Source organism: Cotesia typhae, unplaced genomic scaffold (assembly GCF_013202065.1).
Source record: "Cotesia typhae breed Kobodo isofemale line unplaced genomic scaffold, CoteBio_Ctyphae contig_43, whole genome shotgun sequence".
Taxonomy (NCBI): Eukaryota; Metazoa; Arthropoda; class Insecta; order Hymenoptera; family Braconidae; genus Cotesia; species Cotesia typhae.
Genome location: NW_027423752.1, coordinates 1,764,945 through 2,282,162, shown reverse-complemented (window position 1 = coordinate 2,282,162; position 517,218 = coordinate 1,764,945). Strand labels below are relative to the sequence as shown.

The 517,218-nt window shown below is 30.2% G+C and overlaps 18 protein-coding genes, 3 long non-coding RNA genes and 1 pseudogene across 34 annotated transcripts; 10 read left to right on the top strand and 12 right to left on the bottom strand.

Moving 5' to 3' along the window:
* Positions 1 to 10,607: 10,607 nt before the first annotated feature.
* LOC141528171 (general odorant-binding protein 56h-like) lies at positions 10,608 to 16,750 on the bottom strand. Its single transcript, XM_074244083.1, has 5 exons — positions 16,601 to 16,750; positions 16,311 to 16,475; positions 16,097 to 16,202; positions 10,935 to 10,993; positions 10,608 to 10,842 (listed from the first exon to the last, which is right to left on the bottom strand). The coding sequence occupies exons 1-5, from the start codon at positions 16,646 to 16,648 to the stop codon at positions 10,807 to 10,809; spliced, it is 414 nt and encodes a 137-aa protein (XP_074100184.1). The 5' UTR covers positions 16,649 to 16,750; the 3' UTR covers positions 10,608 to 10,806.
* LOC141528170 (uncharacterized) lies at positions 13,945 to 15,623 on the top strand. The gene is made up of 3 exons (XM_074244081.1): positions 13,945 to 13,957; positions 14,052 to 15,015; positions 15,388 to 15,623. Exon 2 carries the CDS (start codon positions 14,268 to 14,270, stop codon positions 15,012 to 15,014), a length of 747 nt encoding a protein of 248 aa, XP_074100182.1. The 5' UTR covers positions 13,945 to 13,957; positions 14,052 to 14,267; the 3' UTR covers position 15,015; positions 15,388 to 15,623.
* Positions 16,751 to 20,200: 3,450 nt separating the features above from the next.
* LOC141528240 (uncharacterized) lies at positions 20,201 to 25,138 on the bottom strand. Its single transcript, XM_074244184.1, has 5 exons — positions 24,462 to 25,138; positions 24,339 to 24,378; positions 21,020 to 21,279; positions 20,708 to 20,885; positions 20,201 to 20,648 (listed from the first exon to the last, which is right to left on the bottom strand). Exons 1-5 carry the CDS (start codon positions 24,678 to 24,680, stop codon positions 20,503 to 20,505), a joined length of 843 nt encoding a protein of 280 aa, XP_074100285.1. The 5' UTR covers positions 24,681 to 25,138; the 3' UTR covers positions 20,201 to 20,502.
* Positions 25,139 to 25,199: 61 nt separating this feature from the next.
* On the bottom strand, positions 25,200 to 30,562 carry LOC141528168 (uncharacterized). Of its 2 annotated transcripts, none has more exons than XM_074244080.1 (3): positions 27,040 to 30,562; positions 25,561 to 26,924; positions 25,200 to 25,244 (listed from the first exon to the last, which is right to left on the bottom strand). In XM_074244080.1, the coding sequence occupies exon 1, from the start codon at positions 30,104 to 30,106 to the stop codon at positions 29,093 to 29,095; it is 1,014 nt and encodes a 337-aa protein (XP_074100181.1). In that variant the 5' UTR covers positions 30,107 to 30,562; the 3' UTR covers positions 25,200 to 25,244; positions 25,561 to 26,924; positions 27,040 to 29,092. The 2 variants fall into 2 exon arrangements, with proteins under 2 accessions (XP_074100181.1, XP_074100180.1); XM_074244079.1 differs by having other exon boundaries at positions 27,276 to 30,562.
* A 1,265-nt stretch (positions 30,563 to 31,827) lies between these two features.
* Positions 31,828 to 33,664, bottom strand: LOC141528173 (histone H2A-like). The gene has a single exon (XM_074244085.1). It carries the CDS (start codon positions 33,353 to 33,355, stop codon positions 33,074 to 33,076), a length of 282 nt encoding a protein of 93 aa, XP_074100186.1. The 5' UTR covers positions 33,356 to 33,664; the 3' UTR covers positions 31,828 to 33,073.
* Positions 33,665 to 35,167: 1,503 nt separating this feature from the next.
* On the bottom strand, positions 35,168 to 46,075 carry LOC141528172 (general odorant-binding protein 69a-like). Its single transcript, XM_074244084.1, has 5 exons — positions 45,926 to 46,075; positions 35,786 to 35,950; positions 35,617 to 35,725; positions 35,486 to 35,544; positions 35,168 to 35,400 (listed from the first exon to the last, which is right to left on the bottom strand). The coding sequence occupies exons 1-5, from the start codon at positions 45,977 to 45,979 to the stop codon at positions 35,377 to 35,379; spliced, it is 411 nt and encodes a 136-aa protein (XP_074100185.1). The 5' UTR covers positions 45,980 to 46,075; the 3' UTR covers positions 35,168 to 35,376.
* A 1,324-nt stretch (positions 46,076 to 47,399) lies between these two features.
* Positions 47,400 to 51,999, bottom strand: LOC141528176 (general odorant-binding protein 56h-like). Its single transcript, XM_074244087.1, has 5 exons — positions 51,888 to 51,999; positions 49,571 to 49,741; positions 49,388 to 49,493; positions 47,797 to 47,855; positions 47,400 to 47,623 (listed from the first exon to the last, which is right to left on the bottom strand). Exons 1-5 carry the CDS (start codon positions 51,933 to 51,935, stop codon positions 47,591 to 47,593), a joined length of 417 nt encoding a protein of 138 aa, XP_074100188.1. The 5' UTR covers positions 51,936 to 51,999; the 3' UTR covers positions 47,400 to 47,590.
* A 4,346-nt stretch (positions 52,000 to 56,345) lies between these two features.
* Positions 56,346 to 58,668, top strand: LOC141528281 (general odorant-binding protein 56d-like). Its single transcript, XM_074244247.1, has 5 exons — positions 56,346 to 56,497; positions 57,890 to 57,968; positions 58,086 to 58,177; positions 58,261 to 58,366; positions 58,449 to 58,668. Exons 1-5 carry the CDS (start codon positions 56,450 to 56,452, stop codon positions 58,529 to 58,531), a joined length of 408 nt encoding a protein of 135 aa, XP_074100348.1. The 5' UTR covers positions 56,346 to 56,449; the 3' UTR covers positions 58,532 to 58,668.
* Positions 58,669 to 62,699: 4,031 nt separating this feature from the next.
* LOC141528139 (uncharacterized) lies at positions 62,700 to 64,587 on the bottom strand. Its single transcript, XM_074244033.1, has 2 exons — positions 63,748 to 64,587; positions 62,700 to 63,463 (listed from the first exon to the last, which is right to left on the bottom strand). Exons 1-2 carry the CDS (start codon positions 64,294 to 64,296, stop codon positions 63,461 to 63,463), a joined length of 552 nt encoding a protein of 183 aa, XP_074100134.1. The 5' UTR covers positions 64,297 to 64,587; the 3' UTR covers positions 62,700 to 63,460.
* Positions 64,588 to 73,588: 9,001 nt separating this feature from the next.
* Positions 73,589 to 146,201, bottom strand: LOC141528388 (putative aminopeptidase W07G4.4). Of its 6 annotated transcripts, none has more exons than XM_074244433.1 (7): positions 145,493 to 146,201; positions 112,884 to 112,992; positions 97,501 to 97,648; positions 84,636 to 84,988; positions 84,274 to 84,552; positions 79,344 to 79,583; positions 73,589 to 74,336 (listed from the first exon to the last, which is right to left on the bottom strand). In XM_074244433.1, the coding sequence occupies exons 2-7, from the start codon at positions 112,962 to 112,964 to the stop codon at positions 73,887 to 73,889; spliced, it is 1,551 nt and encodes a 516-aa protein (XP_074100534.1). In that variant the 5' UTR covers positions 112,965 to 112,992; positions 145,493 to 146,201; the 3' UTR covers positions 73,589 to 73,886. The 6 variants fall into 6 exon arrangements, with proteins under 6 accessions (XP_074100534.1, XP_074100535.1, XP_074100540.1 ...); XM_074244434.1 differs by lacking the exon at positions 145,493 to 146,201 and adding an exon at positions 135,349 to 135,444; XM_074244439.1 differs by lacking the exons at positions 112,884 to 112,992; positions 145,493 to 146,201 and adding exons at positions 89,695 to 89,798; positions 97,962 to 98,425.
* LOC141528254 (uncharacterized) lies at positions 94,144 to 97,119 on the bottom strand. Of its 2 annotated transcripts, none has more exons than XM_074244207.1 (4): positions 97,092 to 97,119; positions 95,639 to 96,119; positions 95,117 to 95,555; positions 94,144 to 94,973 (listed from the first exon to the last, which is right to left on the bottom strand). In XM_074244207.1, the coding sequence occupies exons 2-4, from the start codon at positions 96,077 to 96,079 to the stop codon at positions 94,285 to 94,287; spliced, it is 1,569 nt and encodes a 522-aa protein (XP_074100308.1). In that variant the 5' UTR covers positions 96,080 to 96,119; positions 97,092 to 97,119; the 3' UTR covers positions 94,144 to 94,284. The 2 variants fall into 2 exon arrangements, with proteins under 2 accessions (XP_074100308.1, XP_074100309.1); XM_074244208.1 differs by lacking the exon at positions 97,092 to 97,119 and having other exon boundaries at positions 95,117 to 95,359; positions 95,471 to 95,555; positions 95,639 to 97,063.
* On the top strand, positions 98,794 to 100,367 carry LOC141528392 (uncharacterized). Its single transcript, XR_012479368.1, has 2 exons — positions 98,794 to 98,947; positions 99,362 to 100,367. It is a non-coding gene; the product is annotated as an uncharacterized LOC141528392 (long non-coding RNA).
* LOC141528390 (uncharacterized) lies at positions 101,598 to 103,903 on the top strand. Of its 2 annotated transcripts, none has more exons than XR_012479366.1 (4): positions 101,598 to 101,612; positions 101,694 to 102,070; positions 102,168 to 102,229; positions 103,169 to 103,903. It is a non-coding gene; the product is annotated as an uncharacterized LOC141528390 (long non-coding RNA). The 2 variants fall into 2 exon arrangements; XR_012479365.1 differs by having other exon boundaries at positions 101,682 to 102,070.
* On the top strand, positions 106,333 to 111,232 carry LOC141528391 (uncharacterized). Its single transcript, XR_012479367.1, has 5 exons — positions 106,333 to 106,677; positions 106,946 to 108,669; positions 108,744 to 109,049; positions 109,745 to 109,794; positions 110,053 to 111,232. It is a non-coding gene; the product is annotated as an uncharacterized LOC141528391 (long non-coding RNA).
* Positions 129,841 to 131,276, top strand: LOC141528389 (uncharacterized). Its single transcript, XM_074244440.1, has 4 exons — positions 129,841 to 130,286; positions 130,360 to 130,487; positions 130,578 to 130,779; positions 130,917 to 131,276. Exons 1-4 carry the CDS (start codon positions 130,185 to 130,187, stop codon positions 130,953 to 130,955), a joined length of 471 nt encoding a protein of 156 aa, XP_074100541.1. The 5' UTR covers positions 129,841 to 130,184; the 3' UTR covers positions 130,956 to 131,276.
* Positions 146,202 to 147,291: 1,090 nt separating the features above from the next.
* On the bottom strand, positions 147,292 to 193,933 carry LOC141528190 (sodium-coupled monocarboxylate transporter 1). 4 transcript variants are annotated; one of them, XM_074244112.1, is made up of 7 exons: positions 193,562 to 193,933; positions 193,221 to 193,454; positions 153,926 to 154,308; positions 152,710 to 152,884; positions 151,572 to 151,726; positions 151,275 to 151,415; positions 147,292 to 150,426 (listed from the first exon to the last, which is right to left on the bottom strand). In XM_074244112.1, the coding sequence occupies exons 3-7, from the start codon at positions 154,279 to 154,281 to the stop codon at positions 149,253 to 149,255; spliced, it is 2,001 nt and encodes a 666-aa protein (XP_074100213.1). In that variant the 5' UTR covers positions 154,282 to 154,308; positions 193,221 to 193,454; positions 193,562 to 193,933; the 3' UTR covers positions 147,292 to 149,252. The 4 variants fall into 4 exon arrangements, with proteins under 4 accessions (XP_074100213.1, XP_074100214.1, XP_074100216.1 ...); XM_074244113.1 differs by lacking the exon at positions 193,221 to 193,454; XM_074244115.1 differs by lacking the exons at positions 193,221 to 193,454; positions 193,562 to 193,933 and adding an exon at positions 178,194 to 178,317.
* A 65,512-nt stretch (positions 193,934 to 259,445) lies between these two features.
* Positions 259,446 to 514,091, top strand: Octalpha2r (alpha2-adrenergic-like octopamine receptor). 3 transcript variants are annotated; one of them, XM_074244529.1, is made up of 3 exons: positions 259,446 to 259,571; positions 510,262 to 510,639; positions 511,552 to 514,091. In XM_074244529.1, exons 1-3 carry the CDS (start codon positions 259,473 to 259,475, stop codon positions 512,215 to 512,217), a joined length of 1,143 nt encoding a protein of 380 aa, XP_074100630.1. In that variant the 5' UTR covers positions 259,446 to 259,472; the 3' UTR covers positions 512,218 to 514,091. The 3 variants fall into 3 exon arrangements, with proteins under 3 accessions (XP_074100630.1, XP_074100631.1, XP_074100632.1); XM_074244530.1 differs by lacking the exon at positions 259,446 to 259,571 and adding an exon at positions 416,466 to 416,711; XM_074244531.1 differs by lacking the exon at positions 259,446 to 259,571 and adding an exon at positions 447,524 to 447,527.
* On the top strand, positions 324,157 to 326,096 carry LOC141528394 (uncharacterized). Its single transcript, XM_074244443.1, has 4 exons — positions 324,157 to 325,261; positions 325,401 to 325,528; positions 325,603 to 325,825; positions 325,954 to 326,096. Exons 1-4 carry the CDS (start codon positions 325,174 to 325,176, stop codon positions 326,094 to 326,096), a joined length of 582 nt encoding a protein of 193 aa, XP_074100544.1. The 5' UTR covers positions 324,157 to 325,173.
* Positions 358,102 to 360,736, bottom strand: LOC141528468 (protein tolkin-like). The gene is made up of 5 exons (XM_074244528.1): positions 360,426 to 360,736; positions 360,159 to 360,346; positions 359,866 to 360,096; positions 359,147 to 359,365; positions 358,102 to 359,077 (listed from the first exon to the last, which is right to left on the bottom strand). Exons 1-5 carry the CDS (start codon positions 360,734 to 360,736, stop codon positions 358,587 to 358,589), a joined length of 1,440 nt encoding a protein of 479 aa, XP_074100629.1. The 3' UTR covers positions 358,102 to 358,586.
* LOC141528466 (dorsal-ventral patterning protein tolloid-like) lies at positions 389,062 to 391,746 on the top strand (annotated as a pseudogene).
* Positions 408,210 to 410,046, bottom strand: LOC141528467 (uncharacterized). The gene is made up of 3 exons (XM_074244527.1): positions 409,502 to 410,046; positions 408,984 to 409,422; positions 408,210 to 408,910 (listed from the first exon to the last, which is right to left on the bottom strand). The coding sequence occupies exons 1-3, from the start codon at positions 409,940 to 409,942 to the stop codon at positions 408,369 to 408,371; spliced, it is 1,422 nt and encodes a 473-aa protein (XP_074100628.1). The 5' UTR covers positions 409,943 to 410,046; the 3' UTR covers positions 408,210 to 408,368.
* LOC141528475 (uncharacterized) lies at positions 461,871 to 462,422 on the top strand. The gene is made up of 2 exons (XM_074244547.1): positions 461,871 to 461,968; positions 462,058 to 462,422. Exon 2 carries the CDS (start codon positions 462,067 to 462,069, stop codon positions 462,403 to 462,405), a length of 339 nt encoding a protein of 112 aa, XP_074100648.1. The 5' UTR covers positions 461,871 to 461,968; positions 462,058 to 462,066; the 3' UTR covers positions 462,406 to 462,422.
* Positions 514,092 to 517,218: the final 3,127 nt, after the last annotated feature.

Below are 517,218 nucleotides of genomic sequence, written 5' to 3'. Positions count from 1 at the left end.
TTTACTAGATGTCGTTTTTCTTTTGTAAGCAAATGACTTACTCTTAGAAAATGACATTATAATTGCGAACTTGTAAATCGATTTTTTTATTACATAAATTTTACCTAAAGAAGAGTAAAATTCAAAATAAATTATAAATTCAAATTTGAAAAAAATATTTTCTGAAAATTTCGAAAATTTTTGTATTTTTCAAATTTTTTTTTCAGAATTGTAATTTTTTTCTAAAATTTTTATTTTCATAAAATTTTGAATTTTCTAAAATTTTCTAAATTTCTAATTTTTTTTACATTTTTTGACGTGACAACGTCTTATAAATCAACAAAAACCGACAGCACGCATGAAAAAGTCTCACATTCCGCCTGAGCCTGAGCGTGCAGATGAGAACGCGGAACAAGCGATATAGACGCACGATCAGCCTAAGCGTTCACTTCTGACACATTTGTCTATGATCTCACATGACATCCGAGCTAGCAGTTTGAATAGTTCTGCTACTCGAATGTGAGCTTCTTAGACAACTTCTACAATAAGCTTACATAAAATTTTTTTTTAATTTGTTAATAATAATTTATTAACAAATTAATTATAATATTAATATCATGAATATATATATATATATATATATATATATATATATATATATATATATATATATATTATAATTTGTAATTAATACATATTATTTTATATTTATATACACTACTGGAAAAAATTAAGGGATCAAAAAAAAATTCCAAATTTTTCGGTAGTTTTCAACAGGCCGTAACTTTGAGAGAAATGGTCGTACAGGAAATAAAAAAAAAGGAAATTGTAGCTCCAAGTGTCTAGTTTTTGTATTAGAACTTCAAAATTTTGTAGCCTCCGCGGTTTCTGAGTAATCGTAGAAAAACCAGCAACAAAAAAATTCTCAAAATTTTTTAGTTTTTTTTTGGTCTACGGGCGTGGAAAAATTTTTTTAGCTTAACCACCATAAGGATCGGATACTTTGTTCATTTAGCTTTAATTTCTTTTTTTTAAACACCCTGATACGTCCACTCCTCGCTGAGATATCGGTCTTCAAATGGAAAAGGATCTTTTTGTCTTTGATTATCGATATCTCAGCAACCAATGATCGCACAGAAAGTTAAAGGTGGGTTTCAAGAACTTGAATGAATTCCCTTAACGACTGTCCATTGTTTTTTCGAAAAAAATTTTTTCTTTCCGTCACATGAATTTGAAAATGCAACAAAAAAGGGCTTTTAGTGGTTTTTTGGAAAATCAAGCGCTGGATCGAAAATATTGAGGAAACCACTAATGTTAAGAGTGCCTTTTACAGTTCAATATGTCCACAAAAACCCTACAAAGAATCAAATTAATCCAGCCAGCCGTTTTTTTGTTTCACTTGATCGAATTTTTGAAAAATTAAAGGATCACGTTTTTTGCTCTGAAAAGCTCATAATTTTTAAAAATGAGAAAAAAATGGTTTTTTCGAGCTTTTTCCACATTTTCGATCCAAAAGTGCTTAAATTGAAAAAAAAAAATTTTCAAAAAAAAAAATTTTCGAAAAAAATTTAAAAAAAAATTTTTTTGGAAAAATTTTTTTTTAACAAGTTAAGGAAACTCAAAAAACCATCGCCCAATGATTTTTATCACCTTTCCACCGCTGCATTCCTTGATTCTACTGATCTCCTTTTAATTAAATTAATAAAAAAGTTAATACCCCCAATCGAATTTCGATTTTTTCATACGCTTTTCGGAGTTTTTTTTTTCTTTTCTTTTTGTGAATCCTTAGCAAATCGCTTCATTCAACAGTTTTTTTCAAAACTAATCCCTCTGCGCTAAAAAAAATTTTTTTTAATTTTTTGGTCAAAATTGAAAATTTCTGACTTTTGATTCTTAATCATGGTTAGACGACATTTATCGGAGGTGGAAGTCGCTCGGTTAGTGACTCTTATCGACGAAGGTTACACTCAACATGCAGTTGCTATCCGGATGGGTGTAAGTCAATCTGTCGTATCTCGAGCTTATACCAGATACCAAGAGACGAATCAATATCATCGTCGCCCCGGACAAGGTCGCCATCGAGTCACTAATGCCCGCGATGATCGTTCGATCAATTGTTAGAGAAGTTCGACGACAACCTTTCGTCAATGCGAATATTGTCGCTCGAAACTTCCCCAATCGCAGACAACAGCAACAACAACAGCAACAGCGACGACGGCATCAAGTGCGAAACATTTGCTCTCGAACAATCATCAACCGTCTTCGTGAAACTGGGTTACACGCACGACATCCTAATCGTGTACCCCTGTTGACAGCAAGACATCGTCGAGCTCGTTTAGCGTATGCTTACGATCATCGAAATTGGAACTTGAGGGAATGGACAAATGTTTTATTCACTGATGTGAGTCTCGTTTTAATCTGTATGGCAACGATCGACGTCCTCTCGTTTGGCGCCGTCGTGGAGAACGTTTTCGCCAGAACTTTGTCCGTCCAGTCGTTGCCTACGGCGGTGGATCAGTTATGGTGTGGGGCGGCGTTTCACGAAATTGGAGAACACCTTTGGTAATTGTACGCGAAAATTTGACAGCTAGACGTTACATCGACCAAATTTTAAGGCCCATTGTTCTGCGCAGACGACAACATCTGAGGTCGTTCATATTGATGCAAGATAATGCACGTCCACACACAGCCAACATTACCCGGCGCTTCTTTGAGCGGCATGACATCACATTGTTGCGACACCCAGCAATGAGTCCAGATCTCAACCCCATAGAGCACGTTTGGGACATAATGGGCCGTCGGTTGCGCAGAGAGTATCCAAATTTGCAGAACTTAGCTGCTTTGGAGCGCGCGCTTCAGCACATTTGGAATACCATTCCGCAGCCTCAAATTACCGTCTGCATAAACATGGCTGAACGTTTGAGAGCCGTTCTTGAAAACAGGGGTGGTAATACCCGGTATTGAACCAACAAAAACCTTCAGAGAATGAGTTTGGAGTCATTAAATACGGTGGAACTGACGAGCCACCGGGTCTCAATTCTCCTGAAATACCTTACACACACACACACACACACACACACACACACACACACACACACACACACACACACACAGAAGCGTAAATCCGACCGCGCGACCTCCACGTGGTACGCTTTGGATAACGCTAATGCCGGCGGTAATTGTTTTCTTAAACTTTTCAAGAGAAAAAATTTCAAAAAAAATTTTTAAAAAAAATTTTTTTTTTTTTTTTCAATTTAAGCACTTTTTGGATCGAAAATGTGGAAAAGGCTCGAAAAAACAATTTTTTTTCTCATTTTTAAAAATTATGAGCTTTTCAGAGCAAAAAACGTGATCCTTTAATTTTTTCAAAAATTCGATCAAGTGAAACAAAAAAACGGCTGGCTGGATTAATTTGATTCTTTGTAGGGTTTTTGTGGACATATTGAACTGTAAAAGGCACACTTAACATTAGTGGTTTCCTCAATATTTTCGATCCAGCGCTTGATTTTCCAAAAACCACTAAAAGTCCTTTTTTTGTTGCATTTTCAAATTCATGTGACGGAAAGAAAAAAATTTTTTCGAAAAACAATGGACAGTCGTTAAGGGAATTCATTCAAGTTCTTGAAACCCACCTTTAACTTTCTGTGCGATCATTGGTTGCTGAGATATCGATAATCAAAGACAAAAAGATCCTTTTCCATTTGAAGACCGATATCTCAGCGAGGAGTGGACGTATCAGGGTGTTTAAAAAAGAAATTAAAGCTAAATGAACAAAGTATCCGATCCTTATGGTGGTTAAGCTAAAAAAATTTTTTTCCACGCCCGTAGACCAAAAAAAAAAACTAAAAAAATTTTGAGAATTTTTTTGTTGCTGGTTTTTCTACGATTACTCAGAAACCGCGGAGGCTACAAAATTTTGAAGTTCTAATACAAAAACTAGACACTTGGAGCTACAATTTCCTTTTTTTTTATTTCCTGTACGACCATTTCTCTCAAAGTTACGGCCAAGTTGAAAACTACCGAAAAATTTGGAATTTTTTTTTGATCCCTTAATTTTTTCCAGTAGTGTATATATATATATATATATATATATATATATATATATATATATATATATATATATATATATATATATATATATACAGGGTGTCTCAGAAGTCGTGAGCCACCGGACAGGGTGTGGTAGAAAATTGGATTCTGAATAGAAAAGTCCTTTACCATTTTTCGATCAGACCCATAGAAAAATTACTACAAATTTATGAAAATAGACCAATGAGGAGAGCGGTTTAGCGGCAGAACGGTAGGCGCAAGAGCGAGCGAGTGGAAGCGCGACAGGCAATGAGTGCGCGCTCGCTTGCACACGTGTGATATCATTGCTCAGTTATAGCGGGATGCCCGCATGCAATAATAATGATCAATGATACTCCTGTAAATAAAAAAATTAATATTAGAAAAATCATCCCATAGACAGCCCCATAAAATAAAAAATGTGCGATTTTTTGATAATTAAAACTCAAATTTTCGGTGTCACCGAAAAATGAAAAAAAAAGCCAACAGTCATATTCAATGATACCCCTGTAATTAAAAAAAAAAAAAAGAAGAGTTATAAAAGTACCCCATACACTCTGAGATACAGCCCCATAAAGCCAAAAATTTGCGATTATTTAATGATGAAATTCAAATGATCAGTGTGCACTTGAAGTTAAAAAAAAAGCAATAAAAATAATCAGTGACACTACTGTAGACCAAAAAAATTGAAAAAAAATAAAAAACTACCCCATAGACAGGGAGATACAGCCCCGTAAAGCCGAAAATTCGCGATTATTTAATAATGAAATTCAAATGATCAGAGTGCACTTGAAGTGAAAAAAAAAAGCAATAAAAATAATCAGTGACACCACAGTAGGTGAAGAAAATTTTTAAAAATAAAACACTACCCCATAGACAGGGAGATACAGTCCCATAAAGCCAAAAATTGTGCGATATTTCAATAATTAAAATAGAAATTTTCGACGACTACTCAAAATTTCAAATAAAAATCTAGGACTAATATAACGAATAGTTAACTATACCCATGACAATCAGAAAAAAATTAAAAATTACAAAAACCCCATAGACACTAAGATACAGCCTAATAAAACCGAGTATTTCGGGATTATTTAACATAAAAATTAAAATATTCACAGTGCATTCGAAATAGAAAAAAAATACCAATCAAAATTATCAGTGGTACTTTTGACCATCAGACAAATTTAAAAAATTGTAAAAACACCCCATAGATACCGAAATATGACTTGATAACGCACAAAAATCGGGATTGCTTAGAAATTAAAATTCAAATTATTGGTGCCCATTGAAAATCAACAAAAGAAACCTTTTGTACTTATCGATTAAACTCCTGTGTATCGAAAAAAATTATTATTTAAAAAACCACCCCGCAAACTCCGAATTATGATCCCATTAAGCTGAAAATTTCTGATTTTTAGTAATTAAAATGCTACTTCTCGGTGTCCGTTGAAAATAAATGAAAAGTATGAAAACTCATTTTCAGATATACTCTTGTAAGCAAAAAAAAATAAGATTTGAAAAAAACACCCCATTAACGGCGAGATAGGACCCCATAAATCCGCTAATTTGTGATTTGTTAGTAATTGAAATTGAAATTCTTGGTGTCCATTTAACAACAACAAGAGAAACCTGTTGTACTTTTAAAATTACACCCTTAAAAACATAAAAACCTTAACTCTTGAAAATCCACCGCATAGACACTAACAAACATCCAAATAAAGCCAACAATTCGCGATTTTTCAATAATTAAAATTCAAATTTTCATATGACACCGAAAATTTCGATATCAATCCACAAAAAATCGATAAATCGCGGCTTTATGGAGGCGTATCTTGGGGTCTATGGGGTGAATTCTTGAATTTTGATATTTTCATTTATTAAAAAGAGTAAATTGGAAAGTGGAATGAGTTTATGCTCTTTATTTTAAGTGGACACCGAGAATTTCAATTTAAGTCAATTAAAAATCGACAAATAGCGACTGTATGGGGATGTATCTCGGTGTCTGTGGGGTGGATTCTAAAATTTTGATTTATTATTTTATAACAGAGATAACATTAAAAGTACAATAATTTTCTTTTACTTATTTTGAGTAGACACCGAGAATTTCAATTTAAATCAATAAAAAATCGAACAATTGTGGCATTGTGGGGTTGCCTCTCGGTGTTTATGGGGTGGATTCCAAAATTTTGATTTTTAATTCATAAAAAGGTTAAACTGGAAAGAAAGATAATTTTCTTTGAGTTATTCCGAGTTGACACCGAGAATTTCAACTTAACTTCACAAATAATGGAGAAATCGCAGCTTTATGGGGGTGTATCTCAGTGTCTATGAGGTGGATTCTTAAATTTTGATTTTTCAATTCTTTACAAAGGTTACATTGGAAAGTACGATAATTTTTTTTAAGTTATTTTCAGTGGACACCGAGAATTTCCATTTAAATCAATGGAAAATCGAAAAATCGCGGCTTTATAGGGTTGTCTCCTGACGTTTTTAGGGTGGATTCCGAAATTTTCTTTTTTTAATTCATGACAAAGATTGAACTGGAAAGTGGGATAGTTTTCTTTGGCTTATTTTCAGTGGATACCGAAAATTTCAAATTAAATAAATGAAAAATTGACTAATCGCGGCTTTATGGGGGCGCATCTCAGTGTCTATGGGGTGGACTCCATAATTTTGATATCTTTGTGTATGACCGAGGTTACATTAGATAGGAAGATTATTGTAATTCTGTTATTTTAAGTGGACACCGAGAATTTCAATTTACGTCAAATAAAAATCGACAAATCGCGAGTGTATGGTGTTTTTTTCAAATCTTATTTTTTTTTTGCTTACAAGAGTATATCTGAAAATGAGTTTTCATACTTTTCATTTATTTTCAACGGACACCGAGAAGTAGCATTTTAATTACTAAAAAATCAGAAATTTTCAGCTTAATGGGATCATAATTCGGAGTTTGCGGGGTGGTTTTTTAAATAATAATTTTTTTCGATACACAGGAGTTTAATCGATAAGTACAAAAGGTTTCTTTTGTTGATTTTCAATGGGCACCAATAATTTGAATTTTAATTTCTAAGCAATCCCGATTTTTGTGCGTTATCAAGTCATATTTCGGTATCTATGGGGTGTTTTTACAATTTTTTAAATTTGTCTGATGGTCAAAAGTACCACTGATAATTTTGATTGGTATTTTTTTTCTATTTCGAATGCACTGTGAATATTTTAATTTTTATGTTAAATAATCCCGAAATACTCGGTTTTATTAGGCTGTATCTTAGTGTCTATGGGGTTTTTGTAATTTTTAATTTTTTTCTGATTGTCATGGGTATAGTTAACTATTCGTTATATTAGTCCTAGATTTTTATTTGAAATTTTGAGTAGTCGTCGAAAATTTCTATTTTAATTATTGAAATATCGCACAATTTTTGGCTTTATGGGACTGTATCTCCCTGTCTATGGGGTAGTTTTTTATTTTTAAAAATTTTCTTCACCTACTGTGGTGTCACTGATTATTTTTATTGCTTTTTTCACTTCAAGTGCACTCTGATCATTTGAATTTCATTATTAAATAATCGCGAATTTTCGGCTTTACGGGGCTGTATCTCCCTGTCTATGGGGTAGTTTTTTATTTTTTTCAATTTTTTTGGTCTACAGTAGTGTCACTGATTATTTTTATTGCTTTTTTTTTTAACTTCAAGTGCACACTGATCATTTGAATTTCATCATTAAATAATCGCAAATTTTTGGCTTTATGGGGCTGTATCTCAGAGTGTATGGGGTACTTTTATAACTCTTCTTTTTTTTTTTTTTAATTACAGGGGTATCATTGAATATGACTGTTGGCTTTTTTTTTTTTTCATTTTTCGGTGACACCGAAAATTTGAGTTTTAATTATCAAAAAATCGCACATTTTTTATTTTATGGGGCTGTCTATGGGATGATTTTTCTAATATTAATTTTTTTTTATTTACAGGAGTATCATTGATCATTATTATTGCATGCGGGCATCCCGCTATAACTGAGCAATGATATCACACGTGTGCAAGCGAGCGCGCACTCATTGCCTGTCGCGCTTCCACTCGCTCGCTCTTGCGCCTACCGTTCTGCCGCTAAACCGCGCTCCTCATTGGTCTATTTTCATAAATTTGTAGTAATTTTTCTATGGGTCTGATCGAAAAATGGTAAAGGACTTTTCTATTCAGAATCCAATTTTCTACCACACCCTGTCCGGTGGCTCACGACTTCTGAGACACCCTGTATATATATATGTCGGAGATAATATCGAGCTGGGTTTTCCCAGAGATTGGAAATTCCCAATATTTTAGTTTGTCTGTTAATTTTAAGCAAAATCGTAAAGCATAGAATATTTAGATATTATTTATGATTTAAGCTAGTTATATTTTTTATGGTTATAACGATGGGCTTAAGTCCGGAGTGACAATGGTCACCAAACGTAGCCGAGGTCACAGGATAGAAGTAAAAAGTATATAGTTAGAAATATCGACAGACAATGAGGGCTGTCGAAATAATTTTTGAGTGAATAAGTACTTAGGGTACTTGGAAGAGTAGTTCTCGTTGAGCATTGATCAAGTAAGGATCGCATACATCCTGCTGACCCCGGATTCGTTCTCGGTCTTATTCCCAAAACGTCTTTAACTGTTATATCAATCGCAGTAGAATATTTGTAATTAAATTTATTATTTGTACGAGTTAGTGTACGTTATATTTTAAATCAAAGTCTTTATTATATTTGATTATTGTAAAAATAAATAAAGATGGCTGATAATGATCCAAAGGACCCTAACGATGCCCGAACCACTCTTCCTCCGACATATATATATATATATATATATATATATATGAAAAATTGATGTGGGTACTCAAATAAAAGGTCTCCATTAGTGTAACTCCAGGAAGAGCTTATAACGTTCAAAATATCATTAGTACACAAAATACATCATCATTTCTTCGTGTTACGCTTATCGAGACCATTCATTTGAGTACGCTTCTATCAAAATTTTTACCATCGAAAATTTAATTAATCAATATTTTTACAAATTTTATTCATTAATATCTAATCGTTGCCAAAGTGGTTGCCATAACAATACAGAGCGACAATAATGAAAAAGTAACATCAACTTTTTAATAAAAGATTGCCTGTCACATGAAAATCGTGTTGACATGTCATTTATAATTTAGTTATAGGTCTCAAGAACGATTTATTCGGTAAATGTAAATCAGTAGAGGCTACCGATTTTTCGGTAGAGGCATCCGATTAAAATCGATAGAGGTTACCGACTAAAAATCGGTGACCTCTATCGATTACCAATCGGTAGCCTCTACCGATTATTTTTTTCAGTGTAGGACCTCAAACTTCGAGATCTGATGAAAACTCGATTTTCGAAAAACAGGATAAAACCAATACCTTCCCGATTTCCGGAAATTTCCAATTTTTTTGGCGGGAAGTGAAAAATTATCTGCAAGAGCAGTTTGAGTAATTTGCTCTTTCAATAAATTAATATTTAAAAAAAAATGCAAATGCAAGAATAAAATTTTCTTTCGTTTGTAGGAAAAAAATTGAAATTTTCATAAAAATTACAAAAAAAGTACAGTAATTATAATGTTAAAAATTTATAAATATGGACTGTACATTAATAAAATCATTAAAAACTATTATTTTAGTATTATTCAATAATTACTCCAAGCAGTTTATATTTTATTGATAATGTAAATAAAATTCCCTTCGCAGAGCAAATTTGACTTTAGAGAGAGAAAATCAATTGAAAATCATCCACGCCGCATTCACGCGGCATATTTTTAATAATGTGCTATAATCAATAAATACATTAAATTTTTTCATTCTTTAAAATTCTCGCTACGTCTTTCATCCTTTGCCGGATACTGAGACAAAGATATTTACAAGAAGAAAGCTTAATTCGCAGTTGTAGTGCCATCTAGCTACACAAATCTTAATTAATTTCAATTACCCACTTACACTCACTGCCATCTCGTGACTCGTTATAAAATTTTTGAACAGATGTTTTTGATTGACATTACGGATAATTTCAATTATTTTAACAAATTTAATTTTTAAAGAAATTGTTTGAGCTTATGAAATAATAAATTTTCAAACCAAGTATTGAAAAAAATTGATCAGGTACTTATCTTGAATTTGACGGTTACCATTTTTATCAAACATGCACAGAAAATTTTTATTTTAATGTTTTTTAATAGTCAGCCATAACCCCTCGATACGCGCTGAATTTAAAAATAATTAATAATATTTTTTAAAAATTTACTAGTCAAAATAGAGAGTCTCATATTCTTCGGAATGGTATTCTGATTATTTTGGCCAAGTTTCACAACTTTTTATCCACGAGAACCCTCAAACAACGCATTTGAAAAATATTCCTCAAATCGGTAAAAGTAAAACACTTAATACGCTCTTAAAGATCGCATCGCAGTACCTCAACCACATTGTTTATAGATCAATGTTCTACTTTGTTGTGGTCTTTACTCAGAAATAGATGAGTGTGATATTATTCATTAAAAAAAAGTATCTATTTTCTGCTGATAGTGTTTGTTTATTGGTTTTCTATTTTATTAATTTCTATAAAACATTATTGATTGTAACATTATAACAATTAATATCATTATTATTATTATTATTATTATTATTATTATTTCATTCCATAATCTTCATTTCGGTTAATTGTCGGCATCGTAAGCCATCTTAAACAATATTCAAGTTCCCAGAAACACTTAATTTCCAGTGTCCAACAGGAACGGAAGTGGTATCTGTACAACAATGTATGATGTATGATTATTTATTATTATGTCATCTTGTTATTTGACACTCATTACATATGATATATTATTGGTGGGCTTACCCTATTATCACGCAGACATTTGACACCGAGATAAGCTGTCTCGCAGTCGTCGGATCCCTCTGTAATTACAATATATTTTAAGTATTGAATTTTTCTTACAATGGGTTACTTTTAGTGAGCTCTCACGGAAAAAATATATATGATTGAAATTTATCAAAGTATAAAAAAATGTTAATCCTGCATAAATGAAAACATTAAATTACTTATATCTCTTTCCGGCGATAGTACTCAGTAAAAAATTTTGTGTCAAAAATTTCTGACTTTAATGTTTAACACTTTTAACTTCCCGCCAAGAAAATTAAAAACGTTATTTGAAAAGGCTTGGCCAAACTTAGATTTTGAATACAATTTGGACCGATTCCGACCGGTAGATTTTGAGGAATCTTACACTGTAAAAAAAGCGGTGTTAAAATGGACTCATTTTAACACCGCTATGTAACACCTGGATATTAACACCGGTGTAGCGGTGTTCTTTTGCGGTGTTAAGAATCCGGTGTTAAATCGGTGTAATAACATCGGTGTAATAAAAATTTTTAATTTATAAAATTACGCAGAAATCGATTTAATGAATGTTATAAAACAAGCTAACAATATAATGGATGTTTTAAACGCAATAAATTAATAATTTGATAACTTTGCTTTTTTTTTTCTGATATTTCATTTGCACATAAACTCATATTGTAACACATAGTCTCCCATAGCTTACATAATAGCATTATATTATCATTATACAGTCAACGCTCTCTGTATTTGACTCACCCGTACAAGACCATTCTCTGTATTTGACTCGTCCTTGTCCATAAGAGCTGTGTAAAATCGTCAAATATAGAGGAAGAATGTGGTCAAATACAGAGAGGTCCAATACAGAGAGCGTCGACTGTAAAAGAAAATTCTTTGAATTTCACCGTGAATAGGTAATTCGTAAATTCTTAAATTGTCCCAAAAACGTCCTAAAATTGTCCAAAAAATTTTTCATCCATTAATTACGGGACAAATCTACAGCTGTGCACTGATAAAAATTTTAACTCGACTCAAGAGCAAAAATCTTGAACTAAGAACACCAATTGGAAGAAAATGAATTTCTTGCGTCAAGAGGAAAAATTCTTAAGTCAAGATAGATTCTCATGAATTAAGAAAATTATCTTGACTCAAGAATATTTCCTCTTGGCTCAAGAAATTCATTTTCTTCCAATTGGTGTTCTTGGTTCAAGATTTTTGCTCTTGAGTCAAGTTAAAATTTCTATCGGTGTGCAAAAATAAATTATCTCTATGAATATCATTTAAGAAACGTTCAAAATTATCGTAAAATTGTTCTAAAAATATAATATGTTTCAAATTTGTTGTAAAAACACTCTAAAATCCTCCAACAAATTTTCCACAATTGTCTCAAAAATATCCGAAAAATGTCTTAAAAGTATTCAAAATTTGTTCTCAAATAGTTAAAAAAATGACTTAAGATTATTCAAAAAAGGTTCCACGTAAGATTTAAGGACAAAATTTCAACTAAATTGCTTCAAATAAATTGCATTGATTCTAAAATTATCTGAGAAATATTCCGAAAATCTTAAAAAAAATACTTAAAAGTTATGAAATAATTACTAAAATGCACTATTTTGAAGTTTCCGATTATTCATATGATGTTCTAGAATTGTCCTTTAATAATGGTGTTAAAGTAACACGGATCGAAAATTTACATCGAGAGAATTTCACATCAGTATTTCACCCATTTTTACATCGAAATTTTTTACAGTGTATATATTTTAATTAAAAATTTTTATCGACTTAATATTTTATTATTTCAAACTTTCTAAGTTAAATATTTACTTTTTTTGATTATTTATTTTTAATTATCAAACATAAAAAGTTTAAGGGGGATAGCCACTGTAAAATTTCGGAAAAAAAATTTTTTTTTTTTTTTCATTAAACTGAAGTTTATATATTCAAAATTATGTATTTCAAATTTTATAGAAAAATTCCGAATAGTTTTCGAGTTATAGTCATTTTTATAAGAGCGCGTCGATTGACCGTTTTACGCGCGGCGCTTCGACGAAAACGTCGCCTGCTCGCTCCGTCTTTGATTCGTACGGGTTGGCGATTGTTTTCCCTCACGATTGTCAACCGTTACAATTATTTGACTTTTAACGTATATTTTTTCTTATTGTTGAGATACTGTACCTCATAGTTTAGTTGTTTTGTATGAATACACACTCGTTCTTTAATTTATTGAGTTTCTTAGTGTACTCGTTATTGTTTACTTACTTATTTTTTTAAATCTTCTGATCTTTTTTTTTTGTTTATTTAACAAAAAAATTTGTTAAATAATGGATCGTAAACAAAGTAAAGTTATTAAAAACGAAAGAAAACTGCCAAACGACAGGAAAAAATTTAATCGACCGCTCAACAGATATGAAACTGAAAAAATACTGGCTCTCAACGACGTGATAGTGCTTCCAAGAGGAAATTATCACAAAAATCTGATTGTACAATTGATTCGAGTATTAGCTACAAAATTATAAATTTTTTTCGATATTTAATTTACTAAGTGGCTGTGTATCGTGTAAAAAGTGTGGTGGTGATGTAAACTTTACTGAGACAAGTATTCGAGGATTAGGTTTTAAACTAGTTGTGAATTGCAAAAATGTGATCCAGTTTTGATAAATTCATGTCCACTCATCAAGAATGCGTATGAAATTAATCGCCGTTTCATCTTTGCAATGCGGATAATTGGTATTGGGTTATCTGGAGCTGAAAGATTTTGTGCTTTCATGGATTTACCACGACCAATGTTCCATAGCTTTTACGATCGTCTGGTCACACAAATCAGAAATGCAGCTAGAAACTGTTGTGATTTAGTGTTGAAAAAAGCTGCTAAAGAAGAAATCCAAGAAACCTGCAAGCATTTAAAATCCAATGACATTCCTGGAATTTCTGTCTCCGGTGACGGTAGTTGGAAGAAAAGAGGGTTTAAATCTTCATTTGGTATATCTTCTCTAATTGGTTACTTCACTGGCAAAATCGTAGATGTAAGTATGAAATCCAGTTATTGTAAGATGTGTGCGCTAATGAGCTCAAAAAAGGAACAGCTGAATACGATCAATTTATGCAAGACCACTCTAGACTGTCCAATAAACCATGAAAATTCTTCTGGACAAATGGAGGTAGATGGAATAAAAGAGATGTTTATGCGATCAGAGTTATTACATAACGTTAAGTATGTAAACTATATAGGTGATGGTGACACTAAAACGTATAAAAATATTTGTGATGCTAAACCGTATGGGGACATGGTGAAGATAAAAAAAAAAGGAATGTATTAATCACGTGCAAAAACGAATGGGCAGTCGACTAAGGGCTTTGAAGAAGCAACGAACTAACAAGAAGACAAAAACAGGAAAAGAAGAAAATACACAGAAAAGTTTAGGTGGGAAAGGTCGATTAACGGACAAAGCAATTAATGAATTTACAAAGTATTATGGTTTAGCAATCAGACGTCATTCTAATGATGTTGATGAGATGTATAATGCTATTTGGCAAACATTTTATCACAAGTTTTCATCACCCGAAGATCCGCAGCATTTTCTTTGTCCTGAAGGTGCAAATTCGTGGTGTCAATTTCAAAAAGCTGTGGCAACAAATACTTTGGACTCATTAGTTGAAAAACCACCACTTCCTGCAGATATTGCGGAAGCTTTAATACCGATTTATGAAGATCTATCGAATCCAGAGTTATTGGAACGATGTGTCGGTGGGTTTACACAAAATAATAATGAAAGCTTCAATGCATTAGTGTGGCAGCTCGCCCCAAAAACAAATTCTTCTTATTCCCTTATTGTTGAAATAGCTTTATATATTTCAACAATAACATTCAATGATGGGGCTCTAGTAACTCTGAAGATATTAGAGAATCTCGATGTTAAAGTAGGACCAACACTCTACTCATACTGCGCTGAGCGCGACGCTACTCGGGTTAAAGCTGCTGAAAGCCGCATGGAAACGGCCAGTAAAAAAATAAAAAAGTCAAGGTCAATACTAAAGATAAGGAGGAAGAACCCTCATATGGCCCAGGACTTGATAGTTTGATGTGAGTATGAATATTTTGTGAAAGACTAGATTTTAAAGTTGCGAGAATCTTCTTAAAACTTTACTCGCGTTTTTCTCAAAACGACTTTTTTCAAACTTTCCGGTACTGTAACTTTCGTAAATATGAACCGATTCTCAATTTTTTGTTTCCCCGTATTCGTCTACTTAGTGGCTATCGTCGCACGTAGGGGATTTTGAAAATTTTAATTTTTAAGATTTTTTAAGGCTGTTTGAGTCCAAAAAATGAGGAAAAAGACGAAAAAATTTTCAATATGGCGCCATTTTTTCTCAAATCAAAATTTTCAAAATCCCCTACGTGCGACGATAGCGACATTCCTATAGATTAAAATGCCGTTTGGTTTTTTTGTTTCAGATAATCCGTTTTTGAGTTACAGTACCGGCAATGGAGGGGGAAATTTTTTTGGTGCTCTACAAAAATGTTTATAACTTTGTGATAACAAAATATTTTTGAATAAAAATTTAGGAGAATTATCCTCAACATATACTTTATAAAACAAAAAAAACCCGATCCCCAAATTCCTTTATTATCCTAGTAAAAAAAATTCCCGAAAATTGCCTATTTTTTCCAGCGTCACAGTGGCTATCCCCCTTAATTATAAAAATTGTGTCAGTCAAAATATTATCAACACCGGAAAATCTATAACACCGATTTAACACCAAAAAAATATATTTACACCGCGAACGTTGTTACTGCTACACCGATTTCGGTGTTGAATTTAACACCGGAATTAACACCGTACACCGCATGGACTTACACCGGTTTTTTTTTACAATGTAAAAAAACTATGAAAAAAAATTTTTTCAAATCGTTTTTTCTTAATAACTTTTGAAACAGCTTGATCGATCAATCGGTCGAGCCGGTCAAAATCGGTTGATTCGTTCGTGAGTTATCGTTGACAAAAGAAATCGAATAAAAGCGTTTTTTTCGAACTACACCGAAACTTTTCCTATTTTTTTTTTATGTTTGTTTGAATGCTAAACATATATTTTTGCCGTGGAGAAGGATATAATTATCTCAGAAAATAACTAAGAAATGTTCAAATAATTGTGATAAAACTTACTCTGGTCACTGCATTTTGCCAACATTTCTACAACCTTATCGCGATTTGGAAAATCATCTGGAATCGCCGAGAAGATTTTGTCTTTGTTGAATTTTCCGTGAACAATCTAAAAAAAAAATTTTTAATCAATTAATTATATCATATTTTCATGTGATTGATTAATAAAAAAAAAAAAAAAAAAAAAAAAAAAAAAAAAAAACCAAAGTATACGTACAACATCATCTTCTCTAGCCATGCAAGCAATGAAACATTTTATGTTTTTATTAGGTTCTTGTCCATGACTAAATATATCCTTTATAGGTATTTCACTGAGTTGTGTTTCTGAGGCACATCTCTTTACAATATCTAAATTCCTTGCTTCTACATTGCCTCCGAGTAGCTGAATTGTAAAGAAAAAATATTAATAACAAAATATATTAAATATGATGTACATTCATTTAAAAACTAATTTATCAAATTAATATTTAAAATTTACGGATGATATAAATTTTTAAAAATTCTTACGCCCACAGCCAGAACGAATGCAATTAGTACTCCAGTAGCCACACGCATTGTTGCGGAAAGTATATAATATTCGTGTTATGTACGATTAGAAAAATGATATTCGAACTGTGAAATAATTTGCCTTATATACCCAACGCAAACTAATTACCTTTGATGACTTGACATGAGTTGTAATTGATGTGTGCGATATCCTATTATTATGTTATGTTCTTCTTGTAGATTTTTTTAAACTATTCTCGATCATTTTTTTTTTTTTATCAGTACGCAGAAAATGGTTATTATAAATGTGATTTTATTAATTTGACCTCGTTGATTATGTCATTATTTTTAAATGTCGCAAAGATCTTTAATTAAGAATTTGAATAATTTATAATGATTGTTAATACTACTTGCTAGAATTACCTCGGTAATATCAGAAAGATTTAAGAATAATCATTAGATTATGGGTATATTAATTTAATAAATAAAAAAATTTAGTTCATCATATTTGATACTTTTATTAAATTCTCGGGTAAAAAAATTACATACAACTAGCTTTTATCCGCGGCTTTGCCCGCGTTGAAGCTCTTAGATAAATATCAAAGATCATAAACTTACGTTCACATTTATAATATTAGTAGGGATTGTATATACTTGTAGGAGCGGGGGGCAGAGAGCCAAATGGAGTACTTAAGGAAATCTTAAGTTAATAGAGATTCAAATATGCGGAATCTTATTTCAAAAAAATTTTCAAACTTTGTAATAGTTTTTGACGGGTTTCGTTTGAGTAAAAATAATGTTAAGGTAAAAAAAAGATTTAATGTAATACTGAAAATGATTGACGTTTATGTTAATAATTAATTATTCAAGGTATTGTTCTGCTTAATTTATATTGTTTAATGTTCTTAAAATTTATGAAAAAGTTTGTTGTAATTTAAATTTTTTAAAAAGATTTTTTTTTAATTTTAAAAATTTTTAAACTTTGTTAAAATTTCTTTCGGAAGGATTTTTTGAAAAATTTAAAAACAAATTTAAAAAAAAATTTTTTTTTTTTAGAAATTCCTAAATAAGAATTTTGGAATAATTTTTAAAGGTTTTCTAAATTTCATATTATTTAAAAATTTTGTAAAAATGTGTTATGTAAAGAAATATTGCTAATATGTAATTATATTTGTATGTAATAAATGCTTGAAAAAGTCATAATCCATGGCGAAACGTCGCTGAATTGAAAAATAAAGGTAACATAAAAAGAAATTGATCAGTAATAACCTGATTACTTAAAAAGTTAGAAAAAGAAATCGTAGATGTGGAAAAAATTTATTGTGATGCACAATGACGATAAAAATTACTGTAAAAAAAGGTAGAAAAAAAATTTTTTTTTGTTTTTTCAATAAAAAAAATTTTTTTTCTCTTAAATTGTAGAAAATAACGTTAAAATATATTTTAGAAAATTAAAAGAGCTGTCAGGAAAAAAAAGTTTCTTTTACGAATATCGAAAAAAATTCGTTGTCAAAATCGCCATGAAACGGCCGAATGACTTACAATATTTTTTATTATTATCGCTCCATAAGTTTAACTTTTGAGGACTAAGAGGCAAACAATGACATATTTAAATCTTATGAAGTTTCACAAGGGCAAAAAAACATAATTTTATATTGTGACAGGGAAAACTGAACTTCCCATGGTCGTTATCGACCACTTTATTGACGCCACGATAAATGAGGGTTTTCCCTTACCGTTCGATTTTTGACAAGTAGTTCAGACTTGTCACCGGGCATGCAAATCGAAAGTCCCCATAGCTATCCCCAAAAACGAAGCGGGGTTGACAATAGGAAAGTTCGAGAACTCGGAGTCAAGGGTTATAAAAGAGCCGACAAAAGAAACATCGAGGCTTTTTGAGCCAGGCCCTGGAACAAGTAACGCTTTTTTGAGCCAGCCCTTGGAACAAGTAACATCTTTTGAGCCAGGCTTTTGAGTCAGTGACGCTTTGAGACAGTGAGGCTTTTGGCAAAACAGTGAGTCAGTGTAGTGCTGTGTAGTAAATTCTTTCATCAAGATTTAGGACCATCAAGAAGGAAGTCAATGTACGATCCGGAATTGGGAACCCTTTACTTGGAGTCAGATAGTTCATTGAAGACGAGAGAGAGACCAACCAGCCGCTGATTTCGCCAGTTTCCACCAGGACATCACTCAACGTTTGGAGAGTTGTAAAAGTTAAGTCAGGTATTATTATTACAATTATTTCAGGCCAAGCTTGAATTTGAAAATTGAGAGGCCGAATTAACTGTAATAAAATTTTGTCAATTAATGATCGCTATTGTCTCAGATGTCACTTTTAGTTTAGTAGATTCCCATACAGGAAAATACGACAGGGCCAGATATGGGCCACGCTTGGCGCAATGCTGTTCATCTCTGGCCCATGCTTGTAAACCCGCTTTGGCCCAGCTTTGGTAAAAGTCTGGGATGATAACAGGGTGCCAGGCTTGGTTGTTATCATTGGCCCAGGCATTATTGCCAAGGATGGCCCAGACATTATTGCCATGGCAGGCCCAAGCGTGGTGGCCAGATCTGGGCCATGCTTGTTAACCAAAACTGTCCCAAGCTTGTAAGCCTATCTTGGCCCAGCTTTGGTAAAAGTCTGGGATGATAACAGGGTGCCAGGCTTGGTTGTTATCATTGGCCCAGGCTTCATTGCCAAGGATGGCCCAGGCATCATTGCCATGGCAGGCCCAAGCGTGGTGGCCAGATATGGGCCATGCTTGTTAACCAAAACTGTCCCAAGCTGGCCCATCTTGGCCCAGGCTAGGTAATCGAAACTAGGCCATGTTTGGTTGTCACTATTGGCCCACGCATTACTGCCACCACTGGCCCAAACTTAAATTCTAATTCTGGCCCATGTATAACTGCCGACGATTAACCCATGCAATAATAATAATAATAATAATAATAATAATAATAATAATAATAATAATAATAATAATAATAATAATAATTTATTTATTGAATAAACAGTCTTACGGGTATAAATGTGTTTATTTTTTATAATCCATATAATTAATGAACATCATATTTTACTTAACATTTATATTCTAATACTGTAATTCTAATGTAATATTATGAAATGTTAGAAATTTTTTTAAATTATTACAACTTTCATCTGTACTTAATGATAAACAACAAAATTTAAATATATTTAACTTATCCGCACAAACATATAAATAATATTTTTTATTTATTTAAACTATTGAAGTTTCAGTGCAATACGTTTGACAAGCTCTTTTGAGATCAATCTTTTACAAAACTAGAATATTTGTTCATTTTTTATTATAATTTAATAATTCTTAATATTAAATATTACTTAACATTTGTATTCTAATAATATAATTCTAAAGTAATATCATCAAATATAAGAATTTTTCTAATTATTACAACTTTTGTTTGCATTTAATATATATTATATTATTAATATAATATATTATTATATAAATAATAAACAAAAAAATAACATTTTATGTCTATTAAAATTATTCAAAGTTTCACTACACTACATGTAACAAGCTATTTTAAGATCAATCTTTTGTGACATCTTTTATCTTAATTTATATTTATTTTTAAATAGTTTTTAATATTAAAAAAATAAATTTTTATCTTAATGTTTTATCGCATTGATTTTTAAATGCTGTTTTGAGAACAATGTTATAATTACAATTATAATTATATTAAAATCTTTCTTTTAAATTATAATAATTTGTTTAAAGCTCTCAAAAATAAAAAGTGAAAAAATAAACTTTTCATATATCTAAATTATGAATATTATGGTAAAAAGTTATAAGAGTGTAAAAAGTTATGAGTAACGATAAAAAATTGAAATTAAATTACTCTGTGATATTGAAATACTAAGTGACTGTTATTGTAAATCATAATTATTCTGTAACTTGAATATTTTTATTTTCACGGTGAGCTCGGCCGCCTTCTCTGTCTTTGGCACCTGATAAAAACCGACTCACCCAACTGATTATCTTGAGATGCAGTTTTCCTTGAGATGCATGATATTTAGCACGGAGAAATTCTAGAACAATAAACATAATTATAAAATCAAGATTAATATTGAATCAACCATTAACTTACCTTCCATGATTTTGAAAGATTCCGTGTCTTTAAAACTTTTTTTTCCAACGCCCTTGATTTTTTTTCCGCATCCACTGTACAGTAGCGAAACATTTTTTTTAATCAGTTTTCCCATTATCTGATTAATATCGTTTTCGCAATTAGTTGACCCAGCCGTTATCATTTGAAAGACATCAATCTGTAAATAATTAAACAAACAATATTTAAATTGTTTTTAAATAACTTCTTAATGATGAATGATTAGAAATATTTAAATAATTAGTAAATAATATTTTAATAAGTCGTAGGTAATTTGTGAATTTTTTTAACTACCAGAGAATTTTTTTTCTGCTTATCCTTTGTTAAAGATTCTTCGAAAGCTAAAAAATTTACTAGAGAATCAAATGCTAAAGTGTTGCCAAGGTCCTGCCAGGCTTTTTGTTTCACTGGTGGTTCAGCCGAGTATTGAATGGTTTTCAAAAGTTGTTTGAATTTATCTGTCATGGAGAGCTCAAGACTTTGCCTCATTTTTTTAAATTCTTTTTGGACGACACCTTCCAGAAAATTCGCTACACCATTGAAATCGACAATATCTGTAAGTTGTATAAAAAGGTTGCCATAATGAAAATATTATAAGTATTAAAAATTATAACGATAAGTGTAATAACAATAATAATAATAACAACAACAACAATAATAATAATAATAATAATAATAATAATAATAATAATAATCTAGTGGCTGCTAAAAAGTCATTAGAGAAAAGGCTGAAGCGGTTGGTCGACAACTCGTTGTTTCGATCCAGCCCTTCACGGTTTCTGACACCAAAGACCGATGTTACCGGGAATTATCCAACACCTGAGCGGGTGGAAGCTTTTTGGACTGAGTTGTATGGAGATCAACCAAACGTGAACGCCAACACTCCAGCTCTGCACGACTTCAAAGTATTCTGTCGGGAACACCGTCAACAGAATGCTGATGAAGAGAGCCCTGCAGTCAGTGTGGATGAAGTTCGTTCAGCTCTAAATGGCAGCAAAAATTGGGCTGCCCCGGGACCAGACGGCATTAATGTCTTCTGGTGGAAGAAGTTTACTTCTACCCACCTCCATCTGGCCCGCATATTTACATCATACATTAGAGCTGACGATCCGATTCCGGACTGGCTTGTAGAAGGGCGAACCGTACTGATACCTAAAAAGGTGACTTGTCTGACCCTAAGAATTTCAGGCCTATCACCTGCTTGAATGCGGTTTATAAAATTTTTACAAAAATTTTAAATAACCGTATCTTGCAGCAGATAGAGCCTGTATGGCAACAGATATATGAACAACGTGGCAGTAAAAGAGGCCTGTCCAGCAGGTTGCAAGGAGAACCTGATAGTGGATCGATGCGTCTTACAAGATGCGATCTACTATCAACGCAACCTGTCAATGGCTTGGATTGACTATCGCAAGGCATTTGACTCAACTCCACATGAGTTGATTTTATATCTACTCAAATGCCTGGGAGTCAATCCCGAAATAGTGGAATGCATTCGGCGTACAATGCAGCTCTGGCGAACGCGTTTTCACATTGGAAGTGGAAACGCATTGCACGTAACCGGAGTTGTAGAGTACAAACGAGGGGTCTTCCAAGGCGATTCCTTGAGCCCTCTGCTGTTTTGCATTTCACTGCTGCCTATATCTGTTGCTCTCCGTAAAACTCGTGGGTACTCTGTGGGGCCTCCGGGTGATCGAAAATATTCGATCACCCATCTGCTTTACATGGATGATCTGAAGCTATATAGTGCTGATGAAGATTATCTACAAGCAGCCCTCAACATCGTAGCAGAGTACACTCGAGATGTCGGAATGTCTTTTGGGTTGGACAAGTGTGCGGTCGTACATCTGGCGAGGGGTAAGTGCTCTGATACTGGTGATGATGTCGAGTTAGTAGATGGGAGTGTCTTAAGACAATTAGACGCCAGGGAGTTGTATAGATATCTAGGAATGGAAGAGCACCGCATGCATGCGGTCTCTGAAGTCCGAACAACTCTCCAGAGCGAGTATGTTAGGAGACTCCGGAACATTTGGTCCTCCGAACTTTCCGGCAAAAACAAAGTCTCAGCTACTAACATGCTCGCTGTCCCAGTCTTACTATACTCTTTCGGTGTCCTGAAATGGGCCCGAAAGGATTTACGAGATCTCGACATCAAAACCCGTAAGATCATTAATATGAATCGGAGCATGCACCCCAATTCATCAGTCGCCAGATTATACCTCTCCCGGTCCATCGGTGGGAGAGGTTTGCAGAGTTTGGAGCGGCTTCACGACCGTTTGGTCCTGGGTTTAACACACGAAGTTGTCAATTTCACTGCAGACGAGGATGACTTTCTTATGCAAATTGTACATAAACATGAAAATGCGCATAAGGGGTCATTCTTGTATAAGGCAGCAATATATGCGGCAAGAATCCTTGGTCTTGGAGAAATAAACGCTCTTATGGAACTCCGAAAGGAGGAATTTAAGAGCGTCATCAGGAACGCCGAGGAAAAACTACTCCTTGGCGAACTGATGGACAAGTCCATGCACAGCGTGTTCTTTAAACACGTGCGTGATCATGGCTTGTCAACCCAGCTGACGTTTTCCTTCTTAAAGTCAGCTGGCCTGATGTCCGAGACTGAAGGGTTCGTATTTGCCTGCCAAGATGGTGTCATTAACACTCTTGAGTACCGTAGCAAGGTGCTCCAGGTGCAGCTTCCGGACACGTCCTGTAGGAGGTGTAGACAACATCCGGAGACGCTTATGCACCTATTGTCGGCATGTCCAGTGCTGGCGAGAGGTGCATATATCCAGCGTCACAATGCTGCCCTGAGAGTACTGTACTACTATCTTCGTCATTGCTACGGTATTGACGTGACACCAGTGCTGCCTTATCTGCCAGGAGATATTCCCCGGGTTGTTGAGAATGACAGTTGCAAAATTTATGGAACATGCCATTTGCAACAACCCGACGAATAGATCACAACAAACCTGATATTGTGCTCTTCGACAAGGCCACTCGTGACATTTATGTCATTGAGTTCTCGGCCCCGGCTGAATACAACATCTCAGCCAAAGAAGAGCACAAAAGACAAATATATCAGGATCTCCTGTTTGAAATTGGCAAACTTTACCCAGGTTACCGTGTCAAGCTTGTCGTCCTGATTGTTGGCGTCCTAGGAGGGATGAAACAGTCTTTTATATCCTCACTTGCCAAAGTTCCAGCTTGTTCATCAAAAGCTGAGTTTTTGGCAGTTAGGATGCAGAAGGCTGTTATACTTGGTTCTCTCCGTCTCTTAAGGGAAATGACTTTGGCCTGCTGTGATCACTAACCGCCTTGTTGTGCGGAGTGGTCCAGCAGTAACGGATGGAGCTCAGGCTGGGCCCTCGGAGAATCGGACTCCGGGGATAACCCCCCTGAGCATTTAATAATAATAATAATAATAATAATAATAATAAATTTTACTAAAATATCTGCCGGTAGCATTTGATAACCAAAGCAATTTCTTATTGTTTAATTTTTTGAAGTAGGCTTCCAATAAATGTTAATTTACTAATTGTAATTTACTACTAGTGTGTGATAACTTTTTGCGAATTAAATAATGGCTAATCAATAAAACAATTTCAAATACCTTTTCGATTCGTTGGCAGCGATTCTGATATTGTCTTCAGCTTCATAGTATTATAAGTTAATTAGAAAATAATGAACAAGATCATTTAAAGAAAGTAATTGATGCATCGTTTTACTTACTTACTTTAGTGATAATCTCGATAGGATATTTATCCCACGTATCATCAGCATTAGCTTGAATCTTAACTAATTCCCTTAACTTGTGTTCTAGGTTTTTAGGCGGCCAAAAACATAACGTTTCGTTGCAGGTTAGCCAAGACATCGGAACTAATTCGACCACTTTTTTCCCGTCAAGTATTTCGTCGAATTCGACTACTGCGTAAAATTTTGGCGTATCGGACATTTTAATTATTTTACACAAATTAGCGCTTTATAATCCACACACAAATTGTAAAAAGGCTGAAATTCACTGTCTGTTCCCGAACTCATAAGATAAGACTAAGTAACTATAACTGTCTAAACATAAGAAAGTCCAACAAGTCACCGATTGATATTGAATCCCACTGTAAAATGACACCCCTTTCCCCCTCACACGAATGTTGCACGAAACGGGCCAATAACTAACAACTCTTTTCATTGTTTTCTCACGTACGCACTTATATATACATATTTATATTAATGTATGTATATCTAAACATCTATACTTATGTTTCTCAGATTTATAGTTTAGTGGAAAAGACACAAGTATAATAATAAATAAAATAAACAGAGAATAAAACTGTTCAACAAAAAAAAAAGCGATTTTTTCTTTGTCTCTTAACTTACTTTTTTTTAATTCATTAAAATTTATTTAAAAATTATAACGATTTAAATTAAAAAAAAAAAACAAAATTATTGTTTATAATTAATAATAAATTATTCATCACAAATAAAGTTAGGATATCAGTATTTCAAATAATTCACAGCACTATAGTTTAAAATTTAGAATTTAAAGAAAATGTTAGAACAATTTCAAAAGTTAATTTTTTCTAATGAAATTGAAGTTAGCCGTCAACTATCAATTTTTATAAATTTTCTTTTACTTAATAAATTATACTAAAAAATTTACACTAATAGTTTTTAGAAATTTCTTAATGTGAAATTAAAAAAAAAAGTTTTAATTACAAAAATAGAATCATTAAAAAAATTCTAAAATTTAACAGCTGTGGGCTAATTTCACTATCATTTTTTCTAACATAAATTTTTTCAAAATTTTTCAATATAATGCTTATTTCCGTACACACATTTAAACATGTAGTAGAGTCACTGCAATTTTTGAATTATTCACATTAAAAAGAACACATTTACACTTCACATGAGCAAGTTTTACAATAATTTTTTGTTTTTTCCATGAAACAACTTCCATCATGCCTACGTCAATAGACGAAGTAGGAAAATCGAACACTTCTTTCTTACTATTTTCTACCGTACCATAGATATATAAATAGTCTATATTTTCTTCAGTTGCAGGATTACTTTGTACATTTAACAAACTGTCAATCACAAATATTTTATTGTTGTGCAATTGAACAACATTATTCGGATGATCACAATATAGAGTAAAACCACGTACATTAACTGTTTTAACTTTGAAATATTGTTTTTTATGATAAATAACTGATTCAATAAACCGTTCGTAGATGCACTTACACAACGCACTTTTTTTTTTAATTTTCATGTCATCAGAATTCTCTAATTCCTCCAACCGATTTGCTATTTGGGTAAGAGGTTTGTAGGGCGACTTTACTAAATGTTTGAATAAAGCAATATAGTTTTTTCCCCAAAATGCTGATATTTTGCTCAATGGAGCTTTAAAGTAACGAACATCATCTGGAATATGTATTAAATTATGCATGTTAAGAACTTGAGAATCTTCTCCATATTCCGACGGCAGTAATTCAAAAAAAGTTCTTAGCTAATCTTGAGCATAGTCAACAAATTTAACTGCGTTTAATTCGTCGTTTAAAATTCTACATGCGACAAATAATAATAAATAATGACGATATTTATTTTCCGAGAGTACATCTTTCAAAGCTAAAGGTCCGATATATAATAGAAAAAACCGAAACTGAGTGGCTTTCCACTTTGAAACTTGGTCCGTATCGTACAATTTTCTTTCAAACTCCTGGGGAATATCTGTTGATATGGAATTAATTATTTTTTTTTAAATTTCAGTCTTAGATTTTTTCAACCGAGCACTATGTTTTGTCACCACTAGTAATTTTTCCAAGATACTTTTTTGTACGCCAAGATACAATAAATGCATCGAATCTAATACCACATCACACACTAGATCTAACTTTTTCAATTTTAATAATATACACTTTTCGTCTTTTACATGATGATCTGGCTGTTTTCTTTTCTTAAGGGGCACACCTAGTGTAACGGCCTAAAAAAAACGTGATTTTTGGGAATTTTTATTAAAAAAAATACTTTATCAATTATTTTAAAATTTTAAGAATATATTTATACATGTTTTAAGAATACATAATGAAATTTTTGTAGAAAAAAATTAAATATTTTTTAAGTTATCGTCGATCTCTAACGGCGCGAAAAAAAAAAGGTCCTTCACTGCTGCAGTGATTCCGGCCTTCTCCGTGGATGAAATCTAAAAAAAATATCTCGTTAAACTAGATAATATTGTCTGTACAATGACCTACGATAAAAAAAAAAATCAAAAATTGACAATATGGCGGCGTTTTAAAAAAATAGTCGAATTTTACCTAAAATTTTGGTCGTTTGTGGCCTGCGAAAATTCGATTTTTGATCAGATCAAAAAATCGATAGGTCATTGTACGGAGAACTATATATAGAACATGTAAAAAAATTCGATAGTGATCGGATCATTTGTTTTTGAGTAATCACTGCAGCAAATTCGGAAAATGCTGTTTCGAGAAAAACGCGTTTAAAGATAAAATGATCGTTTCCACTGTTATAAGTGGTTTAAAATCATATTTACAGCTAATCTGCTATTCCAGGGCCATATAATACACCTTCCTCTTCTTCGAAAAGGGCTTGTTCAGCTGAAGAAGCTTTTCTTCGAGATGATCGACCTTCTTTTGAAGAAGCCCTTTGGCGATAATCAGCGATTCGTATTCTCGTGTCGTCCTTAAGAGCCGCAAAATCTCTTGCTGCAGGTCCAACTACCACTCCCATTACATTGAATATCTTCAAAATTGACGAATAACCGTCATTAAATATTGCAGTTGCAAAATTATTTGACAATTCAATAGTTTTGAAGCCATTATGAAGATGCGTGGGTGAAAAGTGCCAAAGTAAACCGTTGTAGCTTTCATTGTTGTTTTGAGTATTGTTAATTTCTTATTAATGTTCTTTACACTTCGGCAACGTGTTCCCATTATTTTTTTCACATGTAGATAGCATTCCAATTTAGCAACAGGAATATCATAAGGATTCAAATCTATAAGTCCTTTGTGGGTAGCGCTATCACCATCACCAATATAGCGGGTATATTTTACACCATATTTACTAATGGAACGACCAAACATGTCTTTTACACTATCCACTTCCATTTTTGAGGCAGATCCTTTATGATTGGCATCACATTCTTCATCGTGTAATGATAGCCATTCCTCATAATCTTCAGGTTCGCTATCTTTTTTTTTTTTCTTCCAAAAACACAACTCTGACAATATGTAGATTTTACGCATGAATCAAGAATTTTCTTGCTGTATTTTCCTGCCAGCGTAACTATTCCAAAACGGGAAGTATGGCCACGTTTTTTCCAGGTACCATCGCCGCTAACAGTCAAATTTGTCTCCGAATTTTCTTTCTTTAATGTAAGCTCTTTTTCTTCATTTATAGCTTGCTGCATACTGAGCTTACAAACAGTTTCGGCTGCAATCTGTAAATTCGTAAAACATCCCGCAAAAGTTTGGTCGTAAAATTTGCATGCTAAATCCATTAATCCACAGAAAAGATTTATCCCATTTATTCCGATGCCCAATAGACGCATCACAGCAACAATACGTTTATTTATTTCAAATGCGTTATTAATCATTGGTCCAGAATTAATATACGAATTGCCACATTCACAAATAATAGCAATTTTGAACCCTAGGCCTCTTGAACTTGCTTGATTGAAAGTAACTTTTTTTTGACAGGTTTTACACACCACTAAATTACTAATTGCACTAAAAACTGATAAAAATTGCAAAATACAATATCCATGAGATGGGTCAATCACAACATTATTGTCATTATTTTGTAATAGCTTTTCTGCGGACGTTCTGGTATTCGCAGTAGATTGCTCAAATGTAAATCTATTTCCGGTAAACTTGCGTTTTTTCGCAATTGATCGATGCTTAGGAACATTGTGAGTTTCTTTTTTATTTGAATATGAAGATTGATCACTCATTTTCAAGAAAATAGCACGTGTAAAATTATGATGCGCTCGATACAACGATCACAATGAGACTAAATGTGTCTGGCTCCGAAAATAATTTACGTGGCAGTAAACGAAAAATTTCTAGAAATTTGTAGAAATTATTATAATGATATATTTTTGTATACCTGAGAGCCAACAATAGAAACTGGAATCGTGTTATAGGGGCTGGAAGAGACAGTAGACTCTGAACAATACTTCAGGTACGTCTCGCAGCTAATGACACTCTAGCTGCCGAGCGGCTGCTCTTTAAAATGTTATAACTCAAAAACTATTTGATATATCGATTTGAAATTTTAATATGTTATTTTTAAAGGTGTAATCTACCGAAATATGAAAAAAAAAAAAATCGACTTTTTCGAAATTTCACACTAGGTGTGCCCCTTAAACGACTTTCTTGTACGTAACTCATAATTGATATCCGGATACACGCGCTTGTGATTTTTAGTGAGACCTTTGACCGTACATCTTTTACAAGCGTAAAATCCCCCTGGAGTTTTTACACTTTTTATAAAAGACCTCGCGGGTGAATCAGCAACGATACAAAAAATTTCAAATGAATATTTAACTTCATTAAGAACGAGTCCATTTAAAATATAATCATTAGTTTCTTCAACAAGGTCACGCAAGTACTCGTTTGCTGAATGAGGCTTAGAGTCACCACAGTATAACGCAATTGTTGCTGGCTTGCTGTCGTAATCACGATGATCAACTTTTAAGACAATAGGCCATACTTGAATTGATGAATTATTAAACAGCGACACTCCGTCAATATGTATCTGAACTGATATATGTTTTTCAGTATAAATATCAGGAGATATAATTTTCTGGAGGGCTTTTTTTATCCCAGTATATATGTAAGTTCCAAATGTTTCCCGGTTGCTCGTTAATGTCTTCATGGGCCGACAATGCTTGGTTCCGAGTAGTTGATGAGCAGTTTTGGGTAAATCCTCATGACCTTCTTCTCGCAATACAGTTAACAGTTGAGTAACTACATTTAATTTTAAACTATTTATATTATCTAAAGTCCAACAACGAAGTTTTTCACTTAGTGTCTTTTTAGTTGTAGATTCTTCATTATTTTGCTGTAGTAAATTAGATAATATGTTGTCATCTAAAACTTGCTGATCTTCAAAAGTATCCTCAATATCAACATTGCTGATCCTATCATCACTGATTTCATCCAAATCTTGTTCAGTAACACTATTGAATTCACTATTTTCTTCTAAACGTAATATTTCTGGAGCACTAGTGTTTTCACTTGCACACGTGTTAACAGTTAGGTTAGGTTTACATGATTCACTAGGCTCACTTTTATCAAGTGAAACTTTTTCATTTTGGTGTAACGCACGCCACTTTTTTACACGGGAATAGGAACTAGACATTTTTAGACTCACCTTTAAAAAAACACTAAAAAAAACTTTAAATTTTTATTGTAATGGTCGGGTATGAGTCTTCACTAGTACAGCCACGTCGTAAATAAAAAGTTCCCCTTCCCTAGGCAAACCAATGACACCGAAGTTGACAGACATTATACATTTTTTTAGAATTTTTCAGCAATAAAATTATTATAAAAAAAATTTAATAAAAAAATTCCACATGTGAAAATTAACAAAAATTACAAGTGAAAAAAGTTTGGAAAATCCAAAAGTGCACGACTCATAAAGCTCATTTAATTATAAAATATAAAAAAAAAAAAAAAATTTTTAAAATAACAGCTGTACTATGAAAGTGATGCACAGGCGCCCCTGGTGGAATAAAATGTACTTAATATCTATAGATATAGATATATCACCATCCATGTTAATTTTACATGGATATATATAAATATACAGTCTTGTAGTTTTCGTTTTTTATTAATTGCAATTAAACGACACTGAATTAATTAATCATTTGCATTCAGTAACCTACAATCGTCGATTAGAATTTAAAAAAAAAAAATTTAACTCAAATAATGGATTTTTTCACAAGTTACCGTGTTTCCGGGTTTCACACATGACGGACAGGAAATTTTTTTGACCTATTTTGGTGTTTTTTTCAAATTCTATTGCAGTAAATCAATTTTTAAAAAGTATGGAATTAATCTCCATTAAATTATCTCGACAATAGTATGCAAAATATCTTGATGCGGTGAACTAACAAGGCTATAATAATAAAAATAGCCGCCAAAATGAGGCGAAAAAAATTTTTCGATCGTAAAGCACTCTCTGATGCTTCGCATCATGAGTCGTGCAATTTTTAGAAGCATTTTTTTATTGTTATCGATTTGTTATAAAAATTAAAAAAATTAACAGTCGTCAGCTATAACTTCAGTATCATGCAAAACATTATAAAATTTTACATTTAAAAATAAGAAAAAAAAGTATTCAAATTATGGAGCAACGATTATCTATCACAACATTTATTGAATATATTAAATTACTCCTTTCATTTTTTTACTCAACAATTAACATAAAACAAATTTTTTTTGAAATTGTGAATTTGTAGAAAATGAAAAAAATTTCTAGTACATTTCTTTTTTCCATTAATACAATTAATAAATCATGTTTATATAAGTAATAAACTTTTTTTTCATAAAAATTTTAAATGTTCGATATCTGAATATTTGACTTTCACTAAGGTCCCTCACACGGCATCTAAGAGCTTGGATGAGCAGGTAGTTCAGTGGGCTAGCCCTCGCAAAGTTCGTGGTTCGAATACTGGACGAACATAAGTTTTTTTTTTCTCGGCCGATATGCATAACAATTTACATATAATTTTATTTTTCATTTAATTATATAAATTTTTTTTTTCCTGACAGATCTAATCAACATAAATTACCTGGATGCAAGAAAATATTATAATGACTTTTCATAAAAAATGGGTTATCTAGTCTTGACCCATGTTAGGGTTACCATTCAACGGCCAAGGCTAGATTATTCAGCCTTGGCCCATGTTAGGGTTACCATCCAACGGCCGAGGTTAGGTAACGCAAACTTGGCCCAAGTTAGGGTGACTCTAGGCTTGGCCAAGGCTAGGTTATCCAGTCTTGGCCCATGTTAGGGTTACCATCGAACGGCCGAGGTTAGGTTATGCAAACTTGGCCCAAGTTAGGATGACTCTAGGCTTGGCCAAGGCTAGGTTATTCAGTCTTGGCCCAAGCCTGGGTAATCATTGGAATGGCCAAAACTAATTACCCAGTTATGGCCCGGGCAAGGGACAGTAAGGGTTTGCCAAGATGGGCTTCCCAATAATGTCCCAGGAATGGCCCCGTCGTTCAACTCTGGGGCTTCCTGTATGGGTTCTTTTATAAGTAAATTATTCATCAACGTCATTTATTAGTTATTACAAGTCCTTTAGTTATGGGAAATTATTTAAGTAGAATTATCTTGGTAAAAATTGAAATAGTAGAAGCATTTGTGTAATTTAGATAGTCAAGGTCATTTTGGAATATATGTAGTTTGAATATTAAATGAGGCTTGTTAAATTTGTAGAATTTGAAATTTGAAATTTTGTAAAATTAATTCTAGGCCGTTGGGCTAAATTTAATTAATTTAGTAAATCTAGTAAATTAGTTATTGAGAAAATAGGTTATGAATTTAATTGAATAATTTTGATTGATAAAATTTGGTAATGAATTAAATTAGTGAATTTGGTATTTTGTATTAAAGAAATGTTAAGCGTAAAATTTCAGGAATTTAGATAATTAGTAATTCGGATAAAGTGGGTATTAAGTTAGCGTCCGGTGGACGATTTCTGTATGGAATTTAGTGAGTATTTAGAAACGTTGTATAGACGCCCGAGTCGGGGGTACAACGGATTAAGTTAGGAAACCGCTGCGTAGAAGTCCGAGTCGGGGGCGCAGTCGGGAATAGGCTTTAATTGGTATTCCGTCAGGTTGACGAGGTAAATAATGTTAATTGGTATTCCGTCAGGTTGACGAGGTAATTAATTGGTATTTTATGGTATTCCGTCAGGTTGACGAGGGAAAATTTAGATTTTAAGGTATTCCGTCGGAGTGACGAGGTTTGAATAAATTGTCAAGGGCCAACGTAGGTGAGAGGTTCTCACGATTAAGTTAGTTTAAGTTGTAAGAATAATTGGCAAGGGCCAACGTAGGTGAGAGGTTCTCACAATTAAGTTAGTTATAAGGAAATTGTTAAGTTTGTAGATTGATTGAATAAATCACTTTAATTGTTATAAATAATTTTTTCTCATGTTTATTTACAGCCTTTCTCGGACTTCTCACGACCCTGTCTTTTCCCTCTCATGCTTCCCCGGTTTCTGGGACACCGTGTCTAAAATCCCAGTGGCGATTTCTAAAGAGGAAAGGGGTAGCGCCCTTTTTATTTTGAATGGAGAGAAAATTAAATTTAAGAGCTGCTTTTCTCAGTCTTTTTAGGTAAAAGAACAGCCTGGATGTTGGGCAAGACACCTCCTTGAGCGATGGTGACTCCAGAGAGAAGTTTGTTTAACTCTTCGTCATTACGGATGGCTAACTGAAGATGACGGGGAATAATTCTGGTCTTCTTATTGTCACGAGCGACGTTTCCAGCCAACTCCAGGACTTCAGCAGCCAAGTACTCCATAACAGCGGCGAGATAAACTGGAGCTCCAGCACCAACACGTTCAGCGTAGTTTCCTTTCCTCAACATTCGGTGGATACGTCCAACGGAAGATGGTCCCAGTGTGGCGCCCTTTCTAAAGAGGAAAGGGGTAGCTAACTGGACCTGGGCTAAACCCCCCGGTTACAATATTAATTATCTTTTTATTAATATTTATTTATAACGTGGTTGTTATTTTATTAACATTAAGTCCGCTTCATAATAAACTGCCAGCAGCGAAAACATTAGCGCCACTTAATAGTAATTGTTCAAAATTTACTTAAAATCATTGATCGGTACACTAGAATGTGACTTTTTTTTTTTACAATCTCTCTCAATTTCGTCTGGGTGTACTCGCAAAGTTTGTAAAAAAAAGGAGGGGGTAGAGTCTCTAGAAAAGAGTCCCTTTACGGACGCCATCCAACGCTCAAAAGTTGAATTTTTGGAGCGAGTATAACAAAAATGTAATTTTCGTGTTATTTTGAGCTCTTCGAAAGGAAGTTTCCTAGAACCTCAAAACGTCAACATCCGTTGAAAACTCGATTTTTGAAAAACGGGGTGAAACCAATATAATATACGGAGTGTATAGTCTTAAATCTACCAGAGTCATACAGTATTGTTACTGTAGGACGACTTTTTGCTGTCGTAACGCTCTACAAGTAGCTCTCTAGTAGATGGCTCTAGTAACAATATTTTTTTTCCGTGTCACTTATTGACAGACGATAATCTGTCATGTTCCAACATTTAAATCTACTTGAATGACGAACATTAGAATTAACTGATAAAGGCTGAATCAGCTTTATGCAATAATAAATCAATAAAAATAATACAAAGAAATGATTATGAAAAAAAATTTTTTAAGAATAAATGACTTCGACTAACCTAGAGGCCACTGTCGTTACAATGCACATGCGCACCTACTAAATTCGGTATATGTTTATGCTTAATTTTAGTTTTTCATTAACTATGATTAAGTAACACCGAGTTCGATGAGTAATTGAGAAACCAAATCTAAATTTGAAAGCTATAAACTATTATAGTTTAGAGCTTTCAAACTTCTTCACGGGCGGTGTATTAATTTTCTTTTTTCCCCTCCGGGCGTGAAGCGTCAGCTTTAGCCCCGCTGCGCTAAACGAAGTTTTCGCTTTATGCCTTCGTCGGAGAAAAAAATAGTATACACTTCTCGGGAAATAAATAAGAAAGCCTTAGATCACATGTTTGTTGACCTCGGCTTCGCCTCGGCCAGCAATTGCATGTGCTCTGAGACATTTCTTACTTTACTTCCCTAGGGGTGTAATATAATATTATATCCACCCAAAAGTATAGAAAAATATTGCATTGAAATAGTATATGATTCATGCCAAAGAAGGAAAATAGAACATTCCAATCTGCGTGTAAAATTGCTCCTGAGTCGAAAATGATAGTGGCAAGTATTTTTTTTTTATTTACACTATTATTAACTGATATTTATTGAAATTTTTAACACTGTTCTTAATTTTTTTTTTTTTTATTTATTTATTTAACGTCGCTCTAACCGTTTGGTCCTAGGCGACAGACTATTCTTGATTTAAATTTATTAAGACTAATTTTCTATTTTTTTAGTTCGGTTTTCTATAAAAAGCGTATTTTTTGGTTTTTTTTTAAACTGTTATTCATAAAATAAAATATACAACCATATGAACTGCGTGACATTTTCACTAACCTTCCCACAAAAACAATGGCACAAAATTTAAATTTTTAGTTAAAAATATAATAAAAAAAATTTTCTTTCTTGAAGCATTCTCAATCCTTCGCATTATGATGGAATAAATATGAGTAAGTTGAAAGCAGTGATTTGATCATTTTAAATAATAACTATAAAAATTAGGTTTTTAAGAAATTATTTATTGATCAAGACAATAAATTCATCTTTCAATTTCAAAGCCAAGAATATTTTTATTTGGAACAAATTTTCAAATGACTATTTTTTCGTTTATTCATTTAAGAATCACCTTAACCGCTGATAGTCCATGAATCAATTACCAGAATATGCAAAATTCTTTTTTCGAAGCAATGTTAACTTTTCTAAACATTTATCCCATTAAGAGACTCGGAACCTATGACAAATAATTATTTATTGTTATTTAATCAATATCATTATTTAAATTTTATTAATAAAAAATTGAATGATAAATTTCTTACATTTTTCTCATGGAAACAATTAAATACCATTTGGGCCGTATCACATGGATCAGCAGCCTCTGAAAAATTTTTTTTTTCAATTAACATTAAGAACATTAATCTTTTTTGGCGGTGAATATTATGACACTTACTTTTAGTTCCACATTCATTTACAGCATTGACAATGGTATCACGATTTGGTAAGCCTTCAGGAATTTTACTTATGACCTTATCAACCATCAAGGAACCATCTGCAGTCGCCTAAATCCAAAAATCTATCGTTATTATCATTATTGTTTAATTTAAGCAAAAGTTACATACCAGACCAAGTTCCTTGACAACACAGGCGGCATAGCAAAAGAATTGACGGTCGTTTATCATTGCACCTTGAATCACGCGATCAATGACACTACTGTCAACAGGAACGGTCCGGTCACAATCTCTGCGAGCTCTTCCAAATTTAACGAGATCTTCAGGTGTTATTGCCTATCAATATCCATAACAAATACTAAACAATGAATATATTTCCAGAGAGAATTATGTTAAATATACGGAAAAGAAATTGCGGCAAATCCAACTACACTTGGAGTATCATTTACTACAGGATGGACTAAAGTATATATACGCTATAGTTTGTTTACGGATGATTTTCAAGTACATTAAATCCAACTCCAAGTGCGGTTGGATTTACCGCACGTTTTTTTCCGTGTAATAATAAAAATTTAGTGGTTTCTGGATGAAAATTTATTAAATTATTAAATCACTAAAATATATGTGCCAAAAGTATACTGATGAAGGATTTCTTAGCATTTAAGAAGATTTCTTTGTATTTAAGAAATATTTATTATTATTTATGAAATCATTTCTTAACATTTAATAAGTTATTTCTTTCTAGTCAACAGGGCCTGGAAGTTGGGGCCAACAATTAAACTTAAAAATAGAGCAAATTTAAATTAATAATAACAAGCGAAATGACGATCGCGAGCAAGTTCAAGCGCTTAAATACTATACTATATTTTAAGCATAAAATGTCAAAATAAAAGTGAGGTTGGCATCAAAACACGTGGGCTTGAACAATACAATCTGACATCAACGACAAAACTATAGAATAAAAATCACAAGTACAGGATAATGTGAAATATTTACAAATGTTTCATGAAATTTCAGATAATTTTTAGCAAAAGTCTTCGCGTACAGATTTAGGCTAGACGAAAGAGGAACAAAGTTTTAGAAGCGGATTTTAATACTTGTGTGGTAGACAACAGTAGATAAAAAAAAAATAGTTGACTTAAAATAATTCCGGTCAAATACTTGAAATTTATAAAAAATATAATTTTTATATTTTTACCCTTTTTTCTATTAGGCTTAACTTTTTGCTGGTAGATATAGAAAAACATATTCTCTACAAAATAATCTCGAAATATTTTTGGCTCAGACAAGCTCAAAAAATGTTACACAATAATTTCGGTTAAAAACTTGAAAATTACTAAAAAATTAGGTTTTACATTATAATTTTTTCCTGCTGATCGATTTAAGCTCAAGTACAATCAATACAATTTAGCTATTTGCCACCTTAGTTTTTTTGTCTTATTTCTTTGTCTTATCTATATCTAGTTTCAAGAGTTCAAATTTTGAAGAAGAAAACTTTCTTGAATCAAGATTGACTCAGTGTGGCTGAGTTTCCTGATGTCGATAAAGGTCTACCCACCTGATTTAAGCAGTACCGAGACAAAAACATAAATATATGTAAACATAAGCTCAAGATATTGATTGATAAAAAATCTGATAATTCTTTATTTCAGAAAAATATAACAAACTTTATGTAATATTTTTACCTTACTAATTGATAATTTTTAAAAATAAATATGCCTTATAAATCAGAAATCAAGAGTATTTTTCAATTATTGGTCTACTTGCAAATTTCGAACATTTCATTAAGTCAAAAACTCGTTGACTCGAAGTTTTTATCACTTCCCTCGAAGTTCGGGTTATCGAGAGTCTACTGCATTAGAGTAAGCCAAAATTTAATTTCCGCCCACTTTGCCCCCAAAATTTTGAGTCCTTCTAAATTTCAGAGGGGCTCCTTTGCCCCCTTCCCCTCTTCTACTTATTAAATGTTAAGAAACTTAACCACAAAAAGTGTTATATAAATCACTCAATTTCCACAATCTCAAAAACTTTTCCACATTTTATTTTCATATCATATTAATTACAAAACAATAAAATAAATTTTTATAAACAATCAATATGGCGACGTGGCCATGCACATTTGAATGTGTATCTATGGAGGGTAAAGGTAAGGAGGACCATCTAGTATGGGGAATCAGTTGAAAAAGTGTCCACCAGTAAACAGCAAATTATGATTCAAAAAATTGCCAAAGTGGCTCTAGTGTAGCAAAAGGACGTAATAATTTAATATTTTTTGTGACTTTTGTAGTGAGGAGAAATGCAATATTTAAAACCTAAACTACTTACGTAGTTGAATGTAATTAAGTAAATATAACCTATAAAACTGCTAAAATAATACAGATAGCGATTTGATTGTTTTAAAATTTTTATAGGTACATTTTTGTTTTTTTTGTAATTTCATTGTTGTTAATTTTAATAAAATAAGTGTAATAATAATGGGAAAGCTTTGCTCAGTGAAAAGTTGTTCAAGTGGACGTAAATTAAAAAATAACGGAATTGATATATCTCAACCTCTATCATTTTTCGTCCAACAGTATGTATAATAAATTTTTATTAATTATTTAACAATAGCGAAGTGAACAGTTAAATAACTTTTTAATTTTTATAATAAAAGAAAATTATACAAAAGTTGATTAAAAAAATTAAAGTCTTAATGTTTTTGGAAAATATTGACATTATTATTATTGATGGATGAAAAATATTAAAAAAATGTAACATGTTCCTAATAATACTTAATAATTTAGGCAATTAATATTTTTTGTTTATATCAACTTCTAGACTCTGGAAAAATTGAATAAATGGAATACAGCTTTAGGCACTACAATGAAAACAACTGACTATATTTGTCATTTACATTTTAAAGAGGAGGACATAAAAATGTACGAAACGTTCAACATTAACGGGGAGATCACGATTTTTCCAACAGGTAAAAAAACTTTACGAGATACAGCTCTGCCAACGGTCGAACATCAGTTTCTCCCTGTAGCCATACATGACGTTGAAGGAAATGTTATAAATCAACTACAAAAACCGAGTTCTAACCATAATAAATCTGAAGAAAAATTAAAACATGAAGATAAATCTAAACAACAAGAACTATTAGCTGATCAGAGAGTCTCTGATAGAGTTATGGATATGATTACACAAAGTAAACACGATTTAGAACTAGTGCAGTTGAATGAAGAAACTCATACTGATCAACAAAATGATAAAGAACCTGAAGTCACTTCTCAGCCAACCGAGAAATTTTTGATAATCTGAAATCTTCTGTGCTACCGCAAGGTTAGATGTATTTTGAAAAACCAGAAGGGTTGGAATTCTTTCGGATGGATGCTAAAACTATGCAAATCGTAAACCGTTTACGAGTAAACAAAGACTTATCTGTTACTGTAAGTTCTTGCAAAATAATTGTATTTGTCTCAATCTCTTTAATACCAATAATTAATTGCAAACACATTATAGGTTATTTTTTCGACGAATGAGGAATTGACTACAAACGATAATATATTTTCATTCAAAACCATCTACGAGTACTTGAAATTCGTAGAAAAATGGCCATTATGCGTTGGTACTCAAATAGACAAAAAAAAGTATAATCGATTTTTATATTAGCAAAGAAATATACTTATATGACGAGTAAAAATATAATTATCTTTTTAATTATTACATCAAATTTTAGGTTTTCACAAACTTGTAAGGGTGTAATTTTTGGTGACGAGTCTTATACAAGAAATCAAGCGAATCCAAGATGTAAATCTTGTAGAGTTTTACGACATCGCTTACAGAATTGTAATTCTGCTTCAAATATTTTAGAAAATACGATTTCTCAAAAACGTCGTACTTCAAATCTACAAAAACGATGTAAACGTTTAAAAATATCGGTAAGTTATTATACATATACATACCAGAAACTTTAAAGCTAGATTTTATTATGTGTAGATAATCCGGTGATGGTTTTAAATTTTAGACATTAAAAGAAGCTGTAAAATCTAACGATATTATTTTTTTTCTCCTGCAGGAAAGCCACACAATTTGTGCTTTTTCAACGGTTTTTTGACAGCGACTATCATTTGTGGACCCATAAATTATTGTTTTTTTTCATCCATTTGTCATATATTACATTTTTAATTTTTGAATATATTTGTATATTAATGATATCGTCAAGATAGCTATAATTTTGAAAAAATAATTGTACATTCGTCCTAATATCGAAAAAATTTAAAATTTTTATGTTTTTCAAATTGTACATATTTTAATTCCTATAAAATAATTGTGCTATATACTGCTTTTATTTCCGTTTACAGAATTAATAGCTGTTAATTATTTTATAGAACCCTTTTTATACATTTTACAATACAATGACAATAAATACAAAGTTTTTAAATAATATTTGTGTTGATTAAATGTTATACTCAGTAGCTTCTTCAGATTTAAACGATAATAATTTTAATTTAATCTCGGATTTAATAACTTGATATGAAGAAGGAAATGTTAGTTGTACATAAGTAATACTTTAACGTCAAATGGTGAATGTCGTTCTATTACAACCGAGGTTTATTAGTTATGCTGTTTGATGAATTCCGTAAAATGGCAAATTTTTTTGGATTAACTTTTAAGTATGTAACATTTACATATTTCTTTTTAAGTTTAATACTAATTATTTACAGAAAATGAAGCTGAGAGAAAAAGTGTATCAGGCGAAATTTGAATGTTCTTAGAAATCAAAAGTTGCAGTTAATAAAGCTATTATGAAGTTACCTAAAACATTTCAGAGCGTAGTTAATTCATGCTTTGACGCAGCTCAAAAGAAAAATTGTAAAGGCCGGCGATATACATTAGAATGGATTTACGAGTGTATTTTAATACGCATAAAAAGCCGAAGAATATATCAATCTTTACGTACTAGAGATATTTTACCATTACCGTGTATTGAGACACTAAATAAATTTATACGAAAAATAAGCAGTTCAGCTACGGATTTCAGCCAGCTATTTTTCAAGGATTACAGCAAAAATGTGAATCAATGGATAAATGTCAAAAACGTGGAGTACTTCTTGTTGATGAGATGAAATTGAGTGAGGGTGTTTATTTTGATTCTCAAGAAATGAAATTTAATGGATTTGTTGACTTGGGTGAACACACTCCAGAGGACTTAAGAAATAAAACTGCAGATCATGCTCTTGTTTTTAAGTTTGTACCTTTTCAAGGTCGATGGGTTCAAGCTTTGGGTTGCTTCCTCTCTAAAAGTGCTTGTAAAAGTGAACCACTACACAAACTTATTCTAGAGTGTATCATATTGATGGAAAACAGCGGAATTTGTATAGACGCAGTTGTCATGGACGGTGCATCATGGAACCGAGAGGTATGGAAAATATTAGGAGTGAACGAAAATAACATAAGCTGTGAACACCCTTCAGATAGTTCACGACGTTTGTGGATGATTTCTGATTTTAATCATTTAGTAAAATGTTTCCGAACATCAACTTTGGATGAAAAGATTAGCGAATTCATGGTAACGTTCAAATATAAGTTTATTTCCGATAATCCAGAATAATATAATTAACTAAGGCTATAAATTTTTCAGACGCCCTATGGAATCGTTAAAAAAAACATTGGGAAGCTCTTCTAGAGGAAGAAAACTATCGTCAACCAAATATGAAAATAGCTTATAAATTAACACCTGCACATTTTAAACCAAAAGGTTTTCAAGTAATGAATGTACCTCTTGCAACTGAAGTATGTATACTTGAATATGTTATTACATACTATTTTCGATTGATAAACTAATAAGATAAATATTCAGACACTTTAAAAATTTTATTCTCAATAGATTTACAATAATTTTTTATTATTTTAATTATAGGTTTTTGGTCATGAGGTATCTGTCGCGATGGCTCATTACCAACCTATGTGTGATAAGTTGAAAGATTCAACTCCGACACAAAAGTTCATAGATCTTGTTTTTAATTCAATCCAAGCTATGACTTCTCGCATACCTAGAGATGCCCTGTATGCAAGAGAAGATTGTCGTCAAAAACAGGTAAGAATTATTTAGTAAAACATAATAATTTAAAATTTTAACTTTGTAGGTTTCATAAAAATTTGAAAGTTGAAAAAACATATACCGGAATGACAAAGAATACTTCTCTATTACAAAACTGTAAGGTACTTCATACATTATGATTACTTCATGTACATGGGCTAATAAAATAATGTTTTATCGTTGATTTCTTAAGTAAAAAATATTTTTAGATTCATCCTTGATTTTTGTTTTGCTGTGATTGCATTTGTGGTCCAGTTTATTTATCATTGTGATCTTGACTTCATAGTAAAAACACAGTGGAGACATTGGAATCGTGATAAATACAACAGTGGATATTTTCAATTAGTACATATCTTTTAAACAGTTATTTTAGAATGCTTCCGCGTAAACAATATTTCCACCGTGAAGTCAAAACTGCGAAGATTTTTCTTAGCATGTGAACTGCCTCTAATGGCAATAAATGATGATACAGATTAATAACTTTGTACAATTAATCTTTGCCATTCTACGTAATTACGTTTTAAATCATCTCTCTCAAATTTTTTAGTCAATTTTAGAATTCCTGCAGTTTTTGCAAAATTGGGAAAATTTAGAAAAAAAAATTCCCATATCGAAGAGCACTTTACTTGGTTTGAAAGTGACGTTGCGAGCTACCCTTGAAATCCTAGATATGCTTAAAACCGAATGTGGATTTAAATATTTAATGACAGCAACGTTATCACAGGATCCTTTAGAGGTAATTGTATATAATTATTATTGACTATATTTATTATAACATGTTAAAAATTATCATTGATATTTTATTTCAGAGATTTTTTTCTGTCATGCGACATTCATGTGGAGGAAATGATCACCTTGATCCGAAAATGTTTACTCAACTTTACAGATTGGCTTCTACATTTTCACTCATACGCCCTCCGAAAGGATGTAATGTTTCTGGGGAAAATCTTTTGAGAAGCTTAATTGAACCTGAACTGTCAATTTCTTCAAATTTAGAGCGACAGCTATGGCTTCAAGGTATTGATGACATGCTACAAAATTCTGAACCGCAAGTGGAAAATTCTTCAATTGATGAAGATCATGATTATAATGAGGCAGTAACCAGTGATGCCGTTCAATCATACATTGCGGGTTACATAAGTCGCAAATTGCAAAAAATTGTGAAGTGTTCAGATTGCTTACAAAATATTCATATGAATCCAAGAGATGGCCAACGATTACATAGAAACGATGTAATTCTGAAAATGGATTTATATGGTGGGCTTATTTATCCTAGCGAAGAGTTATTTGAACTGACCAAACAATTAGAGAAGTGTGTTTTAAGAGCTGTAAGCAAAAATTTGACAAACCTAGAAACCATTACTCAAATATCAGATGAACTTAAAAAAGAGTACTTGATAAAAGTTGGGTGCTTTATTCATGAAAAAGAATTAACTGTTAAGATTATTGACATTTATATTGTAATGCGAGCGCATTTTTTAGCGAAATCAGAAAATAAGCGCTACGACGCAGCAAAAACGAAAACAAAAATGAATAGAAAAAATGCAAAATTAATTTCTTGAATGTACGACTTATTTTTAAAGAAAAAATGTTATACTATATGTTATATAATGTTAAAAAATTAATCAATAAATGACTTTTATCTTGTTATAAAATCCCTGATTAAAAAAAATCATTCAAATGGATTCAGAAATTTTTTCGTTGAATTGTATCAAATACGTTTCCATTTTTCTTTATCGACAGGGCTTTTAGGTAACAAATTGATTTATTTGAATTAATTATTAATTTTATTTTATTCCTGATTGATTTTAATGTAAATAATGAACATTTTTGTAAGAAGCGCGGTTACAAAGAGGAAGTCTTTCTTTCCTTTTTTAATCTAGTTTCCTACTCTAATTATTTGTGGCGCTATCAACAGATTCGGTAGAATCTGGCGCCAAGTTCCGTTCTCAAGCCAGACTACCGAGTGTGTATATACCGTAAGCAGAATCGTTTTTTGAGGTTACAAGTTTTTTTTCAAATTTAATTTGATTTTTTTTTTATATGATATTTTATAATAGTAGTTCATGCTTTTTATTACGCGTATTACTTGATTATTATCAATTATCTTTATAATTTCTATTTAAAATTATTAAAAATAATCAGCACAAACTATAGCGACCCAGATTTTTAGATTTTAACTTTTTTCTTATGTAAAAAGCGGACGGCCAGAGACTAAATAATATAACGATGCATGCTAATCTTATAATAGATGGAAAACTACAGTGAAAAAAAGATATTTGACAGCTTGCAATTACACACGCCAGGCGGCGCAAGAATAACTTTTACATGAACTATAGCTTAAAGGGGATAGTTTGCCACCGGAAATGTATTAAATTAAAATTGTCAATTTTTATTATAATTACAAAAAAAACTGAAATCCGAACAAAAACAGTTTCACTGTAAAAAAATCGTGCCAAGTCCACGTTCATAAGACTGTTAAGAAAAAAAAATTTTATTTCTTTACAAAAAGATATAAAATAAAAAATTAAAAAATCCAAGTAACCGATATGGTTGTATATGATTTTCGAAAATTAAAAAAAAATTTTTGTAAATTTAAAAATTAAAAGAAACAATTTTGGAACGTACTTGGTGTGCGTTATTGTGTACTTCAATTTTTTTTTAAGTGTCCTAGTAGATACAATTTAGGAATTTCATAAAAAGTGAAATATTTCGTAACTACGCACACTAAATACGTTCCAAAATTGTTTCTTTTAATTTTTAAATTTACAAAAATTTTTTTTTAATTTTCGAAAATCATATACAACCATATCGGTTACTTGGATTTTTTAATTTTTTATTTTATATCTTTTTGTAAAGAAATAAAATTTTTTTTTCTTAATAGTCTTATGAACGTGGACTTGGCACGATTTTTTTACAGTGAAACTGTTTTTGTTCGGATTTTTAAATACTTTCCACTTGCTACAGTGGCGTCATCTTAATTTGCTGTTTTCCGTGGACACTTTTTGATATATAGAGATGGTTCTCCTTACCTCTACCCTCCATATGTGTATCGCACAGCCTTTACTACTACTTATAGGCATAAGTACACAGACAAGTCGGGGTATAGCCATCTATCGACTGTTTCTCTTCAGAAATATTTCTTAACTATTAAGAAATCTTTTTTGGTGATAAGAAATATTTGTTTCAATCTAACAAGGCTTCGTTAGGATTAAAAATATTTCTAAAATGTACATAAGTAATTTCTTTTATTTTAACAAGTATTTTTAATTAAGAAATATTTTTTATTCCCTGAAAAATCGCTCGACAAATTTTTAAGAAATCAATCTTTTACTCCCAAAGAAATATCCTTTGACCAGTGTATTAAATATCAATATTTAAGAAATCAAAGTAAGAAAATAATTACTTTTAAAAAATATAGTCATAGTTAAAATAATTTTTTTGTGAAATTAAAATTTTTTATGTTAAAATATCCTAGGATTTAAAGCAAAAAGACCAAGAATTATATTAATGCTTACTAATAGCATTGAACTTAATGAGATTTATAAAACTAATTACTCTTTCACTACATCAATTCTCTGATTGCATATGTAACGTTCTCGCCGAAATTAAAAATTACTTTGGACTAATTATTCTTAGAATTTTACGAAGAGATTTCATTGCTAAATATGTAACGGAAATCTCTGAGATAAGAAGCCGTCGTGGCTCGTGGTCAGTCTAATCATGCAATTCAGCATGAAACTTGGGCCTCGACGACGTTCTCGAGGTGTAACCTGAGACCAACAATGGCTGACAAAATAATAATTGTATAATTATATAGCCTAACGAACGGGCAGTCCATCGAGAATCTGTATAGAGCACGGAGCTCCGCTCCGTGCTCCCTCGAATTATACATCGGTTTTCATTGATATACCAATAAATGTTATAGGTTTTAGTTATATACCAAGGACGATTTATTCAGCTAACCAGTTTGAATGCTTACTTTTACGCAATATTATAATTATTTGATTAGTCTAGCTGTACGGCCCTCCTGGAGTCTATCGATGTCCTAAAAAGGCCAGCCTGGATTTTATATTTCTATAATAGTTTAAAAATTTTAATAAATGAAATTTTTCAGAACGTTACACATGTAATTTTTTTTTTTGCATTAAAATAAATTATTTTTTCACCACTTCTATAAAAATTCACTAAAACTTCGAAAAAATTTAAATTCAAAATATTAAACTCACCGCTTCTGTGACAATAACTGCTGCGAAAAGTAAAACGACCGCGAATCGATGCATGATTAAAGATTTTTAATTTGAAAATGATATTTGGTCGTCGATACTTAAGCTTATATACAGAATCCATCTAATTATTTTCCAATCACATCTTCTAAGAAAATATAATCGTCGAATAACCGATACGAAAAATACATCGATAAATTTTCCGCCTTAAGCAATTGCTGTTCATTAAATTATTACCTCGCCACTGATAAATAATAAACTAATAAAGTTTTTTTCAACTTTTTTATATCATTAGTCAGCATTATTATCCATCTGTGCTTACAATCCAAACAAAAACAGTTTCACTGTAAAAAAATCGTGCCAAGTCCACGTTCATAAGACTATTAAGAAAAAAAAAATTTTATTTCTTTACAAAAAGATATAAAATAAAAAATTAAAAAATCCAAGTAACCGATATGGTTGTATATGATTTTCGAAAATTAAAAAAATATTTTTGTAAATTTAAAAATTAAAAGAAACAATTTTGGAACGTATTTAGTGTGCGTAGTTACGAAATATTTCACTTTTTATGAAATTCCTAAATTGTATCTACTAGGACACTTAAAAAAAATTGAAGTACACAATAACGCACACCAATGGATTTTTTAATTTTTTATTTGATATCTTTTTGTAAAGAAATAAAATTTTTTTTTTCTTAATAGTTTTATGAACGTGGACTTGGCACGATTTTTTTACAGTGAAACTGTTTTTGTTCGGATTTCAGTTTTTTTTGTAATTATAATAAAAATTGACAATTTTAATTTAATACATTTCGGGTGGCAAACTATCCCCATTGAGCTATAGTTCATGTAAAAGTTATTCTTGCGCCGCCTGGCGTGTGTAATTGTAAGCTGTCAAATATCTTTTTTTCACTGTAGTTTCCCATCTATTATAAGATTAGCATGCATCGTTATATTATTTAGTCTCTGGCTGTCCGCTTTTTACATAAGAAAAAAGTTAAAATCTAAAAATCTGGGTCGCTATAGTTTGTGCTGATTATTTTTAATAGTTTTAAATAGAAATTATAAAGATAATTGATAATAATCAAGTAATACGCGTAATAAAAAGCATGAACTACTATTATAAAATATCATATAAAAAAAAAAATCAAATTAAATTTGAAAAAAAACTTGTAACCTCAAAAAACGATTCTGCTTACGGTAATATACACACTCGGTAGTCTGGCTTGAGAACGGAACTTGGCGCCAGATTCTACCGAATCTGTTGATCGTTATCATTCCCATCATAGACTACGAATCACCGCAATGATTATCAATTATAACTTATAAATATTCCGAATTTTCGTTACAGTCTCTGGTAGATTAAAGATCGCATCGCAGTATCTTAATTACATTGCTTATAGATAAATGTTCTACTTTGTAGTGATCTTTACTCAGAAGTAGATGAGGGTGACATGATTCGTTTGAAAAAATAACTATTTTCAATTGATAGTGTTTGTTTATTACTCTACTATTCTATTAATTTCTATTAATACAACATTTTTAATTGTAACATTATACTAATTCATATTATCCTTATTACCATTTGGTTACATAATCGTCAATTCGGTCGATTGCCAGGAGCGTGAGTCATCTTATACAATATCCAAGTGATCAGAAATCCTCAATTTTATTCCGGACGGGGAGGAGGAGGAGGTATTATCTGTACAACAATGTTCCATGAAGATTATTCATTATTATATAATTAAAATGAAACGAAGGTTACGTTAGTAGAAGTGATCATTGAGTTTTTTATTTTTATTCACATTCATAATAATATAGCAATTATGATTAGTATCATTGTTCATTACACATTATTGTGGTTATTAGTGTTACCTTATTATCACGCAGGCATTTGAAAACGAGATAAGCTGTCTCACAGTCATCGCTTCCTTCTGTAATAAAAATTTGTTCAAAATAATGAATAATTTAAATTGACTACACAAATTTTGAAGTAAAATATCAAAAATTTCAACGGTGTTAAAATTTAAGTTTAAAAAAAAATTGTATAATATTGAAAAGTCGACAACTTAAATTATAACTGCAATACAAATAATATTTTAGTTAATGTATCGATTGAATAATAATGAATGATAATAAATGTCCCATACCTTATTTTTTAATACTCTGATTAAAAAATATTATAAATAACGAAATTTTAATTATTTTTAATATTTTTAAATAATTTCAATATTTTTGAATTCTTTCTCTCATCGAGAATTAAAATTTTTGATTGATTTGAAATCTTTTTTCTAACCAGAAAAGAAATTCTCTAGGTTAAGTTAAATCATTTTCAATTCTCCATCAACTTTGAAAATTAAATTACCGTGTTAATGCTTATATATATTGCTTTTTTGATAAAATGAATACTAAGTTGAAATAATATTTTTTAACTAAAGAAATAAAAAAAATTTTTTGTTATGCTCGCTCCAAAAGTTCAACTTTTGAGCGCTGGATAGCGTCCGTAAAGGGGCTTTTTCTAGAGATTCTACGATACCGTCTTTTTTTCACGGCCTAGGCCGTGAAGTTTTACCCCCTCCTTTTTTTTACGATTTTTTTGAGTACACCCAGACGAAATTAAGAGAGATTGTAAAAAAAAAATCACATTCTAGTGTGCCGATCAATGATTTTAAGTAAATTTTAAATAATTACTATTGAGTGGCGCTAAATATTTCTCTGCTGGCAGTTTATTATGAAGCGGACTTAATGTTGATAAAATAACAACCACGCTATAAATAAATAATAGTAAAAAGATAATTAATATAAAATTAAGTATTTTTGTCCTTGTGAAACTTCATAAAATTTAAATATGTCATTGTTTGCTTCCTATCCCTCAAAAGTTAAACTTATAGAGTGATAATAACAAAAAATATTGTATGTCATTCGGCCGTTAAGTGGCGATTTTGACGACTTTTTTTTGATATTCTATTTATGACATTTATGATATAAATATCTATTGACTGAAAAAAAAAAAATTTTTTTTTGGACAAAAAAAATTTTATTTCAAAAAATTATAAAACAAAAAAAATTTCATAAAAAAAAATATAGCGCTATCTGTTGACAGTACAGTCAACCATGTTGAAAAGCTATAGAAGGTTCCGTATATTGAGTCTGTTAAAATAACAGCATTTGAATTGCTTACATTCATGTAATTGAGTAGACATAGCTTTCGGCTATGAGAAGTTTGGCACAACGAGCAAAGCATGTGCTACCACACACATGAGTCTTGAAAAATCTTATCGATTTAATTTATATATAAATAAATGTAATCAACTTACATACTTAACATATTATATGAACAATATCGTCATAAAAAAGCAAATGATGATTTTATGATTTGAGAATAAGTGAATGTAAAAATTTAGAATGAAATAATTTTCTATCTTTACGAATAGCCATCATTATTTCATAAAAAAATAAAACTTACTCTCTTCACTGCACTTCGAAAATCCTTCAATAACTTTTTCGCGCTCCGGAAAATCAGTTGGAAGTATTTCGATGGCTTTATCTTTGTTGATACTTCCATCAACCATCTTAATCAAAGTAAATAAAAAGAAATGAATGAATTGAATTAAATTATCATGTGATCACAAAGTATACATATACATACGACACCCATTTCTCTGCTCAAACAAGCATGGAAACATTTTACTTTTTGACTAGGCTCTTCCTGGGACATGTGGAACAAATTTTTTGTATCAGACTCATCGATTCCTGCTTCTGTAATACATTTCTTCATCATTTCTGCATGTTCTGGTTCTGATGGCATCTCGCCAAGTACCTTAATTATCGATCAATAATATTAAAAATAAGCAGTAACATATAATGTATATGTAATTGTTCAAAACTTAATTGATGAATTGAAAAGTTACTAACATTATTGATAACATGATTGATATATTAATGAAAATTTTTTATTTAATAATTAAAAGATTAAGGTGCAAAGTTTGAATAAATATGTGAGTATTCTACATAAAAATGTGTAATATTTGATAAGTTTATCTCCTTGTTTAAAAATAATTAATCTTGAACTCTATAATTATCTTAATTGGTTGAATTATGAGTGATTTAAAAGTTATGTGTAAGAATTCATTTTTTTTTTAACAACTCATGATGCGAAGCACCAGAGAGTGCTTTACGATCGAAAAATTTTTTTCACCTTTTTTCGGTAACTATTTTGATTATTTATATACTTATACTCTTATTAATTCACGGAATTTAAGTATTTTGCGCACTATTGTGAAAATAATTTAAATGAAGATTAATTTAATACTTTTCGAAAATGGATTCAATGCAATAAAAATGGAAAGAAAAATCAAAATATAGTGATAAAAATTTTCCCAACTGTCAAGTATGAAATTCGGAAACACTTTAACTTGCGAAAAAATCCATTAATTAAGTCAGATTTTCTTTTTTTTAATTCTTTGAAGGAATTGTAGGTCCCCTAGCGCGAATAGCTATATAATTCAATGTCGTTTAATTACAATCAATAAAATGTAAAAAGTAAAAGACTAGATATATATATATATATATATATATATATATATATATATATATATATATATATATATATATATATATATATATATATATATATATAAGGGTGTGCCAAAATGTAACGTCCTTGGAGGACCTCTTAAAATTGGAATGTTGAGTTTCGCTTTTAACAGGGGCCGTGTTTGGGCATTTTCTGCGATATTTTGAGGGGAGAGGATTTATTCGATTTTCATAGAATTTTTAACAGTAGATTTAATTGGGCACTTCCGGCCAAATTTTGAATTTTCAGCGGAAATGCCCAAACTAAGCTTCTGCTGAAAAATTTCAATTTTAAGAGGTCCTCCAAGGAAGTTACATTTTGGCACACCCTAATATTATATACATTAGGGTGTGCCAAAATGGAACTTCTGTGAAGAACCTTTTAAAATTGAAATTTTGAGTTCCTCTTTTAACAGGGGATGTGTTTGGGTATTTTCTGAGATATTTTGAGGTGAGACGATAAATTTGATTTTCATAGAATTTTTTAACAAGAGCTTAGTTTGGGCATTTCCGCTGAAAATTCAAAATTTGATCGGTAGTGCCAAATTGAATCTCCTGGTAAAAATTCTGTGAAAATCAAATAAATCCTCTTACCCCAAAATATTTCAGAAAACGCCTAAACACAGCTGCTGTTAGAAGCAGAATTCGAAATTCCAATTTTAAAAGGTTCTTCACGGAAATTACATTTTAACACACCCTAATATACATGTATTTAACTAGAGGTACCTGCGCATTGTCGTCTTATCACATCTTCTTATATACATATTTTTTTATTATTATTTTACAATTAACTGAACATTATGAGTCCTGTACTTTTGGATTTTGCAAACTTTACTTTTTTTTTATAGTACGGTAAAGAAAAGAAGTTTTGATAATCAAAAAATTAACGATTCATAATCCTTATTGAATTATATTTTGTAAAAGTAGTATAATATAATAAAAATAGTTGCAATGAGGTGAAAAAAATTTTTCGAGTGTAAAGCTTTGCATCATAAGTCGTGCAAAAATTTTAGTTTTATCTTGTGTTTTAAAATATTTTTTCTGCTACAAGATACAACATAATTAACAGCGAGTTTTTTACAAAATTTATTAATTTTTCTATGTTAACAAATTGTTTTTTCATAAGAAAAATATAATAGCAGTGAAAAGCGAATTTAATGAAGTAGTTTTCATTTTTTGTGCGACTTATTTTTGAAATTTTAAAAACCCCAAGTTATAACACATAATTTTTAATGAGTGAAAGCGCAAGAATTCTCAAATCGTATTTCCGTTAGAAGCGTGCAATTATTTTACTAATTTAAAAAAATGGATAGCTGTTTAGAGTAATGTAAATTAATTGAAAAAAGTTAATTGTATTGATGATAAACTAAAACAAAAATATTCACACTTACCCCAACAGCAAGAGCACAAGCAAAAAGCACTAAAGTAGCAACACGCATTGTTCTGAAAAATTTACAATGTTTGTTCCAAGTACGCTTGAAAAAATAATGTCAGAGATGTGAAATATTTACCTTATATACTTGACATAGATTAATTACCATCTAAGACTTGGCATAAAACATAATTGACATGTACGTAATCTCATTGTTGTGTATTTTTATCTATGAATTTTTTTTTAACTTACCCGCGCTCATTTTTACGAGGATCAAGATCGGATAAGTTGGAAGGTGACGAACGGATATATGTAACACAATCATTTATTTATTTATTTATTTATTGCTTGAAATCATACATAATGATGGATGATGAACTGTTATTTTATAAATTCTAGTTGTTGAAAATTACTTACTTCCCTTGGCCATTTTATGGGCAATAAACAATTTCCGAACTCACACTAGAGCTACTTTTTATTATATACAAGTAAGTATCCTAGACCAGTAGGATGTTATATTATACACGCTATTGTTGTACTTATAATAGTCGATAATTAAATTGTTTATCCTTGATTCATACAGTTTAATGTCAAGTCCAAAATAATTATTAATTATAATAGCCATAAATTTATTGTAGTTTTGATTGGACAATTTGTTGCATTTATATAATTTGTAGTCGATTATGTTTTTATAACTTTAGTTTAAAGAGGTTTTTTTTTACTGTCAATGTTAAGTGGATATAATGCTATTACAGAATTTTAACTAATTTTGTCTTTGAATTATGTTGCAATATTCGAGTAATAATCGGGCTTACTAATATGATTTTAAGACGATATAGTAGAGGAGTCTCAAAAGATGAAAACTCTGCAAATTTAAATACCTGCGGTATACAGATAGAAAATTTCGTGACTGGAGAACAAAATTCTTGGCTCAAGAAAATTTTCGGGTGCCTGAAGGGAGATCGAAGTTGTGTTGGCCGAAGTAAAAATTTCTCTTGAAATTCTATTCTTGGTGAAAGTAATTTTTTATTAATTCAAATTATCATAAATACTTGATACAATAAATTTTTATATTTGACCAAGATTTTTTGATACTTTAGGGAACCAGCGCCACCATACCTCAGCTGAGAAAAAGATTTTCTCACCTTGAGAACATTTTTCTCTTGAATGTTTGATACCAATTTTATACTATTTTAGCGTGCAATATTACATATTGAATGAAAAAAAAAAAAAAAAAAATGATTCAAAATTATTTGATCTTCCCATTTGACATGTTAGTCAATAAAAATATTAATGAAAATTTACTTCAATCGAGATATTTAATTTTTTGGAGCAAGAGGCTGAATTTTCCCAAAACAAGAAGATTGTCTAGACTTAAATAAATTTTCTTGGATCAATATACGTATTTTTTGAAGCAAGAGAATTCATTTTTTGGAATAAGTGAAATTTCTTGTGTCAAAAAAATTTTTTTTTCGCTCAAGAAAATTATTAGGAAGAAAAATATTTTCTTGGCTCAAGTGAACCTTTTTTTCTGTGTAGATGAATTACATTAAGAGCCGGTCCCTACGATAGCAGCTTTATATTTCTCTCCTAGACAAAGAAGAATTTTGAAAAAAAACGCTCTGCTCCGTAATAGATTTTTTAATTGTTTATTTCGTAGCAAAGCATTTTTTCAAAATTCTCATCTGTTCAAAAGAAAAAAATAAAACTACAATAGTTTTATAATCATGAGTGTAACAAGGATAGTACCCTTTCTTGCAGTGAGTGCGACGCGAGAAAAAGAGGGGATCGGCTGTTAAGAAAAACCCTGTCAAAAAATCCATATGTGAAACCAGCCTGGATTCCCACATGGCGTTTTCAGACAGATTTCCATCTGGTTCCCCATATAGGAATCCAGGGTAGGATCGAAAAAAAGTTTATTTAAAAAATTAAAAATCGTTATAAAGTAATTTGATAATAAACTGACAGCAGAGAAATACTTAGAGCCACTCAATAGTAACTGTTTAAAATTTACTCACAATCATTGGTCAGTACACTAGAATTCGACTTTTTTTTTTACAATCTCTTTCAATTTCGTCTAGGAGTACTCGAAAAGTTTGTAAAAAAAAGGAGGGGGTAAAACTTCACGGCCTAGGCCGTGAAAAAAAGACGGTATGGTAGAGTCTCTAGAAAAGAGTCCCTTTACGGACGCCACCCAGCGCTCAAAAGTTGAACTTTTGGAGCGAGTATAACAAAAAGAACTTTTTCCTTGAATCATATATTTTTTTAATGCAGCATTTATGTTAGAAAAAATTTGGTCGTGAAGTTATTATTTATTTTTACTTATTATTATACAAAAGGAAATGTTTTTTTCTCATTGAAAACAATAACAGAAATATATTTACATCATAAATAGTAAAGAACAAACAAATTTGATCCAGATTAGTATAATATAATATAATGTAATAACTAATTAGTAAGCAACCTTGTAAGTTTGCTACATACGCTGGCATAAACTTAGACATTCACAAGGAACATTGCGTACATAAGACACATTGTAAACGAATTACCTGACTTCGAGGACGGATTTACTTATTTTATTCATAATTTATGCAGCCTATTTGAAATAACTATTCATCACTTCCGCAAATAATAAAATACATTAAATATGACTTAATTCAGAATATGAGAAATCCAGTAGTAGTTTTTGAAATAATGATGCTTTAAACAACTTTGTTGTAAAATTCTATTAGCTCCTTGCTCGCAGCCGATAGCATAGGGTATCTCTCATGCGAGTAAGGGTTAAGAGCAATTATCAATAATAAATATTATGCTTCAACATTTTTATCCTACCTGTCTTAAAACCCACCGTTGGACCTTGACAAACGTTGATACGATTTTATTATATTATTAATTACAATATAAATATGTGATCGATACTTGTGATACCATATAAAGAATAGTAATAACAACACAGTATCATACCAGCAATAATGATAAGAGAAACCTTACCCGCGCAAAAAAAAATTCTGATTCAAAATGAATTTAAAATTGAATGTCATATTTTGACACAAATTTAAGACTACTTCATATTTAAGACTACTTCTTGAAAAAAAACTTTCTGGTAACGCTTGATATGGATATTGATCATATCAGGACATATATATATGGCCATATGTAGCTTGATATCCTGATATGTTTACATAGGTCCTTAGACAGCATGATATGTTCGATATAAAAATTATTTAGGTCAAGACAAGTCACATATGGCGGTATCAGGATATTTCAAGCCTGATATAGTTGCATATGTTTCTGATATGGACAATTTTCATTTCAGGACAAATATCCCGTTTAAAAAAAATCGTCTTAAAATTGTCGTTTGTTTAAGATCTCAAACGTGACACAAACCAAGACTATTTTAAGACTTTTTTAAGACGCCAAAAAAAAAATTCCGAACAGATTTTTGAAATTTGGTTCTCGAAGTTGTTATGAAAATAAGACGATATCACAGCGACAGATGCGGAAAATTATTAGTCTTAAAATAATCTAAGAATCGTCTTAAAAAAATTTTAAAATAGTTTTAAAAAAATTTTTTTGAGACTATTTTAAGATGGAGCTAACAACGACAGAGCTCCGGAACATTAAAACGGAGGGTCTTAAAAAAGTCTAAAAATTGTCCGATAATAAGTCTTCAACAATTTCAAATTCAATTTGAAAAGAGTGTACTCAAAAATATAGCGGTTAGAAAGTCGTAATATCGTCTAAAAATTAATTTTCATCACAAATTCGAGAACCAAATTTCAAAAATCTGTTCTCAGAATTTTTTTTGGCGCCTCAAAAAAGTCTTGGTTTATGTCACGTTTAAGAAAAAAATTATATATGTGCACATAAGACTATATCAAAAAATTTTTTCACCTGTAAGCTCGAAATTATAGATCCACGTTAAATGAATGGTCAAAATTAAGTTAATTTAGTTTATTTTGAATTCTATGCAGCTAAAAAATTATCCCAACTAATTTTATTTACAGATGTGATTTAATAAGTCAAATTTTACGCATGCAATCAAACTACAATAATAAAAATATGACGATCATGTATGTGACAGTGCAAGCCTGTACTTGATTTTAAATTTATTTATCTATCATTACGAAAAAGGTTATCAAATTTGTCTTTATGCTTCAATTTATATACTATATACTATTTATGTGCAATGATATTCATTGTTATGTAAATTATAAAGGACAAAACATATGAACTCTGATGTAAGCTCTTATGGAAAAATAAATTTCCTCTGTATCTGAACTGTTACATGATGTTATCAATTGTCAGATAAATGTAAATATTTTTTTTTTTATTTACGTAAAATAACCATTTTTGAGACTCGATAAGTAAGCCAACAAGTTATCGTTAATCGAAATAAAAATTAAGTCTAATCTTATGTGACACGACCCCACCACAAACAAGTATGTTATGTTTTATATGCTAATAGCCTTCACAGACATTCAGTGTATTAAATCAGAAGCGTATAAAAGAGATCACTTTATTCCTTTGTTATTCAGTAAGTAGTGAGCTTTCTGGTTAACTACAATTATCACACCGAAAATGAAACTATTCGCTATTGTTCTCGCTGTTTGTTTCGTTGGTGCTCTCGTAAGTATTTTTTATTTGTTTATTGAGAACTACAATTAAAAATGAATTAACTGAGATCAGGAGAATAATTTTTGGACCAAGAAAATAATTTTGAAGAGTCTCATTGTCTTAAATCAAGATGAAAAATTCTTGATTCAAATAAAATTTACTTAAACTAAGAAAAATTTCTTACTTTCAGAATTTTTTTATTCAAATCAAGACGATAAAACTCTTCAATATTATTTTCTTGATTCAAGTTAATTTTTTTTCTTTTTGTATGAATATAGACAAAAACATTTTGAAAACCTAACCCGTGTAAAAAAAAAAATCGTCTTAAAATTGTCGTTGTGTAAGATCTTAAACGTGACACAAACCAAGACTTTTTTAAGACAAAAAAAAAATTCTGAGAGCAGATTTTTGAAATTTGGTTTTCGAATTTGTTATGAAAATTAATTTTTAGACGATTTTACGATTTTCTTGCCGCTACATTTTTGAGTAAGCTCTTTTTAAATTGTTGAAAACTTATTATCGGACAATTTTAAGACTTTTTTAAGACGTTCCGTTTCAATGTTTCGGGGCTCTGTTGCTGTTAGCTCATCTTAAAATAGTTTCGAAAAATTTTTTTAAAACTATTTTAACATTTTTTAAGAGCATTTTAAGATTTTTATGATTTTTTAAGACTATTTTAACATTTTTTTAAAACTATTTCAAGATTTTTTTAAGACGATTTTTAGAATATTTAAAGACAATTTTAAGACTCTCTGTAATAATTTTCCGAAGCTGTCACTGTGATATCGTCTTATTTTCATAACAAATTTGAGAATCAAATTTCAAAAATCTGCTCTCGGAATTTTTTTTTGGCGTCTTAAAATAGTCTTGGTTTGTGTCACGTTTAAGATCTTAAACAATCGACAATTTTAAGACGATTTTGTTTTACACAGGTAAAAAATTTCTCGTTTCTCACTCATTAATTTATGTGGAATTGGATTTTATATGTTGCTGTTTTGCTACAAGCTAAAACTTTCTTTGGGAATAAAAAAAATTTCTGCGTTTGGAAACATATTTCATCTCTGTTATCGAGCTATACACAGTTGGGAGTGATGTTCTATTTTATTAACATCAGATAAAGATTTTGTCATAAAAAAAAAACAAAATTTTTTTCTGCTACGATCAATGATAAAGAATTTTCTAAATATGATTCTTGTAGAAAATTAAGTTTTCTACAAAGTTTATACAAATTTAAGTAAGTTTTGTATTAACAAAAAATTTTCCTAAGAGGGTGATTTTTTTTATATCCAAAGATAGTTTTTGACACTGCAAAAGTTTTGTAGAAGTCATTTTAAAAAATCACTTTTAGAGTTATTTAAAAATTGCAAATTTTAACGCCATACTTGAATGTAATTTTTGTTATAGGCTGAGCTCAATGATGAACAAAAAGCTAAGCTCAAGGAATTCAGAACACAGTGTGTCACTGAAACCGGTGTTGATGAATGTAATATATAATCTAATTTAATATATTTATAAATTTAAACTTATTTGGAACTCAGAATCTATTTTTGAAAAGTAAAATGAAAATTATGATAATTAATGATTTTATTGCAACTTTCAGCTTTTATTGACAAGGCGAAAAACGGTGAATGGATGATGGATGACATGAAACTTCGGTGTTTCATGAAATGCATGATGCTGAAAATCAAAGTCGTAAGTAACTGCAAAATTATTTAAAATAAGATCGTTTATTTAACACACATTGATAATCATAAAATAACAAATTGTTTTGTTAGATGAAAGAAGACGGAACTTTGGACGAAGAAGTCACCAAAAAGAAAATGGGCAATGACTTGCCAGCTGACAAAATTGATGAAGTCATGATGAAGTGCAAAGACATGAGTAAGTTTCTACTTAAGTTTTTCATTTTAATTTTTAAAAATAGGTTTATAATTGATGCGATTTTTTTTATTTCTTTTTGCAGAGGGTGCCGATGCATGTGAAACAGCTATGATGATGATGAAGTGCTACGCAGAACAGAAAGCTTTCGTTTCACTTACGCACTAAAACAATTTTAAGTTTTCTTCTAATATTCAATCTAACTTTATGTCTGGTGATTTATCAAAGAGAATTTAAACAACTTAATTTTAATTTATTCTCATGGAATATTGATTAATGATAAATAAAAAAATACTTCTGCACTATTTTTTTTGTTTCTTCTACTATTTATTAACGGTCGATATTTAAAAAGTAAATGAAATAATAACATTGATCTTCTGCATAATAAGAATGAAATGCTGTTCGTTGGTAACCGCATAAATTGATAATGACTGGACCGATTGGGCAACTTATTTTTTTAATACGTTTGTTGAAAGGACAAATTGTATTTTCATTAACAAAAAAATCCTCTAAATTAAAATACATGAGATAGCCTTGAAGTTAGTCAAAGGTCAAAATCTGCTCTCGGAATTTTTTTTTGGCGTCTTAAAAAAGTCTTAAAATAGTCTTGGTTTGTGTCACGTTTAAGATCTTAAACAAACGACAATTTTAAGACGATTTTTTTTTTACACGGGAACTTAAAAATACGTTTTTAATATAAAAAAATGCATCGTTACGCTAGCAATAGGAACTACATTGATAACAAAATCCGATATTGGCCGTTGATATAACTGTAGAAAGTAGAAAAAAAAATAGAAAAAATATATTTTTCTATATTTTTCTATAAAATGAACGTGTGAGGCGTGCACTTTTGGATTTTCCAAATTTTTTCTTATTTTTACTTCTTTAATATAATTTTAAAAAACTTTTCAAAATTTAACGAAACGGTCACATACAAATTTTGTGAAATTTTGATAGGACAACAACTGTCGGGCTTAGCTATAGTAATAACAATCCAATATTAGGTCAACAATCAAAAAATTCATTAATAAATAAGAATCGTTTTTAAATCAAACATTTTTTCTACTTTAGTTGGCTTTAGAAGTTTTCCGACTTAAAAACTAAAAAAAAAGCTCAACGCTATAAATTTCTTAATTCTATAAAAAATTCAATTTTTATCGTCAATTAAAAGTTATTTATTACGACCATTCGAATTAAAAGGTCTTCGACCCTCAGACTCTAGACTTGGACTTTTAAATTTTATACATAGCATACCCGAACTAGAATCTTTTTACCGTTTTATTGTTAATTCCGTCTCTGGACCCCAACAGACATAAACGCTAGACCAACACTAACACTAATGATACTATAGCAAGGGTTTTCTCAAAACAAACTCTCTTTTTTTTACTAGCTAGTTTCCCTGTAAAAAGAATAGTAAAAGATACCTTTAATACAAGACAAAAAAATTTTACTACAATGGTCACAGTATCCGTTACGAGGCAGTTTTTGGGATTCGCTCCATAAAACCTGTTTATCCAAAAACTCGAAGTCCCGTAATATTATGTTTTTAATGAGTTTCCCGGCGGTTACCCTGATCCCATCCGTAAAATTGATTTACGCTACAGGTCATCGCCCGGACCCAAGATACCTAGAGTTATAACTTTGTTTACATTGAGACAATAATCATAATCATAATCATTAAATTATTATATTTAACTTTGAGAATCAAAGAAAATTTAGATTTTAAGACAATGATGCATTTTTTTTTAATTTATTAATACAAAACAATTTAAATTTTTCAATTAATTTTTATAGACAATTGAAGAAGTAAATAAAAACGTTCGTTAATTTAAAGAAGTTCAATTGGCACTAGAATCAATTTAGAATAAATCAAAAATTTTTTTATTTAAAAAAAAAAGTAATTATTTACAAGTAAGGTCTACCATTTTAATTTTCATTTTTTTTAACGGATTTTTTTTTAATTTTGATATATTTTTTTTTTTTTTTTTTTAAATTCATAAAAAAATGAACAATTAAAAAAAAAGTTTACTACCACAATTTTAACAAATTTTACAAATTTTCAAAAAAATTTATAGATTTTTAAAAAAATTGTGATGTTCAACTTTTTTTTTAGATCGTTCGTTTTTTTATGTATTTTCAATAAAAAATATATCAAAAAAAAAATAAAATAAAATAGAAAATTTATCCGAAAACATGAGAGCCAAAATTTTTTTCTACTTTTGAAGGCAAAAATATTAATTTTTTGATATTTTGTAAGTGGCCAAAATACGTTTGACCCCACTTTTAAATAATTACCAAAAAAAAAAAAAAGTAATAACGTAATTAAAGTTTAAGCATAGAATGTTTTATTGTATAAGTTGAAAAAATTCATTCGTATTAAATCATTTATACATGCACAATATACAAATATGTGAAAAATATTTAAAATTTTATTTTTCACTGATTAATATTTTTAATACATTTTCATAGTTGTATTCCATATTTCCATATTTCTTATGTAATTAAAAAAAAAACTGAAAATATATTTTGTACACATTTTTTCTTAATTATTTATGATACACAATTGCGTTCATTAATTAGAGTCAGTTTTTATGTTTAGGGATTTATTGCCTAAATTTAGAAAATTCTAAACTCTAAAATTTGAAAATCATAAATTTTTGTATTTGTAAAATAAGCAAAATGTAAAAAAAATAACATTTTCTAAATGTTAGAAACGTAAATAATGTCTGAAATGAATTAAATATATCATAAAATATGAGCAATAACAAAACAGTTGTTTAAAAATAAAGAAATTGCCAAGTAAATTTATTTGTAAAATCAGCAATTTAAAATAAAGCATCAATAAAATTTCACCAGTTTAAAAATTATCAAATTTATTATAAATAATTATCAAAAATTTTCCAAATTAAAAAATAAATAATTGAAAAGTTTGAACATCTAAAATAATGTCATATAAAAAAAATGAGGTTATTGTAAATTATTGTCTCAAAAATTGCCACTAAAAAACTTGAACCGCAAATTTCAGCCGACACTAAAATTGAAATTCATTAAAATTGAACAATTCTAAACCTGGACATTCATTGAATTAGCCTTTTTTAAACTTGGAAGTTTGTAAAATCAGTTTATTTACGAAATAAGTTTATTTGAAGCGCAGCCACTCTGATATAGATGTAATATTGAATCTATTTACCAATAAAATGAAGTTTCAGGTACTTATGGCTATCAAAATCGATAAATTCAGTTCTCGATGAAAAAATTTTTTCAAAAAATTTAATAAATGTGATGGATTTATGAATTCTTCATTAAAAATTAAAAAATTTTTATATTGCTATTTTTTATTTTTAATTTTAAAACTCAAAAATTTCAATAAGTCAGAAGTAACGATTACAGTCAATGATTGATTAGATTGCGGAAAATTGGATGTAGAGCACGTGCAATACTTGAGTCCGAAAAATTTGAATTTTTTTTCAATTTCTATTTTAGTCAAAATAAGTACTAAAATCATTTTTCAATTATTTAAAGCAAATGCCAAATTCATACCGTTTGTTTACATTTATTCCGGTCGAAAAATAACAAGAAAAATTCTTCTCTTTGTTTCTTTAGTTTACAATAACGTGGCGTATTCTTACATTTAAATTAATAGCGTAAATTACCGAAAGTATCCGAGTGACTCCGACAAAGACTGCTGACTATTATATTTTCATCTTTCCTGTAATAAAATTGAGATGAAATGTATGTGGCATTAATTTCATCAATTAAACGTTCCAAGAAAAAACCGTTTACTCAAATTTTGAGTACCTATACTCATAAGTATCCTCTATATGTAGGAATTTTTTTAAATAGTACTTGCGGCACTAAATTTTTAAATATTAGCATTTAAAATTTGTAAATTTTACATACAAACCCTATGCTGACCGACGCTCAAGCGAACGTTCTATTAAATATCAATTGCACTTTTCTTAGAATTGTTTTAAAAACCTGAGAATTATTAATTGAAGATATTTCAAGTATTTTTTATAAAAAAAAAAAAAAAAACATAAAAAAGCGGTATGTATTTCTTTATAAAAAATATTTGAAGTTAGCGACTTTCGATATTTTACGTCAGTGGAAGTAAGTGAGCGATAGTCTATGAAGAGAGGCAACTATAGTGCGTGAGAAAGAAACCAATAGCCATAACCTATTGGTGTCTTTTTCTTGTCTATGAACGTCCTTAAATTATATGCAAACTCTACATAATATTCAGGTGCGCGCTTATTAAATTCTAGTTCACTATACATAGCAACTAGCCAAATATGATAATTTAACAAAAAAAAAATTGTAAAATAATTAATCAAAGTTGCGACTGACATTAAAAATAACATTATTCAAAATTTACATGTAACAATTTGTTATTTTGAAATTATCACGTAAGAAAAATGCATTTAGAAAAATTGAAAATGTCCGGAAATGTTTGCGTGTAAAAAATTCTATTGGTCAATCAAAACCAAAAATTCATTGGTAACCTGACAATTAACCAAATTCTGCAAAAAAATTTCCATTTTCCAACACATCTTGTTTATATTAATTTAAAAGACTATGTTCTGTTTAAAAAATTAAAAAATTTTAATCTACTTTAAAATTTACTAAAAATGTCCAATTTTCCGCAACATAATTATTGTCAATTATTTAAAAAAACTAAACGCAAATAATTCAAAAATAAGAATGCAAACTAGTCAATAAATACATCAATAAAATTTTCGATCGAAAAAAATTTGGACTGCAGTTTCTTATAAATATTTAATAAAATTATCAAAAACTTAATAAATATAACCCGCATTACAAATTAAAAACTCCTGACTTTCGATAAATTAAAAGTAAGTTTTATCAAGTCTTACAACAAAGTCTATCTCTCTCGGGTATTGATTAAATCAATACCGTAGTCAAAATAACGCAGGGTTCAAAATTCCCCATCTGTTTTTGGAAGGAAGCGGTTCCTCCCCACTGCTCTTCTTAATCCATAATTACACGCCAGCTGGTTCAGACTCTTCAACGTTTGTCTTCTTATATTTTTCCTCAAATTCAAAATAACTATTGGCCAAAAAGTCCTCGGTATTGCGCTTACTATAAAAAAAATTAATTAATAATTTCGGATAATAATCATTTGCACAAATTCCACGATTGTCAGTAATTTTCCAATCGATTCCAGAATCCAATAAAACTCTGATCATGTCGTCATTTAAATCTGGACTCAGAACCGCGTAATGAAGCGCAGTCATTCCATTTGCTGTAACAATATTGATGTTGATGTCAGCAAAGCCATGGCTCATCAGGAGCTTAAGAGCTTCTACGGATCCACTTTTCACGACGACGTGCAGCAGAGATTCGTTGGGGTACTTGTCACTTACACAATTGGTATCAGCGCCAAATTCCAGCAGGAGCTTCATGATGTCCAGATTGTTGAACCCCAGCAAGAAATTTTCCGCAAACACAATCAGGGGGGTACCGTACTCCGAATTTAAGTTTACATTCGCGTTGTTCCGGAGGACCAGGTTCACCAACTGGAGGTTCTTGCTCCTGACTGCCAGGTGCAGGGCAGATTGGCCTCCTGAGCAAACAATGTTAACGTCTGCACCACGGCGAATTAAAAGCTCGGCGTAGTCAATTTCCATTCTTTTGTTTTTGCTGATCGCCAAGTGCAAGGGTGTGCACTTGGACATCACATTTGGGTAGGGGCTCTCCCCGCAAAGGCTGTTGACATCAGCACCTTTGTCTATGAGGAATTCGGTAATCTGCAGGCTGGATCTTAGTAAAATTACCAGATGGAGCGGAGTGTATGGCAAAGTAACGTCGATGAATTCATTTATGTTCTCAATTTCTTCCATTGCACGCCGGACTAGCTCCAAACTGTTCATCTTCAACGCGAGAAGCAGATGGTGAGATACATGGTAGATCATTTTCGTGAAAACTTGGTAAAAGGAAGAAAAATCACTTGGACAATTTCAACGAACACTTATACTTTCCACATTTTCAATGGCCAATATTTGATAGACATTTTCGAGTATTGAAACACTAGTTGTTGTTATACACGACACTAATGAATGACTAATGCAAGCGCTACTGACGTAACAGTTCGAGGGACTCAAATTCTAGTCTCTGGTGCATTTGCCCCAGGGCATTTAACTTTGAGAATAATAGAAGATAGATAGACCGTAGACCATGGGTTTCTGTCTTTTTTAGAGAAACAATACGCATGCGTTGTAGATACTGTCTAGTAACTGTACAAAGGAATAGAACAGCCGTAAATACTTTAGGCTTTTTAAATTTGAAAGACAAATTTATGGGATCATGTATCGAAAGTTATTTTAGGAATGATTGTAATTTGGGTTTGCTATAAATTGATTGATATTTGTAGTTTTTAGTTTTTGAGTTTGTAGTGATTTAGTTTTTGGGCAAGTACAACGCCCGAAATTTTGACTTTATTGATTTTTTATTAATTTTAATGATTTTTTATGATACTCTTTTTGCTCATGAAAATTTGGAACCTCATATAATTGGAATTTTATTTATATTTTTAAGCCTGATTTATTTTTTTATTTATCGCATAAGAATTTTTTGTAGACAGAATTCAAAAAAATTTTTTTAAAGAAAAAAAAATACTACAAAATTGTTGGGCATTTTTTTTTTTTTTTTTTTTTAGAAAATTAAATTATCAACAAAAAATTATTCTTGTGAATTTTTGGGATTTTTTGTACCTTAGGAGAAATGAGGATGTTACTTATAAATTATTTTCAGATTCTTTCTAGTAAATAGTTTGACATATTAAGTAAATTTATTTGAGTTATTTTTAGCCGACTTCGAAGCTTAGGGTAGCTCGTAATTTGGCTTGAAGTATCATGTTTTCACTAATGATACCTGAATATCCAAAATCAGCTTTACCAGTAGGATTAGTACCATATTAGTGAATTCTACTAAAAATAAACTATTACAAATAATAACTTCTCGTAAAAATAACTCATCTATGTAGAACTCGGCTTTTATAAGTTTAATTAATTTAATTGTAACAAATTACTCAATACATGCTTATGGAAAATGAATAATGAGATTAATGTTAAAATAAAATGATAAATACATAATTAGAGTAAATATTTGGTTTAGTTACAAAATAACATTGATATTGAATTATTAGAATGATATTTCATTATTTCGACATGTTATCTGCAGAATGAATCATAAAAATATTAAACATTCAGAAAATAATCAGAAAGTCATTTTTATGTTATTGAATTAAATTTTTTCTTTTAACGTAAATTAGAAAATTTACAAAAAAAATTGCCTTATTTTAAAAATAAACAGAAATAAACTTTATTATAACGAAGAAAATATACATCAATAAATTAATTTTCTTAATTTTACGAGACTTAAAATTTATCAGTCAATTTAAAAAAAACTACAAATTTAGAAAACAATAAAAAGTTAAAAAGCTTTTTAAGAATATATCTAGAACAACCTTAAACGAAATTACAAAATTACAATAAAAATAGTTTCTCAAAAGAATTATATTCATTTTTAAAAAAATTATGTAAATTTTCACGTCAAATTTCATCCAAAAATTTTAAGTACAATTATTTTCAAAATTTACATTATTAAATCTGTTGATAAAAAATTTGCCTTGAATTGAGCAGAAAAGTGATTTAATTAAAAAAAAAAAAAATACAAATTATTCAATTGTCGACCAAAAATTTTTTGTACTTTTGATTATACGGTAAGCCATCATCCCTCCATAAACTGTAAAAGCCTTTTCCAGAGCTTCCTTAATATTGATACAGTTTTCAAAATTCTGCAAGCATGAGGTCAACTCATCTCTGGATTTATGAAGCAAGTCAAAGCAGGTCAAGTCAGTCCCACTCACAGGCATCCATTTCAATGTCTCAACTTCTTCTTCACATTTTGCCCAAAAATCTTGAAACTCATCTTCATGCTTAACTTTCTTGGCTTTTTCACAAACAGGAATACCAGCCACCATCAACCTGATGATATGTTTCTTGATAATCATAATATAGTTTCCATCAATAGGCTGTCTATCATAGAACATAACACCCTTCTCAACAATATTGACATCAACACCAGCATCCAACATAAAAGTGAGAGCTTCCTCGTTAGCCCACCAAATTGGATAAAAGACAACTGATTTTCTATACGTGCGTTTTTTATTTTGCATAGAATCCAGATCAAACGCAGGATGAGTCATTATAAATTGGATCATTTTTAGATTATTACTTGCATAAACGGATATTAATACACCGTAAGTAATGTGGGCACCTCGTGCTATTAAAAATTCCATCATTTTAAAGCTTTGTCTTAGAACTGCCTTCCGTAATGGCGACAGAAACTTACTTTTAGCATCCAAGTTGATTTGAGCTCCCATACTAAGTAAGTATTCGACCATTTTGAAATCATTTAGTTCGATAGCAAGATCCAACAGTGAAAATGGCTCGTAAGAATAAACCTGGGGCACAGATCCGCGGTAATTTACAGGAAATCCATCTTCCAATATTCGCTGCAGGTAGTTATATTTCCTCATGGAAATTGCTGCATAGACGATTGGTCCACAGTCCGCAGTGCTCGACCATAAATCCACTTGGTTGTCCAGAAGAAAGTCTACGAATTCATCGTCATCTTGCAACATAGCCCAGAAGATAATTGTAAATTTATTATATTCAACATCCTCGTCGTCATCCACTTCTTCGTAGTGATCCTCTTTCTCATCATCATCCTCATTTTCGTTATCATCCTTATTTTCGTCATCATCCTTATTATCGTTACCATCCTCAATTTTGTCATCATCCTCATCATCATCATCATCGTCTTGCTCATGAATGAAATTGTTTAAAATGTAATTTTCTTCATTAATATCATCATAGCCTCCACTTTCAAGATTACCAAAGAACAAATGATTAAATTTCTTGTCATAATAATTAGTCTTGATCTTTACAAATGTATTGACCGGCATGTTGCCTAACATTATTTCACAGCGTAAATATTTATAAGAAACTTCTTCGGGTATAATAAACACCTCAATATTCTTCTTAACATCATGACTATGAATTGGTTTGCTGGATCCGCTTGGAATGCTTTCAATCAGTGTCATGCTTATTAAATGTTCGAAAAACTTACGAATAACGTTTTTTAAATTATTTTGAGATGAATAACTCGTAACTATGAATGTGAGTAATCATGCACTGAATAATCAACTCGTAGTACGCCTAGCCGCCAATTTTTAGGCACTGCAAATTTCGGTCACATGACAAAATAAAGGAATTGTAGTACTAGTCTGAAAAGTGGGGAAAAAATTCAACAATTTTGCACATGCATTGTGTGTGAAACAGCTATAGTTTATTTTGGGAGAGTGGAACTAAAAAATTATAGAGGAAGGTGCGTTTTTGAAGTATTACATGTCATAAAAAAATTAATTTGATTCAAGAGAGAAATTTTTGAACCAAATATAACACGTTGAAGAATTTGATTATCTTAAATCAAGTCAAAAAATTCATAATTCAAGTAAAATTTACTTAAATTGAAAATAATTTCTGAGATTAAGAATTTTTTGACTTGATTCAAGTTAATCCAATTATTCAAAATTATATTCTTAGGTTAAAGATTTTTTTCGTAAATTGAGTTAATTTTTTTTTTTTTTTTTAGTAAAATTTCGTTAGGCGCGATTAGAAGGTAATTGGACGACAATGCAACGGAAGTTCGTTACGGCCATATGGCGTCATGTTTCTGTACCATCCGGTGTTTAAATATTTTTGATTTTGTCAATCAATAATTTATAAACAAATTGATCAAAAATTTTTGAAAAAGAAATAGTTTACAAAAAATATTGAATTGGATCATCATAAAAATCATACAATAGAACTAATTATGGATTAATTATACATGCAAGTAACTAAGGTATTTTCAGTATACTAGTTAGTAAAGTCGATATTTAAATTGGAAATAACCGAAGTAAACTGTTTTGGTACTTTAGCTATGGATACTCCCTACCTCTCAAATTAGCCCTGTTAGTGTATATCCTCTAAATTAAAATACATGGATAATCTTGACGTTAGTCAAAAGTCGAAACTCGCAAAAATCGTGCCACGATTCATTATTGGTTCAAATTCAGGCGCGCGCGTAGCACGCTATTCAAATTTCTAGTTTATTATGAATGCATGTGCAGCTGACTCAATATAACCTTGATTTCATAGCACTAGACATAACAAGCTCGCTTCGCTTGTCTTCACTCTTTCAAAAATCCCGCCATTATCTCAGGCGACCAATCAACAACCGAATAAAATAGTCACAGAAGTGACGTAAAACGATTCAACATCCGGCCATCAACTTTTTAGAAGAGGATTAATATATTGTTTTATCCTTGTAGTAATTAAAAATATTAATACAGGTTTAAAAGAATCTCAACTATTCTTCATTTCAATTGTCATAAACCAATCATGTCATATTTAAAGGATGATAGTAATTAAATTATTGTTTTAAAATATATTGTGGTCAACGATAATAAATGTATATATTACTAGTGTTACATCACCGATACCCGGGTAAAATATAAATCATCTTCAAACTGTCGTTTATTTAAGATCTTAAACGTGACACGAACAAAGACTATTTTAAGAATCTTTTAAGACGCCAAAAAAAAAAATTCCAAGGGCAGATTTTTCAAATTTGTTATGAAAATTAATTTTTAGACATTTCTTAGACGATTCTACGACTTTATAATCGATTTTTTAGTACGCTATTTTTTAATTGAATTTGAAATTGTTCAAAAATCGGATAATTTTAATTAAGACTTTTTTAAGATGCTTGGTATTAATGTTCCGAAGCTCTGTCGCTCTTAGCTCATCTTAAAATAGTCTCGAAATTTTTTTTAATGATTTTTTAAGACTATTTTGAGATTTTTTTCAACATTATTTTTAGATTTAATTCAAGACTATTTTTAGATATTTTTCAAAACTATTTTAAGACGCTCTGTAATAATTTTTCGTAGCTGTCGCTGTGATGTCATCTTAAAATAGTCTGAAAATTTTTTGATTTATTATTAAGAATATATACTTCTGAACTTTCCGCATTACCGTATTCCAATGGTAACCTATCGTCAAATATACTTTATTTTAGCGATAAGTTACCGTACAATAACGGTAAATTACTGTTCGATCGCGGTCATTTGCCGTACAATCTCCGTAATTTACGGTATCATACTGTATTACGGTAAATCACTGTACCTACTGTATCCTACCGTAAAGTTGCCGTACATTACCGTACTCTACCTATCTACCGCACTTTGGATCTATCAGTGTACAGCTACTTTAAAAATAGTACTTCTTAAACTATTAAAATAAAAAAACGAAATAATTAATTTACTATTTATTTCTTATCACTACTATTATTTGTTACCAACTATCATATTTCAAATACGCGCGTAAGTAACCGATAAGCCGCGTCTTCATGCAGAGTACTTGTTTATGAATAATATAGCAAAATATATTCTCATAGCGCAATTCGTCAGTACCCACTCCGCTATCGTGCATGTACATACTCTCTTTCTTTAGAAGAAGTGAGAAAATACACTCAAGTAACGCGTTCAGCCTAACCTCTAAAATATACGCAATAGAAACAAAAGCTTCTTAACAATGAGTGCAAGTTATTTATATTAAAAAACATCGTAACAATAAAAGCAAGTTTGATTTAAAATATTCGAAAAAAATCTCAAATATTACAACATGGTAGTTGATGTAAAAAGTTCTTTTCTCTCCGATGATTTGATAACTGGTGATAAAGAGAAAAAAAAATTGTACGGAGTGCGCATACCCGGTGACATGAGTTATGATTATTTACGCCGCGAAATAATATTAGGAACAATTTCTGTGAACACAATTGTCCGCATTGCATTCATTCATTATTTAAATATTTATAAGCCGTTATTAGATAGTACTAATTTTTGCGATGTCACGGGAAATTATAATGATGATGATGATGATGATGATGATGATGATGATGAAGACGATTTTGATGATTCCGAATTCGAGCCTGACAACTTGAATGCTGCTGCTCTTCCTGCCAATATGAACATGACTCTCAATTTTGGTGGGAATCCATCGAGTCAAATGTTTACAAGTATGCCACTATTTTCACTGAATTCTAATGACAATGACCTTATGGATGAGATGGGCTCCAAAAGTTTAACAATCCTCCACTTCGCTATGCTGTTAGATGACGATGCACTGTCGGAATACCTCTTAGACAACGAAGTAGACCTAATGAATACAACAGATGATTGTGGGCCGATTATCTTCCTGGCGATTGCTAAAAAGAAACTAGACTACGTAAAAAGAATCCTTGATTCTGGATTCTTGATAGACTACCGTGCTCCGGCACCAGAGCTGTCGTTGCTAAGCTCTTATTCAGTACTAGAAGTTGCTGTACGCTCAAACGACTACAAGATCATCGAATTCCTGATCAGCCAGGGAGCTGAAGTCAACGTCAGCGAATCAAATGGAATGGTCTCACCATTACTAATTGCAGCTCGAAGAGGTAATGTTAAAATGATGAAGTTCCTGATAGACCACGGCGCTGTTGTCAATGAAGAGGTGCTCAAAATCGCTTGTCAGTGTAACATGAGTCTGAAAGTTATCAAGTTTTTATTGTACAACCCGGCAGTGAAGCTAACTTCTGAAGGAAATAATGAAAACCCTAATAAGTCTAGTCCTTCTAATCCTGGTGAATTTCATGAAAACTCGATTCTTGCTTGGCCATTGACACATGGCCATAAGCACATAATTACTTGTCTTTTGAACGCTGGAATCGATGTCAATGTCGCTAATGTGTATGGGAAAATGATCTACGAAGCTCCTGGACTTAATAAAGGCTGTGTTGAGATGATCAAGAAACACTTGATCAAGTTAATAATAGCTGGCTTTGAAGTTTGTGACAGAAATAGGAAGAATGTGGGAACTGGAGAGTATGCAGTATTTTTTGCAAAGTGCCAAAATGAAGTTGATGTTATGAAAATTATTCCTGTTAATGGGACTGATTTAACCTGCTATGATTTATTGCGAAAAGAAGAAGAAGAGCTAACTGTCTGTTTGAAGCATTTTAAAAATTGCATTGTTTTGGAAAATTACTTGACCAAAATTTTTCCGCTCTACGGAGGGATGCTTGCCAGTCGCTTAAAAAGATGTATCAATCAGGCTTCTTAAATAAACGGTTGTCATATTATTATTATTAAACTTTATTGTAATAATATTGAAGTACTATTTCTTATTTTGAATAGAGATTATAAAGCAAATTGTATTGAATTTTGTAAAAATATATTTAGATTAAAATTCTTGAGGATTGTTTTGGAATTTTTGAAAGATTAATAAAATATTTTTCGGATAAAAGTCTTGCAAGAATTATTTGATTCATTGTGAATTGAAGGATTTAAAATTCTTCTTAGGCTTAAGGAAGCTTTACAATCCAAAGAAATTTCCATATCTACAAATTTTTGCTGCTAAACTGATTGTAATTCCTTCTTCAGACTGGTCGATCTTTACAAGCATCGAATGTGATAATTCTATGCTTGTTATCTTGTAGAGCTACCTTTGAAGTATTTTTTTGTTTAATAGTAGCCTACTATCAGATAAAATCGGGTAGAATTCATAGAATTTTTCATATAAAAATTCTTTGTAAAAATAATAATTTTTTTTTTTTGCGCAAACAATGACGCTTTTGATTAAACTCTATCTTTTCATATCATATATTTTATTAGTTTGTTGTTTGTATAAAATTTCAGCTGCATTATTTTTTTTCTTTTTGGTAAACTAACGCTGACATAAGCAAACCTACGAAAATATTTTTTAAATAATCTTATCAATTCAAAGAACGTATCAATGGATTTAATTTTAAACTTTTACAAATAATAAAGTGTTAAATAATCTAAAAGCAAGTAATCGAAAATTGACCATCAATTTTACTTTTTCGGAATAAATGAAAAATTTTTGAATATTTCTTACATTTTTAACATATTTAATAATCATATTGTAAGATAGCAAGTTAGCGTCAAAACTGTTGTTGGTATTGCCAGAAGGACACTTAAGAGTGGTCATCAAGGTAAGCAGGATCTTATTCCGCAGTTGGTAAAGCAGCCACTGATCTTGTCGATCAAAGATAGTGACTTATAAAAGATAATTCAGTAACCGGTTGATAATATCTTTGATGGTAAAGAAAATCTACAGCATTAATTTAAATGCAAGTTAACAATCAAACTTGTCGTTAAATTACCGTTCAATTTTACTACAACTTGACTGAAATACTTGTATAGCGAATCTTGACGTCAAATTGCAGAGGAACTTATTGGCAATTTAACTGAAATCGTTTGCTTTGCCAATTCCTTCCATCAAGTTGGTTTCAAATTGCGGCCGTAGATTGACAGCAAGATTCAGTTAAGGTGGCTATCAGGGTAGATATCATCACTTGAGTACAGAGGAGAACTAACATCTGGTGAAGTCTAGTTGGATACATTTGAATGAAATTGAATCTTGTTCTAGTACTTTTATTTAAAATAATTTTCTAAATTAGTAAAAACTTTATTTATACGATTTAATTGAAAAAATGAATTGATAAAAATGATCAACTTTTTTCATTGAAGTTTTTTATGAGGAATGAAATTACACATAAAAAAAAATTTCACTAGAGCCAAGAAAATATTTTTCTTCCTAATTATTTTCTTGAGCAAAAGAAAATTTTTTTTTGACACATGAAATTTCACTTATCCTAACAAAATTAATTCTCTTGCTTTAAGAAATACGTATATTGATCCAAGAAAATTTATTTAAGCTGAAAATTAGGCGGAAAATTCAGCCTCTTGCTCCAAAAAATTTAGTTCTTAATAGAAATAAATTTTCTTGTCTTGAGAAAATTTTTCTCTTGCTCCAAAAAATTAAATATCTCGATAGAAATAAATTTTCATGAATATTTTAATTGATTTACATGTCAAATAGGAAGATCAATTAATATTAAATCATTTTTTTTTCATTCACTATGTATAATTGCACGCTAAAATAATATAACATGGGCATCAAATATTCAAGAGATAAATTTTCTCAAGGTGAGAAAATTACATCCACCAAGAATAGAATTTCACGAGAAATTTTTACTTCGGTCAATACAACTTCGATCTTTCTTCAGGCACCCGAAAATTTCATTGAGCCCAGAATTTTGTTCTCCAATCAAGAAATTTTTCTTTATGTGCATATTTCTCTTAAAAAAAAAAAATATTTTAATCAAAACATTTTTTATACCATTTTATTTCTACAAAGATAATACTACAAAGATAATAAGAAAATTTCATCAATTCTCACATTTTAATGAATGATAACCACAAATTTTCTAAAAAAATTAATAAAGAACTAATATATTTTTTATAAATTATCAAAAATTCAATAATTTCTGTAAAAAAAAGTTTATCATATGAAAGTACATAAATCATAAAAAAACGTATAAAAACGTGAAACTATGCAGTTGACAGACCATTTCGCTTGTTACCGTGATCATTACCATGATTATTCTGAATGTTACCAACTTTAACATTGGTTCTCGGAATTTCACATTTGTCTGAGTCAGCACAGGGATCCTTTGATAGCGATTCTGGATACGAGATGATGGGTAGCGGATACTGGATAAATTGAGGATTCTGGGAGATATCACCAACAATTCCGGTTGGATACGAAGACGTGATGGGAACCGGTTTAGATTCAAGCTCACTGACGTATTGCATCTGCGATTCTAGTCGATACGGAGGGTCCCTTTTTAACGTCAGACACTTGCCTTGTATCAGGTAGCAGTAAGACATCCCCAAGATTGGACTTCCCTGATAGATCTTCGATAGATCCCGATCCATCGACAGATGCGAGGTCAGTCCGATAAATGTGAACTTCAGTGGAATTTCACTCTCCAGGCCATGCTGCAATGTAAAAAATTAAAAAAAAATAAAAAAGTGATTGTCTAAAAATTTCAGTAGTTTTCACAGTGTTATACATTTTTATAATTATTGCATCAGAAAGTGTTGTACGATCGAAAAATTTTTTTCGCCTCACTTTGGCAACTATTTTTATTATTAAACCCTCGTTAATTCACGGAATCAAGATATTTTGCATACTTTGGGAAAGATAATTTAATGGAGATTAATACTATGATTTTCAAAAATTTACTTAGTGAAATAAAAACAGAAAAAAATATAGGAATAGTTCAAAACATTTTCCCGTCTGTCATGTGTAAAATCTATAAACACTAACTTGCGAAAAAATCAATTACTCAAGTCAACTTTTTTTTTAACTCCTTGAAGAAATTGTAGGTCCCCTACCGCAAATAGCTACACAGAAAAAAATGTTCACTTGAACCATGAAAATATTTTTCTTCCTAATTATTTTCTTGAGCGAAAAAAAAATTTTTTTGACACAAGAAATTTCACTTATTCTAACAAATTAATTCTCTTACTTTAACAAATACGTATATTGATCCAAGAAAATTTATTTAAGTGAAGAAAATCTGATTTTGAAAAAATTCAGCCGCTTGCTCCAAAAAATTTTGTTCTTGATAGAAGTAAATTTTCTTGTCTTGAGAAAATTTCTCTCTTCCTCCAAAAAATTAAATACTTTGATAGTAAATTTTCATTAATATTTTTATTGATTAACATGCCAAATGGGAAGATCAATTAATATTGAATCATTTTTTTATTCAATGAGATGAATGAAATTTTTTTCTCATCTAAAGCAGGTGGCGCTGTTTCCCTAAAGTATCAAAAAATCTTGGTCAAATATAAAAATTTATTGTATCAAGTATTCATGATAATTTGAATTAAGAAAAAATTACTTTCACCAAGAATAGAATTTCAAGAAAAATTATTACTTCGGCCAACACAACTTCGGTCTTCCTTCAGGCATCCGAAAATTTTCTTGAGCCAAGAATTTTGTTCTCGAGTCAAGAAATTTTTCTTTCTGTGTATGGACAGAAAGAATCTTTGTCTAAGAATCTTTCAAAATTGTAGTTCTGAGTTCCGCTTTTAGCAGGAGCTGTGTTTAGGCATTTCTCAAGATATTTTGAGGTGAGACGATTTATTCGATTTTCATAGAATTTTTAATAGGAGATTCAATTGGGCACTTCCGGCCAAAATTTGAAATTTCAGCGGAAATACCCAAACTAAAGTCCTGTTAGAAAATTCGATGAAAATCAAATAAATCGTCTTATCCTAAAGTATGTTAGCAAATGCCCAAACACAGCTCCCGCTAAAAGTGGAACTCAAAATTCTAATTTTAAAAGGTTCTTCATGGAAATTGAATTTTGGCACACCCTAATGTAAATCAATGTCGTTCAATTGTAATTAAAAAAAATCATCATTATCAGTCGTGCACTTTTAGATTTAAAAAAATTTATTTGTTATTATATTCTGTTGCCGCACTACCAGCAGTCGATAAAAAAATAATGTCACGTCTGATATGTGGCCATAATGGATCAAGTATAACCCTAAAAAAGGTTATTCCGGTTAGCAGCCATTACAGAACCATAAAAATGAATTTCTCGAGAAATATCTTTACAGTTTTGTCGTGGATATGATAAAAAATGGATGCTTAACTGTATTAAGAGACTATAAAATATACAGCGAAGCCTTTTTCAACGTTTAAACGACTATTTACTGTCAATATTCACACTTCTATATTTTGTCGTAAATTTGAACTCTGCGTATAACATATAAGTGATGAGTGGTAAATAAAATAATGCGGAGAATGATATGATGTGAAGCAGTAAATCAATATTTATCATTAGGTGATAAATTATTTTTTTATGGCGACGTATCTTTCATAGAACAGGCAAAGCAAGAACGATTCGAGGAATTGGGTTCCAAAAATCATAAAAACTTTGTATGAAGCTCTTTTAGGAGGTTTTTAATGAACTAAAGAATATAAGATGCGATTTAATCAATTTTTTATGAATATACTACGAAAAAATTATCTTGATTCCAGAGAAAAATTCTTGAGCCAGGAAAATCATTTTTAAGAATTTTATTCTCTTGAATCAAAGCGAAAAATTCTTGAACCAACAAAAATTTTTTTATTCGAGTCAAATCGATGAAGTTATTCAAAATGATTTTCTTGTTCCAAGAATTTTTCTGTTGAATTAAGTTTATTTTTTTTCAGTGTAGTCATAACTTATTAAATTGATAATTTTTCACAAAGCACATTGAGAAATTATGAGTTGTTTTCTATTCCAATTTATAGATTCATTCCTTATTATGCTCATTAGAACATTAAGTAAGAACTCTAAAATTTAATTGATTCATTTCTTGACATAAACTGATAACAAAATTAAATTGTTAAAAGAGAGAAAAAATTTTAATTTAAAAGTGTCAGTTGAAAAAATTTAATTATTTTGAATTCAGAAAAAAAAATTTCAATTAAGAAATTGATTTAAACTTGAGTAAATTTCACTTGATTCAACAATTTTTCTGCTTAATTTACATACTTATTTCTATAAATATATAGAAAATATCCTATATCATATAAACATCTATCACCATATAAACATTCATTCCTCGAAATAGTATTCGATACCATGGATTAATTTTGAACTCTGGCAATAAAATAATGACGCATATTCCAACAATTTTTTTTAAATATGTCCATGGGTATTCACTTCAGATACTGAAACTCAATTATTATACGAATAAGTTACAAAGTAACGACTTGTCATAAATTCTTAATTACAATTAGAGAATCCAAAGGATCTTCATTAATTTTTTAACAGAAAGTTTATCTTAATTTCCTACGACACTGTCGCTCATTTATTGTATCTATGTATTATATTATAAAAGCAGATCAACATGATAATTTGAAATGTATCTGTCGCTAATTCCTCAATCGTGCATCATTTGCATCCGGAGTGTAGAATCTATAAACTTGGAGTAAGTATATGAGATGTGAGATGTGACCTTTGCAAAACTGACGACTCTTACATCTTATACATTATACAAACTTAAACACTTGTGCAGTAAGTTTAAGACGTTGAATTAAATGTACCGGTTGCACTGTTAACGAAATTTACGAGTTGGCGAATCTAAACAACTTTAATTCACGACACGACAACTTGGGTAATTAAGCCGGTTGAAAATGAGTTGAGCTTTAATAGTAGTTTAAGCAGTAATATAGAGTAGCTAAGGGTAGTTTTACCAAAACTTCTCAGCTGAAGATTATTGTCAAGACCAGAAATTAAAAGAAAACAAAATTTAATTAATACTTTTACTACTATTATGTTATTCACTATGGTATTCATTTCAATGCTATTTAAATTTGACTAAAATTTTAAAATAATCATTATTCCAAGTGCCAAAGTATTAATTAACCGAGCGTCGTAATTACCACGATAACAATGTCATTCGAATGGAAATAAAAATTTTATAAGTAGTTTGAATTTAATTTTAATGGGAGTTGATAAATCGATTAGATGCTTTGAGTTGGCTAATTGTACGGTTAACTTTTAATGATTTGCTTAGAGGATGTAAACCTTTATTTAATGTTTGTTCAGCTGGAAATCGTTGTTAATTTTGAGTTATTCACATTAGTTTGAAGTTAGGAAAGTAAAAACTTCAACGCTAATTATTATGTAAGTTATACCTTCTTTTAGATATACAAGCACTACAAAGTTACTATGATCATAATCCATATGAAATCATATGTGCTTTTGATATGAACATATCTCGACTTCAAAGATATCCTCATTTACGAATAAAGGCCCTAATAGGGGTATAAGCATAGTGAACTTGCCCTTGAAAGATATCGGCACGATACTGCAAGGATTTTCAGGTACTAATAAGATTATAAGATCCTGAAAGTTTCAGATCGCTAATCCATTTGGTATTTAAGAAAAAGCCAATTTTGTAAAAATCAGACAAAATTAATATTCTCAGGAACGCACCAATCGATTTATTTGAATTTTGGATATGTTATGGGGACTAATGGTAGCTTCTAGGAAAAAAATTAACAGCTATATCAGTTGATAAAAACCTCTAAAAAAAATAGCACTTTTGTTTTAATTTTGATTTTTAACTACGATACGATTCTGGCACAATTATGAAACCATTTGTTTTCGAATTCCTCTTTTTTTATGGACTTATGAGTTTTTCAGATTTTAAAAAAAGGTACGCCATATTGCAAAAAAATAAAAACAATTTTTTATGCTAATATTTACTTTATTTATGTATTTTATTTTTTAATCTTAATTTTCCTTACTTATAGATATCTTTTATTTTCGTATTAGATACTCAATTCTGAATCACAAGTTAAATCTTAAGATGTTTATAAATATCAACTAAAATATTATTAAACATTGCACACTTATAACATCAGAAACAGATTTTAGTTGGTAATTTATAAATAAATAAATAACAACAAATGTTTGAAAAGTATATTCGAAAAAAATTAATCGTCACATTTCATCATCACATTTATTACAAATTATTTTCTTTTTATTTTTTTTCATAAGAGCCAGTCCCTAATATTGCAGCTTTTCATTTCTCTTCTAAACAAAAAAGATTTTCGAAAAAAACACTGCTACGTAAAAGATTTTTTAATTATCTATTTTATATCAAAGCGTTTTTTTCGAAATTCTCATTTGTTTAGAAGAAAAACATAAAACTGCAATTAGCTTTATCATCACGAGTGCAACAAGAATAGTATCGTTTCTGACGGTGAGTGTGACGCAAGAAAAAGATGGGATCGGCTGATAACTTGAAAAAATTTTAAACATGTCTACCCGAAATAAATTTTGAAATAAAAGATACTAAGCTTGTTTAAGGCATGCAAAATGCCACTAAATATCACTGTAGTTAATTAATTCAGTACAATACTTCCCCGTGGTGATGAAATATAATTCATGTAAAATGTATGTAAGCGGAGTGTTAATTTGTGTAAATATATACCTTGTCCAAAGCAGATGTCATTATGAGAAAAGCCACAGGACTTTGTTGGCAACGTTCGCGTCTTGTTATTGGTACATTTAAACTTTGTTTTATGTCATCACCTTCCGCTGAAGATAAATGGGCGGCAAAATCTTCTCTGCGCATACGCGATACTTCAAATGGATCGCCGATTAAGTCACCAGAGACTTCTAGTTTTTCAGCGTTGTTTTCACTTCGGGCTACTGCATTGTCAATTGCTATCTGAATTTAATAAAATTTAACATTAAGATTCAAATATTTGAAATTCTAATTATCGTCATGACACTAAAGTCGACTAAATTGCATTTTAAATTAGATGTATAAGCTATTTCATTAATTTATATACCAATCATTAGATTAAATTTAGCTCAAACAAATCGTAAGGTCACGGGATTTGTTGGATTAGAGGCCGTAAGTTCGACGATTTTTACTATGTTTTTTAATGAAAATAATAAATAATATTATTTTAACTTTATAAAAATACTAGCTGTTGCCCGCCCGCTCCGCTGAGCACTTTATAGAATTGTAGTTTTAGATCTAGACTTTAAATTTAATTGGAGTATTATTTTGACTTGCACAGTTTCCGCATTCCATCGAATCGGAAGTAGAATTTATTGAAATCCGTATTGAGATGATCTCTACATGACAAATAAAAGATCCTTACCAAATTTGCAGCTTTTTGAAGCTATATTTTAAAAATTAAGATTTTTTATTGTTAACACCCACCCCCGCGATCTTTATTGGAAGTGATTCGGTGTAAGATCCGTTCTTAAATCATTTTTGTATCACATGTAGACGACTCCTATTAAATTTGGAGTCTATAGGAGCTATAGCTTGGAAATTAAAAATTTTCATTGTTAATACCTACCCCCGCAACCCTCTGTGGGGTGAGATATCGTAAAATTCATTGATAGATTATTTCTACATCTCTTACAGAAGATTCCTACCAAATTTGAAGTCGATAGGAGCTATAGTTTGAAAACGGGAATTTTTCATTATTAACGCCCCCGCAATCCCCCTTGTGGGTGGAATTTCGTAAAATCCGTTCTTAGCTGACTTCTACTCGGCGAAAGGAATATTCCTGCCAAATTTCAAGTCTCTAGGTCTTATAGTTCCCGAGATATCGTGATGAGTGACTATATCTAATGAAATACTAGCCCCAATATATTAATTTTTTGCTAACATATAATTTTAATGTGAAAATAAAATACAAAAATATTTTAAAATAGTATTATTTATGCATATTATATGCATGCAGCACATTAAATGAGTTATTCAATATCTTTTGATAATTTAAACATGTATATACACATAGGGGTCTCCTATGTTTGTAGATTTCTTTAAACACCATTAGTGCTGTTGGCACTGTTCTATTACTTAGACATGCAAATACGACAGATAACGGTTTTCACAAATTATATTAATACTATGTAAATCTACTTGATTTAAGAAAAATAATTTCTTAAGAATTTTGACTTTTGCTTCGAGATATTAAGTTTGAAATAATTCAAGAAGTATATTCACAAGCGAAGAAAATGAAGGAAAAAAGACAAAAAGTTCACCATTCATAAATTTTACAAATTCTAGCAACTACTAAAATTTTTTCAAGCAGAAAAATCTATACATCATTATGGAATTCACATCTGAAGGATTAAAATACTAAGTAATAATATTTATTCAAAATGTTAATGACTTATTTCGAGAATATTTCAACGCCCTGTTACTATCGACATCATCAAGTGTAAAATATGTTGCAAAATAGATTTAAGTAAAATGTTTGTATTTGTTTTGAGTTTTTCTGCTACTTTGAAAAAAAACTTATCTTCGAAGTCACAATATGAAATTCTTGCAGGAAAACGAAATTACAAAGAATATTGTTTTTCGACGAAAAATTTGATTGTATCTCACGAAGATAATACACTTTTCGTCGTAGATTTTGAACTTCTTAAGAACATGAAACGAGTTTCAAATTATTGAATCAAGACAACCAATTCTCTTCAAAATAATTTTGTTCTTGCAAGAATCCATGGATCAAAAATATTTCTTTTTAGGTTAATTGAATATATTTTTTTAGTTTTATGTTAGCTAAATACACAATTTTATGATCAAAATTAGTTTTATCATTAGATTAATCTATTTGTAATGCTTATTCGCTTTGGGCTAAGGGGCAGGGCAAAGCGAGTTTTTAAATAGTTTTTATTTTTTATTAATAAAAAATTCTTAGGCCCAAACTAAGACAATATTTCTATTTAATATTGAAGTTTGATCACTACTTTGTGGTATAGAATAATATTCATCAGTAAGTTGAAGGAAAACTAAAATTTCTAGGTCTTCTTCGTTAGCTTACCCGCTTTAGGCCACCCTCCTCTAATAATTGCATACATAAGTTTCATTGAAATGTAAGCATCAAATTAGTTGGTTTGTATCCCTCTCAAGTTGAATTTTTTGAGTGATAATGACAAAAACTATTGTGTATTATTCAGCCGCTCAGTGGCGATTCCAACAATGTCGATTTTACGATAATCACTTTAACACGGATTGATGAAAACGAGTGTAACTTATCTTCTTTGGCTTCGCTTCGGCGTAAAGTCAAAATTACATCCGTTTTCCTAAATTCTCTGCGGCCTTATGACGTAAATCATTATTTCTATTTTCATGTACAGTGACTCAAATTTTCGTGTAAATGCTATACGGTTGTAACAAAGTCCGTGAAGATCTTGAAAGCGCTCGACCTTGACATATCGAAAGTAAAGCACTTCCTTAACCGCTTCGCGTTATGGAGCATGCAAAAGTTTTCGTAATAATGGTCAAATTAATAAGACATAATATTTAATTATGAAGTTTTTGGCCTAATTTTCTTGATTATGCGCTTAAATTTCGGGACCACGATGTGACAGTATTCAATAAAGATCATGTAACAGTAATGAATTTGCCGTAACATTAATTATGATAGTTTAACGTTTATAAGTAAGTGCTGATCAAAACTTAAAATCTGAAGTTCAAGAGTACCAAGTCTTTGAAAGTAAAGTAAACGCTAAGTGACGAGCGATAACAATCAAGACTTTATTATTTTTGCTTATACTTTTATAAAACGGTGGATCAAAAAATGTAGACACGCCTATAAAGAAAATTGAATTGCCCAAGTTTTAAAACTACTGAAATAAAGTTGAGTGATGCGCTCATGTAACTCGTTTCGCTTCTGCAGCAAATTAAAGTAAAAAAAAAAAAAAAAAATAGATAAAAATAATTTGATAAATCGCAAGACTTTGACGAATGAGATTTCATAAACTTATTAAGAAACTGGACACGGGAAAATAAAGAAAAAAGAAAAAGGAGATACATTTTATATTTTATATCACTTCTTAATGAATTCTTCACGTTGAATGAAACCCACGGGATGATGGAAATATAGAAACATTTTATTGCTCTGTCCACAATTTTCTCGCTATAAACCTTTGTGTGTATGTATAGATATATACGAAACAAAAAATTATGAAGATTACAAAAGAATCTCTAGAGTATATACGATTGCAACAGATGAAAATGATTGAATTCAATTTATTTCATCAAATAAAATTGGAAAATATAAAAGATGATTTTAATTCTTTTAGTTCCAAAAAAAAAAAAAAAAATAACTAAAATTCTATCTCATAAATTGTCACTTACTAAATATTTTTTAGATGATTCAAAAATTGTTTTTGTCAAATAAGACTTCTAAAATTGTAGAGTTTTTTGAGATTAATTTTTTGTTAAGTATGTTGAATGAAAACAACATCAGTCAGTAAATTTAATGAAAAGTTAAGAATAATTATCGGAATAAAGAAAAATTCTATTGAAAGAATTTTATTTTAACTTCTTAATGTCTTACTTACCACTCAGGAATTCTTTTCTTGAAAATGCCGAATGAAATTTACAGAAATTGTTTGTACAAACAAAGCTCAAATGTTTGTTAAAAAAAAACACTCTTCTAAAAATGCCAGGATCTTTTAAGATTAGTATAAGGTATTTAACAAAAAAAGTTGAGCCAAAATTTTAACTGCGAACTCCATTTTTGAGGATTGTCAAAAATTCAAAATTTGACAAATTTGGCATTTTTCAAAATTTTTCTTTAAAATATTTTTTTTAATAGCCCTAAGTGTCCCCTTTCAAGCAAACATAAGACCATTCCTGTATCTTTAATATCGTTCGAGATATTACAAAAACAAAATTGAAAAACTGGAAAAATTGCGAAATTTTGAAAAAATTTTCTACTTTTGTAACGTTCCCACTAAATTTCAGTTTATAAATTAACAAAAATGAATTTATTTTATTAAATATCGAAAATTCCTAGAATTACAACCGCGTCGTAAGGTAACGGAAATCGCTTCCGATAACAGTGTCGTCGAGCTCCAGCCTAATCGTCAGCGTGAGAGTTGGACTCTGATGACTATTCTACCATAGAGTAATCTAAGACGCAGCGTTTGCATTTTCATTATTGTTTTAATTATTGTACTGGATGCAGATCCAGAGAAGTCAGTCAGCCGACAAACATCTGAGGCCCCGGACGTACGTCCGGAGACCAACTGACTCCACCTAGTTTATTTGAATTTTTATAATATATTTAATCAAATGAAATTTTGTATTTTAATTTAATTGAACCCGAACAATAATCTCAAAATTTAAGAAAACGCCTAGCAACTGGCTCACCTGGGGGTCTATCGACTCCCTAATGAGGCCAACCTGGGATTTAAAATGATTAAAACTAGTTATCTGGAAAACCCAAAATTCCATAACGTAACACTTTTTTTTTCTTTGGTAGAAATTCGTTGTATGATAAAAGGAAACTTCTGACCAAAATTTGTCCAAATCGAAAGGGGTCGATTTGACATGGAATGGCCCATATATAAGTATAAATAAAAAAAAAAGCATTTACCGTATATCCATATCCAGGAGCCAGCTTGGCGTAAGTCGTTACTGAAGCAACCGTGAAAATATGAGGATTAACCGAGTGTACCGCTATTTTCCTGAGATGAAAAAGAGCATCTGCGATAGACAATCTACCCTCAACGTCGGTGTCGGTGATGCGGACTCTCCACCCAGATTTAGCGGTAATCACTTCATCAGCTACGTACCCGTTTTCTCCGGTGCTGTTGCGGATAACACACAAGGCAGCTACAACTTTTGTTGTCGGGGGCTGCAGGAGATTCACTACCTTCAATTTGATTAATTGACTTGATTAGACAACAAGTAATAAGTGAAATAGAATAATTAATCATTGGGGAGCAAAAAGAGTACCTGCATAAATCCCACGCAAGCAGCAATACCGCATTTGTGTCGTGATCCTCCGGATAAAGAACTCGACTCCTTCATTCCAGTGCCACCTGTATCGTAAGTCACCCCCTTACCGACAAACAAGAGTGTCTCTGTGATTTCGTTGGGGTCTTGTGGTTCGTAGGTGAGATATATTATTCTGCCGCGGTGTCGCGGTATCATTGAGGCAGCGCGATTAACTGTTGCAAAAAGTGGATAATCGTAGAGCAGTGTTTCTTCGTCGCTTATTACTTGGATGACAACGCCAGTTCCGGAGAAAAGGTCGGTTATGTATTCCTCTACACGAAGGGGTGTCATTCGTTCTGGATCAGCTCCACCTTTTTTTAAATAAAATGGATGGTTAATAATATTAAAAAAGTAATTGCATACCTCATAAGCTGAGCTTTGAGGTGGTGCTCTACTCTCGACATCTCAAAAAAATCAGTTTTTTCGAAACTGATATTGATTTCTTTTTTACTTGTATCGCACTTACAGGATAATATTAGAACACTTATATCAATTCCAATGATCTGCCAGACACATAAAATATATTTCAATAACAATTATTTTCTTTAACATAGTCAATAATAACATTAAAAGTAATCTTTCCTGGACGTCCGTGTGTCTGTGTTTATGGAACTGTGTATGTGGCAGGAAAATTGGTCGAAAAAATGATCGTATCGGAATAATTTTTTATTTATAATCTAAAGTAATACACCGCGGATTTTCTCAATTAATATGAGCGTCAAATTCACTGTCATTTAACTATTATTTATAAAGAACTAAGATACGACTGCATTTGTATATCTAATAAGGCACCCGCGGGTAATAATCAAGGCCCAGTGATAGAAATGCTATTTAAAATAACCGCTTCCGCTAAAGACTTCTCTAGTAGAAGCGCCTAGGGTAAGTGTGGGTATTACCGCGGGTGCGAGTATTACCGCGGATTTTTTTCATTACATTACAAACTAATTGAACACAATTGTTTGTAATTTCAAAAAAATTCAGCAATAAATATATTATTTCTAAAATGTAAGTAACAAACGACCCGGTATGAAATTTAATTATTTAGTTTGTTATAAATGATTAAAAATTGATTGATCGTTTGAAAAGAAAATGTCATCGTTTTTTTTGCAGTTAGTGTGCATTTGTAGGTTCGAATAAAATGTGTTTTTCTATGAAATAATGCTTTGATATCTATATTTATTATATCTCAGAGTAAGATTATACTTTTTAATGCTCAAAAAATCTAGCAAATATTGAATTTTAATTGATTCTCACTTTTAATTTACTGCCGCGGTAATTGTCACGAACTTTTGAAGCATGTCAGTAATACCGCGGTTTTTGTACTTTACCACGGTAATAGAAACATCTGTAATATCAGACGGATGCGACAACTGCCGCGGTTGAAATGTACTTAGTTATAACCTTAAAATTAAAATATCTCGTGTTGTTGATCTTATAGTAAACAGATACAATGGCAAAAACTAACAAAAGTTTTAAAAATAAAAATAAGCAAGTTAAAAATGTAAGCTTTAAAAAAAAAAAATGTAATTACAAGCATGAAAATTTACTATTGGCAGTGAAAGAAGCACAAGAAGGAAAAAGTATTGCAGACCTATCAAGGAAATATCAAATACTCGAATCAACGATAAGAGATAGAAAAATTGGTAAATATGCAGACAAACCACCAGGACCATCAACAGTACTTAGTGCTAAAGAAGAATGTGAACTTGTTGCTTGGATTTTTTTGTGTACTAGCCGAGGATTTTCAGTTACAAAACATCAGTTAATTGAAAGTGTAAAACTAATATGTGATCACGATAAGCGAAAAACTCCTTTCAATACTAATCGACCAGGAAGAGGTTGGTATGATAGTTTTTAAAGCGTCACCCAACTGTGTCTGAAAGAATAGCTGAAAATGTATCACTGAATCGAGCTAAAGTATCTGAGGAACACATACGCTCATGGTTTACAGAAATTAAATCTTATTTAAGTGATGAAGATCTACTTTCAATTGATTCAACCAGGATTTTTAATTCTGATGAAGCTGCTGTTTCATTGAATCCAAAGCCACCAACTGTTCTTGCTCCAAAAGGTTTAAAAATGTATATAATGTTGTGAATAACAATGAAAAAGAAAATGTCACTGTGCTAGTAACAGCCAATGCAGCAGGTACTCTTGCTCCGACTTTGGTGTTATTTAGTGGACAAAGTTTACCCAAAGATGTTGTTAAAGTAGCACCAGCTAATTATAGTTTTGGTCACTCGGAGAATGGTTGGATGACAGCTAAAAATTTCTATGAGTACATAGCAAATGTTTTTTATCTGTGGTTGATAGACAAGAAGATAAAACTACCAATTATATTATATATTGATGGACATTCTTCACACAATACTTTGCCTTTAAGTGAATTTTGTCGTGAGAAAAAAATTATTCTAATTGCATTGTATCCTAATTCTACGCACATTCTTCAACCTTTGGATGTCGCTTTGTTCCGTACTTTTAAAATGGCTTGGCAAAAATCCTTTCAAGCTTTTTGTCAGAAATGCGGTACTGTAAGTATTAAAAAGTGTCAATTTGCACTTGTGCTAGAAGAAACTTTTAAAAAATTAGATCTTAAAAAAATCATGGGACATGGATTCAAGGCATGTGGACTATGTCCCTTGGATGTAAATGCTATTGATTTTAAAAAAGTTTTCAATAGATTAAATACTTCATCTAGTGAAACAATAAATAATTTAGAAAAGACAGAAGAAAATACAAAGAATATTGAAGGATTAACTTTTTTGGAAAGTTTAATCGATAAAACTAAACTGGAATCGTTTAAAAATCATGGCAGCTCTAATTGGACTGGACCAGAAGAAGATAAAAGTCTCTTTGAAATATGGTATTTAGCAACGAATAACAAAAAGATTGATCAAATTGTTGATTTCCCTGAGGTAAGTTGTGAGATGCATAAAACATTAAATATTTGGTTTATTTTTAAACTTATTTAATTAAAGAATTGTTATATTTTATAAATTTTCAAAACTATTTTCTTCATTATATTTCAGGAGAATTTTTCACTTGAAGGAACCACAATGTCTCTCCAAGGAAACCACCTAGAAGATGCTGACAACATAACAATACCACTAGAACAAAACTTGGAGCCACTGAATGATCCAATAGTGCGATAATTATTAAATATTATTAATTATACGGTCAATTTACACGATAATTAAATAATGATTCACTGCTGCGTTATTTGATACTTATAAAAAAAATTAATTTAGCACTATTTTTTTTTTTTTTAATATTAATCAATTTATATTTACATTAATCAATTTTTTTGAATATTAATCAATTTATATTTACATTAATCAATTTTTTTAATGTTAATCAATTTATATGTATATTAATCAATTTTTTTTGAATATTTATCAATTTACATTTATATTAATCAATTTTTTTTAATATTAATCTATTTATTTCTGCCAAGATAATAATCTAGATCATTCATTGGTGTGTTTGAATATCAACTGATAGAATTTAAGAAATTTGTAAATCATGTTTCAAATAAAAAAAAATAATTACGAATTATACAGGCTATTTTATTATTCATCTATAATAATATTTTTAATGAAAAATTTTCAGGGTGTGTCAAAAGATGATGAGACCATGGAAAATGATAACGTTGATTTGTTATTGGGATTGACGTTTGATATTAATGGAAATCTGATTCAAGATTTAAAAGCAACAGAGCAATTGACTGCGAATTTTCTGACCCCAGAATTACCAGTTGTGATTGACTCTGACCAATCTACAGACATTCTTTCCTCAACACCAGTCCCCGAAGATTCTGTCCTCTCCAATCAAAAAACTCCAACCATTTCACTAATACCACTAGAACCACGACTTTTGGTGATTGAAGAAACTCCAAATGTCGCTTCAGACGCTATGTAGAAAGAAGTACCTGAATCAGGAGAAGTTATTCCTGAAAAGTCACTAGTCATAAGACCAAACATTCTAGAATTAGAGATTCCCAGCTTTGATGAAGCTCTAACAACTTCTGAAAATTTCGACAGTAAAAAAATTCTTCCACTTGAAGATGTGTCTAATAATTGTGACCTAGAAGTTGGAAAATTCTCTGATCCATTTCAAAAATTGTTACATTGGCCAAGATGTGATCTTTCAAAAACAAATAAAAAACGTGCAATTAATTCGATTAAAATTCCATCTGTGCTGACCAGTACTCAATGGCAATCGATTAAAAAAGCCAAAGAAAACGAAATACAGTCAAAGAAAGAAGCAATAGTTTTAAGAAGAAAAATGAAAAATGAAAAACAAGAGATCACGAAAAAAGAAAAAGAAAAAGAGCGTGTTCGAAATGAAGAAGAAATACTTAGAAAGGAGCAAATAAAACTCGAGAAAGAGAAACAAAAAATCATTAAACAAGAACAAAAAATAAAAGAAATTGAAATTAAAAACAAAATAAAAGAAGAATCATTATTGAAAAAAAAAAGAAGCAGCTGAATTAAAAAGACAAATCGCTGAACTTCAAAAAAAAGAAGCAGAAATGAAAAATAATGATATTGACTGAATTAAATATTTTTATATAACTAATAGTTTTAATTGTATTAGTCAGATATACCAAAATTGAAACATGCTGTGCCTTATTAAAGTTAAAAGTTCATTTTTTTAAAAAAGAACTATGTTGTTTTTATTAAACGTTTGTCCTTATAATTTATTCTATTAATTTTTGTTTCATCAGATTCCGCGGTAATTGTCACACGGTAATTGTAACATCCACGATAATTGTAGCGCGGTGATTGTCACAAGTCATTTTAAGGTCCGCGGTAATACTAGCACTTGCAATTTTTTTTTCAAATGTTGATTATTTAATAAATTCAACATTAAATCATACTCTTAATTTTTTTCAAAGTTTAAAATAAGTTGATTATTGATAAGAAAAAAAAATTAAGACGATATTTTATAGTGAATCTTTGAAATATGATTTTAAAGTTAGACGTACACATCAAGCCGCGGTAATACCCACACTTACCCTAGCATAGAAATGTCGCTACAAGTTTATAGAGTCCCGATACAACGTTCCTTGTCTTCTATATTTCATCATCCGACATATGCTAAAGTAGCGCAGAAGAATTCCTAAAAAACGATTTGAGTAAATGGTAAACATTTTTTATAATTTTATATTTAATAATTTAAAATCATTGTTCTAATTTTTATTAACATCTTAAAAAGTACACGGAAAAAAAAATATCGCTCTCAGAGCAATAGTGTAATGCTATAGTAACTATCCCCACTCAACCAACTGTTAGAGTTACTATAGCCATCTAGTAGAGCGCTCTGGTAGGAATACAGTACTTGGCTAAAATAGCTAAACCGGTACGCTGAGAGAGCCATACGGGATTGCTGTGAAGGGTAAATGCCTTGTTGAAGTCTCAGATTCTGCGCGCAGTCTTGTTTGTTGACATATTTTATAACCTCCAAAATTAATATAAATATTTACTAGCATTCTGTAATTCATATGCGACTGTCAAGAGTATATTATGATTATGATTAGGATTATGATTAAAAAAAACTACTGTATTCCTGCCAAAGCAATCTACTAGATGGCTCTAGTAACTCTCTAACAGTTGGTTGAGTTGGGATAGCTACTATAGCATTACTATGTTGCTCTGAGAGCGATATTTTTTTTTTCCGTGTAAGATAAAAAAATTAATTCTTCTTTTTTAAGTCATGAAATTTTTCCTCAAATTTTTAAAAAATGTTAAATATGTTCAATTCCATATCAATAGCTCGTACAACATAAGCAAAATATCAAGCATCAATAGATTAAAAAAATTAAATCAATCAAAAAGCTTTTAATCTTTCAGGTGCAAAACCAAAATTCTGAATATTCTCTAATTTAAATGAATCTGGTGATTGTTTAGAGTCACTATCCCAACAATAATTATCACTTTCCTGTGAAAATTGCCGTTTTAAGGCAATCGAATTATTAATTTCATCACATTTTCTTCCTTGGTGTTTATAGAATTCATTTTTAAGCACCCACTCAAGCATGCTTTGAGCACTATCATCAACGCATTTATTTCTACCACTATCTTCATGCGAGTGTTGCCCACAATTACTCGGTTTATCGATGACCTCCTGATAATTAAACCGATCTAAACATATCACATTTATCGCGTCACCAATGATCGTTGTCAAAATATTTTTTTTCTCCGAATCCTTAACATAGATAAATTTAACCCCAGAATTGATCAGCAATTTATTAAAATTCGATTTAAACCTTCCCAATATTTGGGTACCACTTAGCCATTGAATTCCATGAGTGTTGTAAAAATTGTCAAAATTATTCCTTTCTTCGGGTTGTAGTTTATCATAGTGTCCGTAAGATTTAAACACGTAGGATTTCTGATAAACAACGTCACCAGTACCGCTCAATCCGTAGAGACTCAATTCTTTGATGACGAATTGTTGAGATTTGTTATTGTGGCCCGCGAAATCTAGGATGAGGTGATCGATATATTTGGACGTCTGGACCGCGGATGAATTTTTCTCCATCAGCCAATTGGCCATAACTAATGCGTTGTCTTGCGCACAGTAACTGTACATTCGATCGTGATATTTGCAGATCGTTGTTACAATTTCCTGGGTATTGAACCCGATATCGGTCAGACACTTGACACTGCCGTCGAATTTACGGTCCATAAATTCGTTCAATAGTTGGATTTTTTGAGGGTTTCGCACGTAGATGGTGTTCTGGATCAATTTCTGCTTGAATATACTCGATATGTACTCCCTAAGTGACTCAAGTGACGCGTGTCCGACAAATTTTTTTATTCCATATTTGTTGTAATAGTTATCGTACTCCCTTTTCGATGGGCATTCAGATGACGTCGGGTGCTTTGTTATGATTATTTTTTCAGTTCTTACTTTTCGTAATAGCACATCGCTCCGACAGAACTCTTTTATCATAAATTTGTTTTTTATGTAATATCCAGTAAAGTCTATCACTACCTTCATTTTTGTAACACTGAAAATAAATTTGCGAGTTGCGGTCTAATATAAGGTGATTTTTTTATAAACTATTTTTGTCAAGTGATAGGATGTTAGTCATCTATTGTTACGCGTCGGGTTATCTTTAGATGGGAGATATTTACGTAGGATGACGCCATTGAATAGTTGTTTGAATGTAGGGTTTAATAGAATCTAAAACTTTCTTTTAAAATTTTGTTACGAAAAACAGTGAAATGTAAAAGAAGCGGCGACGTGCTCACGAAACTGCGTGTTGACCAATTCTACAAAGATTGTGTTCAGAAAATTATTGATGCATTGTTGAAAACTCGATTTGTATTGATGCCACGTATAAATGCAAGCCTCACTATTTAGCAATCCATGAAGACACTCGTATTTTTAGTCAGTTTTTCATTTTTTTTTATAGCTTCTTTGATACTTGTAGAGCTAGAACTGAATCTTTAATCATATAAATTTTTTCAATAGCTTCTGTAGGAAAATCTTGTAAATTTAATACTGATTGCGATGATCACAAAAATTTGAAGTGTTCACATGATAAGATTTGTGCTTGCAACGATCGTTATTCATACTACACGGCGAAAAAAAAGTAGGAATTTTCCCTATTTTTGCATAGGGAAAATTCCTATGTGGACATCGGAATTTTTCCAATGTTAACATAGAAATTTTTCCAATGGTAACATAGGAATTTTTTTTTCATTAACATGATAGAAATATCTATGTGACATAGGATCAATTCATTAAAGACATGAAAAAAAAATTTTTTTTTCAACTGAAAAAAAATATAAATCGAAAAAACACCATTTGAAATTTTCAGGATATTTGTAATACAATGTCAAAGTTTCATATGAAAGAAAGAAAAAAGAAATTAAAAGTTTTTATTATTGAGAAATTCGGAGTTTTTTTGGAAAATCTGAAAAATAACGATGAAGATAGGTTTGAATAATTTGTTTCTATTTTTTTCCAAAAAGAACATTTAATAAAAAAAATTTTGAAAAAAAAAAACGTCCCGATAAGTCAATTTTTGAAAAAGTGATGGTAATTTAAACCACACCGTCCATAATCTGGTGGATTTTTAATTTTTTTGAAATGTAAAGCAAAATTTGAAAAAAATTTCCTCGAATTTTTTTATCACAAACCGACTGTACATCACTTTTTTACTTTTAAATTATCTCGAATTGCTCGAATGAGAAAATTGGTATGTAAATTTGTAATTATTAAATTAAGTTACATAAATTTTAGTGATAAATAAATTTTTCCTATATTACATGGATTTTCTATCACGTTAATAAAGAAAAAATTCCCATGTTAACACTGGAAAAATTTCTATGTCAACATAAGAATTTTTCCTATGCAAAAATAGGAAATATCCCTATGTTTTTTTCGCCATGTAGTATTACAAAAAGAAAAGATTTGATTGTTTGTTTGTTTGGATTGAATAGACTCCGAAACTACTGAACTGATTTGAAAAATTCTTTCACTGTTGGGAAGCTACACTATCCCCGGGTGACATAGACTGTATTATGTTATGATTCATTTTGAAATTTTTAATGAATACCCGTGTGAAACCAAGGCGGACTGCTAGTACTCTATAAAACGGTACATGCGTACTAGTTTCGAATGAGTTTTATTCACATAATTTCGAGTGTACGTTGAATAGCTTTCACTGTGTCGATAATAAGAGTCAATGCAAGCCTAATTTCACCTTGCTGTAAGAATAAGTATCCGATGTGAAAAAAATCCAGTGTACTGAAAGAAAAGTGCATAGTTAGCTGAATTATAACGTTATAAGTATAAGATTTTTGGTTTGTTGTACTTTCTTTCATAGCTACTCGACTTATGCATTAGTTGACGTAAATAGTTTTATGGACTATATTTTAATAAATATTTTTCTTTTATCGTCTTAAACAAAATAGTATATTACACTACAAGGGCAGAAAGTTTGAGATTCCTGCACTGCGCGCCATGATGCCCGAGGCGAAGCCGAGGGCATCACAGCGCGCAGTTCAGGGCTCTCAAACTTTCTGCGCGTGTAGTGTATACTATTATTCTTGCTACCTGGTCGAAAGTACGGAAAAATGACAAGTGTGTACTAAAGATATTGATGTCTGCTCCGACATTTGCGGCACGAGCGAAGCGAGTGCTGCTGATCGGGGGCAGGCATTAAATACATCTATAAATAAAGGTATAGATTTTAATTAAAGAAATTGTACTTATATTAAAATCATGACTACTTATTCGTATCACAATTACAAAGTTTATTTTATAACAGCTGAGGTTACTTTATCAATTATAGCTTATATAGTAAATAATCATTTATTAAAAGTAATTATCGATTAGAATATATTGCATACATTATAACTAAACAGTAATGTTATAAAATATTGACTATTTATTTGTATTACAATTACAAAACTTATTTTAAAACAGCCAAAGTTACTTGATTTTTTATTATAGTGCATGTAGTCATTTTTATAGAAATATAATAATACTCATTTAAAAAAATTTTTTTTAATAATTATCAATTTGAATATTTTGCACGCATTATACCTTAAAAGTAATAATATTATAATGTTAAACCTGTCATAGTAAATTATATATTTGGCTCAGGAAGTTTATCATCAGAAATATAAAAGTTATTAATTATTTTTCCGTGAAATGTACAGTTGTCGTATCTAATGTTTGGATTTTTGTTTGATAACGCTTCTATAGATGCAGATTCTGGTGCTTCATCTATTAGTTTAGTTTCCGATGTCAGTTGTCTAGTATGATTTTTATTAGGCGTAGATTTAAATTTTTGTCGACTTGTTACAAAATTAGTTGATGTTGATGCCGATTTTACATTACTGTTTGCATTACGTATTTGCTCGACCTTCATTTTTTTCTCTGGAGGTTGATTTTCTTTGTCATGAGAAAAAACCGAGATTGGTGGTTTTTTTAAAAAATGACAAGGTTCAGCTGTTTCAACGGCAGAATTTATGATTATTTTTTTATTGTTTGCTGTGGTAAAGGAAGGTAATAATGATACTGGTTTTTCTGATTCAAATGAGTTGTCAATCGCCGTCAAAGTGTCATCATCTAAGCAAAAGTCATCAAATAAGTTATCACAATCGGTTTCTGTTGATATAGATTCATGAGTTTGAACCGAACTTTTTGTTTGAGTCGAATTAGTTTCACTTGTAGATGGTTGCGGATTTGTATCTGATGGATGAGCAACTTTAGCTGCATGTGTGATTTTATCAAAGATATTTTGTCTGTTCAGCAAGGAGTTCTCAACATAAGCTGTAAATATATAGATATAAACATATTATTTAAAATACTTATAAAACATTTATAATTATAATTTTTTTTAATAAATAAAAGTAATAAAAATTAGTACTAAAAAAATAGTAATAAATTATTACCAAAAAAGTAATAAAAATTACCTTCTGCTATAGTAGCTGATTTCCATCTTCCTAATTGTTTCAACATTGTTACACTTGCTCCAGAGTTTGATATCAATGTAGCTGATGTCCTGCGTAAGCAGTGTCCTGTGTATTTTTGGGGATCAGTCAACTTCAAATACTCAGCAATAATTTTTGGGATTTGACCTATTTTATTTCTCCCAATCACTTGTCGGCAGCATTTACCGTTTGAAAATTGCACAAAAAATCTCTCAGTCCCAAAATCTGAAGGTCTTAAAGAAATATATTTTTTCACTTTTTCATAAAAAAATTGTCCGACTAAAAATTTACGAGGTAGACCATTCTTTGAATCGTTTATGGAAACGAAGTATTTACCGTTAATTTCTTCAATATCAGCAACTTGAAGTTCTTTTAATTCGTCGCATCTGGTAGCTCCACAAATGCCAAAGATTAACATAACCTTAAAATATAAAAATAAAGATAACAATAAATTAATTAATTAGAGAATCAATACAATTTATACAAATTTTTATAAATACATACTTTATTGGCTAAATGAGTGTAGTCCGGTGCATTATTTATGAATGCCATAACCTCGTCCCACGTCAAGATAGCAGATTTCTTAGGCTTATGACCTTTGGCGTTATTTTTAACTAGACTTTTTAATTTATAAAACTTACTGATATCAATATTATCTCTGGCATTCAGCGTCGATTTTAACATAGAATGAATACTCCATAAAGTAGATGGACACAATTTTGTGGATAGACTTTTGAAATAAACAATTAAATTATTTTCCTCAGAATCAGATAAAGCACTTTTATTTTTTTGTTTCCATTTTTTGTAAGTATTATAGACTAGCGTATATTTATCAGCAGATTTCTTGGGTAAAGTGTCAGTTTGCACAATCAATTGTGCTTCCGCATCAAAGCCTCTGGTGACTTCTTCTTCATCGGTTGACTCGTCAGATAATTGGTGATGCATTTTTTTATTTTTATTATAAAATTTTAATCACAATAATTTTCTGAATAGAATTTACCAATAAACATTAGCATTAACTTATTGTAAACAAACTTTGAGGTTATACGAGTGCGAGTAAAAGTAGAGGTTGTGGATACTCGAATCGGGTCTTTGTGGTAGTATTGTAGAGGGAATTTCTCATGTATTGAGTGGCAGTGCACGCGACTAAGTTTTTATTCCCGCTCAACTAGATGGCGCGCGTACTGCTTGACCGAGGAATAAAAATGAATATTTCTGCCGCGATATCACAGCAGAAGCTACGTACTTTCGACCGAGGTAGTAAGAAATAGTATATTACACACCGAGGGAAGTAAAGTAAGAAATGTCTCAGATCACATGTAATTGTTGGCCGAGGCGAAGCCGAGGTCAACAAACATGTGATCTGAGGCTTTCTTATTTACTTCCCGAGGAGTGTATGCTATTTTTTTGCTCGACGAAGGCAGAAAGTGGCAATTTCGTTTAGCACAGCGGGCCGAAATTTGACGCTTTCTGCCCGTCGAGCAAAAAAATTATTAGGTGCCTGAAAAGTTATTACTGACGATGTCTTCGATAGCTTAACTGGAAGAGCCCTTGCGGCGTATCCAAGAGATACGGGTTCGATTCTCGATCCGGGCGGTCCGAATTGTATTTTTTGTTTTCTGAATTAAAATGAATCAAGATGACTATTAAAATCATATTCAACTAAAAATATGATATAAGAACTTTAATTAAATAGTGGTGATGCTATTTAACTAAATTTTCTTAGTTCAGAAAAATACATTTTTCTCTCAGTGAAATCCATGCAAAATTAGCTAGCGTCCGTATCAAACATCGCCAATAATGCGGGTGAGCTGTTTTTTCTAGATTTTGTTAAAGTCGACGAAATGGCGAAAGGAAAAAATCTCGTGAAGAGTCATGATGAAGAAAAAAGGAAATAAAAAAGGGGTTTTATAAGTTTGCCATCTCGATTCTCAATTAGACGAAAAGCTATACGTACTTTTTGTTAGTGTTGGACTCGTTTTATCGTTACCAAAGGAAGGATTTCTCGACGAAGGGCAGTTCCACCCTCGAGAGTATTCGAGTAACTCCATCGTTTAGTTTCCCATTTTTTTCCCATCCCACCGAAATTCCAGGCTCATGGCCCCTCACACCCCTTAATTTTGTGTCTTATCCTGACTCCCACTTCTGGGCCATTCAGGAGTGCCGCTACTCGAAAAGTTTATCGCGCAAACACCTTCAGTAGCTCGACATGGGCAAGAGAACGTGTGCTGAGAATCAAAAGAAAGAGACGACAAAGAAAAGAGGAATAATGCTCTCTTTTCTTCAATGTAGGTACTTTTTTTGGGTTGAACTTATTTTATTTATTTGTCTTTTTACTCCCATTTTTTCACCACTTCAAGACTTACCGATATCCCTGGCGACGTATCTCCCGCTCTCGAGTGCACAGGCAAGTTTTACGATACCCTCTAGCTTTTTAGTGCTGATGGGACTCCAGACACCCAGCTGATATGCTTTGTAACAATGATCTCGACTTATTTCTCGAACTTCTAGTGGCTTAAAAACAAAAGAAAACATATAAAAGTTTATTTATATTCTATAAATTAGTTGATTTAGTTTTCTCGTTTATCAAGGAGATAAATGCAATTTGGCACCCTAATTTTAACTTCTTGGGTCAAGCAATTTTTGTAACACTTTCATTGTTCATATTAAATACATATGTTGGACCAGAAGTGAGTTAGCAATCGCCAATTTTTTTAATAAGAAGAATATTTTTGTTTAGAAGATGAAAAAATCCACACGAGTAATTTTCCAAAATTTCACAATTAAATTTTTTTTTTTCAAATGACAGGATATGATAATTACTTACTATAAAAGATGAACAGAAAAAAAAATTTCTTAAACCGAGAAAATTGTAAGGAAGACCGAAGTTATTTTAGAGCAGGAAGAAATTTTCTTGGCTTAAAAAAATTTAACTTCATTTAAGAAATTTTTAATCTTTCTCAAGATTTTCTTGAATTAAGAAAATTTACGCTTGACTCAAAACTTTTTTCTTTCTGTGTATCAGATTCGTGTGGCAATGGTTGAATAATAATTTTGTATGAATACAAAGCAAAAACACATTTGACATTTAAAAAAAAAAAAATAAAATTTCGGTGATTGAGAAAAAAATTACTGTTAAAAAAAAAAAATTATAAAAACAACATTTTTTTCTATTGAAAATTACTATTGTATCTTATCTTATTTAGAGAAGGTTAACGACAATTCAAAATTTCTTCTTTCAGTGTTTAATAAAAGAAATATTTAAAAAAAATGTAATATTTCTATTTGAATTTCGGATAATTAATTTTGGAGGCTTGCTAATAAATCTGTGTGGATCATCTATTACGATTGTAATTATAAGCAACTTTCAAATTTTACGATACTAACAATTAAATTACATTGTACTTGTCTCTATTGACACTTTAGTTGTGAAAATATTAGGAGAATAACTAACATTCCTTTTTGTGTTTCGGTGAATTAGTTTCGAAGGCTTGCAAGAAAATTTGTGAATCATCTATTATTATTGAAATTATTAGTGACTTCCGGATTTTACACTGCTTATAACTAAAGTATATTGAGCTTGTCTTTGTTTATATATTTCTATTCTATTAATTGCTAATAATATCACTATCAATAATGTAAAGTAAAGTGCAATGCGTTTGTAAAAAAATTTTCTTTTTGGTTTTAAGTATAGTTTAAGATCAAGTATAGTTTCTGCATATATCTAACGACAAGGTAATTTTAATCATTATTCAGATAGACAGCAACTTGTGGAACTCGTAGTCAATTTTTTCGAATGAATAATTTTTTATTGTAAGTAATACTCCTGATAAAATTGATAGACTAAGCAGCTGATAAATTATCGACTAATTATTTTTAACAAGTTTACATTAAATGTGAAATTTTTGTGCATTCAAACTGCCAGTATGGACAAATGAAGTGACTATTATTCAAAATCAAACGTGTCATCTTACTAAAAGCAAAATTTTTGAATCAAGAACATTATTATAAAGAATTTTGTCTTGAATCAAGCAAAAAAATTCATAAACTGAAAAATCGATTTTAATTTAAGTAAATTTTTATTGAAATTTTTATTTTGAAAAATTTTCAGCTTGATTCAAAATAATCAAATTTTTCTAAAGAATTGTCTTGGTTCAAAATTTCATTTCTAGAGTGAACTTAATTTTTTTTTAATCAGCGTATGAATAAATGAATTAAATGTTTCAGGATAAAATTCCATTGAGAATTCAAATTGTTGGGGCCATACTTTGCCAGTGGGTCCAATACAAGAACAAGTAAAATTGCCTGCAAATTCGCGAAAAGTCAATTTTGTAATCCAAGAGACTGCGACCAAATTCTGTGCTCAAAATCATCGATTGTCGGCTGTCATCATTAATTCATCGATACAACGATCAAATTTAATCTCATACTAATACTCTAATAATTTATTTATAATTTTTTCGATTAAAATACAAAAGATCGTCATGTTTCCGTGGTGGGGCTGGCCACTTCTGGTACTCATAATGTTGATGATTTGGTTAGTCAAACTTTGCATAGACCATTACAAAGAAAAAAGGCGTATGGCTCCGCGTTAATTTAATATATAAGAAGTTTTTTTGCAAAAAGTGTAAGTCCTGCGTTTACGAAGGAATATGTAGTACATATCAAAGTCATTGAACTTTTAGTCAGTGTTAACATGTACTATCTCCAGTTAATTCTAAATTTTACATTGAACATCTTTGACATAAATTTTGCTATCAGTTTTTAAATTAACGAGTAAAAAAATTTCACGAAACAAAACAAGTAATAATATTTTAAATTTTATTTATATTTTAACAAAGTACACAGTTAAAGAATTTGCGTCATTGCGTCAAAAAATTTTGTGTTAAATATTTAACATTTTCATGTGTAAATTTAACATTTATTGAGTTAAATTAACACAAAAAAGTGTTAAACTAACACAAAGAGTGTTGAATATTTAACATGAAAATCTTTAACTCAAAATTTTTGACGCATTGATGCAAAATTCTTTACTGTGTAGTTTGTTGTCTTGAAAACAATTTTAGTTCAATTAGGATTTACACACAGAATATTTTTATAAAACATGTTGTATTAATAATTTAAAAAATATTGAATGAAGTCAATTATTAATGAATCTATAAATATAAATGGAATGTAAAATCTTAAATATAAAATTTATTTTAAGATTATTAAAAATTCAAACATGCTGAAATATTGTCTTTTCTCACAACATTTTAACCATTCATTTAACAATTTGTATTAAAAAATTATCATATTTTTTATAAAGAAACTACCGAATCATTTTCGCTATGCAAAAACTGTAATGTTTCGTAGTTGGCTTTAAAAAAAGCTAGAATTCATAATTAAAAAAAAAATGATAAACGATTTTTAGCATACCTTAACTTAAGTACATTTCATCGCTACTTTACATTTTCAAATTAAAAAATATTTTATAATAACATACTTTTAACCTATTTTTTTAAATTTGAAATCATTCATCCGCGAAAAATCATAAATTTGTTAATAATAATTTAATAAAATAAATTTCAATTTATATACACTGAGAATTGTAAAATTTTACTTATAAAAACAAATTTTTATGTATTAATAAAATTAGTTGCATTGACAACAAGCCGGTGTTTCTATGAACGTAATTGTCAACACTGACAATAATCATATTTAAAATTTTCGTTAATTAAGTATTGGTGCGAAGCCTGGACGGGCTGCTAGTATATTATGTATGGATACATATAACCTCGTCAGTTCTGATACAGGCGTATGTAGTCATATTGAGAAATTCTTTCTTGGGAGTTTCAAAATGAACTTTTGAAGTCAGAAAGAAAAAAATTCCTGAAATTTTTAAGAAAAATTACCAAATTATGCTTTCTAATTATCAAAAACGTTTAATTATCCCTAACAGAAAAATTTATTACTATTAATTAAGCTTGGTAAACCGTCAAAAAATGATTTTTCAACGTTAGATGATTTCATAAGTTTTTATTTATTGTCAGTAAACTATTCTTCCGACCTTTGAATAAAAATTAAGAGTCAAGATTTTACTTTGACATTTTTTAAAAATTTATGACTTATGATTCTGTATAATGTAATATTATTAAATCACATAGAATCATAATTTTATTATGCGTAATTATTTCCTATTTTTCAAGATGAGAAAACGAGAAATAAAATGAAGAATGAAACAATTGAGGCAATAAATTCCAAATTTTTTTGTTGCCTTGAACATTATACGTGTATTTTTATTATGAAAGATTGAAAAATTTGCTTATGAGCGGTTATTATATTATACTGATGAAAAGAATCCGAAAAATTTTTTTTTTCACTCAGAAACAATTAACAGTAAGTTATATACGAATTAATGTTCGAGGAATGTTAATACATTTTCATTGTTCAAAGTAAATCGATATTCCTTTATTTCAAAAGAAATATTTATCAAAAGGTAAAGTATAATTAGTGATAATAATAAGTAAATAAATTGTTTATAAATTATTCAATTTTAATCACACAGTAAAGCTTTCAGTTAATGTTTATATTGAAGATTCTGATTTGTGCTTCTGCAAACTAAATCCAAAGGCTTGTTAGCAAATAAGTGAATCATCAATTATAAGCAATGTTTCGAATTTTAAGCTACTTATATCGAAAGTATATTGAGTTTGTCTTTGTTTACATTCTTCTACTCTATTCATTGTTATCAATATCACAATCAATAATGTTAAGTAAAGTGCAATGTGTTTGTATAAGAACTCCTTTTTCGGTTGTGAGTATAGTTTACAATAAAGTATAGTTTCATCATATTTGATCCAGAAGACTAACGATAAGGTAATTTTGATCAATATTCAAATAGATAGCAACTCGTGCAAGTCATAGTCAATTTTGCATTATAAATAATTTTTTATTGTAAGTCATACTATTTTCGAAACTGATGGACAAAGCAGTTGTTAGATAATAGACTAATTATTTAAAATAATTATTTCTTAAATTTGAATTTTTTTAGCATCTATATGAATTCAAATTGCCAGTGTAGATCGGTGAAGGGATCATTGTTCAAAATCAAACGTGAGTATTTTATTCAATCATTATTGTAAGACTTGTTTGTTACTATTTTTAATATAAAAAAGCAACTGATTAAATATTGACGTTAAATGCTTCTAAAAATTAGTATTTAAAAAATTTATTAAGTATTTTAGTAAAATTTTGGACTGTAAACTCAAGTAATATGTTATTTTGAACCAGTCAATTTTAAAATATTGGTTAGTAGATAAATAACTCAAAAATTTATTACTGAACAAGTAAATTAATGTTTTTTATGGCTTCCAATCAGAATAGTAGTAATTATTCACTTACGAATGTGAAAGTTTTTTCAGATATGTGGCTATTATTTGAAACTAAGAGCAATAAATTTAGAAACTTTTTAAATAGATTGGATAGCTTTTAAATTGACTTAGAAATATACAATCACCGATAGAAAGATATGTGATTAAAATTAAATCAATTAACACCATCTATATTGATGAAAAATTAGTTTGATTCAACAGCAAAATTTTTGAATAAATAATATATTACACACTCAAGGATAGTAAAGTAAGAAATGTCTCAGATCACGTGTTATTGTTGGCCGAGGTGAAGCCAAGGTCAACAAACATGTGATCTGAGGTTTTCTTATTTACTTTCCGAGAAGTGTATGCTATTTTTTTGCTCGACGAAGGCAGGAAGCGGCAACTTCGTTTAGCGCAGCGTGTCAAAAGTTAACGCTTTCTGCCCGTTGAGAAAAAAAAATGCATCTCAATAATTTTGTTATCGTTTATCAAGCCAAAACATTTAATATCATCAAAATCGTTTTCGATTCAAATAAATTTTAATTGATTTAAGAAATTTTGGACTCGACTAAAAATAATTACAATTTTCCAAATTATAATCACGATTCAAAATTTGATTTCTTGAATCAAGTTGATTTTCTTTCAATTAGTGTATGAATGAATAAAATACATTTTTCAGGATATAGGTTCGTCAAAAGTTCAAATTGTTGTCAGGAGACTCAGCTAGTGAATTCTAGTTAAACATTGAGACAAATTGTATAAAAAATAAGGAGAAGTTAATTTTGTAATTCAAGAGACTGCAACCGAAGTCTGTGTTCAAAATCATCGATCATCAGCTGTTCTCACTGATTTATCAACATAAAAATCATAGTTTATCATTCATCGATACTCAAATAGTTTATTTGCCATTTTTTTTTATTAAAATACAATAAATAATCATGTTGCCGTGGTGGGCTTTGATGATTTTTGGGTTGGTAATGTTGTTGATTAGAGCTGTCAGAATTTACAGGCGATATTTAGATGAAAAAAAAGCGTGATTCATTGTGATGTGAGAACTTTTTTTAGAAATATCTGCAATTTTTATCTTTACGAAGAATTACGTAATACATGTTTCAGTAATCTAACACTAATTCAATGTAATAACATGCATTACCTTCAAATAATTTTAAATTTTACATTAAATATTGTACACACGAATCTTGTTATTAGTTGTGAAATTAAAAAGTGATTTTGATATGGATCATATATTTTTTATAAAAGAAGACATTTTAAAAATACTTTAAGTTAAATTATGATTTACACTATGGAATATTGTTATAAAGAATGTTATATTCATGCTTTTATAAATATTGAATTTCATTAATTATAAATGTACATAAATATGGGTGGAAAGTAAAATCAATGTAAAATTTAATTTGTCTTATTATTCGAATTTAAAAATTTTTAAATCATTTTCTCTTTTTACAAAATTTTAATACTTTATTTACTAAATTACGATAAAAAATTATGAATTTTTTATCGTAATTTCACTCTATATATCTTTTATTACAGACTGTAATCATTACTTTAAAACTTTGTTTAAAATAAGTTTTAATTCATGAAAAAAAAAATTACGAAATTTTTGAATGTATTTTAACTTTAGTATTCTACATTGAAGCTTTGATAATTATTTTACATTCTAAAAGTAAAAACTGTTCTGTAAAAACTTTAAAAACATTTCTGAAAATTTCAGCCGTAAAAAATAAAAAAAGTATTTTTTATCATCTGGTGAAACTTATTCTAACTTATATAAGCTGTATTGTTTTTCAACATACCGATAAAATTACGTACATTTGCATTGAGCCGGTAAGTCTCCGAAAGTAATTATCAACACCGACGATAGTAGTAAAAATTAATGAAATAATTATAAAAAATAGTTACATATAGTTGAATAAAATATACACTGATAAAATAATTTCTTAACATTTAAATGGTTTTATTAACTGTTAATAAATAAATTTTGGGTATTGCATGATTTAATACTATTTTTGAACAATTACAAATCGTTTATAAAATAAACTGGTTAGTGACGAGTTTGTAAGACTCTTGAACATTAAAAATGAGTATCAAAATTATATTTCGATACATTTATGAGCTCATGACTTAAGGTGAAAATATCGTATAATTAGACCAGGTGGATGGATGGTTTTTCTTATCAACAAATGAAGGATGTAAAATGAATTATAGAATCATAGTTGTGATAAGTAACAAAACTATTTTTGAGTAATTAAAAGTATCAATGTATCGTATTGTTATTATGAAAATTTATGACATTTGTTTATTAATGGTCTCCAAATCATTCTGTTAAACAGACACAGTCATTACAAAAATTTTTTTTGCCCTCCGGGCGGAAAGTGGCAACTTTCTTCCCGCTGCGGTAAACGAAATTGCCGCTTTCCGCCTTCGTCGGACAAAAAAATAGCATACACTCAGAGGCTTTTGTTATTTTCATTCCCAAGGGGTGTAATATACTATATTCACTATCAATAAATAATCGTTAACTTTCAATAAGTGTAAATAAACTGTCAATAAACGTACGTTGCTTCCAAAACAATATATAATGACTCGTATATTACACACCCAAGGATAGTAAAGTAAGAAATGTCTCAGATCACGTGTAATTGTTGGCCGAGGTGAAGCCAAGGTCAACAAACATGTGATCTGAGGTTTTCTTATTTACTTTCCGAGGAGTGTATACTATTTTTTTGCTCGACGAAGGTGTAAAGCGGAAACTTCGTTTAGCGCAGTGAGGCTAAAGTTGCCATTTTCCGCCCGGAGGGCAAAAAAAACAATTATTTATTTTTAGTAATCGGATGAATTTTTCCCTAAATGCATGATTAAATTTACAGCTCATTGATTCTTTTATCAGTGTATAATTATGAAAGAATTTTGAGAATAATTAACATTCTTTCTTATGTTTGGGTGAATTAGATTTGAGGCTTTGCTAGAAAATCATGTACTTGAAGTTTCGAACGTTCAACTGCCATATGTGTAGTATCAGAAATACTGGATAGGATATGATGTTGTTAATATCTAAAAAGGATATCACAGGTCAGGTAATTTAAGTGTTGTGTTTATTAGGAAAGAATACAAAGGTCTGCCTACAATGAATAGTTCTTCAGGACTGTCTTCTCAAGTCCTTTTTCTTAATTACTCTACCTACTACTTGGGCCTCTCATCCCACTCAGTCATACTTTTACAATGTGCAAAACTAACTTAAACTTAAAGTTCCCACGCATTTCCAAAATACTTTTAAAATTCACTCTCACAATTTTACTTACAACAATCTTACCTATCTGTCAAAACATCTGCAAACAGCATGTTCGACGTACTTACTTAAATCTTATAATTTACGATACCCTAAACCCTTGGTTACAAAAGTGAAATCTCTACAGTGATCATAAAACTAAAAAAATAAGTTACAGTCTATTTTTACAACTCTACATATGTAATAGCTAAATTTGTCATTAAAGACAAATTTGGGAATTAGGGAAGTAAAGAATAAAGGGAAAGGGGAGGATCTTTACTCAGTAGGAATTTTCGGTAACTGAAAAAAAGTAATTCGGACGGCCCAGACCGGGACTCGAACCCGGATCATTTGGTTACGCGTCAAAGGCTCTACCAGTTAAGCTATCCGAGACACTGTCCGTGATTACTATTCCCTTTTTCTTCCTAATATAATTAGGAAGAAAATCTGTGAATCATCTATTGTTATTAGAATTATAAGTAACTTCCGGATTTTACAATGCTTACAAATAAAGAGAATTAAGCTAGAGTTTATATTTTTCTATTCTATTCATTACTATAAATATCACTACCAATAATGTAAAGTAAAGTGCAATGTGTTTGTAAAAAAATTTTCTTTTTAGTTTTAAGTATAGTTTAAGATCAAGTATAGTTTCTGCATATATCTAACGACAAGGTAATTTTAATCATTATTCAGATAGACAGCAACTTGTGGAACTCGTAGTCAATTTTTTCGAATGAATAATTTTTTATTGTAAGTAATACTCCTGATAAAATTGATAGACTAAGCAGCTGATAAATTATCGACTAATTATTTTTAACAAGTTTACATTAAATGTGAAATTTTTGTGAATTCAAACTATCAGTGTGGACAAATGAAGTGACAATTATTCAAAATCAAACGTGAGTCATTCTACTAAAAGCAAAAATTTGGAATCAAGAACATTATTATGAAGAATTTTGTCTTGAATTTAGCAAAAAAAAATTCACAAACTGAAAAGTCGTTTTTGATTTAAGTAAATTTTTATTGAAATTTTTATTTTGAGAATTTTCCAGCTTGATTCAAAATAATCAAATTTTTCTAAGGAATCGTCTTGGTTCAAAATTTTATTTCTTGCATGAATTAAATTTTTTTTAATTAGCGTATGAATAAATAAAATAATTGTTTCAGGATAAAATTTTGTTCAAAGCTTAAATTGTTGTAGCGAGACTTTGCTAGTGGATCTAATACAAGAACAAGAGAAGTTGCCTGCAAACTCACGAGAAGTCAATTTTGGAATCCAAGAGATTGCGACCAAATTCTTTGCTCAAAATCATCGATCGTCAGCTGTCATCATTAATTCATTGATACAACACGATCAAATTTAATTTCATACTTATACTCGAATAATTTGTTAATAAGTTTTTCAATTAAAATATACTAGATCATGGAGCTTCCGGAGTGGATATTGTTGGCACTTATGGGTGTCGCAATGTCGATATTTTTCATAGTCAAATGTTTGATACAATATATTATTAAAAGCAGGCGTATTTAGGTTTTTTAATTTAATATTAAAGATCTTTTCTTACGAAATGTGTAAGTCCTACGCTTGCAAAAAATTATGAAATACATATTAAAATGATCGAACTCTGATTAACTGTTAACATGTACTCTCTTCAGTTAGTTCTAAATTTTACATTAAATGTTGTTCACATAAATTTTGCTATTAGTTTTTAAATTGAAGAATAAATTTAATATATAATTAAAATTTCACGAAACAAAACAAGTAACAATATTTTAAATTTTATTTATATTTTAACAAAGTACACAGTTAAAGAATTTGCGTCATTGCGTGAAAAAATTTTGTGTTAAATATTTAACATTTTCATGTGTAAATTTAACATTTATTGAGTTAAATTAACACAAAAAAGTGTTAAACTAACACAAAGAGTGTTGAATATTTAACATGAAAATCTTTAACTCAAAATTTTTGACGCATTGATGCAAAATTCTTTACTGTGTAGTTTGTTGTCTTGAAAACAATTTTAGTTCAATTAGGATTTACACACAGAATATTTTTATAAAACATGTTGTATTAATAATTTAAAAAATATTGAATGAAGTCAATTATTAATGAATCTATAAATATAAATGGAATGTAAAATCTTAAATATAAAATTTATTTTAAGATTATTAAAAATTCAAACGTGCTGAAATATTGTCTTTTCTCACAACATTTTAACCATTCATTTAACAATTTGTATTAAAAAATTATCATATTTTTTATAATGAAACTACCGAATCATTTTCGCTATGCAAAAACTGTAATGTTTCGTAGTTGGCTTTAAAAAAAGCTAGAATTCATAATTAAAAAAAAAATGATAAACGATTTTTAGCATACCTTAACTTAAGTACATTTCATCGCTACTTTACATTTTCAAATTAAAAAATATTTTATAATAACATACTTTTAACCTATTTTTTTAAATTTGGAATCATTCATCCGCGAAAAATCATAAATTTGTTAATAATAATTTAATAAAATAAATTTCAATTTATATACACTGAGAATTATAAAATTTAAATTATAAAAACAAATTTTACGTATTAATGAAATTATATACATTGATGTTAAGCCAGTGTTTCTTTGAATGTGATTGTTAACACTGACAATACTGGTAAGATAATGTATACTGTAATATTATAAAGAGAAAAAATGTGATTGTTTATTTGCTTGAATTGAATAGGCTCCGAAACTACTGAAGCGGTTTAAAAAAATGCAAAATGAAAAAAAATTTTTTTCAACTCTGAAACAGATAACAGTCAATTATGAATAAATATTCGTGGAATGTTAATAAATTTTCATGAACTATAAGTCGATATTCCTTTACTTCAAAAGTTATATTTATCAAAAGGTAAAGTATAATTAGTGATGATAATAAGTAAATGGATTGTTTATAAATTATTCAATTTTAATTGCTCAGTAAAGCTTTCAGATGATGTTTATATTGAAGATTCTGATTTGTGCTTCTGCAAACTAAATCCAAAGGCTTGTTAACAAATAAGTGAATCATCAATTATAAGTAATGTTTCGGATTTTAAGCTACTTATATCGAAAGTATATTGAGTTTGTCTTTGTTTACATTCTTCTATTCTATTCATTGCTATTAATATCACAATCAATAATGTTGAGTAAAGTGCAATGTGTTTGTAAAAGAACTCCTTTTTCGGTTGTGAGTATGGTTTACAATAAAGTATAGTTTCATCATATTTAATCCAGAAGACTAACGATAAGGTAATTTTGATCAATATTCAAATAGATAGCAACTCGTGCAAGTCATAGTCAATTTTGCATTATAAATAATTTTTTATTGTAAGTCATACTATTTTCAAAACTGATGGACAAAGCAGCTGTTAGATAATAGGCTAATTATTTTACATAATTATTTTTCAAATTTGAATTTTTTCAGCATTTATATGAATTCAAATTTCCGATGTAGATCGATTTTGGATTTTACGATACTAACTACTAAAGGATATTGTACTTATCTCTGTTTACTTTTTTGTTGTGAAAGTCTTTCGAAAATAATTAACATTCCTATTTGTGTTTCGATGAATTAGTTTTGAGGGTTTTCTAGAAAATCTATTAATCATCTATTATTATTATTATAGTTATAAGTTAGTTCCGGATTTTAGACTGCTTCCAACTAAAGAATATTAATCTTGTCTTTGTTTTTCTTTTCTATTTATTGATATTAATATCACTATTAATAGTGTAAAGTAAAGTGTAATATATTTGTGAAAGAATTTCCTCTTCGGTTGTGAGTATAGTTTACAATCAAGTATAGTTTCATCATATTTGAGCCAGTAGACTAATGATAAGCTAATTTTGAACAATATTCAAGTTGATAACAACTTGTGCAAGTCGTGGTCAATTTTTCCTAATGAATTATTTTTGATTGTAAGTAATACTCTTTATAATTTTTTCAGTTTTCATGTGAATTCAAACTGCCAGTGAAGATAAATCATCAAAATTAAACGTGAGCCATTTTATTAAAAACAAAAATTTCGCATCGAAAATATTATTATGATGAATTTTATCATTCTAAATGAAGGATAAAAATTCAACTGAAAAATCGTCCTTGGTTAAAGTAAATTTTTATCGATTTAATAATCTCTCGGCTTGATTAAAAATGATCCAATTTTTTCAAATGTTAATTTTGATTCGAAATTTTTTCTTTTGAATTAAGTTTAATTTTTCTTAATCAATGTGTGACTAAGCCGAATTAATGTTTCAGGATATTTTTTCTTCAAAAGTGCAAATTGATGTGATTTGATCTAGCTAGTGGATTCTAATTCAGAAACAAGAAAAATTGTCTACAAATTCATAATAAGTCAATTTTTTAATTGAAGAGACTGTGAGCAAATTCTGTATTCAAAATCATCGACAGTCGGCTGTTCTTATTTATCCATCGATATAAAAATCAAAGTTTATTTTATAACGATCATTAGATCATTTATTTATAATTTTTGATTGAAAATAGAAAAAGATTATCACAATGGAATGGTGGATGTGGACCCTTATCGCGGCCCTAATTCTTTTTCTTACGGCATTAGGATATTGCGTGACTGATGTTCTTATCTTGTTTAAAAATATTGATTGAAAAGAATTAAAAATTATGAAATTCGAATTCTTTTCAATAATTTCAATTCTTCCGTTTGTATATATAGATATACAATTTGCATGGAGTAATCGCTTCTCAATTTTTTTCAATTAGAATTTTTAACCAGGGTAGAAGAAAGCGTATTTTTCCCGGGATAAGATAATGTAAAAGTCCTATTTTTCAAGAAATGTTCAAGCTTCGAATCAACAAAGAATAATGTAATGCATTTTAAAGCAATGACTCTGTTTCAACTTAGTAACATGTACTTCTATTAGTTAATTCTAAATTTTTAATTAAATGTAGTTCAAGTAAACTTTAGTAATAGTTTTTATATTGAAGAGTAAGTTTACAACATAAAAATATTTTTTTGCTCGACGGGCAGAAAGCGTCAACTTTCGGCCAGCTGCGCTAAACGAAGTTGCCACTTTCTGCCTTCGTCGAGCAAAAAAATAGCATACACTCCTCGGGAAGTAAATAAGAAAGCCTCAGATCACATGTTTGTTGACCTCGGCTTCGCCTCGGCCAACAATTACATGTGATCTGAGACATTTCTTACTTTACTTCCCTCGGTGTGTAATATACTATTCTATGAAACAGATCGAATGATTATAAAATATTTAATTTTTCTGTATACTTTGATCATATTGTTTGTGTTGAAAATGCTTATGATTAAATTATGTTTTACACAAGGAATATTTTTCTCAAAAATTTTATATAAATCAATTTATATTGATAACGTTAAAAATAATAAATGTAAGCAATTATAAATATTTGTAAACATGAGTAGAAAATAAAATGTTTAATGCAAAATTTATTTTGTCTTATTACATAAATCATTATCAAAATCACAACATTACTACAAATTTATAAATAAATAATCCGATTTCTAATAAATTTAAAAAATTACAGAATTCAGTCAGAAAGCTGATTAATATTGAATAGATTTCCCCATAATGAAGTCCGAAATAATAGTGAAGGCAGAGGGAAGGAAAAAAAAGTAAAAATAGTTGCGATGATATCGAATTAATTAGGTCGGTGAGCTCAAAAGCGCCCGGGAGAGGAAGAGGAAGGATTGTAAGGTATTCGGTAGCTTGCAGTCATGTTTGAGAGAGTAGAGGTCACGTTACTTCCCGTTCCACGCGTGACTTAACCCTCGGACTTTAAAGTTACCCTATGAAACTAACTCAACGCAGCTGGTACTTACACATTCAAATTCATCTACACCAATACATTTATATTTAAGCTTGCTATTGAGTAACTACTCACTGTGTTACTGCATCTATGTGTGCGTTTGAGCACTAGTAAGAGTTGAGTCTACTAATGCACTAGCATGAGAAAGGTGGATGGCTTAGCAAAAGACGCAAATGCTATTATAGCCTTAGGAAACGAGAAAAATGCTTCTTTGCAAACGAGACACAAAGGAAAGATGCTCAGGATAACGAGTCAAAGAGTTATGGTTAGCCTCTTTGAGTGTATATTCTATAAAATACTTAAATTACCTTTTAGTTTTATCAGACTTCGTTTATTAATTAATCTTCCATTCTACTTTTGAAGGTTGATTACTTTCTTTATTTTTTTTTTAAAGTTATGCATTGTAGTCAGTTTCATGTCATAATTTGGAAAAATTTTTGTCTCTATAATTGGAAAAATAAACTCTTGATTTCAAAAAAATATTTTCTTTAAAACTTTTAGTGAGAAATAGTTCAAATAAATCAAAAAATTTTTTTCAGTGTGAGAATTGTGTTAATAATAACAAAGATTATTATTATTATTTCTTTATTTATCGACCATGAAGTCGAAACTTCTTGCGGCCGTTCATACAAAAATAATACCTAGTATAGCATTTTATGAAAACAATCAGAGAGAAAAATAGATGTAAAAATAAAAATTGAAAGTTTAAATATGTTATTAAAGTCCAAATTATGTTTGAACAGTTCAATTAACGTAAATCATTCAACCTCATTGCGAATTGCATTTATCAAAAACTTAAGTAATAATGTAATATAATGAAACAATATAATAGTGCGAAAAATAAAATATTAAACTCTTAGTAAAATATAAATATAAATATAAATAAACTCAGATCAAATATCAGGTATCAATTGCACAGTAGCTTATGATCTATCCACACTCAAAAAGTACTCATAGGTTAATCTACGAAATTCCACAAACGATTAAAAGTAACAAAAAAAAAAAAAAAAAAAATTCCGTTGTCAAGCTAGCAGTATCAAAATAAATTTTGGACGGATTTTATTAACTGGAATCTAAACAAACAACAAAATTTCATACAGATCTAACAATAATTCTAATTAGATCTGAATTGATCTAATTAGCAACAAATTGAACACCACAAATAAATTTTATTGCTTGAATAATGAGTCAATGTCTGATGAACGAATATATGCTAGTTTGATAGACTTGGAAACGAGTAAAAAATGAAAATAAAAACGTAAACAAGTACTTACGACGTAGAGACCCTCCAGGATTCCAAGAAGAGTCACCAATTCGACGTTTTGGAAACGTGAGTCAGGAAGCAAAACTATCATAGGACATCTCACACCGGCTTCTAGAGCTCTGCGTCATAAATGAAAGCATAAAGTTGAGTAAAACAGTGGCAACCCGTAACAAAAATTTCTAATATGGCTTTATGGTTACATCAAATATATATTACTGTAAAATAATTTTTTATTTTCCTATAAATGTGTAAAAAGATCAAAATGTTTTCTCTAACGAAAATTGGATTAGTAATTGATTGAACTAATAACCAACGTCCGATAAGCTCCCAAGGACAGTAAAAAAACCGAATTTTTTTTTTTAATTTACCACCTGACAGTCAAAAGTCTCCTATAAAGAGATGATTCAGCGATCATGTGATATCTATCGGAAATTTACTCACTGAAAAAAAAATTAACTTGATTAAAGAGAAAAATTCTTGAACCAAAAAAATAATTTTAATGAGTTTCACTGTCTTGAATCAAGACGAAAAATTCTTGAATAAAGTAAAATTTACTTAAACCAAGAAAAATTTCTTAGTTTAGGAATTTTTCTACTCAAATCAAGAAGTTTGAGTAATCTTCCTTAATCCTTTTCCTCCGCTATATTTATTTATTTTAAGGGAAATAATGATTAAAGGGAATTAATATTATTACTTTTATTTGATAATTAATTTTGTCTTTATCTTTACTTTTATTCTTATTTTCATTTCTTATTCACACGAAATTCAAATCGTTAATTGATTACTCGGCGCGGCCCCTGGGTAAATTTGTGACTTTGGTTAGTTTGATAAAATTTTCTGGCGTCCAACGGGATTTCTAATCCAGCCTGTGTGTCATCAGGCCTGTTTATTTTATTTCAGAGCGACCGGACTTTATTCTACCCAGCCGGTATCTCCGCCTCCGGTTTAAATTTTTAATACGGCAAAAAACATCGTTACAATAGCCCGAGTCGAAATTTAAATCGTAGATTCAACGTATTGAACGTTCAAATCGTTATTTGAACGTAATGGACGTTAAAAACGTATGTTGAACGTACCCAACGTATCATAAATGTGAAGAGAACCAATAATGGGTGAAAGCAGTAACATTAAAACTACTCAAATAACTACACATTTTTAATTTTCTTAGCAGATAGTTAAAAATTTTATTTATTTTTTTTTTTTTTGTAAAAATCCAGTGGTACAAAATTTTATAAAATTGTATAAAAAGTTATTATTTTATATACAGGGTGTCTCAGAAGTCGTGAGCCACCGGACAGGGTGTGGTAGAAAATTGGATTCTGAATAGAAAAATCCTTTACCATTTTTCGATCAGACCCATAGAAAAATTACTACAAATTTATGAAAATAGACCAATGAGGAGCGCGGTTTAGCGGCAGAACGGTAGGCGCAAGAGCGAGCGAGTGGAAGCGCGACTGGCAATGAGTGCGCGCTCGCTTGCACACGTGTGATATCATTGCTCAGTTATAGCGGGATGCCCGCATGCAATAATGATGATCAATGATACTCCTGTAAATAAAAAAATTAATATATTAGAAAAATCATCCCATAGACAGCCCCATAAAATAAAAAATGTGCGATTTTTTGATAATTAAAACTCAAATTTTCGGTGTCACCGAAAAATGAAAAAAAAAAAAAAAAAGCCAACAGTCATATTCAATGATACCCCTGTAATTAAAAAAAAAAAAAAGAAAAGTTATGAAAGTACCCCATACACTCTGAGATACAGCCCCATAAAGCCAAAAATTTGCGATTATTTAATGATGAAATTCAAATGATCAGTGTGCACTTGAAGTTAAAAAAAAGCAATAAAAATAATCAGTGACACTACTGTAGACCAAAAAAATTGAAAAAAATAAAAAACTACCCCATAGACAGGGAGATACAGCCCCGTAAAGCCGAAAATTCGCGATTATTTAATAATGAAATTCAAATGATCAGAGTGCACTTGAAGTGAAAAAGAAAAAGCAATAAAAATAATCAGTGACACTACAGTAGGTGAAGAAAATTTTTAAAAATAAAAACTACCCCATAGACAGGGAGATACAGTCCCATAAAGCCAAAAATTGTGCGATATTTCAATAATTAAAATAGAAATTTTCGACGACTACTCAAAATTTCAAATAAAAATCTAGGACTAATAGTTAACTATACCCATAACAATCAGAAAAAAATTAAAAATTACAAAAACCACCCCATAGACACTAAGATACAGCCTAATAAAGCCGAGTATTTCGGGATTATTTAACATAAAAATTAAAATATTCACAGTGCATTCGAAATAGAAAAAAATACCAATCAAAATTATCAGTGGTACTTTTGACCATCAGACAAATTTAAAAAATTGTAAAAACACCCCATAGATACCGAAATATGACTTGATAACGCACAAAAATCGGGATTGCTTAGAAATTAAAATTCAAATTATTGGTGCCCATTGAAAATCAACAAAAGAAACCTTTTGTACTTATCGATTAAACTCCTGTGTATCGAAAAAAATTATTATTTAAAAAACCACCCCGCAAACTCCGAATTATGATCCCATTAAGCTGAAAATTTCTGATTTTTAGTAATTAAAATGCTACTTCTCGGTGTCCGTTGAAAATAAATGAAAAGTATGAAAACTCATTTTCAGATATACTCTTGTAAGCAAAAAAAAATAAGATTTGAAAAAAACACCCCATTAACGGCGAGATAGGACCCCATAAATCCGCTAATTTGTGATTTGTTAGTAATTGAAATTGAAATTCTTGGTGTCCATTTAACAACAACAAGAGAAACCTATTGTACTTTTAAATTACACCCTTAAAAACATAAAAAAACTTAACTCTTGAAAATCCACCGCATAGACACTAACAAACATCCAAATAAAGCCAACAATTCGCGATTTTTCAATAATTAAAATTCAAATTTTCATATGACACCGAAAATTTCGATATCAATCCACAAAAAATCGATAAATCGCGGCTTTATGGAGGCGTATCTTGGGGTCTATGGGGTGAATTCTTGAATTTTGATATTTTCATTTATTAAAAAGAGTAAATTGGAAAGTGGAATGAGTTTATGCTCTTTATTTTAAGTGGATACCGAGAATTTCAATTTAAGTCAATTAAAAATCGACAAATAGCGACTGTATGGGGATGTATCTCGGTGTCTGTGGGGTGGATTCTAAAATTTTGATTTATTATTTTATAACAGAGATAACATTAAAAAGTACAATAATTTTCTTTTACTTATTTTGAGTAGACACCGAGAATTTCAATTTAAATCAATAAAAATCGAACAATTGTGGCATTGTGGGGTTGCCTCTCGGTGTTTATGGGGTGGATTCCAAAATTTTGATTTTTAATTCATAAAAAAGGTTAAACTGGAAAGAAAGATAATTTTCTTTGAGTTATTCCGAGTTGACACCGAGAATTTCAACTTAACTTCACAAATAATGGAGAAATCGCAGCTTTATGGGGGTGTATCTCAGTGTCTATGAGGTGGATTCTTAAATTTTGATTTTTCAATTCTTTACAAAGGTTACATTGGAAAGTACGATAATTTTTTTAAGTTATTTTCAGTGGACACCGAGAATTTCCATTTAAATCAATGGAAAATCGAAAAATCGCGGCTTTATAGGGTTGTCTCCTGATGTTTATAGGGTGGATTCCGAAATTTTCTTTTTTAATTCATGACGAAGATTGAACTGGAAAGTGGGATAGTTTTCTTTGGCTTATTTTCAGTGGATACCGAAAATTTCAAATTAAATAAATGAAAAATTGACAAATCGCGGCTTTATGGGGGCGCATCTCAGTGTCTATGGGGTGGACTCCATAATTTTGATATTTTTATGTATGACTGACGTTAAATTGAATAGAAGGATTATTTTCTTTTGTTATTTTCAGTGGACACCGAGAATTTCATTGAAAGTAAATTAAACATCGACTTATCGCCAGTTTATGGGGGTGTATCTCGGTGTTTATAGGGTGGATTCCATAATTTTGATATCTTTGTGTATGACCGAGGTTACATTAGATAGGAAGATTATTGTAATTCTGTTATTTTAAGTGGACACCGAGAATTTCAATTTACGTCAAATAAAAATCGACAAATCGCGAGTGTATGGTGTTTTTTTCAAATCTTATTTTTTTTTGCTTACAAGAGTATATCTGAAAATGAGTTTTCATACTTTTCATTTATTTTCAACGGACACCGAGAAGTAGCATTTTAATTACTAAAAAATCAGAAATTTTCAGCTTAATGGGATCATAATTCGGAGTTTGCGGGGTGGTTTTTAAATAATAATTTTTTCGATACACAGGAGTTTAATCGATAAGTACAAAAGGTTTCTTTTGTTGATTTTCAATGGGCACCAATAATTTGAATTTTAATTTCTAAGCAATCCCGATTTTTGTGCGTTATCAAGTCATATTTCGGTATCTATGGGGTGTTTTTACAATTTTTTAAATTTGTCTGATGGTCAAAAGTACCACTGATAATTTTGATTGGTATTTTTTTCTATTTCGAATGCACTGTGAATATTTTAATTTTTATGTTAAATAATCCCGAAATACTCGGCTTTATTAGGCTGTATCTTAGTGTCTATGGGGTGGTTTTTGTAATTTTTAATTTTTTTCTGATTGTTATGGGTATAGTTAACTATTAGTCCTAGATTTTTATTTGAAATTTTGAGTAGTCGTCGAAAATTTCTATTTTAATTATTGAAATATCGCACAATTTTTGGCTTTATGGGACTGTATCTCCCTGTCTATGGGGTAGTTTTTATTTTTAAAAATTTTCTTCACCTACTGTAGTGTCACTGATTATTTTTATTGCTTTTTTTTTTTTTTCACTTCAAGTGCACTCTGATCATTTGAATTTCATTATTAAATAATCGCGAATTTTCGGCTTTACGGGGCTGTATCTCCCTGTCTATGGGGTAGTTTTTTATTTTTTTCAATTTTTTTGGTCTACAGTAGTGTCACTGATTATTTTTATTGCTTTTTTTTAACTTCAAGTGCACACTGATCATTTGAATTTCATCATTAAATAATCGCAAATTTTTGGCTTTATGGGGCTGTATCTCAGAGTGTATGGGGTACTTTTATAACTTTTCTTTTTTTTTTTTTTTTTTTTTACAGGGGTATCATTGAATATGACTGTTGGCTTTTTTTTTTTTCATTTTTCGGTGACACCGAAAATTTGAGTTTTAATTATCAAAAAATCGCACATTTTTTATTTTATGGGGCTGTCTATGGGATGATTTTTCTAATATTAATTTTTTTTTATTTACAGGAGTATCATTGATCATTATTATTGCATGCGGGCATCCCGCTATAACTGAGCAATGATATCACACGTGTGCAAGCGAGCGCGCACTCATTGCCTGTCGCGCTTCCACTCGCTCGCTCTTGCGCCTACCGTTCTGCCGCTAAACCGCGCTCCTCATTGGTCTATTTTCATAAATTTATAGTAATTTTCCTATGGGTCTGATCGAAAAATGGTAAAGGACTTTTCTATTCAGAATCCAATTTTCTACCACACCCGTCCGGTGGCTCACGACTTCTGAGACACCCTGTATAGATTTATCAGGCCATTTTCGATATAAAATCGTATGAATGATATTTCATAAAATTTTACATGATTTTGGAAACTACTCCGAGGCTAAAAAATTTCGATACAGCATTTCCGTTAAAAAGAATGGTCAATTTAAGCTAAAAATGTAAAATCGCCCTAACAGAACTGAAAAAAAAATTTTTTTTTGTTTATTCAAGTTTCAAGCATGTGTAGTTATTTAAGTAGTTTTAATATTACTTATTATCACCCATTATTGGTTCTCTTTGCATTTACAACACGTTGGATACGTTCAACATATACGTTTTTAACGTCCATTACGTTCAAATGACGATTTTAACGTTTAATACGTTGAATCCACGATTTAAATTTCGACTCGGGAAACCAAAAAAAAATTTTTAGTTTAAGAATTTTTCTACTCAAATCAAGAAGTTGGAATTCCTCAAAATTATATCGACATATATGACCACATAAAGCCATATATAAGCACATCAGGACTTATCAAAAATTATACATAGACACAATACACCATGTCATGCCATATATGAACTTATCAAATTTTCTGATATGGCCATTTAAGAATTTTTTTACGGCTAACTTGTTTTGACTTGTGCCATCAATTTTTTATTTTGAATTTTTAGGTGAAACAACAGATTAAAAATGCTCGTATTTACATTGATTCAACTAAAATTTGAACTTACAACAGGCGTATCGAAAAAAAAAAAAAATAAAAAAATTTTTTGAAAGTTCAGCAAAAATTTAATTTCCATTTAGCGTCGGAAAAATAATTCATGTTATTAAATGACAAAGTGCTATTTCTATGTCCTTGTTGTATTTTTACTGCTTTCGTATTCGCACTCTCTTGACTAGTGTGCCACGTGTGCGAAATTACTGTTGTATAGAGGCGTAAAAAAATGGCACATAAATGTTATTTACAGGTTTAATCTCTAGTTCTCTATAACGGGCTATACAAAAGAAAGAACAACAAAATCAAACCTTGGGGCAGAATCAACCTCTAAAATTTTTAAAAAGTATAATTTAAAAAAACACTTTTTTTATATTGTACGATAAGGTACAATAAAAGACCTGAGTAATTTTAGATTCAGCTTTTATCAAATAGTTCGATAACTCATCAATCGAATTCGTGAAAACAATTTTATTACTTTCATTTTTTACCTTAATGACCTCGAAGCAGCTTATAATTCGGTTGTAAATCTTTATTTATCACTCAGAAGTTATTTGATATCCAACGAAATAACTTTTATTCATCATCTATTATTTTATTGGGACAGTTTTAAAATGAAGAACGAAACGTTATTATTTATTCTGCGAATTTACATTTTCATTTTATTTTTGGTATTCTATTTTATATTCTACAACCGTTATAAATGCTGCGTTCACTTGTGCTTATCGTGGAATGAGAGTAAGTAATTACCAAAATATAATAAGAATAAGTAAATCATAGCTTTTATTTGTAGTGTTTTCCCTTCTCTGCGAAACCATGTTGTTTGGAAACGGATGTGTGTCGGTTTCAATATGGTTACTATGAATGCGTTCGTAAAGGTATCAAATACTAGTAAAAAAAAAAAAAAAAAAAAAAAAAGATTGAAAAATTTAAAAGTACACGCCTCATAACAATCATTCATTTTTTTTAGAAAACAAATAAATTTTATAATTGATTCTTAAAAGAAAAAAAAATAAATAAGTAATTTCTTATAGAACATTCCTAATTTTTTATTATTGTGCGTGCAGTCTAAAAAAATTAAGTAAAATGATTGCTTAATCTCATTTTAACTTGACTAAGTGGTGCCATTGTTTTTACGTGATAGAAATAAAAAAAAATCTTCTGTATTTGTAAGTGTATATCATAGTGAATTTTAATAAAAATTCATTTAAATAAAAACTACGTAAGCTAGGCTACCGATATAAAATACGGCACCAGTTTATCGAATGCGGGAACTAATAAATAAAAACCTGGTCTTGATACATCAATTTTCAACTTTTCGCTAAGAAAATTGAAAATTTTCAAAAGTTGGGAAGTAAGTGGTTTCACCCCGTTCTTCAAAAATCGAGTTTTCAACGTATGTTGACGTTTTGAGGTCCGAGGAAGCTTTCTAAAATCTTTCCGCGACGATGTGCGCGCGTGTGTGTGTGTGTGTGTGTGTGTGTGTGTGTGTGTGTGTGGCCGGATGTAAATCTCTCATAACTTTTGAACAGCTTGACCGATTTTATCGCGGTTGATATCATTCAAAGAGGCTTGACTAAACTTAAATTTTGAATACAATTTGGACCGATTCGACCCGGTAGATTTTAAGAAATCTCAAAAAAAATTAGGAAAACGGTTGACCGTAAATGTCATCCCTACAACTTTCCGCTAATTCTGTACTCAAAATTGCACTTATTACGTTTTTGAGCTCTTTGAGCTCGAAAATATATAGTCCGTGTCATTTGGAGCTCTCCGAGCTAAAAATCTGATGAAACTTTAATAAAACACTATTTTTCAAATATTCAAACCCCAATAACTTTTGAATGACTGAACCGATTTGTCCAATCCCATTTAATCAATGTTAAAAATGAATCGTTTTACCGTCTGCTGTAAAACAACGTATTAGAATGGCAGTATCGATATATGATTATGATGAAAGCATTAATAGAGCAAAAAATTGCTTGACCTTGACGTGTAGAGAGTAAAGTAATCCCTAAACCGCTTTACGTTATGAGGCGTGCAACAACTTAAATACACCATGAATTTGTTGTCTTAAGTTAAGAACTTAAAAATACTTTGATATTTAAGCAACACTGGGAAGTTATTGTCACTTTGATAAACATTGCACTTATATATCTAACGCCAAATGTTCACAATCAAATCAATGTTTTTGCAATTCGAATTTTATTCGAGTAAATGAAACTACTTGTGGGAGAGCATTAGGACATTTTTGCGGTATTAATGATATCTGCGCTGTAAAAAATTCTAAATGCATTGATAACGAGTGTCAATGCATTCAAGGATTCATACAAGGAGCTAACATGGATTGCGTACCACATAACTATAATTATCAAAAATCGTTCATAGTCAAAATGAAAATACTTTGGTCTACAATGATACTCAACATTAATGTAGATGTCAACTTGTTTTCATTACATCTAAAAATATTTTCGATTTTAATATTAATTATCTAAAATTTCGTTGTATAGCGCACTTGGGTATGGCGTGTAAAAACGACTCAGAATGCTCATCTGTGTTGGACAATAGTGTTCTGATGATAGGTGTCGATGTGAAATACGTTACAAGCAAACCAAATATAATGCCTGTGGTCCAATTCTAAGCGTTCCTTGTTTTGGAAATGACACATGCGCGATGGATTACTCGATTTGCATTGACTATATATGTGAATGCAAGCCGAATTTTTCAAAACGAGGCTTCAAGTGTCTTCCTAGTGAGTTAGTTCATAGAATTGTTGTGAAATCTCATGCTAAATAGTCATTTTTTACAGACCATTTAGGTGGACCGTGTCAAAAATACCAGGACTGTGCTAACATCGAATTTTCAGAATGTTCAACTAAGAACAGATGTGTTTGTCTCAACAGATATGTCAAGCTTAATGAAACTGCGTGTCGACCAATTCTAGAAGGATTGTGTTCGGAAAATAATCAGTGCATTGTCGAAAACTCAATTTGCATTGATGCCACGTGTCAATGCAAGCCTGGCTATTTTGCAATCTATGAAGATACTTGTATTTTAAATCAGTTTTTTATTTTGTTATAGTTTCTTTGATACTTGTCGAACTAAAACTGAATCTTTAATCAAATAAATTTTTCCAATAGCTTCTCTAGGAAAATCTTGTCAATTTAACACCGATTGCAATGACCGCGAAAATTTGAAATGTTCAGATAATAAGATATGTACTTGCAAAGATCATTATGTTCTATTAAACGATACATGTATATCAGTTTTTAATGGATTTTGTTCACACAACTTCGAGTGTAAATTGAATGGCTTTCACTGTGTCGATAATAAGTGTCAATGCAAGCCTAATTTCATCTTGCTGTCAGAGCATCAATGCACTGAAAGTAAGTATACACTATAAAAAATAAAAAAAATAAAACAATCTGGTACACGGAGAGAAAAGTGCATAGTTAGCTGAATTATAAAGTCATAAGTATAAAAATATAGTTTTTGTAACTCCTGTTTCCAAAGTTCAATATTCGAGCCTTACGTAGCATACGTAAAGTCGTGTATTCTCGTGATGGTTGTATACACTATAGTAGCGTGCAGAAAAGTAGACGGAGTCAAACTCCCCAACTAATTGACCATGCGGGAATGAAAATTAACTATAAGTAATGTATACGATCCATAGAATGTACATGTTCACAAGGGTGTGCCAAAATGTAACTTCCTTGATGGACCTTTTAAAAATCGGCATTTTGAGTTCCACTTTTAACAGGAGTTGTGTTTAGAGATTTCTTGAGATATTTTGGGGGGAGAGGATTTATTTAATTTTCATAGAATTTTAAACAGCAGATTTAACTGGGCACTTCTGGCTAAATTTTGAATTTTCAGCGGAAATGCCCAAACTAAGCTTCTGCTAAAAAATTCTATGAAAATCAAATAAATCCTCTCCCCTCAAAATATCGCAGAAAATGCCCAAACACAGCCCCTGTTAAAAGCGGAACTCAAAATTCCAATTTTAAGAGGTCCATCAAGGAAGTTACATTTTGGCACACCCTAATGTTCACCACTACCACTACAAATTAAGCGTACATGTTCATCACTACCACTACTATCAAGCGTACTGAGACTAATTTTAGCGCCTGCGCATACCAAATAACCACTCATGAAAAGCAGCCTGTTGATCATATGTTCAACTCTGTGCAATTCCTAACCGTAACTGTTTGTATTATTTATATGATTTTTAGTGATCTGTCACGACAAAAAATGAATTACTATCGCGGCGTGAAAAGGCGTTTCAGTAGTCTCTAGTAAAATAAAAATGAGTGAGTTGTGGGCTTATTTTTCTATAGTAGTATGGTTTAGGCGGAATCCGTGCAGTTATATGGTCTTTAACCTAACGTGTGCGTTTATAAAACACATCTAGTCAAGTATGCGATTATTGTATACTCCAGAAATGACATACAGCGCTCGAAAAAACAACTTCCAGAGCAGGTGTTGTAAAAATAATCTTTTTAATACTTTTAACAACTACTCTTACTCTTAAAAATGTATAGATTAAAGGTATAATATAAACACGGAAAAAGAAGAAGCGAAATACGCGCTGGGTCTTACGCGGGAACTTTTTTTACTATACTCTCTGGACTTGCAATAGTATCATACGGAAAATATGTTACTCATTTAAACAGAGAATCGCGATAATGCTTAAACTTTTTTATATCATAATCATTAAAAATACCAATTCATTAAAAAAGTGTATACCAATAGGGCTTAAACTTTTTTTTCAGTGTACTATTTTTAATTATCCATACGAATATGATTTACAATTAAATTAACAGCATTGATATTTTTTAGTGAGTTTGGTATCTTCCTGTACTGAATCTGTAGATTGTGATGATTTTTGGCACGCTAAATATGTAAAAAACAAATGCGTCTGCACTCACAATCACGTTGCGATTAATAACTCAACGTGTTATCCAATTTCAGGCGGCCTGTGTTGGACTGACCATCAATGCCCAAAAGAAAATTTTGAATGCATTGATTTTCACTGCGAATGCAAAAAAGGTTATGTCCAGCTTTCTAAGAATTTATGTGTACCTAAAAGATTTTTTTGATTTCTTTTCAATAATTTGTTTATCACAATAGTAAATAATAATTGTTTCTAAGAGTAATAAAAATTTCCTCAAAATTTGACAAATTTTTCTTCGCATAAGATAATTGATATTAAACAACCTTCGAAGTAAAAAAATAGAACAAATTCACCAGAGTAAAATCAAATATCTTTGTTCGTCACTTTCAGCTTTGTCGATTTAAATATAATCTTTTTTTTTTTTTTTTTTTTTTTAATTCTTATACTAAGTCAGAAATTCGTCGACAAAAGCTTTGGTGATGATTATTAACGCTTTAAGCGATATTTGTCGTCGAGATTCACCATTCGGATGACATAAATTTTGCCGCGAGCAATTTACAGAAATAGGTCGTAACGATTATCAGTGATAAAATATTCAATCAAATAGAGCGTTTTGAACGTGAAACTTTCAAGAAAATTATCGGATCGTTTTATGGAATTTTACTGAATTTAATTATTATCATTAATCACTTATCACATATTTTTGATAGTGAATCACATTTTAAGGCGACAATTTATTACCGAGTATAAAAATAAATTTGTCATCATTAAAAACATAGAAGTGTGGATTTATTCTACCATTAAAGTGCCCTCATAATTATTTTGGCTATTATCTCTCTAATTACAACGATAAAATTTAATGATATAAAACTGCCGATTGTTTTTGGAGCCGTTACTACCATTAGTCCAAAAAGTCATTCATAAGCAGTTGGTATCAGTAAAGTCGTCATAGAAATTTTAATAAGCCAAAATGAAAGCAATAAACGCGTTCATAGTCATTTTAATTATTTTAATTCAACGCGATGTTGATTCAATAATTGTAAACCGGCATTACTGGGATTTTGACGACATCAACTCGCTGGAACAATTGATAGACGCGATTAACAGTGACATTAAAACTATATTTGAGGCTGACGGAAGTGGAAAAGAAAATATTGTCACGGAGAAAATTTGCGCATTGATGACATCGATGAGAGGCTACGAACGCAACTGGTTCCCGAAAACGCCGTACACTGCGCAATACAGCAAGCGAAAGGATTTCATTAACTTTGTTGACAAATTGGAACATTTTCAAGTCAAAGTTAACTCCGCAAAAGTGATCTATCTTTATAGTCACGTTAAGGATCTTGAGCACCATTTTCATATGGTGAACCATTTCATTCAGGTTTTTGCTGATAAGAGAAATAATGACTATTTTAGGAGACCTCGCGATGTTTGCTCACTTGCATCAGCTTATATTCCGCTGTTTGGGATTCTGCATTTGACTGAACATAAACATTCGACAAAAATTCACGAAATTTATGATGGATTAATGAAAATCGTCAGTTTTGAGTTGAATGTGAGTATTTAATTTAACTATTTTTATAAATCAATCAAAAAAAATTAAAAAGTAAAATTGGACACAATAATCTCTGCACTTTGAAAAACTTATAATTTATACAGCGGAAAAAAAATATTGTGTGGTTTTATGAAAGTGAAACTTTTTTTTAGAATTGTTGACATTCAACTAAAAATTTTCGGAAAATTAATTAATTGAGGGTATGAAAATCGCGTTTTTAATCCTAACTTGATACTTGGTAAATGACGGGGCAGCCCAATACATGTCGCCGCGATTGTGCTAGTAGTTATTAACGGATCTCAATAAAATTTAGTACATGTTTCTCAGACGATTACCTCAAATCAATTTCAAGATGAGCTAAGTCGACCAATATGTTTAGAAATAATAGCCATTTTAATTTTTCTGAAGATCGTGAACATTACATTTTTAGTCTTTTTATTTCTAAAGAACATTTAATTGAAATTAAATAGCTTATTTTTAAAAAATTTTTCTTAAGGCTGATAGAATTGCGTTTTTAATTTGATCTATAAATCATTTACCGAATGATGATTTTATTAAGATTAAGAATTTCAATTTCTGCCAGTTTTCGGTGGACGGGTTCTGTTAGTCCTTGTAATAGAACTAACAGTGGTTTGATTAAAAATTAATTGTGATTTCTTACTGAAAATTTAAGAATTTATTGTTTGATATAATTTTTGTAACTATTATTTCTATCGAAATCTACAATCCAACTCAATTATTTTATCAAAAACTTTATTTTCGCCATGAGTCTCGCAGTTTATACAGTAAAATCCCTCTATATTTGACTCGTCCTTCCAGGACCTTCTTCTATATTTGACATCCTGACGTTCCCACTATTGCAACACTTACGTCTCTTATGCGCAGGTCTGCGCGATCGACTGCGTAGTGTACAAAAATAGCATGTAAACAACGATCTCAACTTAACCTTAAAATTGACAGAGAATTATATCATGCTGAATTTTAAATGTTAAATGCTAAATAAATGTTAATAAAAAATGTCAACTAATGAAGTTAGTTAGTTAAAATTTAATTTATTTGTTACATTAAATTAAAGAAAAGGATTTTATTCATTTTTAACATCTCTGAATAGAAGTTTTGGATACAAGTACAAGAATGTTTTCATTTTTATTTAATAAAAGAAATATGTAATTTATTCTGCAGTTTTTCTTTATTGGAAATATTAATAAAATCGATCTAGAATAATTAATTTCAATCTGAAAAGAATTGAATCAAATAAAAATTATCCGCTCCGCCTTCACTCCACTAAGTTTTTACGTTGTAAATTTAAATATTCCCGTCACTAATATTTAAATATGCCCGCCAATAAGGTTTTCTTATATTGGTCGGAAAAAAACTCATAGTGAGAGATAGGATCGTCTAATATAGAGAGAGAATTTGGTCAAACATAGAGGGAAGTCAAATATAGAAGGATTTCACTGTAAATGTAATATTTCACAGTAACGAAAATAATCCCTGATTAAACAAAAGGATTAAAAAGTATTTAAAGCATTGAACTTTCAATATTTCAAATTTTTTCAAATACTACCTCTTATGAAAGTTCAGTACATGAAGAATCATTTTTGATCCTTTTGTCTTTTAAGGGAGTAAATAACGTCTTACATTGTATTAGAATATAAATGCTATACGGTCAGCTGATGTGAGCTTTGGGCGCCGCTATATTGGCCTTGGCTGCTCTGCTATGCGTCTTTCACTTCATCCCTACACCGTGGCCAGCTGTAATGCGACATGCGATTTAGATGAACGAAAAATTTTGGGGCGATACAAAAAAAGTTTCACTTTAAAATCAAAATGTTTCTAAAATTTCAGTTATACCGAAAAAAATTCACCGATTGTGATTCAGATTTTTCGTTTCGTTTGATCTTTATAATTATTATCGACGTATAATAATGATGCACATAAAGAAGTACATCTTAGCAGCTTTTACATCGGCACTAAACAGTGTTTGTACTGGCGGTATGTATTTTTACGATCAATGATTTAAAATTTTATTGGTAATTGAAGTTGTAATAAATATAATTTGATAAATTCAGTAATTGATAACGAAGAATTAGAATACATGAAACATCGATTCGTAAATCAAGCAGCTCATTACATGAGAGCAACTGCTCATGCCTTGAAGCATACTCTACATTTTATCATCTACTGTGGTAATACAAAACTTATAAATATCAACAATGCGTTAAATAATGATAAATTTTTCGGTACATTAATTATGTTTTATGTTTAAGATCATCATATAGAGTATATTGAACTCGAGAAAATGATTCAAACAATTATTGTAAAAGAATCGGAATTGTCTGTTGACAATATATGCGATCATAATTGTGATATACACAGTATGGATAAAAATAATGTTAATTTCAACTTAGGATGTACAAATTACAGTGATTGTTTTAAAGCAGAAGATATCGAATTTTGCGAACTGGTAAAAAATTATTTTAAATAATAATAATAAACTTCACAAAAGATGCATAGTGATAATAAACCGTAATTTATTAATTACAATGTAGAGTTCTAACTCACGACGCTATGAGTGGTTTGCGGATTCTAATGGCAACGTATTTGGCGACAACAGAAATTGTTCTGGGAAAATAGTTTCCTTAGAAAGTAAATTTCAATGGGTAACGGTAAATAGCTGTGATATGTGTGTGTGAACTTGTCTAGCTGAACCGCAACAGAATGAACATGTTACAGTGGCTCTAAGTTTTCGCGAACAAACCTCAGATATATCCAATAACATGTTGAGTATTATTTTTTCGCAGCACGATATTTTTTTTCACTTAAGTTGATGGAAATTTTTTAATCAATTTTTTTTTTTCATTATCATTATTAATAATAGGGTAGTCGTCGGTATTAAATTCGTGAAAAAAGATTTTATGATACACGTTCAGATTGCTGAAGGCCTGATACTACCAAGACAATATCTGAACCTCAACGAAATATTTTGGGTACCATTGGAGGATATAACTTATGACGAAGATAAAAAAGGATATTATTTATTGAACGAAGACAACGAAAACTCAAAAACGCGATTGAATTTAGACAGCGACTACACGCATCCGAAAATCATGAACCTGGATAACTTAATGGTCCCAAGTGGCTACGTAATGACTGGGGTGAGATTTGGATTCGAGAAGGAGACCTACGTTCCAGGAGCGATAGATAACCGGGTTCAATTGCAAATTCGTGTTACGCCTTTTGATTTCGTTAATCAAGTAATGGGGTCCTTGGACAATTCACGCTGGATTACGACGCATCATCCTAATAGGTATTTACACACTGAGAGAAAAACAATCTTGATTCAAGAAACTTTTTTTCTTCAAAATTTGAACTCTTGAAATATGGAGGGTAGAGGTAAGGAGGACCATCTAGTATGGGGAATCAGTTGAAAAAGTATCCACCAGTAAACAGCAAATTATGATTCAAAAAATTGCCAAAGTGGTTCTAGTGTAGCAAAAGGACGTAATAATTTAATATTTTTTGTGACTTGTAGTGAGGAGAAATGCAATATTTAAAACCTAAACGACTTACGTAGTTGAATGTAATTAAGTAAATATAACCTATAAAACTGCTAAAATAATACAGATAGCGATTTGATTGTTTTAAAATTTTTATAGGTACATTTTTGTTCTTTTTGTAATTTCATTGTTGTTAATTTTAATAAAATAAGTGTAATAATAATGGGAAAGCTTTGCTCAGTGAAAAGTTGTTCAAGTGGACGTAAATTAAAAAATAACGGAATTGATATATCTCAACCTCTATCATTTTTTCGTCCAACAGTATGTATAATAAATTTTTATTAATTATTTAACAATAGCGAAGTGAACAGTTAAATAACTTTTTAATTTTTATAATAAAAGAAAATTATATAAAAAGTTGATTAAAAAAATTAAAGTCTTAATGTTTTTTGGAAAATATTGACATTATTATTATTGATGGATGAAAAATATTAAAAAAATGTAACATGTTCCTAATAATACTTAATAATTTAGGCAATTAATATTTTTTGTTTATATCAACTTCTAGACTCTGGAAAAATTGAATAAATGGAATACAGCTTTAGGCACTACAATGAAAACAACTGACTATATTTGTCATTTACATTTTAAAGAGGAGGACATAAAAATGTACGAAACGTTCAACATTAACAGGAGATCACGATTTTTCCAACAGGTAAAAAACATTACGAGATACAGCTCTGCCAACGGTCGAACATCAGTTTCTCCCTGTAGCCATACATGACGTTGAAGGAAATGTTATAAATCAACTACAAAAACCGAGTTCTAACCATAATAAATCTGAAGAAAAATTAAAACATGAAGATAAATCTAAACAACAAGAACTATTAGCTGATCAGAGAGTCTCTGATAGAGTTATGGATATGATTACACAAAGTAAACACGATTTAGAACTAGTGCAGTTGAATGAAGAAACTCATACTGATCAACAAAATGATAAAGAACCTGAAGTCACTTCTCAGCCAACCGAGAAATTTTTTGATAATCTGAAATCTTCTGTGCTACCGCAAGGTTAGATGTATTTTGAAAAACCAGAAGGGTTGGAATTCTTTCGGATGGATGCTAAAACTATGCAAATCGTAAACCGTTTACGAGTAAACAAAGACTTATCTGTTACTGTAAGTTCTTGCAAAATAATTGTATTTGTCTCAATCTCTTTAATACCAATAATTAATTGCAAATACATTATAGGTTATTTTTTCGACGAATGAGGAATTGACTACAAACGATAATATATTTTCATTCAAAACCATCTACGAGTACTTGAAATTCGTAGAAAAATGGCCATTATGCGTTGGTACTCAAATAGACAAAAAAAAGTATAATCGATTTTTATATTAGCAAAGAAATATACTTATATGACGAGTAAAAATATAATTAACTTTTTTAATTATTAGATCAAATTTTAGGTTTTCACAAACTTGTAAGGGTGTAATTTTTGGTGACGAGTCTTATACAAGAAATCAAGCGAATCCAAGATGTAAATCTTGTAGAGTTTTACGACATCGCTTACAGAATTGTAATTCTGCTTCAAATATTTTAGAAAATACGATTTCTCAAAAACGTCGTACTTCAAATCTACAAAAACGATGTAAACGTTTAAAAATATCGGTAAGTTATTATACATATACATACCAGAAACTTTAAAGCTAGATTTTATTATGTGTAGATAATCCAGTGATGGTTTTAAATTTTAGACATTAAAAGAAGCTGTAAAATCTAACGATATTATTTTTTTTCTCCTGCAGGAAAGCCACACAATTTGTGCTTTTTCAACGGTTTTTTGACAGCGACTATCATTTGTGGACCCATAAATTATTGTTTTTTTTCATCCATTTGTCATATATTACATTTTTAATTTTTGAATATATTTGTATATTAATGATATCGTCAAGATAGCTATAATTTTGAAAAAATAATTGTACATTCGTCCTAATATCGAAAAAATTTAAAATTTTTATGTTTTTCAAATTGTACATATTTTAATTCCTATAAAATAATTGTGCTATATACTGCTTTTATTTCCGTTTACAGAATTAATAGCTGTTAATTATTTTATAGAACCCTTTTTATACATTTTACAATACAATGACAATAAATACAAAGTTTTTAAATAATATTTGTGTTGATTAAATGTTATACTCAGTAGCTTCTTCAGATTTAAACGATAATAATTTTAATTTAATCTCGGATTTAATAACTTGATATGAAGAAGGAAATGTTAGTTGTACATAAGTAATACTTTAACGTCAAATGGTGGATGTCGTTCTATTACAACCGAGGTTTATTAGTTATGCTGTTTGATGAATTCCGTAAAATGGCAAATTTTTTTGGATTAACTTTTAAGTATGTAACATTTACATATTTCTTTTTAAGTTTAATACTAATTATTTACAGAAAATGAAGCTGAGAGAAAAAGTGTATCAGGCGAAATTTGAATGTTCTCAGAAATCAAAAGTTGCAGTTAATAAAGCTATTATGAAGTTACCTAAAACATTTCAGAGCGTAGTTAATTCATGCTTTGACGCAGCTCAAAAGAAAAATTGTAAAGGCCGGCGATATACATTAGAATGGATTTACGAGTGTATTTTAATACGCATAAAAAGCCGAAGAATATATCAATTTTTACGTACTAGAGATATTTTACCATTACCGTGTATTGAGACACTAAATAAATTTATACGAAAAATAAGCAGTTCAGCTACGGATTTCAGCCAGCTATTTTTCAAGGATTACAGCAAAAATGTGAATCAATGGATAAATGTCAAAAACGTGGAGTACTTCTTGTTGATGAGATGAAATTGAGTGAGGGTGTTTATTTTGATTCTCAAGAAATGAAATTTAATGGATTTGTTGACTTGGGTGAACACACTCCAGAGGACTTAAGCAATAAAACTGCAGATCATGCTCTTGTTTTTAAGTTTGTACCTTTTCAAGGTCGATGGGTTCAAGCTTTGGGTTGCTTGAACCCATCGACATGGGACTCATAAGTGAGATACTTGTGGAATTTCAGAAATGAAAACTTAATTTTTGGAGTGAATAGTAATTTTCAACCGAGACGCAGCTCCAACTTTTTTTTGGGCTAATGATACGGTAAAATGATATTATCACTTTTTTGTAGAGAATAATTTTTCCCATAAATCCCACCGATTTACTAGATGAAATTAAGATACTTGTTGAACGTCAGAACACTTAGTAAGACTTTCTACATAACACTCCGTAGGACAATCATCAAGACAACTTTCATGACAATAGGCAGGAGAACCAGCAATACTAATTTTAAGACCATAATTGTATTACTCGAGTAAGCCCGAGGAAATGCGCGAAATAATTTTATTTTCTCTAATAAAAATATTAAAGTTTTTATTTATTCGAAACAAAAGAAATAACATCTTATATTATTTTTAAAATAAATAAGTCAATAATATCATTCGTTATGAAGTTCGCTTGGTAAATTTTATTGTACTTTTTTTCTTTCTTTAAATCTGTAACGAGCTCTCTGATTGGTCTATTTCAATCCTCAATAACTCCCAAAATATTGAGAATTTCGAAAAATTTTATTCTTGCAATTGTGCTTAAAATCGCCTCTTCTATCCAAGTTTTCTTGGTCGGACACTAATTCTGAATCACCCTTTATAGAGATGGTTCTCCTTACCTCTACCCTCCATATCTTGAAACTAGATATAGATATATTTCTTTCAAGAATTTTTGTTTCTTGGTTCAAGATAGGCGATAACATTGATTCAAGATGTTATCGACTTGTGTTAAGAATGGCTTTTTTTGAGTCATTAATTTACTTATTTCCAAGAAATAATTTTTTTTCGGTATAACAATTAAAGACTATTTAGTTTTTGAAATATACTTTGATGAATTATTTTAAGTTTTTTAAACAATAATGTTATTTTGATTGAAAAATTAAATGTATCGATTGAAGATAATATAGCTCTTAAGCCGAGAAAATCTAAATCAAGACAAGAAATTCTTAAAGCAAAATAATCATTTGTCTTCAAAAATAAATTCTTAGATCAAGAAAATATCTCTTAAGTCAACATAAATTTTCTATCAGTGCAGTTGAATTCAAAATTTTTAATTGGTCGATAATTGATGATCAAAAGTTCTAATTTTCATGATTTCTAATTTCGATTTACTTTTTTTTTTAGACAAGAATTGATGCTAATGTTTCCAGATAATCCAACAAAAGTACCAACAAATTTTCAAGACAATCCAATGTTACATCCGTTCGTCAAATTCCGTGCTTCTGACATAGAAAAAGACGCAGGACAGTCTACAGTACCGTTCTTCAGCGCCCAAAAAGTATCGACTTACACTTCTATAGGCGGAATCGGACTTATTCATATTGGTCACTATGGTTACGGAGGGTTTTTTGTTTTCAAAATTTTAGAACTAGATATTTCACAGTATATGAATGTTCATTTGGCGAGGGAGCATAAGTCCGTAGTAAATAAACGTAATGTTACTGATGATGTTATTAATGTTTTCGAGCAACAGACGGATTCAACTTTAGAAAATTCTTACGATGTATAAATTACCATGACTTCTATCAAAAATAGTTGAGATTCAGTGCAATAATGCATTCCAAAAGGACTGGAAAATTTATCCTAGACTGGTCACCCAATGGGCGTGACGCCGCCTAACAACTACTCAAGCCATAGAGACTCGCTATATAGTGCGAGCGAGAAACTAAAAAAGAGGTGACCAGTCTAGGATTAATTTATGATTGTAAATTTTTTATAGAAAAATTTTTGTGGTTTGGCTTGTTCTGACCTGTAATCGACTGATCTAATCACATATGTTCAAATTGAGCAATATGTGAGAGTAAAACATTAAATGATTATCATAATCTTCTGAAAATGAACAGAAAAATGAAAAAAGTTTGGAAAATCCAAATGTGCATGCCTTAAGCGCTCGTATTGTTGGTAAATTATTCAAATTCCTGCGGATAGAATGGAAATCTGTGCTAACGCCATCTTGCACGGTCTGATAGAAGAACCAAGTCTTCAATAACTTTGTTTATATATTTTTTTTTTGTAAGTAAGGTACACGCGGATAATAAGGCCTGTCGAGTGATAATGCCTAAGTGATAGAAATGCTCCCTGATTAAACAAAATGATTTGATATGATTAAAAATGATTATTTTTCTAATTATTTTTAATTCTGTCAAATCATGTAAATCATTTCAAATCATATCTCTTAAGGGGCATTCAACATTGTGAAATCATTTTTAATCATTTTGTTTAATAAGGGCTATTTAAAATAATCGCTTCCGCTAAAGACTTCTCTAGTAAAAGCATCTAACATAGAAATGTCGCTAAAAGTTTATAGAGTCTCGATACAACGTTCCTTGTCTTCTATATTTCATCATCCGTCATATGCTAAAGTAGCGCAGAAGAATTCCTAAAAAACGATTTGAGTAAATGGTAAACATTTCTTATAATTTTATATTTAATAATTTAAAATCATTGTACTAATTTTTATCAACATCTTAAAATGTATTGTTGCTCAATTTAAGTGATGATTGATCTCTAATACCAATTTTATCAAGTATAGTATAACTATTTCCAGTATGTATAACTCGCAGGCCTTATTACCCTACCGTAATAAAGTAAGGCCTATTCGCAAGGTTTTTCAAAAAATCTAATTTTGTGTTCGTTTATGGTGAAAATTACCATTACTCCATTATACTTTGTGGCTAATGTATAAATTTAAAAATTAATGATACATTGCAATAATTAAATGAAATATTTTCGATTTTTTTTCAAAATTTCCCTTAGCTAGGCCTTATTACCTGCCGGTACCTTCGATGATTTACCGATCATCCGCCTTTGGTCGAAGATTTTGAAAACTATCTTCTATAAAGAAATTACATTTATATTATATTAAATGACAACATAAATTTTTGATAAAAATTCCTTTTATAGGGTATATCAGGACACATTAAGCCGGATTGAAAAATTTTTTACTTAGCCGTAAGTTAGTCGAATAGATAAAAATGTTTAAAAAAATAAAGGCTGTCTGAAGCAGATAAGCCACAGTAAATTACATTCAACTTTTTGGTTTATTTTGTTCCAGTAGCGTCCGAATGTATTTTTTCCCACTATTTTCCTTTTATTCCAGTTACCCTTAAATCCCCGGGGAGAGAGTTGATCTTGACGTGATTACCTCCGGATTCCTCTGGCGGCGGCCTCTCCGAAACTTCGTAGGTCGTGGTAGTCCGCGTTGAGTACGCCAGTTGGGCTGTAGATGAATCGTCTGGCCGGCAGATTAATGGGTAATACCACCGGCGTACAAACTTTACCAAGTGCGCTGTCAATTTGCGCTGCTGCACATAGGACTGTCTTGAAGGGCTCTGGCTCATTGAATCCGGGTGGGCTGCTGCTTGACACGAGGATTATTCCATCCCAATCTGGAGCAGAGACACTCGCCTCGATCTTAACATTACATGGCATCCATCTGCAATTCAATATTATCCATGATTGATGCTCACTTATCCATAATACCTCTTAGATTACATGACAACTGCTAATGATAATTTATTCCTCGTGATGTGCCATGTTTCCCTGATAATTCTATTATTTCTCGGATTAATTTATCGGAAATCCGAAATTAAGGAAGTTATGTGTCAGAAATTAAACATTTCATTTTTAAAACAAAATTAAATTAACCATGATTAAGAAAAAATGTATATATTATGTACAGGGCCCCCAATATTGACACCTTGTTTAATTTTATTATTTCACTAGTAAAATCTGTTAATAATCACAATTTTTGATATTTTATGATAATTATTTTACATATTTTTAAACCTAAAAAATAGAAAAATTCAATTCCAAGGTATAAACTATTTACCACTTAAGAATTTCATTTTTTCAAGTACTCCAAAAGTTCTTATACGTTTGTAATTTCTTAACAATATTGTTAAGATAGACCTTATTTTAAAATCTAGATTTCTCAATGTTTTTATTATGTAATTGCATTGTTTAATATTATTTTAGATTATTAATAGTCTAATAAACCATACAATTATTTATTTATACTTTATTGAGTTAAAAATAATTTTAAAATAGCGGATGTCAATGATGGGGACACAAAAATTAACTTGCGTCAACTAACAACGTTGGCCATAATGTAAGGTAACCTAACCCTCAACATACATATCAACGTATTAATGTTTACATACAGTCATGTGATTTTATAAAAATCAAAGTATTTGAGACTAGAAAAAATTACTAAAAACAAAAACCTGGTAAAAAATATAGAAAAGCTCGGTCTTAAACGAATTTAAAAATAACAAAAATTATTGATAGTTTTGCATTAGTTTGTAAAAAAAGATTATTGTTAATATAAATTTAACTGTGATAAAAGACCTATCAATAATAGGGTGGATGGTATGTCAATAATTGGCTTCTTGAATTTTTACGCTGTCAATAATACATACAACCTGTTGGTTTTAAGTTGATATAATAATTATTAATTTTATTGCTATCAAAGTTAATTAATTAAATTATATAAGTAAAAACAATGATTAAGGTGTCCTATAAAAAAAGTTGACAATATTGATTTGAAATACGATAAAAAAAAATAAAAAATTCTAACATTCATGATCACTCTTATAGTGTCAATAATGGGGGCTTTTACCTTACTAGCCTGAAAAAAGAAATTTAAAAAAAATTGAGAATTTCGATTATCATTTTCAATAATTTCTTTATAATAATCTGAAGAATTAAACATAAAAAATCAAGAAAAATAACTGTTTACATTAAAAATGATCGTTTTTACAGCCCCGGATAGCTGACAAAATTGAATGTAAAATTTACGAGAAAATCAATTAAAAAACCAATTTACGTCATATAGATTATTAATTGATTTAAAAAAATAAAGTATTTTCATTTATTTATTTTTTTTTTTTTTATTAATAATTCAGTTATAATATTTCTTTTAATCATTGGATATTCATTGAATACGCACGCACTGTCAAAAATTTAATCTAACTTTTTTATTCCAATATATTTATTTATTATTTTTTATCCAACGGAACAAAATAATAATTTTTAACGGCGCACGTGACGATAGATTGCCAACAGAAAAAACCGCGTTCATTTGATGTATTAGTGATGAGTACGCGCGTATGTGATGAAAAAATAACTAAAAGAATTTTAAAAACCCAGTGTCCGTATGAAGTAAAGTAATATTTATTAACAAAAAAAAAAAAAAAAAAAAAATAAGTAATTGAATAAAGCTATCGTCGCGTTTCACAATAGCAATTAACCTTTATTTTATTTTATTTGTATTTTATGTCCGAACAAATACGAAAGCAATTATCTGCCACATGTGATTGCTTAATTCGAAGATAGATATTAAAAAAAAAAAATAAAAAAATAGGAATTTTGGTAAAAAATGTTGAATTGCGAATGAAATTCAACAAACCAGTTTGTGATTTATGGTTAATCTTACAATCAATCAGGATTAAGGATTAATGGGCTTGTGAAAAAAAGGTCATGTTCGTTTTAGTGTCAAGTCTTATGCCAAAACACTCACGTCACTGGCAGTGGCATCAGAGCATCAAGCCAGAGATTTTATACCTTGAGAGCTTTTCCGACTTTTTATTTTTCTTTCTTCGCTCCTTGCTCTGACGTCTCTTATATAAGATATGGAAAGAGATAAAGAAAAGGCTCTAGCCCTCTGTGGATACCGGGATATGTTTGGCGATCACGTAACTATAATCTCTATCTTTGAAAAGAGTAAAAAAAACGAATGCTCTGAAAAAAGAAAAAGTTGAGCACTTACCGTGGATCCACCGACATCTTGATAAATTGGATGGATACTTATTTTTTTTAATTATTTTCTTGACTCGCGTTGCTCCAATTATTTATTTTTACGCTCCTACTATTTCTCATTTAATTATTAAAATTAGCTTTAATAAGCGTATTGAAAGATTTTAATATTTATGCGCGTTAGTTTCGTTGCCAAGCAACTTAATAAATACAAATATTTTTTGTTATTGAATGTACATGAATACTGCAGTTTTAACGTTTAATTATTTCGCTGAGATTTATTATTTTATTTTTATAGTTTACAATTCATAAATAAATTATTAAAAGATATTAAATAACTCATTTTACGTGCCGCATGCATATAATATGCATGAATGATGTTAATATTACAGTAGGACCTCGATTATCCGGACTAATTGTTGTCGGTAGGCATCCGGATAATTGAAAGTCCGGATAATCCAATATATGAAGAAAAACGGGCTTTTTGCATATGTACATATGTAGTCTGTACCATACATATGTAATGTTAGGTGTTTATTTAAAACAACAAATACATATGAGCGAAAATCAACGTTTATTAAGAAATTGTACATAATGTACGTATAATTTGCTTACAATAATTATGTATGTATTTGGTAATTTGCATTAGGTAATCATGAAATAAAATAATTAGTTTAATTTGGTTTAAAATATTTGGTAATTGTCGTTTGACGTAAGCCACTTCTTCTCTTCATTGCTGCTATATCACGAATTCGTTTCAGCTGTAGTAAACTCACAGTATCACTCTCTGTTTGTTTTTCAAACGACTTGAGAGCTGTTTCCAAGGCATGAAGTGCTTCATCATGAGATGGTTCTGCATCATTCTCCACATCTAGATTTTCTTCAGGTTCATCGTCTTTCGATTCCTGCTGTTCACTTATCTGCGTCTGCAATATGTTTTCTACGATTTCGTCATCTGACATAATCTGAAAACCTTGATCATTACTGTCACTAGTGACCCACTCTTTTACATCATTACCATCACAATCCTGGCATATTTGTATATTTAACATTAGCCTGTTTATATCCTCCATTATAGAATCATCCGTATTAGATATTGAATTTTCATTCTCCTGATTAAGTACTTTGTTCCAAGCCTTGCTTAAAGTCTTCCTTTCAATCAAATCCCATGCATCTATAACCATGTAACAACACTCCTTTAAATTCATTTTCTTAAAAAATGATAAAACGACCTCTACATTATCTTCATCAATAGATAACAACCTACGTAAAAGTTGTTTTCTATAAAGTCGTTTTAAGGTTTCAATAACACTTTGATCCATTGGTTGTAGCAAGGATGTCACATTAGGAGGCAAAAATTTTACTTTAAACTTTCCATTTTCTCTCTCTAGCAGTTCAGCCGAAGGATGGGTTGGCGCATTATCCAGTAAAAGTAAAACATTTCCTTGTTTGCCAATTTCGTTTTGTCTTCTTTTTACTTCAGGGATAAAAGTGTTGTCATACCAGTCAGTGAATATTTCAGAGTTCATCCATGCGCTTTTCTGATTTTTATAAATTAAAGGCACCCTGATATTTTTAAAACATCTGGGGTTTTTTGATTTTCCGATGAGGAGCAAAGGTATTTTATGGGTCCCGGTAGCGTTAGCGCAAACTAATATTGTTACTCGCTCTTTGCTAGTCTTATATCCTGGAGCTGAATTCTCTCGCCTAGAAGCTAAAGATTTTGACGGTAATGACTTCCAGTTTAATCCGGTTTCATCAGCATTATAAACAAAATCTAAGTCATAGTTATTTTCATTTAATTTCTTCTTGAAATCATCTTTAAAAGAGTTTGCTCCATCTACATTAGCCGACATTTTTTCACCTTGTATTTCTAATTCCCGAATTTCATGACGAGATTTAAATCGGTGCAACCATCCGTGACTTGCTACAAACGATTCATCGCCACCTAGTTTATTATTTAACTCTATTGCTTTTTCACAAAGCAAAGGACCAGATATCGGTTGCCCAGTTGATCGTTTTTGTAAAAACCAACAATATAAAGCGTCTTCTAAAAGTTTATGTTTCGGTTTCTTCATCATTTTCCGATGTTTACTCCCGTCATCACTATCCAATTTGCAGGTGTACGACAAAATTGAATCAGTATTTTTCTTGATATCACTAATCGTGGATGTACCCACACCATACTTATCAGCTAACTTACGACCGGTTTCTCCTTTTTTTAATGAATCAATAATATTTATTTTATCTTTAAGTGATAACACCACTCTTTTACGCTTTGACATTTTAAAATTTGTTGACGTGACACGCTCGTTAGAGAGAAGTAACAATTGCCGTCTAACTAAAACAATAAGAAACGCGTGTAGCGGCGTAGCCGTCCCGCCGCCCGCACCCCGCGGGAGGTGCGGGTGGGGCGACGGGCGCGGACGGCACGAGTGGCGTGGCGTTATGCAAGTTCTGACATGTTAATGTTAGAATAAACTCGTCGCGATTGGCAGTCCGGATAATCGCGAATTCGGATAACCGAGGTCCGGATAATCGGGGTCCTACTGTATATTAAAATATTTTTGTATTTTATTATCACATGAAAATTATATATTAGCAGAAAATTAATATATTGGAGCTGATATTTCAATTTAAAATATAATTTTATGTGAGATAAAATTATTATTATCATTGGAAATTGTACCTACCTAAATCGTAGACATTAAACACTGTCTATAGAATCATGACTTCCATTTTTGTAGCATCCTGATTTAAAAAATTTGTCAAAGAAAGCAAGTTATCGTTAAAGAAGCAAAATTGATGAAAAAAAAAGTGTGAAAATATCGTCAATTTAAAATTGTAAGATTTACATAATTTCAGTGACAATAACAATTCATATTGACTAATTAACACTCAATATCGTCAATTAACCCACAGCACATAATCGAGTGCATTGTGTGCTTGCGAATTCGCATCTAAGCTCCTAGTGGACTCACCCAGCGTATCTGCATGTGGAATAAATGCTATCTTTGAATAATGGAGAATACATTGCTTATCGATTATAAAAGATACTTTTGTATAAAAAATCATGTAAGGTCTGAATTAAAATAGTTTTGTTGTAATAGTACACAATAAGAAATTTTTCGTCATTGTGTCGTCAGTAACAGTTTTTAAATGTTACATTAACGTAGGGCTGTGTATTCATTTTATTGAACAGTGGAAAAAAAAAAAGATTTTTTTACTCACAATATTTTTTATGCTAAAAAAAAAAGTTGATTATGCTCTATTAACAATACGTGGTATTTTGCTCAGCGTTATACGTATACTGCTCAGAAATATACGTATACTGATTATCAGAATAGTTCAATTAACTATAGTCACTTAATTGGCATAATTTAATTTTTTGATTAGTATTGAAATTAATGAAAATTGAAGACGTAAGGAGTATGATGAATGTTTATTTTGAAGTTGTTTCAATAATTGTAATTATTACTTATAATTTATAACAATTTTTTTTTATTTATTTTCTAACTAAGGTACCGGCGGGTAATAAGGCCTAGCTTAGGGAAATTTTGAAAAAAATCGAAAATATTGCATTTAATTACTGCAATGTATCATTAATTTTTAAATTGATACATTAGCCATAAAATATAATGGAGTAACGGTAATTTTCACCATAAACAAACACAAAATTAAATTTTTTGAAAAACCTTGCGAATAGGCCTTACTTTATTACGGTAGGGTAATAAGGCCTGCGAGTTATACATACTGGAAATAGTTATACTATACTTGATAAAATTGGTATTAGAGATCAATCATCACTTAAATTGAGCAACAATACTTTTTAAGATGTTGATAAAAATTAGAAAAAGGATTTTAAATTATTAAATTATAAAAAATGTTTACCATTTACTAAAATCGTTTTTTAAGAATTCTTTTGCGTTACTTTAGTATATGACGGATGATGAAATATAGAAGACAAGGAACGTTGTATTGAGACTTTATAAACTTGTAGCGACATTTCTCTGTTAGATGCTTTTACTAGAGAAGTCTTTAGCGGAAGCGGTTATTTTAAATAGCATTTCTATCACTTAAGCCTTATTACCAGCGGGATAATGCTTTTTATATATACTGATACTTATACAATAGGGGAGAGTGGGGCTCAACGGCCCCTTTCAAAAATCAGGTAAGAAATTTTTTATGATTTTCCGTTGTTTTTACCTTTATGATGTCTTTATATTTTGGACCAACATGTGATATTTGGGGGCATAATGGGCTACTCGAAAAAAAAATTGTAACGAAAAAAAAATTTTTTTTTAAATTGCAATAAATTTAAAGAATTCATTATTTTAAGACCTTTTTAGGCCAATGATATTTATCTTGGTATTTACTATTCATATTTCTAATTTTGATTTGATAAAAATATAAAAAAACAAGGTCTCGTTCAGGATATAACGTATTTTAAAAGCATAATCTGAAGACTCAACATGTGATTTGACGAAAAATTTCTTTCTCCGGAGAAAGTAACTTTTTACATGTACAATAAAAACTTAATACATAGTATTCTGGCAGAATCATCTGAAAGCTTTAAAATCCGTCAAATGCTTTTGTTTCAGCACTTAAGTATTTTTGAAAGAAGCAAAAGCTAAATGATCGTGAGGCAACTCTTTATCATTGAAATTTATTTTAGAGCTTTTAGTTGAATCATGTTTCTTGCGTTTTGGCTGAAAACAACTCGCGTAGCTGGATTAACTAATTTTTTAAATTATTTTTGCTATAAGAACCCAGTATTTCTCCGAAGTGGAATTATGGACAAAAAAGCTTAAACATTAACTTTAAAATAAAACAGGAGATAATATAAGAGATACAAGTACGTATAATATATATGTGAAGAATAAAAGAACCGGCAATTCTCCAAGAATATCATTTAAATAATGAAGTAAAATTCGATTTGGCCGACTGGGTCGTTTTAAACCGACTTTAACTTGGATTTTCTCCAAGAGATCCTTTCTCAGTTTCTTCTCATTTTCTTTTCTATAAGCTGTTATATATATATATATATATATATATATATATATATATATATATATATATATATATATATATATATATATATATATATCTATTTATACATTTTTTTTATGTATCTTATTTATTCATTTATGTTCACATTTTCATTTCTTTTCCTAAAGTTTATCTTCTCCAAGATATACACAAAAAATTAAGAATATCAGAGAAAAGCAAAAGTTGGATTACTACGTGACCATAAATTCTCTATAAACATTTGAATTTTTACAACAATTCTTTTTATTCCCTAACAATCAATTTTTACGTCAAAGAAACATCATAAATAATTTATTTGTCTTTTTCAATAAAAATACACATGTATTTTGAACTTATTAATGGAAAATTAGCTCATTACCCTTTATTAAATTATAAAAAAAATGTTTTTCTTACAGTAATTAGAAAACCAGTCGACTCATTTCCGAAACTCATATAAACAAGACGATTCAAAATATTATTTTTGGTAGATAATTGTTAAATTGTAGCATTTAGATAATAAATAACACAAATTAATTATTAAAATTTTGTATATAAATTAAGGTTATGTTTAATATGGGTAAAATTATAAAAATATATACATAAAAATATATAAATATATATCTAGTCTTCAAGATAATTAGTAAATAAGAAGATTATAGTTATTAAAAAACAATGCACACATTTACCCGCAAAGCGGGTCAAGTGTACGCAGTTTGAGTTTCTCTCATGAATTGTTTTTTCTTTCTAAGTATCAAAGTTTTATTTAATATTACTAGATTTTATAATTAGTTCAATAAATAATTTATCGTATGCATGGGTTATTCTGCCTTTATTCGTTATTGTTTAATTTTAATGTTAGTTTAAATCCTTGAGTGCGCACACTTGACCCGAACGACTCTAAGACCTAGAGACTTGAAATTTGGCAGGAATATTCCTTTCGCCGAGTAGAGGTCATCTAAGAACAGATTTTACGAAATTCCACCCACAAAGGGGGTTGTGGGGGCGTTAACAATGAAAAATTCCCGTTTTTAAATTATAGCTCCTATCGACTGCAAATTTCGTAGGAATCTTCTGTAAGAGATGTAGAAAAAGTCTATGGGCAAATTTTCCGATAGCTCATCTTACAGGGGCTTGCGAAGGTGGATGTTAACATTGAAAAGTTTTAATTTCCAAGCTATAGCTCCTATAGACTCCAAATTCTCATTTCAAATTTTTTTCTTCGTGTCAATTATTATTCATTTTTGAAAAAAAGCCACGCAAACATTATAATGATTACACATTGAAAGTTACAATGAATATTAATTGGAATCATAATAACATGGATAAAAGGAATATGCTAATTCGATGAAATTCGGAATTTGTGAAAGTCAAAACAATACTCTAATTAAATTTCAAATTTAGATCTAAAAATACAATTCCATAAAATGCCCAGCGAAGCGGGTGGGTAACAGCTAGAATATTAATATTTATTATAAATAACTTTTTTCCGTTTATATTGTGATAGAAAAAAAATATTCGTAGTTTTATTTTTATTTTTATAGAAAATTTGCATTCACAAACCATAATTGTATTTTTCTTAGTTGAAAATCTAAATTTATGTTCTGATTAAGCATACACATAAACTAATTGAATTTTATAATCAATGAAAACTAGAAATACGGGCAAGCTCAATCAAAGAGATTAAATTAATCCGAATTATAGAGTATATACCGAGAAAGTTTTTGCTGATATTGCATCAAGAGTGGTGATTGAGATGCATTAATTAACAAAGAGGAATAATCTAAACCACTGGAGGATATACAGAAACCAACTAAACTTACTTACGTAAAAGATAAGACAACTTCTTAATCTCGTGTCGTTGGCTCACTGAAGATAAGACCAAAGAAATCTGACCTAGTCATTTAAAACCAAGTGGAAAATGCACTTTTTATTTTTTTATATTCCTATATCTGTCCTCTTTTCATTTATTCTCAATTATAATTGTTATGATTATTATAATTGCCCTCTCTTTTTCTTCTGTCTTAATACTTCAATGAAATTCCACGAGAATGGAAATTGAGCACTTACCTTGATTGCATAATCTTGTTTTAAGAAATTACCTTCCACGAAAACCATTACATTCATGTTTAATCTACTAACCTGCCGTTATTAATAAACATCTGATATATTTCGAGGTAAGAAATAATTTTTCTTCAATATTTTATCCGTCTGATTTATGTTTTTATAATAGATATTGCACGAATCATGATGCGAAGCATCAGAAAATGCTTTATGATCGAAATATTTGTTTCGACTCGGTTTTACAACTATTAATTTAATTACACGATTGGTAATCCACGTAGTCTAATTAATTTGCCCATCATTCGATAGATAATTTAATGGATATTTACTTTGTCATTGGTAAAAGTCAATTCGAGGTAAAAGAACTAGAAAAAAATATCGAAATAGTTAAAAGAAAATTCCGATCAATCTGCACATTTTCCACTTTAAACAAGATAACTTACGTCAAAATTCATGAATTCAATCAGTTCTTTTATTTTTAGATAGAAATCCACTTTGCGGAGATTGGTATTGCAAATGGTCACCCTCCTGAGTTTTGTTTAATCGTTATTAATGAAAAACTACAATAATAAAAAAAAATTCACATGAGTGTTTATATACCTATATATATTTATCCGTATCAGTAAATGTTTTACCGACGTGCGTGATAGCTGATGCTGGCGCACACTCAGTGCGCATGATCAGTTTAAAACACCGTGCGATATTAGAAATGAAAAAATTAAAAAAAAAAATAGTAAATTGTAAAAGTATTATTTAAATTAAAGAAAAGTAAAGTTAGATTTGAAATTAAATTAAAAAGAAAAATTACGAAAACGGTTGACCCTTAAAGCCATCCCTGCAACTTCCCGCTGATTCCATATTTAAGCACTCAAAATTGCACTCATGTTTTTGAGCTCTTAGGTGACCATCGACGAGGTTTTTTGAAGTTTAGAGCTGACAAAGATGTTCTAGAGAACCTAAAAATTCAATTGGAGATCGTGAAAGAAATGCTAGCTGGAAAAATAAAAACTCCTTTGTTAGCCGCGATGAGTGAAATCATCGCTGAACGTTCTAATTGAATTTTTGATGATTTTTGGCAAGCAAAGTATAATAACTGTATGGAAAGTATTACTCGTCCAATTATTGAGGCTGATTGTAGGCCAGAGGCAGTAGTGACGATTGGTGAAGTGTTTTTGAATGAGGAGCAAAAGATTTTTGATTTTTTTGAGCCAGCTAAAAAATTTTTAGAAGACTATTCTGAAAAATTGAAGGGATTCTTACAGTCAGCTGAAAGCAAGAAGCTATCGACTTTCTTTTCAAAAGGCAATAAATTTGCCCATCAACACACTCACTGTTGGTAGTGGTGATGAGTTGATGGAAAAATACGAGCAATTAAAACTTGTAGTTGAAAAGAAGGCTCCTAGTGGGACTGGAAGTCATCCAGAGAAGTCAACTTTTGCAAAAATTTATTCGTGAAAGCAGTGTTACAGCATGGTGAAAAGTTAGTATCAAATAAGCCTGAGATGGCTTTCGGCTTGGCTGCATTAAGCGTAGCCCTTTGCAGCGACTTCCCCGATCTCACGGAGCTCCTTATTGCATACTTCAGGACCAGTTGCTCGTATCTCTGCCCAATTATTTTGGATCGATCTGACGACCAAACTGAAGATGACTACAAGAGAAGTCTGGAGAACGCTTGGCGCTTGTTGAACGCTATCATGAAGTGCAAGCCAACTTCAGAACATGTAGACGCATTGGCAACAGTAATCCGTGGTATTCTTAAAGTTTGTGGCTCTGCAATGGTTGCGGAAAATCCGGAAGAGTTTAATAAATTATTTAATAAGATTTCAACTGATTATTTTTTGAATTTACAGGAAATCGGAGCTGAAGGATCCATTGGAAGGTTGAGAATACTTCTCGAGGCATTTTCAACCGATGGCAACTTTTCAGAACCCAAAGGACAGTTACCTAATAATTTTTAGTAGTAATAAATAATTAATCTAGTTTGTAATATTTAATGATAATGGTAATTATTTTTTCAATTTTTATTATGATAGTGTTAAGATGCACGTTAGTTTAAGGTTGTGGATGTGATGACAAAGGCTGGCTTGGCCGCTAGGGATATTTTTTATTCGGAAGTAGTTCTGATAATCATTCGCTTAAAAAATATTTCTTTGGCTGTTGGCCCTTGAAGTCATCTGACAGTTCAAATCAAAACTTAAGTATATTCTTAATGATATTTTTTATGATTAAAATAAAATAGTCCTTTTGCTTAAAACTTTTTTTATTGTCACATTGTCATAATTAGTATTATCATTAACAACTTTATTTTAAATTACAAACATAATAAAAATAATTGACGCCTGTAATTCTTGTTTTCTCTGACAATTATCATAGTTATCTCAATTTAAATTCAAACAAGATCTGTTATGACTTAATAGATCATTTTAATTACGTTAATCGGTCGTAGGTACCAGAACAAAATTATAGTACGCGTTGTGTTTTGTACTGAGACCGCAATAATTTTCAGGAAAATACCCATACCAGAAGAGCCCGTCATGTGTCTCAACCAGATTAATTATTATTATACTCTTTAACTCTTGCCTCCCACTCTTTTTAATCCCGACTTTCTCTGTTAAGAAAGAGTACCCTCTAAAACTCTTTTTACCGTCATATATATTATATTACATTATGTACTAAAAAACTTAGCGTTTCGCATATAAATGAGCTTCGTCTACACCGCGAGAAAAAAATGTCCTAAACAGAATGTAAATCGTAAAGTATGTTATTTTAAATCTAATTTACACTTTCATATATTCATTTATTACTTAAATTTAAATCTGAAAAAATACAATTTTCTTACTATTACGTGTTGCCGTTAATGACATACACACGTATAGACAATCTATTTAACTCGATTATCAATAAATCTAGACAATAATAACGGATAAATTCGATACGAATGGACAAAATCGCAACGCCATCACGCATTGTCACATTGTTATACTTCTATGTTACGTACTGAACAATCTATATTTATATAAATCCTTGTAAGTCTATTTATAAAATATCACTCAAAATCGCAAGAGTTTTTTGCACTCACTTAAAAAAGCTTATATTAACGTAAATTTAAATATATTTAAAAAATAAGTTCGTCGTCATAAATTATTGCACACTCATACATTTTTTGTCTCAATCCTATTCACATAAGTATAAATATATTTATTTATTACTTTCATAAATATTTGGTATTTATCTATAACATTAATTGTATTTCATCCATCCTGGGAAAAAAAATTATGTAAAATCACTTATGATGGTTAATGTGTTATTATCTGATCACATTAAAAAAAATATACATTCATGATTATATTTTAATGTATAAGGAAACCATCTATGTATAATAACATGTGATCATTAAAAAATGTAACTTATATATGATTATATAAGAGAATCAGGAACATTTGACAATATCTGATCAAATAAAAATTGTCATATATTGTCATATTAGAACAGCATTCATTTATAATTAAATCTGATTATTTCAAGATTTCTTCAATATGTGATTATATGTGATCATATGAATGAATATTCAACATATAATGATGAAAACTAACATATTACGTCATATGTATTATATATGTCATAAATATTACAATCTATAAGGACATTTTTCATGTCTAGTTGCATCGAATAAGAATAATATAAAAATGGTAATATATGCCCATATCTGAAGATATGAATAAATTCTTAATATCTGATCTCATGGCAAACCATTATTCACGAGCATACATGACAACTAAAAAAAAAAATCGATCACTTACACATAATCTTCGACAAAAATTACATTCATATCTCTACATGATAAACTTTTATGCCTATATCTTATCACATAAATCTATGATTAATAATCAAACACAATTTTGTCCCCAGGTTATTAATACTTTTCACATCATCCTCTAACATACAATATTCAGCAACTACCATCCTAAAACGTGTAATCAAAAATACTTGCACCTAACTCTAATTAATAACCTATCTAGCCCTTAAGTATTTATATAATTTATCAAACAAATGCGTTTATTTACACGAAAAAAGTAACATAATTGAGTCACTCGATCAAAAGATCGTCAGTCGGTTCAAGCACCAGCAATATCAGCAAAATATCAATAGCATCAAAAATTAAAGTACTCTAATCATAACCAACATTCCCTCGTGTAACTCCTATCATAGCTTAGTGCCTTTATCAACTTCGTTAGTGACTTCAAGGGACACTTCTTTTAGTGCATCAAGCTTTCGCATGTAGGCAACAGTGTTCTGTTCCAGTTTTCCTGGATTAGCGACACCGCTGCTGTTCAAATTCAGCTTGAACTTGTTAACCTCTTCATCAGTATCGTCAACAGAAGTCATAGAGCCATGGTACGCTGGATTGTTAGCTTCAGTATCATTGTCTCCGAGTCTGCGCGATTCTGCGAACAACCTTGGCTTTCCTGGCATCAGTTTTGATAGCTTGAGCGCGAACGGATGCAGAAGGTGTTCTTCATAAGCATCTTCTTTCTCATTTGCAGTCAGAAGACTGACGATTATCCCAATAATTATAGTGGTCATGCTGCCGATTAGTGCGTAATACATATAGGTGATACTGTAAATTACATCCAGCGGGCTAGAGCTGCTTTCAAGGGAACTGGAGCTGGTAGGTTGACTAGTTGACATGGCTAAGTCAACGCTCAGAGGAGTCACGTCTATGGGAATATTTGTCAGTGGTCTGCGTAGGTGCGAAGAAAAGGAGTCGTTAGTGCAGCCAGCTACCGACAGAGGAAGAGTTTCAGTTTCATCAGTGACCGATAGATGGCCGAAGGTTAACCAAAGGGACATCAAATGGCTAAAAATGACACCTGTTGCTGCTCCCTTCCAATTTGCGCAAGGGACCAACATTGCCAGGACAAAGACACCCAGCAGAGGTCCAGATGTTGCCGAAGTCATCAACATGGAGGACTCTATCACACCTGACAACATGGCGACCAGAAAACTAGCGCCCACTATCAGGATTCCGTAGATAACTCCCACTAATTTTATGATCCTCAACTGCTGCTGGTCTTTCAGGTTGCTCAAAGCGGGAATTTGGCTCAGGAAGTCCTCGAAAGTGACTGTGGCCAAGGAGTTCAGGTTGGATACGGCTATCGTCAAAGCACCGTTGAAAAGTGTCGCCATCACTAGACCTAACAGGCCTGGAAGGTAGGTCAGCTTATCTTCGACGTAGAAGGGGACTATTTCGTCGAACTTTGAGATGTATCTTGATTGGTAGGGATCACAGTCAGCGTAAGCGGCAAATATCACCATACCCACGACCCAGGATAAGGAGAAGAGGATTGTTATGATTGGCATGTTCGCCATCATCGTCCTGGAATCATTTATGAAGATTAAAGCTTGTGAATTAGTGATGATGATGGTGATGGTGATTTCTGGATTCGTTGAAGGGAAATTGACGTGAAGCTTTTTCGTTAAACATTGATAAGGATCGATGTAGTCGGCTTACAATTGATGGACTATGCAAGAGGCTAGATGAAATGCAGTTAGTTTATGTAACATGGTACGTATGCGCGAAGAGCGGAAAAATTTTTTGCTTTCTTTTAATGAAATTCTCTGCGGAAATTTTGAAGCCTTGATAAATAATTTTTTTTTAATGTTATTGATCTTCATTGAGAATTTATAAGTCATTTTTTGGAAGTCAAATTTTTTTTTGTTTTTTGTAGTTTATGAAATCAAAAAAAAAAGATAACTACTAATTTCACTTCTCAGTAAAATTTTTTAAAAATTGAATTATAGAGTACCACACTATTTTTTGTTTTTAAATCATGAAAAACTGAACAAACTTCAAAAAGTTATAATCTAAACATTTTTTGTGAATTCTTTAAAAATTTGTAGATATTAACGTTCGGTAAATAATTTAAAAGTAATGCAGCAATATTTAAATATTTCTATTATTCATATTTTACATATATAATAAAGAATTTTAAAAAAAATATATCAATAATACAATTGAGGTATCAATTAATTTTTTTTTTTTTTTTTTTTCAGTATTTTTACAGCAAAGATAAAATAAAAGAAAATAAAAAGCTAAACAATTACCGAGGTAAATAAATTATTATGCAAGATATTTTGGCATTACTAACGCAATATAATAATATCAATAACAGTAATGATAATATGATCACAATGTTAATGTTCTAAAAAAACCCATAAACTTACTTATTGACTTTGCTTTTACTGCTCATGCTGCAGTAGCGCTGAACGAAATTTTGTTGGCAACCAAAAATGGACAAGCTCATAAATAATTGACCCAACGTTGCCGAGATTGTCGTAACCCGAACAGTTGGATCGGTATTGAAGCTGCAATATATTATCAAAATTATTAATATCATCAGGATGAGTACAGCAAGAGTGCTATCCTATTGGAGAGGTGGGACATTTATATTAAATAATGTTGATTCAGCTGTAGATAAAACTATGATTTAGTGACACGTTAATTTAATGGATATTACTAACTCCAAAAAGTCAAGGCGGCCACGTGAATGAGTGACGTTGAAAACGGTGCTTGGTCCTCCGACGTCAATCACACCTTGCACAATAATTACAATAGACACACCAATCATCGTCACTCCTTGAATTACGTCCGACAGAATAGCTGCTGATAATCCACCCTAGTGGTTATAAATAACTGGTTATTTATATCCTAATCCTCATACATTCTACTTTGTATTTTTTTTTTTTTTTGTAAATAAATACTCATCCATAAATCGATAAGTGACCCTAGCCAAAAAATTAAAGGAATATTCTGGTCTAGAATTATAAAAAAATAAATTTTTTGACACACGTTTTTCTTGAAAATCTTTTCTTTTAAAATAATTGACATGATATCTCAAGTTCTAGTAGAGCGATTCATTTGATATTCAGTGCACTGAAAAAAAAATTAAGTTGAATCAAGAGAAAAATTCTCAAACCAAAAATATAATTTTAATGAATTTTTAGTCCGGGTTCGAGTCCCGATCTGGGCATTCCGAATTATTTTTTCGGTTACCGAAAAAATTCCCATCGAGTAAAGTCTTCCCTTTCCCTTTATTATGTCTCACCCCAGTTCCCAAATTTATCTTTAATGACAAATTTAGCTATGAATTGTGGCTAAAACACATAAATTACATTTTGGAGCTCGAAGAACTCAAAGAAGTCATAAGTAAAATTTTAAGTTTCCTAATTTTTCTTGTTGCACTAGAAGAAATACCTCAAATTTGAGCCTGTAGACCAGAATATCTCTTTAAGCATTGGGTTCTTCAAATATATTCACTTCAAATTAATTGAAATATTTATTTAGAATATATTTAAACTACCGAGACAATTTATGTAAAATTTTGTCTTATCAAAAATAAATAAGATTATTCAATTTACATATGCATTAATTTTACTTCAGGCTGAGAGTCTTGAAATCGCTGCCAGACATTCATAAGTCTCTGAATTGATTCATTTATTTTCTGCTATATATGTATATTATCAACGAAGAAGATTGGATCAAAATTTATCATTTATAGACCGCATAACTTCATAACAAAAGATATTTTATTCTTAAGACCACTGACTTTTTAAGTTTAATCTTTCGATAGAAATGATTCTAAAATAGTAATTTACTTACTAGCGATGAAAAAACAACAGAGATGGTGGTCATCCCGACGATACTAGCCCAATAAGGAAGACCGATCACGGTGTTTAGTGCAACACAAGGCGTGAAAATAACTACAGCCAGTGTCAAAAGACTTCGTAGCACGTAAGAAAAACTGGCAAGACATCGGACTAGTTTTGAGTGAAATCTAGTAAATCAACAAATAAAATACATGTCAATTCTAATATTCATTATTTAGTCATACACAGTTAAATTTTTGCGTTATTACGTCAAAAAAATGTACGTTAAGTTTTTAACATTTTTTTGTATTGCTTTACGAGAATTAACAAAAGCAAGCGTTAAATTTACACATAAAAGTGTTAAATATTTAACTCAAATTTTTTTTGACGCAATGAGGCAAAATATTTTTGTCCAATAGTTGATAGTTCGGTTGTTCCATTCAAACGTGCGGTAAAAATAAAATTTTTTTTTGGGTTTTTTTTTTTTTTTTCGGTATTATTGAATATTTTACTACTTCAAGTAAACAATAAACAATCTGATGTTTTTTTTCGTGAACACATTTTTGGACTAATTTAATTTTTTATTAATTTTGAGTGTAAACTTTTTTCTATTATGTTAGAAAATGCTAAAATTTCTAAATTTTAATTACAAATTTATGATTCTTAGCAAAAAAAAAATCACAATTTTCAACAATTCTGAAACAATTTAATTAATGATGAAATTCTATAATTTTGAAGTTAAAAATCAGTAAAAATTCTTAATATCATAAGAAAATCATTAAAAATTATTTTTCCAAAATTTAAATTTTGAAAAAAAGTAAATATTAACTTCAATATAAATGAATACATTGTTGTAACAATTTTTGACGATAAATTTCAAAAGTTTTATTTTTTTGTGATTCAAAAATATCAAATTGAAAAAAAAAACCACCAACGTTTATTGTACCTAAAAAATTGTTTCGTATTAGTTTCCAAAAAAATAATTTTCAAAGTAGGCGATCGAGACTATTTCAAAAAATTTTGAGTTATACATATCTCACATAAAACAAAAACAATTTTTTTTTTTCAAGTCTCATATATTAAGTCCCGTTTTATCCAAAAAACTTCAAAAAAACAATTGTTATCTGAACATTATAAAAATTCCAATTACTATACTGACATTAAAAATTCTTGCACAATTAATACTAAAAACAACAATAAACAATTAAAATAAAGAGTGAATAATTTACCTCATATCTAAGTACTGATAAACAGATGTTATACCAAGACTGTAATAAACAGGAACAAAGATAAAACATACAATCGGATACGCCAGCAGCATGCCGTAGAGAGTTTCCCACATGGCGCTGCCGTGATAGTACAATTCTGACGGATATCCAAGAAAAGACCTCACACCGAGTGTGCCACGTGCTATCGATAACATCATTGCGCCCATTGACACACTCCCCGTCGCAAAAACATAACTCGCTTTGGTTTCCTTTTTTTTCGCCCGAAATTTTCCCCACAGTGGCACCACAAACGATATTACGATTACGGTAATAAACACCAAGTAGTCTACTATCATCTCGGATGCTTCCATCACCATCTTGACTCCCTGCTTTCTATTTACAGTCTGGAAGAAATAAAAAATTCAGTTAGCGTAAAACAACTTTAATTGTAAATTATAAATTATGACTTATGGATAAAAGGATCGTACACGAAATAAAGAAGATAGAGCCGGCAATTATAAATAATTGTCAATTATTGTTAATGGGTATTACTTAACGCGTCAATGAGTTCGCGCTATTGATAATAAGCGGAGAGTACAAACTATAATAAGAAGATAACGTCTGTATAAACTGGATGACAATGATATACTGAATAAGTTATATGTACAAGAGTGTTATTATACTGCACTATTAAAGTGACACCAGTGCTGGCTTATCTTATAACTTGTAACTTATATCTGTGTGTGTGAAGATATATTATAAATTATGCTAGTATTGATGCGGTAAGAGAAAATTTGTATAGCAGTTAAACATATAATGTACAACAATACGCATTTTGATTCGTTGATTATTAATTCCCGACACTGGATTTACTCCCCTCTATTCACGCACCAGCACTAATTATTTGCTCGTGGTGAGTAATCATAAGAGATATTACTCTTTGCTCGGTATTTACTTTTATTTAAATGCTTTTTTTCATATTCGAATACAATAGCTTGATTAGTTGTCTCGTGACTCAGACATTAACCGTCAGAGCTTATACTTGATGTAATAAATGAAAATTACTTCATTGATTTAGTTGATAAGGAATTATCGCTTACTTTTTCATTGCTATTCAAATTAGGTACTTTTTTTTGTTAATTTTTTTCTAAACAGTCATTTGATGATATGATTAGTTAATATAGTTGAAATATTTGAAAAATTTAAAAGTGCAAGACTTATAATGCTCATTTGATTTTCATAAAAAAAATCTGGACGGACAGGAAGGTTAGTTTGACTTAAAAAAAAAAAAAAAATTTATACTAAGGAAAACAATAAATTATTTTAATTCAAGAAAAAAATTATTAGACTAAGATAAAGTTCTTAGTTAAAAAAAAAAATCTTGGTTCAAAAATTTTTGTTCTTATCCGACGCAGTTTTTCAAGCACAAAAAGGTCATTTACTACCTACCAAACGATTTAACATAAAATTTTAAAGTTCTGTGAAAAAAAAAATTTTTTTTTTAATTTTTAACCAATAAAATTCTCTTGAACGAATCCACCGATTCCGATGCGGCTTGTAGCAATCGATGCAGTTTTGTACACCTTGATAGGTTTTAATTTTTAACACGGCATTCGACGCAGTTTTTTGAGCTCTAAAGATATTGTACAAGGTGAAAAATCGATCATTTAAGAAATCCCGAAGCTGCTCAAAATTTATTTTAAGAAAAAACGATTTAAAAAAATTAGAATAGCTGTAAATTAAAATAAAGAATAGCTACCTAAGACCCCAAAACGTCGAAAAAATTATATTCATATAAAATCTGAGAAACATTAAAAAATTCAAAATTTCATGTCTTAATTTGAACGCTTTTTTTGTTCAAAACAAAAAAATTTTCTATCTGATTATAATTTTTGTTTTAATTTTAAATTAATACTGATGTCAACAAACACGTAAAATTTGTGTCTTCATAAAGCAATGCAAGAATTCTAGTTTCAATTCAAAAAATTTAGGAGCCTGTAGTTTCTAGAAAAATTAAAAAAATTTTTAATGAATCGGATGAACGATGATGTAAAGAAAATCTATCTTATTCGCATCAAATAATGTAATTTATACTAATAATTAAAGTGATAAAGATAATGATTAAACTTCCGTAGTGATAAATTATTGTTTCGGATGTGAAATGTAAACAAACAATCGAGTTATAAGTCGTCACTTTCGATATTAAACACAAAAAATGAAACTAATAATAAATTATAGACTTCCAACTTCTTGCTGTAGAAATTAATCATTTTTTTTAAATTTAAGTTATTTTTCCCTATTCTAAAAAATTTCTAACACTTTAAAAATTAATATTGCAACAATATAAATTTCATAAATTCACCTCAGAAGATTGAAGAAATAATTTCCAGTGTTTCTACTTATTATAAATCATTCAAGCATGTAAATTATTTACTAACAATAATTTAGATAACTCAAAAAAAAAAAAACATCGCTTCTCAACATATATAAATAAGCTTGTTGACATTATGAATTAATTTATCTTTATTCTTGACATTCTTCTTCTCATTCTTCTCCGCCTCGCATCATTCAAAGGCCACGTGATTTGGCACGCGACTATCAAATAAATTCAACTCGCAGATGTGTTACTGTATTCTTCGTACAGGCCTCATTTAATGATGTACATAGGCTACATTTATTCTATTATATTTAATATATATTTATCTTGTACTTTGTCACATTTGACAATCACTTAAATACGGAAAACTTAAAATGTTTTCATTTTTTTTTTTTTTTTTCGCTATCCATATGTAGCAGTACTGCAGTAGAAAATTTTGCGTCAAAGTTTTCCGTCACTTGTAGCGTTTTTGAGGTGGTTGAATAGTTCCGGAAGAGATCAGACTTATTTGAACCAATAAGTTTCGAGTAGTTATGAACTGAGCAATTTTTAACTTCCCGCGAGGAAAATTGAAAATTTTCAAAAATCGGGAAGTTATTGTTTTTACCCCGTTTTTCGAAAATTGAGTTTTCATCAGATCTTGACGTTTTGAGGTCCTCGGAAGCTTCCCTGACTATTCCCACGATGATGTCTATATGTATGTATGTGTGTGTATGTATGTAAACCTCTCATAACTTTTGAACGGCTTGGCCAATTTGATCGCGATTGATGTCATTTGAAAGGGCTTGACCAAACTTAGATTTTGAATACAATTTGGACCGACTCTGACTGGTAGATTTTGAGAAATCTTAAAAAAACTACGAAAAAAAATTTTTTCAAATCAAGTTTTTTTTTAATAACTTTTAAACGGCTTGATCGATCAATTCCAAAAACTAATCAGCTCTTAACATCGGAAAACAACGTCGATCGCCACCAAGCTGGTCAAAATCGGTTGATTTTTTCGTGAGTAATCGTTGACGAAAGAAATCGAATAAAAGCGTTTTTTTCGAATTACACCGAAACTTTCGGTCTTATTAATTTATGTTTAAAAATGTATCATAGAATTTGAAAAATTGCGTCAAATGCCGCTAACCGTGTGAAAATTGGTTCATTCATTCAAAAGTAATTGCGGTTTGAAAATTCAAAAAATAGTGTTTTATTAAACTTCTATCAGACTTTTGAGCTCGGAGAGCTCAAAACTACATTAAAATTATATTTTTGAGCTCTTCAAGTTCAAAAACGTAATAAGCGCAATTCTGAGCGCTTAATTACGAAAGTAGCGGGAAGTTGCAGGGATGGCCTTCAGGGTCTACCGTTTTCTTAATTTTTTTTTTAGATTTTATTTTTCATAAGTTTATTTTTCTCAAGAAATATTTCTTAAGTCAACAAAATAGTTAAGAAAGTTTTTTCATTTTTTTGTTAAATGCATTGAAATGATCATCAAATGTTCAAGCTCTTGCAATCTGTTCTCTCATTCACTTGGTACAGCCCGATAAAAGTTGTTGACTTGGAATTTTAATGAGTAGACAGATTTGGGGCATGACGTCGAGAATCGCTGTCTGACGCATGTGACTGTATGAATATCAAAGAGAGGAACACAACATGAGACAAATAGTGCAATAATATCATATGTTACATTTTTTCTTACTTAAAAAGAAAAAATTGAATTTTTTTTAACTAGCGAACAAAATTGACAGTTTTAATTTTAAAATCATGCTTAGAAAATTGAGAAATACATTTTTTTTGAAAAACTTTGAAGTTTATTTGATGAAATAAAAATTGAAATGTGCGTATATATTTTTATTGGAAAAATCCCATAAAAAATGTTTGAAGTAAAAAAGAATTAAATAACATTTTCCGATGGAAATTGATTATAGTTTCTTTGAAGTGAACATTTTCGATGATAAAATATTAAATAAATTAAAAAATTATAATGCTGGTGTTTTTTCCTCTATTTGTTCATTACAAAATATAAAAAATAATTGAGTTAAATATTACTAGGAAAACAATGATTGAATGCAAACAATATTACGGTCGACAATTAAATTTTTCGAGTGAATTGAATTATTGTGAATATGAGTCAAAAAATATTAATCATAGACCGAGATAATTGCGTATAGATGGTATGTTTGGAATCCAATTAGCCTCCGTACAGGTCAAGGACGGAGTGTAATCCGAAAAGATAGAGTTAGTCTCTTGAAATAAATTTTACTGAGTGTTCAATATCCAATATCAGTATCAATATCAATATTGAAAAGTTATAACCGGTATTAATTTACATTGTTATTATTATTTAACTTGTATAATTTTGATTTAATTGTTTCTGTTATCGGACAATTAGCTAATTAATTATGTTGATTACACAATTATGCGGAGTTATAATTGATCATTAAAATTTTACACTTCTATACACGTTATTACGTTATTGAATTAATTAGAAACAATTTATTGTTCTTGATTTTGTTAGATAGAATTATTAATCGATTGCACTTCATGAATTAATTAAAATGAAAAGTTGCTGTTTGATCATTCTTATTTATCAATTAAATAAATTGTGCAAGTGATTTACAATAAATCTGTAATTTTACAAAACTTATCGTGAAGATTTTTTTTTAATTCTAAATTTATTTTTGAAAAAAAAAAATTGGAAAATTCAAAAGTGAACGCCTCATAATCTCATTTTCCATAATAAAATTGATTAAAATCAAATACAAAATATAGTTTCAAATCTTTCGCGCCATTTTCCACTCAGAAAGATACTGCGCATGTATTGTAAACGAAATTTATTTATATAGATGTACAAACGATTGGTGGATGTTTAGATTATTGCTAATTATAAATGAACTACATTAAATTAGGCCATGATCTTCGAAAGGACAGTTTTATTTAAATCATATTGATGTGTTTAAAAAAAATGGACTTGATTAGTTTAGACAGAAAAAAAAATTATTTTGTTTTGACTCGCGATTGGTTTACCGCAAGTATATAAAAAGTTACGTATAAAATTAAAATTTATATTTCATACCAAATAAATGAGTTACTCAAATAAATTGTGAATAAAATGTTTAGTTCACAATTTATAAAATGCAAGACTAATGATAGATGTTGCATTAAGTAAAAACCAATGAGGTTTAAATTTAACTTTAATTTATTTAAAGTACAAACAAAAAATGCGACTGTGCGCTACAAGTATTTGAGAATAACTAACTTAGAGAAAATACAAAAATTGTTAAGAGTAGAGTAAGAACTAGGCGTTATAATTACAAGCAGGAAAAATTAGGAGTAGGAATATTTGGTGACAAATAGTCGACCAGGAAATAATTTGGAGGCGGGATAATTGCAAGCTATGCAGTTTGGAAAAATAAGCAGGAAAGGGAATGCGGGTACTAAGATTTTACCTGGATGGGCGATAGGTTTACAAAATATTTCTAAACTTAGTGAGCAATAAAAAGATTAAAAAATACAAAATTTCCCAAAAGTAAAATAAACCCAGCATAATATAACCCAAATATTATGTTCATGACTATAAGCAGCTTAAGAAACTATTTAAGAAATATCCCAAAAAATTACCATTAAAAATTCATTTTCTACTCTAGAGCTAGGAAAAAACTGAAATATAAAAAAAGTAACAAATTGCCTAGATTGCTATTGCAGTACGTAGGCTGGAAAATTTTACTCATAAATAAAATTGAACAAATAAATGAACCTTTTTCTAGGTAACATAATTAAAAGTATTTAACAAATACTACAGATTTAAATTCCAGATTTTAAAAACTAAAATATATTATTTTTCAAAAAGCGCAGCAATTTTCGGCTATGACAAAATATAAATTATTTAAATTAATTTAAAATGTTATATTAAAATATAAGTGTACGACGGAACATATTTTGAATCAAGAGAAAAATTCTTAAACTAAGAAAATAATTTTGATGAGTTTTATTGTCTTGGATCAAGACGAAAAATTCTTGAATCAAGTAAAATTTATTTAAACAAATAAAAATTTCTCATTTTAAGAATTTTTCTACTCAAATCAGGAAGATGAAATTCTTCAAAATTATTTACTTGATTCAAGTAATTTTTTTTTTCTGTGTACATTTGACAGCCGGACGTCCATCGAATAATTTTTTTAAACATTTTTCTTATTTAATTAATAAACAAAATGTCATAAGTGTTAAAACTAATGTTTTTTCATTACCTTTATGTGTAAATATTGTTCTATGAGTGCGATAGAAAATAAATAGCGACAATTTTAGTTCAAGAAATCGCTCGATTCTTAAAAGACGAGTATAGATATAGTTATTTTGTACAACTGTGTATGTAAGTTTGGGAAGTAAAATAAAATAAAAATTTAGATTAAAATTTAAAAATAAATAACATAAATTGGTATTTGTACATTAAAGCAACCAAGGGTACGATGAGTAACTTACAAATAAATAAGTTAATTTGCGGTCAATGAAGCAATCAATTCTGTTTATTGACAAACAATTGAATTTCATTTATCGGAATAATAAATATTAAAATCTGCGATCACGAATCACGAGGATGCTGATTGTTACTTTAGATTTATTCTCGTAATTTTAAATGTTGAAAACTTTTCATAAAGAAAGTAAGAAGGGAGTGAGGCTCAATTACTTGGTAGAACAGTTTGCAAGTGAAAACACTTTTCAAATAGTAAACTGTTGCTGTGACTAGATAAATTTAAAATCAAAAAAGTATCTGTAATAAAAGTAAACTAAATTTATTGAATTAAATGAAAGTTGAAAAAACAGGTAGCATCGTTGCCAAAATTTTTGCAGTAATTAATTAAAATAATGTATAGCAGTTTAACCAGGTCATCTTACAAAGAAAAAACCCACATATATTACGTAATACAAAGAACTTTTTTCCGATTGTAGCTAGTCTTTATCTCATTTTTAAGCGAGTTACTAGAATTCAAATTTGCGCGCGCAAGCGCGCGCCTTACTATAGCGTTTGCATATATTTTCATGCTCATGATATATTCGACCAATCACGTTACGAATAGTTTGATGCAACATACATTTCATCTCAATTGTATTATGGGATTAATAAGCCGTACTGGGGGTCATGCAAAACGTTTTTTTATCATCACAAATTTCTATATTGGAGCATCCTAAAAAATGATAACACTATCCTTGAAAAAATCATTGACATGGCTTAATGTAGCCGTATCAGAAAATTTTTTTACAGGTAAGCATTTGAATGAATACTGTTGCATAAATGTTATCTAAAACTTTTCTAAATTCCTCAATAATGTTTGCAATAGTAATTGCAACATTCACGAGATCAAAGTTTTCCGTAACTAAATAAAAAGTAAAAGATTAATAATTAAGCTGATGTCTCGAGTTCAGCGCCGTTGTTAATTCTAATTACTCAACAAATATTTGTTTGTTTGTTTACACAGCTTAACGCGGTGAAAAAATCTCATTATAACACATTTAATATCCGTTATAAATCGAGATAATTATCGTTTTACATAATCGCAAATCGCTGGATGATTATGAAGCTTACTTGCACTTGATAATTATTTACTAATTAGATTAAAATTCAGTTTATGTTTAGAGTTATTTAAATAGATTAATAAGCAGTAAAGTAATGGCTAATGCCTATAAATGCAAGAAAAATATTCCTTTGAAAATTTCACTTCTTTGAGATATTCAGTTCATATTGATTCTATACATTCATGAATAAAATACAAAAACAAAGCGATAGGAATAAAAAAAAATCGAAAAATCCAAAAGTGCACGTCTTATAACACTAATTCATTTTTTAGGAAAAAAATAAATTATACAATTGATTTTCAAAAGAAAAAAATAATTAATTTGTTACAGAGTACTTTCTAATTCTTTTTTAAATTATTAGCGCCCATTTTTCTGGTCATATGTGCAATATGATTGTAAAAAATATTTCTTTTAGTGTAATAAGACTCAAAACTAAACAGATTTTTTTTTTATAATTTTGACAGGACTTTTTTCCGTGCAGATATTAAATTAATCAAAGATTATTTAATATTTTTGATACAGGTCAATTAATTGTGAAAGTATGAGTCCATAAATTATTTTTAATACTTATTACTATCACATTAGACTAAGTAGATAAATAAAAACGGAGAACAATCGCCAGTGTGATTCATCTTGAATGCCTCATTTTAATGTGCAGTCGATAAGTATGTACAATACTTAAATATTTATTCGTAGTAAATGGAAGAAAATAGTGGAGATGATTTGTAAATATCTTGGTTTGTCAGTGAACCAAAATAAAAAGAGCAAGTTAAAATTGGCGCGGCTCCAAAATTGGGTATGGTAGACTTAGAGCCGCGATTAACGAGGAATTGAGTGAAAGTTTAAGTAAGAGAATAAAACTACTCTGAGAAAATAGACGGAAAATGTTTTGAGAGAAAAAACGAACTTGAGTTTCCAGTTAAGCACTGAGACGCGATGTTATAATTAAGAATGTACATATTATAGAGTTAGTTACTTAATAATACGGGGAATCTAGCTTAATCTACCTTAGGGTGGATTAAGATGTAAATTTTCTCAAGAAAAAGTACGAACAATTATTTTAAATAATTATTCATCCACAATTTTAGTATAATTCAAAAAATTTTTTGCACGCCTCATAACACGAAGAGGTTGAGGTAGTGCTTTACTTCCGACACGTCAAGGTCAAGCAATTTCGTGGTCTTCAATTGCCTCTATCACGACTATATTGTACTTATGCAATAATGTGAGTAGACGCAAATTGAGAAAATTCGATAATTAATCCATTTTATAGTTTATTAAAATCATTTTGTGTTCGTATTTTGAAAAAAAAAAAGTTTCAAAAAAAATTTTGCGTGGACGTCCGGATGTATGGACGTTTATTTTGTATGTACTCACGATAACTCCCGGAAAAATTGATGTATCAAGACCGGGCTTTTTTTATTAGTTTCAAAATTCGATGAACTGATGCCATATTTAATATCAGTAGCCTAGTTTACTGATTTTTTTTCTAAATGAATTTTTATTAAAATTCACTATGATACACACCGACAATAAAAAAATTTTTTTTGTCATACTCGCTCCAAAAATTCAACTTTTGAGCGCTGGATGGCGTCCGTAAAGGGACTCTTTTCTAGAAACTCTGCCATACCGTCTTTTTTTCACAGCCTGGGCCGTGAAGTTTTACCCTCTCCTTTTTTTACGAACTTTTCGAGTACACCCAGACAAAATTGAGAGAGATTGTAAAAAAAAAAGTCACATTCTAGTGTACCGACCAATGATTGTGAGTAAATTTTAAACAGTTACTATTAAGTATTTCTCTGCTGGCAATTTAGTATGAAGCGGAGTTAATGTTAATAAAATAACAACCACGCCATAAATAAATATTAATAAAAAGATAATTAATATAAAATTAAGTTTCTTTGCCTTTGTGGAACTTCATAAAATTTAAATATGTCATTATTTGCCTCCTATCCCTCAAAAGTTAAACTTATAGAGCGATAATAACAAAAAATATTGTACGTCATTTGGCCGTTCAGAGGCGATTTTGACAACGACTTTTTTTCGATATTCGCTTTAATGTTTGTGACGCGAATGTTCGAAAACGAGCGTAAATTTCCATCCTCGGCTACGCCGCGGACGTTAAAATTACGCTCGTTTCGAACCTTCCCACCACAAACCTTAAGCTCATATCGAAATATCGTCGCTGTCAGAAAACCGCCACTTCACGGCCTTATGACATAAATATCTATTTTTTCTAAAAGAATTTTCATCAAAATTAACTATGATACACTCGTACAAAAACAAAAGAATTTTTTAAGCATTCTGTAAGAACTGACTGAATTATTTTTTTTTTCTATTAAAAATAACTTATACAATAAATTTTTTTTTAAATAAATAAACCTTATGAAGCGTGCGCACTTTAGGATTATCTTAACTGTTTTTAATTTTGTTCATAAAAAATTTTAGGATTACGTTGTAGAGTGAAAAAATTTATCAAAAAATATTTCAAACAAATTAATCATAAAATATTAATTATTAATTACTTATCAGTTTATAATTCAAGCAAAGAAAGATAACTTAATTAACACTGGTTTAAAAACAACATAAAATTATTTACGCACGTGTATGAAAAAATGTTGTAGAGATTTAAGATATAAAACTATACAGCTAATGATGATCTCGACGCAAATAAATGTTCAGCTTTCTACTTCACTAAGTACCATACACTATACGCATGGCAATACATAAATGTATAAAAAACTAAATATTATAGTTAATGTATTTCATCAGCAATTAAAGTGTCACGTGCGCTACAATCACGTGGTTATCATGAGTGTATCGTTACATTCAAATACACTTTTATTTAAGTATGTGAAGTTTAAATATCACATATGCCACTACCATGTCCAGTTGTCTATATCTATATTTTAGTGTAGATGTATACATATATCACTTAATATTGACTGAACGGACTGGTTTCTCTGCCTACAATCTACCAACTGGTGGATCGTAAACGTATTTCGATAACTTTTTTTTTTCACGGCAATGATGCTCACCAACTATTAAATATAATTGAGGAAAATTTATGCAATCGTTACTCACCGGTTTAATTTATTGAGTCAAGAATGTTAGTTTTTTTTTTTTTTTAATTGGATAGTTAAGTCTGATGATTTTTTTATCAAGAAATAATTATCAGTAATAACTGTTAATTTTATTATTTTTGTATCGAATATTTCGAAGCTAATAGAGATTAATAATTGATAAAATTCAACTATTGATAACAGTAAGTGGCAATAATATTTTTTTTTTCTTAGCTAGATTATGATTGTCGAGTTTCGAAAACATGTAGTGTAGGACAAAGAAATAATAACAATAATTATTGATTTACAATTTAATTGTCTGATAAGAACGAATAATTAAAAACAAATCAATGTTTTTAAATTGATTGGAACCTCACTAAGAATTGACAAAAAATTTGGACGGATGAATTGAAAATATTTTCATGCTCTGGATAATTTAAGAAAATTTTTCGAAATGTTAAAATTTTTAAATATTTCTCAAAAATTAAATAATTCTAGAATGAACTTTTTAAAATATTTTTGAAAATTATGTAGAAGTTTATTTGATTTTTTTTCTGGAAAGTATAAAAAGCTCTAAAAATTTTCTAGAACGTCTTAAAAAACTTGGAAGAGAATAATTATTGACAGAATCGATTGTGGCGCTCGGAGAAATATTTTTGAAATTTTGATAAGATTTTTTAGCAATTTAAAATATTCTAGAAAGTTTTTGAAGTAAAAAAAATTCCTCTAAGAAATTTTCAATGATAAATTCTAAAAAATATTACTTGATTAATCTCGAAAGGAACCTTCGAGTATTTTTGAAAATTATTCTAAAAAATTTCTGAAAAATTATCGAAATGTCGAAATTTCCTCGATCAGTTTTTAAATTTATTTATTTTATTGTATGGAAAAAAGTGAGAAGTATTTAACAGCGCAGCTTGGAAAATACATTAAACGTAGATGTCATAGACAAAAATGATTAATAGAAAATCTCATACACGAATAATTTCATGATATAAAATACACATTCATATCGAATAAATTTCAGTGACAACATTTTAATAAAATCAATTGAAAAGAATTTATTATATTTACACTGCGGCATAAATTTCTAATTAATTCCCCAACGCGCTATACAATTATCGAGTATAGTATCATACACTGTAATATACAAGTGTTAAATTAAAGGTGTCAATATTAATAAATATAGTGTAATAATGAATAAGCAGTAATTTGTGATTCACGTAAAAAATAATAGTAATAACAGTCAATTTATCATCTGTCAGTATATGCGATACAAAAGACTATCTTATTCTCATCCGGTAATTAAATAACATCCGTAACAAAAAAAAATGAAGAAACTAAAACTAATAACAATAATAAATAATAATTACTAACTCATACGTAAATTGTATTTTAATGTGTATCTTATTTTTTCACGCCTAAATAAACGCTCGTTGATTATTCTAGCATCCGTTCTCGCACTTTATAATTACTTGAGACGTTAAATTCATAAATTGTTTGTTATTTAATGTCACATACATGCAAAATTCTTCTGTTTTTTTTTTTTTATTCGACAATTACTAGCAATTTTGTGTCATAAAAAACAAATTAACATATCGAAATTTTTACATGATTAATAGTAGGAAGTGTTAGAAGCTTTAAGAGTATTAATGATAAGATTAAATTGAAAGATAATTTGAAAAAAAAAAAAAAATAAAATAAGATATTACAATGTTAAGGAAAAAAGTAAAATATCGTATTTTTGATTTTGTGGTGTTAGATTAACCCTTAAGCCTCAAGGAGTCTTAAAGCATCTTCGTCTGTGGTTAGCGAAAGTAACGCAAATCGAAACACATCGCGAACTAATATGAGTGAAACGCGAGGCTATTAATATTGAGAGTAAGGTACCGGCGGATAATTAAGGTTAGCTAAGGGAAATTTTGAAAAAATTAAAAAATATTGCATTTAACAATTGCAATGTATCATTAATTTTTAAATTAATACATTAGCCATAAAATATGATGGAGTAATGGTAATTTTCACCATAAACAAACACAAAATTAAATTTTTTCAAAAACCTTGCGAATAGACCTTATTTTACTACGGTAGGGTAATAAGGCTTGTGGATTATACATACTGGAAATAGTTATACTATACTTGATAAAATTGGTATTAGAGATCAATCATCACTTAAATTGAGCAACAATACTTTTTAAGATGTTGATAAAAATTAGAAAAATGATTTTAAATTATTAAATATAAAATTATAAAAAATGTTTACCATTTACTCAAATCGTTTTTTAGGAATTCTTCTGCGCTACTTTAGCATATGTCGGATGATGAAATATAGAAGACAAGGAACGTTTTATCGGGACTCTATAAACTTGTAGCGACATTTCTATGCTAGACGCTTCTACTAGAGAAGTCTTTAGCGGAAGCGGTTATTTTAAATAGTACTAGGAATTCAAATTGCGCGCGTACGCGTTCGATTTAATCCTAACCACTAAGGAATAATATATATATATATATATATATATATATATATATATATATATATATATATATATATATATATATATATATATATATATATATATATATATAAATATTATAGATAATATAACAGATATAATTATATGAAATATACAGGGTGTCTCAGAAGTCGTGAGCCACCGGACAGGGTGTGGTAGAAAATTGGATTCTGAATAGAAAAGTCCTTTACCATTTTTCGATCAGACCCATAGAAAAATTACTACAAATTTATGAAAATAGACCAATGAGGAGAGCGGTTTAGCGGCAGAACGGTAGGCGCAAGAGCGAGCGAGTGGAAGCGCGACAGGCAATGAGTGCGCGCTCGCTTGCACACGTGTGATATCATTGCTCAGTTATAGCGGGATGCCCGCATGCAATAATAATGATCAATGATACTCCTGTAAATAAAAAAATTAATATTAGAAAAATCATCCCATAGACAGCCCCATAAAATAAAAAATGTGCGATTTTTTGATAATTAAAACTCAAATTTTCGGTGTCACCGAAAAATGAAAAAAAAAAAGCCAACAGTCATATTCAATGATACCCTGTAATTAAAAAAAAAAAAGAGTTATAAAAGTACCCCATACACTCTGAGATACAGCCCCATAAAGCCAAAAATTTGCGATTATTTAATGATGAAATTCAAATGATCAGTGTGCACTTGAAGTTAAAAAAAAGCAATAAAAATAATCAGTGACACTACTGTAGACCAAAAAATTGAAAAAAATAAAAAACTACCCCATAGACAGGGAGATACAGCCCCGTAAAGCCGAAAATTCGCGATTATTTAATAATGAAATTCAAATGATCAGAGTGCACTTGAAGTGAAAAAAAAAAGCAATAAAAATAATCAGTGACACCACAGTAGGTGAAGAAAATTTTTAAAAATAAAAACTACCCCATAGACAGGGAGATACAGTCCCATAAAGCCAAAAATTGTGCGATATTTCAATAATTAAAATAGAAATTTTCGACGACTACTCAAAATTTCAAATAAAAATCTAGGACTAATATAACGAATAGTTAACTATACCCATGACAATCAGAAAAAATTAAAAATTACAAAAACCCCATAGACACTAAGATACAGCCTAATAAAACCGAGTATTTCGGGATTATTTAACATAAAAATTAAAATATTCACAGTGCATTCGAAATAGAAAAAAATACCAATCAAAATTATCAGTGGTACTTTTGACCATCAGACAAATTTAAAAATTGTAAAAACACCCCATAGATACCGAAATATGACTTGATAACGCACAAAAATCGGGATTGCTTAGAAATTAACATTCAAATTATTGGTGCCCATTGAAAATCAACAAAAGAAACCTTTTGTACTTATCGATTAAACTCCTGTGTATCGAAAAAATTATTATTTAAAAAACCACCCCGCAAACTCCGAATTATGATCCCATTAAGCTGAAAATTTCTGATTTTTAGTAATTAAAATGCTACTTCTCGGTGTCCGTTGAAAATAAATGAAAAGTATGAAAACTCATTTTCAGATATACTCTTGTAAGCAAAAAAAAATAAGATTTGAAAAAACACCATACACTCGCGATTTGTCGATTTTTATTTGACGTAAATTGAAATTCTCGGTGTCCACTTAAAATAACAGAATTACAATAATCTTCCTATCTAATGTAACCTCGGTCATACACAAAGATATCAAAATTATGGAGTCCACCCCATAGACACTGAGATGCGCCCCCATAAAGCCGCGATTAGTCAATTTTTCATTTATTTAATTTGAAATTTTCGGTATCCACTGAAAATAAGCCAAAGAAAACTATCCCACTTTCCAGTTCAATCTTTGTCATGAATTAAAAAAAGAAAATTTCGGAATCCACCCTAAAAACGTCAGGAGACAACCCTATAAAGCCGCGATTTTTCGATTTTCCATTGATTTAAATGGAAATTCTCGGTGTCCACTGAAAATAACTTAAAAAAAATTATCGTACTTTCCAATGTAACCTTTGTAAAGAATTGAAAAATCAAAATTTAAGAATCCACCTCATAGACACTGAGATACACCCCCATAAAGCTGCGATTTCTCCATTATTTGTGAAGTTAAGTTGAAATTCTCGGTGTCAACTCGGAATAACTCAAAGAAAATTATCTTTCTTTCCAGTTTAACCTTTTTATGAATTAAAAATCAAAATTTTGGAATCCACCCCATAAACACCGAGAGGCAACCCCACAATGCCACAATTGTTCGATTTTTTATTGATTTAAATTGAAATTCTCGGTGTCTACTCAAAATAAGTAAAAGAAAATTATTGTACTTTTTAATGTTATCTCTGTTATAAAATAATAAATCAAAATTTTAGAATCCACCCCACAGACACCGAGATACATCCCCATACAGTCGCTATTTGTCGATTTTTAATTGACTTAAATTGAAATTCTCGGTGTCCACTTAAAATAAAGAGCATAAACTCATTCCACTTTCCAATTTACTCTTTTTAATAAATGAAAATATCAAAATTCAAGAATTCACCCCATAGACCCCAAGATACGCCTCCATAAAGCCGCGATTTATCGATTTTTTGTGGATTGATATCGAAATTTTCGGTGTCATATGAAAATTTGAATTTTAATTATTGAAAAATCGCGAATTGTTGGCTTTATTTGGATGTTTGTTAGTGTCTATGCGGTGGATTTTCAAGAGTTAAGGTTTTTTATGTTTTTAAGGGTGTAATTTAAAAGTACAACAGGTTTCTCTTGTTGTTGTTAAATGGACACCAAGAATTTCAATTTCAATTACTAACAAATCACAAATTAGCGGATTTATGGGGTCCTATCTCGCCGTTAATGGGGTGTTTTTTTCAAATCTTATTTTTTTTTTGCTTACAAGAGTATATCTGAAAATGAGTTTTCATACTTTTCATTTATTTTCAACGGACACCGAGAAGTAGCATTTTAATTACTAAAAATCAGAAATTTTCAGCTTAATGGGATCATAATTCGGAGTTTGCGGGGTGGTTTTTAAATAATAATTTTTTTCGATACACAGGAGTTTAATCGATAAGTACAAAAGGTTTCTTTTGTTGATTTTCAATGGGCACCAATAATTTGAATTTTAATTTCTAAGCAATCCCGATTTTTGTGCGTTATCAAGTCATATTTCGGTATCTATGGGGTGTTTTTACAATTTTTAAATTTGTCTGATGGTCAAAAGTACCACTGATAATTTTGATTGGTATTTTTTTTCTATTTCGAATGCACTGTGAATATTTTAATTTTTATGTTAAATAATCCCGAAATACTCGGTTTTATTAGGCTGTATCTTAGTGTCTATGGGGTGGTTTTTGTAATTTTTAATTTTTTTCTGATTGTTATGGGTATAGTTAACTATTAGTCCTAGATTTTTATTTGAAATTTTGAGTAGTCGTCGAAAATTTCTATTTTAATTATTGAAATATCGCACAATTTTTGGCTTTATGAGACTGTATCTCCCTGTCTATGGGGTAGTGTTTTATTTTTAAAAATTTTCTTCACCTACTGTCGTGTCACTGATTATTTTTATTGCTTTTTTTTTTTCACTTCAAGTGCACTCTGATCATTTGAATTTCATTATTAAATAATCGCGAATTTTCGGCTTTACGGGGCTGTATCTCCCTGTCTATGGGGTAGTTTTTTATTTTTTTTCAATTTTTTTGGTCTACAGTAGTGTCACTGATTATTTTTATTGCTTTTTTTTTAACTTCAAGTGCACACTGATCATTTGAATTTCATCATTAAATAATCGCAAATTTTTGGCTTTATGGGGCTGTATCTCAGAGTGTATGGGGTACTTTTATAACTTTTCTTTTTTTTTTTTTTTAATTACAGGGGTATCATTGAATATGACTGTTGGCTTTTTTTTTTTTTTTTTCATTTTTCGGTGACACCGAAAATTTGAGTTTTAATTATCAAAAAATCGCACATTTTTTATTTTATGGGGCTGTCTATGGGATGATTTTTCTAATATTAATTTTTTTTTATTTACAGGAGTATCATTGATCATTATTATTGCATGCGGGCATCCCGCTATAACTGAGCAATGATATCACACGTGTGCAAGCGAGCGCGCACTCATTGCCTGTCGCGCTTCCACTCGCTCGCTCTTGCGCCTACCGTTCTGCCGCTAAACCGCGCTCCTCATTGGTCTATTTTCATAAATTTGTAGTAATTTTTCTATGGGTCTGATCGAAAAATGGTAAAGGACTTTTCTATTCAGAATCCAATTTTCTACCACACCCTGTCCGGTGGCTCACGACTTCTGAGACACCCTGTATATTATAATTTATATATATAAATCCAAATTATATATATAAATACATAATATGAATTATAGTATATATACTAATAATATATAATAGTATATTATATATATATATACTATTATATAATAATAGTAAATTATATTATATTTATTAATAAATAAATAACCGAGATTATTAATATAGAAATCCTAATAATATATTAGGACAGCTATCGATTCCCGGTCTGAGCTGTCCGAGTTACTTTTTCGATTACCGAAAATTCCTACTGAGTAAAGGTCCTCCCCTTCCCCCTTTATCCTTTATTTTCCCCAGTTCCCAAATTTGTCTTTAATGACAAATTTAGCTATTATATATGGCATGAAAATTTACAAACTATATACTAAAATTGATGGTAGAATGAAGTTAACTTAGTATCGAAAACATGGACCCTAGGGTGTGCCAAAATGTAACTTCCTTGATGGACCTTTTAAAATTAGAATTTTGAGTTTCGCTTTTGGCAAGAGCTGTGTTTGGGTATTTCCTAAGATATTTCGGGGTGATACGATTTATTTGATTTTCATAGAATTTTTTTACAGGAGTTTAGTTTGTGTATTTCCGCTGAAATTTCTAATTTTGGCCGGGAGTGCCCAACTAAATCTCCTATTAAAAATTCTATGAAAATCAAATAAATCGTCTCACCCCAAGATATCTTGGGAAATACTTAAACACAGCTCCTGCTAAAAGCGGAACTCAAAATTTCAATGTTAAAAGGTTCTTCATGAAAATTGAATTTTGGCACACCCTAGTATATAAGATTTCTATCTCTTAGGCCTTATTACTCGCGGGTACCTTATACTGTTTTTTTTTTTTTGAAATTTTTTCTTTGAAAATTTAGACACTTTCTGGAAGAATAAAGTAGAAAAAGCCCTAAAAAAATTGTTTTTCTTCTTTTAAAAAATTATGAGCTTTTCAGAGCAAAAAACGTAATCCTTTAATTTTTTCAAAAGCTCGATCGAGTGAAACAAAAAAAATTACTCACTTAACAGTAGTGGTTTCCTTAATATTCTCAATCCAGCACTCGATTTTCCAAAAAACCACTAAAAGCCCTTTTTTTGTTGCATTTTCAAATTCATGTGACATAAGGAAAAAAATTTTTTTTTAAAAAGCAATAGCTAATCGTTGAAGAAAATTCATTCAAATTCTTGAAACCCACCCTTAAATTTCTGTGCGATCATTGGTTGCTGATATATCGATAATCAAAGACAAAAAGATCCCTTTCCATTTGAAGATCGATATCTCGGTGAGAAATGGATTTGTCAAGGTAAATAAAAAAGGGAATGAAAGCGAGATGACTAAAGTATCCCATCCTTATAGTAGTTAAGCAAAGAAAATTTTTTCTAATAAAATTTCAAAAATTGTTTGTTGCTGGTTTATCTAAGACCACTCAAAAACTGCGCAGGCTACAAAATTTTAAAGTTTTAATCTAAAAAATAGACACTTGGAGCTACAATTTCTTTTTTTTTTATTTCCTGTACGACCATTTCTTTCGAAGTTATAGCCTGTTAAAAATTGCCCAAAAATTGGGAATTTTTTTTTTATCCCTTAATTTTTCCCAGTAGTGTGAGTTAAGTGAATTAAACTCATAAATTATGTTAAACAATCAAATTAATCTGTATAAATTTTTTATTGGCCAATAAATGTTTCATCCTTAATACACATACATTTAGAATAATATCCCGTAAAATCATGGCATAGAAAGTTGAAAAATGAAATCAACAGTGTTAAATTTTTGTATGAAACTCAAACATCGATTTACCTTGGGGTGTCCGAAAAGTTTTCCTCAAGGCATGATGAGAAACACGCCGTGATATTGCCGAAGTTTAAACGGGAAATGTATATGTATATAGTGAATGTTGGTGCACCAACGGGTAATTTAAAAAATAAATGTGCATGGATTGTTATATATAGTGGAGCTTTGGGAGAAGAACGATTTAATTAATTATGAAGTTGTCCTCATCCTCTTTTAACTCAACCTCCTCTTTCATATGATCGTCGGTCTTTTTCCAGATTTTTTTTTCCCTAGCAAACTCACTCTCTATGTATATTTATCGCAATAAATTAAACTCCGTATTCATGCAATATTACCCACCAATTCTGTTTGTTGAAAAACCAATTATATTCGTAAATGTGTGTATTTCAATTTCTTTCCTTCATACTTGGTAATAATTATTCTATCTGTTTATTTGTTTATTTACTTTGTCTTTTTAGTTTTGAATATTAAATATTATTTCTGATGCTTTATTTGCATTATGAATCGCGTAAAAATTGAAAATAGTATTAAGATTATTACGATAAACTTATTGGAGATTTAATTTTTACTTTGATCAATTCACGAATAATACAAGGGCTTAAGGACATTTAGATTTATCACATATTTTTATTATTTTCATATTTTTATTATTATCAATTTCTTTACCCATTCAAGTTTTTTTAAAAAGCTTGTTTGGAATTTAACTCCCTCAAAAGAAAATCAAATTAAAAATAACTATTTCAATTCCTGAATTAAATTTAGTAAATTTTATTCCATTAAATGTTTTCTTTCTACCTTGCTCGATATTTACTTTATACTTTTTAATCATCGAGTATTACATACAGTTAACCTTTAAGTCTGTTATTAAAAAAAAAAAAAAAAAAAAAAAAAAAATAATAACTGTAATGACGAACTAGAAGAAAAAAAAATCTAAAAAAAAAAAAAAAACAGGAAATAGAATGGAATGAAGTTCGCGTATACAGTATAATCGGGTCTCAGTAATTTTACACAGCAGAAGGTAGAAATTGTAAAGAGGAAATAGAATGCAGGCTATTTCTTCCTTTCTATTCACTTTACTTTTTAAAGTTCAACCATTTTATTTATATTTATATTTTTGCTTTTATTTTCTTAGTGGACAATAATAAAAATTGCTTGAAAAAATAACTAAAGTTACTTTTTATTTAAATAGGTCCGTTGATATTTATAGTACTGTCGATATGTTATTTTGTAAATTGTCCGTAAAACGAGTTCTAGTAGAATTTGCTTGACATTGTATTGAGAAAATACGAGCCTCGAGATCTGGACTTTGAATTTTTTTTTTTTTTTTTATGCTTGTTTGTTTACCTCCAACTCTAGCTGTTTCAGTTTGTACATTGAAGTTGATCTATTTACTGATAACGGTATTCTTAGACAAGTTTGTCCATTTAAACAGAGCGGAAACTAAAGTATCATCTCAACTGAATTTTCCTATTTATTTCAAAGTCATTTAAGTTTATCAAACCTAAAGCATAGTTTTAGTTTTAGTAATTGTTCATTTACAATGCGATTTTGTTGAAAAAGTTTGATCGTAAAAAAATCAGCGTAATTTTTTTTTTCTGCTGGACAAAAATAAAAACACGAACAAAGCATACAAAAACAATTTTTTATTGTTTGTCGTGAACAAGAGTTGTAGACAAGAAATTTTATTGCGAATATATTGTATGAGTATTCTAGTTTTATATGTTACAAATGATACTCTAATCAGTTAGAATATGAGTTTTGTCAATATGTTTATGAAATTACTAGAATTTCAGACAACAGGTACGAAAAAGTTTTTTTTTTTTTTTTTTTACCGAACAGAAGTTATTGCAATCGTACTTGTGCATTACCAATTTTATAGCTTATTTTTATTGGTAATTATTGTGCTGGGTATGGATGACTAATGCTGAAGTGTCTTGACCCTTCGTGCTATACGAACGTTACTTAAAATAAAAATGAAATATACCCAGAAAAAAACATTGACTTCAATCAAATGAAAAATTTTTGAACCAAAAAGATAATTTTGAAAAGTTTAATTATCTTGAATCAAGACGAAAAATTCTTGAATCAAGTAAAACTTACTTAAACCAAGAAAAATCTCTTAGTTCAAGAATTTTTCTACTCAAATCAAGAAAAAAAACTTCTTCAAAATTATTTACTTGATTCAAATAAATTTTTCTTTCTGTGTACAAGTAATATTCACTAATAACCCTAATGCTATTATCAATTTTTCAATAATTTAATATCGATAGAAAAAAAAACAAATATCTAAAATTTACTCCACTGAGAAGAAAAATTTTTTTTGCAACAAATGGACATTGTTGTGATAAGAAATTAATTAGTTGAGTATTTTTAACAATTTAATTTTTATTAAGACAACGCTAATTTTTTCTTAAAGAAATTTTTTCTCTCAGTGTTTAAGAATGAATTGAAAAAATAATTTAAATGATAAATTGCTTACAAATAAATTTCACGAACTTAATTTTACTTGCATTTCAATATTAAAGCTCGTTTAAATTTAGCTGCAGGATAGTATTATTTCATGCGATATGAAAGTCCTCTTTTGTTTCAATGCGTAAATCTAAAAAAAAAAAAAAAAAAAAATAACCAATTAAAGACAGTGCTTCCGGCAGTCAGCCAGTGAAACAATTGAATTTAGCATCAGATGTCGTTAAGCTGTATTTAAAAATTAATTATTAAGTATGACTGCTCAAAGGACGCAAAATTTTTCCAACTGCCAGCCCAAGAAATAAATTATGATTAAACAAAACCATGTTAAGATAAAATTTTTATTCCACAACTTTTTACATAAGGCAGACGAGGAAATTTAAAAATATATTGAAAAATTTACTTTTTTAAAAGTTATCGTGCTTACTTTTCCATAAACAGATAAATCCAGAATATTAGTGATTGAATCGACTTTTTTAATAAAAATACTAATTAATTGATTTTGATGCCACAGAAAATGATGAAAAAAAATTCAGTGCTTACAGTCAGGCAAATTTCAAAGATTAAGGGTCGAAAAATTTCTTTTAAAAAGTCGTAGTTAATCTAAACTAAATAGTTGCTTAATGAAGATATATCAGAGAAATAAATAATATCCACGATTACTTCAATATTTGTAAACAAAGATTCTCTCTATCAAACTGTTGTAACAATGACACAGAAGCTCAAAAAAACTTTAGAAACAATAATTTGACCAAACATGTTTCATTAATAGAGAAAGGGAGTGCAAATATCTTGTTGGAATATTCATTTTTCCTTTCAAAAAATTCATTTAAACTCATTAAACTTAGAACTATTGCATACTTTGAAAAATTGCTTCTCGTTAGTAAATTTCCTATGTATTACGCTACAAATAGTATAAAAATATCATAAAATTTTTTCAGAAGCTATTGGAAAGCCATAAATAATACGCCTATTTTAAAGATTACAATTACTCTAATTCAAGTGAGTCATATTGAATCAACATAAATATTATAATACTCTGAAAGTATGTCTATTACAAAAGATTTCATCGGGACATTTTATGAGATTATTTTACAAAAAAGACACCGCAGTTTTCAAAACTTTGAAAATATTCTTTACATTTATCCTTTGATACAAATTTTCACCGTCGAAATTAATAATAATTATAAAGGATTAAAAATTTTATCAGATGAATTTTCATATTTACGACAAGTGTTTTTTATTTCGTACCCAAAGAAATTTTTTTCATTTAAATATTAATAGAAATACAAATTTAAAAAAAAAATATTTAAAAAACTAAATGAGAAAAATTAATATTGTATTAAAGTTTTTATATTCAATTACATTGTTTACCGCTCTGCCCACGAAAGTTTTCGACTACATTTCGCCACCTATCGGTAATTGTGAAACTACTCAATTAAAGACAAGTCCCTGCACGTTATTCATCAGTCTGATGTAACTTAATTATGTTAAGGATCATTGAAGCAATAAAAAGTAACATAGTCATATAAATAAATAGAGGTTGAAGAATAACTATTTTAAAATAATAAAAAAATGTAAAAGCACTCTTGTAATGTTCATTGTCTCATATTTAACCTTCTTTGTATTTTTTTAAATTCTCAACAAAGTTATCACAAGGAGAATTCTTCACATATTTATAAAAATATTTACAGCGGTATTTAACTTTTAATAATTGATGCAGTTTATTCCTTAACAAGTGAAATATGCTTGCAAAAAAATTAATATTTTTATGAAAATAATTTAGTTACATGCGTCGTTATTAAAATTCCTCAAAATTTTTTTATGGAAAAATTCCTTAGACTTAAAACAGTAAATTAAAAAAAATGAAATTTTAAAAATTAATTAAATTAATTATTGCTGGTAGAAAAAATTAAAGTATATATATTTTTTTTTAATTCAATTATGTAGTAATTTATTCATTGAAAATAATTTGATTATTCAATTACATGCAATGTGTTTGAACTAGCGCAAAATTTCATCCCACATGCGTGTGAATTTTTTATCAAGTTCTTAAGAAACTATTATGTGATTTGTTTAATTAATAATTTTTATGTAAAATACTCAATAGCAAATTAATTCAGAAAAATTCTTTTATGAATGTCTAATGTTCGATAATTATTTTATGAATATGCCTGTCTCTAAACGTGCACAAACAACGCTAATTACACAAATATTTGAATAAAAAATAACCAAGTAAAATATTTACCGTGAGTGTGTTGGTTTAGCGTCAACTTAATTTTCTCGCAACAAACGGAAATAGCGGGCTGAGGCAGACTGAACGTAAGTTTAACTTTACATTGCAAATTATTATCGTGTTATCGGAAAGCGTGTACAGAATCAAACGGTAAAAGATAATAAGTGAGGAAGGTTGAAAATATTTTGTTTTCTATCTTCTCAGATGATGACGATACATGTACGTGTTTCTAAAAATCGTTTTTTTTTTTTTTTTTGTTAAAAACATTTTAATGAAATTACCCATAAGAAATAGATTGTTGGTATGATTTTGAATTTTTAGTTATTTTCTATAAAATTTGTGAACCAACTATTACTATTTTGAATTAGACAAAAATTTGATTTGGTGATAAAATTAAAAACCAATAACAGATTAGCTTTTCAGAAGTATGTAAGCAAATTTTTTTTTTTCTCAAATAATTATATTGACTTTATAGGGAATATTTTTTTAAGTAATGATATTTGTTTCATAATCATTTATGCGATGATTCTTATCAAAAAAAAAAAAAAAAATGTTCTTTCTCCCAAAATGTAAGGTTATATTAAACGATTATTCTTGCAGTAGAAATACTTATTTTTACTGTTAGGAAACTGATATAATCCCCACAGAAATACCAAGCGTAATTTCCTTGGGCTAAAAATCTCCATGCTATTCTAGAGCATATTAAAAGTAATAGTGGCGCCATCATTTTTCTGATTATCACCTTGTATTGGTAATTGTTACGTAAAAAAAGCAGCCGTTTGTTTGCAATTGTTAAACGTCGAATAACATGTCTTCACATATAATTTTGTGAGTGTTGGCTAATATTTATCAATCAATATTGGTAATTCTTGATAGTTCATTGATAATAGAAAATAGAAAATAGACTGTCATTGTGCAATAATTCTTCGGTGTTAATTAAATGAGGTTAAGTTTATTTTTTTCTAACGTTGATATTTTATAACAGTGAAAGCAAGTTTTGTTCCATTTTCCCCACGAAAATATCAGTATCCTTACTGAGGAAAAATATCTACTAGAAAGAAAAATAGGGCAGAAGGGGGTCAATTGAACCAAAAAAAATTTAGTAATTTTTTACTATTCGAATTAAAACTAAATTGTAATTTTTTTTTTCTTGGAATGGTAGTTTATTATGTCTACTATCATTATCGATACATAAATTAGTCAATAAACAACGTGAATTTTTAAAAATTATTAATTCATACAAACGCATCGAATGGTTCAATTGACCCCCTTAATATATATAAATCTCCTGTCACGATGTTTGTCCGCGATGGGCTCCTAAACTACTTAACCGATTTTAGTTATTTTTTCTTTTAAATGTGTGTTTTGTTCCAACTTGAGAGATAGGATAGTTTTCATTTCAATTCATGGTCGCAATATTTATTAATTAACAATAAAATGATTACTTATGTTGATTATTGTTATTAATTGTAAGTTTCATACGTCTGAAACAGATGGCGCCTTACAGTTAACTGTAGTACTGCCTGACACAAATATATCATAGATGGCGGTACGTTTTAATTCAAATTTTCTCAGTGTTGTGCACGTTTTCTAAATCACTCAGCCACAGCAGCGCGTGGCCGGGTCGCTAGTATTATTATAAATAAAGAAAAAAAAAGTTGAGATTTTCTTGAGAGCGGGATTAATTTTCAAAGATAAGAAATAGTCGGTCTAAATTTGTTTCCTCAATCTTTAAAGCAATCTTTTGATGCGAATATTCTCTTTATAAATATTACGTACATTTTATTATTAATTCATTGAGAAAAATATTTTCCTCTTGCTTCCGTTATTTTCAAAGAGCATTATCTTACGGTCAATTCTCAAAGCTTACGGAATATTTCGTTTCTGAAATTAACTTATTTCATTTTCAGATGCACTGCCTTGGAAAAAATATGAACTGACGAAAAAATTAGCGTTGAGGATTAAGAACACTGCCGCCTTTTGCTCCATAATGTCCGGACTTTAAGCAGCATTGGACTGAATATAGTTTAAATTCAAGTTAATTGGATATTCCATTCGTAAAAAAATTTTCTTATGTCACCTGATATGTTCATATGTACGGCCTTTTCCGAAAATTTGTTACATCTATCTATAATATTAGATAAATCCTACTTTATAAATTGGCAATGTCAGAACATACATAAACACATCTGGCGTGTTGTTTATTGATAAGTCTTGATAAATGATATGATTTTACATGTCCATATCAGCCCTATCCCTAATGTATCATCATATATAATTTTTGGTCTGGAAGTAAAAAAAAAATTTAAAAAAACGGTTGAACCCGTAGGTCATCCCTGCAACTTTCCGCTACTTTCATAATTAAGTGCTCAAAATTGCGCTTATTACGTTCTTGTACTCGAAGAGCTCCAAAATATAATTTTCATGTAGTTTTGAGCTCTCCGAGCTCAAAAGTCTGATAGAAGTTTGATAAAACACTATTTTTTGAATTTTCAAACCGCAATAACTTTTGAATGAATGAACCAATTTTCATGCAGTTGGCGGCATTCGACGCAGTTTTTAAAATTTTATGATACAATTTTAAACACAAATTAATAAGACTGGAAGTTTCGGTGTAATTCGAAAAAAACGCTTTTATTCGATTTCTTTCGTCAATGATAACTCACGAACGAATCAACCGATTTTTACCGGCTTGGTGGCGATCGACGTGGTTTTATTATGTTGAGAGCTGATTAGTTTTTGGAATTAATCGATCGAGCCGTTTAAAAGTTATGAAAAAAAAACTTGATTTGAAAAAAATTTTTTTCGTAGTTTTACATACAGACATCATCTCGAGAATAGTCAAGGAAGCTTCCTAGGACCTCAAAACGTCAAGATATGTTAAAAACTCGATTTTCGGAAAACACGGTAAAAACAATAACTTCTCTTTTTGAAAATTTTCAATTTTCTTAGCGAGAAGTTAAAAAAATCATAGTTAATTATTGAGTCGGTTTCTATCTTTAGGGATTTACTGCCAACCCTAAACTAGGAGAATTATAAACTCTCTACTTTAAATGATTTTTAAAAATCATAAATTTTTCCATTTGTAAAGTAAACTAAATGTGAAAAATAATATTTCTTAAAAGTTAGAACCATACGTAATATCTCGAAATAAATTAAATTTATCATAAAATTTGAGAAATAAAAAAACAGGACGTGATTATAAGACCATATATGACCGAATATGGCAAGATATTAAAATTAGCTTTGTCGGCCCATATTGGAAAATTTTTTCCACAGCAAAGAACCAAAAATTTATTTCTGAAGTCCTCATGGAAAGAGGGTTGTAAAAGCAGTCAACATTTTACATTTTACTATTTACTTTAAAGACTTTTTAAGATAAATAGCATCTGCCTTTAATTTCTTCCTTGGTCGTAAACTTACGAAATAAAGTGCTCCTTAATCTAGTTTGATATAAACTTACAGTAAGGAAATATATATGCTCTTTCTTTATGTAAACAATTAAAGAAAACACTTGGACCGTTTTTACGAGCGTCCTTGCTATGCATTGTTCCGGTGAATTTCAAACTTGCTACTGACGTATTCATTAAATACTGATGACCTCATCCCTCCTTTCTATGAGTTACCATGACGTTACTAAATATTTGAGCATTTTAAAGTAACGAGTTTTTGAAGATAATCTGTCTTTTAAGTAACGTGACAGAAAAATCTTTACATTTTATCAGATGAACTCAAAAATTTTTATTCTTTTATTACAATATTTGTCAAATAATGCGAAAAAGTTATTAAATTAAATCATTTTTCGGCTCTATTTTGCTTTTGATAAGCTCAAAATTCTTAATATCTAACTTTAGAATAAATATCTCCAACATATCAAAAAAATAAATAAATAAATAAATAACCTGATGCAAAAACTGTATTTTATTATAAAAGAAGTATCGGGCGCATTGTGTCAATAGTTATAAATGCTTTATTGACGGATATAAGAAGGATTGTCATTGCGATAATATCTCAAAAAGCACCCCACGCTTTTATTAAAATAACATACATTTTTTTCTTAATTACAATATTATTAATATATTAATATATTAATGTATATTTATTTAAATTTGTTTTCTATTTTTTTAATTCGGTTTTCGGCAAAAAGTGTATTTTTTTTAGTCTGGTTAAACTATTATTTAATTTGTTGAATTAAAATCCTCTTTGGTATTCGAAAATTTGTTAATATTAGATAAATTGGTTAAAGATAATGATTGAAAATAAAAATTAACACCAATTTCTGCTTTACCGACTACAGATAAAAGTTAAATAAATTAACAAAAATCTTATTTTGAAAATTGGGTAGTGAAATGATTTTATCGAATTAGTGTATTGTCATCGTTCATTGATAAATCTACAAAGTTTAAATTAAATTTGACCGTTTAAAGTGGATCAAAATCGCACCCAAAGTAATCGGTTACAAACATATAAACAAACATACAGGTGAAGCTATAACCATAGCTACACTGAAAGAAAAACAATCTTGATTTAAGAAACTTTTTTTCTTCAAAATTTGAACTCTTGAAACTAGATATAGACATATTTCTTTCAAGAATTTTTGTCTCTCGGTTCAAGATAGGCCACAACATTGATTCAAGATATTACCGACTTGTGTTAAGAATGGCTTTTTTTTGAGTCATTAATTTATTTATTTCCAAGAAATAATTTTTTTCGGTATAACAATTAAAGACTATTTAGTTTTTGAAATATACTTTGATGAATTATTTTAAGTTTTTTAAACGGTAATGTTATTTTGGTTGAAAAACTAAATGTATCGATTGAAGATAATACAGCTCTTAAGCCAAGAAAATCTAAATCAAGACAAGAAATTCTTAAAGCAAAATAATCATTTGTCTTCCTAAATAAATTCTTAGATCAAGAAAATATCTCTTGAGTCAACATAAATTTTCTATCAGTGTATAGCATTATTATAATAAAAAGCGTGTAAAAAAATCTTATCCTTTTTAAATAAGAAATGTAAAATTCCGTGATGAGCTGTTAACATTAATGTTAAGGGTTGATATTTCCACAGAGAGTTTGTCTAGAGTTGTTGACAGTTCTTTAATGTTCAAAGAAAATAAACAAAATTTTATACATTAAAAAATAGTCAATAATTCACTGTAACGCCATAGATGGCTAATTTTTGCCGAGCTTATCATACATAGGGACCGTTACTTTACCATAATAAAAAAAAAAATTAATGTCTAGTGTACAGGGACGACCGGTTTCTTTTTTCTACTCTTATTTTTATTTAAAACAGACAAAACTGGAATAAAATATTTTTCTGCCCGACTCTCGTATTTTTTTCCTTTGAATTCAAGCAATTTTTTTTTTTTTTTTTTATTTCTCTTACAAATATATACGCCACGGTATAATTTTCCCAAAGAGTTTCAAGTGTAGCCTTGCTTTGAGAGTTTTGCTACTAAAGAGAACGAGGATGGTTCGATGCGACACTTTTTCATCACTGCTTATTACGAAACTTTGAGGAAGAGTAAACTAACGGTAAATTACCTAATAGCGGCCAAATTATAACTTAATTAATTATAAATGTAAAAACTTTCAATTGAATTTCGCTCGAGTTTGTTATTAATTAATTTGTTATTATACTATTAATTATTAAATTAATTATTTTTAGAAAATATCATGTAGTTACCGAAGAAAAGGAGCAAGTGAGTTTCCACGTCCCGATCGCCAGAGTCAAAATCCACGAACTGACGCAACGGAAAGCCTAATGTAAGAAAATGAAGATAAAGACTGGCTCGAGAATAACAAAACTGGTCTGGCAAGGAAGGATATTTTTGGGGTACCCAAATGACGTGGTAGTTCACGCATTGCCGGCCTGAGTGCAACCTCTGGATGTATACCTGCTACTTTGGGATCTTTAGATATACACGTGCAATGTGCAATATAAAATACAACTTGAGAGCTGACTGTACAGTATTCTTTGATGAAAATAAAAAAAATAGGGAAGAAAAAAGAGAAACTATTTTTAGTTATCTCTTTAATCTTTATTATGTTGACTTGCGCGAGACTTTTTTTTTTATATTGCAAAGCATTTTAGAGTGTCGATGTCAAACGAAATATTTTGAGAATTATTAATTAATAAAAAAAAAAAAAAACACTTTATAATTCAGAAAAACATATTTAACACAGTGATAAAATTTAAAAGGGAAAATTATTATTAAGAAAGAATACTCGGCTCTATTTAACCAAAGTTAGAAAGATTTTCTTACACGGAAAAAAAAACTATTGTTACTGAAGCCATCTATTAGATAACTACCCGTAGATTTTTACTGTAGCAATGTGTATTTCTACAAGAGCACTACTATAGGGCTACTGGAGCGATCTGTTAGTTGGCTAGAATCGCTGACCAACATTTTTCTTACAGAGCCCTCTTACCAGAAAACGATTTAAATATTCAATTTTATTTTTAATAACAAAAAATTTTATTATTCATCGATTCAATCTTTAATTAATTATTATTGAAAAATTATACGAATAAATAAAAAAGAATAAGTAATTAAAAATTATAAAATAGATTACATATTAAATTAACAAGTTTTTGATAATACTTGTTTATTTTTCATGGACCATTTAAAAAAAAAATTTCACAAGAATTTTCAAAGTTTTATATATTTTTTGGTGATAATCAATTTTTTAAGAAATTTTTTGGAGAAGTTTTAAATAATTTGTTGGATCTATAAATTTGCTCCACCACATTTTTCATTAAATTATTCGGATTAGATCCTGCCATTGCACTAATTATTTTCAACTTTATTTCAAAACTACCCAAACTATTAATATCTCTATTTGAAAGAACAAAAAATTAATAAGCCAAAGTTTTTTTTAATCATAATCCATAACTCTCGACAGACGCATATGAAGTACAGGTTGCTAGTAAATAGTTAAATAATTATATTAATTTTGGAGGTTATAAAATATGCAAACAAACAAGACTGCGCGCAAAATCTGAGACTTTAACGAGGCATTTACCCCTCACAGCAATCCCGTATGGCTCTCTCAGCGCACCGGTTTAGCTATTTTAGCCAAATACTGTATTCCTGCCAGAGCGATCTACCAGATGGCTCTAGTCACTCTTTAACAGTTGGTTGAGTGGAGATAGCTACTATAGCATAACAATTTGCTTTGAGAGCGATATTTTTTTTCCGTGTAGCAAAGATAAACATTCCTGATTAAGAAAAGAAATTCAGAAATACTACCTCAGTGTGAAATATATATCTGTTTAAACACAGGAAATAAAAATTACTTAAATCAAGTAAATAATTTTGAAGTTCTTAGTCTTCTTTGATTTAAGTAGAAAAATTGATATCCTAATAAAATTTTCTTAGTTTGAGTGAATTTGATTTGATTCAAGAATTTACGTCTGTAAAGTTAGCATTGACACAATCCAGTATTGACCGACGTTACTAATGATTTCTTAGAATCTAATCAACCAACAAGATTCTAATTAAAGCAATTAATTAGCAAAAAAGCAACAAACTCATTATCATAAATTAATTTTTTTGCTTGAATAATGACAGAGATACTGATGGTCAATGCTGGGTGAGTCAATGACAGCTTTACATAAGTCAAGAATTTTCCATTTTGATTCAAGCCAGTGAAATTTTTTTTAATTATTTTCTTCATTCAAGAAATTTTCTCTTAATTTAAGTTAATTTTTTTTTAGCCTCAAAAAATATATTTCTAAGAGGTGAATAATAAAAAAAAAAAAAAAAATGAACAGCATAAGATTTATTTATTTAAATAGTTATTGATGTTAATGATTCATTAAAGTCACTCACCGACGTCGTTTATTCGACATGTTTGATAAAAAAAATTTATGTCGAAAAATTGTAAATTTATATTCGAATAAGAACCTGATTTTTTAATTAATAATATTAAATTTAATTATATATAAATTATAATTATAATTACATAATTATAATAATTATATATAAATAATTAAATATAATAATAGTTTGCGTAGGTTTAAAATTAAAAAAATTTTATACTTAATTCAAGATATTTCAATTTTTTGAAGGGATGTACTTGGTTTTAGAGTTTTTCTCTTGAATCAACTTAATTTTTTTATAAAGGTAGTATGAGTGCAGTACGTTATTGAAGCTTCTATGAATTGACCAAAGAGTAGCAACAGTGATAATAATTCAAAATAAATGCGATATGCCAATTGAATTTCTGATACTAATGGTCGATATTTGGAGTATTTTGCTGCCGGATAAATCTAGGTGAAAAAGCCTCGTAATTTAATACGCGGGTAGGGTTTGAATGGATTCAACTGGCTTTAAAAGAAATATCATATACTTTTTTTTATTTCAACAAATTTTATCTTCTATTCAAAAATCTGTAAGTATCATTTCAATAATCTAGAAAAAAATTTTAGAGTTAACCACAAGCTTTTCCTACAAGTTGTGATAATATAAATAATTTATTATAAGTGATGAGTAATCCGATGCGTACATTATAAAAAAAAAACTAGTATAACTCGACAAAAAAAAGTGACAAAAAATTATAATGCGGTAAGTATGTTAATGCATTTTTTATAATAATATGGAATAAAATATATTATATTAATATAGAATATGACATGGTATCGCGACTCCTTTAGAACAAAACAGTAATACGATTGTCTGAAACTATAAACAATGGGTATTTTAATGCTGATATTAATGTATTCAGATGATTTATGTTAATACATTAAATCTTCAGTATACGAGCAGTTATTGCAGCGGATATATCACATGCAAATGAATTCAACTGAACTGAATTAAACTGTCGAAACTTCTGGATTATCCGTCCAATGTTAATAAAATTTATGAGAGCCAATTTTATTAAGCTGTCATACTGTTATAACTTTTCTTTTTGCTCTTTATTTGAAAGAAAAACTTTGCGCAAACCTTGAGCCGGTTTGATTGATAATTTAGTCTAATAAGCAGAAAATATTAATTAGCTAGTTATTAATATAAATAAATAACAGCATAATTGACTTCATTTCCATTTACTTTCACTATTTTTATTATTATGACTGTTTATTTATTATTTTTATTACTAATTTTAATTTTACAAATTAAAAATTTTTTTAATTATAATGTAAACTCACTGAAAAGAAAGAGAATAACTTCAAAAAAGAATTTGGGGATCAGACCTAGCCAGGAGTCGAACCTGGACCTTCATGGTTGTAAATCAAGTGATCGTGTATAATGTAACATTTAATGTGAATGTTGAAATCGAATTTGACTGCTGGCTTGATCCGATCCCAATTTTTTTTTCAACATCATTTTTAGAGCGAACTTACATAATAATTGTCATTGTTAGTTTTGGAAAATCACCAAAATATTATTATTATTATTATTATTATTTTGTTATTAAATGCTCAGGGGGGTTATCCCCGGAGTCCGATTCTCCGAGGGCCCAGCCTGAGCTCCATCCGTTACTGCTGGACCACTCCACACAACAAGGCGGTTAGTGATCACAGCAGGCCAAAGTCAAAATTTCCCTTAAGAGACGGAGAGAACCAAGTATAACAGCCTTCTGCATCCTAACTGCCAAGAACTCAGCTTTTGATGAGCAAGCTGGAACTTTGGCAAGTGAGAATACAAAAGAATATTTCATCCCTCCTAGGACGCCAACAATCAGGACGACAAGCTTGACACGGTAATCTGGGTAAAGTTTGCCAATTTCAAACGGGAGATCCTGATATATTTGTCTTTTGTGCTCTTCTTTGGCTGAGATGTTGTATTCAGCCGGGGCCGAGAACTCAATGACATAAATGTCACGAGTGGCCTTGTCGAAGAGCACAATATCAGGTTTGTTGTGATCTATCCGCCGGGTTGTTGCAAATGGCATGTTCCAATAAATTTTGCAACTGTCATTCTCAACAACCTGGGGTATATCTCCTGGCAAATAAGGCAGCACTGGTGTCACGTCAATACCGTAGCAATGACGAAGATAGTAGTACAGTACTCTCAGGACAGCATTGTGACGCTGGATATATGCACCTCTCGCCAGCACAGGACATGCCGACAAAAGGTGCATAAGCGTCTCCGGATGTTGTCTACACCTCCTACAGGAAGTGTCCGGAAGCTGCACCTGGAGCACCTTGCTACGGTACTCAAGAGTGTTAATGACACCATCTTGGCAGGCAAATATAAACCCTTCAGTCTCAGACATCAGGCCAGCTGACTTTAAGAAGGAAAACGTCAGCTGGGTGGACAAGCCATGATCACGCACGTGTTTAAAGAACACGCTGTGCATGGACTTGTCCATCAGTTCGCCAAGGAGTAGTTTTTCCTCGGCGTTCCTGATGACGCTATTAAATTCCTCCTTTCGGAGTTCCATAAGAGCGTTTATTTCTCCAAGACCAAGGGTTCTTGCCGCATATATTGCTGCCTTATACAAGAATGACCCCTTATGCGCATTTTTATGTTTATGTACAATTTGCATAAGAAAGTCATCTTCGTCTGCAGTGAAATTGACAACTTTGTGTGTTAAACCCAGGACCAAACGGTCGTGAAACCGCTCCAAACTCTGCAAACCTCTCCCACCGATGGACCGGGAGAGGTATAATCTGGCGACTGATGAATTGGGGTGCATGCTCCGATTCATATTAATGATCTTACGGGTTTTATTATTATTATTATTATTATTATTATTATTTAATAAGGAGTTGGTTATTATTTTTAGCCTAGATACCCGATCCAATTTGAAAACTACACAGTAAAAAATTTTTCATCATTGTGTTGAGTGTTAAAATTTGTGTGTAGAATATTACACTCTAGTGTATAGAATTTAACATTCTCATGTGTTAATTTAATGATTTAACACACTAGAATGTTAAATATATTACACACAAATTTTAACACTCTACGCAATGACGAAAAATTTTTTACTGTGTATTTAATTTTTATTATTAATCTTTCACCACAATATTTTTGCTATAAGATCTAGGGTGTGTCGAAATGTAACTTCCGTAATAAACCTCTTAAAATTGGAATTTTGAGAGGTCCATCACGGAAGTTACATTTTGGCACTCCCTAATGAAATCTCATACCGTCTTCAGGTAAAAATACACAAATTGCATCTTTAAACAATTTTAATGAATTTTTCTTAAAATTAAAATTTTAATTGTTATATTTTCACTTGAGGACGGTATTAGATCTCATACCAAAAATTTTGTGGTGAAAGATTAATTATAAAAATTAAATAGTCTTCAAATTGGATCGGGTATCTAAGTTAAAAATAATGACTAACTCTTTTTTAAGTAAACACATCGATCTTCGAGTCACACATTGAAAATTATTATTATTATTTAATTTGTTATTATTACTATTATTTAATTAATTATTATTATAATTATTTATTTTATTATTATTATTAATTTTCTTTTTACTAAAATCTACTTTTCAGACCTGACTTCCGTATTTTATCTGAGAGCGTGCAGATATAAATATAATGAGCAATATATAACAATGTATATACATAAAATGTGGAGGTCGGTATCATGGCCGAATAAGATCGAGGTTCCTCGTTACATTACATTAATAAGATCTTTAAGTTAACTCTAAGTAACTGCACTCGTCTATTTTTGTAATACTAGCACTAATATTATTGCTCATTTAGTAACTTTGTTATTTACTTATACAACCACTTAGCACGTGCATATCATCTATCCATTATACTATACCAGCGGCATAATAAATATTATAAATGCACCTATCTATTTAATGAGCGAGCGGATGAATAGGTGAATTAACAAAACGTTTACACTACATGCCAATAATTATTCAATTACATTATTAACGTATTGAGTGTCAACAGCCATTTCATAAACTCGCTTGCATAATTTTAATAATAAACTCATTAATAATGTATTTTTTTATTCGCTGAATTTTTTTTTCTTCCATAAAGTCAAGTTATAATTGTTCTTCTTTATAGGTGTGATGACTTTGAGGAAAAAAAAATTCATGTGTGATTATGAGATAAAATTTCCGAAAGTTTTGATTTAAACGCTAGGAGATGGTGTTGGTAAATATAAGTGCGTAATCTATCAACGAGGATTTTCATGATTTTTTATAGATTTTCGATAAATGTGATAGAGTATATCGAAAAATACAATTGCCGAAGAGGAATACTGGGTTTAAGATTGAGAAATAGAATCTCAGTAACAGGTTTAACTTGAAGCAGCCTCTTCTAGATAGAAGTAAATCTATAAAAAAAGAACAAAATAGTAGAAGTAGAGGCTGATTTATAAAGAAGAAAGTATAAGGAGTTTTTTTTTAGAAGTAAATTTCTCTCGAAAGCTGTAAGGATGAAATGAATATACGGAAATTTGTCTAAATTTATATCGTAGTTCATAAATTTTATACTGGAATATCAATCTTTATTTTCCGTATTTCATGAAGCTGTTTTTACACATTCGTTAAATTATTGCCATAAAGTAAAATAAAACTGCATTGAAGCGATAAAAATCTTATTTTAAGCTTTTACTTGACAATTACTAAAATACAATTTTTTTTGTAAACAAAAACAAGCATCAGACAAAACTAAATACACATTACCTTCATAACAATCACCAATGTTTACAAAAATAAACCTGTTTAGCGGGGAATTTTCATAACAGACAAATAAAATATACAGCTAAGTGAAGATAGAACGATCGATACGACCTTGCAAAGTCAGTGCCATCAAGTAAATTCCTATATATATATATATATATATATATATATATATATATATATATATACTTATTTTAAGTTAAATACATTACACTGGTGCTCTGTACAAAGAAACCTTTATTTATAACTTGATTTAGCGTCTGGATTTGAATGCACCTCTATGCACCCGGGAAATAAATTACAGCCCTTGGATTCTTTGTGATACAATAGAAATAGGAAGTAACTAAATCAAGTGAAAAATTTCTACTAACCGCAAACAGAGAAAGTCATTCTAATTAATTAATACGCATCTCTTTTTTGAAAAATTAATTACTTAGTTAACATTCATAAGAACACAATTTAAATTAAAATTACTAAAGTATTATTTCAATTCAGAAGATAAAAATAACTAAAATTTGATTTTTAAAAATATTTTTGTAAATGTCACGGTGAATTCTTCTGAATTCTCGAATAAATGAACACCATAAATTTTGAAGCACATGAATTATTTCACTTTTCTCGTTTGATTATTACAAGTGACTATCTGAAAATAACATTACAATTTCTTTTTATTTTGTTGAAATTTTTTTTTTAACTCGCATTCTTAAAAGTTCTATTTTTCGGCAGCATGTGTAATTTTTTTACAAATATACATTCATGATACTAGTGAATGTAAGCAGTAGTATGAGTTTTTAAAGAATTCCAGGAGATGACAGCTCTAATTTGTGACGTCACTAAGACGAAGTGTGTTTTTTTTAATGAAACATTTAAAGAAATAAAAAAAAGCATGCAATATATTTACTTATTATTATGTTTTTTGTAGTTGAGATGGATTGACACCTTTTTCTCTCTCGCCCTCTATTAGTCAAACGGTAGTATCTCTGTCATAGTTGTATAACAAATGGAATCTTAAAACGCATTTTATGTATAAATAAATAAAAATTTTTAAAAAAAGCGTTCCGCTTTTCGATAGATAATTTAATTATTTATCGAAGAGCAAAGCGTTTTTTTAAATTTCGTCTTATACACGAAAAGAACAAGATGACACTGGATATCATCCCAGATTATACTGGGTAAAGAAAATTTTCAGATAGTAGATAGTATCCAGATTACAATGAGTATAATCCAGATATCATCCTGTATAATCTAGATTGTACTAGCTACTATCTGAAAATTTTTTTCACCACAGATATCACTGAGTATAATGTGGGATGATATCCAGTGTCATCTTGTTCTTCCGGTGTACATGAGCAAAACACGTTTGAAAATTAATTTTCAACCGCTCTTTAAGCAAACTATTTATGCATACTTGAATTAAAAAACTCGTAATGTTTGCTGATTTTTCTATGTATGGCTATATATCCTCTAAATTAAAATACATGAAAGTCTCGAAGTTAGACGTAGGTCGAAACTCGCAATAGACGGGCCACGATTCATTATTCGTCAAAATTAAGGCGCGCGCATAGCACGCTATTTAAATTTCTCGCGATACCAAAAAAAGATCATTACAATTATTGAATTTTTATTTATTTTTTTTTTAATTTTCCGCTAAGAACATCGGAAAAATTATTTTTTAATACATGTAGTAATTAACATTTCGTATTGAACAAAAGGTCGTAAATTTAAAAATTTATTAAATTAATATTTAATGTTAGATAATCATTTTGGGACAGTTAAAAAAGTTTATTTAAATTTTATAATATATTATCTCAGACATAACTCTCTCCTATAGAGATGATTTATCGATCATACGCCATCTGTCGGAGGATTGCAACCCTAACTTTAGTTCCAAAATTATATATGGGCATATATGACTCTATCCGAACGAATATGAGCGTATAAAGTCATATCGTCAAATGCCTAATGTAATCAATTTTTCTATGAATTTATAGAAAATTTTTTCACGGAAAGCTCAATTCTTGATCTTAAATTTTTCAAATCCGGGATTACATAACTGAGTTTCAATCTTTCATTTTCAACTTGACATTCTCTATAAAATAAAGATTAAGCATCAAAGCTTTTTATAATCAATTAATTGTTTTTTTTAAGCATATTTAAGCACAAATCGGTCGATTCACAAAGCTCGTGTTTATATTCCTACTCGGAGTAATTAGCATGTCACCGATTTATTTAAAAATCGCATCGAATGCAATACAAAGCGCACAATACATCAAGTCAAACTGGTTGTTGGATCAATACAAAAACATTGTACGCATTATAGAGGTACATGACACGATGCGGTTTAATAGCAACTAAACAGCAACGACAACAACACTTACTACAAGGTCATGACTGAAATGAATTCAAGCTTATGTACTATGTTTGTTACCTTAAATCTTGCTATATATATCTAAGTTTGAATGTTGTAACTAGAATATTGTGTCTAGTGTCTCGTTATTCCGCCAAACAAGTGACAATAGCAGACAATTGTTCTACTGTCCATTAATTCTCCTAGACTTGGTAATCCAAGAAAAAAAATTTAGACGTTAATTGCGATGACGCGATACAACAGTTGACAATGTCATTGAGTTTTTTTCTTTCGGTGCTAATTATACTCACACGGCTTTTGATATTTAATGTGGATGTTAATATGAAAAAACGTAATGAATAAATTATTATTATTATTATTATTATTATTATTATTATTATTATTATTAACTAAGTACTTACGGGAAGTAACAAGTTTTGAATTAGAAGCACATATTTTGTTTAAAATTAGTCACTTGTAAGATACATATGACTTATAACTTATAACTTGATATTATAGTATAAAACTGTATCTTGTGACTATAATGATAAGGTTTATTGAAAACAAATGAAAACTAACTACGCACTGTGCACGTGATAGTTAAAAATAATCCAGCGGACGGATGTCTTACGATAAGTGAATAAGCAAGAGGATTGGTTTAATTTAAGTTTATGAGTAAATAAACTTTTTATTTTAATAAACTTAAGTAATTGTTAGTAAGTTGTTTGCTTATATGCTTAGCACGTCACACCGGTTTAGGTTAAGTATCGACTGAATGAGCCCCGATCAACAACTGATACTGATTTGTTGTACATTTTCTCGAAACCGTTAAGTAACAGCGTGATCATAGTGGGGATCGGAAGATCTATAAATACCTTAGACAGTTAAATATGTATAGAGTATCGAGTCATTCAAATATATATCTATATATCGGAAGAATATCTTTTCTCGGCTTAGATTAGATAAGTTTTACGATAATTATGGTAATAACAAAATTTTTAAGTTTTCGCTTCATGTGAACTTAAAAAATTTTGAAAACAAACGTTTGATGACATTTCAAAATTTTTGACAGAAAAATAACATCTTGTACTCACAAAAAAAAAAAAAAAAATTGGAAATCGGTTGACCGCGCAGGCTAACCCTAGAACTTCCCGCTGCACAGAAAGAAAGGTTCACTTGAACCGAGAAAATATTTTTCTTTCTAATTATTTTCTTGAGCGAATCAAAAAATTTTTTTTATTCCAACAAAATTAATTCTCTTGCTTTAAGAAATACGTATCTTGATCTAAGAAAGTTTATTTAAATAAAAAAAATATCTTGTTTTGAGAAAATTCAGCTTCTTGCTCCAAAAAATTTAGTTTTGATAGAAGTAAATTTTCTTGTCTTGAGAAAATTTCTCTCTTGCTCCAAAAAATTAAATATCTCGATAGAAATAAATTTTCATTAATATTTTTATTGACTAACATGTCAAATGTGAAGATCAAATAATATTGATTCATTTTTTTTTCATTCAATATGTACACTGATAGAAAAACAATCTTGATTCAAGAAACTTTTTTTCTTCAAAATTTGAACTCTTGAAACTAGACATAGATATATTTCTTTCAAGAATTTTTGTCACTTGGTTCAAGGTAGGCGATAACATTGATTCAAGATGTTACCGACTTGTGTTAAGAACGGCTTTCTTTTGAGTTATTAATTTATTTATTTCCAAGAAATAATTTTTATCGGTATAACAATTAAAGACTGTTTAGTTTTTGAAATATACTTTGATGAATTATTTTAAGTTTTTTAAACGATAATGTTATTTTGGTTGGAAAACTAAATATATCGATTGAAGATAATACAGCTCTTAAGCCAAGAAAATCTAAATCAAGACAAGAAATTCTTAAAGCAAAATAATCATTTATCTTCCAAAATAAATTCTTAGATCAAGAAAATATTTCTTGAGTCAACATAAATTTTCTATCAGTGTATAATTGCACGCTAAAATAATACAAAATGGGTATCAAATATTCAAGAGAAAAATTTTCTCAAGGTGAGAAAATTATTTTCTCAGCTGAAGTAGGTGGCGCTGCTTCCCTAAAGTATTTAAAAATCTTGATCAAATATAAAAATTTATCGTATCAAGTATTTGTGTTAATTTAAATTAAGAAAAAATTACTTCCACCACGAATAGAATTTCAAGAAAAATTATTACTTCGGCCAACACAACTTCGGTCTTCCTTCAGGCACCCGAAAATTTTCTCGAGCCAAGAATTTTGTTCTCCAGTCAAAAAATTTTTCTTTCTGTGTATGTTTGAATTTGAAGCGCCTTAAAATGTGTTTTTAAACAACTATAATTTTTGAATGCATCGTTCGATTTTCATTTTTAAAAAAAATATTTCACGCAGTTTTTTAAACACATAAAACTTATGCATGATTTTAGAATGAATCTATACAGTAGCTTGAAAGTTATTTGAAACAAATAACTCTTCTAGTTCAAAAATCAGAGAATTTTTTTGTGACAAACACTATTTGGAATTTTAAAACTGCTATATATTTTGGATATGTAACTGAATTTTAGATGTCTTGACGGCATTAACCAGTTCTCCTAAAGCGATTAGTATTTTTAGTCTCCAGTCAATTGGTCGGAAAGTTTGAAATTTATCTCAAAGGAATTTTGAAAAATTTTTTTTTAATTTTTTGAACATTTTTATGTGAATCGATCGAATGACTTAAAAAATAATAATATTCTCAAAATTAAAATTAAATTCGCATTCTTGAAAATTATTATTTTCGAAGCCAAAAATAAAAAACAATAAAAATTTTATCATAATAAATATTGAATAAATTTTTAGATGGAATAAAGAGAAAATATTAATTGAACGTTTTTTTTAATAAATGAAGATTCTTTTTGAAAATTTATAAAAACATCGACTAATAATTTTAATGACAATTCTGAATTTTTGACAGCAGAAAAGCATTATCGTACATTGACACAGAAAGTAGTCGTCAATGATTTGTTAGCTCAGAAAAAAAAAAAAAAAAAAAAACAATGACAATTACAGATAAAACAGAAAAACGTTTTCGCTAAACTCGATAGTAATAGCAAATTTGAATAATTAAACAAAATGATTAGTCTTTAATCATCAATCAGACGTGAGCAAACAAACTTTTCCAAACAATTATATAATTGCTGGCGACTCGCGGAAGCAATTTGCCTAAACAAAAATAAAACAAGAATAAATTATTTTTTTTCTATAGAAAAAAAAAAAAAAAAAAGAACTGAACAATGAGTAATGAAATTAAATGTAACAATTTAGCACTAAGTAATTTTCTGTAATATTTTTTACACAGAACAATTGAAATTCTTCTGAAAAAAAACCTGCATATTATCTCTTTATGATTAATTAAATTGATTTAAAAATCATCATAATTTATATCTTCCATTTATCCTATACCGCTCGGATTGGTCTCTTCATCACAGCTTTTGTGTGCCAACAATTAATCGGAAATGAAAGCAAATATTAATGCATTACCTCATGTTATCGAATGAATGTGTTTGTCTTTCGACTGCATGCTTAATGCAAATATTAATTACCTGTAGTGTACATGTATATACGTACATACACCATCATGATATTGATGTCCATTGATTTTTTTACGTATGCGTAAGGTTATATATATTAATGAACATTGCACATAATTTATAACAATTGTTATACTGATTGTTATAATGACAATCATATTTATTATCTAGTTAAATATTATACCCATTTATTTGTGTATAATATTAATCATTATGGTAATATTATTATTACCAATTCCATCAGGACTAATTACTGCAATGTAATTTATGCATGCGATTCATTATTTGTGGAAATGTTCAATTGTTAATTGCTATTTTTTTTTTGTGACTAAATTTCCAATCGTTAATTACATCTATAAATTTATTATATCGATACTGCCATTCTAAAACGTTATATCCCACAAAATTGAACAAATTTAATTTTTTGAAAAATAGAATCATAACAATATCATGAAAGTCATATTAAAAATTTAAAGGTCAAATGAGGAGCTGATTTTTTCATATTTTAAAAGAGCAGTTTTTTTTTCTTTTAAATCAATTACTTAGAAAATTATGAAGATTTCTAAATGATAATCGAATTGTAGCTTTATAACCGATAGCACTTCATAGCTAAATTAAAAAAGTTCAATAAAAATATTTGTAATTAAAGATAATCAGTTTTTTATGTCGATTAATCAAAAATGAAAAGATACCCCTTTGAAACTCAACTCCTTAAATAGTTTAATAACTATTTTTAAACAATTATTTTCATTCGTTAATTCTATTTAATCAATGTTAAAAATGAAGCGTTTTTACCGTCTGCTGTGAAATTTAATAAATGTAGGATACGACGTAGAATGGCAGTATCGATAACCATGTTGATCTTTTAAGAAAATTAAAAAATAAAATATGATAAATATCACCAATGTGTCTCATCACTTTTTTGAGAGAGCCATACTCACTATTTACAGCAACGCGTCTGTGTATAACTTTTTTCCAGATTTTTTTTTTAAGTATCTGGAAAAAAACTTATTAAACTTTATTATTTTACGTCAAAAAATTTAAAGTCTTAAAGTTTTCTATTTTCACACCGAAGTTTCCTTCAAAATCAATAAAATTTAATATGTAAAAAAATTTTTCCGTAAAAAAAGTTCTAATATTATAATATGTAATTTTTTGGCAAAAATTATATGTTTGCTAAATAGTCTCCTAACAAGAGAGAGTCGGATTTTACAATATTAATCGTATGATTTTTCAAAGCAGCTTTAAATTTGAACTTTAAATTTGAATGTCATTAGCCAACAAGCAAATTATTTTTCAATACGGCAAGTTAACTGTCGTACACATTTTCAGATCACAAAAAAATAACAGTAAATTTTTTTTATAGTAGGTGGCGATAACAACGATTTTAGTTAAATTTGTTGTCTGTCTGAAGTAATCGCTAGAAATCATTAAAAACTAACAAGCGTGATAATGCGAATAAAATCTTATCTGTTTGATCTTCCACACGCGATCGCCGCTTAGTTACAAAAAGGTTGCTTAAAACGTGGAAATTGTGAAAAATCACATCAAGAACTTTTTTTCGTTAGGTCAGTTTTTATTGATTTTTTTTTTGTCAACTTAAATTTTACAATCACATTATATTTCATGTCAGAAGATTCACCTCCTTATTCTTATTATTAATACAACAGAATCTAGTATTAGTAATAATGATAATAGCAATAACAATTATGCAGAACACTTAATTTGAAGTATATAATGCTCGAACATAATGGTGTAATTCCGGCTAAAATTACAATTACACTCTCAATAGATTGGAATCTTAAAGGTTATAGTTTATAGATAAAGGCAATTCAAGTTACAAGTTCTATCTATTTTCCGTATTTTCAATCACTGATATTTCGACGAGCTAATATAACAGAAAATGATGTAGTTCTTTATTGAATACAGATTGAACCTTTATGTACATCAAATGGGCATGCATATGTTGTGAATCTCTCTTGCAAATCAGTTTACTCTTTTTTTAATAATATATTTAAGTTGAAAAGGATACTAGAGTCATCGATTTGTTGTTTTGAATTTTTAATGAGTTTGCTGAGTTGTTTTTTATCCAAATTTGGTTTTTAAAGAAGACAATTTTTATCAGAAATCAGAACATAATAATGAAGAAAAATAAGAAAAACAGTTGACCTTAAAAATCATACTTGCAACTTCCCGCTAATTTCATATCTAAGAGCTTAAGATTGTACTAATAACGTTTTTAAACTCATCGAGCTCAAAAGTCTGATAGGAGTTTAATAAAACACTACTCTTTAAATTTTAAAACGCGGTTGGCAGCATTCGACGCAATTTTTCGAATTCTATAATTTACTTTTAAACACAAATTGATCAGACCAAAAATTTCGAAGTAATTTGAAAAAATCACTTTTTTTCGATTTTTTCGTCAACGATAACTCACGAACGAATCAATCGATTTTGACTCGGACGGCGGCGATCGACGTGGTTTTTTAATCTTCAGAGCTGATTTATTTTTGGCATCTATCAGTAGAGCCGTTCAGAAATTATGAGGGCTTTACATCCACACACACACACACACACACACGCACACGCCATCGTAAAAATCGTCAGAGAAGCGTTCTAGAACTCTCAAACGTCGAGATTTAACGAAAACTCGATTTTAGAAAAACGGGGTTAAACCAATAACTACCTGATTTTCAAAAATTTTCAATTTCCACAGTGGGAATTTAAAAATTACACATAACTCTTGAATTAGTATTTAGTGCAATTTAAAGCAAGAAATTTGAAAACATTATTCTTTAAAAGTCAACAAATGTGACGAAAGTAATCAATCGTATAATCCCTTACAATAAAAATACATGAGAGTGTGACGTTAGTCAATAGTCGAAACTCGCAAAAAAATGGGACCTGATTCCTTATTGGTCAAAATGAAGGCGCGCGCGTAGCGTGCTATTCAAATTTCGAGTGGAAAGTAAAAAATAAATTCTAAAGAATTTTTAGAAAAATAACTATGAATTTATTTATAGTTATTTTTCCAATGTTAAGGGGCACACCTAGTGTGAAATTTCGAAAAAGTCGATTTTTTTTTTTTTCATATTTCGGTAGATTACACCTTTAAAAATAACATATTAAAATTTCAAATCGATATATCAAATAGTTTTTGAGTTATAACATTTTAAAGAGCAGCCGCTCGGCAGCTAGAGTGTCATTAGCTGCGAGACGTACCTGAAGTATTGTTCAGAGTCTACTGTCTCTTCCAGCCCCTATAACACGATTCCAGTTTCTATTGTTGGCTCTCAGGTATACAAAAATATATCATTATAATAATTTCTACAAATTTCTAGAAATTTTTCGTTTACTGCCACGTAAATTATTTTCGGAGCCAGACACATTTAGTCTCATTGTGATCGTTGTATCGAGCGCATCATAATTTTACACGTGCTATTTTCTTGAAAATGAGTGATCAATCTTCATATTCAAATAAAAAAGAAACTCACAATGTTCCTAAGCATCGATCAATTGCGAAAAAACGCAAGTTTACCGGAAATAGATTTACATTTGAGCAATCTACTGCGAATACCAGTACGTCCGCAGAAAAGTTATTACAAAATAATGACAATAATGTTGTGATTGACCCATCTCATGGATATTGTATTTTGCAATTTTTATCAGTTTTTAGTGCAATTAGTAATTTAGTGGTGTGTAAAACCTGTCAAAAAAAGTTACTTTCAATCAAGCAAGTTCAAGAGGCCTAGGGTTCAAAATTGCTATTATTTGTGAATGTGGCAATTCGTATATTAATTCTGGACCAATGATTAATAACGCATTTGAAATAAATAAACGTATTGTTGCTGTGATGCGTCTATTGGGCATCGGAATAAATGGGATAAATCTTTTCTGTGGATTAATGGATTTAGCATGCAAATTTTACGACCAAACTTTTGCGGGATGTTTTACGAATTTACAGATTGCAGCCGAAACTGTTTGTAAGCTCAGTATGCAGCAAGCTATAAATGAAGAAAAAGAGCTTACATTAAAGAAAGAAAATTCGGAGACAAATTTGACTGTTAGCGGCGATGGTACCTGGAAAAAACGTGGCCATACTTCCCGTTTCGGAGTAGTTACGCTGGCAGGAAAATACAGCAAGAAAATTCTTGATTCATGCGTAAAATCTACATATTGTCAGAGTTGTGTTTTTTGGAAGAAAAAAAAGATAGCGAACCTGAAGATTATGAGGAATGGCTATCATTACACGATGAAGAATGTGATGCCAATCATAAAGGATCTGCCTCAAAAATGGAAGTGGATAGTGTAAAAGACATGTTTGGTCGTTCCATTAGTAAATATGGTGTAAAATATACCCGCTATATTGGTGATGGTGATAGCGCTACCCACAAAGGACTTATAGATTTGAATCCTTATGATATTCCTGTTGCTAAATTGGAATGCTATCTACATGTGAAAAAAATAATGGGAACACGTTGCCGAAGTGTAAAGAACATTAATAAGAAATTAACAATACTCAAAACAACAATGAAAGCTACAACGGTTTACTTTGGCACTTTTCACCCAAGCATCTTCATAATGGCTTCAAAACTATTGAATTGTCAAATAATTTTGCAACTGCAATATTTAATGACGGTTATTCGTCAATTTTGAAGATATTCAATGTAATGGGAGTGATAGTTGGACCTGCAGCAAGAGATTTTGCGGCTCTTAAGGACGACACGAGAATACGAATCGCTGATTATCGCCAAAGGGCTTCTTCAAAAGAAGGTCGATCATCTCGAAGAAAAGCTTCTTCAGCTGAACAAGCCCTTTTCGAAGAAGAGGAAGGTGTATTATATGGCCCTGGAATAGCAGATTAGCTGTAAATATGATTTTAAACCACTTATAACAGTGGAAACGATCATTTTATCTTTAAACGCGTTTTTCTCGAAACAGCATTTTCCGAATTTGCTGCAGTGATTACTCAAAAACAAATGATCCGATCACTATCGAATTTTTTTTACATGTTCTATATATAGTTCTCCGTACAATGACCTATCGATTTTTTGATCTGATCAAAAATCGAATTTTCGCAGGCCACAAACGACCAAAATTTTAGGTAAAATTCGACTATTTTTTTTAAAACGCCGCCATATTGTCAATTTTTGATTTTTTTTTATCGTAGGTCATTGTACAGACAATATTATCTAGTTTAACGAGATATTTTTTTTTTAGATTTCATCCACGGAGAAGGCCGGAATCACTGCAGCAGTGAAGGACCTTTTTTTTTTCGCGCCGTTAGAGATCGACGATAACTTAAAAAATATTTAATTTTTTTCTACAAAAATTTCATTATGTATTCTTAAAACATGTATAAATATATTCTTAAAATTTTAAAATAATTGATAAAGTATTTTTTTTAATAAAAATTCCCAAAAATCACGTTTTTTTTAGGCCGTTACACTAGGTGTGCCCCTTAACATGGAAATTTTTTCTTTATTAACATGACAGAAATATCCATGTGACCTAGGAAAAATTCATTTATTACGAAAATTTATGTAACTTAATTTAATAATTATAAATTTACATAGCAATTTTCTTATTCGAGCAATTTCAGATAATTTAAAAATAAAACAGTGATATACAGTCGGTTTGTGATAAAAATATTCGAGGAAATTTTTTTCAAAATTTGCTTAACATTTCGAAAAAATTTAAAATTCAGCAGATTATGAACGGTGTGGCTTAAATTGCCATAACTATTTCAAAAATTGACTTATCGGGACGTTTTTTCCTTCAAATTTTTTTTTTATTGAATGTTCTTTTTAGAAAAAAATTATTCGAACCCATCTTCATCGTTGTTTTTTAGATTTTCCGAAAAAACTCCGAATTTCTCGATGATAAACATTTTTAATTTTTTTTTTCTTTCTTTCATATGAAACTTTTACATTTTTTACAAATATCCTAAAAATTTCAGAATGGTGTTTTTTTGATTTCTATTTTTTTTCAATTGAATAAAAAATTTTTTTCATGTCATAAATTAATTTTTCCTATATCACATGGTTATTTTTATCATGTTAATAAAGAAAAAATTCCCATGTTACCATTGGAAAAATGACTAAAATATAGCCACAGAACAAAACATATTGACCCTAAATATTATTATGTCAATGACCTATATGAAAACAAGATCATGGCTTTTAACTATTGCCCAACGGAAGATATTTTAGCTGACCTGATGACAAAGCCACTGAAAGAAGTCAAACTCAAGATTATGATGAAGAGGTATGGATTATTAGATTAATAATAATTCTTCAATGGGGTATCGTTGAGGAGGGGTGTTAGAATATAACAACGATACATGCAGCATTAGAGATGCGTACAGAGTTACCTGGAATCTAGTAACTCGGTCAGTTTTATGACCCTTTTGTACCCTCAATACATGGGTCTTACCAAAAGGAAGGAACCACAGTTAGTGTCTCTCTGACATTCGTGCTGACCACTTGTGCGGATCATTATTAACTTACATATTTGTACTTTGTATCTTTTTTGACTCAATACTTTAAATAAAGTATTCGTGCCATTCTTTGACTTTAAATATACTCTTATAAATTAAACTAAATCATCTTTATATTGTTGAATTTCTCCTTCCGAATATCCTGATTCTAACAGTTAACATTGGAAAAATATCTATGTTACCATTGAAAAAATTCCTATGGCAACATAGGAATTTTTCCTATCCAAAAATAGGAAAAATCTCTATGTTTTTTTCGCCGTGTAGAATATTCAAATGATTAATTTTAATTTATATTCATTTTACAATTTTTAAAGTCGACAATTTTTATTCAGAATCTAATTCGATCAGAACATTTTTCTAGAAAGAGGAAAAAAAAATAAAAAAATTCTTTCAATATAAATTAAAAACAAAATTTATTTATTGACAAAAAGTATTTTTTGCTCGACGGGCAGAAAGCGTCAAATTTCGGCCCGCTGTGCTAAACGAAGTTGCCAGTTTCTGCCTTTGTCGAGCAAAAAAATAGCATACACTCCTCGAGAAGTAAATAAGAAAGCCTCAGATCACATGTTTGTTGACCTCGGCTTCGCCTCGGCCAACAATTACATGTGATCTGAGACATTTCTTACTTTACTTCCCTCGGTGTGTAATATACTATATTAAAAAAAAAAAAATCTTATTTCAAAGGTTTATATTTTCAACCTTTAACCTTAGGAATAAATACTTTCATTGGATTTATTGCCATTCACTTTTTTAATATTGAAAGAAAATTGATAATGGTTAAGGTCAAAGTGAACGTAAGACAAAGGTATCAGGTAAAAGAACATAAAACGAAGAAGAAATAGTAGGAGAATAAAGCAACGAAAAAGAAGGGTAGGTAATAATAATTGGATCATCATCATTATTGTTATTATTATTATCATCATCTGTCAAGGTATAATAAAACTAGCGACAACGCAAGAACTTATCATCGAGGTAAATGAAATGAATGTAGAAGATGGAAGAGGGTGCACTTTATCTTCAAAATATACCCACTATGTAGCGTAAAGTCTCTTGCGGAGCGTAATATTTATCTATGTATATTTATACACAGTTCCTACTTCTATCGTTCGAATATATAAGCATATAGACAGAGTCTGAGAGAGATAAATAGTTCAGATAATATGTATAAGTATGTAAGATAAATAAAGCCTGTGAAAGCGGGAGAAGAAAATGGTTAAGGACTCCAGGTGCTGGTGCATCGTTTCCTTCTTGGAAAGAAGCTCTAAGACGCTTGACGTAACAGTTTCCATAATAGAGATTGATATGAATTGGAAACTACCTAACAAGCGCAAGGGCTTACCGGCTTTCCAGTACAATTACCTCCATTATTTTTTAGGTATGTAATGCATATAAATATATGACATTTAACTATTCTGTTACATTCACGGCTATGTAACTCGAGTATTAAGACTATGAACTTAGTATTTTTAATTTTTTATACTGTGTCAACACGTCGTGAGATTTATAGAAAGCACGAGAAAATTCAGAGAACTCAACAATAAATGAAAACTTTTCATAAAAGTTTAGTACATAATTTATCACAATGGTTAGTACATAAAAATTATTTTGATGTATAACAAGATGACTTATAACGAGTATAATAATTCAATAATTCAATAGTTAAATTGCTAAATGAAACGACTATTGATGTGTCAGCAATTGCAACCCAAGAAAATAATAGCAATTAACAAAAATTAAAAGAAAAAAAAATTAAATAATAATAATAATTGTAACAATCAAACAATTGCACATATTCAACGCCATTTAGTTTCTAATTTGACAAGTAATGTTACAGAGCCATTAAGACAATTCAAAGGGTCAAGTGAAGCCTCCGATTGACAAAAACGATTTAGCGTATTAAAGATACAGTACACGGAAAAAAAAAATCGCTTTCAGAGCAATATTGTAATGCTATAGTAGCTATCCCCACTCAACCAACTGTTGGAGAGCTACTAGAGCCATCTATTCGATCGTTCTGGCAGGAATACAGTAGTTGGCTAAAATAGCTAAGCCGGTGCGCTGAGAGAGCCATACGGGATTGCTGTGAGAGGTAAATGCCTCGTTGAAGTCTCAGATTATGCGCGCAGATTTGTTGGTTGACACATTTTATCACCTCCAAAATTAATGTAATTATTTACTAGCAACCTGTAATTTATATGCTACTGTCGGGAGTTATGGATTATGATTAAAAAAAACTTTGGCTTATTAATTTTTTGATCTTTCCAATAGAGATATTAGTTTGGGTAGTTTTGAAATAAAATTGAAAATAATTAGTGCAATGACAGGATTAAATCCGAATAATTTAATGAAAAATGTGGTGGAGCAAATTTATAGATCCAATAAATTATTTAAAACTCCTCCAAAAAATTTCTTAAAAAATTAATTATCACCAAAAAATATATAAAACTATGAAAATTCTTAAATTCTTGTGAAATTTTTTTTTTAAATGGTCCATGAAAAATAAACAAGTATTATCAAAAACTTGTTAATTTAATATGTAATCTATTTTATAATTTTTAATTACTTATTCTTTTTTATTTATCCGTATAATTTTTCAATAATAATTAATTAAAGATTGAATCGATGAATAATAAAATTTTTTGTTATTAAAAATAAAATTGAATATTTAAATCGTTTTCTGGTAAGAGGGCTCTGTAAGAAAAATGTTGGTCAGCGATTCTAGCCAACTAACAGATCGCTCCAGTAGCCCTACAGTAGTGATCTTGTAGGAATACACATTGCTACAGTAAGAATTTAGGAGTAGGTATCTAATAGATAGCCTCAGTGACAATATTTTTTTTTCCGTGTACGGTAAATCGGTGCTGACTGAGCAAGGTTAGTCTTAGCAATAGGTATATGCATCGAAACATGATTTTTCACACCTAAGACTGGTATCTTAGAATGGTATCTTAAATCTAAATAATGATAGCAATTATATTTATGATAGCAAGTATATTTATAGAAGACTGAGTTTGTATTTTTTATTAATAACAAATTTAAGCGTTCAATTTAGAATCTCTTAATATTTTATTTAAATTCTGATTGCCATTTCGGGATAAATAAAACAACCGAATCATCCGTATAGACTGAACGTAAATACACATGTATTATTTGACAACACTGCTATTTTACTCACTCATTTTTATAATTCTAAAAATATACATACATTTACATATTCATATATTTATATCCAATGCTTTAAAGCATATCTTTATATATTAGCCTGTCGATAAACTTTACACGGTTAACTTTTAAAAACAAGTCCTCAAACGTTGAACAGGATCGAGTATACATGCACTCGCACACTCTTTTTACCGTACAGTAGTCGGGAGTGTGACGTCAGCTATGACGTCCATACACTTGTCGGAAAAGCTGTCCCCGTTTACACCCTAACCGGGTGCATTGTTCGCTTGGCAATGGCGAACCAGCGAACCGCCAACGTGATACAAAGTGACACGCAAACGCTCACACAATGAAAAACGTCAACGTTAAAAAAAATTAAACAAAAAAAAAAAGAAGTCAAAATAAAATAAAAGACAATGGCCACAGTTAACGAGCGGCTGTCGCTCATGAAGTTTAGCTTTTGCATTACCCTGATTATGTTCCCTTCTATTTTATCTTTTTTTCCTTATCCTCTTTTTTCCGCTATTAATTCACTCACTCACTCGTCCCTTCTATACACACGGACTTAATACACCCACACGCAGGTAAATACATTTTAGTAATTTCTGTTTCTCCCACTATTACTTAGGACTTAATTCCTCCATTCAAGCTAAGAACTTGTAATCGTTCCTTTTTTGCTCCCTCGCGTCGTCAATCACCATTAACACATATATTTCGACAATATGATCGTTAAGATGTGGATAAATAAGTAATTTTTATTTATTGTCTAAACTAAGGTTCTTATTTTTGACGCCTGTCAAGTCCACTTTATTTTTAGACGGGGATCATTTGTTAATTGATAGGTACAAATGTTTCCGTAGGTGTCTTATATGAATAAATGATCCATAAATATTTGGTGAATTCAAACATTCGAGTTTCATGCAGGTATTTGATGACGAAAATAATCAGTTGAAGTAGAAATATTTTGTCTCTGACGTAGGGGAAGGTAGCCTAAAGCGGGTAGGTGCTGTTTTATTGTGACATTGAGTGCGAATGTCAAAGTATGCATTTCTAGTGATCATGGGAACATTCCTGAGTATTTGAAAGTTCTGATTGGGTGTTTGAGTCTTGACAGAAAGTAACAAAATACAAAATAAAGAAATTTCTAAATTTGTTAAAATTACGAATGGAATGTGTCATCAGATGATTCGAACACTGTTACACTTATGATAATATTGATGAAAACATATTATTTTGGTACCATTTAACTCTAAAGGACGATACAAGTTCGGAGAGTTCCCTTTGTATTTTTGATTTTACAATTGTTTAGCAAAAAAACGTGTATTGGGGCAAAGCAGGTAAGGCAAAGTGGGTACCTACATGCGCTGCTCTCATCCAATTCTATAATTATTTTGTCATGCAATATTATCAAGTAATACGTAAATATAAGAAAAAAGCGGAAATACATTCTTGATTGAAAACTTGTTATCAATTTCAATAGAAAATGCATATTTTGCTTAAAATTAATGAAATAAAAATAAGATCATTATTTGAATGATTGCAATACCTAAAAATATTTTTTTTAATGTTAGCCAAATACACAATTTTATTATCAAAATTAGTTTTATCATTCGATTCATCTATTTGTAGTGTTTATCGGCTTTGGGCTAAAGGGTAGGGCAAAGCGAGTTTTTAAACAGTTTCTATATTTTATGAATAAAAAATTCTTAGGCCCTAACTAAGACAATGTTTTTACTAATATTGAAGTTCGATCACTACTATGTCGGATAGAATAATATTCGTTAGTGTCGAAGAAAAACTAAAACTTCTAGGCCTTCTTCGTTAGCTTACCCGCTTTAGGCCACCCTCTCCTATTTATACAATACTAGAAATTTAAATAGCGCGCCACGCACGCGCCTTAATTTCGACCAATAAGGAATCAGGTCCCATTTTTTGTGAGTTTCGATTATTGACTAACTTCACACTCTCATGTATTTTTATTGTAAGGATTTTTATTGTAAGGGGATTGTTTGTTTCATTTTTTAATCAATGCTTCAATGGATAAATTTGTACGAAGAAATAAACTTTCCTTACAATTCACTTTTGATAATTGTTTCAACTTTCCTCCGAATTTGAATAACTTATATGGCATTGTAAACTTCATCATGTAAGCATAAAAAATTAATTTGTAACAGATTGGAAAACTTAATTGTAACAAACATCAATTTATCCTAAAAAATATTAATAATCAATACCAAAGATTATAGTACTTATAAACTTGTAATAATCATGCAAAATCCACTGATAAGCGTTGCTATAAAGTTTAAGCCGTATAAAAGTTTTTTGAACTTCATTTTTGAAGTCGAGTGGCTTTAAAGCTCAGCTTGGCTACAGATGTTCAATCTATACCTGTTTTCGAAAAATCGTCACTATCATTAGTTGACAAAATAGCAATGTCAGTTCCTAATTATTGACATTTTTTTTCTGTGTGGATAAGTCAGCAATATAATTTTTCGTCAAATTTGATAAGCGGTGCAAAGTGTTTTTTTTTTCTTACTTTCTAAGCTTTTTGTAATTCGTTCGAAATCTGCAGAGCTCTTCACAAAATTCATAAAATTTTGAATGAGAAACTTTTTTTGTTTACCCATGAGTTGTATTTCTTTAATTTTGTTCGTGGATTTTTTGAATTGATTTGAACTTAATACTTCAAAGTAAGATTGAAATACTGAAGATAACATTTTGTTTCAACTAGGTATTTTTATCTTAGAAAAGTGTTAAAATAAAATTCAAACTGAAAATCTTTCGTATAAAGTGATATAAAACGACATCATACGTAATAAAGCAAGATTATGATATGACGAGGAAGACGTGCCGTTTGTCATACGAAAGTACAATGATGAGTATTCAAGAGCACAAACCTACAATACCATTGAAGCAGCAGTAGGTGACAGTAAATCAAGGACGTGCTGTAGAATAACACATGATGCTTCTGCGGTTTCTCTATGGCGACATAACAAGTAAACGTGATACCCAACATCCAGTGGAGGTAGACAGAAGTACTGTACACACATTTCACCCACAATCCAGTCACTCAGACACAGGCTGTCCAAGCTCTATGCACAAATATCGATAGAAACAAAGCCCTAGCTCTTGCTTCAGCGATATACGCTACAATTTTGGCTGTATGCAGTACATAAGCATACGTGCAAATAGATGGACGAGATGAATGATGATGAAGGGGAGGGAGTGGCTGAAAGTCGACTTACCCTGCGATAACACTCTCATGTTCCCAGTCCAGAATACCCGATACTAGATCCAGCTCCAGCTCGAGAGCAAGAGGACCAACTTGTGATTGATTTACAGCCAACTGCACAGGTGAGAATAGTTGTGGCTCCATGTATGTTGGACGAGGTTTCAGCGAGGGAATGGGACACGAAGGATTGTACAATAGATCCAGTTTCGTCCAATTATTGTTAATCTTGATCGCATAAACAAAAGTCCTGAAACATTAGGATGGAAAATTATTTATGCAGTGGAATTAGCAGCATCGGGACTGAGCCATTCGCAAATTGGGGTTGAGAGCCCTTGTTTGGGTTGTGCTGAGCTAGATCCACGAGGATGCACGGGAGCACGTAAGACATGAGATTGTTCTGGGATGAAAGGATCAGATAAAGAGGCATGGATTGAGAACGCCGGAGGAAATGCGAGTGTAAGTGTAAATATATACGGATGGGAATCCGGGGTTACTATTTCGGTTATGGCAACCCCTTTCTCTGTCGAGCGGTCCTGCTTCACTGGTTCTCTTCATCCATCGGCAAGTTAGTTTATACAATGTTAATTACAGCGTGCCACTGGCTCAGGAATTATGTGGTTTGCTCAGGAATTCCACTGGATGCATAGTTCAACTGGCCAAAGTTCCTACCACCCACCGCTGATGCTGTGTTATGTGTTTAATCTTCAAAGTATGGGATGGCAATCTTCTGGAGGTCTGATATTTTCCAATTTTTTTCAGAATTTATATTCGGTTTGTCACAAATTGAAAAATTGACTTTTGAAATTTATTATGACAGAGAATTTTATAGTATACATTTTTATTTTCTCTCAAAGCAAAGTAATTGATTGAATTAGTAAAATTGTTGAAAAATGTGACTTTTTTTTTGTATCCTCAAATTTCATTTTATCATTTTTATTTGTAAATGTTTAACTTCCCGCTGAGATTAAAAATTTTCTAAAATCGGGAAGTTATCGTTTTTACCCTGTTTTCCGACAATCGAGTTTTTAACATATCTTGACGTTTTGAAGTCCTAGAAAGTTCCCCTGACTACTCTCGAGATGGTGTCTGTATGTATGTATGTATGTATGTATGTATGTATGTATATAGGTATGTATGTATGTTAGGGTGGGTCAAAAAAATCGAATAATTTATGTTTGACTTTATACTCTGAAAAATAGGTTCGTAGACACCTAAAAAGAATTCTCTCCAAGTATAAGCTCTTAATTATAACGGGAAGGTCCTCCGCTTTGCGGGTTTCTATTTTTTTCGAATAATCAGATAAAAAAATTTATATCTCGCTTCCAACTGCTTGGAAAAATATTCCGTGGCATAGATTTTGTGAGAAATTGAATGCTTTACAAAAAGGTCTCTTATGACTTTTTCAAAAACTCAACCGATTAAAAGATATTCATAGTTGAAGTTTGGCTATTTTAAGGAAAATATTCGTTTTTATTATGAATTTTATAAGTCGATGAAAAAAATTATTTCGGATTGCGGAACTCATGATTTTGTAGGAAATTTACTGCTCTACAAAAATGGTCTCTTATGATTTTTGATTAAGTGAAGCCGTTACGAGATATTCATCGTCAAACATTAACGAATATCAATATTTCCAGTTTTTGATCAATAATTCGATAAATTTTAATTTAAACTATGAGTTTCAGGAAAATTTACATAAATTTGAGTTTCGATCGATAAAGAAATGTTATAAACAATTTTTTTAATATTGTTTTCAGTCTTGAGCTTGTTTGATTGCATTAAAACAAGAAATTAGAGCATTTTTTTCGACATATAGCCAATGATTAGTTTAATTTGAAGTGAATGACATATTTCTTTGTCAAATTTAATATGAAAAGTATTGAATCAAGTGAGAAACAACCAGTATTTAACTTTTTTATAGATAAATTTTTTATTGAATTATCAATTGCAATATAATTGTCTATATTTTTAACATAACAGTACGCTATTACTATAAATAATTTCTTTTATTACAATTTGGGAATGTTTTTGATGTTCTTTGACAACTTGCAATAAGTACTGGAATTGTTCTTCATTTTTGTCAAGCATTGATTATATTCACTGACTAATGCAACAGCTCGCTCTGCTGAATCATTGACAACTTTTAGTTGTTGAAAGTATTCTTTATTTTCGAGATAACTCTCATTAGTAGGCCATAATTCAACATCGACATCAAGAAAGTCATACGGTAGATCGAAGATTTTGAAAAGATTTAATGACTTTTTAGACACAAAGTCACTCAGAGTTCTCTGCGCCAATGAATTCAAATCTTTTTAGCAATTACAAATCTTTTAGCTTTAGAATCTGTACCTTCACGAGTATTAACAGCTTCAACAATACTTTTTTTACTTCTAATGGAACGCCATCGTCAAACAGTGATAAAATGGCAAGTTCATCGCTCAAATACCATAAGTGCGAAATCATTTTTTCACACGTAGCTGAAGAAATCAAAGGATTGATATGTTTGTACTCCAATAAATTTTTCATAAACTGCAAGTCATGATAAGCAGCAGTTGTTGCAGAAGTTGATGAAAACCAAGCTTTTAAATACAATGTGACTATAAAAATACAGAAATGACGAAGACCATGCAATTCTTTCTGAGAGAGTTTGAATTCATCTCTGAATAGATACATTTTCAAACTATAAATGGCCTTAGCCATCCATCTAGCATGATGAACAGCACCAGGACGTTTGAAAGAAATCTTTTCTTGAGGCATTTCTCCAAGGAAAATCAATGATAATTCCAATAATTCTTTATCTAACTTATTATAACATTTCTTTATCGATCGAAACTCAAATTTATGTAAATTTTCCTGAAACTCATAGTTTAAATTAAAATTTATCGAATTATTGATCAAAAACTGGAAATATTGATATTCGTTAATGTTTGACGATGAATATCTCGTAACGGCTTCACTTAATCAAAAAATCATAAGAGACCATTTTTGTAGAGCAGTAAATTTCCTACAAAATCATGAGTTCCGCAATCCGAAATAATTTTTTTCATCGACTTATAAAATTCATAATAAAAACGAATATTTTCCTTAAAATAGCCAAACTTCAACTATGAATATCTTTTAATCGGTTGAGTTTTTGAAAAAGTCATAAGAGACCTTTTTTGTAAAGCATTCAATTTCTCACAAAATCTATGCCACGGAATATTTTTCCAAGCAGTTGGAAGCGAGATATAAATTTTTTTATCTGATTATTCGAAAAAAATAGAAACCCGCAAAGCGGAGGACCTTCCCGTTATAATTAAGAGCTTATACTTGGAGAGAATTCTTTTTAGGTGTCTACGAACCTATTTTTCAGAGTATAAAATCAAAAATAAATTATTCGATTTTTTTGACCCACCCTAATGTATGTATGTATGTATGTATGTATGTATGTATGTATGTATGTATGTATGTATGTATGTATGTATGTATGTATGTATGTATGTATGTATGTATGTATGTATTTATGTATTTATGTCAAACTCTCATAACTTTTGAACGGCTTAGCCGATTTGATCGCGGTTGGTGTTATTTGAAAGGGCATGACCAAACTTAGATTTTGAATACAATTTGGACCGATTCCAACCACTAAATTTTGAGGAATCTTAAAAAAACTACGAAAAAAAATTTTTTCAAATCAAGTTTTTTTTTAATAACGTTTAAACGACTCTATCGGTCAATTCCAAAACCTAATTAGCTTTTAACATGAAAAAAACCACGTCGATCGCTATCAAGCCGGTCAAAATCAGTTGATTAGTTCGTGAGTTATCGTTGACGAAGAAAATCGAATAAAAGCGATTTTTTCGAACTACACCGAAACTTCTGGTCCTATCAATTTGTGTTTAAAAATGTATCATAGAATTTAAAAAACTGCGTCGAATGCCGCCAACTGCGTGAAAATCGGTTCGTTCATTCAAAAGTTATTGCGGTTTGAAAATTAAAAATATAGTGTTTTATTAAACTTCTATCAGACTTTTGAGCTCAAAGAGCTCAAAACTACATGACAATTATATTTTTGAGCTCTTCGAGTACAAAAACGTAATAAGCGCAATTTTGAGCACTTAATTACGAAAGTAGCGGGAAGTTGCAGGAACGGCCTTCAGGGTCAACCGTTTTTCTAATTTTTTTAATTGATTTCAAGCGAAAAATTTTTTCAAGAAATTTTTTAGTGCAGTTTAATTTCCGTCTTTTTTATGCGAAGTAATAAAATATAACTTCCATTAGATACGCAGGTGGAGATGAGTTAAGTGTAATAACGAAAAATAATTTAAGAAGTGTAGTTAAGCGTTTCCGGGAACATAAAATCCATCAGGGTATAATCTGCATGTCAAAATGAAAATGCTTTAGGACTGATGAAGGAGAAATGCACCAGTGTAAAATGAGGTATGAGTTGAGCTGGATGAATATAGATAGACATATTGTCATATTAATGCGTCGTACAAATACATATATGTATAGATATATACTCGCGAAATATTATTCCACACCTCTCAAGAAAGACATTATGATCCTAAAGGGACATGACAATTCTCAACGGATGTATATATGTCGGTATACATTATGGGTTGTGTTCGTAAACGACAGGCTCATTTTATTTTCTCGTGGATTTCTCAATCTACGACTTGTCCTTCATCCTCCGTGGGCTATTCCACAGTCGATTATTGTGTAGTGAACGAATAATAAAATAGAAATTTATTTTTTTTTTAAATGCTCTTAATTCTCCATTCCAAAAAAAACTTCTTGAAATTCTACTGGAAATTCCAATTGCAATACAACAATCAAGAAAGTTTAGTCAGAGCAAACTTCAAATATGTACTTAAAAATTTTACTAATAACCTTCGTATTTCTTTTAATACTTCAATAATAATATGTCAAATGTCAATAGTTAAAAAAATAATTATTTATTGTACCCGACAAGAATAAATTGAAATATTTGTTTTGTTAAATTAATTAAAAATAGATGACAAGAAATTAATTTCAAAATTCACTCCGAAAGTTTGTTCAAATTTTTTCGTGAAGAGTACTTGTTATACTACAAGTTAAATGCCCTCTCGCGCTTTGAGTGATTGAATCACGAAAAGAAACAACTGTCAACTGTATTAGTAGTAGTTAGCAGGCTACGCAACAATTAAGTATTGTACAAGTTTTCTTCAAGCTGTATTTAGGAAGAAAAAAAAACATATATGGCTACTCAAAGGAAAAAAATTCTCTAACTGAAAATTTACTTGAATTAATTACAACTAAATAAACGTATTTAGACGTGATTTGCAAAAACATTATACGGAAAAGACTAAAGAAAAGATTGAAAACTAATTAAAAGAAAAAAAAAATTAGGAAAACGGTAGACCCTAAGGCCACCCCTGCAACTTCCCGCTAATTCCATATTAAGGCGCTTAAAATTGCACTTATGACGTTTTTGAGCGCTTCAAGCTCAAAAGTCTGATAGAAGTTTCATAGAACACTATTTTTTGAATTTTCAGACCTCAATAACTTTTGAACGAATCAACTAATTTTCATGCGGTTGGCAGCATTTGACGTAGTTTATTTAGTTTTATAACAAATCTTTGAGTTTGAATTGATTAAACTAGAAATTTTGGATTAACTCCGAAAAAACAATTTTTTCGGTTTTATTTTGTTCACGATATCTCTCCAACGAATCGACCGACTTTGATGACAAATTACAAAAATTTAGGTTGCTTAATGAACCTCAAACTACACTTTATGGATTCTCACATCGACCACTTTCCTGAAAATCTTGGAGACTACAGTGAAGAACAGGGAGAACGATTTCATCGACATAAGTGAAATGGAGATTAGGTATCAAGAAAATTGGGATATTAATGTAGTGTAGAATTTATAGAGAATGGTTGGGCAATATTCGTTACAATTAGAAATTTTATTAATAAAGAAAAGGAATATAAATAAGCGTATTTAATATCTTTCTACGTCTGTCACCTTTGGTGTCACAGTAAGAACTAACTCTTATTACCAGCTCAAAATCCTAGCTACTTCTATCTGTGGGTCCTTTGATCACTTTTCCTTTCACTACCATAGGGACCATAAAACAACAGATGTTGAAGGATTACAAATTCTACAAAACTTAAAAAATAAGTAAACGTACAAAACTGTTTACGAAGTAAATGTAATTTACAAAATATATCTTAACTACGGTGAAGTCCTTGAGAACATCTTGAGGACTTAAAATACAATTCTGATAGTGTAAACGCATACTACATACAAAATATATTTCCGATACTACATTAATATGATGGCAGATTTTTGCTAGACACTTAGAAGGGATACATCGAGAGATAATTTTATGTTTTTCTTTCAAACAAATGAAAATTTCGCGACAAAAAAAAGGACTTTGATTTTTAGTCGGTCCACAGTCGCAATGTAAAGGCAGATCAATTGTAAAGGCAGTAACTAAGCAAAAATGATAAGACTTACGGTGTAAAGGGGCTTTATCACATCTATAACATATCTATCTAGTTAAATCATAATTTCAACAAGTTACTAGGTGACTAGGTTTATGATCCAAACACTAATCACAATCGCTCAATCACTTTTAAAGCCCACCATACTTAGTAGTATTATGACAGCAAACAATTTGCTACCTAGTTAGCTGGTATCAATCTTAAATGAAGCAGCATGAGAACGAGAAAGACAAAGAGGATAGTTAAAGTATCGTAGACTGTTGAATGCAGAATGCGAGGATCTTTCAGCAGGAAGGTATAGAGAGTACGGAGATAAAACATTAAATGCTACTATCTTGCTTTCTCTTTTCATCGCTCTCACTCTCGCTTGCAGCCTGCCAGAATCAGATGGCGCTTGCGGATGTGTGTGACTAAGTGTGACTAACGACATAATTTACAACCTACCTTGTAACGATCTTCCATCATAATGGATTAGCTAACAATATTATAGATTACATATATTCAACATCTTCTGGGTACCATGGTTTTGCATCCAACCAATCAATTAATCTATTTATAGTTTTAGTCTCGATTTATTCAACTTCGTCATCACTTTACTCAGTTTCAATTTTAATTTTTATTAGCTTCACCTATATATTTATATATTTGTAACCGACCCTTTTGAAATTCATTTACTATTGTTATTAAAGAATAATATTTACGCAGAATATCAATATTATTAATTAATCATTACTACACTGATAAAAAGATCAATTATTGTTGAGCAAAGGATTTGTTGGTTGAAGAATTTGTTGAAATAATCCATTTATATTTATTAATTTTTTGGTAGAAAAATATCATTATCTCTGGGGCTATTACCCCTGTTAATGGCTACGGCTGTTGGGTTTGGTTGTAAATAAATAAATAAATGAATGAATGAATGAATATCTGCCGTTTTTATCTCAATTTAATTCAAATTAAGTTAGAATTATTTCAATAAATTTTTTCAATTGTTTAGACAAGATAATCTCAATTCACAATAATTATCAAGAATATTTTACATAAGTTAAGCACAGAGCGTGTAGGTAAATTCTACTATCGCCTATAAAGCAAATTCTCGATTTTGCCACAGTATATAGTATCTAATATGCACATGAATGAAATGAAAATCACACTGATTGATGGAAAAATAATAGTTGAATTGACTAAATATATTTTTACGTAGATAAATTTATTTTTATTACATATAAAAAATGTTTCAATGGCATATGCTTTAGATTGTTCAGATTCTCGCTCTTTTTATGACACACAGTAAAAAATTTTGTGTAATATTGTCACAAATTTTATGTAAAAATAACCATGGATGATTTCAATAGATAACTCTTGCCATAAACGAATTACTGTTACAACAAAGAAATGCCTTTCAGTGATGGTAGCAAAATTAAGCAATTTAAAAAAAATGTTATGGCTACTAGCTACAATTCTATCTATATTATTTATTTATTTATTTATTTAATAATGCCAAGGCTGTTGTCAAATGACAAGGTACACGAAATAATTTCTGCAATGGTAGATACAATAATATAAGAATTAGAATATAATGAAGATAACAATAAAAATACTTATGATTAATTGTAACATGATTTAAATTTAATTTTTCATATGATTTCACTAGGGTAGATGGGTTAATATGATATCTGTTGTTATACAGTCAAAAATAGCAACAATGTTATTTATAATAACACCGAGAGTGACAATAAGTAACGTAGTTTAAGTCTCTTACTCCATTAAATAATTAAACAGTTTGGTTTAAAAGACCTCAATACTGGAAGCACCAATAATATCAGGGAGCAATGTTTGCCAAAGACGAATAACAGTGATGACAAATGAATTTTCATAATAATTTGATGTAAAATGCGGAATTTCAAAGTTAATATTATTTGATTTGTGAGCTAATCTTTGTGATTATCGAGAATCGATATTAATAAATTGTTCACTCAAATAAGTCGGCTTTTTTATTTGTAATAATTTAGAGAAATATGTTGCTATAAAGTAAGTCCGTCTTAATTTTATGGAAAGCCATTTTAACAATCGATGATAGGAAGTTACATGGTCATCACGTTTAAGACCAAAAATAAATAATAAATATTATGTGCTAACTACTGTACAATTAATCAACAAATATTATCTTCAGCTTAAAATTTGAATCTTTTCTATAAGCAGTATGAAAACTCATCATACAAAACTAACCATCGCAAGAAAAGCATATGAAAGCTTGGAAAGGCACAAATTCAGATCAATGATACTAAATTTAACTTGAAAATTCGACTCTATCATATAAATATATACCGAGGACAAAATTTTCTTTATTCTCTTAATTACATCGATATAGATTATTATTATTATTTTGTTATTAAATGCTCAGGGGGGTTATCCCCGGAGTCCGATTCTCCGAGGGCCCAGCCTGAGCTCCATCCGTTACTGCTGGACCACTCCGCACAACAAGGCAGTTAGTGATCACAGCAGGCCAAAGTCATTTCCCTTAAGAGACGGAGAGAACCAAGTATAACAGCCTTCTGCATCCTAACTGCCAAGAACTCAGCTTTTGATGAGCAAGCTGGAACTTTGGCAAGTGAGGATACAAAAGACTGTTTCATCCCTCCTAGGACGCCAACAATCAGGACGACAAGCTTGACACGGTAACCTGGGTAAAGTTTGCCAATTTCAAACAGGAGATCCTGATATATTTGTCTTTTGTGCTCTTCTTTGGCTGAGATGTTGTATTCAGCCGGGGCCGAGAACTCAATGACATAAATGTCACGAGTGGCCTTGTCGAAGAGCACAATATCAGGTTTGTTGTGATCTATCCGCCGGGTTGTTGCAAATGGCATGTTCCAATAAATTTTTCAACTGTCATTCTCAACAACCTGGGGAATATCTCCTGTCAAATAAGGCAGCACTGGTGTCACGTCAATACCGTAGCAATGACGAAGATAGTAGTACAGTACTCTCAGGGCAGCATTGTGACGCTGGATATATGCACCTCTCGCCAGCACTGGACATGCCGACAAAAGGTGCATAAGCGTCTCCGGATGTTGTCTACACCTCCTACAGGACGTGTCCGGAAGCTGCACCTGGAGCACCTTGCTACGGTACTCAAGAGTGTTAATGACACCATCTTGGCAGGCAAATATGAACCCTTCAGTCTCGGACATCAGGCCCGCTGACTTTAAGAAGGAAAACGTCAGCTGGATGGACAAGCCATGATCACGCACGTGTTTAAAGAACACGCTGTGCATGGACTTGTCCATCAGTTCGCCAAGGAGTAGTTTTTCCTCGGCGTTCCTGATGACGCTCTTAAATTCCTCCTTTCGGAGTTCCATAAGAGCGTTTATTTCTCCAAGACCAAGGGTTCTTGCCGCATATATTGCTGCCTTATACAAGAATGACCCCTTATGCGCATTTTCATGTTTATGTACAATTTGCATAAGAAAGTCATCCTCGTCTGCAGTGAAATTGACAACTTCGTGTGTTAAACCCAGGACCAAACGGTCGTGAAGCCGCTCCAAACTCTGCAAACCTCTCCCACCGATGGACCGGGAGAGGTATAATCTAGCGACTGATGAATTGGGGTGCATGCTCCGATTCATATTAATGATCTTACGGGTTTTGATGTCGAGATCTCGTAAATCCTTTCGGGTCCATTTCAGGACACCGAAAGAGTATAGTAAGACTGGGACAGCGAGCATGTTAGTAGCTGAGACTTTGTTTTTGCCGGAAAGTTCGGAGGACCAAATTTTCCGGAGTCTCCTAACATACTCGCTCTGGAGAGTTGTTCGGACTTCCGAGACCGCATGCATGCGGTGCTCTTCCATTCCTAGATATCTATACAACTCCCCGGCGTCTAATTGTCTTAAGACACTCCCATCTACTAACTCGACATCATCACCAGTATCAGAGCACTTACCCCTCGCCAGATGTACGACCGCACACTTGTCCAACCCAAAAGACATTCCGACATCTCGTGAGTACTCTGCTACGATGTTGAGGGCTGCTTGTAGATGATCTTCATCAGCACTATATAGCTTCAGATCATCCATGTAAAGCAGATGGGTGATCGAATAATATTCGATCACCCGGAGGCCCCACAGAGTACCCACGAGTTTTACGGAGAGCAACAGATATAGGCAGCAGTGAAATGCAAAACAGCAGAGGGCTCAAGGAATCGCCTTGGAAGACCCCTCGTTTGTACTCTATAACTCCGGTTACGTGCAATGCGTTTCCACTTCCAATGTGAAAACGCGTTCGCCAGAGCTGCATTGTACGCCGAATGCATTCCACTATTTCGGGATTGACTCCCAGGCATTTGAGTAGATATAAAATCAACTCATGTGGAGTTGAGTCAAATGCCTTGCGATAGTCAATCCAAGCCATTGACAGGTTGCATTGATAGTAGATCGCATCTTGTAAGACGCATCGATCCACTATCAGGTTCTCCTTGCAACCTGACAGGCCTCTTTTACTGCCACGTTGTTCATATATCTGTTGCCATACAGGCTCTATCTGCTGCAAGATACGGTTATTTAAAATTTTATTATTATTATTATTATTATTATTATTATTATTATTATTATTGTGACACGAACCGAGCCTTCGTAATTAACATACCAAGGGAGGGCTTGAGCGTAGATAGAGGTCAAATCAATGCCGATAGTACCAATAGTGATGTCAAGGAACTATCAATTCACTACGTAATTATTTGAGGATAAAAAAATCCGAGACAATAAACAATGAGACCAGGGTGATAAAAACTATAAATACCTCAGTTAACACAAAGAAATCCTCTTTCTGTTTATATTACAACGAGAAAGATAAAAAAAGAAAAAAAAACTGTTCACGAAGATTCACTTGGTTGTTTTGTAATTTTAGCAGTCTAAGAGGGAAAGAAGTGTCGGTTTTTTCTCGAGATAAAAGCTTCTTACCAAAGGGTTTTATCGATTTTCATATGCTGGGAGGTGTAGTACATAAAATAAAATATTTTTTCAGATATTGAAGATTTTTGTGTACGTTATTGTAGGAAGGGATTTATAGCGGTTGCTTTAGGGTCAACATTATTATGATTTTTATTATTATTGTTACGGCTGTTATCATTATTATATTTCATGACGGGATTTATATATATTTTTCCTGGAATAAATAGATCGTATTTCTTTAAATTTATTCATTGAAAATTTTTTATTTATTGTTAGTCTCATTATTTTTAGATTTTTCAGAAATTTTTTATTCCTGCCGTTGAAAAAACACAGTAAAAAAATTTTGTGATCAAAATGGTTGTATTAAATATTCAACATTTTCTTATATTGATTTAAGAAAGTGTCAAATATTAAGCACAAATATTTTTAACGCAATAATGCAAAATTTTTTACTGAGAAAATTGGAAAACTTTTTCATTAATTTTAGAAGAAATTTTTAGTTAATATTAAAACAAGTAATGTAAGTAATGTAATGTAAAGTAATGTAAGAATTACTGTAGCAGTCAGCAGGATTGTGAAGTGTGAGTAAATTACTTGGTTTTATTCAATTATTAATTTTTACTTATTTTGCGTAAGCTGTTTAGTGACGTGAAAATTACATTTTTGCTAGTAAGCGCATTACATTGAATTAAATGTATGCCATGTTTTTACATTCAGCGTGTTTTTAAAGACTTAATGGATTTTTTATTCTTACCAGCGTTGGGTGAATTTGTGCCAAATGTATAATCAAAGCGCCATGCTTTTTTTTTTGAAGGAGCTACGTTCAACCGTTTATTATTCATAAAAAATTGAAAAATAAATTTAGATATTTTTTGTGTTATTCAAAAGAGTATTTGTTAAGTTGAATAAATTTTTTTTTATCTATATTAGTTTTTAAGTAAAAAAATAATTAATATGGGCTTCTTTCGAACACTAGAACTAGAATAACCCCTTAATGAATTTTTAAAAACATTAATCATTAAAAAAATTAGGAAAACGGTTGACCCTGAAGGCCGTCCCTGCAACTTCTCGCTACTTTCGTAATTAAGCGCTCGAAATTGCGCTTATTACGTTTTTGAACTCAAAGAGCTTAAAAATATAATTTTCATGTAGTTTTGAACTCTCTGAGCTCAGAAGTCTGATAGAAGTTTAATAAAACACTATATTTTTAATTTTCAAACCGCAATAACTTTTGAATGAACGAACCGATTTTCACGCAGTTGGCAGCATTCGACGCAGTTTTTTAAATTCTATAATATATTTTTAAACACAAATTGATAGGACCAGAAGTTTCGGTGTAGTTCGAAAAAAACGCTTTTATTCGATTTTCTTCGTCAACGATAACTTACGAACTAATCAACTGATTTTGACCGGCTTGATAGCGATCGACGTGGTTTTTTTCATGTTAAAAGCTAATTAGGTTTTGTAATTGATCGATAGAGTCATTTAAAAGTTATTAAAAAAAAACTTGATTTGAAAAATTTTTTTTTCGTAGTTTTTTTAAGATTCCTCAAAATTTACTGGTTGGAATCGGTCCAAATTTCATTCAAAATCTAAATTTGGTCGTTCTTTCAAATGACACCAACCGCGATCAAATCGGCTAAGCCGTTCAAAAGTTATTAGAGGTTTACACACATACATTCACACATACGTACAGACATACATACAGACACCATCTCGAGAATAGTTAGGGGAACTTTCTAGGACTTCAAAACGTCAAGATCTGATGAAAACTCGATTTTCGGCAAATGGGGTAAAAATAATAACTTCCCGATATTTGAAAATTTTCAATTTTCTTAGCAGGAAGTTAAAAATTTAAATAAGAAATTCAAAAAATTAATCATGAATAATATTGAATTAATTTATAAAAATTTAATACTATTTTTTAATAATAATCAACAATTGAATAAATGTGATTAATGAATTGCGTATAGAGTTAATAATTGAATTAAAAACAAAATGTCAAAAAAATATTTTTTTTCTGCAACTCTGCTTTCAAAAGAGTAAATTTATAAAAAAATTACTAGAAATCGTTTTTGTCTAGTGTTTTATCAACTGCAAGAATAAGTGCGAGAATACAGGTTTTCTTTTCAAATTAAATTATAATATTATCAATACAAAAATTTAGCATTTTATTTTGATGTCATCTATCTTGCCGACATTTTAAATAAAAAAAATATGAATTTTAAAGTGCATAAATAATTTTGATGCTGAGTATCGCGATCGGATCTTGATTGAAACTTTTTTACATATTTATAGATTTATTAGAGCGAAGGACGAAGCGACCCTTGTAAAAATGTCAATAAAGTGATATATTTGTTGACGGTATATCTGAATAAATGAAACTATTTTGAATATTTAAATGCATCTCAGGACTTTATTAATCCTAGATAATATTTTAATCGTCTCACGGTATCGGTGTTGGCGAACTATTTTTTAATATTCTCAACAAATAAAAAATAAATGAAAACTTAAACTTTCCAAGTTTTCTGTTGAAGTAAATTTTTTGTTTCCTCATAGTGTATAAATATTTAAGATCCAAAGTTTTAAATTTTGCACTCTAAGCTGGGAGTTTATTATGAGTATAAGACATAGGAAATATATATTGAGATTAAAATAATGCAGCTAAGAAAGTTTTAGTCTTCATTTTCAAGTTTGAATATTGTCTTAAGACGATGCCATGATAATAGTGAACCAAGTTCTGATATATTAATGCAAGCTAGAAAATCCTTGTAAATACGACACACTCATGCTATGCGCTACAGCTACATTATACCTCAACTTTTAGATGAATTATACCCTGTATGTTATACATTTTATATTCTATATAAAAACAGAACATGCAGAACAATGTACCAGATAGGATTATCCTCTTTTACAACGCACGTGCTTTAAAACCAACCTAAAAAATTATCTGGATTTCAATATTTCAGTTTGACTAAATTTAATATTTTACAGGGTAAGAAAGTTAAAAGGATTTTTATGATTCGACTATCGTAATTTTTATAAAACTAGAATAGTTACGATAGTAGATTATACTTTTCATTTAATAACTTTTACGATCTACTACCGTAAATTTTTTTCAACGATTAAGGTACCGGCGAATAATAAGGCCTAGCTAAGGGAGATTTTGAAAAAAATCGATAATATTGCATTTAATTATTGCAATGTATCATTGATTTTTTAATTAATACATTAGCCATAAAATAAAATAGAGTAATGGTAATTTTCACCATAAACAAACACAAAATTAAATTTTTTCAAAAACCTTGCGAATTGGCCTTATTTTATTACGGTAGGGTAATAAGGCCTGCGGGTTATACATACTGGAAATAATTATACTATACTTGATAAAATTGGTATTAGAGATCAATCATCACTTTCATTGAGCAACAATACTTTTTAAGATGTTGATAAAAATTAGAACAATGATTTTAAATTATTAAATATAAAATTATAAAAAATGTTTACCATTTACTCAAATCGTTTTTTAGGAATTCTTCTGTGCTACTTTAGCATATGACGTATGATGAAATATAGAAGACAAGGAACGTTGTATCGGGACTCTATAAACTTGTAGCGACATTTCTATGCTAGACGCTTCTACTAGAGAAGTCTTTAGCGGAAGCGGTTATTTTAAATAGCATTTCTATCACTTAGGCCTTATTACCCGCGGCTTCCTTAATAATAATAGTAATTATAATTCAATTATCGTAAAAATGGACAGTCGGTTTTTTTTAACAACATTCGAGGGAAGGAGAAGGATAGGAGGTTGAACACAATGGTAATTTTGTTAGTAACTATAAAATCAAATCGGCATTTTCGACCGGGAATCGAACCTAGAACTTTTAGTTGGTAGTCAGAGACTCTTCCGCTACGCCATCCCAGGTAATCTAATACAGGTGTTCTTTTGCATTTACACAAGCTCTGAATCCAGCGCTGTGAACTGCCAACATTCACACTAACGGAAAAATATTTCAATTCAACGATCGTTAATTTTTTTACTTCTAACGCAAAGATACAGAGGCAGCACTGGAGATTTTGAAAATGAGTACAAGAATAATAATAATTTTACATTATATTTTTTATTCTCTTACTATTTACGAAAGTAATACTCAGCTATTATTCTACCACTTGTGGATTATTGTTCTACAGCTCTAGTGGATCTAGTGGATGCGATAGCCGAGAATGACTGGAAGTTGCAGCGAGCATTAAATGCTTCAATACGTTTTATATTTGATTTCAGATGAGATATACATATCCGTCCGTATCGTAAAAACCTGGACTGGTCATTATTCAAATACCGTAGAATGTACTTCATGACCTGCCTCTTGTATAAGTTGCTTAGTGTTGGCAAGCCTGACTATCTACGGTATTTGTTTGTTGAAAAAGTAGACGTAAGAAGAAGACGTTTGGATAGGCTAGCAGCGAAGAACCACACTTCTTTCGAATTACCGCCCTTTACGAGGACTTCTTTGGAAAGCTCATTTTTGGTGACTTTGATCAAAGTATGAGAAGAATTACCTTGTGATATAGTAAACTCAAATAGTCTTGAAGTATTTAAAACCAAAGTTTGTGATTATTTTTTAGAGCAAGATTTTTAAGTTGATTAATCATTTTAGTGAAGTGGAGTGAATTGTTAAATCGAAAACCAAAAATTAAAAACTCTGAAAATTTTAAATTAAAATCAAATCCATAACATCCGAATGAAAAATAATGTTTCATACTGCTTTTCTTTTTATTTTGTATTTTTGTAAAAAATATTTGAAAGTAGTTAGTAAGAAAATTATAGTCCAAAATTACAATAGTTTTATTGTAAATTTTCTTATAATTTTTTTACTGTGCACGAACTTACAGAAAAACTAAGCTTTAATTTTTTTTACGACCAAAGTACATTAAATTTTATTAATTTTATTGTTTTTGTGAGTGATGTCAAAATGGATGCAGTCATATTATGGCTGTTATTATGAAGAATTCGTCATTTTTAAATCAGCGCCATCTCAGAGAGTCTTTAGGAACTTTTTAGTAACAACTTAATTTTAATATTAATTTTTTATCTAATCTTGAATTTTTGAATGTTATCGAAATTAATGCAGTGATTCGTGGGAAATTTAAAAAAAATTTAGAGTTTAACCAGTGGGCCTGCTCCGCTACCCCGTGTCGAAGAACAAGAGCTCGTAAACATTACTAAAAGGCACTTTGAAGCAAATTTCTTCAGAATATGTTAAGTAGCTTCCAACTACTATAAAAAAGTTGTGTCGTAAAAACAAGCGCAATTTATTGAGCAAAATAATAAATTACAGAGAATAAAACGAATTATCTAAATGTTGGTTATTTCCAGTTTCAATTAAACCAAACTTGAGTTTACAAATGAAAAGACGTTAACGTCAACAAGCATAAATAAATGAAGGGAAATGTACAAAGGAAATGAACTTTTGGAGAAGGATAAGTAAAAACTAAGAAAGGATAATGGCTGTAATTAATATTAACTTGACAAAGTTTACAGTTTACTTTTAAAGGAACCCACATTTGTAGAGTATGTATGTATAGACTGTGTCAAAAAAATCGACTATTTCAAAGTGAGAAAATTTTTTCCTTGGCCTTTTTAGAAATATTATTCGTAAAGATAAATGAAAAATAATATGAAAGTTAATGCTTTTAGTATAAACATTAAATGGTAACGTAGTACGAATTTTAATTTCTTAACTAATGTAAACGGAAATATTTTTTAATATTTTTTTTCTTACTTTGGAATTTTGTAACTCATTAAAAGCTTGTCACACCGGTTACAAAAGTATATTCTATCAGGAAATTAAAAGTTCTACAAGAAAAGTATTTAATAATGTTTTGATAAATTTACACCTTTAAAACTTATTTCAGGTCAGAGTTTAACTTAAGAATTTTATAATTTAAATTAATTAATAATAAATAATTATTAAATTTTTTGGTGAATGTATCAGACTTATTATAAAATTTTACTGTAAAGTGTTTTAATAAGTTACTATTAAATAGTAGTATTAATATTAATAGTTACTATTAAAAAATCAAGCGATTTCTTGAACTGAAATTATCTTAATTTTTTTTCAATCGCACTTGTAAAACAATGTTTACATTTAAATGTAATGGAAGAACATTAGTTTCAACACTTATGACATTTTGCTTTTTAAATAAATAAAAAGTATGTTAAAAAAAATTATTCCGTAGACGTCCGGCTGTCAAATGTATGCGTGAAAACTAGAGTGGTCACGATAACTGCCGAAAAATTAAACTGATCAAGTCCATTTATTTTTTATACGAAATTATGAGGCATGCACTTCTGGATCATCCAAACTTTTTACTAATTATTTCGGAGAATAGTAGCATATAATAATTTGTAGCAAGAGTGGTTTTGTCACTGGTTTCTATCTTAATTGATAGGTTCAATTTGTTTCTTCTTGAAGTTAATGGGGTGAGAGGGTTCAAGAAAGAAGCTTGGCAGATGATAGAACCAAGTTCTGAGTTTCTCAGATAGTTGTTGATCAGCGTGATGTATGATTTATTGTTTTCTTGGTTAAAGGAGTTTGGACTAATGTTGATGACTTGGATTTAAGACTTACTATGCAGTCAAAAAAAATAGACTACTTTTTTAAAACGCGAGTAACTTATATTTAAAAAAATGTCATTGAAATATGACACATATCGATCGATGAGTCAAAGTTTTATGCAACTCTATCCAAAATTGCTAATTTATAAAAAATTTTTGACAAGAAATATAAACAATAAAAGATTAGTAAACGGGGTTTTTTTGGGGTCTCAAAATAAGCGTCAACATTAGACTTCTGTAAAATCGTAAATTCAAATTTTTTGTTCACGCTAAATTTTTTGGTGATTAGTTGAACCTTCTTAAACGCAATGATGAAAAAAATTTTATGACTCGTAAGCCTTTTCACAAAAAGAATGACAATAGAATATCATTGTAATCGCTTCGGTTTAACAGAGGCCATAAACACTTGTCTCAAATTTTAAAAATTAAATAAATCAGAAAATTTGATCGTGGCAAATTTCATAATTCACACGTAATTCCAATATTTTACCCTTCATAAATGCCAAGTCGCTCATACCGTAAATGCTGGATCAGGTATCACATATTTTCAATGAAATTTTTTGTACTTTCAACCGGATATAAGAAATCATATACCCTCTCAGCTTCATCTCGAGTATCATAAGACACGAAGTGCAGGAATTTCAAACTTTATACCCTTATAGTGTAATATACTATCATCACTCTCCATATTTCTCGACCATAATTTTTCTTTTTATTTTTTCCCTTCTGATTTAAAAAATTATTCTTTTTATTTTCAAGAGTGTCTTTTATTGACAGAAAAAAAATGACGATTTTTCTACGGTATCTTAATTTGTCACAGGCTTTTGATTTACGATCATCGGAATTAAATTCTCTCGGCTGGTTTCACTCTCTCTCTCTTTCTCTCTCTTTTTTTCTCTCTCTATCTGAGTATCAAAGAAAGAACGGGGGGTTTTTATTGTTAGGTAAATTAGTACATAAAAAGGTTTTATTTATCACGACGGTTGATGTCAGTGGTGCTCCAGTATTCCGCGGCTGCTGTTGTTGTTGTCGTTGTTGAGTACCCAACAAAAAATAAAGAGGAAGAAAACTGAGTGGTATTATTTGTGTGCAAAGCAATAAATAAAGTACCACAAGTTTGATATAGAATTGTATGGAGCATCACTAAATAGTTGTCTCTTGTTGATTGAGGTAGAATTGACAAAACTGAGAGATGCATACAATAAATAATAACAATAACGATAGTAATGATCATAACAATGGACACAGGACTCTACTGTAAAGTAGAGACGACGTAGAATATAACTGCAGACACTAGACGATCAACGAGAATGATAGAATGACAAATGAAACAATCACGAGTAACAATAGTAACGACAAGTGCCAGTAGTTATTTATTACATCACACTAAAGTAACCAAGTGCGATTGCGTGCGATAATAAATTTAATAGACAAATTGAATCATAATACTTTGTCAATTTTTTTATGTTATTGAAATTCTTGGCTTTTTTTTAATTGTATGTTGTTTAATCATGATCACTGATCAGATTACCCTGTGACAAATATTTTTATTTAAATAAATACATGCATCGTGTATTGCAAAAAAAGTATGTTAAGATTATATGAATAATACTTAAAAATAAACTGGAAGAAATTTTTACGGGGTCATTTTGATCTCAGCGCTCAAAAAAAAAAAAAAAAAAACTACTGTAGATATTGATACGAATTTTTTTAACTCAACAATTACACTCTTGGATAACACAAAAAATATCTAAATTTTTTTTTTTTTATATGAATAAACAACGGGTGAACGGAGCATATCCAAAGGTTGGTAATAATGTCTCTGACATACATGATAACTTGATAACGCCTCATCTAAAACACAAAAACTAACAATATTTATATTCAATATAAAAAGAGCCATTGCATCAGCTACGAAGATAAATATTTATTGATAAATAACAAAATGGAGGACATTAAAAAAAATGAAAAATAAGGCTTTCTTCACAGTTTTCAGTCCTAAAAAAATAGCAAAAATAGAGACTTTGATTTAGTTGTAGATGGTGCCATAGCTATTAAAATCAATTCTTTCGTAAGGTATTTAATTTTTAAATATTCTAATAAAAGTTTTTTTTCAGCATAACTTCATAATTTTACATCAAATAGTTTGATAAGTAAAAAATGATCTCCTTGGACTTGAATATCTTCGTCGAAAGCTGCAAGCCTTATCAAAAATGATTGATTTCATCGGAAGATATCGTAATTAAAAATTATAAATAAATGTTAGAATTTGAAAAACCATAAAAGGCATATCTGATTATTAAAACGAATGTGAGAAAAAGTACTTGTGAGAAACGTGTGAACTTCGCGCCACCTAGTATCTCAGAGCCGAACTACATATATATTTTAGAAACATTTTAAATCTTCCAATGTCCATTCTTATAATTCAGATGAAAAATATGAAAATATATCATGTAAGCAAACTATTCGTAACGTGATTGGTCAAATATAGCGTAAGCATGAAAATATATGCAAACTCTAAACTCAAGCGCACGCTTGCGCGCACAAATTTGAATTCTAGTCATAGCTAAAATGTAAAAACATTTAAATTAAAACAACCAAAAATTTCACTATTAAAAATAAATATCTCAAACATTTTAACTTTTTTTTTATATTTATTTTTTTCTTGAAAATGATATTAAAAATTATAGTTTCATTGGACTATAAAGAATTTAATGACAGCATACAAATAAATTCTATTAGTTCGCTGATAAGATATCAAAAAATAACAGAAGAATTTTATTTATGCAATCGTAAAAAGTGAATCCTTATCTTAAATGCAAATACTCATATAATAATCCAGGGTATTTTTTTTTTTTTTTTTTTTATATAATGTAGACACATTTTTTATTCCAAGTGTAACATTCGTTGACTTAAATGACCGAAGATATCAACAACTTCGGAGATTCGATTTCCGAAATCCAAATGAGAAAAACTTCTTTTTACTGAAAACTACAATCTTCATAATTTAAAATATAAGAAATCCATAGAAAAGAGGCAGTCAGCCAGATTTAAGGTAGTATAAAAATGCACTTCTGATCTTGATTAAGCTATTCTTGATTAAATCCATAATTCTCTTCCTTGGTGGAAAAATGAGACTTTTAAAATTTTAGAGCTTTTCATATTTTGCGAAAATATGATGGTTTGTCCAAATCGAAATACTTTATCTTCTATAAATCTGAAGTACATGTGACTCAGATATAAATTTGCATTTAATTTTAATTCATCAGAAACAGAAAAAAAATTATAAATCTACATATTTATAGATAATACTATCGCATCTGTTGACCCTAAATCGTGAAAACGATGTCTTTTATCTTTGTAAGGGTAGATTCGAAATAATTTTAGAAAGGCTACATGTAATAGTTGAAAAATTGAAAGTATATCTTTATTTTAAACATATAAAAAAATCAAAATTTTTCAAATTAATGTCTAATTTTGAATCCGAGTGATAAATAATAACTAAATTGAATGTATCTCGAACTATACGCAAATTTTAAATCATACAGACAGGATATGCAATTATAAAGAAAAAAAATGTATTGAACGCTACAATAAATAACTAATGAAAGATGAATCATCCGAAATTGAATTAAACGGAAAAGTAAGAGTGGGTACAGTGAATAAAGAATATAATAAAAAGATTTACGAGGGAACAGTATAGATGAGAGCAATCGTTCGATTCTATGACGAAGCTTTACGCTAATGGATATTTTGAAATTCACTTCATGTTAGCGCACAACTACTACTACTCTCATCCAAGTTGATGGTAATTACTCGTGTGCTACTTGAATAATCACACCTAAATACGTATTTGTAGAATATTATTAATTTGACTGTGATAAATTACTGATTTCTCTTTAATTTCTAATTAAGTTATACGTTTAATCCGTGCAAATAGTAGGATACTAATCACTCACTTAGCGTTGATAATTCAATGTTTTCATAAGGGATCTGTAACTACAATACTTTATTTACATGTAGAGTGGGGCTAAATTTTCAGCTCTGTAAAAAAATTTTTTTGATATGACCACACTGAAAAAAAATTTTCAATTTCTCTGGGCGGGAAGTTAAAAATTAGAAAAACAGTTGATCCTAAAGGCCATCTCTGCAACTTCCCGCTAATTTTATATTCAAAATTGCATTCATCACGTTTTTGAGCTCTTCGAGCTCAAAAATATAATGTTTGTGTTATTTTCAGCTCTCCAAGCTCAAAAGTCTGATATAACTTTAATAAAACACTATTTTTTGAATATTCAAACTGCAATAACTTTTGAATGAGAGGTGCGCAGAAGCCTATCGGTTCCGGCCCTTGCTTTCTTAAATGCATTGGACCGGGTTCGAGTCCGGCGTACAACAATGAATATTTTCAATATTTAATTGTATTATTCTGCTGAGCCCAAAAAAGTTTAAAACGAGTTCCAATCTCAAAAGTTCCCCCCTAGTAAGTCGTTCATGACCTTAGTAGTTTATGCGACTTTAAATTAGAAAAAAAAAAAAAACTTGTGAATGAATCAACCGATTTTCACTGGCGATTTTCATTGACGGCATTCGACGTAGTTTTCAAAGTCTCATGAAAAACTTTTAAGATTAAATTGATCGGACTAAGAATTTCGAAGTAATTACAAAAAAACACTTTTTTAGGTTTTCTTTCAACAACAATAACTCACAAACGAATTATCCGATTTCGACCGGGCTAACAGCGATCGACGTGGTTTTTTGAGTTTAAGAGCTAATTAGTTTTCGGAATTTATCAGTAAAGTCGTTTAAAAGTTCTTCTAAAAAAACCACATTTGAAAAAATTTTTTTGAGATTCCTTAAAATTTACCCGTTTGAATCGGTCCAAATTATATTCAAAATCTAAATTTAGTGAAGCCCCTTCGAATGGCACCAACCACGATAAAATTGGTCAAGCCATTCAAACACATACACAGACAGACATACGGACATCATCGCGGAAACATTCAGGCAAGCTTCTTAGGAACTCAAAACATCATCATCCTTCGAAAACTCAATTTTCAAAAAACGGGGTAGAACCAATAACTTCCCGATTTTTGAAAATTTCCAATTTTTTCAGCGGGAAGTTGAAAATATTGAAAAAAAATACCATTAAGAAGAAAAAGATTCTCTTGAGTCAAGAGAAAAAATTGTTTACTCGAGAATTTATCTTTTTAAATCAAAAAAATTATTTTCTTCGAAATAGTATTCTTAGTTCAAGATTTTTTTTCTTAAATCAAGTTAACTTTTTTTTATCAGTGTATATATGGCCTGACATGCTTATATATGACGTGATATGGCCAATTTTCATACCATGCCATGTATGATCATAGTAGGGTCTATCAAAAATTTTATATTTTATATGCTGTTAAAAGCGGAACTCAACATTTCAATTTTAAAAGGTTCTTCACGGAAGTTACATTTTGGCACACCCTAATATACATACGAGGTTATATTAGATAATTTTTTATCAAATACATGAATAAATTTATACTCAAATAATAATTTAAAAATAGTTTGGAAAGTACTGCATTGAAAAAGTTTAAAGTTCTATCGACTCAATATTATTCTGTATCGTTTTTTTTCCTCCTCCCTACTTACTTTGATATCTTGGTCACTCCCTCAATGCCCATACACTTATAAATACATACATGTAGATTGTATACAAATATTCATAGGGGAGTAAAAATAACAGTGACAACACATTGTAACTTTAACTGGTACTCTGCTATGATAACCGTGTCGGGAATGACAACGTTGCTACTACTTCTAAATGCTATTACCAGCCGTACTGGTTATGCCGTCGGTACATAACAACCAAATGTACAACTTTAACAATGCGACGATATGAGTTTTCCTACTACACTGACTAGTCACTTGCTACGAAATACATACTGGGTAAAGTTTTGCGAAAACAAGACGCATATTAATGTCTGAAGAGATATTTTTCACCAACTATGTGTCCTACTTATGGATGTATTATTCATACACGCCGGCAATTGCTTCTGATTAGCAGGGTGGATAATTTTATGATCTGTTTATGAATAACTTGGGTTTTATGTCTGTGTTGTGTCAATTAGCTTCAAATATTCTGCGAAAATCACTTCTGAATTGATCATTCGAGATTTTTGGATTCAAGTGGACTCTGGCTGGTTGATGTGCTAGCTTTTAGAATGCATAACATTTTTTTTTTTTATTTTAGATTAAACGACTGGAGTTTACTTCTTACGATTATATCATATGTATAAATTAGTAAATGATGAGAAATAAAATTAACTATTATATTACCCGAAGCATACATGATACATTTATTCAAATTAATTATACAATTGATTCGTCAAAATAGTTAACTCTATTAACTTGTTAATATTTTGAAATCACAAATTAATATTGATAAATATAAATAAAAAAGTTGTGTGTAATCTCCAATAAACTTCAGAAATTTTTTTAAGGAACGATTCTTCTTTTAAAAATCATTATTTATATCAAAGATGGAAATTCTGTAAACAATTTTCAATTATCTTATAAACAACGCATTTGTTTATAACAATTTTTTAAACAATAAGAGTTAAAAATTTTCAAAAGTTATTTCTGACTACATAAAAGCGGATCATTAATATTGTTTTGAAAAAATGAATTTTTTCGATGATTAGTTTAAGTTGTGAATTTCGCAACAATGAAAATTATTAATAAGAAACTAAAAAATAAAAACTTTAAAATAAAAACTTTAAAATTTTTCCATCGGACATATATGCTGAAACCTTTTAAGAATTACTCCAAGAGAGGAAAAAAATCTCAAATTTATAGTTTAATAATTATGATACTTTAAATGTAAATTTTGAAGTAGAAAAAATTATAGATTAACTATTGCATGACTAATTGAAAAATTGTGATAAAAATTCTTTTTAGGCAGATTATTGTTTATTTATTTATTCACTCGGCCTTTGATTTTTTTTTCATCTCTTAAATTTTATATTCAATATGTCAAAATAACTTTTATCTTTTGAAATCGATCAATAAAGCTGTTTAAAAATTATTTCAAAAATTTCGGATTTGAAAAAAAATTTTTTTTGCAGTTTTTTTAAGATTTCTTAAAATTTACAGGTTCGAATTGGTCCACATTGTATTCAAAATTTAAGTTTAGTTCACACATACAGACACCCATATATACATACACAATGCATAATTTATTTTTAATTAATTTTTAACTCCTTGCTTAAAAATGAAAAATTTAAAAAAACTGGGAAGTTCTTTTTTATAATTAAAATTCAGAAATTTTCCAATTGTGAAATAAATAAAAAAATTCATAACAACAATCAAGTTCTGATTTTTAATTATTTTAGCTAAATCTGAAGTTTTTTGCTTATGCTTGGCCGATGAGTTTAAAATATTATTTATGAGTTTATATGAAAAATATATGAGTTTAAAATATTTATTAACTATATACAAATCATTGTTTCATTCAAATAAATACACTGAATAAACCATTTCTTTGTCTTAAATAAATTGATATATTCGTGTCAAATAATGATTAGTTAATGGTATTTAAATAAGAGATTCATTTATAATAAACAAGTCTTAGTTAATTTAAATCAATTGTACATTGAAAATAATCTAAAAGTTGATTTACTCTGCAAGCTCTATCCTTTAAATTTCTTTCAATGTTCAAGTTTAAATTTTTCAAAAGATGTATTACAAAGTCTTGAACTCTTTAAGCTTGAAAATCCAATTTATAAACATTTTAAGCTCGTCAAGCTATTTGATAGTTATTTATTGACAGAGGAGTAAAACCCTAATTCAACAAATTTTTATTGTGATTTCAACAGGACTTTTTTTCCGTGAGATGTGGTCATATATAAAAATTTTGTATCTTAGAATTTTTTTTTCCAGTAAAAAATTAATTCTAAGACGAAAAATTTTTAAATTAAGACAATTGGTTCTCTGGACAATAATTTTCTTTGATCATCAATATCTTTATCAGATAAAAGTATTTCTTTTTGCATGCGGTGCATTTTTATGTCTTTTTTATTATTTTCTTACTTTTTTAAATTCACATAAGTTTAGTTACTTTTTTTTTTTTTTCAACTGAACATTAAACTCCACTTACTTTCATGGTTTCTATATAAACTTTCTCTTTGTATACAATTCTGAATTTTCTTCATTAAAATTCCTAATTAAAGTATCAATAGACTAAGAATTATAAATGTCATTATTATTAGAGAATAAATTTTTCCTTCAGAGTGAAAAAAGTTGGGAAAAAATGAGACAAAAATTAAAGTAAATATTTTCATCAAAAAAAAAAAAATTAATAATAAATCTTTAGACAAATTTACGTAACATAATTAAAAATTACCAACTACACCATGAAACGTGAATACTTCTTTATCGCGTGACTGAAACTAAGGCAAAAATAAAGCCGGTAATTTATTGAAAATAATTTCCCAATGAAAACAAAGTTTAATAGGTTACACACTATCGTTATTCAATTACCGCAAAACAAACTTTATGACAAAGTTCGCCCATCAATATTCGAATATTTCAAAATCGTTGAACAGTATGCGAGCAGCGTCCCACCGTACAACCCATTCCGCTGAAAAAAATAATACAAAAAAAAATATGACGGGGGTCGTCGAAGAAGGATCGAAGGGATCGTGTTGTGAGATGAGAAAATTTCCATACAACTGTCAATTGGGGTGTTGCCAGACAAGTATAACGCACATTGAAATTGATATGAAGCTCACGAGAAAACTTGTTGGGAGATTAAAAAAAATCTAACGTTTTATTCAACGTACTTTCGTCGTAGTTATACACATACTTCTATCACTATTATATTCTCATATCAACACACAGACATCGAACTTTTCATTGATAGCTGAGTAATTAAAAAAAGTTTATAAATTCCAGCCACATGATCATGGCCTAAGTTAAAGGTTTAGTAAAATGATAGAAGGATTTGCTTATATTGAATTCTATACTGCAAGTAAATGATTTTTTAACATCGTAGGATTTAATAAATAATTTTTGTGATACCAACCTTGAAACTTGGATTTTCATGCTATAAGGTAAAAGCTCCAATTATTGACAGGAGTCTAAATATTGACACCCTAAATTATTTTTAAATATATTTCACTAGCTGTTACCTGCCCGCTCCACTGGGCACTTTATAGAATTATACTCTTAGATCTAGACTTGAAATTCAATTAGAGTATTATTCTGACTTGCACAGGTTTCACTGTGAAGAGATATTGTAAAATCCATTAATAGATTATTTCTACATCTCTTACAGAAGATTCCTACCAAATTTGAAATCGATAGGAGCTACAGTTTGACAACGTGAATTTTTCATTGTTAACGCCCTCGCAACCCCCCTTGTGGATGGAATTTCGTAAAATCCGTTCTTAGCTGACTTCTACTCAGCGAAAGGAATATTCCTGCCAAATTTCAAGTCTCTAGGTCTTATAATCTTATATATATATATATATATATATATATATATATATATATATATATATATATATATATATATATATATATATATATTTTCAATGCAGGATAACCATATCAGAAAATTTTTTTGCGGGTATGAATAAATGTAGAAGTGACAGAGGACTTTAAATGAAATACCCACGTCAGCAAACGGCAAACGAATGGAAGCAAAAGAGAGTGAGGAAGCAAAGCGAGATTTCGTTTATCGAGGTTGCAGTTAATCGAGATTGCCTATAGTCATCTTGGGAGGATTCAACCCGTCAGTTACTGCACACCCGATTCATTCATCCCTATTGCAATATATATATATATATATATATATATATATATATATATATATATATATATATATATATATATATATATATATATATTAGGGTGTGCCAAAATGTAACTTCCTTGATGGACCTTAAAAAATTGGAATTTTCAGTTCCGCTTTTGAAGTCAGCTGTGTTTAGGCCTTTCCTAAGATATTTTGGGGTAAGACGATAAATTTGATTTTCATAGAATTTTTTAACTAGAGCTTAGTTAGGGCACTTCCGCTGAAAATTCAAATTTTTGCCGGAAGTGCCCAATTAAACCTCCTGCTAAAAAATTCTATGAAAATAAAATCTATCGTCTTACCCCAAAATATCTTAGGAAATGCCTAAACACTGCTGATTTCAAAAGCGGAACTGAAAATTCCAATTTTAAAAGGTCCATCAAGGAAGTTACATTTTAGCACACCCTAATATATATATATATATATATATATATATATATATATATATATATATATATATATATATATATATATATATTAGTACGAGAATGGTAAACTCCTTCGCTTACCCTCACGCCTGGCATGGTGGCATCCGAATCGCTTTCAAGCTCTCCGGCTCGCAGCCGCTGACTTGAGCTTGGAATAGAAAACGAATAGAATTCGATCAATCGATCGGCGGTGTGTACCGCTAAATCGGAAAGCTCATGTCTCGAGGATTTCGCCGATGCACTTTTCCCTCCTCAAGCTATCCTATCATTTGAGCTTTAGTCCGTTACTCCATTCCTGCTCAATCTCTGTCTCTTTTTCTCTCATTCACGTCTTGATTCGGGAATTTTGTTGCCATCTTTTTCAAAACTCCCTTCTTTCTATATACATGTACATGTATACTTTATGGTACAATCTACTTTCGTCTCTACGGACTATAAATAATCGCACGATGAACAGTGCGAATTAATAGTCCGACGAATAAGACGTCGTTGTCCTGAATTTTATCATCTAGAACTATACCACGGTGTACATCATGCCTTCAAATTTTCACAATCTTTATACTAGACTCTAGTCATATTCCGATACCTGAATTCAAAAAACGAAAAACCAAAAAAAACTTTGAAGTTTTATGTTTTATTTTACATGGATAAATTTTTTGTGCTTAAAAAGCTCCTATAGACTCCAAATTCTCATTTCAAATTTTATTCTCCGTGTCAATTATTATTCATTTTTGAAAAAAAGCCACGCAAACATTATAATCATTACACATTGAAAGTTACAATGAATATTAGCTAGAATAATCACATGGATAAAAGGTATATACTAATTCGATGAAATTTGGAATTTGTGGAAGTCAAAACAATACTCTAATTAAATTTCAAATTGAGATCTAAAAATACAATTCTATAAAATGCCCAGCGACGCGGGTAACAGCTAGTTTATATATATGTGAAGAATCTATGCGGCATCTATGAGGCATATGTAATGTGTATGCTTGCAACAAAAAAATGCGGCATGTATAACTTATAAGGAGGGATAGAAGTTGCAATATATTTTCTGCAAGAAAATATATGTCAACATATTGATATTGCTATTCTAATACGTCGTATCCCACATTACAAAATTTTACAACCGACAGTAAAAACGAATCATTTTTAACTAAATTTTGATTAAATAGGATTCGACGGATGAAAATATTTATTTAAAAATAATTATAAAGGCAAAAAAAACTTAATTTTATATTAATTATCTTTTTGTTATTATTTATTTTTGACATGGTTGTTATTTTATTAACATTAGGTCCGCTTCATAATAAACTGCCAGCAAAAAAATAATTAGCGCCATTCAATAGTAACTGTTTAAAATTTACTTAAAATCATTAATCGGTACACTAGAATGTGACTTTTTTTTTACAATTTCGTCAGGGTGTACTCGAAAAGTTTGTAAAAAAAAGGAGGGGGTAAAACTTTATGGCCTAGGCCGTGAAAAAAAGACGGTATGGTAGAGTCTCTAGAAAAGAGTCCCTTTACGGACGCCACCCAGCGCTCAAAAGTTGAACTTTTGGAGCGAGTATAACAAAAAATTTTTTCTTCAAAAAAGTTACTGTAAGAAAAACTTTGATTTTTTCAGCTAAGAATTAAAATTATAGATGATTTTGAAAACATTAATTTCCTATTACAAAGTGATTATTTTTTTCAACATAAATTCTTTCTCTCAGTATATATTTATAAATTAACGTGAACGTATATTGATTATGATGTAAAGTATGTCACTATTGTCATAAACGAGGTGAAAATTAATCTTAGATGCTCAATGTTCTGAATAAAGTGCGACTTGACTTGTAAAGAGATCAACATTCCGGTTCGTTACTTGAATTTCTCGTATCGTAATGGATGAAGTGTATAAATTAAAGAGGAACAACTAAACGTGCAGCTCAGTTAGGTTGTGCATGAGCACTTTTCTATCGCGTGCTTCATCAGAGACGTCCGTGCTTATTTCCTCTCCCGTTCATTCAATCTCTATTTTTAGAAAGAAAAGAAAAAAAATACAACAATAACGGAATTAGAGTCAGTCAATGTGCTACTAATTTCTTTCGCCCGCAAAATTTATCGAATTTAAAAGATACAAAGATCAAATAAATGATCTGGTACAACCAGTCGCTACTCATACACTGTCAGGTGCAATTTAATCCCAGCAACCTCAGTACGTTCGATGCGACAACTAATGGAAAGTTTTAGCCACTATGGCTATAATAATTGAATCGCAACTCTCGAAATTTCCTCTCTCCTTCGTCTTTAACCGATTGCTTCGTCAATCTCAAGTTTAATCGAACGGATGTCAGCATAAACTATCCTTAAGTCCACTACTGTAATTAACATATAATTATAATAATTATTGTAGATTTACAATTTTAGATTGATCGTTGCTTCGATTTAACTAAGTAAACTCCGATTGGATAAGAAAAGTTATTTGAGCAGTCTAATGATACAATTTTAGTTTCGGTTTACATTTTTTATGACAACTGAAGTGATGAAAAAATAATTAGTCTTAGTTTAGATTGAATTGTATCGAAAAATTTTTAAAAACTTAAAATCATTGATTGGTATACTAGAATGTGACTTTGTTTTGCAATCTCTCTCAATTTCGTCTGGGTGGACTCGAAAAGTTCGTTAAAAAAAGACGGTATGATAGAGTCTCTAGAAAAAAGTCCCTTTACGGACGCTACCCAGCGCTCAAAAGTTGAACTTTTGGAGCGAGTATATCAAAAAATAATTTTGTTAAAGAAGACATCAGCAAGATCAAGACTAAGGCTGCCTTGGGCTTGGTCTTGGTCTTGCTTTGCTTATCACTACTGTTAATTAATTTGTTCGTCTCAAAATGTATTGAAACTCTTGCATAAATTGGTTTTGGCGAAACTTTAACCATTTGCATGCTTGATTGTGGTAACATTTTTAGAATAAAAGTACTTTCTAAAGCTCAGGACTATTTTATCATCATCGTCGAGATAGAGGAGGATTTTTTTAATTTTGCCATAAAAAGAAATCCAAATATTCGAAGTTCGAAATAAAATGTTATAAATTTGTGTCAATGTCATATGTTCCGAGATAAAACTCATCATACATATTAATAAAAAAGTTTCTACGAATCTAAGATTTTAAAATTTTAATTAACATGGCAATCTTTCGAAAAATACTTCAATTTAATAGTCAATCGAAAATCATAACAATTGACTCATTGGACCATTTTTGAAACTTAGCAATTGAGTAAACTCTAAATCTTCTAATTAAAGTCAGTTAATATCAGATATAATTAACCAAAATCAAGTATAATTAGTTCAACATTCAACAGTTGAATATTCGGTCAATTGTTGCGCACTAAAATAAATCTGACTATACTATAAAAAAAAAATAAATAAATAAACCACAAACCTCGCTATAAATTCATCTCAAGTACTTATGACGTCACATATTGCCCTCTCAAGTCTATCCTACATTTAGTTTGTTACATATATATCTCCCAGGGCAATTTTATGCTCTCTTCCTATCTCTGCCTTTCCACCGGTCGTTCGTCGATCTCTCCTACTCTTATTCAGAAAAAGAATCCTCAGTCTTGTAGTGTAGGTCGATATAACCACCCCACGTCACCACGAGGGCGCGCAAGCGTTTCTCTTAGCCTTCGCTTCTCTCTGTTTTTTGTATAAATATACACCCTCTCTTCACTTAACCCTAACCTTTTTTCTGAATTCATATTTCTTTCGTCTTTTATGCAAAATACTTTCGAAATTCAATTATTTGCAAGCTAGGGTGCATTCTTATAATAATTTCTTATAATAATCTAGTTCTATTTTATTATTATTGAATGTTAATGAATATTCATGAAACATGTGTCCTATGACTAGTGACAATGACAAAGATCGTGTGACTGATGACAGTTTTTTTTTTTTTTATAACGCATTGGTATTAATATTACTTAAAATATTACTTAGGATTGATAGACTGGGATGATGAAAGAACATAACCTCTCAAAATGAAGCACATCACAACATATAAACGATTGTACTGAGCACATGCATTCTCACACATTACGCGTGCGTCCACAGACTCTGTAACTAAAATTCTCCCTCTATAACTGTGGACGAGAGGGATGTATGACGTCACAAGGGCGGGGTTCTTGTTAGTATTACCCTGTTCAATGGTCTATATATTTTATTATATAGATATAGATAAATATATTTCACAGAAGTGTGTGTATAGTTTGAATTCACACATGTTGAAATAATTTATGTGTATATACTGAATAAGTTACATATACTCGCAGTTGGCTTTACCGTCCCATGTTCTATAGCGCGACGAGCAACACGTGGAAGTCGACGTTTCACCAGATTTTTTTTGTACTCGTGAAAAATTGTATATTTTTTAATTGAATATTTACTTATTTAGTTTTTTTTAGTAAATAGTAAATATTTAGTTTTTTTTTCCTGCTCAGCAAAAAAAGCATGGGGATTTTTCTTATTTTTGCATAGGAAAAATTCCTATGTTGATATAGAAATTTTTCCAACGTTAACATGGGAATTTTTTTCTTTATTAACATGATAGAAATATCCATGTGACATATGAAAAATTCATTTATCACGAAAATTTATGTAACTGAATTTAATAATTACAAATTTACATGGCAATTTTCTCATTCGAGCAATTTCAGATAATTTGAATATAAAACAGTGATATACAGTCGGTTTGTGATAAAAAAATTCGAGGAAATTTTTTTCAAATTTTGCTTTACATTTCGAAAAAATTAAAAATCCAGCAGATTATGGACGGTGTGGCTTAAATTGCCATAACTTTTCCAAAAATTGACTTATCGGGACGTTTTTTTTTTCAAAATTTTTTTTATTAAATGTTCTTTTTAAGAAAAAATAGAAAAAAAATAATTCGAACCTATCTTCATCATTATTTTTTAGATTTTCCGAAAAACCTCCGAATTTTTCGATGATATACATTTTTAATTTTTTTTTCTTTCTTTCATATGAAACTTTGACATTTTCTACAGATATTCTAAAAATTTCAGAATGGTGTTTTTTCAATTGAAAAAAAAATTTTTTTTCATGTCATAAATGAATTTTTCCTATGTCACACGGATATTTCTATCATGTTAATAAAGAAAAATTTCCATCTTACCATTGGAAAAATTCCTATGTTAACATTGGAAAAATTTCTATGTCAACATAGGAATTTTCTCTATGTAAAAATAGGAAAAAATTCCTGTATTTTCTTCGCCGTCTGGCGCTATTATTATTTGATTTCAAAAGTTTTTCATTTTAATGTCATGCAAGACGTCATTATTGTTGTGGCAAATACAAATAGGTCTGCATACAAATGTGATGTACATTGGACGAAGTTTTCATCAAATTACGGAAAACGCTATCGTTTTCATTACAGAAAAAGGGCCGTACTTTCAAGATCTGGAAGCTTGAATATAAATGAGACCGTAATTGTGATATTTATACATAACTGTACTGTACTATACTGAACTATACTGAATTTATATTTTTAATATCTGGTATTTGAATAATGAATTCTTAACAAGGGGATTTGACTTTAAAAAGTTTCCTTCCTTGTCAACTCACGACAGGGAGAGGAGATCATCTTGTTATGGAAATTGTAACCAGGGAAAAATGTATTTATTGTTTTTTATTTCAACTGATAAACATTCATAACTATTATAGTATGCAAAACGAAATCACTTTTTTAGTAGGAAAACCGCTGCCAGCAGAGATGGTTGTGAAAAACTACTTTTATTATTTATTATGAATTGTAAAAATTCTATGCAACAAAAATGGAACAGACGGAAAAGTTTTCAAAAATTTATGAAAAGTTACTAGGGAATCTGCAGCTTTTGAGAGTTCTTGCAAGTTGACATATTTTATAACAATGAACAAATTTTATAATATTGGACTACGGAAGTTCTAAACTCCCCGCTACCGGCAAAAATATAGTAAGGTGGAAAAACCTTTGCTAACGGGAAATGAAAAATTATATTTGATAAATAATTAGAAAAAATAATTAAATAGTAGTAAAAAACTTAAAATAGTATCGCTTTGAGAACTTGAGTTCTAATAATTAAAAAATAACAAGAAGATCAAGATACGTATTTCTTAAAGCAAGAGAATTAATTTTGTTGGGATAAGTGAAATTTCTTGTGTCAAAAAAAAATTTTTTTCGCTCAAGAAAATAATTAGGAAGAAAAATTATTTTCTTGACTAAAGTGAAACTTTTTTTCTGTGTAACATTAATTAAATCCTCTTCAAAGAAAATTTGAGTTCGGAAGGAATGAATCAATCAAAAATTATCCACTTTGAAAATTTTTTACAGTTTAAAAGTGCAATATAAATCCAATTTATTTCTACAATTTTAAATTTAAAAAATTGACCCTAAAAAGTGTGACTCACACGATACGCATAAAAATAACTTGAATTTGATAAAAGTCAATTAATACTAAACTTTTGTTTACGGCGTGTAACAGCCTGCATACGTACCAAGAAAAGGGAGAGAGAAGGATAATCCACGAGGGATTTAACGGTTGGACTGTGCATAATTGAAGATATAATTGCAAGTTGAAAGGAAAATTTGGGTGTTAAGTCGAGGGATGTTTGTGTACCATAAATTATATATAGTTCGTCGTTTATGTACATCGACACGTGTATATAGTGCATGTATGATGCTCCATACATGTATCTATGGATAATGAATGTATAGTTGGTAACTACACCCCCTGAGGTTGATATGGGTCGTATCGAGTATGAGGCATATGCATCAAGAGAGAACGTGACAAAAATGTAATACTGTGTTATGTAAATATAAGTTGATGAATATGTTGGCAAAAAGTACCCTGAGTGCTGAGAGATAAAACAGCCTTTTTTTATATTTACTTTTACTCTCACTAACATATTTATTGCTGTCTACATGCGTATGAATACTAAAATATTTAATGCATCGAGATTACTTTATATACCTCACACATAGTTACACATATTTCATATTCTGCATTCTGTATTTTGTTTTATTTCCATTTAATATTTACTTTTGTTTATCTTTCTTCCATATAGGATGAGATCCGAGTGACGTACACAGATGAAACTTTTATTATATTTTCCGACTGTTGTTTAGTTATTTTATCTTTGGGTGACAGTCTATTGTTTATTTAATATATCTGTGAAGAAAAATTATTGTTTCATGTTTATCGATATGCGGGTGAGATATATTTCCATATTTATTTTATTTTACACTGTACTTAGTATTTTTATTTTCAAATAATTTTATTTTATTTACATAATATATAATACATATTCCAAAAAGACGAAGCTGGGGTACGTTAATTTATAATTCGAGGCTCTATTACCGGGCGATGAATAATTTTGTGTGATAAATATTTATTTATGCTAATAAAGTGCACTAAGTATAAAAGAATAAATTTAAGTGAGAGAAATGAATAAATTGTGACAAATAACGCATTTTTCATTTTTTACTTAGGGTTGACACGATGCACGATAGGAGATATTGGGTTGTAATTAACATAAGTCACACTTACTTTTTGAAATTTTTTTATAACACTTGCTTGGTGTTCTGAAATTTTATTGAATTTAACTCTTCACACTTTGACTATGGAAATTTATCTCAAGGAAAAATCCGTAACTAAATTTCAATTTTAATAATTTTTCTCTATTCTCAGAATCTATTAATTTTTAAAATATGGTTAAGGAAAATACTATTTTTCTATGTAACACATTGAAAAATCAGAAGTGAACTCGAATTATATCCGATTGCGCAACTTTGAGAATCAGAGTGAAAAAAAATCTGGAAGTCAGTTGACCGCGCAGGTTAACCCTAGAACTTCTCACTAAGTTTGGGTTTGAAGAGCCTTAAAATGTGTTTTTGGTAAATATTTTAGCATTTCAAGCTCTTTTACATTTATATAAAAACTCTAATTTTTTAATGCGTCGTTCGATTTTTTTTTAAAGTATTCGACGCAGTTTTTAAATCACGAAAAGAAAACGTACAAATTTATATTGATGGGTTTAGAAATCTGGAAGATATCTTAAAAAAATACCGAAAAACAAAATTTTTAAATGACTATAACTCTTAAATATGTCGTTCGATTTTCATTTTCAAAAAAGCATTCGACACAGTTTTTTAAGCACAAAAAATGTATACATTCCGCATGCTTTAAAGTTATTTTTAAGAAACAGAAAAATTAGAATTTTTTTTTTCTTTGGAATGGCTTAATAGATTAACTCTGAAATCTATTGAAATCTCAGTTTTGATAAACCTTTTCAGATGACGTGTTGTAGAATTCAATCCGTTGAATGGTTTTTGAGAAACCGTACGAGAAAAATTCATTTACAAAAATTCTTTTACCCGCGGCTTCACTTGTATTTACATACACATATATTCACACATATATTTACATATTTTTCATCTAAATTAAAGAATAGATCATTACTTTCCAATAGAACTGAATCAATGTGATTCTAATTTTTTATAAACAATTTTTTATCTTTTGTAAAAAAAAAATTTTTTTTTAGTAAAAAGTATTCTATGTTACTTCTAATACCTTCAAGAATATATGTGCAAAGTTTCATGATGATCGGTTAAGTAGTTTTCGCGTGAAAGCGTAGCAAACAAACTCAAATTCACATTTATAATATTAATAAGTAGGGATTTATACTGTTAACTGATAAATTGCAAATTATGTAAGAAATTGTTGATAAGTTATGACTCATATTTGATCGTATATTGCTTTGAACTCAAAAAAATGTAATGTTTTTATGTTAAAAAGTTAACATAAAATAATAGACGGAGGCATACTTTTATCCGTCTTCGTTTTGAGCCCCAGTAATCGAAATATTTCACCCTGGCAATTTTCAGCATCATTCTCCCCTTTATGAGAAGATAAAAAGCTCCAAATCTACATGAGCGTTTTTTATCATGTGCAAAAACATACGGAAATCAGGAATGACTAAAAAACGTTTATTTGACTTTGAATAACCTATACCGACATACCTGTGTGATAGTATTAGTAAAAGAAAAATTTGGGTGCACATATTGAAGATTTTGAATGAAAGGTAAATATGTGTTAAAATCAATGAAACACGGCAGCTTTTGAACACAATATACTGTTCTAGCTTTCAGTGACGCGATATTACATTTTATTTCTGGTAGCGGATTTAAAAAAAAAAAGGATTTAGAAGATTATTGTAACTGTGAATTAAAAAGTAACGAAAAAAATGACTATATGTTTCTGTGTATTATAGAGCAAAGTATATATTAGGGGGTGAGCTATCGATTCAGAGCAACCACTGAGATGCATAGAGACATTTAGAATTTTAAATGGCTATAAATAGTGATGCGATCAGTTTTCGTAAGTTAGTGGTTAAGAGTGTAGATACAGTGTCGGAAATTGGTAAACCATTTTGACACTTTAAGTTAGATGTCTACGGCGTCTGTTTAATGGCTGCTGAAACCGTTTTAACCAAGTTATATATCGGATATGTACACGGTTAATTAATTTATTGTTTTGATTTTAGTTTTGGTGTTTCGATAGAATTATTTATAACTTGGTAATTGGATTCGGTTGTTTATAACTCAATGCGAATGTTCATGTTTGCAATTTACAATCATCTGGGGTACTTAGTTTTTGGAGAGCAGTTTGCTGACAGATTTGTTTTCTGGGTTATAATTAGTTTTGTTAATTAGGTTCTTTTTTATATTAACTTTCTGTATAAAGTTACAGGATATTGTCGTCAATTGAAATTGTCGTCAGGTTCGTTTGAAAGTGACTTATTCATATAATGACAAAAGATATTTGATGTATCTCTATACATATATATATATATATATATAAATATGAGACTTTCTATAGATATAGTTACTCATCGCGATATCTCTGGAATTATAAGACCTAGAGACTTGAAATTTGGCAGGGATATTTCTTTCGCCGAGTAGAGGTCAGCTAAGAACGGATTTTACGAAATTCCACCCATAAGGGGGGTTGCGGGGGCATTAACAATGAAAAATTCCCGTTTTCAAACTATAGCTCCTATCGACTTCAAATTTGGTAGGAACCTTCTGTAAGAAATGTAGAAATAATCTATCAATGAATTTTACGATATCTCACCCCACAGAGGGTTGCGGGGGTAGGTATTAACAATGAAAATTTTTAATTTCCAAGCTATAGCTCCTATAGACTCCAAATTTAATAGAAGTCGTCTACATGTGATACAAAAATGATCTAAGAACGGATTTTACACCGAATCACCTCCAATAAAGATCGCGGGGATGGATGTTAACAATAAAAAAACTTAATTTTTAAAATGTATCTTCAAAAAGCTGCAAATTTGGTAAGGATCTTTTATTTGTCATGTAGAGATCATCTCAATACGGATTTCAATAAATTCTACTTCCTATTCGATGGAATGTGGAATCTGTGCAAGTCAAAATAATACTCCAATTGAATTTCAAGTCTAGATCTAGAACTACAATTCTATAAAGTGCCCAGCGGAGCGGGCGGGCAACAGCTAGTTTTCAATAATTATTTTTTTTTTGTCAAAAAAAAGAAAATTTTTTCTTCATCGAAAATATTAATGAAAAGTTCTTGTCAAAAGTAAAAATTTTTTCATCAAGAAACGTATAACCGAACCACGACAAAGCTAAAATGAAGCACTCAATCTCCTCTATTATCTCAACTGATCAATCGTCAGTTCAAACGTTTGCCCTCAAAAGTTTAATAAAAATCATACTTCTCAGTGAACTTGATGATTGAAAAGCAAATTGTTTTTTTTTTCTTCATCTGTTCTGAAAAATTTAATTTACCACTGCCCTTTACAAGCTTCAGCAAAAATAAAAATATGCGTTAAACTTTCTACGAAGAATAAAAAGAGAACTCAATCTCGTTTTTTAATAATTTAACTTCAAACGAATTTCGATGTAGCAAAAAGAAAATAAAACACTTTTTTTTTTTTTCTGTTTTTGCACTGAATTCACTTTAGTATAGACTTTGAAATTGAAACAATTTTCAATACTCGCTTCCTCTGGCTACATAGTTTATACATGTATGTACAATGTACCCATATGTGTAGGAATGTGTAACTGGAGTGGAAATACGCGTGAACGATTCTGATTCTGGATGGTAAGTTGAGACATTACGATGAGTTTTCACAATGGGCTAGTCTGCTATCTCGACATACGTGAGACAGTTCAAAGTTAAGAATTTTCTTAACTAGTTCCTTCAACCACTGGACTTGTTCTTGTTACACTTGCGCTTTTCTCGAGTAAAACATTATATGTGCACTTGCATCCACATATGAACATGCATCCGTTCTTACATGTATATCTTGAATGACTAGACCCGGTGTTTACACTAACTTCATTTGTGTCACATACCAAGTTAAACTATTTTTATGTACCCACCTGTATACTTATATATTGTTGTACCTTCAAAATTAAATTAAATGGTCATTGTTTTTCGTAATAAGTTTTTAAAATTTTGACAGTTGTTGTCCAAGTCTGTAAATTCTGTAGAATTTCACTTAGAACTCCTTCGTGAAACAATTGTCAACATTGTCATCTAAGACTAGAGTTTCATCATTGTCACTCGTCAACTTTGTTTTTGAGTTCATATTTTTTACAATTTTATCATAACTAATTATTATTGTTGTTTTATAGTTGTTTATAAAATTATAAGGTACTGGTGGATAATAAGGCCTAGCTAAGGGAGATTTTGGAAAAAATCGAAAATATTGCATTTAATTATTGCAATGTATCATTAATTTTTAAATTAATACATTAGCCATAAAATATAATAAAGTAATGGTAATTTTCACCATAAACAAACACAAAATTAAATTTTTTCAAAAACCTTGCGAATTGGCCTTATTTTATCACGGTAGGGTAATAAGGCCTGCGGGTTATACATACTGGAAATAATTATACTATACTTGATAAAATTGGTATTAGAGATCAATCATCACTTTAATTGAGCAACAATACTTTTTAAGATGTTGATAAAAATTAGAACAATGATTTTAAATTATTAAATATAAAATTATAAAAAATGTTTACCATTTACTCAAATCGTTTTTTAGGAATTCTTCTGCGCTACTTTAGCATATGACGTATGATGAAATATAGAAGACAAGGAACGTTGTATCGGGACTCTATAAACTTGTAGCGACATTTCTATGCTAGACGCTTCTACTAGAGAAGTCTTTAGCGGAAGCGGTTATTTTAAATAGCATTTCTATCACTTAGGCCTTATTACCCGACAGACCTTATTACCCGCGGGTACCTTATGTACTGATTCTATGAACGAATGCTATCGTTAATTTTGAAGATGAGTAAAAGCTGTAAGTTAGCACGTAGTAATATTTGAAAATTTTTTTGATTCAAAAAAATTTAAAAGATCATTATCTAAAATTATATTTATAACTAGCTGTTACCCGCCCGCTTCGCTGGGCAATTATAGAATTGTATTTTTCGATCTAAACTTAAAATTTGATTAGAGTATTGTTTTGACTTTCACAAATTCAAAATTTCATCGAATAAGCATATACCTTTTATCTATGAAATTATTGCAGCTAAAATTCATTGTAACTTTCAATGTGCAATCACTATAATGTTTGCGTGGCCTTTTTTTAAAAAATGAATAATAATTGACACGAAGAAAAAAATTTGAAATGAGAATTTGGAGTCTATAGGAGCTATAGCTTGGAAATTAAAAATTTTTGATGTTAGCACCCACCTTCGCAAACCCCTGTGAGATGAGCTATCGTAAAATTTTCCCATGGACTTCTTCTACATCTCTCACAGAAGATTCCTACCAAATTTGGAGTCGATAGGAGCTATAGTTTAAAAACGGGAATTTTTTATTATTAACGCTCCTATAATCCTCTTTGGGGTAGAATATCGTAAAATTCGTTCATAAATTAATTTTTCATCATTTATTATAGAAAATTCCTACAAAATTTGGAGTCTGTAGGAGTTATAGCTTGGAAATTAAAAATTTTGATTGTTAATACCCACCCCCGCATCCCTCTGTAAGGTGAGATATCGTGAAATTTGTTTATAGATTATTTCTACATCTCTTACAAAAGATTCCTACTAAAATTGGAGTTGATAGGAGCTACAGTTTAAAAACTGGAGTTTTTCATTGTTAATGCCCCCGCGAACCCCTTTGGGGGTGGAATTTTTTAAAATCTGTTCTTAGCTGACCTCTACAGGGCAAAAGTATAATTCCTACCAAATTTCAAGTTTCTAGGTCCGATGGTTCCCTAGATATCGTGATGAGTCAATCTATCTATAGAACAGCTCCTATATATATATATCACACACAATTTACCATTTTATTTTTAATCATTTAAATCAGTATAATCATTTAACAATATCAACATTAATATTTATGTTATATTTATCTGTTTTATGATATAATGGAGTTTATCCTTCATGATCATTTCAATACATATTAGCTATTTCAGTTATTAATGATTTAGCTATTCTTTCTTAAAAAAAGTATGATTATGAATTTCTACTGTCCCAACAATCAATCGATGAAAATCCATGTATTTGCCTAACATTGTGTAGAATAATACTGTTGAATAATAATTGTATAGAATATTAATATTTAGTAACTTTCTACTTTTATTCTAATCATTCCTCTGAATTTAGTTTACAACCGAATTTATTATTACAATTTATTCATTTTAACAGTTGTTTTAGCAACGGTAACCATTGCAACTGTGACTATGGTAACGGTAACCATGGTAACGATAACCATGGCAGCGGTAACCATGGCAACGGTATCCATGGCAACGGTAACCATGGCAACAGTTGATTAGCGTGGGTGGTTGCGCTGGGGGGGGTGAGTTCTATAATTGATGGGTGCCACTTGATGGGTTTCTTAGATTGGCGAATCAAAATGACATTTAAAAAAAAAAAAAGAGAGAGAGATATAGGGAAGGGGGAAGAAGTCACGGGAGGGGAGGGGAAGAATGAGAGGGAGGGGAGGGAGTAGCATACGTGATGGTAGACGAAAAATTCATTATAGCTAGGAATTGCGTAAAATCCGTTCTTAGTGAGCGTCTACATCACGAATGGAGTAAGTATGCTAAATTTCAAGTCAATCGGGCAAATAGTTTCGGAGATCTCGTGATGAGTGAGTGAGTGGTATTTCGCTTATATATATAGATTAAGATTTATGGATGATAATGAAAATAATATTATCTAAAATATTTTTTAGCTGTAAAAGACTGCTCAAATTTAATAAATTTGATTTTGAACTTCACATATTCCAAAAATCTGGACTACTTTTGAAGTCTAGAGTTTTTTTCAGTGGAGTGATTTTGAAGTCAGTTTGGATTTTCATCTAAAAAAACATTAAACAGAATTTTTGCAGTAGAATTAATTTTTATTCAGCTGAAGCAAGTTTTATGTGAGAAGTTACTAATAAACACTTCAAACAATTGTATCTCAAGTTTAAGTTTGTAAATAATAACTACATTTTTTCTCAACTTCTGAAAATTTTCTATTTTCTTAGAAGAAAGTTAAATAATTCAGAATTCACATCACTCTAGCTATTAAAAATTTTAGTTATTGACAGCATAAACTCACTAAAACTTTGATTACTTTATTAATTAATTAATAAATCGTAAAAGCCATGAAAATTATAATTATCAATGTAATTCAAAATATACTTAACCGGGCAAGAGACTCGAGTTGAGATGATAAAGCGTTAAAAAGAGGTCTACCCTCGAATGTTCTAAAGAGCCAATGATGAGAATAAAAAACAAAAGAGCAAGGAGGGGCACGAGGTAAGTGAGGTTTGCCGAGCTGACAATGTTCGATCAAGAGAAATTACTTGAGAATATAAGCTTCAACACAACTAAGCCGTTCACTTAAACAGAGTACTGAGGGTGACTACTGAGGGTATATACAGCTAACATCTATAAAACAAAAAAAAACTGAGAAAGAAATAATCTTTACAGAGATAAAACGATCTTATACTGTAACAGTGGCAAACTTCCAAGAGTCATCCAAAATCTACCCTTAGTCTTTTCCAAGGATCAGCCGCCGAGGAACACTGTATTTGTACACAGTAGATCCACTTCCGCAACACCCGGAGGCCACAATAATGTCGCATAAACTCGTAAGACCATCATTTGCTATAATCTTACGATCCTCTCCATGAATTTATAATAACTCACCTTATATTCGTCTTTACTTCCTTTTTACTGTTATTATTATTACGATCAGTTAAGGATAAATATTAATATAGAGTATATTTATGTTAATTCTCATCCGTAGACAAAAAAAGTTTGTATATGAGAATATATAAAAATGATATAATGTTATTTTTGTTATACTCGCTCCAAAAGTTCAACTTTTGAGCGCTGGGTGGCGTCCATAAAGGGACTCTTTTCTAGAAACTCTACCATACCGTCTTTTATTCACGGCCTAGGCCGTGAAGTTTTACCCCCTCCTTTTTTTTACAAACTTTTCAAGTACACCCAGACGAAATTGAGAGAGATTGTAAAGAAAAAATCACATCCTCGTGTACCGACTAATGATTGTGAGTAAATTTTAAACAGTCACTATTGAGTGGCGCTAAGTATTTCTCTGCTGGCAGTTTATTATGAAGCGGACCTAATGTTAATAAAATAACAATCACGCCATAAATAAATATTAATAAAAAGATAATTAATATTAAATTAAGTTTTGTTGCCATTGTGAAACTTTATAAAATTTAAGTATGTCATTATTTGCCTCCTATCCCTCAAAAGTTAAACTTATGGAGCGATAATAACAAAAAATATTGTATGTCATTCGGCCGTTTAGTGGCGATTTTGACAACGACTTTTTTTCGATATTCGCTTTAATGATTGTGACGCGAATGTTCGAAAACGAGCGAAAATTTCCGTCCTTGGCTACGGCTCGGACGTTAAAATTTCACCCGTTTCGAAACTTCCCCCTGCAAACCTTAAACTCATATCGAAATATCGTCGCTGTCAGAAAACCGCCACTTCACGACCTTGTGACATAAATATATATTTTGTATTTTATTTTTATTATTTTTATTATGGAAAATGATATTATGAGGCGTGCACTTTTGGATTTTTCAAACTTTTTTTGCTCTAAAAAAGAAAATTTTTTCGATTTTAATTATAATAAGAATAAAAATTTCTCCATATTTTCTTTGGAAAATTCTTGTCCGAATAGTTGATTTGAAAACCAGTTATTTAACTATCTAAGTTGTAAAATATTTGGCACGCTGAGACTATTTAAAATATTTAAACTCGAATTATTTCTAATATCGCGACAAGAGACAAAAGATAAGCGGCCTCGTAACTACATATTGATGTGTGTATGTGCAAGTATTGTACGGAAGCTGACGACATCGCTGTATCGGCATGACCTAGAGTAAAGCACAGTCTAGAGTCTAGAGGTAATGCCTCGATACTTGAACAACCCTTTAGTCTATCCTCTCTGCTCTAGTTGATGTACTCGGGTGCTTCGTACTTGGTACTTGGTACTGACTATCTACTTCCACACTTATTCTCTACTCTCTGCTCTCTACTCTTTTGACTCTCTACTCCTGATGCTAGCTGGTCCATTCTCCATCCGACACTACATAGCCGTAGACCACTCGAAGTATGCAATGGGACACCAATATTTCAGATCTACGTTTTATAGAAGCATCACGTTCGCAGTTCTGATTACTATGGCGTTCACGATTTTTATTATTATTTTTTCTGTGATTCAGTGCTTTGGAAATTTAATTCAAATTACGCGAATTCGAAACCTTTGTCCTTTTGATTTCAAAATGTAATAAGAGTTAAATTGAACAAATAGATAATTAGATAAACTATAAAAAGTACCATTCAAGTTATTATTTTTATTTAATTAAACGTAGTAATGTTTATTATTCAATTTTTTTTACTTTTTCAAGAATTTATGCCTTGAAAAAATAATATCTATGAAAATTTGATTTAGTAGTCTATGAAAGTCGAATTAAACAAAAAATATAATGAATATTTACAAATCTAAACTTGATTTGAATTATATGAAGCATTTGTTAATAATTTGAATATGTTTAGCTAAATAAAAATTATTTTAGTCTAAAATTTTGTACTTTGATGTTTTTTGGATTAGAATCTATATTTATTTAGTATAATTATGTAGCTTAAGAAAAAGTTTTACTCTGTATTTGGAGTGTTTCATTTTTTCACTTCAGTACTGTAAATAATAAGAATGAAAATTCACGGTCGATATTTTAATGTATCAATAAGAAAGAAATAAAGAATTCAAAAAAATATCATCGTACGAAATAATTCAGATCCCATTGAATATAATTAAATAAGTAAGTGACTCAGGTTATGACGGATCAATTTCTCTTTATGTTAATTTTATCATTCAATTCAGGGACGTTTCATCTATGTTATTTATTTATTATATGACTAACCTCGAGTTTAATGTAATGCTGAAAATAATTGACGTTTATGTTAAAAATTCGTTATTCAAGGTATTATTCTACTTAATGTATATTGTTTAATGATCTTAAAATTTAGGAAAAAGTTTGTTGTAATTGAAATTTGAAAAAATTTTTTAATCACTTACTAATTACAAAAAAATATAATCATAATTATTAAAGAGAAATTTTCGAACTAAAACACGTTAATTTTATGATTTTTTGTTTAAAAAACTAGATTACCGCAAGACACGTGATTATTGGTTGAGAATTAAAATATCAATGAAAAATTGAAATTTAATTTATTATTATTATTTGTCTTGAATTTTAGTCTTATTTTTTGTCCTAAAATCTATCTTGATTTTGAGTCTCATCTTCTGTCTGAAAATCTCGTCTTAAGTCTATAGTAAAAGATGTGTTTTCATCGTTCAAAACGCTTCAAAATCTGCGCACTAACTTATTTTGGCACATCTTCAGTTTGGATTAGCAATCCAATTCTCATTTTTCGCTCTGCTTCTGGCTTCAGCTGATTACGAGAAACAAGAAAATATTAAAATTGTCACATCCAGTCAAAAAGCTTGGCCTTGCCTATTTTTTTCATATCTCTCTTTTAGCGAAACCAGATTCCTGGTTCTACTTGTTAGTAATAAGTAACTGAAAATTCTTTTAGTTTAAGGATATTCATGTCTCTATAAAAAAAACTGCGTCATTTTTTAACAATCAATCATCTTTCAGAAATTTTATTTTAAATTAACTCCACCCTTTTTCCAACGATTATCATATGTAATTACCATTCCCTAATAAAAAATCCCCTTTGTAAAATTTCCCGAAAGCCATCAGCAACAAATCTCCAACTCGACCAACAAAACCGAAAAAACTCCACTCATCGGAGCAATTATTTTCTTATTAACATAATACCCTAGTACCCCAGTTAAAACTCGTTAAACCAAACCCTTTGCAGAGGTGCCCGAAAGTCGACTGTCCTCACCACACACGCACTTTTCTCCCTTTTTGTTGAGCATCTCCATCCCTTTCCATTATATTCCATCCCCATTCTGAATTTTCCCTATCCCCATTCCCGTCCACGTTGAGCTTGCGCGATGAAAACTCTTATTGGTTGTTGGCGCTCCTGCCTCGGTTGTTGGTCGCTCGCACGCTGAGGACTCGCGCGAACCTCGACGCCTCCAGTCAGCCAAAGCTCTTCAGTAAGACTTGTGCTTTTATTACCTCCCATCCTCGATTTATCAGTTAAGTCTTTAGGCGGTTCTCTTTAAATATTTTCAGTCAACAAGACCAAGCTCTGTTGATTAACTAAAAAAAACAGTGTAAAATTTAATTTTTTTCGTTTCCTTTTTCGAACGCTGATCACTCAGTTAAGTGCGAGGATCTAAAAAATAATCAGCTGATTTAAATTGAAACTTCCCGAATGTTAATATTAACCGAATATTGAACAGCAAACAGTGAATTATAAGTGAATTTAATTTTGATAAACTCTAAGTGAGACGATGCAAGTTGAGTGCACCCTTGACACGCGACTGAACGCACGCGAGTGATAAAAATTAACCCTTATAACCATCAATCGATTCCCAATAAGCAAAGTGCATCGATAACACCCGACAAAGTTGTCGTTGAAAATTATAAAAAATAAAGAGGACAGTACGTTCTCTCGTCGTCGTCGTGCGATGCTCGAAACTGAAGTACTAACTCGTATCAGACGTGAGTCCCGCCGCTTCAAGAGGTAGCACCACGAAAAATCACTAGCTAATCAGCTGCTTCTATTGTCGTTACTTCGAGACTTACGACCCCGTCGACGGCGACGACGACGAACTACTAAAGTTACAGGAACATATGTATATCTATATCTAGTCACTTATATTCGGCCATCGCTAGTCAAAAAGTTTATCAAGTGATCGACAATCGTTCGTCGACTAACAGTCGTGTAAATACAGTGTACAGTTTAGATCATTCACAGTAATTTAATCTAATTGTATTAGTTGTCCAAAAGTGACCCATCCCTTGATATTTCTTTAGGTGTTTTCGTAGTTAGGAGTAGTTATAGGGGTTCACGAGAGCAGGCTTAGGAGTTCCTCCTTCGTGGAGTCTGATTTTAATATTACATATTGATACTTAATCTTAAGGGTAATTTGTTAATGTAATCTTAAGATAGGGTTAAACCTAAAACAGGTCGGAGCAGTACGGGTGAAATAGCCTTCTTAAGCCATTGATAATAACGTTATCATCGGTAATTAGCACGGCACTCAATTATTAATAAATTTTATTTACAATTAAAAAAAAAAATTTACCGAAAAAAAAAATAATAAAAAATTTATTACGTAAAAGTTAAAAGGAAGATATTATAAGTGTACGCTGATTAGATTGAGGGATTAAGACATTTTCATTGTCAATATATTGAATAAAGTCTCAGTTCTCTTTGCAAATCCTCAAAGCCCGTCTTTATTTCAATCGAGGTAAGATCAAGCTTAAGGACCAAATTAATCGCACGCTATTTATTATATTTTGGCTTAATAGCTCAAGCTAACTAAATTATAATCTATAAGATTAAATTAACATTAATTAACGTAACGATTACCATTAATTGTAAATACTGAAATAATAATCAATTATATCAGAGTATATAAATATATATCTGGCCGTGAGACGCACAAGCATAAGATGAGCAATAAATGATAGCTGAAGAAGCGAGACCGTCCAACGTGAACACTTTTATTTTGTGCTAATAAATAATAACAGGATAATAAATTTGGGCGATGAGGCTTTCTTGAATCGGGCATGTTGGCCCTGGCCTCCCTGAGATGCTACCAGAGGTACCAACCAACACAACCACCAAAACCAGTCATAATAAATCAGAGAAACTCCAGGAGAACAGAGCTGGGCTGGATCATCACACTGATGTTTCTGCTACTGCCAACAGCTTGTCCAGCGCCTCAGCAGCAATCTTCCAGTTCAGCTCCTCCTTATTCGCCAAAGGGGGGCTCAGCTTCGGAGGAAGGAACAACAAGTGGGTCTCTGATAAGGTGGACGCGATAGCAAAAGCTTGGGTCGAAGGTGCAAGTCATGCCGGGCTACGAGGGCGCGGTGATTAACGTCATCAGCGGAGTTAGTCTGGCGTCGACGAGCATCTTCGAGAACATGAATTACAACAACAATTCGTATGGTTACAACGTAGAGTCGATAACCTCCAGCAACGGCAGTTCATCAACGATTGACTACTCGAGCAGTTCAACAGCTAGCTTGACCAGCGATAGGGTTACACTACCAGTTGGAGACAATAATCAGGTTCGAGGACAAATTGGTGGTCCAATCAAACAGACTGGTTTGAGCAGTTGTGGAAAGTGCTCATCGAAATCGAAAGATACGAGACTTGAGGAGGAAGAAGAGGACGAGGGTTACGCTTCTGGTGACGAGTCGGTCGATCGTGATGCTGATGAAGAGAGGATAACTGATTTTGAAGGGGAGTTTCGGGACACTGGTTTGCTGTTCAGCTCCGAGGAAGATTTCATAACGATGGACGAGCTTAATGGCAGTTACTTCAATAACAGTTACGGAGAATTCGACGGAATTTTGGTGGGTAGTTATAACAATACCGGTAATGCCAGTGATAACAACGAAACTTATATTGAAGGTCTGTACCCCTCGGGCTACAGCCTGATACAAATAATATTTGCATCGATCGCTGCGACGATACTCATGATTATTGTCGTCGTCGGCAACATGCTTGTTATAATAGCGATAGCTACCGAAAAGGCGCTTAAGAATATCCAGAACTGGTTCATCGCCAGTCTAGCGGTAGCTGACTTTTTTCTCGGGCTTCTGATCATGCCCTTTTCCCTCGCCAACGAAATCATGGGCTACTGGATTTTCGGGTACTGGTGGTGTGATATTTACTCCGCGATGGACGTACTGCTTTGCACCGCGAGTATCATGAACTTGTGTTTGATAAGCTTAGATAGATATTGGAGCATTACCCAGGCTGTGGAGTACCTCAAGAAGCGGACACCTGCTCGAGCTGCTCTCATGATCACACTTGTTTGGCTCATGTCCGCGCTTATTTGCATCCCGCCGCTTTTGGGGTGGAAAAGACCCACACCCCAGGAAGAGTATCCCAAGTGCAAGGTCAGTTTTTTTTAGATTTTATTATTTATTTATTATACTTCAGGTTCACGTTGGAATTTTTTTACATACTCATTATAATGAATGAAAGGGAAAAAAATTTCTGTCAAAAATTCAACGTATGAGACACGCATTTATTGATCGTTTCTATTGAAAACATTTTTTGAGTGTTCGAAATGTTTATAGAAAAAATACGAGTAGAATAAGCTCGGTTTACCGTGAATATTTTATCAGCTAGGCGCTTTGAGAAAAAATTTGAAATAATTACGATTTAAAAATAAAATTTTTCAAATGCTAAATAATTTATTTAAAAATTCGAAAAATCAATGTTAAACATTAAATAAGCTTTATTAACTGTTAATAAATGATTTTTTAATATCATAGGATTTAATAAATATTAACAGTTGATGATTCATTTATTAAGTACAATTTATTAACTGTTAATAAATATTTATTAATGGTTAATGAATATTTATTAACTGTTAACAAATATTTATTCAAAATAAAAAGCAAAAATAGCAATTTTCTTTTAACACTTTTTATAACCCTATAGCTGGAATACATGATAATAATTTAATTCACTAAATAAATTAATGTTTTTAATATTTACAAATATAAAAAATAATTATGAGCTGTAATAGAATTTGGTATTTTGCAATAAAAGTTATTATAATGTCATTTAATTAATGTAAATAATTTATAAAGATGATTTTTTGTTTATAAACAATCTTGATATCATGTGACATTGCAAGCGAAAAAAATTCACTCAACAAAATATTTATTAACAGTTGATAAATGTATTTTCCTCCCAAATAAATATTTGTTGAATGTTAAAATATATTCATTAAAATTTAATAAATTAAATAATTGTCTTCAAATAAATTAAATTATTAATAGTTAATAAATCCTTCTATCAGTGTAGGGTAGAAGTACCATTTGTGGCCACTGTACCGTTTATGGCCATTTATTGTTTAAATAAACGATGGAAATGAATTTATATTAATAAACAATTGCAAACTCAATTTGGTTTAATTAAAATTTTTTAAAACTCAACAAAAATATAATATTACAATTTATATATATATATATATATATATATATATATATATATATATATATATATATATATATATATATATATATATATATATATATATAGGAGACTTTCTGTAGATATAGTCACTCATCACGATATCTCTGGAACTATAAGACCTAGAGACTTGAAATTTGGCAGGAATATTCCTTTCGCCGAGTAGAGGTCAGCTAAGAATGGATTTTACGAAATTCCACCCACAAGGGGGGTTGCGGGGGCATTAAAAATGAAAAATTCCCGTTTTCAAATTATAGCTCCTATCGACTTCAAATTTGGTAGGAATCTTCTGTAAAAGATGTAGAAATAATCTATCAATGAATTTTACGATATCTTACCCCACAGAGGGTTGCGGGGGTAGGTATTAACAATGAAAATTTTTAATTTCCAAGCTATAGTTCCTATAGACTCCAAATTTAATAGAAGTCATCTACATGTGATACAAAAATGATCTAAGAACGGATTTTACACCGAATCACCTCCAATCAAGATCGCGGGGGTGGGTGTTAACAATAAAAAATCTTTATTCTTAAAATAAGCTTCAAAAAACTGCAAATTTGGTAAGGATCTTTTGTTTGTCATGTAGAGATCATCTTAATACGGATTTCAATAAATTCTACTTCCTATTCGATGGAATGCGGAACCTGTGCAAGTCAAAATAATACTCCAATTGAATTTCATGTCTAGATCTAAAACTACAATTCTATAAAGTGCCCAGCGGAGCGGGCGGGTAACAGCTAGTTTTTTAAAAATTAATTAAAATGTCAACTGGCCAAAAACGGTGCTAAGGTGACTAAAAACGGTACTTCTACCCTATTTCATGGAAATTATTTTTAAATTACAATGTTATCGTTAAAAAATGTTCCTGAAGAGTGCGTAAAAATTCTATTGTTAAACTGTAATGATTCCAATTTCAATCTCAGGATACTTTACTAATATAGTTTCTATTATAAATTGAAAAAAATGTAACTGTTTTTTTCTTGAATTGGATAGAACTGAAAAAAACTTTAAATTATCCGAGAAATATTTTTCCGATAAAAATAATTTATTTCAAGAAACTTAAATTTTAAATGATAATATTCACGATCTTTTACTGAATATTCGATGTCTAAGTATCAATTATTAATTATCAAATGATTAATATCATGATTTAATTATTATTTATGACGCATTCGATAAGAAAATTGAAAAAAATTATCAAATTCCATTAAAATTTCTACTTTAAAATTGTTTACTTACAAAAATGAAGAGATGAAAATATGTGAGATGACCGTCATTTTTTTCTCCTATCAACTCTCAAGAATCTGGCACCGGCTATCTCCGGAATTTTCCATTTGGCTTAAGAAAAAAAATGAATTTTGATGTACATCGAGCATAAAATGTTTACATTTACCACAAATGTAGCATAAACAGAATTATTCGACCCAGCGAACAATAAATTAATTTGAAAATTTCTTTTCAATAACGAAACAACTCTTCCTTTTCTCTCAAGTAGGGTAACTCGATCAATAGTTGGGCACTCTAGATGTGATGGACAAATATTATACTAACAGTAGAGTTCCGAACGATGGAGTCGAAATTTTAATGTGTAAAAACATTTTAACTCAAAAAAAAAAAATTCTGTTCGGTTACTGAAGAAATAATTAATTTTTTATGTTCTACTTCTATCGTTTATTTTACTAAGAGATTGAGGGAAACGATAACGAAAAGTCGGAATATATTAATTAAACTTTGAATATCAGACAAAAGTAAATAACAAGAATACAATTTCTTGATTAAAAGAAAACCCAATTTTTTCTTAATAATAAGTCGTTTAATTTATTCATTAACTATTTCACTAAAAGCTTAAGATTTTTTAAAATTGTATCCATATTTCAAAACCTATTAAAATATCTCAACAATGTCTTGTTTGCTTATTTTTATTTAGATTTGAATGCTTTTGTCGATATGCAGTGGAGAATAATTATTTTTCTTGCTATCGGTGACTGATATGGTACGGAAAAAAAAATTATACTTTTTTCGCTTATTCTCAGGTGAGCGCTTTCTATCAATTTGTCAAAAAAGTACTCATTGAGAATTGGAAAAAAAAAAAAAAGAACTTTCAAAGTTTTTTTTGCGAGTAATTTTTTAATTGAAAAGGCCAAACGTATTTCTATGTAGAGGCCGTAACAGCTAATGAAATAAGTTTAATTTATTGTTTTATCATTTTATGAGAATTTTTATTCTGATTTTATAAGGGTTATATGTGACTTAAGAGATTTTCGAGGTATGTTGTCAGAATACCATTTATGGTTTTAACGAATAGAGTACTAGGTAGACTACTAAGTTTCAGTACTAAATGTCTAGAAATTGTATTTCTAAATGCGTAATAAATTCTATTTAAATCAATATATCATCAATAATAATTATTATTATGATTCATCGTAAATAAATATCAATAAATCAAAATCTTGTCTTCTGAAGTTCGATATCTTTTCATTAAAAATTTCAACTTAAGCTTGAATAGCTGGAATTATTTAAATTTTATTGTTTCCTAAATTAAATTAGAGTTTAGTACTTAGCATAGAATCAATTCCAAAATAATAAAGCAAGGAAATATCAATTTCTCTTCATAAATTGGTTCACAAGATATAAGAAGCTAAGAATATAAAACAAAGGAAAAATTAGGTGCTAACAGTACAGAGGTTCAGTAAATACTAAAATACGATACGAATGTACAAATTATTCATCAGGCATTAGCCCAGTGACTCACCCGGGAAAAAATGATCAGACATGAGTCTTCAGGCTTGATCAGGCATGAAAAATGACCACGCCTGATCAGGCATGGTCAGGTCTGAAAGCCCATTGTTACTTTTAATGAATTATTTTGCTTTATTTTACGGATATAGTACTTGATAGAGTCATACGCAATTCTCTATAATGAATTAAAATAAAAAAAAAATGATTACATATAATAATTATACGGCAGTAACACCAGGAGTCACCCATCCAACTACTAATCACGCTCAATGCTGCTTAACTTTGGTGATATCCGTGTACCTTGAAGTTCCCGCCTGCTGAGTTGCTATCTTATGTGACAACAATTTTATGAAGTACATAACGTATCAAATAAGTTTATCATAAATACAAGATGAAAATTGATTTTATAATATACTTTGATAGTCCTAATTTATTTATTCAACCGAATCTCATTATAACATCACATTTATTTAAATAATGAAATAAGTAATGATTTTAATATTAGGCAGGAGCAGAGCAGACCAAGACATTCCATAGGAAATGTAACAAATTTTCTATTCCAAAATTATTTAAACGTAATGATAAAAATAATTTTGCACATTTTGTCATGACCAAAAAAGTTTTTTTCGTCAAAGAAAAAATTTTCATCAAATTTCATACCATGCAGAGGCTATTGTAGGCCTGATTAGACATGGACAGGCCTGATCAGACCTGAGTGTATTTAACGCTTCAGGCATGAATAGGCATTGGCAGGTTTGATCATTTTTTCCCGGGCATACTCAACGACAGTGTGCAAGGTTGCTTGACTATAAGTCCCAACAGAATCGACTGAGATTGAATTTTTTTTTTGTTTTCATGCAAATTATTGGGGGGTTATTCGATAAGAAATTTGTGATGTTTAATTATAAAGTTCACAATAGTTAGTTTCAATAAATGATTTATTAAAAATTGAACACTGATTTTGCTTTACATAAATTTGATCGGTCGAAAGGTCGGTATAAGGTTAGGTAAAACGCTCGGCCAGCTTGGTCAATGGTTTGTCAGTAACTATCTCAGTCGATTTTTAGTTAAACGATCTTCAAGCAGGAAGTGAAATTTTGGGAAGAGTATTTTGGTTTATGATTGGTGGAAAATAAATGGAGTTGGGAAATTGTTGTAAACGATAAGAGAGGGTATTATTTATTTAAAAGAAGGGTTCTTTAAACTAAGTGTGAGAAGATTGTTAAGTAGAAAGTGGTCTTGTCACCATCTGATAAGATGGGTTGTAAAAATTTGTACGTTTATGTCGAAGGTTAGTCTAGGTCATTAAAGGGCTTATTTACTACTCGAATCTTGACGGTCATAAATTGTCGGATAACATATTTTGCAACGTATTTTTACAAATTCTGTCAAATATTTTAAAAACATGAGTAAACTTAGAAACATTTTACAATTTTCTCAAAAACTTACAAAACTAAGATACATAACTGAACATTTTTATTTATCAATAATAGATTTTTTTTCCATATCAGTCACTAAAGTAAAACTTAAAAACCATCCAAATAAAAAATTTATTAGAGTGCTTAGCATGCCAGTAAAAAATATCCTTTATTCATAAAAATTCTTTTTACGTTTTCTGAATGAATAATTATTTTGATTATTTAATAATAAATCACTACCGGTACTTGTTAAATATTAATTTTCATTCTACTGAGAAAATAAAACCATTGTCAATAATTAATTAAAAACAAGAAAGTTTTTTCTTTTTAAATAATATTTCGTTTTATCTCGGACACTCACAAACATTTATATATTTTGCCTCAGAATTACATATATATCTATATAAATCTATATAAATATACATACGTATACAGATATATATGAAAGCAGAGAAGAGAAAAATAGAAACCAAGCTGTCGGTAGCAGCAAGGTATATAATTTTTTACTTTATTGGATTCTCTTGCACTAGTACGTTAAAAAACGTCTATAAACACATTTATGCAAACACATTTATATATTGACATGTATATATCAAATATACATACATAGTTGACCCATTTTAAAAAAGCATACGCCGAATGAACCAAATACGTATCACCTTGCGTGATAAATTTAACTTCTCTTTTAGTTTTTCTTTTAATTTTTCCTTTTAATTTATTTTTCATTTTCTATCTCTCTACGCTCATACATATCCACATGCATATTTATGTGTATATAAATGGTATTGATAAAAAATAACATTTCGGTCATCGCAGTGATATGAAGTAGCAGGTGGAAACGGGAACGAAAAATAATAATTCAGCTATAGATCAAAGTCTTCGGGGCTGTCAACGCCGCTCATTTCAGTTGTCAACGGTGCCAATCCGTTCGAAAAAAATATCCACGTCCAAGTTTATGAGTACCCGAATTGCGGCTGTCATGCGCTATGTGAGTTCGTTAAAAACCACCCAGCGTGCACAAAAAAGACATTTCTGTGTTTTTAATATAAAAACATTCCACAATAATATTTTTTAATTTGAATAAAAATTTTTATGAAAATTATTCGTACTATTGACGTTTTTTCAATATTATTTTAATTAGATTTATAATTTAATTTCAGGATAATTTTATTCATTCAATTGACGTCACATCATACTTTCTATTTAATGTTTTTGTATATTTTTTTTTTTTTTTTTTTTTAAATAAAAATACAATCAAATAATAAAGCATCTACTAAAATTAAATAGAAGCACTTTTAGTACAAAAGAACAGCAAAAAAAATTAAAATTTTAATCTATAAAAATTTTTTAACTTCTGAACGTAAAATTTCGAAATTTCAATGTTCTTATGTTAGCTGTACATTAAAGAAAAACGTCGTTCGACCACCACCGAAGTAGAAGCTAGATTTTTTAGAAATAGATTATCTTCATTCATTTCGTAATTACTTTTAAAGTAAATTTTACAAATAAATATCTAAGAGGTCAAATAAAAGGTAATTTCATAAGCTTTTATGTGAACTTTTCCGAAATTAGTTATCTCTTTATACTCAAAAAATATTCAATGATAAAAGAACCAACTTACAATTTTCACTATTTTGAAAATTTTAAATGACTACCATTTCTGAACTAATTGACCGATTTTGCTCGATTATTGTCGAACTCATTCAAGGCAGTAGTGAAGCTGGGGGTGGCACCGACATTACAGGAATCTGTTTTACCAACAAATGGTTTGTGTCCATGCTAATTGCCATTTGTCGATATGGGTGACCTGTTTTACCGATAGTTTGAGGATATGGTCGAGGTTTTGCAGGTGGCGCTGGTGGTGAATTCCGCCGTCATCTTACTGTCCGATATTTCCCCGCCATTTTTAAAATTTATCCGCCATTTTGAATTGTGAATCCGTCATTTGAATCCGCCATTTTGAATCCGTCATCTGGTGGCTGCTATCAGCCATTTGAATCCGCCATCTGGTGGCTGCTATCCGCCATTTTGAATCAGATTTACGCCATCTGGTGGCTGCTATCTGAAATCCGCCATTTTGAATTTGCTATCTGAAATCCGCCATCTGGTGACCGCTATCCGCCATTTTGAATTGTGAATTCACCATTTTGTTAAAAAATGCACCTGTGATCTAACCATCAACTATAGTTGCTTAGATCACAGGTGCATTTCATTGTTTATATTCCGAAAAGATTAATATATTCAAACTGCATGTATGACGAGTACATGCGAGAAGATACACCATCTGGTGAGGTTTTTGTCAACCTTAGGTTTAAGCCTGTTCAAGGTCATACGCAGTTTTCTTTGTTCTCCTGCGTAGTAGATGACGTCATCAGATAGGTTTGAACCTGTTCAAGGTCGCGTAACTGCGTAGTTTTCTTTGTTCTATTTCTAACTGCGTAGTAGATGACGTCATCAGACAGGTTTAGACTTGTTTTGTGAAAGGGGTGGGGGAAATTTCCACGAACCAGATGACTCATTCTGTTCTAGAATTTTCTAACTGCACAGTAGATGACTCATTCTGTTCTAGAATTTTCTTACTGCGCAGTAGATGACGTCATCAAACCGGTTTCGAGGTAGAGCAGTGGGGGTAACTACGCAGTATTTTCTGCCTATATAAGCAGCTCGCTGAGAGCGTACTTCATAAAAAATAAAGTACATCTCTCATGATTAAACAGTATTCAGTGTTATATAAAATATAGTAAAGTTTAGTGTTGTGAAGTACGCGAGTATAGTCCAGTGTGCAAAAACTATTGTGTGCATAAACTGTAGTCCAGTGTACCAAAAACTATCGTGTAAATTCAGTGTGTGTATAAACTATTGTGAACATAACCTATAAACAGTGTATATAATAGGGTGGGTCAAAAAAATCGAATAATTTATGTTTGACTTTATACTCTGAAAAATAGGTTCGTAGACACCTAAAAAGAATTCTCTCCAAGTATAAGCTCTTAATTATAACGGCAAGGTCCTCCGCTTTGCGGGTTTCTATTTTTTTCGAATAATCAGATAAAAAAATTTATATCTCGCTTCCAACTGCTTGGAAAAATATTCCGTGGCATAGATTTTGTGAGAAATTGAATGCTTTACAAAAAAGGTCTCTTATGACTTTTTCAAAAACTCAACCGATTAAATGATATTCATAGTTGAAGTTTGGCTATTTTAAGGAAAATATTCGTTTTTATTATGAATTTTATAAGTCAATGAAAAAAAATTATTTCGGATTGCGGAACTCATGATTTTGTAGGAAATTTACTGCTCTACAAAAATGGTCTCTTATGATTTTTTGATTAAGTGAAGCAGTTACGAGATATTCATCGTCAAACATTAACGAATATCAATATTTCCAGTTTTTGATCAATAATTCGATAAATTTTAATTTAAACTATGAGTTTCAGGAAAATTTACATAAATTTGAGTTTCGATCGATAAAGAAATGTTATAAACAATTTTTTTAATATTGTTTTCTGTCTTGAGCTTGTCTGATTGCATTAAAACAAGAAATTAGAGCATTTTTTTCGACATATAGCCAATGATTAGTTTAATTTGAAGTGAATGACATATTTCTTTGTCAAATTTAATATGAAAAGTATTGAATCAAGTGAGAAACAACCAGTATTTAACTTTTTTATAGATAAATTTTTTATTGAATTATCAATTGCAATATAATTGTCTATATTTTTAACATAACAGTACGCTATTACTATAAATAATTTCTTTTATTACAATTTGGGAATGTTTTTTGATGTTCTTTGACAACTTGCAATAAGTACTGGAATTGTTCTTCATTTTTTGTCAAGCATTGATTATATTCACTGACTAATGCAACAGCTCGCTCTGCTGAATCATTGACAACTTTTAGTTGTTGAAAGTATTCTTTATTTTCATTAGTAGTAACTCTCATTAGTAGGCCATAATTCAACATCGACATCAAGAAAGTCATACGGTAGATCGAAGATTTTGAAAAGATTTAATGACTTTTTAGACACAAAGTCACTCAGAGTTCTCTGCGCCAATGAATTCAAATCTTTTAGCTTTAGAATCTGTACCTTCACGAGTATTAACAGCTTCAACAATACGTTTTTTTACTTCTAATGGAACGCCATCGTCAAACAGTGATAAAATGGCAAGTTCATCGCTCAAATACCATAAGTGCGAAATCATTTTTTCACACGTAGCTGAAGAAATCAAAGGATTGATATGTTTGTACTCCAATAAATTTTTCATAAACTGCAAGTCATGATAAGCAGCAGTTGTTGCAGAAGTTGATGAAAACCAAGCTTTTAAATACAATGTGACTATAAAAATACAGAAATGACGAAGACCATGCAATTCTTTCTGAGAGAGTTTGAATTCATCTCTGAATAGATACATTTTCAAACTATAAATGGCCTTAGCCATCCATCTAGCATGATGAACAGCACCAGGACGTTTGAAAGAAATCTTTTCTTGAGGCATTTCTCCAAGGAAAATCAATGATAATTCCAATAATTCTTTATCTAACTTATTATAACATTTCATTATCGATCGAAACTCAAATTTATGTAAATTTTCCTGAAACTCATAGTTTAAATTAAAATTTATCGAATTATTGATCAAAAACTGGAAATATTGATATTCGTTAATGTTTGACGATGAATATCTCGTAACGGCTTCACTTCATCAAAAATCATAAGAGACCATTTTTGTAGAGCAGTAAATTTCCTACAAAATCATGAGTTCCGCAATCCGAAATAATTTTTTTCATCGACTTATAAAATTCATAATAAAAACGAATATTTTCCTTAAAATAGCCAAACTTCAACTATGAATATCTTTTAATCGGTTGAGTTTTTGAAAAAGTCATAAGAGACCTTTTTTGTAAAGCATTCAATTTCTCACAAAATCTATGCCACGGAATATTTTTCCAAGCAGTTGGAAGCGAGATATAAATTTTTTTATCTGATTATTCGAAAAAAATAGAAACCCGCAAAGCGGAGGACCTTCCCGTTATAATTAAGAGCTTATACTTGGAGAGAATTCTTTTTAGGTGTCTACGAACCTATTTTTCAGAGTATAAAATCAAAAATAAATTATTCGATTTTTTTGACCCACCCTAGTATATAACCTACAAACAGTGTATATAACCTATAAAAGTGTACATAACCTATAAACAGTGTATATAACCTATAAACAGTGTGCATAACCTTCAATATTGTGTAAACAGACAGTAGTGAAGTGTGCGTCTTCCCAAGATGGCTCCACCTAACCTCATTGAGGCTCTCAAAAACTTGGTGGACACTATTGCTGTCTCATATGCTGATCTGTTAGGAGAGCAGCTCACTGATAATCATCGTCAAAGGTGTTTAAGGGTGTGCAATGAAACTATCCAGTACTTCAACACTATATTACTCGATCCTGGAACATCAATTCAAGTGAGACGAAGTATTCAAGCACACATCAACCAACTCAACTGGTTTGCCGATCAGTTCTCCAGACTCGGTAACCTAGTTGTTGGTGGAGATCTTAACCAAGGAGTCAAATGGCGGGTACTTGGAAAACGCTTTCGCTGGTAATATCCAGACTGGATGTGTTGTCAACCAGCATCACAAAGATCCAGCATCATTTCTCCAGGCCTCACGGGACATCATCATCAACAAGGTACAGAGTGTCTTGAGAGATCTGGCAGGGCTGAAAGTGAATGTTGAACTCTTTTGTACATTCCGGAAACAAGAAGATGTAGAAGAGCGAAAGTCTTTCATCACTAAAAGTCGTGAGATTCTCCCTGCTACATCTCTCCAGGATTGGTACAGTGAACATGTATACGACAAATTACTTCAAAGAATTGAAGAATTTGAAGACGAGGGATCCGGATGGAGTCTGCTTGGACCAAACAGCTTGATGGTAACCATGTCACGATTCACACCAACAATCATAAAAGATGTCAAGACTTTGATACAATCATATGTGGACATTTGTGCTTAAAATTCCTGGCTGGACAACTATAAATTGAAGTGAGTCGGGACAACAAGCGTCAGTCATGGCAGAGTCATTCACCTTGACACTATCCGGAAACTCCTCCATACTGGAGGCAAATTATTTTCCGCCGATTGAGCTATCACCAACAAAAAATTATGTACTTGGACTCGTTAAGCTCCTGACATTTAATTCAATACCAAATATTGATGTTGGTGCTAATAAATTTTATGTGTCATCAAAAAGATCCAAAAGAAGTACAATCAAGAGATTTCAAGAAATAACTATACCAACAGGGAGTTATGAAATTAAAGATATTGAAACTTATATAAACAATACATTACCTGAACTAAGTTTCACTTTAAAAGCAAACAACAATGAGTTGAGAAGTGAAATAAGATGTGATCAATATATAAATTTTGAGCCTGAAGATTCCATTGGATCATTACTTGGATTTACCAACCGCGTGCTTGAACCTAACACAGCACATAAATCTGATTTACCAGTCAAATTATTGAAAATCAATGCTCTGAGAGTCGAGTGCAATATAACTACTGGATCGTACATCAATGGTGAGAAGAATCACACAATCCATGAATTTTTCCCCGAGGGTTCCAGCAGGATATAAGATAGTGGAAGTGCCAACAAACATCATTTACCTACCAGTCGCCGTACGAGCAATACACAACTTGAGGCTCCGCATTGTTGATCAGGACGGGAGAATAGCAAATTTCCGTGGCGAGACTATAACGATAAGACTGCATATAAAAAGTCTGTAATGGGTATCGTATATGAGACAAAGACTGGTAATGGGTATAAAAGGATTGCAGGATGTCCAAAGATTATCAGTCATCATCGAGCTCTGAAAGTGTTGACACGTCAAAACGCAGAGTTCCTAAAAAGTCTAGGACTAAAATTACGTGGAAAATTCACAAGATAAAAATAAATTTTTGTTGTCTAGCTTGTGTGATACCATGGCGGAAATCTTAGATATAAAAAAATCAATTATTTTCGATGAGTCTATTGCACACTGTGAAGCTCATTCACACTTACCATATGCATCATCAACATTCAACAACAGTGATGAAATCAGGATTGCTGTTCAACATCAAGATCTGTGCTTGCTCCCAAGCAAAAGCACATTACATTTTTATGGAAGAATGAGGAAAGCTGATGGTACTGCTGTAAGTGCTACTACGAAGATGGTCAACATGGCTGTTTGTCATATGTTTGAAGAGATACGTTATGAACTCAATGGTGTAGAAATCGATAGATGTAAGAATGTTGGTATCACCAGTGTTATGAAAGGATACGCTTCTCTGAGTCCGGGACAACAAAATATTCTGGAAAATGCTGGTTGGATTGTTAATGAAGATGACAACAAGCTGACTGATAATAGCGGTTACTTTGATGTCTCAGTACCGCTGAGTTTCATTCTTGGATTTGCTGAAGATTATCAACGAATTATCGTGAATGCCAAGCATGAATTGATACTGATCAGATCAAATACTGATCAAAATGCTTATGTTGTTACCGTTGAGAATGAAAATGTTTCAATTACGATTCAAATAATTGAGTGGATTGTACCATACATAACAATGTCTGACAAGCAAAAAATCGAGGTGTTGAATTACATAACCTCCGATCCAGCTATTCCAATCAGTTTCCGGACTTGGGAATTGTATGAGTATCCACTGCTACCAGCTACCCACAAGCATATTTGGGTAATCAAAACGACAAATCAGCTTGAGAAACCTCGTTTTGTTATCCTTGGATTCCAAACAGCAAGAAAGAATCAATCGAATCAAAACGCAAGCGAGTTTGATCACTGCAGCATAAGAGACATTAAGCTGTTCTTGAACTCTCAGAATTATCCATATGGAAATTTGAACCTCAACATTGTGCATAATCAGTATGCCTTGATGTTTGATATGTACACAAATTTTCAAAGTGCTTACTATGGGAAAGAAGCTGAACCGCTATTGGCTAAGAAAAAATTTCTAAGTACAGCACCTCTGTATATAATTGACTGTTCCAAGCAGAACGAGTCAATCAAGTCTGGACCTGTGGATATACGTCTGGAGTTTGAATCTTCAGCACAGTTTCCAAATCAAACTGCTGCTTACTGCTTAATAATTCACGACCGAATAGTTGAGTACAATCCCATCAGCAGCACTGTGAGAAAACTTACTTAATGGTACAGTTTGACCCCAAGCCCACCATACATTACATGTATGTGTGGGACTTTGCATCCAGACAAGCGAGGAAAGGTCCATGGGAACAAGCAGCAAGAGACGGAGATCGATGTCGCCGACGAATACAAGAATTAAATAAAATTATTGATCCTATACTAATCTAAAAACTTATTGTGATTAAAAATAATCAATAAACTTAATGTAATTAAAAATAGCAAATAAAGAAAAAACTTTTTTGTAATTTTGCGTTTTTAACTATAAACCTTACTAGAATAAGTATAAAAATTATTTAGTATAAAAGTTAAGTATAAAACAATTATTTAGAATAAAAGTTAAGTGCACATATCAAAACACAATTCTCTCACAATTTCTGTAATTGATTTCCCAGAGTGATTAATAAGCTTGAATTTATTATAATTGGCCCCAATGTAGTGTCGATTTAAAGTATTGCATAAGATTAAAAATTTCATTTTAAATATCATATCAGGATTGTTGAGATATTTCTGGTTGGTGGTAGCAGGGAAGAACGTAGAAAAGTGGTTTTCCAGATCGATTTCAACGTTGAGTCCATGATCTGTCATAACCGTTCTAATCCCAGTTAGCTTGTAAGTTTTTCCCACCTCAAGTTCACACATCCTCTTGAACATCAACGGGCTTGGAGTTTTATCTTCAACTTTGACACGCTTGAAAGTTGTTGATCTCTCAATTTCATGCATTGTATCGGTAACAGGATGTTTACGGTACGGTGCCATGATTGAGATTTCTTCAGCAGATTTTAAGTAGCAGATTCCAGCACGAGGTAGCAGATTTCAACAGCTGGTAGCAGGCTTCAGAAAACAGTTTCAGAACAGCAGATTTCAAAAGCTTGATATTTTCTAACACACAACACTATGGTACTTCACTCGTACTTCACTTCGATGAAGTATGCTCGCGGCGCGCTGCTTTTATAGCAAGGTAATGACGTCATCTACTGCGCAGTTGGAAAAATTCTAGAATAGTATGACTCATAATCTAAAAATAGAAACTGCGCAGTTATGATAGATGACGCACAAGAAGTTTAACATAACCTGAAATCATAAGTTAAATGGTGGGAAAGCATAAACATAACCTGTAAAATGAGTTAAATGGCGGGAAAGCATAAACATAACCTGTAAAAATGAGATGACGTCATCTACTACCTAACAGAAATAGAACAAAGAAAAACTGCACAGCTACGAGACCTTGAACCGGTTCAATCCTGTCTGATGACATCATCTACTACGCAGTTTAAAACTCTACGACGTAGTTTGAATAACCAATCAAATTATTAATTAACCAATAAGATTATCGAGTGGTGGGGGTAAAATCCAGAGATCAGGTTATAAAAAGGTTGAATTGATTGTAAGAGTCATCATTCAGTCACTCTTCATTGTCAAGAGCAGTAAAAATGGAGATCATTCTAGACGTTCAAGGATTCAGAGGAGCTGATAATCGCTTCATTGTTAAGGAGTTGGCCTCAATAACAATTCAACATGATATTGTTAATATTGAAGAGTTGTCATACACACTATTTCAACCGCCATATCACTGGAAGGTGCTACCTACCAACTATCAACGTCTGAATACCTGGCTGATCCGAAATTATCATGGAATCGGTTGGAATGCTGGAACAACTTTATATTACAAGCTCAAAGAAGTTCTCAATTATTTAACTTGTAATAAAAAAATTATTTATGTCAAAGGTATCGAGAAAAAGTTATGGGTTCAAAATTTAATTGATTGTAATAATAAAATTGTAATCGATCTCGATAATTTCAAATGTCCCTCTCTAAAAAGTATGAAAATTTGTAACAATCATTTTTGTAATTATCATGATCGTTTATCTGATTTATGTGCCTTGGAAAATGTAAAAATTTAAAAGATTGGTTTGTAAGCACTCAATAAATCTAAAATAAATGAATTATAATTGTTATTATTATTTCATCCTAACACATTTAATTCAGAATAGAATTAATTATTGTTAGTTATTAAATTCAAATAATTTTCCAACACTACTACTGATATTAATACTTATTAACAGATGGCGTAATGGTTTTTGATTTTTTAATTATGATAATCAATAATCAGTTTTTGTTTTCTAAAATTTTATAATTAATATTTGTTTAAATTAAAAGTCATGCATTATTTTATATAACCATTTAAAAATAAAAACTGAGTATTGATTTTCAAAATATATAGAAGATTTTTCGATTTGACGATACAGAGCACATCAACCCCATATTAGTTTATCAAATAATACATAACTTTTAATTTAAATAAATATTAATAATATTAATAACAAAATATTATAAACTAATAATAATTATTTATCTTTTATTTAAATTAAAAGTCATGTATTATTCTATATATGTATATATAACTAGAAAATTTTTTTAATATTTATGAATTGACAGCTTTCACGCTCTAAGAATAAACTGATAGTAGATGGCTCTAGTACAAGAAGCGCGAAATTCAAACTATCATTATGATAAGTAACTTAAAAAATTATGATTAAGTATAACTTATTGAATTTGAATTATAAATATTAATCTTAAATTAAAAATGTGAGGAATTATAAATAAAAACAATGAATTATTTATATTGAAATCCAATATTTTATTGATTAAATAATTCCACTGGTCATTTTTACATCAAGACTAGAATTAATAAATTCAAATTTATTATATTTTCCACCATGGAAACGTAGAAACAGATAGTTTGAATCTATTAATTCATTCAAACTCTTCAGGAAGTTATCATCTTTTAAATGTTGAATAGTTCTAGATGGTAGATAAATGTTAAATTCATCGTTTAGATTGGTAACAATCCTAGTCCCATACTGAGTTGTAATAGCTTTGATACCATTAATCTTATATTCTCGATTAAACTCCAAATGAATCATTTTTTTAACAGGAAGAATCCGAGTAAGACAATTAACCTCATTTATCTTGGTAAGATCCATGATTGATAGCTGTAAAAATTTTTTAATTAATTAAATGATTCTTCATTCAATTCATATTTTAATTAGACAGTAAATGAATACTTACAATTAGTAATACTGATAGGCAGAAGATGTATATCACCAATACTTCACTACTGTCTGTCGACAACTGGTACTTCACTGGAGACGTGTACTTCGTTTTTTATGAAGTACGCTCTCAGCGAGCTGCTTATATAGGCAGAAAATACTGCGTAGTTACCCCCACTCCTCTACCTCGAAACCGGTTTGATGACGTCATCTACTGCGCAGTAAGAAAATTCTAGAACAGAATGAGTCATCTGGTTCGTGGAAATTTCCCCCACCCCTTTCACAAAACAAGTCTAAACCTGTCTGATGACGTCATCTACTACGCAGTTAGAAATAGAACAAAGAAAACTACGCAGTTACGCGACCTTGAACAGGTTCAAACCTATCTGATGACGTCATCTACTACGCAGGAGAACAAAGAAAACTGCGTATGACCTTGAACAGGCTTAAACCTAAGGTTGACAAAAACCTCACCAGATGGTGTATCTTCTCGCATGTACTCGTCATACATGCAGTTTGAATATATAAACCTTTTCAGATTATGAACAATGAAATGCACCTGTGATCTAAGCAACTATAGTTGATGGTTAGATCACAGGTGCATTTTTTAACAAAATGGTGAATTCACAATTCAAAATGGCGGATAGCGGTCACCAGATGGCGGATTTCAGATAGAAAATTCAAAATGGCCGATTCATAATGGCGGATTTCAGATAGCAGCCACCAGATGGCGGAAATCTGATTCAAAATGGCGGATAGCAGCCACCAGATGGCGGATTCAAATGGCTGATAGCAGCCACCAGATGACGGATTCAAAATGGCGGATTCAAATGACGGATTCACAATTCAAAATGGCGGATAAATTTTAAAAATAGCGGGGAAATGGCGGACAGTAAGATGGCGGCGGAATTCACCACCAGCGCCACCTGCAAAACCTCGACCATATCCTCAAACTGTCGGTAAAACAGGTCACCCATATCGACAAATTGTAATTAGCATAGACACAAACCATCTGTTGGTAAAACAGATTCCTGTAATGTCGGTGCCACCCCCAGCTTCACTACTCAAGGCATTCGTCCAAAGAATGAATGTACCAAGTTTCTTTAAGATTTATTGAAAATTTTAGAAGTCAACCGCTATTCAGATTTTTTTCTGTGCAAGCAAAAGAATATTGAACTAAAGTTTTAAAAAAAATTCTACGTATCAAGCGTATGAAGGGATTAAAAACTATACTGAGTTGATTCGGTGTATTTTATGAAAATTATTGTGTTGTGTCCATTATCATTCACAAAAGTTGATGCTATGACTCATTAAATAGATATTTATGTCACAAGGCCGTGAAGTGGCGGTTTTCTGAGAGCGACGATATTTCGATATGAGTTTAAGGTTTGCGGCGGGAAGGTTCGAAAAGGGTGTAATTTTAACGTCCGAGGCGTAGCCGAGGACGGAAATTTACGCTCGTTTTCGAACATTCGCATCACAATCATTGAAGCGAATATCGAAAAAAGTCGTTGTCAAAATCGCCACTAAAACGGCCGAATGATATACAATATTTTTTTGTTATTATCGCTCCATAAGTTTAACTTTTGAGGGATAGGAGGCAAACAATGACATATTTAAATTTTATAAAGTTTCACAAGGGTAACAAAACTTAATTTTATATTAATTATCTTTTTGTTAATATTTATTTATGGCGTGGTTGTTATTTTATTAACATTAGGTCCGCTTCATAATAAACTGCTAGCAGAGAAATACTTAGCCCCACTCAATAGTAACTGTTTAAAATTTACTCACAATCATTGGTCGGTACACGAGGATGTGATTTTTTCTTTACAATCTCTCTCAATTTCGTCTGGGTGTACTCGAAAAGTTTGTAAAAAAAAAGGAGGGGGTAAAACTTTACGGCCTAGACCGTGAAAAAAAGACGGTATGGTAGAGTCTCTAGAAAAGAGTTTCTTTACGGGCGTCACCCAGCGCTCAAAAGTGGTACTTTTGGAGCGAGTATAACAAAATTAGTATATTACACCCCTTGAAAAGGAAAATAAGAAAAGCCTCAGATCACATGTAATTTTTCGCCGCAAAAAAAAATGTTTTTTTAAAAAGAAACATCTCAATAATGAAAAATTTGATTCTATTGTCTAAAAAAAAGCAGTTTTTTTTATTAGCAAATTGGTCAGCTGTTGAATATGAAAACTTAAATTTAAAAGAGGTCAAAACTAGGATTAGCGTTATCATAATTTCTAGCCGTGCATCCATCGCATTGTATTATTATAATTATAATAATCTCTCATCACTCATTATTCGTTATTTTTGAGGACGTTTGTTGGCAGTGTTGCTAGCGCAAGGTTCCTCGGAATATAATAGTCGATTAGATAATTATTTTGAGTGACGGCATTAATACTCACAGTGACATTAATATCGTTAATATCATATAGTGTACACTAAATTGAAATAGACGTTTGGTTGTATGAGTTACGGCTCAAAGGTATCACTTTTCAATGTAATACTCAATATTTATATTTTCTGAGCAATAAAAAGTAACTTTATCGCATTAAACTTTTTTACTTAAAATCATTTCAGTTAAAATTCCATCACTATTCGTACCTTGTTCGATACTATCAAGGTATTATCGTGCAGTTCCAGCTCAACTGTGGAAATTCTCGGGAATTGGAACGAATTATTTGCCACTTTTTTCGCTTTTATATATTTACCCCTCGCACAATTTCTCGTTTCTTCCCCTTTCGTTTCTCATTCTGTACCTCTCTTCCGTTCGCTGGTAACGCAAGTATATTGCAAGCGATAGCGGACTCCACATTCAACCGTTCTCTGCATCTTTCTGTCTCATCCACTCCGATGTCTTCCATTTCATTCGCAATACTTTTTTTTTTTTTTTTTTTCCCCGAGTTACTCGAGTGCGCTTTTTAGCTCCACCAAAATCCCACCTCATGTTCAAGATTATTGATTTCACGCGGTTCACTCACGAATTTATTTGGATTCCTGTGCAACTAGTAAATGTCTTTCGGTTATTTGTTGACAAACGTGAAAAATACTGACTGAATATTTAATATAAAATCGATTAAAAATTGAACTATACACGAAAAAAACTAAACTATAATAAATAATTAATTTATAATAAATACTATTCACAAAATGATAAATAACATTTCAAGTAGTAACAAAATGTTCAAGTATAATAATTAATATTGTAACTTCAATGTTTATCATTTTCACTTTGAAGATTATAATATGATACACGGAAAAAAGTAAACTGTAAAAATCACTTTTTTTTTATTATTAAAATATATTTATTGAATATTCATATTTACATATAGATTTATACATTCTCTGTACAATTCATGTAATTTATTTAAGTTCATTCATATTTCCTGGCCATTTTTGGCTTAAGCATATATTAAATTTTTTTTTTTTGCATTCCATTTTAATGATAATAGTTTTATTGTTTGAAACTATAATTTTTAACAAGTGACAGTTTAATATTTACTATAGTAAATATACTTTTTAACATGATGGTTTGTAATATTTAATGTTATGTCGTTTCTAACTTTTTTTAAGAATTTACTAAATTTTCACTTTATGAGTAAAAACATTCAATCAATATTTTATATATTAAGTACATAATCATGTCATGAATAACTGTCATCGTAATTCAAAAGTTAGAAATAGAACTGTATGTAATTATTATCAATAATAAATTATGACAAAGCTTTAACCAACACAGCATAAAACGAACAGAAAGCTTTCAAAAATAAATACCAATTGATATGAGAATATCAATAAATTTGAGGATAAAAATAGTTTTGGGTGGTTGGTATTTTTTTAACGAGCTTTTATATTTTTCTTTCACCTCCGTAAAATTTCACTTTTTTACTATAAGAATAAAAGTGGCGTAAAAAACGAAATTTGATATTTGAGTATAAAGTTAAATTAAATTTATAAATGGCGATTCTGTGTATTATATTCGATTCGGCTTATTTGTTGTAAAGCGAATTCGATAAAGTACAAAGTACTTCGTATGGCATAGGAGATACAATATCAAATTTTTTTCCTGCACTGATATAATGGTGTGATATTAGCATTTTAAAAAGAAGATGTCGGAGAAGTACGAGCATGAGGATGAAAAATAAAAGAGGATGATGCTGTTCGAAAGTAAAATAAGATGATGGAAAAGAAAAATAGAAAGGTTGAAAAATTTTCCATTCCAACGTTGTCTCGTATCTCCTAACAGAACGCAACCTCATTCACATAGTTGACACTTCGTAGACGTGTCCTCGAACGATTTCCAATTCACTGAGCATCATTTATTGACGTTCACCGTTGATATTCCCTGATAAGCTATCAAGTATTTTTATTTATCCATATTTATTTTTCGTTATTACATAGCAAAAAATTTTTCGTCATTGCGTCAAAAATTTTGTGTTAAATATTTAACACTTTTCTTGTTTCAAGAGAAATATTTTACAAAAAAATCGTCAAAAAAAAAATTCAATGCGTTCTAATGTACCCATATATCGAAAAAATTTTGTTAATCCAAGTATGCCTGAAGCGCTCATATTACACGTGAATTGATTGAAGTAAATCTTCAATACATGCGAAAATTCTTCACCAACATTCTTAATATTATTTCTGATTCTTCAAAAACTTTAAATTAAATTTATATAGAAGAAAAATAATTATCCATTGTGCATCATCAGAATAAAGTAAAAACCCAATAAGCTAATTTCAAGAATTTAATTTGATTTAAAATTCAATTATAAGGCTTGTACAAATTCTTTTGTGGGAAGTATTTATTTTAATACAAGTTGAATATTCTCTGGGGCTTCAAGTGATCAAATCATAAAAATAACCAATTTTGAACTGTATGACTGTGCGGCGAGCAGACTGCTGGACAATTAAATATTGTATTGTATGTTTTTAAGCTGAATTTAGAATAAAATAATGCATATGGTTGCTCAAGAGAAAAAATATTTTCTAACACAAAGCCGAAATAAATTAATTTTAAGTGAACAAGACGGTATTAGGACTTAGCTTGCAATACCATTATCCGAAAAAGACCATAGAAGAGTTTAAGAAAAAAAAAAAGAATTTTTTAAAAGTCCTCGTGTTTAGAAAAAAGCAAAAACTTAAAAAATTTACTCCTTTTGCCTTTTGGAAACTTTTTTTTTTTTTTTTTTTAAATAAAACATGTAAATTTATCGAATTAAAAATATTATTTGTCGATTCAAATTTGATTTTTTCATCAATCAGTGTACAGTCAGAAATTTTTCGTCATAGTGAAGAGTGTTAAAATTTGTGTGTAGAATACTAAATTTTTTGAAAAATTTTTTCGATAAAATGTTAAATCATTAAATCAACTCTTGAGAATATTAAACTCTACACACCAGAGTGTAATATTCTACACAATGACGAAAAATTTTTTATTGTGTGTGATTTGCATTTTTTCATGTGTGGATATTGTTCTAGTTAGATGCTATTTAATATAGCTAAATCGAGAATTTACTTTTTTGGCGATAGTGGAACATCCCTACGTTGTCTGCGCTTGAGGCATCCATTCAACTATATCATCCCTTATCAAGACACATATGGCTCAATATGTCTTAACATGATTCGATATGCTCATATTGGGCTTGATATGGTCATATGATGCGCATATAAAACTTTTTATCATAAGTAGTGTCAAAAACTTCCGAAAAATGGCATGTCATCGCTGAATCTTCTCCTCACCGGAGAATTAAATTTAAGATGACGACGTTAGCCGAGTGATCAAAGGCGAAATAATTAATAAAATAATAAATAATTAATTAATAAAAAGACGTAAATAATTTTGAAGAATTTCATCTTCTTGATTTGGGTAAAAAAATTCTTAAAGTAAAAAATTTTCCATGCTCTAAGTAAATTAAACTTGATTCAAGAATTTTCAGTCTTGATCCAAGACAATGAAACTCTTCAAAATTATTTTTTTAGTTTAAGAATTTTTCTCTTGATTAAAGTTGTGACAGGGAATCTGAATTCCCGCGCGGGGCTAGTGTCACTGTTATCTTGTCGCGGTGTGTAGGGACTACTCCGTACCTTCTGAGCGTGAGTAGCTAGTTGTAAGACTCGTCACCTGGTCGTACGGGTCGCTAAGTCCCCACCGCTATTCCCCAGAAAATCTAAGCGGGAACGAGATAATGGGAAAATTCGAGAACCTGAGAGAGAGGTTATAAAAGAGCCGGCGAAGACCAAAACAGCACCTTTTGGCGGACGAGACTTGTGGTAGTGCAGTGCCCAGTGATTTACCATCAAAATAACATAATTTGTACGAGAAATAATTGTGATCGAATAGACGAGGAAAAGGAATTTACGGACTCGAGAAGCTGAAGAAAGTGCTGTTTGCTAAATTTCACTTGCTCTGGGATAATTCCATCGTTGGCTGAAATAATTGGAACTTCAGGTAAATTGGTTATTTAGGCCCTTGTATTTCAATTAGGCTGAATTAACCAATATAAGTTTTACTGAAATTAAAATTAAGCGTCTCGAATAGTCTATACATAATTTTCAAATTCCAATCGGGTTAAGTTTGCCAAGGTCATTTAGAAATTAAGAAAATAGAATTAAGAATAATTATCAAATAACTGTCATCAAGAAATTAATTAAAATAAATTCGGTCTTTTTGTTATAAATATTCAAAATTAGTTAACAATTAGTTTAGAAAATTTGGTAAATTCGGAAAAGTGCGTAGTTCAGAATAAAGGTCATTTATAGTTGTGTGTTAAATTCTTGGAAATTGTGGAAATATAAATTAAGGCCGTTTGGCTAAATTTAAGGAAACAATTTTAATTACGTAGTTTGATGAAATTTGGGAATAAGTAAATTATTAAAGGAAAATTGTCAAAAGATATTTAGTGAAATTTAATTGAAAAATTTTGATAGAATTTTGGAATTAAGAAATGAATAATTTAGAAAACCGACAAGTGTTAAATTTTGTGAGATTGATAAATTTTGTATTGAGAATTGTTAGGAAAATTTAATTGTTAATTGGAATTAAAATTGAGAGAATTAGCACATTGAATAAAAGTTAGAGAATTTGAATTAGCGTCCGGTGGACGAGGTAGTAGATAAGTAAGGAAAATGATAGAGTAAGGAATCCGTCAGGTTGACGTAAAAATTAGGTTTTAATTGAGAATCCGTCAGGTTGACGTGAAATTTGGTTTAATTGATATGCCGTCAGGTTGACGAGGAAAATTTAGAATTTTCGGTCGGATTTAGAATTAAGATTCCGTCGGAGTGACGAGGTCGGAGAAGCAGTTATTTAGGGATAAGATAAATTGGCAAGGGCCATTTAGCGTAGGTGAGAGGTTCTCACATTTAAGTTAGTTTATAAGGAAATTTGTTAAGTTTGAAATTTAAATTGAATAAATCATTTATATTTTTCTAATAATTTCTCTCAGTTTTATTCGCAGCCTTTCTCGGACTTCTCACGACCCTGTCCTTTCCTTCTCATGCTCCTCCGGTTTCTGGGACACCGTGTCTAAAATCCCAGTGGCGCCCTTTCTAAAGAGGAAAGGGGTAGCTAACTGGACCTGGGCTAAACCCCATGGTTACAAAGTTAGTTTTTTTTTTCTGTGTAGAACTTGTATCTCGTCACGAGTATAAAATTGTGAAGTCGATATTTTCCTTGCCCCAAATAGTTTTTTAAAGTACAAGGTACTGTATCACTTTTCACGCTTGAATAATATTTAACTACTTTCAGAACAGAAGTTGAAAAAAAAAATAGTTTGAGTAAACGCTTAATCCAACGTTTAACTTGTAATTAATAAAACTAACTTTAAAACGATTTTCTTTACTTTTAAAAAAGTGACCAAACATTTTTCTTGGATTTTATTTAATCAGCAACACTGCTCAATTTGTTCAATGATAAATAGTTATTAAAGTAATATTATACATAACTATATCAACTTTTGGAGCCACTTACAAAGATTCGAATAAGTTCAATAATCTTTTCGTTCTGTAAAAACTCCATAGCAGTTTATTTAGAAAATTAAATGACAAATCAACTTTTATCGATAAAATTCTAAACTTTCCAGTACAGTAAAATACCGTTGTTGCTCTTTAATTTCATTTCACTTCTTACTCCACTGTTCCGATTCTAGTGCTTTGCGCAGAATGTTTACGTCAAAGTACTCTGAAAATTCACTTGATTAAATTAAACTTTTCGGGTAGTTACTTATACGGACTATTACACTAAACACCAATCGACAAAAAATTTCTCGATTCAATTTAAAAAAGTACAAAGAAACTTCTCAGATAAATGATAAAGCGAATAAGATTCGTAATAATTTTAATAAAATGATATTTAAAATTCAAAGCCGATAATTCATTCGTTTTTTTTTTTTTGTAAATATTCCAAGCTACGTAATAAATTAAATAAATTATTTGAAGTAAACAAGCAATAGTTTAAATTAAGGGTGTAGTCTATTCACTAAGAAAAAAATACTTTTATTGAGAAAATTTTCTTGATAAAAAAATTTATATTCTTGAAAATTTTCAGGAATATGTAGATTCTTAGCTCAAGAACTTGTTAAATTGATTGACATAATTTTTACTTTATTTAAATAAAGCTATTTTGTTGTTTATCTATTATCCAAAGATAAATATTGATTTTTTCCTCTTCAGAAATTAATAATTAATAACAATAGAATTTCTTGAACCAAGAAATTATTAATTGAGCAAAAGTAATTTTTTTTTCGCAGTGTAGTTGGTAAGTTTCGAAAATTTGATTATTTGTTTTTTTTTTTTTACATTTTTTTTATGTATATGGAGTAGATCATTCCCGGGAATGTGTTAATTGTTTTAGGAAAAGACTCACAGATTAAATTTTGGTAAGATTTCTTATTTAAAGAAACTTGAAACGCGTTTTTCTCAAAACTATGCTTTCGCGGACAGCCAATACGATTTTTCTGTAATTTATAGGCTAATATTTTTGAAATTTTAACCACATATTCTACACATAAATGTTCACAAAATAGACTAGTACAATCGTGTTAAAATATTGATATATACTATTTTTTTTTTTTTTTTTCGAATGACAAAGAAAAAAAAATTTTGCGTCGGTTTTTTTGTCTTCCGTTTGAATACGAATTTTTATAAAAGAACTGAAAAAATTTTTATTTTTGTAATTTATATTTCCATTTATTATCCCTAATAACATTTATAAACACGTTTGTCATAGCAAGCTCACGAGAAATTCCCAAAAATCGTCTTTTTTTTAGTCAACAAACTAGATTATACCCTTAAAGATGATGGTATGAACTTTGAAATAAATTATTAGATTTAAGCTATCTTTTACAATTGAAAAATTTTTTCGATAAAATTAAAAATTGTTTAGATATCAAATAGATATTTGCCATAAGGCCGTGAAGCGGTGGTTTTTTGACAGTGACGATATTTCAAACATTCGCCTCATATACATTAAAGCGAATATCGAAAAAAAGTCGTTGTCAAAATCGTCATTAAACGGACAAACGACATAACAATTTTTTTTGTCATTATCGCTCCATAAATTTAACTTTTGAGGGATAGGAGGCAAATAATGACATATTTAAATTTTATGAAGTTTCACTAGGGCTAAAAATCTTAATGTTATATTAATCATTTTCTTATTAATATTTATTTATGGACCGGTTGTTATTTAATTAACATTACGTCCGCTTCGTAATAAACTACCAGCAGAAAAATAATTAGCGCCACTCAATAGTAATTAAGCATTCACCCAGTGCTCAAAAGTTGAACTATTGGAGCGTGTATAACAAAAAAAAATTTTTCAAGCGCTCACTATTCGTAAATCATCTTAAAAGTTGATCAGAGAATATCAAGTGTATTAGTCTTTAATCGGAAAAAGAACTTTTTGTCTGAATGGAATTTCACAAAAAAATAGCAAACTTTCTTTACAATTCGACAAAAAGAAAAAAAATGTCAAGCTGAGTAAAAAAAGTTTTTAAAAATGAAAATCCCGGAGGTGGATTACTTGGCTTCCCGTTTCTCATGTCCGGCTAATTCATGGCCTTCCTTGGCTCATACTTTTTTCCTCGAATTTATTTTTCTTCTCTTTCTCTCATACTTTTTATATTCCAGTTACAGTTCCAGTTTCAAGGTACCGTTTACGTCTTTTTCGCCCTTTAGCTACAGAGAACTTTAAACGGCGTGGGGCTGTGAGCCCACTACCCTTTTCTGATCGGTCATTTATACACCAAAAGGCACATAGACGCTAAGCTTCGTTACTACATCTCCTTATTTAGTTTACCGAAGTAACTAACTAAGCTAATTACTTTTACGTAGTCTTTCACGTGCATGTACGGTCACCTTGGACTGAATGCTCAGCCATAATTATTTAATGTTCAGTGAATTTTACAAGATTATGACTACGTTTTACCAATAGCTGATTATAATTCAGAATTTACTGCTAAATTCATGACAAAAATTACTACAGTGGAATCTTTCTATATTAGACCTCCCTCTATGTTTTACGAAATTCTCTCTCTATATTAGACGATCCTATCTCCCACTTCGAGTTTTTTTCTGACCAACGAAAGGAAACCTTAGTGGCGGGCATATTTAAATGTTAGTGACGGGAATATTTAAATTTACAACGTAAAAACTTAGTGGAGTGAAGGCGGAGCGGATAATTTTTATTTGATTCAATTCTTTTTAGGTTTAAATTCACTCTAGATCGATTTTATTAATATTGCCAATAAAGAAAAACTGCAGAATAAATTACATATTTCTTTTATTAAATAAAAATGAAGACATACTTATACTTGGATCCAAAAATTCTATTCAGAGATGTTAAAAATAAATAAAATTCTTTTCTTTAATTTAATGTAACGAATAAATTATAATTTAACTAACTAACTACATTAGTTGACATTTTTTAACATTTATTTAGCATCTAACATTTAACATTCAACATGATATAATTATATGTAAATTCTAAGGTTAGGTTGAGATGGTTGTTTACATACTATTTTAGTACACTACGCAGTTGATCGCGCAGACCTGCGCATAAGAGACGTAAGTGTTGCAATAGTGGGGACTTCAGAATGAGTCAAATATAGCAGAAGGTTTTGGACGGACGAGTCAAATATAGAGGGATTTTACTGTAAACTGTGTTATATAATCTAGGGCGCTGCCGTATCAATTGTTAATAAGGCTTATACTTCTTGAAAATTATACGTCAGTAAAATTTGCTGGATTCTTCTATAAAACACAAAATAAAATTTAAATATAGTTACCGCATACATATAATGTAATTATTATTGGGCATTAGGGTATGCCAAAATATAACTTCCGTGAGAAACCTTTTAAAGTTAAAATGTTGAGTTCCGCTTTTAACAGCAGCTGTGTTTAGGCATTTTCTGAGATATTTCGGAGTGAGAGGACTTATTTATTTTATTAATTCTTTACTTTTTTTTCTAATAATATAATACACTAAAAATTAATTGTTATTTTCCAGTTTTTTTTACATTGTATTTGTGAATAATTATTAACAGATAATTAGATAGTGATATATCCTACGATTACTAAAATTTTCACGATAATTATTACAGAAAATTTCTTCCGAAAAATTTATTGCAAAAAGTTTTCACTTCAGATCATAATTATGTCCCTTAGTATTGATGGAAAAGCAAATTGTAAGTGTAGCAGATTTAGTGACAACGACAACGATAGCTTGATTATAAATTAAATTCTGCTGGTGAAGATTGGGGTCGTTAAGATCCTGGATGAACCTTGTCTTTTTCCTTCGTGCTCGGAATATGTTACGCTGAAACAATGGTAAAGTTTGTGCTGCAAAGTCTTCCGAAACGACATTTGGATACAAAACGTATCGAGTTTACGGTTTCCGACACAAAGTCCTTCGAATTAACCGTTTCGAAGACTTTGTTGTGAAAATAGCACCATTGGGTTTTATTATAACCGTTTGTGTTTTAGTTTCATACGATTTTTGCGTGAAAATAATCCTCTAGCCTGGAAATTAACCTTCAAGTTGCGCATTGGATATGAGATACTTTAAAGTCAGTTCATCCCTGATTAGAAAAACAAATTGAAAGGGATTGACAATTTTCATTTCTCATAGAAAAGGGAATTGAAAAGTATTTAAAAAATTCTAAAAAGAATTTGAATTTAGTTATTAGAATTTAGTTTCAATTCATTTTTTTAATCAGGGATATTTTAACGATTTTCTATTTTGGGGGCGTCCATAAATTACGTAAGGTGTTTTTTTTAATTTTCTGCCCCTCCCTCCCTCCTTGGTGAGATGTCGTGAGATTTTATTCAACCCCCTCCCCCATCCCCCAATCTCACGTGAGATTTTTTAAAATGTGAGTTTCTTACGTAAACGCGTTGGATTGTTATTGTAAAAAGAAAAAAACAAATTTGCTTCATGCTTTTATTTACGACTATTTAAGACTAGTAATCAATATTGCTGAGAGTTTAATTATAAGTGTATAAAAAATTTAACAATAGAATACTTAAATCGTAATTACTGTGATTAAAAAAAGAATATCTACTCTAATTCAGTTCATGGAGAATCATGCACGGTCTCAAGAGAGACTATTGGAACCAACATGTCCATATGATTTTTAGTAAAATCATCTGCTTCTTCAACTTCGTTCTGATCTAGCCACTCTAAGCCATTGGCACTTGCACAAAGTAACTTATTAGTTCGTCTTGTGACAATCCGTGAGGGTCGCACTTTGCGTAACATACGCGCTTGCTTAGCTGGTGCAATGTGGGCTGATCGAACGAATTAATAAATGATCTTAATCGTATTACGATTACGCTTAAGATAAAATCTTAAGTATGTACAATCTGGATTAAATGGACCAAAATAGTATAATTTTTTTTTGTTTCCATCAGAAAAAAAATTGCGTGATATTTGCCGAGACCCCCCCCCCCCCCTTAAACACCTCACGTAATTTATGGACGCCCCCTTATGTTATTGTACGCCTCATAAGCGAAGCAGATGAGGTTGTGCTCCACACTCGCCTCACAAAAATCAAGCGATTTTTTTAACTAAAATTTTCTCTATTTATTTTCTATCGTACTTGTAGAACAATATTTACACATAAATGTCACGGAAAACCCTAGTGTCAATACTTATGACATTTTTAAAAAACGTTTCGCTTTTCAAATAAATAAAAAAAAGTTTAAAAAAAATTATTCCGTGGACGTTAATCACATGAGGATTTTAGTTTAGTAAAATTAATTTAAAACGGATATAAATGGACTTTTAACTTGGAGATAAATTCTATAGATGTCTGATAATCAACAATTTTGTAATTAATACCCTTCGAGTTTGATATACCAAGCTACATTATATGAGTTGTAGAACTATTGGCAGTTATTTATTTATTTAATGAATAAACTTTGCTTGATTAAAAAAATGATTAAATGTATTTTATTATAAATTCTGTTATTATTTAGAAGAAAAGCAATTATTAAAAATATCCAATCAATAAATAATATTAGATTAATTAATTATAAAAGGAACAAATTATTAAGATCAATCATAAAATTAAAAGTTTCAGTAATCGCGTAATATTCCATTAAAATAACTTCGTAAGAATTAAAACAAGCAAATGTTGATCTCCGTAAAACTATAATTTTTCTTGTCCGCGAACATTCACAGAAGTCACTTTCAAGGAGTTTCTGCTCTAGAAACTTTTCTCTTAACTTTTCCAACTTCTTAGCTCTAGCTTCTGATTCCATTTTGGTGTCTTTGTTACACTCATTTTCATTACTTATTACATTAACTTATTCCAGATCTTTCAGCTCAATGCTTTTCTTTTTTTTTTATGTTTACTGTCTTTACTCGCAAAATCAAGAGGATGATTCATGGCGCTGATACTGAGGTAGAAAAGGAAAAATTTATTAAGACACTGGTGCACGTACAAAGCGCTAAATCCAGGCATGGCGGCAAATACGTTTGACTTCTAATATCTTTTCAAGTCGGATGTTACCTTTGACCTTTTTTACATTTATCAAAGAATAATATTGTTCTTCAAGAACTCACCTACTCTTTGCTTTACTTTGCCCAGCTGGATTAAGCGGATCAATATAGTTACATTTTATAAATTACTATTTTGCTTCACGTAATATATACTTTCAAGATCGTAATATATATAATTCTTCTGCCGTGTGGATGTTAGTAAACCCAGGTTGAAAAATTTGAACTGATTTTAAGCACAATGACCAGCATTTTAACTTTTAAAAATATTTTCTTCCGTATTTTTATAATCTTCAAAATAGTCTCGAATTAAAACAGATACAGATAATAAAGTTCAATTGAATGAAAAATAGTAAAAATTTTTCATTTATCCTAAAACAGATCAAATTTTTTGACTCGGGAACTCCATCTAAATGGCGCAAACAATTTTGTTAAAATTCAAAAATTATGAGAAGTTTATATACACACCTACCCACACACAGAAAAAAAAATTTCTTGAATTAAAAAAATTATATGGAAGACTGAAGTTATTTTGGAGCAAGAAAAAATTTTCTTGGCTTAAAAAAATTTAATTTCGTTAAAAAAATTCTAACTTGATTCAAGAAATTTTCAGTCTTCCTTAAGATTTTCTTGACTCCAGAAAATTTACGCTTGACTTAAGACTTTTTTTCTTTCTATGCAGATACACTGATATATTACCGTCATCATAGGAATAGTCAAAAAAGCTATCTAAGACCTCAAAACTCGATTTTTGAGAACTGGAGTAAAATCAATAACTTCCCGATTCTTGAAAATCAATGATTTTCTTACCGAAAAGTTAAAAATATTTATTAAAATATAAAAAGTGTATTGAAAACGAATATCAGATACATTATATATGCATTGCAAATAGATTTTTGATTGCTAATTTTTTATATTAATGTATATTAATAATTATGTTGGGTCATTCTATGTCAAATCGACAAATAGTTGGAATCGACCCCTTTTGATTTAGACAAATTTTGGTCAGAAGTTTTCTTTTATTATGGAAGTTCTGTCAAATGAAAAAAAAATAAAGAAATTCTTTTCAAAAGATATGAAAATTCAAAATTTCGCGATTTTTCCAGTTTTTCAATTTTGTTTTTGTAATATCTCACACACTATGACAAATACAACAATGGCCTCTCGTTCGTTTGAAAGGAGACAATTGGGGCTATAGACAAAAAATATTTTGAAAAATGCCAAAGTTTTAATTTTTATAAATGGAACGTTTTCAAAGTTTTAAACATCAACTAGTCGTTTAAACTGAAAACTGAAATTATTATAAAAAAATGAACTGTGTGTATTAATTTTCAGTGGAAGTATATTGTATCACATTTCATTCGATTCACGAAACGAAATTATATTTTGAATACCATGAAAAAGTTTAACTTAATTGAACTTAGTTTCAATCAATAAAACAATTAATATTATTGATTGAAACTATCAGGTTATTTATATATGTATTTATATTAACGTTAGAAACGTCCAATTTACGTTCAAACGTTCAGCTTACGTTCAAAATGTTAAGAATTCCAATTTTCGTCAAATGTATCAACTCGGATTATTTTAATTTATTATATATACATGTGTATATGAAAGACTTGATCCAATATAACAATTTAGTAGTAGGTAAAAGCCGAATCAAAATCATTTAATCATGACTCCGCATTCGAAAGGTTTTGATTGCGTTGATGATCAATTATAGGGCTGCAAAGTTTATTAAATTTAAATAAAAAATCCTGTTATTCCATTAACATTTTCTGTTTAGAGTAAAATAATATATTTTAACAAGAAAAGTATTTTAAAAATTAAGTACATTTTAGCCATTAAAAATTTATAAATCCTTGAATACTTTTGTCCGAATGATTTAAATTTAAATTGCTATTGTTATGATTATCATAAAACTTTAATGTGTTTATTTTATCTTGTTTTTTGCTGTCCTTAAAAAAACTTTTCCATCGTCTTGTCTCGACTAGTGTCCCGGTAGCTGAACTGCCATTAATAATATTGAAAACATTTCTCGTTTTGTAGCGACGACCCTGGAGGCGTCGGAAAATCCCGAGTGAACGCCAGCACGAATATGCTATATAATATTTATTCTATTCTTGTTTACGAGCTGAGTGTGTAGAGAGTAAGAGTTTACTTTCACATTGTGAATTTATATATCTGAATTTTCATATACCTAGATATGGATATATAAATACCTACACATAGATATGTAACATTATATTCTGCGCTTGCTGTACATAATAATGGGCTAGGAGACGAGGGAAAACACAGCATGAGTCACTTCTCTCTCCGGTATAGAAAGATTTTCCATTCGTACGTATTCGCTGCCTACAAGCACACGTAAAAGGTCGCTTATCCACAGCTTCGGTAGAATCTGGCGCCAAGTTCCGTTCAAAAATTCCGTTGTAAACGGAGCGCCAGACTACCGACTGTGTTTACTGTAAGCATCACGTTTTTTAGAGGTTGCAAATTTATTTTTAATTCTACGGTCCTTTTTTTCCTTAAATTAGTATTATAACGGTAGTTCATACCTTATTTTCCTGATATTAATTGATTATATGCAATTATAACAATTAATCTGCTTAATATTATTAAATTTAATCAGCACAAACTATAGCAACGCAAAAATTTCGATCCTGACTTTTTTTCAATGGGCAAAGTGATCTGCCACAGACTAAATAATTCGAGAATGCATAGTAATCCTTCGATAGATGGGAAACTACAGTTAAAAAAAGATATTTCGCAGCTTGGATCTACACTCGCCAGGGTGCACTGGAATTCTTTCTACATATACTGTAGCTTCAAGTAAACTCCAATCTTGAAGGGACTCACACACATATGTTCTAATGAACTACGGTGATTCTCTTACAATTACCTTCTTCTTTAATTGCTTCGATTTACTTTAAACTTTTAGCGAGAAAGTATTAATAAATTCAAATTGAATGTGCCTAAAGGTACGGCAAATGAACGATACGGCTCCGGATATGTACGGAGCAATATAAATTCCCGGGAAATTCAAATTTTACTCGAAAAACTTCGCATGTATACGGAGCCGTATAATAATGATAATAATAATAATAGTAACGATAATACTGAAAATAATAATAATGGTAATACTAAATTAATGACAAAAATAATAGGAATAAAAATATTTATCTCTATTCTTATCATGATTGTTATTAAATCATTAATCATTGAATTATTAAATTCAAAGTTACTTAATTTTCTTTTAAAATTTATCTGAAATGGAAAGCTTCTAATTGATAATTTAGTTCATCAATATAAACTATTCTTCATTTCATACTTATATTTTTTCGTGAAATAAGTTTATATTTTATTTTGAATGATAAGTATTCTTCTTATCACAGAAATAAAAAATGAAAAATAAAAAATTATCTTTTTATTACAAAAATATAAAAATTAAAAAATTAAATTCATCTTTTCATTTTTCAATAGCAAAAGTGCTAGGGAGAAATTTTTTTATGAAAAAATGATTTATTTTTATAAATCAGAATTATTTCGATTCAGACAACGTTGAATATAACTGTTTAAATTAAATTTTTTTATTCAAAAATCTCTGCATAGAAACACTTCTTAACTAAAAATCTAATTTCCAATGTTTCATATTTTTAGACTACACTTAAAAATTAGTGTGATATTTTTAGTCGCTTTCAGATGTCACTACCTACGTTGTCATCCACAGATTCGGTAGAATCTGGCGCCAAGTTCCGTTCAAAAATTCCGTTGTAAACGGAGCGCCAGACTACCGACTGTGTTAACTGTAAGCAGAATGGTATTTCGAGGTTGCAAAATTTTATTTAATTATATGGTACTCCTTTTTCCAAAATGATATATCATAAAAGTAAGTCATACTCTATTTTACTGATATTAATTAATTATAATCAATTATAACATTTAATTCACTTAAAATTATTAAATTTTATCAGCACAAACTATAGTAAGCCCAGAAATTTCGATCCTGACTTTTTTCATGGAGAAAAGTCACCGCCACAGACTAGATAAAATAAAAATGTGTAGTAATCTTACTATAGATACGCAACTACACCGAAAAAAGTTAATTCACAGCTTGCATCTACAACCACCAGAGTGCACTGGAATTATTTCTACATAAACTGTAGATTCAACGGGATAGCTCACTGAAGTTAGAACCCCAAATTTTTTTCTTTTAATTTTTGATTTTTTTTTCTATCACGTTTTCAGCTTTTCGTTTGTTCTTTATTATTCACTCTCAACATTTGATCGTTCTCCATTTATTTATTTTAAAAAGAATTTATTAATAATGTACCTTTAAGTTAGCCCCCTGTCGCATTTTTAATATTTTGGTAGCAATTTGGGTCATCAAGCCTCTATTTTTGATTGTTCATGTATATTTAACATTTGTACTTCACATTTTTTATTTGTTGTTTAATTAACATTTTTAATTAGCTGTATGTATGCATTCTAAATATTTGCACTGCGCATGCGTCAACTTTACGTATATAGACTTTTAGCGCGGTCTTTTGAAAATTATAGTGACAAGCACATCTCATGTGTAAAAAATTAAAAAATTTACGGGTGTAATTTTTTAGGAATTACTATTTAATTAATTCAAATAATTAAAAAAAAATTGTTAGACGTCAGTCAATATCAATGTCATTAAGTAAATAAATAGGTAACTAATAAATATTCATTTCATTCTAAATTTTTTAAAAATATCGAGAGAATTGTTAATCAATGCATGTACATTTTTTTTTTTTATTTTCATCAATTTTATTTTCATGAATACTACGAACTATTAAAAAAAAAAAAAAAAAAAAAAAAATCCATAACAATTAACAAAAAATTTCAATACTTTATTAAAATAAAACTTATTATAAAATTATTAAAAACTACACGTTGCCCTTTTGTCCTGTGACCTCTATAATTGAAATTACAAGAAAAATACACTTACTCTAATCACTGTGCTGGTCAATATAATTTTCAAAGGTCCGCGCTGAAAGTCTAAACATAAAGTTGACGCATGCGCAGTGCAAATATTAAACAAGAAATAAATAATTTGAAGTTGGAACAAAGGTTTTTTGTACATGAACAATCATAATCAAAGGTTATTCCCATTAGATAGTGTACCATTCTATGATTTTGTGGTCATTGCCGATAGGTTGCATTGTTATCCAATCAAGTGGATTTCAAATAATTGTAATCTTTAGGTGAAAAGTCTTACAATTATGCGCATGGTGTATTGTGTCATTTACTTACAACAATGTCATAATAACAATAACACTAATAATAAAAATTATGAGACTGAAATTAATTATATCGGTAATACCAAATTGAGGTTAAAAATATCATTATCATTATTATTACTGAATGAATTATTGTTATTATTAAATTAATGTGTATTAGAGTATTAAATCCAAATCAACAACTTTTTTAATTCAAAAAAATAATAAAATTTTTACTGTATATAAATAAAAATGTAAAATCCCTATTAATAAGATAATTAATCGCTTTTAACCGCGGAGTTTACGCGGATTAGTCACGTTAAGTTTTTTAATGCTACTAGCTACTATGAGAGAAACAGAATTTCAATTTTTTTATTAGGATTTGATTATCAAAATTAACGAATAAACAACCTATCATATCAGAATAGCTTTGCCTGCATTAATTTATTCATTTATGAATTTTCAATTTTGCGCGGAAAAAATTTAATTTTGAAATTAAGAATGTTAAAATACTTTATAAATACAAAATTTCTAGAACAAACTATCAAACAACTTCATATGTGGGTGGTTTTCAAACCTATTCTTTCTATTGAATTTCATTTATTAACTAGACTAAATACACAACAGGCTAAAGATTGTTTGAGTTTTACTTTCTTTCTTCAGGCCAGCAGTTCAAGATTTAGGCAATTCTCATTGGATAGTGTACACATTCTACGACTTTGTAGTCGTTGCCTGTAGGTGACATTGTTATTCAATCGAGCGGATTTCAAATAATTGTAATTTTTAGGCCATAGGTATTACAATTATGCGTATGATGCATTCTCCCCTTTATTAACAATAATGTCATTGTAACAATACCAATAATAATCATTATAAAAATGAAATTTATTATATCGGTAATGATAAATTGATGTTAAAAGTATCATTATCATTGTTTATCAATACCAAAATAATTATTGTTATTGTTAAATTAATGTGTAGTAGAGCATTAAATCTAGATTAATAACTTTTTTAATTCAAAAAAAATGTTAAACTTTAACTATATATACATAAAAAATTTAAAATCCCCATTGATAAGCTAGTTAATTGATTGAAACCGAAGAGTTTACACGGGTCAGTCACGTTAAGTTTTTTAATGCTACTAGCTACTATGAGAGAAACAGAATTTTAATTTTTTTGTTAGGATTTGATTTTCAAAATTAACGAACAAATAATCTTTTATATGATAATAGCTTTACCTGCATTAATTAATTTATTTACATATTTCTAATTTTGCGCGGGAATAGTTCAATTTTAAAATTAAGAGGCGAGCAAAAATTACACTTAACAAAAAGATATGAAATCCGAACAAAAACAGTTTCACTGTAAAAAATTGCGCCAAGTCCACGTTCATAAAACTCATCTCAATAACATCTGCACTTTGCAAAAAAATAAGACTCGTTACAATAATTTTCATTCTATACAAAAAAATACCAAGAAACCGCCATAATGTTGAAAAAATTGAAAAAAATTTGTTGAAAATTTAAAAATTAAGAAAAAATTTTTTTATCGTACTTGGCGCGCGTCATTGAGTACCCCAAATTTTTTCGAACGAATTTCAACCCGAGAAAAAACGATTTCGCTTGAATTTATGTAATGTAAATATGCATAATTATATAATATATAATATATATTATATATATATTATAACTTCTCAGCTCTAATTATATAATATATGATTTCATACATTGTTATGTTTATAGATTCACATCAGTGAAGTATACTCAACGAATTAAAAATACTGCTTACTGGATTAATATCCGTTTCAGTGAAAAAATCCGTTTCGAAATATTTTTTCAGATTTTTAGTGAAAATATCTGTCAATATGGTAGTCTAGTGAAGATATCTGAAATAATACAAAATTTTTTAATTCAATTTTTTTCAGTTCCGTCATTAAGCTTTCATGAATAAACTTGATCATGCTTCGTTTAATTGTAATTAACACATTTTGATTGGCAATCACACCGCATTTTCTCAATTTAGTCGGCCATACGTTTTATTTTTTAATCAACTCAATTTTCGCAGTGATTCCACGACAGAGTCAATGTATGCAGGCGTATTCACTTGTAAGCAAATTGCATAACCGAACAGGAGAGGGCGTTTTATTGAAATCATAAACGATGGGCGGAGAATTTAAAAATTTCAAATAAAATACGTATGCCATGTTGATTTTACCTAACTTTTGTTAAACGTATCATAAAATAATATTTCATTAATTACAGTTATGCATTTTATAGGTTGACTTACTTATAAATGTTGAAACATTAAAAGGATGTTCATGTATCCTGAAAAATTTGGGGTACTCAATGACGCGCGCCAAGTACGATAAAAAATTTTTTCTTAATTTTTAAATTTTCAACAAATTTTTTTCAATTTTTTCAACATTATGACGGTTTCTTGGTATTTTTTTGTATAGAATGAAAATTATTGTAACGAGTCTTATTTTTTTTGCAAAGTGCAGATGTTATTGAGATGAGTTTTATGAACGTGGACTTGGCGCAATTTTTTACAGTGAAACTGTTTTTGTTCGGATAAATTTTATTACGCACAGTTGATCATGTTTATGTGTTTTACATGTGATTAAAACTGGGTAGAATTCATTTTTATTTTATATACTCTTCAATAAAAGCATTTATACATTATACCTGCTGGTACAATCTGTGTATTGTTTTTAATCGCAGCTGGGAATAGAAAAATTTTATCAGCGTGGCTAATAAATAAAGTCACTAAAAAGAAATATCAGATATCAGTTTCTTGATTAAACTGTTAATTAGAGACTCAAATACACCCCCGAGTCGAAATTTAAATCGTAGATTCAACATATTGAACGTTCAAATCGTAGGTTGAACGTAAAGGACGTTAAGAACGTATGTTGAACGTACCCAACGTATTATAAATGTGAAGACAACCAATAATGGGTGAAAATAGTAATATTAAAACTACTCAAATAACTACATATTTTTAATTTTCTTAGCGAGAAGTTCAAAATTTTAATTGTTTTTTCCAGTGGTACAAAATTTTATGAAGAGTTATCATTTTATATACATACTAGCTGTTGCCCGCCTGCTTCGCTGGGCACTTTATAGAATTGTAGTTATAGATCTAGACTTGAAATTCAATTGGAGTATTATTTTGACTTGCACAGGTTCCACATTCCATCGAATCGGAAGTAGAATTTATTGAAATCCGTATTGAGATGATCTCTACATGACAAATAAAAGATCCTTACCAAATTTGCAGCTTTTTGAAGCTATATTTTAAAAACTAAGATTTTTTATTGTTGACACCCATCCCCGCGATCTCTATTGGAGATGATTCGGTGTAAAATCCGTTCTTAGATCATTTTTGTATCACATGTAGACGACTTCTATTAAATTTGGAGTCTATAGGAGCTATAGCTTGGAAATTATATTATATGGAAGGGGATTATATGGAAGGGGATTGATTTATCGAGTTTTATTGTCTTTACTCTTGAGCAAATTTATTGAATAGATTCGAAGTTAAAACTTTAAAGCAGAAGTAACATTTTAAAGAGAATATTTTCCTTGAATAAAGTAGTTTCTTTTCAATGCATAACATCAGATTCTTTGATACATTTGTCAATTGTGTTCCATCGAATAAAATCTGAAAACCACCGAATTTGAGCGTAAGAATGACAAACTGCAATAAGATCTGAACAACTTCAACAACTCTGAAATTATCGGGATCATATTTACAGAAAACATAGCACCACATGAGATTCACACTTTTTCTGCGAGAAATAGTGTAGTCAGGATTCAAAGTTAGCGACCGAAAAAGTTTGAGACTTCATTGTGCTTGATAAATATCAGTTGTCGTGTTTGGCCAAGTACCTAAATCTTTAATCTCTTTAGTGCTAAAGTTTAGCGTTGACATCGGTAATAAGAAGTGCTACAATAGTAGATGGATTTACAAAAACATTGAAATTATTTATCATCAAAGTGGTTAAAAATATTACCCATGGTATTGTTCTTATTATGACACGGTAAGAAAATTAAAAAAATTTGCACGTCCCATAAGCGAAGCGGATGAGGTTGTGCTCTACATTCGCCTTACAAAAATCAAGCGATTTCTTGAATTAAAATTGTCTTCATTTATTTTCTATCGCACTTGTAGATTAATATTTACACACAAATCTCATGAAAAAACACTAGTTTCAACACTTGAGACATTTTTAAAAGATATTTCGCTTTTTAAATAAATAAAAAAAATGTTTAAAAAAATTATTCCGTGGATGTGCGGCTATCTAATGTATGTATTAGGGTGTGCCAAAATTCAATTTTCATGAAGAACCTTTTAAAATTAGAATTTTGAGTTCCGCTTTTGACAGAAGCTGTGTTTAGGCATTTCCCAAGATATTTTGGGGTGAGACGATTTATTTGATTTTCATAGAATTTTTAACAGGAGATTTAGTTGGGCACTTCCGGTCAAGATTTGAAATTTCAGCGGAAGTGCCCAACTAAATCTCCTGTTAAAAATTCTATGAAAATCAACTAAATCGTCTCACCCCAAAATATCTTGGGAAATGCCTAAACTCAGCTCCTGCTAAAAGCGGAACTCAAAATTTCAATATTAAAAGGTTCTGCACGGAAATTGAATTTTGGAACACCCTAGAGTATGGAAACTGGCGTGGTCACTGCCGAAAAACTTTACTGACCAAGTCCATTTGTTTTCATACGCTTCACGTTTTACTATCGTAATTTTTATAAAATAGAATAGTAATGGTGGATTACATTTTTTATTCAACAATTTTTACGATCTACTATCGTAAATTTTATTCATTAAATAATTCTTACAAGAAATTTAAAGAGACCAATACTATAGAGCAAATTATCCAAAACGTGTTAGTGAACTCGACAATTCAACTATCGTAAAAATAGATAGACGTTTTTTTCAAAAGAAATTTTAGGGAGGGACTTTGTAGTAACTTTGTAGTAACTGAAAAATCAAATCGGCATTTTCAACTGGGAATCGAACCCAGAACTTTTAGTTGGTAATCAGAGTCTTCCGTTACGCTATTCGAGGTAAACTATTACAGGTGTTCTTTAGCATTTACACAAGCTTGGAATATGCGCTGTGCATGACCAATACACACTAATGAAAAAATATTCAAATTCAACTATCGCAAAATTTCTTACTTCTATTGCCTATTGCAAAGATTCAAAAGCAGAACTGGAGATTTAAAAAATGAATACAGGGATAATAATATTTTTCCATCTTATTTTTTATTCTCTTACTATTTATAGTAGGACACAGTAAAAAATATTGTGTAAAATCAACACAATTTCTGTGTTAAATACGATCCATACAAAATTAATGTTAAATTTAGTGTTTTAAAATGTTTTAAAATGACTTTGTGTTAAAATGAAACAAACTTTGTGTTAAAATAATACAAACTTTGTGTTTAAATAACACTAATTTGACACTAATTTTGTGTGGACCATATTTAACACAATATTTTTAATTGTGTAGTATTGTATTTTTTCTAATCGAATTTAATTTAATAAGCTTTTGATAAAATTACGATTGTAATTAATGGTAATATTTAAAAGTTGTCAATCATAAAAGTAAAATCCAGCAATGCGGTAGTTCTATTGAAAATTTTTTAAGATTTTTTTTTTGCTGTGTAGGAACATTTATAATTAGGAAAGTGAACATTCAACTTTAACTTCTCAAATTATCCAGATGAAATCAAACCTCTTGATTAAAAACCCAATAGTGCTCTACGTTAGTCGATTAACACTACTCATAATACAAGTACTTTGTTGATAAAAAAAAAAAAAAAAAAAAAAAAAAGAAATTTTTCACTGTACGCAATTTCACACCCGCTCACATGCAATAATATCACGGTTTATTTTAACTTCATACCTTCCACGGCATAATTCTGTGTGAATTTAACATCAAAAGTATTTTAAAGTGTCACGGAATCCCATTAGTTGGGTGTGTGTTTTGAGTGAGTTCTACTCATCCATTCTCAAAGACTTCTCGATCATGATATGCGCGTCAGTTCATGAAAAGCCGAAATAAACACACGGCTCTATTTATATGCATTAAAATGATGTTGACTCGCGTAGAGAATATCTTGTTTAAATCACACCAAACTCTGTTGAAATAACAGAGGATTGGAGTCTCCAGAAAGCTGCTCTTTTGACACCAGCCTCGGAGTTGATTCTGCGAAAAATCCATTTAATTATCCCTCTTGTCTTGTGTTTACTGTTACATGGATATTTAATCATCGCGTTTTCATTTCACGTTCCGTCAACAGTAAATCTAATGCTAGATAAATACCAAACAGAGATAAGTTACTATAAAAACATTTCCAGTTCATCAATAGGAAAACAAATACAGTAAAAAAATTTAGAAAATCTCAAAAAAAAGTTCACGCCTCATAACGTTCATTAATTTTTTAAGAAAAAAATAAATTGTATGATAAATTTTTAAAAGAAAATAAAAAGTAATTCTTTACAGAGGATCTTCTAATTTTTTTTTTTTTTTAAATTATTATTGGCGTCTATTTTTTTATTATATGCGTGTTAGGGTGGGTCAAAAAAATCGAATAATTTATTTTTGACTTTATACTCTGAAAAATAGGTTCGTAGACACCTAAAAAGAATTCTCTCCAAGTATAAGCTCTTAATTATAACGGGAAGGTCCTCCGCTTTGCGGGTTTCTATTTTTTTCGAATAATCAGATAAAAAAATTTATATCTCGCTTCCAACTGCTTGGAAAAATATTCCGTGGCATAGATTTTGTGAGAAATTGAATGCTTTACAAAAAGGTCTCTTATGACTTTTTCAAAAACTCAACCGATTAAAAGATATTCATAGTTGAAGTTTGGCTATTTTAAGGAAAATATTCGTTTTTATTATGAATTTTATAAGTCGATGAAAAAAATTATTTCGGATTGCGGAACTCATGATTTTGTAGGAAATTTACTGCTCTACAAAAATGGTCTCTTATGATTTTTTGATTAAGTGAAGCCGTTACGAGATATTCATCGTCAAACATTAACGAATATCAATATTTCCAGTTTTTGATCAATAATTCGATAAATTTTAATTTAAACTATGAGTTTCAGGAAAATTTACATAAATTTGAGTTTCGATCGATAAAGAAATGTTATAATAAGTTAGATAAAGAATTATTGGAATTATCATTGATTTTCCTTGGAGAAATGCCTCAAGAAAAGATTTCTTTCAAACGTCCTGGTGCTGTTCATCATGCTAGATGGATGGCTAAGGCCATTTATAGTTTGAAAATGTATCTATTCAGAGATGAATTCAAACTCTCTCAGAAAGAATTGCATGGTCTTCGTCATTTCTGTATTTTTATAGTCACATTGTATTTAAAAGCTTGGTTTTCATCAACTTCTGCAACAACTGCTGCTTATCATGACTTGCAGTTTATGAAAAATTTATTGGAGTACAAACATATCAATCCTTTGATTTCTTCAGCTACGTGTGAAAAAATGATTTCGCACTTATGGTATTTGAGCGATGAACTTGCCATTTTATCACTGTTTGACGATGGCGTTCCATTAGAAGTAAAAAAAAGTATTGTTGAAGCTGTTAATACTCGTGAAGGTACAGATTCTAAAGCTAAAAGATTTGTAATTGCTCAAGACTGAAAACAATATTAAAAAAATTGTTTATAACATTTCTTTATCGATCGAAACTCAAATTTATGTAAATTTTCCTGAAACTCATAGTTTAAATTAAAATTTATCGAATTATTGATCAAAAACTGGAAATATTGATATTCGTTAATGTTTGACGATGAATATCTCGTAACGGCTTCACTTAATCAAAAAATCATAAGAGACCATTTTTGTAGAGCAGTAAATTTCCTACAAAATCATGAGTTCCGCAATCCGAAATAATTTTTTTTCATCGACTTATAAAATTCATAATAAAAACGAATATTTTCCTTAAAATAGCCAAACTTCAACTATGAATATCTTTTAATCGGTTGAGTTTTTGAAAAAGTCATAAGAGACCTTTTTTGTAAAGCATTCAATTTCTCACAAAATCTATGCCACGGAATATTTTTCCAAGCAGTTGGAAGCGAGATATAAATTTTTTTATCTGATTATTCGAAAAAAATAGAAACCCGCAAAGCGGAGGACCTTCCCGTTATAATTAAGAGCTTATACTTGGAGAGAATTCTTTTTAGGTGTCTACGAACCTATTTTTCAGAGTATAAAATCAAAAATAAATTATTCGATTTTTTTGACCCACCCTAATGCGTGTGCAGTCTAAAAAAGTTTAAAAATTTTAAATTGATTTAAGATGGATTAATTAGAGTTTTTCTTCTATTTACGTCTACTCGTATTATCGTATTAGTACAATATGGTTGCGATAAGGACATTTGAATACCACAAAACTGCTGGACTTTTACATATCGGGAGTAAAACATTACCTCAACCAATTCGCGCTATGAGGCGTGCAATACTGAAAAATAATTGTAAATATTTCCTGTAATTTTCACAGTAATTTTTTTTCCGTGCATAATATATGCAAAATGATAAGATGTGAAGTGTTTTTTAAATTATCAATCCATTTCATTTCCTCGGATATTAAAATCCGTAAGCTAAGGCGATAAAATAGATATTTATGTCATAAGGCCGTGAAGTGGCGGTTTTCTGACAGCGACGATATTTCGAAATGAGTTCAAGGTTTGTGGCGGGAAAGTTCGAAACGGGCGCAATTTTAACATCCGAGCCATAGCCGAGGATGGAAATTTTTGCTCGTTTTCGAACATTTGCGTCACAATTATTAAAGCGAATATCGAAAAAAAGTCGTTGTCAAAATCGCCACTAAACGGCCGAATGACATACAATATTTTTTTGTTATTATCGCTCCATAAGTTTAACTTTTGAGGGATAGGAGGCAAACAATGACATATTTAAATTTTATAAAGTTTCACAAGGGTAACAAAACTTAATTTTATATTAATTATCTTTTTGTTAATATTTATTTATGGCGTGGTTGTTATTTTATTAACATTAGGTCCGCTTCATAATAAACTGCCAGCAGAGAAATAATTAGCGTCTCTCAATAGTAATTGTTTAAAATTTACTCACAATTATTGGTCGGTACACTAGAATGTGACTTTTTTTTTACAATCTCTCTCAATTTTGTCTGGGTGTACTCGAAAAGTTTGTAAAAAAAAAGGAGGGGGTAAGACTTCACGGCCTAGGCCGTGAAAAAAAGACGGTATGGTAGAGCCTCTAGAAAAAAGTCCCTTTACGGACGCCACCCAGCGCTCAAAAGTTGAACTTTTGGAGTGAGTATAACAAAAAACACTTTTTCAAGTGTCTAAGTATTCTTTTTACGGTCAACTTCAGAAAGATTAACTTATCAGTCAGCAATATGTCAGCGAAAATGTATCTTTACACTTTTTTGAGACTTACAGTAAAGCCGTCATAAAAATTAAAAGTTGATGCGGTTAAAAAAAACAGTCATAATAGTCCATATTTTTATATTTTTATACTTCATACTTTAACTATACGTTTACATTGCATAAAAAAAATTGAAAAAAGTAAAAAAAAAAGTGGAGGTATTATCCAGTGATTTATGTTTCAAGACCATGTGGTTTAACCATCTAGACATTGGGTAACGCGAGACATCTTTGTAAGACGCTGACATGTAGACATGTATAGGAGTCTAACGGTGCCAGTGAAGCTTGAGAAAAGCGATGACGCTATAATCCTCCGGAGTAAAAGCATAGACGCAAGTATCTCGGTTGAGTGGTTGAGGTGTATGTTGTGAAAATGGAGGTGCAAGTTAAAATGCACTGTAAGGAAGTAAATGTGTGCATGAATGTATGTGTGAGAGAGAAAAGAAAGCAAGTCAAGTAAAGTCAAGTCAAGTGTAAGTTGAGACGCCGTTCCTGTCACACGTCTTTGACTTCTTATTCACCCTCTATTACTTCAATTGTATTATATACACGGTTTAGAGTTACACGCTCAGATTTTCTTCGGTATCATAGAACAGAATAGAGGATGTAGGATGACTACATCGCAGTAACGGAGATCAATGTTCGTGACGTCGGAAATCTAGTACATTACGGAGGATCTGGTGCTCATATTTCGCAATACTCCTTCAGGGTATTTATAATTGGATAATTTTATAGAAACACAAATGGATAAAAAAAACCTTTTTTCATGAAAATATATCGTTGCTTTTTTGTGTAAAACATGTTTGTATGTGTATAAAGTATGTGACACAGAAGAAAACACCCGGAGGACAGTCTTGTGAAAATATTATTCACAGAGGAATACAGTTATTATTTTTATGATTATTTTGTTTCCTTTTGAGACGGCAAAAAAAAATTAAAATTCTCCATGAAATTGAATAAAAGCACAAAGCGACTGCTTCTCATATAATTTTTTATAATTGTGAATATTTGCTGAACTCGTCAAGATAAAAAGATGAGTTTTGTTACTTTATTTTTTAATTTTATGAGAGTTGAGGATATTTTTCAAATAATTAGATGAATGGAGAACATTTTAGAGAGTGGTGCTTTTTTTTGGTGAGAGTAAGCAAGCTGGGGTAGATAAATTAGATTTTTTTTGGATAAATTACGAGAGAGTGATTAAATATCCGTAAGAGTTTGCATGGTTGCAAGACATGCAGGAAGATTTTTTGTGAGGTTTGTTTACGGTCTTGGGTCAGTTAATCCCCTCGAGCAAAGGGTTTAATTTTTAATTTCATTGAAGAGTTTTTTGGTAGAATTCCTGAGAACTGAAGGCTATCTGGTTTTTTTCCGAGAGAATAAAACGTTTTTAGACGAATGGCAAGGAAACACTGACGTTGTTGGAAACATTCATTTCGTTCATTTTAAAAAAGTAATTAAGCATTTCTTCTTTAACGCTACACGGAAAAAAGTAAACTGTAATAAATAACAGTCGATTTATAATAAGTAATGATCAACTGCTAAAAATTACCACTTCAAACAGTAAAATCATTATTTTACTATTCACATTGTAATATTTACAATTTAAACCTTACAATTTACTCTTTACATGGAAGAAAATACTATTTCAAACAGTAATATTCGCCATGTAAATGTCTAAAATGTTAAAGTATAATAATTAAGAATTCAGACTTTAATATTTATCATTTCGTACCTAAAAAATGATGTTATGATATGTAAAAAGTATAGAATAAAGTTAGTAAATTTCTAATACAAGCAACGTCAATATTTCCAAAGTAAAATGGTAAATTTTAAACGCAACGCTAAAAATCAAACTGTAATTATTGACTTGCTTAGACTGGTAAAATGTATATTTTAAAAGTATAATTTTTACTGTTTGAAATATTAAATTCTCCCAGAGTGAGACCCCATTCTCTTTCATCTGAGTTCCCCTTCTCTTCATAATATAGACTATATATTGAAATGGCAATTTTTACTGTTTGAAACTGTAATTTTTAAAGATAAAAGAGTCGTTATTTACTATAGTGACAACTACTAATTACTTATTTTGGATATTAAATTATAAATTGTGGCTTTTATACTTTCTACATTAAGTTCTGTAATATTTATATATTTTTGCCACCCCGATGTCCGCTTTACTGTTTGAAACTATAAAAACTAACCGGAATCCGAGTGAATATTACAGTTTACTTTTTTCCGTGTATAACTATCCGATGTTATTATTTATCTAAAATGTCAAGAAATTTTAACTGATTAATTATTGTATCGGATTAAGAACGGATTACTCAAGAATCTTTTATTTTGATATTTATTAAGAAATTAAATTATGTCAGTAAAGTGAAGTTATAATCACTTCATTTCGCTTTTGGTATTTCAACAATACTAAATTGAAGTATTGTGGTAATCAGTACATCTATATTTCTAAGCATTATAAGTATAGTACCGAGCAAAATGCCTCGTATTGTTAGTAGAGCAATACCAAGTTTTTTTTCTTAGCATAAGAAATATTCTGAGTGAAAAAATACTTTTTTTCCGATGCACAAAATAAATTTAAAAAATTCTTAAAAGTAAATAATTAATACCTTGAATTGATGCTTATCTTGTGAACTTTAAGACAAACCTATCAAGTTCAAGTGATTCTTTACGGCTGAAAAGTTATTTCGACATAATGGACTGACTTATGACTTTTTCAAAGGTCAAAAAAAAATTTCAAACACCCACTACTTCCAATTGACTGATTCCGGTTATCTTTAAATATGATAAAGGTCTACGTCTCTCCAATAAGTAAGGTACCCGCGGATAATAAGGACTAAGTGATAGAAATTCTATTTAAAATAACCGCTTCCGCTAAAGACTTCTCTAGTAGAAACGACTAGTATAGAAATGTCGCTACAAGTTTATAGAGTCCCAATACAACGTTCCTAGTCTTCTATATTTCATCATCCGTCATATGCTAAAGTAGCGCAGAAGAATTCTTAAAAAACGATTTAAGTAAATGGTAAACATTTTTTATAATTTTATATTTAATAATTTAAAATCATTGTTCTAATTTTTATCAACATCTTAAAAAGTATTGTTGCTCAATTTAACTGATGATTGATCTCTAATACCAATTTTATCAAGTATAGTATAATTATTTCCAGTATGTATAATCCGCAGGCCTTATTACCCTACCGTAGTAAAATAAGGCCTATTCGTAAGGTTTTTGAGAAATTTTAATTTTGTGTTTGTTTACGGTGAAAATTACCATTACTCCATTATATTTTATGGCTGATATATTAATTTAAGAATTAATGAGACAAAGAAATAATTAAATGCAATATTTTCGTTTTTTTTCAAAATCTCCCTTCGCTAGGCCTTATTACCCGCCAGTACCTTATTCAGTTTCAAAAAATTCCAAAAAAGTTTTTTTTTTTACATAATTCCAAAATTTTATGTTAAATTGTTTTGTAAGTTACAAATAATCTCTTTGTGTTTGAAAAACTGCATCTAATGCTATAAGTTCCATCAAAAATGATTTATTCGATTGGAAGATATCGCAATTTAGAATTTTCAAATACTTCTGTGTTTACAACCACTATATTTTCGAGCTCGAAAATGTATATTAGATATATTTTTGAGTTCGAAGAACTCAAAACTTTGGAATAAACAATTTACCGAGCGTTCTGAACTCATACATAGTGGGAAGTTCTAGGGTTGGCTTTCAGGGTTAACCGTTTTCCAGATTTTTTTTATCAGTCCATCAATATTAATATCATGAACGTCAATATTATTGCCAATATCATCATCATTGTTTTTATTTAATGAAGGTATGAAGATGATATGAGAGTTATTTATCTATATTTATTAATGAAAAAGTATTAATTTTTTATAAGGGTGACAGCAATATTTTCGATTTTTTTCGAAAATCCCCCTTAGCTAGGCCTTAACACCCGCCGGTACCTTACCTAAAATTTCATTAAAATCATGTAAGATTAGGAGACACAGTTACTCTAAAGTACAAAAAAGATCAATTTAATTTTTTTCCCCGGTACCAACCATATGCTAATTATAAAAAATCCACCTTATTTTTGGAGAAATCCCTCGTAGTCCATATTTCATAGCACATAACTCATAACTCATAGTAAATAAGGTATAAAAATAAATAACGGCAGCTAAAAATAAAGCAAGATAAATAGGAAGATGGATAAAATGCATGGAGGTTACTTTGTCGTTGTCATCCAGCATCCACCACCCACTATCCAGTATTAGTGTGAACGTGCCTGTACATAGAGGATAGTGAGTAGTCTTAAGTAGTAGTGACTAGTAGCTGGTAGAAGCTCTAAGGGCTGGTAAAACCGCTCGAATTTTTATGCCAACTGGATCTCCAGTTGGCTCACGGGTATTCACACAACTACAGTCTACAATCTACATTGCGAGAGTACGGAGATGTTGTTGAGATCGATGGAATGGAATGAACTGACTGGGTAGCTGGATGACTAGAAGTACTTCTGGAATACTGCACTGAATATGGGTGACATCCGACGACTACTGTGATGACGACTACATCCACCGGTTTACTTATGTACCGAGAATAATTCATATCATCATTGCTTATGAGTGGATATGCTGGTTTTTTACCAACAAAAAACTAGTGACCTATTATTTTTTTCAACGTGTCTACATTTATGTGCCCATGTGTTAGTATCACTTTTTATTATACTGCATTCATGTCACGATATTTAGGTCCGTATTTCACATCCATGCATTTTTTTTCTACACAGGCTTAATATGAGCTGGTACAATTTTCTTGTTTTATTTTTTGGACTCCCTATTTATTTCGGACCATCAACCTCACCCATTTAGTGCATCTGAGCAAAGCTGAATTGAAAGCCTTTTATTTTCTAAATTTTAATAAAGCTCTAATAACCGTGAATTCGTCGGATTTCAAAATTTTTTTATACCAACTAGTGTCCGAGGTGAATTTACTTTTGAGGCTTTGTTAGTCAGCTAATTAGAGAAACAATTTTGATTATTAACTGATTTTAATTGGAACTAGACAAGGCCGAGAATGTTTATGATCATATGTCGGGAAAAAAATTGCTGAAATGTTTATACACCATTTTTTATTATATCCTGGTATAAAAATTGGCTGAGTTGGAATATATTTAGTCATATAAAAAATTAATATATGCACATAGCGGGCCATATCTAGGTAGCGATAGGTAATGCACAGTCTTTACTTGCAAAGTGTACAGAACCCTATCAAAAAAATCCATGTGGATTTATGTGGGAATCCATGAGAATCCACATAGGAAAGTATGGATTCCTATAAGAACCTATAGGAATCCACATGGGAATATATGGATTCGTATGGTAATCCATGTAGGAAACTGTGGGTACATGGATTCTCATATGAAAAATTCATGTAGGAAACTATATGAGTTCGTTTGGGAAGGTATTGGTACATGGAATCTATTGAGCTAAATTCTTTTAGAACTAATAATTATATATGTATCATGATAAAAAACTAATAACCAATCTATGTAGATAATATAATTTTTTAATAAAAATTTATTGGTAATTTTTTCATAAACGATTAATAATTTTTATATTAAAATTTCGTGCAAGTATTTTTTATAATTTAGAAATTTATTTATTAGTATTGCATTATACATTTATCACAAATAATAATTTTAATAAAATAGTAAATTAGGAAGGTTACAAAGATATTGTATCTCGGGAAGATTTATAAAAACACATATACTTTTAATAATTTTTGTATCAATAACATCACATTTTGTCCTAATTTTAACTACTTCTACTCTTGATACCGATAAATTATTTACTAATATTCTTTTGCATAGAGTTAGTTCTCGATTTGTTCCTCGGTCTACAATAAATGATTCTATTTGAATAAACGAGCCATCTTCAAATACTGCGAAAGAATTGTCAGATCGCTTATTTTTTTTAAATGTTAAATAGGCACATTGATCTTTAATCATTTTTATAAAAAACGATATTTTAGTAGGCTCCAATCCTAATTTCAAAGCAATATTAAGCAATTTTGCACTACTAGTTTCACTAAAATAACGGCTTTTACTAGTTACTGCAAGAGTCTTTTGTACAGTTTTAGATTCTAAATTTAGACAGAATTTATGAACTTGAGATGATAGTATGTCTCCTTTTTCTGACAATATTAATTCAACAGCTTTAGACATAAATAAATTTCGACATACTTGTTGATTAACCCCTTTTGCAGCTTTAATCATTTTCAATAAATAAAAATTTCCTGATTCAAAACCAAATTAAGAGTGTGCCCATGATGGTCCCCATTCTTTAACACTTTTAGCTAAGTGTGTTAATTGATGAACGTTAAATGTCATCGCATTTTTGGTGTAAAGCTTCTCTGTCTCGTGAACGAATCGGTGCAGTAAATTTTTAGCTATCCAGATGTCATCTAACGTCATATTTGACTGAAGCAAAAGATGTAGTGCTTCCACAAATAAAGCCCAATGAGATACATAGGTGTCAGGTAAGCTTGTCAAACTCAACAAGGGTAAACTATAATACAGGATCCAATTTTCATACTCGCGAGCTTTCCAGTGAGATTGATCTTCCAATGTACGCACTAAACGACTAACCTGATGAGGAACTCTAATATATTTCATGTGCGCATTAATAATTCGTTTATCATTTGCCGTGAATGAAAACAATCAGTGGCATTGCACCAGTAATTTAGAAATTGTTTACCGATTCCGAGTAAGCAACAATGAAGATAGTCAGGTTCAAATCCATTAATTATATTAAATAATTCTAAATCACAAAGGTGTCCTTGATTTTATGCCATACCGGTCAGGTTCCAATTCAATATCAGATTCATCATTAGCTGCTGCTTCACAATTAAGGCTGTCCATCACAAAAACAGTATCTTCTTTATTTCGAAGCTCCGGAACATAAGCAGAAATATTAGGATATTTAACGCTTCCTATTTAACGGAGTCAAAAAAACATTCATATCTGGCTTACTTTTACCAAACCATAATGCTCCAAGTAAGGGATGATGTGTTCTTACATGGATTGGTAACTCGTTTATCATTATCTGTATGGGCCAGATGCTTGTGTTGGAGCTATTGAAAACTGATGAACCATCAGCGTTAAAAGTCAGAGTGGCATATGAATGACGATGCGTCGCTGGTAACATACCCAAAAATTTTCTATACTCCGACCCATCATATATGTCACTATAAATATGCTTGGTATGCTTTCTTTCATTAACAACATACTTATAATGAACTCCATATTTTTTTAAACAGCTAGCTATTTCATGAGCAATATTTAATGTAATAAAAAAATCCCTATCTTTCATGTTTATCTCCATAGTACAAGATTTACAAATTATCTTATCACTCAGAGATTTAAATTGCGTAATTTGCTTACAAGATGAACATTGTGCATGATATTGAATCGTTGACGATGGATTATTTTTTCCATAAAATCCACTAGTTAACAATTTTACTAATTTTTATTGAAACTTTGTCATATTCTTACCGAATTGATGATTTGGTTAACTTGCAAAAACTCTTGTCGTAATAAGGGATTATTTGAACATTTAATGAAGATTCCTGTAATAACAAATATTAATTAAAAAATTGGAACTTATGTATTGCAAAATACCAGGTTTTATGGTATGACAAAGCTACGAAAAAATCAAATTACTATAGTGCCAGTATTATACTACTTGGAAGTAAGTACATCAATTAAATATTTCAGTTGTGAATAAATACAATTATATATTTAATATATGACTAATGTACAGAATGCATAATTGTATTATTTTAGAAATAGCAATAGTATTATCAGGCTTAACCTCTAAAGTGATAAATAGTTAATAATTTCTAATAATTATAATAATAAATAAATTAATCAACACGTATTTTCAGGTAGTAAAAAAAATCTTGAAGAAAAAAATTAAACAAGCAGAAGATGATGACAATTCGACAAAACTTCGCCAGACGCGTGTCTCATCCAGTGAGAGTGATAAGTCATCAGATGATGAAAGACCGTTAAAAGTAAGACGATTATACTAAAAACTATATTCATTATTTATTGTAACTAAATTTATTTATTTTACAGAAAAGAAAGAAAGATGACTCTCTGAAAAGTAACAAGTCAACTCTGAAATTATCTAAAGTTGATACTAGCACTCCAAACATTTCATTAGAGTTTTCTAGTAAAGAAACTGTAGTCGATGAGATCTATGAACAAATTTATGAACTCAAAAACCGAGTTGTATCATTAGAGAATGAAAATACAATTATTTTGTCAGATGTAAGCATTTTAAAGGAAGAGTTAAACAAGATTAAGCAAGATTCTATCAAAAACAATCATCGAAACGGTAAAAATAAAATAGTTTAAAATAAAATAATTTAAAATCATTTGTGACAGGGAATTTAAATTCCCGCGCGGGGTTTGTGTCACTGTTATCTTGTCTCGGTGTGTAGGGACTACTCCGTACCTTCTGAGCGTGAGTAGCTAGTTATAAGACTCGTCACCTGGTCGTACGGGTCGCTAAGTCCCCACCGCTGTTCCCCAGAAAATCTAAGCGGGAAACCTACGCAAATTTAGCACCTCATTAAAAGAATTTTCAATCGAAAATGCCCTTAAGCGATAGGTCCCTGTTAGGTCCTTTAAGGTCCTACAATTTTTTTGTTAGGTCCTTTTTGGTTTTTTTTTAAATAATTTTTCAAATTTTTGCATGCATTTTAGCACCTCATCCAATTAAAAAATAAAAAATTAAATAAAAATTACATTCTTTATCGTAAGGTCCTTATTGGTCTATCCTTTTGATTTTTATATTAATTATATTATTTTTTTTATTAGTAATTATAAATTAATTGAGGCCTGCACATGCGTATACTACGTATAAATGTGGCGCGAAATTTAAATTGCTTCTGGTTTTCGGTATTGAATATCAAAGCAGCAGTGCTGATACCTTTAAAAATAATTAAGCGCGATTCAATTTCAATATATGATTTCTATTATACACTTATCAATTGTCGTGTTCGTTACAAAACCTACCCCGGGGTAGAACAAAATAAAGACATCTGATTGGAGCAGAAGTTTTTAAATTTATTTTTAGATCTAATCGACTTCATCTGTTTGGTCTAACCCGGAGCAGGTTTTGTAAGCCGAATACGCCGAATAATAAACTGTTACATATGTATGTGACCGTAATATTGATAGTCTATATTTAATAAATAAATATTATTAATCACTATGTATCAACCGTGATTCGTCGCATGGGGTAACTATGACCCCAACATATATCAGGCGCAAGGGTCAAATTGACCCGATGCGCCCATTATTAAATTTTGTGGAGTATGACGAATTATTGTTGTCAACAATTAGATGACAGTTTAACAAAACTGTGTTTTTAAATTTTTAATATTTAATAATAAAGTAATTTAAAAAAAAAAATAAATAAAGTAATTAAAGTTAATTTTAAAAATAAAGATCACAAGAGGCCTGAATTGATGTGATACTTCCTGCAAATCGTCGTAACAAAAAACTAATGGATCGAAGATAATTAAACAGATGTTTTTATTGTTTTACAATTTAATTAAATGTAAAACAAAAGTTCGTTTATATTGTAATATTAATATTAATTAATGATAATATTAATGCAAATATTTTTATTGGTGTAAGCGTATTGACTCAATTATAGTTTGATATTTTTAATTTAAATCAATTAAAAAAGAAAACAGAAACAAAACTTTTAATAATTAAATAAAGAGTTGGTTAGTAATGTGCAAAAGAAATATGTCACTATATTGGAAATGCGTTGAATTTTTAATAAAAAAACGATAAAATACAAATCAATCTCAAAAAGACTGTTAAAAACAGTTGTTACGTCATTTTTTTATTTTATATATATATATATATATATATATATATATATATATATATATATATATATATATATATATATATATTTAATATAATAATTAATAGTAATTAATGATAATAGTACATATATTACTTTTTTTTTTACATTAAAACTACCCTAAATTATTTCGATTAAAAAAAAGGAAATTAATGTTGGGCTTATAGTATCATTTATTAAATTATTTATTTTGAATTTTTATTACAAGGAATGTATCAACAAACACAAACACGAATATACAGTTATTATTGTTGTTTCATTACGTGCTTGTTATATTTATTATGAATTGTATGTTTCTAGTTAAAATTTTTGTTTTTTTTATTAAAAAAAAAGAAATTAAAATTTACATTAATAATAAAAAGTATTAATTTTATTATTAAGTGATTAATTTTTCTTTCAATATTTATTATTAAATGTTGACGGTAGTTAGTTTTAAAAACGTTTTCGTGTCTGTCGTCTTGTTGTATATATAATACTAAATGCTATTTGTCATCAACTGTTTTAATCTCATCTCATTTTTATCGAATTGCACAAAAATATTTTCATTTGATTTAATTTTTATAATAAATCTTATATAACTTTTAGATGTAATTAACGAATTTTTCATGTATAATTACTTTTGATGAGCATTGGTAACAATATTCAGTTATGTGTAACAAATACTAAAACTTAATCTAAAGTAAATATTTTATAAATTATAAAAGTTGACGATAAAAAGCTTTTGAGATCCTTTATATCAACTGATATATAATAGTGACCATTATAGATGCACAATGAATATAAATAATTTGAGTAATAAAACTGAATTATAAAACACAGTGCCGAGTTTAAACCTGCCTCTAGAATCATTTTTAATATATTCCATTCTTGTTTTATATTCAGAAAACTATCATTCAGATTATTAATTATCAATACTAAATAACTTATGAAAATAGTGATACTAATTATAATTAAGAATTAAAAATTTATAAGAAATAGGTGAACAATTTAAATAAAGTTATTCATGACGAGCAATTAATTCTCAGGAGTCAATGCAATTCCTTCGCGATCAGGCTTAAGTTCATCACTTGAATCCTCGTACTTTATCAATGTAAAATTTTACGTTGAATGAACGTACGCTGATTCTTGTTGCCAATCCTCTTTTATACTTTTTTTCTTCATGCTTTGGCTTTTTTTTTTTGGCTTTCTCATCTTCGGAATGACTAGATTAACTTTTATCGTTAAAAATGTACTTTCTTCATGTTTTTGGCATTTTTAAAATAAAATTAAGTTCCTCTGTTCAACGATCTTGATACTTATTGAAGATTTCTAACCACAGTAATATTTTCTTTACACACACGCATGTAATTATAATGTATACGTGAGATGAAAATATTAATAACAGTCAGAAAATAAAATTAAAGTATTTAATAAGCCAAGTATATTAAAGGCGTAATTTTTAGTCAATTCTAGTGAATATGGCAGCATCAGGGACAATTTCTTTTGAAGCTAAAACCCTTGTTGCTTTCGTTGCATTATCGTCATACAAAGCCCAATTATCCTGACCTCTTCTACAAAATGCTTTAAAATGACCTTCGTTACATTCAATTATTCCTCGTAACCTGAAATATAAAAAAAAACAATAATTTTTTACATTTAAATACATCGTGTTGTTGATAAAAATAAATAATACTCACCGATAATTCAGATTATTTAATTGTATGATTGCAGGCATATCTTTTAGTTTGCACGATAACTGTCCACGTCTCAGATTTTGGATATTGAGCTCAATGCAAATACATCAGTTGAACAGAAGAGTTCGATTTATCATACATAATTTACACTTAGAGCATCGTATATTAGAATCAATCGTACTGATAGATTTTTGAAGTTGATCAAATCCACCTTCCCATAATATTTCATGGTTTACCGTTACCGTTGGAACGGGAACTTTGTATTCACCACATATTTTACAAACATGATTAAAGCATGCACTTCGTGGAAAGCATCTTATCCACATATCGCAAATGCTTGACCACATGTCTAATTCATTTCCATACAAGACAGATTCTTTTCTTCTATCAACAACCTTGTCTTTAAATAATTCATACAATAAAATCGTTCTTTCTTTGTAAATCAAGTTTACAGCTCCTTTATCAATAAACTTACAAATAAATTGCATCATTGGATTAGAATTCTCTTGCATGTACTTCAAGAATTTTTCATCATCCCTTCCAGCTGAAGCTAAAATATGTATAAGCGCATCAATTGCACAAGTATTAAATAGTAAACTATTTACTCCATTTACAGAAGTAGCATTTCGGTTGTTGCCGTTTTCCAAAATTCCTAATTTCTTATTTTTTTTTATTATTTTCTTTTGTAGTTGTCTTAGTTGTGTTAATTGGACTAATAGTTTGATATAAAATATCAGGTGTCGGTCTAAAGTGGAAGCCTTTCTGCCTTGGCTCGTCATTATTGTTAATTTTATGATCTTCTTTGCCTTCAATTTTTTTCAGTTCATTCCGTAAGTCTGATTGTGTAGATGTTGATGACGAAATTATAGTTATATTTTTATTATCAGTAAACGATTCCATTAATACCTTCTTCTGAGGTTTCGATTTTAATTTGTCAGGTGATGCTAAACATCTTTTTTTGAACACTTTAACTGGCGATTCATTATTTTCTGTATCATTGTTTAGAGAGTTATAATAATCCCGATGGGAAAGCCGACCTTTATTTCGCCAATTATCGACTGCAACCAAATCAGAGTCTTCTAATAGTTCTTCTGCTTTTTCAATTATACTTTCTTCATAATTTTTATATTTTATAATGCCCGTTAGCTTGTTTTTAGTCACATCTTTATTTTTATCACTTAAAAGGATTTCATTAGAAGTATTGCTTGATTTATTGTCATTGGTTGTAAATTTGTCAATTTCACTGAAAGCAAAGCTGCTACTATTTTGGGGAATTCCATCTATAGAACCACATAAGTAATTATCGAATTCGATACTAACATTCATATCAGGTGTAGAAGCAAGTGCGATGTTTTCCTGGGAGTCATTAATGATACTATTATCTAGATCTGCTTTAGAATTTTTTTCTGGTGTAGAAGTGAATGGAATGTCTGTGTCTGAGTGATTTATAGTAGTAGTATCATTTTTTTCAAACGTTTGATCAGAATTATTTGGTATTAAATCATCAGTAGTATCATTGTTTTTATTTGGTTCACTTTTATCTGAATTTTTAGTTAGTTTACTCTCTTTTTTTTGTCTATCAATATTTAATTTTTCACGTTCCATATCAACTATTAAATCTGATGCTAACTCAGCTGAACTTCCACTGTATTCTTCATATTCATGTTTTAAAAACACATCTGCACGTACTAAGCTCTTCCACTTACTGAAATTTCTTTCTTTTTTATCACCAAAAAATTGTTCAACATAGCTAGTCGTTGCATGCTCAACTTCTTCTGAAAAACATGCAGAAGTCCACAATGGAAATTCACGAGCTTTCGGTAAGAAAACTTGAATAAAATCATCAGCGTAGTATGCATTAGCAATTTTTCCTAATAATTTCAATTTTTTGGCCGAATTAAAAATATTTTCAATAAATATTTTGATAGGACTAGGTTCACTTGGGTCAATATCGCATTCAGTGTTTTTTTTATCAAGCCAGTTATTTATTTTACTTTCATTTATTTCACTAGAGTCCAACTTGCTTAAAATCTGAGAAAGATCTCGTGTAGCAATAATTTTTTTTAACTCATGACGGGCCTGCGCTACTGTTTGTCCTGTGCTTTTAATTATTGAGTCGTCACGTTCATTTAAAGCAACAATACAAATTAATTTAAAGATTTTTTTAAATTCTTCAATGCTCTGACAATCTATCATAAGAGCTACGCAATAAAGATAAAATTTTTTTACAAGAGAATTTTTTTGGTTTTTCAAGCATGTCCATTCGCTTATCATATGGACAAAATGAGCAACATCTAGACGAATATAAGTGAAAATTTTAGGTCGTGATTTCCAAGAAGCATCACCGATACCTCATAAATACATGGTTTCGATGTAAGTCTTGATCGATTGATCATTAAAAGCGAATGAAAGAGCGTTTATCAGGGCCCTAGAGTTATCACAGTTAGCTTCTTTGGGCTTAGGTGCTCCGAGTGAAAGCCAAGTTTTTAGCCACCAAAGTAATGTCCTAGTGCTCTGCGACTCTGTTAACATTTGAAACACTGGATGCGTTTTTTTTTTATAATTAATTACGATTGCATATAAAAATATGTGACCCGTCTTTTGTCCATTTGGATGAGTTATTGGTTTAATGATGCTACCAGTACCATCAACTGCAATTTTAGACGTTTTATTCCACATACAATAGTGCTTATATGCAAGCAACTGATTTTTGGTATTGTAAATAGTATAAAACTTGTCTCTTTTCGAATCTTGAATAAATGTAGGATAAGATGGGTCATATCTCATATTTTCTATGGTATTCACAACATCGCGTCCATCTCCCAGCTTTACACCTAATTTGTGATGAATAAATTCGTTTTTGCACTGTCTAATGATATTTTGTTTTGGATGAATAGGAGGTAGACGTTTATTTGTTTTAGCATACATAGCAGCCTGACGTTTTGTGTAATTACCAACACCTTCATTGTACGCCTGCTCACCAATTTTTATCCTCTCAAATTTACGAACAGGTCTACGTACGTCTTCATGGGGTTGACCGAACGTATCTTTTGTTCTTATTCTGAGATAGCACGGAAAATCTGTCGGCTTTTTGTCAATAAACCCGAAAATTTTATTAGAACAAATTTTGCTTTGGCATTTTCCTTGCATCGTCAAGTAATGAATGCTCCTTCATCTTGATAAATTTTTGAGTTTTTGAAAACAAACGAACAAGGTAAGTAAGTAAGTAAGTAAATTTGATCTGCTAAAATACTTGTCCATTGGAATCGTTGTAAAACATTATACTTTCGTTTGTTATAAGTCACTGGTTCTGATTCATGCAAAAGATTGAAAAGCTCTTCAGTAATAGGCACTAGAACTGTTTCCAATCCTGGAGCTTCCCAATCACTATCACCAGAGTCAGCTAAATTGTCACTCTCTATATCGGACGAAAATTCATCTTCAGACGAGTTTTTAAAATACTCTTGCTACTAGAAACACCAACTTCTTCTCGAGCTTTACTCAATATTTGTCTACGATCTTCACGCACTTCACGATAAACATCTCGTGCATTCCATTTATTTTCAAGTTGCTCACTTATTTGTTTCCATATCTCTGAACTCTTTATCGGAAAATTATCATCTTGGAAATTTCCTTTCTTGATAAATTCTTTTATTACTTGAACAGCTTCTTGAACAGTGACTTTTGCTACCCGTGGCATCTCTGGATATCCTAAAAAAACCACTTTTATAAATAATGTACTGGTATATTTGATAATTATTATTAACAAATGAACATAAAAAAATATTAACAATATCCTCTACTTTAATGAAAAATTTGACGTATTATTACCAAAGATATCAGGATGATAGATGGTTTCTTATTTATAATTGATTATTATAATTTAACAATTGGAATGTTAAAATTAATGAAGTCTATAAAATCTCGGAATACTGAGATAAACAATGATCTTTAAATAATTCATTTATTAACTATTATGAACTTATAAACGTGTATATAATATATGGGCTATTTTCATGCAAAGTGTATTGACGCCGATTGTCTTTTGTTATTAAATTCTGTTTTGAGCCATGACTTTCTTTATACTTAAATGGCGCCATTTTTAATTTTTAAATAAAAAAATTTTAATTCATAACCCGAAATTGTGATTTTAGAATAAAACATTTTCTATAATTTATAATTAGAACCTGCTAAATATCTAATTATATTTTTTTATAATTATCTGAAAACTAAACTATACAATTAGATGGCGACTTCGGAACTTAAAAGAAAAAAAAACAATTTTTATATATCGATAATTTAAAATAAGCAATATTATTTTATCCAAGAAACTAACATTTTTTCAACTTATTCATATTTATATTTCTAAAAAATAAAGAAATTAGAAGTAGGGATATTTTTTCATATTTATAATTTTCTGTTTCTGTATTTTAGAAGTACTATACTGAATCAATAAAATTTTTGGTGTGATTAATTTATAGTAAATACGATTTGAAATTAAATATATATCAATAATTACCATTTTTACATCGGTCGAGAATACCATGGATCAAGTTTTCAGGCATAGCTTTATTGCTAATAATATCAACCATGTTGACTTTGAATTCTGTTATATCTTAAAAACTCAATACTTATACTCTGAAAAACCACAATAAAAATATTAATTCAATACTAAACAACACAATAATCTAAATAGAATGTCAATGGTGTTTACCTAGAAATACAAGTACATTCTCTTCACACAATTAGCTTTGGTTTATAGTTTTTTTTTAAATCCAGCTTTGAGCTAAAAAATAAAATAGTTGTTAGCAAGTTACTACAGTTTTTGAAGTTAAACAGTTTTTAAAGTTAAAAGTACATACGTGAATATTGACGGATCTCTTTAACATTTAAAGTATAGACCACGTGATAAATCTCGACTTTTAATTGACAAGCCTCCATTATAACCTCGAGCTCTTGATGTCCATATAAATTTGGTCAATTCTGAGGCAAAAAGACTTTGTCTCGTGTAATCTTTCAGTTCAAGTTTCTCAAGCAGTGAATAAAGATGCAAGACTCGTTTTGCTGCTAAATGTTTAACTAGAATAGTTAATAAATCGTAAACTGGACGTGCGCAGTGTTCCAACTATGCAGTTTGCTACGTAGTGTCAAAATCTGCGAAGATATTCAGCCCTTCATTGCCAGGAAACTCAAAACAATACGACTCTGTTTAATCATCAACGTTTAGTTTTAGTCCGAATATATATTATGATATTTTCAGTTATCCGGACAGCCAACTTGTGATCCACTTGCTCCACTTCAGCAACTATTTCACTACTACATAATTCATTGAACGCAGTAATGAGTGCATTTACTTGAGCGATTCCCGCAAGTCTCATTGTTAATGCTTGTAAAAATTTCAAAGCCAAATATAATTCATCACGATGTAAAATTGGGAGTTCTGCATCAGTAGCATCTTTAACAGCGCTCCACATAAAATCAGCACTTGTTCTAACAGCTGGTGTTCATAAATCTTTATTAGCAAGACGATACATGTGCTTCATAACCTGGCTTCTCAGTGGTAAAACTAATTGTAATATTAGCCACAATTTAAGATTACAATTATTATTCTGTTATCAGCGACCATCAAGTGAGCCCAACTTACTGGAAGTGGTTCCTCTATATCAAAGCTGATAGACAATAAATTTATATCATTTTTATGACAAAATAAAGGTACAACACGAATAAGTGGCACCGGTACTTTTGGGTCTTAAAGTTTACAAAATCATCCTTCATCTTTAACCGGTGCTAGAGGATTCAAAGTATCAGCGTGTTTCATCACAATGTACAAGGGAAAATTAAATAGAAATATCTTGAATAGTCAATGAAATGATTTTTGATGATCTTGTTAACTGGAACGATGTTTTGGTTTATAAACACTGCTAATAGCTACTGCTGTCGAAGTCTCGCCTTTTTCCTTTTCCTCTTTCGTATCCCCGTTCTCTGATGATTCTTTGTCATCTCCAGTCTCCTTACTTTAATTATCGATCAAAGTTTTTAGAATCAAGATAACAGCACGTACATTATCTGTAAATAAATTAAAACACTTATTAGTTTTTACGACTTAAATACTATAAATTATGAAATTTCTATAAAAATATAAACATACATTTATAAATACTTTGATAAAAATTAATTAAATTTATTTAACTGTAAAGTTGAACTTACTCAAACTTTCTATTGATACATTCAGTCCTTATTGATTATGGAGTCATAGTGGTGATAGACTACAATTAAGCGCGACAAATACAACAAATTTAACTAAGAGCTCTTGAATTTTGTGCACACAATCCATTCACGTCCTAAGCCTGGTAGAATTAACTAAATATTTACTTAGATATCAGTATTTGCGACTTTTGTACTGGAGTTGCCATCAAAATCTATGCGTAGTTGTAATTTACAAGTCATAAATAAACAAAATTATTATAGTTTACTTATGATCTACTAACTATTTTATAATTGTTAAATCACTTACTTGATATATAATTTTGAATAAATATAAACAAACAAAAAAAGTTATGCACAACCACGGAGGCTAGATGCATCTAACCTCCGTGTACACAACAAAATAACAACTTGCAGTAGCCATATTTAGGCATATATTATAGTGTATACCCATAGGTATAGTCAATACACTCCATAAGAGTCAGTTTACACACCACTTGTTTGATATGTATGTATGTAATAATTTATTAGTAATTATTTTATTCTTTACTTCTACAACAGGTTCTGAATAATTAATAAGCCTTATAAAAGCAAAAATATTTATTGATATTAATTTACTCGCTGAAATAGGAAACGGATTTCAAATTTCGCGCTACACTTATACGTAGTATAGGCATGTGCGAGCCTCAATTAATTTATAATTACTAATAAAAAAAATAATATAATTGTTATAAAAATCAAAAGGATAGACCAATAAGGACCTTACGATAAAGAATGTAATTTTTATTTAATTTTTTATATTTTAATTGGATGAGGTGCTAAAATGCATGCAAAAATTTGAAAAATTATTTTAAAAAAAACCAAAAAGGACCTAACAAAAAAATTGTAGGACCTTAAAGGACCTAACAGGGACCTATCGTTTAAGGGCATTTTCGATTGAAAATTCTTTTGATGAGGTGCTAAATTTGCGTAGGTAAGCGGGAACGAGATAATGGGAAAATTCGGGAACCTGAGAGAGAGGTTATAAAAGAGCCGGCGAAGACCAAAACAGCACCTTTTGGCGGACGAGACTTGTGGTTGTACAGTGCTCAGTGACTTACCATCAAAATAAACAGATAATTTGTACGAGAGAAAATTGAGATCGAGGAGACGAAGAAAGGAATTTACGGACTCGAGAAGCTGAAGGAAGTTGCTGTTCACAAAATTTTACTTGCTCTTGGACAAACCCCATCGTTGACAGAATTAATTGGAACTTCAGGTAAGTTGGTTATTCAGGCCATTCTAATCGTCATTAGGCCGAATTAACCAATCTAAGTTTTTATTGAGAATAAATATAATCGTCTCGTGTAGTCTTTACGTATTAGCAATTTCCAATCGAGTTAAGTTCGTCAAGGTCACTTAGTAGTTAAGACAATAGAACTTAAGACATTTATCAATTAACTGGAAAATAAGAAAATAAATATATTTAATTCGGTCTTTTTTTTATAATTTTCAAAAAATTATTTAAAAATTAGTTCAGAAAATTTGATAATAAATTTGAATAAGTACGTAGTTTAGGATAAAGGTCATTTATAGTTATGTGTTAAATTTTTGGCAATTGTGGAAGGATAAATTTAGGCCGTTTGGCTAAATTGAATGAAGCAATTTTAATTATTGAGTTGAGGAAATTTGGGAATTAGGAAATTATTAAAGAAAAAATTGTCAGAAGATATTTAGTGAAATTTGGTGAAATTTAGTTGAAGAATTTTGGTTGAGAAATTTGGAAAAGTAATTCTGTAGATTCTGTGATTAGGATTGTATTGAAATGAATAAATTAGGAAAATCGACAAGTGATAAATTTTGGGAATTTGAAAATTTTGTATTAAGAATTGTAGGAAAAATTTAATTGTTAATTGGAATTAAAATTGAGAGAATTAGCACATTGAATAAAAGTTAGAGAATTTGAATTAGCGTCCGGTGGACGAGGTAGTAGATAAGTAAGGAAAATGATAGAGTAAGGAATCCGTCAGGTTGACGTAAAAATTAGGTTTTAATTGAGAATCCGTCAGGTTGACGTGAAATTTGGTTTAATTGATATGCCGTCAGGTTGACGAGGAAAATTGATATGCCGTCAGGTTGACGAGGAAAATTTAGAATTAAGATTCCGTCGGAGTGACGAGGTCGGAGAAGCAGTTATTTAGGGATAAGATAAATTGGCAAGGGCCATTTAGCGTAGGTGAGAGGTTCTCACATTTAAGTTAGTTTATAAGGAAATTTGTTAAGTTTGAAATTTAAATTGAATAAATCATTTATATTTTTCTAATAATTTCTCTCAGTTTTATTCGCAGCCTTTCTCGGACTTCTCACGACCCTGTCCTTTCCTTCTCATGCTCCTCCGGTTTCTGGGACACCGTGTCTAAAATCCCAGTGGCGCCCTTTCTAAAGAGGAAAGGGGTAGCTAACTGGACCTGGGCTAAACCCCTACGGTTACACATTAATTTAAATTAAAAATAACTATTTCATTCAACTATTCAGATGGATGCTCCAGAAAACAGTCAGTACTAGGTAACAATGAAAAAATCGAAAATGATTTAATGGTGCTACCTGAAGATCCTCGTTACAATAAAACCCTGGGACTCTATGAAACGAGCACACCTGATTTGACTGAATATAATACACCAGGTATGTTTTACAAGGGTAATAAAATAATATCGAACGTTCAGTAATTTAAAATAATCATTCTAATGATAAGTTATACTTTAACGAATATCATATACAACTAAAAGTAAAAAATATTTATTGCCGGTTGTTCATAATGTAGAGATTGAATCCTCTCCGATAATTACTGTTGATGGAAGTTCATCTTTAAATAATAACAAGTCACTGCTGCAGCCTTCGTACAATCGTTACCAAAAAGTAATGATTGATGACCCGATATCTGGAGGAAAAGTATGTGATTTTCGGTTTTCGTTTTAAAAATTCATGTTTACTTCAAAGTCCAATTATTGATATTATTATTACAGGTTGAAAAGATCTATTTAGATAAAGAAATTTTTATTAGTTCTGAGAATTGGGATTCAATACAGAATCAAAAAGATGATTCTCAATTTGTTAAAAATCTGGCTCAAGCAATTTGGACTCGTCATGAATTAGTTAATCGCTCATTAGATGGTAAAGGAGCAGCAAGGATTGTAAATAGATCACCAAGGAAAATGTTAACCCCTAAAAAACGTCAAGTCATAGAAGGTATACACTTTACATATTACTATTGGTTCTGAAAGTTTTTATAATATAAAATTTTAATGGAATTAATATAATTAATATGATTATTGATACTTCAATACAATTATTAATGTTTTATCATTTAATTGTAGTTTGCTTCCAAGACAGAATTACAAAACAACAGCCGAGATTGACTGGAACTAATTTAGAAAAAGCTGTTAAAGGATCTGGAAGATATTTAACTGAATTAATAAATGATTTGATCAAACGTAAAGTCAAGAATTCAAAAAAATAACTAGTAACTTGGATTTGCTTTCATCATTCATTTTTACAGTTTTTTTATACTACGTTTTTGGTTACATTACTAATGATTTTTAAAATATGGATAAAAATATAATAACACACTTTTCAATTATTAGTTTTCAGCTAGTTGCATGTAGTTATCAATACGAATATGTTCAGGTATACATAAAATTATTAATATCTGGTATAATTAATAAGGTAGTTATAAACATTAAAATACTGTAGTTACTTTTTACTATAATTGTAACTTAATTTTTATACAACAAGATCTTCTTTCTTTAACTTTTTTAATAACTAAGAAAATTAAATCGTTTAGTGGTTACAAAAAAAAAATAAATTGACAATGTATACCGATGAATGATTAATTGATTAAGTTTAACAAACTAAATATAATAATAATCCTTTCAAGATAAGTATTTCAAATAACTGAATTTTAAACATTAGTATCCAAAGTATTCCAGACTGGTTTCCTGTAGGCAATCATATAGGAATCCATGTAGGATTCCATACTGGTTTCCTACATAGGAATCCAGCCTAGATTCCCACATGGATTCCTACATGGCGTTTTTAAATGGATTCCCATATAGAAATCCAAATGAGGTTCCCATGTAGGAAACCATATGGATTCCCATGTAGAAAACCATATGGATTCCCATGTAGGAAACCATATGGATTCCTAAATGGGAATCCATCCGATTACGCCATGTGGGAATCCATGTGGGAATCTAGGCTGGATTCCCATATGGATTTTTTTGATAGGGAAGTTATATCTTTACGCTCAAACTTTATAATAGAATATTTTTTTACTGTTTTAAACTCAAGTATAACAGAAAATTTCATGTTAAAATAAAACATCAACTTTAATTTAAAAAAAACTCTTAAATTGAGAAATTTTTGTTGATTTTAGTAAATGTTACTTAATTGAAAATGTTACTTGATTCAAGACAATAAAACTTTTTAAAATAATCTCACAAAGCTTTTTGTTGATACTTATTACAATAAATTAAAATTTTAGATTATGACAATTAAGTAATGAGACAAAAATTACATCCTTAACACAAATGTAGCGCTAATTTAAGAATATCTGTTTTAGAGTAGAAAAATCGATCAAAGAAAATATATTTAAGTGCAAAAAAAAATTTTTCTGCAGTAAATTTCCAAAGATTGAGCATTGTAGAAATAATTTTTCTTTTTTATTAAATTATAAACCTTTATTTACAGCCAGAGGTACTATATAAAATCCGAAATAATTCTCCTCGCACAATAATTAAATTAAATTCAATAATAACTTTGAAAGAAACTTTTAGTTGGTAAGGAGTTTAATTTATTACTCGGCGAAGTGAATTTTCTGTTTATATTCGTAACAGTCTTTAATTATCTAAACTTTGATATTACCAAGTATATATATATATATATATATATATATATATATATATATATATATATATATATATCATTATGAATTATGATTTATGATTGATTATCATTAAATTTATAGCAAATTTAAATTAGTTCTGTCGCGTGATAATTTTCCTCCTGAAATTTTAGTATACATCAATAACAGTCGCTACTGTATAACACAGCAGGCTCACATTCAAAATAATGAAAGCGATATCATTCAAAGTAATTGTATGTGGGCATAATAAATATTATTATCTATAAAATTGATATAGAATTGAACTTCAGCTATTGTCCATAAATACAAAATAAAAGATATCAATATGTGAATAAAATATTTAAAGTGAAAATATAAACTGACACTAATATTTAAAAAATGCCGCGATAAATTACAACACCAGATAACGTATCAATGGAATAAATAAATAAAAATACGGTGCTTTTATTCGCGAAATCTCATGCCCAGGAACATTTTAAATCACATCAGTAGCAGTTAATATTTATCAGACCTCGGAAACAAAATTAATATGGTTTTTTATTGGCGGGTTCTACTTCGAAGAAATAGAACCTAACCCAACGAACTTTTCATAGAATATAAATTCCAGGCCATTTGTAACGTTCGATGCGAATATCCTCGAACCGACGATGAAAAACGAAAGACGAAAACGAGTAACACAAGGATAGAAGGAAATGTGGAGAAATAAGAAGCAGAAATAAGAAGAAAATAGGTGTGAGAGAGAAAAATAAGAGACGGTTACTCAGTAAAGCTTGAGAGAGCCACGCCATGCCATATAGTACCCATTCATTTTCTTTATTCGGTTGAATCATGAGAAATCTGGCGGCAAGTTGTCCCCGACAGCGCTTTCACCGATAAACCGTTATCGCTGGAACGATAGGGAGGATCTTCTGTCCTTTTTTTCTTTCTATTTCTTGTTGGTTCATCCTGCTCATTTTGTTTGCTAGCATCGACAAATACACGACGTTCAGGGGATGACAACTAAAGCAAGACAAAGAAGAGATGACGAGTTGTTTTATTTTTAGTTTTGCTAAAGAATGACGGAAAAAATGAATTGCGACGGAGAGCTAACGGAATTCGTGACGTTATAACCCAGAGAGTCTGTGACCTGGTATGTCGAGCAATCTTTCGGGTCTCGACCCGGCACTTCCGTTTCGCGCTTCTTCTTCCTTTTCCACTTACTACTTTCTAACATTCCTAAGGGTATATGTTAACGCGCATATAGATGTGTGCTTAGGATTACCGTGGGGATCACTTATACAAAAGCTTGAATTATACTTGACTATTTTATTTATATCAGCCATTTTAATACCAATTGAATATTCGTGTATCACTGGAATACGTCCAATTTGACTTATTGGGGAAACAAACTCATAACATATTTAAAAAAAATAAACATTCTTTCAATATACAACGTATTACCGAGCGAGTTTTTTTATAGTCAAAATACGTATTGTGATCATCAAAATACCAGTATAGTTTTCACAGCAATACCGAGTTTATTTTGAGATCTATACTCTAAACAGTAAAAATTTGTAAGATCCAAAAGTGCACGCCTCATAATCTCATTTTCCATAATAAAATTAATTAACATAAAATGAGGAGATGATTTTCAAAAGGGTACCTTTTCATATTTTAAAAGAACTGTTTTTTTATCTTTTAAATATTAAGTACTTCGAGAATTATAAAGATTTCTAAATGAAAATCGAATTGTAGCTTTATAACCGATAGCACTTTGTAGCTTAATTAAAAAAGTTAAATAAAATTATTTGTAATTGAAAATAACCAGTTTTTTGTCTCAATTAATCAAAAATTAAATGATACCTTTTTGAAACTCAACTCCTCAAATACAAAAAATACTTTCAACTCTTTCGCGTCATTGTCCATCTCAAAAAGAAAGGTACTGCGTACCCGGGTAAAAAAGATTATATATAATTATATATACTTATACATAATCATATATGAAAAAAGGCCCATGTTTAATTACATATGATTATATATTAGAATTAGATATAATTATATGGAATGATTTCCGTAGAATAAAAAAAAAACATTTATTAAACTGTAACAAATAATATTGATGGGTAAAAATATTTTTATCTCCCAAATAAATGATTAAAAATTTTGTTCCTAAATCAGTTTAGTATACTAAATACTCCGTATTAAATTCTTTTATCAATTTATGTTGTATTCAACCGTGTATGTTGTATCATTTATGTTAATTTTCAATGTATTTATAATATTCAGTCAGAAAATAAATTTAAATAATTATTATAAGCAATTATAATTCTTGATACAACTTGAAAATTAACATTTATTGTGACACTTATAATTTCAATTTTTATTCATTCAAATATTTATTAAAAATTGAAATTATGTCAGTAAAGTAAGGTTGTAATCATTCCATTTTGCATTCGGTATTAGTAAATCCGGAAACACGGTAGTGTATCGTGCCAAGTACACGTCTACCATATGTGGCGTGAGACAAGTGTCTTCATCTTTTTATCATAGGTCTTTAAAGTATTGTGATAATTAGTATACATATACTTCTGAACAATACACGTATAGTGCTGAGCAAAATATCAGGTATTGCTAATAGAGCAACACCAAGTTTTTTTCTTAGCATAAAATATATTGTGAGTGGAAACTTTTTTATTTTAGTGTAAGAAGTTACATTTTTTTAGTGTTGAAAAAAAATTATTCAAAACATTTTATAAAATTTAATTTTGTTGATAGTTATAAAATCTTTTCATTAACTAGTGAAATAAAAATATTAAATATATGTGAATGTTTTATTAAAGATACTTAAATATCTCTATATGCAAAATTTATAAGTATTAAAATTTAATAAATTCTCATCTAATAATAATGCTTCTGTTGTTTCAAGTCTGACGGGAAGCCAGTCTTTAAAAGACATATGTCTACTTTTTGTACAACACAAATGGGTTCGCTTTTTCTTTCCGGTCAACATGACGAAAGTTGGCTTGTTATATTTTAAAATTAACTCAAACTTGGAGACTAAGTTTACATTGAATAAGAAACTTTGTATATCTGAATTTATAAATTATTGTCTTCGAAGTTTACGGTAATTGTGAATTATTAAGTTATTGTTGTTCTGTTTTTCTTTTAGTACTTGTTATGGAAAATATCTTGAGTTGAATTTTTAAATTTTGCCGTTCTCACTTGTTGAGGACAAGATACATTATATTACTTGTGAAAAAATTTTTTAAAGTCACCATGAATATTTTTTAATGTCACTCGGAATATTTTTTGGCGTCTTAAAAGTCTGAAAATAGTCTTGGTTGGTGTGACGTTTAAGATCTTAAAGAAACGACACACGGAAAAAAAAATATTGTTACTGAAGCCATCTATTAAATACCTACTCGTAGATTCTTACTGTAGCAATGTGTATTTCTACAAGAGCACTACTGTAGGGCTACTGGAGCGATCTGTTAGTTGGCTAGAATCGCTAACCAACATTTTTCTTACAGCGCCCTCTTACCAGATAAAACGATTTAAATATTTAATATTTTATATTTAATAACAAAAAATTTTATTATTCTATCGATTCAATCTTTAATTAATTATTATTGAAAAATTATACGGATAAATAAAAAAGAATAAGTAATTAAAAATTATAAAATAGATTACATATTAAATTAACAAGTTTTTGATAATACTTATTTATTTTTCATGGACCATTTAAAAAAAAAATTGTCACAAGAATTTAAGAATTTTCAAAGTTTTATATATTTTTTGGTGATGGTCAATTTTTTAAGAAATTTTTTGGAGGAGTTTTAAATAATTTGTTAGATCTATAAATTTGCTCCACCACATTTTTCATTAAATTATTCGGATTTGATCCTGTCATTGCACTAATTATTTTCAACTTTATTTAAAAACTACCCAAACTATTAATATCTCTATTGGAAAGAACAAAAAATTAATAAGTCAAAGTTTTTTTTAATCATAATCCATAACTCTCGACAGTCGCATATGAATTATAGTTTGCTAGTAAATAATTATATTTATTTTGGAGGTTATAAAATATGTCAACAAACAAGACTGCGCGCAGAATCTGAGACTTTAACAAGGCATTTACCCCTCACAGCAATCCCGTATGGCTCTCTCAGCGCACCGGTTTAGCTATTTTAGCCAATTACTGTATTCCTGCCAGAGCGATCTACTAGATGGCTCTAGTAACTCGCTAACAGTTGGTTGAGTGGGGATAGCTACAATAGCATTACAATATTGCTCTGAGAGCGATTTTTTTTTTCCGTGCAATTTCAAGACAATTATTTTTTACATGGGACTATGCCAAATATCTTGATTCCATTAACTAACAAGCGTATAATAGCAAAAATAGTTTTCAAACTTATAGCATCCTCTGATGCTTCGCATCATTAATCGTGTAATTTTCACGGCTAAACGTTTCTAATCAGAAGTAATATCACCCCTAATAATAGTAATAGGGCGTAGAAGTAAACATTAAGTAAAAAGTGAGCATGTTTTCGAAAACTTTCTTAGTCCAATATTTCACGATCGGTCGATCGGGGTGGTCGGGATAAAATTGGATAGAAGGATTAACCAAGATTTAAGTCTGATTCAATTTAAAGACTGAGGAAAAAGAATTGTAATGGTTATTGTGCTGGGCATTAATAGTTATCAAGTACAGTTGGGTCAGCGGGAGGATCTTCAAGATATCTTCGGCTTCCGTTAGTGTTTAATGTTACTTTAGTCATCCCTAAGGACGTTCCCTTGCTTACTCAACTACAATAAACATTTCTTCTTAGGTTGAGAACTAGAAAAGAAATGAATTCAAGATATCACAACACTGATATTTTGTAAGCTTTAAATCGAGTGCTTTCGTTGATATTTTTTTAATTTGATTAATGACACGTATTTAAAATTAAACATCAGTTATTCACAATTGTCAGCTGAAATGAGTAATTGCAATTTTACATTGAATCGACAATAAAAAAAAAAAATTATCGGGAATAATAAAATAACTCTTCACATTTAACAATTATCTGAAAGAAAAATTCACAATAACTCAGAATATCCATAGAATTATTATTTTATATTTTCTCAGGTAACAATGGATTAAAAAAAAACATTAACCAAGAAAGTACGATGCATTGACAAGAAAAATATTATTTTTAATTGATATTTTATTATTCCAATTATATGGTGCACTTAAAATAATTAGAGAAGACTAAATAAAATAATAACTTCTCTATTTTACTCTCCAGTAAGCAACTCAATTTCCCAGACGGAAAAATACAATAAATGAACAGTTATTAAAATTAATATTTTCGTAGCAATCTGTCGACGTACACGAAAACCGTAAGAAAATAAGTAAACATTAACACTCATTATTTGCTCACATTCTCAACGCAGTTATAATAACAAACCTTTGTTCGTATTATTACTTATTCCTTTTTTTTTAATCTTATTCTGGCCTGTTTCTCTTCTCTAGAGCTTACGATGTTGTCAGTGAGATACGCGAATTACTGATACAATTTTTCTAAGAATCGGTACAACGGTTTCTAATAATCGGTTATGTTTGTATTAATGCTTTGTATTGTATTTTTTATTATATTTTAATACGTAAATAAAAACTACGAAATATAAAATTAAAAAAAAAAAAGATACTCGCCGGTACCTCATTCAATTTCAAAAAATTCCAAAAAAGTTTTTCTTTTACATAATTCCAAAATTTTACGTTAAATCGTTTGATAAGTTACAAATAATCTCTTTGTGTTTGAAAAACTGCTTCTAATGCTGTAAGTTCCATCAAAAATGATTTTTTCGATTGGAAGATATCGCAATTTAGAATTTTCAAAAACTTCTGTGTTTACAACCACTATATTTTCGAGCTCGAAAATGTATACCAGATATATTTTTGAGTTCGACGAACTCAAAACTTTGGAATAAACAATTTCCGAGCGTTCTGAACTCGTACATAGTAGGAAGTTCTAGGGTTGGCCTTCAGGGTCAATCGTTTTCCAGATTTTTTTTATGAGTCCATCAATATCAATATCATGAAAGTCAATATTATTACCAATATCATCATCATTGTTATTATTTCATGAAGGTATGAAGATGATATGAGGGTTATTTATCTATATTTATTAATGAAAAAGTATTGATTTTTTGTAAGGGTGACAGCAACATACGAGGTAGTGACGAGAATCAACCGGTAGCCTTGATGGTATGAGGAATGCTATTACTTTGAAGCTATATATATATCTGTACACATAGCATGAACACATACATGATGCTGTACTTGTAGAGCGGTAAGAAAATAAGTTCTGCGTTGAAATTGTATCCATATAGTACGAGGAAATATGGAAGTTCCGATTGAACGGTAAGGAAAATTGAAACGAACCTGCGGAACGGAAAATGTTACTGGCCATTCGGATGTGGCCAGCTAAGCGAAATCCAATAATCGCGTTTGAGACCATAGATTGGATGATCTCGTGCCGCGTTCGGAAGAAAGAGATTTACTCGTTCATCTCTCCTCCGCTGAGTTTTCCATTCTTTTTAATACCCCTCTCTCTACTTCTCTCATTTATTTCTTTTAGTTTCCATTTTGCAGATCGTTTTTTCACTTTCTGCATACGCTTACGTGACATTCAAACATACTCAACTAAATAATATTCAAGGCTTTTCCAATTTTAAAAGTTTATTGACCGTACATGAATAAAAGAGAACAAAAATTAACAATTTATTTTTCTACAAAAATAATTAAGTTGAAACTGAAATTTTGACATAATACATCAATTTTGATAAATTGAAGTTAAAATTATTTATTTGAAGTTTGAAGGGTCTGAATGGATTACTTTAAAAAACGACAAATCCTTTTCAAGTGGCATAACTTGATTGGTTTAAATCTCAAAAAAAAAAAAATGCTCATCGAAATTTTAACAAAAGTTCATATTTTTTTCCATAAGCTTGAAAAACTTGTTAAGAACAGAACGCATTGCACTTTTGGATTTTCCAAACTTTTACGCGCCTCATAAGCGAAGCGTTGAGGTGGGTACTACTGTCACTTCACGCAAAATAACTGATTTTTTAAACTTAAAATGTCTCTATTTATCACATATTGCACTTGTAAAATAATATATACACACATATCAAGAAAAAACCCTATTTTTAACACTCATGATATTTTTTTTGCTATTTTTGTTATTTAAACTAGTTACAAAACTGTTTAAAAAGTTCTGTCTTGGACGTTCGTGTGTCTGTATGTGCGGATCTCGTATCTTGTGGTTACGATAACGAGTGAAATACTTCACTTATCGAGTTGGTTTTTTTTTACAGGCTTCAGTATTTTGAGGAATAAAAGCCTATTACTTTTCACGATATAATTCGATGTAGTTTAATTATTATTTAATAAATTAAATATCGACTGTTTTTTTTTTAGTACTGTCGTATATCTATATATATTGTGATGCACCTAGTGCATCCAGTAGGTGGCGCTACCTGTTATTAGAGCGCTATCTATTACGAGAGCGCGAATTCAAATGAAATATTTAAAAATAATCTCAATATACGTTTACAAATTTACAAATAATCTCAATTTTATTGTAATGAATGAGATTATGAGGCGTGCACTTTTGGATTTTCCAACTATTTCTTTTTTTTAACAAAAACTTATCGGACCTAATCAGAACTTTTTTTTTTTAAGAATAATTATCAATAAAATGACGCTCTGTGCAAAAACGTTCTTCCCCAACAAAACAAACAAAAATGTGGGTTTTTCTAAGAAAGAAAAACAGAAGAAAGCAAACAAATACGTGTTATGACAAGGAAAATTAATACGAGTGTTATTGAAATAAATGTAGCATGGAGTAAAAAGTGGTCATTATGATGTTATCACGTATGATGAATGGCGTAATGATTAGATTGAATGAATGGAAAAAATAAATAACAAAAAAGACACGCAATATAGTACAGTGACACATGAATAAATGAAGTTTTAGTATCCGTACAGATATGCGGTTAGAAACGAACGACGTATGGCATAGATTGATGTATCTTATACTTATACTCGTACTTGTGCTCGCATTTAACTATTTATATGTGTACAGTAGTGGTACACACTGCGTATTCGAGTTTCTAACTTCCGCTTGTACAAGTATATAGCACTACATCGCCGCCGCTATTTTCCACGAGCTACGGCTTACGAGTAGAGGATGTCTGTCATTCTATCGCTACTTTCAGTGATGAATTATACTACCCGAGAAAGTCGTTTACCAAACAACTGCTCCCTTCCATGTATAATATAAAATATATAATACGACTAATATCTTACTAATTTTCATACGTTTAATATACTATATTACTGCTGCTGCTATTTTATTATTACTATTTATAACGATAGCAATTTGTCGTTTAATTATTACGCTTGACACTTTCCATCTAATAGTATTTGCTTTATAAGTAACTTTCTCGTCCGTAATTCTACTCTTATTAATTTTAATCTATCAGAAGTTTTCGATCTCGTCGTATGAAATTGTATCTAAAACTAGCAGACCCGACAGACGTTGTCCTATACACACGTCGTTAATTCGAAAATTTCAAACATTCTTCAATAAGCTGTAACAATCTGGACTGTTTTGATGAAAATTATTATCGTTTTTTAGGCACACTTTAAAACTCTTCAAACATCAATTTCTATTCGTAGTTAATATTTTAATTAGCACATGACTTAAACGAACACAATAATAACACAAGATTTCAAATATTTTTCTCAATTTGATCGCAGCACCAACTGTCGGGACAAACTGAAATTAAAATAGAATAATACTTGATATTTGATGCTGTGATGGTAGCGTATAAAACATTCCAAAATTAACAACTACTTATAAAATTAGTTAAATTAACATTTTCCAGTGGACCAAATTGTGAATCTAAATCATCCTCGAATTCCCTTGAACTCACACAAAAAATTTCATCAAAATTGGTCCAGCCGTCTAGGAGGAGTTCAGTGATATACATTTCAGAGAAATATATATATATATATATATATATATATATATATATATATATATATATATATATATATATATATATATATATATATATAAAGATTTAAAGCTCTCATATAAATTATGTAAAAAAGTTTTGTTCCAAAAGAAATTATAATTGAATGAGCTTCAGTATTTCCGGGAAAAAATTGTCTGATGTAACCATATGTAACCTGATCTGGTGATTTGTGACCATATTACGACGCTGCATGTAGGACTAAAAAAATTAGTTTTTTTTCTGTATTTATAAATATTTAAAAAAAATTATTTAACAGTTTAACAGCAAACTCTTGAAGAAATTAAATACAATAAGTTTCTTTTTAAAATATAACTCCTTAAACTTAGCTCTCTTGTAAGAAGACAACTCAGAGATCATATGCCCTTTGTTGAAAATTTTCAATACTAATTTTCGTTGAAAATTTATGAAAAAAAAAATTTTCTTGAATCAAGTAAATAAGTTTGAAGAATTTCATCTTTTTGGTAAGAGTAAAAAAATTCTTAAACTAAGAAATTTTTCTTGGTTTAAGTAAATTAATTAATTCAAGAAATTTTTGTCTTGATTCAAGACACTGAAACCCTTAAAAATTATTTTTTTGGTTCAAAAATTTTTCTCTTAATTCAAGTTAATTTTTTTTTTTTCAGTGCATACATAATTTGAATGCTTATATCAGGCCATATGAAAAAATTTTTCTCTAATTGATAAATCGATCAATTGAAATTTTTATATAAAAATTATTTTCCTGGCTTATGACATTGATGTCTAAGTCCTTGTGCCAGCAAGCACTGTACTTTTGATAAATCCAATTTTCAACTCTCTCTTTTCTATCAATCTTCTTATCGGGTTTATGTGACGAACTGTATTGAAAATCTTGGTTCAATATTGTTTCGTTTTATTATAATTAAAACACTTCAGCTGGCAGAGACCCAATTTTCTACCCTTCCATCAATCTTATTGACTTTTTTTTTATAGATTGCATACAGCTGAGACCATATTTTGTTACACAGCCGCTTAATCTGCTGTAGTATATTAAGTAGGTTCTTTTAATTCGGCTCAGGTTACACGGTGGAGCGTTTGTGAAATGCACCGATTACATTTTTTTAATGTTCAATATAATAACAATTTACTATAATTCACAAATTTTAAACAGTACTTCACGCACAGGCGCTAGAAAGAAAACGGCTCAGATATCATTGGGTATAATCCAAGGTTCCACAGGATATAATCTCAGATTATGTCTAGTGGAATCTTACGTGGTATAATCTAAGATTTTATTGAGGGAAATAAAAGATTACAATGATTATAATCCAGATATCACTCAGTATAATCTGGATTCTACTAGCTAATGTCTGAAATGTTATCCAGTGTAATCTTGTTATTTCCGTGTAAAAAATAATAAAAATTTTTCTTTTAATTGTTTGAAATATTTTATTCTTCAATATACTAGTTTTTTGTTAGAATGGAAAAATTCTTTGGTCAAAAATAATTTAAAAAATTGTCATTTTCTCATGCTTGTTCTATGCTACATGTACAAAAAAATGTCAGTTTAAAATACAATTAGCTTTTGATAGATGAGGTAAATAGTCTTTAAATTTCAACAGCGTATGTGTTATTCATTCGATGACTTATATTTCAAGTTTCGGAAATTTCTTAAAATATTGCTTTCATAATCGTACTACTTTAACAGTGAAATTTGAATAATGAGCAAACTTATTGAAAATTCACTAAAGTCATCAACCGTGAAGCTCCGTCATAAATATCGAAAATAATAAAACCCGTAAAACATAAAGGGCTAAAAATAATCCTTACTGATCGGATTTTCTCCGGTTTAACTTCGGGAAGTTAAAGTGAAGTACATTAAGCATTGGAAAGGGATACCTACAATCTACAATCCAGCTTGTGTGCAAGTAAGGATTTGGCAAGAACTATATAGGTCGGAGATTTTTTGGTTGTTATTGTAAGTATATATTGAGCACAGTAGTAAAGAAACACGAAAGCGACTAAGGCTAAAGATCGTTCGTGCGTGCAAACACCTCGACCATGTTGGCCTGCCAGATACAGCGGCTAAAGGATGAAATTCATAGAAGCAGACAAGAAGCTGAAAGAGAGTATAATGAGTAAGGGAATAAGAAAGAGGAGAATAGCAAGGAAGTACTAATACTAGAAGTACCCGGAGAAGTTTTTGTAGTAGTGGTAGTTGTTTCTGTGTAAGTAGTTGCGGTGTAGCTAAGGGCAGACATGAAAGTAAAGGTGGTTGCTGATGTTGACGGCGTCTACGCTGTGGCCCAGATTCGCCGTGTCTCTCATTTTATACGCCAGCATCCCTTAATGTCTAAGGTCTAAGGTCTGCACGAGCTTATTGGGTTAACTAATATCTAAAATATGTACGTGTGGTAGAGGAGGAGTGTATTTGTGTTGCGTACATAGATGTAGGTATATGCATGCATATGAAAGGAAGGTCGCGTGATTCCTCTATTTTCCTCGCTGACTAACCAACCAACCGACCAGACAAAAGTGAACTATGAACCACTTGTCTTGGTTTAATGCTTGTATAAATGATATTAGCATTGTTCGCATTTGGTTTGTTTTAGTTACTCAGAATGATGTCTTATTTTTGGTAGATTTCATAATCTAACGGGGTAATTTATCCTCAGGACGTAATGCTTGGATAGTTTTGATATCTTTCTACTATTCTTTTTGAATTATGTTAAGTTCAAAGATTATTCATGAATATACATAATGAGTATACTTGTTATTAAATTTTTGGATATGGTTTGATATTATTTGATGTGTCCATTAAAATGTACTAAAAAAATCGGCGCTGTAACAAAACAACTCCGAAAAAATAACCGAACGACACATAAATTTTGATTTTTGTGTGTGTTTACTTGAAAATAGACCAACACATAAGCTTATTATCATGCTGAGCTCTTTCATCAAAGATGTTATTTGTGGTTATTTAATTTTTTTCCAAAAATTATATTTTCCAAGCCCATGATAGTTTAGAAAAAATTTTCCATACTTCACCATTTTTTTTTCATATATTGAAAAAAAAATTAAGTCAAGAGAAAAATTCTTGATATAAGAAAATGATTTTGAAGAGTTTCATTGTCTTGAATCGAGATGAAACATTCTTGAATTGAATCAAATTTACTTAGACTACGGAAAATTTCTTAGTTTAAGAATTTTTTGCCTTAAATCAAGAAGATGAAATGCTTCAAAATTATTTACTTGATTCACGTAAATTTTTTTTCTGTGTATGACGTACATGTTAACTGATGCACAAATTCCCGTGTAAAAAAAAATCATCTTAAAGTTGTCGTTTGTTTAAGATCGTAAACGTGACACAAATCAAGACTTTTTTAAGACGCCAAAAAAAAAACTCTGAGAGCAGATTTTTGAAATTTGGCTCTCAAATTTGTTACGAAAATTAATTTTTAGACGATAGAAAAAACGAAAAATTGGAAAGGTCTCGTAAATTACATTCTTATTCTCAAATGCAATTCGACTATTTTAGGCTATATGTCATCAGTAATACGCGTCTTTTATCCTCCGATAGAATATCTCCCAGACAAAAAATTCTGTTACAAAAAAATAACCCGACAAAATATCCTAAACATAACATATTTTGTAATTATCAAAATTGTTAACTAGTGATGATGATGATGATGTCCGGATATTCTATCAATCGAATATTTCGTCGGAGATTTTTAGTTGCAAGATTTTTCTAACAGGATTAGAATACACGGAATCTTTTGATATTCAAAAGAAAAACGCATCTTGTTAAAAGTTGTTTAAGAACATTTAGTTAAATTATAACGTCTATACTCTGAAAACTTTAGTAAGATAATTTTACTTGTTTCTCAATAATTCAAAGGTGGCTGTTTGTGCCAGTACAACAACATCGTACAACTACAAGTCCAACAAAGCTAAAGTTTTGTATGGAAATAACATAATAGTTGTATATATATAACTTTAACGCGAGTTGTAAAGTTTTAATGAAGTTTCTATTCACCTAAAAATTATAATTAATAATATACAATAGTAGAAAATGATTCATTGTCTTTAAATTTCGTCACTTGATTCGTTTTAGTGCTTCCATTTCAGCTATTATCATTAATTTTCTCTATTATTTGAAATTTGCTTTTCATAATTGTTATAGAATTTAAGTAGTTATACCATTACTTACGAATGAATACAAACGAGAAAATCTTCATTCAAAAAAATTCATAGTGTTCGAAATAATTTTATTTAAAAGAAAACGCCTGAGTTTCGTTTTAAAGTTGAATTTATTTATTGAAGTACAGTTTTGATCATTATTGAAAGTCGGATTTTTGTTGAAAAGGAACAATTTAAAGAAAAGAAAACTATCGATTCTTGCTTGACTTCAGATGATTGAGTTTTCGAAGAGCGTGGAGACTGAAAAGTTTGAGGCTAGTCCTCAGGGTCGACCATTTTACCAACTTTTTTATTTGATAAAAGTAACTATCTAAATGAATTTTTTTTTTCACTGAAATTAGTCTATGAAAAGTTGATTTTTTTTCATTGAAGATGTTGAATGTTAAAACTCTCGAAAGTTTGGCGGAATGAAAGCCATACTGTCGTTACTAATTAGGAAAGAAAATTTGCAATTCGATGGTGACTTTAGTGATAATTATATTAGTGATCATAATGACTGACTATACGCTAAATGAAGAAAGATTTTGCATATCTTATACTATCGCTTAAAAAACGAATTCCTATATTTTCCTCTATAAATGGCATCTAACAATCATAATATTTGCCTAAACGAAATCAAAATTACTCTTATTAATAGATAAGTAATTTCTGAATCTGCTAAAAGTACTATAGAATCGATAAATTTACATTTTTTACCTAAACCAAAAGTGTTCAAATAATAAATTGAATTTTTCCTGTTCTTGCTCTTTTATAAACACTAAAACTTTTCAAAAAAATTTGATGTTCTCTTAGTTTTTATTTTTTAATCTCTTTGATCTTTTTTCGTATATGAATTTTGCAAATTAGTAGTGAAGCTGGGGGGTGATACCTACATTACAGGAATCTGTTTTACTGACAGAGGGTTCGTGTCCATACTAAGGGATCTACATTGCCGAGAGATGGTTAGTGTCCATGCTAGGTACCATTTGTCGATATGAGTGACCTGTTTTACCGACATTTTGAGGATATGGTCGAGGATTTGCAGGTGGCGCTGGTGGTGAATTCCGCCGCCATCTTACTGTCCGCCATTTTCCCGCCATTTTTAAAATTTATCCGCCATTTTGAATTGTGAATCCGTCATTTGAATCCGCCATTTTGAATCCGTCATCTGGTGGCTGCTATCAGCCATTTGAATCCGCCATCTGGTGACCGCTATCCGCCATTTTGAATTGTGAATTCACCATTTTGTTAAAAAATGCACCTGTGATCTAACCATCAACTATAGTTGCTTAGATCACAGGTGCATTTTATTGTTCATAATCTGAAAAGGTTTATATATTCAAACTGCATGTATGACGAGTACATGCGAGAAGATACACCATCTGGTGAGGTTTTTGTCAACCTTAGGTTTAAGCCTGTTCAAGGTCATACGTAGTTTTCTTTGTTCTCCTGCGTAGTAGATGACGTCATCAGATAGGTTTGAACCTGTTCAAGGTCGCGTAACTGCGTAGTTTTCTTTGTTCTATTTCTAACTGCGTAGTAGATGACGTCATCAGACAGGTTTAGACTTGTTTTGTGAAAGGGGTGGGGGAAATTTCCACGAACCAGATGACTCATTCTGTTCTAGAATTTTCTTACTGCGCAGTAGATGACGTCATCAAACCGGTTTCGAGGTAGAGGAGTGGGGGTAACTGCGCAGTATTTTCTGCCTATATAAGCAGCTCGCTGAGAGCGTACTTCATAAAAAACGAAGTACACGTCGTGAGTGAACTTCACAAAAACGAAGTACACGTCTCCAGTGAAGTACCAGTTGTCGACAGACAGTAGTGAAGTATTGGTGATATACATCTTCTGCCTATCAGTATTACTAATTGTAAGTATTCATTTACTGTCTAATTAAAATATGAATTGAATGAAGAATCATTTAATTAATTAAAAAATTTTTACAGCTATCAATCATGGATCTTACCAAGATAAATGAGGTTAATTGTCTTACTGGGATTCTTCCTGTTAAAAAAATGATTCGTTTGGAGTTTAATCGAGAATATAAGATTAACGGTATCAAAGCTATTACAACTCAGTATGGAACTAGGATTGTTGCTAATATAAACGATGAATTTAACATTTATCTACCATCAAGAACTATTCAACATCTAAAAGATGATAACTTCATGAAGAGTTTGAATGAATTAATAGATTCAAACTATCTGTTTCTGCGTTATCATGGTGGAAAATATAATAAATTTGAATTTATTAATTCTAGTCTTGATGTAAAAATGACCAGTGGAATTATTTAATCAATAAAATATTGGATATCAATATAAATAATTCATTGTTTTTATTTATAATCCCTCGTTTTAAATTTAAGATCTATATTTATAATTCAAATGTTAATGTAGATATGTCAGGGATTATATTTTTAATTTAAATTCCCGCGCCTCTTACAGTAGTGACATCTACTATTAGTTTAAATTCTACACATCTTACAACAGTCATATATACTATGTTTATTTATCGCGGGGAATGAGAGTGGTTCAAACCTCCCAGTCCACCGCTACCTTTTACAGTGACACCTTTAGGAGAGTAGTGAAAGGTGTTATCCAACGGTAACAGTATGCTGCTGTTGTTAGACTATGCATCCCACTCCTCAACCATATACCTATGCCTGGCGCGTCTCAAACTTTATATTATTATTAGACTGAATCTTTACAGATGTTAATTTAAAATATGTTTATTTGACAAAACCTAATTTTCTAATAATAATAATAATAACTGATTATATATTCTTTATAACTTTTATTGTTTACATTAATTGTAATTCTAATTTAATATTTATCATTAACGTTTATTTAAAATTATTTTGTATTTATACCCAGTAAACATAATAATGTTAAAATATCAAGGCTGAAACAAATATGTAGTAGTAATGATTATTTTTATTATATTTATTGATACATTAAAATACTAATAGAAAAATATAAGCTCTTATAAAAATCAAATTATAATAATAATAATAATTAAAAAACATTCGCATTACATTCATAATTGTAATCGTCTAATGAAACAATTCTTTATAAATTATACTACTACAAAATAAATATTATTTATAAAATTAAGATAAAACTCTGAGTAACAACAATGATTATGTTATTTCAAGCGAAAACAATTATTCATCCATTTTTTTAATAGTTAGCTCTGGAAAATATCTTTGCAGAACATCTCCTATAAAAATGTAGTCCTCCAGAGTTGGATGTTGATGGTTCCATATTCTAAACCACCAACAAAATTTTTCATTAATAATATTCAAGATTGTTGGTTGAGCTGCAATAGTAAAAATTCCTTCTTCTATTTCATCTTCACTGTCTAAAATTACAGCTAATCGTTGATCTACAGCTGCAATAATTTCAGTTAACGATAATTGTTGTAACCATACTTTTGGAAAGATAGCTTGATATTGCAGTTGTTGTTCAGAACTTGATAGATATTCCAATCTATTTTCATCGAAAAACCCATCATCTTCATTATTAAGATTGAAATTTGTCAAATTAAAACTGAGAATTTGAAGGTTTCTCCGCTGTTGATTTACTGCATATAAACCTTGTGATGCTGGGAACATTTCAGTTATCAAATTTCCACTAAAAAAATAGTCTTTAGCATTCAAACTCTCGTCACCTTCCCTAACGAAACACCAACACCTTTCAATATCAAGTATTTCCAATCTTGTTTGAGTTTCCCCAATTTTTAGCTTCATTTCACTAAATTAAATCTTGCCTTGTTGTAACTTAACGATTTCTCTCTTAATTTCCTCAAATATTTGATGTTTGGAAAAGTTTAGATACCACTCTTCAGGTATCACCATTTCGTAGCTTAAAGCACTACCCATCTATATAATTAAAAAAAATAAATATATGAATTAAAATATTTTATATGTATTAAAATTTAAAATATTTATGATAAAAATTCATTTACCTTGCTGTTTTAATTCCACTTTGCTATTGTTATTGATTTTTGCTTATTTAATACCGCTTCGCTATTGATTTTAACTCTGTATATGATACTGATTCTGTGGTTGAATAATTATCTATTTTGGTAAATGTAACACATTCAATATAATTTATTCATAAAATTATATTTATTTACGCTGTTACTATTGTACTGTTCCACGAAGTATACTCGCCCCCACAGAACCCTATCTTACTAGAAAGTTCTTTCTTCCTATAGAACCAGAGGGCCCTACAATCCTCCAATAGAAACTATCAGATCGAAAACGCATGATGCTGATTGGTTCTTTCATTGGGTACACACTATATATAGCTGACAAGTTGACATTTTTGATGTTAACAAAAAATGTTGATAAACATTGTTATGTAAAAATTATTGGATAAATATTATAATCATTTTTCATTATCCCTAAATCCGAAATTTCATCAAAATTCATCAATTTCTTCGATTAAAATTTAATCACAGAAAATTCTGCTTTGAGGGTGCATTTGGCGTGTAAAAGCAGCCAATTCAAAAATATTAAAAAAATTTTCTAGTTATAACTTAATAATTAGATCTTTATTTTTGAAATTAATTAAATATTAATATTGATTGAATATCATTTTAATTAACATTTTAAAAATGATGTGAGGAATAGTATATACTTTGATACATTTTGATTCATGAGAATTTTCATGGTCAGTTATACAGTCAGTTATACAATCGGATATCCACCATTTCAAGCGGGTGATTCAACTTATAGCTATTTGAAATTATAACTATTTTATTGATTTAAAAAATTAATTAGTTAAAAAACTTGTTGATTATATTTGATTAATTTTAGATGTAAAAATATAATAATAATAATAATTTTTATTTTAAAATTATCATTTTAAAAAACTAATAAGCGATTGAAGCGCCCACCTTTAGTTAAATCGAAAAAAATCTTATATATCGATGTATTTTTTAAAAAACTAATATGCGACTGAAGCGCCCACCTTTAGTTAAATTGAAAAATCTTAAATCAATATTTTTAAAAAACTAATATGTGACTGAAGCGCTACCTTTAGTTAAATTGAAAATCTTATATCGAAATATTTTTAAAAAAGTAATATGCGACTGAAGCACCATCCTTAGTTAAATTGAAAAATCTTAAATCAATATATTTTTAAAAATCAATACTTATTTTCAAATGGTTATATAAAATAACATACAACTTTTAATTCAAACAAATAAAAAAATATTAGAAAATAATAATGGGCATAAAAATTGATTTTCATAATAAAAACATCTACCATTTAAGTGTATTAGTAACAGGATTGTAAAATAATTTGAATATCCAAATTAAATATATTAAAATTATCTATAGATGAGGGTATTACTACCAACAGCAGTACTGTAAAAGTATTTGAACTTAATGACTAACAATAATTAATTCTATTCTTAATTAAATGTGTTAGGATGAAATAATAATAACAATTATAATTCATTTATTTTAGATTTATTGAGTGCTTACAAACCAATCTTTTAAATTTTTTACATTTTCCAAGGCACATAAATCAGATAAACGATCATGATAATTACAAAAATGATTGTTACAAATTTTCATACTTTTTAGAGAGGGACATTTGAAATTATCGAGATCGATTACAATTTTATTATTACAATCAATTAAATTTTGAACCCATAACTTTTTCTCGATACCTTTTACATAAATAATTTTTTTATCATAAGTTAAATAACTAAGAACTTCTTCAGCGTGTGAATGATTTAATTTTTCAGAAGCTTTTAATATATAACTCCAGCCTCCCTAAGCTCTTCAATAATTGACATGATTTCATTCGTGTGACTTGGATTTCCAGCAGCTTGAGATGCCATAAGTAGTCGCAAACGATCAACTAGTTCATTTGGATCATCCCAGTAAACATAGTCCATTCGTAATCTCTGTTTTCTTGCAATCATATATTTTGGTAACCCTTTACCGAACTTGGTGATAAAATCAGCAATGTATTTATTGAACTTGATTGTTGTATCTTCATAAATGGTACGATTTGGATCATAATTCTTCCTATGAGCGTTGGTATGTTGAATTATGTCCAAGTACTTTTTCTTATCATCTGGGGTGATGAGTGCATCCTCTGGTGATTTTCTAAATAATAATTCCAACAGCCCAGGAGTTATTGGATAATTTTTTTCTTTGACAGTTATTGTATCATTTGCAAATGAAATAGGTGAATCACCCATATGCATTTCACCGCGTTTTCTGCGTACATCTCTCATATCATTATCTTTATGTTTTTTACTTAAACGTTGTAGATAATTAGTGAGAAGAGGATTTCTACGAGCTGGAGTACTTGTTGATGGTGGTGGCTGAGTAATAGCAAGTGCTGTATTATCAAATGAACTTTCATCATCTGTTATTAAACTGTTGTATACTTCTGGATCATCATACAGAGATTTTTCAACCTCTTGTTTTTGAACCTGTGGTTTTTCTTCTTTTTAATATTTTCCCCTTTCAACTTTGAAGATTCAACTATACTCTGGAGTGGTGTCACAATAGGCTTGAACATTTCCTCCATAGCTTTCTCAGCTGTATCTTTACCCAACTTCAACATCTTGTGCTTCCGTCGGATGGCATTGCTGGCTTGAGATATCTGATGCAGAATATCTTTCTGCTTTGATATTTCTTCAGGCTTCATGTTGACAGGTTAACGTCTACAGCATGTATGACTATCACACTCTAAAGTACCTCAATTTATACTAATGAAGCAGTCGAATCCTTTGCGATACCTACCACTGTTCAATTCACTGTCTTTATCTATTACCACAAACCCATATTTATTCCAACATGCCGAGCATAAATCTCTGAATGAGTTGTACGACATGTCTGTATTGACATGATCATTATAAATATGCTTCAGATTCATTTCATCTTGACGGAATAGCACGAGAAAGTTTGCGTTATCTCTAATCAGATGCTTCGGTATTCGTGTATAAGTTTGACAGAGATAGAAGCTGTCTACATCCTTGTGTCGACCCATGCAGAAGAAAGCCTTGATGTGATCTTGTTTTTCACAAGCAACATCATCAAATATCATCAGGGAGTTAGGTTTAGCATCTTCAGGCTTGATTACAGCTTCATGTTCACTGAATGTGAAGAATCCAATACCATCAATCTGTTTAAGCAGCGTCTCCAGGAACTGATACTTTGGTTGGTTAAGAGACTTTGAGTAAAGATATATATTCTCAAACCTCAAACCGTTTGGATGTACAATAAGGGATAGTAGAGCGTTGGTCTTTCCACAGTTTGATGGTCCGCAAAACACTGCACGGATACTGTTGGGAAGTAAAGCACCGTGTCGTTTGAGTTTCACACCGGTTCCTTGAACAATTTGATCAAAATTGATAACTGGCAACTGAGCTCTTGGTTTGCTATCCATGACTGCTGATTGTATTCTGAGCTCAAGAGGTATATATACCGGCTTATATAGATAAGCGAGTCAGTCTTTGATGTGACATGTCTGAGAGCAGACATGGTAAAGGTTTGTTCAACAACATAATCAATAAGCTCCCACTTGAACTCCATATCCCTGGGTACCAGTACTGCGGTCCAGGTACAAAGTTAGCTAAGAGGTTAGCTCGAGGTGATTCAGGTATAAATCCTCTGGACGCTGCGTGTAAGGAACATGATATAGCTTACTCGAAAAATCGTGAAAATTTAGAAGCCCGTCACGAGGCTGATAAAATCCTTGCTGAGAAAGCGTGGCAACGATTTCAAGCAAGAGACGCTGCTATTGGTGAAAAAGCTGCTGCTTGGAGTGTGAATAAAATCATGAAGTTGAAAAGACGTTTCGGTATGGGTCTTAAAAAAGAAAAACCTATTACAAAGCGTAAGACAATTAAAAGAAAAACAATGAAGCGTAAGACAGTCAAAAGAAAGACAACCAAGAAGAAGGATGTTGCTCTGAGACAGATTGTTGATGAAGCTAAAAAGTCCATGCAGCCTGGTGGAGATCCAGTTAAAACAGCTCTTGGAGGTGCCCGCAAAGCTGTCAAGAAAGTTGGTGGGAAGAAAAACGTTCGATTGCCTCGTATTCTACCAGTTCCATCAAAGATTGGTGGAGTACTTCCATTCTTGATTCCCCTGTTTGCAGGGTTATTAGCGGTTGGTGCTCTAATAGGTGGAGCTGCAGGTGTTGCAAAAGCTGTGAACGATGCCAGCGTAACCAAAAATCAATTAGCTGAAAAGAAGCGTCACAACTTGAAGATGGAGGAAATAGCTGTAGGTAGAGGATTATACCTCAAACCTTACCGCAGTGGTATGGGACTTTATCTGAAACAATACCCAGAAGGAGCTGGCTGCAAGAAGTCAAAAAACCAGTAGAGCTACCACATCGAGCACTGACTAACATCGACTTATTAAAATATGTCAAGCTGCTTAAAATTCCAAATTTTCGAGGAGTTTTTGTGAGAAATGATTTACCAAAATCTGGACCAAAGACAAACGAATCAGCAATAATAAATTTAGATGATAAACTTGGACCTGGAACTCACTGGGTTGCATACAAGAAGAATCATAATCAAGTAATTTACTTTGACAGTTTTGGTAATCTACAACCCCACAAGACTTGATGAAATATCTCGATGTAGGTAGCGTAAAGTACAATCATAAAAGATATCAAGACTTTGATACAATCATATGTGGACATTTGTGCTTAAAATTCCTGGCTGGACAACTATAAATTGAAATGAGTCGGGACAACAAGCGTCAGTCATGGCAGAGTCATTCACCTTGACACTATCCGGAAACTCCTCCATACTGGAGGCAAATTATTTTCCGCCGATTGAGCTATCACCAACAAAAATTATGTACTTGGACTCGTTAAGCTCCTGACATTTAATTCAATACCAAATATTGATGTTGGTGCTAATAAATTTTATGTGTCATCAAAAAGATCCAAAAGAAGTACAATCAATAGATTTCAAGAAATAACTATACCAACAGGGAGTTATGAAATTAAAGATATTGAAACTTATATAAACAAGACATTACCTGAACTAAGTTTCACTTTAAAAGCAAACAACAATGAGTTGAGAAGTGAAATAAGATGTGATCAATATATAAATTTTGAGCCTGAAGATTCCATTGGATCATTACTTGGATTTACCAACCGCGTGCTTGAACCTAACACAGCACATAAATCTGATTTACCAGTCAAAATATTGAAAATCAATGCTCTGAGAGTCGAGTGCAATATAACTACTGGATCGTACATCAATGGTGAGAAGAATCACACAATCCATGAATTTTTCCCGAGGGTTCCAGCAGGATATAAGATAGTGGAAGTGCCAACAAACATTTACCTACCAGTCGCCGTACGAGCAATACACAACTTGAGGCTCCGCATTGTTGATCAGGACGGGAGAATAGCAAATTTCCGTGGCGAGACTATAACGATAAGACTGCATATAAAAAGTCTGTAATGGGTATCGTATATGAGACAAAGACTGGTAACGGGTATAAAAGGATTGCAGGATGTCCAAAGATTATCAGTCATCATCGAGCTCTGAAAGTGTTGACACGTCAAAACGCAGAGTTCCTAAAAAGTCTAGGACTAAAATTACGTGAAAAATTCACAAGATAAAAATAAATTTTTGTTGTCTAGCTTGTGTGATACCATGGCGGAAATCTTAGATATAAAAAAATCAATTATTTTCGATGAGTCTATTGCACACTGTGAAGCTCATTCACACTTACCATATGCATCATCAACATTCAACAACAGTGATGAAATCAGGATTGCTGTTCAACATCAAGATCTGTGCTTGCTCCCAAGCAAGAGCACATTATATTTTTATGGAAGAATGAGGTAAGCTGATGGTACTGCTGTAAGTGCTACTACGAAGATGGTCAACATGGCTGTTTGTCATATGTTTGAAGAGATACGTTATGAACTCAATGGTGTAGAAATCGATAGATGTAAGAATGTTGGTATCACCAGTGTTATGAAAGGATACGCTTCTCTGAGTCCGGGACAACAAAATATTCTGGAAAATGCTGGTTGGATTGTTAATGAAGATGACAACAAGCTGACTGATAATAGCGGTTACTTTGATGTCTCAGTACCGCTGAGTTTCATTCTTGGATTTGCTGAAGATTATCAACGAATTATCGTGAATGCCAAGCATGAATTGATACTGATCAGATCAAATACTGATCAAAATGCTTATGTTGTTACCGTTGAGAATGAAAATGTTTCAATTACGATTAAAAAATTGAGTGGATTGTACCATACATAACAATGTCTGACAAGCAAAAATCGAGGTGTTGAATTACATAACCTCCGATGCAGCTATTCCAATCAGTTTCCGGACTTGGGAATTGTATGAGTATCCACTGCTACCAGCTACCAACAAGCATATTTGGGTAATCAAAACAACAAATCAGCTTGAGAAACCTCGTTTTGTTATCCTTGGATTCCAAACAGCAAGAAAGAATCAATCGAATCAAAACGCAAGCGAGTTTGATCACTGCAGCATAAGAGACATTAAGCTGTTCTTGAACTCTCAGAGTTATCCATATGGAAATTTGAACCTCAACATTGTGCATAATCAGTATGCCTTGATGTATGATATGTACACAAATTTTCAAAGTGCTTACTATGGGAAAGAAGCTGAACCGCTATTGGCTAAGAAAAATTTCTAAGTACAGCACCTCTGTATATAATTGACTGTTCCAAGCAGAACGAGTCAATCAAGTCTGGACCTGTGGATATACGTCTGGAGTTTGAATCGTCAGCACAGTTTCCAAATCAAACTGCTGCTTACTGCTTAATAATTCACGACCGAATAGTTGAGTACAATCCCATCAGCAGCACTGTGAGAAAACTTACTTAATGGTACAGTTTGACCCCAAGCCCACCATACATTACATGTATGTGTGGGACTTTGCATCCAGACAAGCGAGGAAAGGTCCATGGGAACAAGCAGCAAGAGACGGAGAACGATTTCGCCGACGAATACAAGAATTAAATAAAATTATTGAACCTGTACTGATTAATAAACTTATTGTAATTAAAAATAATCAATAAACTTAATGTAATTAAAAATAGCAAATAAAGAAAAAACTTTTTTGTAATTTTGCGTTTTTAACTATAATCCTTACTATAATAAGTATAAAAATATATAAGATAAACATAACCTGTAAAATGAATTAAATGGCGGGAAAGCATAAACATAACTTGTAAAAATGAGATGACGTCATCTACTACGCAACAGAAATAGAACAAAGAAAAACTGCACAGCTACGAGACCTTGAACAGGTTCAGAACTGTTGGATAGTGTCATATACTACATAGTTGAAAAATCTACTGTGTACTTTGAATAACCAATCAAATTATCAATTAACCAAGAAGAAATAATTGACCAATAAGATTATCGAGTGGTGGGGGTAAATCCAGAGATCGGGTTATAAAAGGTTGAGTTGACTTTAAGAGTCATCATTCAGTCACTTCTCGTTATCGAGAGCAGTAAGAATGGAGATCATTGTAGACATTCAAGGATTCAGAGGAGCTGATAATCGCTTCATTGTTAAGGAGTTGGCCTCAATAACAATTCAACATGATATTGATAATATTGAAGAGTTATCATGCACACTATTTCAACCGCCATATCACTGGAAGGTGTTACCAGTCAACTATCAACGTCTGAATACCTGGCTGATCCGTTATCATGAAATCGGTTGGAATGCTGGAACAACTTCATATTACAAGCTCAAAGAAGTTCTCAATTATTTAACTTATAATAAAAAAATTATTTATGTCAAAGGTATCGAGAAAAAGTTATGGATTCAAAATCACGTTGAATGTAACAAAATTGTAATTGATCTTGATGATTTTAAAAGTCCATCATTGAAAAGCATGAAAATATGTAATAATAATTTCTGTAAATATCATTATTATTTAACTGATTCATGTGCACTAGAAAATGTAAAAAATTTAAAAGATTGGTTTCTTAATAATCAATAAATTTATTAAAATATGAATTTAATCTTTTTATTTTCCCCGATCAAGTAGTTTTAATTTTCAAATAAATATATATTTTCAAATAATTTTAAGCTGAATTGATTTTTACTCCACGAGATGACGCTGATTTGACATTATATCTTACCAAGTAATTTTACTTCATAAAAACGTTTTTTAGAATCGAAACTATAGTTCTTGAGAGAAATAATTAGTAATATTCATCTCTGAAGAAGCGCGGATGTTGCTGATTCCTAAACAACTTTTCCAAGTGCAATCAAAATTCACCACAGTTGATGCTTATTTGACACTAGAGATGGCGTGAGTGTATGAGTCTTGTCATCGATTAAACATCAACTATAGTGTATATGAAAACTTTACCGACTATCATTAAATTAATTTGATAAAATTACAATAACTTTTTATTTTATTTATAATATTAATAATAAAAAATATTTTCGAATACGAAATTGAGTTATTCTAACAGTTACGAGAAAAATTTTTTATTATTCAAACTGGCCGCTTCTGCGCGCCAAACGTTAACCGGTAGCAGAATTTTGATAGGTTGATATGTTATTGAAAAAATAAATCAATTTTGAACAAATTTTGCATTTAGGTATACTGAAAAATGATTATCATATATATCCAATAATTTCTACATGACAATGTTTATTGTCAATTGTTCATATACATCAAAATACCAACTTGCCGGTTGTGTATAGTGTATGTTTAATAAAAGAACCAATCAGCATGATACGTTTTGGGCCTAAGAGTTTCTATTGGTCGATGTTATGGAACTTTTTATAATAGGAAGAAAGAAAATAATGCGTAGATGAAAATTATGTGAAGATAGACAAGCTAAAACTTGTAAAGCGTCAGTTTTGTAAAAACGTTAACAACATTCATAACGTAAGTTATTTTTTTACTATTTATTGTATAATTTCGTCAATTAATAATTGCAATCTATATGTTATCAATATTTTATATTCATTATTATTTAATCATGTCATAAAGTTAATCACTAATAATTATCAAATTAATAACAATAATTTAATTTTCAATAAAAAAATATCAATGCTTGTGTTCAATTAAAATAACAATTATTTAACATCATTATTGTTTAAAATTTATTCCATATGTTTGATTATTTCATTCATAATATAATCATCAATAATTAATAATTAAGTTAGCCGACATCTGGAAATTTTTAGAATTTTTTTATTGAATAAATTATTACAAAAATTTTCACATGTAGAATATTTGAAAATTATACGAAAATTAATCATCAAATTAATAATAATAATAATATTTATTTTTTAATAAAAATAAAAAAATAATTTCAATGTATAAGTGCTAGTTTTAAATATAATTCCTATGATTATTAGATATATTTATTAATAATAACTGTTATAATAATAATAATAATACTAATAACTATGATAATATTCATGAATAAGTTAATTAATCTATCATTTTTAGAAATATTTCAAAACTTGAAACCAACAACAGCAACAACAACAACAGTAAAAAGGTAATTTAACATATAATAGAGTTTATTTAATCTAAGAAATATTGTATAAAAAGCTGGAAAATTATTTAATAGAGTAATAATTTTTTGTAGATGGGTAATATCTTATCATATGAAATTATATTCCCTGTAGAATGGTATACAATTGATCCGAATACCTTATGGGACTTAATAGTGGTAGAACTTGGTGCGTTAATTCTGGGAGGTGAAAAATTTCATGATTCCATCGTAACTATCAACAACCTTGCAACAGTTCTAAATATAAGTCATAAAGAGTTATCCTGGTGGTTTAAGGTACCTGGAGATCTTGAACCATCACCAAATCGGTACATATTTTCAGGTGATCTTTTGATTGACATGTACCCTGAAATTTATGATAAGTATGTGGTGCAAAATGGGCTGCATCTACCAGGTGAGTTTTTATATGTTACAATTATACACTTTTTATCTATTCATTAAAATTCATCTTGATTTATTACAGTGTATCCTTCGATGGGTCCTGAGCTTTGTTACAGCATCTTAATTCCAAGTGAATGGGTCAGAGTAAGAACATCTAGCCAAATAATTAATTTAATTTTCCGAGACATATCTTAAAAATTGTTGCATGATGATGATTACGAGATTGATGGTTCAGAAATTATAATCGATGAAGTAACAACAAACATTATTATCAGCAATCAATGCTTGACATGGACTTTTATGAAGCAAGCAGATATCCAGATAAACAATGATGATTATGTGACAATTGGCAATTCGATAAGTGGTTTATTGAAAATCACGCTCGTTGAAAATCACCCAAAAATTTGGAATTTTTTTTATATCCCTTAATTTTTGTGACTAGTGTATTTTTATTTTTATATATATGTATAGATATTTCGCAATTAAATTACATTAAATTTGACAGAAATTTTGAATAAGCTATTACTCAGAATCATACTGAAACAAATAAAAAAAAAAAAAAAAAAAAAAAAAAAAGGACTCAGAAAGTGAAGATTTTGCGAGTTATCTTGACCACATTCATCCTACGCCCATACAGACAGCCCGACGTCCACCCAAATATTTTTTCAAAACAGTTTTTTTATACTATCTAGAAAAAATAATGTTTTTGTAAGTATTTATTGTCATAAAAACGTATTATTGTTGTTATTTGCCAACTCATTCAATACTCAAAGTGCAAAAAAGTTCGAATAAAAGTAATTTAAGCCGAGATAATTGCTTGACCTTGAGAAAGTGAGAGCAAATCACTACTCATGCTTCGCGTTGAGATGTGCAAAAAATTGTAACATACGGTAAATAATTATTTTTTTCTATTGAAGTTTCCCAAAAAATTATCGAAAAATTGAAAGAATTCTTACTATTATAACTGAAAACTTGTTGTATATATTTAAACTTTATTTCGATCGATTTCGGTAAACATGAGTGTTTAAGGCATGCAAATTTATATCTATCAATTTCTTTTTTGTCTTAAACTGCTAAAGAAAAATGAATGAATGATTGAACGCGCCCGCCTAAGGCAGACAAAGTTCGATCGGAATTATATAACGGAGTTTTATAAGAATCCTTATATATGATTTATACATGAATGTATTTATAAGAAAAGATGAGAAAATGTCAACAATAGTATGAAAAATTGTTTCGTTATTCTTGAATTTGTTTGCCTCATTTTTTTTTATTCATTTCCCTCCACCCTTTCATGCCTTAACCTATCATTATACTTTACCGTCTTTTAATACTTGTTTTATTTTCTACTGCTCTCTTTATCATCCTTTATTTAAGTTTCAGCTACAACTTTTACCGTCAGTATTATTATTGCTTTTACTATTTATGTGTAGAAAATTTTAGGAAAGCAGTCTACATAAAAATAAAATACGAAGTAGGCCAGATTTAGATTCTATTGTATGTTTCAAGACACTACTGTGCTTGAATATGTATAGAGAAGAATGTAAAAAAAAAATAAAAATTGAAGTGAAGAAATAAAAGAATAAGACGGCAGTAGAAAAAGAAATGATGAGTTGATTTGACTGAAAAATAAAAGAAATATATTTACAATGGAGCGTGTAGATAAAAATGATAAGGACATAGTAATTTTCACCGCGTCCAATAGACTCTCGCCTTCTATTCTGGGATGTTGTGCTTTGACGTAAAGTTGAGTCGAGTGGTTTCTTATGTATACATGTATAGAAGGAGAAAGTGAAGTGTTCGATAACGTTAGTCTCCTATCACTTTTAAAAATTTTTTTTTTTTTTTCTCGTAAATGTTGAGTAACTTGTCGTTTTTATTTAGTGACAAAAGTGACATGATATTAATGAGTATTAAATATAATTGAAGTCTGACTTTTCAAGGAGTAATTTTTTTTTATTTTTTTTTTTTTATGAAAAACAATTTAATTTATTTTTAGGAATTTTATTTTATCTTTTGTGGAAAGATATGTGTACTCCTGTATTGTCGGACTTGATCAGCCGATTTCAATGCTCGACGTCTTTTCTTGAAATGCGAAGAAACAAAGTTGCTTTCAGGGGTGGAATCTATATTATTGAATTCACATAAGATTAAATGTTATAACACGAAGCTCATGTGGATTCCAAGTGTGCGTCTAGTAACTATCACACGTAGCAATAAAGCAGTAGAGTGGGGTGCCAAGAATTCTGATCACTAAGTAGTCTATGTTTCCGGAAAAAAAATGGTTACTTCGTTGATCATCAATAATGGCAATGGTTGATTTATTGTATTTTATAGTGGTGAGATGCTTTATTATTTTGAGAATATGTTTTGTAGACAAAATTATTTTTATACACGGAAAAAAAAATATTGTTACTGAAGCCATCTATTAGATACCTACTCCTAGATTCTTACTGTAGTAATGTGTATTTCTGCAAAAACACTACTGTAGGGCTACTGGAGCGATTTTTTAGTTGGCTAGAATCGCTAACCAACATTTTTCTTACAGCGCCCTCTTACCAGACAAAACGATTTAAATATTTAATATTTTATATTTAATAACAAAAAAATTTATTATTCTATCGATTCAATCTTTAATTAATTATTATTGAAAAATTATACGGATAAATAAAAAAGAATAAGTAATTACAAATTATAAAATAGATTACATATTGAATTAACAAGTTTTTGATAATACTTATTTATTTTTCATGGACCATTTAAAAAAAAAATTGTCACAAGAATTTAAGAATTTTCAAAGTTTTATATATTTTTTGGTGATGGTCAATTTTTTAAGAAATTTTTTGGAGGAGTTTTAAATAATTTGTTAGATCTATAAATTTGCTCCACCACATTTTTCATTAAATTATTCGTATTTGATCCTGTCATTGCATTGTATAAAATCGTATGAATGATATTTTATGAAATTTTACATAATTTTAGAAACTACTCCGAGGCTAAAAAATTTCGATAAAGCATTTCCGTTAAAAAAATGGTAAATTTAAGCTAAAAATGTAAAATTTCCCTAACAGAACTGAAAAAAAATTTTTTTTTGTTTATTTAGGTTTCAAGCATGTGTAGTTATTTAAGTAGTTTTAATATTACGTATTTTCACTCATAATTGGTTCTCTTCACATTTACAATACGTTGGATACGTTCAACATATACGTTTTGAACGTCCATTCCGTTCAAATGACGATTTTAACGTTCAATACGTTGAATCTACGATTCAAATTTCGACGGGATGACGAAATTATAATAATATAAAGCGAATATGAAAAAAATCATCAAACAGCTGAAATAGAACGAAAAGTTTCATTAATTGCAATTAAACGACTCTGAGTTATCTAGCAATTCGCATTCATTGACTGTCAATTCTTACAAAAATTAAAAAAAAAATTTGACTCAATCAATGTATTTTTTGGCAAGTTACAGTGTTTTTAGGGTTTCATATATGACGGACAGAAAAATTTTTGCAACTATTTTGATGCATTCTTCCGTTTCTATTGCACTGAATAATTTTTTGAAAAATATGGAATTAATCTTTGTTAAATGATTTTGACAATGGTGTGCAAAATATTTTATTTCCGAGCACTAACAATGCTGTAATAATAAAGATAGTGTTTGAAATGAGACGAAAAAAATTTTTCGATTGTAAAATACTCTCTGATGCTTCGCATCATAAGTTGTGCAAAATTTATTTTACATTTTTGTGTTTTGTTTCAGGTGAGTGTCACAATCACTGGGTTTACTTATCCAGAAACAGAAATAAACGAATCAACTATTTGTGAGTCGAAACAAAAGATTGTCTTTAATTTACACTAATTGATTTAAACGATTAATAAGCTAAAATTCATCATAAGTTTTTACATAAAAAAACTTTAAGGAATAGTTTGGAGAACTAAAATTTCAAAAATATGATTTGCGTAAAGTCGCAATAGCAGAGAACCCACCCTCTTGAATTTGTTTATTGCTAACAAATTTAACGTATAAGGCATATCCTTTAGACCGAATCACTTCTGGGCTACTAGAATTGCAATATCTCCCAATGAGCGGTGAATAATAAGCGTCACCATTTCGAATCTCGACGTAATCATTTCTACAGTTTTCAGATGTCTCAAGTTGAAAATAATCAAATTTTAAAATGATTCGTTTGTGATAAGGCGCATTTAGATACCAAACACACCATTTGTTAGCGGTATACTCATACGGAAAGCCTGGAGATTCGAAATAATATTCCTTTCCCTCTTCTTCGAGTTCTATTTGACCTCCACAATCTTTCCTGAAGTTTCCATTGAAGCCAAAGTATTCACTGTTAAAAGTATTTGTGTGTAACGTAATGATCAATTGGCTTGTTTCCAAACCTACTTCCTCCCAACCGCCTTCTCCACACAAATTCGCTGCAAAGATAAATTTTGTATAAAAATAAACAAAAAAACTTTCAAAATATAATTTCAAAAATTTCTAACCATGCAGAGAATCCCTTTTAGATTCATCGATAACTCGCAAATAATTAGTCCGACAGCCTTCGGTTTTAGGAATGCTCCAATTTGAAATATGAATAATAACTTGTTCATGAGTTGACCCTATAATTCTCCATTCACAATGTTTTGTTGAGCTGGATAAAGTATTTACATCATTGGTTACATTTAATGTTCCATGATCACCCTCAAGTAATTTTCTGCAATCTTAAACAATACAAAAATTTAAAAAATTTGAAAAATCCAAAAGTCCACCATGCTAATTCGGACATCATAGCCACTCCAGCTAGAATAGTGTCTTAGGACCTCGAAACGTTAAGATCTGATAAAAACTCGATTTGTGACAGACGGGATGAAAACAAACTTACTGATTTTTCAAAAATCAGTGATTTTCTTAGCGAGAAATTACAAATTAAACTCATTTCGATTTTTTTTTTTTCAAATTATTGGTGTTTCTAAAGTTTTAAACCACATGATTGATAATAAATATCTTATGTAAGCTATTTCAGTTTTTTTTTCTTTAATTTTATTGCATTGATTAATTTTTTTTTGATAAAAGTTTGACGTAAATTTTGATCAATCTATTGTATAATCAGATACCATTAAATTTACATTTTAGTGAAGTAATTTTGTGAGTCCTTTTTGTTCTAGCCAATTTTAACCTTCGAGTAAAACTAAATGTTTAAATAATAAAGATTTGAACTTGCCAGAACAATTGTAGAGCCGATTTACACCACTAATATCAATTTCACTCAATTGTCCTGTTCTACCAATTTGTGTGATTTGAATACCTTCAGCTTTTAAAGGAATTATAGTCTCTTTAGATTGGTCACGGGCAAATGCATTCGTATTATAATGCATGATTGAATTGTAATCATATGTCTGATTAAGCGTAATCGCATCTCCAGATGATAATTTCTCAAAATTATATCCAATGCCTATAAAAAATCCACATTACCAATTTTTTACGGTCAAAAGTGAGAAAAAATGAAAACCATACCGTTTTCAGTTTTTATATTGTCCATATTGATCTCAACATAGTCATCACGATCCGGACGCTTGTGTTCATGATGTAATCCGATTATGTGTCCCAATTCGTGCAGAATAATTCCTTTAGTTAAACAATTTTCGTCCAAGTATACATGATTTCTACCGGCATGACTTCTGCCGACGCCATTGGTATAACACCTTCCGTGAGCAAGTTAACAAAATAGTTGCAATTATTAAACGAATAAGTTGATGTAATTCAATAAATCATTCTACTTACTCAGCATCTGATTTGGTGAAGTATACATAGTCTGGATGAATCCTAAAATTTTGACTGTCCATAAATTTAACACAAGTTGCTCTTTCCCATTCTCGCATCGCCTGTTTTATAAGTCTACGTACAAAACCGTCGAATGAACTAGTATCTATGACGTAAGGAATACGACCCTCGGGCCACAAATAATACCATTCTTTAATGCCTAGAGATCTTTTAGGACGACTTATGCTCAATGCAGCTACAGATTCATCTTGCAGATTTAGAATAATTGAGATCAAAAATAATTTCAAGAAAATCGAGACCAAATTCAACATTGTTGTATTGAAAAAGAAAAACAAACTATTGTCCGCCTATAAAAAAATTTTATTGTTACCAATAATTTTATTTTTCTATGTTATTGTAGTTGGGTGTACTTTCAACATAATACAGTATCATTTAGATAAAAGAAGCATTAAAATTTCGTAGGAATGTGAGTCCATTAAAAAAATATTTAATTGACAATCACTAGTAATTAATAGCTTAAAATTGTTTCTTTTTTCTTAGATAAAAGTGCCTAATGAAAAAATTCCGACAACAAACGTTTGACTTTTAAATCTAGGCTTCATAATTTATCTTCATTGTCTTAATTATCTAGAATATTCCTCAGTCCTTCAAGCTCCAAATTATATGAAAAATTAATTTCTCGCGGATATATATTAAAAATTCTATTGAATATTTCCTTCAAGTGGGTACTCGATGTAATTTTTTCATTACAGAAGTTAAATATCATACACGGAGAAAAAAGTATTGCTATTATCACGATACAGCATAATGATGATCACGATTCTTGAATGACTATACTTTAGATGCGCATGTGCCCAATTTAGTGGATCGTGATAATCACGATCCACGCATGGATTTAGAAATTGAAAGTCTACATATATATGTATACGATATAACCGGCTTTGTTTCTACTCTAACTCTCTCAATTTTTAACGGATCTTCATTAAACTTAGGGTCCATATTCTACGGATAATTACCGAGGTTAAGTTCGAGGAGGAGCTGAATCGGTCGGTTATTTTAGAAATACGAGCCGATTCAAAATTTCAAAAAATTTTGAAAAATTCAACTTTTTTTGGTTTTCCTTGCAATAACTTTTGAATGCAATAACTTCATATTTTTAATAAAAGCTTATTTAATAACCTTCAATTTCCATGCTAATTTATTTCCCTCAATCAAGTCGATCACGAATGAGAACAGATTAAAAGTTTCAAAAATCGCGAAAAAATTCAACTTTTTTTTTGTTTTTTTGCAATAACTTTTGAATGCGATAACTACGTTTTTTTTTCGTAAATTGCATCTTAAAGCTTATGAAATAAGCTTCAATTCACATGCTTCATTATCTTCCTTAATTAATTGTGTCAGAAATGACAGCAAATTAAAATTTTTTTTTTACATTTAACCCAGTCCAAAGCGACAATACAATTTTTTTTCTTGTGTAATTTTTCTACAGTTTCATTTTACTCCTATTTTTCTAGACATAGTTACGTCTGGAAAAATAACAGGCTCACACACTTGAATCAATTGAATTAAGTCTCTTACATTCAGCGCAATTGGCTTAACTGATAAGATAACCGGGACCACCATAATCAGTAAATATAAAAGATGTCTTATAATGTTTACCCATGCGTTCTGACTAAATAAATTAGATGCATAATTATTATTATTATTAAATGATGGTGAGTAAACATTATAAAACACAGAATATTGAATAAAAGTTGTTATTTGTCATAATAACATTTGTGATGTTGATTGAATTAAAATAATTAAATATTTCAGGTAACGTTGAACTTTTAAAACTGAAAACTGTTGAATTTATCCTCGCCCTCGATACTCTCGGAAACCAATTTTCTTTCTTTCCTTTCATCATATCTTTTTTCTCGCTCAGTCTCTATCAGTCATTACGCGGTTAAAGCTCCATTTGATCTTTCTCGAAGTAATTGTTTCAATTCATTTTAATGTTCAATTTGAAATATGTGCTTCAATATAGCTTTATCATTTATTAAGAAATATTAAGAAATTATTGATCATAGTTGCTATCAAAAATTGAAATAAAGATTCGATCATTATTGACTATACTCTCATCATGATAACTATTTTTATTTATCAGTATCGTAATCATCATGATTATTAATATCGAAATCATCATAAATCATAATAATCATAATTGTGGTCATGGGAATAATCATGATTGTGTGCAATTATCAATATCATTCTAAAAGATTTTAGATTTATTTTTAAACACAATTTTTTACGTCTAAATTAATAATCTATACTAACGTCATATTGTTAAGCACCAAATATCGTCAACTTAATAAATCATTTATTCAAATTGAGTTGCATGGTATTATTTAATTAAAATATTTATTGAGTTTTTTTAAGTAATTTTCAATCATGTTTTACTATCCATCTTTGTTTGTGACCAATAAATATTATCTTGTAAAAAAAAAAAAAAAAAAATGATCAATATCATCGTGAAAATGGTCATAATTATCAATTCCGTAATCATCTCTACGATAATTATCATATTCGTGATTAAAAATCTTAACACAATCATTAGGGTGTGCCCCACATGCGATTTATAATAGATTTCTTTGATTTTAAATGTCCTCTAGTTCCGATTAAGATGTCAACAAATCATCAGTACTGTATAATGTAATTAAAAAACTAGTTCAAGAAGTCATAAGGTCAATGGTACCTACAACTTGTTCGACTTCGATCCATCTGACTAAAAAATTTACTAATTTAACAAAATTGTACGTGCATAGTATACATCGCAAATTATACTGGAAACTCACAGATCATTAAACTCTAATCTTTAGTTCTTCATATATGTTTTTTCTCCGAGGATTTTCTGGGAAATATAGGCCAATGTTACACTGAGTGTAGGTTATTGATTTACTTTTTTACTGAAGACCGCACCGCCTAGAGGTCAATAACAGGGTCGGTAAAATAACGAAACGATATGACCCCAGTAATCCTCATTAATTATAAATCAGGAAAAAACACAGCGTAAAAGAAATGACACTAATGACCAGTCAGATTAAGATAAGAACAAATTTGTAGAGGTCACTTTATTGAAATTTATTGCCGTAGAATATGACAATTATGTCAGGCAAACTTTTTCTTTTCTTGTTTTAGTTTAATTGTCTTGAGTAGAAGATAAGTTTCTTATATTAATTTAAAATGTCTCAAAGCACAAATGAAATTTTTAACTGAATTTTTTCAATTTACCGCAATAAAAATCCATTATTTAAAAAAAAAATCTTTAAGTTATTGGTTTCACCCTAGTTTTCGAAAATTAATGTAAGCTCCTTATAACATAAGTATTCTGAATGGTTTAGTCAATAGAAACGTGGTTGGCGGTGTTGGAAAAAGCTTTGGTGCTACTAGATTATCAGTGAGCATAAATCAATTCGGTTCGGTTGATTGCGAGAAATCTCAAGAATATAATTTTCAAATAAAAAGGTTTTTTGGGAAGAACTTCGAAATTTCTGTCCGAATCACTCATTATAAAAAAGAATTATCTCTTTGTGCTCAGAAAACTGCGTTGGTTGTCGCAAGCCGCATCTAAATCGGTCAAATCGTTCGAAATAGATATTTATGTCACAAGGCCGTAAAGTAGCGATTTTTTGACAGCGACGATATTTCGATATGAGCTTAAGGTTTGCGGCGGGAAGGTTTAAAACGCGCGCAATTTTAACGTCCGAGGCGTAGTCGAGGACGGAAATTTACGCTCGATTTTGAACATTTGCGTCAAAATCATTAAAGCGAATATCGAAAAAAAGTCGCTGTCAAAATCGCCACTTAACGGCCGAATGACATACAATATTTTTCGTTATTATCGCTCCATAAGTTTAACTTTCGAGGAATAGGAGGCAAACAATGACATATTTAAATTTTATGAAGTTTCACAAAGGCAAAAAAACTTAATCTTATATTAATTATCTTTTTATTAATATTTGTTTATGTCGTGGTTGTTATTTTATTAACATTAGGTCCACTTCATAATAAACTGCCAGCAGAGAAATAATTAGCGTCTCTCAATAGTAATTGTTTAAAATTTACTCACAATTATTGGTACACTAGAATGTGACTTTTTTTTTACAATGTCTCTCAATTTCGTCTGGGTGTACTCGAAAAGTTTGTAAAAAAAAAAAAGGGGGTAAAACTTCACGGCCTAGGCCGTGAAAAAAAGACGGTACGGTAGAGTTTCTAGAAAAGAGTCCCTTTACGGACGCCATCCAGCGCTCAAAAGTTGAACTTTTGGAGCGATTATAACAAAAACGTTTTTAATTTCAACTTATTCCAAAAAATTGTTTCTTAACAAAACATAAGAATTTCAAGTTGGGTCGTTTGAGTAGTAATGAATAATTTTTTTGTGCTTGAAAAATTTCGTTGGCTGCTGCAAGCCTCATTGAAAAAGATTGCTTCTATCAAAAGATATCGCAATTTAAAATTTTCAAAAAAGTATTTAGCTACAACCACTAAATTGACGTGCTTAAAGAGCTCAAAACTCTGGAATAAACAATTTACCCAGCGTTTTGAACTCGTACATAACGGGAAGTTCCAGGTAAGACCTGTAGGATAAACAGTTTTCCCGATTTTTTGTTATAATACGTAAATTCTTTATCAGTGGATCAATTAAAAATTTCTTTTCACAACTGCACAATCGAAGCCTAAAATTTTGTCAATTCGCGAAGTCTACACAGAAAAAAAAATTTTTCTTGAACTAAGAAAATTGTAAGGAAGACCGGAATTATTTTGGAGCAAGAAGAAATTTTCTTGGCTTAAAAAAATTTGACTTCGTTCAAGAAATTTTAACTTCATTCGAGAATTTTTCAATCTTTCTTAAAATTTTCTTGATTTAAAAAAATTTACGCTTGACTCAAGACTTTCTTTCTTTTTTGTATTAACTTTGAATTTTAATTGCAATAATATTAAAAATTACAATTAGAATGATAGTAAAAATTTGAGTTACTACTATTTTTATTTCCGGATGTTAGACTTGTAGTGTTTGTGTCTTGACGGAAATAGCGTGGTAATATTTTAAAATGAACGAGAAGATTGAACACGGAGATGAACAAGGAAAAAAATATAACTTAACTTTCTACAAAGAATTGTGGTTATACAATCCCCTTGGGGTTTTTAGATAGATGATCAAAAAACGACTTTTTCGGTGTTATTCACTGGAGACATAAAAACTGTCGTTTTTAGTTATTTTTACACTGATTTCACTTCTATTTAATGACTTTACATCCTTTTTATTCCCTTTTTATTTTATCACTTTTATTACTCTATGTTTCATTTAAAACTTACTTTTATTTTCACATCGCTGGATAAATACTCGACAATTTTATATCTCTTCATAATTGATGCAACAGTAATTTACCTCGAGTCTTTTTTTTTTTTTTACATTTTAAGTTACATGGTTGAAAATTGCTTCTGAACTAAATGTACTTATTTCTTATTGAATACTTTTTAAACCCGCACGCTGCAACACAAAATTAAAGAATCAATTTGTTATATATTATCAAATCTTTTGAGACATCAAACACATTTTTTTTTCGATCCTCGTAAAAAAGTTTCATGACATATAAAAGGATATATATTAGAATAAAGAATTATCCATCATTATTGTTCAATCTTCAATTTTTCCATAAATTTGTACGTCAATAGATATGTTAAATAAAATGAAAAATTTACTTACCAGTTAATTACATCAAAATCAAAGTCAGATAAGCTCCTTAGGCGAGTAAAAAAATTATTTTTATTTTATAACTTAAAACTCTAAACTAAACTCTTTTCTAATGAGAAGATTCAAGAACCATGCGTCACCTGTCGGTCTTTTTCAACACTAACTGTGGCCCTCAAATTATGTGTGGGCACATAAGACCGTATCAGGCCCATTATTACCATCTTAAGTTATGTGAGAACATATCAAAAGATATATATACCGATATGGCAAATGTTTATATCAAGGCATATTTGAGTACACCAGAAAATATCAATAATTATTTGTGGACACATGGAACCATATCAGAAAATGTTTTCACGGGCCTTGAAACAACTTTAAGGCAAAAATATCCTTCAAATAACGATATTTCTTAGATTTCTTTTAAATTCGCGTTAAAATTTTCTATTAAAGCTATGATGAATCGACTTTATCCTCGCTATTCCATAACACACTGCTTCCGTAACTAAAATTTAGACAGTAAATATTTGGACGTTTATTTATCATTATTTTATGCATAGCAACCTAAATTTCGAGTAAAAATATCGAGGAATTTTGGAGCTTTAGATAAGAATAAAATCAATGCACAGTGTAAGACCTACTTAAAAAATAATAACAACAATCATTATAATGATAATAATCGTAATAAACCAAAAATGTAGTAAGAAACCGATGAAATGGGAATAGTCGGGTTTTACTTGGTAGATTCCAGACTGACACGTTATTGGGAAACGGACAGAAAAATCGATGCCCGCACGCCGTTAGACTCAGCCACACCCGTGAAATGAAAATAAAAGAAAAAAAAAAGGTATGACGGAGGAGAAACCGAAGAAACGAAACGCCGATTTTTCAGTAGTCTTTTTCATCTTGTCTAAAAATTCCGTTTTCCTTTGTTTGTTTTTTCCTTTCACACTTCTTCCTCATATTCACCTTCTTCCACCCACTCTTTCTCACTTTCTCGGCTTCTTTACCTGAATTTAAACCGTTGAAAAAAATTCCCATCCCCGTAAAGTCACTTGGATGTGAAAATTCCACCAGACTAAACTTGACTTTATATTCTCTATCACATCAACAGTGATTACTGCATTGGAACAAATTTTATCCATCACTGTTTCTCCTAACTTCAATATAAATTTATCGCTTTTTTTTTCTTTTTTTTACCTCCATATGCGCCAAAAAAAAATAAAGATCAAATAATTGACTTAAAAAAAAGACGATGATAATAAAAAAATGAAGAAAAAAAACAGTGATAAATTATTATACGCGATTATATTGAACTGAAAAGTTTTTTATCAAAGCGCTTCATGTTATATCAGAAATTTCCGCACTTTTGACTTTTACACACACTCTCACATATAACAACTTTTTTGCCTGAAAGCTAAGATGAAAGAGCATATAAATACATATCCCGATTATGTACATAGTGCCAAATAGAGTTGTGGTGTTATAAAGTCATGTAATGATATACAGCCGACGTATGACTGTAATGCTGCTTTTAGAGTGTTTCATCTTTTGTTCAAATGTTATATTCACCGTATGTACGCGCACACAGCCGAAATTGTACGAAATACACGATTACTATTTTTCTAAAAGCTTCCAAGTAATTCACCTAAAACTTAGGAGTGCATTCATACTTTTTTCATGCTTTCAAAAATTTAGCTATTCAAAAAAAACCGCTCGTTTGGCATTGAGTGTTTCCCGTTCTCTCCCTTTCTATCTCTTTCTTTTTCTATCTTTGTAAGGTGATAAATGTAAAAAGTTTAATAAATTCAAATATGGATGCCTTGAGCACTTGTTTTATGATTGAAATAAGTAAATAGATAAAAATATATGATTAAGGTTTTTTACTGCAAAGCTTACATCATTTAAATTTCTAAGTTTCTGTGTAAACTAATGTAAAAAAAAAATTAACTTGATATATATAAAATATTCGAGTGTATTTAATTAAAAGCCGTCATTAAAAAATTAGATCTAGACTGGCTACATAAATCTGCTTACGCAAAGAGTTTCTCTCTAAAAATTGCCATTAAATTCACTGTAATCATATCACATAATACGGCTTTTAATTTATTATTATCATTAAAATAAAAATTACGGAAAAATTCACTTATTTTAGGGCAAACTACACGGCGAAAAAAACATAGGGATTTTTCCTATTTTTGCATAGGAAAAATTCTTATGCTGACATAGGAATTTTTACAATGGTAACATGGGAATTTTTTTTTATTAACATGATGGAAATATCCATGTGACATAGGAAAAATTCATTTATGACATGAAAAAAATTTTTTTTTTCAATTGAAAAAAAATCGAAATCGAAAAAACACCGTTCTTAAATTTTCAAGATATTTGTAGAAAATGTCAAAGTTTCATATAAAAGAAAGAAAAAAGAAATTCAAAATATTTATCATCAAGAAATTCGGAGTTTTTTCGGAAAATCTAAAAAATATCGATGAAGATAGGTTCGAATAATTTTTTTCTATTTTTTTTCGAAAAAGTACATTTAATAAAAAAAAATTTTGAAAAAAAAAACGTCCCGATAAGTTGATTTTCGAAAAATTTATGGCAATTTAAGCCACACCGTCCATAATCTGCTAGATTTTCAATTTTTTTAAAATGTAAAGTAAAATTTGAAAAAAATTTCCTTGAATTTTTTTATCACAAACCGACCGTATATCACTGTTTTACTTTTAAATTATCTGAAATTGCTCGAATGAGAAAATTGTTATGTAAATTTGTAATTATTAAATGAAGTTACATAAAATTTAGTGATAAATGAATTTTTCCTATGTCACATGGATATTTCTATCATGTTAACATTAGAAAAATTCCTATGTTGACATTGGAAAAATAGGAAAAATCCCCATGTTTTTTTTGCCGTGTAGACAAAATTTATGGAAAATCTCAAAAACGGTAAGACCACGATAAAATTAACGATAGTATTACTAAAGTAATACAATTTTGTAATAGTACAAATTTCTGTAGTAGCAATCTGCAAGTAGTTATCTAATAGATGGCTTCAATAGCAATACTTTTTTTCTGTGCAGTATCAAAAGAAACGGAAATGCAGTATGAAAAATGTTTAAACTTCAGCGTGTACGTACACTTTTAATATGAAATATTAAAACCGGAAAAGCCAAGTTTGATTAGGTATCTTGCGAGTGACGTCCCTTTTCAGTGAAATATTTAAAGTCACTCAGACTCATTTTTTTTTCTTTGGCAGGGAGTATAAATTCAATACCACTGGTACCGAATGGTAATTTAAAATTTTATCCGTAATATTAATAATCATAATTATAATTTTCCATTAACATGCACAGAATAAGCTAAGAGAGGGTGGGGCATAACGGCCGACTTAAGTTAGTTATTTCTTTTTGTGATTTTTGACCATTACATTTGTTTATTTTTCGTCTATTTCGAATAAATCAGTCGAAATTTTGCAGAAAATCAAAAAAAAAAATTTTTTTTTCTGGAGCATGACGGCCCACTCCCTAAAAAAAAGCATATAAAAAAATTTTTTTTTATTGAAGTCATTACCATCAAAATCTGGAGATTCTCCTCCCAGAAAAAGTTGCCGAGGACAAACCACGATTTTTACGAGTCTTAAGTATCACCAAGAACTCAAAGAAAAAAAAAATCAAAATGAAGCAAAAAAAAAAAGGACCTCAATGGTAATAAATTAGTTTTGTTATTGCAAATAAATCACTTTGTAACAGCAACAAAATCATTTTGTGATAGCAAGAAAATTTTGTTAGAGCAACAAATTAATTTTGTGATTTAAAAAACTAGTTTGTTAGTACAACTTGAAACATTTTGTTAATGCAACTAATGGATTTGTTGCTATAACTATTACTCATTTTTTATCACGGTATATTATTCAGTTATCCCTTTTTTTCTTATTTCAAAAAAATCGTTTTAATGCGTGTATAATTATAAACTTCTAGTATTCAACAGTACTATTAATAGATTACGAATCGACATATCATTTCAATAGTCTTCCAAGTACTTTCCTCTTTAATTTCATTTCGTAATTGATTACATCACAAGTATCCTCTATAAGTTATCGATTAACCACCGGTATGTGTTTGTGCCAACATATTATCCATACATATAACACTGTGCATTTGAAGTAATGAGTTTCTCAGTTAAACCATAGGCGATTGCAATTATAAACATACACAGTTGATATTTAATGTTTTATTCATAACACAACATATATATAAACTAATAAAATAATTAACTTATTGGTATCTGGATTAACGTTTGTTACATTAATTCGATTTCAATATATTTGTTTGTTCTCACTACAATTATCACTACTCATTGAGGATCACTGATTACTCATTACTCATTACTCTGTACTGTAGTATTTGGAATGAATTCATTGTTAATTGAGAGTTATTAGATTTTGCTGCGCAGTGGTACTCTAGGGCAGTGATCGATTTGTATAAATGATACTTGTCATTTGTCACATTCCTATTTCAAATCGGGATTATAATCTTCTTTCATTGAATTGTTTTCGTATGTAATGATGAAAAAATTATTTTCTAATTTTTATCTAAAGTCATGTACGTCAATAAACATGTCGTATGGAATCGAAATTGGATTAGTAATTTATTGAACTAATTACAAACTTCAAATCAGCTCCTTAGAAGAGTCAAAATTAAAAAAAAAATTTTTTTTAATTTTTTTTTTTTTTTTTTTAGTTTATTTAACATCTAATAATAATACATTGTAGGTTCTTATAGAAGTAAAAAAGTGGATAATGAAAGATATCAGACACAGTACGGTTACAAGCTCATGTGTTTTTTTTTTGGTCTATTTTTTCCAGGATTCATTTTTCCGAGGATTTACAACAGAATTTTCTAAAATGTATTTTAAAGTTTCACCTAAGCTTTTATTAACATTATAATTTACATCTGATAATTTTTCAAATTATTCAACAGCTTTTAAAATTTTTTAAAATGAAGATATATATATTGTTTCCATGTTTATCTTTGAACAACTACTGGATAACACATCGTAGCTTAATTCCGTAAAATTCTTGTCACATTTTATGAAACAAGCTACAGTTAACCCTATTACATCAATAATTCCACTTGAGTTTATATTTTTCATCCAGCACTCTAAAGGCCGCTCTAAAAATTTCTCAAGGTCAAATAAATTTTTATATTATCATTTTTTCTATCCGTTATCTTTATCTAAAACTTCATTCAATATTACATTTTAATAGTAGATAAAAATCAAATTAAAAAGCAATTATCAGTTGATTAACGATGCAAGTTTTATTGTGCATTACTTATTATTCATACAACCTTATGACTCTGCACTGGAAAATTTCTGGTTGTATTTGTAATCAGTTATATGAATGTTAAGTTTGTTCAATTAATAATTAATAATTACTAAAATCCCCTGTTTTTCTTTGTCAACATTTTCGATATAGAGTTAAATAATCTTTTTCATAAAAAAGTTTTACCGTAACAAGAATAATTCTACCGCAAAAAAAAAAATGAACCACTTTGTTAATTCTAATTTAATTTATAAATATCATAAGAATGTGTTGTATGCAGTCAGCGCTCATGCATGAGCGTAAAAAAATTGCTGACACTTAATTTATGTCAACTGTAATATTTTCTTTTATGTTCATCGGATCGTGCATAAAATGTAAAAATAAGTTAAATTTAATTTCCTTTTTAAAAAAAAATAAACACAAAAAATTTAACGTCAAGAATTTCATCAACTTTGGATATTTGTGTGAATATATTAAAATTATCTGCACAGAAATTTCAAAATAAGTTCTACTAAAGATATGTTTAAAGTTAAACTTTTTTTCAACTTTGACACTAAAAAAAAGCAATAAAAAAAGTAGTTGAAACATTAATCCTCTCGTAGTATCGAAAAAATTTGCAAGAAACGAATGTACTTGAAACTCACTTTACATGAGTTACTTTTTATGTTATTTTATTCATTATCTTTTTATATTTATTTTTTTTCGCAGCCGCTAAATATTTTATAGCATGCTGACGGAAGTGCACCATGAAGATGCTTGGAGAGATTATTTTCTTATTCTTCAAGACATTATTTCGAGTTATATATAATAAGTTCCTTACGATCTCCAAGTGCCGAGTCATAACTCTAAGTTTTTCCTTTGTCTCATAAAAATAATAATAAACTATATATCAGAGCGAAGTTTTTAAAAGACCGAATTAAAATATAAAATAATAACTACGAATAAATAGTAAATAAGGAAAAAAATTAAGAGTAAGTAACAATACCCTTAAAAGTAAATTTAATATTCGCAGCAGAAGTTTTCATCAAAGTACCTTCAACTATATATGTATAAAGCAGGGTGGACGTGTTTTTCTCTTGCTCTGATTTTTACATATTTTGGAGTGTCTAAACATTAATCTAGACTATTAAATTTTGTACTGTCATATTTAGTAATTTTTTGTGTATTTGTGGATGTATAAATTGCTTTACGGGGTTTCTGATTAATTTATTTAATTTTCCTAAATAAATTGGAAATATTTTAAGGTTAGCCTGGAAGTGCGTTGGTTTAATTTTACAATTTCGGTGCTGTCATCTAGTGTATAGTGTTACTACTATTAACGATGTCGTGTATACTGTGTTTTGTTGAAATTACTGACAATGCATACTGCATTAAAGCAACCTGTCAACAACGTCATAAATATCACCCAACTTGTGTCAAGTTAAGATACAGCATTGAATCATCAGCAGAAGCTGTGGAATTTGTTAAAGCAGGATGTCCATTTTGTTCGGAGAAGACATCAGTGAATATGTTGGCTAACCTGGAGAAACATTTATCGAAACTAAATAAACTAGATGAGTTGGATAAATTGTCGGGTCTAGAAAAATCAGTTAATCAATTACTTACAAAGTTTGATACTTTAGAAAAAACCAGGATAAGTTAACTAAGCAGGTTCAGGATCTACAGAAAAGAGTAGGTGATCTAGAATCTAAGGATTCTAGCAGTCCAGAAATTGCAGATAAAGTTGTTCAAGCAGCTGAATTGCTAAATAACTGTCATTTTGAGCAGCATGCCCTGCAAATGGAATCGCAGACGCTGACGGATGAACTGTCTATTTCTGGTCTTGATGAAACGGTGGATGAAGATCTTAAGAAAGCTGTTCAGAAATTATTTATCCTAACAGACACTGCAGCTGATGTATCAAAAATAAAGTTTGTTCGTCGAATAGGTAAACCAATTGAGCAGAATACACGCTATGCGAAGCAGAAACAACGAGATGTACTTGTTAAATTTACAACTAAAGAAACTGCAGACCATATTGTTGGTAAGATGAAGAATATGGTTATTCCTGGTAATAGATTAATAGGAGGTGATGATGTCTCATCACAACCTATTCGTGTACATCGCAGACACCCATCAGCATTGTATAAATTCCGATAGCAGGTCCTAAAAACTTATTCTAAATTAATTCCAAAAAATGTTTGGATAGCTGGTGCAGCGGTTTACGTTAGGTTTTCGTCAGAGAAGCCACCGCTGAGATTATTACCTTCATCTGGCATGGAAGTTTTAAGAAAGAATTTGCAATAACTAGTGCCCACTCATTCATCGCCAAATTCAAATGCAAATGTATCGACTTTCTCAACATCAGTCAATCGGCAGCCACTGAATATTTGTCATGTTAACATTCGTTCGCTCAACAGTAATTTCTGTTTATTTAAAGAATTTTTCAGAACACATTCATTTGATATTATAGCTGTGAGTGAAACATGGTTAAACTTTAATATGTCGGATGCTCAGTTCAAACTTCCATCATTTACTTTATTTAGAAATGATCGTACCAACAGAACTGGTGGAGATGTCGCATTATATATTAGGAATATACTTACATCTAAATTCGTATTGAGTTCAACTTATCCTCCGAATCATCCGGAATATCTCTTCTCGGAAGTATGGCACACTAGAAGACAAAAAATCTTGATTGGAGTAGCATACAATCCTCCAACGTCGGAGTCTTTAAATCTGCTGGAGGCGGATCTAGATGATATCATGCCGCACTATAAGCATGTTATACTTATTGGTGATTTCAACATTAATATGAATTCAGCAAGCTTAAAATCGGACTGTTTAATGGAATTCTGTGGATGCTTGGGACTGCATTTACTGGATTATGGTAATACTCATCATACTGCTCACAGTGATTCATGGATTGATCATTGTTTGGTCAGTGATCGGGATTTAGTTCTAAATACTAGGTAATCTTCAGAACCATTTCTTGCGGATCATGATCTCATATCATTACAATATGATTACAATATACCATCCGCTGGTCGAAGAAGAATATGGTGCAGAAATTGGGCTCGAATTGATGAAACTAATCTTCAAAGACTCTGTTTGGATCAAGATCTCTCGGACATCGATAGTGCAGTATCTGTAGACAATATGAATGAATGTTTGCATCAACATCTGGGAGAGGTTATAGAAGCAATGGCGCCGATCAGAGAGACTGTCATTCGGGATCAACCGGCACCATGGATCAACCAGGACATCAGAACTCTTCAGCGTCGCCGTTCAAAGCTCTATAAGATCTACAGAAGATCGGGATTTGCTTTTAAAGAGTATGCTAATCTGCGAAAAGTAATTAAATGTAGAATTCTGGAAGCTAAGAAAAACTATTTTTTCTCCTCCCTAGGCCAAAAGTTCGACTTTTTTCCCGCTAATCCGGGAAAAAAGTGGCACATTTTTTCTGTAGGGAAAAAAGTTTGCGCATGCGCACTAGTATCTGCTTCAGTCACGGTCGTATACAACACCGTGGTTTTAACTATTATGTTTCTAACCCTTTTTTCCATTATTTTATATGTACTTCATGTTGTTAATCCTAGTGGTGCAATAAATTACAAGTGATTTCATAATTTTAAAAATATTAATTAAGAAAAAGTGTGTTATAAAAATGAGTTCTTCCGATAGCTCTATTTCAAATGATGATGATGACAATATGAATATTGATCAAGAGGCTCAAGCAATAACAAATGAATTAGTTGCCAAAAAATCAGCACCGGCATATCATCTTTGCTACAAAAATTTTTAGACTGGAAAACACACAAAAACATTAACGAGATATCTGAAAACGTGTTGCTCGTTTATTTCAGTGAGTTGTCAAAAACATTAAAACCATCTACGCTGTGGAGTAGATGGTCAATGTTAAAAACCGAGCTTAACCTCAATCATTCAATAGACATAAACACATTTCACAAACTGAAAACTTTCATGAAAAATATCAACAAAGGGTTTCACCCAAAAAATCCCAAGTGTTAACACTGTCTCAGATCAAAATCTTTCTCGTTGACGCTTCTGATGATATTTATTTGGCTATGAAGGTAAGTTATAAAATAATGAATATAAAAAATAGATATTTTTCTGAGTAATGTTCAAATAATGATATAAAATTCAAGATATATACAATTAAATACATGTAAATTATTTACAATTTTTTTTATATACAAATAAATATATACTAAGATTATTTTTTATTACAGGTGATACTCATTTTTGGATTTTGCGGGGCGTTAAGATCAGGTGAATATTGTAGTATCAAAACTAATGATGTTAAAGACACTGGAACTCAGTTCATTGTTACCATACGCGATACAAAAAATTATTATCCACGTTCTTTCGTCATCATGGATGAATACAGCGATAAAATTCGCCAGTACGTAGCTTTACGACCCGATAATTTGAACACTGACAGATTTTTTATACTGTACGACAAAGGAGCATGCAAACGTCAAGCGATGGGTAAAAATACAGTATCAGAAGTACCAAAAAAAATTGCTGAGTTTTTGAAGTTGCCAAATGCCTCTAGCTACACCGGACATTGCTTCAGACGTACCTCAGCAACGTTACTTGCAAATGCTGGCGCAAATCTTACAACACTTAAACAGCATGGTGGCTGGAGATCAAGTACCGTTGCTGAAGGGTACATTGAGAACTCGTTATATAATAAATCGAAAATTTTCAATCAAATTGTAAACTCAGAAAATACACGATTTACTATACAGAATTATTCTATGGACACGATAACAAGTACTTCAAAGCAAAATGAATTGAGACCTTCAACTTCTGCACAACCGACTGAATCGCTAGCTACACCAAAGTATTCGTGCAAAGAAAATATTGCACCAAAAAACAAACAAGAATCACATCAATCATTACCGGACTATCATACTGAACTACGAGCTGTAAATGACATCGTATGGGACGAAGATTTTGATAATGTCGAGTCTAATAATGATTTGTCTCCAGTACCAGGCTTAAATTTAAATTCACAAGCTGCAAATCATTCAAAAAAATTATCAGCAAGAGAAAAAACTTCTGACAATTCAGCTTCATCTACTGAATCTGAAGAAGACCTTAACATGAACTGTCCAACAGTAACTATTAAAAAGTGTAAAATTACCAATCTTACTATTAATTATACCAAATAATATTATAATAATTAAAATATTATTGCAATTACTAGTATTATTATAATTACTTATTACTATTACGCTATAAACTAAGTAAATGATATAATTGTTGATTAATATTATCACTATTGTTAATTTCACAATTAAACTTAAATAAAGTGAATTATTTCAAAATATTTTAAATTTAAAAACTGTTGTTTTGAGTGGGGGGGCTCCGCCCCCCAACCTTTCTTGAGGGGCTTCGCCCCGGACCCCTTTTCGTTTGTCTAACCTAGCTTTATTTTTCGATATTTAATTACGAACTTTTGGCCTGGTGGGAGAAAAAATAGTATGTGCACCACGGGAAAAATAGTAGTACATTTTCTCCCGCGTGTTTGCCACCCTCGCCTTCGGCTCGGGTGGCAATTTCACACGCGGGAGAAAATGTACTACTTTTTTCCCTAGGGGCACAATGTACTATTGTTCATCGTTTTAGTAACTGTAAAAATGCGAAATCTTGTTGGAATGATTTCCGGAATTTAGGATTGGTTAAAAGTACAGAGTCCAATGCTTATCATGATATTGATATAGACGAATTAAATAATTATTTTGTGTCAGTGGGGAGTTCATTTTCGGGCATTATCGATTACAATTACATTAGCAGATGTTTAATCAGATATGAGACTACTTTTGAATTTAAAAAACTTGATTGTGATGTTGTAAAGAAGGGAATCATGAGACTAACCTCCAGCTCGAATGGCCCTGATGGTTTTGATATAAAGACATACAAAATTCGAATACCTTACTTTCTAGAGTCTATTACTGATCTGTTTAATCGATCACTTTCTTCAGGATACTTCCCTTCTATCTGGAAACAATCTTATGTATTACCTATACCTAAAATTCGCACTCCAACTGAGTTTTCAGACTACAGGCCAATATCATTAACTTGTACATTATCGAAATCATTAGAAAGATGTGTTCATGATCAAATTTTGAATTATTTAACTGTTAATGGGATTATTGATGATTACCAAACTGGTTTTAGGGAAGGTCTAAATACACAGGACGCTATTCTGAGATTATGTGATGATATTAGGTTAGGCATTGAAAATACAATGATTACTATTGCTGTATTTTTTGATTTCAGTAAAGCATTTGACTCTGTTGTACATGAGGTTCTAGTATTTAAATTAAAAGCTATGGGCTTTGGAGATTTGGCTATCTTCCCCCGCCGTCCATCTTACGGCTTAAAATAAATTTTATTATTTTTACAAAGAATTTTTACATGAAAAATTATGTAAATTCCACCTATTTTGTCTGATAGTAGACTATTGAATGGATTGAGTCATATTTAAAAAATAGATTACAAGCAATACGTATTGATAACATTGGTATATCACAATGGAAAGAAATACTTAGTGGTGTTCCACAGGGCAGTGTCCTTGGACCACTACTCTACTCCATCTATGTTGTAGACTTGGGTGGTTTGCTTAAACGCTGCAAACACATGTTTTATGCGGATGATTTAGTGGCTTACTTGACATGTAAACCTTGTGATATCGATAGCTCTGTGAGAACTCTTAATGAGGAAATTTCTGTAATATTATAATGGTGTACTAAAAATGGTCTGAAACTAAACCCGAATAAGAGCAAGGCTGTGATTTTTGGATCGGCACAGAAATTGGCTGATGTTCATCGTGAAGTAATTCCGAATACTGTTGTTAATGATACTGTTATAGATTATTGTAAATCAGTTAAATATCTAGGAATTATACTTGAAGACACTTTAACGTGGTCTTTACAAATTACTGATATCTGTAAGCGTAGCATGCGAGTACTTGCTCAATTAAAAATGAATGGAGATGTTTTTCGTTGCCGATTAGAAAAAGACTAGTTACTACTCTTATTTTCCCAATTTTCGATTACTGTGCAGCTGTTTATACTGATATTACTGGTCAGCAACAGATCAGACTTCAGAGAAAATTAAATGCTTGTGTACGGTATATTGTTAAAATATCTAAGTATGAACATGTCACTCAGTATTATGCCGACCTCCGTTGGCTGACAATTGGTTCCAGACGTAAATTTTTCTTATCATGTCTTATTTATAAAGCATTGTATCTTAATCAAAAGCCTCTAATTAAGCGAGACTTAAAAATTCTTGAGCCTCGTCTACGCCGAGGCGACATTCGTCAGGACTACCTTGAGTTGCCTCTTTATCACTTTGCAAAATATGAAAAATCATTCTTGATATCTGCGATTAAAACTTGGAATCAATTGCCAGCTTGCTGTACAAGGTTGTCAACGTTTACAGAATTTCGAATAGCCTGTTATCAATACTTTTTAGAAAATAATAGATTATAATATTAAAACATTGCTATTGTGTGCGTTTTGGTGATGATTGAGTGATGCGATATATTATATTATGTTATACATATTATATTGTATTTTATACGATATAACTGCTTTATATATTATATAATTATATGTAAATTTTTGTATCAATTATGGATGGCCGCAAGGGGTTTCGACTCCATGGCCAATTAAATAAATAAATAATAATAATAATAATAATAATAATAATAATAATAACTATTCTGAAGTATTATTATTGTTTGTTTCTTTTTTTTCTTCTGATTCAAAGCTGAGATGGTGCTTTTCTCCGTCACTACTTGGAAAATCTCGGACTTTTCAACAACCGCAAGACATTTCCATGAAAATCTGACACGTACCGGGATTTAAGACTAAATAAATATTTGCTTGTCTGCTTATTTTCAAATTGAAATTTTCTTTACTTTTTTCCTTCGCAACTTTGTCTACTTCTTAAGTAATCCTCTATAATTACGGGCATTTATTTTTTCATGCTCATTTCATTTTTATTAGCCATTAAGCGGTGAATTGCGGAAGTGGAGTGATGAATTATCATAAAATAATTGAAAAACATATTTTTTATTTGCTAAAAATCTTGAGTTGCTAATTATTTGAATAAAAAAATTTCTAATTTTATAAAAAGTAATAAAATATGTTAGATGAGTTCAACAAATGACCGCTAGTTTACACACGATCACGCTTTTCATTCCCCGTTGGACCGATAATTATCGTTTTCCTATACTCATATGATATATTCACGAGTAAAATATTACGAAGTTTTTCCTCACAAAGAATTATTTTGTAATTATAAACTTCATCAATACGTGAATAAAAATGAATAGAATCTCTATTTAAAAAATTGAATAGATGATCATTGATGTTAAACTTACAGTTTCACTTCTGTTCAGACATGATTGTTAAAACTACATTTCTGAATATGGAGTACTGACATTTTAAAAACTGTCAACGTTATTATCTCAATTTTGTATTAGGAAAAAAAAATTTTTTACTATGCAAAAGAATTAAATTTAGTATGTGTAAAAATGTCAAATTTAAATAGAAAAAATTTAATTTTAACGTCAAAAAATTTAGGAAATTTATATCAGAAAAATGGCATTATATAAAAATATATAAACTTACATATTATAGAAATTTATGGTAACATTGATATATTATTAATAATGAAAATTTTGTTTCACAAATTTGAAATTTTTACTGATCCATTCCTGTAATTTCATCAGTTATATTTTCATCACCGAAAATTTGACATTTTTTTTTTTACCAAAGATATAAGATACTTGGATATGGCAAATAAATATTTATTTATGATAAATATATAATATATTTGAGCGATTTAATTGCGTAAACTAAATAGTTTGTTTATGCTAAATATATGCTTTATTCGTGGTACATAAATCATAGTTGATGGAAATAATGAATTTTTAAAATTTGTTTAATCAATTTTCCGAAATTACTAGGAACTTAAATTGCGCGCTTCGCACGCCTTGATTTTTTAGCCAATAAGGAATCAGGGACCATATTTTTGCGACCATATAATATTGTTATATTTACTTGTACCAAATCTAAACAATTGTCATAAGAAAATATTTTAAAAAACGACTCAAATATGTTGATTTATTTATGACAAATATTTCTTTTTTTCTGTGTGCCTTTTATTATTTATATTACGCCAGCAGTTAAAAAAGTCATTATCTGATTGTCGAAGTAACAATTTAAAAATTCTCTAATTACCAAATAAGTTATGTTGAAATTTTTGAGTCAGATTTATTCCCGCGCTTTAATACATTTTTCAAAAAAAAATCGTGTTGTTGAAGCTTTAACACATCAAAGTGCTTTTGATCGAGATTTTCAAGAAGAAAATAACCCTTGATGACCTAATTCATCAAAAACGATTTATTTTGTAAAGTTTAATGTGGCTCCAAGTACATTAATCTTAACATTATGGTTTCTAAATCACTATTCTAATTTTGGTACAAGAATTTTTTTTTAATTTATTATTATTATTATTATTATTATTATTATTATTATTATTATTATTATTATTATTAAATACTTTAATATTACTGTTATTACATTTCGACAGATTAAAGAATGTTTCATTCTTATAAGATTATGGGTATATTGTTTAAATAAATAATAAAATTCTTATGTTTTATTAAAATTCCTTTATTAAATTATGACTCGAAAGTAATAATAACAATGATAATAATAATAAAAGACTTATAACTTACTTAGTACTGTATACTTATTTCTGAAAAAATTATGGAAAATATCTTATATCATATAAACATCTATCACCATATAAACATTCATTCCTCGAAATAGTATTCGATACCATGGATTAATTTTGAACTCTGGCAATAAAATAATCACGCATATTTCAACAATTCTTATTAATTTTAAATTTCACATCTTTCACTCTTGAATTTCCACATATCTGTTGATTTCCTTCAACAATGAACTTCTAAACCCGTTGTTCATGATCTTCAATATTTGCGCTCTGAAACTAAATGAGCTACATTTGATGCTAAATCAAAACGCTTAATATCAATACCTCGCTCTTTTCTTCACTAAAAACAAACATTGAGTTTCTGATTAATTATTCAACTCCAGTAAAATAAAAAAAAAAAAAATAAACCCTAAAGCAACAACAAATTTCCTAACTAGAAATAGATGGAGCGTCACTTCTAGACCATTACCCTATGTTAACGCCGAGAAAGTTTTCATGTTAACATAGGCACAGTTGCTATAGACATAGGTAACTTGATTTAATACATACGCCGATCAAAATAGAGACGCTCAAAGAATAATGAGTTTATCGACACACGTTAAATCCCATCCCTCATTTGCAATCAAGCCAAAACTAAATACAAAGAAAAATAACTGTTGAACTCTCTCCGATGATTATCCTCCGGGAGCCCTTAAATTGCAAAATTACGGTCTAGTACGCAAATGACGTAAGCAGAGCCCACAAACCCATGCAATATACCGAACAAAGACGCGACAATCTCAGCAGAATGATCCTTTATCCTTTATAGCCTGCGGCGTTACCCAAGAAAGTGTTTACAAGAGCCTTGCATCTGAGATATCTTCGAAACATTGCGCCCTTTAGGTATACAGTACCATGAATCCTCGTCCACACCTCAGTTGCTGTAGCTGGTTACCCACACTCAAACCCATTACTATCACAATCACCATCACTACCAACCGCTCACCATTATCTATTCACTGTTCCTTACCTCTAATACTAGTTATACCCCTTACAAATTCTATGCACTGTGACAGAACATGGTCACCAAGCAGGATCGGGTTTCGATACGGACCACAAAACTCTCAACTGCAAATGGGATATTAATGTCCAAACGATCTTTGTGCCAGGACTGAGCAAGAACCATCGCCAAGGAACACAACCTTGCCCACCAGGGTGTGTCAAATGCCTGGTATTTACGATCTTACCTTATATTTTACTACCACACTTCCAAGAGCGCCATTCTATGGAACATCCACCTATGTTCGATGTATATTATATACATGTTATACATAGTCGGTGTACAATGAAAAATATACAAGCCTTTCATCCATTCCCGTTAAAAAAGTTTCTAATTTGGCGTGATGAGTTCATATACATGACCTAATATGGTTTGCAATGTCCGTTTATTTTTTTGATTTATTCAGATATATCCATAGCGTGATGTACATGACTCGATACGGCCAAATATGGTCATATATACTCATATATAATTATTCTACCAACTAGTGTTTGTACTCTCTGGTAGAGGGTACATGATCAAAAAATATTCTTACTATAACAGAGTTAATTTTGAGGAGTTGTTATAAAAAAAAAATCATTTTTTGACATCTAATCATGTAATAATCATGTAATGATCGATGGTTATTCTGAAACCAAAGATAGAAAAAAAAGTATATCAAACAAATGGCCTCGTTTATGTTAATTAAAGGTTGTTAATAAATAAGAACTATTGAAATTAGGTTAAGATAAAATAAGTAAATAACAAATTAACACCAATCTGATTAGGTTTTTAATTGAAAAAAATTTTTTCCTAAATGCTGTTACTAATCAGCACTGAACTCTACTATTTATAGAAGAGAGTCGCTAAAGTTGGTTTTAAGTTTTATCAACTACTAAACTAATTATTGTTTAATTTAATAAAACATATTAATTTACGTACACGTTCTTAGAAAAAATAAAAAATATAGCAATGAATAATAAATGATTTTCTCATAAATTTTTGGTCTGACCAGTTCGCGCTCTAAGATTCTTGAAAGATCTTAAAAGCTGCTTTGAATACCGTGAACCGTCAGGAAATTGGTTGATTCATTCAAAAGTTATTGAGGTTTAAAAATTCAAAAATTTGTGTTCTATGAAACTTCTATCATACTTTTGAGCTCCAAGAGCTCAAAAACGAAAGAAGTGAAATCTTGAGCATTTAGGTATAAAATTAGCGAAAAGTTGCAGAGATGATCTTAGGGTTAACCATTTTCCTAATTTGTTTGTTGGTGTACATCCATTTACCGGAATTTGATGATTGTATAAGAAAGTCAAATATTATGTTGTATTATGGGATTAAAATCAAACTTTTTTTTCAACAAAATTTGAAATTGGGAAAAAAATTTTTTACATTTTCATTTTTATTTATCAATAAATTATTCTGTCGATAACGTAACACAATATTTTCATTATATCATTCAATTCTATGGTAACTAAAATTTTGAGTGGTATATAATTAAACTCCTATAATATATAAGCATAAAAAAAGAAGAAAAGAAAATGAAAAGAAAGGGTTGATAAATTTATTGGGTGATTTTGTTGCGGGATCTCTTTTCATTGGGTAACGATCATCGATTGAGTGTAGCTCGATTTACCAATTTCCAAGTAGATAATATATCATGTTTAACAAGAAGAACAGGAGAGAGAATTTCAAACGTTAACATGTCCCATGGGTGCATATATACATTTTCTCTCGCGAATAATTTGCTCCCCTTATACTTTATGCATACTACGAATAAGTATGTGAGTATATGTGTAGAAAGAGCGAGAGAGTAGAATACATACCCCTATACATCTACATCCATTGTATTCTCTTGTATAACTTTATGTTCCACAGTCTTCATTTATTACACCTATTTTGGAGGAGTAGACTATACACTGTAAAATTCTTTGGACCCTGTATAGTGTAAATAAGTCGGTGTTAAAATTTTTGTGTGAAAATTACACCAAATATGGTGTTAAATTTAGGTGTGAATGTACATGTATACATATATAATTAACGATGAATTATATATTGATGAATTATTATTGGCTCTGTACTGGCTGATAAGACTAGATAAATTCCCGCTTAAATTTAATGAAAGTGCAGAATGAAGGGCATAAATAAATATTTTTTTTTTCAGTCCAAGGAAATCATTGGCGCTTTAATTGTTTGTAGACTTAATTTTTTAAAATTTATGTCGGCCTTGAGTGCGCTGATTAAAATAAATTCATTACCTTAGAACGAAGACTGAAGTAAACAAACAGTGATCTAAATAAATAAACATTGGAAATGAAAATTTTTCATCAGTTATTTGATTGAACTATATATAAATTATAATAATGGAAGTAAAGATAAAAAGAAAAGCGGAAACGAAAATTGACGTCTGTATATATTCATCCCCAGATAAATTTAGACTGTTAATGAGACTACGTTATGCGCGGCGATCGAAACTCGGTCAAACGTTTCTCATTTAGTATCTCATTAATCGATTCAATGTTTCGCGGACTCAGTTTATTGACTTTTCCCGTTAATTTCGCAAATTGAAATTTGTATCCAGTTTACAAAACAACACGCCAGTACTTTACTTGCGTTTGAAGTAACTGTTTCACTATTCGCGAGATAAATTATTGATTACTAATGATAATAGTAAAGATGCGGGCTGATAGAATGAGATAGAATAAAAGAAAAATATTCTCCCTCACTGATGAAAAAAAAAATTAAAAAAAAAAGCTTTCTGTCTTAACAAATCTTGTTCAAATAATTAAGCAAATAGACTGGCGTAATTTGAATTTCAAATTTTTCGCGCCTTTAATGGTTAGATTATAAAAAAGAAGCGTATGCGCTATAACTATTAATCTGCTGATAAATAATTCTTTGTGAAAAATTTTCTGATATGACTATATAAGCCCCGAACTAATCTAGTCATATATGGCTGTATCAGGCTATATATGAAAATTATAATATAATTTTAGAATACTTTATTTGTAGTGACTTTTTTTTTCGTTGATACTGTAAAAAATATTTCTAACCATGATAAAAAATTTTTTTTTAATTTGAGCCCTTAATTTTAATTTTAAATGCTTCCTCTTTTACACTGAATTTTTTTTTTCATTTAAAAAGCATGTATTTCGAGTTACTGTACTATTTCTTCAAATCATGTTTTCGACTTCTTTCTGAAAAAAAAAAAGTATTTTAATTAAAAAAATATCAGGTATTTTGATTAACACAATATAAGGTGTTTTGATAATCAAAATACCACGTATTGTGATTATCAAAATGTAAGTCCGTTCAAAACCTGTACTCTGCACAGTAATATTGTAGTATGTGTGTTGTCACTGCCGTCAACGTTTCATCACTATTAGTGAGTTCATTTGATTTACGCACTGGTGAAAATAGAATCCAACCATCATTCTTGATGTTAAATTAAAAAAAAAAGGTATTGTTACATTTGTTATTTTTAGTTAATTTGTTTTGTTTATTTTATAAGTAAATTGATTTATCAGCAAAGTGAGATTATAAACATCGAATTTTCTGTTCATTTATCTGACTATAGTAAATTAAAGTTTCGTGATAAACAGTATACATAGGTCTTGTGATAATCAGTAAACCTATTGTGATCATCAAAATATCACGTTTTCTAAAGTTAAAACTTTTAGTTAAAAATTTTATTTTATTTATTTTTTTTTTTTTTTGTAAAAATCCAGTGGTACAAAATTTTATAAAAGTGTATAAAAAGTTATTATTTTATATATAGATTTATCAGGCCATTTTTGGTATAAAATCGTATGAATGATATGTCAGAAAATTTTACATAATTTTGGAAACTACTTCGAGGCTAAAAAATTTCGATAAAGCATTTCCGTTAAAAAAAAAAAAATGGTAAATTTAAGCTAAAAATGTAAAATCTCCCTAACAGAACTGAAAAAAAATTTTTTTTGTTTATTCAGGTTTCAAGCATGTGTAGTTATTTAAATAGTTTTATATTAATATTACTTATTTTCACCTATTATTGGTTCTCTTCACATTTACAAAACGTTAGATACGTTCAACATGTACGTTTTTAACGTCCATTACGTTTAAATGACGATTTTAAGGTTCAATACGTTGAATCTACGATTTAAATTTCGACTCGGGTATGAACCCTAATTTTAACAAAAGATTTTTTTTTATCTCTAAAATAATATTTGGTAGTGTCAGTAAGAAAAAAAAACATTAATTTTAAATGATGTACTCGAACAGGCATATTAAAAAATTTTTAAGAAGATTTATTGTATAAACTGTTGAAATCATAGTCATAGACTTTAAAAACAAATCTTTTATTCGAAAATTTTGTTTCTGAACTAAACATTTAATAAAATTTTGAATTCTCTTGACAGTTGTGTTCTCGACAAACGCTTAAATTGTCAAACTCTAAAACTTGTTTCCACATTCACCATAGAATCAGGTACCTTTGAATCATCAACCTAAATGGACCATGAGTATGGTAATTAAAAATAGTAGCTCTGAAGAGTTAATAAAACAAGTAACCGAAAGGATTACTGCTTGAAAGATGTGACATTGACGATCCAAACATGGCATTTAGTAATTATCCGATAGTTTAAGCCCGAGAGTTGACTAGCAGTGTTGGTACGGCAGACACTAGTTATTAACGGTTGAATTAAGATAGTGGGCGGGTAGTTTGTCAAGTACTTGTGAGTGATAATACTCGTGGTAGTTTACTAAGAATAGCAACTATAGACTGTAGGAATAGTACGCCCATACATAATAAGTGGGATAAAACCGCGTCAAGAGAGATAAGTTCCTCACATATATAATACTAATGGAAATACATATAATCGTGGTATAAAGTGTCGTCAAGTGAGAATGAGAGATATCGTGACGTATTTTTGGTGGTACTGTCAAGGTGTCGGGGTGTCTGCTTCTCCTGGCATACATTATATATTATACACGATGTACAGTGTACAATATACTAAAATGTTGATGCGACGAGGTAATAGTGATAGTACCAGTAATAATGTGCTGATGCGAAGCTTGTACTGCTGGTGATGGTGACGGGGTAGAAATAGGGTGATACTGGTTCTAATAGAGGTTGAGGTAGAAGGAGGGGTACCAATGGTAGCACTCGGTGGATTATCGGTCGTTCCAAGAATGCCAGATATTAAAATACCGCAGACTTCAAGCCTTATGTACTTACCGACCACGTACCACAATCAACCCATTTTTCTTTCGTGTATACCACCGTTTTATCACCATTTTCTTAAATTTAATATCCATTTTTTATTCACCTAAATAAATTCAATCAATCAGCCGATTAAAGATATAGATGATAGCAATTTTGCACGACTCATAGTGCGAAACATTAGAGAGTGTTTTACGATCGAAAAATTTTTTTCGCTTCATTTTGGCAAATATTTTCATTATTATATCCTTGTTAGTTCACAGAATCAAGATATTTTGCATACTGTTGTCAAGATCATTTAATAGAGATTAATTCCATACTTTTCAAAAATTTATCAAGTACAATAGAAACGAAAAAACACATCGAAATAGTTTAAAAAAATTTCCTGTCCGTCATGTATGAAACCCTAAAAACACTCTAACTTGCAAAAAAATCAATTGATTGAGTCAAATTTTTTTTTTTTAATTCTTTGAAAGAATTGTAGGTCACCGAACCCGAATCGCTAGGTGACAGAGTCGTTTATTTGCAATTAAGTTAATAATATTAAAGAAATCCTAAGGACTATTTCAGCTGTTTGATATTCTTTTCATAAAAATTTTTCATAATTACATGACCATTATGAGTCGTGCACTTTTAGATTTTTCAAATTTTTTATAGTTTTAATCATTGATATGATACTTAGATTTCACTTTTAAGGTGACAAAAGTGTGTCAATATTATTCTTATTTTTCTGAAAAAAAATTAAAATTCTTACGGTGATTTTTTTCTTTCTTGATTTTTTAATTCTAAAGTTATTTTAATATTCTAAAAAATTTCCAAAATGATATTTTGTGAAATAAGCTTATAGTTGGAAACAAATTATCTGTATGTATTAGAATGTGCCAAAATTCAATTTCTGTGGAGGACCTTTCAAAATTGAAGTTTTGAGTTCTACTTTTAACAGGAGCTGTTTGGGCATTTATTGAGATATTTAGGGTGAGAAGATAGCGATCTACTTTAAGTTGGCAAAGTTTTCAACTGGAATCAATGCAAATCAAAACAATACTCCAATTAAATTTCAAGTCTAGATCTAAAAATGCAATTCTATAAAGCGCTTAGCAAAGCTGATAAGTAACAGCTAGTTTATGAAATCGATCAAAATTAAAAACAAAAAACTATAGAAAATACCAAACGTCAAAAAAATGATTTTTCTCAAAAAAATTTGATACATCTGAAAATTAATCATTATTATTTTTTTTTTTACGAGTAAAATGAGTAAAGAAAAATATCGCAAAATATTGAAAAAAGAAATGAAAAAAATAAATTTCTTTTTTTCTTAACTTTATTAATTAACGAAATATTCTATTGACCAATCAAAATTATTTGGGTATTCTGAACCGTAAATTTTTGGACCCTCCAACTTGTTTTTTATTTCCTAAAAATTTATGGTACTTCTAACAGATAAAAACGAGTTTGCTATTATCTCCAAACGGGTAATCATATTTTTTTGTATTTTTGTACGCTCACGAAACGGCAATCATATTTTAATATTGCGACTGGCGCCATTGGTGACTCATACTTAGATAACTCGAACCACATTAAACATAATAATTTTCAAACTACTTCTGAAGCCGAATACGAAAAAGTTTAAAAATCAAAACACTTTAAAAGTGATCACCATCAATTGTTCTTAAACAGTCGTTAATTAAAATATTTAACAATGTTGAATTTGTTTACAATTTTTTTATGGAGAATACTCTGGACTGTGACGATTCTGAATCTGCATGATGCATCTGTAGTCGCAATAAGCATAAGTCGCCTGAAAAGATTTAACGGAGTTAAACAGTGGTACTATTTGTGGCCCGAGGGCCGTATTCCTTATATAATAGATAGTAGTTCATTCGGAGGTCCAGAGCGAAGACTTATAAAACAAGCGATGCGAGAATGGGAAAGATCAACTTGCATTAAATTCATTGATAGACAAAATTATATCATCCATCCAGACTATGTATACTTCACAAAATCAGATGCTGAGTAAGTAGAATGATTTACTAAATTACACCAACATATTCGTTTAATAATTGCAACTATTTTGTAAACTTGCTCACAAAAGGTGTTACACCAATGGCGTCGGCAGAAGTCATACCGGTAGAAATCATGTGTACTTGGGTGAAAACTGTTTAACTAAAAGAATTATTCTGCACGAATTGGGACATATAATCGGATTGCATCATGAACACAAGCGTTCAGATCGCGATGAATATGTAACAGTTAATTTCGACAACATAAAGAGTCAAAAAGGTAATTTTTCATTTTTTCATCATTTTTATTATGAAAAAATTTTCAATTTTCTAAGCGGGAAGTTAAAAATCAGTAATGTGAATTTTTGATAGGCATAATGAATGATTTTGAGAAATTATCATCGGAAGATGCCATTACATTTAATCAGACATATGATTATAATTCAATCATGCATTATCATACGAATGCATTTGCCAGTAACCCATGTAAAGAAACTATAACTCCTTTAAAAGCTAAAGAGATTCAAATCAAAGAAATTGGCAGACAAGAATGATTAAGTGAAATTGATATTCTTGGTGTGAAACTGCTTTATAATTGTTCTGGTAAGTTTGAATGTTAATTATCAATACACTTATATCTATTCCGATATAAGAAGCTTTTTTTGGATACTTCCGGCCAAATTTTGAAATTTCAGCAGAAATGACCAAACAAAGCTCTTGTTAAAAAATTCTCTGAATATCAAATAAATTCTTTACGCTCAAAATATGTCAGGAAATGCCCAAACACAATTCCCATTAAAAGCGGAACCCAAAATTTTAATTTTGAGAGGTCCATCATCGAATTTGTATTTTGGAAGACCCTAATAGACATATTACGCCCTTCAATTTTCAACGGAACATCGTTGGCTTAATATTTGAATTTTATAATTTTTCATAATTTTAGTATGTGGCCAATTATTAGAAAGTGACACCGGAACATTAGAAACAACTTTCTATGTGAATATTTCAACAACTACTGTAAAACATTGTGAATGGAGCATTGTAGCATCGCGTGGTGAACAAATTGTCCTTGAGATAACAACGTTGAGTATCCTTGAAAGTAAGGACTGTACGATTGATTATTTAGATATCAGAGATGAATATAAAACTGGATACAGTTCCTTAGGTTTGGAATCATTGAAAACTTACGAAAAGGAGTAATCAATTGTATTTATTTCGTCATTAGTAATTAAAATTTATTTTCACAGGTCGTTTTTGTGGAAAAAAAAAACACTACGCAAACAGTGGGTTCTAGTGATAGTCAAATCCTTGTCACCTATCACGCCAATTATGCTAATGAAGAGTATTTTGGTTTTAAAGCAAGCTACCATACAGATTTTGATGGTGATATTGAAATAAACAACAAGGACCAAGAATATTTCTTAGAATCACCAGGTTTTCCAAACGAGTATCCAGCCAAGAAATATAGAGTATGGCATCTAGTTGCCCCTTTTAACAGCAAAATAATTTAAAAATTTACTTATTTTGATCTTGAGACATCTGAGAATTGTAATAATGATTACGTTGAAATTCGAAATGGTGATGCTTATTATTCACCACTAATTGGAAGATATTGCAACAATACTAGCCCAGGAGAGATTTGGTCTAAATCATATGCCTTATATGTTAAATTTGTTAGCAATGGCAAAGTTCAAGGAGGTGGATTTTCAGCAATCATAACTTTGCGTTAAAATATAACTTCAATAAAACATCTAGTCCATTTAATTTTTTTGTTAACTGCACAAAAAAAAAAATTTACTTAAATCAAGTAAATAATTTTGAAGAATTTCATCTTCTTGATTTGAGTAGAAAAATTTTTAAACCAAGAAATTTTTATTAGTTTAAATGAATTTAACTTGATTCAAGAATTTTTCATCTTAGTCCAAAACAATGAAACTCTTCAAAATTAGTTTCTTGGTTTAAGAATTTTTCTCTTGACTCAAATTAATTTTTTTTCCTGTGTGTATTTTTATAATTTCAGCATTAAAGCTCTTTACAAGTAAAAACTCCATTATTATAACAAGAATTATTATTATGGCGCTGCGAGGACTCAATCAACAACATTTGAGACGCGTTTAGTCACACAAACAAAAAATTTTTAACTGATGAAACAAAGTCAATTATTTTTGTTCAATTGATTGAGATCATAACATTATTTTCTCCAACAGGCTATAGGTCTATCACTACAGCTTCAACAAAATACATCAAATCAATTTTATTTTTTAATCTTCGTCCCTGGCATATGCGAAGGATTGTATAAAAAATTGAGTTTCATTATATTGTTTTGTTAAAATATAATTAATCTATTTTAGCAGGCAGGCACTCAATTTTCTATCCTTTGCTCAGCCATATTGACTTTTTTTTTAAATTTATATTGAACACAGCTGAAACTATAACATTGCTGCACAGTCGCCTGGTCGGATATAATAAGTTGAGTTAATTCTTTTAATTCAGGTGTCGAAATGCGGTGGGGCATTCGACTTGCTGAGAAATGAACACTATTAGTCGGTAAACTTGGAAAGAACTTTAACACTTGGATATAAATTGTTTATTTCGAAAAAAATCTGATGGTTAGTTTACAGGAAGACTACTTACTAGTGATCTATAACTTCATTATAAATTATTGCTATTTTAATTGAAAATGCTGAATTTTAATTTTTTAATATCAAAACACTTTTTTTTTTAAGAAAATTTAGATCATTTGATTTCTAGACTCAATATAATTTCTATCTAACAAAAAAAAGTTGTAATTTAGAAATTGTGAAATTTGTATAGATTAAATAGATATTTATGTCATAAGGTCGTGAAGTGGTGGCTTTCTGACAGCGACGATATTTCGATATGAGCTTAAGGTTTGCGGCGGGAAGGTTCAAAACGCGCGCAATTTTAACGTTCGAGGCGTAGCCGGGGAGGAAATTTACGCTCGTTTTCGAACATTCGCGTCACAAACATTAAAGCGAATATAAAAAAAAAGTCACTGTCAAAATCGCCACTAAACGGCCAAATGACTTACAATATTTTTTGTTATTATTGCTCTATAAGTTTAACTTTCGAGGAATAGGAGGCAAACAATGACATATTTAAATTTTATGAAGTTTCACAAAGGCAAAAAAACAGAATCTTATATTAATTATCTTTTTATTAATATTTATTTATGGCGTGGTTGTTATTTTATTAACATTAAGTCCGCTTCATAATAAACTGCCTGTAGAGAAATAATTAGCGCCACTCAATAGTAACTGTTTAAAATTTACTTAAAATCATTAATCGGTACACTAGAATGTGACTTTTTTTTACAATCTCTCTCAATTTCGTCTGGGAGTACTCGAAAAGTTTGTAAAAAAAAGGAGGGGGTAAAACTTCACGGCCTAGGCCGTGAAAAAAATACGGTATGGTAGAGTCTCTAGAAAAGAGTCCCTTTACGGTCGCCACCCAGCGCTCAAAAGTTGAACTTTTGGAGCGAGTATAATAAAAATTTAATTTTTTGCACTATGTTTTTTTGCAAACACAAAACTGCATTATTTCTATTTTGAGGAATGCTTTGTGAGTTTATCGGATTTTTACAAAAAAATAGCAATCTGTTGATAAAAATTGCATCGAAAATAAATTGCATTGTTCTGTCAAAAATGATAGAATAGACGTAGTAGAATAGAAAGATGTAGAAGTGGAGACGATAATGTAAGAATAAAGTATAAGTATAACAATCTAGAATAAAATAGTGTCTCGTCGATCTTGTCGCAGTCGTAGAATTGAGCCAGATAAAAGTATAAGGTGAGATCGATGGGTGATCTAGATGTAGCGGTGAAAAAAGAGTTGAGAGTGTGAAATAAAAAGGAAAAGAAATAAAATAATGTCGAAAAGAAAACGAGAAAACAGAAAAAATCAGCGCCGGGTGTCAAATAAAAAAATAAAAAATCGTTCGCGGAACATTATAGCGTTTGATCAACGAGTTGGTGAGCTCGTTGAATTTTTTATCAGTGAAGTTATAAAAATAGATGGAGCTGTAATTTAATTTCACTGACCATGAAAGTAACGTTTTGATTTACTGATTGAAGTTTCAGAATAGTTATTTTCTGATGCACAAGTTAATTTTTTACTGCAGCTTCATTTATTTATTTATTTATTTTTTATGGATTTTATTTGGTCTTTTGTAAAAAGATGTTTGTTTTTCTGTATTGTCGGCATTGATCAACGGATTTCAATGCCCGAGGGCTTTTCTTCGAAATGCGAACGAACAAAGTAACTTTCAGGGGAGAATCTATATTATTGGATTCACACAAGATTAAATGTAACATCACGAAGCTCATGTGGAGTTCAAGTGTGCGCCTAGTAACGATCACACGAAACAATAACGCAGGAGAATGTAGTACCGAGAATTTCGATCCGATATTCAGTATTTTCAGGAAGGAAATAGTCAATTAGTTGATTAATAATTAATATTAATTGTTAATTTATTGTATTTTACAGTAGTGAGATACTTTTAAATTTTGACAATATGTGTCGCAAACAGCGTTATTTTCGTGTGTCGAAACGTAATGTTCTACCTGAGTGGGGAAAGGAAGGGAATTGTTACCTTGAAAAAAGTTGTTTTAATATATTGTTAAAGGAAATATATGTAAGAGCGGGAAAAAAATTTTGTTGTTCAGTGGAATCCCTCTATATTAGATCTCCCTCTATGTTTGACCAAATTCTCTCTCTATATTAGACGATCCTATCTCCCACTACGAGTTTTTTTCCGACCAGTGAAAGAAAACCTTAGTGGCGGGCATATTTAACGGAGCGGATAATTTTTATTTGATTCAATTCTTTTCAGATTTAAATTCACTCTAGATCGGTTTTATTAATATTGCCAATAAAGAAAACCTGCAGAATAAATTACATATTTCTTTTATTAAATAAAAATGAAGACATACTTGTACTTGGATCCAAAATTTCAATTCAGAGATGTTAAAAATAAATAAAATCTTTTTCTTTAATTTAATGTACCGAATAAATTATAATTTAACCAACTAACTACATTAGTTGACATTTTTTAACATTTATTTAGCATCTAACATTTAACATTCAACATGATATAATTCTATGTGAATTTTAAGGTTAGGTTGAAATGGTTGTTTACATACTATTTTTGTACACTACGCAGTTGATCGCGCAGACCTGCGCATAAGAGATGTAAGTGTTGCAATAGTGGGGACGTCAGAATAAGTCAAATATAGAAGAAGATCCTACACGGACGAGTCAAATATAGATTGGATTGTGTTGTAAATATTTTCTATGCTTCTACTTTAGTAAAAGTATTCGTTTTCAAGTAGTTTATAGTTGTAAAGATAAGTGGTTGTAAATTTAAGGATTAGATACGTAACAAGTATTTCTGACATGATATCACCAGATATCAAAATATAGTTACTTTGTAAGATCCCGGGAAAAAATGATCAGACCTGATCAGACATGAACAGGCATGAGTCTTCAGCCCTGATCAGACATGAAAAATGACCATGCCTGATCAGGCATGAATTGACCTGATCAGGCCTGATCAGACATGGTCAGGTCTGAAAACCCATTACTATTTTTAATTAATTATTTTGCTTAATTTTATGGTTGTAGTACTTGATAGAGTCGTACGCAATTCTCTATAATAAAATAAAATAAAAAAAAAAAATAATTACATATTATTGTAAGGATGTAACACCAGCGGTCAACCATCCAACTACCAACCATGCTCAATGCTGTTTAACTCTGGTGTTATCCGTTTGCCTTGAATTTCCCGCCTGCTGTGCTGCTATATTAGATGTAACAATTCTATGAAGTACATAGAGTATCGAATAAGTTTATGATAAATATAATGTTAAAATTGGTTTTATAATATATTTTGATAGTCCTAATTTATTTATGTAACCGAATCTCATTATAATATCACATTTATTTAAATAATATAATAAGTAATGATTTTCATATTAGGCAGGAGCAGAGCAGACCATAACATCCCATAGAAAATGTAATAAATTTTTTATTTCAAAATTATTTAAATAAACGTAATGTTAAAAATAATTTTGCACTTTTTGTGATGACCAAAAATTTTTTTCGTCAAAGAAAAATTTTTATCATATCTCTGACTATAGTCAGAGAGGAACAGTCATAAACAGGCATGGTCAGACATGAATAGACATGAACAGGTATGAACAGGCCTGAGCGTATTTAACACTTCAGACATGAACAGGCATGGACAGGTCTGATCAGGCATGGAGAGGTCTGATCAGGCATGGACAGGCCTGAACGTATTTAACACTTTAGACATGAACAGACATGAGCAGGCATGGATAGGTCTGGTCAGGCATGGACAGGCCTGATCAGGCCTGAGCGTATTTAGTACTCCAGATATGAGCAGGCATGAACAGAACTGATCAGGCATGATCATGTATAACTTCAGGCCTGGTCATACATGAACAGGCATGATCAGGTCTAATTTCAGGCCTGATCATACATGAACAGGCATGGTCAGGTCTGATCATTTTTTCCCGGGATGGTTAAGAATATTGTAGCTTGAGTGAGAGAAAGAGTATCTGAAGTAGGCAAGTATGCTATTTAGACATGGGGGTAAGATGGAACCGAGAGGCCCAAGTATTTTTAAGGGATAGTTTTTAGGTTAGTCTAACACCAACCAGGCTAGTAAGTAGTCGTGTATTATTTTCCTTATAAATAAGTTCATTATTAGACTTTTAAAAAATATCGCCTCGTGTTGTAATTTCTCTTAATTAATATAATCTAAAAATCGATATTTTACATGTATGGTGAACAATATTAATAAAACGCAGGAACTTTATCAGAAATTCTTCTTTACTAAATAACGTACGGCTCACTTGATTTGTTTGAAAGAAAAATACTCGAGTGTATAGAGTAATTTTCAATGGACATTAAAGTAACAAAATAAATTTTATTTTTTTGTGTTTTATGTTTCAGGTGAGTGTCACAATCACTGGATTTACTCATATGGAAAAAGAAACTAACATATCAACTATTTGTGAGTCGAATCTAAAGATTATTTTTAAATTACAGTAATTAAGTTGAACTGCAAAAATAACTACACGGAAAAAAATTTTTTTTTAATTTAAAAAACACCTTCCAAATATAGCAATTTCCTCGAGCTATATATAGAGAACAGTGAGCCATCAACTTATTCTATAATAGTACATGCAAATAGCCTGAATTAACAATGACCGAAGATTAACAGAGACAATTCCACAGGAAGTTGGCTGTAAATAGTAAAATTTATTAACTTCAATTGAAAGCGAGCCGTATGTATGACAATCGTATAAGCACATAACAAGAAAGTTTGTGTTAGTACAGCTTATTCCTGTTATGAAGTTCTTATATATAATCCGGATCGCTTTAAGAAATAGAATTTAGGTTAATAATAAAGAAGGTAGAGAGATCAAAAGGATAAAAGGATTCGCAGAAAGACTTCTAAATATTTTATTTTTCAATTATCTTAAGTAAGATCATTAAGATTGCTCTATTAATTAATATTTAATAAAAAGCTATTATAATCTCAATTGATTCTTTTAATATTGCTGGAATTATCTCGATATTAATTATCAATATTAGACCTACTTTATTATTTAATTGTAGTGGATTATAAATTTTAGTATTGAATTTTTAAAATACATTTATAAAGTACTAATGGTCGAATTAAGGGTATTAATTAGAAGAGAGAGGAGCAAAATGAGATGATTAAAAAATACTTAGTTTTTGAAAACTCAATTAAGATCAAATTTTTTTTTTAATTTCTTCAAAAGAAATGATGAAAATTTTCAATTTTTGTAAAAGAGAATCTATTTTTTGGAGACAAAATGAAGTTCCTAAAAAAGGGAACTTTTTGTCTTTGAAAAACTGCGTCGAATGCTGCAAGTCCCATCAATAACAATTGATCCGTTTGAAAGATGTCGCAATTAGAAATCCTCAAAAAAGTATGTTTTCAACAATCATTAGAATTTTGAGCCTAAAAAAGAACAAAAGTTGTGTTTTTGAGCTCGGAGAGCTCAAAATTTCGGGATAGATAATTTTTCGAACCTTTTGTCCATAGCGGGAAGTTCCAGGGATGGCTTGCATGGTCACTCGTTTTGCAAATTTTTTTAAAAATTGTTCAAGATATTTTATTCTTCATGTTACATTCTGAAAAACTCAGTTTAATGTTTTAATTATAAAACCACGTTGAAGTCGATAGGAAGTTGACTGACCCCATGTGCGCCGTCACACATTGTAGCCCCTTACTATAATTTTTAATTCATGATTTATTATTAAAATATGATTTCTTCTAATGATTTCTAATATGATTGGACCCATAAGAGTCCAATTACAGCAGACGTCGTTCTTCCAATGAGTTTTGGGTTCCTTGGTACCTCCTGGAAGGCCCGATGAATTGGTTTCCAAAATATCGGATACAGATTGGACGAAGAAAAGAGAGGACCTCGTAGGCTATAGTTATTTAATTAGTTCATAATTCATGGGCGGATTCTAGGCAGCGGAACGGAGCTCCGTGCACTAGAAGATCCAGCTATAGATCGCTTAATTACTCGACAAAAGTAATACAATTTTTCTATAGATCAGCTATTGTCAATCTCGGGTTGCATCTTGAGAATGTGGTCGAGGACCGGGTCACATGCTGACACATGTGTTTTGGCTATCCCGAGTTTCGACAACTTCTTATCTTTTAAGATTTCGAAGTATTCAGTAAATTAAAAGTTAATTTACTTTTTCGTTAGAATGATAAAATTCCTTCAATGAAAAAAATTTCAGAAATTGTCACATTTTGACCCTTCTCCTATATTACATTTACAAAAAATGTCATTTTCAATTCTAATTATCTCATGATATGGGAGGTAAATTGTTTTAAAATTCAACATCACATGTATTATTCGTTTGATGTCTTATATTACAAGTTCCGAGGATTTCATACTCAAATTTTTTACAATGGCTGGCAATAGCTTGTCGGTTCAATACTCGCTTACCAAAGCGTAGGACCGGGTTCGATCCCATACGTGCATAACATTGTCAGCCACATGGTGGTGATTTGTGAGCTGTTTTGAACAAGTTAAAGGTGGTGATCACTTCATTATAAAGTGAAAAGGGACCCCACAACACCTTTGAATCAGATTCAGAGCCCTACGGACACATTAGCTGGGCTGGCAAGGAAGATTTCTCTGTTGTCAACCAGTGAGGACCACTACGAGGCTTGATGTGATCGTATGGGTCAAATAATACTTGAAGACTTCTCATTTTGATGGAAGCCAACGTGTCAGCGTAAGAGGATCCTTCACCACTAATGTTGCGCTTGGAGCACTGGCATCCTCTATTGTAAAGTAGCTTATCCTATATGACGAGCTCTATAGGATGAACCGTAATGTACCTACAATAACTTCCTAGAACATGATTTCAGACCCAAGATGCCCCAGTTCTGTAATCTAGCGGTACTGGCAAAACTGAGCTGACGGAAAAAGGTAGAGAGCTTAGCTAGGTGACTAAGAGAACTAATCGCTAGGTAGTTCGCTAACGTGGACCCAATAACGAAGATGCCAGGCACACGCAACGATCCTTCTCGATATATCAGCGAGTACAGGGCGCTAGTACAGTAGTTGTATTGACATTGGGACTCCGTAATCATGGCTCCCCTACCATGTAAACTCAAAAACAATAGTAGATTGCAATAGTTAATTGTTTATAATTATTAATTATTTTTTATTTATTTAATTTTTTATTTTTATTTTTTTTTTATTATTTACAAATTCGAAAATAATGCTGTGAAGCGGGAAAGAATAGGAGTTACGGATAATCATTACGTGAAGCGTTCCAACATTCACGTAACAGGATATTTTTGTGGGAAAGGTTTGAGAAAGGATTAGGGAAAGGAACTTCTTAATGTGAGTGTATAGAATATGCGAGAAAAAATTCGAATAGTTCGGACTGGGATTCGAACCCAGAACCTTCCGATGACATGTCGGCTACTCTACCATTTGAGCTATCCGGTCTATACTAAATTTTACTTTCGCTTATTCTATATACATTAAGCCACACCGTCCATCTTACGGTTAGCATTTTTCAAATTCGAAAATAATGCTGTGAATAATTAATAATTATAAATAATTATTATTATAATTATTTAATAAATTAAATAATTATAATAATTAATTAAATTAAAAAAAATAATAGTAAATAGTTAATAATCAGATAATTGAAATTGCCCTTCGTAAGCCTCGGGTGCAATAGCAAACAGCTAAGTACCCGAGTAAACAAAGCACAAATTCAATTCAATTCAATTCAATTCAAATGTTTCACACTTATGGTGATAATCTATACTATTTTCTAATAATTACATTTGTGAAATAATAATGAACTTTATCACACAAAATTACAATTTAAAGGCTTTCTAAAATGATATTCGATTTGCGTAATTTATTATTCATATGTTCATCAATGACCTCATGAATTACTGATGAACTTGTCTGAAGCATATCGCGTGTTGATTAAGTAATAAATCGTTAAAAATAATGAGAATAAAATTTATTAAATGACAATTATACGTTCTTACCATTCATCACTACAATAATGTGTCTGAATCGTACGTAAAAAACTTTTTCTTAATGGTAATTAGCTTTCAAACGTTAAATTGCTTTGAATAATGTAATCTATCATTGAATTTATACTTCTGACACCTATGCAACCCTTCTTAAAAGTTGAAGGACTGCAATTTCATTAATTTCTCTGTGTTTTGAGGTTTGAGAGTCTAGAAAACATGTATTTACAGCGTTTGATACCCCCGTAATATTTCTAGAAGGTCAAAGTAGGTTTATTAATAATTAATTGTGCAGAAATTATCAAAAATAATGCTCCGGGTGAGGATCGAACTCACGACCTAAAGACTTACGCGCTGCCTACTGCGCTACCGAAGCAGATGAGCACCACGAAAGCCTGCGCCATATAAGTTGGCTCCCACTGCAGAATAAAATCGTTTCAAGCCAGCACAGCTGGGTGGCTAGGAGTCATTCACTCATATATATTGGAATTCTATCTCAATCAGCGGAAAAATAAGAAAAAATTCGGAATTTGCTTAATTTAATTTATTAAGTTTTTGGAGGAGTTTAAGATAGATAAGAATTTCGCGTAGTTATGATGTTGATGATGATGATGATAATGATGATATATCCGCGACATTCTATCCGCATTATATAATTTGTAGATATAACGTCGCAGATATTTTTGCTTAAGGATACTATGTCGCGGATATATTATTGCAGTTATATTGTCGCGAGGATATATCGTCACGGATATAATGACCTCTGATTATATGACGTAGAACCGTAAAAGAGTGCTTACAATAAAAGTGTCTTTTATTTTTAAAGGTATCAACAACTCATTGCTTATTTAAATTCTACTGATTTATTCATTTTAAAAGATATCCAAACTATATAAGGTACCGGCGGGTAATAAGGCCTATAGCTAAGGGAGATTTTGAAAAAAATCGGAAATATTGCATTTAATTATTGCAATGTATTATTAATTTTTAAATTAATAGATTAGCCATAAAGTATAATAGATTAATGGTAATTTTCACCATAGAAAAACACAAAATTAAATTTTTTTAAAAACCTTGCGAATAGGCCTTATTTTACTATAGTAGGGTAGTAAGGCCTGCGGGTTGTACATACTGGAAATAGTTATACTATACTTGATAAAATTGGTATTAGAGATCAATCATCACTTAAATTGAGCAACAATACTTTTTAAGATATTGATAAAAATTATAACAATGATTTTAAATTATTAAATATAAAATTATAAAAAATGTTTACCATTTACTCAAATCGTTTTTTAGGAATTTTTCTGCGCTACTTTAACATATGATGATGAAATATAGAAGACAGGGAATGTTGTATCGGGACTCTATAAACTTGTAGCGACATTTCTATGCTAGACGCTTCTACTAGAGAAGTCTTTAGCGGAAGCGGTTATTTTAAATAGCATTTCTATCACTTAGGCCTTATTACCCAACAGGCCTTATTACCCGCGGGTACCTTATATTGTGATTAACATTATCGAAAAACTAACCAGCGAAAGTTCTCTTATTGGTAATTCGTTATTCTCTGTAGTCACCTAGTGACTACAGATTGCTCATTAATGGTATCAATTTTGATATAAAAAATCTATTTTTGGAACATTCAGCAAAAGTAACGAATCCTAATCATTTTCCAAGACTTTGCTGCAAGATCATTGACCTTAGTGTGATTTCTTCAAGTTTGAATTCACCCGCATCGTCATGTAATGATATTAAATTGTTAAAAAGTAATCTTCATGTAAAAATCAAGAACCTCACAAAAATTTGTCTTCATATTAAAAACTGTTGCAATCGACCTAGCGAAATTTACAAAGAGAATATTTCTCGGTAGAAATGTAATCATAATTTAACATATAATTCCATTGTAATTAAAGCTCAGAAAGGGTATTATGAAGAATAAAACGGACTGTGAACGTTGATGCGGAGCATGCCAGTTGAAATAGAGGAGAGAACTTTAAAAATAAACGATGAATTTAGATAGAAATGTAGAGAAGTGGGGAAATATTTCCATTGGTTCATGCATACCTAAGCTGGCACTTTCGTACTCCGTTAGTAATCCAGTGAAACGTTGGTAGGTTTTCGCATTCATACAATGGAATTTCGTTTCTATCCGAAACGGCATTTTTGTGAAACCTTATGCAAAAACACTAGTTAAATTCAATCCATCGGCTCGGTCTCTGTATGCGTCAAACAATATAGTTTGTAGTAATTCCCAAGTAGTAATTGGAAAGCGAAATGACGTGAGATAATCGACATAATCCGTACAAACTATTGCTCGTGCGTAAGCTCATAACATGTTTCAAATGCTATTAGTCGTATTCTCTTTGCCTATTGAATGCATCCGCGTTCGTCGTCCAAATAATTCATTTCCATGTGCGTTCGATTTATATCTCTTTTCCCCACTGTCCAAAGTAAAGTATATTTATTTATATAATTTAGATTTATGGAATTAAACTTCTGTTTGCTTGGCACCTCAATATTTTTATCAGACATTTAAATATGTCCACATATAAAAAATACAGTTTCATGGGGGTAAAAAATAATAAATTTAATCTGTGTACATGGTTAAAGGAGATAAAAAGCTCTTGAATAAACTGCAGAAGTTACAATGTTGGATGTAAAGTTTTAAATTTTCAGAGAGTACGGATTTATACTCACACAATGTTGTACTTTGTAATTTGTTTCAAAAAGTCATTAATTAGGTCAATGAGGTTATGTAAGTTGACAATTGTAATAATTCATAGCTATAATTTTAATAAAAGTTTGTTCAAAAGTTTAGAGATGAAAAATATCTCAACATCCTAAATAACAAGTTAAAAGGATTAAGAAATATAACAGAGATTTAGTATAAATTAAAAAAAATTAACGTTTACTATTTTTTAAACATGTGGTAAAATAATCGGGAAAACGGTTGACCCTGAAGGACATCTCTGCAATTTCCCGCTAATTCCATATCTAAGCGCTTAAAATTGCACTTATGACTTTTTAAATTCTTCGAGTTCCAAAATATAATTTATGCGTTATTTTGAGCTCTCCTAGCTCAAAGAGTTAGCTGCCGTAAGCTTTTGAGCTCTTCGAGCTCAAAAGTCTGATAGAAGTTTAATATAACACTAGTATTCAAGCTGCAATTACTTTTGAATGAATAAACCGATTTTCGCGTGGCTGGCAGTATTTGGAGCAATTGTTTAAATTATGTGATATACTTTCAAACACAAATTGATCAGACCAGAAATTAATAAAATTAAGTAAATAAAAAAAATTACTTTTTTTAGATTTTTTTCGTCAACGAACGAATTAACCGATTTTGACTGACTTGCCGACAATCGACGTATTTTTTTTATGTTAAGAGCTGGTTTTTTTTGGAATCGAATGATAAAACCGTTTAAAAGTTATCTAAAAAAAAACCACATAGTTAGAAAAATTTTTAATTTTTTTAGCGGGAAATTGAAAATAATTTTTATTAAAGTTACTGATCAGAGTTCTGCTGAAACAAGCTATTTATATTTTTGTTAAAGTTAATTTTAAATTCTCCCGCGAATATAATATTTATTTCTCCGCGAGTCAAACGAGGAACCAAGAATACACTATAACTGATCAGACGAGCATGCAAGAATTATAATTGAGCAAAACAATACTGAGCCACATTTTTCAAGACAGTTCTTCAGATAAAGCAGATAAAAAAATTGTAAAAAAATTAATTTGCTGTATTTTTTACGACCCATAACCTGTTAAAGGAATTCATGTTATGATCTTAATTTATAGAACAGAAATAATCGACTTTATTTATTTATACACAAAAAAAAAAAATATTCTTGAATCAAGTAAATAATTTTGAAGAGCTTAGTATTCTTGATTTGAGTAGAAAAATTCTTGATTTAAAGAAATTTTACTTTATTCAAGAATTTTTCGTCTTGATTCAAGACAATTACCCTCTTCAAAATTATATTCTTGGTTCAAGAATATTTCTCCTGAATCTGGTTAATTTTTTTTCTGAGTATAGATCTGTAAGGATAAGCTGTAATTTAAAGGATTAGGTTAGAAGTTGTCAATCATGCTGTAAACGTATGTGGTCGGATAAATTATTGTAAAGAATGAGCAGTAAAATTTGAGAATGCATGAAAATTATTACATTAGTTGTTGCGAAGTTTGGTTGCACCAACTATCATTTTTTAGAATATACCTGAGTATGAACGAATACGATTGAGGGTAGAAAATCCTAAATAGAGAGTACGTGGACTTATTGTGAATAAGTCCAAAGATGCAGTTAGTACTGAAATTTTATTAAAGATTGATTCTGTCAATTACATGTTCATTTCGTTCTTATTAAAATTCATTTTGAATAATTCTGTTCAACAATTACCAAAAAAAAAAAAAATATTGTTGAGTATTTCCGAGTACTATATTTATCTTTAATGTTCAAATTATAAAAGTATAGTTAACAAAAACATTAAATAAACTGTAAGTCTTACTGAAGAGTTGCATTTTAAAACATAGATATGATTGCAAAAAATTTATCCTTTAAGTTTGGCCTTGCTTCAAAATTTAACATATAAGGCGTATTAGAAATAATTATTGTATGAAAAAATTTCTGTATCAATCCGAAAAGTGAAAAAAATAATATTAAAGCATTTTTTAGTCTTCATGTTATAATATGTGTTTAGTGATAGCCAAAAAACTGATTTTTCCTGAGTATTGTGAAGCCAGGATGGAAAACATATTTATATTTACTTAAGAGTCGATAAGATATTGTAACTTAATACAGCAAACGCAGAAGTAAATAGAGTTCTGAGAATCGTCTGATTAGAATTGAAATTCACATTGGAAGCGGCTATGTCCGATTGGAATGCCTAGCTATTCGTCTCGATAATCCGTATATATTGGAAGGTGGCATAGCCCTGGAAACTAACCGCACCTACTACCGATAACCAGAAAGCATTGGGTATAGATAAAGCTGGAGCCTAGAATTACTCATAGTTTGAATGAAAGATGAGTGAGCTGAATATTGCATACAGACGCAGACGCATACACACTAACACAGATAGTGCCCGTAAGCGACGACTTGACAATTCAAAGGTATGCATAGCAACTTTGTGGACTATGTGTATTAAACCCGTCACATTTGGCTCATCTGTATGTCTGTTGGTGTAGCTCAGTATGCCGCGTCATGGTACCGCCAAAGTTAACACACTGAAGAGTCGAATGCAGAGGCTGTACACAGTGAACAGCGAACAGTGTGTAGCTCCACTCATACACGAGGGTAGCTTAAGCTGTTGTTGGATTACAATGGAGAAAGAGGGGGTTTTGAAATACGGCACACACCCCATCCCGTTCCCGATCCCGATTCGACTCGACTTGATTGCACGAACAAAGAGCAACTACGTTGAATTCCCCAATCGATAATCCTGGTATTTGATGCTCGATAACAATCGACTTGGATGAGGAAATTAACCAAGATTCACTAATTAAATTTCTCGTCTGATCATATCTATAATCGATATTGAAAATCCGGTTTTAAATTATACCAATAGTCGTTTGCATCCACTGTACATTATCTGTTATCATGCAAATTTACTCATATCATTATTTTTATTATGATTATTATTGTTATTATCCATATTATTAGGACAATTCATTTAATTCCATTCCAATCAGATCTAAATGTCAGAAATCATTAATGTGCTTAGAATCGATATAATCGTAAAAATTAGGACTTCCGTAAGAGATATATAAATAATCTATGAACGAATTTTACGATAGCTCGCTCCACAGGGGGCTTGCGGGGGTGGATATTAACAATGAAAATTTTTAACTTTCAAATTAAAGATCCTACAGACGGCAAATTTAGGTGGAGTCTTCTATATGTGATGCGGAAATGATCTAAGAACGGATTTTACAACAATCCCAATAAGGATTGCGGGGGTGGGTGTTAGAATATTAAATTTCCATTTCCACACTGTAACTTCTACTACAGACTTGAAATTTGGTAGGAATCTTTTATTTGACGATGAATAATGCAAAATTTATTACTTCTGATTTTATTCATTTTAGTTGATGCTCTAGATTAATTATTATTGTATTAAACTTATTGTTTGAACTTAAAAATTAATTGATCATTATAATGAAATAAAAAATTATAACAAAAACTTTAGTCATTTTGACTGAGGCTCAGCGAAGCGGACCGGGTCGCTAGTTAAATATAAATCATATAAATCGAATAAGTATAAATCAAGTAAATCAGCTCATTTAACAATCCTCAAATGTAAATCAAAATATACAGAATATAATTATATAATTCATATAAATCATTCAGCTAGAAATTTTTGACTGCTTTATTAACTTCGGCAAAAGTATTTTTATTGAACCATTCATGCCCTCGACAGGACACGGGACTTTTTGAATCTCAGCATGACTCAAACGTTTACAAGTTAATTTTGAAATAAGTGTTTTGACATCACATTGCTTAATTTTCATTATTTTATCGTCGTATTGGTTGTCAATTTATTGAAAACATAATTGAAAATTATTCATTAAAATCACTTTGAAATTTTTAATTACAATTTTTGAACGATTTTATTTTTTTTATTTCATTATTTACAAAGTTTTTAGGAAAAAACTTATTTAATTTTCCGGTAGCGGTTTTCCTAAAATAGGTTAACTTTATCAAATGAAATTAGTGCCAATCGACAATTCCGAATTAATCAATTGAAACTCTACCCTTTATTAATGACATGACAATGGAATTTCTGCACAATTGAATCGTGGAAAGAGTGGAAAATCTAAAAGTCCTTGATCTAATAGATTGAAATGAATTGATTAAGTAGTCATATATAAACACACAAGATTGTCATGGCACTTCGATCAAAAATAGAATTTTCATTATAGATCACATCAAATTTTTCTATTTACGCTACATAAATATTATCGATGAGAATAAAGAAATTTTTGGTAAATCCAAAATATGCATGTTTTAAACGATCAATTCATATGTAAAGTGATTAACGTGAAGTTTAAATATACAACAAGTTTTCGCTAATACAGTAGTAGAAATAATCGAGAGCCACCTCGATACAAACTAGGCCCTTACTAGCGACATTGATGCAAAACTAGAAATCACGCCACCTACAACTGAAGCGTAAGAATTGCTTGAACCAATACCCGTGTACGCTAGTGTGTGTATTTTATTTTATACAATAAATAACCTATAAAAATGGAAATTATGTTAATGAATATTATGAGCAGTTAAAAAAGTAATAAAGTGTAAATTAATTGTGAATTTATGTAGCTAAAATTTAGAAAAAAAAATAATACATGGCTGCTAAAAGACAACAAAATTCCTCTCGACACCAAGCAAAAAAAATTTATTGTAATTAGATGAAACGGTTTCAAGCTACAGTTTTTTATTTCTTGTATTTGCAAATAAATAATGAATTAATTTAAAAAAAAAAAAAAAAAAAAAAAAAAAAAAACCGAGTCTAAAAATGGATTTTTTTTTTAAGTTATAGTGTTTACCCCGACAGTAATTTGCAAAAATGTAAACTACGAGCACTTAAAAACCACTTTTTTTTTATTTAATTATGTAAAAATAGTTAAAAAAAAATTTTTTAAATGATCAGTGATTACTTTTTTATCTGACAGTATACTTTTTGTAGCATTTATATGCACATTATGTCTTTCAAATACAAATTATTGTGACGAAACACGGGATCTGGATTTTTAGACGAGAGTACACTGATAGAAAAACAATCTTGATTCAAGAAACTTTTTTTCTTCAAATTTTGAACTCTTGAAACTAGATATAGATATATTTCTTTCAAGAATTTTTGTCTCTTGGTTCAAGATAGGTGATAACATTGATTCAAGATGTTACCGACTTGTGTTAAGAATGGCTTTTTTTTGAGTCATTAATTTACTTATGTCCAAGAATAGTATATTACTCTACAAGGGCAGAAAGTTTGAGATTCCTGCACTGTGCGCCATGATGCCCGAGGCGAAGCCGAGGGCATCATCGCGCGCAGTTCAGGGCTCTCAAACTTTCTACCCGTGTAGTGTATATTATTTTTCTTTATCTGCGGTCGAAAGTACGTCAATTAATTATCACTTTTCTTGCTTATAAATGCCTGCCCGACATTTGCAGCACGAGCGAAGCGAGTGCGGCTGGTCGGGGGCAGGCATCATGTGCACCTAATTCAGAAAAATAATGTTATAAAATTAAATAAATATAATTAAATAGTTCTCATTAATTATAATATATTTTATTTTTTATCACATTTATCAGAATTTTTAGGCATACATGAACAGTAGAAATTATTGATAATATTGCCATTGAAGGTACAGTTATCAAATGTGTTGCAAGGAGTATCTGCGTCCAAAGCTGAATTAAATTTTTTTTCGTGTGTAACATTTCTCAAGGGGTTAAATTTAAGTTTCTTCTCGGGTGGTTCGTCTTTCTTGGAAAAAATATTGATAGGTAATTTTCTAGTAAAGTGTGTAGACTTAGTTGCTGTTGTTGCTGTAGTTGTTCGTGCTGTTGTCTTTAATGTCGATGGCAGTGGTGATGTAGATTTTCTGGGCATATTGAGACTATCAATAGTAGTTAAGTCTTCAGTATCCAATACAAAATCATCTTCAAAATCTGGGTCAGCAATGTCAGCATGCTGTAAATTTTCATCATTTGTCGTTGTCAAGTTGCTCGAGCTAGTTGATGGTTCTGAATTATTATTAGCTTTTGGATCAACCGTACCAGTAATACTATTAAAAATTCTTTCTCTAGTTTTTAAGGAATTTTCAACGTAGCCTGTAAATTAATAATTGAATAAATTATTAAAATAGAAAAATAGAATAAATAAAGTATAAAAATAACTAATAACCTTGGGCTATAGCTGTTGATTTCCAACCACCTAGTTGTTTGAGCATAGTTGTACTGGCACCTGAGTCAGACAATAATGTAGCAGCAGTCCTTCGGAAACAATGGCCAGTATAACGTTTTGTATTGGGTAAATCAAGAAATAATGCAATACTTTGAGGTGTTGCCCCAATGGTGTTTCTTCCAATATTCTGGTGAATGCATTTTCCTTTGCGATATTGTATAAAGAAATTTTCAGAAATTAGATCCTTTGGTCTCAATAATACGTACTTTTTGACTATTTCGTAAAATAATCCCCCAATTATAAATTGCCGAGGCACATCATTTTTTGTATCATTAACTGAAACGAGATACCGATTCCCAAGATCTTCAACTTCTTGTCTTTTGAGATTGTAGATTTCTAAACATCTGAGAGCTCCACAAATACCAAATATCAAGATAACCTAAAAATATACAAACATTAATAATCATACTATAAAAAAATATTAATATAAATTTATGGAAGTAAATATTTATACTAACTTTTTGATCCAAATGTGTTATGTCTGATGCATCATTGAGAAACTTTGTAACATCATCCGACTTTAACACTAAAGATTTTTTAGGCCTATAACCCTTACAATTATTTTTAACTAAACTTTTTAATTTTTGAAACCTTCCAATATCAATATTATCATAATTGTTCAATGTTTTTTTTAACATGGACCATGTAGACCATATAGTCGACGGTTTTAACTTCTCACTTAATCCTTTAAAGTACACAATTAGGTTACTTTCATCAGAATTAGATAAAGACGCCCTGTGTTCTATCAGCCATTTTTTATAGGTCTCATGATTTGACAAGTACTTATCCGCAGACTTCTTCGGTAACGTATCAGTTAAAATTATCAGTTTGGCTTCCGCATCAAAATTCCTCAGAATTTCTTCATCGTCCGAATCATCCGATGATGACAACACATTCATTTTTCTTTTTAGAAACCATTCAAATATACGGTTGAATTTTTTTATTTCACTATTTGTCTCTGTATAAATATACTCAACGCTGCGTCGTACATCAGTTCAGTGCATACTAGTTTCGTTCTGCTTACTAGAGCAGTGCGCATGCGTGCCCCTACCAAAGCATAAATTCTAGACTTTCGCCCTCTCGGCCGAGGCATCAAGTACGTACTTTCGGCCGTATAACAATTAAAGACTATTTACTTTTTAAAATATACTTTGATGAATTATTTTAAGTTTTTTAAACGATAATGTTATTTTGATTGAAAAACTAAATGTATCGATTGAAGATAATATAGCTCTTAAGCCAAGAAAATCTAAATCAAGACAAGAAATTCTTAAAGCAAAATAATCATTTGTCTTCCAAAATAAATTCTTAGATCAAGAAAATATCTCTTGAGTCAACATAAATTTTCTATCAGTGTAGAGCATACCTATACTCACGCTTCATGCATGAAATAAATTCAGTCAAAAAATTGATTTTTTCAAAAGTTTTCGCATTTACCCCCTTTATAAAAACTGAAAAAATGTATACTACAAACAATTAAAGCCTTTTTAATGTAAAAATAGCAATTAATCGATTAAATAAAATTTTGATATCATTCATGCATGCAACATGACTATCAGGGACAATTCAATGTGACAGAACGTCAGAATTTTGATTTTCAGGCGATTAATAAACATACCTGCGTGCAAAATTAATATCCATTCTGATATCGAACATAAGTTGGAATTCAACTCTCATACGTAGAAAAAGGAATTCCACATTACTTAACTCAGCAACCTACAGCAAAAAAGTTCTATATCATCCTTAACGTCACACTTACCAAGAAACTTAATAACAGCATTAAATATAATTACAGTGAATTTTGTGCGGAATAGTTGGTAGTTCCCTATGGCTTTATCATCGAATCGACTGATACTGATCCCTAAAGAGCCATTACTTCGGCTTTTAATAAAAATAAAAATAAGCAGCGTGGGGAACATCATTACTAGTGCAGAAATATAACAGGCTATCTAAATCGATTTAAGTCGACTAAACTTTATATATGTATTAATGAAACACCAGGCTACAGACCTTAGAACGATACAAACGTAAAAAACTTTTATCAGCTTGCAGGTTAAACTTTTTAAATTGATTTAAAAAGACTTCTGAGCTCTTATTCTTCAATTGGTTTTGTTATTCTTTTAGTAAGCGTGAAAAGGTTTCACTTAGATTGTCGATACCTTTCTGGTTGAAAGTTATTTAAAAAAAAAAAAAAAAGAAAAAAAACGCAAACTGTACAAAATTATCTGGGGGAATGTTTAACTAGTTTTTTTTTGTTTGTTTAACGCTTTTACCTCTGGGAATTTGTTGTTTATGGTGTTCATTAGGTTGTGTTGAGAACGACTCGTTTTTTTCTCATGAACACGCAATAAATCGATTTCGTTTGTCAAAAGGTGAGTTTCATTGAAATATGATCCATTAACTGTTCACAGCTCACTGATCTCACTTTTGAAGTAATTTTTTGTTATTTACGGTTGAATAAGTTTTTTTTAAATTTACTTTACTGTCGCCAAAAAAAATACGATACTGATGTAAGTAATTATGAGTTTTTTTTTTTTTTTTTTTTTTTGTAAGGCTGTACTAACGTTAAAGACAGTTTTAATAAATATCGCGGGACATTTTTCACTGCAAGAAAAGTTAGTTATTGTTTCATTCGATGAACATTCATTAGCTTCACAATAAAACCGTTTATTATCCGTGAAAAAACTTTTCTGATATGATCCTATATGCACAGAAAAATTATACGGAAAATAGCGATTACACTTAAAAATAAATTAACTTGATTCGATAAAAATTTTTTGTAACAAGAAAATCATTTCAAAAATTTCATTGTCTTTAATTAAAATGAAAAATTCTTAAGTCAAGTAAAATTTCTCAGTTTAAATATTTTTCTATACTCAAATCAAGATAAACAATTCTTCACTATGATCTTCTTCATTGAAGAATTTTTCTCTTTAATCAATTGAATTATATTTTAATATAAATTATTTCAGTTTTTAGTATTGAACGTTGCAGTTATGGACTAGAGTGAAAAATTTTAAATAAATTTTATAAGAATAAATGGGCTCTTCATCGGAAGAATAAGGTTGATAGTTTGACCTGATGATTCTCGACAATAATAAATAATTTTTTTTCCTCACAATATTTCTTATGCTAAGAATTGCCCTATGGTTCAATTGACTTCTTTTTCCCCACCCCTATGGACCTCAAACTAAACTCGGTAGTGTTCTGAGAAATATAGTAGTATTTTGATAATCACAATATACGTTTTGAGCATAAGAAAACTCGTTCGATAATACTGTGTACACTAATATGAACAATACTTTTTTTTTTTTTTTTTTTTTTTTAGTGAGTGCATTAGAACAGCTCAACCTGTAATTTTTAAACTCTGTCGTTCAGTTATCGAAATGTAAAGAACTTATAAGGTACCGGCGGGTAATAAGGCCTATAGCTAAGGGAGATTTTGAAAAAAATCGGAAATATTGAATTTAATTATTGCAATGTATTATTAATTTTTAAATTAATACATTAGCCATAAAGTATAATAGAGTAATGGTAATTTTCACCATAGAAAAACACAAAATTAAATTTTTTCAAAAACCTTGCGAATAGGCCTTATTTTACTACGGTAGGGTAATAAGGCCTGCGGGTTATACATTAGGGTGGGTCAAAAAAATCGAATAATTTATTTTTGATTTTATACTCTGAAAAATAGGTTCGTAGACACCTAAAAAGAATTCTCTCCAAGTATAAGCTCTTAATTATAACGGGAAGGTCCTCCGCTTTGCGGGTTTCTATTTTTTTCGAATAATCAGATAAAAAAATTTATATCTCGCTTCCAACTGCTTGGAAAAATATTCCGTTGCATAGATTTTGTGAGAAATTGAATGCTTTACAAAAAAGGTCTCTTATGACTTTTTCAAAAACTCAACCGATTAAAAGATATTCATAGTTGAAGTTTGGCTATTTTAAGGAAAATATTCGTTTTTATTATGAATTTTATAAGTCGATGAAAAAAATTATTTCGGATTGCGGAACTCATGATTTTGTAGGAAATTTACTGCTCTACAAAAATGGTCTCTTATGATTTTTGATTAAGTGAAGCCGTTACGAGATATTCATCGTCAAACATTAACGAATATCAATATTTCCAGTTTTTGATCAATAATTCGATAAATTTTAATTTAAACTATGAGTTTCAGGAAAATTTACATAAATTTGAGTTTCGATCGATAAAGAAATGTTATAATAAGTTAGATAAAGAATTATTGGAATTATCATTGATTTTCCTTGGAGAAATGCCTCAAGAAAAGATTTCTTTCAAACGTCCTGGTGCTGTTCATCATGCTAGATGGATGGCTAAGGCCATTTATAGTTTGAAAATGTATCTATTCAGAGATGAATTCAAACTCTCTCAGAAAGAATTGCATGGTCTTCGTCATTTCTGTATTTTTATAGTCACATTGTATTTAAAAGCTTGGTTTTCATCAACTTCTGCAACAACTGCTGCTTATCATGACTTGCAGTTTATGAAAAATTTATTGGAGTACAAACATATCAATCCTTTGATTTCTTCAGCTACGTGTGAAAAAATGATTTCGCACTTATGGTATTTGAGCGATGAACTTGCCATTTTATCACTGTTTGACGATGGCGTTCCATTAGAAGTAAAAAAAAGTATTGTTGAAGCTGTTAATACTCGTGAAGGTACAGATTCTAAAGCTAAAAGATTTGTAATTGCTAAAAAAGATTTGAATTCATTGGCGCAGAGAACTCTGAGTGACTTTGTGTCTAAAAAGTCATTAAATCTTTTCAAAATCTTCGATCTACCGTATGACTTTCTTGATGTCGATGTTGAATTATGGCCTACTAATGAGAGTTATCTCGAAAATAAAGAATACTTTCAACAACTAAAAGTTGTCAATGATTCAGCAGAGCGAGCTGTTGCATTAGTCAGTGAATATAATCAATGCTTGACAAAAATGAAGAACAATTCCAGTACTTATTGCAAGTTGTCAAAGAACATCAAAAACATTCCCAAATTGTAATAAAAGAAATTATTTATAGTAATAGCGTACTGTTATGTTAAAAATATAGACAATTATATTGCAATTGATAATTGAATAAAAAATTTATCTATAAAAAAGTTAAATACTGGTTGTTTCTCACTTGATTCAATACTTTTCATATTAAATTTGACAAAGAAATATGTCATTCACTTCAAATTAAACTAATCATTGGCTATATGTCGAAAAAATGCTCTAATTTCTTGTTTTAATGCAATCAAACAAGCTCAAGACTGAAAACAATATTAAAAAAATTGTTTATAACATTTCTTTATCGATCGAAACTCAAATTTATGTAAATTTTCCTGAAACTCATAGTTTAAATTAAAATTTATCGAATTATTGATCAAAAACTGGAAATATTGATATTCGTTAATGTTTGACGATGAATATCTCGTAACGGCTTCACTTAATCAAAAAATCATAAGAGACCATTTTTGTAGAGCAGTAAATTTCCTACAAAATCATGAGTTCCGCAATCCGAAATAATTTTTTTTCATCGACTTATAAAATTCATAATAAAAACGAATATTTTCCTTAAAATAGCCAAACTTCAACTATGAATATCTTTTAATCGGTTGAGTTTTTGAAAAAGTCATAAGAGACCTTTTTTGTAAAGCATTCAATTTCTCACAAAATCTATGCAACGGAATATTTTTCCAAGCAGTTGGAAGCGAGATATAAATTTTTTTATCTGATTATTCGAAAAAAATAGAAACCCGCAAAGCGGAGGACCTTCCCGTTATAATTAAGAGCTTATACTTGGAGAGAATTCTTTTTAGGTGTCTACGAACCTATTTTTCAGAGTATAAAGTCAAAAATAAATTATTCGATTTTTTTGACCCACCCTATTATACATACTGGAAATAGTTACACTATACTTGATAAAATTGCTATTAGAGATCAATCATCACTTAAATTGAGCAACAATACTTTTTAGGATGTTGATAAAAATTAGATTAATGATTTTAAATTATTAAATATAAAATTATAAAAAATGTTTACCATTTATTCAAATCGCTTTTTAGGAATTTTTCTGCGCTACTTTAGCATATGATGGATGATGACATATAAAAGACAAGGATCGTTGAATCGAGACTCTATAAACTTGTAGCGACATTTCTATGCTAGACGCTTCTACTAGAGAAGTCTTTAGCGAAAGCGGTTATTTTAGCATTTATATCACTTAGACCTTATTACCCGCGGGTACCTTACTTAAAATCAGTGATAATTATCAAATGTTGTGAAGATATTCTAAGTTTAGAACCTTTTACTATTATAAACAGGAAAAATTTTTAAATGAAACTGAAATGGTAGTTATGTATCTTATGAATAACAATTTTTACAGTGTCACACTAGAAGAATTTGACTTATTTTTAAAATTGTAATAAATCCAAGTCATAAATTTAATTTTTCCACTTTTCTATTTTCCGAGCAACATAACTATTGTAATTTTTTTTTTTTTAATATGATAATACTTTCATAAATTATTATTTATATGTCTTTATGAGGCTCGATATAAAAATTAGTTATATTAAACGATATAAAAAATTTTTCCATCAATATCCAACCTGTAAAAAATAGCCTATCAAATAGGTTTAATATCCTGATTAAACCAAAAAACCGAAACCGTGAAAACGATATCCGTTAAACGGCCGTAAAAAGATTAAGTATCTTAAACGGTAGTATAAAGTTTAATTTATTATTTTTATCCTTGGATATTTTTTGCCGATCTTTTGTGGCATGTGGTTATAAGGTATGAGACTTGAGGCGCAAGATATATAGCAATAGGGTAATTTTGCTTGTGGAATTTCTGTCGCGGTTTCAAAGTTACGTACCAAGTTTCTCCGATACGCCATCGAAGCGACAAGTGAAAAAAAACTTAAACTTGGTACAAGAAAAATCTTTAAGTAGAGTGGGGAGGAATGAGAAAGGGGAGGCAACCGCTCCAAGTTTATGTGGCGAGATAAATAGATCCTGAGATCATACACAGCAACGTAAATACGGCAAAGTTAACGTTATCTGCTGTATCTTGTTTTGCTCTTTTTATAAATATATACATATATATTTATTTATGCATGATGTCATGAAATAAAATGTAGGCGTATATGAACTATAAAATAATAAGAATAACAAGTAAGAGAATTGAAAAGACAAAAATGAATAAGCTGTATTGTGTATAAATATATATACATGAATTTTCCCTAAAATTCCGCCCCAGTTTTATTTTGTATCTTAACTATTATTAGTTTCCTTCGAGGGATAAAGTTAGTATACGTATAGTCATTCACGCACTAAACAAATATACATCACGTAGTAGGTCATTTTTAGGAACAAAATCTTAACGTCATTCGGTGAGTAAACATCGGCATTCCCATATATGAAATTACATCCAATTGTAATATATACATTATAATCTATGAGTTTCCGTAGCTTAAACCTGTCAATGATAAAATTCCAAATGTAGCCACTCATGATATTTGTAATACATAATAAAGTGATATCACAATTTTACGGTGTTAAATTTTGATGATTCATCGAGAATAATAGTGTGTAGGTCTAATGGATTAGAAGCATTACCGTTTATTTTTTCAAGAAAATTGAGGCGACGTGAGATATCAAGGTTAGTTCCAAAAATTTTTGGATTATTGACGAGTTAATATTATTTTCTTTTAATCAGGTCTTATTTTAGCCAATCAAACATCTTTTGAAGCAAAACATGTTTTTCATGCAAGTGCACTGAAAAAAAAAATCTATTTTAAAAAAGAGCGTTCTTGTAACAACAAATTAAATTGATTAAAATTTTTAACAATTTAATTTCTTAACTGAAGAGATCAAAATTTTTCCATAGTAATTTTCTTCTTGAAGGAAAGTTTAGTTGATTTGAAATGATAGAAGAAAAAATTTTTCTCGAAATTAGCAGTATTCACTATTTGTTAGGGCAAAGAATACCGTTTGGTAAAAATTACTGCACTACAACAAAGTGAATAGTCACTTTCAATTCCAGAGAGAGTAGAAAATCTTTGAGGAAATGAATAAAATCGTATAAATATAAGGTACCGGCGGGTAATAAGGCCTAGCTAAGGGAGATTTTGAACAAAATCGAAAATATTGCATGTAATTATTGCAATACATCATTAATTTTTAAATTAATACATCAGCCATAAAATATGATAGAGTTATGGTAATTTTCACCATAAACAAACACAAAATTAAATTTTTTCAAAAACCTTGCGAATAGGCCTTATTTTACCACGGTAGGGTCATATGGCCTGTGGGTTATACATACGGGAAATAATTATACTATACTTGATAAAATTGGTATTAGAGATCAATCATAACTTAAATTGAGCAACAATACTTTTTAAGATGTTGATAAAAATTAGAACAATGATTTTAAATTATTAAATATAAAATTATAAAAAATGTTTACCATTTACTCAAATCGTTTTTAGGAATTCTTCTGCGCTACTTTAGCATATGACGGATGATAAAATATAGAAAACAAGGAACGTTGTATCGGAACTCTATAAACTTGTAGCGACATTTCTATGCTAGACGCTTCTACTAGAGAAGTCTTTAGCGGAAGCGGTTATTTAAAATAGCATTTCTATCACTTAGGCCTTATTACCCGCAGCTACCTTATACTTGTCTTTCAAAAAAATGTTCATTGAAAGTTAAGAAAGAGTTGCTTACATTTTATTAAAAAATTTTCTCAAAATAAATAAATTAGTTGATAGTAAATTAATTCTTCTATCAATATATAATTTTACTTTTTAATGAAGATTTGCTAATTTTTTCTTAAATTTAAATTCATAAAAAATGAATCAAAGTTCCCGATGATTAAATCAAATTTCCAAAACTAAAACATAAAACTTTTTAGCATTAAGTTTATCGACTTACTGCTAATTAACCACTAATAAACAAACTTTCATTAAAATTAATTGGAATTAAAAAACACGCAACATTTTACATAAAGTACGAGTACTTGATAAAAAAGCACGATGGTTATAACAATAATAATAAAATTTAGCGTTAAACAAAAATACAGTAATTTCCACTCTCATGACACATTATGTACGGTATCTTTAACAAGCTCTTTGTAACCTCTTCTACTCTTATTACGCTGTCTATAAATACATGTAACCTCTAGTTAACTAGATACCCCGGGTGTCTGCTAGAACACTAATACTGTTTTTGCACAATTAATAATCAGTGAGTCAAAATTAAGTTCACATACTTGGTGAATAATTAAAGAAAAAAGGGTGCGTGTACTTATGTACACGTGTAAGAAGTTATACTTCTTTGGCATAATAATTTTAATAGTTTTTTAATACTTTTAACATTTAAAAAAAAATAGTTTTTGATTGTATGCAAATAATTAATTACAATAAAATAATCCAAGACTGGAAAAGGAGTTATTATAGTCAATAAAGTTCAGTTTACATTTGAAAAATTAAATAAATAAATATTTATTATTATTCTCTTACATTAAGTGTAACATAAATTCTATTATTATTCGAATGTTGTTTTTAAATTATGTTTATTATTATTAATTATTAATTATTTTATTATATTATTCACTCAATTTAATAATAAATATTAGAAATTAATATTTAAATTTGATGTTCAAGTTTAATTTTTTATCACAAATTTTTCACTTAATGTTTTATTAAATTTATTTCTTTTTTTTTTAAATATTAAATAATTAATAATAAATATTTAACGTTAATAATTTAATAATATTTAGTATGAATTATATTAAATAATAATTTTGTCATTTATATTACTAAATAATACATACAGATAGAGTTAATCTAAATTGTATTGGAGCACTTAGGAAGGTTGATGAGCACAGTTTTTTCACAAATATTTTCTAATATTAATTAGTATTGATTTAAATATTTAATTCAAATCACTTCTGATTATAACACGTGTTTTAAATGTAGAAACTCAAAGCATGTGGATAAATAATATAAATATAAATACACAGTGAACACAAGCGGCGTGCGTGCCAACATGCGCCACTAATAGAGGTTCTATTTCTGTTTTGTTGGTAGCATTTTTTCCTCAACTTAATGAGCGATTTAGTGGGCAACTTCATTTCTGTTAATTTTGTGTCACGGTGTGCGCGCGCATCGTAAAATTTCACTCTCATCAATTTTTCATAACGCGCCTAAAGAAGTATAACTTCAAAAATAAACAACCCTACGATATTAAATTGATTATACATGTTGTATGTTGTATGCTGTGTGCACATGTACATCGCATTATATGTTCAACAAATTTTTCACTCAATCGAAGGTGTTGCTGTGAGTCAAAGCCCAACGATGTTACTCAGCCATTAAATTGCTTGTTTAGATTGCCAGGAGCGTAATTATAATCCACTTTTTGTATGACTCTGGTTATCCTCAAAGCACTAGCTTGCACTGGAAAAATTAAAAATAATTCTAGTTAACCCAGTAACTTTTTTTTTTTGCATAATTAGTGCACTTCTCTACGGTGAAACATTTTAAGATCACGTAGAAAATTTTTTAGTTCAAATAAAAAACGTTTGGAAAATCTAAAAGTGCACGCCTCATAATCTCATTTTTTTTCTCTCGTCCTTGTTAACATGTTTATATAAATAAATAAAAACATATAATAAATCAATAAACCATAAATCAATATAAATGAAATGAATAATATCTTCACAACGTACACTGATAGAAAAACAATCTTGATTCAAGAAACTTTTTTTCTTCAAAATTTGAACTCTTGAAACTAGATATAGATATATTTCTTTCGAGAATTTTTGTCTCTCGGTTCAAAATAGGCGATAACATTGATTCAAGATGTTACCGACTTGTGTTAAGAATGGCTTTTTTTTGAGTCATTGATTTACTTATTTCCAAGAAATAATTTTTTTTCGGTAAAACAATTAAAGACTATTTAGTTTTTGAAATATACTTTGATGAATTAATTTAAGTTTTTTAAACGAGAATGTTATTTTAGTTGAAAAACTAAATGTATCGATTGAAAATAATATAGTTCTTAAGCCAAGAAAATCTAAATCACGACAAAAAATTCTTAAAGCAAAATAATCATTTGTCTTCTAAAATAAATTCTTAGATCAAGAAAATATCTCTTAAGTCAACATAAATTTTCTATCAGTGTACTATTAAAAATATTAAAATGTAGAAAAACACCGCAATAGTCAATGTAACATTACCGTGACTTGTAAGTAAGTACCATTTATAGATATCAGATGGAGTCATATTCACGAGGTTACAACTTGAGATTTTACATTTGACTTTTTTTTTTATTTTTATTCAATAAACAAATAAAAAAAATGCTTTTAAAGAAGTTTAGCAATTTTTTTTTATCTTTATTACTGATAACAATCAAATAATTAATCAAATTAAAATAAAATAATAAAAAAAAAAAAAAACAGAAAACTGCTATGGTTTAGTAGCGCCGTAACTCTAAGGTGAGGAAAAAAAATACTGTAATAAAAATGTATAGATAAATATACAAAAAAATCAACAGTCATATATTAGTTTTTTATAAATAATAATTTAACGACAGTGAATTGAACGCTCATATTAGCTAAGAAATTCTATCGTGTGTTACTTTAGATAATTAAATAAAAGTTATTCCGGTACGATCATTTTTTCGACCAATTTTGATGCCACATACACCTATCCATACACGGACGTCCAGAAAAGATTATGTTTAATGTTATTATTTACCATGTTAAACAAAAAAATTGTTATTGAAATATATTTTGTGTGCCTGACAAATTATTTGACTTGATATTAGTGTACTCAAATTAACCTGTGAGTGCAATAAAAATAACAAAAAATCAATTTCAGTTTCGAGAAAATTGCTTTTTCTGAAATGTCGAGAGTAGAGCACAACCTCAACGCTTCGCTTATGAGGCGTGCAATACTGATTGGAAAAGAAAAAAAAAGACTAAAAAAAAAATATTTTTTTTTTATTACATTGAATTTTTCTCTATTTCTTAAACTTGTATGTTTCTTTTCAAGTTCTCTTGGCTTGCACGGCTTCTGTTAGTGGGTTTGTTGGTAAAATTAATGGATAAAAGCTCGACTGGGTATGATCGTAAAGAAAATTTTCTACTTGGTCAGCGTGAGTTTGCGAGAATTTTATTTTAATCAAAAACTGAAACAAGAAAAAAATAAAGTAACCCATTTATTATTTTTATCGAAGTTATACCAGTATTTATAAAAATAAAATTAAAATTAAGGATTAAAAAATCAAACACTGTTGATTACCTGAATATATCAACAAATGTATAAATTAATTTGTAAAAGAAGGCAATTAAAAATTTTAATTTATAACTTTTATTTGAAATCTATCGTTAATTGAAAAACTTCAAAGTAAGTTAATTAAATGCTGAAAATTTTTTCTTTTATAAAAAAGTAGGTATAAGGGTAAAAAAAAAGGGAAAAAAATTTCGCTAACTCTTTTCTCTGTTACCCGGTGACTTTATTTACCTCTTTCTCTCATTTTTAAACCCTCTCATCCTTTCAGAATACTGCTAGCTAAAGTGGTTTGCAAATGTAATTAACGACCTATGACCTTCCACCCGTTAATATTTTATTAAACTTTACTAGAGGATAATCACAAAACTAGTAATTTCACAAAATAATGATCTGCCTTACGGCGAGCTAAATACGTTTATACTTTATCGATAATAATGTATAAATAATCCGTTAAACATACTTATAAAATGTAAGAAGTTATTTTCACAGTAATCGATTCTTTACGGAAGTATTAAGCGATTTTATTTCAATAAGAATCAGCTTAACCGGCACGGAATTGAAAACTCATTTTATTTCAATTTGTACAATCCAATTGTTTACATCTGAATCGAGAAATTTAATATCTTTAGTCTCATTAGTTTCTTTTGATTCATTGATTCACAGTTAATCAAAATAGCTTTACTTTGATATTACCTTTTTCTTATTAAAGTTTTATTCATTTCTTTAAGAATGAAATTATGGAAATTATAAATTAATCAAATAGAGGATTATTATACCCAAGTATAATTTAATTGAAGTTTTTATACTTAAAATTATTTATTACTTATATTAAATCTTAATTCATAGTTTTTTAAAGTATTTTTAGTTAAATATGTGCTTAATAGTCATCTTAATTTTCTTCAACTCAGAAAATAGACAAAATAATTGACACACTGAAAAAAAAGTTTAAGTCCTATTGGTATACACTTTTTTAATGAATTGGTATTGCGAATATGATAAAAAAATTTAAGTGTTATCGCAATACTCTGTTTAAGTGAGTGACTTATATTTTCCATACGATACTATTGTAAGTCTAGAGAGTATAGTAAAAAAAGTTCCCGCGTAAAACTCAGCGCGTATATCGCTCTTTTTTTCCCCGTGTTTATATACCGTGTTTATACTTTTAACCTAAACATGGTTCTCAAGAGCATTAAAAAAAATATTTATATAATTGACATTAAAAATAATAATTTATGGATCCGTGGGTAAAAAATAAATTAACCGAGTGGAATTTGTCATCCTATCATCAAGTGTTTGAAGATATGTAATTTTATGATATTGTAAAATTTAAACACATTGTCAACCGAGGTTAACCTTTATTATAATAAATGTAACATCCTAACATTAATCTTTAATCAATATTTTTTAATAAATAAAATAAAAAAAATAAAATAAATTATTAAAAATTAAAAAAAATTAACATATTTGAGTCACCAGGAACAATTTTGTTATTAATTTTTAAAAATTTTTATAAACAAATATCTGACAACTCTTATGAGTTTTTTATAAGTACAAAATTAATATCACATTAAAGTTAGCAGTCACTTGATAATTTTTTAATTTTATTTAACAAACAACTTTATTCCAAAAAATTATTTTTTAAAAATTAATATTAATATACCTTGTCCCATATATGTCAATATTCTGTATTTTATATTATAATTATTATTAATTATTTATTAATTTTTAAATAAATTTAATTTTAAAATAAATGGGTTTATTGTCATTTCTTTAATGTATAGCAATATTTATTTACATAACCTTTCTTTTTTTATCCTGTAAATTTATTACTATAAGGATTTGAGTGTATTGCTGATATGAGTTTTGCGGTGGCGCTCAAACTCAGTTTAAGTGTATGACTTAAACGAGTTTCAGTGTAGTGTTTAAAAATATTGCGCTGAGACTCGAACAGTGTTTAAGTATATTCGCAATACCAAGTATTTCAATATCACTGAAATTTATAAGTGTGGGACTCATACTTTTTTTTCAGTGCAACCCGGACCAGGAATCGAACCTGGATCTTTGGGTTACGCATCAAGGGCTTTTCCACTTGAGCTATCTGAGACATCGTCCTTAACGACTTTTCAGTCACGTAATAATTTTTTATTTAACATGATAACAAAAGAAACATTTATTAAAATATAGTCCGTATAGTTATTTATAAATAGTTACTTCAACTTATGCATAATTCGAATGGACTGTACCGACAAAAAGTTCAAAAAACTACATTTTTATACTTGTGATATTATAACAATCTCAGTTAATCTAATTAACTAATTGCTCATTAATGTTAATTTTGCAAAGAAATTAATTTAAAGCATTTTATGTAAATACTAGCTGTTACCCGCCCACTTCGCTGGGCATTTTATAGAATTGTATTTTTAGAGCTAAACTTGAAATTCAATTGGAGTATTATTTTGACTTGCACAGGTTCCACATTCCATAGAATCGGAAGTAGAATTTATTGAAATCCGTGTTGACATGATCTCTACATGACAAATAAAAGATCCTTACCAAATTTGCAGTGTTTTAAAGCTATATTTTAAAAATTAAGATTTTTTATTGTTAACCCCCACCCCCGCGATCTTTATTGGAAGTGATTCGGTGTAAAATCCGTTCTTAGATCATTTTTGTATCACATGTAGATGACTTCTATTAAATTTGGAGTCTATAGGAGCTATAGCTTGGAAATTAAAAATTTTTATTGTTAATACCTACCCCTGCAACCCTCGGTGGGGTGAGAAATCGAAAAATTCATTAATAGATTATTTCTACATCTCTTATAGAAAATTTCTACCAAATTTTGAGTCGATAGGAGCTATAGTTTGAAAACGGAAATTTTTCATTGTTAACGCCCCCGCAACCCCCCTTGTGGGTGGAATTTCGTAAAATCTGTTGTTAGCTGACCTCTACTCGGCGAAAGGAATATTCCTGCCAAATTTATTATAAAAACTATAATTAAAAACTTGACACAAGAAATTATAGAGTCAAAAGTATCCACTGCTCCGTAGAGCTTCGATCCATCCAATAGAGAATTACTCGAAAGTGGGCCAATGTTACGATGATTGACTCACTGTCACAAATTTAGATAGTTATTAAATGTCAGCTGAAACAATTCAATTACTGAGCTTAATTTCTTTACTCAGTGACAGAATAAATGACAAAAGCACAAAAGTGGTAAAATGATTGATTTTACAGAGGGACATTAACGTCCTCAATTCCTCTATTTATGCTCGGTAAATGAAAGAAAGGCTTATTCTCGTCCAAGTAGGATCGCATCTAGGCAGCAAGCCAACGAGGTATTAAAAACGGAAACAACAAACGGAAACAAACGCGGAAGCACAAAGTCCGCCGGAAGTTAACCGTTTGCCATACCACGATCGTACAAAATGCTCGACCTGGTACTGGAGAAACCTCACGACCGTACTTACGTTGGAATTTAACCCGGTTTCACCTACCCCTTCGCCTCACCCTTTGTCATTGTCGTCTTCCTCATCCTTCTCGGTGTCATAGGTCATAGCTGCCTCGCAGATCTTCCCGGAAAAAAATATAAATGAAGGAATATTTAATCATTAATTTTCTCCACCGAGATGAGTATTTTAATTATTCTTGTTATCTAATAAAAAATGTCCGCGCTCTACTTTTTATCATTTTAATCACTCGTACCATCCATTTATTTACACACTTTAATGATTCACGTAATTGCACTCAACATGTATGATATCATCATCAATAATTACAATGCAAAATAGTATGAGTATGTGTGTGACTAATCAATTCAATTAGTTGCTAAATTAATTAAAATTTTAATACGGTTCAATAAGTTTCAATTTCAGCTCACGTCCAACAATTATATTATTGTTATAATTTCATAATTACTTTTGATATTATTTATTCCTATAGTAGACCTGTGAATGCATTTAATTATCCATTTATAACATGCATGTCAATGGTCTTCAGTTTATTAATTGGATGACAAAGGATCGACTTCATGTTTTCCTTGTTCTTACATACTGGTTTATAATTTGCAGTTATCAAGAGCGAAACACGTCGTAATGAATGCATACTGTTTATTGTATATGTCATACCTGGAATGTATAGAGTTTACTGTTTAATAAGCAAACCATTTTCAACATTTCATTTGCTCACGGTACAAACAATTTGCCGAGAACTATAGAGATAAATATTATTAAATTACCTTTGATAATTATAATGATAATAATATTAATAATAGCGATAACAATAATTACACAGCACAAAAGAAATATTTGTAACAAATAAATTAATTTATTTGAGTCGTTTTTTTTAAACATTTCCCTATGACAACTATATAAACTTGGTACAAGTAAATATAACAGTTGATTCTAATTATTTCATTTTTCGTCAGAAGTATAAGTATCATTTATTTGTGGTAAAGATGCTAAATTTGTCGAAAACAAATCTTTGGTATTAAAACTCCCAACTATTGCTCTCATGACGTCACTTAACCGTTAAACCATGCCAAAAGTGACCGCTACTATTTATTACCAAGTGTTGGTTGTTTTGATTACAAGTTAAAGCTGCAGCGACGTTTTAAAAAATAATTCTTTCTTTCATTTTAAAACTATTGTAATTCCTGAAAATTGATCAAATAAATTTTAAATTTATTTTCTCAATTTTTTATTTTAATGATGTATTTAGGGGAAGAAGGGGTCAATTGAACCAAAAAAAGTTTGGCAATTTTTTACTATTTGACTTAAAACTAAATAACAATTTTTTTTTCTTGAAATGATAGTTTATTGTGTCTATTATCATTATCAATACATGAATTAGTCAATAAACAACGTGAATTTTTATAAATTATTAACTTATCCAAACGCGTCGAATTGTTCAATTGACCCCCGCTCGGGGGCAATTGAACCATTGCTCGGGATCAATTGAACCAATAACATTTAAAACTCAAACCCGAACTTGTAATAAATAATATATCAATTATTACTTGCTAATATTACTGTTTTACCGTTTTAATGCACGGATATTGTATTAAATAAATTAAAAATCAATTTAAAAATAATTTTCATTACAAATTCAGTTCATCAAATTGTTAGGTTATTTCCCTGAGATTTTTTGACGTAGATTCAAGATGCGTGCGCATGTCCCATGCTTCTCTGTATGGTTCAATCGTCTCCGAGACTACTGGTTCAATTGACCCCATTTAATTTTATAACAATTAATAGTAAATAATAAATAAATAAACTATTACATCACTATGAGCAAAGTTGAGGATTATAAAGTATAAGTATATACAACGACTACAATTCAAACTTTATCAATTAATTCAAAAATTGAAATATTATTAAACAATTTAGAACCAACCGAAAAAAAAGTTTCCATACCTAAACATACAAAAATTTCAATTTTTCAAAATATATTAATCGCAATGATTTCAAATTTTGATTATATCTGCGTTTAACATATTAGAATATAATTCTAAAAGGATGAAGCATTTTTTCAATTTTTTCGATTTTTTAAGTCGAGTGGTTCAATTGCCCCATGGTTTAATTGACTCCTTTCTCCCCTACTACAAATAAACCATATCTTTATCATAAATAAACTACTTATCCTACGCAATTAAATTGCTCAAATGTATTTTATCTTTGGCACAAATAAATCTTATTTCGATCAAAAAAAATTTTTTTTCTGTGTATAATAATGAACATTTTATCATCACGAATCATGACTCTAGTAATAGTTATCAAAATCATAATTTTTATCATTATTATTATTGGTATAATGATTATGCTTGCTATCTTCATGATCATGATTTTTGTCATCATAATAATGATTTTTATTGTCATGGTCACGATTATGATAATGATTATCACCATATTGATCATTTGTCACTATTACGATGATGATGATTATTATTATTATTGTTGTCATCATGATTTTTACTATGACCATCATGATTGATCATACACGGAAAAAAGTAAACTGTAATAAATGATAGTCGAGTTGTAATAAGTAATGATCAACTGATAAAAATTACCATTTCAAACAGTAAAATCGTGATTTTACTAGTCACTATGTAATATTTATTATTTAAATGCTACAATTTATTGTTTACACGCTGAAAAATACTATTTCAAACAGTAATAATCGCTATGTGAAAGTCGAAAATGTTAAAGTATAATAATTAAGAACTTTGACTTTGATATTTATAATTTCATCTGTAAAAAATGATCGTATGATATTTAAAAAATATAAACTACAGTTAGTAAATTTTTATATAAGCAACGTCAATATTTACAAAGTAAAATGGTAAATTTTAAACGCAACGCTAAAGATGGAACTGTAATTATTGATGTGCTTCGACGGGTAAAATATACATTTTAAAAGTAAAATTTTTACTGTTTCAAACGTTTAATTCTCCCAGAGTGTAGGACCTTCCCCTTCTCCTTATTTGTAATGTTAGTGCTCTTGCAGAGCATTAGCATGTACTACAGTCGAATCGCGTTATGAGTCTGGCTTGTTTTCTTTGTTTTTGAACTTGACTTTTTTAACACGTGTTGGACAGCACCGATTTCAACACTGCCAAAATAGCCAGAAATACGTGGTTAATAAAACTTCTGACAAAAATGACCCTCCAACGTTCTTATAGCGTTGCGGTTAGGTGATAGTCTCGCGTGCGTTAAGGTTACTATTACTATTCGAAACTCGGTTAGGGCAATATTTTTCTGAATTTATTTTTAAGGCAAGCGTAAGACTTCTTCACAATGAATGAATGCAAATGTGATTGAAATCTTATCTCCTCCTCCAGCTCCTCTAAAAAACTCCGAAAATAAAAAATGTAAAAAAAAAAAATATTAATTAAACAAAAAACAAAAAAAGACAAAATAAAAAAAAATTTTTTTATTTATAGTTTTTTTTTATTGTTAATTTTTTTGTTAATCCCGATAGCAAATTTAATAAATTATATCCGAAAATAATATTTAAAACTATAAAATTTAAATAGTCAGGGTTGTTATTTACTATTATTATTTTTAAAAATTACTTGGCGTGATATTATAAAATACATATTAAAATGGCGATTTTTACTGTTTGAAACTGTAAAATTTATAAAACCACTGTTGTTATTTACTATAGTCATAGTCACAATTTACTCGGTATGATAGTATAGACTACACATTGAAATGGCAATTTTTACCGTTTGAAACTGTAATTTTTAAAGATGAAAGAGTCGTTATTTACTATAGTGACCGCTACTAATCACTTATTTTGGATATTAAATTATAAATTGTGGCTTTTATACTTTCTACATTTAGATTTGTAATATTTACATTTTTGCCACCTCGATGTCCACTGTACAGTTTAAAACTGTCAAAAGTAACCGGAATCCGAGTGAATTTTACAGTTTACTTTTTTCCGTGTAGGCATATATGATGATTATAATTTGTTATTGAGTTCAAAATGGTTATTATTTTTGTCATTATGATCATCATTGGTATCATTATAATAATTAGTCATTAAGTTCGTTATTGTCATCATAATTATGATTATAATTATTATTGATATGATGATGACGATTTGTCTTTAAATTTCTTATAATCATCGTTATTGTCATCAGTCATCATAATCATTATTTTTGAAATAATGATAATGTTTATCATCATGATCATTAGCCTCTTGTTTTTTTAACTCAAAATAATATTATTTACGACAGAAGTAGATACTATTTTGATACTGCACACGAATTTCAATAAAATTAGAATAAAAAACATTTTCACTCATTCGTAAAAAAACAAAAAATATCAAAGAGTTAACGTAAAAATAAAAAATATTTATTGAACATTTTCGATGTATATTTTCACATTTTATTTATGTTTTTTTTTTAGATTTTAAAAATTTCAAGGTCATTCAATTTTCAAATAAAGTACATGAATTTCACTATGAAAAATACATTTAAATTGTCATTACAACTGAGCATAGAGGATTGACAATTTATTTTTTGAATAGCGATCAATCAATCACAAACATTTTATATTCAACAGCTGAAATGAAATTTATTGTTTAATAAATATACACAGCAAATTACTTTCATTAATTAATTTTACCAGCTCTAGTTGTTTTGTTTGTGTTAGTGTCGGGTCAATTTATCTGAATGTTAAATTTATTTATTCACAGGTTTAGTTGTTTGTTTTTTTGATGATATTGCTGTTGTGTGGTTAAAGTAATAAAAATGTGTAAACAGGCGCTGGTAATGGACAGAGAGTGAGGGGGTGAAAAAAAAATAAAAAACCCATCGAGCAAATCGAGAAAAACGACCAGAGACTTTGGTCACAACGTAAATGAGGTCATTGTAGGACAAAATTAAAATGAAGTACCCAAAGTGGTGGGTACTATAATACAAAATAAAAAAAGTCATAGAACTAAATTAACGACAAACAGAGAAAAAGCAAATAATGAAATTTTATATGAATTAACCTATTTTTCTTAGGTTTTTTCAACATAAATTCATTTTTAATTTAACATTAAACAAATATTTTTTCTTTTTCATACAACCGTTCCACGTTGTAATAAATGAAGGCTTCAGATTTAATTATTATTCTACTATTCTTTTTCCGTTTTGTAATTATAAATTATAAGTTAATTTTATTTGAAGTTTTTTATTTGAGAATTAAAGCTACGAATAGAAATTGTCATTAGACAATGAAAAAATGTTTTGATATACTGATATATTGCCTAGCATGGCAAATTTCCTTGTCAGTTAGCTGTATATTCAATTCCATTGTAATTTACATCTGTTTATAATCATCTAGAATAATCGTTAGTATTAACTTAACATCCATACTGTCTCTTAAAATATATTAGATCTAATTTAATTAAGTTTAACTACAAGTACATGGTGATATCTACCGTGTGTAGCCAGCCATCTTCAATTACGTTAAATGCTTTAATACTTTAAGTTTCTTTTATTTAGTTTTTAAGCTGAACAACCGAACTATTCGTGTTTTCTTGGATTAAAATGAAAACTTAAAAAAAAAATCAGGCCTTGCATGTATGTGTCTTTCAAAGGATATAAAAAAAAAAAAAACCTATAAAAATTTGCGGCTTGAATTTGAACTGGATTATTTATTACTTGATTTAATCCCTCCGAACTGAATCCTTTATTTATTTTATTCGATAGCGATGAAAAAAGTAATGGTTATTCGTTTGAAAATTATAAAATGCGTATTTACAGATTTAAAATAGATATTTATGTCATAAGGCCGTGAAGTGGCGGTTTTCTGACAGCGACGATATTTCGATATGAGCTTAAGGTTTGCGGCGGGAAGGTTAGAAACGGGCATAATTTTAACGTCCGAGGCGTAATCGAGGACGGAAATTTACGCTTGTTTTCGAACATTCGCGTCACAATCATTAAAGCGAATATCGAAAAAAAGTCGTTGTCAAAATCGCCACTTAACGGCCGAATGACATACAATATTTTTTGTTATTATCGCTCCATAAGTTTAACTTTTGAGGGATAGTAGGCAAATAATGGCATATTTAAATTTTATGAAGTTTCACAAGGGCAACAAAATTTAGTTATTATTAATTATCTTTTTATTAATATTTATTTGTGCCATGGTTGTTATTTTATTAACATTAGGTCCGCTTCATAATAAACTGCTAGCAGAGAAATACTTAGCCCCACTCAATAGTAACTGTTTAAAATTTACTCACAATCATTGGTCGGTACACTAGAATGTGACTTTTTTTTTTACAATATCTCTCAATTTCGTCTGGGTGTACTCGAAAAGTTGGTAAAAAAAAGGAGGGGGTAAAACTTCACGGCCTAGACCGTGAAAAAAAGACGGTTTGGTAGAGTCTTTAAAAAAGAGTCCCGTTACGGACGCCATCCAGCGCTCAAAAGTTGAACTTTTAGAGCGACTATAACAAAAAATTAACTTACTTTATTTCTTTTCTTTTAATACAAATAATAACTTTTACCATTTAATAAAAATTACATCAATACTTTTTTTGTAACTTTTACAGGTAGTATGTTCCCAAAAATCATTTACTTTTTACGAAATCTTAAAAATTGCTATATGTCAATTAATTTCAGTAACATTCAAATAATTAATCTTATTGAATTAAACGTAATAATTCATTATTTTTCACTTTTTATGTAACGATTTATAGACAAGATTTGAAAAAAAAAATCTTTATTAAAATTTAGTTCAACGTTTTAAAGTTAAAATTTCTTTTTTTAAATAATTAATATTTACAAACTAAAATTTCAGATAAATTTTTCAAATTGTGTATTTGTAATTTAACATATTATATTTATTTCAACAAAATAAATATTAAATTTAATCTAAAAGATACATACTCAGAACTAATTCGGATTAAAATTTATGTTCACTCCGAATTTCCTCTCGATTTTTTTCAATATATATCGATGGATGTATTAGGCCATATAAAAAAATTTTTTAATGGCAAGACATCAACACACCGTAATAGCGTGAGTACGTGAGAGCCATAAGGTCGGTAGTTTAATTTTACTTGAGAATCTCTTCTATGAAGTTTCTTGTCAACTTGACTTCAGCGTGACATGGAAAATGAATTTGATTAATAAACTTACCAAGTTCCTCTCGAAATAAATTGATTTAATCGATAGCACATGAATAATTGATGAAAGATGGAGCCGTCGATTTATTTTCTGAAATTTATTAACGGAAGTTGAGTACCTTGCAACCAAATATAATAACCAAGAAGTGTTTTATCAACAAAAATAAAACGAAGAAGGTTATGTATTTTTAAATGATACTAGGTCACTGAATCAGGAACAAGTGTTAAGACATCACGCCCTATGCTTTCGACTTCTGTCGCTTATTTTAAGTTGACAGAGCTGTGAGGGGCTTCAATAAATCTATCGATTTAAATAGAATAAATTTTTGACAGAATTCATCCCGATTAAAATCCATAACGTTGATTGTTTTCTTCAATTAATCTTCCATCGGATTTTATTGTTCACAACTTGAATTTTCATCAGTGCTTTGCTATGTCTATTTTTTTTTTTTAATTTTCAAAGATGCATCTGGTAGCTGTTGAAAATTAAAACTCGTTCTTGTTCATTTTTGCGTATGATAATAGTATTGTACTGAAGAATACTGCGCAGGAAAAGACAGTTTAATAGTGTAGATGCTGGAGCGATTTGTAATGCAAGTGATTGTGGCACTGTGCATGTCAGACCACAAAAGATTGCATAAACCAAGAAGATAGGTGAATGTATTTTTAAGAAGAAAAATGCCAGAAGAAGGTAAAATGGAATCGCAATTTGCTGGTGAATAAATTATGAGACTCTAAGTATAGTAGCATAGTGTGAATTTATAAATTAAAATAATCGATTATCTAATAAATAACTAGGGTATTGTGATGTATTACACTTGAGGGTTTCTCTTGAATTATTGTTCAATGTTATTTTATCACGGATTTTATACACAAAACTAATTAATGACATGTCGCTGTTTCTGTAGCTATTATTCTCTTCTATAATTCATGATGTTTTTTCTGGCATTATTATTTCGATTTCGATCATTCTGTCAGTTGTTATCAGTGTAATACTAATAAATAACTAAATGTTGTTAATTTATTCTCTGCGCTGCAGAAAATTGATATTTTAACATCGGAATGACAGTAAACTCTGAAGAAAATCGACAAACATTTATAACTATTGACTCCATATGACTCATAAATGATCATATGCGTTTAGATGTAATTATCTATGTATCACATATGATTGTGTATGATCTGACATGTATCACATATGTTTATATATAATTATGTATGCATTGCATGTGATCGTATGTGCATAGATAATGTTAGAAAATTTATGTTGACTCAAGAGATATTTTCTTGATCTAAGAATTTGTTTTGGAAGACAAATAATTATTTTGCTTTAAGAATTTCTTGTCTTGATTTAGATTTTCTTGGCTTAAGAGCTATGTTATCTTCAATCGATACATTTAGTTTTTCAACCAAAATAATATTATCGTTTAAAAAACTTAAAATAATTCATCAAAGTATATTTTAAAAACTAAATAGTCTTTAATTGTTATATCGAAAAAAAATTATTTCTTGGAAATAAGTAAATTAATAACTCAAAAAAAAGCCATTCTTAACACAAGTCAGTAACATCTTGAATCAATGTTATCGCCTATCTTGAACCAAGAGACAAAAATTCTTGAAAGAAATATATCTATATTTAGTTTCAAGAGTTCAAATTTTGAAGAAAAAAGGTTTTTTGAATCAAGATTGTTTTTCTATCAGTGAGAGTATACATGCGTCACATATGACTACGCCTGATCATATATGAAGTGTTGTAAAATTAGGCTGTAGCTTATCTTTTTTTTAGTTTTATGATCACTGTAGAGTTTTCATTTTTGTGACTAACGGTTTAAGATATCATAAATTATAAGATTTAAGTAAGTACGTCGAACATACTATATGCAGATGTTTTGACAGATAGGTAAGATTGTTCTAAGTGAGTAAAATTGTAAGAGTGATTTTTAAAAGTATTTTAGAAATGCGTAGGACCTTTAAGTTTAAGTTATTTTGGCGCAGTGTAAATGTATGACGGAGTGGGATAAGAGGCCCAAGTAGTAGGTAGAGTAATTAAAAAAAAGGATTTGAGAAGACAGTCCTGAAGAACGATTCCTTGGAAACAGACTTCTGTATTTTCTTCTAATAAAAATAACACTTAAATTACCTGAACTGTGATTTTCCTTTTTAGATACTAACAACATCAATATCTTAACAATATTCTAATGTTGAACATATGAACAGACATCTGAATATCAAAGAAAGTCCTGATTGAAATGATTACCCAGCCAACAACATGACCTCTTTAAGATCTGGGTACCATGTTAAATTGATCTTGAAAACGTCATAAGACATCATATTGTTGTCTGGGTATACTTTTGATAAAGAAAAAAATTTTTTTTCTACTTTTAATGATTCCGAAGCTTTTGATTGTGTTATTTTTCTTCGCATAAGTAACATTGAAATTCGAAGCACTACTCTTCTCTAAAACCTAACTACTTCCACAACAATACAAGGAAACATTCGAATGCATTTCGTTAAAATTTTTCTTCTTTTGTGCCTGTATTACAGTTTATTCAGAACACAATGTGTGACACTATTATCACTAAAACCTTTTTTTAATTTAAAAATACACGCAGTGCATACAATTGCACAATAACTATTTCTACAAAGGGTAAATAGCTCGGAATGTACTTTTCTTAGATACATTTAATACTATCACTGTAAATGTCCTTATAAGCAGGTGAAAGTACCCGCTCGCTAGAAGTTTTTACAACTTCTCCAACAAAATCGCCACTACATACTAACATACATACATACATACATACATCCACCTATTTTTTTATCAACCGGGAAGTCTATGTAACGAGAGTTCGCACAATAATCTTATGCACTTGCCACTATCATTGAGTATGGACGGAATTAGAAAAAAAAAGTCCTATTCGCCTCTCTTTAGACTATTTCTTTCAACCTTTATTTTTCCTTCTATTATTATTTTTTTCCACATATATGTTTCGTTTTATCATCATTCTGTACTTTTTCTCTTGATCTCACACAGTGTATACACTGTACATTGTCCTTTTTTACTTTTATTTTTTTCATTTTTGAGTTAACTTTTTTTTCTTCTCTGTACTCACGACTTACGTGACCATTTTGGATAGAGTATGGTTGAGAGATGCTGTATCAACGGGAAAATAGAAAAAAGTTAAGCGCATGAGTTACTTTTGCTGGTCACATACATATACATATATATTCCACACATATACCGGTAATATTATATAGAAAGACAGAAAAATTGCAGACGCGTCTCCAATAAAATAATTCGCAGTGCATTTTATTTTTCTTTATTTGTTTTTCTTGCTCTACTTTTACTTGCCACATTTCTTGCTCTCTTATTTCAACCCATAAGGGAGCTGTAAGAACTCCCGAAGAAAAAAAATATTAATAAAAAAATACCTCTCACACGTGCGATGATACTTTCTGAACAAAATAAATTGACAATTCGCACGAGGTTACTTTATTACTATCACCTGTTTGTTAAATGATTCATTTCTTCTTTTAGATATTAATTTTTTTCTTCAGTATTGGCTTTAACTTTTTTCTTCCCACAACAAATCAGGACTAGGGTGATAAATTTTTTGAAATACTTGAATGTACCACGTATTCGTACTGATATATTGAATTTACCGGATCTGTGTTCTGCTTTTTTAAAAAACCTTAAAATTTTATTGATTTTAGTGGGGTTATAAGATTTCATTAGAATTTTTAAGGGAGGAAATGCGTGTAGAAGGACGTTTTCATGCTGATTTTTTATCAATTTTTTTAAGATATAAAAATTAACGTTATTTATTTAAACTATCAGGTTACTTTGTACATATATTTATGAGTATTTTTTTTTATATTTTACAACAATATGACTTCAAAAGTAGTAGAGATATCAGCTGATACAGCTGCGCTAAACAAAAATGCCGCTTTCCGCCTCCGTCAAGGAGAAAAATAGTATACACACCACGGGCAGTAAATAAGAAAGCCTCAGATCACATGTTTATTGACCTCGGCTTCGCCTCGGACAACAATTACATGTGATCTGAGAAATTTCTTATTCTACTTCCCTAGATGTGTAATAATATACTATTAAACTAGTAAATTTTTGTAAGCTTTCAACTATTTAATCTCATTAAAAAGTAAAATGAAAAAACTAATCATTAACAGTATAACGAGAAGGGTTGTAATTTTATTATTTTTTTTATATGTTAATCAAATATTTTAATGAGTTAATCAAATTTTATTTTTCATTAAGCTTATATTATTTAATGATGATTATCTTATTTTATTAACTAATTTTTAGTGATGGAATAGATTACTTGGATTCACTACTTATTAACGGGTTGAAAGACTAAATAATCCAATAATTGAAGCCTCTAATACGCATGAGTAATTAGTTTGTTGAAACTACGAATAAGATATCAAATTATTTAATCAGTTTCCAAAGTAGATTTATAACATGGAATATATAGAATAGAGAAATTGAATTATCCGTAATTACCGTGCTCGTGGTGATTAAAAAATTTTTCGTCTTATGGCGGACGGATGGGAGTTTTCACGTGCATACGACACTCCCCTGGCGGATCTGAAATACCGTAAAATTACGGTATTGTATGGTAAAAATACAGTCGATGTACCGTATGACCATCGTATATTACAGTAGTATTTTACTTGTACAGTAGAAACCTAAATTACTGTACAATCGCGGTAATTTGCCCTACAATATCCACAATTTACATGTAAAGTTAAATAAAAACATGGAACCATGTTTTTATTTAAATTATAATCTACTGATAATTATCAAATTTTTCATTAACCTTTTTTATGTCATTTAATTTAATTTTTTTATTCAATCATAATTAAATAAATAATTTCAAATTCATCAATTGATAAGTATAATTTTTGAAATTATTATTTATAAATATTATTATGTATTAAAATCATTATTTATAAATATTGTTATTCAGTTAATAGATATTGGTACGTGTGTATGTGGTTATGTTAGATGGCACCATTGAAAAATGTAGTTAGCGATTCTAGCTAACTAAAGTATTCCTACCATAGGCATACCGTATTGTTACTGTAGGAAAATGTTTTGCTGTCGTAGCGCTCTACTAGTAACTCTCTAGTAGATGGCTCCAGTAGCAATATTTTTTTTTCCGTGTTCCGTAAATTTACCGTACATTACCCTACTCTACCACACTTTGGATTCGTCAAGGTCGATCTGTAAATAATACACATACGCGCCAGTATCTACTGGGCTGTATAGAACTTTATACAGTCGAGGACAATGTCACGCAAACATCAGCAATCTCCATACAGCCGAATAGCTTACGTTCCACTCGTAATTTTAAATTAAAAAGTGCACCTTTGACTAACTTCAAGACTTTCATTCTTTTTTGTTTAGAGGATTAGAGAATTATGGCGTCGTACGCTATTTATTTATAAATTGAATATCCCCTGCACGTAAAAACCCGCATACGTCCGCCATAGGATAAAAAATTGTTTAAGCACCATGGGCAAGCCCCGCGCAAATACGATCGAGATGATAATTATTTGCAGTAGGGATATAAAGCCTCGGCCCTTGCTGAAAATATTTATCACTTTGACTATATTTGCGCGTGGCTTGCCCAACATAAATAACTAAACAAATACAGTTCCGGAAATGACGATTTTTTACGTTTTAAAATTTTTAATAGCCACTATTTCTAGATTTGTGCCATTTTATTCATCTTCAAACTCAGTTTATAATTATAGGTAAATTTTTTAACTACTATTTCTTCCAAGCCTCACTCAACTATTTCAAAAATAACATAACAAAATTTTAAGTAAATTCCGACATAAGGATTAATGCAATAGATAAATTTTTATAAAATCTATCTGATCTGACTGTTTATAATTGAACCTTTGAAAAATAATTGGTGCTTTGAGTTTAAAAAATTTTTTACATTTAATAATTAAAAATGGAAAAAGTATAATTTTACGAGCAACTAGTTGATGGATAATTTAAAAACGTAAAAAGGTTTAAATATATAAATATTAAATATTAAGCTAATAAAATATAAAGTATTTTAGAGTACATAAAAAAAATAAAGTCCTGAAATAACGAGTTGAAAATTTCCCAAGCGTAAATCAACAGTACGGGAGATCGCTGTGAAATTACAAAAATTATACGAAAAAAGTCAAGAGGAAACGAAGAGGAAAGATAATAATAATAATAATTAAAAAAAAAAAATAACCGGGTAAAATGAAAATAAAAATAGTACTTTCTTGTTCTTTTGAAACTTTTAAGCTTAGTAACAGGATACTGGAGCGGGAAGCCAAGTTGACGAAGACTCCCTTGGGCAGTTTTTTTATTTGAATTATAAAAGGTGAGCGGGTTGAAAGAACGCAAATCAGGAATATCAAATTTATTAGAAAAAAAAAAAAATAAAGACGAATAAAACTATGCAAATAATCTTTTTTCATAACTGAGAAATTTTCTTAGCATTATCGATGATATTTAAATTAACTAATAAGAATTTTATTTGCATGAAAGTAATTTCTTATTCGGGTCCTCGAGTAGCCAATCAATCCAGGTTGATAATTATACTGGGCACTTATTTACTAGTTTTATCTTTCTGAGAAATTGATAGCTTGGATAATTTGCTGGATATTTTATAACTTTTAATTTATAACGTTTTTGATTTTTTTTATAGCTTTACAAATCTGAAAAATGAATTTTTGTGCTTTTGCATTTAATATTTTTTAGTTCTCACAATATTTTTTGACTTCTTTATGAAATCCTCTGAGAATATTGTCTGATCTATTATATATGTCCACTAGGGTGTGCCAAAATTCAATTTTCAGGAAGAACCTTTTAAAATTAGAATTTTGAGTTCTGCTTTTGGCAGGAGCTGTGTTTAGGCATTTCCCAAGATATTTTGGGGTGAGACGATTTATTTGATTTTCATAGAATTTTTTAACAGGAGTTTAGTTTGGGTATTTCTGCTAAAATTTCAAATTTCGGCCGGAAATGCCCAACTAAATCTCCTGAAAAAATTTTTTTAACTTAACTTTTATATGGACTGGATAACTTAGTTATTCAGCTTTAATTTGGTTTTTTAAAATTCTCAATGCAAGCATTTCTCACTGTGATATCGGTGTTTGAATGGAAAAAGATCATTTTGTCTTTGATTACCAATATCTCAGCAACCAATGATTACACAGAAACTTTAAGGTTGGTTTTAAAAATTTGAATAAATTCTCTACAAGGATTGGCTGTTGATTTTTGAAAAAAAAAATTTTTTTTATCAGTCATTACATGAATTTGAAAAAGCAACCAAAATTGGGCTTTTTGTGGTTTTTTGGAAAATCAAGCGCCCAATAAAAATATTGCGGAAACCACTAATGTTGTGTGCATTTGACTGTTCAATATACCCACAAAAACTCTACGAAGTTTGAATTTAATCCAGCCAACCATATTTTTTTCCCGCTTGATTAAATTTTTGAAAAATTTAAAGGAGCAAAAATTTTGCTCTGAAAGTCATGATTATTAAAAATGAAAAAAAAATTTATAAAATAACGTCGAAAATATAAGAATTTGATTTAAAAATCAGGTTTAGTCACCCGTAAAATCTAACAGGTGCAAATTTCAGTTGTGTCGCAATGGTCATATTTGTAGAGCATTTAATTTTGAGTGGATCGCGCTTTGACATACTGTGACATCAAAAAATTCTGCTTAGTTATAAATGCTTTTTTTATTTTGAAATTTTGAACAAAATTTTTTGTCATACTCTCTCAGTAAGTTCACTTTTCGATCACTGGTTGGCGATCGCAAAGACACTTAATTCTAGAGACTACTTCACCGGAAGTTTTTTTCGTCCTTATGCCGCAATACTTACATCCTCTTATTTTTCTGTACTTATATAGGGACTGTAAAGAAAAAATTACGAGAAAGTCGTCCCTTCGCGACTTTACAACGTTAATTACTATTGTAATAATAAACAGAACAGAAAAAAATGATATTTTTCTTTGGATTATTGGATGAAATTCATTGCACAAATCAAACAATAAATTTCGATGGACATCAATGGATTAGAGGCGATTATTTACGGATAAATTAATGAACTGTTAATATACGAATAATTAAACAGATTAAATAAAGCCTAAGGATAAAATAAATAAGTCATCATAATGGATAATGGGGTAATAATTAAAGTTTCGTAATAAAGTTAAGAGTTTGAGAGGAATGTATATTCATTATTTAATTATTTTTGTAGCTGTGACGTCATGTTTTGTATATTCCATAGAATTAAACTTGACTGGGAATTAATTTACCTTTATCTTTGTTTCCTATTTAGTCCAATACCCCTGAGGAAAATGCGATGTACTGTGTTCGTAAAATCCCTCTCATCTGTATAAATAAACTAAACGAGAGAAGAAAGGTTAATGTCCACGATACAATAAATTGCTTTGTATTGGAGGGTAAATTTACTTTCATGGACATAATTTCATTTTGTTTATAATTACACAACCATATACGAAGATAATGTACTCATGAGCATCAAAGTTACAAAAAAAGGTTTCAATTTTTTATCACAAGTTCTTTCATCTTCTACTTGTATTTTTACAACAAAAATCAGTGTGTTTTATTTAGCTTCTTTGCTAAATCAACATTTTTTTTTAAATTTAAGGTAAAATAAGGGGTATTGTAAAAACTGAGTTATGAGATGATTAACATTAAAATAAATTTTTGTTATACTCGCTCCAAAAGTTCAATTTTTGAGTACTGGGTGGCATACTAGGGTGTGCCAAAATGTAACTTCCGTGATAAACCTCTTAAAATTTAAATTTTGAGTTCCGCTTTTAACAGCAGCTGTGTTTAGGCATTTTCTGAAATATTTCGGGGTGAGACGATTTATTTGATTTTCATAGAATTTTTAACAGGAGATTCAATTCGGCACTTTCGACCAAATTTTGAATTTTCAGCGGAAGTGCCCAAACTAAGCTTCTGTTAAAAAATTCTATGAAAATTAAATAAATCGTCCCACCCCAAAATATCTTAGGAAATGCCCAAACGCAGCCCCTTTTAAAAGCGGAACTCAAAATTTTAATTTTAAAAGGTTTCTCACGGAAGTTACATTTTGGCACAACCTAGTGGCATACGTACGGGGACTCTTTTCTGGAAACTCTACCATATTGTCGTTTTTAATATGAAGACAAATTTTTGTGAGGTTCTTGATTTTTGCATGAACATTACTTTTTAACAATTTGATATTATTACATGACGATGCGAGTGAATTCCAACTTGAAGAAATCACACTGAGGTCAATGATCTTGCAGCAAAGTCTTGAAAAATAATTATGATTCGATACTTTTGCTGAATGTTCCAAAAATAGATTTTTTGTTATACTCGCTCTAAAAGTTCAACTTTTGAGCGCTGGATGGCGTCCGTAAAGGGACTCATTTCTAGAGACTACCATACCGTCTTTTTTTCACGGCCTAGGCCGTGAAGTTTTACCCCCTCCTTTTTTTTTACGAACTTTTCGAGTACATCTAGACGAAATTGAGAGAGATTGTAAAAAAAAAGTCACATTCTAGTGTACTGACCAATGATTGTGAGTAAATTTTAAACAGTTACTATTGAGTGGCGCTAAGTATTTCTCTGCTGGCAGTTTATTATGAAGCGGACCTAATGTTAATAAAATAATAACCACGGCATAAATAAATATTAATAAAAAGATAATTAATATAAAATTAAGTTTTTTTTTCCTCGTGAAACTTCACAAAATTTAAATATGTCATTATTTGCCTCCTATCCCTTAAAAGTTAAACTTATGGAGCGATAATAACAAAAAATATTGTATGTCATTCGGACGTTAAGTGGCGATTTTGACAACGACTTTTTTTCGATATTCACTTTAATGTTTGTGACGGCCTTATTTATTTGATAATTGAACAATTTCTGAATTTTAATAATAAAAAATAACTTCCCAGTTTTTTAAAACTTTTCATTTTTTAAGCAAGAAGTTAAAAATTTTAAGTAGATTTCTAACAATTTCTTAAGATATCTTTCAAAAATCGATTTACTAATTTTTTGTATAAATTAGTTTATAATTTTGTGAAACGTTCAATTAAGAAAAATTAAAAACAATGATACAACATAGTAATGACTTATAAGTATCAATAGTTTTCAATCTAATGAAAAATTAGCTAGAGCATCGGCCAAGCAATGGCTGACAATCAAATCGTATACCATTACATTACAATAAATATCCCGCGGTAAGTGATGATTTACCTAGACTGGGCCAGTACAAAATGCCAATGCTCGGCTGAACGGTAAGAGCCAATAAATATCTATTATTCTTCGATTTCGATTTTATTTAGTATTTAAGAACATTTTCTATAAAATGTAAGTAAAATATTGTAATTTTTATTATAATGATAATCGGAACAATTAATTGAATATTTTTTTCTATTAAAAAATCTATAACTACGCTTTTGTTCATTTAAAATTTCAGATAGGTAAAGAGAAATAAACTTCTAAAAATCAATTACTAGTGCGGGATAAATTTTATTTTGACATAAAAACGTATAGAAAAGTTCATGTACAAGAGTATATATAAATGAAATATTGAAAAATATATATGTATATTGAGCATTGCTGGTGGTACAAAACGGGATGAAAGCACGGTGGTCCAAGTCTAAAATTCAATTATGGATATACCAAAAGGGTGGGTGTACGATTCTGACGGAAATATGGTTGTAAAGCAAGCTAAAACCTATATTTTCATTTGGTAAAAGATTAAACTTGTCGTCATACTGGCGAAAAGGATTTTGTTAAATTTTACTTAGCACATCTACTCACTTTTTTTTCCCCCCTTAACTATTTTATTTTTCATTTTCTTTTTTACGCCCTTTCTACGTGAATTCACGTAGTTAAAGTAGTAAGCTTATGCTGGAAAAATTCAGAGCACCAGTACTTTACTAACTTCTTCTCTTCTAAAATTTAAACATTTCTCTTAACGTTTTTCCAAGACTGACAGGTAACAGGAATATTACCATGTAGAGTTAAATGGACGTCAATGACAAGAAAGTTTCTGACATTAAAAAAATAATTTAACTCAGAAGAAAATATTTTTGATCCAAGAACATTATTTTTCGTCATACTCGTTCAGCAAGTCCAATTTGTGCAAAGATACTAATTTCAACATAGAAAAAAAAATTTACTCAAACCAAATCAATAATTTCATGATTTGATTTGAGTAGAAAAATTCTTAAGCTGAGAAAATTTTGGTTTAAATAAATTTTACTTAATTCAATAATTTTTCGTCTTAATTTAATTCAAGACAATAAAACTCTTCAAAATTATTTTCTCGGTTTAAGAATTCTTCTTTTGATTTAAGTTAATTCTTTTTTTTTATTTAATGTTGACATTCTATTTTATCCGACCTAAACTGCAAAATGTGCCTCCCATTTTTCCCCTGTATTTTTCTTATATCTGGACAGAAATGAGAGATCAAGAAAAAAATCGCATTCTAGCTAACCGATACTAAACGTTACTCCGATAAAACTGTTAATTTTTTTTATAAAAATTTTTACAAGCAATTTTACAGTTAAATACGGAAATTTGAGCGGAATCTAAATAGATGATAGTATTTTTAATGATAAAAGAAAAGAAGCATCCCTTTCAAAATTGATTTTCTGTCTAAAATATAAATAACTGAAAATTTGTTAAAATCACAGAAAATTGTGGGTCTAAAAATTTCAACAAATTTCTTGTTGAACAATTATTTATCCGTCTATTTGTTTAAAAGATAGAGTACGTCAAAGTTTCTTTAAAAAATGACTGTCAACGTTGAAAAGGGTCATTTATTGAATTTACAATGTACAAACATCCTTTATATAAACAAATAGTTGCAGAAAAATGCATAAAGCATCTATTATAATTGATTATAAGATTTTTCGGCAAAAATTTTTTTTGTTTATTTCGCTCTTAAATAAGCTAAGGCTCTTTTCATGGAACTGATTACTATTCATGAAAATCAACACAATTTATGCCTCAATAAAACCACAACAGTAAACAAGCAGTTCTACATATTATAATTTCCTCAATAGCATCTTATCACGCACTGCGATCTGCTTGTACCACAATCACTACTTTAAATCTCTTATCCATTGTAATAACTTGGGTCTTCTGTGTTTTTGGTATGCGAGACTAATCCTCTAGCTTTATTAAACTTTATTTATCTCTCATTGTTAATCTTGTACATTTCTTAAGCGCAAAAGCCATCGGGTTCCTTTGTTCACCAGCAGCCATAAGTATCCACCATGAGCTTTACCGTATAGCTGATTTGCGAAATTTTTTTCTACAGCAAGTATATTGTCACTGGAATTACCTTGGATTTGGTGTAATCTAGCCCGGGTCTGTAGTCTGTATAAATCCAGCTCTTGGAAGTAATGACTGTATGTATTTACTCGTACGTCTGTACATTAATTCTTTGAGTCTAGACTTTGGACCAACAGAAATAGCAATAGTAACAGCAGCTGGAGCAGCAGTTGCTTGTTTGTATATTTATATATATATATATATATATATATATATATATATATATATATATATATATATATATATATATATATATATATATATATATATATATATATATATATATATATATATATATATATATATATATATATATATATATATATATATATATATATATATATATATATATATATATATATATATATATGTACCTATCTAATTGACGATACGACTGGTTCATGACATTAATGCAGTTCACAACCCGCGGCATTTTGGTCTTTCTCTAGTATTTGTACAATATCTCTTATTTGAGCTTTTCTTCGCTCTTAGCTATTTTCTTTTCCATTTCTATTTACTACAGTACGCTGCACTCGAAACTCTACAGGTCATACCTATACTTATAACTATGTCACTATATCTATGTATTTATGTGTTCATGTTCTATGCTTTCCGGCATGTGCAACGTCTACCGCAAATGTCGAATGCCCTGTCCTGACTTGTGCTATGTAGAGAGTAATGTTATTACAAGTTAACTTTTGATGTAGACCCTTTGACTTTACTTATTTACTCAACGTTTGTTTACGCTGCTAGAAAATTTGTCTTGTTTTTGTATTAACAATCATCATCACTAAACTTTTTCACGAAACTAATCCTACACAGAAAAAAAAATTTCTTGAGTGGAGAACAAAATTCTTGGTTCAATAGTATATTACACTACTAGGGCAGAAAGTTTGAGATTTCTGTCATGATGCCCGAGGCGTAGCCGAGAAATAAAATTTATTTCCATGTATACCTTTGTTTAATTTATTTTTATGGATTTTGTTTGGTCTTTTGTGAAAAGATGTTTGTTCTTCTGTACTGTCGGCATTGATCACTGGATTTTAATGTCCGAGATTTTTTCTTTCAAATGTGAAAAAACAAAATAACTTTAGGGGAGAATCTGTATTATTGGATTCACATAAGATTAAATGTTACAACACGAAGCTCATGTGGATTCCAATTGTCTCTCTACCCTGTTTAAAAATATTGATTGAAAAGAATTAAAAATTATGAAATTCGAATTCTTTTCAATAATTTCAATTCTTCCGTTTGTATATATAGATATACAATTTGCATGGAGTGACCGCTTCTCAATTCTTTTCAATTAGAATTTTTAACCAGGGTAGTAACTATCACACGATACAATAACGCAAGAGAGTGGGGTGCCAAGAATTACAATCACTAAATAGTCTATGTTTTCGGGGAAAAAGAAGTTACTTCGTTGATTAGTCATTAATGTCAATGGTTGATTTATTGTGTGTTTATAGTGGTGAGATGCTTTTTAGTAGATATCATAGAAATCTAACTATTGCATTTGTCTTCATGACGCAACTTTCGAAAAATTTTGCCACTTTCTAAATCAGTTCGTCAAGCTGGTTCAGAAAATACCACCAGTTCAAAAGTTTATATATGTATTAGAGTGTGCCAAAATGTAACTTCCATGAGAAACCTTTTAAAATAAAAATTTTGAGTTCCGCTTTTAACAGGGGCTGCGTTTGGGCGTTTCCTGAGATATTTTGGGGTGAGACGATGAATTTGATTTTCATAGAATTTTTTAACAGAAGCTTAGTTTGGGCACTTCCGCTGAAAATTCAAAATATGGTCGGAAGTGCCGAATTGAATCTCCTGTTAAAAATTCTATGAAAATCAAATAAATCCTTTTACCCCAAAATATTTCAGAAAATGCCTAAACATAGCTGCTGTTAAAAGCGGAACTCAAAATTTTAATTTTAAAAGATTTATCACGGAAGTTACATTTTGGCACACCCTAATATATATGTATTTATAATAACGTGACTTATCCGGAAGATACCGTCTCTAATTTATAATGGATCTTTTTCAAACCAAATATACTTAATCTGCAGACGAATACCAAGACCAAGTTCAAAGATGAGCTTAATCGCTCTAGTAGTTTAGAAATTACAGAGTTTCAAAATTTTCAAAATCAGAAAAAATCGTATTTCAGCAGATTCTTTGGCGGATAACTTTTGGACAAAATAATTTATCTAATTTTTGTAAATTGCATTTCAAAGCCCATCAAACGAGCTTTAATTTTCCTAACATTCTACCCTCCTAAACTGAATATAACTTATTTGTATATAGGTTTTTAATGAAATTTTACTTGTCTGCAGTCGTTTTTTCGATCAATTTATCCAATAAATCTTATAAAAATCTATCTGTAGTTTTATTTTTATTTTCAATGCTTTTTTTTTTCTGTAGAATTTAAATAAATTTTTGTCAAATATATATACATATATATTTTCAAAAATATATACATGTATGCTATTTCTTTTCAAATGTCAATGTTTTCGATTTAGAAAAAATTATACAATATGTAGACTATTTTTACGATCCGTATTATATTTATAATTAACATTTAATTATATTTGTATGTCGGTGAATCTGTCATGACACAGATTTTCGCATCAGTACCCTTAAGGTACTGTGTAAAACGACGCGTTCCCTTTCTTTCACATGCCAGCTGCTCAGTAGGAAAATTCTGAATCATTATTTTATTACTAATATTCATAAGTAAAATTAACTGTTTATGAAATCTACTTCTATTTCGGCTGCCGAATGGCCTTTTTTATTTTGACAATATGTTCTACGTACAATATTATTTTCATATGGAGAAATGTAACTTTGTTGCTGGGTGGGGAGGGGAGTAGGGTCGTTACCTTGAAACAAGCTGCTTTAATTTATTGTCAAAGGAAATGTATGGTGAACAATGTTAATAAAACGCAGGAACTTCATCAGCAATTCTTTTTTATTAAATAATTTAGGGTTTACTTGGTTTGTTTGGAAGAAAAAGACTGGAATACAAATAGCAATCTTTAATTCAATTAAAGTAACAAAATTAATTTTACATTTTTATGTTTTATGTTTCAGGTGAGTGCCACAATCACTGGATTTACTCATACGCAAACAGAAATTAACAAATCAACTATTTGTGAGTCAAATTTACAGATTATTATTAAGTTAACTAATAAGAATATCTGAGTAGAAATGAGAGAATTTCAATACCTTCGTAAATACACTCTCCAAATATGCCAAATTTCCTCGAGCTACTTATGGAGAACAGTTAACCATTCAATTATATTTATTCTATAATACTATATGCAAATAGACTGAATTTTCAATGACCAATGAACAATTCTACAGGAAATTCGTTCTGAATAGTGAGAAATTCTCTAAATACTTAAAATATCATTAAGTTATAGTAATTTATTTCAAAGTACAGATAAAAAATTACAGAAAAAAAATATTTGATCAAAATAAGATTTATTTGTGTCAAAGATATAAGATATTTGGATAGGGCCAAATAAATATTTATTTCTGGTAAAGATATGGTTTATTTATGGAAAATAAATAATAGTTGACGAAAATAATTAACTTATAAAATTTATTTTATCAATTTTCAGAAATTATAATGGCTTTAAAATAAAAAAAAAAAAAAAAATTATTTTTTCTTGCTCTCCTAGCCGAAAGTACGTTGTATCGGGGCCGCATTTTACTCCAGAAAAAGCAACTTTTGTGGTTTGCTCTAGCGCATGCGTGTTACGCATATTTCCTGTCCTGGCAGCACAGAACCTCGTTTTTTTTTATATTTTCGTGGCGCGGCCGGCCTATTCAGCGAATTTCAACTGTGTAACAGTTACAACATCATCTGTATGTAACTTGTCTGCGCATAAACTAGCCAAAAAATGTCAAAAAGAAATAAAAATAATTTTTAATGACTAGATTATCGTCAATGAAATATTTAATAATAACATGCACAGATAATTTATATAAAAAGTTTACAATGTGAAATATAAAAGTTTTATAGATTTTACTTGCTTTCTTTCATGTTTTGACAGCTAGTAAAGCAATGTTCATAAAACATTCCATGTACTCTACAAACTTCTAATAATTTAATTTAAATCTTTCTTATCCGTCGATTACTAATTAAAAACTAATTTTTAATCAACTTACAAAAATAAATTCTGTTATCAGAACGAGTTTAAATATTTGTAACAAGTTCTGTGCATGTTATCACTCTTAATCAGATCATTTGTTGGTAAACTTTAAAACAACTTATATTTTTTTTTTTTCATTTATTAATTATTACTTTTTTTTAAGTTGTCATCAAAGCAATCAACACTTGGTAATAATGGCAGTCACTTTTGGCGACTCAAATTTATTGATTTGTTTGTGATAGATATTTCTTTTTTTCTGTGAATACTGAAATTTATTGTAAGTTTGTGAATTAGAATTTCGAAGAATAAGTTAAGATAAATGAAACTATTATCATTTTTATCCCTTTTTGGCTTCGTATTCATAAATTGACAACTTGGTCGTCAATATTCATGGAAAATTTTTCTAGATAAATCACGTAAAATACTCCGTCATTCTGAAATATTATAAAATGTATCGAATCGATACAACATTTCACTCAACCACTTTCAGCATCTCAGCATCTATAAATATTTTCTTATGTATTCGTAAAAAACATCGATCATCATTAAAAAGTAAATGGGTCAGAACATAAAAGATAATTTATCTGAGCAAAGTGGTTGTTTAAAATAAAGTAATGTCCAAAATTTAGTGTGCGGTTAAAACCATATGTCTTGCATCCGTAAGTTATATATTACTGAATTTCAGGGATACGATTTCGCGGTCTCACTCTTTTCCTTCAAAGCGATTCCATTTCACAATGTCTCTTACATTAGCAGCTGCTACTGCTTCCGGTCGAATGGTAGAGGTGAAAGTGGATGTAAAGAGAAGTGGTGTAAGTCAATGTGTGAGTAGACGGTAGACAATAGAGTAGTATAGCATACCGGCATTGAGCCAGAGCCAAAGCTAGAGCTGCTAGACATGACGACACAAGTCAAGGTTTTTTGGTCACTCACCAGAGAAAAGACCATGCTCATATTCTAAAGCTGATGTTTCACAAATGGATGAAAAATGATAAATAGTCTTGGGTCAAATCTTGGGAGATACATACTTCACGTCATGTTTTCGTAGAAATATTTCTCGAATTTGTTACTCACAAATTTGAGTCTTTAACATCAAACATCACTTTAAAAAATATTAAAAACATATTCTGATATGGCCTAGAATAGCCTAATAAGATTGTATATGGCTACATTGCTGTAGAATTTCTTGCACTCTTCAAAGAGTAAAAAAATTATTTTTATTCCATATTCTATAACTAATCTCTCTGATATCGTCAAATAAAAATAAAAAATAATTTTTATGATAAAAAAATTTCAATTTTCATATTTTATATAAAAATAATTAATTTAGGAGTTAATTTAATTAAAAATTAACGATAGATAACCTTCTCAAGGCAGTCAAAAAAAAGATTTTTATTTTAGTATTAAGTACTTAAAAATTAACTTTCTTATAGCGAGAAGATTATGCGATCCTGCGCCACCTATCGGATTTTCTCAGAACTAACTCCAACAAAAAATTATACGGCTGTTGTAAGAGCTAATAAGACCAATTTTTGTATCAGAATTATTAAAAAATGTCATCTGGCTTCATAAAAAAATTTTTCACAAGGAGTCTAATTAAAATGTATTTATAACTGATCTCTCTGATAAAGAGACGATTCAGCAATCGTACGCCACCTGTCGGCGATTTTTAACACTACCTTGATCGAAAAATTATGTACGGGCACATCAAGTCATTTCGCGATAAATGAAGCCATGTCAAGCAAGATATGGCCTAATATGGACACATCAGAACATATCAAAATTTCTACATGGACAATTAGATCATATAATAATTTATAAAATTTTCTTATTTAACTATAAACATATCAGGTCCTTTTCTTAATGAAATAAAAAAAAAAATGTTTGATAAGAATTCTTCTATTCATGTATTTCGGGTTCATTTATTATTGAATTTCTCCATCATATTTTTAACTATTTCGTAGGCGATTTATTTATCACTTCTCCCATTTATTATTTAGTCTATATTTAAACCGTTACGAAGCAATAATATTTATGCAGAGATTTAGAGCAAGTATGTCAGTAAATTGCCGAGTAAGATGGACTCTCCATGTAAATCACGATGCTATGTTTTTATCGCTCCAACTATCGTATTTTTCTTTCCACTCTTTTCCGAGTATATCCCCTCGGTCTTTCAGTGCCCGAGTGTTCTTCAACATTCGACAACTTATTTTTTATTAATACCCATTATTTTTATTTTCTTCCGCTTATAAATACCTTTTCATTCCGTTCTTTCAAAGTTTCATTCGTTATTTTTATTACCGTGAGCTGTAATATTATAGTCGTTTCTATAAAACCATTACATACTTTCTTTCATAGTTTAATTCAATACTTCAGTCTTGTGATCAATCTCCGAACCATTGTGAAATAAAATCAAAGTTTTTTCTAAATTTTTATTAATTTACTAAACATTTCCAATAACATTCTTCGGAACCAATAACATTTGATTCAAATTTCAATAACATTTAGTAATTCACATTTATTTAAAACAAGTTTGTTCGTATTTAATATATATTTTTAAGTCATTTGGAATAAATCGACAAATTTTAATTGAAAAAACTGTTTGGTCAGCGTAGACATAAAAATTAAATTATCATAATTATATCATTAAGTCTGTGTTCAAAATCAAGCAATTGAAATTTTTTTATTTTCTTTAATTTAGCTCAATCTTCAATTTAAAATTAAGGTAAAAGTAAATTCCACATACTCGAATTTAATAAACTTTTATAGACTGCTAAAATTTTCTCATTGAAAACTGGTTTCAAAGCACCACATTAGTTCATTCAATCTGACGGTTAAATGAACTTAAAGCGTTTAGCTCGTACATCACTACTTTTCTTCCCACTAAATACAAAAAAGTTATTTTTATATCGAGTAATTTATATAAACAGCACAACGTATCGATTTCTCATAAAGTCAGAAAAGCTTTCAATGGCTTATTGTAAAAAAAGTAGCTACTTCGATTATACCATCTAGTGGTGATACAATAAAACATTTTATGCCACACTATAAAAAAAAAAAACCGGTGTATATGTCTAGGCGGTGTAGGTGCTAAAATTTTTGGTATTAGAGCGGTGTTGAAAAATTTTTCTAGTGCGTGGTTGCAAAACATTTTACTTTTTATGAAATTCGTAAAATCAATCTACTAGGACTTAGAAAAATTTGACATACACAATGACGCACACCAAGTACGTTCTAAAATTATTTCTTTAATTTTTAAATTTACAACAAAATGTTTTTTAATTTCCGAAAATGATATACAATCATATCATTTACTGGGATTTTTTAATTTTTTTATTTGACATCTTTTTATAAAAAAAAAAAATTTTTTTTTTCTTAATAGTCTTATGAACGTGGACTTGGCGCGATTTTTTTACAGTGAAACTGTTTTTGTTCGGATTTTAGTATTTTTTGTAAATATAATAAAAATTGACAATTGGTACCAACTTAAATCTCGCGTTGGCTGCATTTTTTACCGCAAACTATCCCCCTGAAGCTACAGTTTATGTAGAAATAATTGCAGTGCACCCTGGCGGCCGTAGATGCAAGCTGTGAATTACCTTTTTTTTATGTAGTTGCGTATCTGTAGAAGGATTACTACACATTTTTATTTTATCTAGTCTGTGGCGCTGATATTTCCCCATCGAAAAAAAGTCAGGATCAAAATTTTTGAGCTTGCTATAGTTTGTGCTGATAAAATTTAATAATTTCAAGTAGATTAATTGTTATAATTGAATATAACTAATTAATATCAGTGAAATAAATATGAATTACTGTTATAATATAAAATTTAGGAACAAGAAGTACCGTAGAATTGAATAAAATTGTGCAACCTCAAAATACCGTTCTGCTTACAGTAAACATACTCGGTAGTCTGGCGCTCCGTTTACAACGGAATTTTTGAACGGAACTTGGCGCCAGATTCTACCGAATCTGTGGATTTGCCTAATATGTACAAGTAAAATGAGAATTATTATTACTATAGCTGACTTCAAAATTTTAAAACTTTCCACTTGAACTGAAGATGTATTTTTATTAATTGAAATTGTTCCCTCGAGTAACTTACACTCCGACTTAACGGAGCAATTTCTTAGCGTTAAATCACTTTGAAATGATTAATCGTGGATACTTTTTTCGAGTAGAAGCAAAGCGGTGTATTAATTCTTGGCGTGGAGATATAAATGTTGAATAAAAGATCACTTGGAGCCTTGAAGAGCACACAAGAGAGGCCGAAGAAAGCGGGACGCCCGAAAATTTGTCAGTTTCTAAGATAAAATGCGGAGCTATGTCTGGATGAATTGAACTTTATTTCAAATAAACTTTATCATTTGTCAAATAATTTCGCAGAGTAGAGGCTCTTTTAATGTTGCGGCTTTAGAATTAATTAGAAGAAAAATTTTTTGGTGAAATCTGATCAGCTTAGAAGAAATTTCCGCTTGAGAAGTTGTTAAGAATCGTGACTAGTGGATTAACTTATGTAGCTCAAGAATCTCCAGTTATGAGCAGAGATCTATCAATAGTAACGAAGATTTAATATTGTGTTACTCTTATTATTGCTGTTACTGCTGCTACTACTACAATTGATATGGTACATTGTATATTGCTACTGCTATCACTTTTAGCTGTAGAAGTAAGCAGTAATAGCGGTAGTGAGCTAATAGTCACTGTAATAGTTGTAGTACCAGTAGATAGACTTAGGTAATATGGTTACACAGAGCGACACGGAGTTAACGGAGCGCGAGAGGTAAAGCTGCTTGACGAGGGCTAGACACATTGTGTGCTCTATAAAACTATCATCGAGCAAGCTTGCTATGGAGATTCTCTATGCATGTATAATGTATGTTTGTGCATGCTTTATTTTAAGTGCAAGCGATTTCTTCAGGGTCTAGATAGCAATTCGATTTTTTTATCTGAGTATAGAATTAATTTTTATTTTCTTTTTTGTGGCTTTGCAAGATCTCCTTCAATTTTTTATCGAATTTATATTTATATAGTATTTTGAACCTTATATTTCATGCTTTTGACGAAGAATATATGGAATATTTTTGTAAATGTTTGTGTTGAAAAAAATTTTTTTCACAAAAAAAAAGCAATGTCATCTGTTGACAATACGTTTAAATCTGTAACTGACTGGTAAGGTTTTCAGATACGATTATTTTGGCGTAATGATCGAACCAACTGCGCCAAAATCTTTATTCACTAAATTTGTAAACGATAATAAATAAAATTTTAGATTTTATAGCAAAATTACATTTTTTAAAAATTAACCAATATTTATAAACGTGGAGCAATTACGGATTCTAATAGAGCATTTAAAGGGCAATTAATTGGCATATGGTTTAATTTAAAAAAAAAATTATTTTACGCTCACTTCTTACCGGTTGTAATGAAGGTAATATTTCGAAAAATATTGTGGTGAAAAATTAAATTTTTTTTGGAACTTTCGAAAAATTTCGGTGAATTGAATCAAAGTTGGACGAGAGTAAATCCACTTGATAATAGAAAGCCACAAAAAATAAAAACTGGCTTAGGTGGGCCGTCTTGCCCCACCCTCCCCTAGTATCAACCTCCCGACAAAAGTAAATGCTCTCTAACCACACTATATTACGGAGGGGCTACCTTAAAGGGATTCTATATATACCTTAAAAATGACAGTCGTTTTAACCATTATAATTGTAAAAAGACGAATGGTCGACTTAAAACGAAAATCTGATGTAAATTTATAAAAAAGGGGATCTAGGTTGTCTGCGTAGTTGGGATCAAGTGAAATATTTTCCCGGCAGATAAATCGTCTTAAAAGTTTGCATAATACATATGCAATTAGGGGTGTAAAAGGCAAGCGCCTATACATTATACGTACACATGTTTATATGAATATGCTTTGCGTCTGGTGGGTGATACGAGAAATAACCTTGTGTAGTGAGGGGATAAACTACTGGTATATATGTGTATATTATACTGTATACCGTTGAAAGGAAATCCAGGGACGTGGAAAACGCTCGGAAAACACGATCCATTACTTCACAGATTTTAATGGCCTTTGCATTTTTTATCACCGCTCTATACGCCTATACATTTGTAATAAGCGTACGCATATGTCCGGAGAGAATCATAGGGCAAGCGATCGTTAGTTTAGCAATGGTCATTTTCTGAAAATAATTGAATAAAGTATTGATACATTTGCCAATTTAAGAGACTTTAGTTGCTCACAATTAATTCAAATAGCAAACTTATTTGCTTCATTTCCACCTCAATTAATTGAGTTTCAATTAATTGTAAAGAAAATTTTGTTTAACTGATTAGATCCTTAAAAAAAATTTGGAAAATCCAAAAGTGCACGACTCATAATGCTCATTTAATTATGAAATAATAATGAAATAAAAAACGTAAAAAAGAAAGTATAAAACAGCAGTTATATGACAATAATGCTCAAGTGCCACTAGTGGGATAAATGGACATAATATAGATATGCAGCGTTTTTTTTTTTTTTTTAATTTTATTAATTGCAATTAAAGGACACTGAATTACATAGCCATTCGTGATAAGAGGCCAACAGTTCCTTCAAAGAATTAAAAAAAAATTTCGACTCAATTAATGGATTTTTTCACAAGTTACAGTATTTACTGGTTTCATACTTGATGGACGGGAAAATTTTTTAAACTATTTTGATGTCCTTTTTTTTTTGGTTTCTGTGGCACTAAATTAGTTATTGAAAAGTATGGAATTAAACTCCAGTTAAAGTCGGCGATACGACCACAACAGTTAAAACCGACTCTAAATAATAATTAATTAAGAAAAAAAAAATATCTTTATTCCGTGAACTCACAAGGGTATAATAATAAAAATAAATTCCCAAATGAAGCGAAAAAAATTTTTCGACTGTATAACACTCTCTAATGCTTCGCATCAGTGTCAGCAAATTATTCGTCTCATAATTTTAGTATTCTTGATTTATAAATCTTACTCAATCGATTATTGTAAATAAGAAGTTGAGTGTCAAAAGAATATCTTTTAATTTTTGATTTATTGAGACAAAAAACGGGTTATCTTTAATTATAAATATTTTTATTGAAATTTTTTAATTTAGCTATATAGTGCTATCGGTTATGAAGCTGCAATTCGATTTTCATTTAGAAATCTTTATAATTCTCAAAGTACTTCATATTTAAAAGATCAAAAAACTGTTTTTTTTTTTAAATATGAAAATGTACCCTTTTGAAAATCAGCTCCTCAAATAAAGTTTACACTTAACTTTTAACTGCGTAAGTGATACTCAGTTGATCAAATCTAATTTTTATAAAAAAAATTGAAAATCGTGAAATTTATTGCTTTTTTTCACAATCAAAATTTCGTGAGAAAATAAATTAACAAGCAGAAATTTTGAAAATTACTATCAGCATGACATCAATATAATAATCTAATGTATCTATGCAATTAGCCACTTCATTCCGATTGACTGGTAAATTTATCTCTCTTACTCATTCACTTGCTCGTTCTCAACCGTCTTTGACGGGAGCCAAGTCACCAAGGGGCCTAATTAGATTAACGAATCAGCCGATATTGAATCAACAAATTCATCAGATCGTAATTTGGTTGCAAACTTGCTCTCCTGATTCTCAGCTTGAAATTTACCTAGCTTGATGAGAAGTCATCTAATACATCCACTACCGAGTGTATATTTGCGCAAATATACTTTTTAGATCGTTGTTAATAAATTTTAAATCTGTGCAAATGAAAATTAAATAAAATTTATTGATGAACGTGTCGATTAAAAATAACCGAAACAAATTGATTTTTTATTATGGCTGGAATATTTATTTTTCAGTTTGATTTTCATCAAGAAAGAATGGACAAAATTTTTTAAAAAATTAGTTTATTTAGATAAAGCTCAAAATTGTTTTCTTAAAAAAATTTGCAATTACACAAAAAAGTCAGAATAATTTGATAAGCTGCAAAAATTATAGTTCCTTGATTTAAAAAAAAAAAAAAACCTCATTAAAAAATAATTTTGCATTTTATTCATACAAAAAAATCAACAATTTTTGGATTTTTATTATTTTGTAAAATTCAATTTTTTTATCATTAGGTGGAATAAGAAACGTAATAAATATGAAAAAAAAAAAGTTTATTCAATACACTGAGAAAACATGTTGTTTGATTTAAATTCATAGATTTATTTTAAACTAGCTGTTGACCGCCCGCTTCGTTGGGCACTTTATAGAATTGTAATTTTAGATCTAGACTTGAAATTCAATTGGAGCGTTATTTTGACTTGCACAGGTTCCACATTCCATCGAATCGGAAGTAGAATTTATTGAAATCCGTATTGAGATGATCTCTACATGACAAATAAAATATCCTTACCAAATTTGTAGTTTTTTGAAGCTATATTTTAAAAATTAAGATTTTTTATTGTTAACACCCACCCCCGCGATCTTTATTGGAGGTGATTCGGTGTAAAATCCGTTCTTAGATCATTTTTGTATCACATGTAGACGACTCCTATTAAATTTGGAGTCTATAGGAGCTATAGCTTGGAAATTAAAAATTTTCATTGTTAATACCTACCCCCGCAACCCTCTGTGGGGTGAAATATCGTAAAATTCATAGATAGATTATTTCTACATCTCTTACAGAAGATTCCTACCAAATTTGAAGTCGATAGGAGCTATAGTTTGAAAACGGGAATTTTTCATTGTTAACGCCCCCGCAACCCCCCTTATGGGTGGAATTTCGTAAAATCCGTTGTTAGCTGACCTTTACTCGGCGAAAGGAATATTCTTGCCAAATTTCAAGTCTCTAGGTCTTATAGTTCCAGGATATCGTGATGAGTGACTATATCTATAGAAAGTCTCCTATATATTTATAGATAACTTAACAATACGTATTTCATTTCGACAAATTTGTTTTATTTGAAGATGGATTACTTTCAATAAAATCATATTTTGTTTCAGTTCATTTGATTGAATTCGTCTATTTATTTCATTCAAATTTACCACGATTGGTATTAAATTGATGTCAAAATAAAGAATTATAATCATGACACGCATTTCTTAATCTGAAAAAAAAAAAAAAAAAAAAAAAAAAAAAAAAAAAAAAAAGGCTTAGATGGTACATAATATTGGATGCACAATAAATACCAATGGATGCAGACGCTCGATACAAGATTGAAAAAGAAAAAACATATTACTGTTGTGTATAATGATTAATTTTTTCGTGTTTTTCTGAAGATACGTCACTCTATTCCATCCGAATCTTGGAAGCGAGGACAAGGAAGAAGTTGCATAAATAATAAATCTTGTGCAAATTTTTTCAATATTACGGAATGAAAATTTATAACGCAAATATGTCAGTGACATGGAAGCGAATATATAAGAGTTTTGTAGTATAATTTAATGGTTTAGACATTGAGAGTAGACTTATAAATGATTTATTGTATGGGAAGGAAGGGAAAAATGCCGATGATAAAAATAAATATTGAAGAGTTTTTTTAATTGTAATGGGAGAAAGCTGACATGACATGGGAGCAGCTGCTGCAAATGTATAGGTTATCAGTTTTGTCATACATATTTTTTCTAATGTAGGTGGAAATAAGTCAGGGCATGTCTTCATGCAAGAAGGAAAAAAAAAATTTCTTTTTTCAATTTTCATGAATCGAAGATTTTTAGCCATACAGCTATAAGAACATTTATACCGTAATATTACAACATAATTACTAGTCGTTTAATCAAAAAATATTTCTGTGATTTGCACTGATTTTTTTTTTTTTTTTTTGTAATAAGTACAAGCAGTTCGTCGCCGAAAATAGCTGACATAATATTTAACTTTAACGTAAACTTTTATGAAAAGATAGTAAACCTACTGAGACGTTATAGTTCTAGATAAATGCATGGAAAGTGTACCGAGAAAAATATTTACCGAGAATGCAAATTACCTTTATATCTTTTCTTTGCTCTTTTCACTTCGAGTTTTTTCTAGCACTTTTGCATGTCAGCAAACGTCGTATATTTTAAAGAGTACGACGACCGGCCAGTTTTTAACTACAATAATCTAACAATCTTAAAAAAAACAACAATAATGGTAGTGTATAATATCACTGTTGTTTTACGAGTTGATATTAAATTTTTATTATTTTTGGTAATTAAAGCTTGCTGAGAAATAATTACATAAATAAAATATTTTATACCCTCGGACTGTAATTTATAATTGGAATAAATATGTAAATTAATTTCGTGTGTTTCTGTAAATTAATATAGGTATTGTGGAATGTGGAGTTTGGAGTGTTAGCATGAAATTTTTAATTAAAAATTTTTGATGCTCGGAAAATCTGCGAAATTACATTCATTTATTTCCAGTTGTTTTTTTTTTGTTATTATGTAATAATCACCTGCGTTCTTCAGCTATGGAGTTAATTAGTTTTTATGTATGAATAACGTGAGCTGCATATTTAAGTTGACATATTCGCAATCAGAGCTATTAGTGCCATCAATATCAATAATAATTACCGTCCACACTAGGTATGACGGATAGGGGAGATTAATGTAGCACTGGATATACTAATGCCAAATTTAATGCTCATTACAATTATCTCGGAGCATTAGTCACTCAAAGTATCAATCATTAATGTTTGACCGCAAAGCATGTCGATGGAGAATTCACGACTAGTAAATGATTATTTGAAACCAATAGAAAATTGAGTTTTTAAAAGTTATTTTCGTAATATGAATTGATTGATGAGGTTGTAATAAATTTTGAAATGAATTCACCAACTTTTCTAACAGGTTATGGGCTCAACACGGAAATAGTGTAGTGTTCAATCATCGTTTAGATATAGTTAATGTATTTCAACTTTCACCACCATTTTCTGCCCTTCGATCAGCTACATTATTTTTTTATTTATTTATTTGATTTGAATGCCAAGGCAACAGCCAAATGGCAAAAATACAGAAAAAAAAAAAGAGTAATATAAAGTACATGTAAGACTATAAACAGGTCCACATAGACATATTTACAATATTTAAATTAAAAATGAGGCTAATATAACAGTATAAACAAAAAAAAAAATTTGAGAAAAGTAATCAGCTATTTACAAACAGTAAAAATGAAAATGAAATACGAGTCAGGAATGGAATTTAAAATAAATGCCAGACTAAGTTCAGATTTAGGACATTGCAAATTACACCAATTTTAACGACTTAAATTTTCCTCAATAGTACTAGGTATCAGACTCTCCTTAAGCTCAAGGTCCTGGAAAAATTGATAAGCCTTTGTCTTGAAGGTGTCGATACTAAGTGCATTGATGACATCTGGTGGTAATTCACGCCAAAGGCGTTTTGATGAGATTAGGAATAACTGTTCGTAAGAAGTAGTTGAAAAATTGGGAATTTTAAACGTGATATTATTATTTCTGGCAGCCACTCTCTCGGAAACTATTATTTATTTTTTTGGAAGTACATTCTGCATGTAAAGGTAAATTCGATAAATTTTGAAAAATGCATTTTTTAAATCAATTTTTTTTTTTTAATTTCTTTATCTGTCTTGTAAATGTTGGTCTATTCATTCATAAATAATTGCAGTTTAAAAACTTAAAAAATAGTATTTGATTGAACTTCTTTCAGACTTTTGAACTCAAAGAGCTTATAGGTATGGAATTAGCGAGAAGTTGCAGGAATGGCCTTTAAGGTCAACCGTTTTTCTAATTTTTTTTCTATTCATCAGTTCGATTTAAAATTATTAAAAAATTCAAAGTCGTATTAAAATTATAAGTAAAAACTTTTTGTACTTATTTAATCTTTACCTCGATCAATTTATGTAAGCAGTAAAAAATTTTTTGTTAAATATTTAACATATGACACAAGCGATTAAAGCATGCACATTTGAATTTACGAAACTTTTTTTTTTCATTCATACAACTTTGTAGTCTTAGTTGTGCGATAAAAAAACTGTTGATTTAGTAAAACATGAATCTCCTGAGTATTACTCAGTAACTGGTTCCTTGAGGGTCGAAATAACTTAAGAATCGAGGGTAATAAAAGAACTGTAAAGTTCGAAAAACTTTATACAGATCGTTAGCCCCGATGATGATAACGGCAAAGTTGATGGCAACAGTGATAAAGACACCACCAAAACGTTCAAACTAATCCTTATAGCACAACGATAACCGTCAATAAACGACCCGATAAGGCAATGTAGTGCTTTTTGAACTTTATTTGATCGATTATTAGTCCGCTTAACCATAAAAATTTTTTTGTGAGCACTCATACAACCGATTTGCTGATCCTCAATTCCTCTGAAAGCCACTTTTAATGCACTTAAAATTAAACGCTTAAATTTGGCAACTGCAATAGCAGAATCCTCTCTTGAGTCAACAAATGTGGATACAAGAACGTTTACCACGAGGCTAAATGTCATATTACCAAAGACCACAAGTTTTGCATATTGTATGTCGGTAGGTAGTTGTCGCAGTGGCTCAACTCAATGAGCTCCGCGCACATAATACACTCGACCTGAATACGTGAGTAAGTAAACAGGGGGTGCACACCCAGCCGGTAAAACAGATTTGTGGGTTGGTGCCCATGCTAAGTTACCATTCATGGATATGTGAGTCCTGTTTTACCGACCTATTTTTACCGACGTTGATATGGTGGAGGGTTTTTCGTAGGTGGCGCTGGTGGTGAATTCTTCCGCCATTTTTGAATCTTAGTATCTACCATTTTCCCGCCAATTTTGAATCTTACTATCCACCATTTTCCCGCCATTTTTTAGATCTATTTTCCCACCATTTTGAATTCGCTATCTGGTGGCTGCTATCCGCCATTTTGACTCTGTTATCCGGTGGCTGCTATCTGAAATCCGCCATCTGGTGGCTGCTATCCACCATTTTGAATCCGCCATCTGGTGGCTGAAATTTTCAGTCTGACTTCCACCATTTTGAATTTGAGTTCAACATTTTGAGGTTAGAAAAAAGCATCCTCAACTATTAACCTGCCTTCGGCTCAACCATAACAGATCAATAGTTCAGGATTACGCATTTGTAATATGGTATATCCATGTTCTATATATTTAAAATGAAGTTATGTCAACTACTTGCGAGAAGGATTTCACGCAACGCCATCTGGTGACAGCTTGCATTACTTCTAACTGCGCAGTAGTTGACTCATTCTGTCCTAGAATTTTCTAACTGCGTAGTAGATGACGTCATCAAACCGTTTTTGAGGTAGAGGAGTGGGGGGGGGGGTAACTGTGTAGTATCCTCTGGCTATATAAGCGGCTTGCCGAGAGCGTACTTCACAAAAACGAAGTACACGTCTCCAGTAAAGTACGAGCTGGTGGTGACTACAAGTTGAAGTACAAGTTCTTGGTGATATACATCTTCTACCTATCAGTATTACTAATCGTAAGTATTCATTTACTGTCTAATCAAAATATGAATTAAATGAAGAATCATTTAATCAACCATTACAATTAATTAAAAAATTTTTACAGCAATCAATCATGGATGTAACCAAGATAAATGAGGTTAATTGTCTTACTGGGATTCTTCCTGTTAAGAAAATGAACGAGTGGGAGTTTAATCGAGAATATAAGATTAACGGTATCAAAGCTATTACAACTGAGTATGGAACTAGGATTGTTGCTAATATAAACGATGAATTTAACATTTATCTACCATCAAGAACTACTCAACATCTAAAAGATGATAACTTCATGAAGAGTTTGAATGAATTAATAGATTCAAACTATCTGTTTCTGGGTTATCATGGTGGAAAATATAATAAATTTGAATTTATTAATTCTAGTCTTGATGTAAAAATGACCAGTGGAATTATTTAATCAATAAAATATTGGATTTCAATATAAATAATTCATTGTTTTTATTTATAATTCCTCATATTTTTAATTTAAGATTAATATTTATAATTCAAATTCAATAAGTTATACTTAATCATAATTTTTTAAGTTACTTATCATAATGATAGTTTGAATTTCGCGCTTCTTGTACTAGAGCCATCTACTATCAGTTTATTCTTAGAGCGTGAAAGCTGTCAATTCAAAAATATTAAAAAAATTTTCTAGTTATATATACATATATAGAATAATACAAGACTTTTAATTTAAATAAAAGATAAATAATTATTATTAGTTTATAATATTTTGTTATTAATATTATTAATATTTATTTAAATTAAAAGTTATGTATTATTTGATAAACTAATATGGGGTTGATGTGCTCTCTATCGTCAAATCCAAAAATCTTCTAGCGATATATTTTGAAAATCAATACTCAGTTTTTATTTTTAAATGGTTATATAAAATAATGCATGACTTTTAATTTAAACAAATATTAATTATAAAATTTTAGAAAACAAAAACTGATTATTGATTATCATAATTAAAAATCAAAAACCATTACGCCATCTGTTGATAAGTATTAATATCAGTAGTAGTCTTGGAAAATTATTTGAATTTAATAACTAACAATAATTAATTCTATTCTGAATTAAATGTGTTAGGATGAAATAATAATAACAATTATAATTCATTTATTTTAGATTTATTGAGTGCTTACAAACCAATCTTTTAAATTTTTTACATTTTCCAAGGCACATAAATCAGATAAACGATCATGATAATTACAAAAATGATTGTTACAAATTTTCATACTTTTTAGAGAGGGACATTTGAAATTATCGAGATCGATTACAATTTTATTATTACAATCAATTAAATTTTGAACCCATAACTTTTTCTCGATACCTTTGACATAAATAATTTTTTCATTACAAGTTAAATAATTGAGAACTTCTTTGAGCTTGTAATATGAAGTTATTCCAGCATTCCAACCGATTCCATGATAATTTCGGATCAGCCAGGTATTCAGACGTTGATAGTTGACTGGTAACACCTTCCAGTGATATGGCGGTTGAAATAGTGTGCATGATAACTCTTCAATATTATCAATATCATGTTGAATTGTTATTGAGGCCAACTCCTTAACAATAAAGCGATTATCAGCTCCTCTGAATCCTTGAATGTCTAGAATGATCTCCATTTTTACTGCTCTTGACAACGAAGAGTGACTGAATGATGACTCTTACAATCAATTCAACCTTTTTATAACCCGATCTCTGGATTTTACCCCCACCACTCGATAATCTTATTGGTTAATTATTTTTCTTGATTAATTAATAATAATTTGATTGGTTATTCAAACTATACGGTAGAGTTTTGAACTGCGTAGTAGATGACATCATCAGACAGGTTTGAGTCTGTTCAAGGTTATGTAGTTCTCTTTGTTCTATTTCTGCTGCGTAGAAGATGACGTCATCGGACAGGTTTGAACCTGTTCAAGGTCGCGTAACTGCGCAGTTTTTCTTTGTTCTATTTCTAACTGCGTAGTGATGACGTAGTCATCAAACCGTTTTTGAGGTAGAAGAGTGAGGGGTAACTGCGTAGTATCCTCTGGCTATAAAAGCAGCTCGCTGAGAGCGTACTTCACAACAGTGAAGTACAAGTTTACAGTGTGAAGTACGAGTTTACAGTGAAATATTGTGAAGTACCATAGTAAAATACTGTAGTGACTCTGCTACCCTGGAAGCTGCTACCTGCTGCCGAAATCTGCTGTCGGAATCTGCTATCTGGTCCTGGAATCTTCTACCCGCTGCTGGAATCTGCTGCTGGAATCTGCTATCATCACCAGGATGTACGGGTGCCGTCTACCATTCAGGCGAATGCATGAATTGGAAACTGGGCATAATTATGAGATCACAAACATCAGAATAGTTAGAACACAATTTGGATTCAACGTTGAAATATGCTTGGACAACACTTGTTCAACGTTTCTCCCTGCTGCATGCAACCAGAAGTTTTTGAATAAGCCGCTACTTGCAAAGATGAAGAATATTATCAATAATGGTGAAAAGATTTATTTGTATGACATCGGTACATCATACAATAAATTTAAATTCATTTACACACCATCTATACCAACTGTGCAATTAATGAAAAAGTTTAAATCTATGTAATGTTACTAATATATTTCGTATTTATTATAGTAAGGTTTATAATTAAAAACCCAAAATTATAAAAAAGTTTTTCTTTATTTACTATTTTTAATTACATCATGTTTATTTACTATTTTTAATTACATTAAGTTTATTAATTAGTACAGGATCAATAATTTTATTTATTTGTTGTATTCGTCGGTGACATCGTTCTCCGTCTCTTGCTGCTTGTTCCCATGATCCTTTCCTCGCTTGTCTGGATGCAAAGTCCCATACATACATGTAATGTATGGTGGGTTTGGGATCAAACTGCACCATTAAGTAAGTTTTCTCACAGTGCTGCTGATGGGATTGTACTCAATTATTCGATCGTGAATTATCAAGCAGTAAGCAGCAGTTTGATTTGGAAACTGTACTGATGATTCAAATTCCAGGCGTATATCCACAGGTCCAGACTTGATTGACTCGTTCTGCTTGGAACAGTCAATTATATACAGAGGTGCTTTATTCAGAAAATTTTTTTTAGCCAATAGCGGTTCAGCTTCTTTTCCATAGTAAGCACTTTGAAAATTTGTGTACATATCATACATCAAGGCATACTGATTATGCACAATGTTGAGGTTTAAATTTCCATATGGATAACTCTGAGAGTTCAAGAACAGCTTAATGTCTCTAATGTTGCAGTGGTCAAACTCGCTTGCATTTTGATCCGGTTGATTCTTTCTTGCTGTTTGGAATCCAAGGATAACAAAACGAGGTTTCTCAAGCTGATTTGTTGTTTTGATTATCCAAATATGCTTGTTGGTAGCTGGTAGCAGTGGATACTCATACAATTCCCAAGTCCGGCAACTGATTGGGATAGCTGGATCGGAGGTTATGTAATTCAACACCTCGATTTTTTGCTTGTCAGACATTGTTATATACGGTACAATCCACTCAATTTTTTGAATCGTAATTGAAACATTTTCATTCTCAACGGTAACAACATAAACATTTTGATCAGTATTTGATCTGATCAGTATCAATTCATGCTTGGCATTCATGATAATTCGTTGATAATCTTCAGCAAATCCAAGAATGAAACTCAGCGGTACTGAGACATCAAAGTAACCGCTATTATCAGTCAGCTTGTTGTCATCTTCATTAACAATCCAACCAGCATTTTCCAGAATATTTTGTTGTCCCGGGCTCAGAGAAGCGTATCTTTTCATAACACTGGTGATACCAACATTCTTACATCTATCGATTTCTACACCATTGAGCTCATAACGTATCTCTTCAAACATATGATAAACAGCCATGTTGACCATCTTCGTAGTAGCACTTACAGCAGTACCATCAGCTTTCCTCATTCTTCCATAAAAATGTAATGTGCTCTTACTTGGGAGCAAGCACAGATCTTGATGTTGAACAGCAATCCTGATTTCATCACTGTTGTTGAATGTTGATGATGCATATGGCAAGTGTGATCGAGCTTCACCGTGTGCAATAGATTCATCGAAAATAATTGATTTTTTTATATCTAAGATTTCCGCCATGGTATCACACAAGCTAGACAACAAAAATTTATTTTTATCTTGTGAATTTTCCACGTAATTTTAGTCCTAGACTTTTTAGGAACTCTGCGTTTTGCCGTGTCAACACTTTCAGAGCTCGATGATGACTGATGATCTTTGGGCATCCTGCAATCCTTTTATACCCGTTACCAGTCTTTGTCTCGTATACGATACCCATTACAGGCTTTTTATATGCAGTCTTATCGTGATAGTCTCGCCACGGAAATTTGCTATTCCCCCGTCCTGATCAACAATGCGGAGCCTCAAGTTGTGTATTGCTCGTACGGCGACTGGCAGGTAAATGATGTTTGTTGGCACTTCCACTATCTTATATCCTGCTGGAACCCTTGGAAAAAATTCATGGATTGTATGATTCTTCTCACCATTGATGTACGATCCAGTAGTTATATTGCACTCGACTCTCAGAGCATTGATTTTTAATATTTTCACTGGTAAATCAGATTTATGTGCTGTGTTAGGTTCAAGCACGCGGTTGGTAAATCCAAGTAATGATCCAATGGAATCTTCAGGTTCAAAATTTATATATTGATCACATTTTATTTCACTTCTCAACTCATTATTGTTTGCTTTTAAAGTGAAACTCAGTTCAGGTAATGTCTTGTTTATATAAGTTTCAATATCTTTAATTTCATAACTCCCTGTTGGTATAGTTATTTCTTGAAATCTCTTGATTATACTTCTTTTGGATCTTTTTGATGACACATAAAATTTATTAGCACCAACATCAATATTTGGTATTGAATTAAATGTTAGGAGCTTAACAAGCCCAAGAACATAATTTTTTGTTGGTGATAGCTCAATCGGTGGAAAATAATTTGCCTCCAGTATGGAGGAGTTTCCAGATAGTGTCAAGGTGAATGACTCTGCCATGACTGACGCTTGTTGTCTCGACTCACTTCAATTTATAGTTGTCCAGCCAGGAATTTTAAGCACAAATGTCCACAGATGATTGTATCAAAGTCTTGACATCTTTTATGATTGTACTTTACGCTACCTACATCGAGATATTTCATCAAGTCTTGTGGGGGTTGTAGATTGCCAAAACTGTCAAAATAAATTACTTGATCATGATTCTTCTTGTATGCAACCCAATGAGTTCCAGGTCCAAGTTTATCATCTAAATTTATTATAGCTGATTCATTTATCTTTGGTCCAGATTTTGGTAAATCATTTCTCATGAAAACTCCACGAAAATTTGGAATTTTAAGTAGCTTGGCATACTTTAATAAATCGATGTTAGTCAGTGCTCGATGTGGTAGCTCTACTGGTTTTTTGACTTCTTGCAGCCAGCTCCTTCTGGGTATGGTTTCAGATAAAGTCCCATACCACTGCGGTAAGGTTTGAGGTATAATCCTCTACCTACAGCTATTTCCTCCATCTTCAAGTTGTGACGTTTCTTTTCAGCTAATTGATTTTTGGTTGCGCTGGCATCGTTCATAGCTTTTGCAACACCTGCAGCTCCACCTGTTAGAGCACCAACCGCTGATAACCCTGCAAACAGGGGAATCAAGAATGGAAGTACTCCACCAATCTTTGATGGAACTGGTAGAATACGAGGCAATCGAATGTTTTTCTTTCCACCAGCTTTCTTGGCAGCCTTGCGGGCACCTTCAAGGGCTGTTTTAACCGGATCTCCACCAGGTTGCATAGACTTTTTAGCTCCATCTACAATCTGTCTTAGAGCAACATCCTTTTTCATGGAAGTCTTTCTTTTGACTACTTTGCGTTTATTTATCTTACGCTTCATTGTTTTTCTTTTAATTGTCTTACGCTTAGGAATAGGTTTTTCTTTTTTAAGACCCATACCGAAACGTCTTTTTAACTTCATGATTTTATTTACACTCCAAGCAGCAGCTTTTTCACCAATAGTAGCGTCCCTCGCTTGAAATCGTTGCCACGCTTTCTCAGCAATAATTTTATCAGCCTCGTGACGGGCTTCCAAATTTTCACGATTTTTAGAGTAAGCTATATCGTGTTCCTTACACGCAGAGTCCAAAGGATTTATGCCTGGATCACCTCGAGCTAACCTTTTGGCTAACTTTGTTCCCGGACCACAATACTGATATCCTGGTATGTGAAGTTCATTCAAGTGGAAGCTTATTGATTATGTTGTTGAATAAACCTTCACCACGTCTGCTCTCAGACATGTCACATCAAAGACTGACATGCTAATCTATATAAGCTGGTATATATACCCCTTGAGCTCAGAATCTAATCAGCAGTCATGGGCAGCAAATCAAGAGCTCAGTTGCCTGTTATGAATTTTGATCAAATTGTTCAAGGGACCGGTGTGAAACTCAAACGACACGGTGCATTACTTCCCAACAGTATCCGTGCAGTGTTTTGCGGACCATCAAACTGTGGAAAGACCAACGCTCTACTGTCTCTTATTGTACATCCAAACGGCTTGAGGTTTGAGAATATATATCTTTACTCAAAGTCTCTTAACCAACCAAAGTATCAGTTTCTCGAAACACTGCTTAAACAGATTGATGGTATTGGATTCTTCACATTCAGCGATCATGAGGCTGTAATCAAGCCTGAAGATGCAAAACCTAACTCCCTGATGATATTTGATGATGTTGCTTGTGAAAAACAGGATCACATCAAGGCTTTTTTCTGCATGGGTCGACACAAAGATAATGATAGCTTTTATCTCTGTCAAACTTATACACGAATACCTAAGCATCTGATTAGAGATAACGCAAACTTTCTCGTGCTATTCCGTCAAGATGAAATGAATCTGAAGCATATTTATAATGATCATGTCAATACAGACATGTCGTACAACTCATTCAGAGATTTATGCTCGGCATGTTGGAATAAATATAGGTTTGTGGTAATAGATAAAGACAGTGAATTGAACAGTGGTAGGTATCGCAAAGGATTCGACTGCTTCATTAGTATAAATTGAGGTACTTTAGAGTGTGATAGTCATACATGCTGTAGACGTTAACCTGTCAACATGAAGCCTGAAGAAATATCAAAGCAGAAAGATATTCTGCATCAGATATCTCAAGCCAGTGATGCCATCCGACGGAAGCACAAGATGTTGAAGTTGGGTAAAGATACAGCTGAGAAAGCTATGGAGGAAATATTCAAGCCTATTGTGACACCACTCCAGAGTATAGTTGAATCTTCAAAGTTGAAAGGGGAAAATATTAAAAAAGAAGAAAAACCACAGGTTCAAAAACAAGAGGTTGAAAAATCTTTGTATGATGATCCAGAAGTATACAACAGTTTAATAACAGATGATGAAAGTTCATTTGATAATACAGAACTTGCTATTACTCAGCCACCACCATCAACAAGTACTCCAGCTCGTAAAAATCTCTTCTCACTAATTATCTACAACGTTTAAGTAAAAAACATAAAGATAATGATATGAGATATGGTGTACGCAGAAAACGTGGTGAAATGCATATGGGTGATTCACCTATTTTATTTGCAAATGATACAATAACTGTCAAAGAAAAAAATTATCCAATAACTCCTGGGTTGTTGGAATTATTATTTAGAAAATCACCAGAGGATGCACTCATCACCCCAGATGATAAGAAAAAGTACTTGGACATAATTCAATATACCAACGCTCATAGGAAAAATTATGATCCAAATCGTACCATTTATGAAGATACAACAATCAAGTTCAATAAATACATTGCTGATTTTATCACCAAGTTCGGTAAAGGGTTACCAAAATATATGATTGCCAGAAAACAGAGATTACCAATGGACTATGTTTACTGGGATGATCCAAATGAACTAGTTGATCGTTTGCGACTACTTATGGCATCTCAAGCTGCTGGAAATCCAAGTCACACGAATGAAATCATATCAATTATTGAAGAGCTTAGGGAGGCTGGAGTTATATATTAAAAGCTTCTGAAAAATTAAATCATTCGCACGCTGACAGTCAAAGTGTTCATAACCATGAGCATCGATATATTTGGACGTCCACTGGACAATGATAAGTCAGGTCAACGACGCCCTTCGAAACCTGGTAGAGGTTTCAATGTAACTTCTGATGGAAACTATAACATTGAGAATAAAAGGCTGTGCAATCTCGGTAATCCTTCAAATGAACATGATGCGGCGACAGTGCAGTTTGTACTGAGACAGATGTCTGAACTGAATAAAAGTATAGACAGTGAACAGAAAGAGATTATTTCACATTTACACTCTGAAACCAGCTCGCAGGAACTATAAACGTCGTCATGTTGATATCCGAGGTCTCGATGAGACTTGGCAAGCCGACTTGGTTGAGATGATTCCATATGCAACAGTCAATAAAGGATACAAGTATCTGCTTACAATCATAGACATATTTTCTAAATATGCCTGGGCAGTTCCAATTAAATCAAAAAGTGGTGGAGATGTCACTAGTGCTATGAAGTCTGTACTCCAGCAAGGTCGTGTTCCTAAGAATCTCCATGTTGATCAGGGTAAAGAGTTTTACAACAAAGAATTCAAAGATCTGATGAAGCAGCACAAGATAAATCTGTATTCAACATTCAGCAATCTCAAAGCATCCATATGTGAACGTTTCAATAGAACACTCAAGATTAAAATGTGGCGAGAGTTTACAGCTCGCAGCAGCTACAAGTGGACTGATGTACTTGATGACTTGGTGAATACATACAACAACACCAAACATAGTACCATCAAAATGAAACCTGTTGATGTTACCGCTGCTCAGGAGAAACAACTATTGGAAAATATATATCAACCACTGAAAACCAAATCGAAGCAGAAGCAGAAGTTCAAAGTTGGAGACAAAGTCTGAATCAGTACGTACAAGCATGTTTTTGATAAAGGATACACGCCAAACTGGATAACAGAAATCTTCACAATCAAATCGGTGCAGAATACGAATCCAACGACGTACAAGCTCGTGGACTATCAGGATCAACCAATTGAAGGCGGATTTTACAACGAAGAACTCAGCAAAGTCAAATATCCAGATGTATATCTTGTTGAAAAAGTAATTAGAAAACGTGGAAATAAATACTATGTTAAATGGTTAGGCTTTGATACTAAACATAATAGTTGCATCAATAAATCAGATATATAAAACACAAATTATATTTACATTGTTTTTATTTACAAAACCTTAATACATAAATCCTTAAAAGTATATTTACATTATTTTTACTATTACAAAACTTTTTGTCTCTTATTATTATTTTCATCATCTACAAGTTTTCTTTTCTTAAAATCTAAGGAGCCTTTATAACCCCAAGGCACAGTATCAGTGCTTGCCTCAATGAGTTGACGTTTGTCATCAGCCCAACTGAGAGCAAGTTTCTCCTGTTTTACTGTGTGCACTTGATGTTTTTTGCTTTTTATCATATACTGCTCTTTCTTCAACAGCACATTTTCAAAAAGACATCTTTTGAAGTCATCAAACATGATGGTCTTCAAGGCTGATCCTCCGATACCCTTTGCCCTTTTCTTGATTCTATCCTTTTCCTTCTTAGGATCATGGATTTCAAAGGCATACAATTTGGCTCTGAGGCCCACGAACTCGGACATGATTTTTCCATTGTTCTCATCCTTCATGAGTCCCAGAACCTTTTTGTTAATAAGGGGCATGTTGAAGACGTTGTTAGGTGGGTAATCGGAAGTATCAAACCTTGAGATATCACGTTTGATGTCTTCATAGATGTTGGGTACATTGAATTGGTAAATTAGACTGTCTGTGTCAGTGTACAATAAGTTAGATGTTTTTGCATAATTTTCAAGCACATAATTATAGTGGAAGTCATAAATAAAAGTCTTGGATAAATCTAATATACTAAAGCCTTCATATATTGGTTTGTTGAAGCAGACTCTAGCTTTTTTAAGTTCTACTATAACCATGTCTTCATCGAAAATTGTAAGGCTGTGGAAGTTAGGTCTACATACTAAATCGGATACATTGTATCGACCTTGCCACTTCGTTCTCAAATATACATCTTTATATTTTCTTACATTTTCCATCGTCTTTCCAAAAACTGCGTTATTCATTAATTTATAAAAATTATTTTCAAACTCATTTTTCGCTGATTTTCGGCAATCAGTATTTTTATCAATGTATGACTTGAGCCAGTCTGACTGCTCAAATTTCAAAACTCGATGTATTTTCTTAAGTTCTAAGCCTAAATCTAAACATTGTTTTAAATTCTTATAATGTATTACATAATTAGACTTATCATACAGAGTTGTTGTTAATTTTTGTTGTTTGCTGCCAGGTGGTACAAAATGTTCTGGGCATAAAGGTAGATCTTTGTGTAGATCATGTAATTTCTCAGGATAGTGTAGGTCCACTTCAATGATGTAGCCTACACTCTCATCATTATTGAAAAACTGATCTACATTGTCTACATTTTCTACCCATTCAAATTTACCCTGGGGTAAAGACATACTCATTGCTGCTCCATACAAATTATTTACATCATAGTACATCAGGTATGTTTCGGGGTTGTTTGAATCAAAATCTTTACCCATGTACCGGTTGTTAGCTTCAGAGTGTCTATTAGCACACATCGATACCCCACCGCGAACACCCTTCTCAATGAAAAGAAGCATCTCAGGATCAGTTAGCAGTTCAAGTTCTACTTCAGTATGCTTTAACATTGCAGCGTTTGATAGACCGGGAGCAGTATAGAAATGAAGTGCATCGAGATTGTACGTCTTGAAACAACTAAGTCTAAAGTTTTCAAAGACATCAGCCAGGAGAAGTACGTCAGTCTTCAAATACAAGTCTGAGTACTCTCCCAGCGTGTTGATTTTAAATTCACTCCAAACTACTTGAGCAAAAGCATAGTCATCATCAGAAATAGTTGAGTTTGTTAATTTTGAATAAAATGATTCCTGGTTAGGTAACTGTGTCTCGTCTAGTCTGTCAATACTGTCAATGTACTCATACGGGAATACACCCTTACGTATTGCTAATTTAAATTTGTCGGGGTCAGTGTAGTGCAGTCGCGTAATCTGTTTGTCTTTGTCATCAAGGTATGAAGCTAATTTATCTAAACTGGAGGCCATAAATCTAAAAGAATCAATAAATCTTAGAAAGACTGAAGTATTTTTAACTGATTTTGTGAAAGAAATGTAACGCTTTTTATTGATTGGTAATAATATTATTTCACCCTCAAATACTGTAGCTAAGGATTTAATTATAAAGTGCGAGTCATAGCCAGATAAATTATGAAAGACAACTGGAATAATAGTGGATTTTTGATAATTAACGTTACATGATTTATGAGCTGCGTTTCTATAGTTACCCGTGAAGTGACAATGATCGTAAACTTTATCTTTAGGAGATGTTATAGGCTTTTCACAGATGTGACACACAGTTGCCTGGTTGTGTCTATCTTGTTGCTCTTTGGTTAAGGGTTTCATTTTAATAGGATTCTTTAGAATTTTTTCAAAGTCTAGAGCTAATGACTCTAATTGTTTAACAAACCAGTTGATGCAATCAGGAGAACGGTTCAATTCGAATTTGGAGAGGGTGTTATCATAACTGCAATGTACATAGTAAGCAATACAGTGAGGAACATGTTTATGAGCTGTCTTTTCATCATCTTCTGGGGGTTCGAGTGTGCATTCTAGATCCGCGTAAACTACAAACGGTACAGTATCTTTAGATTTGAAATCTTTAAATTTTAAAATTTTATTTTTTTCACTAGGAAACTCCATACGAACTTTATTAGATTTGAAACAATCTGCTCGGTGTTCTAAATAACATTTTTCTAATTCGAAATGATTCAAACAACGATCACAAAAGTATAATCTATGTCTACCTAGAGATATTTGACTTGTAATTAATCCAGAAAGATTATGTATCCATGCAAAGTGATAGACAGACTCAATATTATCTAAATTATCAGTATAATTTACACTTTTTTTAATCATTAATAAATGTATTGTTGGTATTTCCGACTCGAAGTTACTTAAATATAATGGGATAATAGTACTTTTTTCAGACTTTTTACCCGTGAATTCTGACTCTATACCATATACATTAATGCTAAGGTCATTCATTTTTTCAAATTTTGGTATATCATTAAGTTTGATTGGAAATTGAATACCTTCATAATTTAATCTGACGCTGAAGTGTCGATAACATCTAGGATCACCCGGAACCAATACTGATGGATGCAAGGCAGCGTTGACACACCACAGGAAGCAGAACTCATCATTGTTCTGGATGTTCGTAACCGCATTCTTCTTCTTGACAATATCCTTTGGCAATCTGACGAAGGTGGAGTTTCCAACTTGGGTTGGTGTGAATCGTGACATGGTTACCATCAAGCTGTTTGGTCCAAGCAGACTCCATCCGGATCCCTCGTGTTCAAATTCTTCAATTCTTTGAAGTAATTTATCGTATACATGTTCACTGTACCAATCCTGGAGAGATGTAGCAGGGAGAATCTCACGACTTTTAGTGATGAAAGACTTTCGCTCTTCTACATCTTCTTGTTTCCGGAATGTACAAAAGAGTTCAACATTCACTTTCAGCCCTGCCAGATCTCTCAAGACACTCTGTACCTTGTTAGAAATAGAACAAAGTACAGAATTAGAACTGCTACGCAGTTAGAAATAGAACAAAGAAAACTGCGTAGTTACGCAACCTTGAACAGGCTCAGACCTGTATGATGACGTCATCTACTACGCAGTTAGAAAATTCTAGAACAGAATGAGTCATCTACTACGCAGTTAGGAATAAAGCAAAGAGAACTACGCAGTTACCGTGACCTTGAACAGGTTCAGACCTGTTTAGAAGTAGACAGAAACCTCGACAGATGGCGTATCTTCTCGCATGTACTCCTCATACGTACAGTTTGAATATATTAATCTTTTCAGAATATAAACAATGAAATGCACCTGTGATCTAAGCAACTATTATTGATGCTGAGATCACAGGTGCATTTTTTAACAAAAATGCAGGAAATCAGAATCAAAATTTGAAATGGCGGAAATCAGACTCAAAATGGCGGATATTATACTTAAAATGACGGCTCGATATAAAAATGGTGGAAATCAGATTCAAAATGGCGGATTCATAACATAAAATGGCTGAAGTCAGATTCAAAATGGCAGATTTAAGATAGCAGCCACCAAAATGGCGGATAGCAGCCACCAGATGGCAGATTCAAAATGGTAGGAAAATAGCGGATAAATTTTAAAAATGGCGGGAAAATGGCGGATAGATTTAAATTACAGAATTCAGCACCAGCACCACCTATGAAAACAACCGATAAAAACCTCATCCATAACCTCAAAATGTCATACATATCTACCACCGGCAACACCTACTGTCGGTAAAAGCAGGTCGCCCATATCTACAGAAGATACTTACCACGGACACGAACCCAACGCTGGTAAGGTAGATTTCAGCTTAGCATGGGCGCGAACCCGCAAATCTGTTTTACCGATTTGGTGTCCCCCCTGTTTACCTACTTACGTGCGTTGAAGCGATCTGATTCCACCGGAACGTGTACACGGGGTTGAAAAGAGTAAGTCGTAGAGTCTACGGTCTACACTCTGGGTGTAGTGTTGCATGCAGTGCAGCCCGGATAGGACCAGGGCATGTAATTGTGCACATAGAGATGCCAAAGCAAGTGAAGGATAGAGGGCGAAGAGTGAAGAGTGAAGGGCTGTGTGCTTCTGTGTTAATATGTGTGTTCCCGTAGTAATGCGTCTATAGTAGTGGAATGAATCGAGGGTACACGCACCGTCGCTCATCCCCTTTCGCCATATTTCATTAGCGTGCGTGTACCCGTTTGTCTCGCATACATATATGGATCTGTATACGATCACTTGAAACCTGATTATATCACCTGCCTACAGTGTGATATAGTGATCCTGGCTTACTTCTCTCCCCCGCCCTTCGATGACTTCTCTTAACCCCGATGACTCTGCACTGGCGTAGTTCACTCGGTACTTTCACATCACATTGAGCATTTACCATTCTGTGGATTAATCCATGAGTCTGTTGTTTAGGTAGTATGTGGTCCTTCTACACTCAACTTCAGTATCCATTCCACCCGTTTCTATCTGCTTAATTGTTCCACGCTTCAATATACATTCACCTAGCTTCGGATAATTCGCTTAGTTTCACGTATTATCCGGCTCTCTATTAATACATCCGTTCCTATAAGTCTGATATTATTTCTCCAGTAATACCAATCACTGGGTGTCTATTGTGTTGTTGACGTTACGGATTTCAGTTTATTTTGATATTAAGCTTCCTTTAATTGCTAAGGTAAAGTAAGTTATTTTTTAATTTTACTTTTTGTCTCTTCAACAGGTTATGGGCTTAATCATACCAAAACTTTCAGAGTTCGTTTAAATTATGTAATTTTTTCCGTGTCTTCTAAATGTGTCTAGTGAATAGTTTTGCGACTGTTGATAATTGGCAAGATGAAGTCTTAAGTTTTTGCTTGCAAAGTGGGAAATCAAATGGTTAACGGTCGGAAAACAATATTAGGTAATAATGTTTTAGAAAAATCAACTTGAAATATTTTACGTGTTAATATATTTGGCATATTTATAAGTACATGTTATCCTATTTGTCATTAAGGGATTTTTTCAATTATTGAGTAAGTAATTTGAAAGTATATGTTACATAATCAAATTTTAATAAGTAAACACTGTAAATTATTAAATTGAACTTTATAAAGAGAAATCCAACTTTAAAAAATTGGCCTTACAAAATCATCGATAAAATCTAAAAATTTCAGTCATTTTAAAAAATAGATAAAGAAAATGATATATTAAACCGTTTTTTATATTTTTGCCTAGGCGAGTTTATAGAATCACATGCTAACATAAAAGCCTATATTATTGAAAGGACTCCGATTGACACCCCACTAAATTTTATTATTCCATAATTAAAATCTGTTAATATTTCATGACAATCTCACTTATTTTAAATATCAGAAAATAGTAAAATTTAACTCCAAGATATCACTACTTACCGCTCCAAAGTATAAACTATTTAACGCAAAACAATTTCATTTTTTCAAGTAGACTAAAACTGCTAATACGTTTGTTATTTCTTAACAATATTGTTAAGAAAGACCTTATTTTTAAATGTAAATTTCTTGATGTTTTTTTTTTTTATGTAATTGCATTGTTCAAAATCATTTTATATTTTTTATAATCTAAATACCTCGATTCAGAAAGATAATTTGAAATGATTACATCCATGTTCATTGTATATCTATATAGTATTCAAATCCGATGCTTTTAAATCATTTCAAATCATTTCAAATTCGATTTCTTAATCAAGGTAACCATTAATAAGTTATTTATACTTTATCGAACTAAAATTAATTTTAAAATAAGGAATGTCAATGATGAGGACACAAAATTTAAAATTAAAATATTAGAGACTACAAAGAAATACTAAAAAAAAACCCGATGAAAAATATGGAAAAACTAGGTCTCAGACGAATTCAAAAATAATAAAAATTATTGATACTTTTGCATTAGTTAATAAAAATCATTATTGTTAATATAAATTTAACTGTAATAAAAAACCTGTCAATAATATGGTCAATGGCATGTCAATAATGGGCTCTTTGAATTTTTGCGCTATCAATTATACATTCGACCTGTTGGTTTTAAGTTGATATAACAATTATTAAATTTATTGCGATTAAATTTAATTAATTAAATTATATTATATATTAAATTATATATTAAATTAAAATAAGTAAAAACAATAATTACGGTGTGCTATAAAAAAAAAACTTGACAATATTAATTTGAAATATGATAAAAAATTCGAATCTTCATGATCTTTCTTATAGTGTCAATAATTGGGGCTTTTACCTTATTCATTTGTCATTATAACCAATTGTAATTTGTAAGGATAAAAAATTTTTTTTAACATATTTTAACATTAGCCTCACATGCATCTAAGTATGTGACGGGATTCTTGAACTCGACTTTGATAAAAACGTGTTAATTTTTAGGCTATTGAATTAATAATGCAAGCTCTTTTCATTAGTAATCAAATTATAGGATAATACAGATAGAATTATCAACTTTAGAGTTATTTTATAAAAATAGCAAACCTTTTTTTTAAACGATAACGCTTTCGTTGATGTTTGACCGAAATTAATATAAATTGAAATGGAACAAAGTCAGAAATAGGATACATATTTTCAAACAATCACAAAATCTGGTATAAATTTATATGGATCATAAGTTTTTATATCGGTAGCTACGCAAAACGTTAATAAAATAAAAACAAAATTGAATAAAAACGACATAGATTTTTTTTTATTATTAAATTTTATTTTTATTTTGTTATTCGTTTTAAAATCGATCAACGTGCCTGGGGATAGGTAGATGTTATATGTATACATATAATGTGCAGGGTGAAATATGAGTGAAGTTGTAAAACGTCAGAGTTAGGTCAAAGGCCAGATAACGGGCAAGACAAAGCCTCTTTGAGTATTCAACACTCGACGTGTACGTAGAAATATTTGATGGTTAAAAAATAAAATAAAGAAAAAGCCATTTAAAACCCGGCACGTGTGTTAAGCGATAAAAATGCAAAAAAATACATATATAGATATTGAATGCCTCTTGGATTTTATTGACACACACTGAACGACTCTAGTAAACTAACGGGAAAAAAAAAAAAAAAAAAAAAAATCTTGATAACAAAAAATTTATTTTCTCTTTTTTTCCTATAATGGGTGACTTTACAGTTGAAAGACTAACGAAGTAGTTAAACCCGTAACTGCGTGACAAGCTATAGAGATACATATGTGAGTGGAGCTTTTGTATACACGCATCAATACTTTACATATGCATCATTTTAATTATACTAAATTTCATCTCGTAGCTATGCATACTATTATTTCATAACTTTTTTTACTTCTTTTTGCTACGTTGTTCGCTTTGTGACCTATATAAGAGCCCGGTTGAATGAATGAATTTTTTAAATTAGTTATTTGTATAAAAACGATTCCATGAAAATTTCAGCACTCAGCTCTATCTGATAGAATTTTAAAAAAAGCAAGTCGCCATTTTATAATTTGTGGATGAGGCAATATTTTCGGTAGAGCTTTAATGGGTAAAAAAATATTTTTTTCTTCAATAAATTGAGATATGTTCCTGATGTAAAACTTCGTTCAAAAAAATGAAAAAATTCTCCTTTATTCTTTTTAACTCTTCTAAAAAATCTTCATATTAAAGAAGTGTAAAAAAATTTTTTTTCACATATATTATGAATTTTCATTCTGCGAGCATGCATAAGTTTCTCTTTTTACTCTCTTAGCTTTAACAAAATGAAGAAGTAGAGTAGAAAAGAAAAATGCAAAATAAAAATTGCATGATTCAAAATGCAGCTCGCTTTTAATTTGAAAAGTTAAGTGAAATTATGTTTGCTTCCAAATAATGTTATTTTACTCTGAGTTCAAATGACAAATAGTCATATTATAAATGAAAAGGAAGATTGATATTTAGTCCATCCTAGTAAAAATGAAATATCTTCCATCAATAAATATTTACATTTACTTACTTTCACAATTCAAAATCATCATTTAATAACGCCTGTCGGGTTATAAGGCCTAAGTGATAGAAATGCTATTTAAAATAACCGCTTCCGCTAAAGACTTCTCTAGCAGAAGCGTCTAGCGTAGAAATGTCGCTACAAGTTTATAGAGTCCCGATACAACGTTCCTTGTCTTCTATATTTCATCATCCGTCATATGCTAAAGTAGCGCAGAAGAATTCCTAAAAAACGATTTGAGTAAATGGTAAACATTTTTTATAATTTTATATTTAATAATTTAAAATCATTGTTTTAATTTTTATCAACATCTTAAAAAGTATTGTTGCTCAATTTAAGTGATGATTAATCTCTCATACCAATTTTATCAAGTATAGTATAACTATTTCCAGTATGTATAACCCGCAGGCCTTATTACCCTACCGTAGTAAAATAAGGCCTATTCGCAAGATTTTTGATAAAATTTAATTTTGTGTCTGTTTATGGTGAAAATTACCATTACTTTATTATATTTTATGGCTAATGTATTAATTTAAAAATTAATGATACATTGCAATAATTAAATGCAATATTTTCGATTTTGTTCAAAATCTCCCTTAACTAGGCCTTATTACTCGCCGATATCTTATTTTTTGATGATGATATTGTGCAAAGTATTTGTGAATCATACACTGACAGAAAATGTATGTTGACTCAAGAGATATTTTCTTGATCTAAGAATTGATTTTGAAAGACAAATGATTATTTTGTTTTAAGAATTTCTTGTCTTGATTTAGATTTTCTTGGCTTAAGAGCTATATTATCTTCAATCGATACATTTAGTTTTTCAACAAAATAACATTATCGTTTAAAGAACTTAAAATAATTCATCAAAGTATACTTCAAAAACTAAATAGTCTTTAATTATTATACCGAAAAAAAATTATTTCTTGGAAATAAGTAAATTAATGACTCAAAAAAAAAGCCATTCTTAACACAAGTTGGTAGCATCTTGAATCAATGTTATTGCCTATCTTGAACCAAGAGACAAAAATTCTTGAAAGAAATATATCTTTATCTAGTTTCAAGAGTTCAAATTTTGAAAAAAAAAACTTTCTTGATTCAAGATTGTTTTGTTCATCAGTGTACACAGTAAAAAATATCGCGTATTTGTGTTGAATGTTATTTTGTTGTATTATGTAAATCATACACAGTAAAACATATGTGTATTTATGTTGAATGTTACTTTGTTGTTGAATTTCAACACAAATTTTATGTCGACCGTATTTAAAACATAAATTGTGTTGATTTTACACAAAATTTTTTACTGTGTGCTCAACTATGAACATAGCCAAAGGCTTCATCCTTTCAGTTACGTAACATTTTCGCTGATTATGAATGACAATTTATGTCACATTTATAAAAAATGTGTCGATTTCATTTATTTGAATTGCATAATAAATAACAATATTGGATAAAACATAGGCACTCCAAAAACTATCACATTAGTTTGATAGGCCGTTAATAATAACGCCTGTTGTCTTTCAACATAGTATATTGTGATATCAACAGATACATTGCATTTTTAATTTTTTTAATAAAAAAATTCCCAAAGCTTTAATAAATAAAAAAATTATTATGTTAAAGTTGACTATTGGCTAAAACTACGGCCGGGTACATTTTGTACTCATTAAAAGAATGAATGAAAAAATTTTTTCCATATTTTTGTCAACATTGGCACACATAAGTCTATTAACTACGCCAAAAAATACCTTTGAGGATTAGTATGTATATCTATTAGTTTATATATACATATATGTATATTATTGATGTATATTATCATTAGGCAACCCTAGAAGGTTCATAACTGTCATCAATGTTGTTACATTATTGATGAGCGGTAGAAGTAATACTCAAGTTGAGTAGTTATGCGTGGCTTTGGTCAGCCACAATGTTATAGCAATTCCCATTTCCTCAATATTTGTACACGTATTCCCTTTGTTCTGATGGAACAGTAACATGCACTCAAATTAGGTTATTCTAGCTATTGAGTTCCTGATTAGTCTTCAGTCTAATATCATTGCTTATTGCTTCTGTTGAAGAGCAAATTGGGTGCGTTCTATTTACAATTCTGAGAAATTCATTCATTCTATGTCTTAGATCATTTTCAATGTGGTACTTTATACTGAACGTATTAACCCAGAAATACTTCGGACGTATTTTCCTGAATCAATGAATTACTAAATTACACATTTGAAAATTGGGAGTGAATTGTTTAATGTAAATAGTTTTATACAGTATTTATTTTCAAGATTTCTAAAAGAATTAAGTTTAGAAAATCTGGAAATGCACAACTCATGATATTCATTTAATTATGAAATAATAATCCTTTTCTAAAAAATTGATGGCCAGATGGCGTATCGTTTTACGTCACTTCCGTAACTATTTTATTCGGTTATTGATTGGTCGACTGAAATAGTGGCGGGATTTTTGGAAGAATGAAGGCGAGCGAAGCGAGCGTGTTATGTCTAATTAAGTAAAAAATGTGAAAAAAATATAAAACAGCTGTAATAAGACAATAATGAATAAGTGTGTTTAAAGAGATAAATGTACTTAATATGTTTAGTTATACATTTCTGTTATTTTTTTATTGCACGCCTCATAGCGCGAAGCATGTAAGGTTGTGCTTTATATCTGACTCTTCAAAGTTAAGCAATTTTGTAATCTTCAAATGCCTTTATCACATCCATATTACACTTATGAAATGATATAAGTAGATTTACACCGAGAAAACACTGAAATTAAACCATATTATACTTTCTAAAATCATTTAATGTTGCTGTTTTGAAAATAAAAAATATTTTGAAAAAAATTTTACGCAAACGTCCTGATGTCACCCCATTTTGTATGTACCAACAATTATTCCCGAACAAATTGATATTTCGAGACCGGGTTTTTTTTTATTAGCTTAAGAATTCGATGAACTGGTCCCGTATTTCATATTAGTAGCCTAGTTTAGGTTTTTTTTTTTTTTTTTTTTTTTAATTAAATTTTTATTACAATTCACTTCGATACAAACAAACAAAAAATAGATCGTACAAAAGCTAGATTTTTTTACACTGCGTGCGCATGTGACGAGTATAACGGGCGTAGATATAAAAAAATAAATAAAAATACTCTGTAAGAAATTACTTAATTATTATTTTTTTTCAATCAATTTATTTTTTTAACCAGTTTATTTTTCAACCAGTTTATTTTTTTCTTAAAAAATTCTTAATTTTTCAACGATTAAAAAATATTAGAAATTTGAATAGCGCTACGCGCGCGCCTAAATTTTGACCACTAATGAATTATGGCCCGTTTTTTGCGAGTTTCGACCTTTGACTAACTTAAAGACTTTTATGTATTTTAATTGAGAGGATTTTTTCACTTTTATTTCAATGAAAATCAAGAATTCACTGTGCAGAATTTTTCTTAATGAATAATTTGAATAAAAATTTTTTTAGAGTAAATTTTACTCCGAGGAATTAAATCAATCATAAATCATCCACTCCGAATGCGCTTTGCGCTCTCTAAATTTTTTACAGTGTATGTCATTCTTCACTGAAAAATAATATAAAACGATGCGATTACTGTTCCAAGTAGTTGTTTATGAGTAAAGTTTGGAAACAGACAAAAAAGAAAGAAAAAAGCGAGAGAGAAAACAAAGCCGTAGGCGTTGCTTAACGAGACACCTGAAATAACGAACTTGCTTACCCGCAGGCCCAAGTTGGTACACTTCACTAGATTCTTACAATACTACAGCATTTCTTGGGATGTATATCTACGTATATATGATAGTAAGCCAGCACGTGGTCCGTGCACTGTTATTTTATATATTTCCAACACACTGCACTGCAAGTTTTAGTTCATCTACTCTTCTATTTTATTATTATTATTATCATCATCAAAATTCATTCTCTCCTCTTGAATTCTGGGCATACGTGCTTGGCTTCATTTCACTTTCTCCAAATTTTCGCCTTATTTTACTATTCCCTTTGCCAGCTTACATAAATTGATTTATTAAAATCACTTTTAGGTTATTCTTTACGTGATAATATTACTTTCTATATTTTATGGCATTTTAAGTAATGGAGTCTGCCAGTTTTATAAATTCATGTGTCAGAACCTCAAAGGAAAATTTGAAAGATTACAAAGAAAAAATTAAATTTTTGAAGTGAAACTTCTTTGCGCGCGTTGAGGGTAAAATTTCAAGGTCGCGTCACAATAATAATAATATGAGCGTCACAATAATCATTATATGAACGTCACATTAAAAGACGCATATATGTACGTAGTCGGAGAGAAAAAGATAAAGATATAAAGGAATTCTATACTTTTACACTACAGAAATGATATTTTCATGTGCACATGCGTTGTATTTTAGATTGTAGGTACACTGCTTAAATGTTATTATTATTATGTATTTTATAACCTCGTGTTTGTTTATACTGTTTTATTAACATTTTTATTCAGGTATTTTGATATTCGACACCATAAATTAACTTTTTATATAAAAAATTTAGTCTGCAATTAAATAATAATCCTAACATGTCGACAACTAAATACGGAACCACAATAGATGCCATTTTTAAACGATATTTAGAAAATATTGAAACAAGAATTTATGTTTCATATTTTAGTTACCATAAGGCTTTAGTGACAACCATATCATTACAAATATCATCAGATGATGTTGTACATATTGAAGATATAAATTGAAAGAATATGTGACATAAATAGTGTAAATTTTTCTCATTTAATCCTTTCAATACTATATATCAGTTAAATTCTTTCCATACTATATATGCATAAATCCTTTATGTACCTGTCTTTGATATCTATTAACTATTAATTAATGAATTATAAATTGAGTTTGCTAAAGAAGTTTCACTTCTAACATGTGTACTCTATACACACGCTCTTTTTTTTTTCTTTGTGTCCTCTGAAAGATATAATTTTATATTGAGGGGAATAGCCATGGTGATGGCCCAAAAAAGACGTGATTTTTGGGAATTTTTTAGACCGGTAAAATAAAGAAATTGGGGGTACAGCTGATTTTTATTTTACTTTGATTTGAAAAAAAATGCCGAAGAAAATTTTGCATATTTTTGGCCTTTTGTAATTTAGAGATTGTTTGAAATTTGATAAATATTTGTACTACTTTTAGAGAGCTTACAAAGAGTCGATATTTGAAACTCGAAAATCAATCAGCAAGTGAATAGCTTGAAATTTCGTTGATTATTCAAACTCTGTTTATTGTGATATAATAACCGTATCATTAATATTATTGAAGTGATCGTGTATTTGAAGACAAATATTATGTTTTCGGGTCAAAGATTCCATTATCAAACAACAAAACTAAACAACAAAGTTTATAATTCACATTGGGATGAAACAAAAGATAATTAGTAATGCATGACATAAAACAAAAGCTTTTAGACAATTGCTCATGTGTACTTGGTGTAAATAGTAATTTAATTAGAGGCTTTACGCAATTACATGATTCCATCACAATTAAAATTTACATAAACTAATGCTGAATATGACAGTTATTACACATTATATTAATATAATTGAGGTCATAGAATTAATTATGGATCATGCTTCCATGATTATAATTCTAATAAATAGAGTAGAAACACCAATTATTGACAGGGTCAAATTATTGATGCGTTATGTTAATAACAATCGTATATTGCACTACAAACGCCATAAACGAGAAAGAAAAATTATTTTTACATAAACGTTTTTTAAGTCAATTCTTAAAATTAAAATACATACGGATTGAAGTAAGTCGATAGTCTCACTTAAAAAAAAAAAAAAAAAAAAATGAGACAGTATTCATAATTGATTAAAATTAACGCGCGCGCTATTCAAATTTCTAGTATCGAAAAAATTCAATTTTTGAAAAGAAAAATCCATTTTTGTTATACTCGCTTCAACAGTTCAACTTTTGAGCGCTGGGGGCGTCCGTAAAGAAACTTTTTTCTAGAGACTCTACCGTACCGTCTTTTTTTCACGACCTGGGCCGAAAATTCTTTTTTTTCAAGCAATAGAAAAATGTCCGTACCCGTAAACACAAAATCTCGAGAAAAAGCCATTATTTGGATCACTTCTTTTTTAAAGACTACTTTAGGGCCGAAGAATACAAAGAACCTCAAGTGGCTATTAGCCAATCATAAGAAAACAAAAATTAATTTTTTTATATAACAATAAAATAATAAAATTCTGTTTTCTATTTTTTTACAATCAAATGAGCATTATGAGTTGTGCATTTTTGAATTTTTCAGAATTTTTAGAAGCCTTTATATCTTCTCAAAGGGATCTTTTGCCGGTATACACCTTTATGGCCCGAAGTTTGTTGTTAATAAAATTTTTTCGAAGTGAGACCACTGATGAATTTATTTATTTCCGAGTATTTCCGATTTATTTTATTTTTTATCCTTTTTAAATTATATTTCTATACAGATTCTCAGCAGTACTTTGAAATCGCAAGAAGCGTAATTGAAATACAGCGCAAGATTAGAAGATTTTACTCCACAGCAGTAAACTTTGATACTTATCATAAATTAATGAAAAGGTTTTTAAAATACGGAAAAACATCGATAAATTTTTATCCACGCTTTTTATCATACATTTGAATATCGTTTATTTACTTACATACTCTTTAGTTCAATCACATGATTACTACAATATTCTATTAATATCAAAAAAATTTTATTTTAAATATATCTTATTTTATTTTATTTTATTCATCAATAAAATAATGTTGAATAAAACATAATAATTCACGGATTTATTTTTATTCTTAACCATTCTCGATTTCTTTGGTTGTATCAGCACCAGTAAGTTCACAAGTCTAGAAGTGAATTCAGGCTCGGGAAGAATATGCCGAGAAAAGGAAGGATGCAATAAAACAGAAAACATAAAGAAGGTATAAAAAAACAAAGCTAAAGGCTTTTTGGTTGGTCGACTGGAAGATCGACAACCGGACAACCGGTACAAATCTCACCAACTATCGTTTTGCTCTCCACCGTCTCATTACTTTTAGTTTTGTTTTTGTTTTAGGTTTTTCTTTACTCTTCTTACTTTTTTGTGGACTTTCTCGAAGTTTTTTTAACAGATGAGTTATTTATTGTCTCTTAAAGTTAGCAGTTTTAAGTAAAACCTCAAACTCTCGATAACGACGAATAAAAAAATTTTCTAATGTGGCTGCATGAAAATAAAAAAATAATTTAGTAAAATTTTTCAATGTTTTATTCTGTCTTGTAATGTGTACGTTATTTTGCATCATTCTGTAAAAAGAAAAATAAATAAAAATTTTTGACTGTCTTATTATTTATAAATTACAGATTAAAGTTCAACAAAATATTATTTTTTAGTATTTTTTTAGAATTCTACACAATCAAAAGATTTTTCGAATTGTAAAATCTGTTTAGAAATAATCAAAATAAAATATTATTTTACTTACGAAATTACTTGAAAAGTTTAATTATACGCTCGTTATTTGAATTAGAATATTCTTTAGCTCTTACATTTCCATTAGCTGTTAGAATAATACAGTGAAATTTTTGTGTGCCTGTAATTGATTTAACTGTTTTGTATCGCGGATCTAATTTTTCTCTTGCAATAGTATATTCATTTGCAGGCGAAAATCTTCCAGCAATGCTAAGTAAAGAAACTTCATACAGTTTTTAGTCATTTTAACATAAATTAGATCATTTTTTTGAATTAAAAATATAACTATATAAAAATACGTTTTTAAAAGTAAACAAATTTAACGGGCTATTTAAAAAGTCTTTTGATAGCATAGAATTGTAAGAATATACTGAAAAATGATAAAAAAAATAATATACAATGACAAAAATCGCAATTGATCATTTTTAAAAGTGAAAAAAAATTTTTTTTAATTTTCAAGAATCAAAAAAAAATAGTAGCCTCGGAGGTCCCACGACCACAACCACCTGAAGAGTTGTGGAATAGATAGTAGTTTGTTGTCGCAAATTTACAGGAGAATTAAAATATGCATGATTTTCAGAAAACGACTTTCAAGTTTTAAAACTCGAAAATAATGTGGGAAAATTTTTCTTAAAGTACATGAAAAAACGAAACTTTTTTATTCTTTGAAAACCGCGAAGTTTTATTATTTTTTTGTTGAAGAAATTTTAAGAAATTTCACGAGAAACTAATATTACCTAGATTAATATATGTATAATTACCCTAAAAAATTCTGGAATTTCCTACTGCATAGTTTTTAAGAAATCATTGATAAACTAGTAAAGTAAACAAATAAAGTCATGCGTGGAAGTTAGTGAGCAATAGATCGTAAGAGAGACGACACTAGCGAATAAAAAACACAGCAGTAGCATAAACTATAGTTTAGGAAAGAATTACCTTAAACCATTTTTCAAAAAATTATAAGCAAAAAATCATAAAAAGAGCGGTTTTTTTTTTTAATTCCATATCTTTTGAACCAATGATAAAAAAAATATCAAAATGTAGGAGGATGAGTTTTTTGATTACTAAAAAATGACAGAAATAAAAAATTAAAAATTTTAAAATCGTCAGATTTGGCGTGGAATGCCCCACACTGAAAAAAAAGTTTTCTACTTGGCAGCATCTACTGTATAGTAACGAGTACATCGTTGTGGGTATAATCCGTACAGCTACGGATAGCAGTCTGGATACTGACCGTCACGATATATTCGGTGCCATTCACGAAACTATTGCTACCGTTTACGTTAGTATACAGTTTTCCTAACTGCATAGTGAAAAGCAAAAGCAAAAAAATTTTTTTTTCAGTGCATATACATACAAATCTAAAAATAAATTTCACGAGGTCAGATCGTACATCAATACATCATTGATACTGTCAATATTATTAACACTTTTTCCATCTTAGACTCACTCTCTACTTGTTTTATTTATTTTTCCTTCCTCCAATTATCCTTGACCTTTCCAGTTACTCGACATTTTTCTTCAACCCATCAATTTTATTCACCTTTATTGTTATTATGCCTAAGTTTGACTGGACTGTCTAAATCTGTATAAAATTGAAACGAAAAAAATAATAATTTACAAACGTAGAAAAAAAGATACGAAAAGCTCATAGTTAATATTCGAATGTCACACAGGGAATACGGGCTAAAAATATATATACACGTAATGGACTCATTCTGTTCTATCTATCATCGATCTCTTTGTGAGTGCGTTTGCTTTTTTTTATCCATTCTAGTTTCCATCAACTTCAAAGTGTTAATTGAAATTCTAGTAAAATAATCTTTTATTTTCATTTTTTTTTTTTGTAATTTTTCAATCCATCAATTGAGTTAACGAGTACATAGGCGGTAAGTTTAATGAATGCTAGAAAAGATATCAATTATTTATGTATCAAATGATTTTTAATAAAACTAGCTTCAAAGGTTCAAGCGCTTTTCTATTCACTTCGTAACAGTATTTCTACATTTATTTTAGTTATAACCGTGATAAATAATTAAATTTATAATAATTGACCACCTCAGCGGGTGCCAAGGTCCGGGATTCGATAGTTTGCGCTGAATTTAAAAGCTTCAGATTGTTTTCTTCCGTTGTCATAACTCGAGTTTCCAGTTCTTAATACTTTTTCGCTTCGGTTCCTCGGGTTCAAATAATTAAAAGTTATTTCAAAAAGATGATTATTTTGAAATTTTTAAGTGATAATAACTTTTGAACGGCCCAACCGATCGGATCGAGATTGGTGGCGATCCAAAGAGTATTATTGCCATTAAATCTTGTAAAAATTTGAATCAATTAGGTTCGCTCGATTTTGAGAAACCCAAAAATGAAATTTTTTGAATATGGTTTTTCTTTTGGAATAATTTCTAAAGGGCTCGACGAATCAATTCCAAAAACTAATCTGCTCTTTAACTTGAAAAAATCACGTCAATTGCCACCCGTCCCGCCAAAATCGGTTGATTCGTTCGGGAGTTATTAAAAACGAAAAATTTTGAAGAGTTTTTTTTTTTTTTCACATAACTTCGACATTTGTTTTTCGATCGTTTTTGATGAAGTAAATTAATTATTAAAGACACGTGACAATTGGTTGATTGATTCGTGAGTTATCATTGTCGAAAAAATTCAGAAAAAGTGAATTTTTCAAATTTCTCTAAAATTTAATAAAACCAATAACTTCCTGAATTAAAAAAAATTTTCAATTTTTTTAGCAGGAACTCTGAAATTTTTTTTTTTATTTTTATGTTTTTAAATATTTCTAAAACAGTTTATTGATTACATTCAATAGTATTGAACTATTCTGAAAAATGGGACGAAATCTATACTTTCCTAAATTTGAAAATTATTAATTATCACAGCTAGACGTTAAAAATTTATAATTATTGATCATGTAAAAGGGCTTTTAGCTTGCAGTTTATTGAGCTGTAACAAATTACGTTAATAATTATTAATAGTTATTAAAAAGTTCATAGTCATTGTTTGAATACTTTGATAAGCCACAATTATGATTTTCGCATGATACAACCTACATTATTTTGATTACCCATTAATAGTTGTTATCAGTATAGTAGCATCGAATATATAGGGAACCTTTTGTCAAGGCTCAGCTTTCGAATTAAGTTATACATTCTCCATGATATTGTATATATCCGACTATTTATATATAGATATAGTCCGATATAGAAAGCTAATGCATTTAATCCTAATTCGGTTGGTGGACGTTGTTGTAATGTGGTAAACCATACAGTGGGCTGCTCACCACCACCATCAGCCTTTAGTTGGATTGTCACAGCCGATCAAACTACATTCAATCATTAAAAACTTATATACACACTCATTATTTTGTTTCATCAGTTTAATCGGTTGCATGTGTCATCGTCATCATTTTCGTTTCACTAGAATTAATTAATCCTATTTAATTGAAATGATTCGAATTTCATTCAATTCCATTGTCGATTAATTTTATTCAATGAATTATCGTCGGTTGTCATTCGCATATTATCGAGATAAATCAGTAATAGATTATGGGTATTGCACTATTGTCGAATTCGTTTGATCCAAACGTTTGTGCGACACTGTTTTTTAGTTTATTGTAGAAACTTATGTTATATCGACATTGAATATGATTAAAAAATAAATAATATGAGTTTCATTAAATTTTTTTAAGACTATTTTAATACTCTCCGTTTTCAAAAAATCTTAAAGAAATTTTTAAAGACTATCCCTTGCAACCTTCACCTCACTCTGGAATCACTCTGTATTCAGAGTCAGAGTGAAATCATATTGAAACCAGTGTGGATCCAGAGTGTTTTTGTGTTTTTTTTTCCAGAGTCAAATCACAGTGAATTCAGAGTGATCCCAGAGTGAATTCAGAGTAATCTAAGAGTGAATTCAAAATGAAACTAGAGTGTTTTCAGAATGTCTTGAAAATGTTTTCAACGTGGATTTAGCGCTTTTCAGAGTAAATTCGAATAATTCTCAATTTTGTCCTTAGTATATTTATGATAACTTTAACACGAGTGTAGTGTATTGAGTTTTCATAATTTACCTAATTATATTAACAGTTAGACGACAAATGGTTAATAAATTGATAATCATATAGCATTTTTCGACTATATAATTAACAACCATTTCATTCTAGAAAATAAGAGATAACAGTATGATTATGTGCTGTATCCTGAATGATTTCAGAGTGATTTTAAAGTCGCAAGGGTAATTTAAAATGAGCTTACAGCTACAGAGCCCCGGAAAATTAAAATGGAGCGTCTTAAAATTGTAGGATAATAATTTTTCAATAATTTTAAATTTAATTTGAAAATAGCGTACTCAAAAATTTTGCGGTTAAAAATTTTCAAAATTGTCTAAAAAATGTCTAAAAAATAATTTTTATAGCAAATTTGAGAACCAAATTTCAAAAATCTACTCTGGGAATTTTTTTTAGCATTTTAAAAGAGTCTTTAAATAGTCTTGATTTGTGTCACGTTCAAGATCTTAAACAAACGACATTTTTAAGATACTTTTAAGGCGATTTTTTTTTTACACGGAAGCTTTCACAGTATTCTACTGTTTTCACAGTGGAAGATTTTTTAATCATTGCTTCACAGGAATTTATATACATAAGACCCAACAAATAAATGTAGTCTCAATTTTTTACACTTTAAGTGTTACACTTGATTTGCGTATAAAGTGATGTAAAATTATTTACTGTGATAATTCATATTAAAATTTTTTTCGTTAGATTAACACGAAAAATCATTCTAAAATAATGAATACTTTAATTTATTATTATTATTAGTTTTTTTAAAGAATGGATTCATCAAATTTTTTGAAAATGAATGACTAAAAAACTTTTTAAATGCTCACTTATTCAAAAAATTCATAGCTTGACAAATTTGATTACATTTTTTAAAAAATTCATAGTTAATAAATTTAATCAATGCATACTTCAGGAAATTAACAATTCAATTGAATATATAATACAAAAATAAAATGAATTTTTGTGCAATCCTGGCTAAGACTAGAATTTTTTCCACAATTTTCACTTTTTGGCAGCCATGTGTATATTTTAAAAATATATAATCGTGTTAATTGAGCGTTACTTCAGGTATTGTTATGAATTTATGAAAATTTCTGAGAGATGGCGGCACTAGTACGTGACGTCACTAAAACAAAGCGTATTTTTGTATAATGTTCATTATATATCTACACTAAACTAGACTCTGTTCAATTAAGTGTTTGCCGGGCATGCTAACGAGCAAATTGCATTTTATCTACTGAGTAATTTTATAATCTGTATATTTTTATCCATTGTACGGTACTATTTTCATATAACTTTAATTTATTTATTTTTATATAAAGGCGGTATTGGTTTTACCAAAGCTTTAATGAACAGAACAAAAAACAAAGCGGAATTTTTGAAATAGAATAAAGTTTAAAAGAAAAAAAAATACCACAATTTTTTTTCTACACTAATAAGTATAGTGATTTTAAAAAAATTTGGTTTCTTCCTCAGCGAAATACCAAAATAAAAATATGGCCTTACCTCATACGACTTAACCTCATCTAACATAAATGTATATTACGGTGGACTTTTCTTTATTATAATTAATTAATAATTATTAATTTATCACTTATAATTAAATTTAAGAAAATTAAATTAATTATAATACAATTTTTTTTTTAATTTAATCAATTATTAATTAAATTATTGAAAAATTAAATTTTTAATTTCTTTCAACGGCTTGATTTATATTTTTATTCTATTGAATCAAATTTATCTGATGAATAACTCTTAAAAAGATTAGTTAAAACAAACAATTACCTTCAAAGATTTTTTGTAGAGATGGTCAATCCCATTTGAGCAATTTTTTTCGTACCCAAGGATCCATCTGAATTTTAGTGTCAATTGTAATACAGCTTGGTAATTGTTCAATAAATAATAAATTAGTACAATTTTCCAGTGATGTAAACAAATGGTGGCGCCACCGCTGCAGTTGCTATAGTAACGCAGCATAAAGTTTTAGGTCCAGAAAAAACTTAGGTATTCTCCGGTGGAAAATACCAGTTTTTTTATATTAAGAAAACGTATATTGGATATAAAAAAAATTGGATAAAAATACTTAGTATTCTGGGTGGAAAAAAACTTTTTTTTTTTAGTGTATACTATTTATTTATTTGATATTTATACAAACTGTTCATATACTTGAATTAAAAAGGCTTTATCATTGAACTCGATTTTTTCCAAGTCATAGTTTCCCTTGATTCTGATCTCCGATATGATCAGCAGCATAAAAAAATGAGAAAAAACAAACATAATTATAGAAACTGAATTCGAAATAAAAATGCAAATTTGTTTAATATGAGAAACGCGGAAATTGTAAAATAAATCACGTAACGTAAAGAGTAATTAAAAAAAAGGATTAAACGATGTTTGGATGGGTGTGAGTGCAAACAGATTAGATTTGTGATTTATTCATCATGTGAACCATGAAATGTGATGAACCGGATGCATTTTCCACACTTGAACTCTATCATTCCTCTTTTCGCTCACTCCTTTTATTTTCATCATCTGACTTATCTTCTTTACACTACTTCGACTCTCACATCTCTTTACCTCTCGGATCTTTTTGCACTTATTCATTCCGCGATCTTTTTCTTCCTTTAATATAAATCCCATGAGTCGTTTACGTGGTGGTGCAACTCAGACTCGGCTGAATCGCCGGAAACTTACCAGCAGGGTAGACCAGTCACTAGTAACATCCTAACTGGCATTACCAACTTCCATTTGCAGAATCACGTACCGTCGATCCGGTTACGTACCAAGACTAAAGATCTGTTTGCTTTTTCTCTTATTACACAAAATTTCAATTTTTTCCTCATATAATGCTTATATATTACGTTAAATATCCTTTCAAATTTACATTCATTCAACCACATGAAAAACAATTGCAATAATTCTTCATTTGTACCAAAAATCGTTCAGAATAATTTTAAACCAATGGCGGTGATGTTTTGTTTCTACCTTTTAGAAGTGTCTTTTTGAAAACTTTCAAATTTTCTCTTCACATCCCAGCCGTCACTTAGTCAACGATTTCGTTAGCAGCTCAAACTTTTCTAGTAAAGTAATTTCTCCCGAGTAAGCCATTAGAGATTTTTTTGTCACAAAAGTTTCTGCATCATCAAAAGAACTTTAAACTTCAAACTTCAATATCTTTCTGAAAAGCACATTCATTTTCTTCTTCACTTAATTACTTGGTAATTGCTTCGAGTTCTAATTTATCTGGTAAAAAAAGTTAAAAAATTTTAGTAAATTCAAGCGTGCATGTCTGATGCGCTCACATTTTTAAACCGATCAAACGAGCTCGCCGAAGGCGAGCGAAGTTCGATCGATATTATGCGAAGATGTCTCGTTCAAAGATGATTACAAATGTAGTAGCGTCAGCTATGTCCAAATCCACAACTTTTAGAGTTTAAACTTTCAAATTCTCGGTGCTGCCGCCTCTCATGGTGGCGCTCCGTATCACTTACTCACTTCATATTTTTTAGAGCTTTTGCTTTGCAATTAAAGATTAAGGAACTTAGTTTCATCGTTTCAATTTAGGAGATGATTACGGGCAGGGATATGCTTGTTTGTGGTGGGAAGTAATCATCTTCGAACGAGACGTCTTCGCATAATATCGATCGAACTTCGCTCGCCTTCGGCGAGCTCGTTTGATCGGTTTATTATGCTACGACGTCTCGTTCTCGATGATTACAAATGTAGATGTTTAGAGATGTTTCATTTCCTTACTTTAATTTTTCTCTTTTTTTTTTTTTTTTTTTTGTAAGTATGATCAAAAAATTAAACGCTCCTTTATTCATTCTAATTTTTATTTAATGAAGCATGCAAATGATTTAGTATGATAATTATATTAACTTTAAGTAAGAACACTTCGGGCAAATGAATCACTTAATTCCTGTATTGGTCTATTGTAAAACCTAGCGAAGACGGATGACTGCTTGGACCATCCTGCGGTCCGTCTAATTGTGTCGATATCAATTCCCCGAGCGTTGGCTTTGGAGACTGCGGCGTGTTTGGTACTGTACGCGCTGAACTGAGTCGTATCAACTCCAGCGATCTTCAAGAAATTTTTTACCCAATGGCCGAGAGTTTGAGCACTTATAGCCTTATGTGACTTAACCGTAGAGATGAACAGGGCTTTAACATTTCCTCTCAACTGTTTAGTTACTTCCAAATATTGTAAGAGACACTTAGCTACGCATATTTTTTGTTTTTCTCCAAAAAACGGAAGAGTTAAATCTGGTTGATAACCACCCGGTTTTGATGTCTTTATTAATTCTGGAACCTTGATATTAATAGCAGTGGCGGATATTTTGATATTATCTATGCTGATGACCGCCATAGTTTGCAGGCGTTGAGCTGTTGCGAGCATCATGAGTGTGACTGTCTTTTGTGATAATTCCTTAATTTTTAAGCTTACAGTCTCCGGCATAGATTCCATATACTGCAGAACGCAATCAACATTCCACGTCGTTGTATATTTAGGCCTGGTGGGACGATTTTTGAAAATGCCCCGCATGAATCGCGTTATAAGTTTCTCATTTGAGTGATCTTGATGAGTGATGAGAGCTATAGCTGCCCTGTCGGAATTAAGTGTACCATATTTATATCCTAAATGAAACCTAGTAAGAAATTCTACGATCTTGACGTCGTCAGTTTGATGGACATCGTAATTCTTTTCCTTCGTGAATAACCACCATGCCTTAAGAGAGGATTTGTATTGCTTCAATGTAGATTTTATGACCGAGTCTACCATGATATTTACTGCTTCTATCGGGAGTCCCTGATTTAAGTATTTTTGCCTGATAAGTACGCCACTACCAGGGAAAGCGTCCTCGCCAGCGGATGTGTCTTGGTTCTATAAGGAGATAATAACAAATTATTATTAGGTTTAAATACAATAGGTGGTTCTCTGAGCAACGAATTAAATAGAGGATACCACGGCTGAGTGGGCCAGTTTGGTGCTACTATTACCCCCTCAGCTTTGTCGGTAATAAATTTCTTAATCACTGCAGTGATTAAAGCGAATGGTGGAAAGGCATACACCCTTTCATTCTTCCAGGATATTGTGAATGCATCTACTTTAAAAGATTCTGGGTTAGGGAATCGGGAGCAAAATCTTTTAACCTTCCGGTTCTCATATGTTGCAAATAAGTCTATAGTAAAAGGGCCAAATTCTCTAACAACTGAGTCAAAAACTTCATTTGATAATTCCCACTCTGTGTCTATGTTCGTAATTCTGGAAGCTGCATCGGCATAAAAATTTTCTTTTGACGAAATATAACTGGCAAAGATCCAAATTTTCCTATGCTCGCACCAATCCCAAATTTCCTGTGCTAGATTACTAAGTTTCGGAAACTGGACACTGCCAGCTCTATTGATATAAGCTATGGCTGTAGTGTTGTCTATTCTTAGGAGTATCTCACAGTTGTTTAATTTACTCGCAAATGACTTGAGAGCGTGAAAAGCTGCTAAGAGTTCTAAGAAGTTTATGTTGTATCTGAGCTGCTCAGCATTCCACCAGCCATGGGCTGATTTCCCATCGCAGAAAGCTCCCCATCCTGTTAAGGAAGCGTCTGAAGAAATCTCGAGACTATATTCTGTTGTTCTTATTGGATTTTTTTCAATTTGGCTATTTATTCCCCACCAAATTAGATCCCTTTCCAAATAGGACTTAACCACCATTTTACCATCATAATCTCCATCATTTACCATTAAATCCAGGAATTTTTGACGTTCTAATTTTTTACAGTGGGACAAACCATAAGCAACTGCTGGACAGGCAGCATTTAGCGTACCTAACAACGTAGCAAAATCTCTAATTTTACACTCTCTTCCTATTTTAAATTTAGCAACAAGATTTTTAATGTGCTCCTTTTTTGCATCTGTTAGTTCAATAGTATAGTCAACTGAATTTACTATAAAACCAAGAAATTTGCATTTTTGTGCAGGGACTAAGCTACTCTTCTCATTATTAATGACAAACCCAAGTTTTTGTAAAAAATTCTTTGCCCATAAAACTTTCTCCCGACCGATATCATAAGATTTCGCTATGAAAATTGTCATCAAGATAAATTTCTAGCAAAAAACCCTTCTCTCAGGAAATTCACAACTGGTTTCATCAACTTGGTGAAAATATAAGGACTTATCGACAAACCAAAAGGGAGACACGTGAACTGATAGATTTGGTTCCGGAAAATAAACCTCAAGTATTTCCTAGTACTTTTGGCAACTGGCACAAGAAGGTAGGCATCTTTGAGGTCTATAGACGCCATAAAATCATTTAACATCAGAAGATTTTTTACAGTTCTGATGTCTTCCATCTTAAAATGAGGGGCTGTAATATACTTATTTAAATTTTTTAAGTTCAATATAAACCTATGAGAATCATCCGGCTTTTTAACCAAGAAATAAGATGAAATAAATTGATCTTCGACAGCGTCGCATTTTTCTATAGCTTTTTTACTGAGAAGTTTGTTAATTTCTATTTCAATTAATTTTTCCTCATTTTCTGACCTAATTCGTTGCTCAGGAATAGCCTTTTGCTGAGGCATATTCTGGAACTGGATATTGTATCCTTTCAAAAAGGATAGAATGAAATTATCTGTCGTTATATTTTTCCATTCTCTCTGGAAAAAACATAACCTACCACCTATGGGTAGCTTTCTTACCTCAGTTACTTCTTCGACAGGTCCTTGGAGTCGAGTTGAATCTTTTTGATTATCCTCCGGTTTTTTATTCTCTTGATCCTTATTCAATTCTCGGGAGGCAAGCATCTCAACAACCTTTGTTAGGTTATCCAGTTGCTTCTGCATACCTTACAATTTTTTGTCCTCCTCACGTCCACGTTTTCTATCATCTGATCTGGATCGTGAACGCTTTCTTTTTCTTTCCTTCGCCATTATTTTTAGTTAAAAATATACAAAAAAAACTATTTAATTAATAATAATTTTTTGTAAGTTGTTAAAATTATCGGTGTTGTTATTTGGACACAACGAAACTATATGAAGTGAGTAAGTGATACGGAGCGCCACCATGAGAGGCGGCAGCACCGAGAATTTTAAAGTTTAAACTCTAAAAGTTGTGGATTTGGACATAGCTGACGCTACTACATTTGTAATCATCGAGAACGAGACGTCGTAGCATAATAAAAACATAACACCTTAATCGAATAAAAAGCGGTTAACTTTGCAAGCTATTTATGGAGCTTTAAACTATTTTTAAACTTGAAACGTTCGAAAATTTTTTAATTGGTTGATTTTTACGCTCAAAAAATCGGAAAAATCTCTTCGATGGTAAAGAATTAGAAAATGCTGATGGCCGTCTGTTTTTTTTTTTCTGCAAAAATTTCTCGTACAATATTTTCTTAAAGGCTTCATTTCTCATTGCCAAAATTTTTTCGGTATTATTTTCTTAAACACACAAAAAAACCATGATAAAAGGACACAACACGGGAAAGAAATTTTTGAGCGATAATTTTTTGCATGAGAAATTTTTGTCGCGAGAAATTATTATCGATTAATAACGACCCGGCACCGAAAATGCTTTACGATTGAAAAATTGTTTTTTTCCTCATTTTAGCAATTATTTTTTTATTATTGTACCCTTGTTAGTTTACGGAATCAAAATATTTTGCATAGTATTGTCAAGATAACTTAATGAAGATTAACTACATACTTTCCAAGAATTGCTTTAATGCAATAGAAACAGAAAAAAAAATTAAAAACGGTTCAAGAAGTTTTCTCCTCCGTTAAATATAAAACCTTCGAGTACTATAACTTGCGGGAAAATCCATGAATTTTTTCGAAATGTTTATTTATTTATTTATTTTTTTTTTTTTCCAATTCTTTGAAGCAATCATAGGTTCCCTAATACGAATCGCTAGGTTACTCAATATTGTTTACTTGCAATTAATAAAATAAAAAGAAACTTCTTTGCACAGCAAATTTAGTTGCTTAAATTAAATCGAATAAAGCATTTCTATGATTTTTTTTTATTTTGAGTTGATTAAAAATTTGGTGAACTGATGAAATCAAAAACTTGAACAAATATTAAAAAAAACGATCAAATCCATTTATTTCTCTTGGGGAAAAATCGCAGATGGAGTCTAAAATAATTATTGCCTTTAATTGAGTTTTGATGTTTTGGTTCTGTTCCATTCGTAAAAAAAAACAAAAATTGTTCAGAAAACCCAAAAGAAAAAATAAATTTAAAAATACCTGTAGGGCAGCAAGATTTAAGCTTAGAAAACGAGTGTGCAAAAATTACGAAGTTAATGTATAAAAAAAAAAAAAAAAAAAGGTAGTGCATGCTATGTCCAATTTATCGGGAAAACATGAAGTTTCTGCAGAATTATACTGTCACCGTTACATTACTAAATAATCATTAATAAAAGTTTAGAATGTAAAGCTTTTCTGCAATTTTTTTTAACTTTTTTGTTTTTGTAACTATCTAGATAAAATTCACCGAGTATATAGACTGTAACCAAACTTTGTAACATTTAATAATTTTTTAACGATTCAATAATAATAATAATAATAATAATAATAATAATAATAATAATAATAATAATAATAATAATAATAATAATTTGAATGAGTGTTTGATGTTATTTAATAAAAATGAAGTATGTGAATTTGTAATGTTATGCGCACACGGGTGCATGAGTCACGGTAGCACACAGGATAACTTGCATTATAACCCACTACCTACCCTCGACATCGGTTCAGAGTTCAGCGTGCTCTCAAAGTGAAATTTAATTTATGTAAATTTATAATAATGCACAAGCACTTTGCGGCTTACTTATGCAAAAAAAAAAAGTTTAGATTAATTGCGTGTCTGCTTTTTTTTCTATTCCGCATTTGTCACCGCCATCGGTAGTTTATTTCTAGAGATATTAAGGGTGGAATAGATTTACTTTAATATTTTTATGATAATTCAGCTTAAGGGTTTTCCTTTATTACATTTTTGTAATTTTGAACTTAATGGAAGAAAAAAATTTTTTTTCCTATTCAAGATACAATTCAATGCTTGACATCTCTTCTAATAAATTTTTTTATAAACTACACCAAAAAAAAAATAGTTAATTAAAAAATTATTGTCTTCAAAATTTCACTCTTATTTCTAAATATTCAGGCCATTTATTGCCAGAAATAGCCAGATATGAAGGTTGATCATTCATAATCATATCAGATAATATTTTACGTCTATATTTCTTAACTAATCTTGACATGTGAAATCTCTCTTCGTTAAAGAAGAATTTCAAGACGAGAAATTTGTTAATCAAGACAATCAGTTTTTTATTTTCGAAAATTATTTACATGGAAAGGACAAGATTACACTGGATAACATTCAAGATTATACTCAGTGTCATCTGCAGTGAAAAAACATTCAAATAGTAGCCAGTACAATCTAAATTATACTGAGTGATATCTGGATTATACTCATTGTAATCCCTCATTTCGTCCAGTAAAATCTCAGATTATACTGCGTAAGATTCTACCGGATATTATTCGAGATTGCATCCTGTAGAATTTGGATTATACTCAGTAGAATCTTGGATTATATTCAGTAATATCTGAGATTTTACTGAGGAAAATGGGAGATTTCAATGAGTATAATCCAGATATCACTTATTATAATTTAGATTATACTAGCTACTATCTGAAATTTATTTTCTCTACAATTGTCACTGAGTATAATCTGGAATATTACCCAACGTTATCTTATTTTTTCCGTGTACTTGAATCAAAAATATTTCTTCTGAATGAAATGATTTTTTTTTCCATTTCAAAATACAAAATTCTACTTTTAGGATCAAAATCAAAATAATTCCATGAATATGATTGATGAAATTATTATACTATATTTTTACTATTTTTATGTAACAAAACTGTTATATCCGATGTAAATATGTTTGCCAATTGGCCACTTTGGCCTTGGCATAAATAAAGTTATCTATCTATCTAATTCCAATTAATTAACACAAATTTTTATATGATTGGAGATTAAAAAAATTTCATTAATTTTCCTGAAATGTTTTGAATACTTTTAACTTATTAATTTTTTAAAAATCAATTGATTTTATTTTCTAATCATACTATAAATCAAACCAACCGGCTGTTATCAAAATAATACCCTGGATCAACAATATTATTATCAAATCACTTTTTTTAACCCAATGTATGTAATTAAGTATGAAAATTCTGAGATCTAAGATGGTTTAATACACTACAATAATGTAATAATAAAAAATTATGCTATCATATAATAATTCAAAAATAATTACTGTAGCCAGTAATCAAAAGTGATTAATAACCTAGCAAACTTACTGGTATGGTTATCAAATAGTTATCACGCAAACTAAAACGGTTCCGGTTAATTAAATTAAATTATGCATAATTAACTGATTAGTTATTAGATTATAAATATATAATATTATCGCTGGCCGTGGTGTCGGTAAAATAAGTAAAAGTAGACGAAAAAGAAACAAAATAAATGATAGAGAGGTTGAAAAAGCGCTTTGAAGGCAATTAAACGAGATTTTGTTGAGAAAGTAAAATAAAAATAACATACTATTCAATAATAGTGTACCGTCAGTGTTAATTAAAAGAGTTTTGGAGCTTCAGAGAGCACCATCCAGGCATCATTCAACATCACTCCGCGTGGTAAAACTGTGTAAGTATTGACCGTACTGACAAGAAAAAAAAATAATCAAAGTTTCACAGAAAGAAAGTGCTCCAGTAAAAGAGTTTATCAAAAGACGATACGAATGAACGTAAAGAACTGGCTGTTTTTATAAAATACTCATCGTCTTATGATTTATAAGTTAAAAATTTTATTCTGTAAGACAAACAAATTAGTAGTATCAAAAAAGTCTTCTGAAAATAATTGGACTTCGTTTATAATAAATAAAAGTGATGGAAAAAAATTTTTCTTGGACGGCAATTGGTCTAGAGCTCTATATGCACGGAAAAAAGTAAAGTGTAATTATTATTATTAGTCGATTTATAATAAGTAATGGTCAACTGCTAAAAATTGCCATTTCAAATAGTAAAATTGTGATTTTAATAATCACTTTACAATATTTATCATTTGAATGCTACCACATATTCTTTACACGGAAGAAAGTACTATTTTAAACAGTGATATTCGCTATGTAAATGTCAAAAATGTTAAAGTATAATAATTAAGAATTTTGACTTTGATATTCATCGTTTCGTACCTAAAAAATGATCGCATGATATGTAAAAAGTATAAAATACAGTTACTAAATTCCTAATACAATCAACGTCAATATTTACAAAGTAAAATGGTAAATTTTAAATGCAACGCTAAAAATAAAAATATAATTATTAACTTGGACGTAAAATATATATTTTATAAGTAGAATTTTTACTGTTTCACATGTTAAATTCTCCCAGAGTGAGACCCCCTTCTTCTCATAGTATAGACTATATATAAGGAGCTGATTTTCAAAAGGGTATCTTTTCATATTTTGAAAGAGCAGTTTTTTTAACTTTTAAATATTAATTACTTCAAAAATTATAAAGAATTCTAAATATTAATCGAATTGTAGCTTCATAACCGATAGTACTTTATAGCTAAATTGAAACAGTTCAATAAAAATATTTATAATTAGAGATAACCAGTTTTTTGTCTCGATTAATCAAAAATGAAAAGATACCCCTTTGAAACTCAACTCCTCATATTGAAATGGAAATTTTTACTGTTTAAAACTGTAATTTTTTAAGATGAGAGAGTCGTTATTAGTGGTAGCTACTAATCACCTTTTTTTCGACATTATATTATAAATTATGGCTTTTATACTTTCTACATTAAGTTCTATAATATTGATATTTTTGCCATTCTGATGTCCGCTATACTGTTTGAAACTATGAAAATTAACCTGAATCCGAGTGAATTTTACAGTTTACTTCTTTTCGTGTGTAAACCTGATAGCTTCTGATAATAAACTTGCGGTATCAACCCCGTTTTTTTTTTGTTTTTTTTATCAACTTTAGGATGAGGGTGAGTAGAAGCATATTGAATATCACCGGTCTAATCCATGTGATTTGTTTATAAAAATAATATTTATTAAAATAAAACACGATACAGATCTACAAAACACATCAACAGTACTCGATTTCGCAAACTAGCTAGAGTAGTGATTTCATTAGCTCGTAAAATGGTTAACCATGATATTGTACTACCACTAATTGCTTCCAGGTGCCATTTTATATGATGGATTTACATACCAGGTGCCATTTACATTGTACATGGATTTTTTTTTACCACTTTTTTAATTTATCACAAGTGTTTGATACCCCAACGAAAAAAATACACATGCCCAAATCCATAATTTTATGTATGCGACATATTATTATAAATTTACCCATTTAGATATTATGCTTGGATATATACTTGGGCCTATATAGTCAGATGTATGTTCGAGTATATTAATATTAATTTGGAAAAATATATAGACAGTAATCCTTAAAAATTAACTAGGAAGTGAAAAATTTTTTATGACTACTATCTTGATATTTTGCAAGTTTTTATATCCGTCCATATGCCAGGCATAAATGTAAGTGGGAAAATTTTTAATGCTACTTATACATAAAATTATGTATGCAAATATGAATCTGGGCTTTTTTTTTCGTGGGAGGAAGTTACTTTTGCATGTATTTTATTTTAACATTTAAGAATTTAAATTTCTAAAATACTAATCGTCAATTCTATTTTGCACGCCTCGTACCGGAATAATTTTTGTTTTTCTTTATTAAAGTAAGATACAACGGACTTTCTCAATTAAAATAAGGCGTTCAATTTATTGTCGTTAAATTATTATTTATAAAAAACTAATATATGACTGTGAATTTTTTTGTATATTTATCTACACATTTTAATATAATATTTTTTTTCCTCACCTTAGAGTTATGGCGCCACGAAACCAGAGCAGACTTTTCTGTTTTTTATTATTTAGCTTTTTATATTTAATTTTTAATCAATTTTATTGTGAAAAATGAGATTATGAGGCGTGCACTTTTGGATTTTCCAAACTTTTTTTTTAAATTGAGAACTAAATTTATTGCAAAAGTTATATTGTAATTTTTCAATTTTTCTTTCCGTATATGTGAAAGTCAATATACAAGAGAAAAAAGAATGATTTCTATTTTATAAGAACACTTCAAACTTAACTCTCTGATGGAGAGACGATTTGACGACCGTGCGTCCTCTGTCGAAAATTTTCTACACTACTTTTAGTCGAAAAATTATATCAGCATATAAGGCGATATCAAAAATTTTACATGAGCACATCAAGTTTTATTAAAAATTTTTTTACAAGATTAGAAAATTTATTTCTACAATTATTCAAAAACTAACATCCCGTTTTGGGACAGGCAATCTATTACCTCATGGTAAAAGAAGCTGCCAGAAAATTTATTTCTTCTTTTACCATCAGCATCAGCTTATCTACTTAAATTTCCACTCACCTTTTACTGAACATGAGTACTATTTATATATAATATGCTATATATGTAGTAATGTTTCATGTATGTAAGGAAGGTACTGTAGCGTAAGACGTGGAATGTGAAATCTAATTGGGTCACCATCATTCCCTACTCACACTTACAGTCTTCTCGTGCGGATCACCGCAAGCTCTTCACTTTTACACTTCTTGATGGTTACGGAGTGCACGTATGTCTGGAGTCGTTGAATTTAATTGGAATACGTCTCGGTGTACGTACCTACAACAACCACTTGGTTGAATTACATAACGTTAGAAATACCTTTATTTTTTTTAGTTTGAATTAATACAAGGTCTTTAAATAACTGGCTTTGAATTTCTGCATCTCTTGAATGTTTTATTTGCCAGAGAATAAATTTTATGATTTTATTTATTTGTCATAAATTTATTTTTTCGTGGACGTTTGACGGTGAAAAGGTCAAACTTTCTCCTTATTTTTAAACAATGACGTGATGAAAAAAATTATTTTAAAAATCTGCACGGAGAGAACAGTTTATTTAAATCAAACGAGGCTCAATTTTTGTGAATAAATGTGTTGCATTTATTTGTGAAAATATTGGATTTAATTATTGCAATTCATTATTAATTTTTAAATTAATACGCTAGCCATAAAATATAATGGAGTAATTAACTAATTTTATTTTAATGAAATAAATAGGCGAATTCAATCAAATAAATCGAAACACAGTAGTATGGGATTAAAAGTAATCCATTTTTAAATAAAATAATTTTGTTAATATTAAATACGTATTTTTGAGTTATTTTTAATAAATTTAAAAATTTAAATAAAACAAACTGTTTTCTCAGTATGTAAAGAGTGAAGAATATTTTAAAACACTATTTCGTCAATTTTATTAAATTAAAATTAATAACTTCTTATTTTTGAAAATTATTAATTTTTAAACTGGACAGTTGAAAATATTTTTTTAATTTTAGGAAAAAAACATCCAAGCTAATGACTAAAAATAAAAGCGCAAAGAAAGAAAATTGTGAAAATTGCATTAGCGCTGAGTGATTTTTAATCGCATTACGGTATTATGTAAAATTAAATGAAATTAAGGATTTAAAATTAAAGAGCATTAAAAAAACAAAAAAGGCTGAATTTGCAAACTAAAAGGATAATATTTGATATAAAAATGAATAAAAATTTAAAAGTAATTACAAAAGTTCTTTTCAAGCTGAACAATTATGAATAAATTAATTTAAAATATTTAACAAAAACAAAGTGAACGAAATAATAATAACAATAATAATAATAAATTAAAATAATGGGAGGAAAGTTTAAAGTTTACTCAACAACTTTTTAATAGCTCAAAAATTCATTTTTAATTATTTTATTTTGTCATGAATATAAATATTAAAACCAATTAAAACTCTTTAGAAAAAAAGTAAACAGAATAAAAAGTTAAATCCCAGAGAATGTGAGGAGTTGACGTTAATTGTTTTGAACTTAAGCCATCAGATTACTTTAAATCGTAAATAAATTGAAGGGATTAACAGTAAAAATTGAAAGTAATATTATGAGAAAAATAAATGAAATATATCCATAATTACAAAATAAGCATACGTTTAAAGCACCCTCGTTTTAGCTCTCTAGCTTAGCTTGACTATTTCAAGGGTAAAATGAAGGTCGAGAGTGCCAAAGAAAGTTTCATATCTCTCTGTTCTTCTCTTACCCTATTTTTCCGAGAAAATTCTCGCTCTCTTTTTTCACTATCAACAACATTCTTAGAGCCAATCCCCTTTCTCTCTTAGCTCGAGTTTTCTCACCACTCGCCCTCGTACCATCTCTGGATCTCTGTGTATTTGTTTTTTTTTTTTTTTATTTAACCATTTTTTATCCAGAGTCTCGAGAGTTTTTACGACAATGCGACAGCGTGCATTATATTCCCTTTATCATTGCCATTGTCATTGTGAAATGAAAATAAATGACATGAGCAGGCTGCTTTTCAAAATAATTATTTTTATTATTGACAACTTTATTTTTCCTTTATTTTATTTATTTATTTACCTGGTGATTTTATTGTACAGAAAATAAGAAAATTTTTTTTATTGCACGCCTCATAAGCGAAGCGTTGAGGTAGTGCTCAACTCTCGACATGTCAAAAAAAGTAGTTTTCTCGGAACTGAAATTGATTTTTTTATACTTATTTCGCACTGACAGCATAATATTAGCTCACTTATATCAAGTTAAATAATCTGTCAGGCACATGAAATATATTTCAATAACAATTATTTCAATTGTCGTTTAATTATTATTTCTAAAAATACTAGTTTAAAAAAACTAAAAAACGCACTTTTTATAGAAAACCGTACTAAAAAAATAGAAAATAAGTTTTAATAAATTTAAATTAAGAATAATGTTAAAAATTTCAATATTTATATCTATTGACCCATGCACTCCACGCTTTTTTTTAAAATAGAATACATTTTTTTTTTTTTTATTTACACTATTATTAATTTACATTTATTAAAATTTTTAACACTATTCTTAACTTAAATTTATTAAAACTTTCCTATTTTTTCCTATTTTTTTAGTTCGGTTTTCTATGAAAAGCGTGTTTTTTAATTTTTTTAAACTATTATTTATTTTCTACTTTTTAGTTTTGTTTATTTATAAAAAATAAATTCCTCTTCAAAATTATATTCTTGGTTCAATAATTTTCCTCTTGATCTAGTTAATTTTTTTTTCTGTGTGTGTCTGTATTTATGGAACTGAGTATGTGGCAGGAAAATGAGTCGCAAAACTTATCGTGTCGAAATCAATTTTTTTTTTCATCTTAAGTAATACACTGCGGACTTTTTCAATTAATATGAGCGTTTAATTTTTTTTTTTTAAATAACGATAACCGTTTAAATTGTCCGATATCTGTTTTATTAAATATATTTATAGTACATTTGTTATTCTATATTAAAATTAAATAAATAACATTAATTTTTATATCTTAAAAAAATTAATAAAAAATCAACATGAAAATGTCCTTCTCCACTTATTTCCCCCCTTAAATAAATTTTACTTGATTCAAGAATTTTCCGTCTTTATTCAAGACAGTGAAACTCTTCAAAATTGTTATCTTCATTCGAGAATATTTTCTTGATTCAAGTTAACTTTTTTTTAGTGCAGAACTTAATCTGTATATATTATAATTCTAAATTTATAAAAATTGGCATGAATTTAATTCTAAATATTCTTTATATATTATGAAAAATTTTATCTTGATTGAAAGCGTATTTAATTCATTGTAACTAAACAGATTAAAAACTCTCCATATTTTTATATCCCAAAATAAAACTTCTGAAGTAGTGATTATAAAAATTTTCCTCCGTTTTCCAAACACTGTAATAAATATTGATATATAAAATGGATAATAAATATACCGGATAAAATTTTGTACACACGTTTTATCTAGTGTAAATTTTAACTCGCAATACACGAACAAGCCTGGAGTTTCTCACGCGAGACAATTCTATATGTACTCACACGCACACATGCATACAACCATTCGTCTACCCGGCCTACATCCAGCTCGTTCCAATTTTAACCCCCCATTGACCACTTAACATTATTATTCATAGTTTCATGAATTTTAATTTTACGCTCGCAGAATTGGTTGTTATATTTTGCATATTTTCTATTCTCGATCTCCGTCAAAAAAAATTACGAATATAAAAAAATCCATTTTATTTTGTTTCGCACACTATTTTTCAGGTTGCTCTATTTTTTCTTTTAACCATTATCTTATACACACGGCATGAGGGTATGCGAACCCACTTGATTCATACAATCCGAGTGTACTTTTACCGATTACACTCCAAGTTGCGGAAAGGATTTAAAAAGCTTACTATGCCACAAAAAGTTACCGTCATCTATAAAAGTTGGTGAATGCGCCCACATAAGTGCTCCACCGGTGTATGTTGAACAGAACACTAGACAGTGATTAATTTAACGCTCCATTGATACCTACAAACATAAATAATCCAAGCGGATAAACATAAAAACAAAATGTTAAATGCTCAAGTGATTTTTTACCCACAATCCTATGATTGATTTATTTTTTCGGTGAATCTCTTTGAAATTGAGGAGTACTATCTATTCTATGTTCTCGGATGCTGGTCAATTATCATTTTAAAACCTTGTGATATCTTAGGGATCGATTTCTTGAGTGAAGTAATAGCCTTTAGAGTTACAATTATCGAGGCCCTTTGTATTTGAAAATTAGTTTGTTCAAAATTTATTGGACCCTCGAATAACTTTGAAGAGTGATAAATACATTATTTAAGGGGTACTTTAAAGTTCATTAAAGGTTTTACTAACGTTGTAACTTACGTTTGATCATTTTCCAAACATTCAACTTTCAAAATTTTTTAAATTATGGACAAACAATTACTTTAGTTATTTGTCCAACACTCTAGAGATAAATTCAAAAATTTTCAGATTTACATTGATAAAAGAATTTAATACAGAATAGGGGAACGGCGGGCAAAGTGGGCACCCTTAACAAGAAAATGGTCATATCTTTACTTTTTTTTTTTTTTACTCTTTGCACTACTTTTTAGCCCCTTGTTTGTAATTTAACTTTAATAAATTGTGTTCATTAAAATAAAAAAATCCAGAATGTGGGGCAAAGTGGGCCCCCTTTAAAAATATTGTCATAAACATTTTTTTCACACACTCTGAAAGCATTGAGTCGTGATTTTTTTCAGACGAATAAAACTTTCGCGCATGAGCAATAGAGTGCTTTTTTCGACTAATTTTTTCTTAATCACATTACGAAATTTTGTTTGCAATATCTAAAAAAAAAAAAGTTTGTTTAATTTAAAATTTTATAGTTTTTTTAAATAAAAAAATACAATTTAATGCGATTTTTTTCTTTACAATGCCATACATTTTTTATTAAAATTATTGATTTTAATTACATTGACGTACTTTGAGTGAAAAAGTTTTTACGCTAAAATTAGTTAAAAAATTAATTTCTTTAATATCAATAATCGTTTCATGAAGTACAAATAAATCAGTTGTTAAATGCTACTAAATATTTATTTGCTGGAAATAAATGGGCTGTAATAAATGATTTAGTAACTATTACTAAATCTTATTAAATAGAACTAAATTCTCCTATCAGTGTATAAAGCAGGCATTGATTCGTCTAGCATTGATCATCAGTATCTCAATCAGTATTCAAGCAACAAAATTCATTTGTGTTGCAAATTAGTTGCTCTGATTAGAATTTTGTTGCTCACTAAACAAAAAAAAGTATTTATTTCATTATTATTATTTGGTAATTAAATGAGCATTATGAGTCGTGCATTTTTGAATTCTTAAAACTTTTTGAATATTTTTAATATAATTTCATTTAAACTCGATAAAAAAAATTTTTCCAACAAAGATAACCAATTTTTACTGTGACTATACTCGACCTACATAACAATTTAGCAGCACGCATTGAGATTGTTAGTAACGCTAGATTTTCTTATGTCCGTTTCAGCTGTCGGAGGACATTGGATATGTGCTCTATTCAGCACTTGGAAGCTTCTATATCCCTTCATGCATCATGGTGTTCGTATACATACGCATATATTTTGCGGCAAAAGCGAGGGCGAGAAGAGGAATACGGAAGAAACCAAGACCGCAGCCAGCGGCACCACCTGAGTCACCGGATATCCGGCAGACAAGCTTCACTCAGTCTACTTCAGCAACGGAGCCTAGGCTGGCTCACGGCATCAATACTCTAGAAAATGTAGCGACCATCGAGAATCAACCAGTACAAATTCCCATCGTCACTTGTGACTTCGCAAGTGATGTAAGTACTTCCGAAGCCGATCCCGGGGGTGGATCTACTACCGATGAAAAAGATACGCTCAAGGTAATTAATTAACCGCATGAGTTGCATAAATTTATATTTACCCGCTTGTAATAAATAGCGGTAATAAGCGCTCTATAAATAACTTATTTATTACCTTAATTATATCACAATGACTCGGCTATATTGCGCTACGTCTCAGCACAAAAACATTTTCACTATAACAGACTTTCGGACATAAGAAAATCTAACCCGCTTTATAGAAAATGTTTTTTTTTTTTTTTTTTTTTTTTTGTAATTTATTTAAACGCGAAAATCAAGTATTTTACCTCGGGTTAGTGTGCGCAACCCCTTTGTTTATGAATAGAGTGGGGGAAGTTCGTGACATGCACAGGAAAATTAAAATTTTGTTAGTCGAAAATTAGCTTATGCAAGAAAAACCCGTTGTTAACTTAAAAAAGAAAATATTAAGAATCTGGTGTCGAAAAGGTAAATTTGCTGTCATAGCAAAAAATTTTCAAGTCATGTAATTATTATTAAAATTACTCTGTTTAGGGTATAAAAAATCTATGAACTTCCCTTAGTTCCACAAATTTATTCCACACAAGTGCGCACACTTACCCTTAATACGGCGTACAGTGAAAAAAAAATTAACTTGAATCAAGAAAAAAATTCTGAAACCCAGAAAATAATTTTTTTAAGAAATCTACCCAGAAAATAATTTCTTAGTTTAAGAAATTCTTAGTTTCCAAGCTCCAGAAAAGCCAACTTTCTGACCTAGGGTCGTACTTTACTATTTCTTCTGTGTATAGTTCAGTTATTTTTCTCATGAATCAGAAAGTAAATCTTAAAAAAAATTCCTTCTTGTGTAATAATTTTAGGTTCCACTTGACTAAACATGCATTTTTAAACTTTGAAATTTACTAAAATAACTTATTTATTTATAAAAATATTTTCTGTTTTTTGTGCCTACAGGTGTCAGTGGCACTGCCATTGCAGAAGACAAATCTAAAAGCAACGTTGTCGGTGAACGGGAATGAGGGTCACTCAGGTCTAACAACGTCATCGATGACCATCAGTGTCCCACAGACAGTACGTTGCCGTGCCCCGAGTGTCGGGATTGACGTTGATATGGTGTCAGAATTCGATCCATCGTCGTCAGACAGCGGTGTCGTGTCCCGCTGTGCAGTTGTAAAACCACTTAAATTACGTTTGTGCCGACCAATATTCGGTCGCAAAGCCATGGGTAAAGTAAAGCGTGATAATAACAGTGATGTATCCTCATCGCGTAACAATAATCTGCCGGGCAATAACAATAGTCGGGATTGTGGGACACCAGTCGGAGTTTTGAAGCCAGTTAAGCCGCGGGATCCAGAAAGGGAGAAACGTCGTATCGCACGAAAAAAGGAAAAACGTGCAACATTGATTCTTGGTTTGATAATGGGCAGTTTTATTGCTTGTTGGTTACCATTTTTCTTTTTATATATTGTTAAACCATTGTTCCCATTTTTATCTATTCCTGGACAAACATTTGTAATTGCATTCTGGCTCGGTTACATGAATTCCGCCCTCAATCCAGTCATTTATACAGTATTCAATAAAGACTTTCGTCGTGCGTTTCGTAGGATACTTTATAAATAAATTCATTTTATTGTTGGATTACTTAACGTGTTCTGATAGAAAAATTTACTTTTCAATCATAAAATTCATTTATTACTAATTAATTAATTTTTTTAATTTTTTAAATCGAAGTTATTTCAAATCTAGAAAAAAAATTTCTTTAATTTCGTTATCTTGGTATCAAAGTTTAAAAAAAAAAATTAAATAAAATTATTTCAAAATTTTTTAATTTTACAGCATTTTAAAAATTACAGAAAAGTTGAAAATTATTTCTGCTTCCTTGATTTTTTTATTTTTTTGATAATTAGTTTAAAAATTTTCTGATTTTTCATCTGGGATTTTTTAAATTATTCAATGCAATTTTTTTGTTTTTTTTTTTTAATTTAAAAATAGAACATTTTTGAACCAAGTATATCAAGTTGAAGATACAAATTTCCTTAGTTTTTTCTGTGTAAAACAATGTTGATAGAATTCATGTAAATGTGAATGTATAACTTAATGTTTGCGATTCAGAAACCCCTCAGATTAAAATAAATTAATAGAATTCGTCTTAATTTACAAACCAAATAAATATTTCCCAAAGCCAAAGGGGTGTTTCAGGGCAAAATGCCAAAAAGACGTAAAAATTTTTTTCTACTTACAATAATTCTAAATGCAGACTCTTTTGCATAACTCTTAAAGGCAAAAGGGCGTATTCCAAAAAGTAACTTACGGTTTCTGAAAAATGAGCTTGCAGAAAAAATTGGTCAAATTTAAAAGAGTAAATTTTAAATTTGAGCCAATAAAATTTCGTCTATAAAAATCAAACAAATTTTTCTATCAGACCCTAAAAATTCGACTGATTTTATTTTTACACTGTTGTCATTGTAATTGTAAAATTATTATTATTATAAATTATAACAACTTCAGAAGTAGTTCAAACTATTGTACAAGGCGTGAGGGTTCTAAGAAGTTTATAAATAAAAAAGATAAAATATTATTTTAAATGTAAATTAAAATTGGAACATGATCTTGATCTTGATCTTGCTGTTGTTTTTGTCTTAGTCTTGATCTCGAGTTTTAGTTTAAGTTTGATGAGTGCTCTAGTGTAATTATTCGGTGAGTCTTAAGGACTTGAGCGATGAAAACTTGAGGACATGGGTCTTGTTAATGTTAAATAACTTTAGAATGATGTAAATTTCTCAAGGGCTCTTGCGCTAATCGACATTATAATTCATAGCGTTAACTCGGTACTGGAATTGAACATAAGCTTATCAGCTGTATAATATGATTATATCAGCTCTGATTACTACCATTATTTTTATCATCATCATCATTGACGATAAATTTTTTTTAAATTTATAATTCCATAAAATTCGAAGAGAAAATAATGAACCTGGGGCTCTCGAATGAAAAAGTATAAATTAAATTTAGAGATGGTATATACAAACTAGGAAATGTGTACCGAAAGGTCAGGAATTAAAATAGAGGAATAAAGCACTTTAATATGTCGGAAGGTACTGTAGTTTATATTTAGGATGGATAAAACAAAAAAAATATGATTTTTTTGTTTAAGCTCCAGCGTCAGTTTTAGTTTATAAGTTTATTTATGTATTTACATATATGGAAGTATGTACATCTATAAATCCATGTTCGTACAGAATAAGCATGATATTGTGCACTCGGAATTTCATGTTGAGAACACGCGGTCGCACGTACGGAATTTTAAAAAACGTTTTCATTGGTCGTAGAATAAAAACAACATATTTTTTAATATACTTGCTATTCTCTACACGGATATACTGTTTATTTGTTTAAATAAGGATGAGTGTATAAAATGCTTCCGATATAAATCGTACTTGCCTGCAGCAAGCAGATATGAGGCGATATAAGATCTCGGAAAATTTTCTTAAATGTTTTTTTATTTCAATATGGATATTTTTATGTATTATTGATTTTGATATTATTCATGAGGTAATTTTATAGTAAAGATAAAACGTAGGAAACTTTTAAAAATTTTATTTTGTTTACTTTGAAATTTTTTAGCTGAGTTGTGTGATGATATAAGTGATCATACACAGAAAAAAAGGTTCACTTGAGCCAAGAAAATATTTTTCTTCCAAACTATTTTCTTGAGCGAAAAAAAAAATTGTTTTGGCACAAGAAATTTCACTTATTCCAGCAAAATTTATTCTCTTGCTTTAAGAAATACTATCTTGATCGAAGAAAATTTATTTGAGTCAAGAAAATCTTGTTTTGAGAAAATTCAGCCTCTTGCTCCAAAAAATTTAGTTCTTGATAGAAGTAAATTTTCTTGTCTTGAGAAAATTTCTCTCTTGCTCCAAAAAATTAAATATCTCAATAGAAGTAAATTTTTATTTATATTTTTATTGATTAACATGTCAAATGGAAAGATCAAATAATATTGAATCATTTTTTTTCATTCAATATGTATAATTGCACGGTAAAATAATATAAAATGGGTATCAAATATTCAAGAGAAAAATTTTCTCAAGGTGAGAAAATTTTTTTCTCAGCTGAAGGAGGTGGCGCTGCTCCCCTAAAGTATCTAAAAATCTTGATCAAATATAAAAATTTATTGTATCAAGTATTTATGATCATTTGAATTAAGAAAAAATTACTTCCACGAAAAATAGAATTTCAAGAAAAATTTTTACTTCGGCCAAGACAACTTCAGTCTTCCTTCAGGCACCCGAAAATTTTCTTGAGCCAAAAATTTTATTTCTAATCAAGAAATTTTTTTTTCTGTGTACATGATCATATATGACCTCGAGTGACTGTATGTATGATCAAGCGTGGAGAAATATGATCATAAATGACCACCAGCATGATCATACATGACTATATGTGATTTTACATGATCATATGTGATCGCGTATGATCGGAGTGATCATGCACAGTCTCATGTTATCATTTGTGACCACATGTTTGACTATAGATATACATATCTGATCATATGTGATCCTATGGATGATCACACATAGATAAATGTGATCATGCGTGACCACATTCTTGATCATACATATGGTCATATATGATCACATGTGACCATATACGTGATTATGTAGAATACTATTTTATTCTGAATTCGTGAAAATTTTCTGTGTGACAGGATAATTCATGTAGTGAAAAAAGTCCTTTTCATTATTTAAATATATTTTAATTAAACCAATTTTATAAGTACGATCATACGTTCGTACTATGGTAATCTACTGTCTTCGTAATATAATTAAGTAATGTAGGAATAACTCATAAATTTAGTTTTCCGATTTGTTTAACTAGAATCTAAAGTTATATATAAAATAATTTATCCTACACATTAACTCAACATTTCTGACTAAAATGTAAGCAAGAAATCAAATTAAATGGTTAATTAAACATTAAGAGGTATATTTTACCTCTGTAATTTAGAGTAGTAAGCAGAGTTACATGAAACTCGAACTAGCGCTTCCGAGACGTGTAATGTGATGCTTGTAAACATTTAAGCATTCTGTTGCATGGAAACCTCCTATACTACAGATCATAAAAATTTTTTATGCATTAATGTATGTTTTATAGCCAAAACCGAATTACGAACGTTTCTGCAAAATAAGCTAAGTAAATTTATAAACGAGTTGTAAACTTGTCGTGCAACACAAACCACTTTTATATTACACATTTATGAAGAGTCGTAAAATTTTTAAATATTTTTTAAACGCTGTAAAATGCACTCCGTTTTCTAAACAATTGATTGATTTAATAGATGCTGTTATGTACACCTTGTTTGATAATCTTTATTTTACAAACATCATCAAAAAATATTTTTCTCATCTCGAATTGTTAATCAATGCTATTGAGGATATCATACAATGAGTTAATTATCATAATGTTTATACGGTCACATTAACTCTAAGTAAACACAAACATTCATAAGCAAATACTAGCTGCTCTAATACATTACTAATGAATTAAATCATAGTTATAGTAATAGTTATCTAGTTACCATTATATACATATATATATTATATATAGACATATACATGCGAATTATATAATGTACTTGATCATTCCAGGTCAAATATACAGAATTGACCAGATAATAGGTTGAATTTACCGATAAGACTATGCCACTTTCCGACAGATTATTAGCGTCACCCAGATCAATAACACTCGGACGTGACCTCGAGTTCCTACGATCTTTTATCAACTATTCTGTTAGAGAAAATTACTTCCAGTAAAAGACCCAGTTATTGACACTGGCCGAGTTATTAACACTTGCAATTTTATTTTAATTAAAAAAAAAAAAAAACAAATCAGCTATAAAAAATTAATAAATATAATTTTTTAATTATAAATTTCAAGATAATAGTTCTTTTGAGGATATTTTTAACTTCCCGCTAAAAAAATTGAAAATTTTCAAAAATCGGGAAGTTATTGTTTTTAACCCGTTTTCCAAAAATCGAGTTTTCATGAGATCTTCACGTTTTGAGGTCCTAGGAAGCTTCCCTGACTATTCCCGCGATGGTGTCTGAATGTCTGTATGTATGTATGCGTATAAACCTCTCATAACTTTTGAACAGCTTGGCCGATTTGATCGCGGTTGGTGTCATTTGAAAGGGCTTGACCAAACTTTGATTTTGAATACAATTTGGACCGATTCCAACAGGTAGATTTTGGGGAATCTTAAAAAAACTACGAAAAAATTTTTTTTCAAATCAAGATTTTTTTGAATAACTTTTAAATGGCTAGATCGATCAATTTCAAAAACTAATCAGCTCTTAACATCGAAAAACCACGTCGATCACCACCAAGCTGGTCAAAATCGGTTGATTCATTTGTGAGTTATCGTTGACGAAAGAAATCGAATAAAAGCGTTTTTTTTTCGAATTACACTGAAACTTCCGGTCTTATTAATTTGTGTTTAAAAATGTATCATAGAATTTAAAAACTGCGTCAAATGCCGTCAACCGCGTGAAAATAGGTTCATTCATTCAAAAGTTATTGCGGTTTGAAAATTCAAAAAATAGTGTTTTATTAAACTTC

Excerpts from the sequence above, each read along its gene's own strand:
- LOC141528170 (XM_074244081.1), top strand. The coding sequence starts at position 14,268 with ATGGGCAGTCGACTAAGGGCTTTGAAGAAGCAACGAACTAACAAGAAG.
- LOC141528171 (XM_074244083.1), bottom strand. The coding sequence starts at position 16,648 with ATGCGTGTGGCTACTGGAGTACTAATTGCATTCGTTCTGGCTGTGGGC. Across the intron at positions 16,203-16,310 it reads TGGCTAGAGAAGATGATGTT|ATTGTTCACGGAAAATTCAA; the intron begins GTACGTATACTT and ends TTTTTTTTTTAG. Across the intron at positions 10,994-16,096 it reads GGCAAAATGCAGTGACCAGA|AGGGATCCGACGACTGCGAG; the intron begins GTAAGTTTTATC and ends TTGTAATTACAG.
- LOC141528240 (XM_074244184.1), bottom strand. The coding sequence starts at position 24,680 with ATGTCCGATACGCCAAAATTTTACGCAGTAGTCGAATTCGACGAAATA. Across the intron at positions 24,379-24,461 it reads CTATCGAGATTATCACTAAA|CTGAAGACAATATCAGAATC; the intron begins GTAAGTAAGTAA and ends AATACTATGAAG. Across the intron at positions 21,280-24,338 it reads GCTGCCAACGAATCGAAAAG|ATATTGTCGATTTCAATGGT; the intron begins GTATTTGAAATT and ends TACAACTTACAG.
- LOC141528168 (XM_074244080.1), bottom strand. The coding sequence starts at position 30,106 with ATGTCTAGTTCCTATTCCCGTGTAAAAAAGTGGCGTGCGTTACACCAA.
- LOC141528173 (XM_074244085.1), bottom strand. The coding sequence starts at position 33,355 with ATGTTGAGGAAAGGAAACTACGCTGAACGTGTTGGTGCTGGAGCTCCA.
- LOC141528172 (XM_074244084.1), bottom strand. The coding sequence starts at position 45,979 with ATGCATCGATTCGCGGTCGTTTTACTTTTCGCAGCAGTTATTGTCACA. Across the intron at positions 35,951-45,925 it reads CAGTTATTGTCACAGAAGCG|GCAATAACACCTGAAGATCT; the intron begins GTGAGTTTAATA and ends GGATATTGATAG. Across the intron at positions 35,726-35,785 it reads TTGTCAAGGAACTTGGTCTG|GCGACTGCAGATGGTTCCTT; the intron begins GTATGTAACTTT and ends TTTTGGATTTAG.
- LOC141528176 (XM_074244087.1), bottom strand. The coding sequence starts at position 51,935 with ATGCGTGTTGCTACTTTAGTGCTTTTTGCTTGTGCTCTTGCTGTTGGG. Across the intron at positions 49,742-51,887 it reads CTTGTGCTCTTGCTGTTGGG|GTACTTGGCGAGATGCCATC; the intron begins GTAAGTGTGAAT and ends TCGATAATTAAG. Across the intron at positions 47,624-47,796 it reads AATGCCTGCGTGATAATAAG|ATAATACCTCCTCCTCCTCC; the intron begins GTAACACTAATA and ends ATTGTTGTACAG.
- LOC141528281 (XM_074244247.1), top strand. The coding sequence starts at position 56,450 with ATGAAACTATTCGCTATTGTTCTCGCTGTTTGTTTCGTTGGTGCTCTC. Across the intron at positions 58,178-58,260 it reads TGATGCTGAAAATCAAAGTC|ATGAAAGAAGACGGAACTTT; the intron begins GTAAGTAACTGC and ends TTGTTTTGTTAG. Across the intron at positions 58,367-58,448 it reads GATGAAGTGCAAAGACATGA|AGGGTGCCGATGCATGTGAA; the intron begins GTAAGTTTCTAC and ends TTCTTTTTGCAG.
- LOC141528139 (XM_074244033.1), bottom strand. The coding sequence starts at position 64,296 with ATGATCTACCATGTATCTCACCATCTGCTTCTCGCGTTGAAGATGAAC.
- LOC141528254 (XM_074244207.1), bottom strand. The coding sequence starts at position 96,079 with ATGCATCACCAATTATCTGACGAGTCAACCGATGAAGAAGAAGTCACC. Across the intron at positions 95,556-95,638 it reads ACACTCATTTAGCCAATAAA|GTTATGTTAATCTTTGGCAT; the intron begins GTATGTATTTAT and ends TTATATTTTAAG. Across the intron at positions 94,974-95,116 it reads ATCAGCTACTATAGCAGAAG|CTTATGTTGAGAACTCCTTG; the intron begins GTAATTTTTATT and ends ATATATTTACAG.
- LOC141528388 (XM_074244433.1), bottom strand. The coding sequence starts at position 112,964 with ATGATAGTTTTGCTTCCTGACTCACGTTTCCAAAACGTCGAATTGGTG. Across the intron at positions 97,649-112,883 it reads TCCTGGAGGGTCTCTACGTC|CCACTAGAAGTTCGAGAAAT; the intron begins GTAAGTACTTGT and ends TTTGTTTTTAAG. Across the intron at positions 84,989-97,500 it reads ATACGTCGCCAGGGATATCG|GTGGAGCTGATCCAGAACGA; the intron begins GTAAGTCTTGAA and ends ATTTAAAAAAAG.
- LOC141528389 (XM_074244440.1), top strand. The coding sequence starts at position 130,185 with ATGTATTTTGAAAAACCAGAAGGGTTGGAATTCTTTCGGATGGATGCT. Across the intron at positions 130,287-130,359 it reads ACAAAGACTTATCTGTTACT|GTTATTTTTTCGACGAATGA; the intron begins GTAAGTTCTTGC and ends AATACATTATAG. Across the intron at positions 130,488-130,577 it reads ACTCAAATAGACAAAAAAAA|GTTTTCACAAACTTGTAAGG; the intron begins GTATAATCGATT and ends ATCAAATTTTAG.
- LOC141528190 (XM_074244112.1), bottom strand. The coding sequence starts at position 154,281 with ATGGTGATGGAAGCATCCGAGATGATAGTAGACTACTTGGTGTTTATT. Across the intron at positions 151,727-152,709 it reads CTGTTGTTTTTTCATCGCTA|GGTGGATTATCAGCAGCTAT; the intron begins GTAAGTAAATTA and ends TATAACCACTAG. Across the intron at positions 151,416-151,571 it reads GGCCGCCTTGACTTTTTGGA|CTTCAATACCGATCCAACTG; the intron begins GTTAGTAATATC and ends AATATATTGCAG.
- Octalpha2r (XM_074244529.1), top strand. The coding sequence starts at position 259,473 with ATGATCACACTTGTTTGGCTCATGTCCGCGCTTATTTGCATCCCGCCG. Across the intron at positions 259,572-510,261 it reads AAGAGTATCCCAAGTGCAAG|CTGTCGGAGGACATTGGATA; the intron begins GTCAGTTTTTTT and ends TGTCCGTTTCAG. Across the intron at positions 510,640-511,551 it reads ATGAAAAAGATACGCTCAAG|GTGTCAGTGGCACTGCCATT; the intron begins GTAATTAATTAA and ends TTGTGCCTACAG.
- LOC141528394 (XM_074244443.1), top strand. The coding sequence starts at position 325,174 with ATGGTGCTACCTGAAGATCCTCGTTACAATAAAACCCTGGGACTCTAT. Across the intron at positions 325,529-325,602 it reads ACCCGATATCTGGAGGAAAA|GTTGAAAAGATCTATTTAGA; the intron begins GTATGTGATTTT and ends TTATTATTACAG. Across the intron at positions 325,826-325,953 it reads AAAACGTCAAGTCATAGAAG|TTTGCTTCCAAGACAGAATT; the intron begins GTATACACTTTA and ends ATTTAATTGTAG.
- LOC141528468 (XM_074244528.1), bottom strand. The coding sequence starts at position 360,736 with ATGTTGAATTTGGTCTCGATTTTCTTGAAATTATTTTTGATCTCAATT. Across the intron at positions 360,347-360,425 it reads TTCACCAAATCAGATGCTGA|GTGTTATACCAATGGCGTCG; the intron begins GTAAGTAGAATG and ends TGCTCACGGAAG. Across the intron at positions 359,078-359,146 it reads TAAAAGGGATTCTCTGCATG|CGAATTTGTGTGGAGAAGGC; the intron begins GTTAGAAATTTT and ends TTATCTTTGCAG.
- LOC141528467 (XM_074244527.1), bottom strand. The coding sequence starts at position 409,942 with ATGAATGTGTTGTCATCATCGGATGATTCGGACGATGAAGAAATTCTG. Across the intron at positions 409,423-409,501 it reads TAACACATTTGGATCAAAAA|GTTATCTTGATATTTGGTAT; the intron begins GTTAGTATAAAT and ends GTATATTTTTAG. Across the intron at positions 408,911-408,983 it reads ATCAACAGCTATAGCCCAAG|GCTACGTTGAAAATTCCTTA; the intron begins GTTATTAGTTAT and ends ATTAATTTACAG.
- LOC141528475 (XM_074244547.1), top strand. The coding sequence starts at position 462,067 with ATGGATGTAACCAAGATAAATGAGGTTAATTGTCTTACTGGGATTCTT.